This window comes from Thalassophryne amazonica, chromosome 7, assembly GCF_902500255.1.
Source record: "Thalassophryne amazonica chromosome 7, fThaAma1.1, whole genome shotgun sequence".
Lineage (NCBI taxonomy): Eukaryota > Metazoa > Chordata > Actinopteri > Batrachoidiformes > Batrachoididae > Thalassophryne > Thalassophryne amazonica.
In genome coordinates, this window is record NC_047109.1 from 33,556,913 (window position 1) to 34,107,799 (window position 550,887).

Sequence of the window (550,887 nt, forward strand, 5' to 3'; positions counted from 1 at the left end):
ATAAAAAGGACCGTTACTTTATGGACACACCATATATATATATATATATATACACGAGGTCTGTCAATAAAGTATAGGTCCTTTTTATGTTTTTCAAAAACTATATGGATTTCATTCATATGTTTTTACATCAGACATGCTTGAACCCTCGTGCGCATGCGTGAGTTTTTCCACGCCTGTCGGTGACGTCATTCGCCTGTGAGCACTCCTTGTGGGAGGAGTCGTCCAGCCCCTCGTCGGAATTCCTTTGTCTGAGAAGTTGCTGAGAGACTGGCGCTTTGTTTGATCAAAATTTTTTCTAAACCTGTGAGACACATCGAAGTGGACACGGTTTGAAAAATTAAGCTGGTTTTCAGTGAAAATTTTAACGGCTGATGAGAGATTTTGAGGTGATACTGTCGCTTTAAGGACTTCCCACGGTGCGAGACGTCGCGCAGCACTCTCAGGCGCCGTCGTCAGCCTGTTTCAAGCTGAAAACCTCCACATTTCAGGCTCTGTTGATCCAGGACGTCGTGAGAGAACAGAGAAGTTTCAGAAGAAGTCGGTTTCAGCATTTTATCCGGATATTCCACTGTTAATGTTGGGAAAGTGTAGTGACACGGACCCACAACAGGGGGCGTAAATGAACGGACAATGGAAGGAGTTAAATTAGAACACTTTACTGTTGTGAATGTCACAACCAAACACAGCAGATTACAGAATGTACACAAGTCAATTAATAAAGGTGTCGTGTGGGCACCCAGTAACAATTATGGTGGGAATTCCACCTCCACCTCTCACTCAATACGTGTTGCAGCGATCCCTCAGAGGAAAAGAGTGCCATCCTGCACAGTCTCCACAAACTAAGGACCGGTACTCCTGCAAACACTCACAATAGATAGATTTAGAAAATTACCACAAAGGCTGAGGATATTACCTCTTGATGAAGATGATATTTCGGCAATGTGGTGGAGGTGTCTTCCTGCTTTTATTCCAGATGTGGAGTAGATGATCAGTGACAGCTGTCATGGTTGATGGGTGACAGCTGTCACCATGGCTTGTTCCTGGAGGCGGCAGCGCCCTCTCGTGCCTGAAGCCCGCACTTCAGGCAGGGCGCCCTCTGGTGGTGGGCCAGCAGTACCTCCTCTTCTGGCGGCCCACACAACAGTTAAAGGAGATTTTTTTAATGAAAGACGTGCAGACGGAGTGCAGCGTCGGCTCGCAGCCGCCGCGATGCTCCGCCACAGGAAAAACACCTCCGTTGGAAGCCTTAAGGACAAGTTGGAACATGTCCAGCTGTTAAACAATTTCTCATATACTCACTCCACTGAAAGCCATCAAAAGCCGCCAGGATTTTACAAATGGTTATCAACACGGAGGTGTTTTTCCTGTGCCGCCGCACAGCGCCGGCTGCGTCCTGACGCGCGGACCCGTCCGCACGTCTTTCATTAAAAAAAAATCTCCTTTAACAGTGGAATATCCGGATAAAATGCTGAAACCGACTTCTTCTGAAACTTCTCTGTTCTCTCACGACGTCCTGGATCAATAGAGCCTGAAATGTGGAGGTTTTCAGCTTGAAACAGGCTGGCGGCGCCTGAGAGCGCTGCGCGACGTCTCGCACAGTATCACCTCAAAATCTCTCATCAGCCGTTAAAATTTTCACTGAAAACCAGCTTAATTTTTTGAACCGTGTCCACTTCAATGTGTCTCACAGGTTTAGAAAAAATTTTGATCAAACAACGCGCCAGTCTCTCAGCAACTTCTCAGACAAAGGAATTCCAACGACGGGCTGGACGACTCCTCCCACAAGGAGTGCTCACAGGCGGATGACGTCACCGACAGGTGTGGAAAAACTCACGCATGTGCACGAGGGTTCAAGCATGTCTGAAGTAAAAACATATGAATGAAATCCATATAGTTTTTGAAAAAAATTAAAAGGACCTATACTTTATTGACAGCCCTCGTATATATTTCATTTCAGACAACTTTATTGATCCCAAAAAGGGCAATTACATTTACACTCCAATTGCCTCAGACAAGATACAGCAATTAATCCACAATTATTACTTGTTTACCGTAATAATGGCGCACATCAAAATTAAAGACAACACATATACATTGTTGACATTGTTTATGTGCGTTAAACCTGAAGCAGTCCGTCATCCGAATTGAGGCAAAATAGGTGAAGGCCGCAGCAGGAGGGGCCCGCGCCACCCAGCTTGGGGGTTGAAAGCAGCAGCAGTAAAAACTGCACTGCCTTCGAGGTGGCAAGGAGGAAGCCAGGGTGAGGGGAGTGTAGAGATGGGGGGGGGGGGTGTAATAGGGATGGAGGGAGGGAGACATGCGTCGTGTGCAGATGAGTTAAATTTCTGTCAATTTCTGTCCGTGTGTGTATAAAGTCTGACAGTTTCTGTCCGTGTGTGTGTGTGTATAAAGTCTGATGTTGCTAGGCAACAGCAGGCTGGAGGGGGGATAGATGAGAAGGGGGAGCCGACTCCCCCTTCTCATCTATCTACACCAAGGCTGTAGATCCGTCTGGGGGAAGAACAGGGAATTTGGTCTTCAGGAGCCGATAAGGCTGCCATTTTTTTTTTTGCCTCCTTGCTCTCGGCCGAGACGGTCGCATTTTTCTCTTCTCCCTCCCTCCTTATCTTTCCTGCTTCTGTGGCGTGTTGTCTGTGAGTATGTCAGCTTTGCTCTTCTGGAAACAGTAAAAATGGATCTGTTAAAGTGGTCTCTGAACGCAATTGACACTATTTTTTCTAGAAGACATTCGGGAGCGGAGGACCCAACCTGTCCTGCCGGGACACATGTGATGGGTTACGTGATGGACATTTGGAGGAAATGGCAGGTCATGTGCCTTTACACGCTGTCTGTGGAGGACGTCGAAGATGTGTATATATTTGGCATGGTGGTGACCAGGTTCCTGCTGTGTGGAGCGGGCATAGCGCTTGTTTACCGGAAAATTAAGAAAGTGGAAGCGGCAATAATTGGCCCGTCCAGGCTGCCCCAAATGATTCATTCGATTGGAAGGGCAGTGTCAGCTCAGTCGGCGGGTGTTAACCGCGCATTAGAAACCATCTCTGTTAGGATCGCTGCACTGGAAAACCGCATTGATAGTCAGTAATGACCACATCTCCTCTCCTAATTCAGATGTATTGGAAGCCACTTGTCTCAGACTGTGGAATCTTTCAGGCGTCTACTAATCTGGATTTTCATTCGGCTTCCCAAAACACAGCTGCACTTCAAGGCCGCTGTGATAAAAACCTCCTGGAGAAGAACAGTGCTCATGCCTCACCCCCCCGGTCTTCCCCCGCCCTCAGCTTCTCCAGCTCTGACGTTGACTGTGGACAGTGGACTGTTCAGGGCTGGGCCCTTCCTCCCTCCAGAATGGACGAGCAAGGCCGTTGATGGCGCCTAAAGGCGGCCTCCAGGTCTTCTGTCTGATAACTGGACTCTTACAAATCTCGGTCGTCGTCTCTCGTCCTGTTGTTATGTGTGATCATTGTTCATTGTGCTGATAGGTTTTTTCCTGCATTGCTGCTGCATGATTCAATGCAGCAGCAATGAAGGTTTTTCTTTCCCAAGTCTTACCTTGTGTGTGCTTTTTATATGTGTTCATGTACCGGGCCGGCTTATGTGTGTTGATGTGTGTATCGTTTGTCGTCATGAGACCGGCCTTGGTTTGCTCAGCCCTGCTGTTGACCTAAGGCAGGACATACATCTGGAGCTGGTCCCCGGGCGCCTAAAGGTGACTTCTGCTCCTGACTGGCAATTAGGATGGGTTAAATGCAGTAATCACATTTCATTGTGGAGGGAACATGTTCCTTTGTGCATATGACAATAAAATTCTTTTGAATCCTTGAATCCTTTGAATCCTTGAATGTTCATGTTAGGTGGAGAGATACAGAATTCCATTTACTGCATCTCTGACCATCTAGAGTCCAAATTTATGAAGAATATTCTCTGGTCCTTAGCAACACATTCCTTTGCAAATGCAGCGATTTGCTCTGAGATTGTATCCATTTTGCGTTTGAGTTCAAGAGTTCACACAGTCTGAGATTACACAGCATTGCCCAACTCATTAATCATGACGGACAGATGAGGGGACGAAATTCTGGAAGCAGCAGTCTTGCTAATAATCCTGTGGGTCAGTGCAGCGCACAAACCAATCAGCACCAAACCTCCCACTATAAAAGTGAATAGGAATGAATCCTCAACGTTTTCCACAGAGAGTGGAGCCACATGTCACACTCCATTCTCTCAGGCGTCGAGAGCATAGCCCACTGGGTAGGTTCCATCAGGGCATGCAGGGTCCCCCAACCCTGATCTCCTTGTCGAAAAAAAAATGGTGTCTATATCTATATATATATATCTATATCTATATATATATATATATATATATATATCTATATCTATATATATATATCTATATCTATATATATATATATATATATATATATAAGGTTGGGTAGGATTACTTTGAAATGTAATCCAAAAGTAATCAGTTTACAAGTAATCCAAATGTATGTACATACATACATGTAATCCACATGTATTCTTATATATATATATATATATATATATATATATATATATATATATATATATATATATGTGTCTACCATGATCAGGAGCATTTTATATTGCCATGCTATATGTATTATGTAAGGCTGTTGTGGGTGATGCTTTTGAATGCATAATTTGCTTCTTATTTCTCTCAACAGTGGTCCTTCTATCAGTCATACTTATGAAAGCTTAAGTAAGTTTCTGACGAATTTCTTGATTTGACATTTTAAAAGCAAAGGAAAAATACACATACATTCATTTTTTGCATATTTGTGTAGAATATTGTTTCCTGAAATATTTTGTTGTGTTTTGCAGGACAGGATGGAATGGACAGCACAACCTATGAAACAATGTAATTTCTTTCTTCTTTTCCTCACTCACCATGTTCAGTTGTGTTCAAAACAATAGCCGTGTGTTTAAAAAAGTGAGTCAAGCTCAAAATCCTGATAGTAACTTTCATTTACATACACGCAAATGCATTGGGAACACTGTACTTTCTATTCCAAATTAAAACATGAAGAAAAATGTATTCATTTATGTATTTATTTATTTATTTAATGTATTTATTTATGATTACTTTACTTCATTACTTTTGGGTCACCTATTATTAATATTATTAATTTTAAGAAAATTTCCAAACAAATAACTATGAAGAAATCCACTTTGCATCCCCTTTGACATCAATGTCCTGATGAACCTTGGCGGGTGACTTAGCTGGTCCATTGAAGAGGTGGTTTTGATCACTGGTCCGGTCTGGTCATCTGGTTGGTGTGCCTTTGTGGCCTGAGGTTGCCTGTCAATGGGGTTAAACTGCTGGTTTTCCCCGGTGATGCCAGGCATTGTTTCGGTTTGGTTTTCTGGCAGGACAGGCCAATGGTTCTGTTGGTCTCTCAGTTCGTTTCAGTTAACCCACAGATAAAGGTTTTCAGTGTTTGTTCTCAAAAGATACTCTGGTGGCTTCCAAAAACTTGTGGAAGACCAAATCTAAGTCTTTGTAAAACTTAAAAAAGGTAAAGGCTTGATAGCGAACGTTGTAAAGTTACAGGGTACAAAAAGGAAAAATGCTTTTAGCAAATTCGCTCTTAACGGGGAAAAAACTCAGCGAGGAAGTTGTCTATAAAAGGCAGGAAACTTGACTTAAACCTTACAGGGTTTCAAAACTGATGCTTCAATGCCAAAAGTGATGAAATAATGAAACAAAAGAATGAACAAAGAGCCGCGTGGTAGCTTTTAGCTAAATTTAGGCTAGGCCAACTGGAGCCTGTTCAGCCATGAAGAAAAACAAAAGAAAAAAATGAGTAAAGTAAGAGCGTAAGAGAAAGAGGTAAGAGAGTGACTTTGTTCTTGGCCTTTTAAAGCGGACTCTACATCACTCACAGGGAAAATCAGAGAAACTTCACATTTGAAATACATTCTGTTCTTGGGCTCTTTTCTAACTGAATATGATTAGAGTTCGCTAAATACATCCAAAGAACAAGCAATTGATTACAGGAAAATATTTCACCATGAAAATTCATTAATAATTGAAGAAGTAACATTTGACATATGTCACAGTTAAAAGAAACTTTAGTGAAAGAAAAAGTTAAATTGGAATGTCCTTTGATGAATTAACTTTGCAACTTTTCTACTTGGATAAAATATGTTCTTTGCAATACAAAGTGGTTGTGTCCTTCCAGTTGGTGGCGCTGTGGTTCTCTCAAGGATGGTCACTTTTATGACCGTAACTAAGTTGGCTTTGCTAATGTTTGACCTGTGATGCTTTGAAGATCACTGTGAAGACCTGCAGGTGATACTGGTCCCAGGGTTGCAAACTTTGATCTTTTGCTGACCTGGGCCTGGTTTCATAAAGCAGTTGAATCTTATAGTCTACTAAACTTACTTAGTCAAGTAAGGTTAGTTGCCCAACATTATCTGTATAATCTCCATTTCACATCAGAGGCTAAACTTTTAAATTAGCCGTTTTACATTAGTTGACGATTTTCATGGTCATAGTGGCCTTGTGAGTGCTGTTACCAAGAAACGCCTCCAATGCGTGACAGTTTTGTTTACTTCCGGGTTGGTCCATCTGCTACAAACATGGCCAAGTTCACTGCAGCAGAGGAGAAGCACTCCCATCCTTTTTCCAATGGATTATTCTGGTCCCAGAGCACCCTCTCCCACCACAAGTCTCTCCTTCCTTCAGCCTTCATCGAGTGGTGGTGCATAACCACCTTTTTTGAGGTAAGATACTGAAGTTTTGTTGACTGTTGCAGGCTTAAAACTTTAGTTGGGTAACACGCAACTTTAGCCAGCTAAGCTCTTTGTGCGACGACTAACATTAAAAGATGAGTCAACTAAGTGAGTTTAGTCCACTAAAAACATTAGATGCTTTATTAAACCGAGCCCTGGAATATCTCTGGTTTTGGCGTGTTTATGTGAAGTGTTAAAATGTCCGATAACTTATGCTGACTAAAGTTTGACCCACTCTGGCTTTTACAAAAATTTTTGAGGGAATAAATTGTGACTCGTGATCACTCTGGTGAAACACTGAAGACTGGAAGAGAGATTCAAGACCTTTAACTGAAATTCCAGGACACCTCCCCATGAAGTTGTAAGATAAGATCAAACTCTGACAGAAAATGTTTAATCTGATACAAAATAATTATTTTATACACAGCGTCAAGCACACAAAGCGGGTGGGATTGTCACGGCGAAATGCGTGAGAGGGCGGAGCCAAAATAGTCTGTCCTATTCTCGTAGCCACCATGTACTCGGATAATGGGCTTTTAACAGCCTCGTCCTCACGACAAACGTACCTCTAAAATCCTCATTTGTACTTGTACCTCGTGCACAAACTGCCCCATGCTGCTGATCTTTAAATTAGCGCCACACTCAGGGATGAACTATTTTAGTCGAATATTCTGCCTCTAAGAGCCACTATTCTCCCACATTTGTTGAATAACTGGACTTGTAACAAAAACAACAACAAAAAAAGCTCTGTGACTCATTATACATTGTTCATTATTTGGTGGGACCAGGGCTTTACGATCTTTTTCATTCTGGTGATTCTTCAATCCATTTGAATGGGGGGTTTTCCATTTGCCTCCACATCTTTCTGTTTTTTTTTTTGTTTTTTTTTTTGTTTTTTTGCCATTTTAATGCATTTGAGATCATTTTAGCTGAGCAGCCTCTCATTTTCTGCACTTCTTCATGTTTCCCCCTCTCCAATCAATTTTTTAATCAAAGTATGCTGTTCTTCTGAACAATGTCTGGATCAGCTCATTTTACTCAGATTTTCACAGAGAAATGCACAACAACCAGCATGTAGAACATTTGCTGCCTTTGTCCTGAAATAAAGGCCACCTGTGAGGGTGCAATAAGGGTCACAGAATAAAAAAATATAGACTGTTATTTTTTGAACAACCTAATATTACTTTTTCTTCACTTTCTGTAAAGTAAGAACAAACTTGATCAATTTTCTTCATGTTTTGATTTGGAATTGAATGTACAGAGTTCACAATGTGTTTGTGTGTCTGGAAATAAAAGATTTCAGGATTTTGAGCTTTACTCACTTTTTAAAACATATTGCTGTTATTTTGAAGACAACTGTATGTCTCAGTTAATTGTTTCAACATATTATAGTATAGTTAGTAAACTTCAGCATATGTGCACTTTACTTTGTGTATGTGAGAACAAAGTAAACCATAAGTGCACTTTTTAATAATGCTGGTCTTATTAACAGATTGTGAGGAATCAGGATTGTGAATGTTAGATTATCTTGTGGCAATTTCTTTGAATGTAATTCTTTTTTTAGAAAACTTAAAGAAACACACATTACTCATCTTCAGATAAACAAAATAAGGCAACCGATATTTACAGTTGTCTGCACTTTAGTGATACAAAACATCTGAAGAAATATGACCACATATGTGCATTTTTCCCCTAATGTACCAGTTTATGTCAACCCTATTCAATTTTTTTTTTGTTCATGGCAGAGGTCTGTCAAGGAGTGTGCACCATCCCCATGTGTCACAGCCTCCACCACTCTATGAAAACACTCTGGGTCCTGGTTGGCAACCACCAAGGCAGACAAACAGGTGCGTCCCACCAAATGAAAGTTGTGGTACTGAGGTGAGATGTGTGTGTTCACTTGTCCTTTTTACTGGGGTCCTCAGCACTGAGACACCTGCACACTGAATCATGTCCAAAGAAATGTGTCACATGTCCTTAATGTTGGAGCTGATGTTCACTCACAATACAAGTTGTCCACCTCATCTGAGTCTCCCAACAACAACTAACAGAGTGTTAATACTGTACGATGCTGTTAGAATGTTCTGGCTTCTTCTGTGTTCAGTGTGTGCATGGACTTGCAGCTGAGTCAGTCATGATGTGATCTACTGCACAGGTGCCATGACAAAGCAGAAATTTTATGTTTTTCATGTTTTGTATTTGTTAATGTTCTGGAAGATAAAACTTCATTTGAAATAATGGTATTTGGTTAAGAACATTATTTTTTTAGTCTGAATTTTAAATATTTTCTGCTTGCAGTAAGTTGGTGCTGAGTTCCCTTGATGTGTTCCTCTGAAAAGTATGCACGTATTTGAATGGTGGAGTGAAACATACTCCTGGAAAGTGATTAAAATAAAATGTGGTTTGATGTTCCTGTTGCCAACCAGAGGTTGATAATACATCCAGAAAGTATTCACAGTGCTGTCATTTTTCCCCATAATTTTGTGTTACAGCCTTATTTCAAAATGGATTAATTTTTTTCCTCATTCTACACACAATACCCCACAATGACAATGTGAATTTTTTTAAAGATATTTGTAAATGTATTTTTTTGAAAAAATAAATTTGTAAATGTATTTTTTTGAAAAAAGAAATCACGTGTACTTAAGTATTCACAGCCTTTGCCATGAAGCTCAAAATTGAGCTCAGGTGCATCTTGTTTCCACTGATCATCCTTGAGATGTTTATACAGCTTAATTGGAGTCCACCTGAAGTAAATTCAATTGATGGGACATAATTTCACTGATTAATATCACTTTGAGCAGGTTAATCAGTGAAATCGGTTGCACAGAAAACCTCGACCCTCTCGGCCCTTTCTGGAATGGGTTTGAGACCTCTGTGATAAGGTAATGAGACGCATGTGTGGGAGAAGGATCTGGAAAGGGGGCATGGAAGACAGACAAGCATGAGAGCAGAGCACATTCAAGATTGTGAGGCAAGGAAACCACAACAGACAGAAACAGAATGAAGAGATGAGAAACACAAAGACACAGAGCAGGTGCAAGAGCATGACGTGACGAAACAACCAAAATGGAATGAGAACAAAGATAAATCAAAAAGCAAAGATGGAATAAAATACTAACATGAAAAGTGTGCCGTTTTGGTTATCATGGCTATGAACACCTTTCTCGGATCAATGGCTCTGCAGACGTGGATGTGTCTAAGCAGGTTTACTGACACTCAAAAGGGTGAAACTGAATAAAACAAACAAGCAATACAATTACAAAATGCATAAAAGACATAATGTGTACTGCACTGTCTCTATTAGAACTACATTAGCATATGCTAAAACAACGTGAAGTGCGTCCTAAACGCCATTTGATGACCGTCTGATTCGCGGCTAAATAACATATTACCACGTCATGTTTTATGGTCATTTTCCCTCATTATCGAAGAGTAATATATATATTAGAACCAAAAATTAACTTGTCAAACATGTGGGTGGATACATACCGGCGATGCAACCTTACATGAGGACATTGCGATCTCAAAGATGGCACAAACTGCGTGCTGCCATTGTCTTTTCCTCTACTGAACAATGTCACGTCCGTTCAATAAAGTTCTTTTCAAATTACAATGAACATTAGCTGTAATACCCTGAAGTGTCCGTTAGATGGCACTAAAACATATAATAATTAAATAAATGAAAGAGGAAATATTCAACACATTTAAAAACTTTAAACAACTTTTTGTAGAAGGCAGCACAAAAAGAAGTGCACTAATTAACAAATAAGAACTGAAAATGGATCACTGCTAAGAGCAAACAAGAACAGAACTCACAAGTGGCAAAGGTAGTGTAAACAGATAATTCAGTATATGAGTAAAAACAAACAAGCGATTCGACTAATGATTACACAATAAAAGCAAATACTGGTTGGGCAAAACTAGAACGGGACTGTCAATGGTTAAAGTATAAAAGGTAATAAAGGTAACGAAATGGCAAAACAAACTGAATTTGTACCGTCAGTTCGCTCATTCAAATCCTCTTCCATTAGCAAAACAAACTCCGCATTGTTTAGATAAACACCACCCCAAGTAGTGTGTGCACGTGTGGTGTGTGTACGTGCTGTGGTCACAGTGTGCAATGGTACAACATGGACAGGACCAAATTTACACGGTAAATGTAACACAGCACAAGTGGGGAAGAATAATCCATGTCACATGATAAGCAATGCACCGATCAAATGAGAAGGATCCACTCAGCGATTATATAAAACAAAATGTGGAAAAAGTGAAGTACTGTGAATATTGTCTGGATGCACTGTTTGCCCATGTGACATGATTTATAAAAGTCAAAACCACTGTATGTGTTGGGTACTTTGTAAATATCATCAGTGTATGATGGACATGGACAGAAATATGTTTTAAATCCATTCACTAACTCTGGTTTGGCTAAATTTTATATTATATATATAGGCTTGGGGAGTAACGGAATACATGTAACGGCGTTACGTAATTAGAATACAAAAAAAGGTAACTATTCCGCTACAGTTACAGAAAAAAAATGTATTCACATTACAGGTATATTTAGTAAAAATGGGGATTAGTTCGCAGGATTACAATTTTAATGCATTTTATGATATTATCTGTATATAATTTTTTTCTTTGAAACGAAAACGTCCCTTCATGGACAGCGACATGACATCTCCTAACCAGGCAAAATATTGATGACGTTCCTAGATGTTAATGCATTTTCAATGGAGATTCGCGACTGAACACACTCAGAAAAATGCTCGCAAAATACGTGTTAAAATGCCATTTTGGCCTGGATATCGAGCCAGTAAAATTAAATTACATTAAATTATGTCAGGAAAGTATAGAACTTTTTCTGACACTCACACATTCCCAAATATTAGTGTTGAAAGTTACACGGATCTGCGCTGTTAAGCTACGCTGCTAGGCTGAGCTGCTGCTGTGTTCAATGCAGCGCGGCTCCTAAAACCATTACAATACATATATATACGAGGGCTGTCAATAAAGTAACGGTCCTTTTTATTTTTTTCAAAAACTATATGGATTTCATTCATATGTTTTTATGTCAGACATGCTTGAACCCTCGTGCGCATGCGTGAGTTTTTCCACGCCTGTCGGTGACGTCATTCGCCTGTGAGCACTCCTTGTGGGAGGAGTCGTCCAGCCCCTCGTCGGAATTCCTTTGTCTGAGAAGTTGCTGAGAGACTGGCGCGTTGTTTGATCAAAATTTTTTCTAAACCTGTGAGACACATCGAAGTGGACACGGTTCGAAAAATTAAGCTGGTTTTCAGTGAAAATTTTAACGGCTGATGAGAGATTTTGAGGTGATTCTGTCGCTTTAAGGACTTTTCACGGTGCGAGACGTCGCGCAGCGCTCTCAGGCGGCGTCATCAGCCTGTTCAAGCTGAAAACCTCCACATTTCAGGCTCTATTGATCCAGGACGTCGTGAGAGAACAGAGAAGTTTCAGAAGAAGTCGGTTTCAGCATTTTATCCGGATATTCCACTGTTAAAGGAGATTTTTTTAATGAAAGACGTGCGGACGGGTCCGCGCGTCGGGACGCAGCCGCCGCGACGCTCCGCCACAGGAAAAACACCTCTGTTGAAAGCCTTAAGGACAAGTTGGAACATGTCCTGCCTGTTAAACAATTTCTCATATACTCACTCCACTGAAAGCCATCAAAAGCCGCCTGGATTTTACAAATGGTTATCAACACGGAGGTGTTTTTCCTGTGCCGCTGCACCGCACCTGCTGCGTCCCGACGCGCGGACCCGTCCGCACGTCTTTCATTAAAAAAATCTCCTTTAACAGTGGAATATCCTGATAAAATGCTGAAACCGACTTCTTCTGAAACTTCTCTGTTCTCTCACGACGTCCTGGATCAATAGAGCCTGAAATGTGGAGGTTTTCAGCTTGAACAGGCTCACGACGGCGGCTGAGAGCGCTGAGCGACGTCTCGCACTGTGAAAAGTCCTTAAAGTGACAGAATCACCTCAAAATCTCTCATCAGCCGTTAAAATTTTCACTGAAAACCAGCTTAATTTTTCGAACCGTGTCCACTTCGATGTGTCTCACAGGTTTAGAAAAATTTTTGATCAAACAACGCGCCAGTCTCTCATCAACTTCTCAGACAAAGGAATTCCGACGAGGGGCTGGACGACTCCTCCCACAAGGAGTGCTCACAGGCGAATGACGTCACCGACAGGTGTGGAAAAACTCACGCATGTGCACGAGGGTTCAAGCATGTCTGACGTAAAAACATATGAATGAAATCCATATAGTTTTTGAAAAAAATAAAAAGGACCGTTACTTTATTGACAGCCCTCGTATATATATATATAAGGTCTTTTAGAAAACTATCCGACCTTTTTATTTTTTGCAAAAACTGTATGGATTTGAATCATGTGCTCTTGCATCAGCCAAGCTTGAACCTTCGTGCGCATGCGTAAGTTTTTTCACGCCTGTTGGTTGCGTCATTCGCCTGTGAGCACGCTTTGAGTGAGCAGTGGTCCAGTGATCCCTCGTCGGATTTTTATTGAGGAAAATGTCTGAATGATTTGGAGCTTTGCTGCATCAAATTTTTCCAGAAACTGTGCCAGGTGGAAACCATTCGGAAGATTCAGACGGCTTTCAGGGACGATTCTATGGGGATCACACAGATTAAGGAGTGTTACAACCGGTTTAAAGATGGCGCACAATGGCGGAGGGCGCGCTGCACTCCGAGCGGAGATCGACAGGCTGAAATGACCAGATCATTTCCAAACTGAACGCTATGTTGATCCGGGACGTTGTCTGACTACTACAGAAATGGCAGAAGAGGTGGACATACCACTTTTTCGGCACATTCCACTGTTACAGGAGTTTTTGTCAAGGAAAGAAAAATGAAAAAAAACTCACGCATGCGCACGAAGGTTCAAGCTTGGCTGATGCAAGCGCACATGATTCAAATCCATATAGTTTTTGCAAAAAATAAAAAGGTCGGATAGTTTTCTAACAGACCTCGTGTGTATATATATATATATATATATAAAATATTTTTACACAGTTATCCTTTATTGACCGAGTTTCATTCGTGAAGTCAGTGGTGTGGGTACACGTCTCTATGTGTGGGTGTGATTGTGAGCGGCACAGCGCGGGTCATTATAATCTCATTATTTTAAGGTGCAAATTAAAAAAAAAAATCCCCAGTCTTGTCAAACAATTTTAATCACTAACAACAAGTATTTTAACTAGACATTGGTCTAGCAGTGGAAAATGTCAACTAGACATAAATGAAGAGTTAATGGTCTGTGTCATCGGGTGACACAGGTACGGCAGGAGACATACAGCTGTTTATAATCCAAATATCACGGACAAAGTGACAAGAATAACCAAAACCAATTACTTATGGAAGGAAATATTGTCTCCCTTGTTCCTCCGTTTGTGGCTTTGCCAGCATGCGCAGCTTTCTGGCATATTCCACCGGTTTCTTGAACTTCTATTCACGCAAATCACTAACTTGCCCGGAATTAAAATGGCGATCACGCCTCCTTACTGACAGTATTTATTAATGGTTTTCATTATGCTGTTGTTCTTATTTTGAAAGTTCAATAAGTGGACTGATATGTTAAACATGGTGTGAATGCTATGTGAAAGACTAAAGTAAGATAATTTTATGTTTACTGAACAAGTAGCAGAATTTTTTGTTTTGTATATTGTTCTGCAAGCCACTTTTAATTACAAATTCATCCGCACATCGCCTGAGTTTTATTATCCTTCATTTTTTGTTGAAAATTGAGCAGGTGAACACTGGGTGTGTTTAAAACAATATTGTGGGTGCTCTTAATTCATAATGTGAAGTAAAACAGAACATGCCGTGTAAAAGAAACAGTTTTATTTTTGCTTAATAAACTGTACTATGTGGTCAAGACTATTTATATTTAGTTTCTTTTGTCTGTATAAGCATATTTGATATTGGAGTAATCCAGAAGTAATTGAAAGTAATCAAATTACATTACTTTAATATTATGGTACTTGGATTATGTTACTGACTACATTTTTCAACAGGTAACTAGTAACTGTATCGGAATACATTTTTAAAGTAACCCTCCCAACCCTGTATACCATAAAGTGCTATGTCGGCCTGTCTGTCTGTCTGGGATAAACCCCCAAACTATAATATGTAGCCCTAAAACCTGTATATATTCTGAATCCAAATGACACAGGGAACAAACTGGTACCATTTTTTTTCAAAGTTGAACTGAAAATTACCCCCAAAATAGCCATTTATGTAAGACCATACAGTGTTGTACCATGTGCTTTTAATGCTGCCACTGCTGCTGAGCTGAGCCTAGCCCAAAACAGGTATAGGTATAAAGCTTTGCTTCTGGCCTGCTGACCAGCACAGCTAGGCCTCTGGTCCAGCGCACAGCACACTCAAACACAAACACACTCAGCAAAGCACAGCCACAGAACACTCAACAAAACAACAACATGCTGAGGCTGAGGGTATGACCAGGCAGATTCAAATTGCATAAATTTGGCCACCCTTGTCATTTTATGGATTTGAATACATTTAGCACAAATTATTGGAAAACAAAATTGGTTTGGTAAGCTCACTGACCCTTGACCTCCTTACACAGGTGAATCCAATCATGAGAAAGGGTATTTAAGGTGGCCACTTGCAAATGTTTGCCCTCTTTGCATATCTTCTAATGAGTGGCAACATGGGAACCATTAAAAAACTCTCAAATGACCTGAAAACAAGGACTGTTCAACATCATGGTTTAGGAGAAGGATACAAAAAGCTATCTCAGAAATTTCAACTGTCATTTTCCACTGTGAGGAACATAATGAGGAAATGGAAGACTGCAGGCACAGTACTAGTTAAGGCCTGAAGTGGCAGGCCAAGAAACATCTCAGATAAGCTGAAGCGAAGGATGGTGAGAACAGTCATAGTCAACCCACAGTCCTGCTCCAAAGACCTACAGCATGATCTTGCTGCAGATAGTTCTGTGCATCGTTCAACTATGCAGTGCACTTTGCACATGGAGATGCTATATGATGCTGTAATGCAGAGGAAGCCTTTTCTGCGTACATGCCACAAACACAGTCGCTTGAAGTATACTATAGCACATTTGGACAAGCCAGCTTCATTTTGGAATAAGGTGCTGTGGACTGATGAAACTAAAATTGAGTTATTTGGACATAACAAGGGGCGGTATGCATGGCTGAAAAAGAACACAGCATTCCAAGAAAAACCCTGCAACCCACAGTAAAATTTGGAGGTGGTTTCATGCTGTGGGGCTGTGTGGCCAGTGCAGTTACTGGGAATCTTGCTAAAGTTCAGGGTCACATGGATTCCAGTCAGTATCAGCAGATTCTTGAGAACAATGTTCATGAATCAGTGACAAAGTTGAAGTTGTGCCGGGGCTGGATGTTTCAACAAGACAAAGACCCCAAACACTGCCCAAAATCTACTAAGGCATTCATGTAGAGGAACAAGTACAATGTTCTAGAATGGCCATCTCAGTCCCCAGACCTGAATATTATTGAAAATTTGTGGTGTGATTTTAAGCGGGCTGTCCATGCTCCAAAACCAACAAACCTGAGATGTTTTGTAAAGAAGCATGGTCCAAAAGACCTTCAACCAGAATCCAGACTCTCATTGGAAGCTATAGGAAGTTTAGACATTTAGAGGCTGTTATTTCTGCAAAAGGAGGATCTACTAAATATTGCTATATTTTTTTCTGTTGGGGTGACCAAATGTATGCATCTGCCTAATTTTGTTTAAAAATTATTTCACACTTTCTGTAAATCCTATAAACTTAATTTCACTTCTCAAATATCACTGTGTTTGTCTGCTATATGATATATTTAACCGAAATTGCTGATCCAAGCAACCAGTGATTTCTAAAGGAAAATCATGGAAATCATCAGGAGTGCCCAAACTTTCACATACAACTGTATGGATTTATTAAAGATATTCATGAAAATATCACTGCAAAGTAGAATATCAAAAACAGAAACTTGTGTATTCTCAAGATTGATAGAGTTATTGAATGATCAGTGTAATTTACAACAGCAGTAAATAATATGTAACGGACATTGAGAGAAGTTCCTCACCATCTCACCATATTATTGAGGTCCTGCAACCTGGCCCTCTTGGCCCACCCCCGGCCTGACCCCCAGGCAGGGAGCCCACACCAAGCTGACCCTTGGAACACATCTCTCTGCATGTGGGAGAGGGGGGACGACGGGCACTGTGCAGACTCTGGCCCACCCCTCCTCTCCCCACACACCTCCAGGTACCCAACTCTCCTCCGCCGTGCACGCAGAGCTCCCCAGACTCCCCAACCATGGCCCTCTTGACCCCCTGCCATTTTTCTTTATTTGCCTCTCATGTGCCTGGAAGCTCCTCGCCATCTCAACATGTCATTTAGATCCTTCCGATGTTTTTCAGTAAAATGGTTCTGAGAAGTGGTTCAAACAGATGGCATGGCACATGTGACCATTCAAAATAGTGGCGCCCATGGGTTTCGAGGTCCTCATGGTGGATGACGCGGATGACCCAGTTGGATTTATTTATTTATTTATCTTCATCTCCTGAACATTGAATGAGGCTAAAACATGATGCTATATAACAAAGGAACACATATGCAACATTATTAACTGGTATTTCTTTAGTTTCTAACTGGTTCAAAAAGTATCATTTTAAGGTGGAATCCAAAACTGACAACTTTAAAATACAAATTCTGCTCAGAACAAATGAAAGAATATGCTGGTTTGAAGCGCTGCTCAGAATTTGATATTTTTCACCTGTAATCTCTGTTCTGTCTGTTGTAGTTAAGAACCAGTCCTCAGATGATGCTCAAAACCAGGTGAGCAGGACCCCAAACCAGCAACATCACCTCCAACTTAAAATGACCACATGCAGAGAATGAAGGTTCCAGCTCCACAGCCTCCTGCTGATGTCACACTGCTCTACAGTAAAGTCCACACACAAAGACCACAGTAAATATGATGGACCAGCTGCTCAGGTCAGACAGAGAAGCTGCACTTCCTGCTGTGAGTCCTCACAGAAGAAGGACAGAATGGACAAAGCACTTCTGTAGTGTCTAGTAATGACATTTTGATATAATGTATGATGTCATAGCTATGATCAGAGAACGCTTTTTAACAGGTGACACATTGACTGATCATGTTTGGAAAATTCCTCCAATAAATCTTGGAAAAAGAAAGCTGTCTCGCCACATGTTTTCTATGACAGTATACTTTGTCTGTAGGACTCTCAGTCAGTCTGCGCATCTGCCTGCCAAATCTCAGTAACTAAGCAGAGTGGGTCCTGATTAGTACTTGGATGGGAGACCTATTTGACTAAATCAAATTATAAGAAAACAAAAAGAAAACAATGTGATGCATTGGAAAAAAATGAACCAAAAACCAGAGTAAATTGGAATGCTGTTTGACCCTAAACAGACAGTACTCTGTGGCAGAATACCTGAGCACTGTGACCAACCCAAAGCTCAGGAACTGCTTGACCATGTACAGACTCAGTGAGCACAGCCTCACCGTGGAGAAAGACTGTCACAGACAGACCTGGCTCCCCAGAGCAGACAAACTGTACACCCACTGCTCACAACACTTTCTAACCACCTACCCTCTGGACCAAGACATCAGAGACACGTACTTCCCAAAGATCACAAACACCCAAAAAGACTTTTAGAGCATGACCAACATCGACAAACTTTCATATCTGTTGGGTGAAGTACAACAGCATATGAACACAGCAGCAAGGTTTGTGAGCTGCTGCAAGATGAAAAGAAAGAGCAAAGTACATAAACCACTGTAAACCCAAGATAGGAGATTAAACTATTGTGTCACTTTACACCAAAAGCACAATTTTTAATATGTATATGTCACAGACATGAACGAGCGAAGCTCTTCAGCATCTCACCATGTCATTTAGGTGTCATGTTTTGGGCCCCAGTCTGCCCCGGTCATGTTTTGTCCCCGATTATTTTTATCTGGTCATTTTGTTTTTAGTCATTTGTTGAGTTTCATCATTGTTTGGTTCTGGTTATTTCGCTCCTGTGTGTATTACTTTTGTCACTGGTTTTATTTTCTGTTTATCAGTTATTTCCTATTTATCTTACTTTAGTCATGTGTCTAGTTTCAGTCCTGCCATTGTATAATCATTAGTTTTATCTCCTGTTTGCTTTTCTTTTATCTTATGTTGAATTATCTGTTTATTATTACATGTGAGTTCTGTTCGAGTTTGTCTTAGTATTTCTTTTCTTGTTGACCCCCTTTTCAGTTCTTGCATTTGGTTCCTGATTTTACTCCTTGGTGTTAGGTCTTTATTTTATTTCTTATTTATTAGGTCTTGGGTTTTGTTCACCTTTGCCATGGGACGGTAACAGGATTTGATGTGCCTGACCATGTCTTTTGCTCTGTTTTGCTTTGCCGTGTTTGACCGTGTTTTGTTTTGACCTCACTCCTGGCTCAGCCCCTGTATTTGGCTTCTGGTGTTTTGGAACTGTGCTTGTTTTTTGACCATGCCTCTGCTTGACTCCTGCTTGTAACACTGCCTCACTGACAGCCTTCCTGTGTACCGCATCAGCGCCTGATTTTTTGAGATAAAGCCTTTTACTCCTACCTCTGAGTTTTGAGTCTGCATATGTGTTCATCCACCTTCTGTGCCATGGCACCTCACTTCATGTTAGGTCCTTCAGACTTTTTTTGAGCAAACGCTGCGTGGGAGCATTAGCACGGCTAAAACCTTTCGGTTTCTGGGGGGCACCATTCCCTCAGACCCCCTGCCTTTTTAAGCATTCTATTTTTTTTTTTTTTTTTTTGGAGACTGGCTGTTGCTTGCTGATGACGTCATCATTAAGTGCAAGACATGATTGGCCGGTCGATGCAGGGACCATTGTGGGTAGTGTAGTTCATGTTCACTTTGGACGTTACACTGTTACCGTCTGCTCGACACAAACAAAACGGACTAATTTTAACATTATTTTATTTCTTTGTGGCTGGCTGACTGGTTAATTTAATCGCCAAGACACGGTGGGAGAGAAGAGATCTCACGGCACCTCTGTGTTACAGAGGGACTTTTCTTCACCGTTTTAGACACCGTTTTGGATCATCAGGATGCTTTATGTGGATTATTTTCTTCATGACTCCCATTGAAACTAACAGGTAAGAATTTATATTTACTAAGTGTCTTTTACTCTGCCAGACAATGCATTAATGGACATATTTCAGTTGTTTAAACCGCAGGGTTCAAAGCGTGTGAAAAAAGCAGCAGCTTTTAGTTTGCAAATGGCAGTGTATATAATACAGAGATAAACTGTGACTTCTAATATTATGTTTTACTGCTTTTGAAAGATGATGACAGTGTTTGGGGTTTTATTTTTTTATTCATTCATTGTTCATGCGTTCTTTTTGTGTTTGTGATCCTTAAATTTACCCAGTAGCCCCTGTGGTTTATCAAAAGCCAACAGTGTAATCTGATGTGACTGCGTCCAAATCAATACTAAAAGCTATCGGTTATCTGTAATAAAGATAATTTTTTTTTAGCAGTTTGTCGGTTTAGCATCATAAAAGATAACTTTTCAGTTATTGGATTAATGGTTATTGAAGCTAACTTTTTGGTTAGCTGTGTCCACCACTACATACAGTATGACTATGATTTCACACAAAGTGCAGCAACAGTGAAAATTAAGCCTTCTTAAAACAGTATTAATACTATACTCATTTTGAACTCATAAGGTTAGGATACAGTGCCTACCAAAAGTATTGGAACACTTAGTATTTCACACATTTTGATTTGTTTATGCCATTTCTTATTCAGTGATGGGCACAGTTCTGATAATTCAATAACCGATAATTATTGAAGATAATGTTTTCATTATCAGATTATCTTTTCAGATAACTTTGAAAAACATTATTGGACTAATTATCTTCCAATAAATTTTTTGTTTGATTGCTTCGGGTGAAGAGACCCTGTCTCAGATGAGCTACTGTGGACCAAAATGACGCATGCGCAGTGGATGCATGACGGACCAGTTTTTAGGGACAGACTGTTTGGCCTGTTAGATAATATGTGTGCTAATTCTTTATTTTATGTTAGCTATCAAGTATTTGTCTGTGTTATTTCTTTGGAGATTCTGAGAAATATAAGTTGTTTCACTTCCATCATATGTCCAAGTTTCAGACACAGGAAGATCTCCCCCTGTTGGTGAGAGGCAGTAATGTTAGAAATGTGAGACTAAACCACACCCATAGTTAACACCCACATTGTATAAACGTGTTGCACAAGTTACTTCGTGGGCCGTCACAAGATGGACACTGTAACGGACACAGACCTGGTTTTTGTTGTGACATTTAATAAACTAAAAATGAGGAATACAGTGGTTTGGTTCTTGTTAAGGGGCAGTAAATTACATGAAAGAACCGGCTAGAAATAAAAGGTCTGTGACACCACCTTACTTTCATCTCTGCAAACAGGTATTGCGTAATCAAATTTTTTTCTCCTTTTTTATTGCAGTAATGAGTAACAAAGACGGTTAAGGGAAACGTATCGGAGTAAAAGTATACATGTGATGGCCCGGGGTAAAGTTAATTTCCATTAGATGTTTTATTATGCTTTATTTTTGTACTTCCGTTTAACCAGGAAGTGTATAGAAAAAGACAGTATCAGAAGGTAACTTGACACAAGGTAAAAAACGAAAAAGGCGAACAAACACAAGGAGAAACGTGATGGAGATTAAATGGGGAGAGAAAATTTAGCTTCAGTCAAAAGTGGCTACAAGGTACGGTAAATTCATGTCTGAGTATGTTGTAAATATATATGTTAACTTTTTAGTAAAGAATAGAATATTAAGTTCAAACCCCTGTAATCTGTGTTCTAATGTATTGTGTTTTTTTTTGGCTTTTTTTTTTTTTACATAGCTCTTACATTAGTTTGAGAACCGCAAAGAACTAATTAATAAAGTCCTTAAACCAATCAGTCCGGGCTAACTAATTTCGACTGGATGCTACATTCAGAGCTTGACCATCCACCGCCATGTTGCACAACGTGGTGTCACGGTTCAACTTGGTGTCCCCCCGACGGACTGCAGGTGGCAGCAGTTGGTCGGAAAATTGACAGGACAACGGAAATCTGAAACATGGAGAACTCAAAGACATTGTTTGTACATCCAGAGGACATCAATGAAAAGGCCACATGTCTACAAAAAGAAACTGAGGATTTTAAAGGTTCACTTCAAAATGAAAGTGAGAACACAATGGAAGACATACAGGCAACAATTAAATGGAAAGAAAATCTGTTGGCTCATTCAGAGTAAAGCCCAGGGCATGTCTAACGTGCCACGCTGCTCTGAAAGAATAAAAACACCAACTGAAAAGATGCTTCCTTATCAAAAAGAAGAATTAATTAAAAAAGAGAAAAGACTTGAGTTTATGTGAACAGTGGAAAATTGAAGCATGTGCAGCAAGGGAAAAATTAAAATCAGACATAATCTGTCATCACTTGCAGACATATTAGAAAAAGGGAAAGATAACATCATGAAACTACACTGAAATAAGCAGCCATGTGGTGCCACCAGCAGATTTAAGGAGAAAAATTGATGCTTGTGAAGCAGTAACTCATGACATTATGAAAATCATCTTCAAAAGATTATCTGGCATTGATGGGGATTTCAATGCAGAAAATGTAAGAAGTCACCACGTGAGCTTCTGGATCGTGACTATGCACTCTCCATATACGGTTCTACTGCTGCAAATTCAAATATCACCCACCATTCCTCATCTTCTTACCTTTGCATCAAAATGGGCTGATACAGCCGCAGAGCGAGCAGCAAAAGAAGCTAAATACAAGATTGTGCAAGAGGAAAGAAAGCAGAAGGAAAAGATTAAGGCTTCAGAGGAACAACACAAGAAAGAACTGGAAATTCAAAGCTCTGAGTTGGAGCGTCTGCAGGTTGAGAAGGACGTGGAAGCAGCCCGAGCCAGGTTTAACGCCTACAACAGAGAAATAACACAGGTGGGGGACATCCAGTCAGTCAGAAATGAACAAGTCATCCCAAATAGCCCATCTCAGCTGCCATCTAACACACCTATGTCATCAGTAACCTCTGTTGTCGCTCAGCTTGCAAGGGCAGTTCAAGATAGCATAATGATGATCAGACTTCCTACACCAGAGCTGTCGGTGTTCAATGGAGAGCCAATCCTCTTTACTGAATGGAAATCCTCCTCCATGTCACTGATTGATCAGAAGGGCATCTCCGCTGCAGACAAACTGTATTACCTTAAAAGAGAGGTCTCAAACCGGTTCCAGAAAGGGCCGAGAGGGTGCAGGCTTTCTGTGCAACCGCCCACTCCAGCAGGTGATTTCACTGATTAACATCACATTGAGCAGGTGGAATCAGTTAATCAGTGAAATCATCTGCTGGAGTGGGCGGTTGCACAGAAAGCCTGCACCCTCTCGGCCCTTTCTGGAACCGGTTTGAGACCTCTGCCTTAAAAGGTATGTGAGTGGTCCAGCTCATAAATGCCTTGAGGAACCTTCTTCAGAAATGATGACACTTAACAAGATGTCTTGGAAAAACGTAACCAGAGATACGGCCAGGCATTTGTTATTCAAAGGGCATTTAGAGAGAGGCTATCAGGTTGGCCAAAAATACAGTCTAAAGATGCTGAAAGGCTAAGATGCTTTTCAGATTTCACAAATGCATGCATGCTTGCTATGCCTCATATAAAAGGACTGGAAATATTAAATGACTGTGAAGAAAATCAAAGGTTCATACAGAAACTGCCAGACTGGTTAGCTGCCAGGTGGAATCACCATGTTACAAAGGCCCTGATGGAAGGTAAAGCATTTCCCTGTTTCAATGATTTTGCTGCATTTCTGAGGAAGCTGAAGTTGCCTGTAACCCAGTCACCTTCATTCATGCACTTTATTCTCTGGAGACAACAGGCTACAAAAGAAATCCAAAAGACAATAAAAGAAACAAGGCTAGTGTATTCAATACAAAAACAACTGTACGAAGAGACGAACAATTTACTCAGGGATCTTCATGCATGTTATGCCAAGACACACATCAGCTCCACAAGTGCCGAAACCTCATGAAAATGCCTCTGAAAGCTGGATCATTTGTCAAGGATAATAAATTGTGCTATGGCTGTTTGAAACCAGATCACAGTGTGAAGGACTGTAGATGCTGCCTAACTTGTGATATATGTACATAAAGCATCCAAGCTGCCTTCATAATGTAAATTACGGCAGTGATCTGAAAAGAGAAAGACGTGAATATTGAAAATACAGCACAAATTAACACATCAGAGACAACAACCGCCATGTCACTTAACATTTAGTCCATGAGCCAGTCATCAATTTTGACCTAATCGGTACCACTGAAGGTGACTAAACAACACTCAGAATCCAGTCTCAGTGTACCATGGCCTACACAAAAATGTATGATAGCCATCCCAGGGTGGTAGCTGTAGCCAGGTTGGGGTCAATGAAGAATTACACAGAGGTCAAAATTTTAAAATGCTCCAATCACATTGAAAACTATATCATATTATTTGTCTGATCAGAACAATTCCAAAAAAGTATAGTTTGTACTATCTATGATGGAATGTTCTGGGGTTATGGGGAAAAACAGCAAAAATGGTGGCAAAGGTCAATTTCAGTTTGTACAGGGGTCAAAAGTTAAAGTTGCTAAAATTCAGTAAAAAAGTGATGCAAATTATTGTTTGGGTTAATAGGGTTCTAATAAGGAATAGTTTGCACCATCTGTGATGCTTAGTTATCATGTTACAGGGTAATATATGTCACATGTCATAGAATCCAATAGATGTTGACCTTGTTTGACCTTTACCTTGGAGACCAAACATTCAACACAGTCAAAACTATTCCATTTATTAACCCTTTTATTTCAACCAATAATTTCATTCTGTACTGAAATTGGAGCAACTTTAACTTTTCACCCCTGTACAAAGTGAAACTGACCTTTGTCACAATTTTTGCTGGTTTTACCCCATAACTCCACAACATTCCATCACAGATAGTCCAAACTATACCTTTCTGGAATCGTTATGAACCAGACAAGTAATGTGATATAGTTTTCAACATGACTGAATCATTTTTAAAGATTGACCTCTGTGTAATTCTTTACTGACCCCTACCTGGCTACAGCTACCACCCTGAGACTGCTATCATACATTTTTGTGTAGGCCATGATACACTGTGGCTGGATTGTAAGTGTTGTTTAGTCACCTTAAGTGGTACCAAAAACCTGCTTGGCCCATGGACTAATTGCCAGAGAAGGACAATCTGTCAGCACCTCAATGATAGTTCCAGTGTGGGTGTCATCAGCTGCAAGTCATTAAGAAGGTGAAGTCATGAAGAAGACATACCTTACTGAATTTTCATGAACTGCAAGCCAGTTCTCGACCTAGCCTATAAATGTGCTAGGTCGAGACATTTTGTACAACCTCTGTTTTACAATTCCTGTTGGACGCAGGAATTGATACCCATCCAAAACTCTCCTGTTTTGACGCCAGCATTCCCAGTGAAAAAGGTTCGTCCTGCAGGACAACCTAATGAATGGCGTTTTGTTCAAGATTTGCAAGCAGTAAATGCTGCAATCATACGACCAGCTCCAGTGGTACCAAATCCCCACACAATTCTGTCTCAAGTCCCGGGTGATTCTCATTTCGTCTCCATGGTTGACATCTCTAATGCTTTCTTTTCTGTTCCTTTGCATCCAGATTCTCAATTCTGGTTCGCTTTTAGTTTCAAGGGTCAACAGTATACCTGTACCCGCCTACCCAAAGGGTTCACTAGCAGCCCTCACGTGTTCTGTCAGGCTTTGGCTGACAACTTGATCTCTTTGACCTTATCACAGGGAACCGCTCTCTTGCAGTATGTGGATGATTTGCTGATTGCGTCTCCTTCTAAGGAGCAGTGTCAGCATGACACTTTGTTGCTTCTTTCACATCTGGCAAAGGGGGGACATAAGGTGTCACTAAAAAAAATTGCAGATTGTAAAGCCCGAAGTTACTTTCATTGGCCAAAATGAGAAACAAGGAAACTTTGTGTCCAAAAGCTTTTTCAGACTGTGAGCAGAGAACTGTTCCTGAAGGTGTCAGGGGAGAAGCGTACACATGCACAAATGCTGAGGGAAGCTTCAAATTTTCACCCCCCTCCTCTTCCCGCCACCCCACACCCCAAAAACTGCTTGAGAAAAACTGCAGTGGAGTCTTATTGGTTTGTTTGGGAACAGAGTGTGATTAAAACACTCAAGCCAGAGAGAAGGGCAGAGAGCCGAGTGAAAAGTATAAGAATGTTTTTGGATCCTCAACTCTGAGGGGTTTCAGTTGTCAGAATGGAAATGCGACACTATGTGTGTTATTTTCCGTGCATGATATTTCAAGGATTCAAAAGGAGTTTATTGTCATATGCACATAGGAACATGTTCCCTGCACAATGAAATGTGTTTACTGCATTTTTACCCATCCTAATTGCCAGTTAGGAGCAGAGGTCGCCTTTTTTGGTGCCCGGGGACCAGCTCCAGATATATATCCCTGCCCTAGGTCACGAGCAGGGCTGAGCAAACCTTGACCGGCCTCATGACACACTTAACAAACAACAACACACATAAGCCGGTCCGGTACATGAACACATAAAAGCATACACAAGGAAAGAATTGGGAAAAGAAAAACCTCCATTGCTGCGGTGTTGAACTCACGCAGCAGCACTGGAAAGCCAAAAAAAAAAAAAACCCACAGCACAGAAAAACAGTCATAACTAAAAACAAATCACGACAGCCGAGACTTGGATGTGTCCAGTGTCCAGACAGACAGCCCGGAAGGCCGCTGTAGGCACCATCGACAGGCTTTATCTGTCCATCCTGGGGGGGGGGGGGATCCCAGTCCTGAATCAGTCCACCAGAGTCTCAAGGTCCCACAGTCAACATCTCAGGACTGGGAAGGGAGGGAGGGAGGGGGGGAGATCAAGAGGTGGGGGAGACGAGGGGCGAGGCTATCAGGAGTGTTCCTCGGGGGGAGCATTTTATCCCAGTGGCCTTGAAGGACAGCTGGTGTTTGGAAACCAAATAGATATCCAGATTAACAGACGCCTGGCAGATTCCACAGTCTGAAACTTCAGAGTGGCTCCCAAATACATCTGAATAGGGGAGATGTGGTCTTACTGACGATCAAAGCGGTTTTCCAGTGCAGCCATTCTCCCCGAGATGGATTCCAACATGCGGTTGACACCCGCCGACTGAGCTGACACTGCCCTTCCATTCGAATCAATCATGTGGGGCAGCCTGGACAGGCCAATTAATGCCACCTGTACCTTCTTAATTTTCCAGTAAACCAGTGCTATGACCGCCCCACACAGCAGAAACCCGGTCACCACAGCTCCAAATAAGTAAACATCTTCAACATCCTCCACAGACAACATGTACAGGTACATGACTTGCCACCTCCGCCAGCTGTCCATCACGTAACCCGCCACATGTGTCCCGGCAGGACAGGTCGGGTCCTCCACTCCCGAGTGTCTTGTGGAAAAAATAGTATCAATTGCGTTCAGAGACCACTTGATCTGATCCATTTTGCCGTTTTCCAGAGGAGCAGGGCTGGCAGCCTCACAGACAAAACACACTACAGTAGCAGGAGAGAAAAATGCGACCGTCCCGACCGAGAGCAAGGCAAAAAAAAAAAAAAAAAATTATATAAAAAATATTTGGAGAGAAGGTACGTGTAGGTGAAAGTTGGAGTAAGAATGTGTGGTTATATGAGGGTGTTTGTGCAGGTGGACGAAAGTAAAAAAGGGTTGACAATTATAACGTGTTCAAGCCATCATTAATGTGCCCCGCCCACAAACAAAAAACAAACGTTGTTCCACCTTGAACCCAGCAACCCCGCTGCCTCTACCTGAGGATGGTGAGCCTCACTCTTGTGAGGTGGCACTTAAGGAGGTTTTGACTCCCACACCTGATCTTTCTTCTGTCCCCATTTCAAACAGTGACATGATCCTGTATGTAGATGACTCTGCCTCTCGTGACTCTGCTTGTATTAATTGTGTGGGTTTTGCTGTTGTTTCGGATCATGAGGTTATGTCCATGTGTTCTCTTTCATCCAACCTTTCTGCCCAGGCAGCAGAATTGGTTGTCGACTGTAAGCTGCTCATGGAGTGTCAGAATGTGAACAGCCTTCTTCACACTTTCAACAGTCATTGTGAATCCATTTTGGATGAGGCTGCACCTTTTAAATCTAATTTGGTGACCAAGAAGACCATAGGTTCTTGGCTTAATGACTGTATCCGAGATTTGAAGCGACTATGTAGGAAAACGTAGTGTGTGTGGAAGTCTTGTAAACTTGAGGTCCATAGGACCATATCTCAGCTTTGATAACCAGGTTGAAGCCCTCTGTATGCCCCTTCTGATGTTCTAACATGTGGACTCCTTGTTAATGTGTTTGATGTCATTGGCCCCTGGGTTACCAAGTTGATAAATGTCTCTCTGTGTTCTGGTGTATTCCCCAGCTCTTTTAAACGTGGATTTGTGGAACCATTTCTCAAAAAGTCCAATCTGGACCCTTCTGATCTGAAAACCTTCCGACCTATCTCCAAACTTCCATTCCTGTTCAAAGTCTTAGAGAAGGTGGTTTATAATAAATTATCTTCCTTCTTAGAGACTTACAGCATGTTTGACACCTATCAGTCTGGTTTCCGCAGGCATCACTCTATGGAAACTGCCATACTCAAAGTGTCTAGTGATATTTTGATGTCTGCGGACTGTGGAAAATGCACTGTTCTTGTCCTATTAGATCTCTCCTCCGAATTTGACACTATCGATCATAAAATCCTACAAACAAGACTACGCAGTTCAGTTGATCTGTCAGGGACTGTTCTAGCGTGGTTCACCTTTTGTTTGTCAGGATGTAGTTTTAGTGTCATTGCAAATCAGATAATTTCTGACTCTGCCAGTCTGATGTGTGGTGTACCCCAGGGTTCCATTTTGGGCCCAATTTTGTTTTTGCTCTACATTTTCCCCTTGGGAAAGATTATCCAGGAGTTCGTTGATGTTTCTTATTTACTTGCTGTTGACATCCAAATTTACTGCTCATTTAAAGCTTCTGAGATCCAGAAACTGGAATCTCTACTGAACTGCCTTGAGAAAATAAAACAATGGTTTGGCGCAAATTCCCTGCAGTTAAATTCGGATAAAACCGAGGTGCTGGTGGTTGACCCCGATGATGTCATTCCGGGGATTAAACAGTATTTACGTCTTCTAAGCTCATCTGCAAAATCTAGCCTGAGAAATCTAGGTGTTATCTTCGATAATGAAATGTAATTTGAGCATCATTCCAAGCAGCTAACCAAAAACTGTTTCTACCAGTTGAGGAAGATTTCCAAACTCAGATCAGTTGTTTCAGAAGATGATCTTGAGTTGATTATTCATGTGTTTGTATCTTCTTATTTGGATGACTGGAACAGTTTGTTTTCCTGTCTAAACAAAAAGGTGCTGTCCCATCTGCAGCAGGTCCAAACTTCTGCAGCAAGGCTGCTGTCTCGCTGAAACAGAAGGACTCATATCTCTCCTATTTTAAAGTCCCTTCATTGGCTCCCAGTGTCGTTTTGTTTCCATTTTAAAATCCTGGTGTTGACTTTTAGAGCTTTGCATGGCCAGGCTCCCCCCTACATTAGAGACCTGTTATGTCCCTACGCTCCCTCTCGGAGCCTTAGGTCAGTGGATCAGAATCTTCTGAGGATCCCTCGTACCCGCTTTAAAACCTGAGGAGATTGCTCTTTCCAGGCCGTTGTGCCGACGCTCTGAAATGATCTCCCTTTGCCTCTTCGTTCACTGGACGCTGTTGATGTTTTTAAGAGCAAACTTAAAACCCATCTGTTTCTCCAGGCATTCAAACCATAGTAGTGAGAGGACTGTTTTATGACCACTGTGTGTGTCTTAGTGTTATTTTATTGTGATGTTAATTGTATTTTTCACAGAATTTTTATTTGTGTGTGCCTTTTGTGAAGCACTTTGTGACTTCCCTTGTCTGTGAAAGGTGCTATATAAATAATCATTACTTACTTACTTTAAAAGAAGTGTACAAATTGGCCACAGATCAGGCTGTTACTATTTACACAGACTCGGCATATGCTTTTGGTGTTGTGCATGATTCTGGCATCACTGAGGGTTTCTGAAGTCCGATGGCTCTTCCATCCTTCATGGACCCCTAGTTTCAGCTCTTTTGGAAGCCATTTTGCTACCTTCAATTCAATTCAATTTTTTTTTTATATAGCGCCAAATCACAACAAACAGTTGCCCCAAGGCGCTTTATATTGTAAGGCAAGGCCATACAATAATTATGTAAAACCCCAACAGTCAAAATGACCCCCTGTGAGCAAGCACTTGGCTACAGTGGGAATGAAAAACTCCCTTTTAACAGGAAGAAACCTCCAGCAGAACCAGGCTTAGGGAGGGGCAGTCTTCTGCTGGGACTGGTTGGGGCTGAGGGAGAGAACCAGGAAAAAGACATGCTGTGGAGGGGAGCAGAGATCGATCACTAATGATTAAATGCAGAGTGGTGCATACAGAGCAAAAAGAGAAAGAAACAGTGCATCATGGGAACCCCCCAGCAGTCTATGTCTATAGCAGCATAACTAAGGGATCTTTCAGGGTCACCTGATCCAGCCCTAACTATAAGCTTTAGCAAAAAGGAAAGTTTTAAGCCTAATCTTAAAAGTAGAGAGGGTGTCTGTCTCCCTGATCTGAATTGGGAGCTGGTTCCACAGGAGAGGAGCCTGAAAGCTGAAGGCTCTGCCTCCCATTCTACTCTTACAAACCCTAGGAACTACAAGTAAGCCTGCAGTCTGAGAGCGAAGCGCTCTATTGGGGTGATATGGTACTACGAGGTCCCTAAGATAAGATGGGACCTGATTATTCAAAACCTTATAAGTAAGAAGACGAATTTTAAATTCTATTCTAGAATTAATACCTTCCTCTATTGCTGTTTGCAAGTACTCAACCTATACTTCCCACACTGACCCAATTTCTTTAGGTAATAAATTTACTGATTATGCTGCTAAGAAGGCTGCCCTTCGGGCCCCTGCTCTTACCTTTGTGTCTGTTATCGCTCCACCCACTCCGGTGGCTGATCTTGCTTTGCTCGCATCCTTTGTGACTCCCGGTGATGTCTCTCTTTGGCGCAAAGCTGGTGCTTTGCGCTGCCCCCACACTCCTGATAGCCTCGCTCCTCGTCTCCCCCCGCCTCCTTGTCTTCCACTGCCTCCCTCCCTTCCCAGTCCTGAGATGTTGACTGTGGGACCTTGAGACTCTGGTGGACTGATTCAGGACTGGGATCCCCCCCCCCCAGGATGGACAGATAAGGCCTGATGGCGCCTCAAGGGCAGCCTTTCCAGGCTGTCTGTCTGGACACTGGACACATCCAAGTCTTAGCTGTTGTCTGTTGTCTATTGTGTTTTTTTTTTTGTTTTGTTATGACTGTTTTCTGTGCTATGGTTTTTTTTTTTTGTTTTTTTTTTGCTCTCCAGTGGTGCTGCGGGTTCAACGCAGCAGCAATGGAGGTTTTTCTTCCCAATTCTTTCCTTGTGTGTGCTTTTATATGTGTTCATGTACCGGACCGGCTTATGTGTGTTGTTGTTTGTTAAGTGTGTCATGAGGCCGGTCAAGGTTTGCTCAGCCCTGCTCATGACCTAGGGCAGGGATATACATCTGGAGCTGGTCCCCGGCTGCCAAAAAGGCAACCTCTGCTCCTAATTGGCAATTAGGATGGGTAAAATGCAGTAAACACATTTCATTGTGCAGGGAACATGTTCTTATGTGCATATGACAATAAACTTCTTTTGAATCCTTGAAAAACATTGATGGGATTTTGTATGGTCCACATCTCCCGTCTGAGCCCCCTAAACCCTGCATGCCTAGAGCCCTTTTCCGAATTTATGCTAATTTGTCACATGGTTGTGACCATGTGCCCAAAGGGGGAATGTGTGCTGACATTCACAAATTTTGGTTCACTAAAGGCTTTGTCGCCTATGCAGTTGACTTCTGTAAAAGATGTTTGATCTGTGCCCAAAACAGTTCAGGTAAAACTACTCCACTGACTTCTGTGGGTACACACCCTCCCCCTCAAGGTCCTTTTCAACACCTTATGATGGATTTCACTGAATTAACCCCAGCAGAGGGGAAGAAATACTGCCTTGTAATAGTGGACATGTTTTCCAAAAGGGTTGAGGCCTTTCCAACAAAACATGTGTCAGCAAAGGCAGTAACAAAAGCTTTAATGGCGGACATTTTTCCCTGCTGGGGAGTTCCAGAAAAAACGTTCTTAAGACATTGGTACATACTTTGTGAATGAAGAGCTGAGTGCTTTCTTAGACATTGAGCTTAAAAAATCACTGCAGCTATCATCCGCAATTGGAGGAGCTGTAGAGAGGGAGAATGGTACATTAAAAAACAAATTGGCAAAATGCACTACAGAAACAGGCCTAAATTGGAAAATGCTTACCATTGGCTCTGAGATTTCGCACACTACAGAGACTTAATCTGTCACCCTTTGAAATCCTGTTTGGAAGACCACCCCACACAGGACTCTGTCTCAAGGTGTTGACAGGGCAAGATGCAGTGTTTATTGATCACAATCTTGTGTCTTATTGCATGAAGCTTCCACAAGCTCTTTCTGTGTGCAGGTCTACAGTGAAGGCAGGCCTTCCGTTGTCAGCTGAACAATCACTCCATGATATCCATCCTGGAGACTTCATGATCGCAAAGAATCTGAGAAAGAAGCGCTGGAATGATCATCGCTGGATAGGCCTCTTCCAAGTGCAGTTGACGACGCATACTGCCACCAAGGTAGCAGAAAGATTAATGTGGATACGTGCAACTCGCTGCAAAAAAGTACTGAAAGAACTGGCCCTTGTCTTTGATCCCCGTCCCCCAACAACCTAAAGAGACTTCAACCATACCCACTCCATCCATCATGACTGACATTATTCTTTGGCCTAGGGAATGTCCATGATTGTGAAGAATGTAATCCCATGATGTGTTGTCTTAAACTTGCAAAGGTGTGACAATACAGATGCTCTGTTATGTTCTTATTGTTATTTTGCTATGAGTTGATTGATCATATATGATCAAAAGGGAGGAATTGTGAAAGCAAAATAATTGTCTTCATGTGACCCCATGTTTATTTGATATTGTGTTCATCATTATGGGAATACACTATGAAATGTCTTTGCTTAATCCAGAGACTGTTTATGCAGTTTGTGCAAAACAACTGATAGCCACATGTTTTTGTCTGAACCAGAGTGACACAAAGTCTGTTCTGATCGGCGCCTAACTGATTATTGGTGACTTCAACATTCATGTAAATAAGCCTTCTGATCCCATCTGGAAATCATTTATGGAAATTGTGGATGTATTAGGATTCCAGCAATGAATTCAGGATTTGATGCACATTCGGGGCAATACCCTGGATTTGGTCCTAGCATGTGGTATTGCTGTCACAAATATTGACATCATGCCTCTTGCAGCGGGCAGCACAGTGGCCTAGTGGTTAGCACTGTTGCCTCACAGCTAGAAGGTCATGGGTTCAATTCCTACCTGTGGCCTTTCTGTGTGGAGTTTGCATGTTCTCCCCGTGTTTGCGTGGGTTTCCTCCGGGTGCTCCGGTTTCCTCCCACATCCAAAGACATGCGGGTTAGGTGGATTGAAATCTTTAAATTGTCTGTAGGTGTGTCTATGGGTGTGTATGTGTTTTTTTGTCTGTTTGGGGCCCTGTGACAGACTGGCATCCTGTCCTGGGTGTACCCCGCCTCATGCTCTATGACTGCTGGGATAGGCTCCAGCCCCCAGCGACCTTTGATTGGACTAAGCGGTTGAAGATGACTGTGTGTTGTGTGCCTCTTGCAGCGCTGGTCTCTGATCACTCACGTATTTGGTTTATAGTTTCTCTGCCATGTTTAGTGGAACAGCAACCTTATTTATCAATGTGGCGATGCATCAACTTCTCAACTACGACTGAACTCAAAGCTAGACTGCCTGATATCTTAGCTTCACATTTGTTTTGTGGATAGTTTAAACTTTTCTCCCTTTATATAGCACCCCTTGGGCACATATTGTGGCGTTTTGGGATTACCTTTCATTGTTGTGCTGATGATACTCAGTTATACGTGTAGATAACTGCTGGTAATCTCATCCACATAAAATTCTTAGAGGATTGTCTTGCATCAGTGAAAAGCTGAATGTGTAGCAATTTCCACCTTTTTAAACTCTGACAAGACTGAAATGATGGTTATTGGTCCAGTGAGACATCGGCATCAATTTGACCAGCAAACGCTTAGCCTAGGCTCGTGTGTCATACATCACACTGACAAAGTGAGGAACCTCCTGTAATTTTTGATCCTACGTTGTCCTTTGACCTCCACATTAGAGATATTACAAGGACTGCTTTCTTCCACCTGTAAAATATAGCGAAGATTCGTCCCATCCTGATTATGGCTGATGCCAAGACCCTCATTCATGCATTTTTTCCTCTTCTAGACTGGACTACTCCAATGTTCTGTTTTCTGGTTTACCGCTGTCCAGCTTTAGGGGTCTCCAATTGGTTGAAAATGCTGCTGCCAGCCATTTGACAGGAAGTAGAAAGTTTGACTACATTACACCCATTTTGACATCTCTTCACTGGCTTCCAGTTGCTGTGAGATCAGATTTTAAGGTTCTGTTACTAACCTATGAACGTTTTCACAGACTGGCACCTCCGTACTGAGCTGACCTGTACTTAAACCCTACATACTGGCCCATCTCTGCGTTCTCAGGGTGCAGGACTACTTTGTGTCCCTAGGGTGAATAAAAAGTGTGGATCACAGAGCCTTCTCTTATCATGCCCCTGTTCTGTGGAATGATCTCCCTGCATCAATAAAACAGTCAGAGAGACTTTCAAGTCCAGACTTAAGATGCACTTATTTTCCCTTTTGTATGGCGAGTACAATGGCATTGTATGTTACTATGCTTTTTACCCTTTAAAATTTATTTTATTAGTAAACGGAGCGGGCTGCGGCCTTAACTTTATCTAAAGTCTGGGTTAGGGTTGAGCTGGATACTCGTTTGACATGAGTATCCAGTATGGATAAAGCATTTTTTGATCAGAACAAGCATGATACGAGTCAAACTCGTCAATATCTGTGCTCATGCTGAAGGAAAATCCTGAATGGCTAACTGTCTTCATGCTCTATGATTGGCCAGTCACTCACAGCGCCCGCCCCTCCCTACACAGACATGTCTCTGCACCCAGACCTCACTCTGGCACACACCCAGACAGGAAATGATCTCTCTCTCTCAGTGCTCCTTAGGGTTTCTTCAGTTTGCCTCTATTTTAGTTTGTATGATATTTAAAGTTACTTGGTGAACTTCTTTCATAACATAAGCGGTGCATTTGACAAGACAGAGCTGGAAATGGCTCATGTTGTGTTGGTCACTGCCTCCACTCTGCTTGGGTTTTTTTTTAACCATTTGTTTGCTCTTTGTTTGGCTGGTGATAGAAAGTCAGTTGGAAAACTTTGCTCGTACTGAACGCGGTGCTTTTGAGAAGAATACATTAATCACCATGTTCACACAGATCATTAAAAATAAACAGTCTTAGAACAACCTCTCTTCCTCTCACTCAGTCACACATGCACAGACACCTTAATCAACATTGTTTAACTTTGTGTGGAAAAAAATGCCAAGAACATCAGGTAGTAAAAATAAATAAATAAATAAAAAAAAAATCACAGTTTCATCATAAAAAATAAATAATAATAATAAAAAGTTGTGTTGAGTATGACAACTCTTGTTCATGCATACTTGGTTCATAATTTCCTACTACACTGAATGTCAATACTGTTCCGTTACTCATTCATACACTTAAGAATATTCATGTTCTGAGTTTAGAAAAAACTTGTTCTGTAAAATAGTTCCTTTACTATTGTGATCAAAAACATTGAATCTCAATTCTGAGGCTGTTCTGTAAATATTCATTCATACACTTAAGAATATTCATGTTCTGAGTTCATAAAAAACTTGTTCTGTAAATAGTTCTCTTACTTTTGTGATCAAAATCATTGATCTGAATCTCAGTTTTGAGGCTGATCTGTAAATAGTTTTCAAATAAACAATAAATATAGCAACTTCTGATCAATCCATATGAATTTCAGTGTTAAAATAATCTGATTTAAGCCCCACCCATTTCTGGTTAAACCACGCTCACTTCTGGTTGTGGCCCCACCCACTCCAAGTACAGATACAGATAATTTAGATGGTTGAACAGATACAGATAGTGGTGTATTTGCTTATCCCTAGTCTGGGTTTACTGTATTTGCTGTGCACAATTTCTCCAATCACAGCCACATAAGCCTATAACTTCTCCTGAGTTTTCTGGGTGCCTTGGTGGCTTTTCCTTGTAAAGCACTGCAGAGGTGTTATCAGGTTGTGAAAACAGTGTTTTCAGTTTTCAAAGTGTTTTTCATTAGCTTTAACATAATATATGATGGAAATGTTAGATTTACACAGAAATGAAGCTGTTTTGGAGCAGATTCTGCCATATTGGATTTGCAGCCAAAGAGAGACCAGACGTCACGGTGCCTCTGTACTGCGACTGGCTGTCACCCCCCCCCCCCCCCCCAAAAAAAAACAACTGATTTGCAAGATAGATAGATAGTTTTTCAAACCTGTAATCTGGGTACGGAAAAAGTTCAGGATGGTCCCATCTATAGTTCCTTGATTCTGCTTGGATAGGACATCTTCGGATTATAGCACAATTGTAGAAATGATGGTAGTTCTGTCCATTGATGTGATATTTATTGCAGCTGCCATGACAACTCTGTAAATTTGTGGCACGTCCCTGGCAAGGCTGCCTTTGACGATTCCTGACATGTCCTGACTGCCAAAGATAAACAGGAGACGTAGCGTTCAAGCAGCCCCTGACAGTGATTGTTACTGTATCCTTCCCTTGTTCCATTCCAGGGGTGTATGCAGTTAAGGTATTGATTAGGGCATTCCTCTGGTGCCTGGTTCCCTTGTCCTCACCATCAAGTCTGTCATTAGCACTCTTGAGCTGCAAGTTGAAAATTTCCTTTGTTAGTCACAAGCAATTACGAGGTCTGTGAGAAAAGTAACAGACCTTTTTATTTTTTTCAAAAACTATATGGATTTGATTCATATGTTTTTACGTCAGCCAAGCTTGAACCTTCGTGCGCATGCGTGAGTTTTTCCACGCCTGTCGGTTGCGTCATTCACCTGTGAGCACGCCTTGTGGGAGGAGTAGTCCAGCTCCCTCATCGGATTTTCATTGTCAGGAAATGGCAGAATGATTTGGGCTTTTTTTCCATCAGAATTTTTTCAGAAACTGTTAGAGACAAGCAGCTGGAAACCATTCGAAAATTTATCTGGCTTTCGGTGAAAAATTTACGGGCTTCACAGAGAATAAGGACTGTTACTACAGCTTTAAGGACACCCCACAATGGCGCACGGCGTGCCGCGCTCCGAGCCACCATCGAGAGGCAGAAAACACCACATCATTTCTTAACGGATGGCTGTGTGGAGCTGGGACCGTCGTGAGCAATTTCTCTGATTATCACAAGAGCTGGACATCAGCCATTTTCCGGCAGATTTCACTTTTAACAAGAGATTTTGTCAGCTCTCCACAATTTCTCTTATACTCACTGGGCTGGTAAGCATTGAAAGCTGAGATAGGCATGTCCCAACTTGTCCCCTGGCACTCCGAAACGGAGGTGTTCCTTTGTCTCGCTCGATCAGCGAATCGGTCCTGACGCGCGAAGCCTCCGCGCGGCTTTCCATGACACAATCTCTTGTTAAAAGTGAAATCTGCCGGAAAATGGCTGATGTCCAGCTCTTGTGATAACCAGAGAAATTGTTCACGACGGTCCCAGCTCCACACAGCCATCTGTTTAGAAATGATGTGGTGTTTTCTGCCTCTCGATGGCGGCTCGGAGCGCAGCGTGCCATGCACCATTGTGGGGCGTCCTTAAAGCTGTAGTAACAGTCCTTATGCTCTGTGAAGCCTGTAAAATTTTCACCGAAAGCCAGATAAATTTTTCGAATGGTTTCCAGCTGCTTGTCTCTAACAGTTTCTGAAAAAATTCTGATGGAAAAAAAGCCCAAATCATTCCTCGCAATGAAACAACGACAATTGTATTGATTATTCTGGCGATTAATCGAGTAATCGGATAAAAAGTACTTTTGCGTTTTAAACAACATCAATAATCCAGGGCTGTCCATAAGCAATGGCACAATGTCACTGCGCTAAAGTGTTGGCATTTTGCTGAAATGGCGATGGGATGAGGCCTTCTATTTTGTTTTCTCCAATTTGTAAAAATTAACCATTTTTAAGTTTTTTTTTAATAAAGGTTGATGGACTTGGTCCCTGCGTGATTTTTTTTTTATCCCTCTTTATCTTCAGCAGATGCATTTCAGCTGGAGGTTGAACATGCAAGCATCGCAGTCAGTTTTTTTAATTATTATTTTATTTAAATTACCGTGTTTGTGAAGTGTTGTGTGTTGCCCAAAAATGCAAAAATTAAAAAGTCAAACACTCAGTGTGAGTCTGAGGTAAACACAGAAGAAAGAGTGGACTTCTGCTGTTTGTCAATGTAGCCGGGGACAGAGCTGTGACTCGCCCGGTCTGAGAGCCCCTCACACTGGGCAGAGAAACAGCAGCTGGCCACTGGGTCAATAGCCCCTCCCCACGGAGAGCGGACCGTGTGTTTTTTAAAAATAGACAAACACACTGCTTCGCTTTAAATGCACAGTAAGTCTATTTCAGATGATCAGCGTGGACCATCTTTCTCTTAAAAGGCTTTATTTTACTCTATGTGTCACGTTGGAAAGCGGTAGCTATCGTTGCTAATTTGATTAGCTGTTATGCTCGCCTTTTTCTTTTTTTTCTGCGGACGTTGCAGCGCCACACACAGGCCTGGCATATGTACTACAACGTTAAATGAAGCTTCGAGGCACAGAATTTGCCTATAAATAATAAAAGGAATTCTGTAACTTTATATCAGCAATAAATAACATGTTAAAGTAGACCTGCATTGAAATAAATGTGGTCAGATCTCAGAAAGAAATAGCTGATATGTATTTATAAGACCCTTATGAATGCAGTAGAGTAAATCTGCAAGCCCAAATTTGTAATTCAGCGGAGAAATCTTAATTTAAAAATGACAAATTTGCAGCTAAAATTTGGCCCTCAGCGAAAACTGTTTGTACATCCGGGTCATTGCAGTGAGGTTCGGCAGAAGACGGAGCGCTCCCGCCTTCAATCCGATCCCGCATTGAAATAGATTTTATCTGTTAGTAATGTTACTGTTATACACATCCTGGTTTCAGCATCCAAAAGTAAGCTGAAATGAATGTGAGATACAGCTCTGCATGCTCAGATCAGCGGCGACATCGACAGCGGGCGATGTTCTTCCTCGACGCCTCGCTCTCTGCCTCCGCTGCGCTTACTGAGTCTGCGTGCTCGGTAAACGCTGAAGCGGGCCACTCACATCGCCCCCGTGTCTGCTGTGCAGCCGACACCACATCCCTGTCTACTGAATGGAGGTGCAGCCAACGTGGCAAAAGTCCAGAGACTACGCTCGCTTGAAAGACGTGCAGAGGAATTCACGCGTCGGGATGGAGCCGCAATGGCGCACAACAAAAAGCACGTCCATGTTGGAAGTCTCACAGGACAAGTTGTGACATGCCCAGCTGTTACACAATTTCTCGGATACTCACTCGACTGAAAAGCCACCGAAAGCCATCTGAATCTTCCAAATGGTTTCCCTGACAATGAAAATCCAACGAGGGGTGGACCAGTGCTCACTCAAAGCCTGCCCACAAGCGAATGACGCAACCGACAGGCGTGAAAAAACTCACGCATGCGCACGAAGGTTCAAGCTTGGCTGATGCAAGCGCACATGATTCAAATCCATATAGTTTTTTTTTTTTTTAAATAAAAAGGTCGGATAGTTTTCTAACAGACCTCGTTAAGTGAGACCTGGACAATTAGAAAGTTTCCAATTCACCCAACCTGCATGTTCTTGGAAGTGCGATGCCCACACACACTTTGACACCTTTAGGCTTCTGGCTTAATATCAGAATAAATTAAAACATGGACAAAATATGAATTAGGCCTGTGCCTCTCTGTGGCTAACTTTAGCTCCGTGCTAGTCAAAAATGTGTTGGTTTGGTTCCCATTAGTCCATGTCTGGCATAATCAAGCTTCAAGCAAGTTCTGTCTTTTCTGGCTAAAATGGGTTTGTGCTCACATCAGGTTCCGTTACCTTAAAGTGTCGTCGTGATGACTGTAGAAAGGCCTTGCCATTTGAGGCTAGTTGCTAACTCGTGGTAGCTTTGTGTTGGTTTTCTGTGATGAATCCCAGTAGAAGAGCCTCCAGCGTTAGTCTCCTCTTCTGCTCCCAGTGGTCTCTCAACTGTAGTATAGAGACTGAACAGGCAAATTAACGTCTTGAACATCAACTTTTATTTGCCAAAAGATAATGGAACGCATGCAGCCCTGGTAGTTAGCTAAGTCTTCTTCTTCTTCTTCTTTTCTCATGTTAAACAGTGGGTTTTAACCCAACTCGGTGCACTACTGCCATCAACTGTTTGGTGGAGAGCACTGCAAGCTTTTTTTTTTTTTTTTTTTTTTTTTTTACCAGAATGAGAATGTTGCATTTTACATACAGAAATGATTGTATACAGGTGTTACAAATATATTGTGTACAATGTACATGTTTTACCCTGGATAATTATAATATCATTCACTGCAAACATGAATTGAGCAGCTGAAATTAAAGGAATCAGAAAGCAAGAAATATGTAAGAGTTCTGACCAAACACTGTTCGACTGTGACATGAAGTCATCCTCAAATGAGGTCTGAGTCAGTAAACCCTGGACAAATGTTCATTCTGGAAATGTGAAATCGAGTTGATGTTGTACTGTAACGTGTGACTATTCATCTCATGTTCAGCATGTTTGTTTAAAAACATGTCTGATAATGTTTGAACTGCAAGTTGTGAAGTGACCAGTAAAAATATTATTTGTCTGTGAGCTGTTTTATTTAAATGTCAATGTTTCCTGCTCATGCATGTTGAAAACATTATTTTGTAAATCAGTTTTTAATACATTAATGTATAATAATGTATTTTTCCTTATTTCCAAAAATGCTAAAGATATTGTGCTTTTATAAAATTTGGCAAAATGTATGTAACTCAGGTCTGTGGGACTTCTGGATAATAAGCTGCCATTGCAATCTGTTTCGATAAAAAACATATTTTTGGTAGCTCTGTAGTGACTTAAATTATTTTGCAAAAATTAATATTCCAATTAACAGAGTGCATGTTTATGCAAGTTGCCCCAAGACATGTTTCTGAGTTAGCTCTGTCAGTTTATCACAGTAATTGAAATTATATATTCAGTAGGCCTGAATAAATCATAAATCAACAAATTATTGGTTACCATGGTAATCAGTGTTTAAATCATTTCCTATTTTTCATTCTACCTATGATTGCACACATAATTTAAATGGAGTCCAATGTTAACTTTCTGTAGGCAGTAAATGATATTTAATGTTTTCCTGTAATATGAAATTTTACAAAATTTTAGAATATATATAATTTTATTTAGAGGCAAGCTTTACACATACAACGTGAACATTATGTGAATGTTCACAAACACGCTGAACATTAAGCATACATTCTATAAACATTTGTTTGATTTTTGCAAATGTTTGCTTACGTTTGTCTGTTTGCTTCCATGCAAACATTAGACAAACATCACAAACATTATATGAACGTTTGCAAACTTGCTGAACAGTAAACAAACGTTCTATGAATGTTTGTTTGACGTTTGCAAATTTTCACTTCTATGCAAACATTAGACAAACATCACAAACATTACATGAACGTTCGCAAACTTGCTGAACAGTAAACAAACATTCTATGAACGTTTGTTTGACGTTTGCAAATGTTCGCTTCCGGGATGTGAATCTTGTGGTTGTTGAGGAGTACAAACAGAATTTTCTCATTGATGACTTTGAACAAAACAGGGTGAGGAGAGTCACACATTACATTTTTCTAAAATCTACATTTATCCATTTTGTGAATCCACTTTCTCCAGTTAAGGTTCATGTGGAGCTGGATGGGACCTGTGAGGTTGCAGAATTTTAACACAAGGCGGAACTCTACATTATACTATGTTTGTGATTGGTATCGCTCCCCCTTTCTGTTGGTCCGTGTAATTGTCCTTCCTCTTAAGAATTGTGGAATGTTGCAGACTGACAGCCTATATAAGGAGCAGGTGTGGTGATGAGTGGGGGTGGCAGTCTTCAGACAAGAGAGAGAATTCAATCTGCATCAACTATCTTCCACCACACCTGGGGAGTGCCATGTTGGACTGTCTTGGTGATCCATGAAAAGGTCTACTGTTACTGGACTTGGTGAGCATTTGAGATTTTGAATAAATGTGGCTTCTCTATCTTGGTCAGAGTTTGGCTTAGGCATTGTTAATATCCCCATCACACATACACCGATTGAGGCCGAATGGTGACAGAATGACACATCCAGCCACAATCAGGATGTATTGAGGTGCAGGAGCAGTCTTTGAGCAGTCTACATATTTGGTCCCATTCACTTGGCTGTCCGGAGTGTGTTGCACTTGTTCAAAACACTCTGGGCACCATCAAGATGGGACACACATCTGACGGCAGTCTATGTGCAGTTTTTGCATCACCAGATCGCAGTCTACATATTCTGAAGGCATCAATACAGAATCTGAAATGATCAGATTGTGGTTGATTGAGCTCTGAGATTTGTTTATTTGTTTATTTGGATCCCCATTAGCTACAGCTGAGCTGCAGCTATTCTTCCTGGGGTCCACACAAATCAACAAAGACAAAATACAGAAATCAAAAATGCATTCAAAAATATATAAAATGAGAAATAATAAAAAAAGGAGAAAAAAAATATAAAACCAATACAATCAAGTTCCAATTAAATTAATATTCATATCTCATCAAGTCACACGTACAAAAATACATCCCTAAATGATCAAAAATCAAGTAAGAGCCGATAGCTCAAAACCATAACCAGCAAGTTTTTGCAATAACAACTCGTGGTCAATGATATCAAAGGCAGCAGAGAAATCGAGAAACACAGTGCCGACTATATTCTTCTTATCAACCTCTCTGAGCCAATCATCAGACATCTGAGTCAACGCTGTGGCAGTGGAGTGACTCTTTCTATATGCATGCTGGAAGTCCGTGATTAAATTATTCAACAAAAATTTTTTTCCTAACACAGGTAGAATACTTATTGGTCGACTGTTTAAAGTCGAAATTGGAATTTTCTTGTTTTTCAATAGTGGAATAATTTTAGCCTGTTTCCACACATACGGACATGTATTATAAGCAAAGCAGAGGTTTATTATATGAGCAATAACAGGAGAGATCCAATCGACTGCTAGTCTGAGAAGCCTGCTGTCAAGACCGTCAACACCCGGGGGCTTGTCTTTACAGGATTTCAAATATTCCTTTACCTTATTTATACTTCTTCAAATTTAAACCTGATGTTTTTATTGTTCATAATTTTATTTCTTATCAATAAACAGGATTTAAAATTACTCAGATTAGGCATATTTTCTCTCAATTTATCTAGTTGGCTTATAAAGTAATCATTAATTTAATTAGCAATATCTCCTGGCTTTGTTATGAAGTTATTATTTACCTCAAGAAAAGATTACTTTAATTCTATTTTTCTTACCAGTCAATTGATTTAAAACATTCCATATCTTCTTGCTATCAGTTCCTGCTTTCAGAACTTGATCCTCGAAAAACATTTTCAAGCTCTTGCTTGCCTCTACTGGTGGTTGGCTCTCACTGCGGTATTGTATCACTTCCTGTTCCGGAGCACAGCGGTGTTTTTCTGTATCTGTTAGCTGTTTAATCTGCGCAGTTAGATTGATCTAGTTATCTAGATTACGATTTGTTTCACAGTGTAATCTTCACGTGCCTTAACTAAAGCACTCCTTCTGCTGAATCACCTCTAAATTATTTACACATTATTCACTTTGCGTGTTTTTAGGAATCCGCTACCTTAGCGCAGCTACTAGCTCTTAGCCGGTTTAGCATGGCGGCTTCTCCTGTCTCTCCCGCACTTTTCTGCTCTGGTTGTGAAATGTTTAGTTATTCCTCGGCCTCCTTTAGCAGTAATGGTACTTGTAATAAGTGTAGCTTATTCGTAGCTTTGGAGGCCAGGCTGGGCGAATTGGAGACTCGGCTCCGCACCGTGGAAAATTCTACAGCTAGCCAGGCCCCTGTAGTCGGTGCGGACCAAGGTAGCTTAGCCGCCGTTAGTTCCCCCCTGGCAGATCCCGAGCAGCCGGGAAAGCAGGCCGACTGGGTGACTGTGAGGAGGAAGCATAGTTCTAAACAGAAGCCCCGTGTACACCGCCAACCCATTCACATTTCTAACCGTTTTTCCCCACTCAACGACACACCCGCCGAGGATCAAACTCTGGTTATTGGCGACTCTGTTTTGAGAAATGTGAATTTAGCGACACCAGCAACCATAGTCAATTGTCTTCCGGGGGCCAGAGCAGGCGACACTGAAGGAAATTTGAAACTGCTGGCTAAGGCTAAGCGTAAATTTGGTAAGATTGTAATTCACGTCGGCAATAATGACACCCGGTTACGCCAATCGGAGGTCACTAAAATTAACATTGAATCGGTGTGTAACTTTGCAAAAACAATGTCGGACTCTGTAGTTTTCTCTGGGCCCCTCCCCAATCGGACCGGGAGTGACATGTTTAGCCGCATGTTCTCCTTGAATTGCTGGCTGTCTGAGTGGTGTCCAAAAAATGAGGTGGGCTTCATAGATAATTGGCAAAGCTTCTGGGGAAAACCTGGTCTTGTTAGGAGAGACGGCATCCATCCCACTTTGGATGGAGCAGCTCTCATTTCTAGAAATCTGGCCAATTTTGTTAAATCCTCCAAACCGTGACTATCCAGGGTTGGGACCAGGAAGCAGAGTTGTAGTCTTACACACCTCTCTGCAGCTTCTCTCCCCCTGCCATCCCCTCATTACCCCATCCCTGTAGAGATGGTGCCTGCTCCCAGACCACCAACAACCAGCAAAAATCTATTTAAGCATAAAAATTCAAAAAGAAAAAATAATATAGCACCTTCAACTGCACCACAGACTAAAACAGTTAAATGTGGTCTATTAAACATTAGGTCTCTCTCTTCTAAGTCCTTGTTGGTAAATGATATAATAATTGATCAACATATTGATTTATTCTGCCTTACAGAAACCTGGTTACAGCAGGATGAATATGTTAGTTTAAATGAGTCAACACCCCGAGTCACACTAACTGTCAGAATGCTCGTAGCACGGGCCGGGGCGGAGGATTAGCAGCAATCTTCCATTCCAGCTTATTAATTAATCAAAAACCCAGACAGAGCTTTAATTCATTTGAAAGCTTGACTCTTAGTCTTGTCCATCCAAATTGGAAGTCCCCAAAACCAGTTTTATTTGTTATTATCTATCGTCCACCTGGTCGTTACTGTGAGTTTCTCTGTGAATTTTCAGACCTTTTGTCTGACTTAGTGCTTAGCTCAGATAAGATAATTATAGTGGGCGATTTTAACATCCACACAGATGCTGAGAATGACAGCCTCAACACTGCATTCAATCTATTATTAGACTCAATTGGCTTTGCTCAAAATGTAAATGAGTCCACCCACCACTTTAATCATATCTTAGATCTTGTTCTGACTTATGGTATGGAAATAGAAGACTTAACAGTATTCCCTGAAAACTCCCTTCTGTCTGATCATTTCTTAATAACATTTACATTTACTCTGATGGACTACCCAGCAGTGGGGAATAAGTTTCATTACACTAGAAGTCTTTCAGAAAGCGCTGTAACTAGGTTTAAGGATATGATTCCTTCTTTATGTTCTCTAATGCCATATAACAACACAGTGCAGAGTAGCTACCTAAACTCTGTAAGTGAGATAGAGTATCTCATCAATAGTTTTACATCCTCATTGAAGACAACTTTGGATGCTGTAGCTCCTCTGAAAAAGAGAGCTTTAAATCAGAAGTGCCTGACTCCGTGGTATAACTCACAAACTCGTAGCTTAAAGCAGATAACCCGTAAGTTGGAGAGGAAATGGCGTCTCACTAATTTAGAAGATCTTCACTTAGCCTGGAAAAAGAGTCTGTTGCTCTATAAAAAAGCCCTCCGTAAAGCTAGGACATCTTTCTACTCATCACTAATTGAAGAAAATAAGAACAACCCCAGGTTTCTTTTCAGCACTGTAGCCAGGCTGACAGAGTCAGAGCAGCGCTAACGGTCTGGAGCCAGAAGCCGTTCGGACCCAAGGACCCCGCCGACACCCCCCAGGTGGCCGCAACAAACCGAGTCTGTGAAAGAAGGAACCATTATGTGAGTCCACACTCTACACACAGAGAGACCACTCAAAGGTGTACATAAACAGCAAACACTTCCTGGCTTAATTACTAATCAGCTCCCCAACCTGCAGGCATGGAACATCCAGTTCACAAAACTCCACTGCAGTGGAAGCCGATACATGACTAACGTACAGCTCAATATAATAAGGTGTGAGGGACACCACATTTACTGACTGTATAAACGTTAGTCACAAAATCTAACGTACCTCAGGAAGTGTGCTGACGAGCGTGAGACCTCACCCCCTCCTCTTTCACAGACCGTGCATCAAACCCTGGACGTTCTCTGCATCCACTGATGATGAGATGGCTCCCGAGACGACGATCTCACCCGTCTGGTCACAAGGTCGAGTCTCTGGCAAATACACACTGTATACTCCAGTCTTAAATGCCACCATGTTCCAATCCATATAGATGCACCACAGCTGTGAGTCCTGACGAGCCGCAGGTGATCAGGGTGAGGTCCTGATAACCTCAGCAACACAGCCACTCAGTCCCAAATGCAAGCCACCTGGAAGGAAAAACAAAAGACAGAAACAAAAAGGCAGCCAGGCCCCCCAGCCATACAACAGTATCGTTATCTTTGGCTGCTTTCAGTGATGCCGGTATTTGGTTAGACTCTTTCTCTCCGATTGTTCTGTCTGAGTTATTTTCATTAGTTACTTCATCCAAACCATCAACATGTTTATTAGACCCCATTCCTACCAGGCTGCTCAAGGAAGCCCTACCATTATTTAATGCTTTGATCTTAAATATGATCAATCTATCTTTGTTAGTTGGCTATGTACCACAGGCTTTTAAGCTGGCAGTAATTAAACCATTACTTAAAAAGCCATCACTTGACCCAGCTATCTTAGCTAATTATAGGCCAATCTCCAACCTTCCTTTTCTCTCAAAAATTCTTGAAAGGGTAGTTGTAAAACAGCTAACTGATCATCTGCAGAGGAATGGTCTATTTGAAGAGTTTCAGTCAGGTTTTAGAATTCATCATAGTACAGAAACAGCATTAGTGAAGGTTACAAATGATCTTCTTATGGCCTCAGACAGTGGACTCATCTCTGTGCTTGTTCTGTTAGACCTCAGTGCTGCTTTTGATACTGTTGACCATAAAATTTTATTACAGAGATTAGAACATGCCATAGGTATTAAAGGCACTACGCTGCGGTGGTTTGAATCATATTTGTCTAATAGATTACAATTTGTTCATGTAAATGGGGAATCTTCTTCACAGACTAAAGTTAATTATGGAGTTCCACAAGGTTCTGTGCTAGGACCAATTTTATTCACTTTATACATGCTTCCCTTAGGCAGTATTATTAGACGGTATTGTTTAAATTTTCATTGTTACGCAGATGATACCCAGCTTTATCTATCCATGAAGCCAGAGGACACACACCAATTAGCTAAACTGCAGGATTGTCTTACAGACATAAAGACATGGATGACCTCTAATTTCCTGCTTTTAAACTCAGATAAAACTGAAGTTATTGTACTTGGCCCCACAAATCTTAGAAACATGGTGTCTAATCAGATCCTTACTCTGGATGGCATTACCCTGACCTCTAGTAATACTGTGAGAAATCTTGGAGTCATTTTTGATCAGGATATGTCTTTCAAAGCGCATATTAATCAAATATGTAGGACTGCTTTTTTGCATTTACGCAATATCTCTAAAATTAGAAAGGTCTTGTCTCAGAGTGATGCTGAAAAACTAATTCATGCATTTATTTCCTCTAGGCTGGACTATTGTAATTCATTATTATCAGGTTGTCCTAAAAGTTCCCTAAAAAGCCTTCAGTTAATTCAAAATGCTGCAGCTAGAGTACTAACGGGGACTAGAAGGAGAGAGCATATCTCACCCATATTGGCCTCTCTTCATTGGCTTCCTGTTAACTCTAGAATAGAATTTAAAATTCTTCTTCTTACTTATAAGGTTTTGAATAATCAGGTCCCATCTTATCTTAGGGACCTCGTAGTACCATATCACCCCAATAGAGCACTTCGCTCTCAGACTGCAGGCTTACTTGTAGTTCCTAGGGTTTGTAAGAGTAGAATGGGAGGCAGAGCCTTCAGCTTTCAGGCTCCTCTCCTGTGGAACCAGCTCCCAATTCAGATCAGGGAGACAGACACCCTCTCTACTTTTAAGATTAGGCTTAAAACTTTCCTTTTTGCTAAAGCTTATAGTTAGGGCTGGATCAGGTGACCCTGAACCATCCCTTAGTTATGCTGCTATAGACGTAGACTGCTGGGGGGTTCCCACGATGCACTGTTTCTTTCTCTTTTGCTCTGTATGCACCACTCTGCATTTAATCATTAGTGATTGATCTCTGCTCCCCTCCACAGCATGTCTTTTTCCTGGTTCTCTCCCTCAGCCCCAACCAGTCCCAGCAGAAGACTGCCCCTCCCTGAGCCTGGTTCTGCTGGAGGTTTCTTCCTGTTAAAAGGGAGTTTTTCCTTCCCACTGTAGCCAAGTGCTTGCTCACAGGGGGTCGTTTTGACCGTTGGGGTTTTACATAATTATTGTATGGCCTTGCCTTACAATATAAGGCGCCTTGTGGCAACTGTTTGTTGTGATTTGGCGCTATATAAAAAAAAATTGATTGAATTGATTTTCTTTCTATTAGGTTTAGTGACAGAATCCCTCATTTTAAGATAAAGCTCCCAGTCAGATTTATTTCCTGTTATAATTGCCGTTTTTTTGCATCTGATCTCTCAATTTAATAGAATCTTTAATTTCATCATCCAACCAGGGTGTGACGATGTTCCTGACAGTAAACTTCCTCAAAGGAGCATGAGTTTCAACTAAAGGCATAAATAAATTATTAAGTCTTGCAAGTGCAATTTCAGGAGCATGAATAGATAACACCTCAGACCAACGGATAGCTTTCACTTCATCAACAAATTTTGCGTCATTAAACATTTTATATGACCTCTTGAATACGACTGTGGGTCCAAGTCCACCTACCATTGTGGCTAATACAATTATGATCAATACATATTGATACTCTGTTACCATCATTCTTAACATGTATTCTTGTGGTTTTATTAATGACCTGAATAAATCCACATGCAGCAGTAACGGTAAACAACTTACTTCTTAAGTGGCAATTTTTGCAAGCCTGTAAATCTTGAAATCACCCATAAAGTACATATCCGGACCCACAGCAGTATAGGTGTCCATCATTTCACAAATTGTATCTAAATATTCACAATTAGCATTTGGTGGTCGGTAACAACAACCCAGCAAAATCAGCTTATGGTAAGGTAAATAAACTTGCAGCCATAACACTTCAATATTAAATTTCATCATATAATTTCTGATTAGTGTTGGTAAATGATCTTGAATATAAAAAGCAACTCCTCCACCAAATCTATTTCTATCATTTCTGTAAATATTGTAGCCATCAATATACGAGGGCTGTCAATAAAGTAACGGTCCTTTTTATTTTTTTCAAAAACTATATGGATTTCATTCATATGTTTTTACGTCAGACATGCTTGAACCCTCGTGCGCATGCGTGAGTTTTTCCACGCCTGTCGGTGACGTCATTCGCCTGTGAGCACTCCTTGTGGGAGGAGTCGTCCAGCCCCTCGTCGAAATTCCTTTGTCTGAGAAGTTGCTGAGAGACTGGCGCTTTGTTTGATCAAAATTTTTTCTAAACCTGTGAGACACATCGAAGTGGACATGGTTCGAAAAATTAAGCTGGTTTTCAGTGAAAATTTTAACAGCTGATGAGAGATTTTGAGGTGATTCTGTCGCCTGTAAGGACTTTTCACGGTGCGAGACGTCGTGCAGCACTCTCAGGCGGCGTCATCAGCCTGTTTCAAGCTGAAAACCTCCACATTTCAGGCTCTATTGATCCAGGACGTCGTGAGAGAACAGAGAAGTTTCAGAAGAAGTCGGTTTCAGCATTTTATCCGGATATTCCACTGTTAAAGGAGATTTTTTTTAATGAAAGACGTGCGGACGGGTCCGCGCGTCGGGACGCAGCCGACGCGGTGCGGCGGCGCAGGAAAAACACCTCCGTGTTGATAACCATTTGTAAAATCCAGGTGGCTTTTGATGGCTTTCAGTGGAGTGAGTATATGAGAAATTGTTTAACAGCAGGACATGTTCCAACTTGTCCTTTAAGGCTTCCAACAGAGGTGTTTTTCCTGTGGCGGAGCGTCGCGGCGGCTGTGAGCGGACGCGCGGACCCGTCCGCACGTCTTTCATTAAAAAAATCTCCTTTAACAGTGGAATATCCGGATAAAATGCTGAAACCGACTTCTTCTGAAACTTCTCTGTTCTCTCATGACGTCCTGGATCAATAGAGCCTGAAATGTGGAGGTTTTCAGCTTGAACAGGCTGACGACGGCGGCTGAGAGCACTGAGCGACGTCTCGCACCGTGGGAAGTCCTTAAAGCGACAGAATCACCTCAAAATCTCTCATCAGCCGTTAAAATTTTCACTGAAAACCAGCTTAATTTTTCGAACCGTGTCCACTTCAATGTGTCTCACAGGTTTAGAAAAAATTTTGATCAAACAAAGCGCCAGTCTCTCAGCAACTTCTCAGACAAAGGAATTCCGACAAGGGGCTGGACGACTCCTCCCACAAGGAGTGCTCACAGGCGAATGATGTCACCGACAGGCGTGGAAAAACTCACGCATGCGCACGAGGGTTCAAGCATGTCTGACGTAAAAACATATGAATGAAATCCATAGTTTTTGAAAAAAATAAAAAAGACCGCTACTTTATTGACAGCCCTCGTATAACTCAGTGTCATCAAAAGAAGAATCCAGATGACTTTCTGAAACAGCAAGTATGTGTACTTTCTTTTTACGCAGCAAATTAGTTACCTCACCAATTTTATTCCTCAGACTATTAATATGCGCAATTCTAAACCCTTCTTCAGTTATCCATGTTGTGATGTGATTGTATCAGTCATATATAAATAACAAACGCCTTTTTATGACATCATAACCTTGAAGTTCCGAGATTACTTTGAAGTGCTGGAATGAGGATGGATGATAAGCTTATCATGTCTGAGATAAGCAGTATCACTTCTTTCATGTGCAGCTTTGAGTTTTGGCATTAATTCTTTTCAAGCGCACAGCATCTTTATTAATAAATATCTTTGTACCTTTGAGATTCTTTGCACTCTGTAAAACTGCAGCGTTGTCCTTGAAATTCAAGAATTTGACGACAATAGGTTGCGGCCTGTCTCCAGAGACTCCTTTTTTCACCTGTGCGATGTACACGCTCCACCTCCATCTCAATCGGTCACAGCAAAGCCTGTCGGCATGTTGTGCCACGTATGTCCATGTCCACTGGACCCCGGCCAGGGAGGGTGAAGGAAATGTTGACATGTAATAATATGTATGTGGCACATATTCACCATGTACAGTGAATGTGAACAGCGCACAATCAAACTGAAAGCACCATGTGCCGCTGTGCCTCTCCATGGTCTCATGCACAGTAATGCATCATCGCACACATCAGAGCTGAACACTTCTGTAATATACATATAACTACTTGATCACCATCTAAACTCTGCAGGAAGTGTGAGGTGGAACTGTATCACCAGGCCATGACAACATTATTAAACATGAAACTCACCTCCAGCATGGAACCAGGACGCTGCATAGTGCACAGGATCCAAAACACAGCTTGTAGTGAAAAGCGTCACCCAGCTGCTACATGCTGCAAATAACCACGGCAAAAATTAAAGCCCATGTAATAATCCAACTGACATCATGGTGTCCTGAGGTGAGCAAAAGGAAAAAAAAAAAGAAGAAGAAATTAAAGTTCACTGGAAAGGCTGCGTCTGATGCATGGTGTGAAAGCTTCGCCCACTGCCAGCACCTTTCAGCAAAGGTGTCCAGTGACATGCATGCACACTTGAGTGAGTGACCGCACCGATGATGGCTTTTGCATGTATGGCGTGAGTCCGGCTCATATGTTGGTTGTGCTTCAGTGTCCAGTACTGGCAGAGACAGTGCAAAGGGAGGACACAGTGCTCCCTCTCACTCTGGTCCTGTGTTTGCCATCCAGATGTTTGGACATCGGACAGTCTGCAGTGCCTTTTATGGCTGTCTGACAGCACTCTTTGTCACCTACCTGTTGTCTACATATGCTTTGGATGCCATTGTGCCAGTGTGGACAATGTACTCTGGCTGCATTCTGACACTGCTGACCATGCCTCTCTCCCTCCCGACTGCATCCAATTATGACAATATTTGCCCTTTCGGCCTGGTTCCTGCACATTCTTGCTATGCGTGATGGGGCCTTACGATTTGAAGCAGCTCACTTTAATTTTCTGTTTTATTACTTGTTGGTTTGTACAATTATGGTTTAATTAAATTACAACCCCAATTCCAGTAAACTTGGGACATTGTGTGAAATGTGAATAAAAACAGAATACAATGATTTGCAAATCCCCTTCAACCTATTTTCAATTGAATACACCACAAAGACAAGCTATTTAATGTTCAAACTGATAGACTTTTTCATTTTTGTGCAAATATTTGAAATTGATTTTGAAATGGATTTGATTTAACCTTTATTAGTGATTAGATTAGATTAGATAGAACATTGCTGATCCCTTGGGAAGACTCCCCCAGGGAAATTGAGGTTCCAGCAGCATTGTATACTGTAGCAGCACACAAGGTAAAGAAGCACACATTAAAAGTAAAAAAAAAAAAAAGTAAAACACTTTGCAAATATAAACAAATACAAATTATAAATACCAGACATAGTTGGGGGAGGTGACGGTCTAGTGGTTAATGTGTTGGGCTTGAGACCAGAGGATCCTCAGTGATTTTCCAGTCAGACTGTGATTTGAAATAAAGGCCCTTGGGTAAGGTCCTTAATTCCCTAGTTGCTCCTGGTGTGCAGTGAGTACCTTGTATGGCAGCACCCTGACATCGGGGTGAATGTAAGGCATTATTTGTATCGTGCTTTGAGCATCTGAGCAGATGGAAAAACACAATAGAAATGCAGTCCATTTACCATTTACTGATCAATACTGGTTTACTGGCTACTTCTGTTCTTCTCATTCTCCTTCCTGTCCTCTGTCTTCCTGTTACTCCTCCTCCCCCTGAGTGAGGGGTTGTGCAGTCTGATGGCCTGAGGGAGAAAGGAGTTTTTCAGGCTCTTGGTCCTGCACTTGGGATGGAGCAGTCTGCGGCTACAGAGGCTCTTCTGGTTGCTGAAGATGGTGTGCAGAGGGTGACTGGCATCGTTTATAATGTCCAGCAGTTTGTCCAGTGTTCTCTTCTCTGCCACCGTCACCAGAGAATCCAGCTTCATTCCAACCACAGAGACAGCCCGCCTGATCAATGTGTCCAGCCTGGATGTGTCCTTCTTGGATGTGCTGCACCCCCCCCTCCAGCACACCATGGTGTAAAAGGGGACACTGGCTACTAGGGACTAGTAGAACATCCGCAGGAGTTTCCTACAGATGTTAAATGACCACAACCTTCTCAGAAAGTACAGCCTGCTCTCTCCCTTCCTGCACAGGTGGTTGGTGTGGGTTGTCCAGTTTGCTGTCCAGCCACAGCCCGAGGTACTTCACAGCCTCCACCTCAGCTCTCTGGATCAGAACTGGTTGCTGACTTGGTCTGGACTTCACAAAGTCAATGAGCAGCTCCTTTTTCTTTGAGGTGTTGAGCTGTAGATGGTTTGTGTAGCACCAGGCAGCAAAATCCTTCACTTGGCTCCTGTACTCCTCCTCTCTGTTATCCTTGATGCATCCAACAATAGCTGTGTCATCTGTGAACTTCTGGATGTGACACAGCTCAGAATTGTAGCAGAAGTCACAGGTGTACAAAGTGAAGAGAAGAGGGGCCAGCACCCTGCCCTGGGGTGCTCTAGCGCTGCTGATCACAGTGTCAGACATGGTGCCCCTCAGCCTGACATTTGAGGCCTGTTGGTGAGGAAGCTGGAGATCCAAGTACGTAACCAGGCAGGGAGAAGGGCCTTAGTCAGGGAAGTTCCCAAGAACTCAATAGGTCACTCTGATGAGCTCCAGCACTCCTCGGTGGAGAGAGGAAAACCTTTCAGAAGGACAACCATCTCTCCAGCTATCCACCAATCAGGCCTGTATGATAGAGTGGCCAGATAGAAGTACGTCCTCACTAAAAGGCACATGGCAGCCTACCTAGTGTTTGCAAAAGGCACCAGAAGGACTTTCGGGCAATGAGAAACAAAATTCTCTGTTCTGAGGAGACAAAGATTGAACTCTTTGGTCTGAATGCCAGGTGTCATGTATGAAGGAAACCAGCACATCCCTACAGTGAAGCATGGTGGTGGGAGCAGGATGCTGTGGGGATGTTTTCCAGCAGCAGGAACTGGGAGACTAGTCAGGATTGAGGGAAAGATGAATGCAACAATGTACAGAAACATCCTGGTTGAAAACCTGCTCCAGAGCATTCTTGACCTCAAACGGAGGGCAATGGCAGGACAATAATCCACACACAGCCAAGATATCCAAGGACTGGCTTCAGGACAACTCTGTGAATGTTCTTGAGTGGCTCAGCCAGAGCCCAGACCTGAATCCAATTGAACATCTCTGGAGAGATCTGAAAATGACTGTGCATTGGAGCTTCCATTGGGGAGGTGATGGTCGAGTGGTTAAGCTGTTGGTCTTGAGACCAGAGGATCCTTAGTTCAAATCCCAACCTGACTAGAAAATCACTAAGGGCCCTTGGGCAAGGTCCTTAATCCCCTAGTTGCTCCCGGTGTGTAGTGAGTGCCTTGTGTGGCAGCATCTTCACATCGGGGTGAATGTGAGGCATTATTGTAAAGACCTTTGAGTGTCTGATGCAGATGGAAAAGCGTTATATAAAGGCAGTCCATTTACCATTTTCCATCCAATCTGGTGGAGCTTGAAAGGTGCTGCAAAGAGGAATAGGTAAAACCGCCCAATGATAGGTGCGCCAAGCTTGTGGCATCATATTGAAGAAGACCCGAGGCTGTAATTGCTGTCAAATGTGCAGCAACAATGTATTCAATTCAATTTCAATTCAATTTCAGTTTATTTCATTTGTATAGCACCAAATCACAACAAAGCTGCCTCAAGGCGCTTCATACAAGTAAGGTCTAATCTTACCAACCCCTAGAGCAAGCAGACAGGCAACAGTGGTAAGGAAAAACTCCCTCTGATGATTTGAGGAAGAAACCTCAAGCAGACCAGACTGAAAGGGGTGACTCTCTGCTTGAGCCATGCTACTGAAACATTTGACAATACAAACAGAGGGAATTTTAGGATTCCATGCTGGTGTCCAGGACGGGAGGCTTGCAGAAGAAAACACCCACTCCCAACTCTGGATGGAGCCACACCTCAAACACACAGAGAGAGAAAAACAGAATCAGGCAGCAGAAAGACTACAAATAAGGTATAACTTGTCAGCCTTAAGCAACAAGAAAAACAATGCAAAATTTAGGGTGCTAATGCCTTTGATCACTGGCATCCATAACACCATACTGAAAACATGATTTTTTTTTTTGCATATTTAAAATATTATTCATATTTGTTCTTCTTAACTACTTAACAGGCAGCAATGTTATGTTAATATACTTATTTACCATGACCAACCATCCCATAAATGGGTAAAGAGGTGGTACGTGGACAAGACCCATGTCCTTAACATGTCCCCATCTCACGCTCACAGTACTTACCCAACAAACAAAGCTAACAGGCTAACCTATTAGCCTATTAAAATAAAATAATGGAGTGAGAAATTTTAATTAAATTTTTCTATTGTAGTTTGTGAACAATCTACCTGAAAAAACGCATATGTTGTAATGCATTCTTGAGTGATCATTTTAAGTGATAATTTTACACACTTTGTTAATTATTTCTTAATTGTTAATTAAGAAAAATTCCAAACATGGGAGGTGATGGTCCAGTGGTTACGGTGTTGGGCTTGAATCCAGAAGATCATGGGTTCAAATCCCCACCTGACTGGAAAATCACTAAGGGCCCTTGGGCAAGGCCTTTAATCCTCTATTGCTCCTGGTGTGTAGTGGGCACCTTGTATGGCAGCACTCTGACATCGGGGTGAATGTGAGGCATAATTGTAAAGCGCTTTGAGCGTCTGATGCAGATGGAAAAGCGCTATATAAATGCAGTCTATTTACCATTTACCAAACATGCCAATGTATAGGGAAAATGGTTTGTTACTGTTCTATTGTTTCTGAGCACCAACTTTCATTATGATAATAAAGTATTTTAGATTTACCCATAAATTTTGCCCAAATTCTGTCCTGGTTTTTGTAGCTAATTACTAATCAAAGGGGGGGGGGGGGGGGGGGGATCACAAATAGACTTACAGGTCATGAACATTCATTCAGATTTAGCAACCTTAATTTTTAAAAAGGTTCAGTATTGGTATCTGCAATGCTGGCCATGTATTTACTTGGTATTGGATCGATGCAAAATGTTGCAGTATCACACACCACTAGGATCAGAAAGGACATCCAACAAACTTGTCCCAGTTCATGGCAAATTTGTGACAATTCACGGATACAGATCCGTGTTTGTTCCACTGGTGACCCAACGCAACAGAGAAGCCTAAAGAAATTACAAAAAGTGTTGTGTGAAGGAGAGATCATGTCACTTAAAGTGCCTATCACTCATAAATAAAAAAAAGGAACAGAAGGACAATGATTTTTATTGTCTGCTCTTTATAACAGGAATTAAATATTTTAACAGACAAAATGAAATCCATTTGTTTCCTCATTTCCAACACAGACCGTCAAGTTGTCAATTCATCAGACATCAATTACACATCATTACCAGGAAAATGATTAGCCTACATATATACAGTACAATCATTGTTCTTATAATGTTCTGTGCTCTCATTATTTTGTCCTGACATATTTAGTTGATTTAGGTACATTTGTCCAACATGTAATTGCTGCTGTGTGTGCGTGATGTGGTATCACACTTCTCAAGTGCTCGCACTGTGTTCCTTGTGCGTGCACACAAGTGTGCACAAAACTGTTGCCGCGGGATTGTTCACACCTGTCTGTGCCTCCTGACAGTGGCTGGAATTTTTAGCAGTTTGCCAGGTCGTTTTTTTTTTTTTTTCGCCCTTTTCCGGCTCGTTTCTACTTCTTTGCCCAACTTCGTGTTTTGTGTGAAGGGGCCATAAGCTTTGATAGTCCCTGACAGCCACTGTCTAATCCCGTACAAACAATTTAAAATCTCTAATTCACTGAACCAGCAAGTCTTTAGAAGTGCAAGGAATCCAAAGCACCTGGAGGTAACCCACGTGAACACTGAGAGAACAGACAAACTCAACACAGACAGGACAAGGCAGAAAGTGATCCCAGGACCTCCTTGGTATGTGGCAAACGTGTTAACCACACCATCCATCCATCCATTTTCTTTTCCTGCTTACTCAGATTAAGGGTCACAGGATGGCTGGAGCCTATCACAGCAGTCATAGGGCATGAGGCGCCCCTGGACAGGACGCCAGCCTGTTGCCGGGCTACATATCAACAAACAAACACATGCACACCCACATATACACCTATGGACGATTTAAAGTTTCCAATCCACCTAACCAGCATGCCTTTGGCTGTGGGAGGAAGCCAGTGCACCTGGAGGGAACCCAAACAAACATGGGGAGAAAAGCAAACTCCACACAGAAAGGCCACAAGTGGGAATCAACCCTGTGACCTTCTTGCTGTAAGACAACAGTGCTAACAACAAAACCACCATGCTGCTCCTTAAAACTTCAATGTAAGTAAAAATATAATTTCTTATTTGTGTTTGTTGATGGATCGTAAGCCAGCTTTAGAGGTGCATACCGCCACCTACTGTATGGGACTGTGTTGAATCATGACAGCTGTTATTTTAAGTCAATACAACACAGAATGTGAAAGGATTTGTGTCAAAATAAATGAACATTTTTAGGAAATTGTACAAGTTTCAGCAAAGTCGTACTGCAATTCCAAAAGATTCATGTTACACAAATGTTGACAAATGACTGAACCTTGGGCTCTGCTGTGACAAAACCTTTTTTTATTATTTAAATGACAGAATTGAGCAAATTTCAAATAACTTTACCGTCTACATTAAATGTGTACAAAAAAAAATCTTGTTTGGATAAATGATAAAAACAAATGTCAGTCGTGTCTTGTACATTTAAGAGAATATTTTTCATTCAACATTTTCATTTTTGAGAGTTGAAGTTTGGGGCTTAGTGTAGATCACAAACGTATATAATCTCACAACTGGACACTGAGACAGCTGTGCACACTGCTGGTACACAAATAGAAAGTCAATCTCATTCACACTATGATTCAATCAATTTAGGTTTACAAGTTCATTGAACCTTCACTGGAAGTTGGAGGAAGCCAGAGCATGAGGAGGGAATCTACACAAAGACAGGAGAACATGCAAACTCCAACCAATAAGCATCAAGTGGGAAGCAAACCTGAGACCTTCTCAGTAAGCCTGTTTCCACTGCAGAAACTTGCAGGCCATTTTCATGAGGCTGACACCTTTGAGTTTGTCTCCACTGCAGGAACCGCCCTAAAAAGTGAACTTATGGAAAGTTTATCCAGGGTAAGAAAAATCCCTTGTGCCGGTTGTACTTCTGACAGCCGAGTACACACCACCAAAAAGTGCATAGAGGAAAAGTTAAAGTCGGACTACAAGCTTCTGAGTGTCCACAAAAATAAAAGTTACTCACACTGCAACACCAACAGAATACTGCACCACAGGACTCAATGCAGGGACAAAAGAGTTGGGTTTTTGTTGTTGTTTTTAAATTTATGTATTTATTGGTTCTCTGATGGTCTAAAAATGATTTGGTGACAGAAGCCAAACTATCTTATTTTACAGATGGTGGAGAGGACTGCAATCAAGAAGCCAATGGGCATGCCTCAAGGTAACAGAGTTGCCTCAAGGCAACTCTGTCTGTTGTGATTTGGCGCTATATAAATGAAAATAAATTGAAAAATTGAAAAAAAAATTAAATTAAAATTGAAAGTAAAAAAAATACAACTGCTTTAAGAGTTTTCAAACATTTGTATGTTGCTTTGCTGATAACTTTAAGGTTAATGCTTATCATCTATCACTAGTTTTAAATGCTTGATGTCACTGGGAGCCCAGTGGTTCTTCACCACAGTGGAGACACACAGCAGCCAAGAAGACCACTTAAAGAGCCGTTCCTGTAACCATTCCTGAAATTTGGGGAGTAAGTGGAGTTCTTGCAGTGGAAACGGGCCTTAAGCCAACAACAAAAACACCACGTGAACTGTTAAAAAAATAAAATAAAATAAAGGAGAATTTCAACAAATTAAAGTTAATTAATGTTTTGTGTGAATATTTCACACTTATTTGCACACAAATAAACGGGGAGTTTGCATGTTCTCCTTGTGTTTGTGCGGGTTCCCTACGGGTGCTCCGACTTCCTCCCACATCCAAAGACATGCAGGTTAGATGAAGTGAAGGTCAGGTGGCGTGCTGCTGGTTTGTGATGCCCCTTTTGTGCCAACAGTAAAAGATGTTTATTGCTTCCATTTAATGATCATGGTGTATGTAGCTTCATCATGACTGATGGGTTTGCTGAGGGTGCAGGAATATTCTCCATTGTTGGTTTTCTGCAGAGTGTGAAAGTGTAACACTCTGTCCTCGTCATGAAGTGACATGTTTTTATCCAGGATCAGAGGTGAGCCGTCCTTCAGCCACGTTCTGCTAAAGATGGAGCCAAAACCCTCACAGCTCAGGTTGACCGACTTCCCCTCCAGCAGCAGGTTTTCTTACACTTTGATGGAAGCACCTGATATTTTCCCTGTTGGGTGAAATATAAATAAGTCTGTGAGAAAAGTGAAAACCGGAACAAGTGTAACCATGAACTGTGACAGGAAACTACCTAAATAAAGGAACTACAGACAGTTTGTTCTTCTAAATAAAGAAACATGTTGTAATCATATTGTTCCCTGTATCATGAGTGAAATGTGGCCATTGTGTTTCACTGTGTCACTGTTACAAAATGTTTGTTGGATGGACTGTGTCTGACAGAGATGGTCTGAATGTAAAGGATCATTATATAATTCTCAGCCCATTCCCATTTGTATTTCTCACTGGATGAACGACTTAAAGCATATTTGTAATTGTGTTGATGCTCTCCAGCTGCCATCAACACATATGGCCTGATTAATTAAAAATGTACACAAACACCACTCACAAATGCTTCTGCACGATGAGTGACTAAGTGCACAATGAGGATAGCATGTATCAAAAGTGTAAAATTGTGTGTATTGTCTATTTATTCCTTTGTGTGGCAGTGAAAGTCAAGGGCCTTGACAGACCAGACCCGGGCGGCAGGAGCTAGCGATGGGGGTGTGGAACATCACCTCGCTGTGGGGGAAGGAGCCGGAGATTGTGCGGGAGGTGGAGCCATACCAGTTAGATCTGGTGGGCCTCACCTCCATGCACAGCTTTGGCTCCGGAACCACTCTCCTTGATAGGGGTTTGGACCTTATTCTTCTCTGTAGTTGCCCAGGGGGTGAGGTGCTGGGTGGGTGTGGGAATAATCATGAGTTCCCGGCTGAGTGCCGCTACGTTGGAGTTTACTCCAGTAGACGAGAAGGTCGCCTCCCTGTGTCTTCGGGTGGCGGGGGGGGAAAACTCTGACTGTTGTTTATGCGTATGCACCAAACAACATTTTGGAGTATTCGGCCTTCTTGGAGTCCTTGAATGGAGTCCTGTATGAGGTTCTGGTGGGGGACTCCATTGTTCTGCTGGGGGACTTCAACGCACATGTGGGCAATGACAGAGACACCTGGAGAGATGTGATTGGGAGGAACGGCCTCCCTGATCTAAACCCGAATAGTCATTTGTTGTTGGACTTCTGTACTAGTCACAGACTGTCCATAATGAACACCATGTTCAAACATAAGGATGCTCATAAGTGTACATGGTACCAGAGCACCCTAGGCTGAAGATCGAGGATCGATTTTGTGATCATATCATCTGATTTGAGGGCGCATGTTCTGGATACTCGGGTGAAGAGAGGGGCAGACCTCAACTGATCACCATCTGGTGGTGAGTTGGATCAGAGGGTGGGGGAGGGCTTTGGACAGAACTGGTAAGCCCAAACGGATAGTGCGGGTGAACTGGGAACATCTGGAGGAGCCCACTGTCCGACAGATCTTCAACTCACACCTCCGGCAGAGCTTCTCGTGCATCCCTGTGGAGGTTGGGGACATTGAACCAGAATGGGCAATGGGCTGAAGCTGCAGCAGGGAACTGTGGCCTGAAGGTCTTTTGTGTCTCAAGGGGCAGCAACCCTGGAACACCATGGTCGACACCGGTGGTCAGGGAAGCCGTCCGACTGAAGAAGGAGTCCTTCTGGGCTATGTTATCTCGGAAGACTCCAGAGGCAATTGCAAGGTACCAACAGGCTCAAAAGACAGCAGCCTCTGGTGTGGGGAAGGCAAAGCGGCGGGTGTGGGAGGAGTTACGAACAACCATGGACAAGGACTTTTGGTCGGCACCAAAGTGCTTCTGGTGGACTGTGAGGCACCCTCCAAGCTGTTGACAATAAGAATGGGACTCTGTTGACCTCAACTGAGGATGTAATCTGGTGCGGGAAGGAACACTTTAACGAACTCCTGCATCAGACCAGAGCACCCTCTATAGTAGGGGCAGAGCTGGAAACTGATGGAGGATTTTCATCAATTTCCCTGGTGGAAGTCACTGAGGTAGTCAAACAACTCCACAGTGGCAAGGCCAAAAGGGTTGACGAGATTCATCCAGAAACGCTGAAAGCTCTGGGTGTGGAGGGATTGTCTTGGATGAGACATCTCTTTAGCATTGCGTTGAGGTCTGGGACAGTGCCTAAAGAGTGTCAAACTGGGGTGGAGGTCCCCATATTTAAAAAGGGGGACCAGAGAATGCGTGCCAGCTACAGGGGCATCACACTACTCAGCCTCCCAGGTAAAGTCTACTTCAGGGTGCTGGAAAGGAGGGTTGGGCCAATAGTCAAACCTCTGATTGAAGAGGAACAATGCGGGTTCTGTCCTGGTCGTGGAACAACCGACCAGCTCTTTACTCTCACAAGGATCCTGGAGGGTGACTGGGAGTACAGTGGGGCCAACAAGTATTTAGTCAATCCCTGATTGTGCAAGTTCTCCTTCTTAGAAAAATGAGAGAGGTCTGTAATTTTCATCATAGGTACACTTCCACTATGAGAGACAAAATGAGAAAAAAAAATCCAGGAAATCACATTGTAGGATTTTTAAAGAATTTATTTTTAAATTGTGGTGGAAAATAAGTATTTGGTCACCCACAAACAAGCAAGATTTCTGGCTCTCACAGACCTGTAACTACTTCTTTAAGAAGCTCTTCTGTCCTCCACCTGATACCTGTATTAATGGCATCTGTTAGAATTCGTTATCTGTACGAAAGACACCTATCCACAGCCACAAACATTCAGCCTCCAAACTCAACCATGGCCAAGACCAAAGAGCAAGAACATTGTAGACCTACACCAGGCTGGGAAGAGTGAATCTAAAATCGGCAAGCAGGTTGGTGTGAATAAATCAACTGTGGGAGCAATTGTAAGAAAATGGAAGACATAAACGACCATTGATAATCTCCCTCAATCTGGGGCTCCACAAAAGATGTCATCCTGTGGGGTCAAAATGATCATGAGAATGGTGAGCAAAAATCCCAAAACTACACAGAGGGACCTGATGAATGTCCTGCAGAGAGCTGGGACCAAAGTAACAAAGGCTACACACTATGCAGAGAGGGACTCAAATTCTGCAGTGCCAGGCGTGTCCCCCTGCCTAAGGCAGTACATGCCCAGGCCCGTCTGAAGTTTGCCAGAGAGCATATGGATGATCCAGAAGAGGACTGGGAGAATATCATGTGGTCAGATGAAACCAAAATAGAAGTTTTTAGTAAAAACTCAACTCGTCATGTTTGGAGAAAGAAGAATGCTGAGTTGCATCCGAAGAAGACCATATCTACTGTGAAGCATGGGGGTGGAAACATGCTTTGGGGCTGTTTTTCTGCAAAGGGGACAGGACGACTTATCTGTGTTAAGGGAAGAATGAACGTGGCCATGTATTACGAGATTTTAAGCCAAAACCTCCTTCCATCAGTGAGAGCATTGAAGATGCAACGTGGCTGGTTCTTCCAGCATGACAGTGATCCCAAACACACCGCTCGGGCAGCGAAGGAGTGGCTCTGTAAAAAGCATTTCAAGGTCCTGGAGTGGCACAGCCAGTCTCCAGACCTCAACCCTATCGAAAATTTGTTGAGGGAGTTGAAAGTCCGTGTTGCCCAGCGACAGCCCCAAAACGTCATTGCTCTAGAGGAGATCTGCATGGAGGAATGGGGCAAAATACCAGCTACAGTGTGTGCAAACTTGGTGAAGACTTTCAGGAAACGTTTGACCTCTGTCATTGCCAACAAAGATTATGTGACAAAGTATTGAGCTGAACTTTTGTTATTGACAGAATACTTGTTTTCCACCACAATTTACAAATGAATTGTTTAAAAATCCTACAATGTGATTTCTTGGATTTATTTTTTTCTCATCTTGTCTCTCATAGTTGAAGTGTACCTATGATGAAAATAACAGACTTCTATCATCTTTCTAAGTAGGAGAACTTACACAATCAGGGACTGACTAAATACTTGTTGGCTCCACTGTATGCCCAACCAGTCTACATGTGTTTTGTGGACTTGGAGAAGGTGTATGATCGGGTACCCCGGGAGATACTGTGGGAGGTGTTGCAGGAGTATGGAGTGAGGGGGTCCCTTTTCAGGGCCATCCAATCTCTGGACTTGCAATGTCAGAGCTGTGTTCGGGTGCTCGGCAGTAAGTTAGACTTGTTTCTGGTGGAGGTTGGCCTCCGCCAGGGCTGCGCCTTGTCACCAATCCTGTTTGTGATATTCATGGACAGGATATAGAGGCATTGTTGGGGGAAGGAGGGTTTACGGTTTGGTGGGCTCAGGGTCTTATCACTGCTTTTTGCAGATGATGTGGTCCTGTTGGCAGTGGTGGGTACAGTTCTAATAATCGCATAACCGATAATTATCGAAGATAAGGTTTTCATTATCGGATTATCTTATCAGATAACTTTGAAAACCATTATCGGACTAATTATTTTCCAATAAATTTTTGTCCGATAATTTTTAGACCGTTAATGTGGTAAACAAAGCTGAACAGCTACAAACACTTATAAAACTTAAAATTAGTTGAGCACCTACCTGTTAAATGTTTTGTAGTAGATGTGTAGTTATATCCTCTGCAAACAGACGAGAGCTGCTTCTAGAAGAAACAGCTCTATCCTCTACAGGCAAAGGAGAACTGGCCACAAAAAAACTCATTTCTTTTAACACCATACTAACGTGAGATGTTAAACGCAGCTCATTACTCCATGTATACTAAATGATGCAGGTTAACGATTAACCTGAGACTCGGTGCGATCCAAAAAATTCTTGCACGAATGAAAAATCAGCTGACAAAGGGCCAAAAATCACACTGGCAGCAGCAGATCATGGCGGTGTTCTATTTATTTTGACACCGGTTATATCAGAAGGTTATCTAATTACAACTTGGCTTTTTTTCCCCTTTTTTTGGAAAATGCCTTTTTTTTACAAATAAAAATGGCATATTTTACAAAAGCACATTTATCACCAACACACAACACACCTCACATTGACGTGTTGGTTTACATAGAATGAACCAATCAGTGTTAGCGGATGCACATTTTACCCAGAATGCCATCTGTCTGTGTTCATTACAAAACTTTAGAATTTGTGCATTATTCAACATTAAAAGATATATGTTATAGCTTAACTTTGCACAGTTGACAGAATTGACATTAATAGAGTTATTCTATCAGTCTTCTTTGTCGTTCGGCTGTTCCCGTTAGGGGTCGCCACAGCAGATCAATCGTTTCCATCTCACCCTGTCCTCTGTATCTTTCTCTGTCACACCAACCACCTGCATGTCCTCCTTCAACACATCCATAAACCTCCTCTTTGGCCTCCCTCTTCTCCTCCTGCCTAGTCCCTCTGATATGTTCATTCCTAATCTTGTCCATTCTTGTCACTCCCAAAGAGAATCTCAACATCTTCAGCTCTGCCTCCTGTCTTTTTGTTAGTGCCACTGTCTCTAAGCCGTACAACATAGCTGGTCTCACTACTGTCTTGTAAACATTCCGCTTCACTCTGCTGATATTCTTCAGTCACAAATCACTCCTGCCACCTTTCTCCACCCACTCCACCCTGCCTGCACTCTCTTCTTCACCTCTCGACCACACTCTCCATTACTTTGAACACTTGACCCCAAATATTTAAACTCATCTACTTTTGCCACTTCTACTCCTTGTAATTGGACACTGGGCTCCCTCCCATTCACACACATGTACTCAGTCTTGCTTCTACTGACTTTCATTCCCCTTCTCTCCAAAGCATATCTCCACCTCTCCAGACTAGACTCAACTTGCTCTCTACTCTCACTACAGATCACAATGTCATCTGCAAACATCATAGTCCATGGGGACTCCTGTCTGATCTCATCCGTCAACCTGTCCATCACCACTGCAAACAAGAATGGGCTCAGAGCTGATCCTTGGTGTAATCCCACCTTCATCTTAAAGGAGTCTGTCATTCCGACTGCGCATCTCACTGCTGTCACACTATTGTTGTACATGTCCTGCACTACCCTAACATACTTCTCTGCCACTCCAGACTTCCTCATACAATACCACAGCTCTTCTCTTGGCACCCTATCATAAGCTTTTTCTAAGTCCACAAACACACAATGTAACTCTTTCTGGCCTTCTCTGTACTTCTCCAACAGTATTCTCAGAGCAAACATTGCATCTGTAGTGCTCTTTCTCGGCATAAAACCATATTGCTGCTCACAGATCTTCACCTTTTTTCTAAGCCTAGCTTCTACTACTCTTTCCCATAACTTCATGCTGTGGCTGATCAACTTTATGCCTCTGTAGTTACTGCAGCTCTGCACATCACCCTTGTTCTTGAAAACAGGACATACTTCCTGATTTACTCTCACCACATCATCCAGCCTTTTCTCTCGCTCATTTCCTTTATTCATCAGCTCTTCAAAATATTCCCTCCACCTTCTCAGCACACACTCCTCACTTGTCAGCACATTACCATGTGCATCTTTTACCACTCTAACCTGCTGGACATCCTTTCCAGCTCTGTCCCTTTGTCTAGCCAATCGGTACAAGTCCTTTTCTCCTTCCTTACTATTCAACTTCTTGTACAGCTCGCAATATGCTTTTTCCTTTGCTTTTGCAACTTCTCTTTTCACCTTACGCTGCATCTCCTTGTACTCCTGTCTACTTTCTTCATTTCTCTGACTATCCCAAAACTTTTTCACCAACCTCTTTCTCCTTATGCTTTCCTGGACCTCTTCAGTCCACCACCAAGTCTCCTTGTCTTCCTTCCACTGTCCAGATGTCATACCCAGTACTGTCCTAGCTGTCTCGTTCACCACATCTGCAGTACTTTTACAGTTGTCCAAAATTGCTTCCCCTCCAACCAGTGCTTCTCTCACCTGCTTGCTAAATTTCACACAACAGTCTTCCTCCTTCTGCTTCCACCATCTGATCCTTTCTTGAGCTCTCACTGTCTTCTTCTTTACCTCTAAAGTCATCCTACAAACAACCATCCTATGCTGTCTAACGACACTCTCTCCTGCCACCACCTTACAGTCTCTGATTTCTTTTAGCTTGCATCTCCTATAAAGAATGTAGTCCACCTGTGTGCACCTTTCTCCACTCGTATATGTTACCCTGTTCTCCTCCCTTTTCTTAAAGTAGGTATTCACCACAGCCATTTCCATCCTTTTTGCAAAATCAACTATCATGTCACTACCTGTCCTTCCCGTTCACATCCTTGATACCATATCTACCCATTACTTCCTCATCACCTCTGTTTTTTCACCAACATGCCCGCTGAAGTTTGCTCCTATCACCACTCTTTCATGCTTGGGCACACTCTCCACCACCTCTGTCTAACACACTCTTGAAATCTTCTTTCTCCTTCTTCTCACAAACTACCCTTGGGGCATATGCACTGATGATATTCAGATGATATCTAGTTTTATTTGTTGTTATCTATGGTCCACCTGGTCAGTACTGTGAGTTTCTCTGTGAATTTTCAGACCTTTTGTCTGACTTAGTGCTTAGCTCAGATAAGATATTCATAGTGGACGATTTTAACATCCACATAGATGCTGAGAATGACAGCCTCAACACAGCATTTAATCTATTATTAGACTCAATTGGCTTCGCTCAAAATGTAAATGAGTCCACCCACCACTTTAACCATACTTTAGATCTTGTTCTGACTTATGGTATGGAAATTGAAGACTTAACAGTATTCCCTAAAAAACCCCTTCTGTCTGATCATTTCTTAATAACATTTACATTTACTTTAATGGACTACCCAGCAGTGGGGAATAAGTTTCATTACAGTAGAAGTCTTTCGGAAAGCGCTGTAACTAGGTTTAAGGATATGATTCCTTCTTTATGTTCTCCAATGCCATATACCAACACAGTGCAGAGTAGCTACCTAAACTCTGTAAGTGAGATAGATTATCTCGTCAATAGTTTTACATTGAGCACAACTTTGGATGCTGTAGCTCCTCTGAAAAAGAGAGCCTTAAATCAGAAGTGCCTGACTCCGTGGTATAACTCACAAACTCGCAACTTAAAGCAGATAATCCGTACGTTGGAGAGGAAATGGCGTCTCACTAATTTAGAAGATCTTCACTTAGCCTGGAAAAAGAGTCTGTTGCTCTATAAAAAAAAGCCCTCCTTCAAGCTAGGACATCTTACTACTCATCACTAATTGAAGAAAATAAGAACAACCCCAGGTTTCTTTTCAGCACTGTAGCCAGGCTGACAAAGAGTCAGAGCTCTACTGAGCCGAGTATTCCTTTAACTAGTAATGACTTCATGACTTTCTTTGCTAATAAAATTTTAACTATTAGAGAAAAAAAATAGTCATAACCATCCCAAAGACATATCATTATCTTTGGCTGCTTTCAGTAATGCTTGTATTTGGTTAGACTCTTTCTCTCAGATTGTTCTGTCTGAGTTATTTTCATTAGTTACTTCCTCCAAACCATCAACATGTCTATTAGACCCCATTCCTACCAGGCTGCTCAAGGAAGCCCTACCATTAATGAATGCTTCGATTTTAAATATGATCAATCTATCTTTATTAGTTGGCTATGTACCACAGGCTTTTAAGGTGGCAGTAATTAAACCATTACTTAAAAAGCCATCACTTGACCCAGCTATCTTAGCTAATTATAGGCCAATCTCCAACCTTCCTTTTCTCTCAAAAATTCTTGAAAAGGTAGTTGTAAAACAGCTAACTGATCATCTGCAGAGGAAAGGTCTATTTGAAGAGTTTCAGTCAGGTTTTAGAATTCATCATAGTACAGAAACAGCATTAGTGAAGGTTACAAACGATCTTATGGCCTCAGACAGTGGACTCATCTCTGTGCTTGTCCTGTTAGACCTCAGTGCTGCTTTTGATACTGTTGACCATAAAATTTTATTACAGAGATTAGAGCATGCCATAGGTATTAAAGGCACTGCGCTGTGGTGGTTTGAATCATATTTATCTAATAGATTACAATTTGTTCATGTAAATGGGGAGTCTTCTTCACAGACTAAGGTTAATTATGGAGTTCCACAAAGTTCTGTGCCAGAACCAATTTTATTCACTTTATACATGCTTCCCTTAGACAGTATTATTAGAAAACATTGCTTAAATTTTCATTGTTACGCAGATGATACCCATTTTTATCTATCCATGAAGCCAGAGGACACATACCAATTAGTTAAACTGCAGGAATGTCTTACAGACATAACGACATGGATGACCTCTAATTTCCTGCTTTTAAATTCAGATAAAACTGAAGTTATTGTACTTGGCCCCACAAATCTTAGAAACATGGTGTCTAACCAGATCCTTACTCTGGATGGCATTACCCTGACCTCTAGTAATACTGTGAGAAATCTTGGAGTCATTTTTGATCAGGATATGTCCTTCAATGTGCATATTAAGCAAATATGTAGGACTGCTTTTTTGCATTTGCGCATTATCTCTAAAATTAGAAAGGTCTTGTCTCAGAGTGATGCTGAAAAACTAATTCATGCATTTATTTCCTCTAGGCTGGACTATTGTAATTCATTATTATCAGGTTGTCCTAACAGTTCCCTGAAAAGCCTTCAGTTAATTCAAAATGCTGCAGCTAGAGTACTGACGGGGACTAGAAGGAGAGAGCATATTTCACCCATATTGGCCTCTCTTCATTGGCTTCCTGTTAATTCTAGAATAGAATTTAAAATTCTTCTTCTTACTTATAAGGTTTTGAATAATCAGGTCCCATCTTATCTTAGGGACCTCATAGTACCATATCACCCCAATAGAGCGCTTCGCTCTCAGACTGCAGGCTTAAGCCCCGTTTACACACAGACGGTAAGAGCTCCTGGAAGTGTGCCGGAAGAGTTTTTGGCCGTCTTAAGAATCACATGCCGTTGTTAACGCTGGCACTAGGGCGCGTGGTTTAGTTCCGGCTTTACCGGGAATCGCTCCCGGAATTATTCGACATGTTGAATAATTCCGGGAGCGCTCCTGGAGACCTCCCGTGATGACGAACAATGGCGTGTGATACTTTATAATCGCCGTTTCATCCTGCCGCTTCCTGTAGTGCCGCAGTTCTTGTCGCGCCGCGATGACCAATCAGGGACTGAATATGTAGTGACGTGGAGATGTCTGGAGTTTGAAGATGTGAACATGTCCTGTATCTGGTAGCAGCCTGTGAGCAGGACTTATGTCTCTTTTGTCCTTTATTTTATGATCATGACAGAGTTTTTGGAGCGAGCAGCAGCACCACAGCAGCATGGAGTGGATGTTCTTTTAAATTTTATTTTACATGCGTGCGCGCGCGAATCATCCTGGAGATTATTTTACTTATTAGCTACACAGCTGTATAATGAAGGAAATGGTGACTGGCTTCTAAACATAATTATGACAGAGTTTTTTGGGGGATAGAGCGAGCTGCAGACCTGCAACAAACAACAGCCGGGAGCGGACTTTCTTTTTTCTTTCTTTTTTTTTTTTACGTGCGCGCGAGTGAATCATCTGTAGAGAATATTTTATTAATTAACTACACAGATGTATAATAAAACAAATGTGACTGCCTTCTAAACACAATTATGACAGAGTTTTTTGGGGGAAAGAACGACCTGCAGCAAGCAACGGAGTTTATTTTTCATTTTTTTAATTGTTTACATGTTCGCGCGTGAATGGGACAGTTGATCCTCAAACTGGCTCATGCAGAGGCGGAAGGACGGCTGAAAGCAGCCAACATCCAGACAGCTCCTGGAGCAAATAATAATAATGATACTCTCTGTATTGGGAGCTTTCCACAGCAACTCGCTCCGTGTGATCAAAGTCCGTCATGTTAATTTTGACTGACAACCGGAGCCGGCAAGCTCCGCCTCTTTCCTCCGCGAAAACAGCCGGAACTACCGCGAACTTCGGTTTACGTACTACTCGCCGACAAAACCGTCTGTGTGTAAACCAGCCTTTACTTGTAGTTCCTAGGGTTTTTAAGAGTAGAATGGGAGGCAGAGCCTTCAGCTTTCAGGCTTCTCTCCTGTGGAACCAGCTCCCAATTCGGATCAGGGAGACAGACACCCTCTCTTTCCTTTTTGCTAAAGCTTATAGTTAGGGCTGGATCAGGTGACCCTGAACCATCCCTTAGTTATGCTGCTATAGACTTAGACTGCTGGGGGGTTCCCATGATGCACTGAGTGTTTCTTTCTCTTTTTGCTCTGTATGCACCACTCTGCATTTAATCATTAGTGATTGAGCTCTGCTCTCTTCCACAGCATGTCTTTTCCCTGATTCTCTCCCCTCAGCCCCAACCAGTCCCAGCAGAAGACTGCCCTCCCTGAGCCTGGTTCTGCTGGAGGTTTCTTCCTGTTAAAAGGGAGTTTTTCCTTCCCACTGTCGCCAAGTGCTTGCTCACAGGGGGTCGTTTTGACCCTTGGGGTTTTTCTGGAGTTGTTGTATGGCTTTTGCCTTACAATATAAAGCACCTTGGGGCAACTGTTTGTTGTGATTTGGCGCTATATAAATAAAATTGATTTGATTTGATGATATTCATCATCACCCCTTCAGTTTCCAACTTCACACACACCCTGTCAGACACTCGTTTAACCTCCAACACACTTTTAACATACTCTTCCTTTAAAAATGACCCCAACACCATTTCTCTTCCTGTCCTCACCATGGTACAACAACTTGTACCCACCGCCGATGCTCCTGCTTTTACTTCCCTTCCACTTGGTCTCTTGCACACACAATATGTCTACCTTTCTCCTCTTCATCATATCAGCCAGCTCTCTCTCCCTTTACCAGTCATACTACCAACATTCACAGTCCCCACTCTCATTTCCACCCTTCTAGTTTTCTTCTTCTCATGCTGTTTGTTTCTTTTCCAAGACCTCCACCTGACGGCAGCGTTGTGACTGAGTAAAAAGTTGAGCTTCGTGGCTCCTCTCAGCTGCGTTTGTGCTGGAAGCCTTGTAGTAAACTGGAGCGTCCAGCAGAGGCAGAATGCTCAAAGACAAAAGTGCTGATTCATTGTTTGGGTCTGTCATCACTTTTGATGCTTCCAGAAGCGATCATGGTGTTAAAACTCAAAATCAGCTTGTTAGTAGTTGCAAGAGTACCGGAGACAATACTGGAATTTTTTATTGGTTGTCTGTATCTTCCAATACATTTTTGGGTGGTTTATCATTTTATCTTTATCAAAGATAACTTTTCAGTTATTTATCTGTTATCAAAGTAAATTTTTTGGTTATCTGTGCCCACCACTGCCGGTTGGCTTCATCGGCCGGTGACCTCCAACACTCACTGGATCGGTTCGCAGCTGAGTGTGAAATGGCTGTGATGAGTTTGAGCACCTCTAAATCTGAGGCCATGGTTCTCAGCAGGAAACTGATGGATTGCCTACTACAGGTAGGGAATATGGCCTTGCCCCAAGTGAAGGAGTTCAAGTACTTCTGGGTTTTGTTCACGAGTGAGGGGACGATGGAGAGCTCCGGCGCAGCAGGGCTGATATTGCATTCGCTCTACCATACTGTTGTGACGAAAAGGGAGCTGACCCAAAAGGCGAAGCTCTCAATCTACTGGTCAATCTTCGTTCCTAGTCTCAAATATGGTCATGTCCGAAAGAACTAGATCGCGGGTACACGCGGCCGAAATGGGCTTCCTCAGGAGGGTGTCTCCCTTAGAGATAGGGTGAGAAGTTCGGTCATCCGTGGGGAGCTCAAAGTAGAGTCGCTGCTCCTTTGCATTGGAAGGAGACAGCTGAGGTGGTTCGGGTATCTGGTAAAGATGCCTCCTGGGGGCCGGGAGGTGTTCTAGGCATGTCCATCTGGGAGGAGACCCTGGGGAAGACCCAGGACTAGGTGGAGAAATTATATCCCCACACTGGTCTGGGTACCCCTCGGGATCCCCCAGTCAGAGGTGGTCAGTGTGGCACGGGAAAGGGAAGTCTGGGGTCCCCTGCTGGAGCTGTTGCCCCTGCTACCCGAACCTGGAAAAGCGGTTGAAGATGAATGAATGAATGAATGAATGTCTATTTAGTGCATTTGCCATTTTATGAATATGTGACTTGAGATTTGTCCAGCTGAGTGTACACAGTTGTGGGAGGGAACATGCAGATGCCTGTGCAAACCTCACCTTTTTATCAAGGTCAAAAGTCAATTTAGAGGGTACTGATAGTGTTTGTATTTTGCACCTTTGAGACCTTGGTGTAAACTTTTTGCACTTTGACAGACTGCTGTTACACAATATTGTTCCAGCACAGAGGCCGCAGAGAATAATAATTAACAAAAACATTTATTGTAAACACTGAGCATATTTAACTTTACTTTCTGAGTTTTTCTTTCAGAATAAATATCTCAATGTGTAACAGGTGGACCACACACAAACACACATATCAGAATCTGTGTGGAACATCGCAGCTGACACAAGATGGACACAAGAAGTTGAAGACACTCATGTGCTGCTATCACAACAAACAAACAATCTCCTATTTCAGACATTTAATTTCTGTACTATCTATGGTATCTTAGCTGACTGGTGCATAATTATGCGGTGGTCTGCAAACAGAAAGCACAGAGAACTGTGCGCACTTTTGTCTGTGTCCTTTCCACCTCTTTGGAACATCAGGGGCTGTGTGTTTTTCTCCGGGTAAAACTGAAGTTACATCAGTAAGAGTATCTGGCATATTTTTGTGCCATATATGCATGCAGCTGTATCTGCTGTGGTAATCCCGACCGAACAGGAGCAGCCGAAAGGGCAACACCAACAACTTTGTATTTAAGAGCCAATATGAAAAAAATAGTGCCTTCTTTCATTGAACAACAAGAGAAAATTGAAAGACAAAAGCTGAGGCTTCCTGAGAAAACCTGGTAGATCTCCACAACTCATGTTCTTCATTAGAAGCATCTCAAAAGTTCAAAGGTTTCATGAGCAACTTTACAATCGATTTTACAATATCTTGGCCTCATGTAGTTAGTTAGTGCTTTTATTTCAGACAAGTGCCAAGTGCAGGCCAGACAAAACTAACAGAAGTTGTTAAGTCCAAAGTTGACTTAAATTTGAACTTAAATCAGACAACACAACAATAGCAATGTTACATTGATGCTTGAAATACAGTGGGGAGAAGTAAAACTTACTGAACCCCACCCCAAGTTACAAAATAATACACTCACAAAAAACAAAAACAACAGTCACTTCCTTATTAAGTAATTTCATAAAACCTTATAAACAACCAGTCAGAATCCTAAGCACGTGCAAAATCACACATACATAATAACTTGTATCTTATATACAGACATTACCACAGGTAAAATGTTTTTTTGTTGTTGTTTGTTTTTTCAATACCAACAATAGTAATAGAAATACCACTTCGGTAAGTAATAGTTTTAATAGTAATGATCTGATACCAACAATGGCAACCAGAATACCAAAAGGGTAAGTAACATCTAATTTGACACAAACAACATAATACAGTCAGTCCTCACTATCTCTATATTGCGACCAGTTATTTTGTTTCTAAAGAAATTTAACCCGATAGATGCGCTGACATTGCTTTAGTTCAAGCCCCAGATTGTTCCACAACTTAACACCGCATACAGACATAGAAAACCTTACCCTGGTCGTTCTCATCTTTGGAACTATGAAGTTCCCAAATCCTCTTAAAATGTATGACTGATCTCTAAGAGAAAACATGTTTTGAATATTGATTGGTAATAAGTGATGAAATGCTTTGAACATGAATTGTACACTGTATAACTTTATAAGATCATGGAGATGTAATAGTTTGGATTTAAGAAAACGAGGATATGTATGTTCAAGCTACCCACCCTTGTGAATAGCTCGTATGGCCCTTTTTTTGTAGTAAGAATAATGATTGAATTTATTGTTTATAATTATTGCCCCATAATTCTACACAGTAGCTCAGGTATGGAAGAATGACAGAACAATACAAGATATGTAGTACATTGTGATGAAAAATATATTTAACTTTAATAATTATGGCAGCACTTTTGGAGACTTTGGTTGATATATGTCTGATGTGTGCTTTCCAACTTAACTTATGGTCTATTGTTAAGCCTAAAAATGTTATTTCTGAGACATTTTCAATTTGGACTCCATCTATCTCAACCATGATTTGTGGGTTTAATTTATAATGTCCAAACACCACTGCTTTCCTTTTATTTAAATTTAAAGACAATTTGTTACTTTCCATCCATCTTTTAAGTTTGCTTAGTTCATTGTTCACTGTATTTATGAGTAGTTCAAAACTGTCATTACTGGAGAATATGTTGATGTCATCTGCAAACAATATGCTTTTTTTTACTGGATTAGAAACATTAAAACATCATTAATATACAAATGAAATAATTTGGGGCCCAACACTGACCCCTGGGGGACATCACATGCAATGTCAAGACATCTAGAGGAAGACTCACCCATTTGAATCTATGAAAATTCCTGTGGCATATTTTTATTGTCCAATGCTTTTGATATTCCTTCTATAGCATCAATTATAGCCACTTAGTTCTAAAACCATATTGACTTTTGTTAACTATATTGTGCTTTTTAATGATTTTTTCTAAACATCTATGAAACACTTTTTCCAGGATTTTTGCAAATTGGGGTAAAAGTGAAATGGGTCTGGAATTTGTGAAATTATGCTTATTTCCATTTTCGAACAATGGTATGACCTTAGCAGTTTTCATTTTCCTTGGGACATCATCATTCTGAAGCCACAGATTACAAATATGTGTGAGAAGTGTTTTGATATCATCAAAAACCTTTTTTACAAGTGCCATATTAATAGAACTGCAGTCAATGGAAATTTTTTTTTAAACTATATTAACTATTTCACGCTCACTAACAATATGGAGAAACATAGTATGAATATTTTTGTAATAACTTTTCTTCCAATTCTTGGTTTGGTATTTTTGCTGTCAGTTCAGAGCCAACATTTACAAAAACATTTTTTAAGTTATTTACTTTAATATTCATGTCATTGTACTCACCATTAGAGTTTACAAAATGATCTGGGTAAACATTTTTTTTAATCCTTGCTTGATTATACTGTACACTTCCCATGTTCTGTTTTTATTGCATTTATTCTCAAAGAGAATTTTTCTATAATATCATGTCTTTGCTGTTAGCGATGCTGATCCGGTGGTTTGTGGCTCTTGATGCCGGCACGGAGCGTGGCGCGCTGAGTGTCCTTAAAGCCGTCCTTAAAGCTGTAGTAACAGACCTTATTCTCTGTGAAGCCCGTAAAATTTTCACCGAAAGCCAGATACATTTTTCGAATGGTTTTCAGGTGCCAGTCTCTAACAGTTTCTGAAAAAATTCTGATGGAAAAAAAGCCCAAATCATTCCGCCATTTCCTGACAATGAAAATCCGCTGAGGGGGTGGACCACTCCTCACTCAAAGCCTGCTCACAGGCAAATGACGCAACTGACAGGCGTGGAAAAACTCACGCATGCGCACGAGGGTTCAAGCTTGTCTGACGCAATCACACGTGATTCAAATCCATATGGTTTTTGAAAAAAATAATAAGGTCGGATACTTTTCTAATAGACCTCGTAAATGCAGTCCATTTACTCTCAATCTTTCGTTTTAGACTTCAGGAATAATTTATAAGGAACATTTTTTTCTTACATGCATTTTGTAAGCCTTTGGTCATCCAAGGACAGTTTAAGTATTTTTTTTTTTTTGATATTTCAATATCCATGGGACAATGCTTATTATACAGAGAAGTAAATATTTCTATGAAATGATTGTAAGCCTTATCTGTCTCCCTCTCTCCACAAATAGTGTTCCAGTCCTGCAATCCCAAATCTTCATTAAATGGATTAATTGCTTCTTCGGTTTGTAACTGATGTTACAGGTTACTGTTCGTTTACAAACATTACAGTCATATATTATAAAAACTGGTAGGTGATCAGTTATGTCACATATAAGCAGCCCATTGACTATACTGTTTGACAAGTTATTAGTGAAAATATTATCGATTAAGGTTGCGCTGTGCGAAGTGATCTTACTGGGCTTTGTGATTGCTGGAAATAAGGACAAACTATACATCCTATCAATAAATTCACTGGTCTATGAATATCTATGTTGAAATCTCCACATATAAATATGGGTTTATCATCAAATTACTCATAACCATCCCAAAGACGTATCGTTATCTTTGGCTGCTTTCAGTGATGCCGGTATTTGGTTAGACTCTTTCTCTCCGATTGTTCTGTCTGAGTTATTTCATTAGTTACTTCATCCAAACCATCAACATGTCTATTAGACCCCATTCCTACCAGGCTGCTCAAGGAAGCCCTACCATTATTTAATGCTTCGATCTTAAATATGATCAATCTATCTATGTTAGTTGGCTATGTACCACAGGCTTTTAAGGTGGCAGTAATTAAACCATTACTTAAAAAGCCATCACTTGACCCAGCTATCTTAGCTAATTATAGGCCAATCTCCAACCTTCCTTTTCTCTCAAAAATTCTTGAAAGGGTAGTTGTAAAACAGCTAACTGATCATCTGCAGAGGAATGGTCTATTTGAAGAGTTTCAGTCAGGTTTTAGAATTCAGCATAGTACAGAAACAGCATTAGTGAAGGTTACAAATGATCTTCTTATGGCCTCGGACAGTGGACTCATCTCTGTGCTTGTTCTGTTAGACCTCAGTGCTGCTTTTGATACTGTTGACCATAAAATTTTATTACAGAGATTAGAGCATGCCATAGGTATTAAAGGCACTGCGCTGCGGTGGTTTGAATCATATTTGTCTAATAGATTACAATTTGTTCATGTAAATGGGAAATCTTCTTCACAGACTAAAGTTAATTATGGAGTTCCACAAGGTTCTGTGCTAGGACCAATTTTATTCACTTTATACATGCTTCCCTTAGGCAGTATTATTAGACGGTATTGCTTAAATTTTCATTGTTACGCAGATGATACTCAGCTTTATCTATCCATGAAGCCAGAGGACACACACCAATTAGCTAAACTGCAGGATTGTCTTACAGACATAAAGACATGGATGACCTCTAATTTCCTGCTTTTAAACTCAGATAAAACTGAAGTTATTGTACTTGGCCCCACAAATCTTAGAAACATGGTGTCTAACCAGATCCTTACTCTGGATGGCATTACCCTGACCTCTAGTAATACTGTGAGAAATCTTGGAGTCATTTTTGATCAGGATATGTCATTCAAAGCGCATATTAAATAAATATGTAGGACTGCTTTTTTGCATTTACGCAATATCTCTAAAATTAGAAAGGTCTTGTCTCAGAGTGATGCTGAAAAACTAATTCATGCATTTATTTCCTCTAGGCTGGACTATTGTAATTCATTATTATCAGGTTGTCCTAAAAGTTCCCTAAAAAGCCTTCAGTTAATTCAAAATGCTGCAGCTATAGTACTAACGGGGACTAGAAGGAGAGAGCATATCTCACCCATATTGGCCTCTCTTCATTGGCTTCCTGTTAATTCTAGAATAGAATTTAAAATTCTTCTTCTTACTTATAAGGTTTTGAATAATCAGGTCCCATCTTACCTTAGGGACCTCGTACAACTAGAGTCTATAATGGTGGCTGCCCTGCTCCATGCCTGGTTGATGTACACACAGACCCCACTCCCATGCCTCTTCTGGCTGCATGCAGTATCCCTATCCAAGCACACGGGAACGCCAAAGCCGTCAATGGAAAGCTGAGAGTCCGAGATGGTGCTGTCGAGCCAGGTTTCCGTAAGGCAGATAAGGCCAGCTTCCTTATATGCCCACTGGCACGAGATGTTAATGCGTAACTCATCCAGTTTATTACGCAATGAGCGGACATTAGCGAGCAGAATAGAGGGGAGCGGTGGACAACTGGGGATGTACCAGAGGGTCTCTTCAGCCTCTGCCTCACTCCTCCTCTCCGCCCCCACTTCCTCCGCAGTCTGTAGGCCGACCCGCTCGTGCGGTGGTGTCCAGCTGAGATGACCTCAGGGAAAGTCTGTAAATCCACTGGTGCAGGATAGTCCACGTCCCGAAAGACAAGTAAATCCTCCCGGCTGTAGCGCAGCATAGTCCCCTCCAGCACGGGCAGGAATCCGGTTAGCCACAGTAGCACAAGCAGCCAGTACTCCCACTTCCTCATAGTCACAGGTAAGTTTGCAAGGCGAATTAAGTGCTTAGATTTAGACTTAAGTTGCACAAATCACTATGAACAGTGCACTTAGACAATACATGCCACGCTCAAACACACAATCAGATGGCAGAATTAATATTAAAAAAACAACAAACATTCGACTGCTCAAGACTCTCCTCCGCCTGTCGCCACCTACAGCGCCATACAACAATGAAGTGCTTCAAGAGACTAGTTCTCCAGCACATCAAGGTCTATCTTCCTCCAGACTTTGACCCTCACCAGTTTGCACACCGTGTGAACAGATCCATGAAGGATGCCATTGCCATAGCTCTCCACTCTGCGCTGAGCCACCTGTGGCAGCAGCAGAGCTACGTTCAGATGCTCTTTGTGGATTACAGTTCAGCCTTCAATACAATAATCCCGGACATTCGCACTACAAAACTGGTGATTGTCGGCCTCGCCCCTCTCACATGTGCCTGGATCAAGGACTTTTTGACCAACCGGCCCCAGACTGTGAGACTTGGCCCCCACCTCTCCTCCACCTGCACGCTGAGCATCAGCTCCCCTCAGGGCTGTTTGCTGAGCCCCCTCCCATACTGCCTCTACACCTACAACTGCAGTTCGGCCAAGTTTGCTGATGACACCACTGTGGTTGGACTCATTTCTAAGGGTGATGAGACAGATAATAGAGAGGAGGTCCTGAAGCTAGCAGCCTGCTGTTCAGAGAATAACCTCACACTGAACACCAAGAAAACCAAGGAAATCATCATTGACTACAGGAAGCACAGCACCGACCCAGCCCCCCTTTTCATCAATGGCGAGCGTGTGGAGAGGGTTCACACCTTCATGTTTCTCTGTGTCCTCATCTCCGATGATATCTCCTGGTCTGTGAACATCACAGCAGTCACCAAGAAGGCTCAGCAGCGGCTCCACTTCCTGAGAGTCCTGAGGAAGCACAAATTAGTCTCCAACCTGCTGCTGACCTTCTATCGAGCATCCGTTCAGAGTCTGCTGACATACTGCATCACAGTATGGTACGGCAGCTGTACTGCTGCAGACAGGGAGAGGCTCCAGAGAGTCATAAAGACAGGCCAAAAGATCATTGGCTGCCCTCCCCCCTCCCTGATGGACATTTACAGCTCCCGCTGCCTTAGCAGAGCCCTAAACATCACTAAAGACAGCTCCCACCCTGGCTTTGAACTGTTTGACCTGATGCCCTCAGGGAGGCACTACAGGTGTATTAAGACCAGAACAAACAGACTCAAAAACAGTTTCTTTCCCAAAGCGGTAACCATCCTGAATTCCCGCATGCACTGACGATAATGTGCAACATTCCATCCCATAATGTGCAATATTTATAATTTTTAACAATGTATCAAATCAAATCAAATCAATTTTATTTATATAGTGCCAAATCACACCAAACAGTTGCCCCAAGGTGCTTTATATTGTAAGGCAAAAGCCATACAATAATTACAGAAAAACCCCAACGGTCAAAACGACCCCTGTGAGAAAGCACTTGGCGACAGTGGGAAGGAAAAACTCCCTTTTAACAGGAAGAAACCTCCAGCAGAACCAGGCTCAGGGAGGGGCAGTCTTCTGCTGGGACTGGTTGGGGCTGAGGGGAGAGAATCAGGAAAAAGACATGCTGTGGAAGAGAGCAGAGATCAATCACTAATGATTAATGCAGAGTGGTGCATAGAGAGCAAAAACAGAAAGAAACACTCAGTGCAACATGGGAACCCCCCAGCAGTCTAAGTCTATAGCAGCATACTGTGATGAACTATCAAGTGTCCTCTGGTTGAACTAGCAGGTGTTCAACCCAAAAAAAGGGCTCTATTAGTCATTCAGTCTGTCAGGGGCTTTCCAAGGCCTCTTAGGTGCTTTCCCGCAGGCCACGTGCAGGGGCCTCAGGCCAGCTGCACGTGTGACTGAGGCCACGTGCGGGGGGGGCCTCAGGCCAGCTGCACCTGTGGCTGAAGGTCTTTTAAAAAAATCAGTTGTAAATCCTTCATGTTTTAATGGGAGCATTTGTCACATTGAAATAATGGCCTAACACCTGCTTAGGGTTCACTAGGGGACGCATCCAATAGAAAACCATGTCTTAGGAATGAAATAAATAAAAAAGTTGAAGGAGGAGCGATGCCCGCGGGTCTCCAATAAATAGACGAGCGCGGTTGTCATATTCAGTCTCTCTAGAGGACTCAGTTTGTCTAAGCTCTGTGTCGAAGGCTTAAATAAACTTAAAAACTCTGTGCATTTTATCTTGCTTAAGGCTGAATTATTCTAAAGTGTTGTGTCCTTTTTCTAGCATATCACTTGCAATTAGTTTGTGTTATCTAAAAGAAGACATCCCGAGAAGACTAAAGACGAGCCGCGACAGAACTTGGCGAGCCAGCTTCAGGAGGGTCCAGGGGCATTCCGGCAGCCTGGGGCAGTCCAGCTCATCCCTCCAGACCGTAAATAACAGTGATCACGACTAAAAGGTAAGCATAAACCTTTTATAACTTCTGCACGATCTGGAGGAGTGAGTCGGGATTTCCGCCCAAGTTGACAGGTGATATTTTTAATTGCCTCTTACCCAAAAGAACCTGGACTAAGAAAATTGATAAGAGACTAAAAAAAGATAAGATTGAAAATTATCAGGCCTTGTAGATAAAATGCTCAGAAGGTGTGTGTGTTCCCGGGAAAAAGAATGTCTGTGTGAGTGAAAGGTCAGGAATGTTCATGAACTCTGGTGCGGAAAAGAGTGCGTGAAGAACTAACCTGGATGCTTGGGGAATAATTGGTGTTGAAATTCGTTACTAACGTGCCGGCTGATAGCATGCGCTGTAGGGGTTAATTTAGGGGAGTATACTGACAAATAGATACAAGGTAATACAAGGTTATTTAAAGAGTTTAACAGAGACTGAAGTGAAATAAGTGAGAAAAAGAGTTTAACAGAGAATACGTGCAGAGGAAGCACAAGATAAGCGCCTGAGGGGGCGCAGTAGAAATACCGTACGTGATAAAGAGATTTAAAGAGAAAGTGCAAAGTAGCACAGCTGACAGTAAGTAAAAGAGCTCAATAAAGGACGTCATTTTTTAAGAAAAGAGAAAAACTATAAAAAAAAATAATAAAATGAATGAAGAGTTAGTGCAGAATACATGAGAATTAATGAAGCAGAAAATAGTGCAGTAAGGCACCAGATACACGCTTGTGGGGCGTGGGAGAAGAATAAGTAATTAAGTACACAGTAATATGAGTTTTTTATAAGAAAAGAAAAAGAGAGTATTTTCAGTGCAAAGGCACATTAAGCTCACGAGGAGCTCAGTAAGTGAAAAAAAAAAAGGTAGAAGAAAGTGCAGAAAGGCACAGGATACGCACGCGAGGCGCGGTAAGGCGTAGAAATAAATGAAATATTGTATGCTCAGAAAGGAGCTGGTGAAAAATAATATATTAAGCACAGGATACGCACGCGAGGCGCGGTAAGGCGTAGAAGTAAATGAAATATTGTACGCTCAAAGAGGGCTTGTAAAAAAAGTAATATATGAAGTTGCTTACAGCGCCGGAGAAGCTGTCTAACGTGAAGAAGAGATACATGCTTAAACAGAACACATTGGTGTTAAGTGAATAAAAAGGTTGTTTAAAGCCGCGGAGTGAAAAGTGGCAGAGGTCTAGATAGAGATATATAGAAAGTTGTTTTTAATAATTTTTGTGTATAAAGCTTTTGAAAATTGTGTGTGGGAGAGTGGAGAGTAAGCGGGGAGGTGCAAGCAAAGCTGTGAGGGCTTGCAAGCTGGCTGACATACAAGATTAATGTGAAAGAGTACGAGGGGGAGGTATTTAGACCCAACAGGAGGACTTGGGAGGTGCATGACAGGCAGAGAGGAAAGTGTGAAACAGAGACAGTGAAGAAAGACAGGAGAAGAGTGCTATGTAAATACAGAAAAGGTAGATATTATTTCAATGAGAGAAAACTAATAAACAAACATAGCAGAAAAAGACGAGAAGCAGAAAGTTAAAAAATTAGAAGGAAAATAGAAAGTCGGGAGCAAAGACATTAGGAAGTGTTAGGGTTGTAAGAGGATTAAATAAATAAAGTTGGTTATAAATCAAAAGAGTTAAAGATTAGATTATAGTGAAAAAGCTGACAGACTGATCAATGCTTGGGACAGTCTTTGATGGGAGACTTAAGTGATGATGAAATAAAACTCCCAGAACATTACTTGACTGACGGAGACATCGAAACCCAGGGAATCAGGACACATTTTTGGCTGGAAAGGACCTATTTTGACAGGGTAGGAGCAGAACATTGGCAGGACGAACAAGAGATCAATCAGAAATTATGGCAGATTACTAAGGTAATCAATCTGAAGCAAAAGAAAGAACAATTCCCTCTAATTAATTGGGAGCTGCTGATAAGACGTCTGTGGCATCAGGGTTTAACCCCGTGGTTGGAGCTGCTTTGTGCTGATCCTAATAAAGAAATTAGCATACCATTAAATCATTTAATAACACTGCCAACCGATCCAGGTGAAGAACTGTTTCCTAGGTTGACTTTGACTGTGGTCCCAAGGAAGGTTCGGTGGGAAACAGGTAAATTTTCGTATTTAGTTAAAGAAAAAGAAGACGGGCATAACAGTTGGAAATTTAATCCTTTTAAGGGTTTAAAATACAAAACAGGTGTTACAGCCAGCAAGTTATTGGTCTGGATCAGGACAGCCCCTGAGGGACTACCAGAACACCATAGAAACACCTCACATAGCGTTTGTCAGGGTTACATGGGTAACTCTCAAGGTCAAGGTCGGGAAAGTACCCCGCTAGACTTAGTACTAAGAAAATATCCAGGAAAACGCATTAAGGCCAACCAATGTATGAAAAAGTGGCACAAAAGGTCACATGGGGGCAGGCAATGGCCTTTGGAGGGATCATTTGATCCGGTGATGTGTGAAGCAGTTGCGGTAGAAATACAGAAAAAAGAAATTAAAGATCAGCAGAAGAACATAAATAACAACAAAAAACGCACTGAAGAAAAAGAAGTTTTGGCCTTGTTCAAGCAGGAAGCACAGAGGCTACAGCAGAAAAGAGAAAAAATGACGGAGGAAAGATCCAAAGAGACTAAAGCCAGTGCACCGAGCTGGGAAGCAGAGCCACCCCCATATAAACGTCATGATATGGGAAAGACAGCTGGACAATTTGTATTAGGAACTCGTGAAGAGGACCAAGGCATGGATGTGGAGGGCAAATTCACACTGACACTAAAAGCTCGAGAGCCACAAGGAGACAGGTCCTCAGTCTGTCAAATGGATCATACAAGGTCTCCAAGTCCGAAAGTAAGTGGTCGCTCACCACGACCAGCAGGGGGGGCCACAAATAACAGTGACACGGAGGCAGACGAGGATAAAGAGAGAGACCTGAAGGCTCCGCCTGCACATCGAGGTCCACTGAAAACCGTCCCCTCCCACCATAAGTCAGCCGACTGGACCTTCACAGGCTATAGAGGCTCCGAAGAGTGGCACAAGAGCTTCTGTGACACACTGGATCTGGCCAGAAGAGATAATGAAGAACTAGCTGAGCAACTTCGGCTAGCGAAGGAAAGAATACAAAGACATAGGGACGCCGAGGAAAGAAGAATATTACAACAATCGACGCCCAATCAAGGGAATCACATTATAGAGCCACCCACCCGAAAAATTTCTGGTGAGATCATCATTGAGAGTGCAAAAGAGGCCCGACTCAGGCAAAGACAACAATGTGTAGCCAAAGACATAGCGGCTTTAGAACAGAATATAACCGACTGGATGGACTGCCTGGAACCAGTCAGTCGCACTCGATCTGGAAGACAGTATGGAGCCCGCACAGAAGAAGAGGAGGACGAAGACCTCATATGCCCATTGGTGGTTAGAAATGGTCATCATGTGTATACCCCATGGAGCTGGACAGACATGGTGGGGCTGGCCAACAGACTGCCAGACATCACCCAAGGAGCTGGGAGATGGATAACTGCCTTAGAAGAAGGCACTGCAGGGGTAACCTTGTCTTTAGGTGACATAAAAGCCTTGCTAATGCATGTCATGGGAAAACATGACACTGAAGAATTAGCAGGAAAGGTTGGACTAACACAAATGATGGGCACTAATCAACATGATGAAGTCCCCTTTAATCGCTATAGAAACTCCATGTGGGAAGGACTGAGAAGAAAGTACCCTGAGGTCTTGGATCCCTCTAAATTGGATGATGAGGAGTGGACACCTGAAGAGTGCCCAAAGAAGTTCCTGCACCGATTCCAGAAGAGATGGGCGGAGGAAACAGGAAATGCATGGAACCATTCTCCAGCAACTGAAATCCTGTTTAAAATAACTGTAAAAAAGGCTCTACCAGATGAGGTTCAGAAAGCCCTAGATGGAGTCGTGGGACTATCAAAAATGAATTGGGCTTTATACTCTGAGCATATTTGTCACCATCTTGAAATCTACAAGAAAGAAAAACAAAAAGAAGAAGATGCAGCAAAATCCCTGACGAAAAAATTGGTGCAGATGCAGTTGGGAGAGCTAACCAAAGTCAAGAAAGAAAAAACAAAGACCCAGGCACCAATGATGACCCCTGTTCCTTCTGAGTCGGCAAGCACAGGCCCTACGGCAAACACTGCTGCCACCATACAGGCACCTGTGGTAACAGCCACACAGAGCCCCCAGGGAGCAGCAGGGAGCACTGCTGCAGGAGAAGTCTCAGCACCAGTGGAGCATCACTATCACTACCATAGCACTGGCACACCCGGAAATGGACCCACCTACAGTCATGGGTGGAGAGGAGAGTCACGGAACTTTCAAGGTCAAAGAGGAGGGTGGCGAAGAGGATCGCGCCAACCTTCATTTGGAAACAGATTCCAAAACTCAGCTCCCAGGAACAGTCAAGCGGGACCGCCTATGGGAGCAACACCCCCAATAGGGGATCAACCCTCTAATGAGTGTTGGAGCTGTGGACAACCTGGACATCGAATGAGAAATTGTCCGGCCCGACCTTGGGTTGGACCCTCTGCCTATTGGCAATAGGGAGGCCTAGAGAAGACAGAGGGGGAAACGGTGGCATTGGCTATTTCGATGATACCTAAGGAAGAGCCAACCGTCACTGTTAATATACAAAACAGAGATTTCCCGTTCATGGTGGATACAGGGGCAACATACTCTTGCATAGGGAAAATGGGCGCTCATCTCCCCCTCTCTGGGTCTGTAATTAAGACCATCGGCTTCTCTGGGAAAACTCAAATAATACCTTTTACACGCCCACTTCCTGTAACGATTGCAGGAAAAACAATTGAAGCACCCCTGTTATACTCACAAAATACACCTGTGAATTTGCTGGGAAGAGACATTTTATGTAAGCTACAAACCCAGATAGTGTGTACCCATCAAGGACTGCAAATACACTTTCCTGACGAAGCACTCGCCAACATTATGGTGCTTATGGACATGGAAAATAAGGTCCGACCTGTGCAACCCATGGTATACTGGCTGAAGTTACAACCAGAAAATTCAAATCTTCAACTGGAATGGGAAAAATGGAAGCCCTGGGCAGAACAACACTATGAAGCAGTATGTACACCTAGTTTACCTTTACATGTCACCCTGATGTTCGATGCCAAACAAGAACAAACTGACTATGCATGCTGCTGGGATGCATTGATGAATCAACGGCTGTTTCACATAACCACCACAGAAATTTATTTAGGCCCCCAAGGGGCCGCAGCTTCTGTCAAGCTAACTTCAGCTGAACAACAATGGTATCAAGTGCCGAATGCCATGCCTCATGTGACCCTTTTAGTCTCAGAAAAGTATGAATCCCATGACCTAGGTCCAATGGTAAAGACAGCCTCAGAAGTTGAAGAATGGCAAAACATGGAAAGTCCACAAGTACATCTGTCAAAAGACCAGCAGTTTATACAAATTAATTTAAAAGTAAATGATGAGGCTATAGCTCAAAAAGTGGAGCTCAATCCTAGACCAGAGGGACAGATGGTGTTATCGGCCCAACAAGAGAAATTGTTAGAGCAAATACCACCAGTGGTGTGGTCCAAAAGCAAAACGGATGTAGGACTAGTAAAAACAGCCTTACCAGTAAAAATAAAAGTAAAACCGGGAGCAAAACTGCCTCATCAAAGGCAGTATCCATTAAAACCTCAGGCTATTGAAGGCATAAAACCAGTAATTAAGGGACTAATGGCAGCTGGAGTTTTAATAAAAACTGCAAGCCCATGCAATACTCCTATCTATCCTATCCCTAAAAACAATACCAAAGAGTATCGGCTGGTACATGATCTGCGTCCTATCAATGCAATAATAGAAATGGATGCACCTATAGTACCTGATCCGCATACTATACTATCAAGCATCCCTGCTGGAGCAAAATGGTACACAGTAATCGATCTGTGTTCAGCCTATTTCAGTGTGCCTGTGCACCCAGACTCACAACATTTGTTTGCATTCACATTTCTGGGACAACAGCTAACGTATACACGGCTACCTCAGGGACTGAACCTGTCCCCAGCCATCTTTAACAAAGTCCTGGCTGAAGATTTACAACACCTTGATATACCCAGTACATTGGTGCAATATATGGATGATCTCCTTATTGCATCAGAGACTCAAGAACAGTGTGAAAAAGATTCATTAATTGTATTGCATGCATTGGCAGATGGAGGTCATAAAGTAAGTAAGGACAAATTGCAGTTCTGCAAACAACAAGTAGAATACTTGGGAAGACAGTTGTGTGGGACCACGCGATGTATAGCCCCAAGCCAAGTGGAGGCTATAATCAAGGCTCCCAAACCCCAAACAGTGGGACAGATGCTTTCATTCCTTGGGATGGCAGGGTACAGTCGGCCGTGGATTTGTGATTATGCTATAAAAACTGCACCTTTGCGTGCCATGATTAGAGCAGTGGGGCAAACAAGCAATGCAGCTCTCCTCGTCTGGACAGATGAGGCAACGGGAGCTTTTGAGGCCCTAAAAACAGACATGCAATCTGCTCCCGCGTTAGGTAACCCAGATTATGGGAAACCTTTCCATTTGTATGTTACTGAAAAAGCTGGTTATGCTTGTGCTGTACTAATGCAGGAAACAAATGAAGGAAAACAACCATTGGCCTATTATAGTACAAAGCTTGACAACATTGAAACAGGATTGCCACCATGCTATCAGGGTCTAGCAGCAGCTGCCTTTGCATTTCAAAAAGCATCATCCATAATCATGGGACATGCAGTAACGTTGTACACGTCGCATCAGTTACATGCCCTGCTAACCAGTCAACGTTTTGTCTTAACACAAGCTAGATGCACTGGATACGAAGTTGTGTTGTCCGCTCCAGAAATAACAATACAACGTTGTCACACGGTGAATCCCGCCACCAAATTGACCACACCGTTAGATGGTACTCCACATAACTGTGTGGCAGAGACAGAGAAATTTTTGAGAGCCAGAGAACATTTGTATAATCACGCCATAGATGCAGATCTAACCCTGTTCGTGGATGGCTCATGCTTTCGGGATGCCGCTGGATTGCATGCGGGTATGGGGATTGTTAAACTAAACACGGATGGCGAAACCTTTGAATTACTGGAGTCCCAAGGAATTGATCAGCCTTGTTCAGCCCAACTGGCAGAAATCAAAGCCTTAACTATGGCTTGCCAGATAGCTAAAGATCAACGTGTTAATATCTACACAGACTCAGCCTACGCTTATGGCGTATGTCATGTACATGCCAACATTTGGAAACAAAGGGGATTCCTGAGAGCAGATGGCACCCCTGTCACTCATGGAGAAGCGATTTCCCAACTGTTACAAGCTCTCCAATTACCGTCTGAGGTAGCCATCATTAAATGTGCAGGTCATCAAAAGAATAATAACATCATAGCTCAAGGTAACAATCTAGCAGATGACGCAACTCGCAAAGGAGCACAAGGAGAAAATATGTTTCCCCTGCTAACCATCCAAGATTGTGCCCCACTGGTTTCACTTGACGCACTGATAGTGGCTCAAAGTAGGGCCAGTGGAGAAGAAAAACGAATGTGGGTTAAACGAGGCGCTATTGAGACACGCAGTCAGGGGCCAGCGGACAAGCTGTGGCGCAGTAGTCATGGACATTTTGTGTTACCCACCAATTTATTACGACATGCAATCATTTGGGCCCACGGACCCGATCATTGTTCGCGAGTCCAAATTATGAACAAACTAAAAGCTGTCTGGTGGTCACCATATATGGCAGCAACAGTGGACCGTTTGTTGAATGAGTGTGAGGTATGTGCACAGTACAATGTCCGGAAATCATTCACAGCCCCTTTAGCCCACATTCCGGTCCCTGATGGGCCATTCAGACATCTTATGATGGATTTCATAGACATGGGAGCTGAAAACCGAGTTAAACGAATGAGATATGTTTTGGTAGTGATATGCAGATTCAGCCGATGGATTGAGGCAGTAGCCTCTGCAAATCAAGACCATAAAACGGTAGCCAAATTCTTGTGCCGAGACGTCTTTCCAAGATTTGGCATTCCAGATACTATCTCATCTGACAACGGTAGGGCTTTTGTAGCCAAGGTTACACAAGAAACATTCAAACAATTGGGTATCAAACAGAAGTTTGGGTGTGTTTATCACCCCCAATCAAATGGGGCGGTGGAACGGGCTAATGGCATTTTAAAGAACAAACTAGCAAAAATCATAGCAGACAGCAATGGCAAACTAACCTGGCTGGATGCGTTGCCGCTTGCTTTATTGTCAATGCGCTCACAAACCAACCGACTAACCCATTTGACACCATTTGAAGCTCTTACAGGTCGGCCGATGCCTATTCCATACCTGAGAGGACCCTACGAAGGACCATCGTTGGAGCAGCTACAAGACGAATGGCATAATTATCTGAGACAGTTAACCCAAATACACAAAACTATCTTTTTGCAGGTCAAAGGTGCCACAGAAGACAGAGAAGCAGAGATTCCACTTGAAAATCAGAGCATCCAGCCTGGTGATCTGGTTTACGTCAAGGTGTTCAAAAAGAAGTGGGACAGGCCCCGCCGAGAAGGTCCTTTTAAAGTTATTCTTGCCTCACGTACAGCAGTCAAAGTAGACGGTAAGGACACTTGGTTTCATTTAAACCACTGCTGTAGGGTTGGTGGCCCAGCGCCCCTGCGGCCTCGGCAAGCTCGTCTTGGCAGAGCCGCCGGGCCAAGGGGGGAAGCAGGAGAAGCCAGAGACCCTACAGCAGCACCGAGGGACGGCCACGCCTCCCTGCAGCCAGAAGAAGAACCGAGGGAAGGCCACGCCTCCATGCAGCCAGGCAAACACTGGCCAAGGCGCTCACAGAGACTGATTGAACATAGACGACGCACAGCTTCAGAGAGTAGTGGATCCCTGCCAGATAGAGCAGCGACAGACTCAGATGCAGACTCAGAAACAACTGGAGACGCAGGCCAACAGACAAACAGAAATACAGACCGACAGATAGACAGGCCACAGGAGACATCAGACTCGGACAGCAACTCAGTAGATTTACCGACAGAAGAACCGCAGGAAGTACAACCCAGACAATGCACAGATACACCACACATCCCTAGTGACAGCTCATCTAGTGACGGCTCACTTAGTAGCACATCTAGTAGCACATCTCAACAGTCATCAGAGCAATGATTAAGGAATTATTCAAGGGATTGACAATACTACTGGTGGTCAGTATGGGAGAAAATAGACATCCAAAACATACAACGGACTGTGCCGTGGCCATGGCCGCAATAGCAGTTAAACAAGGCATTCTAAACACAGGAAAAACATATAATTTGGTATACATTAAATCAAAAGTCTACAAGAACATAGGAATACAGGGAAAGCTGGGGGATTACATATTAGGCGAAGCCATTAGCATCAAATGTGAAGAGGAGGGAACACTCAACATAGAGGTAATTTGTGATAAAAGAGGATGCAGGGAAACCAAGCAAGACGTAACTGTTACAGTACATGAAGCCACAAAATGGGTAAAAATCAAACCAAGGAAAAAGAGGACAATTAGAAGCCTAGAAACAAGCAGTCACTTAGGGAGATGGGATCCCAGTACAGACCTAGCCCGCACACAAGGGTTGAAGACCAATTTATTTTACCAATGGTTGAAATTTTCGGCTAGGCAGATCAGTGAAAAGCCTTGCATAGCCTGTCACCGGAAAGGTGTGATACCTCAGGCTAAACCCCTACCTGATATCAACAACTGTTATAGGAGTCCCCAACATAACTCAGACCAAGCAGAATGCTATACACAATGTGTTATGAAAATGGCAGTAGGTGATGAAAAATATGCTGCTGTAATAATGAACGTATATGTATATTACTAGGACACAGGAGTATGGCTGAGAGACCAGACTCCCCTGATCAGGGACCTATGCCTGATCTGCCTCTATCAAGTCTGATTGGACTCTCAGAACTGTTTGGAGAAGAGGATATACAGGAGGGATGGTCGAGACATGATTGGTCGCCACAGCCGCCTTCCATCCAGCAGCTAAACCAGTTGGCAACAGAAGGATCTTCATCGTTCCAGCACCTGGCGATGACGGCTTCACAGAATCTGCCTGCAGCAAGAGTCAGCCCGAGGACTCCACCATCACCTGAAGGACCCTTTGGACTCAGGAACACACCCCTTCCGCAGATGCCATGGAGACAGTCACATGTGCCAGTGGCAACGATACCCTCCAGGGGAGGCAGCCAAGGTCGGCCATATGCAGCAACTGCCCGAGTGCATCCTAGACCCAATTCACTGCTAGGACCTGTCCCCAGCTTTCCACCCCCAAGGCAGGAGAGATATTCTGATCAGCCCAGTACCTCTGGAGGAGGATCAGCAGGGGTGGACCTTAGTCGAACTCACCCACCAGGACAGAGGGGAGCTTTGTACAGGCTACTAAATGCCCAGAGTGTCCCAACCACTTGCCTGTGCGACATCAACAATACTCCCCCCACACACGAAATGCCTTCCCCCTTGTACTTCCTGTCCCCTGGACTGCACAACCTTAATCTGGTCATGGTCACCCCACTGGACATGGCAATCTTGGTTCGAGAGCTTTGTCTTCCACAAGAGTCTGTTCCAAAAACCTTGGAGCAGCTCCTGCCCCTCACAAATCACATTCCCCATGAGCTATTTGAGGAAATCATGCCACAACTAAGTCAGACAGCTGCATACCTGTTCAGGATACACCGTGACAATGCCAACATCTCTTGTGCTCAGGAGGGCCTCCATACTCAACTGTGTGGTCTTCAGTCTAGTATGGACATGCTAGCCAGCATGATGGAGCATATGGAAAGGGAGCAGCTAGGACTGGCCACCACCACCCTGAATGTGGGCAAGAATTCTCTGGGGGCCCTGTACAACCTGGCCAAGCAGCACAAGGAGCTGGAAAGATCCATCAGAGAACTGCACGACTGTCTGAAAGCCAGAATTCCTGATCCTTCCCCCACTACCCCTGAAAGGCCAACCTCCCCATGTTCCCCAACTTCTCCCAAAACTTCAGATGCTGAGTAAATGCTGAGGAGCGCGGACTGACGTAATGGCACTGAACACGGACTATGATCTTGGTTCTTGAGTTTGAATTGCGGACTGGTTTCAGAAATCTGAGTGTAAATAAAAACAAAGAAGGATATATGTTAGTAACGAAGGTTGGGTAAATGTCTGTCCTTACCATCATCTGCGTAACACAGATAAAGCTAAATGCATACACATAGATATCACATTGCAAAGTTATAAAAAGGGGACCCTTACACGGCGTGTTTGTAGATTTAGTAGTAAAGATGCACCATAGGGACCCCTTTTTTTCTTAAATTATAGCATGCCTCAAGAGACATGCATCGCCTAAATTTGGCGTCTGGCCAAAAAGGGCATTAGAAAACAAGCTGAAAAAGAAGAAAAACAAAGTGGAGAATGTTGAGAAATGGCCTATAATGAAAACCATTATATGATTGACTAAGGCAAATGACTTAAGGACGGACATGAAGGGAAACCATTTATTGTGTTTATCATTTAACTAGACATAGCTGCGCTAACCTTAGAATAGTTTCTTGATTGGTTGACTAAATAGTGGTAACGTAGGGGTTATTTGATGCATTTAAATAATAAATGTGTGACGCTTTAACAAAATAATATGTAGAACCAAGTATAATGGGTTGGAGCCTCTGGTTGAGTGAGTCAATAGATGCCAGAAGATGATTGGTTACACTGATGTCAATGTGAAGCCTTTACTTTGCCATGATTAAGAGGTTGATGTAACTTGTTTTATGTGGCCATTTTAAGTGCCTTGAATTACACCAAAACTCAATGTTTGAATGTCACCTTGCGTTGATATAATCCGGCTAATTGCTCACCTTGTGCCTTAGTATGTAGGTTCACCTGCACTTCAATATATTTACCGTGTGAAGTATCACTGATATTCATATCCGCACCAGAGTTATCAGTAAGTCGAGTGATGTGTTTTTCTTTTTTATTATTGCAATGCACAAATGAAGATGTCTTGTCAGTAAACAACCCAAGAGTATAGTTGAAGTAATGGGACTCTTTCGAGTCCCAGAGGAGGGACTGTAGAAGAATTTTTAGGTCCATATTTGAACTGTGATGAACTATCAAGTGTCCTGATCCGAACTGTATGTCCTCTGGTTGAACTAGCAGGTGTTCAACCCAAAAAAAGGGCTCTATTAGTCATTCAGTCTGTCAGGGGCTTTCCAAGGCCTCTTAGGTGCTTTCCCGCAGGCCACGTGCAGGGGCCTCAGGCCAGCTGCACGTGTGACTGAGGCCACGTGCGGGGGGGGCCTCAGGCCAGCTGCACCTGTGGCTGAAGGTCTTTTAAAAAAATCAGTTGTAAATCCTTCATGTTTTAATGGGAGCATTTGTCACATTGAAATAATGGCCTAACACCTGCTTAGGGTTCACTAGGGGACGCTTCCAATAGAAAACCATGTCTTAGGAATGAAATAAATAAAAAAGTTGAAGGAGGAGCGATGCCCGTGGGTCTCCAATAAATAGACGAGCGCGGTTGTCATATTCAGTCTCTCTAGAGGACTCAGTTTGTCTAAGCTCTGTGTCGAAGGCTTAAATAAACTTAAAAACTCTGTGCATTTTATCTTGCTTAAGGCTGAATTATTCTAAAGTGTTGTGTCCTTTTTCTAGCATATCACTTGCAATTAGTTTGTGTTATCTAAAAGAAGACATCCCGAGAAGACTAAAGACGAGCCGCGACAGTCACCTGATCCAGCCCTAACTATAAGCTTTAGCAAAAAGGAAAGTTTTAAGCCTAATCTTAAAAGTAGAGAGGGTGTCTGTCTCCCTGATCCAAATTGGGAGCTGGTTCCACAGGAGAGGAGCCTGAAAGCTGAAGGCTCTGCCTCCCATTGTACTCTTAAAAACCCTAGGAACTACAAGTAAGCCTGCAGTCTGAGAGCGAAACGCTCTATTGGGGTGATATGGTACTATGAGGTCCCTAAGATAAGATGGGACCTGATTATTCAAAACCTTATAAGCAGTGGTGGGCACAGATAACCAAAAAATTAACTTCCGATAACAGATAATAAGATAACTGAAAAGTTAGCTTTGATAAAGATAAACCACCCAAAAATGTATCGGAAGTTACAGATAATTGATAACCGATAAATTCCGGTGTTGTCTATAAGACATTTGCAGTTACTAAAGAGCTAAAACTGATTTTTAGTAAAAGACCTAAAGAATAAGAAAGAATATTTGACCATGCTGCCCCCTGCAAGAAGCAGCACAGATAAATCCTGAGAGCTCCCACGAAATCAACTCTTTATTAATCATAATCATTTTTCTTTCAACATCCTGCCCCTGCTGGAAGCTCTTGTTTACAACCACAGAGACCCACCACAGAGCAGCCATAAGGCCAGCTTCCTATCAATTTCAACACTCCGGTCAGGTGGAGGTCTTGAAAAATAAAGTCATACTAACTTATGGTTTTTTGAAAATACTGATAGAATAACTCCATTAATGTCAATTCTGTCATTTGTACAAAGTTAAAATATAACATATATCTTTTAATGTTGAATAAGGCACTAATTCTGAGGTTTTGTAACAAACACAGACCGCAAAGCATTCTGGGTAAAAGTGCTAAACAGTGATTGGTTCAGTAATCCATTATGTAAACCAACACGTTAATGTGACGCTTGTCATGTGTTGGTTTAAAGATAAATGTGCTTTTGTAAAATATTCCATTTTTATTTGTAAAAACAGGCATTTTTACGGAGCCCTGGAAGTGTCATCGCAATTGCATGTTTTAAAACTTTTATGATGTTGTAAAACGTGCACTCAATATTAGTAAGTAAGTAAGTAAATTTATTTATATAATGCCTTTCACAGACATAAGGCCATGTACACACGTTGTCGGGTATTTGTAAAACCGAATATCTTACCCTTTCAGTTTGGGGAAAAAACTTCATCCACACTACGTCGTTTAAAAAAAAATCCATCCACATCGACCGTATAAATGTGTTGTAATTAGTCTGCCAAACCTTTGGGTGGCGGTACTGATTAAAATTCTATCCAATCAGGAGCCTTATTCTCTTGTCATCACTTCCACAAAAACTAAAAACATGGCGCCAACCTCGTTCATGTGGACCAATAAGGAGTCAGAATTACTTCTAACCGTAGTTTTAGAATACAAAGTTAACAAATATATGCACACAAAAAGCGCCTGGACAATGGACAATACCAACACTTTGAGAGTAGCCATGTACCCAGATGTTTAATACTGCCATGAACACTCCTGGCCAGTAGATGGCAGTAGCGGCCTTGAAAAAATGTCGAACAAAATTCCAGATAATCCGTGTCTGCTACATTTAAGATGCGTGGAATTTAACAAACGCAAATACACTAACGTCTATAAACCCAGAGAATATATTCACGAGAGTTTTAGGCACTAGAGTTTAATGCTGTTATCTGTGGACCCTGAACAGAGTGTCTCAAATGCATTTGTCCTGTCGTGAACGTCTGAGATTACCTTATGCTACCCATAATGCATTGCTGCCTGGCACAAAACCTTAAAAATTAGCACATTACTTTAAAATGAAAACATATATCTGATATTTTCACTTTATAAACTTCAGACATGACAATAATTTTAAATAACTTGTCTAAAATGAGTGGTTAAAATTTGAACCATAAGTTAAACATGTATGCCTCTGGATGACTTGGTGACATTGCGATTATATTAATATGGTGTTAAAGAAAATTACTTTTTTTTTTGGTCACCAGTTCTCCTTTCCTTTGATGATAGAGTGGTTTCTGTTTGTAGAGGGTAGAACAACATGCCTATTAACAAACTTTTAACAGGTAGGTTTTAACAGTTTTAAAAATGTTTTTTACTGTTCATCTTAGTTTAGTACGTTATCGGTCTAAAAGTTATCGGACGGTAATTCAACGGAAGATAATTAGTCCGATGATAGTTTTTAAATTTATCTAAAAAGATAATCCGATAATGAAAACATTATCTTCGATAATTATCTGTTATCGGATTATCGGAAGTGTGCCCACCACTGCTTATAAGTAAGAAGAAGAATTTTAAATTCTATTCTAGAATTAACAGGAAGCCAATGAAGAGAGGCCAATATGGGTGAAATATGCTCTCTCCTTCTAGTCCCCGTCAGTACTCTAGCTGCAGCATTTTGAATTAAATGAAGGCTTTTCAGGGAACTTTTAGGACAACCTGATAATAATAAATTACTATAGCCCAGCCTAGAGGAAATAAATGCATGAATTAGTTTTTCAGTATCACTCTGAGACAAGACCTTTCTAATTTTAGAGATATTGCGCAAATGCAAAAAAAGCAGTCCTACATATTTGCTTAATATGCGCATTGAAGGACATATCCTGATCAAAAATGACTCCAAGATTTCTCACAGTATTAAAAGAGGTCAGGGTAATGCCCTCCAGAGTAAGGATCTGGCTAGACACCATGTTTCTAAGATTTGTGGGGCCAAGTACAATAACTTCAGTTTTATCTGAATTTAAAAGCAGGAAATTAGAGGTCATCCATGTCTTTATGTCTGTAAGACATTCCTGCAGTTTAACTAATTGGTGTGTGTCCTCTGGCTTCATGGATAGATAAAGCTGGGTATCATCTGCGTAACAATGAGAATTTAAGCAATGCTTTCTAATAATACTGTCTAAGGGAAGCATGTAAAAAGTGAATAAAATTGGTCCTAGCACAGAACCTTGTGGAACTCCATAATTAACCTTAGTCTGTGAAGAAGACTCCCCATTTACATGAACAAACTGTAATCTATTAGATAAATATGATTCAAACCACTGCAGAGCAGTGCCTTTAATACCTATGGCATGCTCTAATCTCTGTAATAAAATTTTATGGTCAACAGTATCAAAAGCAGCACTGAGGTCTAACAGGACAAGCACAGAGATGAGTCCACTGTCTGAGGCCATAAGAAGATCATTTGTAACCTTCACTAATGCTGTTTCTGTACTATGATGAATTCTAAAACCTGACTGAAACTCTTCAAATAGACCATTCCTCTGCAGATGATCAGTTACTGCCACCTTAAAAGCCTGTGGTACATAGCCAACTAATAAAGATAGATTGATCATATTTAAAATCGAAGCATTAATTAATGGTAGGGCTTCCTTGAGCAGCCTGGTAGGAATGGGGTCTAATAGACATGTTGATGGTTTGGAGGAAGTAACTAATGAAAATAACTCAGACAGAACAATCGGAGAGAAAGAGTCTAACCAAATACAAGCATTACTGAAAGCAGCCAAAGATAACGATGTGTCTTTGGGATGGTTATGAGTAATTTTTTCTCTAATAGTTAAAATTTTATTAGCAAAGAAAGTCATGAAGTCATTACTAGTTAAAGTTAAAGGAATACTCGGCTCAATAGAGCTCTGACTCTTTGTCAGCCTGGCTAGAGTGCTGAAAAGAAACCTGGGGTTGTTCTTATTTTCTTTAATTAGTAATGAGGGAAGATGTCCTAGCTTTATGGAGGGCTTTTTTTATAGAGCAACAGACTCTTTTTCCAGGCTAAGTGAAGATCTTCTAAATTAGTGAGACGCAATTTCCTCTCCAACGTACGGGTTATATGCTTTAAGCTGCGAGTTTGTGAGTTATACCACGGAGTCAGGTACTTCTGATTTAAGGCTCTCTTTTGCAGAGGAGCTACAGCTTCCAAAGTTGTGCTCAATGAGGATGTAAAACTATTGACGAGATAATCTATCTCACTCACAGAGTTTAGGTAGCTACTCTGCACTGTGTTGGTATATGGCATTGGAGAACATAACAAAGAAGGAATCATATCCTTAAACCTAGTTACAGCGCTTTCCGAAAGACTTCTACTGTAATGAAACGTATTCCCCACTGCTGTGTAGTCCATTAAAGTAAATGTAAATGTTATTAAGAAATGATCAGACAGAAGGGGGTTTTCAGGGAATACTGTTAAGTCTTCAATTTCCATACCATAAGTCAGAACAAGATCTAAAGTATGGTTAAAATGGTGGGTGGACTCATTTACATTTTGAGCAAAGCCAATTGAGTATAATAATATATTAAATGCAGTGTTGAGGCTGTCATTCTCAGCATCTATGTGGATGTTGAAATCGCCCACTATAATTATCTTATTTGAGCTAAGCACTAAGTCAGACAAAAGGTCTGAAAATTCACAGAGAAACTCACAGTAACGACCAGGTGGACGATAGATAACAACAAATAAAACTGGATATCATCTGAATATCATCAGTGCATATGCCCCAAGGGTAGGTTGTGAGAAGAAGGAGAAAGAAGATTTCTAGAGTGTGTTAGACAGAGGTGGTGGAGAGTGTGCCCAAGCATGAAAGAGTGGTGAGTGATTGTTATGTCTATAATAACATACTTATTCTGCAATGTACATACCATCCAGGACTGTGCACTTTACCTTCTAATGTTTACATCGTATATGTTTACATCATATATATATATTTTTTGATACTTATTATTTGATATTGCTGCTTTTTTCTTGCCTGCACTGATTTTGGAGTTGGCTCTTAATCTCGTTGTACATCGTATTATGACAATAAAAGGCATTCTTCTTCTTCTTGACAACAGAAAATGTGTCAACACTTGACCCAGGTGATCAATAAACACAGTTTATAACATTCTTTCTCTTTTTTTGCAATTGTTACACATTCCATTGGATGGATGGATGGATGGATGGATGCATGGATGGATGGATGGATGGATGGATGGATGGATGAGATTTATTGTCATTGTCATTACAGGTGCAACAACGAGATTACATCCACACTCACATTTCCACAGGCTGATAAACCTGCTGTGTTTGTGGTTGAGCAGTGAAAAACACTTTTCCAGCTTCACATGAACAAACCAGATCCCAATTATGAAAATTTCCCCGGTCTCTGAAATGATGATGATGAAAACTTTTTTTATTTGAAGCATTCAACCCCCCAAATGAAATACAATTACATATATACATACGAGGTCTCTTAGATAATAAACAGACCCTTTTTTTTTTTTTTAACTATATGGATTTGAATGACATGCGATTACACCAATCATGCTTGAACCCTCGTGCGCATGCGTGAGTTTTTTCACGCGTGTCGGTGACGTCATTTCCCTGTGGGCAGGCCTTGAGTGAGATGTGGTCCCGCCCTCTCAGCTGAATTCCTTTGTTTCACACGCTGCTCGAGATGGCGCACGTTGCTTTATCAAAATTTTTTCTGGACCTGTGAGGAATATCCGAGTGGACACTATTCAAGAAATTAAGCTGGTTTTCTGTGAAAAGTTTAACGGCTGATGAGAGATTATGGGGTGTTTCTGTCGGTGTAAGGACTTCCCACGGAGCGGGATGTCCTGCAGCGCTTCCAGGCGCCGTCGTCGGCCTGTTTCGAGCTGAAAACATCCTAATTTAAGGCTTAATTCACCCAGGACATCGTGAGAGAACAGAGAAGATTCAGAAGAGGCCGGCATGAGGAATTTATGCGGACATTCCACTGTTTAAGGACATTTTTTTAATGAAAGACGTACGCGCAAATTCGTCGAGTCGTTTCCGTGACGACTCGGCAAATCTGTGTGCGCCGCGACAGGAAAAACACCTCCGTGTTGAAAACCATTTGTAGAATTCAGGCGGCTTTTAATGGCTTTCAACAAGTGAGTAACTGAGAAATTGTTTAACAGCTTGGGCATGTTCCAACTTGCCCGTTAAGATTTCCAACGGAGGTGTTTTTCCTGCCATGACCCCCCGCGGTCAGGTCCAGCCCGACATGCGACTCTGCCCGCACATTCTTTCATTCCAAAATGACCGTTAACAATGGAATGTCCGAATAAACTCCTCATGCCGACTTCTTCTGAAAGTTCTCTGTTCTCTGACGACTTACTGCGTCAACAGAGCCTGAAATGTGGAAGTTTTCAACTTGAAACGGCGAGACGCTGCCGCCTCGAAGCGCAGATCGCCGTCAGGCGCCATGGACCGTCCTTAAAGCGACACTACCAGACCAAAATCTCTCATCAGCCGTTAAAATTTTTACCGAAAACCAGCTGAATTTATTGAATGGTGTCCACTCAGTTGTGCCTTACAGTTTTGAAAAAAATTTTATCAAACAAAGCAGCAGTCTCTGAGCCATTCCTAAACAATGAAAAAAATCGACGAGCGGGTGGACGACTCCTCACTCAAAGACTGCCCACAGGCGAATGACGTAACCGACAGGCGTGAAAAAACTCTCGCATGCCCACGAGGGTTCAAGCATGTCTGATGTAATCACACGTGATTCAAATCCATATGGTTTTTGAAAAAAATAATAAGGTCGGATACTTTTCTAATAGACCTCGTACATGCACATATTCAACAAAAAACATTTCAACAAGGGATGACACTAATCAAAAAGGTACAGGCTGAAGCTCAAGCTTATTATGCCTAACCTTTTTACAAAAACAAATTCAACAAGGTAATATGAAATATAAGAGCAAAAAAGAAAAAAACCCTGAAGCACTTCAGAAAAAAATAATATATAAATAAATACAATTTCATATTAACAATACAACCAAAAGTTACATTAATTACATTATCATTCGTCATACTTGATTTATATAGTTCTGTAATATTTTAGTTTTAAACATGTTTTTAAATAATGAAAATGAAGTACACCTTTTTAATTCATTGTCACAGCTATTCCATAAATTAACACCTCTTACAGAAACACATCTTTGTTTTATATTTGTTCGTATCTTAGATTTTTTGTAAATACTTGTTCCCTTCAAATCATATTGACTCTCTGATTTCAAACAGCTTTTGAATATTGCGGCAAAATAAATTATTGTGTACTTTATACATTATCTGTGCCATTTTAAATTCCATTAAATCATCAAATTTGAGGGCATTACTGTCAATAAACAAAGCGTTAGTTGATTCCCTATAATTTGATCCATTAATAATTCTTATAGCTTTTTTTTTGCATCCTAAAAATAGGAAGAGTGTTAGTTTTATATGTATTACCCCATATCTCTAGACAATAAGTAATATATGGAAGTAGTAATGAACAATAAAGTATGTATAGTGACTTTTTGTTAAGGACATCCTTTACTTTATAAAGTATAGCAATAGTTTTTGACATTTTAGATTTTACATTGTTTATATGAGGTTTCCAACAAATTCAAATTCCAACACCTTCTCCTGCAAGGCGCACATTTGCTGCGAGATGTTATCCAATTTGCATCTGAGTTCAAGGGTTAACGCAGTCTGAGAATGCATGGCCTTGCCCAACTCATTAATCATGACGGACAAGCGAGAGGTCGTGGTTTTGGCGGCAGCCGTCTTACCAATCTTCCGGTAGGTCAGGGCAGCACGTAAGCCAATAAATACCAGCCCTCCTACTATGAAACCAAATATGAATAACTCCTCCACATCCTCCACAGAGAAAGGCGAAAAGCATGTGACCCGCCTCGTCTCCCAGGCATCGAGAACATAGCCTGCAAGGTAAGTTCCATCTGGGCACGCAGGGTCCCCCGGCCCTGATCTTCTTGTAGAAAAAACAGTGTCAATAGCATTCAGAGACCAGCTGATCAATTCCATGATTAATCCAATATAGCTTGAAGAATTCACAGCCTGGTGAGGTAGGGACTTTGAAGGTTGGAGCAGAGATAGAGGAGTGAGGAGGAAATGCGACCGCCCTTGCCAGAGTCCCAAGCTGAATTTTCATTCTCAACTAATAATGATATGTCATTTAAAATTGAATATTTGATTGTTTTATGCACATACAGTCCTACACCACCACCTGTTTTATTCTGTCTATTAATATAGTTTAAGTTGTAATCATCTAATTCAAAATTGATTCATCTTCATTAAACCAGGTTTCAGATATAGCTATGACACTAAAAGGCTGAGTAAATGGTTGTAAATAGTTGCATATTTCATTGTAATTAGTGTACATACTTCTACTGTTAAAATGGACAATAGACAGTTTACTTTTCAAAATAAGATTAGTGTTGCACTGTTGTTTGGTGTAGTACTTACAACTTATGTTAACAGATGACAAAGTTATTGTCTGGATCAATATCTGTCTCTTTGTTGTGACAACTGTAGTCAGTGTATTCACATACAATCAGGTACAGTAGTTGGAGCTGTTGGATTGTATTATTGTTCTTTTGTTTAAACATATTCAGGTCAACTGTCAGAATGGTAAAATTGTAGGTCAGATGCTACCTTCATGGGTTCCCAAGGCAGGTACATGCGTTGTGTCATTGAGTTCACTGATACTTAACAATCTTGGCTTCCTCTGGTGATCCATTTAGTTTGATAAAAATTTTACAGTTTGCTACCCATGTTTGTTGAATTTGTTGTTGTTTCTTGAGAGGTCTTGCATTCTTGGCAATTTTGGCATTCTTCTTTGTCAAGTGTTCAAGTATACACCTCCGTTCCTTTAAGCTTGTGTCTTTGTTTTAACAATGCCGTTTTATTCTTTCTGTTGACAAAATGAAGAATGATGATAGGCTTGAAGTTTCACTTCCTGTGTCGAGGGTGGCATGCTTCAATATGATCCAGGTTCAGCTCAATTCCTTTGTTCCAGAGTAAACTTCCACCTGTTGCTCCACGGAGCACGTTTCCTGCACGTCTGGCACATCCACACTGTCCCCGACGACCACACATGCATACGAGCGTGGTTTGATTGGCAGAACGGTGATAACAAGGTCGTTCATCCGGGAGTATTGTTCAAGCTCATCAACCCTCCTCTCCAAATCCTCAATCAGTTTGTCCTTGCGTTAAATTAGAATGTGGAGCTGCTTGACCTCGTTCACTAGAGCCAAGAGCTTTTCCTGCTCTGTCCTGACAACAGTAACTTCATCAGTCAAAAAATTGAGAGACTTTTTGATATCATCACTCTCCTCTGATGGGTGTCTCTTTGGACAGCCCATTTTAAAAATAAGATCAGTTGTTTGAGCGTGGCCCGCTGTTAGATGCACTAAGTTAGCTCCCTTTCCTCGTAGTGTGCTGCCGTTAAACAAGCTACAATATAAATAAATAGGGCATAACGGTTCATAACATTGGTCTTGCAATGCGGCGTTAGTATCAGAGTCCGTACTTCTCCAGAAACAGTCCAAATTCATTTTAAAGAACCAAACTTGCCACACAGTTCTGAACGGACAGCATGACAGGAAACAGGAAGTGGTGGTGATTTTCACATCATCCAAGAAGGAGGACCAAATTAACAGAACATCAGGACCACAACTCAGGAAATGATAATGGAGTTGGAGGCATCAGACAGAACTGTGTCATCAAGATTAAGAGAGCACTCCATCACACACCGAAAAATGCTGGCAACCAAGGAGGAAACCATGACTCCAAAACTTAGACACAAGACCTCATGAATTGTCTTGCTGAGCTGGACACCATAAGTGTGTCCTGCAACATCAATACTGATTGTAGGTATTATTATCAAAATAAAAACTAGGCATTCATATTCTGTCAGTGAGTACTTTTTGTTCCCTATTTAACCTGTCTCAGAACACAAGACTGAAAATCTTTGATGATTCACAACCTCTCAGTGGACAAAGAAGTGTCCAAAGTGTAGAACTCTAACATAATGAATTACATTAGAGTTATGTGCTGTTGTACAGTGATTAAATGTGCTGTTTTCCCCATATCACTGAAAAGAAAAACATTTTTAAGATTTACCTAAGACATGGATGGCTGAATCTGGAGATGTTTGATATCTCTGAGTTTGTTCATTGAAGACCCGACAGCTGTAGTTTCCACTCTGATGCAGATGGATGTTGTTCAGTCTGAGTTCTGGTCCAGAATGAGACAGTTTCTCTCCATTCAGATTCCAGTCAAACCGGGCAGCTGGTCTGGAATCAGCCGCACAGGACAAGGTGACATCTGATCCTTCCATGTGGTACAGCTTGGATGGAAAAACTGTCAATTTAATATTTTCTGGGCCAACTGAATGTGACAAGCAAACACAAAAAGAATGCAATAGATTACCACAGTATTATTAGAAGGGTTGTTTTTACAAATTAACAATAACACAACAATATGCAGAGACTGCACAAAAATTAAGTTGTGCAGTTGTGCGGAGTTCCACAGGGTACAGTGACCATACCAAACTTTGGTATTCTACATATTAATAGGCAAATGGCTTCTGTGTGTGTGTGTGTGTGTGTGTGTGTGTGTGTGTGTGCGTGCGCGTGCGCACATGCACGCACGTCTTTATGGCTTCAATCACAGAGAAACTGGGGAGTGCTGAATTTGTCGTTTGGTATGCTTATGTATTTTGGGTCAAGGATAAACGCTGCAAAAATGTAAAGTTGATAGGACTAATAATTTATAAACATTAGGAATATTATCAAACAACAGTGAACAATGGATGTTGTGTTGCAGTGTACCATGGGAGTTTGGGTTTTTGGGTTTTAAGGGCCCTGGTATGCATGTGTGGGTGGTTTTACTTTGTAAGTTCAAGGTAAGTACGAGGTCTATTAGAAAAGTATCCGACCTTATTATTTTTTTCAAAAATCATATGGATTTGAATCACGTGTGATTACATCAGACATGCTTGAACCCTCGTGGGCATGCAAGAGTTTTTTCACGCCTGTCGGTTACGTCATTCGCCTGTGGGCAGTCTTTGAGTGAGGAGTCGTCCACCCGCTCGTCGATTTTTTTCATTGTTTAGGAATGGCTCAGAGACTGTTGCTTTGTTTGATAAAATTTTTTTCAAAACTGTAAGGCACAACTGAGTGGACACCATTCAATAAATTCAGCTGGTTTTCGGTAAAAATTTTAACGGCTGATGAGAGATTTTGGTCTGGTAGTGTCGCTTTAAGGACGGTCCACGGCGCCTGACGGCGATCTGCGCTTCGAGGCGGCAGCGTCTCGCCGTTTCAAGTTGAAAACTTCCACATTTCAGGCTCTGTTGACGCAGTAAGTCGTCAGAGAACAGAGAACTTTCAGAAGAAGTCGGCATGAGGAGTTTATTCGGACATTCCATTGTTAACGGTCATTTTGTAATGAAAGAACGTGCGGGCAGAGTCGCATGTCGGGCTGGACCCGACCGCGGGGGGTCGCGGCAGGAAAAACACCTCCGTTGGAAATCTTAACGGGCAAGTTGGAACATGCCCAAGCTGTTAAACAGTTTCTCAGTTACTCACTTGTTGAAAGCCATTAAAAGCCGCCTGAATTCTACAAATGGTTTTCAACACGGAGGTGTTTTTCCTGTCGCGGCGCACACAGATTTGCCGAGTCGTCACGGAAACGACTCGGCGAATTTGCGCGTACGTCTTTCATTAAAAAAATGTCCTTAAACAGTGGAATGTCCGCATAAATTCCTCATGCCGGCCTCTTCTGAATCTTCTCTGTTCTCTCACGATGTCCTGGGTGAATTAAGCCTTAAATTAGGATGTTTTCAGCTCGAAACAGGCCGACGACAGCGCCTGGAAGCGCTGCAGGACGTCCCGCTCCGTGGGAAGTCCTTACACCGACAGAAACACCCCATAATCTCTCATCAGCCGTTAAACTTTTCACAGAAAACCAGCTTAATTTCTCGAATAGTGTCCACTCGGATATTCCTCACAGGTCCAGAAAAAATTTTGATAAAGCAACGTGCGCCGTCTCGAGCAGCGTGTGAAACAAAGGAATTCAGCCGAGAGGGCGGGACCACATCTCACTCAAGGCCTGCCGACAGGGAAATGACGTCACCGACACGCGTGAAAAAACTCACGCATGTGCACGAGGGTTCAAGCATGATTGGTGTAATCGCATGTCATTCAAATCCATATAGTTAAAAAAAATAAATAAAAGGGTCGGTTTATTATCTAAGAGACCTCGTACATAATATAATTGTAAGTATGTTAAAAATACATGGATGACACAAGAAAGTAAAAACACATTTCCAATGTGGTCCATTTACAAAAAAAATGACAAAATAGAAGTAATAATAAAATAAAATAAATAATAAAATAACACTGATAATAAGAATAACTAGATCATTGCACTGATAGAGTGCAAACCTATGCCAACACTAGTTTCCAAATCCACAAATTTTTGCCTTGGAAAAATTTTCAAGGTCAGTGTCTTGTTAGAAGTGGCTTTTCATCAGCTAAAATATAATGTAAAAAATAGTTCAAAATAGTGGAGTAGATAACTGTAAGGGCCCCTTCACACATAACATGACTGAGGCAGAATGGCACGCGAAGGAGTTGTCAAATGGCACTTGTGGGAAATTGGAGCAGGACTCGAGCACCTCATACAGCAGTCACCACATTCATTCGGGCACAGCACATGCGCTCTGTTCAATTTAATATTTTATATAATGCCAAATCACAACAAAGTTGTCTCAAGGCGCTTGACACAAGTAAGGTCTAACCCTACCAACCCCTAGAGCAAGCACACAGTTGACAGTGGTAAGGAAAAACTCCCTCTGATGATACGAGGAAGAAACGTCAAGCAGACCAGACTCAAAGAGGTGACCCTCTGCTTTGGCCATGCTACCAGCACAATTGACAAATAAAATGTCCAGGAAATTTTGTGAGTCCATGCCGCTGCACAGGACTAGAGGCTTGCAGAAGAAGACACCACTAAGTAGGATTGAAAATTATCCCAAGGTTACTCACTTTGTCAGTGTGATGTATGACACACAAGCCTAGGCTAAGCATTAGCTGGTCAAATTGACGCCAATGTCTCACTGGACCAAGAACCATCATTTCAGTCTTATCAGAGTTTAAAAGTAGGAAATTGCTAGACATCCAGCTTTTCTATCTTACATCTGAATATAAGTGATGGAATTTTTCAATATGTTATCAATCATTAATGTCTTTACTTTGATTTGCTGTCTTGATTTCATCGTTGATCTTATTATATACACGTGTTTCAATGTGTTTCATTAATATTACTCTCTTTGTTAATCACTGAATTGCTAAAGTAGTTATATTCACTACATTGATTGATTGATACATATCTATTCACTATATTCACTGAACTGTTTAAGTAATCATTAAACTGCTCACACGGGAAGATGAACTTTGGCTCAGTGAGAGGGCAGACTGTTTTGCTGAGATCATGTTTTTGCTGAGCACAGATGTACGTTTTAATTAACGTTCCAGCCTTGAGCAGGGAGCGGTGTGACCTGCGTATTAGTTCAGGGTTACGCTGTTTACTTTGTGAGACTGGAGGTTTTAAAGCCATAACAATTTCATATCGACGTGAAACCAGACTTTGTGTTGCTTATGTGTTTGTATTTTGTTGTTCCTATAAGCTTGTATGTAACTTTAATTTAATAAATATGGGAGGCAGATGGGCGGGGCCTTTCAGAGCTGATGGGACGGTCAGTGACGAGGGTGAAGCTCATTCTGCTCTCTCCTGATCAGGAAAAGAAATTCAGTGTCTCCTGCGTGATTATTTTCTGTGTTAACTGAGTTGTTCTTTTCAGGTCCAACTCTGAACAACTCTGACAATAAGAAGCCTGCTTTCTAAGATTGATGAGGTACGAGCTATTTCACGAAAATCGAAGGCTGGTGTCTTGTGCTTTTCTGAGACATGGCTTGATGAATCTATGCTTGATGCAGAAATAGAGATAACTAGAAGCACTCGGAGAGCACAAACCTCCGCCAAGGCCATAGGGTCACTGACGTCACATGGAATATGCTTTGGCAAAGAAACTTATTCCACGTTATTTCACGCATCTACCGTCATGTTTCATATTCAGTGGTTAACCCTCTGGGGTCCGAGGACATTTTTTGGACAGTTCACTTGCCTGGCATAAATGTTTTATTATTGTTGTTAACAGCTCTCTCTGCATAGCACAATCAAGTTTTATGTCTTTTTTTCAGGACAACCTGTACTTTCAAAATATATATGTAATAGTTGTGTTTTATAAGTGTAATAAAGGAAATAAGAAAGGAAAAAGTAGAGCGGAAAATAATTTTCCACACACATTTATTTAAAACACACAGCAAACTATAATAAACAACTGTTTTGACACTTTATAAAGGTAATTTGGGCTCTTGTGTGAAAGACTGTACAACAAAAAAGTTCAAACAATAAACACAAATGCACATTTTGAACAATATATACAAAATGGTGTATGCGTTTTGTTTGTCTTCATCTCAAAGCAATTTCTGTCTGCTATTACACAAAGGTCACATCACAAACTTCTACTATGAAGTTGACTGTGTGTTTTTTCTCTCCTGCTCTGAAAGCAACATTCACACTTCAAGGCTCATTCAGTTTGAGGAGCGGCCCTTCCCCCATCGCTCCATTGATATGGTAAACAGTGCTTTACGCCGAAGCGAGAGAGCTTGCCTGTTGTGTGGGCCGCTGAAGAGGAGGTACTGCTGGCCCACCACCACCAGAGGGCGCCCTGCCTGGAGTGCGGGCTCCAGGCACCAGAGGGCGCTGTCGCATCATGGGAGTAGTCTGTGTGACAGCTGTCACCCATCACCAGACACAGCTGTTCTACTCAGCACCGAGGTATATCAGGAGGACGGCGTCTCCACCTCAGTGCCGAGATATCGCCTAAGACCAAGGTAGTATTCTCTGCAGTTATACATTGCATCATCAGCTAAGACTGTTAAAACCTTTTTCAGGACTGGTGACTACTGAAAACCTCATTCTTTGGATAAGTACTCACCTTCCTGCTATACTTTGCCAAGAGGTGGAGGCGGCTTCTCCCCTCTCTGTTACTGGGTGCGTTCATCCACTCCTGTGTGTTGTTGCTCTCTCCTGCCAGCAGTACCGGATCCGACGAGCGGAGGCAGTGGCCACCTGGGAATTCGGGACTTGGCGGTTCCAGTATTTCCAGGGTTCGGTGGCAGAGGAGATCTGGGTGGTTCCGGTTCGACTGAGACAGACGTCTCCTACCTTCGAGCCTGCCCACACGACACCAGCGGATTCGACCCCAAATTGTGTTTGTTGTATTACTCGTGCTTGTTTCAGTAGTAAATCTTGTTATTTACTCTCTCCATTGTCCGTTCATTGCGCCCCCTGTTGTGGGTCCGTGTTCCTACACTTTCACAACATTGCCACAGGCTTATTCAGTAACATTCACAGAAAAACTAGTCGAGCAATCCTGATACACACTGTTTGAGCACGTGAGATTGTATGAGAGGCTCTCCGTCTGCTCACTTTCACTTTCGCTGTGCGTAATGGCGCAGGGCGCATTGGAGCAGCCAGGGGGCTATTCAAACAGGTCAGCTAGTAACACATTAATCCTAAAAATGATGTATCACATGAGGTGAATCTGCCCTACGATTGGATTTTGGAAAACCATGTGATGGTGAATCTATTCCGATTGGCCACTAACATTGCTCACGTCATCACACAGCTTCTATGAGAAGTACAAAGGTGGTGGACGGTGGCTCGAAAGTCCACAGAATTAACTTTTCAGAAACAAGTAAGTTTCTATCTCATATCATTAAAAAGATATTTATAATTTATGTACTGTTATAACTACGTGTTAGATACACCATGTATGTTAACGCAGATCAACAGCAAGCCAAACTCATATTTCATGAGCCAGGAAGCTGAGCATCTACCTCCTTTATTACGGTTCTCTACACAGCTTACAATTTTCAGAATTGTCTTGAGAAGCTCAATGAAAAGCCCGAGTGAAAAGCTGTTGCTTTCGAAGGTGTATTTAACATTTAGTACGCAGGAGGTAATGTTTGAGCATGGACAGGCAGGCTTTCTGTGACTTTTTTCTTTTGACTCGCTGCTGCACCTGCTACCCATAATGCATTGCGACTACTGACTACACCTTTAAAATAAAATAGAGGTAAACCAATGCTGACTGAATGTAATTTTTTTTCTGTTTTTAACAAATTACCTTTTTAACATGAATTATGACAAATTTATCATACATGGCAGGAACAAACAATAGACTTAATAATGACAGAAATCATTGGTGTTTTAGTGAAAACAACCCTATTTTGGCGGCCATCAAACGTCCCCTGTGATAGACTGGTGTCCTGTCCACGGTGTACTCTGCTTTACACACTGTGACTGCTCGGATAGGCCCCAGCCCCTCAGGTGGCCCTTAATTGGAGTAAGCAGGTATAGAGGATGGATGGTGTAGAATAGTATTGATCAACTTTAACACTTAAAGAGTTAACACTACAATAGTGTTAATTGAACATGATTTTAATGGACCATATGCACTTGTTCCAGTGTTAATTTAACTCTCTAACCCATCTTACAAAAAATCTGATCCAGATGACTTCAGCTGATAATGTGAACACAGAACGTTATTTAGAAATGTCTTGAGGAAAAGAACTCTCCTTATGAAACTTTGAGAAGAGCTTCAGTTGTAAATATAAAGATCTTTGTCACATGTGGAGTGTGAGCGTGCACGTTAGTAACTCACAGCTGATGGACAACTTTAGTTGATTGCTGGAGCCGTTACTGACGGGATTGGACACGTGACACGTGAACGGTCTGTGGTCGTAGCGGGTCACAGTGGTGATGATGAGAGTGGACCCTCCATCAGTGATCTGAACTCTGTCACTGTCTGTGACCTCTGAGGTGACGTTCAGCCAGAGGAAAGAGAGGGCGGAGCCAGAGGAGGTGCAGGTCAGACTGACGGAGCTGCTGAACTCCACCAGCTGTGTGGCGTTTGAAACAGCCACGACATCAGACACTCTGACTGCAGATAAATGAACAGAAAGGTTTGATGTTTGTGTTCAGACAAAAGTGGAACAGACAGAAACAGGAAACTGAAAATGATGAAACAGCATTTAAACATCAGCTCACCGTAAACATCCAATGTTCTACTGTCTACATGCCGTGTTCCATTGTTATCTATGTCAATATAATAAACCCCACTGTCCTTCAAAGTCACACTCCTGAGCTCCAGAGCTGCACTGTTTGGAAAGAGGGTGATTCTGCCTTCATAACCTGGACCTGGAATGGTTCCTCCACCACCATATATTACTACAAAATCAGAATCCTTGATCCAGTTGATGTATGTAATCTGTGTCTGTGATGGATTCAGTGTTGTGCTGAATGTCACTGTGTCTCCCACAGTTGCAGTCAGAGGATCATCTGGCAGTATTCCGACTGCTTTGGTCAAACCTGGAGGAGAAAGAAAAGCTCTGAGTGGAAGAACGACAACAAAATGGAACATTGGAAGAAAACTTCAGTCACAATGAGAAGATGTTCCTCTAAATCTAAAATAACCAGGAGTTATAGTTACAAGTTACTTCTCCCAAAAAGTAACTCAGTTAGTAACTCAGTTACCAGAGTATAAAAGTAACTAGTTACCTGACAAAGTAAGTATAACATTAAATTGTTGTTCTGGAACGAAAACAATAAGAGATTTTCTGCCATTATTACATGTAAATAATGGAGTACATTCATTAATATGAAGAGAGAGACAAATAATATATGTAATGTAAACTTTATTTATCAGAATTATTACTACACTGCAACCACAAAAATAATCAAGAATACAAAATGAACTTTCTCGAAAAATAAAGGCATATGTCTCACAGACTCAAAAATCACCTCAATTGAAGTAAAACATATAAAAGATTGTATTCAGTGCAAAACAGTAAAACAAAATCTCAAAAGTATCAACAGTATTCATATTCATAAATTAACAAAATGTGCTTCAGCTACAATAATGAAATGGTAGCTCTCAGTGCAAAACTAAGCATATGATAAAAACAAGAACTAATAAATATTAGTGTTGCCAACTGTCTGACAGAAGGCTATTTTAAGTATTTTCAAAGTAACTAATTACAAAAAAATGTGCTTCAGAGAGCTTATAAGTATCATCCAGTGCAAAACATGGTACAACATGGTATTTCCTTATTGCACAACATAAAGGCACACAGTTTACAACACACTAACCCTTGAACCACTGATTGTACCTCAAGAGGAGCAGCTTTTCAAATCTTTGGTCAGAGAGCCTGTTCCTCTTGGGTGAAAATACAATCTTTCCAAGACTAAACAGTCTCTCTACAGGTGCACTTGAAGGAGTGGCTGCATTATATCTTATGGAAATTCTCTTGACAAGAGAAAATCCTTGCAAAGTCTCCATTCCTTGTAATGATGACCTGAAATAGTCAACAACTTGATTTTCAGCAGCTGCTGAAGTGTCTTCTTCAAAGGAGAAGAAAGCAACAGCTTTAGCTACAGCTGATCTGTCCATCAACTGTGACTCACTGCTGGTTCCTGGTTTGCCTTCCTCCAGAACTATTTTTCTACACTCCTCTAACAGTAGTGCCTTGGCCTCATCTTTCTTTTGTTGTGACCGCAGCCAACGCAGTTTAAATCGTGGAAGAGTTATAGCAGCTATGATTGCCTGTTTACTCCCCAACACCTCCAAAAATCTTGTTCTGATTGCCTGTAATTGTAAATGAGAATTACAGAATTAATATATACCTTTATTATGTATCTATAAGAACACAATAAGTATATTTTTGTAATTGCCAGTATTCTTACCATGATTATGGCACCAGGGAGGTGTCTCAGCAATTGGAGTCCAGATTCAAGGCCTTCAGTTTTCATAATTAAGCTTTCCAATGTGGGTAGGAGCATCCCAAAGTAACAGTTGTCCTCTCCTTGAAGAATGTCAAGTGCTACTGTCAGAGGCTTCAGCACTGTGCAGTACTCCTTTATAAATAAATGCTCTCTTTCTGTGATGGCCGACAGGGAAAACTTTGAAGAAATGGCATTCAACTCCTTAATGGGGATTTCACTTATCCGTGCCAGAGCATCGTGAAATGAATTCCACCTTGTGGAGCAGGGGACAAGGAGCTTTTTGGATATAATTTCGTCCACGGTTTCTGCTGCTACTGTAGAACGGCTTGCTTTGTTCCACAGTGCTGTGCATTTGGCGATCACACTTCTATAGACTCCCTTTGTTTCAGGCTTTGAAAGTAGCCACTTTTCAATATCTGTGCAAGAAACTGAATTAAGAGTATGGACTGCACACCTCTGATGAGGAGGCAAAGATAAAACTAAATCTTCCTCATCTTCAGCAGGTTCTTGTAAAATTTCATTTAAGTTGGCAAAAGTGGTCTCCTCCTCCTCCTCTTCATCCCCAGAAGAATCACTTTCTTCCACGGGTTTATATATTTTAAATGCTTTGACAAAATTTGAGCCATTGTCTGTAACAGTCGCGGTTATTTTGTGTAAAATACCATAGGAAGAGTGAATATTGTCTAGTTCTATTGCAATGGTGTATTAAGTGTGACGTCCTTTAAAACGTCTGCATGCCAGGGCAGCTTTTCTCCTCTCCATGTTAGTCGGGCTTATCCAATGGGCCGTCACACCGAGATAGCTTTTATTGTGTGCGGTCCAGATGTCTGCTGTTGATGAGAGGTAATCCAATTGTTCAAACGTGGTTTTAAGTTCAGCATTCATTTTCGTGTATTCTTGGTCAATAAACTTGGAAAAAGTTTTACGACACAGGGGCACACTCCTGCTCTTGCTGGGATCTTGGACACGAGGGCTTTAAATGATGCGGACTCCACAGTTGATAAGGAGAGCATGTTTTCAACCACATACCGCGCAACTAGAGTATTCAGCTCAGGATGTGAGACGTTTTGCTTCCCTGTAAAATCAGGTTTGGTTTGTTTCGACGGCGTCACATCCTCATCCCCGTCACCGGAGCTCACGTTGACTGCAGGGCTAACATTAGCAATCAATGTTGTTGTTGCGTGACTCGAAGAAAGATGCTTCATGAGATTAGAATTACTAGACACACTTGTGGACAGTGTCTTTGTTCCGGGACACAGGGTGCATCTAACATGGACATTTTTCCCTTTTATTTTAATGAGTGAAAAGTAGCAGGGGTGGTGGCCAAGTGGTTAATGCGCTTGGTTTCAGTTCGGAAGGTTCTGGGTTCAAATCCCACCCCTGCCACATTTCTCCATGTAATGTGGAGTTGCGTCAGGAAGGGCATCCGGCGTAAAACCTGTGCCAAATCAACATGCAGATCCACCTTGGATTTGCTGTGGCAACCCCGAGTGCAAACAAGGGAGCAGCCGAAGGGACTTACTATTTTAATGAGTGAAAAGTAATGTCGGTACTTCCAACCTGAAAAAGCAACTTTACACTTCGGCTGGTTCGACGCCATCATCGCTCTTTGTTTTGCTGCACAGCTGTGTACAGCGTGGCTTTAGCGTGAGCAGAGTGCCCGCCCACTTGCCTCCTTTAGCCAATCATCATCACGTATCGCCACCACCACTGCTCCACAGCAGCAGCTGAGAGAAAGACGCTGCTGCTCCTTAACTCATTGAGTACCAGCCATTTTCAAAGTTCAGAACATCCCAGTGCCAGGATTTTTCAGCATTTGAGTATTTTTTCAAGACCCATAGAAAATTGAGTTCTATGTCCATGTCAACAACAAACATACCAAAAGAAACTTCAGACTTTCCTTTATCAGAAAAAAAAAAACGTTTGTTTGTACCTCTTTCCATTCTTTAGTAACTGTCTGCAGAACATGGCTGGGTATCACTAAAAATGCTGATTTCTGACAAAAACCTGAGAAAATTGGCTTTTTGTGACAAGCAACATTTCAAGCAGAAAATGTCTTTGATTATAATTGTTTTTGCTTCAGTGACATCTCAAACATTATGAAAAGTGATCCTATTGTATAATGCACAAAAAACAAAAAAAACCCGTCAGGGGAGGGACTCCGTCTGTCTCTTCTCTCGGCGGCGTGTCTTTTCCTCTGGCTCGCGCGTATCCGACCTTTTTATTTTTTCAAAAACCTGATGGATTTGAATCACGTGCTTGCAAGAGCCAACCTTGAACCTTCGTGCACATGCGTGAATTTTTTCACGCCTGTCAATTGCATCATTTGCTTGTAAGCAGCCTTTGTGTGTGAGGTGTGTGTCGTGACTCGTGTGCTCGGCATTTCTCCATTCCAAGGAAAAAGACAGAACGACTGGAGTAGCGCGACTGCACCAAATCCTGCCAGAAACTGGGCAACAGCCAGGTGGAAACCACTCGGACTTGGAGCGGTACAACCAGTTTGAAGACGTGCTCACAACGGTGGAGAGCGCGCCGCAGCCGCCTCCGGAGCAGAAGCGCCTTTGTGTTGAAGCCTTACAGGACATGTTCTGACATGCCTAGCTCTTCCACAATTTCTCGGATAGTCACGACTGAAAAGCCACCGAAAGCCGTCTGAATAATCCGAATGGTTTCCACCCGGCTGCCGCCCAGTCCCCGGCACAACTCGATGCAGTCGCGCCACTCCAGTCACTCCACCACCCTCCCTGGAATGAAAAAATGGCGCGTGTGCGACACACACACACGCACAGAATGCGTTCCCTTGTGATTACAACTCTATTTTTTTTACACAAGCTAGATCAGCTGATTACCCTGTCCCCCCATAAAAAAACGTAATTGACTCAACGCATCTTTGGCGCTGAGCGTTACTATCGGAAAAGACGTGTTTAAGCGTCAGTGGCACTGAGTTAATGCAGATGAAAGCTTCAAACTAACACTCCACGTTACATTCTAAGTAACTATAACAGTGTTGTGAACACGACCTAAGTAATTAGTTAGATTACTCCATTACTGATAAAGTAACGGCGTTATATTTTAACACTGTTAGTCCCAACACTGGTCAGGACAGAATCACTGTTTGGATGATAAAACAAACAAACAAAAAAGATCTATGTGTTTCAGTGTGTTTCATGTGTTTATTAGCACAGACTGTATATGTTCTGGACAAACCCTCTGTAACACCACCTACAGGATTTCTGAAGAGCTGGTTTGAAATTCAGATTGTTCCAAATGTCACCATCTTGCTGATTGACGCCACTTAACTATCGTCCAGCCCATAGATGGTTAAAGAGGTGGAGCATGAGCAAGACCAGCCTGAAGTGGGTGGAGCAAATAAAGCCTGAACACACCCCCCATCTGGCAGTCATCAAATAAGCTAAAGCTAACAGCTACAGAGACCAAAACAGTTGTTTTCTAACAGGCTGTAAACATATTTACTTCTGCTGTAAGGTTAGAGATATTAACATGGAGGTCTGTGGGGATTAACTCACTATTTGAGCCAGCCTCAAGTGGCCATTCAACAAACTGCCGGATGTGGCACTTCTGCATTGGCCTCATATCAATCAATCAATCAATTTTATTTATATAGCGCCAAATCACAACAAACAGTTGCCCCAAGGCGCTTTATATTGTAAGGCAAGGCCATACAATAATTATGTAAAACCCCAACGGTCAAAACGACCCCCTGTGAGCAAGCACTTGGCTACAGTGGGAAGGAAAAACTCCCTTTTAACAGGAAGAAACCTCCAGCAGAACCAGGCTCAGGGAGGGGCAGTCTTCTGCTGGGACTGGTTGGGGCTGAGGGAGAGAACGAGGAAAAAGACATGCTGTGGAGGGGAGCAGAGATCGATCACTAATGATTAAATGCAGAGTGGTGCATACAGAGCAAAAAGAGAAAGAAACAGTGCATCATGGGAACCCCCCAGCAGTCTACGTCTATAGCAGCATAACTGAGGGATGGTTCAGGGTCACCTGATCCAGCCCTAACTATAAGCTTTAGCTATATTTAGCTTTATAGCTTTATAGCTTTAGCTATATTTAAACACCAGGGGTTGGGGCAGTTTATTTCCTCCTCCACTGAGTTTATGTGATCACTACTGTTTATTTGTTTGCTGATTTGTTTATTTATTTGTTGATTTTTTTTTTCTTTGTCAACAGGATATCTTATAAAAGACATAAGGGGCTCTGGGATGGGGCTCACTGAGGTGGTCCAGCACATCGTTTGCTGCTTCAAACTGACATTTAAAATTCAAAATCCTGCTTCATGTTTTCAGCCTCAGTTCCTCACATTTTCTGACTGATCCTGTCCTTTAGAGAACCAGGTTTCCACATCGCGTCTGAGATCTTTGGAATCAGCTAAGTTCACTCCCCTCACATTCAGCCTTGTTGTGACTTTCAAGACTTATAGACTTGCAGTCTATAAACAACAAACTGCTGTGTGAAGATCACAGTTGAACATTATTGTCACCTCACATGCACTTTGATGACATAATGTGCTGTTATAGTGCTCAATGTATAGCAGACATTTAGCACAAATGTGCACTTCAGGAGACCTGGGCTCAGCTGCTGTCACTCAAAGGTCCCCAGTTTTACTTCATTTTTGGCCTAACTTCTGACAGTGAGAAGTTAGAAAGAAAGTCAAGGAAGAAACTATCTATAGATTCTAAAAGTGCTTTTGTACCAGGCTAGTGGCCAGTAAAGGAACTGCATTTCTGTTTTATATATATATATATATATATATATATATATATATATATATATATATATATATATATATATATACCTCTAATTGTGGAAGAGGTGGGCATGTCACAGCATGTCCTGTGAGACTTCAACACGGAGGCGCTTTTGCTGCACCGTCAGCAGCAGCATGAATTTCACAGCCACTGTGGAATGTACCGAAAAAGTGCTGATGTCCACCTCTTCCGCAATTTCTCGGATAGTCACACGACTGAAAAGTCACCGAAAGCCGTCTGAATCATTCGAATGGTTTCCACCTGGCTGTCGCTCAGTTTCTGGCAAAATGTGATGCGGCGCTGCTCCAGTCGTTCCATCTTTTTCCTTGAAATGAAAATCCACCGAGCGCACAGCACATGTCCCACACAAAGGCTGCTTACCAGGAAATGAGGCAATCGACAGGCGTGAAAAAGTTCACGAATGCGCACGAAGGTTCAAGGTTGGCTCATGCAAGCACACGTGATTCAAATCCATCAGGTTTTTGCAAAAAATGAAAAGGTCCGATCATTTTTTAACAGACCTCGTGTGTGTGTGTGTGTATATATATATGTATATATATATATATATATATATATTCAATGGGGTGCAGTCGTCCTGTCCCCTTTGCAGAAGAGCACCCCCTGAATATAATGTTTCCACCCCCATGCTGCACGGCTGGGGTGGTTTTCTTGGGGTTGTTCTCATCCTCTAAACATGGTAAGTGGAGTTGATTCCAAAAAGCTCTATTCTGGTCTCATCTGACCACATGACCTTCTCCCATGCCTCCTCTGTATCATCCAGATGGTCACTGGTGAACTTCAAACGGGCCTGGAGATGTGCTGGCTTGAGCAGGGGGACCTTGCTGCCCTCCTCACTGTATATTATATATATATATATATATATATATATATATATATATATATATATATATATACACTCAACAAAAATATAAACGCAACACTTTTGGTTTTGCTCCCATTTTGTATGAGATGAACTCAAAGATCTAAAACTTTTTCCACATACACAATATCACCATTTCCCTCAAATATTGTTCACAAACCAGTCTAAATCTGTGATAGTGAGCACTTCTCCTTTGCTGAGATAATCCATCCCACCTCACAGGTGTGCCATACCAAGATGCTGATTAGACACCATGATTAGTGCACAGGTGTGCCTTAGACTGCCCACAATAAAAGGCCACTCTGAAAGGTGCAGTTTTATCACACAGCACAATGCCACAGATGTCGCAAGATTTGAGGGAGCGTGCAGTTGGCATACTGACAGCAGGAATGTCAACCAGAGCTGTTGCTCGTGTATTGAATGTTCATTTCTCTACCATAAGCCGTCTCCAAAGGCGTTTCAGAGAATTTGGCAGTACATCCAACCAGCCTCACAACCGCAGACCACGTGTAACCACACCAGCCCAGGACCTCCACATCCAGCATGTTCACCTCCAAGATCGTCTGAGACCAGCCACTAGGACAGCTGCTGAAACACTCGGTTTGCATAACCAAAGAATTTCTGCACAAACTGTCAGAAACCGTCTCAGGGAAGCTCATCTGCATGCTCGGCGTCCTCATCGGGGTCTCGACCTGACTCCAGTTCGTCGTCGTAACCGACTTGAGTGGGCAAATGCTCACATTCCCTGGTGTTTGGCACGCTGGAGAGGTGTTCTCTTCATGGATGATGCGAAGGAGATGTGTTGCACTGCATGAGGCAAATGGTGGTCACACCAGATACTGACTGGTATCCCCCCCCAATAAAACAAAACTGCACCTTTCAGAGTGGCCTTTTATTGTGGGCAGTCTAAGGCACACCTGTGCACTAATCATGGTGTCTAATCAGCATCTTGATATGGCACACCTGTGAGGTGGGATGGATTATCTCAGCAAAGGAGAAGTGCTCACTATCACAGATTTCGACTGGTTTGTGAAGAATATTTGAGGGAAATGGTGATATTGTGTATGTGGAAAAAGTTTTAGATCTTTGAGTTCATCTCATACAAAATGGGAGCAAAACCAAAAGGGTTGCGTTTATATTTTTGTTGAGTGTATATATATATATATATATATATATATATATATATATTCTTTTATATAGTCCAAACATTCTGGGAACCAAAAAGAAACTTTCCTTAAGCCACTTTCACACTGGGCCAACACTGAGTGGCGTAATGCGGCGTACCGACTATGCCGAGTTTATGCAGCTCTATGGGGCAATACACTGAAGGATGCAAAGGGGTCCAAGAAATGGATGCAAAAAATGTAAGATGTTTCATTTTTCTGTTTACTTTCGGTGTAGAGCACAGCAGTGCTCTGCGCAAGTCTGCACAACACTCCGCTACTGTATGTACTGTAAGTCTGTGCAGCACTGTGCTACTGTACACCAAGCCTCTGCAATTATATGCAACCCTACACCAATCCAGCAAAAAACCCTTTTAGGGTTTTTCTAAGTATTTACCTGCATTGCTAGATTTTATTCATCTTGCTGGACTCTGCTGAACTTTGCTGGCAGTGAAGCTCCAAAACAATGGAAGAAGAAGAGGCGGGCCAAGCTTCCCCCCCTGCGTGCAACTTACACAGCCATTCCTGCGTATTAGATACGCAGCACAATGTAACTCTACGCAGGCCCGGTGTGAAAGGGGCTTTACAAATGTTACCAGAATGTTTGACCTAATGTTCTCAAAATGTTTGTGTTAACGTTACTATCAAATGTTCTAGGAACCAAGAAGAAACTTTCCTTAAAAATGTTCCAAGAGCGTTACAGGTAATGTTCCCATAACATTTGACAAATATTTTAATAACGTTTTGGGAACTTTATTTTGCAAGCTGTCATGTATCCACTACTCAGGCACCTCTATGTGCCACTCTGTACCTCACATGTGCCAGATAACAGCCTCTAGTGAGCCATGGCCGACCTGTCATTTGAGCCCTGTCCAGCCTCAGATAGCTCGTGTCGCAGCATATGATCAACGTCAAGCCACATATGATGTATGTAGCACCATGTAATGCAGCATTGGTGCATTGGTGTTTAGGCATGGGATTGGTCCAAACCTGCAGCCCTCCCACACATGGTGCCTTTAAAATGTGGGTTTTTAATTCACAACATCTATTCAAGGTGTTGTCACATTTTTTAAATGCAGACTAAAAAAATGCTGCACTGAGTGAGTGCGTGCTCTTTTGCCAGGTGATACAAATTCTGACGAGGATAACTAACTGGCATAACACTGGCTGGTGTGCGCATCTGTGCTCCAGGCTGCTGTTCACCTGTGTTCCAGAGTCATTAAATGCACCAGTTGTGTGTTCTCTGTGACACCACAACGAGGTGGTCATTTAAATATATACACCCACAACTCTGTGGATTGATACCCCCCCCCCCCAAAAAAACATCCATAATCAGACCACCTAGAACTGAACTACGGGTTCCTGGACAGTAGCCTCAGCACTTCTTCTCGCTGGCTTTTCTTCCGCGGCTTATGGTCATTTTGACACTGTGATCCAACTTTTAACTTTGTTTGCATCCGTTAATTTCTGTAAAATCGCTTTTTTACAAGATCACCTTTTAGCCAAATAAAAGATAATAAAATTTAACGGTAAATTATTCAGAGTATATGTACAACTAATATAAACATAAGGTAAAATAAAATAAAATAAAATATGGACCAAATAAAATGTAAAATGAGAATGATATACAACTGTGGAATCATATTGCACGGGAAAATTGCACATGGTTTACAGATATTTCACAAGAAACTTGAAAGGTGCTGATTAGAGTGATTTGTTATTGTTCAGTGCAGTGACCGCTCTGGGGAGAAAGCTGTCCCTGAGTCTGTTTGTCCTAGTTTTGATTGACCTATACCGTTGGCCGGAGGGTAGCAGGTCAAACAGATGGTTGCTGGGGCGGGATGTGTCTTTACTGATGCTGGCAGCTCTGCTGAGGTAGCGAGAGCTGGCAATATCTTCCAGGCTGGGCAGAGAGCAGCCAGTGATCCCCTGGGCCATTTTGATCACCCTCTGCAGCGCTCTCCTGTCTGCTGCTGTGCACCCCCCATACCATACTGTGATGCAGTACGTCAGGATGCCCTCGATGGTGGCTCTGTAGAACAACACCAGCAGTTTCTTCCAGATTGTTTCTCCTGAGCACCCTCGGGAAGTAGAGTCGCTGCTGGGCTTTCTTCACCACCACTGTGGTGTTGGCAGTCCAGGAGAGGCTGTCAGAGAGCTGCACTCCCAGGAACCTGATGGAGCTGACCCTTTCCACACAGTCCCCTTGGATGTAGAGAGGGGCTGGGTCAGCCCTGCCCTGCCTGAAGTCCAGGATTATTTATTTTGTTTTTGTGGTGTTCAGCGGCAGGTTGTTAGCTGAACACCATGCTGTCAGTCGACTGACCTCGTCTCTGTAGTTGGTCTCTTCCCCCCCTGAGATGAGATGGGTCTGAGAGCAGTCGTGCGTGTAAAGGGTGAACAGGATTGGGCTCAGTACACAGCCTTGAGGGGAACCGGTGCTGAGTGTGATGGTGGAGGAAAGGTGGGGGCCAAGTTTCACAGACTGGGCAGTTTGTGAGGAAGTCCTTGATCCACTGGCAGATGGGGGTGGAGATGCCCAGATGTGTTAGTTTCTGGACCAGATATCCGGGATGATGTGGTTGAAGGCTGAGCTGAAGTCCAGGAAGAGCATCCTCACATAGCTCCCCTGGTGCTCCACGTGGCTCAGCGCGGTGTGGAGAGCTGTGGTGATAGCGTCCTCTGTGGAGCGGTTTGCCCTGTAGGCAAACTGGTGGGGGTTCAGAGTGGGAGGCAGACAGGCCCTGATGTGCTGAGAGAACAGTCTTTCAAAGCACTTCATGAACACAGGCGTAAGTGCAACAGGCCTGTAGTCATTTATGCTCTCCACTGCTGACTTCTTTGGGACTGGGATGATGGTAGAAGATTTGAGGCAGAGTGGAATGATGGCCTGCGACAGGAACAGGTTGAAGATGCAGGTGAAAACTCCAGCCAGTTGGTCAGGTACACCATCGGGGCTGGCCGCCTTCCTGGGGTTCACCGCCTTCAGCACACGTCTCACTTCGTGTTCCTGAAGTGTTAGCATGCTAGTGCTGGAGGGTGGTGGGTGTGGAGTTGCTGCTGGTCTGTCTGCTTCGAAGCGGGCAAAGAAGCGGATCAGGAAGCGAGCGGAGCTCACAGCAGTTCGAACTGAAAATAACGGAGAGACAGCCTGTGGTTCTCTCATGTTTACATAAAACAAACGCAATAACAACATCTATAAACCCAGAGAATATATTCACGAGAGTTTTAGGCACAATATAAAAATTGTTTTATGTTGTGATGTTAATGGTGTTGTCTGTGTGCAGCTGTTAAAGTGCTGCCGATCAGAGCGTCTCAGTGCAGTTCTCAATGTAACTGAGATCTTGCAGCCCGGCGACCTCTCCGAGGTTTTGCAGGATTTGAAACCTGAAAAGCCTCAATACATGCCTGGGAAAAAAAAAGAAAAAAAAATGTTTTATGTAAAGTGTGGAAATTTGGGGAAAAATATACCATTCTGTTCATTTACTGTGATTTTTTTTTCCTGTCATCATAATTCTTGATGGATTTTTATAAATGAGGCTTTGTAAGTTGTATTCATGCTGATTAAAAGCTCTAATGAACCCATACATGCCTGGATAAACAATCCTTATGTATTAAAATATAAATCTGAAGTATGCCTTGCCATTGTACTCATTTACCTTGCTGCTTTTTCCACTGTAATATTATCACTAGTCTTTTAATGACAACGACATATGATTTTTTTACTGACATTTTATTCCAAGTAGATATAAAGCCATTCAGAATTTATGACTTTTGACCCTCAGTCAGGGTAAAAAGTACCTCCTCCATCCCCTCCAACCACACAGTTAAAATTTAAATGCCACCTGTGACCACCATGTACATATCATATTAAACAACACTGCAAGTATATATATATATATATAGACATAAATATATTTAAACATTTTTGTTTCCGTATTTGTATGCATGTGAATGCAGCTTAATGAAACGAACTTTTACATAATTTTACATAATTACATTAAGGCTCTTGTACAGTTCATTTTAGTATTAGAGAACTGTTTTTCTAGTAGGTGCAGTTGATGGTGAAGCACTGGCTGCCTTTTTTTCCCTCATTTCGCTTCTGTTTAACAGGTGCCTTAACTGGCCCAAGGCGCTCTCTCTTCCCTTAGTAACGGCCGCCGTGCGGCACATCGCTAGTCACGTGACGTCCATTCCAGGTCTCTATTTCCATGGACAAACACTGGTCATGAGGTAAGTTCTGATATTTTTCATGTTTATTATATTTTGGTAGGACTTGCTTAGGAAAATATTGTTATTTTAGGATGATTTTATGTATTGTTATTTAAAAATAATGAATTGCATTTACACAGCTTTGATAATCAGGCATTGCATGTCTGTATCCTGGGGGATGCATTGTCCAGATAGGGGTATAAAAAAGGAACACTCACTCTCAGATATACTTGTGTTTTGAAGACTATACTCTACAGATAGTCAATCTGTCAATAATGCCTGGCTTCTCCACCGTCGTGATGCAGCCCCACTTGGTCAGAAACACCAGTGTCTGAAGGACTTAAGGTTGGATGCTGAAAAAGGACTCATCTACCCTGAATAGCAGAAAAGGGGACGTCCCTCTAAAAAAAAAAAAAAAAAAAAAAAAAAAAGAAAGAAAATACACCACCAAAAGTAACCAAACAGCCAAAAAGTCCCCAGGCCTGTGGATGATAGGAGATATGACAGGATTGACCACTTCCCTGTTATGTCAGTGAAAGGTTGATGTAGGATGTGCCAGGATGCACAGACCTCTGTCATGTGTCAGAAGTGCAATGTCTTTGCATTGTCACTGGTCAAAATGCTCGCAACTGTTTCCTCAGCTTCCACTGCCAATAGGATGTTAGTTTAAAAGCTCCAGAGGGAAGATGTTACAGTTAGAACAGGAGTAAGATCTTTTTTGTACATACATTAGTTTGTTTGTGTATACATGTTAGTTAGCTTGTTGTTTTTAGACTTGTTTCCAGTGCTCAATACATGTGAATGTGAATCATCATCAACTGTTAAAGATTTTCCAACATTTTTTTTTTTTAAAGTTGTGTGCAAGATTTGAAAGAGCGTAGCTAATTAATTGTCCGTAATATGTATTCAAAGTTAAAAATGAAATATTTTAAAAGCTGGAAAAATTTAAATTCATACCTTAAATGGACAATGTATCTCTGGGGATAAAGAGTGTAAAATTGAAAATAAAGATCATATTTTGATAAAAAATCATTGAAGTGTGTTATTATAGCCATTATACATTAGAAAATAGCAATTAATTAATTTTCAAAAAAATGGATATGTGCTTGACCATTTAAGGGTTAAAAAGGCGGGGGGTCTGGGGGGCGCAGCCCCCCCAGAAGCTGAAAGGTTTTTGCCATGCTAATGCTCCCCTGAAGCATTTATTCAAAATAAAATCTGAAGGACCTAAATGACATGGTAAGTTGCATGTCCGCAACATATGCATATTAATAATAACAATAATAACATTTAAAATGAGGCTTATCTTCATAATTAATTGGTTTATTTGAGGGAGAAAAATGATCACATTTGATTACATTGGCATGGGAATGCTAGTAAAATTTCAGTTTAGAATTTCTTTTGACCCACAGATGAAGAGCAAAAATTAGGGAGAACAAAAGGCAAATACTACATTATCAAATTTCTGTCAAACATAAAACTTTAGCAGATTGGATAATGCTAAGGATTTACACATTTAGCCTATTATTTACAAACATCAAGCTAAATGTTTAGCTATATGTTGAGACGAATATGCACCTTAATAAAAGAGCTAATTGTTCCTCCTTGAAAGACAGATTTAAACAAAGTGTCTAATGACAGACATATAACATGTAAGGGCATGTTTATTCACATATGCAACTCATAAATGTTTTGAGCTATTTTGTAGCCTGCAGTCTTTTGAGATCAATTTCAATTGAAGGGGCACTTTAAAATATTAATAATAAAGTAATAATAATAATAAAAAAAGTTTGTGGAAAATTTTGTGGCTGGGGGGGGTCGGGGGCTCGGAGGGGGTCTTGCCCAGGGAGAAATTCAGTGTAGAACTGCCACTGCCCTTGATTGGAGTAAGTGGGAATAAAACATGAATGAGTTCAATTGTATCACTTCCTGTTCCGGAGCACAGCGGTGTTTTTCTGTATCTGTTAGCTGTTTAATCTGCGCAGTTAGATTGATCTAGTTATCTAGATTACGATTTGTTTCCCAGTGTAATCTTTACGTGCCTTAACTAAAGCACTCCTTCTGCTGAATCACCTCTAAATTATTTACACATTATTCACTTTGCGTGTTTTTAGGAATCCGCTAGCTTAGCGTAGCTACTAGCTCTTAGCCGATTTAGCATGGCGGCTTCTCCTGTCTCTCCCGCACTTTTCTGCTCTGGGTGTGAAATGTTTAGTTATTCCTCGGCCTCCTTTAGCAGTAATGGTACTTGTAATAAGTGTAGCTTATTCGTAGCTTTGGAGGCCAGGCTGGGCGAATTGGAGACTCGGCTCCGCACCGTGGAAAATTCTACAGCTAGCCAGGCCCCTGTAGTCGGTGCGGACCAAGGTAGCTTAGCCGCCGTTAGTTCCCCCCTGGCAGATCCCGAGCAGCCGGGAAAGCAGGCCGACTGGGTGACTGTGAGGAGGAAGCGTAGCCCTAAACAGAAGCCCCGTGTACACCGCCAACCCGTTCACATCTCTAACCGTTTTTCCCCACTCGACGACACACCCGCCGAGGATCAAACTCTGGTTATTGGCGACTCTGTTTTGAGAAATGTGAAGTTAGCGACACCAGCAACCATAGTCAATTGTCTTCCGGGGGCCAGAGCAGGCGACATTGAAGGAAATTTGAAACTGCTGGTTAAGGCTAAGCGTAAATTTGGTAAGATTGTAATTCACGTCGGCAGTAATGACACCCGGTTACGCCAATCGGAGGTCACTAAAATTAACATTAAATCGGTGTGTAACTTTGCAAAAACAATGTCGGACTCTGTAGTTTTCTCTGGGCCCCTCCCCAATCAGACCGGGAGTGACATGTTTAGCCGCATGTTCTCCTTGAATTGCTGGCTGTCTGAGTGGTGTCCAAAAAATGAGGTGGGCTTCATAGATAATTGGCAAAGCTTCTGGGGAAAACCTGGTCTTGTTAGGAGAGACGGCATCCATCCCACTTTGGATGGAGCAGCTCTCATTTCTAGAAATCTGGCTAATTTTCTTAAATCCTCCAAACCGTGACTATCCAGGGTTGGGACCAGGAAGCAGAGTTGTAGTCTTACACACCTCTCTGCAGCTTCTCTCCCCCTGCCATCCCCTCATTACCCCATCCCCGTAGAGACGGTGCCTGCTCCCAGACTACCAATAACCAGCAAAAATCTATTTAAGCATAAAAATTCAAAAAGAAAAAATAATATAGCACCTTCAACTGCACCACAGACTAAAACAGTTAAATGTGGTCTATTAAACATTAGGTCTCTCTCTTCTAAGTCCCTGTTGGTAAATGATATAATAATTGATCAACATATTGATTTATTCTGCCTAACAGAAACCTGGTTACAGCAGGATGAATATGTTAGTTTAAATGAGTCAACACCCCCGAGTCACACTAACTGTCAGAATGCTCGTAGCACGGGCCGGGGCGGTGGATTAGCAGCAATCTTCCATTCCAGCTTATTAATTAATCAAAAACCCAGACAGAGCTTTAATTCATTTGAAAGCTTGTCTCTTAGTCTTGTCCATCCAAATTGGAAGTCCCAAAAAACCAGTTTTATTTGTTATTATCTATCGTCCACCTGGTCGTTACTGTGAGTTTCTCTGTGAATTTTCAGACCTTTTGTCTGACTTAGTGCTTAGCTCAGATAAGATAATTATAGTGGGCGATTTTAACATCCACACAGATGCTGAGAATGACAGCCTCAACACTGCATTTAATCTATTATTAGACTCTATTGGCTTTGCTCAAAAAGTAAATGAGTCCACCCACCACTTTAATCATATCTTAGATCTTGTTCTGACTTATGGTATGGAAATAGAAGACTTAACAGTATTCCCTGAAAACTCCCTTCTGTCTGATCATTTTTTAATAACATTTACATTTACTCTGATGGACTACCCAGCAGTAGGGAATAAGTTTCATTACACTAGAAGTCTTTCAGAAAGCGCTGTAACTAGGTTTAAGGATATGATTCCTTCTTTATGTTCTCTAATGCCATATAACAACACAGTGCAGAGTAGCTACCTAAACTCTGTAAGGGAGATAGAGTATCTCGTCAATAGTTTTACATCCTCATTGAAGACAGCTTTGGATGCTGTAGCTCCTCTGAAAAAGAGAGCTTTAAATCAGAAGTGTCTGACTCCATGGTATAACTCTCAAACTCGTAGCTTAAAGCAGATAACCCGTAAGTTGGAGAGGAAATGGCGTCTCACTAATTTAGAAGATCTTCACTTAGCCTGGAAAAAGAGTCTGTTGCTCTATAAAAAAGCCCTCCGTAAAGCTAGGACATCTTTCTACTCATCACTAATTGAAGAAAATAAGAACAACCCCAGGTTTCTTTTCAGCACTGTAGCCAGGCTGACAAAGAGTCAGAGCTCTATTGAGCTGAGTATTCCATTAACTTTAACTAGTAATGAGTTCATGACTTTCTTTGCTAACAAAATTTTAACTATTAGAGAAAAAATTACTCATAACCATCCCAAAGACGTATCGTTATCTTTGGCTGCTTTCAGTGATGCCGGTATTTGGTTAGACTCTTTCTCTCCGATTGTTCTGTCTGAGTTATTTTCATTAGTTACTTCATCCAAACCATCAACATGTTTATTAGACCCCATTCCTACCAGGCTGCTCAAGGAAGCCCTACCATTATTTAATGCTTCGATCTTAAATATGATCAATCTATCTTTGTTAGTTGGCTATGTACCACAGGCTTTTAAGGTGGCAGTAATTAAACCATTACTTAAAAAGCCATCACTTGACCCAGTTATCTTAGCTAATTATAGGCCAATCTCCAACCTTCCTTTTCTCTCAAAAATTCTTGAAAGGGTAGTTGTAAAACAGCTAACTGATCATCTGCAGAGGAATGGTCTATTTGAAGAGTTTCAGTCAGGTTTTAGAATTCATCATAGTACAGAAACAGCATTAGTGAAGGTTACAAATGATCTTCTTATGGCCTCGGACAGTGGACTCATCTCTGTGCTTGTTCTGTTAGACCTCAGTGCTGCTTTTGATACTGTTGACCATAAAATTTTATTACAGAGATTAGAGCATGCCATAGGTATTAAAGGCACTGCGCTGCGGTGGTTTGAATCATATTTGTCTAATAGATTACAATTTGTTCATGTAAATGGGGAATCTTCTTCACAGACTAAAGTTAATTATGGAGTTCCACAAGGTTCTGTGCTAGGACCAATTTTATTCACTTTATATATGCTTCCCTTAGGCAGTATTATTAGACGGTATTGCTTAAATTTTCATTGTTACGCAGATGATACCCAGCTTTATCTATCCATGAAGCCAGACAACACACACCAATTAGCTAAACTGCAGGATTGTCTTACAGACATAAAGACATGGATGACCTCTAATTTCCTGCTTTTAAACTCAGATAAAACTGAAGTTATTGTACTTGGCCCCACAAATCTTAGAAACATGGTGTCTAACCAGATCCTTACTGTGGATGGCATTACCCTGACCTCTAGTAATACTGTGAGAAATCTTGGAGTCATTTTTGATCAGGATATGTCATTCAAAGCGCATATTAAACAAATATGTAGGACTGCTTTTTTGCATTTACGCAATATCTCTAAAATCAGAAAGGTCTTGTCTCAGAGTGATGCTGAAAAACTAATTCATGCATTTATTTCCTCTAGGCTGGACTATTGTAATTCATTATTATCAGGTTGTCCTAAAAGTTCCCTAAAAAGCCTTCAGTTAATTCAAAATGCTGCAGCTAGAGTACTGACGGGGACTAGAAGGAGAGAGCATATCTCACCCATATTGGCCTCTCTTCATTGGCTTCCTGTTAATTCTAGAATAGAATTTAAAATTCTTCTTCTTACTTATAAGGTTTTGAATAATCAGGTCCCATCTTATCTTAGGGACCTCGTAGTACCATATCACCCCAATAGAGCGCTTCGCTCTCAGACTGCAGGCTTACTTGTAGTTCCTAGGGTTTGTAAGAGTAGAATGGGAGGCAGAGCCTTCAGCTTTCAGGCTCCTCTCCTGTGGAACCAGCTCCCAATTCAGATCAGGGAGACAGACACCCTCTCTACTTTTAAGATTAGGCTTAAAACTTTCCTTTTTGCTAAAGCTTATAGTTAGGGCTGGATCAGGTGACCCTGAACCATCCCTTAGTTATGCTGCTATAGACGTAGACTGCTGGGGGGTTCCCATGATGCACTGTTTCTTTCTCTTTTTGCTCTGTATGCACCACTCTGCATTTAATCATTAGTGATCGATCTCTGCTCCCCTCCACAGCATGTCTTTTTCCTGGTTCTCTCCCTCAGCCCCAACCAGTCCCAGCAGAAGACTGCCCCTCCCTGAGCCTGGTTCTGCTGGAGGTTTCTTCCTGTTAAAAGGGAGTTTTTCCTTCCCACTGTAGCCAAGTGCTTGCTCACAGGGGGTCGTTTTGACCGTTGGGGTTTTACATAATTATTGTATGGCCTTGCCTTACAATATAAAGCGCCTTGGGGCAACTGTTTGTTGTGATTTGGCGCTATATAAAAAAAATTGATTGATTGATTTTCCCTACATACCTGACACCTTGACATGTGGGTGTGGCATCTCTGCTTTGCGACCACTTTGGATCAAACATTTAAATATAATTTTCTGAAATCAAAATCTCCAAAGTTAAAGTCATCATCTCCAAATCATGAAATAAATGTGGACACACTGAATGTACAAAGCTCAAAAGACAAGTGTTCCACCACCACCAACAACAACAACAACAATAACAGTGTGTGTGTGTGTGTGTGTGTGTGTGTAAGGTCATTTGTTTTATTATTTTGTTAAATAATTAAACCCAACTGATTTCAGTTTGTTGGTTTATGACCAGAGATCAAGTTCCTGTGTTTGTAATTTTGACTCTGGCAAGAACAAGACAAACAGTGAAACATGTTAAGTTAGAAAAAAACATGCTGTAGTTGATATCAAGATAATTTTAACATCATATTTTTAACATATTAACATAATATTATGAAGCTACTTTTATATTTAAATATTTACAACAAAGCAGAGACTGTACTTTCATGTGTTTCTTTAACTAACAGATTTTCTCTGAATTATATGTCATCAATTTAATTACACACATTCTATAAGTCAGCAGGAAAATACAGAATCAATAACCAATTAAAAGTTAACAGTTTTAAGTCAAACAACAAAATGTAGTTACACCAGTTACTGTCAGTGAACTTCATATTGGTTAGTTGAAAGTTCTTACCAGTAAAAGCCACAGAAAAAATACAAAGTAAAAGTAAAGTATCCATCCGTTAAAGTTCTGTGTTCAAACAGAGAGCTTTAAATAAATGTCATCATCTGCCGGCTGTAATTATGTGACTCACATCAACGGAAATGTGCAAAGAGAAAAATACAGACCTGAAGATAACATAGTGATTAGATCCAGCTTTAAAGTGAAGAAAAAAAGCTGTTACAGCGCCACCCAGTGGCATAAAGTCCACATTTAAAGTCAAATCTATTCAGTTCAATTCAGTTCAATGTATTTATATAGAACTACATCACAGCAGACATGGTCACAAAGCTGTTAATCCCCAAAACGTGAATCAGCTGCAAATCGTGAATTGCAAAACATGAATACTGAAAAAATATCTCACGAACCGTGAACGCAGGTCTCACAAATCGTAAGTCGCAATACATGAATATTATTCAGATTTAGACAACTTTAATGATCCCTTCAAGGGCAATTAAACTTCATACCCAGTCGTGGGCACAGCTAACCAAAACGTTAGCTTCGATAACCATTATTCAAAAAACTGAAAAGTTATCTTTTATGATGCTACACTGATAAACTGCTAAAAAAAAATTATCTTTATTACAGATTAACCAATAATTTGTATTTATTCGGACGCGGCCACATCAGATTACACTGTCGGCTTCTGATAAACCATTTTCACTTTCACTTTTTGCTGCTGGGTAAATTCAAGGATCAAAAACACTTAAGAATGCATGGAAAATGAATGAATAAAAAAATAATGCTCCACAATGCTCCGTGTGTCGAGTGGTCAATCATGTTTTGTACTTAATGATGACATCATCAGCAGTCTGCAGCAGTCTGCTACAAACAGACAACAGAGAGACTAAAATGTTTGATTTTACAGTTTACAAACATTTTGACCGTTAAACTTTGCTCACTTTACCAGCAAAAAAAAAAAAAAAAGTTATCAGACTGAAAGTTATCGGAACTAAATTCATTGGAAGATAATTGGTCTGATGATGGTTTTAAAACTTCTGAAAAGCTAATCATTAGCTTTGATAATTATCTGTTATCTGATTAGCTGAACTGTGCCCACCGCTGTTCACTCCCAATTACCTCAGACAAAATACAGCAATTAATCCACAATTATTACTAGTTGAATGTAATAATGGCACACATCAGAATTAAGACAACCACACATATACATTTGATTGTTTATATGTGCTAAAGTTTGAAATCCCACCAAAGTGAGTGTAGGCCGCAGCAGAAATAGCGCACAGCTGAGCTTGAGGAGGGAGTGTGGGCTGCTGCAGCCATGCCGCGTGGCCTCCCGGAGGGGAAAGGAGGACTGGCAAGTGTGGAGGCCAGAGTGCGGTGGTGGGACAGAAACACAAGTGGGGGGGGGGGGACGTGTGTCCATGTGTGCAGGTAGTTCATATCAGATCTCTGTCCATGTATGTGTAGAGTCTGAAGTGACCTTGTCGACAATTGCAGACGGTGGGGGAGGGCAGATGAAAAGGGAACCATATGCGTCATCAGGGGCGTTGAAATCTTTCTGGAGGAAAAAAACAAGTGGGACATTTTGACCTTAGGTTGCTGATAAGGCTGTCGTCTTTGGGTTAGGCAGAGAAACACAGAACTCCAATACGGCTTCTCTTAACTGTTCAGATCCAATTGCGTGAATATTCACTGGTCTTAACGTCAATTCCTTTCCAGGGCAGACAACTGCTCTGAGATGAATTCCATCTTGCGTTTAAGTTCAAGAGTTAACGCAGTCTGAGATTGTACAGCCTTGCCAACATCGATAATCAAGATGGACAGATATGGGGCTGTGGTTTTGGTGGCAGCAGTCTTGCCATTTTTTCTGGTAGATCAGGGCAGTGCCTAATCCTGGTAGCAGAAGCCCTCCAACCACCAAGGCAAATAAGAATAAATCCTCGACATCTTCCATGGAGAGTGGCGCCAAGCACGCCATGTGCCAATTCATCCAGGCGTCGAGAACATAACATAACATAGATAGGTTCCTTCTGGGCACTCAGGGTCCCCCAACCGTGATTTCCTTGTTGAAGAGATCGTCTCAATAGCATTGAGAGACCAGCTGATCAATTCCATGGATATTCCAAATGCACTTCAAAGAATTCACAGACTGGTGAAGGAGGGACTTTGAAGATTGAGGCAGAACTACAGAAAAACAAGAGAGAAGAGAAGAGGAGATGCGACCACCCTCGCCGGAGTCCAAATCTGCAAATGTTTGGGCACCCCTGATACAACATGATTTTTCTTTATAAATCTTTGGTTATCAAATGTGTATATATATATATATATATATATATATATATATATATATATATATCAGTCACAGTCAGTCAGAGCTGCGTGTCGTCAGAGCGAGCTGCAAAAAGTTTGTACCTGAGTTTTCAGAGGTGGTGTTTGTAGTTGCCATCTGCCACGCCGGTGTTTGCCAACCCGGACAGTGGGAATACCACCTCAACCGGCAACTTAGCCCCGCGACTGGACAGCAACAACGTCCGAGGCCCGCCCAACGTGGTGAATTCACTGAGGCCGCGCACTGCGTCATTAAAGCCGCGCGTCACGAGTGTCGCTTCCCTGAGGCCTCGTGCAGCCACCGCGGATCCATCAGCACGGAAACACCGAGGCTCGCGGCACCAGCGCAGTGCAGATCCATCCCGGTGACAAACAACGCAGGCTGTTAACATCGGCGATCGACAAGCTGCTCATAAGCCGACCATGGGGCCTAAGAAGGTTCTGACAGCGGAGGAAGGTGACGATATTAAAAAATCTCTGGACTTTCTATCAGAGGAGATTTCTGTTGTGAAGCAGCAACAGAAATCAATCATGGATCTGGTGGAGGAGGTGAAGGCATTACGGCTCCAGAACGCCGAGAAAGACCGGCATCTGGTGCAGCTGGAAAATAGAGTGGCTGAACTGGAGCAGTACACCAGAATTAACAACGTCATCATCACAGGTCTTCACATCAAACCACGGTCCTACGCACGGGCGGTAACAGATGAGAGCGGAGGGGAGCCCAGTGAACAGGAGGTCAGCTCTGTGGAAAAACAGGTTGCTGATTTCCTCCTATCTAAAGGTATAGAAATGGATTTAAATAACATTGAAGCGTGCCACCCTCTGCCCCGGAGAAAAGACGGTGATAAACGAACCGTCATCATGAGATTCATCAACAGAAAACACAAAACAGCACTGTTAAAACAAGGAAGAAAACTGAAAGGGACAAACGTATTCATCAATGAACATCTCACCAAACGGAATGCCGACATCGCCAGGAAAGCACGCTTCTTAAAGAAACAGGGAAAAATCCAGCACACATGGACTTCAAACTGTAAAATATTCATCAAACTGAACGGATCACCAGAACAAGCAAAAGTCATGGCAATAAGGAACATCGAGGAGCTGGACAAATATGAACAATAGGTATGAGGACTCAAACACATCACAGCACCATGATGCAGACTGGAGCAACCCACTCATCCACATCATCTACACCCGGAGACAAGAGAGACATAATGACTAAGGATAATGATCCGTTTATTTCTGCCCAGGAGCTCTGTCTAGATACATTTAATTATAATAACTCTGCTAACCACCCCTTCGAATCTGAAAATGATCCTGATACCTTTTTCAGTGAGAATATTGTGAGACAGTGCAAATATTTTACAGAACAATTCAAAAATTATAAAATCAATGATGAAAATTTTTCAATTATACATTTCAACAGCAGAAGTCTTTCTCGTAATCTGTCCACTATTAATGATTGTTTGAAAACATCCAAAAAACGTTTTTCAGTTATTGCAATTTCAGAAACATGGTTAAATGAGGATAATAAAGATCTGGTATATCTTGATGTTTATGAATTGTTCCTGGTTAATAGGCAGACGAGAAGGGGCGGAGGCGTTGCATTGTTTGCAAGGTCAGATTATAACTGTAAACTCATTAACAACAGCGGACAACATCATGGAATGTGTTACCATAGAAATTACATCTATAAACTCCAAAAACATAGTTGTTAGTTGCATTTACAGAGCTCCTGGGACAAATATTGACACCTTTGAAGACATTATCTTAGGAATGTACAACAAAATCAACAGAAATAAGCATTTATTTGTCTGTGGAGATTTCAATATAGATTTTTTAAACCCTCACAATCATCCACAAATTACCTCATTTATAAACACCTTGTACTGTTTAGGACTGTTTCCAACCATCATTCATCCTGGCAGAATAACTATGGATACAACAACTCTCATAGACAATATTTTAACTAACGTTATATCCGGTAATCTTAGTGGGGGACTACTGGTCAGTGATATCAGTGATCACTTGCCAGTTTTCTCAGTCTTTGCATTGGAGGGTTGTTGTAAGTATCGAAGCAATATCAAATTCATGAGTAGAAAAGTAACACCTGAAACAATTGATAATTTAAGGGAGGATTTATCAAGTCAGAATTGGTCAGATGTTTTTGTTGATGATGTTGACAGGTCATATGATGCTTTCATTTCCATTTTTCCAGTTTGTATAATAAACACTGTCCATTTGTTGACAAAATATATAGAAATCAATATAGCAACAAACCATGGATAACTAAGGGACTTCAGAGGGCATGTAAAAAGAAAAACGTACTATATAAACAATTCATAAAACTACGAACTAAGGAAGCTGAAAGTAAGTATAAAACATATAAGAATAAGTTAATCAATATCATGAGACTCAGTAAAAAAACATATTATAATGAGTTACTTGTCAAAAATAGAAATAACATCAAAAACACATGGAACATATTAAATGAAATAGTAAAAAAGAATAGAGTAACTAGAGATTATCCTTCATTTTTTCAGAGTAACAACTACATCACGATTGATAACGACGAGTCTATTGCTGAACACTTTAATGAATACTTCGTTAATGTGGGTAAAAATCTTGCCAGTAAGATTGACTCATCAACTAATAACCTCTGGGTAAATAATTCAACGTTTAACAAATCTGTTTCAATGTTCATTGGTGGTACTCATGAAAGGGAAATACTTGATCTGGTTCATGGTTCAAAAAGTAAGAAATCGACTGATTTTAATAATTTGGATATGGCTTTATTAAAAAAGTTATTGATTGTAAAGTAAAACCGTTCAATTATATTTGCAATATGTCACTAAGTACTGGTAAATTTCCTTCTCAAATGAAAATAGCCAAAGTAATTCCTCTGTTTAAAACTGGTGACAAACACACATTTTCTAATTATAGACCTATATCACTCCTGCCACAATTTTCCAAAATTTTGGAAAAAATATTTGCTAAAAGATTAAATGATTATTTACTGAAGCATAACATCATTTGTGAAGAACAATATGGATTCAGAAGGTCTCGAACTACATCACATGCTTTGATGGACTTTGTGGAAAGTATAGCAACTGCAATTGAAAATAAACAATACACAATAGGTGTTTTTTTTTATTTACAGAAAGCGTTTGACACAATTAACCATGGAATACTATTAAGTAAACTGCAGAAATATGGAATCAGAGGTCTGGAATATGAATGGATAGCTAGTTATTTACAAGGCAGATTTCAGTATGTTCAATTCAATAATACAAATTCTGAACTCAGGGATGTCACATGTGGGGTGCCGCAGGGCTCAGTGCTGGGTCCTTTGTTGTTTATAATCTATATAAATGATATAAGTTGGGTGTCGAGTTCACTGAGATGTGTCCTTTTTGCGGATGATACAACTGTGTTCTGTAGCGGTAAAAATCTTGAACAGCTTCTGGACATAGTGGAGAAAGAACTGGAAAAATTTAAGGTTTGGTTTGACGCTAATAAGTTGTCACTCAACCTTGGGAAAACTAAATGTATTATATTTGGAAATAAACAGGCACCCAAATGTAAAAATTTAACTATAAACAATAAGGAAATTGAGTTAGTAACAGAGAATAAATTTTTAGGTGTTATAATTGATAATAAACTTAGCTGGAAACCACATATAAATTATGTGAAATCAAAATTGTCAAAAACTATAGCCATTTTGTATAAAGCCAAAGACCTACTGCCGCAAGAAGTGTTACTTACTTTATATCATTCTCTGATGGTACCATATATGACATATTGTGTTGAGTCATGGGGAAACACTTACAAATCAAATACCAATCCAATATTCCTTTTGCAAAAACGAGCCATACGAATCATCTGCAATAAACAATATCGTGAACCAACTCATTCTCTATTTGTGTCTTTAAATTTATTAAAATTCATTGATTTGGTCGATTACATTACAATTCAAACTTTATTTTGAGCGAAAAACCAAGCCTTACCGAGACATGTCCAGAGTCTGTTCCGATTGAGGGAATCCAGATATAGTTTAAGAGGTTGTGCAATTTTTATGAAACCACCAGTAAGAACAAATGTAAAGGGTTTTTGTGTGTCTGTGGTTGGGGTGAGGAAATGGAACAATGTTCAACAGAGGTTAGAATGAGTAGTACCTTAGTGAGATTTAAGAAACTACTCAAAAAGAACATTATGTCTAAGTATCATAAAGAAGCAAATATAATTTGATTTATATGGAATGTTCAATTTATAAGTGGGACTTATTGTATATTTGAATGTGTGGGTATGTATATGCGTATGTAGATATATAGATATGGGTAGGTGTATATGTATATGTATATAAGTGACTGTGTATATGTATGTATATATTTATGTTTGTAAAGTATATACGTATGTATATAGGTATATGTGGCACAGCCCAAGCAGAGGGTCACCCCCAAGAGCCTGGTCTGCTTGAGGTTTCTTCCTTATAGGGAGTTTTTCCTCACCACAGTTGCCTAGTGCTTGCTCTGGGGGTTGGTAAGGTTAGTCTTTACTGGCGTAAAGTGCCTTGATTCAACTTTCTTTTGATCTGGTACTATATAAATATAATTATAAGTGAATAGTATATTGATGTGTATGTCTGTGTGTCGACATGTAGTAGTGAATTTATATTTATGTAAATATGACTGATTAGAATTGTTGGACTTGTACTAGCAGGGGTGGGCGCTAATAAGCTTTGCTTCAGCCCACACCCTTTCGGACTCACTAGTTTTGTCTGTGTTTGTTTGTGGAATTGTTCATTTTTTTCTATTTGAATATTTTGTGTGCCGAATTAAAAAACTTTGTCACTTTGTCAAACTTTGTCATATATATATATATATATATATATATATATATATATATATATATATATATATATATATATATATATATATATATATATATATATATATATATATAGAGGGGTCTGAAATTTTCATCTTAGGTGCATGTCCACTCCAGGACATGTACCTAACAACTGTTATGATTATTTATTAGAAAGTGGAAGAAACACAAGATGACTGTCAATCTCCCTCTGTCTGGGATTCCATGCAAGATCTCACTTTATGGGGTAAGGATGATTCTGAGAAAGCTCAGAACTACACAGGAGGACCTGGTCAATGACCCGAAGAGAGCTGGGACCACAGTCACAAAGATTACATTATTAATACATGATGCTGTCATTTTTTAAAATCCTGTAGGGCAGCAAGGTCCCGTGCTCAAGCCAGCACATGTCCAGGCCCATTTGAAGTTCAGTGACCATCTAGATGATCCAGAGGAGGCATGGCAGAAGGTCATGTGGTCAGATGAGACCAGAATAGAGCTTTTTGTAAGTAACTCCACTTACCATGTTTAGAGGGTGAGAACAACCCCAAGAAAATCATCCCAACCGTGAAGGATGGGGGTGGAAACATCATACTCTGGGGGTGCTCTTCTGCAAAAGGGACAGGACGACTACGGTATTGAAAGGAGGATGGATGGGGTCATGTATTGCGAGATTTTGGCAAACAACCTCCTTCCCTCAGTAAGAGCATTGAAGATGGGTCATGGCTGGGTCTTCAAGCATGACAATGACCCCAAACACACAGCCAGGGCAACTGAGGAGGGGCTCCATAAGAAGCATTTCAAGGTCGTGGAGTGGCCTGGCCAGTCTCCAGACCTGAATTCAATAGAAAGTCTTTGGAGGGAGCTGAAACTCCAATCCTGAAAGATCTAGAGAAGATCTGTATGGAGGAGTGGACCAAAATCCCTGCTGCAGTGTGTACAAACCTGGTGAAAAACTACAGGAAACGTTTGACGTCTGTATCTGTGTAGGCTCTCAGTTGTCCAGGTGGTTTCCATAGTATTTATATAATATATATATATTTATATAAAAAATTCAGTTTTTAACAAACTGTATCTCCATGACCTTTTGTGGGAAAACGAAATGGAGCTGGTCCAGATTCGGGACCAACATCTGTCCAAGGTCCTGGAGGTCCAAAGGTTCCAGTTTGACCTCAAAAAAAAGGAGCAGCAGCTGACTGACCTGATGGAGAAAAATGAGCACCTGGAGGAGGAACTGGAGGACCTTCAACAGCAGAGAAGGAAAGACTGTGAAGCTCTAATGGTAAGAGTCACTATAACACAAAATGCCCCTTCCTCCCCCGTGTCAACCCCAGTTTTCTGATACCATCATGACATTTTTTTTCTGATCCCATCATGAACATCTATGATATTTCGTGACGGTGTCACAAACTAATCAATTAAATCCCTTTTTGTGATGCTGTCATGGACTTGGCATGAGATCTTGTTGCCTTTTTCTCAGTAAAAGTCTCCTTGTTTCAATGATTGATGTAAATGAACTCCAAGACATATTCAGTGATGTGGAAATGTTTTTGTTTCCAAATATGTTTGATTCAAGCTTTTTCATGTTGCTGTACTGAACCATTTGTGAAAGATAATTTTTGACTTTTCCTCCTCCAGGAGTTCACAGTTCAAATGAGGACGCTGCAGGACAAGACAAAGGATGTGGAGGTAAACTGACATCGAGCATCACATTCACACAGCTTCTGCTCTGATTATGGCCCCTTCACACATAGTGCGAAGTGTGGACAACGTGTGGATGAAAACGGCAAGTGTGAAACAGTTTGAAATTAGCACAACACGAAACATCGCACCGATGAGCTGGCGTGCATGACACCAGCGCAACGGTTTGTGGACGCAAAAGCGTCTGTCGAGCAGGAACAGGAGCTCACTCTGTTGCAGCTGCTCACATTGTGTTCTATGGAACGTGCTGCACCACATCGTGTTGCTGATTTGGAGGAAAATGAAATAAAAACCAGTTGTATAATTAGTGAATATCACTGGGTTGGTATAAATAATACATAAAGGGAGACACAATACAGAACTCCATGGTTAAACAACCCTGGTTAAGAAACAAAAAAAAAAAAACACATTTACAGGATGTGAACACACACCTCCTGATTATCAGACAGCAACTCTACCACTGCACCACAATCACTGTCTTGTAAACAGAGCATGAAATGGCTAAAATCAACAAGCAGACAAACATACTTTCTAAAAAAAAAGAAAAAGAGCTCTGTGATAACTGACCAAACAGTGCTTGCTACGGTGTATTTCTGCTGACATGTGACTGAATGTGGTGGATTTGTCGTACTCTTGGCCTGTCATATGGTCCTGCAGCGTGCAACTCACTGTCCTGTCAGACAGACGTGACGTTCAGATCGTCTGCTGCATGTCCACATTAACTGATGCTCCAGTCCAGCTGGACCTGTCAGTGTGCGCGCTCTCCAGTCCATCGCAAGCGATATATGTTTTTATGTTTTCAATGTGAGTACAGAAGGCTTGCACACACACGCATGTCCGTCAACACACGGTGCATGTTCTGCAGCTCTGATGTCAAGATCCAGAGATGTGAACAACTGCCATGCCCTTGTCCACTCAGACCACAGACCAAAGTGTCCCTCTGATCAGATGAGATGTGCCTCACCTGTGTGTGTGTGTGGGGGGGGAGCACACGCATGCATTTGTTGGTGGGAAAAGTGGGGGAGCACGCGACACACACACACACACATGGGAGTCGACGGCACACCACATCTTGGCAAGTCCACAGTTGTGTGGAACTTAGATAACTTTCACTCCCAGTATGACAGTGGTCGTCTGCAGACTGCTGTCGTACCTAAAGTGCGACTGGCCACACATTTTCTCAGTGCCATGTGAGCAGTGTTAAGCGTTTGTGCATCACCTGGAATTTGGCTGACACCAGCTGCGAGAGGGTGCGATGTATTCACACAGCGCACACTCTGTCTTTTAGGTGCTTGTGTGCACAAATAGTTGTAGCAACAGGTGTGCGAGGCTAGAGGCAGGGACAAAAGTACACGGTGTGCACACGATTCCTGCGTCATGTGCACTAAGTGTCCAAACTTTGCACTATGTGTGAAGGGGCCCTTCGTGTTGTATGTTGTGTTTTTTGACATTCTGGCACATTATCAACATGCACACGTACAAATACTTTATCCTTAGATTTTACTTTGTCAATGACGTTTGTCTTCTGTTGTCCTCTCTGTCTGTAGAAGATGACTGCAGTTCTGCTGAGACAGCTGCAGACAAGTTGATATTTTTGACACGAACATGGACCAGAAGCAAAAAGACACGGAGGAACAACTCATCACGGTAACAGCATTTGTGTTTGTTTGGAAGTTTTTTGTTTGTTTTTTACATTAATACATGTTCTCTTTTTTGTTTTGTTTTTCTGTTGATCTACTTAAAAACAGATTGAGGTTCATGAGTCCGAAGCTCAGAATGAACAGCTGTTTGAAGAACTGTTCTTGATCAAAAACATAACTGAGAACCTGATCAAAGCTCTGGAGGACACACAGAATCAGAACAAGGTACATGGACACACCAATTTGTTCTTTCACACTAACTCAAAGGTGTAAATCCTGTACTATTTACAGATGCTCTGACAGCCATCAGAGCAATAGACAATGCCTGAATCCAATTTAATTTGGAGTCTGCACAAATCTTTGCCACTTTTTCTTTCAATGTCCTGTTTGTTTTTCAACCAAACCTTGAGACTGAGGATAACAGACAGAGCCAAAACAATACTTTACTCCTAAAGCTTGTTCTACCATTTGTAGATCAGTATTTTTGAAATGTGTTCCATTATCTGATCTGATTCTTTAAGAAAATCCATCTCTTGGGATGTGTTGATTTATTAAGAACTAGCTGGGGCACTGCCCAGGTTAACCTGTTTTCGACATGAGCCAAATGCCAATCATTTTAATCAAAACAATTGCCCAACATTTGTTTTTGTAATGCTGATGTCTTATAAATATAATAGTTAATGGGCTTTACTTTAGTTGACTTTAGTTTGGAGTGTACTCCTTTATGGCTCAGAAACCTGGACAATGAAGAAAGACGACTTGAAGAGATTCGAGAGCTGCGAGATGTGGTTTTGGAGGAGGATGGAAAAGATCAGCTGGAGAGAGCACCTGAGAAATGAAGAAGTACTGAGGAGAGTTGGAGAAAAGAGAAGCCTAAAAGTTACAGTCTGGAAGAGGAAAGCGCGATGGATTGGTCACATCATGAGATCAGAAGGAATGTTAAGAACAGTGCTGGAGGGGAGAGCAGATGGAAAGAGAGGGAGAGGAAGGAAGAGGTTGGCAATGCTGGACAACATACAAGAAGGGCGTGGCTATCACATCATAAAGGAGATGGCGATGGATCGAGAGAGATGTCGTGCGGTTGTGCATGCTAGACCTGCCCAAGAGCAGACCACCTCAGAGAGAGAGTTAATGGGCTAAAGTTTGTTCAGCATAACTATAAGAGGTGGACTCCCCAAACTAAGTGGAAATACTTGGTTAAAAGACAAACACATTTGAAGTCCTTCATGCAGAATTTGTTTTGCAATCAAATTTATAACAAAATTACACACAAAAGGTAGGTAACAGTAAATGTAATTATCAATTAATCAACTGATGTAGTGGTGTCACACTGTTTTTACACTGCAATTTTACAAACGTAAAATTAATGCATTCTGACAGGAAGGCAAACTGGGTTGTACAGGACAGTCAGGTGCTTAACAGTTGAGAACATAAAGTAGCTGAAGAAAGGGATTAAATAAACAGAGATGGCCAACACATATACAGGGCTGGAAATTTGAATCTGCCTGGTCATACTCACAGCCTCAGCCTAAGCATGTTGTTTTGTTGAGTGTGCTGTGGCTGTGCTGTGCTGTGTGCCTGACCAGAGACCTAGCTGTGCTGGTCAGCAGGCCAGCAGCAAAGCTTTATACCTATACCTGTGTGGGCTAGGCTCAGCTCAAAGCTATATAGCTGTGGGTGCTAGGGTCAGCTCAGCAGCAGTGGCAGCATGAAAAGCACATGGTACAACACTGTATGGTCTTACATACAGTAGTGTTCAGAATAATAGTAGTGCTATGTGACTAAAAAGATTAATCCAGGTTTTGAGTATATTTCTTATTGTTCCATGGGAAACAAGGTACCAGTAGATTCAGTAGATTCTCACAAATCCAACAAGACCAAGTGATATGCACACTCTTAAGGCTATGAAATTGGGCTATTAGTAAAAAAGTAGAAAAGGGGGTGTTCACAATAATAGTAGCATCTGCTGTTGACGCTACAAACTCAAAACTATTATGTTCAAACAGCTGTTTCAGCAATCCTGTGAATCACTAAACTAGTATTTAGTTGTATAACCACAGTTTTTCATGATTTCTTCACATCTGCGAGCTATTAATTTTTGTTGGTTTGGAACCAAGATTTTGCTTGTTTAATAATGTGCTTGGGGTCATTGTCTTGTTGAAACACCCATTTCAAGGGCATGTCCTCTTCAGCATAAGGCAACATGACCTCTGCAAGTATTTTGACATATCCAAACTGATCCATGATACCTGGTATGCGATATATAGGCCCAACACCATAGTAGGAGAAACATGCCCATATCATGATGCTTGCACCACCATGCTTCACTGTCTTCACTGTGAACTGTGGCTTGAATTCAGAGTTTGGGGGTCGTCTCACAAACTGTCTGTGGCCCTTGGACCAAAAGAACAATTTTACTCTCATCAGTCCACAAAATATTCTTCCATTTCTCTTTAGGCCAGTTGATGTGTTCTTTGGCAAATTGTAACCTCTTCTGCTCATGTCTTTTATTTAACAGAGAGACTTGGTGGGGGATTCTTGCAAATAAATTAGCTTCACACAGGCGTCTTCTAACTGTCACAACACTCACAGGTAACTCCAGACTGTCTTTGATCATTCATGAGCTGATCAATGGGTGAGCCTTTGCCATTCTGGTTATTCTTCTCTATTTGTTTTGTCCATTTTAAAGCATTGGAGATCATTTTAGATGAACAGCCTAGAATCTTTTGCACCTGCGTATATGTTTTCCCCTCTCCAATCAACTTTTTAATCAAACTACGCTGTTCTTCTGAACAATGTCTTGAACGTCCCATTTTCCTCAGGCTTTCTAAGAGAAAAGCATGTTCAACAGGTGCTGGCTTCATCCTAAAATAGGGGACACCTGATTCACACCTGTTTGTTCCACAAAATTGACGAACTCACTGACTGAATGCCCCACGACTATTATTGTGAACACCCCCTTTTCTACTTTTTTTTTTACTAATAGCCCAATTTCATAGCCTTAAGAGTGTGCATATCATGAATGCTTGGTCTTGTTGGATTTGTGAGTATCTACTGAATCTACTGGTACCTTGTTTCCCATGTAACAATAAGAAATATACTCAAAACCTGGACTAAAGTCACACAGCAGTACTATTATTCTGAACACTACTGTAAATGGCTATTTTGGGGGTAATTTTCAGTTCAACTTTTAAAAAAAATGGTACCAGTTTGTTCCCCATGTCACAAGGATTCAGAATATACAAGTATATAGTTTTTAGGGCTACATATTATAGTTTGGGAGTTTATCCCGGACAGACAGACAGATGTAGCCCTTTATGTATATAGATTTACACACACTGGCAGCATCCCCTTTTTAGTTTGGATAGCTTCCACCCATTTGGTGAATGCATCTACTATTACCAGCAGGTGAAGATATCCAGTCTTGGGATATTTCAGGGGTCTCCAGTGACCTCGCCTCCCCCTGCCTCTCTTATCCCGCGTGTCCGTTGATTTGAAAGAAGGTATTAACCAGTTATTTAAATTTGAACACAATTTACTCTGAGGGCTAGTCCACCACACAGAGATTTATTGAACAGGATTTAAATGTCACAAATTTTGACAGAATTTAAGTTTTACAGAATGAGTAAGATAAACAAAAACATACCCAGAAGTTCTGAGGGTCCCAGGAGCTGCAAGCTTACAACCAGCAATCTGGTGTCCTAGCAAGCTGACAGCAAGGAGGAACCCCGAACAGTGGGCTGGCTTTGTATTTATACCCTTATGTTACTACAATGTTTTTCTGCTAATCTTGGGCATTGTCCTTCATCTGGGTAGTCTTGATCCCTCCATTTTGTGGCATGGTCCTGTCCACACGGGCTGTGAGTCTTCTGTTCTTGACTGATAAGAAATTTTGGGCAACAACTGCTAACTGAAAAACTGTCAGCATATCTTCAGGGCCTCACTGAAACAGGGACACATCACATTTACAAGACTTTTGAAAATGATTATATAAGTAACATATCTTCATGACAGCTTGCTAAGAAGCTAAACTAATATTTAAGCAAAAGCAAATCTTAGAACAAAAGCAAATGTAATCATAAACATAACACGCCTTTAATTTGGTAGACACAATACACAAATCAACAGCATTCGAACATATAACCCAAGAGTATTTGAATATATAGATATCATGTAATTAACCGACTTCTGGTTTCTGGACAGACGGAATGGCTGCTTAGTTTTTGAGCTCTTCAACAGTGTTACATGCTTTTTATTTATACTTTATTCATTACATGCCAAACAAACCTAACTAATACATGATGTCAAAAGCTAAAGGACCAAAGTCCTCTAGGACCCTGAAAAATGAAGATATCCAGGCAATTGCTGATGCGGTGAGAGGTTTGCTGCACAAGGAGATAGATGTTAGTTTGCAACAGCTAACTAGCAGGCTCGAAACAATACAATCAGAGCTAGCATCCGTCAGCACCAGAGTCACAACAATGGAGGAAGAGATTGCTAGCCTGAAAAGCAGCACGGAGATTTGCCTCGTGGTCGAGGGAAATCTGGCATTGCGGTGTGATTAAGTACCTGCATAAGAAGGGGTTAAAGCCCAAGGACATTCATGCGGATATGGTTGCTACATTAGGGGATGAAGCTCCCTCCATATCTACAGTGCAGAAGTGGGCAGCTGAATTTAAGAGGGGCAGAAAGAGCCTTGAAGACGACCCAAGGTCTGGGCGGCCTGCAACAGCCACAACCCAGAAAAACATTGACGTTGTTCATGAAATGGTGATGGACGACAGACGATCGACGATTAATCAGCTAGCAAATGCTGTGGGAATATCCCGTGAGAGAATTGAACACATTCTGCATGAAGAACTTGGAATGTCAAAGGTGTCAGCTCGGTGGATGCCACATCTTCTGACGCCTGATCAGAAACGCACCAGGCTAGTCATGTTGAAGGCAAACCTGGCACAATTTGAAGAGGATCCAGCCAATTACATGGAATGTTTTCTTACCCTTCTTAGGAGCTCGGTCACTTGGGAGGAGCTTGGAGTCGAGCCGCTGCTCCTCCACGTCGAAAGGAGTCCGTTGAGGTGGCTTGGGCATCTTTTCCGGATGCCCCCTGGACGCCTCGCTGGAGAGGTGTTCCGGGCACGTCCCATTGGGAGGAGGCCCCGGGGAAGACCCAGGACATGCTGGAAGGATTACATCTCTCGGCTGGCTTGGGAATGCCTTGGGGTTCCCCCGGAGGAGCTGGGGGAGGTGTGTGTGGATCGGGAGGTCTGGGCGGCTTTGCTTGAGCTGCTGCCCCCGCGACCCGACTCCGGATAAAGCAGAAGAAAATGGATGGATGGATGGGTTTTCTTACCCAGGATGAGTGTTGGGTTCACCACTTTGAACCAGAGACAAAAAAACAATCATTGCAGTGGAAACACCCAAGGTCACTACCTCCAAAGAAGGCCAAGGTCGTTTCGTCTGCGGGGGTGGTCATGGTTTCAGGTTTCTGGGATGCCAAGGGCATTGTGTTCGTGGACTGTCTTGAAAAGGGACAAACCATAAATGGACAGTACTATTCCAACCTACTGAGACAGTTACGCGAGGCTATCAAAAAGAAGTGACCAGGAAAGCTGATGAAAGGGGTGCTGTTCCATCAAGACAATGCCCCAGCTCACAAGTCAACAGTGGCCATGGCCACTATCCACGAGTGTGGATTCGAACTGGTAGATCACCCACCATACTCCCCTGACTTGGCACCTTCGGACTTTCATCTGTTCCCAAACCTGAAAAAAACTTGGCTGGGAAGCACTATCGGAGCAATGATGAGGTGATGGCTGCCGTTGAGGACTATTTTGACTCTCAAGATGAAAGCTTCTATGCCAAGGGAATCGAAGCACTCAAGCACCGCTGGAAGAAGTGTGTGGAGTTACAGGGAGACTATGTAGAAAAATAACCCTGAATTTGTTCAATTCGACAACTGCATCATAGTCAGCCTCGTATTGATGCGTGCAAAGATAGTGGGACTCCCACAGCTATCTTATCTTTGGACACCATGAAAGCATTTGACAGGTTAGAATGGGCATATTTATGGTCAGTTCTTGGAAGGATGGGTCTGGGAGAGAGGTTTATTCATATGATCAAAGTCCTTTATACAGCCCCTTCAGCCATGGTTCTTACCGGTAAGCTCTGCTCTTCACTTTTTCCTGTTTCAAGGACATCTAGACAGGGCTGTCCCTTAAGTCTGGGCCTTTTTGCCCTATCCATGGAACCATTAGCGCAATTTATTAGACAATCTCAAAATATTTCCCCTATTTTTATTAGTAGTACAGCTCACCACTTGAATTTATATGCAGATGATGTGCTCCTTTTTCTGCAAAATCCTTCTGTTTCAGTCCCGCACCTTTTAAGTGCTGTAGAGGACTTTGGGAATCTTTCCGGCTTCAGAGTCAACTGGTTGAAATCTGCCTATCTGCCTCTTAATGATGTTGCTAGAGCAGCTACCCTCCCTGCTAACATCCCATGACTGAGCATTTCAAATATCTTGGCGTTGAAATATTTCCCACTATTTACTAGATTATAAAGTATAATTACTCTAAATTGTATGAAAGTGTTCTTCGGGACCTCAACAGATGGTCTGGTTTACCTAACTCACTACAGGCTGGTCTTCAATCATTAAAATGAATATATTACCAAGGGTTAATTTTATCAGTTCAATGCTCCCTGTGTCTCCCCCTGTTGGTTACTGGCAGAAACTTCAATCACCAACATACAGATTTATCTGGAACAATAAGCGGTCAAGGTTAAAGATGTCCACTGCTCAGAGGATGAAAAAGGCTGGGTTTGGCGTTTCCAAATTTTAAATTATATTTTTATGCATTTTCACTACAACCTCTAATCACTTGGTTTGACCCAAAGGTGAAGGTTTCTTGGCGGTCTTTGGAGGAGGCACTCATGTCTCCCAATAGGCTCCAAGATATTGTCTATGCTAACATTTCTATTAAGCAATGCAAGTTGCGGTTTGGCCACCTGATCACGCATGTTATTCAGGTATGGCGTGACATTCAGAAATCTTGTGCTGTGAGATGCGAGTGGCACTGTAACACCCCGCTGTTTAAAAATAATAAACTGCTGATAGGACATCGGCCTATATTTTTTCCTCAGTGGGAAAAGAGAGGCATTCATACCTTAGGTGATATTTTTAACACTACTGGTCTGCAGTGTTTTCAGGATCTTTCAAGCTGGTATGAGCTCCCTGGTACCTCTTTCTTCTTTTATCTTCAACTCTGGACAGCATTGAAAGCTTAAGGGGTACCTTGGGATAGACCGTTACAGCGACACCCATTTCATAATTATTTTTTTCTGATCAGGATACGTCAAGGGTTTTGCCACTCAGTTCTGTCGTCAGTTACTTGAGTCCTCTTATACCAATCTTCCACTGGACTCTGTTTGGAGAAGGGATATCCCAGAACGTCACCCTTAGTTTGACTGGGATTTGGTTTGGTATTATATACATCTCTCCTCACATAATCCAGATCACCAACAAATTCATTTCAATTTTGCTCATAGAACTTATCTGACTCCCAGAAGGTTGCACATGATGGGTCTTTTACCATATTCTTGCTGTATCTTATGTTCACTTGGTGTGCCTGGTACATTTATTCATATGTTCTGGGGGTGTCTGCCTGTAGCATCTTTCTGGAAGAAGGTCTCCCGCCAGTTATCTGATATATTCGGTTTGAATGTTCCTCTAGCTTCTATACCTCTGCATAAAAAGAAACTTATTCTGGATGGGCTTACAGTGGCGAAAAAACTGGTTGCCTCAAGATGGAAATGCCCAGATAAACTGTCGCTGACCAATTGGTTTCTCACATTCCTTGACGTCATCTACCTAGAGGTGTCCACTGCCCGTGTGATTGCTGTGATGGAGTCTAAGATTGCTTTATGGTTTTTAGCAATTGAGCAATTGAAAGAGCGAGATCCTGACTTCAGGATCTATCTGAGGTTCTCTTTCAAATCTTTTCTCAATTTTACATCCACCTCAACTTGTTCTTCACACTTGTGAGCTGGAAAGAATCCATTGAATCAGCCATGTTTATTCCCTCTGCAGTGTAAGTTATGTGGGGCTGCAGAAGAATATTTTCCAATCGAGACTGCCGCACATTTGTCATGGTGAATGCTTTCAACGACACATAGGAAGCCACTGTGTGTGATGTTAACACAGTCAGTGAATGTAACACCACTATGTGAGCAGTTTTTGTTATGGCTTTTGCCACTGCCACTACTTGGTGTGTGCATGGCGGTTGACCTTTTTTGATTGTGTCAAGTTTTGAACTGTAGTACATGAGTACTTGCCTTACACCTCCCTTTTTTCTGAAAAAGGGCAGCATTAACCACACACACACACACACACACACACACACACACACACACACACACACACACACACACACACACACACACACACACACACACACACACACACACACACACACACTCATCTTTTACCGCTTAGTCCAATCAAGGGTCACGGGGAGCTGGAGCCTATCCCAGGAATGTTGTAGTCAGGAACAGCAAATAAAGTAATTTGTGTCGACATTTGATTGAAAGCAATAAATTGATTTTCTGCTTCAGGTGTCCACATGAGTTTTGTAGCGCATGGCCTTGATTTGCCCTAATTAAATAAATACATTGATGCTTTCTCAACAAAAACCTGAGTTTTCAACTAGGGACAGAGACTGGTGTTTTCACTCTCAATTGAGAAATTCCTAAGTCCCTCTGGAAATCTGGAGATAAGCTCTTGGAGACACCCCCCCCCCCCCCCGGGGTCTCCACACTGTGGCCCAGATCAAAACAGAACTGTATCTCAGAGTTCTTCAAAAGGAGCCCTTGCTGGTTTATCAGTTAAATTTCAGTCACTATGAATTACATAGCATTATAATGGCTTCATGTCAGAATCTGAAATTTCCCAGGCCCGAAGAACCCACCTTTATGGCCTCACGCCAAAGCCAGAACCTCTCAAGACTGCAAGATGATCTCCCCGCATGATAAGACACGGCCATAAAACTTTGAGTCTTGACAACCACCTATTATCTTTAGGTCTAAGTGAAAGAAAGACCTTTGCTTAAATAAAAAAAATGCATCAGTATTCTTTTATTCATATATAAAAACTAATGTTGTTTGTATTGATTATTCAAGCAAATGCTTTGCATGTATTCCATTTAATTTACATGTGTTCATTGTAACTGATGTGTGTTAAATGTGATGTTTCTGATTTATCCATGTTTTTATAACTGTGGAATATTCTGTTAACCAAGTGGTATGTGTAGGATGTGTTTAAGCCTTTAATAATGTTATATTCATCCCCAAAATGTCTTAGAACAAATAGTATGCCAAAATAGTTAATGTGTTTAAATAATTTATTTCTTTGTCTGCCTTTGAGCACATGAAGTTTTCTGTGAAGTTACACACCCTAAATTGGCTGTAAGTCCCCTTTAAAAAGTTATAACAGAGTTTCTGCCCGCTCTCTTCAACCTCTCTTGCAATGCTTCTGCCTCTTTTTCTCTTCTCTCCTTTCTTAAACACTTAATTATTTTGGGTCAACAAGGCCTCATGATAAGCTAAGCTAAGGTACACTATCACGTTTCATCCATTCATTGTTTCATTCATTCGTCATTATTCTTTGATAACGTTTTAAGGTTTGTCAAGTCTTTTGAAGTTTTAAGAGAACTTCCGATCTGAACTTTTCAAAATAATAGCGAATTGACAGAAAAGTGACTTTCCTTTTTTGTGATTTCCAACGTTTTTAAAGTTTTTACCTTTTTTCTAAATTCACAAAGACTTTTAATCTGGCTCCAACAAACTTTTTAAAAGCTACCACAACCCATTTTCAACAAACGCTTTCCACCTCTGGGGTCCAGCAAGCTGACGAACTGATTGCAAGCAGCCATCCTGTCGGCAAAGCCAGCCGACACAAGCCTTTGAGATCACCCGGGGAGACCACTGATTTAAGCCCCGACCCAAGTGAGCTCACGCTACAAAGAGCATCAACACAGTGAAGGACAGAGAACCATCTCTTCAACGGATCAGCTAAGTGACCCAGTTCAAGGTTACAGAAGAAGGGTTTTGTTGTCAATGGATGCAAAGTGGCTTCTTTTTAAACATATTCATATATTTGTTTAATAATTTTCTTAATAATAATTGGCTAAAAATTTCACCACTAAATACTAATCAGATTTATTAAAGTCTTTAAACTTTTTCTTTCTACTTTCTTTCAACATCTCATGAGTAAGCAAATTTCATCCATAATTTAATTTATTTAATCACTACCCACTCAGAATGTCAATAAACTGTTCATTCCTTGTTTATTTGTAAATAAAACATAAATATTTCTGCTGTGGTTCATTTTGTGTTGAGAAGGAAACCCTTGGTCAATTGTATTGTAGAATTCAGACTTTCAGACCAGAGACTGATTAATTAAATTGAGACTGATAAATTAATGAATGTTTAAATTAAAGTACCTATGATTTAAACAGGCGTTGCCCCGAGGAATAAAAATTAAATAATAATTATTAAAGCCTAAAAGTGTTAATTATTTTGGTGACCCATTAAATGAGGTCTAGGCCAATCTAATTCAATTTGGGAGCTTAACAATGCTTTCACTGCACTAAATTGGTGCCTTGGTGTGAGGTGTCATTCATTCCAAATAATTAAATTAATTTAATTTTGTTATAGTTAGTTTGGTGCCCCGTTGCGAGGCATATAATTTCGCTACATATATATTTATGGTGCTATCAGGTTTGGTTGACAGGATAGGCAGGACGCAAATGCAGGACGCAGGAACACAGCTTTGTGGCGTAAAATCATTCACTTGATTTTCAGGCTGAGGTCGGTACATGGAAAAGCATTCCACACAGAGCAACAGGATCAAGAGCATCAGGCTAAAGGCGTGGTCGAAGCACAGAAGCAGGTAGTCAAAAAACACGAACAGGCAATGAGAGCAAGGCAAAAATATATGAACAAGGCTGGAAAGAGGCACTAGGCACATCAATCTGGCGAAGGACAAAGGCAAACTGTGAGACTTATAAAGCACCCAGGTGATTAACTGCAAATCAAGAACAGGTGTGTGGAGAAGCTCCCAGAACTGGGGTGTGGCCAGACTGAGAGAAACACCCACCACCAAGAGCCCAGAGAGGAAGACAAGAAGAGAGCAGGACAGAGAACAACCAACAAAATAGACAGAGCAAGAGACAGACAGAACCCAAAAGCAACCCAAAAGACCAAAAACCTGACAGGTGCCCCTGGTGTGAGGTGATTAAGAATTTCCCTATATATAATGGTGCCCGCGTGTGAGGCTTTAGCAAATTCGTTACAGTTTGGTAGTGAGATTTCTATGTCCCTGGGTTTTTACCAAGTCCCTCAAAAGACATGTATTGTCCACATAGGATGGAATGTAATTTCTGCTGTAACCGGTCAGTCCCAAAAAGGACAGCATGTCTTTAACCGTTTCTGTTTTTTGTGATGCAGAATAGAAGTTAGCTGAGAAGAGGAGACAGCTGAGGCATTCTGGGAAATAACTCTACCCAAGAATGTGACTTGTGGTCTACAGATGTGGAGTTTTTCTTTGATGACTTTAAAGCCACATTGATGTAATTTCAAGAAAAGAGTTTCTGTTACCTTTAGGCAAGACTTGTCATCAGGCGCAGCCAGCAAGAGATCATCCACATATTGTCCACATATTGAATCAACAAAGTGTCCTTTGGTAACTCAGTGTCTTTGAGGAGTTGTTTCAAAGCATGAATGAACAGACCAGGGGAAAGAACAAAGCTTGAGGCATGGACATGTACCGGTATTGTTGTCCATCAAATGTGAAAGCAAAGATATCTCTCAAATGTTCTGCTAATGGAATGCAGAAAATGCATTTGCCAGATCCGCAACTGTAAAAAAAAACAAAAAACTTGTGTTTTGGAGTCACCAAGCTCAATGCCATGTATGGAAATGAGACAGACAAACAAGTGGTAGCCACCACCTCACTGATTTGCCGTAAGTCATGTACCATATGATACTTATCAGAATTGGGCTTGGGGACAGGCAAATAGGTGTGTTCCAGCAGGAGGAACATGGTTCCAAAACACCTGAATACCTGAACCAGGAACACCTGTCCCTGTATTGTTCCAGAGATTCCATGACGGCCCGGACATAGGATACTTAACACGCCAAATTGGTAAAGTAGGGGCTAATTCAAAAGTAATAGGTGATATTGGACACTGTCCCACGTCTTTTGAGCCCCCGGACCACAGACTCTGTAGTAAGGAGGCCAACAAAATGGGAGTGTTCATGCTCAGTCTGTTCTGCACCATGATGTCTTTCCAAAAACTGTTTTTCCAAGGTCACCACATCATGAGTGTAACTCAGCCACATGGGGTGTGCAGCCAGTACATTCTGAGTGCCAGTCCCAAGCCCGGATAAATGAGGAGGGTTGCATCAGGAAGGGCATCTGGCATAAAACAAGCCAACCCAGCTATGCAGACTAAGAATCTAATTTCCTTACCGGGTCAGTTACAGCCAGGGTTAACAATGTCCGCCACCGGTGCTGTTGCTCAACAGGGTGCCGGTGTAAATTGAGCTACTGCTGGGCGAAGACAACGAAGAAGAGGAGAACGTTTCCACAAACAGCGGGAGAAGAAGAAAACTAGAAGGGTGGAAATGAGAGTGGGGACTTTGAATGTTGGTAGTATGACTGGTAAAGGGAGAGAGCTGGCTGATAAGATGGAGAGGAGAAAGGTAGACATATTGTGTGTGCAAGAGACCCAGTGGAAGGGAAGTAAGAGCAGGAGCATCTGCGGTGGGTACAAATTGTTGTACCATGGTGAGGACAGGAAGAGAAATGGTGTTGGGGTCATTTTAAAGGAAGAGTATGTTAAAAGTGTGTTGGAGGTTAAGCGAGTGTCTGACAGGGTGATGAGTATGAAGTTGGAAATTGAAGGGGTGACGATGAATATCATCAGTGCATATGCCCCACAGGTAGGTTGTGAGATGAAGGAGAAAGAAGATTTCTGGAGTGTGTTAGATGAGGTGGTGGAGAGTGTGCCCAAGCATGAAAGAGTGGTGATAGGAGTGGACTTCAATGGGCATGTTGGTGAAGGGAACAGTGGTGATAAGGAAGTAATGGGTAGATATGGTATCAAGGATAGGAATGGGGAAGGACAGATGGTAGTTGATTTTGCAAAAAGGATGGAAATGGCTTTGGTGAATACCTACATAAGAAAAGGGAGGAGCACAGGGTGACATATAAGAGTGGAGGAAGGTGCACACAGGTCGACTACATTCTTTACAGGAGATGCAAGCTAAAAGAAATCAGAGACTGTAAAGTGGTGGCAGGAGAGAGTGTCGTTAGACAGCATAGGATGGTTGTTTGTAGGATGACTTTAGAGGTAAAGAAGAAGAAGAGCGTGAGAGCTCAACAAAGGATCAGATGGTGGAAGCTGAAGGAGGAAGACTGTTGTGTGAAATTTAGCGAGAAGGTGAGAGAAGCACTGGTTGGAGGGAAAGCAATTTTGGACAACTGGAAAAGTACTGCAGATGTGGTGAGGGAGACAGCTAGGACAGACTGGGTATGACATCTGGACAGTGGAAGGAAGACAAGGAGACTTGGTGGTGGACTGAAGAGGTCCAGGAAAGCATAAGGAGAAAGAGGTTGGTGAAAAAGTTTTGGGATAGTCAGAGAAATGAAGAAAGTAGACAGGAGTACAAGGAGATGTGGCATAAGGTGAAAAGAGAAGTGGCAAAAGTGAAGGAAAAGGCATAGTGCGAGCTGTACAAGAACTTGAATAGTAAGGAAGGAGAAAATGACTTTTATCGATTAGCCAGACAAAGGGACAGAGCTGGAAAGGATGTGCAGCAGGTTAGGGTGGTAAAAGATGCACATGGTAATGTGATGACAAGTGAGGAGTGTGTGCTGAGAAGGTGGAGGGAATATTTTGAAGAGCCGATGAATAAATAAAATGAGCGAGAGAAAAGGCTGGATGATGTGGTGAGAGTAAATCAGGAAGTACAAGAGATTAGTAAGGAAGAAGTGAGGGCTGCTATGAAGAGGATGAAGAGTGGAAAGGCAGTTGGTCCCAATGACATCCCAGTGGAGGCATGGAAATGTCTAGGAGAGATGGTGGTAGAGTTTCTAACCAGATTGTTTAATAAAATCTTGCAAAGTGAGAGGATGCCTGAGTGGATATGAAGTGTCCTGGTTCCTATTTTCAAGAACAAGGGTGATGTGCAGAGCTGCAGTAACTACAGAAGTATAAAGTTGATCAGCCACAGCATGAAGTTATGGGAAAGAGTAGTAGAAGCTAGGCTTAGAAAACAGGTGAAGATCTGTGAGCAGCAATATGGTTTCATGCCAAGAAAGAGCACTACAGATGCAATGTTTGCTCTGAGAATACTGTTGGAGAAGTACAGAGAAGACCAGAAAGAGCTACATTGTGTGTTTGTGGACTTAGAAAAAGCTTATGACAGGGTGCCAAGAGAAGAGCTGTGGTATTGTATGAGGAAGTCTGGAGTGGCAGAGAAGTATGTTAGGGTAGTGCAGGACATGTACAAGAATAGTGTGACAGCGGTGAGATGCGCAGTTGGAATGACAGACTCATTCAAGGTGGAGGTGGGATTACACCAAGGATCAGCTCTGAGTCCTTTCTTATTTGCAGTGGTGATGGACAGGTTGACAGATGAGATCAGACAGGAGTCCCTATGGACTATGATGTTTGCAGATGACATTGTGATCTGTAGTGAGAGCAGAGAGCAAGTTGAGTCTAGTCTGGAGAGGTGGACATATGCTTTGGAGAGGAGGGGAATGAAAGTCAGTAGAAGCAAGACTGAGTACATATGTGTGAATGGGAGGGAACCCAGTGGAATAGTGCAGTTACAAGGAGTAGAAGTGGTGAAAGTAGATGAGTTTAAATATTTGGGGTCAACTGTTCAAGGTAATGGAGAGTGTGGTCGAGAGGTGAAGAAGAGAGTGCAGGCAGGGTGGAGTGGGTGACGAAAGGGGGCAGGAGTGATTTGTGACCAAAGAATATCAGCAAGAGTGAAGGAGAACGTTTACAAGACAGTAGTGAGACCAGCTATGTTGTACGGCTTAGAGAAGGTGGCACTAACAAAAAGACAGGAGGCAGAGCTGAAGATGTTGAGATTCTCTTTGGGAGTGACAAGAATGGACAAGATTAGGAATGAACATATCAGAGGGACAGCTCAGGTGGGACAGTTTGGAGACAAAGTCAGAGAGGCGAGATTGAGATGGTTTGGACATGTGCAGAGGTATATCAGGAGAAGGATGCTGAGGATGGAGCCACCAGGCAGAAGGAGAAGAGGGAGGCCAAAGAGGAGGTTTATGGATGTGCTGAGGGAGGACATGCAGGTGGTTGGTGTGACAGAGGAAGATACAGAGGACAGGGTGAGATGGAAATGACTGATCTGCTGTGGCAACCCCTAACGGGAATAGCCGAAAGACAAAGAAGACCACATCACAAGTGTGATGGTGGCTTTTGTAAGCTTTCTGAGATGGAGAGTACATCACTTGAGGCCATTCTGTAGCAGGGGTGGTGGCCAAGTGGTTAAAGCGCTTGGTTTCAGTGCAGAAGGTTCTGGGTTCAAATCCCACCCCTGCCACATTTCTCCATGTAATGTGGAGTTGCATCAGGAAGGGCATCCGGCATATAAAACCTGTGCCAATTCAACATGCAGATCCACCTTGGATTTGCTGTGGCGACCCCGAGTGCAAACAAGGGAGCAGCCGAAGGGACTTACTTTTTTGTTAAAAGAAGACGTTTAGTCATAGGGCCTAATTCTTTTGCCTGATGGCCAGGATGTGAAACCAGGGAGACATGGGGGATGAGATGTCTTGCAGTGCAAACGACTGCATCTGATCCTCAGTAAAATCCACTGCTGATACCACTCCCTCAGAACCAGTAAGGAAACCTTGGGAAGTGATGTTCCAATGCACTCCCTCAAACTGCTCAACAAAAGCATCATCATACAGAAAATCAGGTTGTCGTGTATAATTTAGTGTGACAAGAAAAGGGTCAGGAGGAAGGCCATACGGTTGAAGGGTATTGATCCAAGGTTTTCATCCCAAGAACAAAGAAAAAAATCCTTCTTTTTGCTGTGTCTCAGGTTCCAGCTAACCCCAATAGATCTCAGTATGTTCAGATGGGGCTGAAAGTGTCACGTCAGGAAGCAGCAGCATCTGGTGACTTAATGCAGCTGCTTGAGGCTGGCAAACCATTATTTGACCCGAAGGAAACCGGACCTTGGTCCCTTCGGGAAAACAGCTAACTTCTACACCACATTTGGACAAAATGTCTCTGCCAAGTCGGTTCCCTGAACAATTTGATGAAACCAGGAACTAATGATGAAACCTTTACGGTCCCAACGTAGTGGATAAGGGGGCCGTGAGTGGCAGGGCTTCTTTTTTCCCAGAAAATCCCATCACGGATACTCTCTTCAGACAGTGGAAAAACTGGTGTCCATTTATTCACAGTTGAAAAGGCAGCTCCAGTATCTACCATAAACGCTAATGCAACAGTGTCCACAGTCATTGACAGCAAGGGAGTGGTTGTTACGGTAGTTCTTAAGTTTGCCCCTTTTGTTTTTAACATTCATTTTTGAACATGTCATGTTTCTCAGTTAGTTTTTCTGTCACTCACTTCTCTTGTTTTGCACCGCTTTGTTTTGCCCTCTCGCACACTCTTGCCTTTCTTCTCCCCTCTTTGTTCACTAAACCACACCTCTTTCCAGAACCTTCCACACACCTGCTTCACATCAACCTGATTAGATTGCTCCTTATTAAAACCCTCACAGTTCCACAGTTCACTGCCCGATTGTTGACTTTGTTCACTGTCTCGCCTTCAGTTCATATCCTGTTTGATTCTCAGTGTTTTGACCTTGCTTGTTTGCTCCGACCTCTGCTTTGCCTTAATCCTGAACTCAGCTTGCATTTTGACTCTGCCTTTGTTTTTTCCTGTGATACTCCTCGACGCCGTTGGTATGACCTCAGCTCGTATTTTTGACCACGTCCCAGCCTGTACCCTCTCTGATACCTCTGCCTCATTATCTGATTACCCGTGTAACGAATCTACTGCCTGGTTCCAAGATAAAGCTTTTTATTCATCACAACCAGCCATGTCTGAGAGTCTGCATTTGTCTCCACCTGTTTCCTGTGTCAATCCATCATGAGCCCTGACAGCATCAGCTTCTTCTCCTGGTTTTGGAGTATAGCTCGTGTATCAACCTTCAGGAACTTTCATTGGAAAATGTCCACGCAAAGCCTTATTAAAATCCCTTTGTACTTGATCAAATGGCATTTCCTGCAGCCCAGTTGTTCTCTCAGCTGCCACCAGGGCCCGTATGTCTCCCAGAGCCAAATTCATATATTGTGTCATGTTTTTCACTGTTCTAATCCAGGGGCCTGTTCCATCCCACAAAGGTGGGAAGTGCTCCTGGATAAGCAGAATATTCCTTGTCTTCCATGGCTCATATTGGGGTCCCTGATAAGGATGCTGTGGTACCAGCAGAAGTTGTGTACCAGTTTTACCTTTTTGCTTTCTCCTTTTTGTTTTTTCCTCTCGTGGTTACACCAGGGGAGCTCACATTGGTGTCACTTAGCTGATCATATTGTGTTCCCTTTTCTTCTAATCTCACTTCTGCTTCTGTATCCTGAACATCATCTCCTGACTCTTCTGAGTCATATTGATCTGACCTGTGTTCATTACTCTCAAAATATTCCTCGCCCTGTGTATATGTTTGTCAAGGTCTATATTTTTGGTCTCCTTCCTCTCGCCATCTCCTCTATTTTGCTCCTCCTCTTCACGCTGCACAGGTCTTTCCCAGCCACAAGAGGGTCTATCATCCCTTCTTCTTGTTAAAATCTCTGTCCGTAGGTCAACTCCACACTTCCTTAACCACTTCTCTTTCTGCTTCTCTTGTTTCTTCTGTTCTCCCTTCTTTTGGCCCACACCTTCATTAAGGTATCCGGGTCAAAAGGACCATGATCTTCATACTTTCCAAAGTCCCACTCATCATCATTTGAATCACATTTATCATTTTTGTCTTTATTCTTACTCTTATGTTTTGATTGTTGATCCCCCTCAGTTTGTCTATCAGGTGTGTCTGCTGGAGACTGACTCCTTTCATCATGTAATTCTGCCTTCAATTGGTGCATCGTTTGAGTTCCTGAAACACCTTCAGTGTTATCATCAACACATCTCTTCCCCAAATCCAAGACTCCTGTTTTTAATACCACTAATGGCGCCTGGAAGACCTGCTGTGGTGCCTGTATTGGATCAGGTTTTTGTGGTACCGGCACTGGAGGCATGGGGAGAGTGCATGGGGGTGACGGTCCCATACTGTCCCCATGTCCTGCAACGACGGTTATAATCCTACAGGAGGATTTTGTGGAGGTTTAAAATCTGATTTTTCTTATTTTATCTCTGAACTGTCCTTTTTTATTCTCTTTATTTTCTATCTCAGCTTCCTCTAATTCATTTCTTGATTTTCTTTTAACCAAATTCTTATTTTGTTCATGTACTTTTCTTTTGGCTCTCTCATCATCCAAAACCTCGTATATTTTTCATACAGATTTTGAACAAATTCATGTCTGATAGTTGCAGCTCCATCTTGTAGCCACTTCCCATTGTTGTGCATTTCCTTTTTGAGGTCATTCAACTTATTTTGTTCTTTTCTGATCTCTTTGTACTCCCATCAAATAAAATGAAGTAAATGAGCCACAAATCAATAAACGATCTTGGATCAGACATTGTCTCAACACAAAATATAATAATACACGTGAATGAGGAGTCTATTGGTCACAATGACCTGATAACAGACCTTACCAGTAACTTGATTAAATAAACTGCTGCGCCAACAGATTTCATTTAGGCCTTTTATCTCTTAAATCTTTATGTGGTGGGTCAGTTTTACTTTTCCTTGTCCCATGGAGGTCCCAGACCTCAGGAGCCCCTGACTCCTTTTTACAAAAACAAACAAACAAACAAACAAAAAAAAACAATTTGACTCAGGCTGTTTCTGCAACACCTGCCTCTCTTCCAGACATCAGACTTTAGTCGTGTCATGTGCTTATCTTTTTCTGCAGGCCCACTAATGTCTGAGAGGATTAGGGTGTTTTCTTTGTCTGATGAATTGATCCTCCTCGAATCTCGGTCTTGGAGAGAAAAGAAGAAAAAAACAAAACAAAAACATTAGGATCTGAATCAACCAGTCTCTTTATACCCTCTTCTCATCACATCAGGGTCACCAAGTTTTATTGGAGCGGACCTTTTTTACCACAGTATCACATAACTGTGAACCCGAAACATCAACATGTAAATATCAAACAATTTACCTCGGCCGTCCCTGCACGTTCATTTAACAAGTAATGCCCCTTTTTTCTCTTCTTTATTGCATTTTTCATACTTCCAGACTTTTTTCTGATTTGTTGCTCTTAACGATCATGAAGAATCACTTTAAAGAAAACTATGATCTCATATTTCTCCTGTGTTTTGTAGATGATCCATTAAACGTCACATCAATGGACTTGACTTTGTGATTCCAGGAAGACTGAGGAGATTCAGCTGTTTCACCAGCTGGATATTACATGTGGACTTTATACCACTTGGTGGCCCTGGAACAGAGGTTTTGTCATTCGACTCGAGCTGTATCAATGTAACTGAGGCCAGCAGGTGTCGCTGTGCAGATGTAGTTAGTAAACCTCACTCCCAACAGCTCAAAAGGATTCTCTGGTCACAAGGCCAGAGCCCTGGGTTTTAGCCTTCTGGTTAGAGATTCTGACTCCCATGCCGGAGCTCGTGACTTCGCGTCCCGAGGGGAGCGAATGGGCGGAGTCATAACAACATAACGCAGAGTGCAGCCGCTACATCAAGCCACTGACTTAGATTCATGTTTTTTTGTTTTTGTCTTTGCACATTTCCTTTGACGTGAGCAGTGTTGTAATGTAACGAAGGACAAATACTTTGTTACTGTACTCAAGTAGAATTTTGACGTTTTATATTTTGATGTACATTTCTGGTGACTTTCACTTTTACTCCACTACATTTCCTCAATAAAATGTATATTTTTACTCTGATACATTTCCCTTAACCATATATATTACTGCAATAAAAAAGGAGAAAAAATTGATTGGGCAATACCTATTTGCAGAGGTGAAAGTCAGGCCAAACGGTCCGCCCCTAAAACTGGTCCGCCCTGCCTCCACTGTGCATGCATCATTTCGGGCCACAGCAACTCGTCTGAGACAGAGTCTCTTCACCCAAAGCGATCAAATGGATTCATAGAAGGAATCACAATGACGTCACATGTCGGGCAGGGCCACACCGGTAGGCAGAAAACCACTGACTGTGTGCACTCTGTGATCCATCACACGCTGACAGATCAGCGCCGCGCATTAAAAAAATAAAACAAAATAACATCCAGATGGATGACAATCCGTTTCAAAAGTTTTCACTTTGCAAGCATTTAGTCTCAAGTTTCAGATGTGGTTTGGCTCAGAACTGTGTCCAGTACAGGTGGAAGATGGGATGATCACATGAGCTCACCCTGTGTTCCAACACATCACATTAAGGACAAACCTCCCGTCTGTACTTTTTTCTTTTTTCCTTTGGTTTTCCCTGTGCAGCTCCACATTTAGGCGATAAGCTGTGACTTAAGTTATTATGAAGGCTGCAAACTATCAATCTGATTTTCGGTTCATTTTGAAGTCAAACACAGTTTAACACGCACAAAAGAGCGATTTTGCAGACAATCGGATGAACACAAAGTGTAAAGTTGGACTCACCGGCGTCAAAATGACTGTAAGCTATGGAAGAAATAAAAACAGCGAGAAGAAACACAGAGGCGACTGTCCAGGAACCCAGGATTCAGTTCTAGCTGGTCTGGTGGCTTTCAGGTTGTAAAAATGTATGAATACATACGTTACACACACTTATATGCTCTCAAATTGTTGAATCTGCACCCCCGCTGAGGGAGAGGAAGACTGTGGAGTGTGAAAAGGGGGCCATCTGTGCACACATTGATGCACACACACATACACGGCATACATGGCCAGCTCGATGGCTTATTATTTAGCACTGTTGCCTCACAGCAACAAGGTCATGAGTTTCATTCCCGCCTGTGGCTTTTCTGTGTGGAGTTTACATGTTTGTGGGTTTCCTCTGGGTGTTCTGGTTTGCTCCCACATTTAAAGACATGCAGGTTAAGTGAATTGGAAACTTTATAATTGTCCAGGTCTCCCTTGCAACAGAGGTCTTGATCTCAATGGGAGTAACATGATTAAATAAAAGGTTAAATAAATAAATACACACGCTGGAGTCCAGCACATGATTGGAATTAACACACTTAAGAGGAAAACTTCAGTTTCGACAAAATTGGCTGGTTTGGTTGCTTTGCAGTGGTTGGTGGTGGTGATGCTTGCAAAGTTGTTTTTTTTATTATTATTTTTCTTAAATTTGGACAACTGTGTAGCTATAAATGACTGTTCTGTTCACAAGAGCCTGGCTTTCTTTTCGTGTCGCCGTTTCACTCTCCACTTGTTTTGGATTTTTCCTGACAGCAGAGACAGATCACAGGGCGCCAGACAAATACTTGGCCTTGGTCTGCCTGGCTCGTGATTTGCAGCTCAGCTGGAAGGTGTTGAACAAAAGAATTCTGCCTGCGCCCTAAAGCTGATAATAATTGTCTTCCCCTATTGAGCATCTCTGCTCAATGCCACAGATGATGAGGATGAGGAATGGACTCCTACTGCAAGGATTGGTGAAAACCCAGAAAGCAATGATGATGAGGAAGAGGAAAACCCAGATAATAGTGATGATGAAGAGGAAAAGCCAGATAATAGTAATGATGATGAAGGCTCAGAAGAGGACACAACACCAAAGCAGTCTGCAAGGGACAAAGTGAAAAGGAAGGAGTATCTGTGGAAAAGAAAACAGTTTGAACCTCCCCATCTGTTGAGTTTGTGGAATATGTTGAGGAAGACTCTGAAGAGAGGCTTGACTGGACACCATATAAGTATTTCAAAGACTTTGTGACTGAGGAAATGCTACAGGAAATTGCAGAAGAAACAAACTTGTACGGCGTACAGAAAAATGGAAAATCTGTGAACACAAATGCCCAAGAAATTGAGCAAATTCTGGGAATGTACATGCACATGGGGTTAGTGCAGATGTCCAATGTACGAGCTTACTGGGAAATGGAGACAAGGTACCCCCCACTTTGTGATGTGATGTCACGGGGTTGATTCCTGAATTTGCTGACGCTGATTCACTTTCAGGACCAGGGGTGGACAGTAACAAAGTACATTTACTTGAGTACTGTACTTAAGTACAATTCTGGTGCATTTGTACTTCACTTGAGTTGATTTTTTAAAGGATACTTATGACTTTCACTTCACTACATCTGAATGGAAAATATCATACTTTTCACTTCACTACATTTCTGTTAAGGCGCTCGTTACTCGTTACTTTTAATATCCAAATATTGAAAGTCTGTCCCCTCTCCCCTCCCCTCCCTGTGATGTTTTGCAGGTGCAGCTTTAATGAGATTCAGGGTGTGTCACATTTGTGCGCTGGAGGCTGAAAACCAAGTGAACTACATAATTTGTTCTTTTTTTAAATCAACAGCAAAGATGGACGAAGACAGAGAGGAAGGAGAAACGTCAGGAGGATCCTACGTCGAGCACTCGTCGCACCCATGGCCATACCTCGAACAAATGTTTCAGTTTTCCCAATGTGTTAATGATTCATTCCGTTTTAAATGCGTACTTTGTCTACCTAAAGAAAATTTCATAACTGCGTACAAAAATTCGCCGTCCAATCTGCGGAAGCATATTCAGGTATGTAACACATCATACTCGTTTTGGTTAATATAAGTGAAAGTTTGCAATGTAGGCTGGTGGTCAAGAGATTAGCATATGGCTAGTGAAATTAGCTACTTGTTACACCTGGACTCTACACTAAACGGTTATGCCAGCAGACAAACCTAAAATTTTAGCGACATGAATAGGGTAACTGAAGTATTTCTATTTCAACATGTCTTAATCAAAACATGCCAAATGTTGCCATTCCAACGTAACATCATTGTGTGTGTTAAGATTTTGCTAGCATGTTGGGTGTTGCTGCGGTGTAGGCTAGGTCCTATTTGGCAGGTGGTCATTACGCCAGTCCTTTAGGTTCGACTACCAAGATGACTGGGCTTACTGCAGAGTTAATGAATTCATATGTGTTTGCTAAATGTAGTAATTTAGTGTGCTATTGCATGAGTCAGGCGTAAGTATGGGCATCGAGAACCGGTTCCTTTCGGGTATCGTTAAGAAATGGTTCAATCCACCGACATCAATAATCTTTTTGCTTAACGATTCCCGTATCCGTCCTTCAGAGTTGCCGTTGTTTTTGGGGGCGTTTGTCAGGAAAATGATCATTTCTCTACATTGATTACAGACCCTGCAGCGGGTCTGTAATCAACTTTTCTGCAGCGCGGCTTTACTTTGAAACTTGAACCAATCGAAGCAGTGATTTGCAGATCGAAGCAGTGATTCGATTTGGTGCTTTGTTGGTTCACTGTTATCTTAATTTTCCCCGCTAAAATCCTAAAGAGCATATGTCTGTGAGTGATATTTACCTTTTTTGTGTTAAACCGACCTGTTATGGTCTTCTGAAACTGATAGATGTATTTTATAACTTAAAAACGGGACAGACGCTAACGCGTTAGCATGTCTATGGCATTTTCAATGATAAAGTTAGCATTAAGCTGTTCACATCTCGGCATGTTTGTGTGCAAGTTTTCTGTATAATAATTAATGGCTCAGTGTTCATTGTCAAATTGTATTTTTTTATTTTATTCATATATTAATAATAATAGCAACAATAATAGTAATAATAACTCATAATAACTAATGCTACAATACAATTTTAGAGAAAGAGACAAAGAACCTGATGAAACAAAACACAACAGAAAAGATAAAACCAACTAACAATGAATATAAATAAATAAATATAGAAATAAATGTTTCCTGTGAACACCTAGTGACTCTTACACCTCCACTTTATCCCTTTTTTATTTAAGTTTAATGACAATTTGTTTCGGTCAAACCATATTTTCAATGTGTTAATTTCTTCAGTGATTTCCTCCAGAACTATCTACCAAGCTAAAAAACTGCTGCATCCTGAGCAGAATACTACTGGAGTGAATTTGAATAAGGAAAGTTTTGTTTGTTTGTTTTTTTCTCACCAAATGGATGCTGCACTCACTGCAGTTTATTGTCTGGAATAGTCCCAGATTGCATTTCAGAGCTTCTAGAATTCAAACATTTTTGTGTGGGTGGTGTTGGGGGTAATTTTGGGTTACAGGTTTTTTTGTTTTTCACCACTTTCATCCATGAATATGTCATTCGTGAGTCACTTTTGTGCGGATTAAAGTCACTAAGTGGGACTCCTGTCTTGTTGCGAGAAAGAAATGAGAATCGTCCTCCGTTCTGTTCACACAGCTCCAAACGCTGCGCGGCTCTCTGCCAAGTCAATTTAGAACTATAGAGTCCAGTCGGAATTAATAACTTCAAAGCAAAACACAATTTAAATCAATTGACACCTCTTTCCAAATGTGGGAATACAAACAAACTGCAATCGATCAAAATGTTTTTTCCTCCCAAATTGGGACGTCCTGCGCTGACGTGCAGCAGCCAGCTGAGCTCAGCTCAGAGGTACGGAGAAACATTCATGCCAAAATGTCTGAAAGGAAATGCTTTTGACAAACTACAGATTTTATTTATGTCCAGAGATCAAGGATCTAGTGATCAATTGAAAATGTTGTTGACATAGAAAACCTGTAAAGCCTACTTTTAGTACACAGAAAATTCACAAGCGGTATCGATAAGGAATTGAATCGATAAGCATAATCAATAATGGCATCTATCGATAAAATACCCATCCCTAGGTGTTTGAAGAGCTCTTTTCCAAACTGTGATAAATTTCTTGCAAACTCTGTATTCTGTCCACTAGTATGGTGCATGTCGCCTGTGTAGTAGTTGCCTAGTGGGCAAGTGACATTAAGACAAGACCAGTCAAACCTAATTAATATTCAGTTCAGTTACATTAATGTTTCCATGATAATAATAATAATAAATCATTTTTTTTTCCCTTCATAATGATTTAAGTAAATGAAGCTTCAGACACAATACAATAGCTTGTAGAATTGAATATAGGCGTTTATTCAACTAGAGTTGATGGGATGTGTTTTTTTGTTGTTTTTTTTTTCAAATGAGACTACCTAACTGAAATTCTACACTGTCTTTTACAGAGGAGACATAATTGTCAGCTGCCAAAGTATTGTGAGCTAACTTCAGCTGCCTCCAAGCAAAAGACTGAGTCTGGGATGACATCAAATGTCAAACAACTAAAACTAGAGGAAACGAAGCAAATGTCTCAGAAAAAGGTGGATAGCTCTATCCTCCGCTTCATTGTTCAAGGTCTTCAACCGTTCTCACTTGTAGAACAGCCATCATTCCAGACCCTCATCCTGGACTTGCAGTCCAATGCTGCTCTGATGTCTCAAACCACAGTCCGACGCAGAATGGAGACCGCCATGATGACCATGAAGGCAAGAGTCAAGGAGGCAATGGGCAAGACTGCCTACATTGCCACAACAACAGATTGTTGGACTGTAAGGAGGAGGAGCTTTCTTGGCGTGACTGCACATTGGCTGGATTCAGGCACTTTTCAAAGGCATTCTGTTGCCCTCGCATGTCGGCAGATAAAGGGTCCCCACACATTTGATGTCTTGGCGAGCACATTGAACGACATACACAGTGAGTATGACATCCGCCAGAAAGTAGTGAGAACCACTACTGACAATGGGTCAAACTTTCTTAAAGCATTTCATGAATTTGGTCAAGATGAGAACCACAATGACATTTCTGAGGAGGAGACTGAAGAAGGAGCTGATGATGATGGCTCGGATGAAGAGACTGAGGTGGAATTTATAAATGTTGACGCCATTATGGCTGAGGATGATGGCCTCCAGTACCAGCTGCCAAAGCACCACTGCTGTGCGTGTCACTTGCTGAACCTGGTCTCGACCATGGATATTGAGAGTGCGAATAGTTCAGAGGCCTATAAGAAGCTTTCAAGGTCAGCCTTCTCTAAGTCACAGACTCTCTGGAACAAAACGTCAAGGTCAACTCCTGCTGCAGAGGCAGTTGAAAAACACTGCAAGCTACAACTTGTGCAGCCAAACAAAACTAGATGGAATTCGTTGCACTTGGCTGTGGAGCGCATTGTGCGAATTCTCAAAGACCAAGGAGAGGGACCTATGAGAGAAGTCTGTGTTGAACTCAAAGTTCCTATGTAAGTAACAAATGTTTTGTCTTCTAAACAGTGTGTCATTGGTCAACATTATGTGAGCAGAAATAATATAAAAAGAATGTGGTTGGATTACTGTAACTATAACAGACCCTCTTCATTTTTGTTTTGTGATGGTAACAAACTTTTTCACGGACCCCCAGGACCCCATTTTGAGAACCACTGGTCTAAGGGATAATTGCCTATAGAAATGCTTGCCACATTACCTGCTGCAGTGTTTGTAAATGAGTAACAGAAATGGGAATGTTCTAATTTGTGTAATATGAGAGTAAATTATTATTTTTTAATATATATATATATATATATATATATATTTTTTTTATGTTAGGTACAGTCCTGCTGATATGGCCTTCTTGAGCGAGTACACCACCACCATGAGCCCAGTTGCAATAGGCAATAAACATATTGCAAGGAGAATCAGACGTGCAGATGGGATGGCTGTTCCCCACAATCTCAACCCTCACCACCAAGCTTGAGAAAATGAGACCAGCTCTGAGATTCTGCAAGCCACTTGTGGATGCCCTCCTGGGTGGTTTGAGGAAACGTTTTGGCAGCATGATTTCTGATCCTGAGCTCATTGCGGCAGCCATTCTCAACCCGAAGTTTAAGACGTCCAGGACTGCTGATGAGGATGTCCTCAAGCTTGGTTAGAGATGTTCTAAACCTAATTTTGTGGTATAACTCACAAACTCGCAGCTTAAAGCAGATAACCTGTACGTTGGAGAGGAAATGGCGTCTCACTAATTTAGAAGATCTTCACTTAGCCTGGAAAAAGAGTCTGTTGCTCTATAAAAAAGCCCTCCGTAAAGCTAGGACATCTTACTACTCATCACTAATTGAAGAAAATAAGAACAACCCCAGGTTTCTTTTCAGCACTGTAGCCAGGCTGACAAAGAGTCAGAGCTCTATTGAGCCAAGTATTCCTTTAACTTTAACTAGTAATGACTTCATGACTTTCTTTGCTAATAAAATTTTAACTATTAGAGAAAAAATGACTCATAACCATCCCAAAGACGTATCGTTATCTTTGGCTGCTTTCAGTGATGCCGGTATTTGGTTAGACTCTTTCTCTCAGATTGTTCTGTCTGAGTTATTTTCATTAGTTACTTCATCCAAACCATCAACATGTCTATTAGACCCCATTCCTACCAGGCTGCTCAAGGAAGCCCTACCATTATTTAATGCTTCGATCTTAAATATGATCAATCTATCTTTATTAGTTGGCTATGTATCACAGGCTTTTAAGGTGGCAGTAATTAAACCATTACTTAAAAAGCCATCACTTGACCCAGCTATCTTAGCTAATTATAGGCCAATCTCCAACCTTCCTTTTCTCTCAAAAATTCTTGAAAGGGTAGTTGTAAAACAGCTAACTGATCATCTGCAGAGGAATGGTCTATTTGAAGAGTTTCAGTCAGATTTTAGAATTCATCATAGTACAGAAACAGCATTAGTGAAGGTTACAAATGATCTTCTTATGGCCTCAGACAGTGGACTCATCTCTGTGCTTGTTCTGTTAGACCTCAGTGCTGCTTTTGATACTGTTGACCATAAAATTTTATTACAGAGATTAGATCATGCCATAGGTATTAAAGGCACTGCGCTGCGGTGGTTTGAATCATATTTATCTAATAGATTACAATTTGTTCATGTAAATGGGCAATCTTCTTCACAGACTAAGGTTAATTATGGAGTTCCACAAGGTTCTGTGCTAGGACCAATTTTATTCACTTTATACATGCTTCCCTTAGGCAGTATTATTAGACGGCATTGCTTAAATTTTCATTGTTACGCAGATGATACCCAGCTTTATCTATCCATGAAGCCAGAGGACACACACCAATTAGCTAAACTGCAGGATTGTCTTACAGACATAAAGACATGGATGACCTCTAATTTCCTGCTTTTAAACTCAGATAAAACTGAAGTTATTGTACTTGGCCCCACAAATCTTAGAAACATGGTGTCTAACCAGATCCTTACTCTGGATGGCATTACCCTGACCTCTAGTAATACTGTGAGAAATCTTGGAGTCATTTTTGATCAGGATATGTCATTCAAAGTGCATATTAAACAAATATGTAGGACTGCTTTTTTGCATTTACGCAATATCTCTAAAATTAGAAAGGTCTTGTCTCAGAGTGATGCTGAAAAACTAATTCATGCATTTATTTCCACTAGGCTGGACTATTGTAATTCATTATTATCAGGTTGTCCTAAATGTTCCCTGAAAACCCTTCAGTTAATTCAAAATGCTGCAGCTAGAGTACTAACGGGGACTAGAAGGAGAGAGCATATCTCACCCATATTGGCCTCTCTTCATTGGCTTCCTGTTAATTCTAGAATAGAATTTAAAATTCTTCTGCCCCTCCCTGAGCCTGGTTCTGCTGGAGGTTTCTTCCTGTTAAAATGGAGTTTTTCCTTCCCACTGTAGCCAAGTGCTTGCTCACAGGGGGTCGTTTTGACCGTTGGGGTTTTACATAATTATTGTATGGCCTTGCCTTACAATATAAAGCGCCTTGGGGCAACTGTTTGTTGTGATTTGGCGCTATATAAATAAAATTGATTGATTAATTTTGCCTACTCTTGAATATTGAAACTGTACTGCAGCTTGCATAGGTTAGTTCCTTAATGATGTAACGATGAAATGTATGGTAAATCTAGATTTTTTTTAATGTTTTTTATTTAGGCCTTGGTTACATCAAGGAGCACCTTCCCGACCATGATGAGGGGCATCCTACAGACTCTAGCACTTCTGATGAGGAGGACGTCTTCTCAAATATCAGGCACACACAGACACACAAGAGACAGTCAAACAGTTGGATGCTTACTTAACATGTGCAACAGAAAGTGTGACCATGTTAATGGCCTATTCTGCTGTATGTAGCCTCTCTCTTAAGTTGAACACAGCCTTGCCTGCCTCTGCAGCATGCGAGAGGCTGTTCAGTGCTGCTGGATTAATATTCAGGCCAAATTGGGCAGCTATCAGCTCCCACAACTTTGAGAACCAGCTACTGCTGAAGTTGAATAAGGACTTTTACAACTTTGACCATTGACATTTGCGAACTGTTGACACTAAGGCGGGGGTGCAAGTTGGGCTCTTTTTCACCCATTATGTACAGTAGTGTTCAGAATAATAGTAGTGCTGTGTGACGAAAAGGATTAATCCAGGTTTTGAGTATATTTCTTATTGTTACATGGGAAACAAGGTACCAGTAGATTCAGTAGATTCTCACAAATCCAATAAGACCAAGCATTCATGATATGCACACTCTTACGACTATGAAATTGGGCTATTACTAAAAAAAAAACAAGTAGAAAAGGGGGTGTTCACAATAATAGTTGCATCTGCTGTTGACGCTACAAACTCAAAACTATAATGTTCAAACTGCTTTTTTAGCAATCCTGTGAATCACTAAACTAGTATTTAGTTGTATAACCACAGTTTTTCATGATTTCTTCACATCTGTGATGCATTAATTTTGTTGGTTTGGAACCAAGATTTTGCTCGTTTACTAGTGTGCTTGGGGTCATTGTCTTGTTGAAACACCCATTTCTAGGGCATGACCTCTTCAGCATAAGGCAACATGACCTCTTCAAGTATTTTGACATATCCAAACTGATCCATGATACCTGGTATGCGATATATAGGCCCAACACCATAGTAGGAGAAACATGCCCATATCATGATGCTTGCACCACCATGCTTCACTGTCTTCACTGTGAACTGTGGCTTGAATTCAGAGTTTGGGGGTCGTCTCACAAACTGTCTGCGGCCCTTGGACCCAAAAAGAACAATTTTACTCTCATCAGTCCACAAAATATTCCTCCGTTTCTCTTTAGGCCAGTTGATGTGTTCTTTGGCAAATTGTAACCTCTTCTGCACATGTCTTTTATTTAACAGAGGGACTTTGCGGGGGATTCTTGCAAATAAATTAGCTTCACACAGGCGTCTTCTAACTGTCACAGCACTTACAGGTAACTCCAGACTGTCTTTGATCATCCTGGAGCTGATCAATGGGTGAGCCTTTGCCATTCTGGTTATTCTTCTATCCATTTTGATGGTTTTCTGTTTTCTTCCACGCGTCTGTTTTTTTTTTTTTTTGTCCATTTTAAAGCATTGGAGATCATTGTAGAAGAACAGCCTATAATTTTTTGCACCTGCGTATACGTTTTCCCCTCTCCAATCAACTTTTTAATCAAACTACGCTGTTCATCTGAACAATGTTTTGAACGTCCCATTTTCCTCAGGCTTTCAAAAAGAAAAGCATGTTCAACAGGTGCTGGCTTCATCCTTAAATAGGGAACATCTGATTCACACCTGTTTGTTTCACAAAATTGATGAACTCACTGACTGAATGCCACACTGCTATTATTGTGAACACCCCCTTTTCTACTTTTTTTACTAATAGCCCAGTTTCATAGCCTTAAGAGTGTGCATATCATGAATGCTTGCTCTTGTTGGATTTATGAGAATCTATTGAATCTACTGGTACCTTGTTTCCCATGTAACAATAAGAAATATACTCAAAACCTGGATCTTTTTAGTCACATAGCACTACTATTCTGAACACTACTGTAGATATTACAAGGTGAAGAGGTTTTTGTGTGTGTGTGTGTGTGTGTGTGTGTGTGTGTGTCTGTAGTATGTGCTCATGGTGAAGTTTACCTTTGGTAAACTTAAAAACAAAAAACACATGACACCATGCTTGTGTGACTATTTTTTGTTATACTTAAAAGATGCACTCTTGCTTTCTGGCATGTTTTGTTCTGTAACTGTTCTACAGCACCTACAATTACAACTTAACCACTGACATTTGACAACTTGGCTATTCTCCAGAGATAGACTCCATCTGGACCATTCAGTCCTGTTGCTGCATCCCCAGTGATATAATTTGCCAGTGTGGGGCTAATTGAGAACTATAGGTATCCTTGGTGATAAACATTGTTTTGCTGTGGTTGAGAGCCTCTCTTTCGATGCATATTGAAAGAGTTGTCTCTTTCTAGGCGTGGTGATTCACGTTAGAGAGCAGTTTATTTTTTATTTATTTTATTTTTTTTGTAGTATGTGTTCCATGGTGACGTTTACCTCTAGTAAACTTCAAAACAAAAAACACACCACCATGCTTGTGATTATTTTTTGTTATACTCAAAAAATGTACTCTTGCTTTCTGGCGTGTTCTGTTCTGTGACTGTTCTACAGCACCTTCAGTCTACAGTCAATTACAACTTAACCACTGACCTTTGACAACTTTTCACACTAAGGAGGAACAAGAGGAGCAAGAGTTTTTCTGTGTAATGATTTGATTTCAGTATTGATGGGGAAAATAAAAAACATTTTTCTTAAGTTGGGTTGCTTCTTTCTGTAACATTATGTCCTTATTCTGCAGCCTTTACAAGCCAGAGGTATTCGTGTTCTTAGAAATGGTATAAGAAATGCAAATTGAAATTGTACTTTCATACTTAAGTATTTTTGAAAGCAAGCGCTTCAATACTGTCACTCAAGTATAAATTTAAACATCCAACTTTCACTTGTATCGGAGTAACATTTGACCAGTAGTATCTGTACTTTCACTTAAGTACTGAAGTTGAGTACTTCGTCCACCCCTGTTCAGGACAACCTCAATGTGTCTGAGGATGCAAAAAAAGATAAATTGTGGAAAATCAGTTCATGGTTAGAGTACCTACATCAACGCTTTCTTTGCATACCTCCTGAAGAATGACACGCTGTTGACGAAATCATGGTGCCTTTCAAAGGAAAATCACATTTACGATGCTACATGCCAGGAAAACCTCACAAGTGGGGGTTCAAGATGTGGGGACGTGCCAGGCAAAGTGGCTATCTCTATGACTTTGACGTGTGTCAAGGGGGAGAAAATCATGACAAAAAGAAGTCTGATGTTGGTGCTACAGGAGATGTTGTCCTGAAAATGACCTCAACCCTTCCAGCAGGAAAAAATTACAGACAACTTCTTTACATCAGTTCCATTGGTAGAGCGCTTGAAACAAAGAGGAATCTACTACATAGGCACACTGTCCGAATGAACAGGGTGAAGAACTGCCACCTGATGGATGAGAAAGAACTGAAGACAAAGGGAAGAGGGTCTCTGGATTTCAGAGTAAACCAGGAAGACAACATAATTGTGAAATGGTATGACAACAAAGCTGTGAGCCTGCTCTCTTCTTTTGTTGGCATTGAACCACTGGGCAATGTGAAGCGTTGGGATCAGAAAACCAAAACCTACATAATGGTTCCCAGACCAGCCAGTGTTGACACATACAACAGGTTCATGGGAGGTGTTGACCTTCTTGATATGCTATCTGCACTGTACAAGTTTAACTTCAGATCCCGAAGATGGTACATCTACATTTGGTGGCACACCATTACAGTGGCAGTAATCAATGCATGGATCCGCTACAGAAGAGACCTGGAGAAACTGCAGCCCAGGCAGAAACCCATGCCCCTGCGAAGATTTCAGGCTTCTGTTGGCACTGCCCTCACAAGTGCAGGAAAGGTCAAAAAGTGTGGCAGATCACTGTCCACTCCAGAAAGAGTGCCAACCCCTCCCCGGAAGAGGAGAACAACTGAAGTGCCCCTGATGTAAGAAAGGATGGCCTTAATCATTTCCCAACATGGGAAAACCGACAGAGATGCAAGCACTGCGTAGGCCACTTTGCCCGTGTGTACTGTAAGAAATTTCAAGTGCATCTTTGTCTGAACAAGGACAGAAATTGTTTCCAATCCTACCACCATGCAAAATAAAACGATTGTGAACTGCAAAATGAGAAAAATAACTCAAATGTTATGCCTTCCAAACTTCCACCCTGCCTGTTCCATTGGTGGATTTCTCATTTCTTTGGAATTCCCAATTTGTTTGTGTTTTATTATTTTTTTGCTTGTTCGAGAAAAAAGAATCTTTGAGCATTGTGACCCCTTGTATCCAATATGATACAAATTGAAACTCATATATGGAAATTGATATTTGAATTTTTTGTTGTTGTTGTTGTTTGTTCAAAAGGGCCAATAAAGGCTCCAGTTTCAAAAGATTGTAATTTTCTGTCAGTTATTTAATGGTTTGGGCTTTACACGGTTAAGAGCAGACTTTAATATCTTTAACATGATGCAAGGGCGCAAAATTCTAACCACTCACTTTTACTCCATACTTTTACTTAAAGTACATTTTATATGAGAAATTCACTTTTGATACTTAAGTATAGTAAATGTCAGATACTTTAAGACTTTTACTGAAGTGATATTTTTAAAGAACACTTTAACTTTTACCAAAGTAATTTTACGGTAAGATACTTATTTCACTCAAGTATCATTTTGAGGTACTTTATACAAGACTGGACATGAGTCACATAAATACAGGAAATATATTATATTATAATATTTTGATGTAAAAGTAGCTCCAGATTATTGTTCAACACTCTGGGGTCTATGTGACGGAACACCACAGAGACTTTGTTCGACCAGTTGCTGAAATAATACAGTATCACTAGTTTCAACCCATGTTCTAGATGAACTTAGCCTCACAGCCAATCTGAGAGCCTGGAGAATGTCTCATCCCACCCCCTTACCCCCCCCCCCCCTCTCTCTCATTTTAGTGGAGCTTTATGGGGAGCATACCTTAACATTGTCAAAGCAGCTGTTACTTAAAGCAAAAAAAAAAAAAAGAAAAAAAAAGAAAAGAAAAGAAAATGTACATACAATTAACAATATTCTATAGTAAATAAATGCATGAACAGGAGATGTGGGATTGAAATAATAGTGTGAGTAAAGCGACGCGCAGCAGGCAAAGCTCGCTCATGATCCACTGAGTCCCAAACAGGAAGTGCCAAATTTTAAGTCAACAGTGAAACAGTAAATGTCTCATGTCAAACACTTCCTAGATCAACACTTCCTGGATTGACAGAGGAGATCTCGTGGGAACTCAGTGGCAAGTTCACACTGAAACAGGAAGTGCCAAATTTTGAGTCCACAGTGAAACAGGAAATGTCATATGTTGAACACTTCCTGGCATGGGTGGAGCTAGAGCGGAGGTCAGGGTTGCACTGGACTCCCCTGAAATCTGATTGGACACAGATGATTGACATGACACAGCACCATATGTCTGGTTAAAAAGAGCTGCATTTTGAAATCAGGGACACATATTGAATGCTAGGTTCCTCCTGTACAGTAGTTGGCGGTGTGTACCACAAAACATTCTAATCCACCTTAGTAGAAGAAGAAAAATGTTTGACTCAGATTTGAACTGAACACGTCATTTGGTATAGCTACAATTTGCCAGAAAGTACATCTGAGATGCAAGCCTCGATTTGATGTTTTGGTGAAAGAAACTTTTGTATTGCTTCATAATTGATGTAAATAAAGTTCAAGCCATATTCAGTGACTTGGAAATGTCCATGTTTCTCATGTTTCTCCTGACTTGTCTGAAGAAAACTGGCAATGAAACTGATTATTATTTACAGGTATTATTATTAGGTTTTTGAGATTTACTTTCAGTTTGAGGAAGATAATTTTAGATTTTTTTATTCTTTATATTTTTGTATTTCTTGGATATTAAATGGCATAAACAAATCAAATGTGTGAAATACCATGTGTTCCAATACTTTTGGTGGGCACAGTATCCTAACCTTATGATGAGTTCAAAATGAGTGTGGTATTATTCCTGTTTTGTTTAAAAATATTTAATTTTCAATGTTGCTGCACTTTGTGTGAAATCATAGTTATATTGTATGCAGCGGTGGGCACAGCTAACCAAAAAGTTAGCTTCGATAGACATTAATCCGATAACTGTAAAGTTATCTTTTATGACGCTAAACCAATAAAGTGCTAAAAAATAAAAAAATAAAAAATTATCTTTATTACAAATAACTGATAACTGTTAACTTTTAGTATTGATTCGGATGTGGCCACATCAGATTACATGTCATCTTCTGATAAACCAGTTTTACTTTAAGCACCGCAGGGGCTGCTGGGTAAATTCAACAATCACAAATGCTAAAAGAAAATGAATGAATAAAAAAAATAAAACCCCAAACACTGTCATCTTTCAAAAGCAGTAAAACACAGTATTAGAAGTTATATACACTGTTGTTTACGAACTAAAAGCTGCTGCTTTTTTCACAGGCTTTGAACCCTGCGGCTTAAACAACTGAAATACGTCCATTAATGCATTGATTGGCAGAGTAAAAGACTCGTAGTAAATATAAATTCTTACCTGTTAGTTTCAGTGGGATTCATGAAGAAATTAATCCACATAAAGCATCCTGATTATCCAAAATGGTGTCTAAAATGATGAAGAAAAGTCCCTCTGTACACACAGCTGCGCCGTGAGAGCTCCTCTCTTCCACCGAGTCTTGGCGATTAAATTATCCACTCAGCCACAAAGACATAAAATAAAATGATGTTAAAATTAGTCTGTGTTATTTGTGTTGAGCGGACGGTAACAGTGTAACGTCTAAAGTGAACCTGAACGACATTACCCACAATGCTCCCTGCGTCAACCGGCCAATCATGTCTTGCATTTAATGATGACATCATCAGCAACCGACAGCCAGTCTGCCACAAACCACTGATCTACACATGACAGGGACTAAAACGTTTGATTTTAGAGTTTACAAACGTTTTTGACCATTAAACTTTACTCATTTTACTAGCAAAATAAATGTTAGTGGACTGAAAATTATAGGAACTAAATTTATCGGAAGATAATTGGTCCACTGATGGTTTTTAAACTTATCTGAAAAGCTAATCCGCTAACAAAAACATGAGCGTCAATAATTATCGGTTATCGGATTAGCTGAACAGTGCCCACCACTGATTGTATGTCAGTGGTGTACAGTCTGTCTTCTCTGGGGAGCCAGGTCTGTCTGTGGCAGTCTTTCTCCACGGTGAGGCTGTGCTCACTGAGTCTGTACATGGTCAAGCAGTTCCTGAGCTTTGGGTTGGTCACAGTGCTCAGGTATTCTGTCATAGAGTACTGTCTGATTAGGGTCAGACAGCATTCCAATTTACTCTGGTTTTTGGATCATTTTTTTCCAATGCGTCACATTGTTTTCTTATAATTTAGTCTAATAGGTCTCCCATCCAAGTAATAATCAGGACCCTCTCTGCTTAGTTTCTGAGATCTGGCAGGCAGACGCAGCGCAGACTGTCTGAGCATCCTACAGACAAAGGATACTGTCATAGAAAACATGTGGCGAGACAGCTTTCTTTTTCCAAGATTTATTGGAGGAATTTTCCAAACATGATCAGTCAGTGTGTCAACTGCTGAAAAGCGTTCTCTGATCATAGCTATGACATCATACATTATATCAAAATGTCATTACTAGACACTACAGAAGTGCTTTGTCCATTTGGTCCTTCTTCTGTGAGGACTCACAGCAGGAAGTGCAGCTTCTCTGTCTGACCTGAGCAGCTGGTCCATCATATTTACTGTGGTCTTTGTGTGTGGACTTTACTCTGGAACAGTGTGACATCAGCAGGAGGCTGTGGAGCTGGAACCTTCATTCTCTGCATGTGGTCATTTTAAGTTGGAGGTGATGTTGCTGGTTTGGGGTCCTGCTCACCTGGTTTTGAGCATCATCTGAGGACTGGTTCTTAACTACAACAGACAGAACAGAGATTACAGGTGGAAAATATCAAATTCTGAGCAGGGCTTCAAACCAGCATATTCTTTCATTTGTTCTGAGCAGAATTTGTATTTTAAAGTTGTCAGTTTTGGATTCCACCTTAAAATGATACTTTTTGAACCAGTTAGAAACCAAAGAAATACCAATTAATAATGTTGCATATGTGTTCCTTTCTTATGTAGCGTCATGTTTCAGCCTCATTCAATGTTCAGGAGATGACAATAAAATAAATAAATCCAACTCGGCCATGAGGACCTCTACAACCATGGGTGCTGCTATTTTGAATGGTCACATGTGCCATGCCATCTGTTTCAACCGCTTCTCAGAACCATTTTACTGAAAAACATCTGAAGGATCAAAATGGCATGATGAGATGATGAGGAGCTTCCAGGCACATGAGAGGCAAATAAAGAAAAAATTGCAGGAGGTCAAGAGGGTCATGGTTGGAGGAGTCTGGGGGGCTCTGTGTGCGTGGCGGAGGAGAGTCGGGTACCTGGAGGTGTGTGGGGAGAGGAGGGGCGGGCCAGAGTCTGCACAGTGCCCGTGGTCCCCCCTCTCCCACATGCGGAGAGATGTGTTCCAAGGGTCACCTTGGGGTGTGCTCCCCCCCCTGGGGCTTGGACCAGGGGTGGGCACCATCCCTCAGCTCAGACTTGCTTGCTTGCAGCCACCTGCCAAAGACCGTTAGTGATCTTTCCACAGGTTCACCTATGGAAACCTTGTTACGACTTTTACTTCCCCTAAATAGTCAAGTTTGATCATCTTCTCTGCGCTTCGCCAGAGCCGTGTTCTGACCCCAGTGGGGGTGATCTGAGGACCTCACTAAACCATCCAGTCCGTAGAAACTGAAAGTTTTCAGCCATGTTAATGCTCCCCAGAACATTTTACTCAAAAAAAGTCTGAAAGAATTAAATGATACGGTGCGATGGCGAGGAGCTGTGAAGGAAAGAGAAATGTGAGAGACAAATAAAGAAAAATGCTTAAAATGACCGGGGGGAGGTGGGGGCAGGTTGAAGGACCTAAATGATATGGTGAGATGGTGAAGAGCTTCTCTCATTAACGTCTGCGACATATTACAACCCCAATTCCAATAAAGTTGGGACATTATGTAAAATTTAAATAAAAACAGAATACAATGATTTGAAAATCTTCTTCAACCTATATTCAATTGAATACACCACAAAGACAATATATTTAATGTTCAAACTGATAAACTTTATTGTTTTTATGCAAATATTTGAATATATGGATGCCTGCAACACGTTTCAAAAAAGCTGGGACAGTGGTATCTTTACCATTGTGTTACATCACCTTTCCTTCTAACAACACTCAATAAGCATTTGGGAACTGAGGACACTAATTGATGAAGCTTTGTAGGTGGAATTCTTTCTCATTCTTGCTTGATGTATGACTTCAGTTGTTCAACAGTCCGGGGTCTCCGTTGTCGTATTTTATGCTTCATATTGCGCCACACATTTTCAATGGGCGACAGGTCTGGACTGCAGGCAGGCCAGTCTAGTACCCGCACTTTCCTACGAAGGCGCGCTGTTGTAACACGTGCAGAATGTGGCTTGGCATTGACTTGCTGAAATAAGCAGGTACTTCCCTGAAAAAGACGTTGCTTGGATGGCAACATGTGTTGCTCCAAAACCTGGATGTACCTTTCAGCATTGATGGTGCCATCACAGATGAGTAAGTTGCCCATGCCATGGTCACTAACACACCCCATACCATCACAGATGCTGGCTTTTGAACTTTTGCGCTGGTAACAATCTGGATGGTCTTCTTCCTCTTTTGTCCGGAGGACACCATGTCCATTTCCAAAAACAATATGAAATGTAGACTCATCAGACCACAGCACACTTTTCCACTTTGTGTCTGTCCATTTCAAATGAGCTCAGGCCCAGAGAAGACAGCGGCATTTCTGGATGTTGTTGATGTATTGCTTTCGCTTTGCATGGTAGAGTTTTAACTTGCACTTGTAGATGTAGCAACAAACTGTGTTAATGGACAACGGTTTTCTGAAGTGTTCATGAGCCTACGCGGCAAGATCCTTGACACAATAATGTCCATTTTTAATGCAGTGCCACCTGAGGGATCGAAGGTTATGGGCATTCAATGTTGATTTTTGGCCTTGCCGCTTACATATTGAAAGTTCTCCAGATTCTCTGAATCTTCTGATTATATTATGGACTGTAGATGATGGAATCCCTAAATTCCTTGAAATTGAACAATGAGAAACATTGTCCTTAAACTGTTAGACTATTTATTCACGCAGTTGTTCACCAAGTGGTGGTCCTCACCCCATGTTTGCTTGTGAACGGCTGAGCTTTTTGGAGATGCTCCTTTTATACCCAATCATGACATTCACCTGTTTCCAATTAACCTGTTTGCCTGTGGAATGTTCCAAACAGGTGTTCTTTGAGTATTAGTCAACTTTCCCAATCTTCAGTTGCCCCATCCAAGCTTTTTTGAAATGTCTTACACGCATCCATTTCAAAATGAGCCAGTATTTGCACAAAAACAAAAAACTCCATCAGGTTGAACATTAAATATCTCATCTTTGTGGTTTATTCTATTGAATATACGTTGAAGAGGATTTGCAAATCATTGTATTCTGTTTTTATTTACATTTCACACAACATCCCAACTTCATTGGAATCGGGGTTGTATTTACTGTTGCAACTTACATTCATCATTCAATAAATCTGTTGATCTCGAGAAAACACAAGTTTCTGTTTTGATAGTTGGTGCGGACCAAGGTAGCTTAGCCGCCGTTAGTTCCCCTCTGGCAGATCCCGAGCAGCCGGGAAAGCAGGCCGACTGGGTGACTGTGAGGAGGAAGCGTAGTTCTAAACAGAAGCCCCGTGTACACCGCCAACCCGTTCACATTTCTAACCGTTTTTCCCCACTCGACGACACACCCGCTGAGGATCAAACTCTGGTTATTGGCGACTCTGTTTTGAGAAATGTGAAGTTAGCGACACCAGCAACCATAGTCAATTGTCTTCCGGGGGCCAGAGCAGGCGACATTGAAGGAAATTTGAAACTGCTGGCTAAGGCTAAGCGTAAATTTGGTAAGATTGTAATTCACGTCGGCAGTAATGACACCCGGTTACGCCAATCGGAGGTCACTAAAATTAACATTAAATCGGTGTGTAACTTTGCAAAAACAATGTCGGACTCTGTAGTTTTCTCTGGGCCCCTCCCCAATCGGACCGGGAGTGACATGTTTAGCCGCATGTTCTCCTTGAATTGCTGGCTGTCTGAGTGGTGTCCAAAAAATGAGGTGGGCTTCATAGATAATTGGCAAAGCTTCTGGGGAAAACCTGGTCTTGTTAGGAGAGACGGCATCCATCCCACTTTGGATGCAGCAGCTCTCATTTCTAGAAATCTGGCCAATTTTCTTAAATCCTCCAAACCGTGACTATCCAGGGTTGGGACCAGGAAGCAGAGTTGTAGTCTTACACACCTCTCTGCAGCTTCTCTCCCCCTGCCATCCCCTCATTACCCCATCCCCGTAGAGACGGTGTCTGCTCCCAGACCACCAATAACCAGCAAAAATCTATTTAAGCATAAAAATTCAAAAAGAAAAAATAATATAGCACCTTCAACTGCACCACAGACTAAAACAGTTAAATGTGGTCTATTAAACATTAGGTCTATCTCTTCTAAGTCCCTGTTAGTAAATGATATAATAATTGATCAACATATTGATTTATTCTGCCTTACAGAAACCTGATTACAGCAGGATGAATATGTTAGTTTAAATGAGTCAACACCCCCGAGTCACACTAACTGTCAGAATGCTCGTAGCACGGGCCGGGGCGGAGGATTAGCAGCAATCTTCCATTCCAGCTTATTAATTAATCAAAAACCCAGACAGAGCTTTAATTCATTTGAAAGCTTGACTCTTAGTCTTGTCCATCCAAATTGGAAGTCCCAAAAACCAGTTTTATTTGTTATTATCTATCGTCCACCTGGTCGTTACTGTGAGTTTCTCTGTGAATTTTCAGACCTTTTGTCTGACTTAGTGCTTAGCTCAGATAAGATAATTATAGTGGGCGATTTTAACATCCACACAGATGCTGAGAATGACAGCCTCAACACTGCATTTAATCTATTATTAGACTCTATTGGCTTTGCTCAAAATGTAAATGAGTCCACAAACCACTTTAATCATATCTTAGATCTTGTTCTGACTTATGGTATGGAAATAGAAGACTTAACAGTATTCCCTGAAAACTCCCTTCTGTCTGATCATTTCTTAATAACATTTACATTTACTCTGATGGACTACCCAGCAGTGGGGAATAAGTTTCATTACACTAGAAGTCTTTCAGAAAGCACTGTAACTAGGTTTAAGGATATGATTCCTTCTTTATGTTCTCTAATGCCATATAACAACACAGTGCACAGTAGCTACCTAAACTCTGTAAGTGAGATAGAGTATCTCGTCAATAGTTTTACAACCTCATTTAAGACAACTTTGGATGCTGTAGCTCCTCTGAAAAAGAGAGCTTTAAATCAGAAGTGCCTGACTCCGTGGTATAACTCACAAACTCGTAGCTTAAAGCAGATAACCCGTAAGTTGGAGAGGAAATGGCGTCTCACTAATTTAGAAGATCTTCACTTAGCCTGGAAAAAGAGTCTGTTGCTCTATAAAAAAGCCCTCCGTAAAGCTAGGACATCTTTCTACTCATCACTAATTGAAGAAAATAAGAACAACCCCAGGTTTCTTTTCAGCACTGTAGCCAGGCTGACAAAGAGTCAGAGCTCTATTGAGCTGAGTATTCCATTAACTTTAACTAGTAATGACTTCATGACTTTATTTGCTAACAAAATTTTAACTATTAGAGAAAAAATTACTCATAACCATCCCAAAGACGTATCGTTATCTTTGGCTGCTTTCAGTGATGCCGGTATTTGGTTAGACTCTTTCTCTCCGATTGTTCTGTCTGAGTTATTTTCATTAGTTACTTCATCCAAACCATCAACATGTTTATTAGACCCCATTCCTACCAGGCTGCTCAAGGAAGCCCTACCATTATTTAATGCTTCAATCTTAAATATGATCAATCTATCTTTGTTAGTTGGCTATGTACCACAGGCTTTTAAGGTGGCAGTAATTAAACCATTACTTAAAAAGCCATCACTTGACCCAGCTATCTTAGCTAATTATAGGCCAATCTCCAACCTTCCTTTTCTCTCAAAAATTCTTGAAAGGGTAGTTGTAAAACAGCTAACTGATCATCTGCAGAGGAATGGTCTATTTGAAGAGTTTCAGTCATGTTTTAGAATTCATCATAGTACAGAAACAGCATTAGTGAAGGTTACAAATGATCTTCTTATGGCCTCGGACAGTGGACTCATCTCTGTGCTTGTTCTGTTAGACCTCAGTGCTGCTTTTGATACTGTTGACCATAAAATTTTATTACAGAGATTAGAGCATGCCGTAGGTATTAAAGGCACTGCGCTGCGGTGGTTTGAATCATATTTGTCTAATAGATTACAATTTGTTCATGTAAATGGGGAATCTTCTTCACAGACTAAAGTTAATTATGGAGTTCCACAAGGTTCTGTGCTAGGACCAGTTTTATTCACTTTATACATGCTTCCCTTAGGCAGTATTATTAGACGGTATTGCTTAAATTTTCATTGTTATGCAGATGATACCCAGCTTTATCTATCCATGAAGCCAGAGGACACACACCAATTAGCTAAACTGCAGGATTGTCTTACAGACATAAAGACATGGATGACCTCTAATTTCCTGCTTTTAAACTCAGATAAAACTGAAGTTATTGTACTTGGCCCCACAAATCTTAGAAACATGGTGTCTAACCAGATCCTTACTCTGGATGGCATTACCCTGACCTCTAGTAATACTGTGAGAAATCTTGGAGTCATTTTTGATCAGGATATGTCATTCAAAGCGCATATTAAACAAATATGTAGGACTGCTTTTTTGCATTTACGCAATATCTCTAAAATTAGAAAGGTCTTGTCTCAGAGTGATGCTGAAAAACTAATTCATGCATTTATTTCCTCTAGGCTGGACTATTGTAATTCATTATTATCAGGTTGTCCTAAAAGTTCCCTAAAAAGCCTTCAGTTAATTCAAAATGCTGCAGCTAGAGTACTAACGGGGACTAGAAGGAGAGAGCATATCTCACCCATATTGGCCTCTCTTCATTGGCTTCCTGTTAATTCTAGAATAGAATTTAAAATTCTTCTTCTTACTTATAAGGTTTTGAATAATCAGGTCCCATCTTATCTTAGGGACCTCGTAGTACCATATCACCCCAATAGAGTGCTTCGCTCTCAGACTGCAGGCTTACTTGTAGTTCCTAGGGTTTGTAAGAGTAGAATGGGAGGCAGAGCCTTCAGCTTTCAGGCTCCTCTCCTGTGGAACCAGCTCCAAATTCAGATCAGGGAGACAGACACCCTCTCTACTTTTAAGATTAGGCTTAAAACTTTCCTTGTTGCTAAAGCTTATAGTTAGGGCTGGATCAGGTGACCCTGAACCATCCCTTAGTTATGCTGCTATAGACGTAGACTGCTGGGGGGTTCCCATGATGCACTGTTTCTTTCTCTTTTTGCTCTGTATGCACCACTCTGCATTTAATCATTAGTGATCGATCTCTGCTCCCCTCCACAGCATGTCTTTTTCCTGGTTCTCTCCCTCAGCCCCAACCAGTCCCAGCAGAAGACTGCCCCTCCCTGAGCCTGGTTCTGCTGGAGGTTTCTTCCTGTTAAAAGGGAGTTTTTCCTTCCCACTGTAGCCAAGTGCTTGCTCACAGGGGGTCGTTTTGACCGTTGGGGTTTTACATAATTATTGTATGGCCTTGCCTTACAATATAAGGCGCCTTGGGGCAACTGTTTGTTGTGATTTGGCGCTATATAAAAAAAAAATTGATTGATTGATTGATATCTACTTAGCAGTGATATTTTCAAACCCATGCAGTTGTATGTAAAAGTAGTCACCCCTGGGATTTCCATGATTTTATAAAGCACTGGTTGCTTGGATCAGCAATTTCTGTTAAATATATCATATAGCAGACAAACCCAGTGATATTTGAAAAGCGAAATGAAGTTTATAGGATTTACAGAAAGTGTGCAATAATTCTTTAAACAAAATAAGGCAGGTGCATAAATTTGGGCACCACAACAACAACAAAAGTACATCAGTATTTAGTGGATCCTTCATTTGCGGAAATAACAGCCTCTAAATGCTTCCTATAGCTTCCAGTGAGAGTCTGGATTCTGGTTGAAGGTATTTTGGACCATTTTTCTTTACAAAACATCTCCAGTTCAGTCAGGTTTGTTGGTATCTGAGCATGCAGCACGCTTAAAATCACACCACAGATTTTCAATAATATTCAGGTCTGGGGACTGAGATGGCCATTCCAGAATGTTGTATTTCCGCTGCATGAATTGAGCAGTGTTTAGGGCCGTTGTCTTGTTGAAAGATCCAGCCCCGATGCAACTTCAACTTTGTCACTGATTCATTAACATTGTTCTCAAGAATCTGCTGATATTGTTTGGAATCCATGTTACCCTCAAATTTAACAAGATTCCCAGTACCTCCAGTGGCCACACAGCCACACAGCATGATGGAACTACCTCCAAATTTTACTGTTGGTAGCAAGTGTTTTTGTTGGAATGCTGTGTTCTTTTTCAGCCATGCATACCGCCCCTTGTTATGTCCAATAACTCCATTTTAGTTTTATCAGTCCACAGCATCTTATTCCAAGATGAAGCTAGCTTGTCCAAATGTGCTTTAGCATACCTCAAGTGACTCTGTTTTTGGCGTGTATGCAGGAAAGGCTTCCTCTGCTTTACAACATCTCTTTGTGCAATGTGCGCTGTATAGTTGAACGATGCAGAAAGAAAGTATCTGCAGCAAGATTATGTTCTAGGCCTTTGTAGCAGGTCTGTCTGTTGACTATGACTGTTCTCACCATCCTTCGCTTCAGCTTATCTGAGATTTTTCTTGGCCTGCCACATTGGGCCTTAACTAGTACTGTGCCTGCAGTCTTCCATTTCCTCACTATGTTCCTCAAGGTGGAAACTGACAGCTGAAATCTCTGAGATAGCTTTTGTATCCTTCCCCTAAACCATGATGTTGAACAATATTTGTTTTCAGGTCATTTGAGAGTTGTTTAGAGGCTCACATGTTGCCACTCATTCGAAGAGATCCAAAGAGGGGAAACATTTGCAAATGGCCACCTTAAATACCCTTTCCCATGACTGGATTCACCTGTGTAAGGAGGTCAAGGGTCAATGAGCTTACCAAACCAATTTTGTGTTCCAATAATTCGTGCTAAATGTATTCATATCAGTAAAATGACAAGGGTGCCCAAATTTATGCACCTCCCCAATTTTGTTTAAATAATTATTGCACTTCTTGTTGTTCATTTGGCTGCTCCCGGTTTCATTCGGGATCCAGCTTGGCAATTGGCACAAGTTTTACACCAGATGCCCTTCCTGGCACAACTCCAGTTTTACCCGGAGAAACACATACAGCTGCTGGTCTTCCAAAGAGGTCTCCCATCCATGTACTAACCAGATCCTACTCTGCTTAGCTTCCAAGATCTGATGGGATCAGGCTTACACAGAGCAGAACGGCTGGGCTTAAATAATTATTGCAGACTTACTATAAATACTAGAAACTTCACTTCTCAAATACCAGTGTGTTCGTCTGCTATATGATATAAATGATTTATCAAGGAAAATCATGAAAACCTTTGCATACAACTGTGTGTGTGTATATATATATATATATGTGTGTGTGTGTGTGTTATTTAGGCAAACCAGAGTTAGTAAATGATTTAAAACATATTTCATTGATGATATTTACAAAGTACCCAGCACATACAGTGGTTTTGACTTTGATCAGTCATGTTGCATGGGCAAACATCACCTCCAGTGCATCCAGACAGTATTCACAGTACTTCACTTTTTCCACATTTTGTTTTATATAATCGCTGAGTGAATCCTTGTCATTTGATCAGTGCATTGCATGTCATGTGACATGGATTATTCTTCCCATTTGTGTTGTGTTTCATTTACTGTGCAAATTCGGTCCTATCCATTTTGTACCATTGCACACTGCAACCACAACATGCACACACAACACCGTCTCGTCAATGCAAGTGGCTCACCATTGAAACTCTGTAGGAGGTGTGACGTGGAACTGTATCCCAGGTCGTGACAATGTTATTGAACATGAAACTCACCTCCAGCATGAAACCACAATCACTTCACAGCGCAGAGCGCACAGGAGCCAAACCACAGCCTGTGGTGAAAAGCCTCACCCGGCTACTGTGTGCTGAAATAACCATGAAAAAATTCAATCCCATGTGATAATTCAACCGACATCACGGTGTACAGAGTTGTGTTGTGCTCCTAAAGTGAACAAAAAAGAAAAAAATTAAAGTTCACTGGAAAGGCTCCGTCTGATGCATGGTGTGACTGCTTGGCCCACTGCCAGCAAACTTTCAGCAAAGGTGTCCAGTGGCATGCGCACACTTTGGATCATGCAGCAGTTATGAACACACACACACACACACACACACACACACACACACACACACACACACACACACACACACACACACACACACACACACACACACACACACACACACAGCTGAGTGATAAATGGACTGCATTTATATAGCGCTTTTCCATCTGCATCAGACACTCAAAGCACTTTACAAATAATGCCTCACATTCACCCCGATGTGAGGGTTCTGCCATACAAGGTGCTCACTACACACTGGGAGCAATGGGGGATTAAAGACCTTGCCCAAGGGCCCATAGTGATTTTCCAGTCAGGCTGGGATTTGAACTGAGGATCTTCTACTCTCAAGCCCATGGTCTAGTGGTTGGTTGAGTGATGGTGGTAATTTGGGTGGTTTTCTGTGCAGCCACCCACTCCAGCAGGTGATTTCACTGATTAACTGATTCCACCTGCTCAAAGTGATGTTCATCAGTGAAATCACCTGTTGGAGTGGGTGGCTGCACAGAAAACCTGCACTCTCACGGCCCTTTCTTGAACTGGTTTGAGACCTCTGCCTTATCACCACCTTCCCTATTTCAACTGTTTCTGTTCACCACGTCTTTTCTCGTTTCAGTTTCAATTTATTATTATTAATTTATATCGAGGTAACTCACAACAAAGTCGCCCCAAGACGCTTCACACAAATCATAACAACACAAAGTAATTTAAAAAGAAAAGCACAATAAAAAGATAAAACACAGTAGATTAAAATGAAATTACAAAGCAAACGTAAAAAAACAAATTAGATTAATGATAAGACAGTCTAAAAAAGTGAGTCTTCAGTCTTGATTTAAAAGTCTCCACCATGTCAGACTGCCTAATAACTGCAAGTAGATCGTTCCAAAGAGTCGGACCACGGTAGGAGAAGGCTCTATACCCCACAGACTTCTTGTTCACCCTCAGAACACACAGAAGCCCTGCGCCCTGCAAACGCAAGGGCCGCGCAGGTACGTAGGGCTTAACCAAGTCCACCAGGTAGGAAGGTGCCAGTCCGTGAACAATTCTATAAACCAACAATAAGACTTTAAAATCCGATGTGGCAGAAACTGGTAGCCAATGAAGGGATGCCACAATGGGTGTAATGTGGTCAAACCTTCTACTTTGTGTCAAAAGTCTGGCAGCAGCATTGTGTACCAATTGAAGTCCCCGAATGCTAGACTGCAGCAGGCCAGAAAATAAAACATTACAATAATCCAGTCTGGAATAAATAAATGCATGTATCAAAGTCTCAGCATCAGCCATAGACAGGATGGGACAAATCCTTGCCACGTTTCGCACATGGAAGAAGGCAGTCCTCATAATGTCTCTAATGTAGGGGCCAAAAGACAACATAGGACCTAAAAGTGCTCCAAGATTCCTCACTTTGTCCATATGATGCACAACACATGAACCCAAATTAAGCGCCAGCTGGTCAAATTCATGCCGATGTCTGGCTTGACCAAGAACCATCGTTTGTTGAACCCGTTTTACTTTGTTCACCAGAACTTTGTTACAGTCCTGTTTCACAAAGCCATGTTTTGACCCTGCTCTGTTTTTTGAAACTCATCTATTGCCTCAGCCCTGGTACTCTGTCTGCATGTATTACCGAACCCCGCTTGTTTTTGAACCATGTCTTTGCTTTGCACCTGCCTGTTACCTTTGCCACTCGGACTGCTTACCAGTGTACCGAATCCCAGCACGTAATAAAGATTCAGTCCTTTTTTACTCCTACGTCTTGCTTGAGAGTCTGCATATTGTGTCCAACCTCTGTCTGTGCCACGCATCCTCGAAGCCTGACACACATGAAATATTTGTACAACCGAACTCCCAAACATTCATTGTTTGCATGTTCCAACTTTATTCTAAAATGGAGTAAAATCATTTTTTCCACAAAAATTCTACTCACAACACTCCATAATGATAACATGGATTTTTTTTCAAATGTATTAAAAACAAACAATAATAAATCACATGCACATAAGTATTCACCCCCTTTTCTCAATACTTTGTTGATGCAACTTTGACAGCAATTACAGCCTCAATTCTTCAAGAAGAATGATGGCACAAGCTTGGTGCACCTGTCTTTGGCAAGTTTGGCACATACCTCTTGGCAGCACATTTCAAAGTCCATCAGGTTGGATGGGGAGCTTGGATGGGGAGCATCAGTGCACAGTCATTTTCAGATCTCTCCAGAGATGTTCAGTTGGATTCAGGTCTGGGCTCTTCACAGAGTTGTCTTTGAATCCACTTCTTTGATATCTTGGCTGCATGCTTTGGGTCACTGTCCTGCAGAAAGATGAACCATTGCCCCAGTCACAGGTCAAGAGCACTCTGGAGCAGGTTTGAAGCACTCTGGACACCTGGCGTTTACGCCAAAGAGTTCAATCTTTGTCTCATCAGACCACAGAATTTGGTTTCTCATGGTATGAGAGTCCTTCAGGTGCCCTTTGGCAAACTTCAGGTGGAGTGCCATGTCCCATTTACTAAGGAGTGGCTTCCATCTGGCCATTCTATCATACAGGCCTGATTGGTGGATTGCTGTAGAGACGGAAGGTTCTCCTCTCTCCACAGAGGAATACTGCAGCTCTGACAGAGTGACCATTGGGTTCTTGGTCACCTCCCTGACTAAGATCCTTCTCCCCTGATTGCACAGTTTAGATGGGGTGTCAGCTCTAGGAAGAGTCCTGGTGGATCCAAACATCTTCCATCGGATGATGGAAGCCACTGTGTTCATTGGGACCTTTAAAGAAGTGGAAATGTTTCTGTACCCTTCATCAGATTAGTGCCTCGAGACATTCCTGTCTCAGAGGTTTACAGACAATTCCTTAGACTTCATGTTGGTTTGTACTCTGACATGCACCATCACCTGTGGGACCTTATCTGTAGACAAGTGCCTTTCCAAATTATGTCCAATCAATTGAATATACTCCAGGTGGACTCCAATTAAGCTGTCAAAACAACTCAAGGATGATCAGTAGAAACAGGATGCACCTGAGCTCAATTTTGAGCTTCATGGCAAAAGCTGTGAATACTTATGTACTCATGATGACATGTTTGTTTTTAAAAAAAAAATAAATTTACAAAAATCTTGACCTCTGGTTGGCAACAGGAACATCAAACCACATTTTAATTTAATCACTTTCCAGGAGTAAGTTTCACTCCACCATTCAAATATGTGCATAATTTTCAGAAGAATACATCAAGGGAAGTCAGCACCAACTTACTGCAAGCAGTTGAATCTTCGACTGGACTGGGTTGCTTGACACGAGGACATTTCGCTTCAAATCGCAGAACCTTCCTCAGCTAAAATTCTTGCTCTGGTAGTCTGACTTCTGTCTTGACTCTTGTAGAGAAGAATAACAGAAGCCACAAAAGCTGGAGTTTTAAACCTAACCAGAGCCCTCCTACCGAGAGACAGACTGCTATAGGCTAGTGACTAAACAATAGCTTTAATTAGCACCTATTGTGCTCTAGTAGCACCCTCCTAATGACAGGGCTGCTGTCCCTCCTAATGATGGGACGGACACCTCTCCTGACGGCTCCCCTGACGACTCTCCTGATGACGTTAATGACTCATTACCATGAACAAATGACTGAAACTGCTTTGACCTGAGTACCCCATAGTAAACAGGGGACAAAGCATGTCTCAGTCCACCTCTCCGGTTAAGGCTGGGTTTCAACTGTTTCACAGAAAATGCCTCATTCACTCCTCTCTCAAACCATTTCCTTTCTCTGGCTAACTTCCTTGACCTCAAACATGTGGTTAGTGTCTTTAAGGTGGAGATGATCTGCAGACTGTGGTCCACCGGTGCCCTCTCTGCGGTGCTGGTATAACCTTTTGTGTAACGGCTGCTTCGTCTCACCTATGTAGTGTTCATTACAGTTTTCCTGACATCTGATAGAATACACTACATTGCTCTGTTTGTAACTAGGGATCCTGTCCTTATGGTGAACAAATTTCTGTCTCAAGGTGTTAACAGGTTTAAAGTAAACTGGGATTTTGTACTGTCTGAAGATCCTTTGTAGTTTTCCCCCTTTTTACTCCTGCTAAATAAGGGAGAGACACTCCTCTTCTTCTTGGCTCTGTCTCCTGTCTGTCTGGTCTCTTTGTTCTTTGAGACTTTTGCACTTTATCCATGGACCATCATGGAGAAACCTGGAGAAAGAGGGACTCATCGACAGGCAGGCATACTACAGACTGTACCCTGGGGACGCCACTCCATGCATCTATGGACTGCCCAAAATCCACAAACAGGACATGCCACTCAGGCCTATTGTATGTAGCACTGATTCCATCACTTAAAATTTGGCCAAGCACCTCAAGTGGATTTTGTCGGTAACTCAGACCACCATGTGGAGAACACACAAGATTTTGTGAACAAGTTCAAGGACCTTCAGTTGAAGGCAGATGAAACTATGGTGTCATTTGATGTGACATCGTTGTTCACCTGCATCCTCACTGCAGAGGCCGTCACAGCTGTGAGGCAGAGGCTGCTGGAGGATGCAACTCTACTTGAAAGGCCCAAACTTACACCAAACCACATCTGCCAACTCTTGGAGATCTGTCTCAACACCACGTATTTCCTGTTTAGGGGGAATTACTACAGGCAGATCCATGGTTGTGTGATGGGGTCTCTGGTATCCCCCATTGTGGCCAATCTGTACATGGAGCGAGTGGAGAAATGAGCCTTGGAGTCGTTCACGGGCATCGCTCCCAGTCACTGGTTCAGATATGTCGATGTCACATGGGTTACAATCAAGCAACAGGAAGTGGAGGCCTTTACAGAGCACATCAACTCGGTGGACTCCAATATCAAGTTCACACGTGAGGATGCCAGAAACAACCATTTAGTTTACAGAAAACACACTCACACTGACCAATATCTGCTCTTTGGCTCAAACCACCCCCTTGAACACAAGCTCGGGGTGATCAGAACTCTTCAACACAGAGTCCTACAGGTGCCCACAACTACAGAGGGAAGGGCTAAAGAACAACAACATGTCCGGAAAGCCCTCACAGTATGTGGTTACCCATGATGGTCCATGGATAAAGTGCAAAAGTCTCAAAGAGCAAAGAGACCAGACAGACAGGAGACGGAGCCAAGAAAAAGAGGAGTGTCTCTCCCTTATTTAACAGGAGTAGGGGAAAACTACAAAGGATCTTCAGACAGTCCAAAATCCCAGTTTACTTTAAACCTGTTAACACCTTGAGACAGAAATGAGTTCACCCTAAGGACAGGATCCCTAGTTACAAACAGAGCAATGTAGTGTATTCTATCAGATGTCAGGAAAACTGTAACGAACACTACATAGGTGAGACGAAGCAGCCGTTACACAAAAGGCTATACCAGCACCGCAGAGTGGGCGCCGGTGGACCTCAGTCTGCAGTTCATCTCCACCTTAAAGACACTAACTGTTGGGAAAGTGTAGGAACACGGACCCACAACAGGGGGCGCAAATGAACGGACAATGGAGTAAGTCAAAATAACAAGCTTTACTGTTGTGAATGTGCACAACGAATACAACCAAATCACAGCAATGGACAACAGTCAATTCACAAAAGTGTCGTGTGGGCAGGCTCGAAGATAGGAGACGCCTCTCCAAGGTAAGACCGGAACCACACGGCTTCCTCCGCCACAGGACCCCGGGAATACTGGAGCCGCCAAGTCCCGAACTCCCAGGTGGCCACTGCCTCCGCGTGTCGGACCTGGTACTGCTGGCGAGGAACAAAGGACAGTTAGATGGGGGCGCGTTTGCACCCAGGACTCTGAACAGCAGGGAAGTTACCTCCACCTCTCGTTGGAACAGTAATCCACAAACTAAGCACAAATCCAAAAAGATACACTCCGTAGCTTCGATACGTTACCTCTCTGGTAGAAACGATATCTCGGCAATGAGGTGGAGGTGCCGTCCTGCTGATATACCCCACAGATGATTGCCGTCAGCTGTCTCAGGTGATGGGTGACAGCTGTCACCGTAGCTGCTCACGTGAGGCGGCGGCGCCCTCTGGTGCCTGGAGCCCGCACTCCAGGCAGGGCGCCCTCTGGTGGTGGTGGGCCAGCAGTACCTCCTCTTCAGTGGCCCACACAACACTAACCACACGTTTGAGGACAAGGAAGTTAGCCAGAGAAAGAAATGGTTTGAGAGAGGAGTGAAGGAGGCATTTTATGTGAAACAGTTGAAACCGAGCCTAAACTGGGGAGGTGGACTGAGACATGCTTTGTCCCCTGTTTACTATGGGGTACTCAGGTCAAAGCAGTTTCAGTCTTTTGTTCATGGTAATGAGTCATTCACGTCATCAGGCGAGTCGTCAGGGGAGCCGTCAGGAGAGGCGTCCGTCCCATCATTAGGAGGGACAGCAGCCCTGTCATTAGGATGGTGCTAACTAGAGCACAATAGGTGCTAATTAAAGCTATTGTTTAGTCACTAGCCTATAGCAGTCTGCCTCTCTGTAGGAGGGCTCTGGTTAGGTTTAAAACTCCAGCTTTTGTGGCTTCTGTTATTCTTCTCTACAAGAGTCAAGACAGAAGTCAGACTACCAGAGCAAGAATTTTAGCTGAGGAAGCTTCTGCGATTTGAAGCGAAACGTTCTTGCGACAAGCAACCCAGTCCAGTCGAAGATTCAAGCTTCTTTACTATGGAAAACACCCGGACAACTGAGAGCCTTCACAGAAACATTTTGCAAGCAGAAAATATTTAAAATTCAGACTAAAAAAATAATGTTCTTAACCAAATACCATTATTTCAAATGCAGTTTTATCTTCCAGAACTTTAGCAAATAGAAAACATGAAAAACATAAAATTTCTGCTTTGTCATGGCACCTGTGCAGTAGATCACACCATGACAACACAGAAGGAGCCAGAACATTCTCACAACACAGTACAGTATTGTTAACACTCTGTTAGTTGTTGTTGAGAGACTCAGATGAGATGGACAGCTTGTATTGTGAGTGAACATCAGCTCCAACATTAAGGACATGTGACACATTTCTCTGGACATGATTCAGTGTGCAGGTGTCTCAGTGCTGAGGACCCCAGTAAAAAGGACAAGTGAACACACACATCTCACCTCACTGCCACAACTTTCATTTGGTGGGACGCACCTGTTTGTCTGCCTTGGTGGTTGCCAACCAGGACCCAGAGTGTTTTCATAGAGTGGTGAAGGCTGTGACACATGGGGATGGTGCACACTCCTTGACAGACCTCTGCCATGAAGAAAAAAAAAAATTGAATAGGGTTGACATAAACTGGTACATTAGGGGAAAAATGCACATATGTGGTCATATTTCTTCAGATGTTTTGTATCACTAAAGTGCAGACAACTGTAAATATCGGTTGCCTTATTTTGTTTATCTGAAGATGAGTAATGTGTGTCTCTTTAAGTTTTCTAGAAAAAAAGAATTACATTCAAAGAAATTGCCAGAGGATAATATAACATTCACAATCCTGATTCCTCACAATCTGTTAATAAAACCAGCATTATTAAAAAGTGCACTTATGGTTTACTTTGTTCTCACATACACAAAGTAACGTGTACATATGCTGAACGGTGTTGTGTGAGCCGCCGAAGAGGAGGTACTGCAGGCCCACCACCAGATGGCACCCTGCCATGCTGGCACTTTTTGGCCCTTAGGGTGCATGGGCCTGTTGGCCTCCTTGGACACCACCAGGTGCGCTCTGCTGGCTGTCAGCTGTTTCTCATCCTCATTATCATCACTCCATAAAAGCCTGGGAAAGACACCAAAACTCTGCCGAGTTATCAGCTTACCACGCAGGTAAACCAACTCAGCCGTTTTGTGCCGTACGGACATTCATTGTTACTGAAGTCTTTGCAGTTGTGACTTATACTTGCAGCTTGTAGCCGAGTTTGTGGAAGTTGGAGGAGTTGGCGTCTCCACTCCTCACTTCTGACTTACTAAGTGTAACAACTGACACTGCACGTCCTCCAGTTTTTCCTCTGCACTCTGGGAGTATCTGGATTTATTCCTCCAAAAGGATTTCTGTGAGTTGCTGACTGTGTGCTGAGTGTTCACACACCCACCCTAACCTGTTTTAGCTCCTGCCAGCAGTACAGGGTCTGACAGCCACGAGCGGTGGCCACCTGGGGAAATCAGGACTTGGCGGCTCTGGTGTGTTGCAGGCCTCCGTTGGCGGTGGAACTTCGTGGGTCCTGGCTCTTCTCTGGATAGGCGTCTCCTACCCTCGGGCCTGCCCACGCGTCACCATTTTGGTTATTGATTGACTCAAGCATATTTGGTTGTGTTGCACATTTGCATAATAAATTGTCATTTATTTTGAATTCCTATTGACCGTTCATTTACGCCCCCTGGTGTGGGTCCGTACATTTCACTTTCCCAACAAACGGTTTACTGACTATACAATAGTTTGTTGAAACAATTAACTGAGACATACAGTGGTCTTCAAAATAACAGCAGTGTGTTATAAAAAGTGAGTAAAGCTCAAAATCCTGATAATATCTTTTATTTCCAGACACACAAACACATTGTGAACACTGTACATTCTATTCCAAATTAAAACATAAAGAAAATTGATCAAGTTTGTTATTACTTTACAGAAAGTGAAGAAAAAGTAATATTAGGTTGTTCAAAAAAATAAAAGTGTCTACATTTTTTATTCTGTGACCCTTATTACACCCTCACAGGTGGCTTTTATTTCAGGACGAAGGCAGCAAATGTTCTACATGCTGGTTGTTGTGCATTTCTCTGTGAAAATCTGAGTAAAATGGGTCGTTCCAGACATTGTTCAGAAGAACAGCATACTTTGATTAAAAAGTTGATTTGGAGGGGGACATATGAAGAAGTGCACAAAATGAGAGGCTGCTCAGCTAAAATGATCTCAAATGCATTACAATGGCAAGAAAACCAGAAAGATGTGGAGGAAAATGGAAAACTCCCCATTCAAATGTAACGAAGAATCGCCAGAATGAAAAAAATTGTAAAGACCTGGTCCCACCAAATAATGAACGATGGAGCATGTTTTTTTTGTGTTGGTTTTTTTTTTTTTTTGCAACACTGGGACCAGTATTACCTGCAGGTCTTCACAGTGATCTTCAATGCATCACAGGTAAAACCTTATCAGTAAAGCCAACTTAGTTACGGTCATAAAAGTGACCACCCTTGAGAGAACCACAGCACCACCAAGTGGAAGGACACAACCACTTTGTATTGCAAAGAAAATACTTTATCCAAGTTGAAAAGTTACAGTGTTTTTCTTGCGGGGGTAATTAATCAAAGGACATTCCAATTTAACTTTTTCTTTCAGCAAAAGTTTCTTTTAACTGTGACATATGTCAAATGTTACTTCTTCAATTATTAATGACTTTTCATGGTGAAATACACTCAACAAAAATATAAACGCAACACTTTTGGTTTTGCTCCCATTTTGTATGAGATGAACTCAAAGATCTAAATCTTTTTCCACATACACAATATCACCATTTCCCTCAAATATTGTTCACAAACCAGTCTAAATCTGTGATAGTGAGCACTTCTCCTTTGCTGAGATAATCCATCCCACCTCACAGGTGTGCCATATCAAGATGCTGATTAGACACCATGATTAGTGCACAGGTGTGCCTTAGACTGCCCACAATAAAAGGCCACTCTGAAAGGTGCAGTTTTGTTTTATTGGGAGGGATACCAGTCAGTATCTGGTGTGACCACCATTTGCCTCATGCAGTGCAACACATCTCCTTCGCATAGAGTTGATCAGGTTGTCAATTTTGGCCTGTGGAATGTTGGTCCACTCCTCTTCAATGGCTGTGCGAAGTTGCTGGATATTGGCAGGAACTGGTACACGCTGTCGTATACGCCGGTCCAGAGCATCCCAAACATGCTCAATGGGTGACATGTCCGGTGAGTATGCTGGCCATGCAAGAACTGGGACATTTTCAGCTTCCAAGAATTGTGTACAGATCCTTGCAACATGGGGCCGTGCATTATCCTGCTGCAACATGAGGTGATGTTCTTGGATGTATGGCACAACAATGGGCCTCAGGATCTCGTCACGGTATCTCTGTGCATTCAAAATGCCACCTGTGTTCTTCGTCCATAACAGACACCTGTCCATACCATAACCCCACCGCCACCATGGGCCACTCGATCCACAACACTGACATCAGAAAACCGCTCACCCACACGACGCCACACACGCTGTCTGCCATCTGCCCTGGACAGTGTGAACCAGGATTCATCCGTGAAGAGAACACCTCTCCAATGTGCCAAACGCCAGCGAATGTGAGCATTTGCCCACTCAACTCAAAGACGAACTGGAGTCAGTTCGAGACCCCGATGAGGATGACGAGCATGCAGATGAGCTTCCCTGAGACGGTTTCTGACAGTTTGTGCAGAAATTCTTTGGTTATGCAAACCGATTGTTTCAGCAGCTGTCTGAGTGGCTGGTCTCAGACGATCTTGGAGGTGAACATGCTGGATGTGGAGGTCCTGGGCTGGTGTGGTTACACGTGGTCTGCGGTTGTGAGGCTGGTTGGATGTACTGCCAAATTCTCTGAAACACCTTTGGAGACGGCTTATGGTAGAGAAATGAACATTCAATACACGAGCAACAGCTCTGGTTGACATTCCTGCTGTCAGCATGCCAATTGCATGCTCCCTCAAATCTTGCAACATCTGTGGCATTGTGCTGTGTGATAAAACTGCACCTTTCAGAGTGGCCTTTTATTGTGGACAGTCTAAGGCACACCTGTGCACTAATCATGGTGTCTAATCAGCATCTTGATATGGCACACCTGTGAGGTGGGATGGATTATCTCAGCAAAGGAGAAGTGCTCACTATCACAGATTTAGACTGGTTTGTGAACAATATTTGAGGGAAATGGTGATATTGTGTATGTGGAAAAAGTTTTAGATCTTTGAGTTCATCTCATACAAAATGGGAGCAAAACCAAAAGTGTTGCGTTTATATTTTTGTTGAGTGTATTTTCCTGTAATCAATTGCTTGTTCTTTGGATGTATTTAGGGAACTCTAATCATATTCACCTGGAAACGAGCCTAAGAACAGAATGTATTTCAAATGTGAAGTTTCTCTGATTTTCCCTGTGAGTGACGTAGAGTCCGCTTTAAAAGGTCAAGAACAAAGCCACTCTCTTACCTCTTTCTCTTACCCTCTTACTTTCTTTGTTTCTTGGTTTTTCTTCATGGCTGAACAGGCTCCAAGTGGCCTAGCCTAAATTTAGCTAAATGCTACCACGCAGCTCTTTGTTCATTCTTTTGTTTCATTATTTCATCACTTTTGGCATTGAGGCATCAGTTTTGAAACCCTGTAAGGTTTAAGTCAGGTTTCCTGCCTTTTATACGTAACTTCCTTGCCGAGTTTTTTCCCTTAACAGTGAATTTGCTAAAAGCATTTTTCCTTTTTGTTTCCTGTAACTTTACAATGTTGGCTATCAAACTTTACCTTTTTTAAGTTAAATGAAGACTTTGATTTGGTCTTTCACAAGTTTTTGGAAGCCACCAGAGTATCTTTTGAGAACAAACACTGAAAACCTTTATCTGTGGGTCAACTTAAACCAACTGACAGACCCACAGAACCATCAGCCTGTCCTGCCAGCAAACCAAGTCAAAACAATGCCTGGTATCACTGGGGAAAACCAGCGGTTCAACCCCATTGACAGGCAAGCTAAGGCCACAAAGATCCACCAACCAGATGACCGGACCAGTGATCAGAACCACCTCTTCAATGGACCACTTAAGTTTTGTCAAAAGGGATGCAAAGTGGATTTCTTCATAGTTAATTGTTTGAATGTAAGTAATGAAGTAAAGTATTAATAAATTGGATACATTTTTTTCATGTTTTAATTTGGAATAGAAAGTGCAGTGTTCCCAATGCATTTGCATGTATGTAAATGAAGGTTGTGATACGGATTTTGAGCTTGACTCACTTTTTAAACACACTGCTATTGTTTTGAACACAACTGTACATAGTGAGTGAGGAAAAGAAGATAGAATTTACATCTCTTCATAGGCTGTGTTGTCCATTCCATCATGTCCTGAAAAACACAACAAAATATTTCAGGAAACAATATTCTACACAAATATGCAACAAATGAAAGAATGTGTGTATGTACGAATGTATTTTTCTTTGCTTTTAAAATGTCAAATCAAGAAATTTGTCAGAAACTTACTTAAGCTTTCATAAGTATGACTGATAGAAGAACCACTGTTGAGAGAAGTAAGAAGCAAATTATGTATTCGAGTATCACCCACAACAGCCTAACATAATACAAATAGCATGTATGTATATATATATATATATATATATATATATATATATATATATATATATATAGGGGATTTGGTTAATTTAGGCCAAAATCTTCCCTGTACTGGTGACAGCATAGGGCTTGGACAACAAAAATGTAAATGAGTGGGTGGCTGTGTTACTGCATCCCAGTCACACTGTCTGGACAATAACTGTAAAACACAAAATGTTTTCATCTTGTAACTCACCAAATTAAACAAACATAAAATGGTTACAAACCTTATTGCATTGACAAACTTTGATTCAAGGCATACAGCAACTTTGTTTTGCCTGTGTATTTTATTATTCTAAATACAAGACTGCTTTTCTTGGAAATCCATTGGTCTTTTCACAGTAATTGATAATTATGTATCCTGTCTGATAAATCCTCAAAAGATATGCAATTGTTGTTTCAGGTCAGTAATCAGTGTAAACATGTTTTAGAATGGCATTCTGAAAAATTAAGCCAATAAAAAAAATCCCTGTTTATCAGTTTTAATATGATGAATTCAAATGAAAATTGAATGAAAAATGGTGGTGTCCTTTAGCCTTGGTTGAAAATTAAGTATATATATATATATATATATATATATATATATATATATATATATATATATATATATATATATATATATATATATATATATATATATATATATATATATTTAATAATGGAATTTTTAAAATTTGAATAATGATGCTAATTAACTCTCCACTATGTTAAAGTGTATCACGAGTAAATAAAATATCAAATGAGCTGACTCTTCTTTCCTCTACCTTTGGCTGCTGGCGTTAGGGGTCGTGACAGCAGATCAATCGTTTCCATCTCACCCTGTCCTCTGTCACACCAACCACCTGCACGTCCTCCCTCACCACATCCACAAGCCTCCTCTTTGGCCTCCCTCTTTTCCTCGTGGCCTCATCCTCAGCATCCTTCACCCTATATGACCTGTGTCTCTCCTCTGCACATGTCCAAACTACCTCAATCAAAAAATCCCTGAGCTGCCCATGTGATATGCTCCTTCCGAATCCTGTCCGTTCTCATCACTCCCAAAGACAATCACAACATTGTCAGCTCTGCCATCTGTCTTTTCATTCGTGCCACTGTCGCTAGTCTAAGCCATACAACATAGCTGTAAACTTTCCCCTTCACACTTGCAGATATTCTTCAGTCATAGAGCTCTCCTGCCACCTTTCTCCACCCACTCCACCCTGCCTGCAATCTCTTCTTCACCTCTTTACCACACTCTCCATTATTTTGGACAGTTGACCCCAAGTATTTAAACTCATCTACTTTCACCACCTTTACTCCTTGTAACCATACTATTCCACTGGGCTCCCTCTCATTCAAACACATGTACTCGGTCTTGCTCCTACTGATTTTCATTCCCTTACTCTCCAGAGCACATCTTTGTCTCTCTAGACTCACCCTGTTCTCTGCTCTCACTACAGATCATAATGTTGTGATCTCCATCATACTCCATCAAGAGTCTTGTCTGATGTAATCCGTCAACCTGTCCATCACTACAGCAAACAAGAAATGACTCAAAGCTGATCCCTGATGTAATGCCACCTCCACCTTGAATGAGTCTGTCATTCCTACTGTGCATCTCATGACTGTCTATCCTTGGACATGTCCTGCACTGCCCTGTAGTTACTGCAGCTCTGTACATAACCCTTTTTCTTAAAAAAGGAACCAGCACACTCCTCCACTCCTCAGGCATCCTCCCACTTTCCAAGACTTTATTAAACAATGTAGTTAGAAACTCCACTGCAATCTCTTTCCTGGAATGTTATCTGGACCAACTGCCTTTCCACTCTTCATCCTCTTCATAACTGCCATCACTTAATCCTTACCAGTCTCTTACACGTCCAGATTTACTCTCTCCACATCATCCAGCCTTTTCTCTCTCTCATTTCCTTCATTCATCAGATCTGCAGTACTTTTCTAGCTGTCCAGAATTGCTTCTCTGCCATCCAGTGCCTCTCTCACCTGTTCACTGAATTTCAAACAACAGTCTTCCTGCATCAGCTTCCACCATTTGATCCTTTGTTAAGCTCTCACTATCTTCTTCTTCACTTCTAAAGTCATCCAACAGACTACCATGTGCTGTCGAGCTACACTTTCTCCTGCCACCACCTTACAGTCTCCAATTTCTTTAAGCTTGGTTCTCCTCCAACCCCAATTCCAATAAATATGGGATGTTGTGTGAAATGTAAATAAAAACTGAATACAATGACTTGCAAATCCTCTTCAACCTATATTCAATGGAATACGCCAAAAAGACACAATATTTAATGTTCAAACTGATAAACGTTTTTGTTTTGTGCAAATATTTGCTTATTTTGAAATGGATGCCTGCAAAAAGCTGGGACAGGGGCAACAAAAAGACTGGGAAAGTTGATGAACACACAAAGAACACCTGTTTAGAACATTTCATAGGTGAACAGGTTAATTGGAAACAGGTTCATAAGGAAAGATGGGGCAAGAATCACCACTTTGTGAACAACTGTGTGAAAAAATAGTCCAACAGTTTAAGAACAATGTTTCTCAATGTTCAGTTGCAAGGAATTTAGGGATTCCATGATCTACAATCCATAATTTAATCAGAAGATTCAGAGAATCTGGAGAACTTTCTACATGTAACCGGCAAGGCAAAACCAACATTGAACGCCAATGACCTTCGATTCCTCAGGTGGCACTGCATTAAAAACCAACATCATTGTGTAAAGGATCTTACCACGTGGGCTCAGGAATACTTCAGAAAGCCATTGTCCGTTAAAACAGTTTGTCGCTACAAGTGCAAGTTAAAACTCTACCATGCAAAGTGAAAGCCATACATCAACAACATCCAGAAATGCCGCCGCATTCTCTGGGCCAAGCTCATTTGAAATGGTCCGACGCAAAGTGGAAAAGTGTGCTGTGGTATGATGAGTCCATGTTTCAAATTGTTTTTGGAAATCCTCAAAAGAGGAAAAGACCATCCAGATTGTTACCAGCGCAAAGTTCAAAAGCCAGCATCTGTGATGGTATGGGTGTGTGTTATGGCCCATGACATGGGTAACTTACACATCTGTGATGGCACCATCAATGCTGAAAGGTACATCCAGGTTTTGGAGCAACACATTTTGCCATCCAAACAGCGTCTTTTTCAGGGACGTCCCTGCTTATTTCAGCAAGACAGTGCCAAGCCACATTCTGCATGTGTGACAACAGCGTGGCTTTGTAGTAAAAAAGTGTGGGTGCTAGACTGGCCTGCCTGCAGTCCAGACCTGTCGCCCATTGTGTGACAATGTGTAGCGCATTATGAAGTGCAAAATACAACAATGGAAACCCCGGACTGTTTAGCATACCATTGTCCCAGCTTTTTTGAAATGTGTTGCAGGGATCCATTTCAAAATGAGCAAATATATGCACTAAAACAATAAAATTTATCAGTTTGAACATTAAATATTTTGTCTTTGTGGTGTATATGAATATAGGTTGAAGAGGATTTGCAAATCATTATATTCTGTTTTTATTTACATTTTACACAATGTCCCAACTTCATTGGAATTGGGGTTGTACAAAGAATGTAGTGCATCTTCCTCCACTCTTATACGAGTATGTCACCCTGTGCTCCTCCCTTTTCTTAAAGTACCACAACCATTTATGTCCTTGTTGCATAATCAATGACCATCTGCGCTAGCACATTCCTGTCCTTGATCCCATATTTACCCATTGTTTCCTCATCACTGCTGTTCCCTTTGCCAACATGCCCACTGAACTCTGCTCCTGTCACCACTCTATCATGCTTGGACACACTCTCCACCACCTCATCTAACTCACTCCATAAATCTTCTTTCTCCTTCATCTCACAACCTACCTGTGGGGCGTATGTACTGATGATATTCATCATCACCCCTGCAATTTCCAACTTCACATTCATTACCCTTTCAGACACTTGCTTAACCTCCAACACACTCTTAACATACGTTTCCTTTAAAACAAACCCAACACTATTTCTCTTCCTATCCTCACCATGATACAACAACTTGAACCCATCACTTATGCTTCTGCTCTTACTTCACTTCCTCTTGGTCTCTTGCACAAACAATATGTCTACCGTTCTCCTCTTCATCATATCAGCCAGCTCTCTCCCTATACCAGTCATACTGCCAACATTTAAAGTCCCGACTCTCACTTTCACCCTTCTAGCTTTCCTCCTCTTCTTCTTCTTCATTCAGCAGTAGCCCAATTTCCGTCAGCACCCTTTTGGTCAACAGCACCAGTGGTGGTCATTGTTAACCCAGGCCTCGGCCATCCAGAATGGAACTTCAATTTGTACTCTGCATCTTTAATTTTTTGGCACGTTATGCACCAGATACAAGCTTACTCATTTATCCAGGCTTGGGACTGGCACTCAGGATGTACTGGCTGCACACCGTATGTGCCCGAGTTGTCAAATGAGCTGAGTATTCTAAATAAATAAAGAATTATGAAACTATTGATGGACTGCATTTTATTTTTGGTGCAGTGTGCCCTGAGAATTGAAATCATAAACATGGGGAATTTAGCCTGATATCACTGTTTGCTGATTACGCTCAGAAACATGAAGCTGTGAGGAATGTAGACTTTGATGACATCATGTAGGCCAGGGTTATTCAACACATTCCAGAAAGGGCCAAGAGGGTGCAGGTTTTCTTTGCAACCACCAACTCCACCAGGTGATTTTACTTTTTAACTAATTCCATTTGCTCCATGTGATGTTAATCACTGAGATCACCTGGTGGAGTGGGTGGCTGCAAAGAAAACCTGCACCCTCTCAGCCCTTTCTGGAATCAGCTGAATACCCCTGATGTCGGGTAATGCCCCTTGAGGACCTCTGTTGAAATGAATGGGAAACAATGAATTTCCTACAGTGTTTTTTGTGGACTTTGACGGTGAATATGTCAAACTAGTTAAAATGTGTTTAGGAGGATGTAGTCGCATGACTCGTGATATTTATTGGGTCAACAGATTTTCCAAAGATAATATTTTGAAGAAGAAAGTGGGAGGTTTTTTATTTGTTTTTATTTACTTTTTGTGTTGCGTGCCTCTGGGACAGACTGCAGAAGTGAATCCCAACACAGCGTGAGAATGGTCTTCAAGACACGAATCTAACCATGGATTCTATTCTTTCCATTCGTGAACACAGGTGGAGTGACTTTCAGACCATATGCGTAGCCAAGGGTGGGCCTGGATGGGCCTGGGCCCGCCCACTTGTCAGCCAGGCTTGCCCCATCCAATGAGAATGCTGAGTCGACACTCGACAGTCACCTGTTGTTGCCTCATTGTATTTCTATGATATGGTATTGCATTAGCACTGAGCGACAATTAATAAATTTTGTCCAAAAAATCTGGTTCATCTTCTGTGATTTTTATTAATTCATTTTCAGAGTATCAATTTTGAGTGGCGTAATGCTTATGCTACATCTTGAAACGCCAATCAGATTGTAATTGCGTGACAATTCTTCAACATCTCTCAAAGCGTCGGACATTTGTGGTACACCATGTAGGCTCGTCGTGTTAGCAGAAAGTCAAGAAATGCCTAAGCAAACAAGTCTGTTGAATTTTGTTGTTCGTGGGCGTCAGCATGAATTGGAGAGCGACCCATCTTGTTCTTCTCAATCGGAGGTGGCAAACTGTGATACCGATGTTTCGGAATCGTCCTCACCCTCAGCAGCACTCCAGTCTACAGCAATAGCACCTTCTCTTCCATGCCAAGGTATGCCTATATGTTAAAAGCTAATGGGCCTTTCACACTGAATACGTCAGATGCGTCAAAAATTGGTCTAAAAAGCATTATTTTCAATGAGACGCGTTGCTTTTTAGATGCGTCAGAAGTGTCGCGTCAAAAGCCGACCTAAACCGACGCTTCTAACGGGAGCGCGCATTGCCGCTTGTCAGCAGGCTGACACAGTCAAAGTTCATTCCAATCCAACTTTCGACACTCTGAGCCGTGACGCAGTGGCAGAAACCACTGATCTATACAAAATGGATCGGTGTAGATTAGAAACCACTGATCTCTACAAAACATTAACGTGTGACAGGACTGCTCATTTATGGAGCAGTTTTCTGAAGAAAAATCCTTCTAAATGTTTTTTGTTGTTGTTTGTTACCTCAGAATTTCTGATTACTGTTAAAAAAAAGTTTAAAACACTTGTAATTAAAATAGCTAAATAAATCAACAAATGGTTCTTTAGAAACCTTTCATCTGCAAATTAAAACCACCTGTTATTTCAGATTAGATAATTTCTTGTTTAACATAAGGAACCTCTGACATTTATTTTTAGACAAAATAACATGTAAATTTGTACATTTTTTTTTAAGTCTGGTAGATTATTTATATCTCATTTCAACTAGAAAAACAGACACTGTAAATAAATACAAATGTTTATTATAAATGCAACAGGAAATAATTTAACAATGACTGCAGTGTGATTGTAAAGTAGGGTTTCTGTGACATAAACCTCATGATGATTTTTTTATATAGTCATTTCAACTTGTAATTTCGCCAAAATATGTAATTGCCTTTAATGTTGTTATCAGGACAGAATCATTTCTGAAATGTGAATTTGAGCACAATAAGTGTAGAGCTTCTACTTGTGCAAATGTCTTTTGACTTTGATTTCGTGGACATTTTTAATGATCCGTTCATTTATTGTTAAAATATAAAATGAAACAGTTGCTGTTGAAAGAGCCTTTTATTTAGAAGCAGGTGATGTTATGCTGGATTCTCGGGACCAGATGAAGGTCTCATCTGCAGCTTTGAACTCTGATGGGCATAATCGAATCGTTATTTATCATAGCCTTATTTTCGTTCATAATTTCAGAGTCGGCTGTGGCCAGGAGCAGCAGTGAGGCTATCGATGTCCCCTCAGACCTGTCTGGTATAAACGAGCCCGCCACTCGACCAAGACTCACTTCATTCACGGCCACCACCATAGCAGGCAAAGCAAGAAGCTTCGATGTTCTGTGGTATGAATAATTCCCGTGGCTAGAATACAGTATTTCGAGGGATGCTGTGTTCTGCAAACCATGTCGCCATTTCCCAGAGGCTGCCATCGAACACAGATTCAATAAAATTGGCTTTAAGGACTGGAAACACATTTCCCATTCATGCACCAAACATGAGGCTAGTAGGGCTCATGCTGCAGCGCTAGCTCGGGCTGAGGGCTACAAGCAAAGCCACCAAGGACTAGGAAACATCGTCAACCAGCTTAACCAGGATGCAGGGAACAGATCGATAGTGCAGAGGAGCATATGGACTCTGTAATCAGGCTTGTTTTATTTTGTGCAAAACAAGACATTCCCTTGCGTGGGCATCGTGAAAACAAAGAAGCTTTAAACAAGGGCAACTTTTTGGAATTGTTTCGACTAATTACGGAATTTCATCCAGATATGGCAAAATGTCTGGATGAATTGCCTGGGAATGCAACATCAATGAGCCCTGACATCCAGAATGAAATACTGGAAATTGCCACATCACTTGTTATCAGGAAAATAAAGGCAGAACTGCAAGAGGAGGCAGGCACATACTACACAATTTTGGCCAACGAATGTAAAGACTTGTCCAAAAGGGATCTTGTGGCAGTGTGCCTTAGATACCTTCACAAAGGCCAGCTAAAGGAAAGGGCCATGGGCTTTGTCGAGACTAGCGACATGAGCGCAAATGCCATATCAGCAAAGATTCTGGATGTTTTGGAGCCACTTCAGCTTGATCATGCACTGTGTGTTGGGTTTGGGTTTGACGGGGCATCAGTTATGTCAGGCCATAAAGGGGGGGTACAGGTGCTTCTGAAAAAACATTTTCCAAATGCAACATACGTGCACTGTGCTTCTCACCGTTTAAACATGGTGCTCTCCACAGTGTCACAGGTTTCCCCCGGTTTATCTACATTTTATGACGTGATTAATAATATACATTCGTTCATGACGGGGTCAAACAGGCATGCAAAATTCATGGAGGTGCAAAAACAACTCCGTCCGGGGAAACCAACTTTGGAACTCGTCAGAGCTTGTGCTGTTCGGTGGAGTTCTTGGTCAGGCGCAGTAACTAAAGTCCTGACACTTTTGGATTGCATTTTGGAGACGCTTGCCGAGTACTCGGAGTCCGGCTCCGGTAACACCAAAGTTGATACCGACTCATTACTGCAGCAGATGCAAACGAAGAAATTCGTCTTTCTGTTAGTCATGTTTAACCAGTTCTTTGACATGAGCGACTATGCCACTAAGGGCTTGCAGTCTTCCACAATATCAGTTACAGACTGCATTAATCTGCTCGAAGCCCTTAAGGAATCTTACACCCAATTCCGGAATGATGACAGTTGCTTTAACAAAGTAATGGACCTGACCGACACATCTGTAAGAAAAATGACATCGTCAGCTGGGATGTAAGAGGCACCAGAAAGCGAAAGTTACCAGCAAAGCTTGCTGATACGCAGGTCGAATGTAGCATGGGCAAAGCCGCACCTGTGAGGGACAAGGTAGACCTTAAGCGAATATGGATCTATGTACTGGATCGGCAGCTTATGGAACTGAACACCCGCTTCAAGGACGACACATACGGCTTTATGAAGGCAGTTGCTGCTTGCATACCACATTTGAGCACCTTTGGTGAAAAAACATCACTGCAACCTGTCACAGGACACTTAAAAATTGCAGTCGAAGGCCCTGAACATGCAGTGTTCGTTCAGCTTTTGAACAGGAAGCTGGCGCAGGGCAGCGTATTTCCATCACTTTTGGAAGTTCTTGATTCTTGCCCGAATGACATTTTTCCTCAAATAAATAGTCTTCTGCGGGCCCTTATCACAATCCCAATAACAACATGCACTGTTGAACAGCTGTTTTCTGTTGTTAATCAAATAAAAACATCCACCAGAACATCCATGTTGACTCACAGACTGAATGCACTCTCTGTGCTTTCCCTTGAAAGAGAACTGTCTGAATCGTTGGACTATGATGACGTGATAAGAGAGTTCAACAAAAAACCCCGTCGTCTCCTGCTGTGCATTAAAAGGATTCATCAAATGTAAGTGTGAGACCATTAATTACTTTTTCTTCTAAATAGGCCTAATTGTTAATATTATATTGCAACTGCCACAAATCATGTTGGTGTCCGTTCTGATGGTTTTTAATTTGGCCGCCGAGCCATGGTTTCCATTGTTTATCAATTTCATAATTTGGCCGCCGAGCCAACCTGTTTTCATGTTGTGGATATATTTTGATTTTTTATTTTAAAGGACTTTACATGACTAAGCATTGTTTTGATGCTTGCATTGTCCATGGGGTGCTTGTGTCTGACACTTTGCGTCTGTGTAACTGTGCACACAGCATCTGTGCAGTTGGCTGAGATGTGTTCATCATTAAACTTGGAATTCATTTTTGAAAAAATGTCTTATTTAAATATCTATTGACGTTTTGGGTTTAGGCCGAGCCAAGTAGACTACCAGACTTGCACTGAATGTGTGTGTGTGTGGGGGGGGGGGGGGGGGGGGCTGCACTGCAGCTTGCATTATCCATGAAGAGTACTTGTGTCTGCCGTGTCACGTCTGTGTGCTCATGATGTCCAAATGAGGCATACTTTTTCAAACGGTGTATTATAATACCTACACCTTACCTACAACCCCAAAGGTTGGGCCCGTCTGATTTTTCTGGGCCCACCCATTTTATGATTTCTGCCTACGCCCCTGTTTCAGACAGGTAATAGTCAGTGTCTGATGTTACATCTTGATTGTGGATCAATCCGCCAATCTTTTGTGCATTTTTCAGATGCACTCGTATTTTACGATGTATTTTTGTTTTATCAGCTTTATCAGGACTCACACAACTTAAAATGTTGGAAGTAATGATAAGCACGCTGTGCCCTCTATATATTATTTTTTCTATTGCTGCAAATGTGGCACAAAATATGATGTCAGTGGTATTACTTAACAATAGGTTTTCCATTGCTGAAAGACAAACACCCCCTCGGTTCGTCACTTGTCCAACAAGTGGCTCCCACTGTCTTTGGCCTTGGAGAGAAGTTCAAAATGGTAGCCAAGAGAGTCTGCTGTGTTGAATTTGGTATGTTTCTGAAGTATTTTGGCCAGTATGTTAAATGGACTGCATGTATATAGTGCTTTTCCATCTGCATCAGACACCCAAAGTGCTTTACAATTATGCCTCACATTCACCCGTACACACTCACACACCAGTGTCACGGTGGTGCCATGCAAGTTGCTCACTACACACCAGGAGTAACTTGGGGATTAAAGACCTTGTGCAAGGGCTCTTAGTGCTTTTCCCGTGATGCTGGGGTTTGAACTGAGGTTCCTGTGGTCTGAAGCCCAACACTGTACCACTATACCATCACTTCCCCAGTGTTCAATGTAAGTCAGTGACTATTAATTTTATTGACATAGATAATGAATAAAGTCCCTTATCAGTACACCAAGGCACAAATACTGTCCAGTTGTTAGCAAAAATATAGACACTAAAGCACATGACTTATGCATGGCAAGTGCAGCAGATAACTGAAACAATCCTTCAAATGGTGATGCTTCAACCAATATTTTGCATGACTTTCTACTTAAATTGAAGTAACTTTAACTTTTGACCCATCAACAACTGAAATTGACCATTGTCACCAGTCTTGCTGTTTTTACTCTATAACATTTAGCCATAGATAGTCCAAATCATACCTTTTGGACAATCTGTAAAGTTGTGATCCAAATTTAAGCTCAGTGTTTCATGAAGCAAAGTGCTCAAATGCCTCTCAAGCAGCCAAGAAATAAAGTGCAACATGTCAACAGATGGCAGAAGATGGCAGACTTCTTAAAATTTTTAGCAGTCTGAATAACTTGTGGTAGTCTTGTGTCAGTATATTATTGAAAAAAGAGGGGCTACACAAAAAACAATGTGCTTTGGTATATCTATCGATCCATCCATCCATCCTTTTTCTCGACCTGCTTACACCAATTAAGTGGCAGTGGGGTGGAGGGGAGCTGGAGCCAGTCACAGCAGACATAACGTGTGAGGCAGGGTACATCCTGGACAGGACTCTGTCCTAACACAGGGCCACATATAGACAGACAAACAAATTCACAGCAGCATGTACACCTACAGACAATTTTTAAATTTCCAATTCACTCGTGGTGCAGCTTAACTAAAAATTCCCTAACAATTGTTCATTTTGCCATAACAACACTAAATGTGGCACACATATTCTAAATTAACTATTGTTTATTTTCAGATGTCAATGCATTCTTGAGCTGCCCTCCAATGACCCACAGGGGTCAATGAACAATTTCACAGGGATTAAATTTTAAAATGTTCCAATCATATTGAAAGGTATAACATATATTTGTCTGATCATAAAGATTCCAAAAAGGTATAGTCTGGACTATCTGTGACTGAATGTTCTGGAGTTATGGGGTGAAAACAGCAAAAAGGATGATAAAGGGCAATTTAAGTTTATATGGCGGTCAAAAGTTGCTCAAATTTAGGTAAAAAGTGAGTACGTGTGCGTTTGTAGAAGGTAACAAACACAGGAACACATAACTGAGGTACAAAGAATGAGTGAGGAAAAGAAGAAAGAATTTACATCTCTTCATTGGGTCTGTTGTCCATCCCATCATGTCCTTTGAAACAAAACAAATAAAGTTTGATGAAAAAGATTTGAGCACATAATATATACACAAACATATGCAAAAAAGACCAAGCATTTATTTAATTTTCTTTGCTTTTAAATATCAGTTGAGAAATTATTCAGAAACTTACTTGTGTTTTCAGAAGTGCTTCCTTTAGAAGAATCACTGTTGAGACAAGTATGAAGTGAGTTACATGTGTAATGTTTCCCATCACAACAGCTTTACACTGAAATGTAAATTGCAATGGATCATGTTTAATAACTTTTACGTACTGTGATTTTGTTAATTTACTGCAAAATATTCCCTGCACTGCAAACCTGCAAACAGCACAGAGGTTGGGCAGCAAAAAGATATGAGTAGGTGAGCGAGTTCGTCCATCCCAACCACATTGTTCAGACAATAACTCCAAAATCAACAAATGCTATCATCTTGTTAACAGACCACATTAAAAGACCTGATAATGGAGACACGCCCGATTGAAGATCTGGGCCTGGTTTCATAAAGCAGTCTAATCTTGTTTAGTCAAATAAACTCAGTTAGTTGACCATGTTTTTTTGTTTTTTTTACGTTCGTCATTGTACAAAGCACTTTGTCAGCTAATGTTTTGCGTTACCTGACTGAAGTTTTTAGTTTGGAATGGTGGAGGCTAATCTTATTTTAATCAACAAAACTTCAGTTACCTCAAAAAATGGCAGCTATCAGGTACCAACAATTGATGGAACACTCACGAGCACCCCGACATCACTCGTATTCCTTCAAAAGGAGAGCTTCCTCTGCTTTTGGCCATGGTTGCAGAAGATGATGACTGTCAGGATGTATTTGTGATAGTTCTCATATTAGCATTACTGTTACACAGAGCAGTGCTGTGTGCACAAAAAGGCTTGACGGAAGTGTAAAAGAAGAAACTGAATTGTGAAACTACTAGGCTAAGGGCTAAGCAGTTTGTATGGGTCCAAAAATGTTCATAAAGCCAGTGAACAAAACAAAGGCTGAATAGTTGATGATGACAACAAACCCAGAAAAAAAAAAAAAAAAAACTGTTGCACATTGGATCCATCTCTAGGAAACAGCACACACGAGTGCGTTATACCTGTGAAAGCTGTTGACTCACATAAGATGGCCAAACTAAAATTTTAGCCATCGATGTGAAATGGTGATAAGACAAATAATAATAGAATAACACGCTTTTGGAGGGCGGTATGCATTTTCAGAGGTCTGACGTTCATGAACAGTCGCCAGCAATGACAGATATTCGCCCGAGTTAGACAAGGGCGAATATCTGTCATTGGGTGACTGTTCATGAATGGAGGGACTCAGAAAATGCATACCGCACGACAACAGCATGTTATTTCCATTATTATCGCTTTTTACTGAGATACATAAAAAGTTGGCTCACTTTAACTTTTGTCGTGTCGGCTGGCGCGCGCTACTCTCCAAATTTTGCCAGTGCGTCCTCATCAAGCTGGCTGCTCATGGCTGCTGTTGTCGTACTATCCATTTGAAAATCATCCGGAATATCCATATTGGGACCAACACACACTTCTCGCCTTTTTAGTTGTTTTTTTTTCCCCCTCTGCAGACAGTTCTCGGGCTGCGCACATTATGACGTCATTTGTTTACGCACAGCGGGCGGGTATAGCCAGATAGCGTCGACGTAAATCTACGATACCAGCCTAGCAACGCCTCGGTAAAGTGATAATAATGTTGGATAACCAATAGTACTTGACTAAGTAAGTTGAGTTGACTGAAAGATTAGATTGCTTTATGAAACATTGCAACATTGTTTTCCGGATGTACGATATTACACAGCCATGTACGATATTACACTCCTTGGGCCTGCTGAAGAGGTCTCCATCCAAGTACTAACCAGAACCCACTCTGCTTAGCTCCTGAGATCTAAAGGTTTCAGTGTTACACAGTGCAAACGAGCTGCAGTATGTGACACTCAGTGCCTGTGGAAATTACTGTAGCACTCCAGAGTGAAGCAACCTTCCCCTAACTAATGTATGGCGATGCAAAACGTGCACAAATTTATGATCTAAATGTTAAGGTCACAGTGTTTCATGCAGTACATCAAGCTTGCGCGGAGCTTGCGTGGGAGGTGGAGCGTTACCAGTTATATCTGGTGGGCCTCGCCGCACAGCCTTGGACCTGGAACCACTCTCCTTGATAGGCATTGGACCTTATTCTTCTCTGGAGTTGCCCAGGGTGTCAGGCACCGGGCAGGGGTGGGGATACTCACGACTCCCTGGGCAACCACTGCTACATTGGAGTTTTCTCCGGTAGATGAGAGGGTCGCCTCCATGTGCCTTTGGGTGGCAGGGGAAAATAAGAGAAGTGCACAACGCATCTGCGCATGCGTGGGTCAAACAGGGTCAAAAATTTCAGCTATCAAACACACACCGCTACCAATGAATTTCGTATACTGTAGCGTTAGCGGACTGTGAAAGTTAAGGCTTACAAGGATTGTTTCAAAGGCTTTAAGCCTTAAGCGACGCATACAATAATGACAGGTGCGCATTGTGCTGTTTTCAAATGCTTGAACGGAATTAATAGGCTTGAAAGGTGGCTGAAAACACACGATTGCAAGGCTCTGCCGAGTCCACCCAAAGACGGAAAGAAGAAGAAATGTGGTTGTAAACCTCCATTCATTCTACACAATTTCCCCACAGAAAAGAAAGATCCAGACGGACGTACAAGATGGACTAAAATTGTAACTTTCTTGCACACATTTATTTTGTCAATAGCCTGAAACTGTGCCAAATTATAATGCGGTTGATGGCGCCGTTTTTGTGCATCGGCTTATGACTTTAATGTCGCGCCATGAATGACGTGGTGCGTAATATTGTAATATTGACATGTTCTATAAACAAACTGCATGCATGCACATATCACTGTATGTCTGTCAACTTATCAAAACAAATGTGACACCAAAGAGGTTATATGTGAGACCCACCTTCCTTGTAGTCATTACAAAGCTGGTGGAGTAGTGATTTCTCATCCCTGCTTAGCAAATATTCCGCAATATCCACAGTTTCAGACCCTGGACTTTGTCTAACCATCCGTCAGTTGCTTTCAAGGGGTCAGAAATTTGTTTGTCTCCAACTATGAACAAGGACTGATAGTCATTTTCAGTAACAGCTCTCTCTTTCTCCTTTGTCAGCACCAACGGCAGTTTCTGTACCGATGCAGCATACGCAAGGGCAGCCAGCTCTTCCTTCCATTTCTGTCGCAGTCCTGTTGTAACAGGCGATCCGCGGAGCTTACAAAAACGCTTTAAATCGTCAACTATCCAGCGGTTGAAATGGTCCAAATCATAGCACTCCTTGCTGCTTTCCGCCATCTTTGAATGTGGATTGGTAGCTGAAAAAATTTAGCGTACCCATAATGCACCGCACAGCCCGAGATGTGCACTCTGCTTATTGTGACTGTTTGTGCGTATGCGTACCTTCTTGGAGTCCCTGAATAGAGTCGTGTATGGTGGGGAACTCCATTGTTCTGCTGGGGAGACATCAATGCACATGACAGGGACACCTGGAGAGGTGTGATTGGGAGGAACGGTCTTCCTGATCTAAACCCGAGTGGTCATTTGTTATTGGACTTCTGTGATAGTCATGGACTGTCCATCACAATCACCATGTTCAAACATAAGGATACTCATAAGTGTACATGGCACCAGAGCACAGTAGGCCAAAGGTCGATGATCAATTTTGTGATTGTATCAACTGATCTGACCTGTGCTCAAGTTGTTCCATCATGTTACTTGTAGCACATGAAAATCTGAAGGGTGCTCAGTACACGTGTTCACTCAAAGGCTGACTGTTATACCCCCATCCAACCTGGTCTCACAGCAAGTCATGAATCAGCAGCACGAAATATACATGAATCTATTGGTTCGTGATATTGTGACAAAAAGCGCCTCATTTTCACCACAGCACCACAAATTCATTCTAATTCATTCCGTGATGGCTGCACGAACTTAAAAGTGAAGCAGGGGGTCAGGGCTGGTTATGATTAGGGTTGGGGGAAGGAGTTGCATTAGGTTATGGTTAAGGTTAGGGTTGGGGGTAGGAGTAGGGTTAGTAATAGTGAGTTAAAAAAAACCCGTCACGAAAATTTGACTCATTTCGTGAGACTGGGCTGCCCCATCACACAAGAGGAAAAATAAACCCGAATGCTGTCCAAATGAAAATTTGACCTCCATTTGGTCAAAGTCAAGGCGCAGTTGAATCCTCCGATAGCATTCTGCATACACTCCAAAGAGTCAGGGAAATTCCTGTGGCCGGCCCAAATGTTTAGCACACGTTGAACTGCTGTCTGACTGCAGCCTGACTCCATTCTAAATATTCTCACGGCATCAAAACAGCATTCAGAACAGTCTGAACCTGCTCAAGAGACTTTCATCATGGTCAGGCACATCAAATCCTGCCAGCATGTTCAGATTGTGCCACGGATAAGCTGTATGTGCACCTCCATTGGATCCCATTCAGTGTGCGCAAAGGCAATATTGCTATGTGCAATGTCTGTGGCACGCATCCATCTTGTGACGTAGACATGAACACTGCGCAATCAAACCGAAAGCACCATGTGTCACAGTGAGTCAATGCATCTCAGAGCCACGGAGCAGCATGCACATCTGAAGGGGATGTCATATCCACAATAAACCTTATATTACACATACACTGTCATTCCCTCCCATGCATGGATTTGATAAAGTATGTGAAATATTGTGATCATCATAGTTAAGCTGCCCCACAGCGAATCAACACATTTCAGAGGCTCGGCGCGGCATGGCACAGTGCAGGTGAATGGCATGTCACAGCTGTAATACACATAATTATGACATGTACACCATAGAACTTTTAGGACGAATGATGTTCCAACTGTATTGCCAAGCCATTACTATACAAATAAAATAGAAAATCACCTTCGGAGTGGCTCCAGATGCATCTCACAGTGAAGGGCGAACAACAGCCAAGCAGCAGACTATGATAAAATCCCTGACATCCAAGAAGTGTCATGAGATGGTGACATCAGTCAAGTGCCAATGGCACATAGCCCGTCTACCACGAAATATACATCCCATATGATGCACCATCCAGCAGCGCAGCACGTGCCACACTGCAAGGCAGCAGGATGCACTGCTGCATGTCAGGGCATGCAACACGTGATCGCAAAGTCCAGGCAGTATGTCATGTGAAGCAATAACTGATTGGCAGGACACACGCGTGAACCTCAGTGAGGTCATCTCATGGATCTAATATGCTGGAGAGGGGAAAGCCATCTGGCTGTATCATCTGATGGCTCTGCAGCTCGTGCGTGAACTCATATCATGTGATCACATTGCTGCGCATGCCTGAGCTCATATCATTTGATGGGGCCGTAGCTCGTGCATGAGGTCATACCATATGATCGCCCCACTGGGCGTGTGTGAGCTCAAATCATCTGACGGATTCGCAGCTCCTGCGTGAACTTATTTCATGTGATCGCCCTATTGAATGTGTATGAGCTTGTATCACCTTATGGCTCCACAGCTCATGCTCATCATATCATGCGATCAACCTGTTGCTTGTGCATGACGCTGTATCATCTGATCACTGTACTGGTTGTGCATGATGCTGTATCATCTAATCGCTGCACTCTGCTGTTCAGTAAGAGAGAGAAGGAGAGAGCATGCAATGGGAGGGGGAGCGGGTGTGCTGCTGCTGTGTAATGCTTTTACACTTAGAACCTGCCTCACCTCCCCTCTGTCTTACTTATTTTATCCATTATTTGTTCTGATATATGTTGTCCAAGGGTCCCCTGATTATGGGTTTACTGAGATACATTATGGACTCATGGCTATTACCGGTGGCTGCAACAATAATAGTTGTGGGTGTGCACATCTGGGTCCTGATGGCCTTTGGATATGATTCGACATCCAGCAGAAAGACACAGCAGGCCTTCAAAGGATACCAGACCACAGTGCTTGTGCCCCTCCTCTTGCTTCCACCTAGACTTCAGGTGGCAATTGGACTGCACTTATATGGAATTTGAGTGCATTCTTGATATTCTTAATGCATTTTGACAGCATTCTGGGTATTCGTGCTGTGTTCCAACTATATTTGAACTGCATTCGTAAGACCCCTGTCACACATAGCAAGAATGTGTTGATATCAGGCAGAATCACTCAGAATGGAGAAAAAAAACAAAACCTTGAGGTACAGTCAGGAGGGAAAGACAGACAGCCGTGTAGGACCGGCAGACGACCACGTGGAATGTGGGCAGATCCAGTCCAGACTAAGTTGTGCTCACCCACATAACCATAATCCAAGTGTTGTCAGACAACAGTACAGAGACACAAACTGCTGTCAGACTGCACCAGAAACATAAACAGAGTGCCGAGACTGGCAGACGGATGCGCCAGAGTGCTCTCACTCACTCACTCACCCACTCATACACCAATTTACTCATCCTCTCGCACCCTCGCACTCACTGACCTAAGCAGAACATAGCAGCGGCAGGATGACACATGCGTCTTTGACATATGACGGACTGTGAGCACCGTGCCCATGGACACAGCATGGCAACGGTGATGTCATCAGCAAACAGAGGGCACAGGAGACCTGTGCTCCTCACTGAATGGTTGGATCACCAGCATGCAGCACAGGACAATGCCTGACATGGGATATTTTTATGCCATGATGGAAGGGGCATTTTTGAGCTGGTGTCATCAGCAAACAGAGTGCATGGGACAGCTGTGCTCCGCACTGATCGGTTGGATCACTAGTGCATGGCACGCCACAGCACAGCGCTTGACATGTCATATTTTTATGCTGTGATGGACGGGGTATTTTTGAGCTGGTGTAATCAGCACACGGCACAGGTGGGGTGAAAGGGGCTTTCCTGGCCATTGTCCGCCCTGCGCTGTGAAACACACCTGAGGCTGTACCCAGTGGTGGGCACTGTTCAGCTAATCCGATAACCAGTAATTAACAAAGCTAATGTTTTTGTTAGTGGATTAGCTTTTCAGATAAGTTTTAAAACCATCATCGGACCAATTATCTTCCGATAAATTTTGTTCCGATAACTTTCAGTTCGCGGACATTTTTTTTGCTGATAAAGTGAGGAAAGTTTAACAGCCAAAAACGTTTGTAAACCCTAAAATCAAACATTTTAGATGTAGATGTAGATGTAGATGACTGGTTTATGGCAGACTGGCTGTCACTTGTTGATCACATCATCATCATTAAGTGCAAGACGTGATTGGCCGGTCGACGCGATGAGCATTGTGGGTCGTGTGGTTCAAGTTCACTTTGGATATTACACTGTTACTGTTCACTCGACACAAACAAAATGGATTATTTTCAACATTATTTATTTTATTTCTTTGTGGCATGAGATAATTTAATCACCAAGACTCGGTGGAAGAGAGGAGATCTCAAGGTGCAGCTGCAGGGACTTTTCTTCACCAATTACAAATAAGGACGCTTTATGTAGAATATTTTCTTCAGAATTTAATGAATCCCACTGAAACTAACAGGTACAAATGTATATTTACTACGTGTCTTTTACTCTGCCAATCAATGCATTTCTGGACACGTCACTTGTTTAAGCCGCAGCATTCAAGGCATGAGAAAAACAGCATCTTTTAGTTCGTAAATGACGGTGTATATAATACCGAGATAAACTGTGACTTCTAATACTGTGTTTTACTGCTTTTGAAAGATGATGGCAGTATTTGGGGTTTTATTTTTTTATTCATTCATTTTTCATGTGTTCTTTTTGTGTTTGTGATCCTTGAATTTACCCAGCAGCACCTGAAGCACTTAAAGTGAAACTGGCTTAACAGAAGCCGACAGTGTAATCTGATGGAGCTGTGTTCGAATAAAAGTTATCGGTTATGTTATCTGTAATAAAGTTTTTTTGTTTGTTTGTTTTTTTTTAGCAATTTATCGGTTTAGCGTCAAAAAAGATCACTTTTCAGTTTTCACATTAATGGTTATCGAAGCTAAGATTTTGGTTAGTTGTGCCCACCACTGGCTGTACCGGATGTGAGTTCACATGTATATTCCAGCCCAGTCTCACTTTTTTTTTTTTTTTTTTTGGTGCCCCTGTGACGAAATTAGTCAAATTTTTGTGACTGAGCTTTTTTTTTAACTCCCTATTCCTCAACCTACTCCCACCCCACCCCTAACCTTAATCATAACCTAATGTTACTCGTTCCCCTCACCCTAACCATATTCACTGCAACCCCCTGCTTCACTTTTAATTTCGTCCCGCCATCACGGAATGAATGAAAATGAATTTGAGTTGCCATGACGAAAATGAGGCACTTTTCATCACAATATCACAAACCAATAGATTAATGTATATTTCATGCTGCTGAAGCACTACTTGCCGTGAGACCTGGTTGGCATATTCATGGTGTCATGGGCTGGCAAAACAGTTCCACTGTCATTCCTCTGACAGAGTTAGATGGTAAATATGTCATAATCTGTGTTTTGCAAGGGCGACATCCCATTCTGTTGTGTTGTGGTCGCTGTGCCGAGCCTCTGACGCGCACGACACATGAACTTGCAGTTACAGACGGTGCTTTCGATTTAATTGCACAATGTTCACGTCCACTGCACATGATGGATGCATGCCACATACAGTGAGGAAAATAAGTATTTCACCCCCTGTCAGTTTTGCAGGTTTTCCCACCTACAAAGAATGGAGAGGTCTGTAATTTTTTATCATAGGTACACTTCAACTGTGAGAGACAGAATCTAAAAAAAAAATCCAGAAAATCACACTGTATGATTTTTAAATAATTAATTTGCATTTTATTGCATAAAATAAGTATTTGACCCCCTACCAACCAGCAAGAATTCTGGCTCTCACAGACCTGTTAATTTTTATTTAAGAAGCCCTCTTATTCTGCACTCTTTACCTGTATTAATTGCACCTGTTTGAACTTGTTACCTGTATAAAAGACGCCTGTTCACACACTCAATCAATCACACTCCAACCTGTCCACGATAGCCAAGACCAAAGAGCTGTCTAAGGACACCAGGGACAAAACTGTAGACCTGCACAAGGCTGGGTTTGACTACAGGACATCAGGCAAGCAGCTTGGTAGAAGACAACAACTGTTATGATTATTTATTAGAAAGTGGAAGAAACACAAGATGACTGTCAGTCTCCCTCGGTCTGGGATTCCATGCAAGATCTCACTTTGTGGGGTAAGGATGATTCTGAGAAAGCTCAGAACTACACAGGAGGACCTGGTCAATGACCTGAAGAGAGCTGGGACCACAGTCACAAAGATTACATTAGTAACGCATGATGCTGTCATGGTTTAAAATCATGCAGGGCAGCAAGGTCCCCCTGCTCAAGCCAGCTCATGTCCAGGCCCGTTTGAAGTTCACCAGTGACCATCTGGATGATCCAGAGGAGGCATGGCAGAAGGTCATGTAGTCAGATGAGACCAAAATAGAGCTTTTTGGAATCAACTCCACTTACTATGTTTAGAGGATGAGAACAACCCCAAGAAAACCATCCTAACCGTGAAGCATGGGGGTGGAAACATCAACTTTGGGGGTGCTCTTCTGCAAAGGGGACAGGGCGACTGCACTGTATTGAAGGGAGGATGGATGGGGTCATGTACCTTGAGATTTTGACAAACAACCTCCTTCCCTCAGTAAGAGCATTGAAGATGGGTCATGGCTGGGTCTTCCAGCATGACAATGACCCCAAACACACAGCCAGGGCAACTAAGGAGGGGCTCCATAAGAATTTTAAGGTACTGGAGTGGCCTGGCCAGTCTCCAGACCTTCAATAGAAAATCTTTGGAGGGAGCTGAAACTCCAAACCTGAAAGATTTGGAGAAGATCTGTATGGAGGAGTGGACCAAAATCCCTGTTGCAGTGTGTGAAAACTTGGCCAAGAACTACAGGAAACGTCTGACCTCTGTAATGGCAGACAAATGTTTCTGTACCAATTGTTAAGCTCTGTTTTTATAGGGGGTAAAATACTTATTTTATGCAATAAAATGCAAATTAATTATTTAAAAATCATACAGTGTGATTTACTGGATTTTTTATTATTATTATTCTCTCTCACAGTTGAAATGTACCTATGATAAAAATTACAGACCTCTCCATTCTTTGTAGGTGGGAAAACCTGCAAAACTGACAGGGGGGCAAATACTTATTTTCCCTACTGTACATGTTGCATATCAACATATCCTTTGTGCTCCTTGAACAGGATTCAGTGGAGGTGCATGAACGTGGCACAAGTGGGAGATACTGGCAGGATCTGATGTGCCTGATCCATATAGCGGTTTCCTGACTACAATCATGTTCCGACTGCTGTAATGATGCCCTACAAATAAGTAGGTTGCATAGGCAGACGACATCCAAACGTCTTTTTTCCCTCTTCTAGGGGACCCGCAGTGTCGTAGACTTTTCTGTTGAATTCTGGGTTCTGGCAGTTGAAGCCAGCTGGAACACCGCAACACTGTGGAGCATTTATTAACTAATTAGCTTAGACACTGCACAGAACCCTCAAAATCCCAGGCCTGTGGTAGAGGACCCGAGATGCTTGAGGAACACACATGCTCTCCTCATTTTTTTGGTGGAGGGGGGCTGGGGTTTCGATAGATAGATAGATAGATAGATAGATAGATAGATAGATAGATAGATAGATAGATAGATAGATAGATAGATAGATAGATAGATAGATAGATAGATAGATAGATAGATAGATAGATAGATAGATAGATAGATAGATAGATAGATAGATAGATAGATAGATAGATAGATAGATAGATAGATAGATAGATAGATAGATAGATAGGACAACAACAGCTCTCTGTCTGATGTCTACTCAAAGTGCTGAGCATGCACAAAACTTTCTGATGAACTCAATGGATATCAGCTCACAAGGAACACACTGAAAAAATGAGAAAAGGATTTGTGCAGGACAGAAACTGACATCAACATTTCATATCCATTACTTAAAAGATTTCGCCCTCACAGTGAGACTCAGAATTAAAGTGGGAGCATTTTCAGGGTTCAGTGTCCCACCCATGTCATACATGAGCTCACCTATGTTCCACCTCTTTTACCATATATGGCCTGCTGACACACACACACACACACACACACACACACACACACACACACACACACACACACACACACACACACACACACACACACACACACACACACACACACACACACACACACACACAGCAAAGGACAGAGGCACACATGTACTTCACACAACATACTGGATGAAAAAAAAATTAACTTACCTTTTTTTAAAAATGTAGAACACTACACCAGCAGTGAGGCCAACAAGTAAACATGCAATTGTTGTTCCAACAATGGCACCAGGTGAAAGTGATGAAGATGGGCCTTCTGCCGAAACTGCAGTACAAAATTGTAAATAAATAATTAATTAAATAATAAATAATTTTATCATCATTATGTTAATAAAAATACAGTTTCAAACCCCACCCCTAAATCTTGTGTCAGTATAACATGCAAATGCACTCGGGGTAACTGTGGCAACCCCAAGTGCAAACACAGGAGCAGCCGAAAGTACTTACTTTACTATTAATTGCTCCGAGTATGTGTCTACATCATGCTTGAATGAAAAAATGACGCTGTGCCGAGCCTCTGACGCGCAAGTAATGAGCCAGCAGAGAACACAGCACAAACTAGTCAAAAGACATGTTGAAGAGATGAGCTTAGCTGAAAAATACACACAGCTGCAGCAAAACAGTCGAGCTCTGCAGGATGAAGTTAGGAGGCTGAGTAAAAAGAGTGAAGAGTACAGCTTTAAGTCAAACTTCAGCTCCTCAAAATGTGCTGCCTACAGCTGTGAACAGGCAACTCCTCACTCCTGCTCTTCTGCAAAGGGGACAGGACGACTGCACTGTATTGAAGGGAGGATGGATGGGGTCATGTATTGCAAGATTTTGGCAAACAATCTCCTTCCCTCAGTAAGAGCATTGAAGATGGGTCATGGCTGGGTCTTCCAGCATGACAATGACCCCAAACACACAGCCAGGGCAACTAAGGAGGGGCTCCATAAGAAGCATTTCAAGGTCCTGGAGTGGCCTGGCCAGTCTTCAGACCTGAACTGTTGTGTGGGCCGCCAGAAGAGGAGGTACTGCTGGCCCACCACCAGAGGGCGCTCTGCCTGAAGTGCGGGCTTCAGGCACGAGAGGGCGCTGCCACCTCCCAAGAGCGGCCGGGTTGACAGCTGTCCTTCTGGTTCGGTGGCGGAGGAAATCGTGTGGTTCCGGTTCTTCTCTAGACGGACGTCTCCTATCGTCGAGCCTGCCCACACGACACCTTTATCCATTGACTTTGTATTTATTCTATAATCTGCTGTGTGTGGTTGTGGCATTCACAACAGTAAAGTGTTCAAATTTAACTTCTTCTATTGTCCGTTCATTTGCGCCCCCTGTTGTGGGTCCGTGTCACTAAACTTTCACAACATGAACGCAATAGAAAATCTTTGGAGGGAGCTGAAACTCCAAACCTGAAAGATTTGGAGAAGATCTGTATAGAGGAGTGGACCAAAATCCCTGTTGCAGTGTGTGAAAACTTCGCCAAGAACTACAGGAAACGTCTGACCTCTGTAATGGCAAAACACATGTTTCTGTACCAATTGTTGAGCTCTGTTTTTCTATGGGGTCAAATACTTATTTTATGCAATAAAATGCAAATTAATTATTTAAAAATCATACAATGTGATTCACTGGATTGTTGTTTTTTTTTTTTTAGATTCTGTCTCTCATAGTTGAAGTGTACCTACAATAAAAATTACAGACCTTTCCATTCTTTGTAGGTGGGAAAACCTGCAAAACTGACACGGGGTCAAATACTTATTTTCCCCACTGTATATAGTTTTTTTCCATCTGCATGATGGCCTGCAAGTTCCTGCGGTGGAAACAGGCCTACTGAGAAGGTCTCACGTTTTCTTCCCACTTGACGCTTTCTGGTTGGAGTTTACATGTTCTCCTGTGTTTGTGTGGGTTCCCTCCGGGTGCTCCGGCTTCCTCCCACATCCAAAGACATGCAGGTTAAGTGAAGTGAAGGTCAGATGAAGTGCTGCTGGTTTGTGATGCTCTTTTTGTGTCAAAAGTAAAAGATGATGTTTATTGCTTCCAGTGAATGATCATGGTCTATGTAGCTTCATCATGGCTGATGGGGTTGCTGCAACCGTCTGTGTGTTTGTGCAGTCGGCTCGCTGCGAGGACGGAGAGGTGAGGGGGCGAAGGAGGGGTATGAGCTGCTTCAGTCAGTGCAGGTGAGAGGAAGCAACAAACAACTGTTGGTTCATCTTCTTCACACCGTGTGCACGTGTCGGTGACAGTCATACTGAAATTATGAGATGAAATAAATGGTCAAAATTCCTTAAAAATGAGAATATAGGAATGAACATTATAAAAATCACACACACGTGTGTTAAATAATAATAATAATAAAAAAAAACCTGATGTGGAGAAACTCTGCAGTGATGTTCAGAAGCAGAAATCACACAAAGCAGGTGAGAACTCTGAACTTTAACAGACTGTTATTTTTCAAAGATATTTATTTTAGATGACTCAATGTCATTTTATGTTCAAGCACAAAATGTGACTGAGGAGGAGGAAAAAGAAGAAATTAACTCTTGTCAGAATAAAACACAAGCTGCTAATTTTTGTTATCTTTCAAAGTAGTTCTGAGTTTCATTTATTTCAAAGTAAGTTACATCTTATTATTTTCAAAAATCATGAGAGTCATATCAGTCTGCATTGTTCAGTTTTTCCTGCATGTGTTTGTGTATTTTTTCCTTCTTTATAAGAGTTTGGTGCTTGTGTTTGTTCTACAAAGTTTTAAAAAACAATAAAATGTTAACACTTTTCTTTATAGCAGTTCTGTAATTTCAGATATGCAACAGAAACAGTCACAAATCAGAAAAAAAGTTGTGACTGCATGTAAAATGAAGATTAAAAATAAAAATGTTGCACTATTCCCAGTTTATCCACTCACACCCACTGAAGCCAAAAGTGTCTTGGTGGCTTCCCTCACTTTTCTTCCAGCATGGACATTTAGTTTTTGAGAACTGCCTCCCTGACACAGATTTACTATAAAGTACCACACTGTGTTCCTGAATGATCGATATAAATGAAGTCTAAGAAATGTTCAGTCACTTGGAAATGTTCATGTATTCAGCCTGACATTTCTCAAGAAAACTGGCTGTGAAAATGATTAATTAATTCTTACATTTAGAATAAACAGCCCTGTTCCAACCTTTTTTTTTTTTTTTTTTTTTTTTTTGGAAAATGCTGCAGGCCTTAAATGCAGGAATGGATATATATCAACAAAAATTAAATAAAAATAAAGCTGACCACACAAAACATGAAATATGTTGGTTTCATACAGTCAGCAGTTACAGAAAGAGAAGTCAAAGTAAATGTCAGGATCATTACGTGTCCACCACCACCACATTTTGAAAAACTATAAGACCACAGGCCATACATTATCTATGTTTTGTGTCTTTTAGTGAAGTTTTTTTTTGTTTTGTTTTTTAATTTGGAATGGGAAGAGCCAAAAGACGAAGAAGAAGGATTAAGGCAACCAGTGCCTTCCTGTATTACCACAGATGAACTCTTCCTGTTGCCACATCTTCTGAAATAAAACTGCAGAACACTAAAACCCAAAAACTAAAAGAAGGAAAAAATGGGAGTGGTACAGGAGCGGGAGTCATTTTTCCCGGAGTGGGACATGACAAGAATTTTTATTTTTTTACTCTGGCCTGGGATGGGATGGGACAGAAATTTTTCTGTGGGAGTGGGACGGGACAGGAGTGAAAATCTACTCCCATGTCACCCTCTGGTCTGATCCACACTGCTATGAAGGTGATGGGATGGTAGGAGTACCAGGGCCTGCAGTCTTTGTATGACCAGTCTGTTTTCAGGCACACTCAGAGGATATTGACTAACTCCTCACATATCCTCTATAAAGAATATGAACTCTTGCCTTCATGGAGGCGGTACAGAGGTCCGAAATTTAAGATGAACTGTTTAAAAAGTAATTTGTGCCGACATCTATCAGACTTCTGAATAAGATTGCGTATGGCGGCAGAACTGTGCGATGGCTCCATGGTATTTAAGGTCAGGGGAAGTGTGCAACATGGGTGGGGGGGGATTGTCTGTTATATTGTTGGTGGTTGTTTCTTATTCATATTCATATTTATGCGGGTGTTTATATTGGATGGGGTTTTTATTGTTTTTATGGATTTTATTGTGTTTTTTTCTGATAATTGTTTTTAACATGCATTGTATGCAGTATATGAGTCCAAGATGAATTTTCCTTTTGCGGATAATAAAGTATATTATATAACGGCTGAGTGGATTCTTGTCATTTGATTGGTGCTTTGTATGTCACATGACATTGAGTAATTCATCCCATTTGTGTTGTATTGCATTCAGAGTGTGGCTTGGTTCCATTTAGATTGCAAATTTGGTCCCATACATTTGGTACCATTGCACCAAACATATGGGACCAAATTTGCACTCTAAATGGAACCAATGGAAATAAATGGAACGTGATCACGTGCACACGCGCACATGTGATCACGCATACACACGTGCGCACGTCCTCGTGCATGCATACTCATGCATGCGCACACATGCTCGTGCAAGCACACACGTGCCCGTGCATGCACACTCCTGCGTGCACACGTCACAAACACACGTGCTCGCGCACGAGTACATGCGCGCCCACGCATGCTTGTGCACGCGCACCCACACGTGTGTGCACGTTGTTAGTAGGAAGAGAGAACAAAAGCTGGACTCATTTCTGATGTGATTTTTTTTTTTTTTTGCTGCACTGAGCATGTATACGAGGTCTGTTAAAAAAGAATCCGACTGTTGGGAAAGTGTCGTAGCACGGACCTACAATAGGGGGCGCAAATGAACGGACAATGAATAAACCAAAAGGTAACAATTTAATGTTGTGACACTACACAACGAAAAGATACAGAAAATATGCACAGTCAATTAGCACCAGGTGACGTGTGGCAGGCTCGAAGATAGGAGACCCCCCCGACGAGAGAGAAGCCGTACTCCACACGGCTTCCACCACCAACGGCCTGAAGAACACCGGAGCCGCCAAGTCCCGAATCCCCAGGTGGCCTCTGTCCCCGGCTGTCGACCCTGGTACTGCTGGCAGAGAGCAAAAAACAGGATGTGTGAGTGTGAGTCTGCACACTCAGTAATACACAGTCCAACACTGATGGGAGGGAGCACCTCCACCTCCAATCATACACTTAAGCAGCTCCTGTCAGTCACTTATCTGGAGGGAGTGGGAGGCGAAGACGTCGCGGTTCCCACAACACGCCGCTCCAACAAAACTGTCCCACAGGAATAAACGGCTGCAAACAGAGATCAAAACGTGGATTAATCCAAATACTGCAGAGAAGGATTACCTCAGGAATGGTAGTCGATTTCTCGGCGAGGAGGTGGAGTTGCAGTCCGGCTTTTATGGTGGTGATGATGATGAACGAGTGACAGCTGGTGCAGGGGATGAATGACAGCTGTCACTTCTTCTAGGTCTGGCGCCCTTTCGTGCTTGGAGCCCGCACTCCAAGCAGGGCGCCCTCTGGTGGTGGTGGGCCAGCAGTACCTCCTCTTCAGCGGCCCACACAACAGGACCCCCCCCCCCCCCCCTCAACGGGCGCCTCCTGGCGTCCGCCCAGGCTTGTCCGGATGCCGTGCGTAGAATTCGGCCAGGAGGGCCGGGTCCAGGATGAAGCTCCTCTTCACCCAGGAGCGTTCCTCAGGTCCATACCCCTCCCAGTCCACCAGATATTGGAAACCCCGGCCCTTACGACGGACGTCCAGAAGCCTGCGGACTGTCCAGGCAGGCTCCCCGTCGATGAGCCGGGCAGGAGGCGGCGTTGGTCCCGGAGTACAGAGGGGCGAGGTGTGGTGTGGCTTGAGACGGGAAACATGAAAGACGGGGTGAATCCGCAGTGAAGCCGGGAGTCGAAGCTTCACTGCGGCCGGGTTGATGATCTTGAGGATCTTAAATGGTCCGATGAATCTGTCTTTCAATTTAGGGGAGTCGACACACAGAGGGATGTCCTTGGTCAAAAGCCACACCTCCTGCCCAGGCTGGTATGTGGGGGCCGGGGAACACCGGCGGTCCGCATGGGCCTTAGCCCTCGTCCGGGCCTTTACCAATGCAGAGTGGGCGGCCCGCCACACCCGGCGGCACCTCCTGAGGTGGGCCTGGGCCGAGGGCACACCGACCTCTCCCTCCACCAACGGGAACAATGGGGGCTGGTACCCCAAACATGCCTCAAAAGGGGAGAGGCCGGTAGCAGACGAAACTTGGCTGTTGTGGGCATACTCGATCCAGGCCAGATGGTGACTCCAGGCCGCCGGATGCGCGGAGGTGACACATCGGAGGGCTTGCTCTAACTCCTGGTTAGCCCGCTCTACCTGGCCGTTGGTCTGGGGGTGGTACCCGGACGAGAGACTTACGGTGGCCCCCAGCTCCTTACAGAAACTCTTCCACACCTGTGAAGAGAACTGGGGGCCCCGATCCGAGACGACGTCCGACGGTATCCCATGCAGCTGCATGACGTGGTGGACCAGGAGGTCTGCCGTCTCCTGGGCCGTCGGGAGCTTCGGGAGGGCCACGAAGTGGGCCGCCTTGGAGAACCGGTCCACTATCGTGAGAATCACGGTGTTGCCCTGGGACGGCGGGAGGCCCGTGACGAAGTCCAGGCCGATGTGAGACCAGGGGCGATGAGGCACTGGCAGGGGATGGAGGAGTCCCGTCGTCCTCCGGTGGTCCGCCTTACCCCTGGCGCAGATGGTACAGGCCTGGACGTAGTCCCGGACGTCGGTTTCCAGGGACGCCCACCAGAAGCGCTGCTGGACTACTGCCACGGTCCTGCGCACTCCGGGATGACAGGACAGCTTGGACCCGTGACAGAAGTCCAAGACGGCAGCTCTTGCCTCTGGTGGGACGTATAGTCTGTTCTTGGGGCCAGTCCCCGGGTCCGGGCTTCTTGTCAGGGCCTCCCGGACGGTCTTCTCCACATCCCAGGTGAGGGTGGCCACGACAGTGGACTCGGGGATGATGGTCTCGGTGGGATTCGACAGCTCCGCTTTGGCTTCTTCTTCATGCACCCGGGACAATGCATCTGGTTTTTGGTTCTTGGTTCCGGGGCGGTACGTGATCTGGAAGTCAGAGCGCCTGAAGAACAGAGACCAGCGGGCTTGCCTGGGGTTCAGCCGCTTGGCGGTCCGGATGTACTCCAGGTTCCGATGGTCCGTGAAAACCGCGAAGGGCAACGACGCCCCCTCCAGCAGGTGTCTCCACTCTTCAAGAGTCTCCTTCACCGCGAGGAGTTCCCGATTGCCGACGTCATAGTTCCGTTCAGCTGGGGTCAACCTGCGGGAATAAAAGGCACAAGGATGGAGAACTTTATCAGCCTCCACGCTCTGGGACAGCACGGCTCCTATCCCTGAGTCAGAGGCGTCCACTTCAACTACGTACTGGCGATCAGCATCAGGCTGCACCAGAACTGGTGCAGTCGAGAACCGGCGTTTCAACTCCTGGAATGCGGCTTCGCACCGATCCGACCAGGTGAAGGGGACTTTGGTGGAGGTCAGGGCAGTCAGGGGGCTAACTACCTGACTGTAACCCTTGATGAACCTCGTATAGAAATTTGCAAAGCCGAGGAACTGCTGTAGTTTCCTGCGGCTTATCGGTTGGGGCCAATCTCTCACCGCCGCAACCTTGGCCGGATCAGGGGCGACGGAGTTGGAGGAGATTATGAACCCCAGGAAGGACAAAGAAGTGTGGTGGAACTCGCACTTCTCGCCCTTCACAAACAGCCGATTCTCCAACAACCGCTGCAGGACCTGACGTACATGCTGGACATGGGTCTCAGGGTCCGGGGAGAAGATGAGTATATCGTCCAGATATACGAAGACGAACCGATGCAGGAAGTCCCGCAAGACGTCGTTTACCAAAGCTTGGAACGTCGCGGGGGTGTTGGTGAGGCCGAACGGCATGACCAGGTACTCAAAGTGACCTAACGGGGTGTTAAATGCCGTCTTCCATTCGTCTCCCTCCCGGATCCGAACCAGGTGGTACACATTTCTAAGATCCAATTGAGTGAAAATTTGGGCTCCATGCAGGGGCGTAAACACAGAATCCAACAGGGGCAACGGGTATCGGTTGCGAACCGTGATCTCATTCAGCCCTCTGTAATCAATGCATGGACGGAGTCTGCCGTCTTTCTTGCCCACAAAAAAGAAACCAGCACCCATCGGGGAGGTGGAGTTTCGGATCAGCCCGGCAGCTAAGGAGTCCCGGATGTAGGTCTCCATTGATTCGCGTTCCGGACGTGAGAGGTTGTACAGTCTACTGGACGGGTACTCAGCGCCCGGGACCAAATCGATGGCACAATCATACGGTCGGTGCGGGGGAAGAGTGAGCGCCAGATCTTTGCTGAAAACGTCAGCAAGATCATGGTACTCCTTTGGCACCGCCGATAGATTGGGGGGGACTTTGACCTCCTCAGCCGTAGTGCCGGGAGGAACCGAGGATCCTAAGCACTCCCGGTGGCAGGTTTCGCTCCACTGCGTCACAACCCCAGACGGCCAATCAATCTGGGGATTGTGCTTCACCATCCATGGAAAGCCCAAAATCACTCGGGAGGTAGATGGTGTGACATGGAACACTATCTCCTCCCTGTGATTCCCAGACACAACCAAAGTCACTGGTTGTGTCTGATGTGTGATTAATGGAAGCAGGGTGCCATCTAGTGCTCGCACCTGCAATGGTGCCGGCGGAGCCACCAGAGGGAGCCCAACTTCCTTTACCCATCTGCTGTCCAGCAGATTCCCTTCAGACCCCGTGTCTACCAGTGCTGGGGCGTGAAGGGTTAAATCCCCACAAAGGATTGTTACTGGGATTCGTGCAGATTTGTGGGGTTTTCCCGCGTGCGTGTTATGGCCCACCCTTAGCCCAGTTTCTAAGGACGGGCGTTGTAGTTTGACCGTTTTTGGGCAGTCCTTCTGCATGTGCTCGCAAGAGCCGCAGACAAAACACTCCCCGCGGGCCAGCCTCCTTTGTCTGATATTTGATTTTAATTTGGCCCTGCTCGTGTCCATAGCCTCCTCAGCAGGGGGAGCTGTAGCCACACGGAGCTCTCTGGCAGTGAAGCGTGGGGACGACGTCACCTTGTCGGAACCGGAAGGGGGAGGGACGGCTCGTGCCCAGTCACGACCCCCGGCCTGCTCCCGACGATGCTCGTTTAAACGGTTGTCTAAGCGTATAACTAAATCGACAAGCCCGTCAAAATCCCGCGGTTCCTCCTTGGCCAGTAGGTGCTCCTTAAGGACCGGGGACAGTCCATTTACAAAGGCGGCGCGGAGCGCAACGTTATTCCAGCCGGACCTCGCTGCCGCGATGCGGAAGTCGACTGCATACTCAGCTGCGCTACGGCGCCCCTGTCTCATCGACAGCAGCACGTTCGAAGCGGTCTCGCCTCTGTTGGGATGATCAAACACTTGTTTGAACTCCCGTACAAACCCAGTATAAGACGTTAGGAGCCGTGAATTCTGCTCCCAAAGTGCCGTAGCCCATGCGCGTGCCTCTCCTCGAAGCAAATTAATAACATAAGCCACCCGGCTAGCGTCTGATGCGTACATGACAGGGCGCTGTGAAAAGACGAGCGAACACTGCATGAGGAAGTCCGCGCACGTCTCGACACAGCCCCCGTACGGTTCCGGAGGGCTTATGTATGCTTCAGGGGACGGTGGGGGAGTTCGTTGAACGACCAGTGGAACGTCTGATACAGGCCCAGGACCAGCCAGAGGAGTGGCTGCAGCAGCGCCCTGATCGCGCGCTTCCACCCTGGCGGTGAGAGCCTCCACCCTCCGATCAAGGAGGACACTCTGCTTGGTCACAGAATCTAACCGAGCCGTGAAGGCGGTTAAGATCTGCTGCAGCTCACTCAACACGCCTCCCGCTGACGCCTGCGCTCCTGGCTCTTCCATTGGCCGTTCAAACTCGGGTTGACGCCCCTCGGAATCCATGACGATGGCCGAGAAATCCTGTTGGGAAGGTGTCGTAGCACGGATCCACAACAGGGGGCGCAAATGAACGGACAATGAATAAACCAAAAGGTAACAATTTAATGTTGTGACACTACACAACGAAAAGATACAGAAAATATGCACAGTCAATTAGCACCAGGTGACGTGTGGCAGGCTCGAAGATAGGAGACCCCCCCGACGAGAGAGAAGCCGTACTCCACACGGCTTCCACCACCAACGGCCTGAAGAACACCGGAGCCGCCAAGTCCCGAATCCCCAGGTGGCCTCTGTCCCCAGCTGTCGACCCTGGTACTGCTGGCAGGTGGAGTTGCAGTCCGGCTTTTATGGTGGTGATGATGATGAACGAGTGACAGCTGGTGCAGGGGATGAATGACAGCTGTCACTTCTTCTAGGTCTGGCGCCCTTTCGTGCTTGGAGCCCGCACTCCAAGCAGGGCGCCCTCTGGTGGTGGTGGGCCAGCAGTACCTCCTCTTCAGCGGCCCACACAACACCGACCTTTTTATTTTTTGCAAAAACTATATGGATTTGAATCATGTGTGCTTTCATCAGCCAAGCTTGAACCTTCGTGCGCATGTGTGAGTTTTTTCATGCCTGTCGGTTGCATCATTCACCTGTGAGCACGCCTTGTGGGAGGAGTGGTCCAGCCTCCTCGGCGGATTTTCATTGTCAGGAAATTGGCTGAGAGACTGCCGCTTTACTGCATCAAAATATTTTCAGAAACTGTGAGAGACAGCCAGGTGGAAACCATTTGGAAAATTCAGATGGCTTTCGGTGAAGATCTTATGGGGATCACACAGATTAAGGAGCATTACAACCAGATTAAAGACGGCCCACAGCGGCTGAGGGCGCGCCGCACTTCGAGCGGCGATCGACAGGCTGAAACGAGCAGATCATTTCCAAACTGAATGCTGTGTTGATCCGGGACGTCTTCTGACTACTACAGAAATGGCAGAAGAGGTGGACATAGCACTTTTTCAGCACATTCCACTATTACAGGAGATTTTGTCATGGAAAGAGGAGCGGAGGAATTCGCCATGGAGCCGCTAATGGTGCGGGACAAAAGCACCTCTGTGTTGGTCTCACAGGACATACCCTGAAATGCCCAGCTCTTGCACCATTTGGAAGATTCAGACGGCTTTCGGTGGCTTTTCAGTCGTGTGACTATCCGAGAAATTGTGGACGAGCTGGACATGCCACATGTCCTGTGAGGCTTCATCACGGCGTTGGTTTTTGTTCTGTGCCATGCGGTTGCGTCCCGACGCAAGAAGTCCTCCGCACGTCTTTCCATGACAAAAACTCCTGTAACAGTGTGATGTGCCGAAAAAGTGGTATGTCCACCTCTTCTGCCATTTCTGTAGTAGTCAGACGTCGTCCCGGATCAACACAGCATTCAGTTTGGAAATGATCTGGTCATTTCAGCCTATCGATGGCCGCTCAGAGCGCAGCGCGCCCTCAGCCTTTAATCTGGTTGTAATGCTCCTTAATCTGTGTGATCCCCATAAGATCTTCACCGAAAGCCATCTGAATTTTCCAAATGGTTTCCACCAGGCTGTCTCTCACAGTTTCTGAAAAAATTTTGATGCAGTATAGCGGCAGTCGATCAGCCAATTTCCTGACAATGAAAATCCACCGAAGAGGCTGGACCACTCCTCCCACAAGGCGTGCTCACAGGCGAATGACGCAACTGACAGGTGTGAAAAAACTCACGTATGCGCACGAAGGTTCAAGCTTGGCTGATACAAGCGCACAATTCAAATCCATATAGTTTTTGCAAAAAATAAAAAGGTCGGATTCTTTTCTAACAGACCTCGTACAGTCTTATTTTTGTTGTTCACGCACGCACAAGCGCCGACCAGGTTGTGTGTGTGTGCACGCGCACACGGGGGACACGACTCTCCTGAGACATAATTTGAGCTAACTGACACTGCTAATTCTTGTAAGATATACACACACACACACACACACACACACACACACACACACACACACACACACACACACACACACACACACACACACACACACACACACACACAACAAATCCACTGTGCTGCCTGTTAGCAAGAAGAGAAAGAAAACCTGGACTCATTTCTGACGTGACTTTTTTTTTGCTGCACTGAAGAGGTACAGCTGGACCGAGCCGGTTACGTGGGCGCGCACGCACGGGACAACGACATGATGATTTGATTGAGTTAACTGACGCTGCTGCACATTCACACACAAAATCCACTCCCCTGTAAGCCATCTAGATGCATGAAGAGCTGCCCACATTAAACGCTGATGTGATTTTTGGCTGAACTGAGAAACTACACAAAGTGGGTTTTTTTGTTTGTTTGTTTGTTTGTTTGTTTTAATGGAAGTCCAAAGTCAGTGCACAGCATCACTGGACTACATGTCACAGTGGAACACCAAAATGTAAGTCCCTTTTCTGTTGTTTATAAATTAATAAAATATCAAATGACAGTGATCTATTTTAGCCATTATATAAAACAAATAATGAATGTTTTTACATTATTTCAATGGTACGAATATTTAATTCGGGGAACATACCATTCAACTAGGCTCGCCTCGTTGAATGGTATGTTCCAGCTTTCACCTCATGAAATATTCGTACCATTGAACTCATAAACATTCATTATCAACAACAAGAGAAAGTTTAAAGACAAAAGCTGAGGCTTCTGGGCAAAAATTTGTAGATCTCCACAACTCAGGTTCTTCCTTCTGGAGCATCTCAAAGTTCCAAGGTTTCATTATCTTGGATCTCATGTAGACTTCACATCATCCAGAAAGGAGGCCCAAATTAACAGAACATCAGGACCACAACTTAGGAACGATGGAGCTGGAGGCATCAGATAGAACTGTGTCATCAAGATTAGAGAGCACACCATCACACAACCTAAAATGCTGGCAACCATAAAAGAATCCATGACTCCAAAACTGACACGCAAATAGTCATTAATTGTCTTGGTGAAGAATGATAAATTTTTGTTGAGCTAGACACCAGAAGTGTGTCCTGCAGCCATTATTACTGACTGTAGGTTCTATTATGACAATGAAAACTAAGCATTCATAGTCTGTCAGAGTCCTTTTTTTTTTTCCCTATTTAACCCATCTCATAATGCCAGACTTAAAATCTGTGATGAGTCACAACCTCTCAGTTGACAAGCAAGTGTCCAAAGTGTACAACTCTGACATAATGAATATATTCACAGTTCTCCTGTTGTACAGTGATTAAATGTGCCCCCCCATATCACTGATCAAAAAAGATGTTTGATATCTCTGAGTTTGTTCATTGAAGGCCCGACAGCTGTAGTTTCCAGTCTGATTCTGCTGGATGTTGTTCAGTCTCAGTTCTGGTCCAGAATGAGACAGTGTCTCTCCATTCAGATACCAGTCAAACTGGGCAGCTGGTTTGGAATCAGCCACAAAGCACAAGGTGACATCTGATCATTTCCCATAGCATAGTTGTGATGGACAAAGCATCAGATTAACATTTTCTGGACCAAATGAATGTAACAAGCAAACACAAGATAAGAATATAACAGATTACCACAGTATTATTAGAAGGATTGTTTTAAAATTATTATTATTATTATTATTATTACAAATTTACAATAACAAACAACAATGCATACAAACTGCACACACACACACACACAAAAAAGAGTTGTGCAGTTATGCAGAGTTCCACAAGGTACAGTGACCAGACCAAACTTGATTTTGTATATTAATAGCCAAGTGACCTCTGTGTGCTTGTGTACCTCTTTATGGCTTCAATCACAAAGAAACTGGGCACCGCTGACATTTGCCATTTGGTATGCTTATGTATTTTGGGTCAAGGATGAACTCTGCAAAAATGTAAAGTTGATAGGAGTAACATTTTTTGAAAAATTAGGAATATTAGCTCATAACAGTGAGCAATGGATGTTGTGCTGCAGTGCACCACAGGAGTTTGGGTTTTGGGGTTAAGGGCCCTGTCACACATTGATGATTTAGCCAGCGTATGCCAACCATATTAAAAATGCTGGCATATGCTGGTGTACGTCTAATAAATTATACATCTGTCACACGTGGTTTGGGTCAGTACTGCAGGGTATGGTGCGGGTCAGAACGGCTAAGTCTAGCTTGGTTTGCATTTCTACCACCGGAAGAACCTTTTTATTTGGCAGGTGGAACACTTAAACATTGATGAGCATGTCATCCAGTGTGTGTCCACTGTCACATGGTGTCTCCACTCCACACGGACGCAAAACAGAATAATTTAAGATTTTTTTAAATTTTTTTATTTTATTTTTGTCTTGGTAGATCATGGGATTTATTTTCATCGCATGCAGAATGCTGACGAGTTGACTGATGGCGGTGGTAAATGTTGCTGTGACTGAACGAAGCGGTGTCACTCTTTCAACTTTTAAAGCGCCAGTCGACTGCAACATTGGCATCCTCAGGCTGAGAAATGCACCTGGAGCAGAGAAACCACAGAGGGACTTGATTTAAAACACTACTACACAACAAAGAATTAAAGTATTTTCAGACATCGATTTCCAAAATCAGGACACTTCATGTGGATAGGTTTTTTGTCAGACTGTGATGATAAATCCGAATGAATGAAACGAACAGGCAGCGTCGAAAATGGAAGGTTGATAAGACGAATATTTTTGAAGAAATTATGGATATTTGCTAACAAAAGTGGACAATGGATGTTAATAATTACATTCTGGACTCACCTATTATTATTATTATTGTCCCTGAAAACAAGATTCTTAAAATTAAGCAAGACCAGATTAAGACTTTATATTTACTCATTGTGAATGGTTTAAATATTTGAATCAGTTTGTTTCCATGAGGACTGCAGCTTTCAGCCAATCAGTGGACAGCATTAATGGACATATTTTGACTTATAAATAAATTACAAGAAATGCTGCAGGACCACAGCCCTGGCCATGGGCAGTGGTCAACTCCCTTCCTTCTCGATGTTGAATCTCATCCATCCTATGAGATCGCACACATCAGAGTTGAACGGATGTCACAGCTGAAATATACATACTATTATTACTTGATCACCATCTAAACTCTGTAGGAGGTGTGACGTGGAACTGTATCCCCAGGCCATGACAACATTATTAAACATGAAACTCACCTCCACCATGGAATCACGATTGTTTCACAACGCAGAGCACACAGGATCCAGAAACCACAGCGGGTGGTGAAAAGACTCACACGGCTGCTGTGTGCTGCAAATAACCATGGCAAAAATAAATCCCATGTGATCAACCAACTGACATCACAGTGTACAGAGTTGTGTTGTGCTGCTGAAATGCAGTTGGGCTGTTCCCAACTGTGGCAATCATATCAGGCATGTTGGACTTTCAGCTGCTTAAGTAATCTGTGCCCCAGTTACTGTTATGATGAATACGAGTGTTAAAGATTTTGTATATATGTTATCACTGTTAAACATTTGTACATTTGTCTTTTTTCTCATGAGAACGGTGTTGTGCTGTTTTGCACTTCACCCTGAGAATGTACGTGTTATTCAACCTTGTTTTAGCTTTGTCTTCTTTCTCATGAGAACGGTGTTGTGCTGTTTTGCACTTCACCCTGAGAATGTACGTGTTATTCAACCTTGTTTTAGCTTTGTCTTCTTTCTCATGAGAACGGTGTTGTGCTGTTTTGCACCTGTCTTAACCAAGCCTGAGAATTCAATTTTGTTTTAGCACTCTGGGGTCAATCTGAGCTGGGAATGAAGGGCTGGATGTACTTATTATAATATAACTTTGTTTTCGCAGCCTCTAACGACTGGGAGTAAGAGAACGTTTTGACTGTTGTGATGTGGTGCTTAGTGTGAAGGAGTGTGAAGGACAGGACACTTCAGGCAGATGCAGAACAGCAACTGCAACAGACGAACGAGATGTGCTGACCTGTGTAAAAGAAAGTGTTCTTCCTTACAGCTGCACTTATTGACGTATGCGTTTATGTTACGGGAAGAAACTTGTCTTGCGTCATCACCCCCACCCTTAGGACAAGTTTTTTTGTTTATGTGATGAGGGCGTCTCTTAATAAAAAGAGCGGAAAAGCAGGCCAGACTTTAGTGTAGCCTTGGTGTACAGCCTGACTGCACTCCGCGCGTAAAATTTGACTTTCTGTCTCACTGGTGTTTCTTGACTCTGTTTGTCTTGTTAAAGGTTTTAAAAATGTTTGGAGGAGAAAATACCCAACATTGACTGGGGGCTCGTCCGGGATCTCAACAACACCGGAGGTGTCCGGCGGAGGTCGTCAAGTCCAGACGTAAATCCTTGGCCAAGGTCCGATCGATCGATTGATCGTGTCTGCAATTGTCGACCACCGTTGGCATCGTCTGGTTGACGAGATTTTCCCGAAGAAGACAGACAGGAAGTCGAGTCAGTGAGTAAAATTTCTTTGTAAACAGTACTGAGTGAGTGGTGATCAGATCACATAAAACAGTTAAATTCCGCAAGCGATGATACAGAATCGTCTGTTAATGCAAAGCAGTTAAACTCTGTAAGGAGGGTGCGGACTCCTCTGTTTATATACGCGTACCGGTAGGGGATAAAAGTGATCACATAAAACAGTTAAACTCCGTAAGCGATGGCGTGGAATCGTCTGTTAATGCAAAGCAGTTAAAATCCGCGAGGAGGGCGGACTCCTCTACGGTTGCGAGGGACGCCCGTAGTTAAATTCCGGAAGGAGGATACGGACTCCTCTGTTTTAATACGTAAAGGAAATCCCGGGTAGAAATACGTGCACTGTAAAAAAGCAGTTAAATTTGGCAGGGACGGCGGAGTCCCCTAATGCAGGACATTAGTTAAATTTCACGGGAGGGCGAGCTCCCCTGGGCTAAGAATACGCGTACGATTATTAAAAGTGTTTCTATGTGTAAATAGTGTTTTGTGTAAGTGTAAATAACTGTGTGAAAGTGTAATACTTTGGACAACGTTAGTGACAACCGTGTGTGTGGAAGCAGAGGCAAGTGATTCCGCTTCCTACGGGGAGGTGAAAGGAATCAACCACACGACGGCAAATTAATTGTCACGTCCAAAGAAAGTGTGAAAACTTCAGATTTAGAACACCCTAGGTGTGCCCCCGTCTGAAGTCCAAATTATAACAAGGGATAATAAAAATGGGGGGTAAGACGTCTAAAAATAAGGAAAATTTATCAACTGACGACTGGAAATTTATGGAGGCAAAAAATCCAAAAGCAACAAAGAAATTGGAGACCTGGATAAATAAACATGACTTTGACGGACGACTGAACCTGATCAGCATACAAAAGCTGAAGAAGGAGTTAGAACGGGAACATAAAGGTGATGAGAAAAAGATGCAGAAAGTAGGGGCAGATTTAGTGGCATTTTGGGAGGAGGAAGCAGAGAACAGACAGAAGCGAGCAGAGAAGCGACGATTAGAGAAAGCAAGGAAAAAGAAAGCTGTAGGTAAGGCAGAAGAAGATGTGATAATTCAGCACAGAGAACCAGAACAGCCTCAACAACCACCGCCGGCTGGATCGTCGGTGACAACAACACCTTTATCTCCTCTACCAGAGGATGACGATGTACCGCCACCACAGTATGATTTGGCAGTAAAACCTAAGGTAAAAAGAGAAAAACCAGAAAAACCACAAACACGCAGTCAAGCGAAAGTGCCTACAGCCCCTCCCATGATGGAACATAGTGATCAGGGAGGTGCCTATCCTATGATAGAAGTACCAAATCCTCGTGCAGGAACAGCAGGACAGCTATCAACCATGCTCGTTTATCGGACATGGAATGCTGATGATATCAAAGCAGCAGTCGACATGATACCATCGCCACATGTCGACATTGAGGGATTTATGCAGGATATAGAAAACATTAGAACATCTTACCACCTTAATGGACCTGAAGTCCAACAGGTGTGGATGAAAGCATGTGGCCCTAAATGGAGTCAGGTACGTGGAGACTGGAATCCTGCAGACCAACAAGGCGTACCACTGACACATGATGATCTAGTCTTGAAAACAAGAGTGGAAGCTATGATTACACGTGCAAAAGGTGTGTTAGGACCAAAGATAAATTATACTGAAATTACCAGGACAACACAGAAAGAAGGAGAACCATGGACAGAGTTTAGATGCAGATTTGAGAGTGTATTTAGGGTCCATAGTGGCATATTGCCAGGAACACCAGTGTATGAAAACAAATTGAAAAATATTTCACCTGTGAAGCTGACAATGACCGATTGATTCATGATGGCAACTCAACAGCTGTCATAACAGTAACAGGTGCCACTGAAGATGTTTTAAAATTGAGATTCACAGGTATGCCATTACACATGTCACTTTGTAAGCCATATTTGACAGAATGGCAAGAATTGGGACTGACAGTCATAACAGCTTTGTCAGCCACTGATTGGAGCAGAGTTGGACCACGAACGGAGTTCAGTCCATCAACCAAGTTGTATAAAGTGCCAGTTAATGTCTCATTGGTGCTGACAGCTGGAACACACATTGATGTGTCCACTTCACAATCCTGAGTGTTTCAGTTGAGTCCTGAAGAAGATGCTCTTCTCTCTTCAGTACCGTCAGGATTGTGGACAACAGGTCCTTCAGACGTAGGACTGATTAAAAATGCACAACCTGTAGTTATAAGGCCAAAAACAGAATACAGACCATGTGTAAGACAGTATCCATTGAAACCTGATGCAATTGACGGAATCAGGCCAGTAATAGAGGATTTATTAACAGCAGGAGTAATAGTGCCATGTCCAGATTCACCATGTAACACACCCATATTTCCTGTAAAAAAGGCTCCGCCCTCAGTGGGGTGGAGAATGATTCAAGATCTGCAGGCAGTAAATGCTGCTGTGATTAAAAGAGCACCATGTGTCCCAGATCCACACACCTTGTTAAATTCGCTGAGACCAAATTCTAATAGTTTCTCAGTAATTGACATAAGTAATGCATTTTTCTCTGTGCCAGTACATCCAGATAGTCAATTCTGGTTTGCTTTTACCTTTAAAGGACAACGATATACATTCACCAGATTACCGCAGGGTTACGCAGAGAGTCCAACTATTTATTCTCAAGTCATGTCAGCATGTGTAGCCAATTTCGTTCCACCGGCAGATAGCCAACTATTAGTGTATGTTGATGACATTTTGATTGCCTCTGACACACGAGAAAACTGCATAACTGACACAGTAGCATTATTATGTTTCTTATTTGACAATGGCCACAGAGTGAGTAGAAACAAAGTTCAGTTGTGTAGGGATAAAGTAAAATATTTAGGACATGAGTTATCAGCCACAGGGCGCACGATCCTGTCTGACAGGAAGGAAGCAATTTTACACGCTCCAAAACCACAAACCAAAAAGCAGATGATGTCATTTCTTGGACTGACTAATTACTGCAGGGCATGGATTCCCTGTTATGCAGAATTGACTAGTCCACTTTCTGATTTGATGTACAAGGATGATATTTCAATGTCAACCGTGTTGGAATGGAACAAAGATGCTGAGGAAGCTTTTGTAAAAGTAAAACAAACAGTGTCATCCGCAGTTTTGGCACTACCAGATTATAGTAAACCATTCATTCAAACAGCTGATTGTAAGAATAAGTTCATGACTAGTGTTTTGGTTCAAGTGTATGGCTCAAAATTAAGGCCAGTTGCCCACTACTCATCTAAATTGGATGCAGTGGCAAGTGCTTTACCACCATGTGTACAGGCTGTTGTTGCGGCCTCTATGGCTGTTCAGTTGACACTGAAAGTTCCACATGCAGTTTCTGCACTTCTGTTGCAGACAAACATGAGCCTTTTGTCCCCAGCAAGACATCTTTCGTGTATGTCCTTGCTATTATCACAACCACACCTTACGATAGAGCGATGTACAACATTGAATCCCTCCACATTGATACCTTTACCTGAGGATGGTGAGCCGCACAATTGTCTTGATGTAGCAACAGTCTGTACGAAAGCACGCCCAGACCTCCGGGACACACCCATCCCAAACAGTACAATCGTGTATGTGGATGGTTCTTCCACTAAAAATGCTTATGGACAAACGCAATCTGGATATGCTGTCGTCACAAATTCAGAAGTATTAGATTCTGCTTCATTGCCATCGTCATTTTCAGCACAAGCAGCTGAATTAGTTGCTTTAACTGCAGCTTGCTATCTGTTTCAAGGTACGGCCGTATCAATTTATACAGACAGCCAGTACGCTTTCAGCACAGTGCATGTGTTTGCAAAACTGTGGGAGGAGCGTGAAATGGTGACATCATCTGGAAAGTCAGTGACTCATGCCACTCTCCTAACTGCCCTACTGCAAGCTGTGAAGTTGCCTCAACAAATTGCTATATGCAAATGTGCGGCTCACACCAATGGCTCTGACAGTGTTTCAAAAGGGGGTATGATATCGCAATTGCAATCTATTTTTTGTCTTTATGGGTTCGATGCATATGCAAAACAGCATTGTAGAGCATGCATGATATGTGCAAAACACAACTCACAAGGCAATTTGAGACCCCAAAGAGGTAAATTTCCAACACCACAATATCCCTTTCAAGTGATTCATATGGATTATATACAGCTGAGTAAACATGAAGGGAAGGAATTTTGTTTAGTCATAATTGATGCCTTCTCAAAATGGGTAGAATTGTTCCCTACAAAACATGCAGATTCACTTACAGTGGCTAAAGCATTATGCAAAGACATCATCCCACGATTTGGAATACCAGAAACAGTCTATTCAGATAATGGAGCGCATTTTGTTAATACAATAGTGCAATACGTAGGAGAAGCGCTACAGGTTAATCTCAAAAATCATTGTGCTTATCATCCACAAAGTGCCGGATTAGTGGAAAGGACAAAGGGCACAATAAAAATAAGATTAAGGAAATGTATAGAAGAGACAAAACAAACCTGGATTGAATGTTTGGACCTAGTAAAATTGTATATGAGAATAACACCAACACCATCAGGGTTAACACCATTTGAGATACTTTATGGACGACCATATCGTCTACCAATTTTGACATGGATACTAAAACAGCAGATGAGGAACAAACATTAGCAAATTTTATGAAAAAGACATTAACACAGAAAGAGATAACTTAAACACATTTACTGCCGAATAATTTTGATCTTCCACAGGACGGCCTTCCAGTAGTCTAGCCAGGAGACTGGGTGTTCATCAGAGTCCAGTCCTCGTTGGGAAGGTCTATACCAAGTGCTGTTAACAACACCAACTGCAGTAAAGATAGCGGAGAGATCAACGTGGATACATCACTGTAAGATACAGTGTGTGTTGGCGGCCTCCACAGTGTAAGGGGAAGTCTGGCTACAAAGGGAGTCTATTTAATTAGCAATAGATTGTCTCAATGCCAGTGAAGCAGGGAGATCCTTGCACTATTAGGTGAGGTGGCTAACAACACTGTATCCTAGCAATCATGACTGAACTACAGCAGACCCCGGAGCGGCGTGCTCAGCGCCGCCGCTGCCGGACTGTTGGTAGGGCAGCCGGTTGCGTTGTGATCTTAGTGTGTTTCGTGCTCCTCGGATTCCTGGCCTGGTGGTTGACCCAAGAATTGCAGCTCACTGTGGACCGAGCCAGAGAACAACGCAAGCAACGTCAGAAGAGGTTTATTCATAATGTGAACGAGACAGATGGACACCCTCATATATACCATACTAATATGTGGTACAGATATGTTCATTTATTGGCTATGGAATTACGTTACTAATTGTTATGTTTGTTCGCAAATACCTATATCCTCAACACACCCAGCTCTGACGGCTAAACCGTACCCTGCTAGGGTGACAGAATGTCTTATCATACGGATGCATAATCAAACTGTATTTCGGGGGCAGTTCTAACACCACTTGCCTCAGTGCAACCACTTATATATTAGGGATTTCAACAGAGGACGTACAAGCGTGCCCAAGTGCTGCTCCATTGACTAGACTGAAGGGAAACGCAAAAATATCATCACGTTAAATTGTCATCACAACGGCCATTCCCAAATTGCTTTTACGGGACAGGGAATAAAACTGTAGGTAAAATTAAGAAACGTCTGTGTACCCAAACGTATGTTTTATCAAATAATTTAAGCCTAACCAAAACATAATATGTGGATGGTACTTATCTTCATCACATTGGACGGGGATGTAATTATACAGGCTCCTGTCCATGGGGAACGGATGAATCATGTGCTTATGTTAGTAAGTTTTTGCTACCACCTGTAAATGGTACTCCGGTGTATGATGACATCTATTGGCTTTGTGGTTCCAGACTGTACATGAGTCTCCCACCAAATTGGGGTGGTGTGTGTGCACCTACCCAGGTGACTGACCATACATATGTGGTAGGACCTCCACAGAGAAGAATGGCAGCACCAGACGGAGGAGATTGATATACCCAGATGTGTTACCACATGATCACATGTGGGGCTCGGATGTACTAAAGGACCAAAAAATTGTGGTCTGTAGGAGATAAAATAGTACATTCATTGTTCCCCTGGATAGGAGTGGGAAAAAATTCATTAATGATTGAAACTCTGAATTATCGATTGGGTCTGTTCATGAATGTAACTAAAAAAATAGTAGCAGCTCAAAACACTGAAATAGATGCTTTACGTACCATGGTGATGCAAAATCGCATGGTTTTAGACTTGCTTACTGGTTCACAGGGAGGAGTTTGTGTTCTGCTGAACACAACATGCTGTACTTTCATCCCAGACTCCATTCATTCAGTGGATATGCAGGACGCATTGGAAGAGCTGAATAAACTTCGTGATGCAATGCATAAAGACACCCTAGCCGTGAACCGGTGGAATCCCTGGTCCTGGTTGACTTCAGGACCATGTTGGCCTAATTCTGATTGGACTTTGCATGTGTTGTGTGATCCCTTAACAATGGTTGGCAAAATGGTGTCAAATACATTTGTACAGTGTAATCTGGCCTTCCAACAAACTATGCCAAAATATCAAGCATTGAAACAGTCAGACCTTAGTGAAGAAAACTATAATGACTGTACTGAGAATTATGATGATATTGAAAAGCTCACAACTCCAGTTCAAGCTTGAACTGTTGACGTGATGAGTTAACACACTCTTAGCCTATGAAGCTTTAGCTGAAAAAGTAATAAGACAAGTGGTGTAGTCGAATAATACAGAAAAATGGTTCATTTATACCAGTCAGCCGAAGTGATGTATGGTGGTGGTGTGGTGATAACAGAATCTTTGACAGACTGCCACGAAATGTGTCAGGTTATTGTGCATTAATATCATTATTGTTACCCATGACCCCTGAAGACGTTACAACATATGCAGCCTCTCTTATTCCTGAGGATTGGCAGAAAGGCATAGCCAGACATAGAGTGAAAAGAGATTGGAAAGGAGTGGGAAATCCAACATATATTGACGCAATAGGAGTCCCCAGGGGAGTGCCTGACGAGTATAAACTGGTTGATCAAATAGCAGCTGGATTCGAATCTTCCATCTGTTGGTGGTGTTCAATTAATAAAAACGTGGACAGAATAAACTACATCCACTACAATGTACAGAAATTAGGAAATTGGACTGAGGAAGGATTTAAGGCTGTCCATTCACAGTTAGAAGCCACGTCCCTTATGGCCTTCCAGAATCGTATTGCTCTGGATATGTTGTTGGCAGAGAAAGGAGGTGTTTGTGCCATGTTCGGAGAACAATGCTGCACATTCATTCCCAACAACACGGCTGCAGACGGCAGTCTCACTCAAGCCATTGACGGGCTGAGGACGTTGAACAGGAAGATGAAAGAGCACAGTGGAGTAAACACCGAAGGCTGGGATTGGTGGCTGGAAGGGATGGGAAAATGGAGGTCTTTGATTTCTTCACTATTAGTGTCTATAGCAGTATTTGCTGCAATTCTAACATTGTGTGGATGTTGTTGTATTCCATGTCTCCGAGGCCTTGTAAATAGAATGATAACCACAGCAATAAGTCCAGGACCAGGAGGGGGTCCAGCATCATATCCACTTCTGGGGACAGATGACGACAAGGAGGACGATGGCTCTCCTGACCTGTACCCAGACCAATGGAAGTATGATGACCCAGACACCGATGATGGTGACAATGATGACATCACCTCTGGGGTGTAAGCCTATAGAGAAAACATACCATGATGGACCTCTTAGTGAAAATCTCAAAAAGAAGTGCTAAGCTGAGTGATGCCTACTGTATGTTTAACAGGCGATAAACAGGAGGGGAATGTTAAAGATTTTGTATATATGTTATCACTGTTAAACATTTGTACATTTGTCTTTTTTCTCATGAGAACGGTGTTGTGCTGTTTTGCACTTCACCCTGAGAATGTACGTGTTATTCAACCTTGTTTTAGCTTTGTCTTCTTTCTCATGAGAACGGTGTTGTGCTGTTTTGCACTTCACCCTGAGAATGTACGTGTTATTCAACCTTGTTTTAGCTTTGTCTTCTTTCTCATGAGAACGGTGTTGTGCTGTTTTGCACCTGTCTTAACCAAGCCTGAGAATTCAATTTTGTTTTAGCACTCTGGGGTCAATCTGAGCTGGGAATGAAGGGCTGGATGTACTTATTATAATATAACTTTGTTTTCGCAGCCTCTAACGACTGGGAGTAAGAGAACGTTTTGACTGTTGTGATGTGGTGCTTAGTGTGAAGGAGTGTGAAGGACAGGACACTTCAGGCAGATGCAGAACAGCAACTGCAACAGACGAACGAGATGTGCTGACCTGTGTAAAAGAAAGTGTTCTTCCTTACAGCTGCACTTATTGACGTATGCGTTTATGTTACGGGAAGAAACTTGTCTTGCGTCATCACCCCCACCCTTAGGACAAGTTTTTTTGTTTATGTGATGAGGGCGTCTCTTAATAAAAAGAGCGGAAAAGCAGGCCAGACTTTAGTGTAGCCTTGGTGTACAGCCTGACTGCACTCCGCGCGTAAAATTTGACTTTCTGTCTCACTGGTGTTTCTTGACTCTGTCTTGTTAAAGGTTTTAAAAATGTTTGGAGGAGAAAATACCCAACATTGACGTCTGTTAGAAAAGTATCGGACCTTTTTATTTTTTTTCAAAAACCTGATGGATTTGAATCACATGTGCTTGCATGAGCAAACCTTGAACCTTTGTGTGCATGCGTGAACTTTTTCACGCTGGTTGATTGCATCATTTTCTGGTAAGCAACCTTTGTGTGAGGTGTGTGTCGTGCGATCGGCGTTTTTTCATTCCAAGGAAAAAGACGGAACGACTGGAGCAGCGCCGCATCAAATTTTGCCAGAAATTGGGCGACAGCCAGGTGGAAACCATTCGGATGATTCAGATGGCTTTCGGTGACGATCCTCTGGGCATCACACAGATTAAGGAGCGGTACAACCAATTTAAAGATGTCCGCACAACGGTGGAGAACGAGCCACGCTCCGGTCGGCCATCAACATGCTGAAATGACCAGATCATTCCAAAGTGAACGCTGTGGTGATGCGGGACCGTCGTGTGACTATCCGAGAAAGAGGTGGACATCAGCACTTTTTCAGCACATTCCACTGTGACAGAAGATTTGGCCATGAAAAGAGTGGCGGTGAAATTCATGCTGCTGCTGATGGCGCAGCAAAAGTGCTTTCGTGTTGAAGTCTCACAGGACATGCTGTGACATGCCCACCTCTTCCACAATTTCTCAGATAGTCACACAAATGAAATGTCACCGAAAGCCGTCTGAATCATCCGAATGGTTTCCACCTGGCTGTAGCCCAGTTTCTGGCAAAATTTGATGCGATGCTGCTCCAGTCGTTCCGTCTTTTTCCTTGAAATGAAAATCCGCCGAGCGCGCTGCACATGTCCTACACAAAGGCTGCTTACCAGGAAATGACGCAATTGACAGGTGTGAAAAAGTTCACGCATGCGCGCGAAGGTTCAAGGTTTGCTCATGCAAGCACACGTGATTCAAATCCATCAGGTTTTTGAAAAAAATAAAAAGGTCCGATACTTTTCTAACAGACCTCGTAATTAAGTAATGAGCTGTCAACATGGCAGACAAAATGAGCTCAACATTAAATGGATCCTTTTTCCACATTTCTGTACTGAGTGCATTCAGTTTGAATTTATCTTGTGCGCATTTTTTGTTTTCTTTTGTTTTTACTATTTGACATCAGCTGAATGAAAAAAACACCTCACGTGGAATGTTTTAATATATAAGTAGGTACATTAAGTTCACCACTGCTTTGTCCTTATTTCTATAAATTGTATAATCCAGAGTTTGACTTACAGAACTCCATGAGGCGTTCCGATCAAAAGAGGACAAAGTGAGTTTTCTGAACTGGACAGCAGTCATGGGACTTCTTTCAGTCCCTGCAATGGTTTTAAAAAAATTATTTTCGATTTTTCATGGTTGTCAGTTGTTTCCCAGCGATTGACATTCCAGTGAAAGGTCCTAATTAGCCAATGTTGTCATTTTTTTGACGATTTAGCTGATGGCACCCACTTGAAAGAGGGACAAATGCATGGACACACTCATGCATATAATATAGATCCAAACCGGAGAGTGTGGAAAAATTATTTTGTAATATTTAGCTCATTTTGTACACCATCTCTCTCAATCTCTGTCTCTCTCACGTTCTCTATGAGTTGTTTGATATCATTGTGCACCAACTGTGAGGAAATTTGACATCATGCTTTTAGACCACGGCAAACTGCTCAAATCCAGCATATACATCTATAAAGTCGGAAAATCAGCGGAAATGTGATGTCATCTGTAGCGCACCAGCACTACCGGAGACAACAAGGACACATAAGGGACGCTGACACAGTTACATCAAAAGGTATTTTCTCATCACTTCTATGTCTCTTTTAGAGCACACTACGTACTCACAAATGACATCATCCTATGTAACGAGGCCACAAATGTGGCATAGGACATTTGTGAATGATACACACACCACTGATCGCAAAACAACGTGCAACAACAGCAATGCAGATGAACAGTAGAGCTACAAACAGACACATGAAGCAAACATCATGAGCAGAACCACAACACAGATTGCGAGACTTTTACAAATTAAATCAGTTTAAGTGCAAACTAGCAAACACATAGTTTTGCTGCATCACTTTTATTCAATTCATTCTACTCTGTTTTGTGTTTTCTTCCTGGTTTTTTTTTGTTTTTTTTTAGTTTTATTTGAGTTGATCTCATTTTATTTTCCTTAAAATTGTATCAGTTCATTTTAAAGTGGTATGTTTTGGTAATGATTGAATGTGGTTTTGCGTCAGGACCCCATTGGAAAGATAATCACAGTGATAATTTGTGATATTGTGTACTGTGCACATAATTGGGCAATCCTGAATAAATATATTCATTCTGAGTTACCACTGATTTTGTGTGCTTTTGAGATACAGACTTGGCATCTGTGCCCAGAGTCACAGCGCAGAGCATCAAGAGAGCGACATAACATTACCACTGGCAGACATCCATCTGCGGGCTGAAAGCAATTAAGCAGAGTGATGTCATCACCAGGACTGATATCAAACACAGGAGTCTGTGTATGGCACATGTATGTAGGTGTGTTGTAGGATTGTCCAACTGAGGTCTTATTTATTGATTTCTACCAAACGTGGTATATTAATGAAGGTTGGCCCCAAAATTTCTGTTTTTTTTTGGGGGGGGGGGGACTCATCAAGAAATTTGATTTTCAATCCAATTTTGAACAAATGCGGCACACACTTACATTCCAGAACTACCCAGGTCATTTGGGTCAAGGTCAAAGTCATGGAAGTCGACTGAAAAGTTACTTAAAAATACAGTAAAGAAGAACTCATTCAAAACCATGTTAAATTAACTCTATAATGTTGTAAAATAGGCAGCATGGTGGATAAGTAGTTTGCACTGTTGCCTCACAGAAAGAAGGTCAAGGGTTCAATTCCCACCTGTGGCCTTTCTGTGTGGTGTTTGCATGTTCTCTCTGTGTTTGTGTTGGTTCTCTCCGGGTGCACCGGCTTCCTCCCACATCCACAGACATGCAGGTTCGGTGAAGTGGAAACTTTAAATTGTCCGTAGGTGTGACTGTGTTTGTTTGTCTGTATGTGACCCTGTGACAGACTGGTGTCCTGTCCACAGTGTGCTCTGCCTCACACCATGTGACTGCTCAGATAGGCTCCAGCCCCCCGGGTGGCCCTTAATTGGAGTAAGCGGGTATAGAGGATGGATGGTGGAGAATAGTATTGATCAACTTTAACACTCAAAGAGTTGATTAACACTACAATAGTGTGAATTGAACATGATTTTAAGGGACCACATGCATTAGTTACAGTGTTAATTTAACTCTGTAACCCATCTTACAAAAAATCTGATCCAGATGACTTCAGCTGGTAATGTGAAGATCTTTGTCACATGTGGAGTGTGAGCGTGCACGTTAGTAACTCACAGCTGATGGACAACTTTAGTTGATTGCTGGAGCCGTTACTGACGGGATTGGACACGTGACACGTGAACGGTCCGTGGTCGTAGCGGGTCACAGTGGTGATGATGAGAGTGGACCCTCCATCAGTGATCTGAACTCTGTCACTGTCTGTGACCTCTGAGGTGACGTTCAGCCAGAGGAAAGAGAGGGCGGAGCCAGAGGAGGTGCAGGTCAGACTGACGGAGCTGCTGAACTCCACCAGCTGTGTGGCGTTTGAAACAGCCACGACATCAGACACTCTGACTGCAGATAAATGAACAGAAAGGTTTGATGTTTGTGTTCAGACAAAACAAGTGGAACAGACAGAAACAGGAAACTGAAAATGATGAAACAGCATTTAAACATCAGCTCACCGTAAACATCCAATGTTCTACTGTCCTCATGCCATGCTCCATTGTTATCTATGTCAATATAATAAACCCCACTGTCCTTCAAAGTCACACTCCTGAGCTCCAGAGCTGCACTGTTTGGAAAGAGGGTGATTCTGCCTCTATAATCTGGACGTGGAATGGTTACTCCCTTAAAGTATATTCCTATTGGTGTAGAATCCTTTATCCACTCGATGTATATAATCTGTGTCTGTGATGGATTCAGTGTTGTGTTGAACCTCACTGTGTCTCCCACAGCTGCAGTCAGAGGATCATCTGGCAGTATTCCGACTGCTTTGGTCAAACCTGGAGGAGAAAGAAAAGTTCTGAGTGGAAGAACGACAACAAAATGGAACATTGGAAGAAAACTTCAGTCACAATGAGAAGATGTTCCTCTAAATCTAAAATAACCAGGAGGCTGAAATCAGGACAGAATCAATGTTTGGATGAAAAAACAAAACAAATTTTTCATATGTTTCAATGTGTTTGAAATTCAAATTCAAATTGTTCCAAATGTCACCATCTTGCCGATTGCCGCCACTTGACTTGTGCTTGTTCTGTTAGACCTCAGTGCTGCTTTTGATTGTTCCAAATGTCACCATCTTGCCGATTGCCGCCACTTGACTTGTGCTTGTTCTGTTAGACCTCAGTGCTGCTTTTGATACTGTTGACCATAAAATTTTATTACAGAGATTAGAGCATGCCATAGGTATTAAAGGCACTGCGCTGCGGTGGTTTGAATCATATTTGTCTAATAGATTACAATTTGTTCATGTAAATGGGGAATCTTCTTCACAGACTAAAGTTAATTATGGAGTTCCACAAGGTTCTGTGCTAGGACCAATTTTATTCACTTTATACATGCTTCCCTTAGGCAGTATTATTAGACGGTATTGCTTAAATTTTCATTGTTATGCAGATGATACCCAGCTTTATCTATCCATGAAGCCAGAGGACACACACCAATTAGCTAAACTGCAGGATTGTCTTACAGACATAAAGACATGGATGACCTCTAATTTCCTGCTTTTAAACTCAGATAAAACTGAAGTTATTGTACTTGGCCCCACAAATCTTAGAAACATGGTGTCTAACCAGATCCTTACTCTGGATGGCATTACCCTGACCTCTAGTAATACTGTGAGAAATCTTGGAGTCATTTTTGATCAGGATATGTCATTCAAAGCGCATATTAAACAAATATGTAGGACTGCTTTTTTGCATTTACGCAATATCTCTAAAATTAGAAAGGTCTTGTCTCAGAGTGATGCTGAAAAACTAATTCATGCATTTATTTCCTCTAGGCTGGACTATTGTAATTCATTATTATCAGGTTGTCCTAAAAGTTCCCTAAAAAGCCTTCAGTTAATTCAAAATGCTGCAGCTAGAGTACTGATGGGGACTAGAAGGAGAGAGCATATCTCACCCATATTGGCCTCTCTTCATTGGCTTCCTGTTAATTCTAGAATAAAATTTAAAATTCTTCTTCTTACTTATAAGGTTTTGAATAATCAGGTCCCATCTTATCTTAGGGACCTCGTAGTACCATATCACCCCAATAGAGCGCTTTGCTCTCAGACTGCAGGCTTACTTGTAGTTCCTAGGGTTTGTAAGAGTAGAATGGGAGGCAGAGACTTCAGCTTTCAGGCTCCTCTCCTGTGGAACCAGCTCCCAATTCAGATCAGGGAGACAGACACCCTCTCTACTTTTAAGATTAGGCTTAAAACTTTCCTTTTTGCTAAAGCTTATAGTTAGGGCTGGATCAGGTGACCCTGAACCATCTGTTGTGTGGGCCGCTGAAGAGGAGGTACTGCTGGCCCACCACCACCAGAGGGCGCCCTGCCTGGAGTGCCGCCGCCTCACGGGAGCAGCTACGGTGACAGCTGTCACCCATCACCTGAGACAGCTGACGGCAATCATCAGTGGGGTATATCAGCAGGACGGCACCTCCACCTCATTGCCGAGATATCGTTTCTACCGGAGAGGTAACGTATCGAAGCTAACGGAGTGTATCTTTTTGGATTGTGCTAGTTTGTGGATTACTGTTCCAACGAGAGGTGGAGGTAACTTCCCTGCTGTTCGGAGTCCTGGGTGCAAACGCACCCCCATCTAACTGTCCTTTGTTCCTCGCCAGCAGTACCAGGTCCGACACGCGGAGGCAGTGGCCACCTGGGAGTTCGGGACTTGGCGGCTCCAGTATTCCCGGGGTCCTGTGGCGGAGGAAGCCGTGTGGTTCCGGTCTTACCTTGGAGAGGCGTCTCCTATCTTCGAGCCTGCCCACACGACACTTTTGTGAATTGACTGTTGTTCATTTCCGTGATTGGTTGTATTCGTTGTGCACATTCACAACAGTAAAGCGTTGTTATTTTGACTTACTCCATTGTCCGTTCATTTGCGCCCCCTGTTGTGGGTCCGTGTTCCTACACTTTCACAACAGGATATCTCGGCCAGCGTCATGGATCCCGAGGGGCGTCAACCGGCTGTTGAACGGCCAATGGAAGAACAAGGCGCACAGGCGTCCGCAGGAGGGGTAATTGGTGAGTTGCAGCGGATCCTCACCGCTTTCACGACTCGGTTGGATTTGATGACCGAGCAGAACGTCCTCCTGAACCGCAGGGTGGAGGCTCTCGCCGCGCAGGTGGAAGCGCGCCCTCTGGGCGCCGCTGCGGCTCTCCCTCCCGTAGAACCTGTGCGTAACAGCGACGTTCCACTGGTTGTCCAATGACCCCTCCCACCTTCCCCTGAAGCATACATAAGCCCCCCAGAGCCGTACGGAGGCTGTGTGGAGACGTGCGCGGATTTTCTTATGCAGTGTTCGCTCGTCTTCGCACAGCGTCCCGTCATGTACGCGACTGACGCTAGCAAAGTAGCTAATGTGATAAATCTGCTTCGTGTTGAGGCACGCGCTTGGGCTACAGCGCTCTGGGAGCAAAGTTCACGGCTCCTTCTGACATATGATGGGTTTGTGAGGGAGCTCAGAACGGTGTTCGATCACCCTAATAGAGGAGAGACCGCTTCAGCCGTGCTGCTGTCAATGAGACAGTGGTGCCGGAGCGCAGCTGCCTATGCAGTCGACTTCCGCATCGCGGCTGCGAGGTCCGGCTGGAATAGCGCTGCCCTCCGCGCCGCCTTCGTAAACGGACTGTCGTTGGTCCTCAAGGAGCACCTGGTGGCTAAGGACGAACCGCGGGATTTAGATGGGCTTATCGATCTTGTTATACGATTAGACAATCGGTTAAATGAGCGCCGTCGGGAACGAGACGAAGGGCGTGGCCAGGCACGCGTCGTCCCTCTCCCTTCCGGTTCCCGACTGCATTCCACCCTCCCCACGCTCCATGGCCCCTGCGCTCCGTGCGGTTACAGCCCCCCCTGCTGACGAAGCTATGGACACGAGTAGGGCAACATTTAGGGCACCGGTCACACAAAGGAGGCTGGCCCGCGGGGCGTGTTTTGTTTGTGGCTCGATTGAGCATCAAGTAAGGGACTGCCCTGAGCGGTTAAACACCAACGCCCGCCCCTAGAAACTGGGCTAGGGGTGGGCCGAGACGTTCACGTGGGACACACCCACATCGCCACACGACTCCCAGTTACAATCCTTTATGAGGATTTAACCCTGAAGGCCCCAGCACTGGTGGACACGGGCTCAGAAGGGAATTTGCTAGACAGCAAATGGGCCAGGGAGATAGGGTTCCCTCTGGTGGCACTTACCTCGCCTGTGCAGGTACGGGCGCTAGATGGCTCCCTACTCCCTCCAATCACTCACAAGACACCACCAGTAATTCTGGTGGTGTCGGGGAATCACCGGGAGGAAATCGAGTTTTTCGTGACTCCGGCCACCTCCCGTGTGATTTTAGGTTTTCCCTGGATGTTGAAACACAATCCCCGGATCGATTGGCCGTCCAGGGTAGTGGTTCAGTGGAGCGAGACCTGCCATCGGGTATGTTTAGGTTCCTCGGTTCCTCCCGGTTCCCAGGCCAGGGAGGAGGTCAGAGCCCCGCCCAATCTAGGGACGGTGCCGGTGCAGTACCATGACCTTGCGGAGGTGTTCAGCAAGGATCTGGCACTCACCCTTCCCCCGCACCGCCCGTATGATTGTGCCATTGATTTGGTTCCAGGCGTTGAGTTCCCGTCCAGTAGGCTGTACAACCTCTCACGACCTGAACGCGAATCAATGGAGACCTACATCCGGGACTCTTTGGCTGCCGGGTTGATCCGGAATTCCACCTCCCCGATGGGTGCGGGTTTCTTTTTTGTGGGGAAAAAGGATGGCGGATTACGTCCATGCATCGATTACAGGGGGCTGAACGAAATCACGGTTCGTAACCGATACCCCTTACCCTTGTTGGATTCGGTGTTCACGCCCCTGCATGGAGCCAAGATATTCACCAAGCTTGATCTTAGGAATGCGTATCACCTGGTTCGGATCCGGAAGGGAGACGAGTGGAAGACAGCATTTAACACCCCGTTAGGTCATTTTGAGTACCTGGTCATGCCGTTCGGTCTTACAAATGCTCCCGCGACGTTCCAAGCATTGGTTAATGATGTCTTGTGGGACTTCCTGCACCGATTCGTCTTCGTATATTTAGACGACATACTCATCTTTTCTCCGGATCCTGAGACCCATGTCCGACATGTACGTCAGGTCCTGCAGCGGTTATTGGAGAACCGGCTGTTTGTTAAGGGCGAGAAGTGTGAGTTTCACCGCACCTCTTTGTCCTCCCGCCGTCCCAGGGACACACCGTCATCCTCACGATAGTGGACCGATTCTCCAAGGCGGCCCACTTCGTGGCCCTCCCGAAGCTCCCAACGGCCCAGGAGACAGCGGACCTCCTGGTCCACCACGTCGTCCGCCTGCATGGGATACCATCAGACATCGTCTCCGATCGCGGTCCCCAGTTCTCCTTGCATGTCTGGAGGAGGTTTTGCCGGGAACTGAGGGCCACGGTCAGTCTCTCATCCGGGTATCACCCCCAGACCAACGGGCAAGCAGAGCGGGCCAATCAAGAAATGGAGCAAACACTGCGTTGTGTGACAGCCGCACACCCGGCGGCCTGGAGTACTCATCTGGCCTGGATCGAGTACGCCCACAACAGTCAAGTGTCATCAGCCACCGGCCTCTCCCCCTTTGAGGTGTGTTTGGGGTATCAGCCCCCATTGTTCCCGGTGGTTGAGGGAGAGGTTGGTGTGCCCTCGGTCCAGGCCCACCTGCGGAAGTGCCGTCGGGTGTGGCGTGCCGCCCGTTCTGCTTTGTTGAAGGCCCGGATGAGGGCGAATACCCATGCAGACCGGCGGCGGACCCCGGCCCCTACGTATCGCCCCGGGCAGAAAGTGTGGTTGTCCACCAAGGACATCCCACTACAAGTGGCCTCCCCAAAACTGCAGGACAGGTACATAGGACCGTTTAAAATTCTCAAGGTCATCAATCCCGCCGCAGTGAGGCTTCGGCTTCCAGCCTCACTGCGGATCCATCCAGTACTTCATGTGTCAAAGCTCAAGCCCCATCACACCTCACCCCTCTGTACACCCGGTCCGGCACCACCTCCTGCCCGGATCATCGATGGCGAGCCGGCTTGGACAGTGCGCCGGTTGTTGGACGTCCGACGGATGGGCCGGGGCTTTCAATATCTGGTGGACTGGGAGGGGTACGGTCCCGAAGAATGCTCCTGGGTGAAGAAGAGCTTCATCCTGGACCCGGCCCTCCTGGCCGACTTCTACCGTCGCCACCCGGACAAGCCCGGTCGGGCGCCAGGAGGCGCCCGTTGAGGGGGGGGGTCCTGTTGTGTGGGCTGCTGAAGAGGAGGTACTGCTGGCCCACCACCACCAGAGGGCGCCCTGCCTGGAGTGCGGGCTTCAGGCACCAGAGGGCGCCGCCGCCTCACGGGAGCAGCTACGGTGATAGCTGTCACCCATCACCTGAGACAGCTGACGGCAATCATCAGTGGGGTATATCAGCAGGACGGCACCTCCACCTCATTGCCGAGATATCGTTTCTACCGGAGAGGTAACGTATCGAAGCTAACGGAGTGTATCTTTTTGGATTGTGCTAGTTTGTGGATTACTGTTCCAACGAGAGGTGGAGGTAACTTCCCTGCTGTTCGGAGTCCTGGGTGCAAACGCGCCCCCATCTAACTGTCCTTTGTTCCTCGCCAGCAGTACCAGGTCCGACACGCGGGGGCAGTGGCCACCTGGGAGTTCGGGACTTGGCGGCTCCAGTATTCCCGGGGTCCTGTGGCGGAGGAAGCCGTGTGGTTCCGGTCTTACCTTGGAGAGGCGTCTCCTATCTTCGAGCCTGCCCACACGACACTTTTGTGAATTGACTGTTGTTCATTTCCGTGATTGGTTGTATTCGTTGTGCACATTCACAACAGTAAAGCGTTGTTATTTTGACTTACTCCATTGTCCGTTCATTTGCGCCCCCTGTTGTGGGTCCGTGTTCCTACACTTTCACAACACCATCCCTTAGTTATGCTGCTATAGACGTAGACTGCTGGGGGGTTCCCATGATGCACTGAGTGTTTCTTTCTCTTTTTGCTCTGTATGCACCACTCTGCATTTAATCATTAGTGATCGATCTCTGCTCCCCTCCACAGCATGTCTTTTTCCTGGTTCTCTCCCTTAGCCCCAACCAGTCCCAGCAGAAGACTGCCCCTCCCTGAACCTGGTTCTGCTGGAGGTTTCTTCCTGTTAAAAGGGAGTTTTTCCTTCCCACTGTAGCCAAGTGCTTGCTCACAGGGGGTCGTTTTGACCGTTGGGGTTTTACATAATTATTGTATGGCCTTGCCTTACAATATAAAGTGCCTTGGGGCAACTGTTTGTTGTGATTTGGCGCTATATAAAAAAAAATTGATTGATTGATTGATTGACTATCATCCAGCCCATAAATGGTTAAAGAGGCGGAGCATGAGCAAGACCAGCCTGAAGTGGGCGGGGCAAATAAAGCCTGAACACACCCCCATCTGACAGTCATCAAATAAGCTAAAGCTAACAGCTACAGAGACCAAAACAGTTGTTTTGTTCCAGGCTGTAAACATGTTTATTTCTGCTGTAAAGTTGGAGATTTTAACACAGACCGGCCTTCTGTCCAGGGTGGACTCTGACTCGCACCCTATGATGGCTGATTTGGCTCCAACCCCCCGCGGCCCTCGATTGGAGTCAGTGGGAATAGAACATGATTGAGTTCAGATATTTTATGGTTTATGAACTTGACTGTTTCAAGCCCATATAACATTTTCCCTTCATGTCTGACACCTTGACATGTGGGTGTGGCATCGCTGCTCTTTGAATCAAATATTTACAGATAATTTTCTGAAATCATCATCTCCAAATCATAAAATAAATGTGAACACACTGAATGTGCAAAGCTCAAAAAATAAGTGTTCTAGTCAGGTGTGTGTGTGTGCGTGTGTTATTGGTTTTTATTATTTTGTTCAATAATTAAACCGGACTGATTTCAGTTACTTTTAAAGACATATGATGAAGCTACTTTTATATCTAAATATTTACAACACAGAAACAGAACTTTAATGTGTTTATTTAACAGTAACAGATTTTCTCTGAATTATATGTCATGAATATAATTGCACACATTCTATAAGTCAGCAGGAAAATACAGAAATAACATGCGATTCTTCAAAATTACACAATAAAATTCACTTAAATGACATCTAAAGGCTCTAAAAGAACTTCCAGTGGAGAAAAAACTTTCATGAGCTCCTCTGTTACTCTAAACTACAACTAATAAAAAAGTTCTTACCAGTAAAAGCCACAGAAAAAATACAAAGAAGAAGTAAAGTATCCATCAGTTAAAGTTCTGTCATCATCTGCCGGCTGTAATTATGTGACTCACATCAACAGAAATGTGCAAAGAGAAAAATACAGACCTGAAGAAAACACAGCGATTAGATCCGGCTTTTAAGTGAAGAAAAAAAGCTGTTACAGCGCCACCCAGTGGCATAAAGTCCACGTTTAAAGTCAAATCAATTGAATTCAATACAATGTATTCATATAGAGTTACATCACAGCAAACATGTTCACAAAACTGTCAAGAGCGCAATTTAGAACTACAAATTGGTGGGGACAAAGTGTGAGGCCCGCAGGGCTGAAGCCCATAGGCCGGGGGTCTGGTGGCTGCTTTAGGCCCCCAGACCCTCGACTGAGATGAATAAATTATCTTAAAATGTCTTTATGGTGGCCAAACAGTGCCAAAGTATCCTCTGGTTACTGTTAGACATGTAAAGGTGATCATGTTCAGTGTGTTTTGTTTAGGAGTTTTTAAAATGTTTTCAACCAATCGACCTAAAACTCAAATCTTGGAAGATAAAATGAGTTTTTGTAAGTTTTTTATTTTTTTTTGGCATTTCATTCAGTTTGTCAATAACCAGGAACTGACCTTGAACCTGTCAGTCATCTGATTACAGACAAATTAAATTTCGCACAGATTCTGTTCCAGTGAAATCTACTCACAGTCAGTCATTAAGAACAAGAAATGTTGTTCTGACTGCAAAATTCAGACTTTATTCAAATTCAGTGGACTTGTGCATCTCTGACTTTTTACACGTTGTGAATGAAATAATAAAAACTATTTGATCTTTTTCTTTATTTTCTGCAGCTTCCTTCTTGGGTTCTGCTCCAGTTATGGAAAGGCTCAGCGTGAAGATGTATCAGAGTGTAAGTGATACTTTTTACTTTGGAATATTTCAGCAGCTTTGCTTCTTTTCATTTATTTGTACTTTAATGCTGTTAACTTTAGTTGATTAAATCTCTGACTTTGTCAACACAAGTTTATGCAGTTAAACTCCACTAGAATCAAACAGGTTTTGTGATTTTAAGGGGAGTCATGAGGATAAAATGTTGAACTGCTTTTATTCTTTGACCCAAATTATTGTTGTTACTGATTCAGATTTTGGCTCAAACTTTTCAACATTAATGTTGTTGGTTTTTGTGTGTTTGTGCTCATTAAAATGTTTCTGTTTTATCTGCAGGAACTCGCAGATCTGAAGAGGGAAAATTTCTCTCTCAAGCTCCAAATTCATGAGCTGGAGAAACACCGGCAGCAGACGTCTGCAGACTCCACTGAGGACGTTTTCCAAACGGGGGTGTGTGGACTTTAGAATGGAAAATGTTCAAGATCTAAAATCTCTGACTGATTATTCATTTGACACCTCTGTGATTTACTAGTTAACATCTCAGTTTCTGCCTGTCACTAGTTAACTAGTGAGACTTTGAGTGTTACTAGTTTGGCAACTGGTGCCTCAAAAACTAGTTGGTACTTTGGTTCTACGAGTGCAGCACCTGGTATCACTAGTAAGGATTCTGTTTAAACTCCTTTGATAAATGTGCTGCTAGTTACTGAAAAAGAGTGACGAGGAAGAACTGTTAGTTACCGAGTATACATACACACACATATATATATGTGTGTGTATGTATGTGTGTGCAAAATTCAGTTTTTAACAAACTGTATCTCTCTCAGGTTGATCAGGAGCTCCATACCCTTTTGTGGGAAAAGGAAATGGAGCTGGTCCAGATTCGGGACTAACATCTGTCCAAGGTCCTGGAGGTCCAAAGGCTCCAGCTTGACCTTAAAAAAAGGAGCAGCAGCTGACTGACCTGATGGAGAAAAATGAGCACCTGGAGAAGGAACTGAAGGACCTTCAACAGCAGAGAAGGAAAGACTGTGAAGCTGTAAAGGTAACGAGTCACCCATTAATTTTAACCTGAACTATAACACAAAATGCCCCTTCCTCCCCCATGTCAACCTCAGTTTTATGATACCATCATGACATTTTTTCTGATCCCATTGTGAACATCTATTATATTTCCTGACGGTGTCACAAACTAATTAATTAAATCACTTTTCGTGATGTCGTCATAGACTTGGCATGAGATCTTGTTGCCTTTTTCCCAGTAAAAGTCTCCTTGTTTGAATGATTGATGGAAATGAACTCCAAGACATATTCAGTGACGTGGAAATGTTTTTGTTTCCAAATATCTTTGATTCAAGCTTTTGCATGTTGCTGTATTGAATCATTTGTGAAAGTTAATTTTTGACTTTTCCTCCTCCAGGAGTTCACAGTTCAAATGAGGACGCTGCAGGACAGGACAAAGGATGTGGAGGTAAACTGACATCGAGCATCACATTCACACAGCTTCTGCTCTGATTCATGGTTTTTTTTTTTTGGACATTCTGACACATTATCAACACATTATCCTTAGATTTTACTTTGTCAGTGAAGTTTGTCTTCTTTTGTCCTCTCTGTTTGTAGAAGACAACTGCAGTTTTGCTGAGACAGCTGCAGACATGGACCAGAAGCAAAGGGACACGGAGGAACAACTCACCATGCTAACAACAGCTGTGACATTTGCATTTGTTTGTTTGTTTTTTTAATTTAATACAAACAGTAGATCGTTTTTTGTTGATCTACTGAAAAACATTGAGGTTCATGAGTCCAAAGCTCAGAATGAACAGCTGTTTGAAGAACTGTTCATGATCAAAAACTTAACTGAGAACCTGATCAAATCTCTGGAGGACACACAGAATCAGAACAAGGTACATGGACACACCAGTTTGTTCTTTCACACTAAATTCAGATGGAGAGTTTTCTCACAGTGACGTCACTGCTTCTTTATGTGCTCAGACTCTGTGTGGAAAGTTGGAGGAGATAAAAAATGAACTCAGCACTGAGAAGAAAAATGGGATCAAGTTCACAAAGACCATCCAGGGGCTGCTGCAGGTCATCAACAAAAAAGACAAAGAGGTATACCTTGAAAATATGTTTTTTTTAAACTATTAGATATTATTGTAAATGGTGTCAGCAGGCTGTGCTGAAATGTTTGTGTCAACAGTTTGTCTTTGTGTCTTGCAGATTGCAGAGCTGCATCGTGGGACAGAAAGCAGGGAGGCTGCTTTAGAAAAAGAAAGAGACAAGGCGCAGTTCACAGCCAGGATGTTGGCACAGCTGTTCACAGCAAATGAAGAGTTTCTTTTCGACAGTGAGAGCGCTTTCAAAGGCTGCTCTTAAGCATTAAATATGAATCATCACAATAAACTGAATTTAAATCATGGGCCTTTGTTTTCCTCCAAACTTAGACATTTTGCATCATCATAATATCATGTAAGTTATAATATAAAATAATATAATAACATTATAATATAAAATAAGTTATTTAAGATAAAATTTGGAACTCTAGGATATGAAATGTTCTAGCGGACCTTTTTACCACACTATTACACAACTGTGAACCCAAAACATCAACATGTAAATATCAAACAATTTACCTCAGTTGCCCCTGCACGTTCATTTAATGAGAAGAGAAGACGAGGACTCAGACCATTGCTCAGTTTGACCTCGTCACAGTTTTAATTAACATGCTGAGTCAAACTGCAATAACAAAAGTTCTGCTTGGTTCAATACAGGCCTGACAGAGTAAATCTATAAAAAATATATATAGTTCAGTAAACAACCTCGCTTTTCGCTTCTACCTTTCTTTCGTACAATTCTTGATCCCTCCCAAAACTGACATTGCGTCACTATCTTAGACATTGTCCTGTCGGATTGGTCTTCAGACCCGCCTTCTTGACAAGCGCCGTCTTCCACCTTTCTCCGGCATTAACTAAGAAAAAAGTTATGTGTGCACTCAAAAGATATTCACATGACTTGCGGTTTTATCTGACCTTGCAAACTCAAACCAACAATTCTCTAGTCTACTCTCCCGTGCCTGAGTTTCACATTCCTGTATCACAAACATATTTTTACACAATGAACTGTTCTTTCAGCATATCTACTTAACAATTGCTTGGAAACAGCAATAAAGGTCACATCAGGTCACAGCACTTCAACAATGGTCACATAGAAAAATGAGAAATAACAAAACTGTTGTGTGGGCCGCTGAAGAGGAGGTACTGCTGGCCCACCACCAGAGGGCGCCCTGCCTGAAGTGCGGGCTTCAGGCACAAGAGGGCGCCGAAGCAACCAGGAGTGACAGACGTCACTCATCAACAAGCACCAGCTGTCACTCATCATCATCAACCACATCTCCATAAAAGCCGGGCAGCATCTTCACCTCACTGCCGAGAAATCGTCTACCGATCAGGTAAACACTCAGCCGTGGTTTTGGTGTCATACAATTTTCTGAACATCTGCAGGCGTACCTGTTTGACTGGTCAGCAGCTGGAAGCTGGGAGGAGACGACGTCTTCGCTCCTCAGATAAGTAGTCCTTCAGGTGCTGCACGTTTTTGTTCCTGTGTGACTGTGATTGAGAGGTGGAGGTGTTTTCCACCCTTTCTGACTGTTTGCTGGGTGTTCACGCACCCACCATCACCTGTCTGTTCTTCCTGCCAGCAGTACCCGATCTGACAGCCGGAGGCAGTGGCCACCTGGGGACCCAGCGCTTGGTGGCTCCGGGGTGCTTCAGATCGGGTGGCAGTGGAAAGCGTCTGGGATCCGGCTCTTTTCTGGACGGGCGACTTCTATCCTCGAGCCTGCCCACACGTCACCGTGACTTATTGACTGTTGCTCTCAATTGTGTTGTCTGTTGCTCTGTTGTGCACATTCACAACATTAAATTGTTATATTTTGGCTTATTCCATTGTCCGTTCATTTGCGCCCCCTGTTGTGGGTCCGTGTCCCTACACTTTCACAACAAAAGCTAGTTCAAACATCATATCATGAAAATAAACCTGTAGCCTTTGCACGAGCAAGTATAATCATAACCATAATGTATCTTCAATTGCCATCACTGAGTCCATCCTCTCCTCCTCCATCACTGTCTGGTATGCTGCTGCCACAACTAAGAACAGAAGCAGACTGCAGCGTATCGTCCACGCAGCAGAGAAGGTGATTGACTGTAGTCAACTTTAAATACAATCTGCCACAAGCCAACAGCATTCAAAACAAATATGCAGCTCAATACTGTTACAAGTTATATTTCTGGATTATACATCCAGTTTAATCTAGTCTGATTTTGATTCAGATTCATTAAAGTTTGGAGGTGATGGTGGTGTGCAGGGTTTATTTTTCAGGTTAATTGCCTAACTGATACAGAGTAGTAAATATTTAAAGTTACATATGCAGAAGCACTGTTTTTTGTTTGTTTGTCTCCTTATGGCATTCCAGAATTGATTAAAGCAGATTCAAACTGGTATAATGTCCACAATAGGCCTTGAAACCTCTTGGTGTCAGTGCTTATTTCCACATTCTGTCACATCAAACAGATGTCAAGCAGAATCAATGACTCCACCTGGACGGGACGCCAGTCTCATGCAGGTTACTTATCCAGTCAAGAGCAGTTCCCATTTGCAGCTGTGTGGACTGAGACAGTGAAGATTAAGTTTCATGTCCAAGGACACAAATATGGAGAATGAGTGGGATTCAAACCCAGGTTTACATATTAACTGGCCAGCTCATTATCCAATCAGCTATTTGCAATGAACAGGATTAAATCATTAAATCGTGTGTTTTTAGCCTTGGAGCTCACAACATTCAATTCTTATATTTTATTTAATCACTTAGTTTAAAAATTTGTTTCCTGATGTTTGTTTGAAGAAATGTTAATTTTCTATTTGTTTTCTGACATATCCCCATCTACTTAAATGATGAAGAGGAAGTTTTTAAAAAAATAAATAAAATAAAATAAATAATTGACCAACCTTTCTTTTTTGTTGTTTTTGTTGTTTCTTTGTTTGAATTTTAAAATTATTTTATTTAGTCAGAAAGTTGGTGTAACAAGTAATGCCCCCTTTTTTCTTCTTTATTGAATTTTTCATGTTGCTCTTAACGATCGTGAAGAATTACTTTAAAGAAAACTATGATCTCATATTTCTCCTGTCTTTTGTAGATGATCCATTAAATGTCGCATCAGTGGACTTGAATTTGTGATTCCAGGAAGACTGAGTAGATTCAGCTGTTTCACCAGCTGGATATTACATGTTGACTTTATACCACTGGGTGGCGCTGGAACAGAGCTTTTGTCATTGGACTCAAGCTGTATCAAGCCACTGACTTATCTTCATGTATTTTTTGTTTTTGTCTTTGCACATTTCCTTTGACGTGAGCAGTGTTGTAATGTAACGAAGGCTTCGTTACTTGTTAATGCAATAAAAAAGGAGAAAAAAGTTTGATTGGTCAGTGCCTGTTTGCAGAGGTGATTGTAAGCCGGTGTCGCAGGCCGAACGGTCTGCCCCTAAAAACTGGTCCACCCTGCCTCCACTACGCATGCATCATTTTGGGCCACAGCAGCTCGTCTGAGACAGAGTCTCTTCACCCAAAGCGACCAAATAGATTAATGGGATTATTAACCATCAGATGACAAGTAAAACCAGTGTTGTATAGTAACGAAGTAAAAATACTTCACTGCTGTACTTAAGTACGTTTTGGGAGATTTTGTACTTTACTTGAGTTTTTTTTTAATTCAGCTTACTTTCACTTTTACTTCACTACATTTCCGACCTTAATTGCATACTTCTACTCCGATACATTTTCTATGCGCCATGTCGTTACTCGTTTCAAAAAAAAAAAAAAAACACACACACACACACACACATACACACACACACACACACACACACACACACACGAAAAAAGTCATGTTTTGACCCAGAGACACCACTGATTACTAGTGACTGCAACGAAGTCAGGCCGATTTGTCATGAGCCATGTCCGATAGACTTTTGTGCAGTTGCGCACTTGGGGGGTGTTTGTCAGGAAAATGATCATTTCTCTACATTGATTACAGACGTGCAGCGGGTCTGTAATCAACTATTCTGCGCGCGGCTTTGAACCTTGAACCAATCGAAGCAGTGATTTGCAAATCGAAGCAGTGCTTCAATCTACGGTTCATGGATTCATTGTTTTATTTTGCTTTATCCTATTTTTTCCTCGCTAAAACCCTGAAGAGCATATGTCTGTGAGTAATATTTTATATTTTTATGTTAAACCGACCTGTTATGGTCTTCTGAAACAGTTGATAGACGTATTTTATAACTTAAAAAAGGGACTGATGCTAACGTGTTAGCATGTCTATGGCATTTTCAGTGTTAAAGTTAGCATTAAGCTGTTCGCATCAGCACGTTTGTGTTGATTTGTTTTCTGTATAATTAATGGCTCAGCGTTCGTTGTCATAAAAGAGTCAAATTGTAAATTTTTAATTGTTTTATTCATATATTATAGCAACAACAATAATAGTCTACATAATAGACAATAATAGTCAGTAATAATAGACTAATAATGTTACAATACAATTTTAGAGAAAGAGACAAAAAGAACCTAATGAAACAAAACACAACAGAAAGATAAAACCATGCAACAATGAAAATAAATAAATACATATAGAAACAGGGGCGTAGCACCAAATTCCTGGCCCTAGGTACTAGGCATATTGAAGACCCCCCCCCCCCCCCCCCACTGTTATATTCTTTTTTATTAACACAAACACCAAATTTCTAATGCGTAGTCAAACTAGGTCTAAATCATGTATACCTTAGATCACACCTGGGAGTCAGAACCCTTTTTAAAGTTGTGAGCAATATTGAGTTGGGGGGTCTGGGGGACCACATTGCACCATTTTCTAGAAAAAGGGTGCAATTTGGTGCATTCCTGTGCATTTTAACAGACGGGAATGCACCAAATTGCACCCTTTTTCTAGAAAATGATGCAATTTGTTCCCCCAGAACCCCCAACTCAATATAGCTACCTTTCAAGCTCCCCTCTCTTTTCAAAGAATTTGTTTAGCAGCTGTTTTCCCTCATTTAGTTTTCTTTCCCTGTCCTTTTTTCTCTTCTTTTTTGAAATCCGGACTTTGATTTTTTAGGAAAGACATATTTTATTTCAGCCTAAACACTAGGGCTGCAACTAACGATTATTTTACTAATCAGTTCACCGGTCGATTATTTTTTTCGATTAATCATTTTGTTTTGTTTTTTACTTAGATGTGAGTTTTGCCATTATTTCTTTAAGTGAGTTATTATTAAAAGGCCTTTGTCACACATCGTTTGACCTTGAAACAAAGTTGTTATATTCTCGTCAAAAACATACCTGGAGTAGTGTTTTGTTTTATTTTGCACATACATACATCACCGAAACACCACAAAGAGATTTCCATCAGGTTTAGATGCCTACAGCAACTATATCAACCACTGACAACATAGGCCTGATGAAAGTGTAATATGTTATATTAAGATATTTTCATGAAAAAAGACACAAATGTGTTGTGTGGGCCGCCAGAAGAGGAGGTACTGCTGGCCCACCACCAGAGGGCGCCCTGCCTGAAGTGCGGGCTTCAGGCAGGAGAGGGCGCAGTCGCCTCACAGGAGCAGCCAGGGTGACAGCTGTCACGCATCACCTGCAACAGCTGTTACCCATCATCTGATCAGCAGGGGAATATCAGCAGGACGACGCCTCCACCTCTTTTCCGAGATATCGTTCTACCTGGAAGGTAACGTGCTCAGCTGACTGGTTAACAGTGATCTTTTGTGACTTTTGTGAGTTGTTTAGCTGACTCCTTTTCCAACGAGTGGTGGAGGTAGTTTTCCTACCGTACGGATTCCTGGGTGCAGACGCACCCACATTTAATTGTTCTTTTGTTCCTCGCCAGCAGTACCAGGTTCGACACGCGAAGGCAGTGGCCACCTGGGAGTTCGGGACTTGGCGGCTCCAGTATTCCCGGGGTCTGGTGGCGGAGGAAATCGTGTGGTTCCGGTTCTGCTTTGGACAGACGTCTCCTATCTTCGAGCCTGCCCACACGACACCTTTTGTGATTTGGCTTTTGTCTATTGTTGTAATCTGATTGTATTTGTTGTGCCCATTCACAACAGTAAAGTGTTATTTGACCTCATCCATTGTCCGTTCATTTGCGCCCCCTGTTGTGGGTCCGTGTACCTACACTTTCCCAACAGGATATCTCGGCCAACGTCATGGACCCCGAGGGGCGTCGACCGGCCGTTGAATGGCCAATGGAAGAGCAGGGCGCACAGGCGTCTGCAGGAGGAATGATCGGTGAGTTGCAGCGAATCCTCACCGCTTTTACGGCTCGGCTGGATCTGATGACCGAGCAGAACGTCCTCCTTAACCGCAGGGTGGAGGCTCTCGCCGCGCAGGTGGAAGCGCGCCCTCAGGGCGCTGCTGCGGCTCCCCCTCCTGTCAATCCTGTGCGCAATAGTGACGTTCCACAGGTCGTTCAACGACCCCTCCCACCTTCCCCTGAAGCATACATAAGCCCTCCAGAACCGTACGGGGGTTGTGTGGAGACATGCGTGGACTTTCTTATGCAGTGTTCGTTCGTCTTCGCACAACGTCCCGTCATGTACGCGACTGATGCTAGTAAGATAGCTTATGTGATTAATCTGCTTAGCGGCAAGGCACGCGCTTGGGCTACAGCGCTCTGGGAGCAAAATTCACGGCTCCTTCTGACATATGATGGGTTTGTGAGGGAGTTCAGAACAGTGTTCGATCACCCAAATAGAGGAGAGACCGCTTCAGCCGTGCTGCTGTCAATGAGACAGGGGCGCCGGAGCGCAGCTGCTTATGCAGTCGACTTCCGCATCGCGGCTGCAAGGTCCGGCTGGAATAGCACCGCCCTCCGCGCCGCCTTCGTAAACGGACTATCGTTGGTCCTGAAGGAGCACCTGGTGGCTAAGGACGAACCGCGGGATTTGGACGGGCTTATTGATCTCGTTATACGATTAGACAATCGGTTAGAGGAACGCCGTCGGGAGCGAGGCGAAGGACGTGACCGGATACGCGCCGCCCCTCTGACACAACCAGTAACTCTGGTGGTGTCTGGAAACCACCGGGAGGAGATTGAGTTTTTTGTAACTCCTTCTACCTCCCGCGTGATTTTGGGCATCCCATGGATGTTAAAGCACAATCCCCGGATCGATTGGCCGTCTGGGGTGGTGGTTCAGTGGAGCGAAACCTGCCATCGGGTGTGTTTAGGATCCTCGGTTCCTCCCGGTTCCCAGGCTAAGGAGGAGGTCAAAGTCCCTCCCAATCTGACGGCAGTGCCGGTTGAGTACCATGATCTTGCTGACGTCTTCAGCAAGGATCTGGCACTCACCCTTCCCCCGCACCGTCCGTACGATTGTGCCATTGATTTGGTTCCAGGCGCTGAGTTCCCGTCCAGCAGGCTGTACAACCTCTCACGACCTGAGCGCGAATCAATGGAGACCTACATCCGGGACTCAACTCCACCTCTCCGATGGGGGCAGGTTTCTTTTTTGTGGGCAAGAAAGATGGCGGACTTCGTCCATGTATTGATTACAGGGGGCTGAATGAGATTACGGTTCGCAACCGATACCCGTTGCCATTATTAGATTCCGTGTTCACCCCCCTGCATGGAGCCAAAATCTTTACTAAGCTGGATCTTAGAAATGCGTATCACCTGGTTCGGATCCGGAAGGGAGACGAATGGAAGACGGCATTCAACACCCCATTAGGTCACTTTGAGTACCTGGTCATGCCGTTCGGCCTCACAAACGCCCCCGCGACGTTCCAAGCATTAGTTAATGATGTCTTGCGGGATTTCCTGCACCGATTCGTCTTCGTATATCTAGACGATATACTCATCTTTTCTCCGGATCCTGAGACTCATGTCCGGCATGTACGTCAGGTCCTGCAGCGGTTGTTGGAGAACCGGCTGTTTGTGAAGGGCGAGAAGTGTGAGTTTCACCGCACATCTTTGTCCTTCCTGGGGTTTATCATCTCCCCCAACTCCGTCGCTCCTGATCCGGCCAAGGTTGCGGCGGTGAGAGACTGGCCCCAACCCACTAGCTGTAGGAAGCTGCAACAGTTCCTCGGCTTTGCAAATTTCTACAGGAGGTTCATTAAGGGCTACAGTCAGGTAGTTAGCCCCCTGACAGCCCTGACCTCACCAAAAGTCCCCTTCACCTGGTCGGATCGTTGCGATGCCGCGTTCAAGGAGTTGAAACGGCGCTTCTCGTCTGCACCCGTTCTGGTGCAGCCCGATCCTAGTCGCCAGTTAGTGGTTGAAGTGGACGCCTCGGACTCAGGGATAGGAGCTGTGCTTTCCCAGAGCGGGAAGACCGATAAGGTCCTTCACCCGTGTGCCTATTTTTCCCGCAGGTTGACCCCGGCCGAACGGAACTATGACGTCGGCAATCGAGAACTCCTTGCGGTGAAAGAGGCTTTTGAAGAGTGGAGACATCTGTTGGAGGGAACGTCCGTGCCATTCACGGTTTTCACTGACCACCGGAACCTGGAGTATATCAGGACCGCCAAGCGGCTGAATCCCAGGCAAGCCCGCTGGTCACTGTTCTTCAGGCCGTTTTGACTTCCGGATCACCTACCGTCCCGGGACCAAAAACCAGAGATCGGATGCCTTGTCCCGGGTACATGAAGATGAAGTCAAAGCGGAGTTGTCGGATCCACCGGAACCCATCATCCCGGAGTCCACTATCGTGGCCACCCTCACCTGGGACGTAGAGAGAACCGTCCGGGAGGCCCTGGCACGAAGCCCAGACCCCGGAACTGGGCCGAAGAACAAACTATACGTCCCACCAGAAGCTAGGGCTGCAGTCCTGGACTTCTGTCACGGCTCCAAGCTCTCCTGTCATCCAGGGGTGCGAAGAACCGTGGCAGTTGTCCGGCAGCGCTTCTGGTGGGCGTCCCTAGAGGCCGACGTCTGGGATTATATCCAGGCCTGCACCACCTGCGCCAGGGGCAAGGCTGACCATCGCAGGGCATCAGGACTACTCCAGCCGCTGCCTGTGCCTCATCGCCCCTGGTCCCACATCGGCCTGGATTTTGTCACGGGCCTCCCGCCGTCCCAGGGTAACACCACCATCCTCACGATAGTGGACCGATTCTCCAAGGCGGCCCACTTCGTGGCCCTCCCGAAGCTCCCAACAGCCCAGGAGACAGCGGACCTCCTGGTCCACCACGTCGTCCAGCTGCATGGGATTCCAACAGACATCGTCTCCGATCGCGGTCCCCAGTTCTCCTCGCAAGTCTGGAGGAGCTTCTGCCGGGAACTGGGGGCCACGGTGAGTCTCTCATCCGGGTACCACCCTCAGACCAACGGGCAAGCAGAACGGGTAAACCAGGAGGTGGAACAGGCTTTGCGCTGCGTGACTGCCGCGCACCCAGCGGCCTGGAGTACCCATTTGGCCTGGATCGAGTATGCTCATAACAGCCAGGTGTCTTCAGCCACCGGCCTCTCCCCTTTTGAGGTATGTCTGGGGTATCAGCCCCTGTTGTTTCCGGTGGTTGAGGGAGAGGTCGGTGTGCCCTCGGTCCAGGCCCACCTACGGAAGTGCCGTCGGGTGTGGCGTGCCGCCCGTTCTTCTTTGCTAAAGGCCCGGACGAGGGCAAAAGCCCATGCAGACCATCGGCGGGCCCCGGCCCCTGCGTATCGGCCAGGGCAGGAGGTGTTGTTATCCACAAAGGACATTCCCCTCAAGGTGGACTCCCCCAAGCTACAGGACCGTTACATCGGCCCATTTAAGATCCTTAAGGTCATCAGTCCAGCCGCGGTGAGGCTTCAGCTTCCGGCCTCACTGCGGATCCATCCTGTGTTTCATGTGTCCCGAATAAAACCACATCACACCTCACCCCTCTGTACTCCGGGTCCGGCACCGCCTCCTGCCCGGATCATGGATGGCGAGCCGGCTTGGACTGTACGCCGGCTTTTGGATGTCCGTAGGATGGGCCGGGGCTTCCAGTATTTGGTGGACTGGGAGGGGTACGGCCCCGAAGAACGCTCCTGGGTGAAGAGGAGCTTCATCCTGGACCCGGCCCTCCTAGCCGATTTCTACCGCCGCCACCCGGACAAGCCTGGTCGGGCGCCAGGAGGCGCCCGTTGAGGGGGGGGTCCTGTTGTGTGGGCCGCCAGAAGAGGAGGTACTGCTGGCCCACCACCAGAGGGCGCCCTGCCTGAAGTGCGGGCTTCAGGCACGAGAGGGCGCAGTCACCTCACAGGAGCAGCCAGGGTGACAGCTGTCACGCATCACCTGCAACAGCTGTTACCCATCATCTGATCAGCAGGGGAATATCAGCAGGACGACGCCTCCACCTCTTTGCCGAGATATCGTTCTACCTGGAAGGTAACGTGCTCAGCTGACTGGTTAACAGTGATCTTTTGTGACTTTTGTGAGTTGTTTAGCTGACTCCTTTTCCAACGAGTGGTGGAGGTAGTTTTCCTGCCGTACGGATTCCTGGGTGCAGACGCACCCACATTTAATTGTTCTTTTGTTCCTCGCCAGCAGTACCAGGTCCGACACGCGAAGGCAGTGGCCACCTGGGAGTTCGGGACTTGGCGGCTCCAGTATTCCCGGGGTCTGGTGGCGGAGGAAATCATGTGGTTCCGGTTCTGCTTTGGACAGACGTCTCCTATCTTCGAGCCTGCCCACACGACACCTTTTGTGATTTGGCTTTTGTCTATTGTTGTAATCTGATTGTATTTGTTGTGCCCATTCACAACAGTAAAGTGTTATTTGACCTCATCCATTGTCCGTTCATTTGCACCCCCTGTTGTGGGTCCGTGTACCTACACTTTCCCAACACAAATGTGCAGTTTACTGTATTTTATTTTTTTTTTCTTGTGTAAAAACACAGCTTAAATGTGGTTTGACCAAAACAAAGTGTCATTAAACTTAAATAAAACAGGGGTGAAGTGGAGGTTTAAGAGTCACTAGGTGTTCACAGCAAACTGTTATGTGTCGACGCGGGTTGAGGAGCGGACCTGCGTCAGACAGAACCCAGCGCTACAAATAACCAGAAAAGCGGTTCCAAAAACAATATATTTATTACACCCGCTGTGCATAAAAAGTGTAAAAACAAAAATAGCGTCCTTCTGGTGGAGTGACTGTTGGCACGCTCTCCAGCGCCCGCAAGGATCAAAGCCCGGCGCTCCTGGACCCACTACCACCGCCAAAGACCCCCCAGGTGGACACAACAAACTGACTCTCTGTGAAGCAAAGAAGAGGTGAGGTAAGTCAGCAGTTACAACAATATCTTTCAAAAGACACACGCTATCAGCAACACATTCAGGTCTGTATCTTTTTTAACTTTATGCAAATGAGCAGCTTCTCATAACAGGTGGAGGATCACTTATCCGCACGCCACAGCAGTGAGAAGCAAGCTGCACAATTCTCATCACAATTCAAGTATACTGTGTAACAAAACACCAAGTTACTATCAACAATTAGTCAAACACTTAATTACCTTTAATGTGTGCTGACAGCATGTGTCCTCACCCTTCCTTGCTTCATGGGCTTGATGTGTCAAACACAGGTGCAGTCCTCAGCGTCTCACAAACGAACATCACAAGGTCGAGTTCCCGGCAGTTCTGCTTGAATCACACATGACTTAAATGCAGAACGCCATCCAATTATCTGCTTCAGCTGAAAGTCTTTAACGTTGCATGTGAGCACCCGTCACAGGTGCTACACATGATGTTGATGAGGGTGAGGACTCTTCAGCCAGCACCTTCTCCACAGACAAATCAGTTTCCATGCCACCTGAAGAGCAAAGAAAAGAAAAGAACACCAAAATATCCAGCCACACCCCCCAACACACAACAGTACCCCCCCCCATCAACGGGAAGCCTCCCGGCGACCGAACAGACCAGGCCCGAGAACAGCACCTCCCTCCGGGGTCCACGTCAGGAAGCAGACAGCACCACAGACAGCAGGACAGGCACCGCAGCCGGAAGGCCGGCTGGCATCAACAAAAGCCCCAAAACATTCCCCAGTACAATTCAACACAGAAAAAAACATAAAACCCACCCAAAACCTACCCAGGGGACCGTCCCATCAAACCCCGGGAAGAAAAGAAAAACTCCCAAATGCAAAAACCCAACACAGCCCCACAAACACAATACAAACGTAAATGTATAAAAGAAAAATAACAAACAACCCCCCCAGAATGACCTGCAGAGCCAAACCCCCCCCCAGAAGGCCTTCATCGCCAGTTCCAGGAGGAACAGCCAGAACCATAATCCCACAAAGGTCCCCAGGTGTACATGGAGCAAACGGCGCCCCCCAGAGGACCGTACCATCAACCCCAGGAGGTACCCTCCCCACAACCCCGGAACCCCAGACCTGGTCACACTTGGCTAGTTGGCCCCAAGCCAATTCCCCCCCAGAGGACCGTCCCATCAACCCTGGAGGTGGAACCCGGAAGGAAACAGAACAAAATCAAAAATCAACCCCCGGAGGACTACCAAAAATAACCCCGGGGGGATATAAAACGACCGTAAACCCTGTTACCCTCCCCGGCACCCCGAAAGACCCCGGGTCCCACCCAGAGCCCCTCGGCGGCTCAACTTTGGCGAACGGCTCAAAACATTAAGCCGGAGAAGGGACCAGGAAAAAACTAACCCAGCTCCATCCCCAAGGCGCAGCGGAGAACCGGAAATACGTCCGGTGCCCCAACTCGACCATACCCCAGCCTCTTGGGAGGGGTGGAACTACCGAAATGGCGAACGGCAACAGATCGGCCCACCCCTCCGACTGAGGTAAGTCTCCGCTGCACCACACCCCAGCAACACCAATGACGAACGGTACAAAGGCTCACCGAGGCTGGAGTGGAACCGGGCCCTAACCAAACCAAGAAAAACGCCTCTAACACCCCCCCCAGGTGCAGAGGTCTTCTGAGAATACTCAGCGTGACCAACCTGCACCACCCCACAACCCACAAGACAAACAGTCTTGGGGCAAGTGAGGTTGGGGTTAGGGATGTAGAGAAATAAAACAACAAAATAAAACGACCCAACAACCCAAACAGAAAATACCTAAAAACACATAGAAATTAACAATGACGTGAGCCCAGGCGGACTTCTAACCGCCTAACAGTCACTCCACCAGACACACCTCTGACTCCCCAAACAAATTATAACCCCTATTTAAAGAAAACAAAACATTAACCCGTACTAGATTTTTTTTTTTTTAATGTGTTTTATATTGCCTGTCCCAGAACACCTGGAGATACGTCACCATTATTTTTCTTGACGTTTATATGTCGGGGCAATACAGTAATCTCTGCTCGTCCGATCTGCATGGGCTCGTCAACAGGAGGAGCCAGAGGTCCCGTCGGAGGAGCCTCAGTGGAGTGAAGAAGAGGCGGCCCAGATCTGTGTCGGGGAAAGCCCCGAGACGAAAAAACCCGCTCTGATGGGCGTCCTCTCTTGCGTCCACGCTCCTTCATCCGATCATCTAGACGAATCACCAATGATATTAGCTCATCTAAATCGTTTGGCCCGTCACGGACTGCCGGCTCGTCTTTTAATGACTCATTTAACCCATCTACAAACATTCCTCGTAAAGCTGCGGCGCTCCAACCTGACTGAGCAGAAACCAGAGAACATTGCATCACCACACAAGACTCTGGACGACAAACAATCGGTTCGGACGCCGAATCTCTGGGTGACGGAGTTATCTGCACTAGTATCGATGATGCCGCAGCTGGAGCAGCAGGAAGCGGAGCGGCTTGCGCTGCAAGCTCCGTAACACGGACGTCTGTTTGTTTAATTTGGTTTGCGAGATGCTGTAATTGCTCCCATATTTTCTCCAAGTGTTCTTGAACTTTTTCGGCAAAAGGAACCGCTTCTGCCGCTGGGTCCATTATGGAATGGCCGGGAACTACTGTTATGTGTCGAAGCGGGTTGAGGAGCGGACCTGCGTCAGACAGAACCCAGCGCTACAAATAACCAGAAAAGCGGTTCCAAAAACAATATATTTATTACACCCGCTGTGCATAAAAAGTGTAAAAACAAAAATAGCGTCCTTCTGGTGGAGTGACTGTTGGCACGCTCTCCAGCGCCCGCTAGGATCAAAGCCCAGCGCTCCTGGACCCACTACCACCGCCAAACACCCCCCAGGTGGACACAACAAACTGACTCTCTGTGAAGCAAAGAAGAGGTGAGGTAAGTCAGCAGTTACAACAATATCTTTCAAAAGACACACGCTATCAGCAACACATTCAGGTCTGTATCTTTTTTAACTTTATGCAAATGAGCAGCTTCTCATAACAGGTGGAGGATCACTTATCCGCACGCCACAGCAGTGAGAAGCAAACTGCACAATTCTCATCACAATTCAAGTATACTGTGTAACAAAACACCAAGTTACTGTCAACAATTAGTCAAACACTTAATTACCTTTGATGTGTGCTGACAGCATGTGTCCTCACCCTTCCTTGCTTCACGGGCTCGATGTGTCAAACACAGGCGCGGTCCTCAGCGTCTCACAAACAAACATCACAAGGTCGAGTTCCCGGCAGTTCTGCTTGAATCACACATGACTTAAATGCAGAACGCCATCCAATTATCTGCTTCAGCTGAAAGTCTTTAAGGTTGCATGTGAGCACCCGTCACAGGTGCTACACATGATGTTGATGAGGGTGAGGACTCTTCAGCCGGCACCTTCTCCACAGACAAATCAGTTTCCATGCCTCCTGAAGAGCAAAGAAAAGAAAAGAACACCAAAATATCCAGCCAAACCCCCCAACACACAACGCAAACAGTTATTTCTATATTTATTTATGTTCATTGTTAGTTGGTTTAATCTTTTCTGTTTTGTTTTGTCAGATTATTTTTGTCCGCTTCTCTAAAACTGTATTGTGGCATTATTAGTTCTTATTATTATTATTGTTGTTGTTTCTATTGTTATTATATTGATATATATAGCAACAGCTTAATGCTAACTTTAACATTGAAAACGCCATAGACATGCTAATGCGTTAGCATCGGTCCCATTTTTAAGTTATAAAATACATCCATCAACTGTTTCAGAAGACCATAACAGGTCAAATTAACATAAAAAGGTAAATGTTACTCACAGACATATGCTCTTTGGGGTTTTAGTGGGGAAAAAATTAAGATTAAGCGAAATAAAACACTGAATCAACAAAGCACCAGATCGAAGCACTGCTGAGATCTGCGAATCATTGCTTCGATTGGTTCAAGGTTCAAAGCAAAGTGGCGCTGCAGAAATGGTTGATTTATATGGAAGAAACGAAACATTTGCGGTAAAACAAAGTTATTTAACAACTAATTGATGACTAAATTAGTGGACAACTATTTTAATAATCGATTAAATCGATTAGTTGTTTCAGCGCTACTAAACACCTCCTTTTTCTGTCAGATCCTGTTTGGGATATGTGTGTATGTGTGTGTGTGTGTGTGTGGGGGGGGGGGGGGGGGTGCCGCCTGTGTGTCTGGACTAAACCATTGAACAACTGTGCAGGGGTGGGAAGGGCCTTCAGAGATCTTTCAGTATTATTGTTAGAGCAGAATTATGTTTTGCAACATTTATACATTCATTCTAATTATATCCTTTTACAACATGAATTGTATGGACATTAATAACATGCAACACAAAAATGTATTTAATGCCATTTTTTTGTGGGCCCCCCATGCTCTGGGCCCTGGGTACATAGTTCCCTTTACCCCCCAAGTCCGACGCCCCTGTATAGAAATAAATAAGTGTTTCCTGTGAACACCTAGTGAGTAGCCTACTCTCGTTTAGGTTTTGAAACCTTGTTTCTGAAGTGTTTTTGTGTGATGTGCACAATTTTCAGTATTTTGACTAATACTACCAGTCATTTACAAGCCGATATAAACTTTGTAATATAAAAAAAAAATCACTCCGTTTTTGATTATTAACATTTACTTGTACTTTTACTTTCAATACTTGAGTACATTTATTATTTGTCATACTTAAGTACAATAAATACTAGATACTTTAAGACTTTTACTTGAGTGGCATTTCAATAGGTGACTTGAACGTCTACCAAAGTGATTTTTTTAATGGGTATCTGTACTTTTACTTAAGTGTGATTTTCTGGTACACTGGATAAAACCTCTTAAATCATTCTAAAGTCAGTTTTAAGCAGAAACTCTGCCTTTTTAAGAAGAAATGAGGCGATACTCTGAGGATTAGCTGCGGTGCTCTGATCGCTTCCCCCTTCGTTTATGATGAAATAATGCTGAATTTATGTGGAAATGATTGTTGTACAAAAGCTTCAGATATCTGTCACTGTGATAGATGATGACTGGTTTTAAGCAGAAATGACGCAAAAATCCGTGAACTGCAGCTCATGACACATGCGCAGTGAAGGCAGGGTGGACTGATTTTTAGGGGGGGATCATTCAGTCGGCGACACAGGAACGCAGCAGTACACCGTACCAAGAAAAGATATACAGTCCTCTTCAGCCGGTATGCAGGGGGTACGCCTTGGAAGAGCAACTTTCACCCCTGCAGCATCAAGTGCCGTGTTTGACATAAAACAACTTTAAAAGACAAAAAATAAAAGATGACAGGTTGAATCTGGGCTCCCGTCGAGGGAGAGGAAGACTGTGGAGGGTAAAAAGGGGGTCATTTGCACACACGATGATGCACATACATACACGGCATACATGGGCAGCACAATAGCTTATTGTTTAGCACTGTTGCCTCACAGCAAGAAGGTCATGGGTTTGATTCCCACCTGTGGCTTTTCTGTGTGGAGTTTCCATGTTTGTGTGGGTTTCCACCGCGTGTTCCAGATTCCTCCCACATTTAAAGACATGCAGATTAGGTGAATTGGAATCTTTATAATTGTCCAGGTCTCCCTTGCAACAGAGGTCTCGATCTCAAAGGGACTAACCTGATTAAATAAATGTTAAATAAATGAATACACATGCTGGAGTCCAGTACAAGATTGGAGTTAACACACTTTAGGGGAAAACTTCAGTACAGACAAAACTGCCCTTTTTGGTTGCTTTGCAGTGGTTGGTGGTGGTGATGCTTGCAAAGTTTTTTTCATTTTTTCTTAAATTTGGACAAGTGTGTAGCTATAAATGACTGTTCTGTTCACAAGAGCCTGGCTTTCTTTTCGTGTCGCCGTTTCACTCTCCACTCATTTTGGATTTTACTTGACAGCAGAGACAGATCACAGGGTGCCAGACAAATACTTGGCCTTGGTCCACCTGGCTCATGATTGCAGCTCAACTGGAAGGCGCCCTAAAGCTGATAATAATTGTCTTCCCCTGTTGAGCATCTCTGCTCAATGCCACAGATGACTTAAGAGCAGACTTTAATATCTTTAACATGATGCAAGCGCGCAAAATTCTAACTGCTCACTTTTGCTCAATACTTTTACATAAAGTACATTTTATATGAGAAATTCACTTTTGATACTGAAGTATAGTAAATGTCTGATACTTTAAGACTTTTACTGAAGTGATATTTTTAAAGGAGACTTTAACTTTTACAAAAGTAATTTTACGGTAAGATACTTGTACTTTTACTCAAGTATCACTTTGAGGTACTTTATACAAGACTGGACGTGAGTCACATAAATACAGCTAGCAGATTCTAAAAATTTTATTTTGAAATGGTCCAAGTTTGAACACAGAATTTTAACCGGTGGTTACTTTACTCATTTTTCTTTCTGTGGCTTTTAGTGATAAAAAGTTTTGAATTTACCAGTATAAATTTCAGTAGATGGTGTAAAATATTTTGCACTTAGATTTTAAAAAGTTGACTTTGAGTTGTAGTTTAGAGTAAGAGTGACTACTTAAAGTTTTTTCGAAGTATTTCTGCTTCTTCCTGCCCCTTCTCAAACACACACACACACACACATATATATATATATATATATATATATATATATATATAGTGATCTAGACTATATAATGTACTTTGTGCTTTAGTTTCATATTCTCCAACACATTGTGTCTGTTGAGTATTTGAGACAAAAAAAAACTAAAAAACTAAAAAAAAAAAATAATAATCTCCACTGGAAGTTCTTTTATAGCCTTTAAAATGGTGTTTAAATGATTTTTATTGTATATTTTTTTAAGAATCACTTTGATTCCAGATTTTTGACGTGGCTCGTCTTTAGTCTTCTCGGGATGTCGTCTTTTAGATAACACAAACTAATTGCAAGTGATATGCTAGAAAAGGACACAACACTTTAGAATAACTCAGCCTTAAGCAAGATAAAATGCACAGAGTTTTTAAGTTTATTTAAGCCTTCGACACAGAGCTTAGACAAACTGAGTCCTCTAGAGAGACTGAATATGACAACCGCGCTCATCTATTTATTGGAGACCCGCGGGCATCGCTCCTCCTTCGACTTTTTTATTTATTTCATTCCCAAGACATGGTTTTCTATTGGAAGCGTCCTCTAGTGAACCCTAAGCAGGTGTTAGGCCATTATTTCAATGTGACAAACGCTCCCATTAAAACGTGAAGGATTATAACTGATTTTTTTAAAAGACCTTCAGCCACAGGTGCAGCTGGCCTGAGGCCCCCCGCACGTGGCCTCAGCCACAGGTGCAGCTGGCCCGAGGCCCCTCGCACGTGGCCTGCGGGAAAGCACCTAAAAGGCCTTGGAAAGCCCCTGACAGACTGAATGACTAATAGAGCCCTTTTTTTTGGGTTGAACACCTGCTAGTTCAGCCAGAGGACATACACTTCAGATCAGGACACTTGATAGTTCATCATAGTTCAAATATGGACGTAAAAATTCTTCTACAGTCCCTCCTCTGGGACTCGAAAGAGTCCCATTACATCAACTATACTCTTGGGTTGTTTACTGACAAGACATCTTCATTTGTGCATTGCAATAATAAAAAGGAAAAACACATCACTCGACTTACTGATAACTCTGGTGCGGATATGAATATCAGTGATACTTCACACGGTAAATATATTGAAGTGCAGGTGAACCTACATACTAAGGCACAAGGTGAGCAATTAGCTGGATTATATCAACGCAAGGTGACATTCAAACATTGAGTTTTGGTGTAATTCAAGACACTTAAAATGGCCACATAAAACAAGTTACAGCAACTTCTTAATCATGGCAAAGTAAAGGCTTTACATTGACATCAGTGCAGCCAATCATCTTCTGGCATCTATTGACTCACTCAACCAGAGGCTCCAACCCATTATACTTGGTTCTACATATTATTTTGTTAAAGCGTCACACATTTATTATTTAAATGCATCAAATAACCCCTACGTTACCACTATTTAGTCAACCAATCAAGAAACTATTCTAAGGTTAGCGCAGCTATGTCTAGTTAAATGATAAACACCATAAATGGTTTCCCTTCATGTCCGTCCTTAAGTCATTTGCCTTAGTCAATCATATAATGGTTTTCATTATAGGCCATTTCTCAACATTCTCCACTTTGTTTTTCTTCTTTTTCAGCTTGTTTTCTAATGCCCTTTTTGGCCAGACGCCAAATTTAGGCGATGCATGTCTCTTGAGGCATGCTATAATTTAAGAAAAAGGGGTCCCTATGGTGCATCTTTACTACTAAATCTCCAAACACGCCGTGTAAGGGTCCCCTTTTTATAACTTTGCAATGTGATATCTATGTGTACGCATTTAGCTTTATCTGTGTTACGCAGATGATGGTAAGGACAGACATTTACCCGACCTTCGTTACTAACATATATCCTTCTTTTTTCTTTTATCCTTCGTTTTTATTTACACTCAGATTTCTGAAACCAGTCCGCAATTCAAACTCAAGAACCAAGATCATCGTCCGTTTTCAGTGCCATTACGTCAGTCCGCGCTCCTCAGCATTTACTCAGCGTCTGAAGTTTTGGGAGAAGTTGGGGAATATGGGGAGGTTGGCCTTTCAGGGGTAGTGGGGGAAGGATCAGGAATTCTGGCTTTCAGACAGTCGTGCAGTTCTCTGATGGATCTTTCCAGCTCCTTGTGCTGCTTGGCCAGGTTGTACAGGGCCCCCAGAGAATTCTTGCCCACATTCAGGGTGGTGGTGGCCAGCCCTAGATGTTCCCTCTCCATATGCTCCATCATGCTGGCTAGCATGTCCATACTAGACTGAAGACCACACAGTTGAGTATGGAGGCCCTCCTGAGCACAAGAGATGTTGGCATTGTCACGGTGTATCCTTAACAGGTATGCAGCTGTCTGACTCAGTTGTGGCATGATTTCCTCAAATAGCTCATGGGGAATGTGATTTGTGAGGGGCGGGAGCTGCTCCAAGGTTTTTGGAACAGACTCTTGTGGAAGACAAAGCTCTTGAACCAAGATTGCCATGTCCAGTGGGGTGACCATGACCAGATTAAGGTTGTGCAGTCCAGGGGACAGGAAGTACAAGGGGGAAGGCATTTCTTGTGTGGGGGGAGTATTGTTGATGTCGCACAGGCAAGTGGTTGGGACACTCTGGGCATTTAGCAGCCTGTACAAAGCTCCCCTCTGTCCTGGTGGGTGAGTTCGACTAAGGTCCACCCCTGCTGATCCTCCTCCAGAGGTACTGGGCTGATCAGAATATCTCTCCTGCCTTGGGGGTGGAAAGCTGGGGACAGGTCCTAGCAGTGAATTGGGTCTAGGATGCACTCGGGCGGTTGCTGCATATGGCCGACCTTGGCTGCCTCCCCTGGAGGGCATCGTTGCCACTGGCACATGTGACTGTCTCCATGGCATCTGCGGAAGGGGTGTGTTCCTGAGTCCAAAGGGTCCTTCAGGTGATGGTGGAGTCCTTGGGCCGACTCTTGCTACAGGCAGATTCTGTGAAGCCGTCATCGCCAGGTGCTGGAACGATGAAGATCCTTCTGTTGCCAACTGGTTTAGCTGCTGGATGGATGGCGGCTGTGGCGACCAATCATGGCTCGACCATCCCTCCTGTATATCCTCTTCTCCAAACAGTTCTGAGAGTCCAATCAGACTTGATAGAGGCAGATCAGGCATAGGTCCCTGATCAGGGGAGTCTGGTCTCTCAGCCATACTCCTGTGTCCTAGTAATATACATATACGTTCATTATTACAGCTCCATGTCATTCTTTCAGATATTGTCTATCCTATCCCTCATTTTTGTGGGTGCATGTGTGTGAATGTAAATGTGCGTGCATGTCTTCTTCCTCGTCTACAATATCACCAAGCACGGTCCATCCCAGTCCTCCCTATCTGGGGTGTACGCCACAATATTAGGGAGCTGGGGGCTGTCGGGGAGGATAATTGGTATTTCATCCATTTCCATATATTCTGGTTCTCTGTCTGTTTCGTTTGTGCTTTCTTCTAGGGCTCGGATGGCTAACAGTGGGAGCTGTCCTACTGTGGATGAAAGCAATTTATTGACCAGAAATTTTATCAAGGGAATACCACAACATATTACCAGCAAGACCGCCACCCCTGTTAGTGCCAAGATTACACCTATCTGGTATAACCAGTCTTTCCATGATATCCACCCTCTCCTTAGAGTCCCAAACAGTGAAAACAGTGGGCCAATATTCATTCCATTCCCTACAATGTATCCAGAATCGTCAGTTTCATTTCTCCCTCCTATGGAGTTACTTAACAGTTCCTGTTGCATCTCTTCAAGTGTGATTAAGAGCTCTGTCAAATTTCCGTCTTCCCCTGTACGCATGGGAATAGCTGTGCAACATTCGGTGGCTTTGATCATAATACAAACTCCTTGTTCATCAGCCATCATCATCTCGATAGCTAATCTATTTTGCATTGTCATTAGCGAGGTGGCGTGCAGTTGTTCGGTTAAGGCTCCTACTGCTGCCAATGTCCAGTTCAGGTATCTTTGCTGATTATACCACAAGTAATTAATCCACTGCACCTCCTGGAACCTAGAACGGATTTTTGGAGTAACCCCGAACAGAGCCAATGCCCATCCCCATTTATCCGCGTCTTCATCTGCTTTAACTCTGCTACTGTCTATGGCTTCTAATTGTCGGGGTATCCCTTCTGGTATCCCGTTTCTTACTGTGATGTTGTAGTCTGTTTTAAACGTCATTATTCCTCTTTTCTTACGAAGTTTCTGTGACATGGGTTGTATTGGATTTGGCATTTCAATTACTGTTATAGCTCCTGTGAGCATCACAGGAGCACAAAGGCCTTTCCAATTAGGGGACAGCGATGACAGGAGTTTCCTTCTTTGTCCGCATATCCAAAAGATGTCAGCTAAGGGTACCGTTCCCTTAGCTAAATTTGGAGTAGATACCCATGAAGCATGGGTGAGATTCAGTCCAATTACAGACCCCCCTGTGGCCGGTACTATTTGTTCACACTGTATGCCTGCTGCTGGCAGGGTGTGACAGACGGTAATGTTCCATGCTGTTTTGGCCGGTTTGTATTCTTGCTGCTTTTGCATACACTGTATGTGGTGTTTTGGCTGGGTCGTCCCTACCTGCCAATCGCTTATGTATTGTGCTACTAAGCCTTTAGCTATACAGAATGGGTGTATCATCCCTTTCTCTATTTTAATCATAGGTGGAACGGTTCCTTCTGTACTTAGAGGCACTGGACAAAGTTTACTGTCGGCAGCATATTTTTCATCACCTACTGCCATTTTCATAACACATTGTGTATAGCATTCTGCTTGGTCTGAGTTATGTTGGGGGCTCCTATAACAGTTGTTGATATCAGGTAGGGGTTTAGCCTGAGGTATCACACCTTTCCGGTGACAGGCTATGCAAGGCTTTTCACTGATCTGCCTAGCCGAAAATTTCAACCATTGGTAAAATAAATTTGTCTTCAACCCTTGTGTACGGGCTAGGTCTGTACTGGGATCCCATCTCCCTAAGTGACTGCTTGTTTCTAGGCTTCTAATTGTCCTCTTTTTCCTTGGTTTGATTTTTACCCATTTTGTGGCTTCATGTACTGTAACAGCTACGTCTTGCTTGGTTTCCCTGCATCCTCTTTTATCACAAATTACCTCTATGTTGAGTATTCCCTCCTCTTCACATTTGATGCTAATGGCTTCGCCTAATATGTAATCCCCCAGCTTTCCCTGTATTCCTATGTTCTTGTAGGCTTTTAATTTAATGTATACCAAATTATATGTTTTTCCTGTGTTTAGAATGCCTTGTTTAGCTGCTATTGCGGCCATGGCCACGGCACAGTCCGTTGTATGTTTTGGATGTCTATTTTCTCCCATACTGACCACCAGTAGTATTGTCAATCCCTTGAATAATTCCTTAATCATTGCTCTGATGACTGTTGAGATGTGCTACTAGATGTGCTACTGAGTGAGCCGTCACTAGATGAGCTGTCACTAGGGATGTGTGGTGTATCTGTGCTTTGTCTGGGTTGTACTTCCTGTGGTTCTTCTGTCGGTAAATCTACTAAGTTGCTGTCCGAGTCTGATTTCTCCTGTGGCCTGTCTATCTGTCGGTCTGTATTTCTGTCTGTCTGTTGGCCTGCGTCTCCAGTTGTTTCTGAGTCTGCATCTGAGTCTGTCGCTGCTCTATCTGGCAGGGATCCACTACTCTCTGAAGCTGTGCGTCGTCTTTGTTCAATCAGTCTCTGTGAGCGCCTTGGCCGGTGTTCGCCTGGCTGCAGGGAGGCGTGGCCTTCCCTCGGTGCTTCTTCTGGCTGCAGGGAGGCGTGGCCGTCCCTCGGCGCTGCTGTAGGGTCTCTGGCTTCTCTTGCTTCCCCCCTTGGCCCGGCGGCTCTGCCAAGACGAGCTTGCCGAGGCCGCAGGGGCGCTGGGCCACTAACCCTACAGCAGTGGTTTAAATGAAACCAAGTGTTCTTACCGTCTACTTTGACTGCTGTACGTGAGGCAAGAATAACTTTAAAAGGACCTTCTCGGCGGGGCCTGTCCCACTTCTTTTTGAACACTTTGACGTAAACCAGATCACCAGGCTGGATGCTCTGATTTTCGAGTGGAATCTCTGCTTCTCTGTCTTCTGTAGCACCTTTGACCTGCAAAAAGATAGTTTTGTGTATTTGGGTTAACTGTCTCAGATAATTATGCCATTCGTCTTGTAGCTGCTCCAGCGATGGTCCTTCGTAGGGTCCTCTCAGGTATGGAATAGGCATCGGCCGACCTGTAAGAGCTTCAAATGGTGTCAAATGGGTTAGTCGGTTAGTTTGTGAGCGCATTGACAATAAAGCAAGCGGCAACGCATCCAGCCAGGTTAGTTTGCCATTGCTGTCTGCTATGATTTTTGCTAGTTTGTTCTTTAAAATGCCATTAGCCCGTTCCACCGCCCCATTTGATTGGGGGTGATAAACACACCCAAACTTCTGTTTGATACCCAATTGTTTGAATGTTTCTTGTGTAACCTTGGCTACAAAAGCCCTACCGTTGTCAGATGAGTTAGTATCTGGAATGCCAAATCTTGGAAAGACATCTCGGCACAGAAATTTGGCTACCGTTTTATGGTCTTGATTTGCAGAGGCTACTGCCTCAATCCATCGGCTGAATCTGCATATCACTACCAAAACATATCTCATTCGTTTAACTCGGTTTCAGCTCCCATGTCTATGAAATCCATCATAAGATGTCTGAATGGCCCATCAGGGACCGGAATGTGGGCTAAAGGGGCTGTGAATGATTTCCGGACATTGTACTGTGCACATACCTCACACTCATTCAACAAACGGTCCACTGTAGCTGCCATATATGGTGACCACCAGACAGCTTTTAGTTTGTTCATAATTTGGACTCGCGAACAATGATCGGGTCCGTGGGCCCCAATGATTGCATGTTGTAATAAATTGGTGGGTAACACAAAATGTCCATGACTACTGCGCCACAGCTTGTCCGCTGGCCCCTGACTGCGTGTCTCAATAGCGCCTCGTTTAACCCACATTCGTTTTTCTTCTCCACTGGCCCTACTTTGAGCCACTATCAGTGCGTCAAGTGAAACCAGTGGGGCACAATCTTGGATGGTTAGCAGGGGAAACATATTTTCTCCTTGTGCTCCTTTGCGAGCTGCGTCATCTGCTAGGTTGTTACCTTGAGCTATGATGTTATTATTCTTTTGATGACCTGCACATTTAATGATGGCTACCTCAGACGGTAATTGGAGAGCTTGTAACAGTTGGGAAATCGCTTCTCCATGAGTGACAGGGGTGCCATCTGCTCTCAGGAATCCCCTTTGTTTCCAAATGTTTGCATGTACATGACATACGCCATAAGCGTAGGCTGAGTCTGTGTAGATATTAACAAGTTGATCTTTAGCTATCTGGCAAGCCATAGTTAAGGCTTTGATTTCTGCCAGTTGGGCTGAACAAGGCTGATCAATTCCTTGGGACTCCAGTAATTCAAAGGTCTCGCCATCCGTGTTTAGTTTAACTATCCCCATACCCGCATGCAATCCCGCGGCATCCCGAAAGCATGAGCCATCCACGAACAGGGTTAGATCTGCATCTATGGCGTGATTATACAAATGTTCTCTGGCTCTCAAAAATTTCTCTGTCTCTGCCACACAGTTATGTGGAGTACCATCTAACGGTGTGGTCAATTTGGTGGCAGGATTCACCGTGTGACAACGTTGTATTGTTATTTCTGGGGCGGACAACACAACTTCATATCCAGTGCGTCTAGCTTGTGTTAAGACAAAACGTTGACTGGTTAGCAGGGCATGTAACTGATGCGACGTGTACAACGTTACTGCATGTCCCATGATTATGGATGATGCTTTTTGAAATGCAAAGGCAGCTGCTGCTAGACCCTGATAGCATGGTGGCAATCCTGTTTCAATGTTGTCAAGCTTTGTACTATAATAGGCCAATGGTTGTTTTCCTTCATTTGTTTCCTGCATTAGTACAGCACAAGCATATCCAGCTTTTTCAGTAACATACAAATGGAAAGGTTTCCCATAATCTGGGTTACCTAACGCGGGAGCAGATTGCATGTCTGTTTTTAGGGCCTCAAAAGCTCCCGTTGCCTCATCTGTCCAGACGAGGAGAGCTGCATTGCTTGTTTGCCCCACTGCTCTAATCATGGCACGCAAAGGTGCAGTTTTTATAGCATAATCACAAATCCACGGCCGACTGTACCCTGCCATCCCAAGGAATGAAAGCATCTGTCCCACTGTTTGGGGTTTGGGAGCCTTGATTATAGCCTCCACTTGGCTTGGGGCTATACATCGCGTGGTACCACACAACTGTCTTCCCAAGTATTCTACTTGTTGTTTGCAGAACTGCAATTTGTCCTTACTTACTTTATGACCTCCATCTGCCAATGCATGCAATACAATTAATGAATCTTTTTCACACTGTTCTTGAGTCTCTGATGCAATAAGGAGATCATCCATATATCGCACCAATGTACTGGGTATGTCAAGGTGTTGTAAATCTTCAGCCAGGACTTTGTTAAAGATGGCTGGGGACAGGTTCAGTCCCTGAGGTAGCCGTGTATACGTTAGCTGTTGTCCCAGAAATGTGAATGCAAACAAATGTTGTGAGTCTGGGTGCACAGGCACACTGAAATAGGCTGAACACAGATCTATTACTGTGTACCATTTTGCTCCAGCAGGGATGCTTGATAGTATAGTATGCGGATCAGGTACTATAGGTGCATCCATTTCTATTATTGCATTGATAGGACGCAGATCATGTACCAGCCTATACTCTTTGGTATTGTTTTTAGGGATAGGGTAGATAGGAGTATTGCATGGGCTTGCAGTTTTTATTAAAACTCCAGCTGCCATTAGTCCCTTAATTACTGGTTTTATGCCTTCAATAGCCTGAGGTTTTAATGGATACTGCCTTTGGTGAGGCAGTTTTGCTCCCGGTTTTACTTTTATTTTTACTGGTAAGGCTGTTTTTACTAGTCCTACATCTGTTTTGCTTTTGGACCACACCACTGGTGGTATTTGCTCTAACAATTTCTCTTGTTGGGCCGATAACACCATCTGTCCCTCTGATCTAGGATTGAGCTCCACTTTTTGAGCTATAGCCTCATCATTTACTTTTAAATTAATTCGTACAAACTGCTGGTCTTTTGACAGATGTACTTGTGGACTTTCCATGTTTTGCCATTCTTCAACTTCTGAGGCTGTCTTTACCATTGGACCTAGGTCATGGGATTCGTACTTTTCTGAGACTAAAAGGGTCACATGAGGCGTGGCGTTCGGCACTTGATACCATTGTTGTTCAGCTGAAGTTAGCTTGACAGAAGCTGCGGCCCCTTGGGGGCCTAAATAAATTTCTGTGGTGGTTATGTGAAACAGCCGTTGATTCATCAATGCATCCCAGCAGCATGCATAGTCAGCCTGTTCTTGTTTGGCATCGAACATCAGAGTGACATGTAAAGGTAAACTAGGTGTATATACTGCTGCATAGTGTTGTTCTGCCCAGGGCTTCCATTTTTCCCATTCCAGTTGGAGATTTGAATTTTCTGGTTGTAACTTCAGCCAGTATACCATGGGTTGCACAGGTCGGACCTTGTTTTCCATGTCCATAAGCACCATAATGTTGGCGAGTGCTTCGTCAGGAAAGTGTATTTGCAGTCCTTGATGGGTACACACTATCTGGGTTTGTAGCTTACATAAAATGTCTCTTCCCAGCAAATTCACAGGTGTATTTTGTGAGTATAACAGGGGTGCTTCAATTGTTTTTCCTGCAATCGTTACAGGAAGTGGGCGTGTAAAAGGTATTATTTGAGTTTTCCCAGAGAAGCCGATGGTCTTAATTACAGACCCAGAGAGGGGGAGATGAGCGCCCATTTTCCCTATGCAAGAGTATGTTGCCCCTGTATCCACCATGAAAGGGAAATCTCTGTTTTGTATATTAACGGTGACGGTTGGCTCTTCCTTAGGTATCATCGAAATAGCCAATGCCACCGTTTCCCCCTCTGTCTTCTCTAGGCCTCCCTATTGCCAATAGGCAGAGGTTCCAACCCAAGGTCGGGCCGGACAATTTCTCATTCGATGTCCAGGTTGTCCACAGCTCCAACACTCATTAGAGGGTTGATCCCCTATTGGGGGTGTTGATCCCATAGGCGGTCCCGCTTGACTGTTCCTGGGAGCTGAGTTTTGGAATCTGCTTCCAAATGAAGGTTGGCGAGATCCTCTTCGCCACCCTCCTCTTTGACCTTGAAAGTTCCGTGACTCTCCTCTCCACCCATGACTGTAGGTGGGTCCATTTCCGGGTGTGCCAGTGCTATGGTAGTGATAGTGATGCTCCACTGGTGCTGAGACTTCTCCTGTAGGAGTGCTTCCTGCTGCTCCTTGGGGGCTCTGTGTGGCTGTTACCACAGGTGCCTGTATGGTGGCAGCAGTGTTTGCCGTAAGGCCCGTGCTTGCCGGCTCAGAAGGAACAGGGGTCATCATTGGTGCCTGGGTCTTTGTTTTTTCTTTCTTGACTTTGGTTAGCTCTCCCAACTGCATCTGCACCAATTTTTTCGTCAGGGATTTTGCTGCATCTTCTTCTTTTTGTTTTTCTTTCTTGTAGATTTCAAGATGGTGACAAATATGCTCAGAGTATAAAGCCCAATTCATTTTTGATAGTCCCACGACTCCATCTAGGGCTTTCTGAACCTCATCTGGTAGAGCCTTTTTTTCAGTTATTTTAAACAGGATTTCAGTTGCTGGAGAGTGGTTCCATGCATTTCCTGTTTCCTCTGCCCATCTCTTCTGGAATCGGTGCAGGAACTTCTTTGGGCACTCTTCAGGTGTCCACTCCTCATCATCCAATTTAGAGGGATCCAAGACCTCAGGGTACTTTCTTCTCAGTCCTTCCCACATGGAGTTTCTATAGCGATTAAAGGGGACTTCATCATGTTGATTAGTGCCCATCATTTGTGTTAGTCCAACCTTTCCTGCTAATTCTTCAGTGTCATGTTTTCCCATGACATGCATTAGCAAGGCTTTTATGTCACCTAAAGACAAGGTTACCCCTGCAGTGCCTTCTTCTAAGGCAGTTATCCATCTCCCAGCTCCTTGGGTGATGTCTGGCAGCCTGTTGGCCAGCCCCACCATGTCTGTCCAGCTCCATGGGGTATACACATGATGACCATTTCTAACCACCAATGGGCATATGAGGTCTTCGTCCTCCTCTTCTTCTGTGGGGGCTCCATACTGTCTTCCAGATCGAGTGCGACTGACTGGTTCCAGGCAGTCTATCCAGTTGGTTATATCCTGTTCTAAAGCCGCTATGTCTTTGGCTACACATTGTTGTCTTTGCCTGAGTCGGGCCTCTTTTGCACTCTCAATGACGATCTCACCAGAAATTTTTCGGGTGGGTGGCTCTATAATGTGATTCCCTTGATTGGGCGTCGATTGTTGTAATATTCTTCTTTCCTCGGCGTCCCTATGTCTTTGTATTCTTTCCTTCGCTAGCCGAAGTTGCTCAGCTAGTTCTTCATTATCTCTTCTGGCCAGATCCAGTGTGTCACAGAAGCTCTTGTGCCACTCTTCGGAGCCTCTATAGCCTGTGAAGGTCCAGTCGGCTGACTTATGGTGGGAGGGGACGGTTTTCAGTGGACCTCGATGTACAGGCAGAGCCTTCAGGTCTCTCTCTTTATCCTCGTCTGCCTCCGTGTCACTGTTATTTGTGGCCCCCCTGCTGGTCGTGGTGAGCGACCACTTACTTTCGGACTTGGAGACCTTGTATGATCCATTTGACAGACTGAGGACCTGTCTCCTTGTGGCTCTCGAGCTTTTAGTGTCAGTGTGAATTTGCCCTCCACATCCATGCCTTGGTCCTCTTCACGAGTTCCTAATACAAATTGTCCAGCTGTCTTTCCCATATCATGAGGTTTATATGGGGGTGGCTCTGCTTCCCAGCTCGGTGCACTGGCTTTAGTGTCTTTGGATCTTTCCTCTGTCATTTTTTCTCTTTTCTGCTGTAGCCTCTGTGCTTCCTGCTTGAACAAGGCCAAAATTTCTTTTTCTTCAGTGCGTTTTTTGTTGTTATTTACGTTCTTCTGCTGATCTTTAATTTCTTTTTTCTGTATTTCTACTGCAACTGCTTCACACATCACCGGATCAAATGATCCCTCCAAAGGCCATTGCCTACCCCCATGTGACCTTTTGTGCCACTTTCTCATACATTGGTTGGCCTTAGTGCGTTTTCCTGGATATTTTCTTAGTACTAAGTCTAGCGGGGTACTTTCCCGACCTTGACCTTGAGAGTTACCCATGTAACCCTGACAAACGCTATGTGAGGTGTTTCTATGGTGTTCTGGTAGTCCCTCAGGGGCTGTCCTGATCCAGACCAATAACTTGCCGGCTGTAACACCTGTTTTGTATTTTAAACCCTTAAAAGGATTAAATTTCCAACTGTTTTGCCCGTCTTCTTTTTCTTTAACTAAATACGAAAATTTACCTGTTTCCCACCGAACCTTCCTTGGGACCACAGTCAGAGTCAACCTAGGAAACAGTTCTTCACCTGGATCGGTTGGCAGTGTTATTAAATGATTTAATGGTATGCTAATTTCTTTATTAGGATCAGCACAAAGCAGCTCCAGCCACGGAGTTAAACCCTGATGCCACAGACGTCTTATCAGCAGCTCCCAATTAATTAGAGGGAATTGTTCTTTCTTTTGCTTCAGATTGATTACCTTAGTAATCTGCCATAATTTTTGATTGATCTCTTGTTCGTCCTGCCAATGTTCTGCTCCTACACTGTCAAAATAGGTCCTTTCCAGCCAAAAATGTGTCCTGATTCCCTGAGTTTCGATGTCTCCGTCAGTCAAGTAATGTTCTGGGAGTATTGTTTCATCATCACTTAAGTCTCCCATCAAAGACTGTCCCAAGCACTGATCAGTCTGTCAGCTTTTTCACTATAATCTAAGCTTTAACTCTTTTGATTTATAACCAATTTTATTTCTTTACTCCTCTTACAACCCTAACACTTCCTAATGTCTTTGCTCCCGACTTTCTATTTTCCTTCTAATTTTTTACCTTTCTGCTTCTTGTCTTGTTCTGCTATGTTTGTTTATTAGTTTTCTTTCTTTGAAATAATATCTACCTTCTCTGTATTTACATAGCAGTCTCTTTTCCTGTCTTTTTCTTCACTGTCTTTGTTTCACACTTTCCTCTCTGCCTGTCATGCACCTCCCAAGTCCTTCTGTTGGGTCTAAACACCTCCTCCTCGTACCTACTCTTCACATTAATCTTGTATGTCAGCCAGCCTGCAAGCCCTCACAGCTTTGCCTGCAACTCCCCGATTACTCTCCGCTCTCCCACACCAATCTTCAAAAGCTTTATACACAAAAATTATTAAAAACAACTTTCTATATATCTCTATCTAGACTTCTGCCACTTTTCACTCCGCGGCTTTAAACAACCTTTTTAATCACTTAACACCAATGTGTTCTGTTTAAATATGTATCTCTTCTTCACGTTAGACAGCTTCTCCGGCGCTGCCAGCAACTTCATATATTATTTTTTTTACAAGCCCTCTTTGAGCGTACAATATTTCATTTACTTCTACGCCTTACCGCGCCTCACGTGCGTATCCTGTGCTTAATATATTATTTTTCACCAGCTCCTCTCTGAGCATACAATATTTCATTTACTTCTACGCCTTACCGCGCCTCGCGTGTGTATCCTGTGCCTTTCTGCACTTTCTTCTACTTTTTTCTTCACTTACTGAGCTCCTCGTGAGCTTAATGTGCCTTTGCACTGAAAATACTCTCTTTTTCTTTTCTTATAAAAAACTCATATTACTGTGTACTTAATTACTTATTCTTCTCCCACGCCCCACAAGCGTGTATTTGGTGCCTTACTGCACTATTTTCTGCTTCATTAATTCTCATGTATTCTGCACTAACTCTTCATTCATTTTTTTATTTTTTTTTTATAGTTTTTCTCTTTTCTTAAAAAATGACGTCCTTTATTGAGCTCTTTTACTTACTGTCAGCTGTGCTACTTTGCACTTTTCTCTTTAAATCTCTTTATCACGTACGGTATTTCTACTGCGCCCCCTCAGGCGCTTATCTTGTGCTTCCTCTGCACGTATTCTCTGTTAAACTCTTTTTCTCACTTATTTCACCTCAGTCTCTGTTAAACTCTTTAAATAACCTTGTATTACCTTGTATCTATTTGTCAGTATACTCCCCTAAATTAACCCCTACAGCGCATGCTATCAGTCGGCACGTTAGTAACGAATTTCAACACCAATTATTCCCAAGCATCCAGGTTAGTTCTCCACGCACTCTTTTCCGCACCAGAGTTCATGAACATTCCTGACCTTTCACTCACACAGACATTCTTTTTCCCGGGAACACACACACCTTCTGAGCATTTTATCTACAAGGCCTGATAATTTTCAATCTTATCTTTTTTTTGTCTTTTATCTATTTTCTTAGTCCAGGTTCTTTGGGTAAGAGGCAATTAAAAATATCACCTGTCAACTTGGGCGGAAATCCCGACTCACTCCTCCAGATCGTGCAGAAGTTATAAAAGGTTTCTGCTTACCTTTTAGTCGTGATCACTGTTATTTACGGTCTGGAGGGATGAGCTGGACTGCCCCAGGCTGCCGGAATGCCCCTGGACCCTCCTGAAGCTGGCTCGCCAAGTTCTGACGTGGCTCGTCTTTAGTCTTCTCGGGATGTCGTCTTTTAGATAACACAAACTAATTGCAAGTGATATGCTAGAAAAGGACACAACACTTTAGAATAACTCAGCCTTAAGCAAGATAAAATGCACAGAGTTTTTAAGTTTATTTAAGCCTTCGACACAGAGCTTAGACAAACTGAGTCCTCTAGAGAGACTGAATATGACAACCGCGCTCATCTATTTATTGGAGACCCGCGGGCATCGCTCCTCCTTCGACTTTTTTATTTATTTCATTCCTAAGACATGGTTTTCTATTGGAAGCGTCCTCTAGTGAACCCTAAGCAGGTGTTAGGGCCATTATTTCAATGTGACAAACGCTCCCATTAAAACGTGAAGGATTTACAACTGATTTTTTTAAAAGACCTTCAGCCACAGGTGCAGCTGGCCTGAGGCCCCCCGCACGTGGCCTCAGCCACAGGTGCAGCTGGCCCGAGGCCCCTCGCACGTGGCCTGCGGGAAAGCACCTAAAAGGCCTTGGAAAGCCCCTGACAGACTGAATGACTAATAGAGCCCTTTTTTTGGGTTGAACACCTGCTAGTTCAGCCAGAGGACATACAGTTCAGATCAGGACACTTGATAGTTCATCATAGTTCAAATAAGGACCTAAAAATTCTTCTACATTTTCTTCCACTGACTTATACAACACATGGAATTAAACAGACAACATCATCATCTTCAACCTGTCTCTGTGTTTTAGTAAATACTTTGATGTAAAATTATCTCCATACTATTGTTCAACACTCTGAGGTCTATGGATGTGACGGAACACCACAGAGACTTTGTTCGACCAGTTGCTGAAATTATACAGTATCACCGGTAGTTTCAATCCATGTTCTAGATGAACTTAGCCTCACAGCCAATCTGAGAGCCTGGAGAATGTCTCATTCCCCCTCCCCTCTCTCTCTCTCTTTCTCTCTCTCTCTTTCTCTCTGTCATTTCATTTTCGTGGACCTTTATGGGAAACATACCTTTACATTGTCAACGCAGGTCTTACATAGAGCAAAAAATAAATATTAAGACTATGTACATACAATTAACAATATTCTACAGGAAATAAATGTGTGAAGAGGAGATGTGGGATTGAAATAATAATACGAGCTAAGCGATACGCAGCAGCGTGAAGCTCGCTCATAGTACACTGAGTCCCAAACAGGAGGTGCCAAATTTTGAGTCCACAGTGAAACGGTAAATGTCTAATGTCAAACACTTCCTGGATCGATACTTCCTGGATTGACATGAGATCTCGTGGAATCTCACAGGAACTCTGTGGCAAGTTCACACTGAAACAGGAAGTGCCAAATTTTGAGTCCACAGTGAAACAGGAAATGTCATATGTTGAACACTTCCTGGCATGGTACAGCTTGAGCAGAGGTCAGGGTTGCACTAGACTCTGATTCTGGACTCTGGAATCTGATTGGACACAGATGATTGACATGTCACGGCACCACAGGTCTGGTTGAAAAGAGCTGCATTTTGAAATCAGGGTCACATATTGAATGCTAGCTTCCTCCTGTACAGTAGTTTGTGCTGTGTTCAACAAAAAGTTTGAATCTTAGTAGAAACAGTAGAAGAAGAAAAATGTTTGACTCAGATTTGAACCATGGATGGTATAGCTACAATTAGCCAGAAAGTACATTTGAGCAAGCCTAGATTTGATGTTTTGGTGAAAGAAAATTTCTTTTTCTTCATAATTAATGTAAATATAGTCCAAGACATATTCAGTGACTTGGAAATGCTCATGTTTCCATCCCCTTGTCTGAAGAAAACTGGCAATGAAACTGATTATTATTTACATGTAGAGCTTTTCTTTCAGTTTGAGGAATTTTAGAATTTTTTATTATTTATATTTTTGTATTTCTTGTATATTAAATGGCATAAATCAAAACGTGTGAAATACCAAGTGTTCCAATACTTTTGGTGGGCACTGTATCCTAAACGTATGATGAGTTCACAAATTATAGACCTGTTTCTTTGCTTCCACAATTTTCCAAATTATTAGAAAAGTTATTCAATAATAGATTAGACAAATTCATAAACAAACATAAATTACTTACTGATAGTCAATATGGATTCAGAGCACATAGTTCAACATCACTTGCATTAATAGAATCAGTTGAGGAGATTACAAAGGCCATAGACCACAAATTACATTCAGTTGGAATATTTATAGACCTTAAAAAGGCTTTTGATACAATCAATCATGACATATTAATCAATAAACTTGAACAGTATGGGATCAGGGGGTTGGTGTTGCACTGGGTGAGAAGCTACTTAAGTAACAGAAAACAGTTTGTGAAGTTGGGGGAATATACATCATCATGCTTGGACATTGCTTGTGGCGTCCCACAGGGGTCAGTATTGGTTCCAAAACTGTTTCTAATTTATATAAATGATATTGTCAATGTTTCCAAAATATTAAAATTAGTATTATTTGCAGATGACACAAGCATTTTTTGTTCAGGGGATGATTTGCAGGAGTTACTGAGGAGGATCCGTATAGAAATGGGAAAATTGAAAATATGGTTTGACAAACAAATTATCATTAAACTTAAGTAAAACAAAATACATGTTATTTGGCTATTTTAATACAGACATACAGGTTCAGTTACAAGTCGAGGGGGTAGATATTGAAAGGGTACATGAAAATAAGTTTCTGGGGGTGATAATAGATGATAAGATAAACTGGAAGACTCATATAAAACATATACAAAGTAAACTGTCAAGAAGCATTTCAGTTATAAACAAAGCGAAACATATTCTGGACCACAACTCACTCTGCATTCTTTACTGCTCACTGGTTTTACCATATTTACAGTACTGTGCAGAGGTATGGGGTAATACTTAGAAAGGTACAACACAATCACTATCAGTAATGCAGAAAAGAGCTATAAGAATCATTCATAATACTGGCTATAGAGATCATACAAATCCACTATTTTTACAATCCAAAATCTTAAAATTCACAGACTTGGTTCATTTTCAAACAATACAAATCATGTTTAAAGCAATAAACAATTTACGTCCAGCAAATATTAAAGATATGTTTTTTAACAGATCAGGGGATTGCAATCTGAGGGGGAAATTTAATTTAAAACATCAGTGGGCACGAACAACTTTAAATGGTTTGTGTATTTCTGTCTTTGGGGTGAGGATGTAGAACAGATTGGGAGTGGGGCTCAAGCAATGTCCAAGGATGAACCAGTTCAAACAGCGGTACAAGAATATATTTTTTTTTAGGTATAGGGAGGAGGAAGGGTAATGAGAGTTAGGGTGTGTTATGTGTCGACGCGGATTGAGGAGCGAACCTGCGTCAGACAGAACCCAGCGCTAAAAATAACCAGAAAGCGGTTCCAACAACAAAAACAATTTATTTTTCACCTGTGCCTAAATAAAATGTACAAAACCAAAACCAAGTCCTTCTGGAGGAGTGACTGCTGGCACGCTCTCCAGCGCCCGCAAGGAGAGAAGTCCGGCGCTCCTTGACCCACTACCACCAGACAAACACCCCGCAGGTGGACACGACAAACTGACTCTCTGGGAAGCAAAGAAGATGTGAGGTAAGTCAGCAGTTACAACAATATCTTTCAAAAGACACACGCTATCAGCAACACATTCAGGTCTGTACTTTTTATCTTTATGCAAATGAGCAGCTTCTCACAACAAGTGGAGGATCACTTATCCTGCACGCCACAGCAGTGAGAAGCAAGCTGCACAATTCTCATCACAATCCAAGTATACTATGTAACAAAACACCGAGTTACTATCAACAATTAGTCACATACTTAATTACCTTTAATGTGTGCTGACAGCATGTGTCCTCACCCTTCCTTGCTTCACGGGCTTGATGTGTCAAACCCAGGCGCGGTCCTCAGCGTCTCACAAACGAACATCACAAGGTCGAGTTCCCGGCAGTTCTGCTTGAATCACACATGCCTTAAAAGCAGAACGCCATCCAATTATCTGCTTCAGCTGAAAGTCTTTAAGGTTGCATGTGAGCACCAGTCACAGGTGCTTCACATGATGTTGATGAGGGTGAGGATTCTTCAGCCAGCACCTTCTCCACAGACAAATCAGTTTCCATGCCACCTGAGGAGCAAAGAAAAGAAAAGAACACCAAAACATCCAGCCATACCCCCCAACACACAACAGTACCCCCCCATCAACGGGAAGCCTCCCGGCGACCGAACAGACCAGACCCGAGAACAGCACCTCCCTCCAGGGTCCACGTCAGGAAGTAGACAGCACCACGCTCCCAAGGTCCACCACAGACAGCAGGACAGGCACCGCAGCTGGAAGGCCGGCTGGAATCAACAAAGCCCCAAAACATACCCCAATACACTCCAACACACAGAAAAAAAACATAAAACCCACCCAAAACCTCCCCAGGGGACCGTCCCATCAAACCCCGGGAAGAAAAGAAAAACTCCCAAACGCCAAAACCCAACACAGCCCCACAAACACAATACAAACAGGAATGCATAAAAGAAAAATAACAAACAACCCCCCCAGAATGACCTGCAGAGTCCAACCCCCCCCAGAAGGCCTTCATCGCCAGTTCCAGGAGGAACAGCCAGAACCATGATCCCACACAGGTCCCCAGGTATACATGGAGCAAAACGGCGCCCCCCAGGGAACCGTACCATCAACCCCAGGAGGTACCCTCCCCACAACCCCGGAACCCCAGACCCGGTCACACTTGGCCAGTTGGCCCCAAGCCAATTCCCCCCCAGAGGACCGTCCCATCAACCCTGGAGGTGGAACCCGGAAGGAAACAGAACAAAATCAAACATCAATCCCCGGAGGACTACCAAAAACAACCCCGGGGGGATATAAAACGACTGTAAACCCTGTTACCCTCCCCGGCACCTCGAAAGACCCCAGGTCCCTCCCAGAGCCTTCGGCGGCTCAATTTTGGCGAACGGCTCAAAATATCAAGCCGGAGAAGGGAACAGAAAAAAAAACTAACCCAGCTCCAACCCCAAGGTGCAGCAGAGAACCGGAAATACGTCCGGTGCCCCAACTCGACCATACCCCAGCCTCTCGGGAGGGGTGGAACTACCGAAATGGCGAACGGCAACAGATTGGCCCACCCCTCCGACTGAGGTAAGTCTCCGCTGCACCACACGCCAGCAACACCAATGACGAACGGTACAAAGGCTCACCGAGGCTGGAGTGGAACCGGGCCCTAACCAAACCAAAAAAAAACGCCTCTAACACCCCCCCCCTAGGTGCAGAGGTCTTCTGAGAATACTCAGCGTGACCAACCTGCACCACCCCACCACCCACAAGACAAACGGTCTTGGGGCAAGTGAGGTTGGAGTTAGGGATGTAGAGAAATAAAAAACAACAAAATAAAACGACCCAACAACCCAAACAAAAAATACCTAAAAACACATAAAAAATTAATAATAACGTGAGCTCAGGCGGACTTCCAACCGCCTAACAGTCACTCCACCAGATACGCCTCTGACTCCCCATACAATTATAAACCCTATTAAGGAAAAAAAACATTTACCCGTGCTAGATTTTTTTTAATTTTTTTTTTTTATGTGTGTTATGTTGCCTGTCCCGGAACACTTGGAGACACGTCACCATTATTTCTCTTGACGTTTACATGTCGGGGCAATACAGTAATCTCTGCTCGTCCGAGCTGCATGGGCTCGTCAACAGGAGGAGCCAGAGGTCCCGTCGGAGGAGCCTCAGTGGGGCAAAGAAGAGGCGGCCCAGATCTGTGTCGGGGAAAGCCCCGAAATGAAAAAACCCGCTCTGATGGGCGTCCTCTCTCGCGTCCACGCTCCTTCATCCGATCATCTAGACGAATCACCAACGATATTAGCTCAGCTAATTCGTTTGGCTCGTCACGGACTACCAGCTCGTCTTTCAATGACTCACCCAACCCATCTACAAATACGCCTCGTAAAACTGCGGCATTCCAACCTGTGGATGACGGAGTTATCGGCACCGGTATCGATAGTGCCGCAGCTGGAGCAGCAGGAAGCAGAACAGCTTGCGCTGCAAGCTCCGTAACACGGGCGTCTGTTTGTTTAATTTGGTTCGCGAGATGCTGTAATTGCTCCCGTATGTTCTCCAAGTCTTCTTGAACTTTTTCGACAAAAGGAACCGCTTCTGCCGCTGGGTCCATTATGGAATGGCTGGGAACTACTGTTATGTGTCGACGCGGATTGAGGAGCGAACCTGCGTCAGACAGAACCCAGCGCTAAAAATAACCAGAAAGCGGTTCCAACAACAAAAACAATTTATTTTTCACCTGTGCCTAAATAAAATGTACAAAACCAAAACCAAGTCCTTCTGGAGGAGTGACTGCTGGCACGCTCTCCAGCGCCCGCAAGGAGAGAAGTCCGGCGCTCCTTGACCCACTACCACCAGACAAACACCCCCCAGGTGGACACGACAAACTGACTCTCTGGGAAGCAAAGAAGATGTGAGGTAAGTCAGCAGTTACAACAATATCTTTCAAAAGACACACGCTATCAGCAACACATTCAGGTCTGTACTTTTTATCTTTATGCAAATGAGCAGCTTCTCACAACAAGTGGAGGATCACTTATCCTGCACGCCACAGCAGTGAGAAGCAAGCTGCACAATTCTCATCACAATTCAAGTATACTATGTAACAAAACACCGAGTTACTATCAACAATTAGTCACATACTTAATTACCTTTAATGTGTGCTGACAGCATGTGTCCTCACCCTTCCTTGCTTCACGGGCTCGATGTGTCAAACCCAGGCGCGGTCCTCAGCGTCTCACAAACGAACATCACAAGGTCGAGTTCCCGGCAGTTCTGCTTGAATCACACATGCCTTAAAAGCAGAACGCCATCCAATTATCTGCTTCAGCTGAAAGTCTTAAGGTTGCATGTGAGCACCAGTCACAGGTGCTTCACATGATGTTGATGAGGGTGAGGATTCTTCAGCCAGCACCTTCTCCACAGACAAATCAGTTTCCATGCCACCTGAGGAGCAAAGAAAAGAAAAGAACACCAAAACATCCAGCCACACCCCCCAACACACAACAGGGTGTTTTTGTTTTTTGCTTCAGCTTGTAAATAAGTAGGTATGTGTAGGTGTATATTTATGTTTGTATATATATATATATATATTGATATTGGTTTATGTGCGTAGGAATCTATGTGTATATGTGGCAAAGGGTATTATTGGTTGTGGGGAAGAAGGGGTAGGGATAAATAAGCTGATGCTTCACCCTACCCCTTTTCGGACATGTTGGGTACACATTTGGAACTTTTTTGTTGTTTTCACTGATCTATCTTGTATTTGTCATGGACTGGGATGTTTGGCTGGCTCTGGCTCTGTTTGTTTCTCTCACCAGGTGGCATGCGTTCAGGACTGAGTGGCTGATTAATCTGTGGCTGAGTTTGAGGACCTCACCCTCATCACCTGAAACCTGCATCACCTGAAGTTCATCACAGCCTGATCAGGAATCTCAGCTGTATCTCATCTTTCCTGATCAAGGGAGGCTGCATTTAAACAGTGCCTGATTGCCAGAGACTCGACCTTGTGAGATTGACTTTGTGCTGACTTGGTGATCAACCTTGTTACATCGGATGCTGAAGCCGCTCCAGGTTTGACGCCACGATTCTGGGGAGAGGATTGGTGAGGTCTAACGCCATTCAGCACACTTCCTGAGGTATTTTGGTTTCTGTGATTCTCAATTAAAGCCACTAAATGTGGCATTCCCTCGCGCCTCTCTGTGTTGAGCTGCTGTGCTAAATGCTAAATCATCTTCTAACCGCAGCTAATATTTGAACTTGGTTGTTCCACACCTGCGGGGAGAATGCTGATTCTAAATTAAGCCTGGAAGTGTTTGCTGACTGTGGGCACCTTTGAACTGTCTCTCTGTGTAAGAGAGTGTTGGACTCACCTCACCTTTCCTCCTTTCTCCAGACTCGGTTCTGTCGCGGCCACCTGGTGCCGGTCCGGTCCCTGGGTCCAGTTTTGCTGTGCTCCAGCCCCTTTGAACTGGCGGGAGCGGGCCGTGTCCTCCACTTCACCAGACCGCCGACATCCTTATTTATTTGTGTACCTTAATCTACTCTTTGTTTATTAAAATCTGTTTATATTCCAACCGTCCTCTGCTTCTGTCGCGCTGGATCCAGTCAAATGCTGGGTCGGTCTTCCACCCGCGTCCTATACATAACAGAAGTCTCTGGCCACCCAACATGGACTCAGCGGAGGCAGAGGCGGTTCAGTTCTGGGAAAAAACCCAGCGGTACTTGGAGACAATCTGGAAGCAATTACAGATACTTTCTGCTCAGATTAAACAAGCTGACGCTCGCATTACAGAGCTCGCAGCTCAAATTATTCCGCTTCCTGTCGCTCCAGCTGCAGCCCTGCCGGCTCCGGTGCAGGCAGCTCCGACTTCCAGGGATTCAGCTCCCGAACCTGTAATTTGTCACCCAGAGCCATATGCTGGAAACGTTGAAACCTGCGCTCCATTTCTGATGCAGTGTTCTTTGGTTTTGCTCACGACCATCTTCTTTCTCTACAGAAAGTAGTCTTGTACGTGATGAATCTGCTTCGGGGTGACGCTTTGGCTTGGGTCTCTGCTCTGTGGAGCAATGATTCACCTCTGCTTAAATCCTTCGCGGATTTTTCCCGTGAATTTCGACTGGTTTTTGACCACCCGTTAAAAACAAATACCATTACTCAGCGGTTGCTGAATCTTAAACAGGGGCGGCGGAGCGCGGCGGATTACTCCGTTGATTTCCGCATTTTTGCTGCACAGGCCGGTTGGAATACCGCAGCATTGCGAAGTGTTTTTGTCGAGGGCCTAAACAATTCCCTTAAGGATGAACTGACAGTCCGAGACGAATCAAAGGACTTAGATGAGTTGATTTCCCTGGTTATTCGTCTGGATGATCGGATGAAAGAGCGTGGGGGCGAGAGAGGCCCGACTTCTGACCGGGTTTTCCTGTCTCAGGGTTTTCCCCGACACAGATCAGGTCCGCCCCTTCTTCACTCCACCGAGATTCCTCCTTCCAGAACTCTGGATCCCCCAGCGGACGAGCCTATGCAGCTCGGTCGGGCCGAGGTATCCACATTACCCTGGTCAAACAGGTGTTGGAAACAATAGTGACGTCAGTCCAAGTACAAAAAAAAATAAAATCTATTTCCCGAACAGGATGATAAAGACCAATTGTTCCTTGATTTATCATTGGTCTGTTTTTTGTTTCCTTTTTAGTGTGGGGTGTTTTTGTAGTAGGGGTTAATTTGTTGTTTTTGGGTAAATTATAGTACTGTCAATGGTCTGTTGGAGTGGACACACAGGCTGGCTGGAGCACAGCTTTGGACTCAGGTAAATTTATGTTTATTTTCTGTTAGTTCTTTTTTTTTTCCTTTTTGGTCTCCCCCCCTAGGGTTTGATTGTAAATGTCCTCTGGGGGGTGATGGGGGGGGGTAATTGGGTCGTTTTTCTTTTATTTTACTGTGTTGTTCCCTGTCTTCTCCTCCAGCTCCAGCCATTCTGTGCTGTACGCCATTAGCGTTGCTGAGGTTGGTGCAGTTGGGATATGCTTGTAGTTGGTAGCTGGGTTTGAAAGTCAGAGGAGTGGCGCCGTTTTGTGCCATACGCCATTACCGCTGTTTCCACTCCTCCTGTTTGACTTTTGGGTGTAGTCATAGTTAATGACACTGGACGTACTTCCAGTTTCCTCTGCACCTGGGGGGGGGGGGGGGGGGGTTGTTTTTACCTGTTTTCTCCCCCAGATTCAACCGTTTTGTGCCGTACACCATTACCGTAGCTGACGATTGGCTCTGGAGGTTCTCCAGTTTCTCTCTGGGTGCTGGGGGGGGGGGGGGGGGACGGGACAACAGGTTCTCTTTTTTCCCCAGGGTTTGTTTGTGTATGTCCCCTGGGGGGCTTGGGGTTATTGTTTTGTTTATTTTTCTCCCAGTTTCCGCCCTCGGGGTCTGATTGCGATGTCCTCTGGGGGGGAAATGACTGTGGGTCCTTCTAGCTGTAAGAAGCCGGGGCTGGGTCTGTTTGGTCATGGGGGTGTCTCCTGGGGTTGATGGGATGGTCCTCTGGGAGGCGTTGAAGGCTCCCATAAATGACTTTGGATCTCAGAAGAACCTCAGCTGTAGTTATTACTCCTGGAGTTGGCGAAGATGTCCTCTGGGGGGTGTTGTCCTTACATGTCGTCCGGGGGGGGGGGGGGGGGGGGGGGTGTTAGGTTACTTTGTTGTATGATTATGTTTGGACTGTGCTTGTGGGACTCTGTTGGGTGTTTGGGCTGTGTTTTTTTTTTTTTCTCTCTTTTTCTCCCCAGGGTTTGATGGGACGGTCCTCTGGGGGGTTTTGGGGTGGTTGTATGTTTTTGTTTTATTTTTTCTCCCAGTTTACACCCCCAGAGTTTGATTGGGGGTCCTCTGGGGGGTTGTTGGGGTTCTTTTTTGTTTTATATCTGGGCTATGTTATGGGACTCTTTTGGGGGGTTTGGGCTGTTTTATTTTTCTTCCCAGCCAGCATTCCAGCCGTGTCTTGTTGTCTCCTTGACCTGTGTTTTCCACCGTGAACCTGGGAGGGTTGCGCCGCATGTTTTCCTGCTATGGACCATGGAGGGGGTTGCCGTTTCCTGTGCGGGTCCGTTTGGTCGCCGGGAGGCTTCCCGTGAGGGTGGGGTACTGTCATGGACTGGGATGTTTGGCTGGCTCTGGCTCTGTTTCTGTCTCTCTTCAGGTGGCATGCGTTCAAGACTGAGTGGCTGATTAATCTGTGGCTGAGTTTGAGGACCTCACCCTCATCACCTGAAGTTCATCACAGCCTGATCAAGAATCTCAGCTGTAGCTCATCTTTCCTGATCAAGGGAGGCTGCATTTAAACCCTGAATACACAGTGAATGATTGCCAGAGACTCAACCTTGTGAGATCAACTTTGTGCCGACTTGCTGATCAACCTTGTTACATCGGATGCTGAAGCCGCTCCAGGTTTGACGCCACGATTCTGGGGAGAGGATTGGTGAGGTCTAAAGCCATTGAGCGCACTTCCTGAGGTATTTTGGTTTCTGTGATTCTCATTAATTAAAGCCAGTAAATGTGGCGTTCCCTCGCGCCTCTCTGTGTTGAGCTGCTGTGCTAATTGCTCAATCAGCTTCTAACCGCAGCTAATATTTGAACTTGGTTGTTCCACACCTGCGGAGAGAATGTTGATTCTAAATTAAGCCTGGAAGTGTTTGCTGACTGTGGGCACCTTTGAACTGTCTCTCTGTGTAAGAGAGTGTTGGACTCACCTCACCTTTCCTCCTTTCTCCAGACTCGGTTCTGTCGTGGCCACCTGGTGCCGGTCCGGTCCCTGGGTCCAGTTTTGCTGTGCTCCAGCCCCTTTGAACTGCCGGGAGCGGGCCGTGTCCTCCACTTCACCAGACCGCCGACATCCTTATTTAGTTGTGTACCTTTATCTACTCTTTGTTTATTAAAATCTGTTTATATTCCAACTGTCCTCTGCTTCTGTTGCGCTGGGTCCAGTCAAATGCTGGGTCGGTCTTCCACCCGCGTCCTACACATAACAGTATTTGTTGTTGTATCAAATGTTCGGAATAAACAGTTTTCACTTCACTTCACTTCAATAAAGAAAAAAAAAGTTTCAAAATGAGTGTTTAAGAATGTTTAATTTTCACTGTTGCTGTATTTTGTATAAAATCATAGTCATTGTTGGGAAAGTGAATGCACGGACCCACGCTAGGGGGCGTAAATTAATGGTCAATAGGGTTACAAATAAATGACACTTTATTATGCAAAAGTGCAACACAAAACCAAATATGCTGAGTCCAATTAACAACAATATGGTGACGCGTGGGCAGGCCCGAGGGTAGGAGATGCCTATCCAGAGAAGAACCGGGACCCACGAAGTTCCACCGCCAACGGAGGCCTGCAATACACCACAGCCGCCAAGTCCTGATTCCCCAGGTGGCCACTGCTCAAGGCTGTCAGACCCGGTACTGCTGGCAGGAGCAAAAACAGCTTAAGGTGGGTGTGTGTACACCCAGCAAACAGTCAGCAACTCACAGAAATCCTCCTGAAGGAATAAATCCAGATACTCCCAGAGTGCAGAGGAAAACTGGAGAATGTGCAGTGTCAATGGTTATACTCAGTAAGTCAGAAGTGAGGAGTGGAGACGCCAACTCCTCCAACTTCCACAAACTCGGCTACAAGCTGCAAGTATAAGTCACAACTGCAAAGACGTCAGTAACAATGAATGTGCGCATGGCACAAAATGGCTGAGTTGGTTTACCTGTATGGTAAGCTGATAACTCTGCAGAGTTATGGTGTCTCTCCCAGGCTTTTATGGAAGGTGATGATGATGATGATAAACAGCTGAAACCCTAACGGTGCGAACCTGGAGACGTCAACCAGCCCGTGCGCTCTCTAAGGGCCAAGAAGTGCCAGTGTGGCAGGGCGCCATCTGGTGGTGGGCCAGCAGTACCTCCTCTTTGGACAGCCCACACAACGGGCGCCCACCCGGCTTGTCAGGGTTTCCCGGTAGAAATCCGCCAGGAGGGCGGGATCCAAAATGAAGCTCCTCTTCACCCAGGAGCATTCCTCCGGTCCATATCCCTCCCAGTCTACCAGATACTGGAAACCCCGACCCCTCCGTCAAACATCCAGGAGCTTCCTCACAGTCCAGGCTGGTTCTCCATCGACGATCCAGGCAGGAGGCAGCGCCGGTCTGGGGGTGCAGAGGTCTGAGGTGTGGTACGGCTTGATGCGGGAAATGTGGAACACTGGGTGAATCCGCAGTGAAGCAGGGAGCTTGAGCTTCACTGCGGCGGGGCTGATCACCTTGATGATCCTATATGGTCCAATGAAACAGTCAGTCAGTTTTGGGGAGTCTGTGTGTAGAGGAATGTTCTTGGTAGATAGCCAAACCTCCTGCCTTGTCTGGTAAGCAGGGGCCAGGGCTCGTCGGTGGTCCGCATGGTCCTTAGCCCGCGTCCGGGCTTTCAGGAGAGCAGTGCGGGCTTTCTTCCACACCCGACAGCATCTCCTGAGGTGGGCCTGGACCGAGTGCACCTCGACCTCTCCCTCAACAGCCAGAAACAATGGGAGCTGGTACAAAAAACAGACCTCGAACGGGGAGAGGCCAGTAGCAGATGAGACTTGGCTGTTATGTGCGTACTCGATCCAGGCGAGGTGGTGGCTCCAGGCCGTCGGGTGCGCAGATGTGACACATCGGAGGGCTTGTTCCAGATCTTGGTTAGCCCGCTCCGCTTGACCGTTAGTCTGAGGGTGGTACCCGGACGACAGGCTCACCATGGCCCCCAGCTCCTCGCACAAGCTCTTCCAGACCTGCGAGGAGAACTGAGGACCACGATCCGAGATGATGGCCGTGGGGATACCATGCAGACGCACGGCATGGTAGACCAGGAGGTCTGCAGTCTCCTGGGCAGTCGGGAGCTTCGGGAGGGCCACGAAGTGGGCCACCTTGGAGAACCGGTCCACTATCATCAGGATGACTGTCTTCCCCTGGGAGGCAGGGAGATTAGGTGATTTTGAAGTTGAAGCGACCGAAAACCAGTGACCATCAGGCTTGTCTGGGGTTCAGACGCTTCGCGGTCTGGAAGTATCCCAGGTTCTGATGGTCGGTGAGAACCACAAATGGGAACACAGCTCCCTCCAACAGATGTCTCCACTCCTCGAGGGCCTCTTTCACCGCCAGGAGTTCCCAATTGCCAATGTCATAGTTCCGTTCTGCGGGGGTTAACCTGCGGGAGAAGTAAGCACAGGGGTGGAGAACACTATCGGACTCCCTGCTCTGGGACAGCACGGCTCCTATCCCTGAGTCAGAGGCATCCACTTCAACAATAAACTGGTGGTTAGGATCGGGCTGCACCAGAACTGGCGCAGTCGAAAACCGGTGTTTCAACTCCCTAAACGCGGCTTCGCACCGATCCGACCAGGTGAAGGGGACTTTTGTGGAGGTCAGGGTTGTAAGGGGACCGACTACCTGACTATAGCCCTTGATGAACCTCCTGTAAAAATTGGCGAACCCTAGGAACTGTTGCAGCTTCCTACAATTTACCGTTTGGGGCCAATCTCTCACCGCAGCTACCTTAGCTGGATCGGGTGCAACGGAGTTGGAGGAGATGATAAACCCCAGGAAGGCTTTTACCTAGTTTTATGGTTCTATGTTTTTGCTGCTTTTAATTTCTTTGTTCTTATGTGAAGCACTTTGTGATTTCTATCTTGAAAGGTGCTATATAAATAAACCTTACTTACTTACTTACTAAGGACAAAGAAGTGCGGTGGAACTCACACTTCTCGGCCTTCACAAACAGCCAGTTCTCCAATAACCGCTGAAGGACCTGACGGACATGCTTAACATGAGTCTCAGAGTCTGTGGAGAAGATGACGATATCGTCTAGATATACGAAGACGAATTGGTGCAGGAAATCCAGCAGAACGTCGTTAACCAAAGCTTGGAACGTCACGGGGGCGTTGGTGAGGCCAAACGGCATGACCAGGTACTCAAAGTGACCTAAGGGGGTGTTAAATGCCGTCTTCCATTCGTCTCCCTCCCGCATCTGAACCAGATGGTAAGCATTCCTAAGATCCAGTTTTGTGAAAATTTTGGCTCCATGCAGGGGCGTGAACACTGAATCCAACAGAGGTAATGGGTATCGGTTGCGAACCGTGATCTCGTTCAGCCCTCTATAATCAATCTATAGAAGGAGTCTGCCGTCCTTCTTGCCTACAAAAAAGAAACCTGCACGGACAAAACGGACACGGACAGAATGGACAAAAAAATGAATGAATAAAAAAATAAAACCCTAAACACTGTCATCTTTCAAAAGCAGTAAAACACAGTTTTAGAAGTCACAGGTTATCTCGGTATTATATACACTGTTGTTTACAAACTAAATGCTGCTGCTTTTTTCACATGGTTTGAACCCTGCAGCTTAAACAACTGAAATACGTCCATTAATGCATTGATTGGCAGAGTAAAAGACTCGTAGTAAATATAAATTCTTACCTGTTCGTTTCAGTGGGCTTCATGAAGAAATTAATCCACATAAATCATCCTGATTATCCAAAATGGTGTCTAAAACGGTGAAGAAAAGTCCCTCTGTACACACAGCTGCACCGTGACAGCTCCTCTCTTCCACCGAGTCTTGGCGATTAAATTATCCAGTCAGCCACAAAGAAATAAAATAAACTAATTTTAAAATTTGTCCATTTTGTTTGTGTCGAGCGGATGGTAACAGTGTAACCTCAAAAGTGAACCTGAACGACACTACCCCCTGCGTCAACCAGCCAATCATGTCTTGCGCTTAATGATGACGTCATCAGCAATCTACAGCCAGTCTGCCACAAACCACTGATCAACACATGACAGGGACTAAAATGTTTGATTTTAGGGTTTACAAATTTTTTTGACTGTTAATCTTTACTCATTTTACCAGCAAAAATAAAATGTTAGCAGACTGAAAGTTATCTGAACAAAATTTATCGGAAGATAACTGGTCTGCTGATTTTTTTAAAACATATCTGAAAAGCTAAACTGCTAACAAAAACATTAGCGTCGATAATTATCGGTTATCGGATTAGCTGAACAGTGCCCACTGATTGTATGTCAGTGGTGTACAGTCTGTCTTCTCTGGGGAGCCAGGTCTGTTTGTGGCAGTCTTTCTCCAAGGTGAGGCTGTGCTCACTGAGTCTGTACATGGTCAAGCAGTTCCTGAGCTTTGGGTTGGTCACAGTGCTCAGGTATTCTGTCACAGAGTACTGTCTGTTTAGGGTCAAACAGCATTCCAATTTACTCTGGTTTTTGGTTCATTTTTTTCCAATGCATCACATTGTTTTTTTGTATTCTTATAATTTGGTTTAGTCTAATAGGTCTCCCATCCGAGTACTAATCAGGACCCAATCTGCTTAGTTTCTGAGATCTGGCAGGCAGACGCAGCGCAGACTGACTGAGTCCAACAGACAAAGTATACTGTCATAGAAAACATGTGGCGAGACAACTTTCTTTTTCCAAAATTTATTGGAGGAATTTTCCAAACATGATCAGTCAGTGTGTCAACTGCTGAAAAGCGTTCTCTGATCATAGCTATGACATCATACATTATATCAAAATGTCATTACTAGACACTACAGAAGTGCTTTGTCCATTTGGTCCTTCTTCTGTGAGGACTCACAGCAGGAAGTGCAGCTTCTCTGTCTGACCTGAGCAGCTGGTCCATCATATTTACTGTGGTCTTTGTGTGTGGACTTTACTGTAGAGCAGTATGACATCAGCAGGAGGCTGTGGAGCTGGAACCTTCATTCTCTGCATGTGGTCATTTTAAGTTGGAGGTGATGTTGCTGGTTTGGGATCCTGCTCACCTGATTTTGAGCATCATCTGAGGACTTGTTCTTTACTACAACAGACAGAACAGAGATTAGAGGTGAAAAATATCAAATTCTGAGCAGGGCTTCAAACCAGCATATTCTTTCATTTGTTCTGAGCAGAATTTGTATTTTAAAGTTGTCAGTTTTGGATTCCACCTCACAATTATACTTTTTGAACCAGTTAGAAACCAAAGAAATACCAGTTAATAATATTGCATATGCGTTCCTTTCTTATGTCGCATTATATTTTGGCCTCATTCAATGTTCAGGAGATGACAATATAATAAATAAATAAATGCAACTTGGCCATGAGGACCCCTAGAACCATGAGTGCCGCTGTGCCATGCCATGTGTTTCAATCGCTTCCTAGAACCATTTTACTGAAAAACATCTGGAGGATCAAATTACATGGTGAGATGGTGAGGAGCTTCCAGGCACATGAGAGGCAAATAAAGAAAAATGGCAAAGGGCCATGGTTGGGGGATTTGGGAGGATTCGCGTGCGTGGCGGAGGGGAGTTGGGTACCTGGGGGGTGGGTGGGGGCAGAGTCACCCCCATCGCCCCCCCTCTCCCACACACAAAGAGATGTGTTCCAAATGTCACCTTGGGGCAGGCTCCACGCATGGGGGCTGGGCACCGTCCCTCAGCTCGGATGGCAGGAGACTGCCTTGGGCTGGGCTGGCTGGCATGCCGTTCATGATCCTTCCACAGGTTCACCTATGAAAACCTTGTTACGACTTTTACTTCCTCTAAATAGTCAACTTTGATGGTATTCTCAGTGCTCCGCCAGGGCCGTGTTCTGACCCCAGTGGGGGTGATCTGAGGACATCACTAAACCATCCAATCGGTAGAAGTTGAAAGTTTTCAGCCTGGCCAATGCTCCCTAGAACCACTTTACTAAAAAAAAAAGTCTGAAGGAATTACCTGACACAGTGCGATGGTGAGGAGCTTCCAGGCATGTGAAAGAAAAATAAAGAAAAATGCTTAAAATGACATTGGGGGGGGGGGGGGGGGGGGGGGGCAGTTTGAAGGACCAAAATGATGTGGTGAGATGGTGAGGAGCTTCTCTCATTAATGTCTGTGACATATAACAATCCCAATTCCAATGAAGTTGGGACGTTGTGTAAAATGTAAATAAAACCAGAATACAATGATTTGCAAATCCTCTTCAACCTATAGTCATTTGAATCCACCACAAAGACAAGATATTTAATGTTCAAACTGATAAACGTTATTGTTTTTGTGCAAATATTTGCTCATTTTAAAATGGATGCCTGCAACACGTTTCAAGAAAGCTGGGACAGTGGTATGTTTACCATTGTGTTACATCACCTTTCCTTCTAACAACACTCAATAAGCATTTGGGAACTGAGGACACGAATTGTTGAAGCTTTGTAGGTGGAATTCTTTCCCATTCTTGCTTTATGTACGACTTCAGTTGTTCAACAGTCCAAGGTCTCCGTTGTTGTATGTTGCGCTTCATAATCCGCCACACATTTTCAATGGGCAACAGGTCTGGACTGCAGGCAGGCAAGTCTAGTACACGCACTCTTTTACTACGAAGCAACGCTGTTGTAACACGTGCAGAATGTGGCTTGGCATTGTCTTACTGAAATAAGCAGGGATGTCCCTGAAAAAGACGTTGCTTGGATGGCAGCATGTCTTGCTCCAAAACCTGGATGGACCTTTCAACATTGATGGTGCGATCACAGATGTGTAAGTTGCACTAACTCACCCCCATACCATCACAGATGCTGGCTTTTGAACTTTGCGCTGGTAACAGTCTGGATGGTCTTTTTCCTCTTTTGTCCAGAGGACACGACATCCATGATTTCCAAAAACAATTTGAAATGTGGACTCATCAGACCAAGCACACTTTTCCACTTTGCGTCTGTCCATTTTGAATGAGCTTGGGCCCAGAGAAGGCGGCGGCATTTCTGGATGTTGTTGATGTATGGCTTTTGCTTTGCATGGTAGAATTTTAACTTGCACTTGTTGATGTAGCGACGAACTGTGTTAACCGACAGTGGTTTTCTGAAGTGTTCCTGAGCCCTCGCGGTCAGATCCTTTACACAATGATGTCAGTTTTGAATGCAGTACCGCCTGAGGGATCGAAGGTCATGGGCATTCAATGTTGGTTTTTGGCCTTGTTGCTTACGTGTAGAAAGTTCTCTAGATTCTCTGAATCTTCTTATCATATTATGGACTGTAGATGATGGAATCCCTAAATTCCTTGCAATTGAACGTTGAGAAACATTGTTCTGAAACAGACTATATTTTCATGCAGTTGTTCACAAAGTGGTGATCCTCACCCCATCTTTTCTTGTGAACGGCTGAGCCTTTTGGGGATGCTCCTTTTATACCTTTTATGACACTCACCTGTTTCCAGTTAACCTGTTCACCTGTGGAATGTTCCAAACAGGTGTTCTTTGAGTATTAATCAACTTTCCCAGTTTTTAGTTGCCCTGTCCCAGTTTTTTTGAAATGTCTTGCAGGCATCCATTTCAAAATGAGCAAATATTTGCACAAAAACAAAAAAAGTCTATCAGTTTGAACATTAAATATCTTGTCTTTGTCTTTGTATTCTATTGAATATAGGTTGAAGAGGATTTGTAAATCATTCTGTTTTTATTTACATTTCACACAATGTCCCAACTTCATTGGAATTGGGGTTGTATTTACATCTCCAGTTTAGTCAGGTTTGTTGGCTTCTGAGCATGGACAGTCTGCTTAAAATCACACCACAGATTTAATAATAATATGCAATAATATTCAGGTCTGGGGACTGAGATGGCCATTTCAGAATGCTGTACTTGTTCCTATGCATGAACACCTTACTAGATTTTGAGCAGTGTTTCAGGTCGTTGTCTTGTTGATCCAGCCCTGGCGCAGCTTCAACTTTGTCACTGATTCATGAACATTGTTCTCAAGAATCTGCTGCTAGTGACTGGAATCCATGTGACCCTCAACTTTAACAAGATTCCCAGTACCTGCACTGGCCACACAGCCACACAGCATGATGGAACCACCTCCAAATTTTACTGTTGGTAGCAAGTGTTTTTGTTGGAATTCTGTGTTCTTTTTCAGCCATGCATACTGCCCCTTGTTATGTCCAAATAACTCAATTTTAGTTTCATCAGTCCACAGCACCTTATTCCAAAATGAAGCTGGCTTGTCCAGATGCGCTAGCATACCTCAAGCGACTCTGTTTGTGGTGTGTATGCAGAAAAGGCTTCCTCTGCATAACAGCATCATACAGCATCTCTTTGTGCAAAGTGTGCTGTATAGCTGAACGATGCAGAGAGAAACTATCTGCAGCAAGATCATGTTGTAGGTCTTTGGAGCAGGTCTGTGGGTTGACTATGACTGTTCTCACCATCCTTCGCTTCAGCTTATCTGAGCTATTTCTTGGCCTGCCACTTCGGGCCTTAATTAGTACTGTGCCTGTGGTCTTCCATTTCCTCACTATGTTCCTCACAGTTTTCAGGTCATTTGAGAACTGTTTCAAGGCTCCCATGTTGCCACTCATTAGAAGAGATGCAAAGAGGGGAAACATTTGCAAATGGCCACCTTAAATACCCTTTCTCATGACTGGATTCACCTGTGTAAGTAGGTCAAGGGTCAATGAGCTTAACAAACCAGTTTTGTGTTAACAATAATCAGTGCAAAATGTATTCAAATTAATAAAATGACAAGGGTGCCCAAATTAATGCACCTGCACAATTTTGTTGAAATGATTATTGCACACTTTCTGTAAATACTAGAAACTTCATTTCACTTCTCAAATATCAGTGTGTTCATCTGCAAAATGATATATTAAACTGAAATTTCTGACAGACAACCAATGATTTATAAAGGAAAATAATAAAAATTATCAGGGTTGCCCAAACTTTTGCATACAACTCTCTCTCTCTCTCTGTATATATATATATACAGTGATGCCGGTAACGCGTTACTCTAACCACTTTTTTTAGTAATGAGTAATCTAACGCGTTAATCTTTCCAAATCAGTAATCAGATTAAAGTTACTTCTCCAAGTCACTGTGCGTTACTATTATTTTTCATTGTGGGTCGATAGCAGCATTAAACTTGGTCCATGGACACTTTCAGTGAGCTGTGAGCTTTTCATCCGCTGTTTTTTGCAACTGCTCGACTCGTCATCACCTCTTAAAGCGCGGTGATCAGCACACCTGCACTGAGCTTTACAAAGACATTTTTATATTTTTTTTTTCCTCCTTTATTTAGAATTGTGAGCTGAGCCGCTCTGTATCTGGTCGTTAAAACAGCTGATCCTCCGCGACGCGTCAACAACTAACACTATTTTCTACTCAAATGCACCTAAACACTCTTTCTGATGACCACATGATGTGAAAACGCAATAAAACTTTCTTACCTGTAAATCTGGTCATGTTTTCTGCATAAATAAATGTTATCCATTCTTTGTGCTCAAACGCCAAAGCAGGGGCGAATCCAGTTGGAATGGGTGCGTGGGGCAAGGATGTGCCCCCCTCCCCCACAACACCCCTAGATTAAAGGTCCAGTTTTGAAGCCGTTTTTTACTACAACTACTAATATTGCTTAAAATAATAATAATTTCAACAAGTAAAATGTTTAGAGAGAATTTAAATGTTAGAAAAATGTTAGAATTTAATAGTTACATTTATAAACAATGTAGGTTTGAAATTGCAAGTTTTACTGTTACAGTGCTGTCAACAATTAAATATAAGGTCAAGAAAGAGGTCTTTATTTTACTTTTTATAAAACAAGTATTTATTTTCATTGAAGTCAAGAAAGGGTGACTATAAAGTGAGTTTTGGCAAAACAGATATCATTGTCATGTTGAGGTGGCAGAGGGTTGTTGTCGACAGCTGGGAAAAGTAACTAAAAAAATAACTAGTAATCTAACTTAGTTACTTTTACAATTGAGTAATTAGTAAAGTAACTAAGTTACTTTTTCAAGGAGTAATCAGTAATCAGTAATTGGATTACTTTTTCAAAGTAACTGTGGCAACACTGTATCTATATATATATATATATAGGTGATTCTTAGACTACGGACACTTATTATGTCCTTTGATCATATTGTATGAAAAACAGAAAAAAGGGGAAATTTCACACTTTTATACTTATCTTTACAATGAGAGTGTTTTAAGAAATTTGTTATAGTAGTCTATGATGACTTTTTCAACTTTTTTCAGCATCATTATATGCAAATATTGCCGTTTTGTGCTTGTCCCACACCCAGACTTTTGATGTTCAATGATAAAAATGAATGGTAAAAAAACGTTTTTTTCTAATGTTTTAAAATATCTCTGAATAAAATATCAGTAAAATAATCAAAACATAATTGGGGTATTCAATGTCATACAACTGTTGTGATTTTTTTAAACAAAATGTAGTTGTCCCACACTACTGCCGTAATTTCCACCACAACACTGTAATGTCCCTTTAAACAGTTTGTATGAAAGATTGTTTGGGTAGTTTCTATGGAGATAAACAGTGACATCAGAGCACATGTATATAGTGCCAAATCACAACAAACAGTTGCCCCAAGGCGCTTTATATTGTGAGGCAATGGTGTGGTGGAAATTACATTTACAAGGCCAATAGTGCCCATAGTTAAAGAATCACCCATATACATATTTTTCAGGTTTGGAGTTTCAGCTGCCTCCAAAGATTTTTTATTTAGTTCAGGTCTGGAGACTGGCCAGGCCACTCCAGGATCTTGAAATGTTTCTTACAGAGCCCCTCCTTAGTTGCCCTGGCTGTGTGTTTGGGGTCACTGTCATACTGGAAGACCCAGCCATGACCTGTCTTCAATGCTCTTCCTGAGGGAAGCAGGTTGTTTGCCAAAGTTTCGCAATACACGACCCCATCCGTCCTCCCTTCAATGGGGTGCAGTCGTCCTGTCCCCTTTGCAGAAGAGCACCCCCAGAATATGATGTTTCCACCCCCATGCTTCACGGCTGGGATGGTTTTCTTGGGGTTGTTCTCATCCTCTAAACATGGTAAGTGGAGTTGATTCCAAAAAGCTCTATTCTGGTCTCATCTGACCACATGACCTTCTCCCATGCCTCCTCTGTATCACCCAGATGGTCACTGATGAACTTCAAACGGGCCTGGACATGTGCTGGCTTGAGCAGGGGGACCTTGCTGCCTTCCTCACTGTATATTATATATATATATATATATATATATATATATATATATATATATATATATATATATATATATATATATATATATATATATATATATATATATATATATATATATAGTTCCTGGTCACCTCCCTGACTAAGATCCTTCTCCCCCGATCGCACAGTTTAGACAGGCTGTCAGCTCTCGGAAAAGTCCTGGTGGATCCAAACGTCTTCCATTGGATGATGGAAGCCACTGTGTTCATTGGGACCTTCAAAGCAGCAGAATGTTTCTGTACCCTTTGTCAGATTTGTGCCTTGAGACAATCCTGTCTCAGAGGTTTACAGACAATTCCTTTGACTTCATGATTGGTTCGTGCTCTGACATGCACCATCACCTGTGGGAACTTATCTGTAGACAAGTGTGTGCCTTTCCAAATTATGTCCAATCAATTGAATTTACTCCAGGTGGACTCCAGTTAAGCTGTAGAAACATCTCAAGAATGATCAGTAGAAACAGGATGCACCTGAGCTCAATTTTGGATTCATGGCAAAGGCCGTGAATACTTATGTACATCTGATTTCTTAGCTTATTTAAAAAATATATACGAGGTCTGTCAATAAAGTATAGGTCCTTTTTATTTTTTTCAAAAACTATATGGATTTCATTCATATGTTTTTACGTCAGACATGCTTGAACCTTCGTGCGCATGCGTGAGTTTTTCCACGCCTGTCGGTGACGTCATTCGCCTGTGAGCACTCCTTGTGTTGTCCAGCCCCTCGTCGGAATTCCTTTGTCTGAGAAGTTGCTGAGAGACTGGCGCTTTGTTTGATCAAAATCTTTTCTAAACCTGTGAGACACGTCGAAGTGGACACAGTTTGAAAAATTAAGCTGGTTTTCGGTGAAAATTTTAACGGCTGATGAGAGATTTTGAGGTGATACTGTCGCTTTAAGGACTTCCCACGGAGCGAGACGTCGTGCAGCACTCCCAGGCGCCGTCGTCAGCCTGTTTCAAGCTGAAAACCTCCACATTTCAGGCTCTATTGATCCAGGACGTCGTGAGAGAACAGAGAAGTTTCAGAAGAAGTCGGTTTCAGCGTTTTATCCAGATATTCCACTGTTAAAAGAGATTTTTTTTAATGAAAGACGTGCGGGCGGATTGCAGCGTCGGCTCGCAGCCGCCGCGACGCTCCGCCACAGGAAAAACACCTCCGTTGCAAGCCTTAAGGACAAGTTGGAACATGTCCAGCTGTTAAACAATTTCTCATATACTCACTCCACTGAAAGCCATCAAAAGCCGCCTGGATTTTACAAATGGTTATCAACACGGAGGTGTTTTTCCTGTGCCGCCGCACCGCGCTGGCTGCGTCCCGACGCGCGGACCCGTCCGCATGTCTTTCATTAAAAAAATCTCCTTTAACAGTGGAATATCCGGATAAAATGCTGAAACCGACTTCTTCTGAAACTTCTCTGTTCTCTCACGATGTCCTGGATCAATAGAGCCTGAAATGTGGAGGTTTTCAGCTTGAAACAGGCTAACGACGGCGCCTGGGACCGCTGCGCGAGGTCTCGCTCCGTGGGAAGTCCTTAAAGCGACAGTATCACCTCAAAATCTCTCATCAGCTGTTAAAATTTTCACCGAAAACCAGCTTAATTTTTTTAACCGTGTCCACTTCGATGTGTCTCACAGGTTTAGAAAAAATTTTGATCAAACAAAGCGCCAGTCTCTCAGCAACTTCTCAGACAAAGGAATTCCAACGAGGGGCTAGACGACTCCTCCCACAAGAAGTGCTCACAGGCGAATGACATCACCGACAGGCATGGAAAAACTCAGGCATGCGCACGAGGGTTCAAGCATGTCTGACGTAAAAACATATGAATGAAATCCATATAGTTTTTGAAAAAAATAAAAAGGACCTATACTTTATTGACAGCCCTCGTATATATACATTTACAAAAATCTTGAAAAAAAATTTACTTTGTCATTATGGGGACTGTATGTAGAATTTTTAGGAAAAAAAATTAATTTCATCTATTTTGGAATAAGGCTGTAACATAAAATTATGGGGAAAAACGACAGCACTGTGAATACTTTCTGGACGTATTGTCGACCTCTGGTTGGCAACAGGAACATCAAACCACATCTTTCCAGGAGTATGTTTCACTCCACCATTCAAATACGTGCATACTTTTCAGAGGAACACATCAAGGGAACTCAGCACCAACTTACTGCAAGCAGAAAATATTTAAAATTTAGACTGAAAAAATAATGTTCTTAACCAAATACCATTATTTCAGTTGAAGTTTTATCTTCCAGAACATTAACAAATACAAAACATGAAAAACATAACATTTCTGCTTTGTCATGGCACCTGTGCAGTAGATCACATCATGACTGACTCAGCTGCAAGTCCATGCACACACTGAACACAGAAGGAGCCAGAACATTCTAACAGCACCGTACAGTATTAACACTCTGTTAGTTGTTGTTGGGAGACTCAGATGAGGTGGACAACTTGTATTGTGAGTGAACATCAGCTCCAACATTAAGGACATGTGACACATTTCTCTGGACATGATTCAGTGTGCAGGTGTCTCAGTGCTGAGGACCCCAGTAAAAAGGACAAGTGAACACACACATCTCACCTCACTGCCACAGCTTTCATTTGGTGGGACGCACCTGTTTGTCTGCCTTGGTGGTTGCCAACCAGGACGCAGTGTGTTTTCATAGAGTGGTGGAGGCTGTGACACATGGGGATGGTGCACACTCCTTGACAGACCTCTGCCATTAAAAAAATATATATATATTGAACAGGGTTGACATAAACTGGTACATTAGGGGAAAAAATGCACATACGTGGTCATATTTCTTCAGATGTTTTGTATCACTAATGTGCAAACAACTGTAAATATCAGTTGCCTTATTTTGTTTATCTGTAGATGAGTAATGTGTGTCTCTTTAAGTTTTCTAAAAAAAAGAATTCCATTCATAGAAATTGCCACAAGATAATATAACATTCACAATCTTGATTCATCACAATCTGCAGCATTATTAAAAAGTGCACTTATCCTTTGGTTTGTTCTCACATACACAAAGTAAAGTGTACATATGCTGAAGTTTGCTGACTATACTATAATATGTTGAAACAATTAACTGAGACATACAGTTGTCTTCAAAATAACAGCAGTGTGTTTTAAAAAGTGAGTAAAGCTCAAAATCCTGATAATATCTTTTATTTCCAGACACACAAACACATTGTGAACTCTGCACATTCTATTCCAAATCAAAACATGAAGAAAATTGATCAAGTTTGTTCTTACTTTACAGAAAGTGAAGAAAAAGTAAGATTAGGTTGTTCAAAAAATAACAGTGTCTGCATTTTTTATTCTGTGACCCTTATTGCACCCTGACAGGTGGCCTTTATTTCAGGACGAAGGCAGCAAATGTTCTACATGCTGGTTGTTGTCCATTTCTCTGTGAAAATCTGAGAAAAATGGGTCGTTCCAGACATTGTTCAGAAGAACAGCATACTTTGATTAAAAAATTGATTGGAGAGGGGAAAACATACGACGAAGTGCAGAAAATGAGAGGCTGCTCAGCTAAAATGATCTCAAATGCATTAAAATGGCAAGAAAAAAAAAAACAAAAAGATGTGGAGGAAAATGGAAAACTCCTCATTCACACAAGAATAAAAGACCTTAATGTTTGCTTTTCTGAAGAACTTTCTTCTCAAACAAAGTAAAGGACTGTAGGTACAATGATCTTATTTTACAACTTCACTGGGAGGTGTTGTGGAACTTCGGTGGAAGGTCTGGAGTCTCTCTTCCAGTCCTCAGTGTTTCACCAGAGTGATCATGGGTCACGATTTATTCGTTCAAAGAGTTTTGTCAAAGCCAGAATGGGTCAAACTTTAGTAAGCATAAGTTATCGGACATTTTAACACTTCACATAAACACGCAAAAACCAGAGATATTCCAGAGCCTGGTTTAATAAAGCAGTCTAATGTTTTTTAGTGGGCGAAACTCACTTAGTCGACTCATATTTTGATGTTAGTCATTGCGCAAAGCGCTTAGTTGGCTAAATTTTTGTGTTACCCAAGTTTTAAGCCTGGAACAGTCAACAAAACGTCCGTGTCTTACCTCAAAATAGGTGGTTATGCACCACCACTCGATGAAGGAGGAAGGAAGGAGAGACTTGAGGCGGGAGCCAGAATAATCCATTGGAAATGCGGACGCCAAAGTCAGGGGCGCTTCTCCTCTGCTGCAGTGGACTCGGCCATGTTTGTAGCAGATGGACCAACCCGGAAGTAAACAAAACTGTCACGCATTGGAGACATTTCTTGGTAACGGCACTCAGGAGGCCACTTTGACCATGAAAATCATCAACTAACGTAAGACAGCTCATTTAAGTTTAGCCTTTGATGTGAAATAGAGTTTATACAGATAATGTTGGGCAACTAACCTTAGTCAACTAAGTAAGTTTAGTAGACTATAAGATTCGACTGCTTTATGAAACCAGGCCCAGGTCAGGAAAAGATCAAAGTTTGCAACCCTGGAACCAGTATCACCTACAGGTCTTCATAGTGATCAGCAAAGCCAACTTAGTTACAGTCATAAAAGTGACCATCCTTGAGAGAACCACAGCGCCACCAACTGGAAGGACACAACCACTTTATACTGCAAAGAACATATTTTATCCAAGTAGAAAAGTTAATGTTTTTCTTGCTGGTGTAATCAATCAAAGGACATTTGTGCATTCCAATTTAACCTTTTCTTTTAGCTAAAGTTTCTTTGAACTGTGATATATGTCAAATGTTACTACTTCAGTTATTAATGATTTTTCATGGTGAAATGTTTTCCTGTAATCAATTGCTTGTTCTTTGGATGTATTTAGGGAACTCTAATCATATTCAGTTCGAAAAGAGCCGAAGAATAGAATGTATTTCAAATGTGAAGTTTCTCTGATTTTCCCTGTGAGTGAAACCACACCCAAAGGGGTGGGGCTTAGTGACGTAGAGTCCACTTTAAAAGGCCAAGAACAAAGTCATTCTCTTACCTCTTTCTCTTACGCTCTTACTTTACTCTTTTTTTTCTTTGTTTTTCTTCATAGCTGAACAGGCTCCAGGTGGTCTCGACTAACTTTAGCTAAAAGCTACCACGTGGCTCTTTGTTCATTCTTTAGTTTCATTACTTCATCACTTTTGACATTAAAGCATCAGTTTTGAAAGCCTGTAAGGTTTAAGTCAAGTTTTCTGCCTTTTATAGGCAACTTCCTAGTGGAGTTTTTCCCATTAAGAGTGAATTTGCTAAATGTGTTTTTCCTTTTTGTTCCCTGTAACTTTAAAATGTTTGCTATCAAGGCTTTAACTTTTTTAAGTTTTACAAAGACTTTGATTCAGTCTTCCACAAGTTTTTTTTAAAAGCCGCTAGAGTATCTTTTGCGAACAAACACTTTAAACCTTTATCTGTGGGTCAACTGAAACCAAATGACAGACTCAGAGAACCATCGGCCTGTCCTGCCAGCAAACCAAGCCGAAACGATACCTGGGATCACCATGGAAAACCAGCAGTTTAACCCCATTGACAGGCAATTTCAGGTCACAAAGGCCCACCAACCAGATGACCGGACTGGACCAGTCATCAGAACCACCTCTTCAATGGACCAGCTAAGTGACCCGCCAAGGTTCATCAGGACATTGTCAAAAGGGATGCAAAGTGGATATCTTCATAATTATTTGTTTGGAAATTTTCTTAAAATTAATGAATAATTGGTGACCCTAAAGTAATGATGTAAAGTAATAACAAATTGGATAAATTTTTCTTCATGTTTTAATTTGGAATAGAAAGAGGTGTTCCCAATGCATTTGTGTGTATAGAAATGAAAGTTATTGGATTTGAGCTTGACTCACTTTTTTAAACACACTGCTATTGTTTTGAACACAACTGTACATAGTGAGTGAGGAAAAGAAGAAAGAATTTACATCTCTTCATAGGCTGTGCTGTCCATTCCATCATGTCCTGCAAGACACAACAAAATATTTCAGGATAATAATATTCTACACAAATATGCAACAAATGAATGAGTGTGTGTATTTTTTTTGCTTTTAAAATGTCAAATCAAGAAATTTATCAGAAACTTACTTAAGCTTTCATAAGTATGACTGATAGTAGAACCACTGTTGAGAGAATTAAGAAGCAAATTATGTATTCAAGAGCATCACCCACAACAGCTTTACATAATACAAATATATATATATATATATATATATATATATATATATATATATATGGCACACGGCGCGCCGCGCTCCGAACCGCCATCGAGAGGCAGAAACCACCACATCATTTCTAAACGGATTGCTATGTGGAGCCGGGACCATCGTGTGCAATTTCTCTGGTTATCACAAGAGCTGGACATCAGCCATTTTCCGGCAGATTTCACTTTTAACAAGAGATTTTGTCATGGAAAGCCACGCGGAGGCTTAGCGCGTCACGACCAATTCGCTGATGAAGCGAGACGAAGGAACACCTCCGTTTCGGAGTGTTAGAGGACAAGTTGGGACATGCCTATCTCGGCTTTCAGTGCTTACCAGTCGAGTGAGTATAAGAGAAATTGTGGAGAGCTGGACATGCTCGGAGCACGGCGCACCGTGCGCCATTGTGGGGCGTCCTTAAAGCTGTAGTAACACTCCTTATTCTCTGTGAAGCCCGTAAAATTTTCACAGAAAGCCAGATAAATTTTTCAAATGGTTTCCAGCTGCCTGTCTCTAACAGTTTCTGAAAAAATTCTGATGGAAAAAAAAGCCCAAATCATTCCGCCATTTCCTCGCAATGAAACAACGACGAGAGGGGTGGACCAGTGCTCACTCAAAGCCTGCCCACAGGCGAATGACGCAACCGACAGGCGTGGAAAAACTCACGCATGCTCAGGAAGGTTCAAGCTTGGCTGACGTAAAAACATATGAATCAAATCCATATATTTTTTGCATAAAATAAAAAGGTCGGATACTTTTCTCACAGACCTCGTATATATATATATATATATATATATATATATATATATATATATATATATATATATATATAAGATCTCCCTGCACTGGTGACAGCATAGGGCTTCGACAACAAAAGTGTAAATGAGTGGGTGGCTGTGTTAGTGCATCCCCATCACACTGTCTGGACAATAACTGTAAAACACAGTATGTTTTCATCTTGTAACTCACCAAATTAACATAAAATAAAATGGTTACAAACCTTACTGCATTGACAAACTTACAAACTGTGATTCAAGGCATTGATCATAAAGCAACTTTGTTTTGCCAGTGTATTTTATTCTTCTAAATATGACTGTTTTTCTTGGAAATCCATTGGTCTATTCACTGTTATTGATACTTATGTATCCTGTTTGATAAATGCTCAAAAGATAGCAATTGTTTTATCAGGTCATTAATCAGTGTAACCATGATTTAGAATGGCATTCTGAACAATTAAGCCAATAAAAATCCCTGTTTATCATTTTTAATATGATGAATTCAAATGAAAATTGAATGAAAAATGGTGGTGTCCTTCAGCCTTGGTTGAAAATTTCAGTTGTTTAATTTGTAAGAAATCATTTTTTTTTTTAATAATGCTATTTTTTTTTATTTAAATAATGATGCTAAATAACACCACTATCTTAAAGCATATCACGAGTAAATAAAATATCAAATGAGCTGACTCTTCTTTCCTCTTCTTTTGCCTGCTGGCGTTGCTACAGCAGATCAATCGTTTCCATCTCACCCTGTCCTCTGTGTCACACCAACCACCTGCATGTCCTCCCTCACCATATCCATAAGCCTCCTCTTTGGCTTCTCTCTTTTCGTCATGGCCTCATCCTCAGCATATTTCGCCCTATCTGACCTGGGTCTCTCCTCTGCACATGTCCAAACCATCTCAGTCACACCTTGATGACTTTGTCTCCAAACCATCCCACCTGAGCTGCCCATCTGATATGTTCCTTCTTAATCCTGTCTGTTCTCATCACTCCTAAAGACAATCGCATCATTGTCAGCTCTGCCACGTCTTTTTTTTAGTGCCACTGTCTCTAGTCTAAGTCTGAAAACATCATAGTCCATCAAGACTCTTGTCTGATCTCATCTGTCAACCTGTCCATCACCACTGCGAACAAGAATGGACTCACAGCTGATCTGTGGTGTAATCACACCTTCACCTTGAAAGAGTCTGTCATTCCGACTGCACATCTCGTGACTGTCAGACTATCTTTGTACATGTCCTGCACTACCCTCACATACTTCTCTGCCACTCCAGATGTCCTCATACAATACGACCACTCTTCTCTTGGCACCTTGCTTTAAGATTCCTCTAGATCCACAAACACAAGATAACTCCTTCTGACCCTCTCTATACTTCTCCATCAGTATTCTCAGGGAAAACATTGCATCTGTAGTACTCTTTCTTCGCATGAAACCATATTGCTGCTCAGAGATCTTCACCTGTTTTCTAAGCCTAGCTTCTACAACTCTTTTCCATAACTTCACGTTGTGGCTGATCAACTTTATGCCTCTGTAGTTACTGCAGTTCTGCACATCACCCTAGTTCTTAAAAATAGGAACAAGCACACTTCTCCACTCCTCAGGTTTCCTCTCATTTTCCAAGATTTGATGAAACAATCTGGTTAGAAACTCCACTGCCATCTCTTTCCCGGAATGTTATCTGGACCAACTGTTATATGTCGGACGCAGCTCGGAGAACCGACCAGCGTTTGAAGGACCCAGTATGAAATAAGCAGAGCACGGTACAAAGGATAACAGAATTTAATACATAACAGTGATACAAAAAATAACAAAAGAAAGTGCGGTCTGGCGTGGTGCGCTCCCAGCAGCGCTAACGGTCCGGAGCCAGAAGCTGTTCGGACCCAAGGACCCCGCCGACACCCCCCAGGTGGCCGCAACAAACCGAGTCTGTGAAAGAAGGAACCATTATGTGAGTCCACACTCTACACACAGAGAGAACACTTAAAGGTGTACAAACAGCAAACACTTCCTGGCTTGATTACTAATCAGCTTCCCAACCTGCAGGCATGGAACATCCAGTTCACAAAACTCTATTGCAGTGGAAGCCGATACATGACTAACATACAGCTCAATATAATAAGGTGTGAGGGACACCACATTTACTGACTGTATAAATGTTAGTCACAAAATCTAACGTACCTCAGGAAGTGTGCTGACGAGCGTGAGACCTCACCCCCTCCTCTTTCACAGACCGTGCATCAAACCCTGGACGTTCTCTGCATCCACTGATGATGAGATGGCTCCCGAGACGACGATCTCACCCGTCTGGTCACAAGGTCGAGTCTCTGGCAAATACACACTGTATACTCCAGTCTTAAATGCCACCATGTTCCAATCCATATAGATGCACCTCAGCTGTGAGTCCTGACGAGCCGCAGGTGATCAGGGTGAGGTCCTGATAACCTCAGCAACACAGCCACTCAGTCCCAAATGCAAGCCACCTGGAAGGAAAAACAAAAGACAGAAACAAAAAGGCAGCCAGGCCCCCCAGCCATACAACACCAACTGCATGTCCACTCTTCATCCTCTTCATAGCTGCCCTCACTTCCTCCTTACTAATCTCTTGCACTTCCAGATTTATTCTCTCCACATCATCCAGCCTTTTCTCTCTCTCATTTTCTTCATTCATCAGCTCCTCAAAATATTCCATCCAGCTACTCAACACACTCTCCCCGCTCATCAGCACATGACCATAGGCATATATTACCATGATAATCTGCTGAACATCCTTTCCAGCTCTGTGCCTTTGTCTGGCCAATCGGTACAACTCCTTTTCTCCTTCCTTACTATTCAACTTCTTGTACAGCTTACTAAATGCCTTTTCCTTAGCTTTTGCCACTTGTCTTTCTGCCTAACGCCACATCTCCGTGTACCCCTGTCTACTTTCTTCATCTCTCTGGCTATCCCAGTTCTTTTTTGCCAACCTCTTTCTCCTTATGCCTTCCTGGACATCTTAATTCCACCACCAACTCTCCTTGCCTTCCTTACACTATCCACATGTCACACCCAGTGCCTTCCTAGATGTCTCCCTCACCAGATCTGCAGTACTTTTCTAGCTACAGACCACCATCCTTTGCTGTCTCGCTACACTCTCTCCTGCCACCACCTTACAGTCTCCAATTTCTTTAAGCTTGGTTCTCCTACAAAGAATGTACTCCACCTGTGTGCACCTTCCTTCACTCTTATATGTCACCCTGTGCTCCTCCCTTTTCTTAAAGTATGTGTTTACCAGAACCATTTCCGTGCTTTTTGCAAAATCAATGACCATCTGACCTTGCACACTCCTGTCCTGGATTCCATATTTACCAATTGCTTCTTCATCACCACTGTTCCCTTCACCAACATGTCCACTGAACTCTCCTCCTATCACCACTCTTTCATGGATGAACACAATCTCCATCGCCTCATCTAACTCACTCGATAAATCTTCTTTCTCCTTCATCTCACAACCTACCTGTGGGGCATATGCACTGATGATATTCATCCTCACCCCTACAATTTCCAACTTCATATTCATTACCCTTTCAGAAACTTGCTTCACCTCCAACACACTTTTAACATACTCTTCCTTTAAAATGACCCCACCACTATTTTTCTTCATATACTCACCATGATACAACAACTTGAACCCATCACTTATGCTCCTGCTCTTACTTCACTTCCTCTTGGTCTCTTGCACACACAATATGTCTACCGTTCTCCTCTCCATCATATCAGCCAGCTCTCTCCCAAAACCAGTCATACTGCCGACATTCAAAGTCCCGACCCTCACTTTCACCCTTCCAGTTTTCCCCCTTTTCTTCTTCTTCACTCAGAAGTAGCCCAATTTCTGCCAGCACCCTGGTGGCCAACGGCACCAGTGGTGGTCATTGTTTACCCGGGCCTCGACCAGTCCAGTATGGAACTTTGATTTGTACTCTGCATCTGTAATTTTTTTGGCACGTTATGCATCAGATGCAACCCTACTCATTTATCCGGGCTTGGGACTGGCACTCAGAATGTACTGGCTGCACACTCTATGTGCCTGAGTTGTCAAATGAGCTGGGTATTCTAAATAAATAAAGAATTATGAAAATATTGTATTGCATTTTATTTTTGGTGCAGTGTGCCCTGAGAATTTAAATCATAAACATGGGGAATTTAGCCTGATATCACCTTTTGCTGATTACACTCAGAAACATGAAGCTGTGAGGAATGTAAACTTTGATGACATCATGTAGGCCAGGGTTATTCAACACATTCCAGAAAGGGCTGAGAGTGTGCAGGTTTTCTTTGCAACCACCCACTCCACCAGGTGATTTCACTGATTAACTAATTCCATCTGCTCCATGTGATGTTAATCACTGAAATCACCTGGTGGAGTGGGTGGTTGCAAAGAAAACCTGCACACTCTCAGCCCTTTCTGGAATCAGTTGAATACCCCTGATGTACGGTAACGCCCTTTAAGGAACTCTGTTGAAATGAATGGGAAAAACTGAATTTTCTAGTGTTTTTTGTGGACTTTGACGGTGAATATGTCAAATTGGTTAAAATGCGTTTAGGAGGATGTAGTCACATGACTCATAATATTTATTGGGTGGACAGATTTTCCAAAGATAACATTTTGAGGAAGAAAGCAGGAGGTTTTTTATTATTATTATTTTTATTTACGTTTTTGTGTTGAATGCCTCTGGGACAGACTGCAGAAGAGAATCCCAGCGGAGCGTGAGAATGATCTTCAAGACACAAATTTAACCATGGATTCTATTATTTCCATTCGTGGACACAGGTGGACTGACTTTCAGACAGGTAATAGTCGGTGTCTGATGTTGATTGTGGATCAAAGTGGCTGCCAGTCTGTTGTGCATTTGTCAGATGCACTCTGATGTATTTTAGTTTTATCAGTTTTATCGTAACTCACACAAGTTAAAATGTTGGAAGTAATGATTTATAATCTGGTGTATAATTTCGTAAAAGATAGTGTCGACTGGACTCATATGCCCTTTAAGCAGGCTGTTCCCTCTGTATATATTTTTTTCTATTGCTGCAAATGTGCCTCAAAATATTATGTCAGTGCTATTGCTTAACAATAGGTTTTTCATTGCTGAAAGACGAACACCCCCCTTGGTTCCTCACTTGGCCAATAAGTGGCTCCCACTGTCTTTGGCCTTGGAGAGAAGATCAAAATCGTAGCCAACAGAGTCTGATCTGTTGAATTTGGCAAGTTTCTGAAGTATTTTGGCCAGTATGTTAAATGGACTGCATGTCTATAGTGCTTTTCCATCTGCATCAGACACTTAAAGTGCTTTACAATTATGCCTCATATCCACCCATACACACTCACACACCAATGTCAGGGTGCTGCCATGCAAGGCACTCACTACACACCGGGACGTTATTAAGGATCTTGCCCAAGGGCTCTTCGTGATTTTACCGTGAGACTGGGGTTTGAACTGAGGTTCCTGTGGTCTGAAGCCCAACACTTTACCACGAGACCATCACTTCCCCAGTGTTCAATGTAAGTCAATGACTCTTAATTTTATTGATATAATGAAAAAAGTCCCTTATCAGTACACAGAGGCACAAATACTGTCCAGTTGTTTGCAAAAATATACAGTGAGGCAAATCAGTATTTGATCCACTGTCAATTTTGCAAGTTTTCCCACCTACAAAGAGTGGAGAGGAATGTAATTTGTATTGGAGGTACACTTCAACTGTTAGAGACAGAATCTGAAAAAAAAAAAAGCTCACACTGTATGATTTTTAATTAATTAATTTGCATTTTATTGCATGAAATAAATATTTGAGCCAATAGAAAAACAAATGTTAATATTTGGTACAGAAACCTTTGTTTGTAATTACAGAGGTAAGATGCTTCCTGTAGTTCTTGACCATGTTTGCACACTGCAGCTGGGACTTTGGCAGTCGAGATTGGCTCAGCTATTCGAGGACCATGAAATGCGTCTTATGGAGCCACTCCTTAGTTGCCCTGGCTGTGTGTTTTGGGTCATTATCATGCTGGAAGATCCAGTGACCCCATCCATCCTCTCTTCAATATGGTGCAGTCGTCCTGTCCCCTTTGCAGAAAAGCACCACCAAAAATTATGATTCCACCCCCATGCTTGATGGTTGGGACGGTGTGCTTGGGGTCGTTCTTATCCTCCTAACAGTGGAGTTGATAAAAGCTCTATTTTGGTCTCATCTGACCACAAGACCTTCTCCCATGCCTCCTTTGGATAATACAGATGGTCACTGGTGAACTTCAAACGGGCCTGGACATGTGCTGGCTTGAGCAGGGGGACCTTGCTGCCCTGCAGGATTTTAAACCATGACAGCGTTGTGTGTTTCTAATGTAATCTTTGTGACTATGGTCCTAGCTCTCTTCAAGTCTTTGACCAGGTCCTCCTATGTGTTCTGGGCTTTCTCAGAATCACCCTTAGCCCATGAAGTGAGATCTTGCATGGAATCCCAGACCAAGGGAGATTGACAGTCATCTTGTATTTCTTCCACTTTCTAATAAATAATCATTATTCCATTATTCCTTATTCCATGCAATAAAATACAAATAAATTATTTAAAAATCATACAAAGTGATTTTTCTGAATTTTAATTTTAGATTCTGTTTCTCACGGTTGAAGTGTACCTACGATAAAATTTCAGACCTCTCCATTCATTGTTGGTGGGAAAACTTGCAAAATCGATAGTGGATCAAATACTTATTTGCCTCACTGTAGACACTAAAGCACATGACTTTTGCATGGCAAGTGCAGAAGATAACTGAAAGAATCCTTCAAATGGTGAGGCTTCAACCAATATTTTGCACGACTTTCGACCAAAATTGAAGGAACTTTAACTTTTGACTCTTGTACGACTTTGTCAGCAGTCTTGCTGTTTTTACTCCATAACATTTAGCCATAGATAGTCCAAATCATACCTTTTGGACAATCTGTAAAGTTGTGATCCAGATTTAAGCTCAGTGTTTCATGAAGCAAAGTGCTCAAATGCCTCTCAAGCAGCCAAGAAATAAAGTGCAACATGTCAGCAGATGGCAGAAGATGGCATTCTTCTTAAAATTTTTAACATTCTGAATAACTTGTAGTGGTCTTGTGTCAGTATATTATTGAAAAAAGAGGGGCTACACAAAAAATGTGCTTTGGTATATCTATCCATCCATCCATCCCAGTGGTGGGCACAGTTCTGCTAATTATTGAAGATAATGTTTTCCTTATCGGATCAGCTTTTCAGATAACTTTGGAAACCATCATCGGACCAATTATCTTCTGATAAGTTTTGGTCTGATAATTTTTAGACAACTAAAAATTTTTTTTGTAGATGTAACTTTTTGTCGTAGCTGTGCAGTTCTATCCTCTACAAACAGAGAAGAGCTGGTTCCAGAAGAAACAGCTCTATCCTCTGCAGGCAAAGGAGAACTGATCATAAAAAAGGAAAAAAAAACTCATTTCTTTTGACCCATACTAATACGCTGGCAATAGCACCCAAGTCATCCAGGGGCATACAGTTTTAACTTTTGGTTAGAATTTCAACCAAACTAATTTCGGACAAGTTATTTAAATTAACGTCACATCTGAAGTTTTATAAGGTGAAAATATCATATGTTTTAATTTTAAAGCAATGCACTAATTTTCAAGGTTTTAGTGTGGACATGCAGTGCCCACCCAGTGCATTATGGGTATTCACGACAGAAGAAATGTGTTTGAGATGCTCTGATCAGGCTCCACACAGGCAACAGCATTAAACTCTTTCTAGATTGTGCCTAAAATGCTCGTGAATATATTCTCTGGCTTTATAGACGCTGTTATTGTGTTTGTTTTATGTAAAAATGCCAGAAGAAGCCCAGGTTGCTTCTCAAAGCCAAAAAGTCTGTTGTGATTAATGCCGTATGATAAAACCTTCATCAAAATGCATAGAACACGACCATCTACTGGTGACTGGTTATATCACGGTGTTGTTGACCACAGGAATTTAAAATTATCTGTAGGTTTCCAAAACCTGAGAGACCCCACACGTGAAGATTAAAAAAAAATCATAGATCTGACAGGTTTAGTTGTACAGTGTGTGGTGTCAGCCACACGGTAAAAATAACACACAAACAGATTTCACACATGACCATTCCCAGGTCTGACACCTCACTTTCGAATTGGCTGCATGTCACATTTAGCTCCTCACGTCCTTCTGAGCAGATCAGAGCACTCTTATAAACCACACACGGCAGGAATAATTGATAAGATTATATTTAGCGTTATCACGATTGTCGGGGCGTGCTTAAGATTGTCGGAAGGGGAAGATCGAGTCCGATATCGGCCTAATTACCTTCCCATGTGAACCAGGCTTGGTGTTATAAGGCCTCACGGAGCGACTGATTGATCTGTTATGACACCGCACCAAGCCGCTAACCGACTGAATGTTATGACGCATCACGGAACGACTAATTGATGCATTATGACACTGCACCAAACATGTTTTCACTATTATTTGATTTCTTTGTGCGACTGACATCGTTATTCAAGCATTCAAAAGGCAGTTCTTATCGCCACACAACTCCAACCACACACAAGAAAGTTTTTTGACAGTTCTTGTTATCAAAAGAAGCCTTGTCTCCCAAACCGGACAGAGTTGTGAAGTCATCACGCGTGCGCTTAGATGCTGTCTAGCGGGACCTTGAATATTTGTTTGTTTTTTTATACAAATGAAAAAATGACATTTTACAAAAGCACATTTATTTGTAAACACCAACATGTTACATTGATTCACTTGTGTTGGATTTTACATAGAATGAATGAATCAACCAATCAGTATAAGCGAAGGCTTCGTCACCCATAATCCCCTCTGGGCATCTGTGTGTTAATGTTCAAATTTTCAGAATTAGTGCATTATTTTAAAATTAACAGATGTTACATATTCTATCCAGAATAATTTTATTTTTTAAAGCAAAACCATAATTCAAACCTGCTGTCCATTTCAAGACCTCTGCCTCATCGCAGGACCGCTGTATCTTATCAGGGTAAATGACACTTCCCTACAGCACGGGGTAGAGCGCACAAAGAGAAGTGCTGGCTCATTGGTTGTTTGGGTTTGTGATCGCCATTGGTTCTATTAGAAGCTTTGGCATTGTTTAAACTCAAAATCAACTTCTTAGTAGCTGAGAGTGTATGGGAGGCAAAATTTAAAGTTATCGGTTATCTGTAGCTTCCGATAAGTTTTTAAGTTTATCAGTTTATGGGTTTTGCATTTAAAAAAGATAACTTTTCAGTTAGCTGATTACCAGTTATCAAAGCTAACTTTTTGATTAGCTGTGCCCCCACTGATCCATTCATCCTTTTTCTGTACCTGCTTACTCCAACTAAGTGTCAGGGGAGTGGGGAGAGCTGGAGCCAGTCCCGGCAGTCATAGCATGTGAGACAGGTTACACCCTGGACAGGACACTGTCCTATCACAGGGCCAGATATAGGCAGACAAAAAAAAAAAATTCACATGGTATGTTCCTCTCCAGACAACTTTAAAATTTCGAATTCAACTAATTGTGGTGCAGCTTAACTAAAATTTCCATAACAATTGTTCTTTTTGTCATAACAACACTAAATTTGGCACACATATTCTAAATTAACAAAAACAGCAAAAAGGATGTACGGCGGACAAAAGTTGCTCCAATTTTATTAAAAAGTGAACTTATTGGTTGAGTTAATGGGGTTGTAAAAAGGAATACTTTGCATTATTTGTCATGCTCAGTTATCATGTTATGGGGTAACATATTTCATAGAATCCAATGGACACTGACATACTTTGACCTTTACTTTGGAGACCAAGCAGTCAACAAAGTTAAGCAATTCCATTTATTAAGTACTATGTCCACACTCCCCCAAATTTCACTAAATTCTTGCAGGATTCTGCAAGCTATCATTCCCTGCAACATGTACGTGTCCACAACATGTATGGCGAGTTGCGAGTGAGGCCTGATATGCAGTGAGTACACGTGCATGTGTAGAAGGTAACAGACACAGTAACACGTAATTGAGATACAAAGGATGAGTGAGGAAAAGAAGAAAGAATTTACATCTCTTCATAGGGTCTGTTGTCCATCCCATCATGTCCTTTGAAACAGATCAAATAAACTTTGATGAAAAAAGATTTAAGCAAATAATATATACACAAAAATATGCAAAAAGACCAAGTATTTATTTAATTTTCTTTGCTTTTAAATATCAGTTGAGAAATTATTCAGAAACTTACTTGTGTTTTCAGAAGTGCTTCCTTTAGAAGAATCACTGTTGAGACAAGTATGAAGTGAGTTACATGTGTAATGTTTCCCATCACAACAGCTTTACACTGAAATGTAAATTGCAATGGATCATGTTTAATAAGTTTTACGTACTGTGATTTTGTTAATTTAATGCAAAATATTCCCTGCCCTGCTAACAACACAGAGGTTGGGCAGCAAAAAGATCTGAGTAGGTGAGCAAGTTTGTCCATCCCAACCACATTGTTCAGACAATAACTCCAAAAACACCAAATTCTATCATCTTGTAACGGACCAAATTACAGGACCTGATAATGGAGACATGCCTGATTGATGATCTGGGCCCAGTTTCATAAAGCAGTCTAATCTTGTTTAGTCAAATAAACTCAGTTAGTTGACTAATTTTTTTACATTCGTCATTGTACAAAGCACTTTGTCAGCTAATGTTTCGTGGTACCCGAATGAAGTTTTTAGTCTGGTACGGTGGAGGCTAATCTTATTTTAGTCCACAAAACTTCAGTGCCTTACCTCAAAAAATGGCAGCTATCAGGTACCAACAATTGATAGAACACTCAAGAGCACCCCTACATCACTTGTATTCCTTCAAAAGGAGAGCTTCTCCTGCTTTTGACCATTGTTGCAGCAGATGACGACTGTCATGATGTATTTGTGATAGTTCTCATATAAGCGTTGCTGTTACGCAGAGCAGCGTTGTGATACAAAAAGGCTTGATGGAAGTGTAGAAGAAACTAAATAGCGAAACTACTAGGCTAAGTGCAAAGCAGTTTGTATGGGTCCAAAAATGTTTATAAAACCACGCAACAGCACGCACGAGTCAGTTATACCTGTGAAAACCGTTGACTCACATAAGATGGCCAATTTGCCCTATCGATGTATCCCATAATCCTTTGAACGCCAGAGTCACTGCAGTCAAACAACATATAGAGAATCCACATGATGACAATTGTAAATGAATATTATACTACAAAAATGTATTTTTTTTATGCTTTTCATCATGTTAATAAGAGACTGCTGCATGATACCCTGAAAACTTGTGACTGTTGTTTGTGCGTGTGCACCAAACAGCAGATCAGAGTATTCTGCCTTCTTGGAATCCCTGAATGGAGTCCTGTGTGGGGCTCCGGTAGGGAATTCCATTGTTCTGCTGGGGGACATCAATGCACATGTGGGCAATGACAGAGACACCTGGAGCAACAAGGCCAAACAGTGTTGTAAAGAACAATAATCAAGACATTAAAGAGCAAATTTCACTTTCCTCCAGAACAACACGATCATGAAGCGAGCGTAGCTCACAGCAGCTCCCATTGAAAATAACTGAGACAGCCTGTGATTCCCGCATGTTTACATAAAATAAACACAATAACAATGTCTATAAACCCAGAGAATATATTCACAAGAGTTTTAGGGACAATATAAAAATAGTTTTATGTTGCTATGTTAATGGTGTTGTCTGTGTGCAGCGGTTAAAGTGCAGCGTGATCAGAGCGTCTCAGTGCAGTTTTCAATGTTACTGAGATCTCGCAGCACGGCGACCTCTCTGAGGTTTTGCGGGATTTGAAACGTCAATAGGGCGAATCTACAAGTTTAGCCATCAATGTGAAATGGTGATTAGACAAATTAAGTTCGATGACTAATCGTATTTGACCAAGTAAGTTACATTGACTGAAAGATTGATTGCTTTATGAAACATTGCAACACTGTTTTCCCAATGTACAAGATTATACAGCCAGTGGCCTTCTGAAGAGATCTCCCATCCAAGTACTAACCAGAACCAACTCTGATTAGCTTCGGAGATCTAATGGTCTCAGGGTTACACAGTGCAAACGAGCTGCAGTATGTGACACTCAGTGCCAGTGAAAATTACTGTAGCACTCCAGAGTGAAGCAACATTCCCCTAACTCATGTATGGTGATGCAAAACGTACATAAATTTATTAACCAAATGTTAAGGTCACAGTGTTTCATGCAGTACATCAAGCTTGCACAGAACTTAGGTGGGAGGTGGAGCATTACCAATCTAGTGAGTCTCGCCTCCATGCAGAGCCTTGACCTGGAACCACTCTCCAAGGGTTGGACCTTATTCTTCTCTGGAGTGGCCCAGGGTATCAGGCGCCGGGCGGGCGTGGGGATACTCACGACTCCTTGGGCAAGCACCGCTTGGAGTTTAATCCGGTAGATGAGAAGGTTTCCTCCCTGTGCTATTGGGGGGGGGGGTTGTGACTGTTGTTTGTGCGTGTGCACCAAACAGCAGATCAGAGTATTCTGCCTTCTTGGAATGCCTGAATGGAGTCCTGTGTGGGGCTCCAGTAGGGAATTCCATTGTTCTGCTGGGGGACATCAATGCACATGTGGGCAATGACAGAGACACCTGGAGAGGTGTGATTTGGAGGAACGGTCTCCCTGGTCTAAACCCGAGAGGTCATTTGTTGTTGGACATCTGTGATAGTCATGGACTGTCCATCAAGAACACCGTGTTCAAACATAAGGATGCTCATAAGTGTACATAGTACCAGAGCACACTAGGCCAAAGGTCGATGATCAATTTTGTGATCGTATCATCTGATCTGAGGCCACATGTTCTGGACACTCAAGTGAAGAGTTCTTGGATGGTGACATGACAGTCATTCATGACCAAAGTCAATATTAAGTAAATATACTTGCTCATTTCAGGTTGTGGAAGACCTACAGGAACATGATTGGCAAAATTTGATGCAATACTTGTGCTCAAGTTGTTCCATCATGTTACTTGTAGGCAGTGGTGGGCACAGCTCCGCTAATCCACTAACCGCTATTTATCGAGGATAATGTTTTCATTATTGGATTAGCTTTTCAGATAACTTTGAAAACCATCATCGGCTCTATTATCTTCCGATAAGTTATGGTCTATTAACCATCATTGGACCAATTATCTTCTGACAAGTTCTCATCCAATAATTTTTATACCGCTAACATTTTTGCACACATAGCTATTTGATAGTAGATGCGCAGTTCTATTCTCTACAAATGGAGAAGAGCTGATTCTAGAAGAAACCACTCTATCCTCTGCAGGCAAAGGAGAACTAGTCACAGAAAAGAAAAAAAAAACAATTTCTTTTGACCCCATACTAATATGCTGGCAATAGCACCCAAGTCATCCAGAGGCATACAGTTTTAACTTATGGTTAAAAAAAAACTAATTTCAGACAAGTTATTTAAAATAATGTCACGTCTGAAGTTTTATAAAGTGAAAATATCAGATATATGTTTTATTTTTAAACTAATGCACTAATTTTGAAGGTTTTAGTGTGAACATGCTTGTGCCTCATGCATTATGGGTATTTACAACATAAGAAATGCATTTGAGATGCTCTGATCAGGCTCCACATGGACAACAGTATTAAACTCTTTGTATATTGTGCCAAAAACTCTCATGAATATATTCTCTGGGTTTATAGATATTGTTATTGTGTTTGTTTTATGTAAAAATGCCAGAAGAAGCCCTGGTTGTTTCTCCAAAAGCCGAAAAGTCTGTTAAATTGCGATTAAGGCCATGTGATATAACCGGCGGCAAAATGCATAGAACACTGTCATCTACTGGCGACCAGTTATATCACAGTGTTGTTGACGGCAGGATTTTAAAATAGTCTGTAGATTTCCAAAACCTGAGACCACACATGTGGAGATAAAAAAAAAAAATCATACATCTGACAGGTTTAGTTGTACAGTGTGTGGTGTCAGCTACACTGTAAAAACAACACACACAAACAGATTTCACACACGTACATTCACAGGTCAATCACCTCACTTTATGATTGGCTGCATGTCACATTTAGCTCTTCAGGTCCTTAACACACCACATATGGCAGGAATATCTGATAAAATTATATTTAGCGTCATCACGATTGTTGGGGAGTCTTTAATATTGTTGGAAGGGGAAGATCGGGTCCGATATCGTCCTAATTATCTTGCCATGTGAACCAGGCTTGATGTTATGATGCCTCACAGAGCGGCTCATTGATCTGCTATAACATTGCACCGAGCAGCTAACCGATCAGATGTTATGACGCCTCACGGAGCGACTGATTGTTCTATTATAACACCGCACCGAGCCGCTAACAGATCGGATGTTATGACGCCTCACGGAGTGACTGATTGATGTGTTATGACACCGAACCGAACATGTTTTCACTATTATTTGATTTCTTTGTGCGACTGACATCGTTATTCAAGCATTCAAAAGGCGATTCCTATCGCCACACAACTCCAACCACACACAAGAAAGTTTTTTGACAGTTCTTGTTATTGAAAGAAGCCTTGTCTCCCTAACCGGGTAGAGTTGTGATGTCATCACACGTGCGCTTAGTTTAATTTCTTTCTTGATGATGTATTTTACAAAATCACATTTATTTGTAAACACCAACACGTGACATTGATTCACTTGTGTTGGTTTTTACATTGAATTAATGAATCAACTAATCAGTATGAGCGGAGGTTTCATCACCCATAATCCCCTCTAGGCATCTGTGTGTGGCTTAGTTTACCCAGAATCGTTTTGGGCATCTGTGGTAATGTTCAAATCTTCAGAATTAGTGCATTATTTTAAAATTAACAGATATGAGGTCTGTCCGAAAAGTAACGGACCTTTTTATTTTTTTCAAAAACTATATGGATTTGAATCACGTGTGATTGCATCAGCCAAGCTTGAACCTTCGTGCGCATGCGTGAGTTTTTTCACGCCTGTCGGTTGCGTCATTCGCCTGTGGGCAGACTTTGAGTGAGCACTGGTCCACCCCCCTCGTCGGGTTTTTATTGTCAGGGAAATGGCAGAGCGACTGCCGCTTTGCTCCATGAAATTTTTTTCAGAAACTGTTAGAGACAGCCAGTTGGAAACCATTCAAAAGATTCAGATGGCTTTCGGTGAAGATTCTGTCAGCGTCACACGGATTAAGGAGTGTTAAAACCTTTTTAAAGACAGCCCACAGTGGCGGAGGGCGCGCGGCGCACCGAGCGGCCGTCGACAGGCTGGAACGACCAGATCATTTCTAAACTGAATGCTGTGTTGTTCCGGGACATCGTGTGACTACCTCAGAAATGGCAAGAGAGCTGGACATAGCACTTTTGTGGCACATTCCACTGTTACAGGAGATTTTGTAATGAAAGACGTGCGGAGGAATTCACATGTCGGCACGGAGCCGCTCATGGCGTGCAACAAAAAAAAACACCTCTGTGTTGGAAACCATTCGGAAGATTCAGACGGCTTTTGATGGCTTTTCAGTCGAGTGAGTGTCCGAGAAATTGTGTGACAGCTGGACATGCCACAACATGTCCTGTGAGACTTCCAACACTGAGGTCTTTTTTTTTGTTGCACGCCATGAGCAGCTCCGTGCCGACGCGCGAATTCCTCTGCACATCTTTCATTACAAAATCTCCTGTAACAGTGGAATGTGCCACAAAAGTGCTATGTCCAGCTCTCTTGCCATTTCTGTGGTAGTCACACGATGTCCCGGATCAACATAGCATTCAGTTTGGAAATGATCTGGTCATTCCAGCCTGTCGATGGCCGCTTGGTGTGCCGCACGCCCTCCGCCGCTGTGGGTCTTCTTTAAAAAGGTTTTAACACTCCTTAATCCATGTGACGTCGACAGAATCTTAACCAAAAGCCATCTGAATCTTTCGAATGGTTTCCAACTGGCTGTCTCTAACAGTTTCTGAAAAAAATTTCATGGAGCAAAGCGGCAGTTGCTCTGCCATTTCCCTGACAATAAAAATCCGACGGGGGGGGGGCCAGTGCTCACTCAAAGCCTGCCCACAGGCGAATGACGCAACCGACAGGCGTGAAAAAACTCACGCATGCGCATAAAGGTTCAAGCTTGGCTGATGCAATCACACGTGATTCAAATCCATATATTTGTTGAAAAAAATTAAAAGGTTCGTTACTTTTCGGACAGACCTCGTATGTGTTATATATCACTTTGTACATTTTAAGAGTTTACATTAATGTAGTTATTCCATCTGGAATAATTTTATTTATAAAGCAAAACCATAATTCAAACCTGCTTTCCATTTCAAGACCTCTGCCTCATCGCTGGACCACTGTATCCTGTCAGGGTAAATGACGCCTTCAGAGACATCTCAGAGCCACGGAGCAGCATACACATCTGAGCGGGGTGTCATATCTATAATAAACCTTATATGACAGCTACATTGTCATTCCATCCCATGGGTTAGATAAAGTATGTGAAATATTATGATCATCATAGCTATGCTGCCTCATGGCAAGTCAATGCATTTCAGAGGCTCAGCACAGCATGGCACAGTGCAGGTGAATGGCATGTCACAGCTGTAATACACATATTATGAAATGTACACCATAGAACTCTTTAGGACGAATGATGTTCCAACTGTATTGCCAAGCCGTTGCATGCCCAGCTGCATGTCAGGGCCGGCAACATGTGATCGCAAAGTCCAGGCAGTATGTCATGTGAAGCATTAACTGCTTGGCATGACACACACAGGAACCACAGTGAGGTCATCTCATGGACCTAATATTCTGGAGAGAGGAAAGGTGTGGGGCTGTATCATCTGATGGTTCTGCAGCTTGTGTATGAGCTTATATCATGTGATCACCCAGTTGGGTGTACCTGAGCTCATATCATTTGATGGTTCTGCATCTCGTGCATGAGGTCATACCATATATTCACCCCACTGTGCGTGTGTGAGCTCATATCATTTCACGGTTTCGCAGCTCGTGTGTGAACTTATATCATGTGATCACCCCATTGCATATGAGCTCATATCATCTTACGGCTCCAAAGCCCGTGCATGAGCTCATATCATGTGATCACCCCGCTGGTCATGCATGATGCCGTATGGTGTGATCACTGTACTGCTTGTGTATTATGCTGTATCATCTGATCACTGCACTCTGCTGTTCAGACAGAGCTGATTTCCTGGAGAGTAAGAGAGAAAGAGCATGTAATGGGAGGGGGAGCTGGCATGCTGCTGCTGTGTAATGCTTTAGACTCAGGACCTGCCTCACCTCCCTTCTGGCTTACATATTTTATCCAATATCTGTACTGATATATGTTGCCCAGGATTCCTGATTATGGGTTTACTGAGATATACTATGAACTGATGGCCATTACCGGTTGCTGCAGCGATAATAACAGTTGTGGGTGTGCACATCAGGGTCCTGATGGCCATTCGACATCCAGCACAAAGAAACTGCAGGCCTTCAAAGGATATCAGACCACAGTGCTTGCTCTGCCACGCCCCTCCTCTTTCTTGCCTTCCACCTAGACTTCGGGTGGCAAATGCACCGCACTCGCACGGCATTGGAGTGCATTCTTGATATTCTTACTGCATTTTGACTGCAATCTGGGTATTCACTCTTTGTTCCAACTAGGGCTGTCCCGATCATGTTTTTCTGGCCTGATCCGATTCCGAGTCATCTGATTTTGAGTATCTGCCGATACCGAGTCCTGATCCGATACTTTAAAAAACTGAATGAACAATGAACAAATGCTAAATATATAATAATTTCATTTTAATCACCTTATTTTATTATTTATCACTTAAACAGTGCACTTCTCCTTGAGGTAGCTTGAACAATCAAGTAATAATCTACCAGACTTAAAAAATGTACAATTTTCCATGTTATTTTATTTGTCTAAAAATAAATGTCCAAGGTTCCGTATGTTAAACAAGAAATTATCTAATCTGAAATAACAGGTGGTTTGAATTTATAGATGAAAGGTTTCTAAAGAACCATTTATTGATTTAGCTATTTTAATTACAAGTGTTCTAAACTTTTTTAAACAGTAATCAGAAATTTTGAGGTAACAAACAACAACAAAAAACATTTACAAGGATTTTTCTTCAGACACGTGGTTTCTGCACTGATCTGTGGTTCAAATCCCCGCCTCACTGGAAAATCACTAAGGGCCCTTGGGCAAGGTCCTTAATCCCCTATTGCTCCCGGTGTGTAGTGGGCGCCTTGTATGGCAGCACCCTGACATCGGGGTGAATGTGTGGCATAATTGTTAAGCGCTTTGAGCATCTAATGCAGATGGAAAGCACTATATAAATGCAGTCCATTTACCATTTGTACAGATCAGTGGTTTCTGCCACTAGTCTTCCGTGTTTTGGCCCGATGCGTCGTTCCTATTGGACAGCGTGAAGCTACGTCACAGCTCAGAGCTTCGAAAGTTTAAAAGTCAACATGAAAAGTAAAAGGAAAAAAACAACTTACATTTGCGTCCTGACAGTCCTCAGTGTACCCCTCTGATGCTTTATCAGTGTTCAACAAGTTCAGAGCAGCGCAGTGAACGTGAATGAAGACGGAAGCTCTTTAAGACACGCTCCTAAATGTGATGAGTGCACACGTCGCTCGTGCGCACACCATCTCTCACTCCGTTTTGCAGACAAACGATCACAGGACAATTAGTTTTTTTCTTTTTCTTCATCAGATGACAGATCATCGTCCTGAGGACTTGGTCAGCACCGGGTCCTGCTGCGCACGGAAGGATGACTGAGCAAGAGTTTTGGTGGGAAAGTGTCCATCATCCTCTTGTCATTCCATCGAGGCATCAGGCTGAGTGTGTAAACACACCAACAGCAGTTCTGTGAAAAAAACTTTGCACGCGTAACTCCCCCCACCTCTGTCCAGGTTACAATTCCATCTCTTCTTCCCAAATTCACTGTGCAACTCTTGTTCCATTTTCTCCTCTGGAATCGGTTTCAGCCACACACGTGTGAGAATGTCCGGTTGAACTCATGTTTTTTCTTTTGTTCAATTAAGAAAAAAAAAGGATTGAGCTGAACTTTGACCGCGTCAGCCTGCCGACAAGCGGCAATGCGCACTCCCGTCAGAAGCGTCGCTTGTCGCCTCTAAAAAGCAACGCGTCTCACGCCTCTGACGCTTTCGACGTGTGAAAGGCCCATTAATCTGCAATAATGAGCATGAAATAGCGCTGATCAAAATAATGAGGATAAAATCTATATCGGATTCCTGATCGGGATGCAACGTCCGATTTCGATAAAGTCTGAAACCACGTGATTGGGCCCGATTTCCGATCACGTGATTGGATCGGGACATCCCTAGTTCCAACTATATTTGAACTGCATTCATAAGACCCCTGTCACACATAGCAAGAATGTGCAGGCATCAGGCAGAATCACCCAGAACGGGGAAAAAAAAAACAAAACCTGGAGGTGCAGTCAGGAGGGAAAGACAGACAGCTGTGTAGGACCGGCAGACGACCACATGGACTTTGGGCAGATCCAGTCCTGATTGAGTTGTGCTCACCCACATAACTGCAACCCAAACGTTGTCGGACAACAGTACAGAGACACAAACTGCACCAAAAACATAAATAAAGTGCCCAGACTGGTGGACGGATGCACCAGAGTGCTCATACACCAATTCGCTCATCCACTTGCACCCTCGCACACACTGACCTGAACAGGACATAGCGGTGGCAGGACGGACATGCGTCTTCGACACATGACGGACTGTCAGCACCATGCCCATGGAAACAGCATGGCAACGGTGATGTTGTCAGCAAACAGAGGGCACGTGAGAGCTGTATTCCATGCTGACTGGTTGGATCACCACCACACATCACAGGACAACACCTGACACAGGATATGTTTATGCCATGATGGAAGGGGCATTTTTGTGCTGGTGTCATCAGCAAATAGAGTGCATGGGACAGCTGTGCTCTGCGCTGATCAGTTGGATCACTAGCGCATGGCATGCCACAGGACAGCGCTTGACATGGGATATTTTTATGCTGTGATGGACGGGGCATTTTTGAGCCAGTGTGATCAGCATGCGCCACAAGCAGGATGTGAGGGGCTTTCCTGGCCACTGTCCGCCCTGCGCTGTGAAACATACCTGAGGCTTTACCCAGTGGCGGGCACTGTTCAGCTAATCCGATAACCGATAATTATCAAAGCCAATGTTTTTGTTAGTGGATTAGCTTTTCAGATAAGTTTTAAAACCATCATCGGATCAATTATCTTCCAATAAATTTAGTTTCAATAACTTTCAGTTCGCAAACATTTTTTTGCTGGTAAAGTGAGCAAAGTTTTACAGTCAAAAACGTGTGTAAACCCTAAAATCAAACATTTTAGTCTGTCTTGTGTCGATCAGTGGTTTGTGGCAGACTGGCTGTCGCTTGTTGATGACATCACCATTAATCTCAAGACATGATTGGCCGGTCGACGCAGTGAGCATTGTGGGTAGTGTAGTTCAGGTTCACTTTGGAAGTTACACTGTTACCGTCCGCTCAACAAACAAAAAAGACCAATTGGCACGGGATAATTTAATTGCCAAGACTCTTTTTTTTTGTTTTTTTTTACCCTTTTTTGATAATCAGGACGCTTTATGTGGAATATTTTCTTCAGAATTTAATGAATCCCACTGAAACTAACAGGTAAGAATTTATATTTACTTTGTGTCTTTTACTCTGCCAATCATATCATCTGCGTTCATGGACGTATTTCAGTTGTTTAAGCTGCAGTGTTCAAAGCATGTGAAAAAGCAACAGCTTTTAGTTCGTAAATGACGGTGTACATATAATACCGAGATAAACTGACCTCTAATACTGTGTTTTACTGCTTTTGAAAGATGATGACAGTGTTTGGATTTGTTTGATTTTTTGATTCATTCATTTTTCGTGTGTTCATTTTATGTTTGTGATCCTTGAATTTACCCAGCAGTGCCTGTGGCGCTTAAAGTGAACCTGGTTTGTCAGAAGCGACAGTGTAATCTTACGTGGCCATGTCCGAATAAAAGTTGTCGGACATCTGTAATAAAGATCTTTTTTTTTTTTGCAGTTTATCAGTTTAGCGTCATAAAAAAAACAAAAAAACTTTTCAGTTATCGGATTAATGGTTATCGAAGCGAACTTTTTGGTTATCTGTGCCCACCACTGGCTGTACCGGAGGTGAGTTCACATGCACAGTGGGGAAAATAAGTGTTTGACCCTCTGTCAGTTTTGCAGGTTTTTCCACCTACAAAGAATGGAGAGGTCAGTAATTTTTATCGTAGGTCCACTTCAACTGTGAGAGACAGAATCTAAAAAAAAAAAAAAAAAAAAATCCAGAAAGTCACATTGTATGATTTTTAAATAATTCATTTGCATTTTATTGCATGGAATAAGTATTTGAACACCTACCAACCAGCAAGAATTCTGTCTCTCACAGACCTGTTCATTTTTCTTTAAGAAGCCCTCTTATTCTTCACTCTTTACCTGTATTAATTGCACCTGTTTGAACTTGTTACCTGTATAAAAGACACCTGTTCACACACTCAATCAATCACACTCCAACCTGTCCACCATAGCCAAGACCAAAGAGCTGTCTAAGGACACCAGGGACAAAACTGTAGACTTGCACAAGGCTGGGATGGACTACAGGACAACAGGCAAGCAGCTTGGTAGAAGACAACAACTGTTATGATTATTTATTAGAAAGTGGAAGAAACACAAGATGACTGTCAATCTCCCTCGGTCTGGGATTCCATGCAAGATCTCACTTTGTGGGGTAAGGATGATTCTGAGAAAGCTCAGAACTACACAGGAGGACCTGGTCAATGACCTGAAGAGAGCTGGGACCACAGTCACAAAGATTACATTAGTAACACATGATGCTGTCATGGTTTAAAATCCTGCAGGGCAGCAAGGTCTCCCTGCTCAAACCAGCACATGTCCAGGCCCATTTGAAGTTCACCGGTAACCATCTGGATGATCTACAGGAGGCATGGGAGAAGGTCATGTGGTCAGATGAGACCAGAATAGAGCTTTTTGGAATCAACTCCACTTATCACCCCAAGAAAACCATCCTAACCGTGAAGCATGGGGGGTGGAAACATCATGCTCTGGGGGTGCTCTTCTGCAAAGGGGACAGGACGACTGCACCGTATTGAAGGGAGGATGGATGGGGTCATGTATTGCGAGATTTTGGCAAACAACCTCCTTCCCTCAGTAAGAGCAGTGAAGATGGGTCATGGCTGGGTCTTCCAGCATGACAATGACCCCAAACACACAGCCAGGGCAACTAAGGAGGGGCTCCATAAGAAGCATTTCAAGGTCCTGGAGTGCCCTGGCCAGTCTCCAGACCTGAACTCAATAGAAAATCTTTGGAGGGCGCTGAAACTCCAAACCTGAAAGATTTGGAGAAGATCTGTATGGAGGAGTGGACCAAAATCCCTGTTGCACTGTGTGAAAACTTGGTCAAGAACTACAGGAAACGTCTGACCTCTGTAATGGCAGACAAATATTTCTGTACCAGTTGTTAAGCTCTGTTTTTCTAGGGGATCAAATACTTTTTTCATGCAATATAATGCAAAATAATTATTTAAAAATCATACAATGTGATTTTCTGGATTTTTTTTTTTTTTTTTTTAGATTCTGTCTCTCACAGTTGAAGTGTACCTACGATAAAAATTACAGACCTCTCCATTCTTTGTAGGTGGGAAAACCTGCAAAACTGACAGGGGGTCAAATACTTATTTTCCCCACTGGATATTCATGGCATCATGGGCTGGCAAAACAGTTCCTCTGTCATTCCTGTAACAGACTAAGATGGTAAATATGTCATAATCTGTGTATTACAAGGATGATATCCCAATCATTTGTGTTGTGGGCACTGGGCCAAGCCTCTGATGTGCACAATGACACATGGACTTGCAGTTACAGACGGTGCTTTCGGTTTGTTTGCACAATGTCCACTGCACATGATGGATGCATGCCACATACATGTTGCATATCAACTTAACCTTTGTACTGCCTGAACAGGATTCAGTGGAGGTGCATGAATGTGGCATAAGTGGGAGATACCAGCAGGATCTCACATGCCCGATCCATTTGGCGTTTTTCCCGACCATGATCATGTTCTGACTGCTATTATGATGCCATGTGAATAGGTAGATTGCATGGGTAGACGACCTCCAAATGGCTTTTGTCTCTCTGCCAGGGGAACCGCAGTGTCGTAGACTTTTCTGATGAATTCTGGGTTCTGGCAGTGGAAGCCGGTTGGAACACCACGTCACTGTGGAGCGCATTTAGGAATTAATTAGCTAAGACACTGTGCCGAACCCTCAAAATCCCAGGCCTGTGGTAGAGGATGCAAGATGCTTGAGGAAGACACATGCTACCATCATTTGTTTTTTTGTTGTTGTTTTTTTGGTACAGGAGGGCTGGGGTTTAGGTAGGTAGGTAGGTAGGTAGGTAGGTAGGTAGGTAGGTAGGTAGGTAGGTAGGTAGGTAGGTAGGTAGGTAGATAGATAGATAGATAGATAGATAGATAGATAGATAGATAGATAGATAGATAGATAGATAGATAGATAGATAGATAGATAGATAGATAGATAGATAGATAGATAGATAGATAGATAGATAGATAGATAGATAGATAGGACAACAACAGCTCTCTGTCTGATGTCTACTCAAAGTGCTGAGCATGCACAAAACTTTCTGATGAACTCAATGGATATCAGCTGACAAGGAATGCAGTGAACAAATGACACACGGATTTGAGCAGGAAAAAAAATGGACAGAAACTGACATCAAAATTTCATATCCATGACTTAAATGATTTCTGCCTCACAGTGTGACGCAGAATTAAAGTGGGAGCATTTTCAGAGGTGTGTCCCACCCAGGTCATACATGAGCTCACCCATGCTCCACCTCTTTTACCATATATGGCCTGCTGACGCACACACACACACACACACACACACACACACACACACACACACACACACACACACACACACACACACACACACACACACACACACACACACACACACACACACATACACACACACACACAGCAAAGGACAGAGGCACACATGCAAGTCACACAACATGCTGGATGAAAAATTTTTCAAAAAAAAATAACTTACCTTTTTTTAAAAATGTAGAACACTACGCCAGCAATGAGACCAACAACAAGTAAACATGCAATTGTTATTCCAACAATGGCACCAGGTGAAAGTGATGGAGATGGGCCTTCTGCCGAAACTGCAGTACAAAATTGAAAATAAATAATTAATTAAATAATAAATTGATCATTTCAGCATTATTATGTTAATAACAATCCCATTTCAAACCTCACCCCTGCCACACAGTGTACAATGATTTCACATCTGTACAGAGTGCGGTTTATGAGATGCTGTCATTTGCACAAATATTAACAAACTTATAATCGCCAGAATATTGAATATGGATTGGCTCTACACTTTAATATAAAAACAAACAAAAACAAAACAATGTGCTGCACAGTACATTCATCCAAATGTGAATGACAAGAGATGTAATCCAATTAATAAACATTTTTAAAAAGTTTCCATTTACACTTTGTCTCACAGTGTGAAAGTGGCTGACAGCAGCTCTCTGCTGCTCACAGGTTAAATTAAAACTACTGTATAAAGATTTGACAAATTTTAGAATAGGAACTGGCAGACACTGTGATAAGGAATAACGTTTGTTTTAAACCCATGTACGCTTGAAAAGTCCCGTTTATTTTGTCCAAGTGTTCAACAAAACTGGAAGCACCGCTGGACTGATTAACGTCGGGCTCAGTGTGACTTCAACGGGGACAGGGACTGCTTTTGATTGACAGCGGGAGTTCGCTGTCTAAGGGTGCAGCTACATCACACACAATGGGTCTGGAGGAGTTGGCAGGAACTGTGTCTCAGAGACTTTGCCTTCTGCAACTGGCTCAACTGAAAGAGGTCTGTGTTGAAGTTGAGATCCCACCTGGAAATGTCACAAGACGAGCATTATTCAGTCTAATTACTGATTCTATGGACAGTGTGATCAGTGCACCCTGCTCAGCATGTCGCTCTCGTTGAAGCGTCACCTCTGCTATTTTGGCATTGTGGGATAGCTGGCCCACAGATTGAGCTCGCTGGACTACTTTCGCCTGACCCAGTTTCCAGTTGTTTGCAAAATGGTGTGGCATTTGTGCTGGAGACCCTCCTGTCCTGTGCACCAACAGCATTTCCTGTGTATTTGTTTTGTGTATTGTTCTGTAATTTATGTCTGTAGCATGGCCCAGGCAGGGGGTCACACCTTTGGGTCTGGTCTGCTTGAGGTTTCTTCCTCAGAGGGAGTTTTTCATTACCACTGCTGCTCTGGGGGTTAGTAAGGTTAGACCTTACTTGTGTGAAGCGCCTTGAGGTAATTCTGTTGTGATTTGGCGCTATATCAATGAAAATAAATTGAAATTGAAAATTGAAATTGCCGACATGAGAAGATCCTGCTGGATGAGTGTGAATATTGACTTATGATCATTTGGGTGTAAAAACACACAAGATACACAAGTTCTTGTGCCAACTATCACAATTATCTGGGAACTATGTTTTGCACAGGAATTCATCAAGCACATCGGCCCTGGGTACGTACTAACACAGAATACCCAGAAACTGGCTAGAAGTTCGGCCAAAACGAGAGCGTCCACTTTTAACTTGCCATAAGTTAAGCCAGTGGTGCTTGTGAGAGTGTGTGATCAGTGATGAAGAGGAGGACGTTGCATCACATTCAGGCCCGGCCCTGGGCACGGGCGAACCGGGTGGTCGCCCGGGGCGCCATCTAGTGGGCAGGGTGCCAAACTGCAACCCTTTCCCCCCCCAAAAAAATCATAATCATAAAATAAAGATTATATTGCGCCATGTTTTTATGTATAAAATACATTTAATGCGTTACATATAATAATATACAAATTATTTTGACTCCTCATCTGAATCTGTGAGGGCAAGAGCTCATGACCTGGCGCCCTGAACCTGACCTGCTGTTTACAGTGAAAGGTGGGGGGAGGGGGCAGCGCGCATCATCCTGATGTTAGCGCTATTGATAGATTGACGTCACGCACACAGGTGTTGTTGATTAAGACATAAAAAAACTAACAATGAAAAGGTCAAAGCCCTCAGGTGCTGCTCTAAGAAAGCGACGAAAGGAGGAGGAGGAAAAACAGGCCCAGGGTAGAGGTATGTCAGTTGTTTTACATCACAATTTAACATGAAAATAGTGTTAGCTTCATAGCTTGTTGACTCCCCATTATATCCATCAGTCCATGACGCTCCTACACAACAGCGGGCCAAGCTACAAACTAGGATTTTAAAGAAATACAGAATGTACCTGTAAATATATACACTCATCCTTAGTTTCACATAACCACATTAATTTATGCAAGATTAGAATTGCGGGCTAGTGTAAACTATAAAAATATATGTAAACCTACTTTTTTGTATAGATGCTCTGAGAAAGTATCTGCAGTCACAACAAGCACCTGTAGATGCTGCAGCAGAGAATCCCTTGGTGTCAACTTCACAAACTGAAGAATGTAAGTGCATGCATGATTTAATTATGAACAGCAGTTAGAATTTTTTTGTTTACTTTTTCCAAAAGCTAATTTTTTTTTTTTTTGTCATAATACTGTAAAAACACACACTCAAAGAATAATAGGTGGTTTGTGTTTTGTGCACAGCTGAATCAGCAGAAAGTCAAACTCCAACCATCAGTGCTATTAGTGAGACACAACTTGCCCTTCAAGATCCAGGTGAGTGTTTCATGCATTTGGTACAAACAGCAGCTCTTCATGTTTTATATCGGTCTATATATTGTCCACAGAAAAACTGTATGCACATCTCTCCACATGGATGCTCAGGCTACTATTTTTTAGAAATTAATTATTGCTGCAATGTGTATGTTTCTTTTTACAGAGGAAGGAGCCAGTACCAGTAGACTTAATATCCATCAGTCTGGAGAAACACCAGCCACTTTAGCAGTTGTTTGTGAGCCCATTGACCCAGCTGATTGGCCCAGCCTGACTGATGGTGTAAGGACCGAGCTAGTCACCCAAGGGCCTCCTGTTATCAATTCGGACTTCACATTTCCAAAAAATGAGGATGGGAGAAGTTTCCACCATCACTATTTCTTTAGGCACCTGATGAATGGGGAGAAGATGAAGAGAACATGGCTCATATACTCCACCAAAAATGACAGTTTATGCTGCTTTTGTTGCAAACTGTTCTCACAAAAAATATTCAAATTAGGCAGAGAAGGTTTCAATAACTGGAAGCACTGCTCAGATACACTTAAAATGCATGAGACCAGCCCTGAACACTGCAAAAACATGGCATCATGGAAAGAGTTAGAAAGCCGTATTAAGAGTGGCCAGACAATAGACAAGGCAGAAATGGCACTAATAAATGCAGAGAGGAAAAGGTGGCGAGAAGTTTTAACCAGGTTGGTGGCAATAATTCAATCATTGGCAGAACGAAATATTGCATTTCGGAGAAGCTCAGACAAACTGCATGATTTAAATAATGGAAATTTTCTGAAAGAAGTAGAACTCATGGCACTTTTTGACCCTGTACTCAAAGAGCATATTGAAAAGGTGGATAGAGGAGCAAACCACACAACATACCTCGGAAAAACTATTCAGAATGAACTAATAAATTGCATAGGTGAACAAATTTTGGACTCCATTGTGGCAGAAATTAAAGTAAGCAAATATTATTCCATTATTTTGGACTGTACTCCAGATTTAAGCCACATGGAGCAAATGTCAGTGATAATAAGAATAGTCAATCAATCAATCAATCAATTTTTTTTTTTTATATAGCGCCAAATCACAACAAACAGTTGCCCCAAGGCGCTTTATATTGTAAGGCAAGGCCATACAATAATTATGTAAAACCCCAACGGTCAAAACGACCCCCTGTGAGCAAGCACTTGGCTACAGTGGGAAGGAAAAACTCCCTTTTAACAGGAAGAAACCTCCAGCAGAACCAGGCTCAGGGAGGGGCAGTCTTCTGCTGGGACTGGTTGGGGCTGAGGGAGAGAACCAGGAAAAAGACATGCTGTGGAGGGGAGCAGAGATCGATCACTAATGATTAAATGCAGAGTGGTGCATACAGAGCAAAAAGAGAAAGAAACAGTGCATCATGGGAACCCCCCAGCAGTCTACGTCTATAGCAGCATAACTAAGGGATGGTTCAGGGTCACCTGATCCAGCCCTAACTATAAGCTTTAGCAAAAAGGAAAGTTTTAAGCCTAATCTTAAAAGTAGAGAGGGTGTCTGTCTCCCTGATCTGAATTGAGAGCTGATTCCACAGGAGAGGAGCCTGAAAGCTGAAGGCTCTGCCTCCCATTCTACTCTTACAAACCCTAGGAATTACAAGTAAGCCTGCAGTCTGAGAGCGAAGCGCTCTATTGGGGTGATATGGTACTACGAGGTCCCTAAGATAAGATGGGACCTGATTATTCAAAACCTTATAAGTAAGAAGAATAATTTTAAATTCTATTCTAGAATTAACAGGAAGCCAATGAAGAGAGGCCAATATGGGTGAGATATGCTCTCTCCTTCTAGTCCCCGTTAGTACTCTAGCTGCAGCATTTTGAATTAACTGAAGGCTTTTTAGGGAACTTTTAGGACAACCTGATAATAATGAATTACAATAGTCCAGCCTAGAGGAAATAAATGCATGAATTAGTTTTTCAGCATCACTCTGAGACAAGACCTTTCTGATTTTAGAGATATTGCGTAAATGCAAAAAAGCAGTCCTACATATTTGTTTAATATGCGCTTTGAATGACATATCCTGATCAAAAATGACTCCAAGATTTCTCACAGTATTACTAGAGGTCAGGGTAATGCCATCCAGAGTAAGGATCTGGTTAGACACCATGTTTCTAAGATTTGTGGGGCCAAGTACAATAACTTCAGATTTATCTGAGTTTAAAAGCAGGAAATTAGAGGTCATCCATGTCTTTATGTCTGTAAGACAATCCTGCAGTTTAGCTAATTGGTGTGTGTCCTCTGGCTTCATGGATAGATAAAGCTGGGTATCATCTGCGTAACAATGAAAATTTAAGCAATACCGTCTAATAATACTGCCTAAGGGAAGCATGTATAAAGTGAATAAAATTGGTCCTAGCACAGAACCTTGTGGAACTCCATAATTAACTTTAGTCTGTGAAGAAGATTCCCCATTTACATGAACAAATTGTAATCTATTAGACAAATATGATTCAAACCACCGCAGCGCAGTGCCTTTAATACCTATGGCATGCTCTAATCTCTGTAATAAAATTTTATGGTCAACAGTATCAAAAGCAGCACTGAGGTCTAACAGAACAAGCACAGAGATGAGTCCACTGTCCGAGGCCATAAGAAGATCATTTGTAACCTTCACTAATGCTGTTTCTGTACTATGATGAATTCTAAAACCTGACTGAAACTCTTCAAATAGACCATTCCTCTGCAGATGATCAGTTAGCTGTTTTACAACTACCCTTTCAAGAATTTTTGAGAGAAAAAGAAGGTTGGAGATTGGCCTATAATTAGCTAAGATAGCTGGGTCAAGTGATGGCTTTTTAAGTAATGGTTTAATTACTGCCACCTTAAAAGCCTGTGGTACATAGCCAACTAACAAAGATAGATTGTGATATGATCATATTTAAGATCGAAGCATTAAATAATGCTAGGGCTTCCTTGAGCAGCCTGGTAGGAATGGGGTCTAATAAACATGTTGATGGTTTGGATGAAGTAACTAATGAAAATAACTCAGACAGAACAATCGGAGAGAAAGAGTCTAACCAAATACCGGCATCACTGAAAGCAGCCAAAGATAACGATACGTCTTTGGGATGGTTATGAGTAATTTTTTCTCTAATAGTTAAAATTTTGTTAGCAAAGAAAGTCATGAAGTCATTACTAGTTAAAGTTAATGGAATACTCAGCTCAATAGAGCTCTGACTCTTTGTCAGCCTGGCTACAGTGCTGAAAAGAAACCTGGGGTTGTTCTTATTTTCTTCAATTAGTGATGAGTAGAAAGATGTCCTAGCTTTACGGAGGGCTTTTTTATAGAGCAACAGACTCTTTTTCCAGGCTAAGTGAAGATCTTCTAAATTAGTGAGACGCCATTTCCTCTCCAACTTACGGGTTATCTGCTTTAAGCTACGAGTTTGTGAGTTATACCACGGAGTCAGGCACTTCTGATTTAAAGCTCTCTTTTTCAGAGGAGCTACAGCATCCAAAGTTGTCTTCAATGAGGATGTAAAACTATTGACGAGATACTCTATCTCACTTACAGAGTTTAGGTAGCTACTCTGCACTGTGTTGGTATATGGCATTAGAGAACATAAAGAAGGAATCATATCCTTAAACCTAGTTACAGCGCTTTCTGAAAGACTTCTAGTGTAATGAAACTTATTCCCCACTGCTGGGTAGTCCATCAGAGTAAATGTAAATGTTATTAAGAAATGATCAGACAGAAGGGAGTTTTCAGGGAATACTGTTAAGTCTTCTATTTCCATACCATAAGTCAGAACAAGATCTAAGATATGATTAAAGTGGTGGGTGGACTCATTTACATTTTGAGCAAAGCCAATAGAGTCTAATAATAGATTAAATGCAGTGTTGAGGCTGTCATTCTCAGCATCTGTGTGGATGTTAAAATCGCCCACTATAATTATCTTATCTGAGCTAAGCACTAAGTCAGAGAAAAGGTCTGAAAATTCACAGAGAAACTCACAGTAACGACCAGGTGGACAATAGATAATAACAAATAAAACTGGTTTTTGGGACTTCCAATTTGGATGGACAAGACTAAGAGTCAAGCTTTCAAATGAATTAAAGCTCTGTCTGGGTTTTTGATTAATTAATAAGCTGGAATGGAAGATTGCTGCTAATCCTCCACCTCGGCCCGTGCTACGAGCATTCTGACAGTTAGTGTGACAATTCAAGCAATTCAAGGAGAACATGCGGCTAAACATGTCACTCCCGGTCCGATTGGGGAGGGGCCCAGAGAAAACTACAGAGTCCGACATTGTTTAGTTTAGTTTAGAGTCCGAATAGTAACAGTAGAAGGCACTCCTCAAATAAAGGAACATTTTTGGGGGTTTCTGGAGGCAGAAGAAACCACCGGAGAAAGCCTCTTAGCACTCATCCTCAACAGACTAAAAGAACTAAACATTCAATTTAAGGACTGTAGAGGACAGTCATATGACAATGGGGCAAACATGAAGGGAAAACAAAAGGGTGTTCAAGCTAGATTACGTGAGTTAAACTCAAGAGCTCCATTTGTTCCCTGTGGAGCACACACAGTTAATCTTGTTGTTTCAGATGCAGCAAAAAGCTCCACAGATGCTACAGGGTACTTTGGCTACCTGCAGTAGCTTTTTAATCTTTTTTCAGCATCTACACAAAGATGGACCATTTAAAAAAAAACATTTGGCCATATCTTTGAAATCCTGGGCTGACACTATGGGAGAGCAGGATAAACAGTGTAGTGCCTGTAAGGTTTCAGGCATCAGGCATTAGGGATGCTCTTTTAGAGGTAAGAGACTCTGCAAATGACCCTACAATAAAAATAGAGGCACAGACTTTAGCCGAAGAGATTGGTTCATACCGCTTTTCAATTTGCTCTGTTGTGTGGCATGACATTTTGTCAAAAATACAAGTAAACAAATTACTGCAGTCAGAATCAATGCACATGGATGTAGTTGACCTCTTAAGAAAAACTGAAGCATCTCTTTCAGAATACAGGAGTACAGGATTTGCTACTGCCCAAGCATGTGCCAGAGATTTGTGTGAGGAGATGAATGTTATTGCTGCATTGAAAGAAAAGAGACTGAGAGTTACCAAGAGGCAATTCTCTTACGAAGCTCCAGAAGTGACATTTTTCAATGCAGTTGTAGATATGACCATTGCATCACTGAAGGAGAGAACAGAGATGATAAGTGATGTTTCCAATATCTTTCATGTGCTCACCAACTTCCCCAATCTGCCTCCAGAAGAAGTAAAAAAGCAAACCAAAGAATTGTGCAATACATTGACCTGTGGAGACCAGACAGACATAGAGGAGCAACAACTGGTGATGGAGTTGCAGTCCTTTCCCACCTGGCCAAAACCCAAAATGACTGTCATGGAACTTTTAGTTTTCCTTGAGGAAAAACAACTCAAGGAGATCTATCCCAGCATCTGAGTAGCACTCAGAATAGGTGCAACCATTCTAGTCACTGTAGCATCAGCTGAGAGAAGCTTTTCTAAGCTTAAGCTTATAAAAAACTACTTAAGGTCCACAATGTCACAAGAGCGACTAAATGGACTTGCACTTATAAGTATTAATCAAGAAGTGTCCAGGCAGCTATCTTTTGATGCAACTATTGACGCCTTTGCAGCAAGGAAGTCCAGGCGTGTACACAGTGCTTAATTTGTAAAGTGGGAGGCAAAGGATGGGTGGCTCCGGTGCAGAAAAAAAAAAGAAGGGCGGGGGCCTTGTGAACAACGCTGTGCGCCACACCGAATATAAACTGGGCATGTATTGTAGGCCTAATAACACTAGTAGTCACACCAAATCCGGATAGAGTACAAATTCCTGTTTAATGATGTACAGTGGTCCCTCGTTTATCGCGGGAGTTACGTTCTCCGCTTTCACACCAGGCGCGACGCGAGCGACTGCAGCCACAGGTTGCCATGTATTCCCTATGTAAGGACGCGTTTTGGCGCCAAACCGTGCAGCGCGACACGATGGACACGAGTGAAGCGATTTTGCGCGTTTGTAGCGCGATATTGCGTTGCGTCACATCGTGTCGCCCTCCTCCCCAAGTTGAAAAATCTGAACTTTTTCATTTCTTCGCGCCGCGATGACCAATCAGGGACTGAATATATAGTGACGTGGAGATGTCTGGAGTTCACGCAGAACACAATGCGCGGCTCTCCCTTCACTCACTGTGTCCGGGGGTACGGATGCGGGACCCGCAAAGAATCCAAGTCCTCTCTCGTGGCCACGGAGCTCATCGGCTACGGTCAACATCCGGATCAAAACAGCGAGCGTAGCCTCTGGACCTGTTGCCAAATGTGGCGCAATTCCGCACAGCAGGTGGTGATTTTTTTTTTTTTTTTAGTCAAGAGAGGTGGCGGATCACGGATCCAGTATAAATAGCTGGCGGAGCCAACGTCAGAGGTTCCGGAGCACGCCTTCCGGCTTGCTCCCCCTCAAATTAAGCCCTGCGTGTACAGTTTTAAGTATTTGTTTACATTGTGTTGATAAGTTATTTTAAGAGGCTTTTTTTGCACACTGTTTGTGTTATGTCTGAATATTGTTACCAGAGTTTACGTCAAATCTAGAATATTTTGTTAAATTTTTAATATCTGTCATTCAAGTTTTTGTATTTTGTGTGACGTGCGGTTATTATCAATACAAAAGAAGGAAAAAAATATACATTTGTGGGTTTGTGTTTATGTGTTGAGGGGGGGGCATTCTACATTTTCGCCCGGGGCTCCAAATCACCCAGGGCCGGCCCTGATCACATTATCTGAGGACAATGTTGAAATTAGTTGAGCGAACCACACAAAAGACTGGAAACACAAGTAATGAGCCAGCAGAGAACACAGCACAAACTAGTCAAAACGCATGTTGAAGAGATGAGCTTAGCTGAAAAATACACACAACTGCAGCAAAACAGTCGAGCTCTGCAGGATGAAGTTAGGAGGCTGAGTAAAAGAGTGAAGAGTACAGCTTTAAGTCAAACTTCAGCTCCTCAAAATGTGCTGCCTACAGCCGTGAACAGGCTCCCAGAAGGGACAATAAGAAGATAATTGAAGATTTGTGGTCAGATTGGGGAAAGAGGGCAGAAGGACAAACTCTCATACAGTGATGCACCAGATTGACAGAGGTTTGAGCAGGAGACACAGTGAGGCTGAAATCATAGAAGCAGGGATGAAGTCGATTGGCCCAGGTTTGGGTATTCATGATATGCTTGAGATAAAAACGTGACCTTACGCTTTCCCAGCTGAAGACAATATTAAAGGGGCATTTCAAAGAGGACAGTTCTACTGAGCTGGACCACAGGCTTGTTCACATAACACAAGACAGTTGTGAGTCCCCTCAAAACTTTTTTTTTGGAGCAATTGTGTTAACACTCTGGGGTTCAAGGGCATTTTTTGGACAGTTCACTCGCCTGGCATAAATGTTTTATTATTGCTGTTAACAGCTCTCCCTGCATCCCACAATCAAGTTTTATGTCTCTTTTTTTCAGGACAACCCGTACTTTCAAAATATATATGCTATAGTTGTGTTTTATAAGTGTAATAATGGTTTACAATCAGAAATAAGAAAGGAAAAAGTAAAGCAGCAAATAATTTTCCACACACATTTATTCAAAACACAGCAAACTATAATAAACAACTACTTTTGCACTTGATAAAGGTAATTTGAGGTCTTGTGTGAAAGACTGTACAACAAAAAGCTTCAAACAATAAACACAAATGCACATTTTGACCAATATATACAAAATGGCCTATGTGTTTCTGTTTGTCTTCATCTCAAAGCAATTTCTGTCTGCTATTACACAAAGGTTACATCACAAACTTCTACTTCTCCTGTGTTTTGGGGTGTTCTGTGGTGCTCCTAAAGCAGCTTTCATTCACACTTTGGCCCACTTTGGCTCCTTACAGTCTGTGGAGCAGCCCTCCCCCTCGCTCCATTGATATGGTAAACAGTGCTTTACGCCAAGAAGGCAACAGAGTTATCCTGTAACATTCACATGCAAACTAGTGGAGCAATCCTGACAGTTACACACTCTTTGTTTGAGCATGTGAGATTGTCATCAGAGGCTCTCCGTCTGCTCCGTCTGCTTTCACTGGTTGCTGTGCATAATGGCGCAGGGCGCATGGAGCCCAATAGTATGTACTCATTGGATCACCCAGGGGCTATTCAAACAGGCCAACTAGTAACATATCACTCCTGAAAACGATCTTTGGCTTTTCACGTGAGGTAAATCTGCCCTATGATTGGATTTTGGAAAACCATGTGATGGTGAACCATTTCCGATTGGACACTCACATTGTGCACGTCATCACAAAGCTTCTATGAGGAGTACAAAGATGGCCGATGGCTGGCTCGAAAGTCTGGAGTTAACTTTTCAGCAAAAAAAAAGTAAGTTTCTATTTCATATCATTAAAAAGTTATTTATAATTTAGTAAAGCTTGGTCTTAGTCGTTGTATACGACGGCGTCGGCCCCAGAGGGTTAAAGGAAAGGCTTCTACTTGCTTCTAGAAGTAGGGAGACAGGAGACTCGGAGAGACAGTCCAAGCAAAGAAAGAACACAAGTAGTAAAGTCCCAAAAATGAATGAACTACAGACAGAAATGCAGATCAACCAGCAGGGTCAGTGGCCATCTGAAACCAGGGTGGGTGTTCAGGAGCAGTCAGCTGAAGTGGTCAAACCTAAAGGGTCTTTCACATTGCACGCTTTGGGCGCGGCAGAGATGTCGCAAATCGGTCTAAAAAGCATTATTTTCAATGAGACGTGTCACTTTTTACACACGTCAGAAGGGTCGAATCAAAAGCCGAGCTAAACTGACGCTTCTGCCAGGAGCGCGCATTGCCGCTTGTCGACAGGCTGCTGTGGGCAAAGTTCAACCCAATCCAACTTTTGCCGCTCTGAAATGTAAAGTAGCTTTGCGCTGTCCAATAGAAACGGGGCGTCAGGCCAAAACACAGAAGACTAGTGGCAGAAACCCAGCGGTGGGCACTGTTCAGTTCATCCGAAAACTGATAATTATCGAAGCTAATGTTTTTGTTAGCGGATTAGCTTTTCAGATAATTTTAAAAACCATCAGGGGGCCAATTATCTTCCGATAAACTGAGTTCCGATAATCAAAGTGTCAAAATATATTAACTTTGTTTTAGGAAATTGTATAAGTTTCAGTAAAATCATATTGCACTTCCAAAAGACTCATTTTATACAAATATTGACAAATGATTGAACCTTAGGCTCTGCTGTGGCTTTTTTTTAAATGATAGAATCTAGCAAATTTCAAATAATTTTACCTGCTGCATTAAAAGTGTAAAAAAATAATATTTTTCGGATAAATGATCAAAAAATCAGTCATGTGTCTTGTACATTTGAGAGAATATTCACATTTTCATTTTTGAGGGGTGGAGGTTGGGGCTTAGTGTAGATCACAAATATCTACAAAATCACACACCTGGACACTGACTCCCATGCACAGTGCTGATCCACAACAAGAAAGTCAATCTCATTCACACTGTCATTCAGTCAATTTACATTCACCAGTTCACTAAACCTTCATGTCTCTGGAAGTGGGAGGAAGCCAGAGCACCTATAAGGAATCCACACAAACACAGGAGAACATGCAAACTCCAACCAGAAAGCGTAAAGTGAGAAGAAAACATGAGACCTTCTCAGTAGGCCTGTTTCCACCGCAGGAACTTGCAGGCCATTTTCATGAGACTGACACCTTTGAGTTTGTCTCCACTGCAGGAACCACAGAGAAAAGTGAACTTATGGAAAGTTTATCCACGGCAAGAAAAATCCTACTGCCGGCTACATACTTATGACAGCCGAGCACACGCCACCGAAAAGTGCACAGAGGAAATGTTAAAAGACGACTACAAGCTTCTGAATGTACACAAAAATAAGAGTTGCTCACACTGCAAAACCAACAGAACACTGCACCACAGGACTCAATGTGGGGACAAAAGACGAGGTTTTTGTTGTTTGTTTGTTTTTTTTTTCTCTCTGATGGTGTAAAAAAAGATATGGAGAGAAAAGCCAAACTAACTTTCTTTACAGACAGTGGAGAGGACTGCAATCAAGAAGCCAACGGGCAAGTAAAAAAAATGAAATCCAGCTGCTTTAAGAGTTTGCAAACTTTTATGTTGCTTTGCTGATGACTTTAAGGTTAAAGTTTGCTTGATGTCACAGAGAGCCCAGTGGTTCTTCACCGCTGAAAGTGTAACACTCTGTCCTCTTCATGAAGTGACATGTTTTTATCCAGGATCAGAGGTGAGCCGTCCTTCAGCCACGTTCTGCTAAAGATGGAGCCAAAACCCTCACAGCTCAGGTTGACTGACTTCCCCTCCAGCAGCAGGTTTTTTGACGCTTTGATGGAAGCACCTGATATTTTCTTTGTTGGATGAAATATAAATAAGCCTGTAAAAAGAGTGAAAACTGGAACAAGTGTAACCATGAACTGTGACACAGCAAACCACCAAAATAAAGGAACTACAGTTTGTTCTCCTGAATAAAGGAACAAACATGTTGTAATCATATTGTTCCCTGTATCATGAGTGAAATGTGGCCGTTGTGCTTCACTGTGTCACTGGTACAAAATGTTTGTTGGATGGACTGTGTCTGACAGAGAGACAGTCTGAATATAAAGTATGATTTTTATTCTCAGCCAATTCACACTCGTATTTCTCCCTGGATGAATGAATTAAAGCAGATTTGTAATTGTGTTGTAATTCTGTAGCTGCCATCAACACATAGGGCCTGATTAATTAAAAATGTGTTGTGAAAGTGTCGTGACACGGACCCACAACAGGGGGCGTTAATGAACGGACAATGGATAAGCCAAAAGTAACAATTTAATGTTGTGATACGCACAACGACGTACAGACAATAACAATATGGTGGAATGTCAATTATACACCAGGTGACGTGTGGGCAGGCTTGACGATAGAAGACGCCTGGCGAGAGAAGAGCCGGATCCCACACAGCTTCCACCACCAACGGAGCTGAAGAACGCCGGAGCCGCCAAGCCCTGCGCCCCAGGTGGCCGCTGTCTTCAGCAGTCAGACCCGGTACTGCTGGCAGAAACAGAGACAGTCCTGATGAGTGTGAGTCCGCACACTCAGTAATCCCACAGTCTGTACACAGTTTGGAGGGAGAACCTCCACCTCCAGAAACAATATCACCCGTGCAGCTCCTGTCAGTCTCTTCCCTGGAAGGAGTGAGAGGCGAAAAACGTCGCACTCCCACTAGCCGCCAATCCAGCTTCAGACAGAGTCCACAGGAAAACGGCTGCACACCGAACAATGTTTAGATACAATAAATTACAGCAGAGAAGTTACCTGAAGGTAGCTGATTTCTCGGCGGGGAGGTGGAGTTGCAGTCCGGCCTTTATGGTGGTGGTGATGAGAAGTGGATGAGTGACAGCTGGTACGGATGATGAGTGACAGCTGTCACTCCCGGTCGCCCCGACGCCCTCTCGTGCTTGAAGCCCGCACTTCAAGCAGGGTGCCATCTTGTGGTGGTGGGCCAGCAGTACCTCCTCTTCAGCGGCCCACACAACAAAATGTGCACAAACACCATGCACAAATGCACCTGCACATTGAGTTACTAAGTGCAGAATGATGATAGCATGTACCAGAAGTGCAAAATTGTGTGTATTGTCTATTTAATGCATTTACCATTTTTTGATTTTGTGACTTGAGGTTTGTCCACCTGAGTGGGCAAAGTTGTGGGAGTTAACATGCAAATGCCTATGGAAACCTCACCTATTTATCAACGTCAAAAATCAGTTCAGAGAGTACTGATAGTGTTTGTATTTTGCACCTTTGAGACCTTGGTGTGAACTTTTTTCACTTTGACAGACTGCTGTTACACCTTCTTCAATTAAAAAATGAAGCAGAAACTTGAGAAACTGAAGCAGTTAAATGTGAATCCATTTTTTATCAAATGGTACGTTTCTTTTTTAACCAATCGTAGTCAGTGTGTAAGAGTTGACCCATTGCTTAATATGTATAATGACTCTTTTAAGAAAGGCCTGCTACCTAGCTCTTTAAGAGAGGCAAATATATCCCTTATACTGAAAAAGGGTAAAGCGCCTGAAGACTGCGCCTCTTATAGGCCAATTTCTTTGCTGAACGTAGATTTGAAACTCCTTTCCAAAATTCTTGCGAGGCGTCTTGAACATGTACTTCCCTCTCTAATTAATAAAGATCAAACAGGTTTCATTAAGGGTCGTAGTTCACATAATAATGTGCGCAGACTGTTGAATATAATTCAGTTTTTTAATCAAAAATCAGTGCCTGGCATAGTGGTCTCGCTCGATGCCGAAAAGGCATTCGACCGCGTTGAATGGTCCTATTTGTTTTTTACTTTGCGGCAATTTGGTTTAAGTGAAAATTTTATAAGTTGGATTAGGCTTCTGTATAGCAATCCCTGTTCAGCAGTTCTTACTAATGGGTTGCGGTCCCCAAATTTTTGTGTTTTGAGGGGGACTAGGCAGGGCTGCCCCCTCTCCCCCTTACTTTTTGCCCTGGCAGTAGAGCCGCTAGCGGAGGCGTTGAGAGCCCGGAAGGACATTTACGGCCTGAGTCTAGGACAAAGACAGCATAAAATCACTTTATATGCTGATGATGTTCTGGTTGTATTGACCCAACCTGAAATATCTGTGCCCTCACTCATCAAGACCATTAACAAATTCAGCGACATCTCAGGTTACAGAATTAATTTTAATAAATCAGAAGCGATGCCGCTGGGCACTTTAAAAGAAAAACCTCAGGTCCCTTCTTCATTTCCTTTTAATTGGTCTCCAGAGGGCTTTGTCTATTTAGGGATTAAGATTACACCTGCTTTTGATCAGATGTATAAATGTAATTTCACCTCTCTGTTTGAGTGCATTAAATTGGACTTGGAGAGGTGGAAGACTTTGCCTTTGTCCTGGCTCGGCCGAGTTGCTCTTCTTAAAATGAACATCTTACCCAGGCTATTATATCCGATTCGGATGGTCCCAGTTATTTTTTCACATAAGACTGTTAAGACTTTGAATGGCTGGTTTAGTGCGTTTATATGCGCAGGGAGACAGCCTCGCCTTAAAATATCTACGTTATGCCTCTCATCTTCAAAGGGGGGGCTTGATCTCGCAGACATAAGAAAGTATCAGCTCAGTGCCCATATGTGTGTAGCGGCGGACTGGGTGGAAGAACCTATTTCTCTCTGGCTTGATATAGAAAGTTCCATGTCCAACCTCCCTCTGAAAAATTTACTATTCCTGAAAAAAGGTAAACTTCTACAAATATTCTGTAGTAACCCTCTCACTTTATGTATTGGCAAATAATTCAAAAGATGGAGGGTAGGTCTCACTTAACATCTCTCTTCACTCCGTTATGTGGCAATCCCCTTTTCCGGCCTGGGACTTTGGACTCTGGTTTTTCTGTGTGGGCGGAAAAAGGTATCTCTACCCTTTCTGATTTGATGGACAGATGAAACCTAATGTCCTCCGATCAGTTAGTAAATAAATACGGAATTCACAGACGTGACTTTTTTCGGTACCTGCAAGTGAGAGATTATATCCTAAAGAACACAACTATACTTGCCAACCAAACTGTCACTGATTGTGAAAAACAACTATTTCAGCCTAAACTTAAATGCTCTGTTAAGATTTGCTATGGTGTATTGAGAGAATATGAAGGCTCAGATTTGGCTCATTTGAAGGGGACATGGGAGAGGGAGTTAGCTGTGGTGATCAGTGACGAGGCCTGGAATGAAACTAGGGAGAACGCAGGGTCTTTGAGTGTTTGTAATAGGGTAAAAGCAATGCAACTTAAGATTTTGCATCATGTTCATATATCTCCTTCTCAGCGTCACAGATTTAATTCAGACCTTTCTCCGCTCTGCCCTAAGTGTAAAACAGAGGTGGGTAACTTCACTCACTCTTTGGTCCTGTAGGAAAATACAACAATTTTGGTTTAGTATAAAAGGTGAATTGGACAAGATCCTTTCTATTATTACTGAATGTAACCCATTGTATATGTTGCTGGGAATGACAAATACAACATTAAGAAGAAATATGAAAGACAACTTTACATGATGCTTACTTTTTGTGCTAGGAAATGTGTCCTCTCGAACTGGATTATAGACAAAGCCCCATCAAGAACACAGTGGCAGCGGACTGTTCTTGAATACATTTCATTTGACTTCCTAACGAGTAAGCTACATAATAGGGAAGATGGGTTCTATAAAATATGGGACCCTTATTTGCGGTATGTTGGTCTGGATCTGGCAGCTATTTTTTCACGGGGCTTTCTGTGATGTACAAAGGTTATTTTACCAATAGTGGAATGCCCATGATTCTTTTTTAAACTGTATCTTTTTTTTTTTTTTTTTTATGAGTTTGTTTTTTTTTTGTTTTTTTGAGCTGGGGTGTTGTTGTTATATATTTGGTTCTGTTTTTGTTTTGTGTTTGTGTAAAAAGAAAATTAATAAACATATGTAAAAAAAAAAACAACACATGAACTGTGACACAGCAAACCACCAAAATAAAGGAACTACAGTTTGTTCTCCTGAATAAAGGAGCAAACATGTTGTAATCATATTGTTCCCTGTATCATGAGTGAAATGTGGCCGTTGTGCTTCACTGTGTCACTGGCAGTGTTGCCACAGTTACTTTGAAAAAGTAATCCAATTACTGATTACTGATTACTCCTTGAAAAAGTAACTTAGTTACTTTACTGATTACTCAATTGTAAAAGTAACTAAGTTAGATTACTAGTTACTTTTTTAGTTACTTTTCCCAGCTGCCGACAACAACCCTCTGCCACCTCAACATGACAATGATACCTGTTTTGCCAAAAGTTACTTTATAGTCACCCTTTCTTGACTTCAATGAAAACAAATACTTGTTTTATAAAAAGTAAAATAAAGACCTCTTTCTTGACCTCATATTTAACTGTTGACAGCACTGTAACAGTAAAACTTGCAATTTCGAACCTACATTGTTTCTAAATGTAACTATTAAATTCATTCTAGCATTTTTCTAACATTTAAATTCTCTCTAAATATTTTACTTGTCGAAATTAATATTATTTTAAGTAGTATTAGTAGTTGTAGTAAAAAACGGCTTCAAAACTGGACCTTTAATCTAGGGGTGTTGTGAGGGGGGCACATCCCTGCCCCACGCCCCCATTCCATCTGGATTCGCCCCTACTTTGGCGTTTGAGCACAAAGAATGGATAACATTTATTTATGCAGAAAACGTGACCAGATTTACAGGTAAGAAAGTTTTATTGTGTTTTCACATCATGTGGTCATCAGAAAGAGAGTTTAGGTGCATTTGAGTGGAAAATAGTGTTAGTTGTTGACGCGTCGCGGAGGATCAGCTGTTTTTAACGAGACGATACAGAGCGGCTCAGCTCAGAATTCTAAATAAAGGAGAAAAAAAAGTATAAAAATGTCTTTGTAAAGCTCAGTGCAGGTGTGCTGATCGCGCTTTAAGAGGTGACGACGAGTCGAGCAGCTGCAAAAAACAGCGGATGAAAAGCTCACAGCTCGCTGAAAGTGGTCAGTTCAGTCGAACCCCGACCTCCTGCCCACAGACCAAGTTTAATGCTGTTATCGACCCACAATGAAAAATAATAGTAACGCACAGTGACATGAAGAAGTAACTTTAATCTGATTACTGATTTGGAAAGATTAACGCGTTAGATTACTCGTTACTAAAAAAGTGGTCAGATTAGAGTAACGTGTTACTAAGTAACGCGTTACCGGCATCACTGGTCACTGGTACAAAATGTTTGTTGGATGGACTGTGTCTGACAGAGAGACAGTCTGAATATAAAGTATGATTTTTATTCTCAGCCAATTCACACTCGTATTTCTCCCTGGATGAATGAATTAAAGCAGATTTGTAATTGTGTTGTAATTCTGTAGCTGCCATCAACACATAGGGCCTGATTAATTAAAAATGTGCACAAACACCACGCACAAATGCACCTGCACGTTGAGTTACTAAGTGCAAAATGATGATAGCATGTACCAGAAGTGTAAAATTGTGTGTATTGTCTATTTAATGCATTTACCATTTTTTGATTTTGTGACTTGAGGTTTGTCCACCTGAGTGGGCAAAGTTGTGGGAGTTAACATGCAAATACCTATGGAAACCTCACCTATTTATCAACGTCAAAAATCAGTTCAGAGAGTACTGATAGTGTTTGTATTTTGCACCTTTGAGACCTTGGTGTGAACTTTTTGCACTTTGACAGACTGCTGTTACACCTTCTTCAATTAAAAAATGAAGCAGAAACTTGAGAAACTGAAGCAGTTAAATGTGAATCCATTTTTTATCAAATGGTACGTTTCTTTTTTAACCAATCGTAGTCAGTGTGTAAGAGTTAATAACTCTCTCTTGGAGGTGAGAACCATCAGCACGGGTGCTCCACAGGGCTGTGTGAGATCACCAGTTCTCTTCACACTGTACACAAATGAATGCTCACATATTCATCAAGGAAATTATGTTTTTAAATTTTCAGATGATACAGCCATCTTGAACCTATTGCACAAAGACACAGGTACACCAGCTTATCACTCAGAAATAGAGAATTTCCTTCAATGGTGTGACACCAACCATCTCATTTTAAATGTCCCAAAGACTAAGGAAATGGTCTTGGACCCTCGGTCTGTAGGGGACCACAGTCCAGTGGTCAAACACAACACATGTATAAGCAAGGTTTGCTCTTACAAGTACCGAGGAATTCATTTGGATAATACTTTTAGCTGGAAGGTCCATGTGGATTGTCTGTGTTCTCAAATCCAACAAAGACTAAACTTTTTACGCAGATTCAGAGTTTTTGGTGTGGATCAGAGAATTATGTTTATATTCTACCAAGCTGTCTTGGAGAGCTTGATAAGATTTGGTATATCAGTGTGGTTTGGTAACCTCACTGTGAAATTAAAAACCAAACTCAGTCGTCTGATCTACACTGCTATGAAGGTGATGGGACAAAGGAGTACCAGGACCTGCAGTCTTTGTATGACCAGTCTGTTTTCAGGCACGCTTAGAGGATATTGACTGACTCCTCACATATCCTCTATAAAGAATATGAACTCTTGCCTTCGGGTAGGTGGAACAAAGTTCAGAAATTTAAGATGAACCATTTTAAAAAGTCATTTGTGCCGACGTCTATCAGACTTCTGAATAAGATTGCGTAAGGCGGCAGAACTGTGTGATGGCTCCATGGCATTTATGGTGAGGGAAAGTGTGCAATATTGGTGGGGGGGGGTTGTCTATTATATTATCAGTTGTGGTGTCATATTTATATTCATATTTATGCGGAGTGTTTATATTGGATGGGGTTTTTATTGTTTTATGGATTTTATTGTGTTTACTGTGTTTTTTTCTTATAATTGTTTTTATCATGCATTGTATGCAGTATATGAGTCTAAGATGAATTTCCCTTTTGCGGATAATAAAGTATATCGTATCGTATCATTCCATCAACAAGAGAAAATTTAAAGACAAAACCTGAGGCTTCTGGACAGAAATATGCAGATCTCCACAACTCAGGTTCTTCCTTCGAGAGCAACTCAAAAGTTCCAAGGTTTCATGATCTTGGATCTCATGTAGACTTCACATCATCCAGAAAGGAGGCCCAAATTAACAGAACATCAGGACCGCAACTCAGGAATGATGGAGTTGGAGGCATCAGATAGAACTGTGTCATCAAGATTAGAGAGCACACCATCACACGACCTAAAATGCTGGCAACCATAGAAGAAACCAAGACTCCAAAACTGACACACAAAACCTCATGAATTGTCGTGGTGATGAATGATAAATTTTTGTTGAGCTGGACACCAGAAGTGTGTCCTGCAGCCATTATTACTGATTGTAGGTTCTATTATGACAATGAAAACTAAGCATTCATAGGGTGTCAGTGAGTCCTTTTTTCTTCCTGTTTAACCCATCTCATAATACCAGACTTAAAATCTTTGATGATTCACAACCTCTCAGTGGACAAACAAGTGTCCAAAGTGTAGAACTCTAACATAATGAATTATGTTAGAATTTTGTACTGTTCTACAGTGATTAAATGTGCTCCCCCCCCCCACCATATCACTTATTAGAAAAAAAAAAATCAAATTTACCTAAGACATGGATGGCTGAAGCTGGAGATGTTTGATATCTCAGAGTTTGTTCATTGAAGGCCCGACAGCTGTAGTTTCCACTCTGATGCAGCTGGATGTTGTTCAGTCTGAGTTCTGGACCAGAATGAGACAGTGTCTCTCCATTCAGATACCAGTAAAACTGGGCAGCTGGTCTGGAATCAGCCGCACAGGACAAGATGATGTTTGATCCTTCCATGTGGTACAGCTCGGATGGAAAAACTGTCAATTTAACATTTTCTGGGCCAACTGAATGCGACAAGCAAACACAAAAAGAATGTAATAGATTACCACAGTAAAATGTTTTGTTGTTGTTGTTTTTTTTTTTTTTTTTTTTTTTTTTTTTTTTACAAATTTACAATAACAGACAATGCATACAGACTGCACAAAAAATTAAGTTGTGCAGTTGTGTGGACTTCCACAAGGTAAAGTAACTTCCTTTATATGACTGGTTGTTTGGATCAGCAATTTCAGTTAAATATATCATATAGCAGACATCACAGTGATACTTGAGAAGTGAAATGAAGTTTATAGGATTTACAGAAAGTGTGCAATAATTATTTAAACAAAGTTAGGTGCATAAATTTGGGCACCCCAACAGAAAAAAAACACATCAATATATAGCAGATCCCCCTTTTGCAGAAATTCTAATATTTTTGGAAACATTAGGAATATTAGCTAACAACAGTGAACAATGGATGTTGTGCTGCAGTGCACCATGGGAGTTTGGGTTTTGGGGTTTTAAGGGCCCTGTCACACGTTGATGATTTCGCCAGCATGTGCCGACCATATTAAAAATGCTGGCATATGCTGGTGTACGTCTAATAAATTATGCAGCTGTCACACCTTGATGATTTCACTGTATGCTGACAGTCCCGTTTCCATCGAGTTGTTCGGGTCGGTGCTGCAGGGTATGGTGCAGGTCAGAACAGTTAAGTCTCGCTTGCTTTGCATTTGGACTGCTGGCAAACCCCTTTTATTTGGCAGGTGGAACACTTAAATATTGATGAGCATGTCATCCAGTGCGTGTACACTGTCACATGGTGTCTCCACTCCACACGGAGGCAAATCAGAGTAATTTAATTTTTTTTTTATTATTATTTTATTTTTGTCTTGTTGGATCACAGGATTTATTTTCATCGCATGCAGAATGCTGATGAGTCGACTGATGGCTGTGGTAAATGCTGTGAGAATGAATGAAGCGCTGTGACTCTTTCAACTTTTAAAACGCCAGGCGACCGTGAGACTGGCATCCTCAGGTTGAGAAATGCACCTGGAGCAGAGAAACTTGTTTTAAAACACTATGTTTCCACCCACGACAAGGAATTAAAGTATTTTCAGACATCGATTTCCAAAATCAGGACGCTTTATGTAGATAGGTTTTTGTCAGGCTGTGATGATGAATCGGACTGAAACGAACAGGCAGCACCAAAAATGGAAAGTTGACAAGACAAATTTTTTGGGGAGAAATTAGGGATATTAGCTAACAAAAGTGAACAATGGATGTTGATAATTACATTCTGGACTCACCTACCATTCCAGCAGTGGGTGGTAAATCATCTATATATTAAAAGTGAAGTGGGCTCTGTGTACATGTATGCATGTGTGCATGCGTGTGTGTACAGCTTTACTTTAAATCTCTCTGGGCATTTTGATGGCTGCTGACACTACGGAGTTCACAATTCTAGTCTTGCTGGACCTCACCTCTGCTTTTCATGCTGTTGATCACAACATCATAACAAACAGGCTAAAGTATCCATGTGAGATTACAGGTTGCATTTTAAAATCGTTCATATTGTGCCTTTCTGCAGCACTGGCCATGGGCTGTGGTCAGCTCCCCCACTTCTTCAAGTTAAATCTCATCCAACCTATGACATGATTACATGTCAACCACAGTCCCCTGACAAATGCATAACTGCAGTGTGTGTGTGCACGTATGACCATCAATCAATACATGATTGATGTTTGACACGCCTACCTTCCCATTGCAGCAACATGCTCACATAGATGGGGTCACACCTCCAGCCTGTGGGGCAATTGAGCTGGCCATGCTGATTTTTCTATGAGGCTGTCAGTCAGGCTTGGCATGATGGACGTACGTGTGGATGTTGTGATCGCGTGTCACGTGTCATGCCTGTCCGGTCAGCGACGGGCTGACATGCAGGCGGGCTGGGTTCTTATTTGCATCTCTGTTGTGATGCTGTGGGTTTGCAATATGCCATGGTGTTCCACAGCTGTTAGCTGTGCCATTGTGGACATGGCAGCCATCCAGCTGTGCGTGCTTTGCTGACAGCGATCACACTGCACTAGAGCCACCATGCACAACCTCATTTTGAACCGCACCTCAATAGGCTTGTGGTGTGGGGGGAGATGACACACTCACACGCCATCTGCACACTTGCATGCCATTTGTGGTTGTGGGGCGGCACACTCACACACCATTTGTGTTGCTCGGTATCAAGCTCGTGGGGCACTTAGAAAATGTGGGGCTTCGCACAGCTAGCACGAAAATGGTGGCCTGCTCTCTATTTTGGGAAATTTTGATTTGTACAAGAAAAACAGAAGAAATACTAAGGTTGGTGATCACCTTAGTATTTCTTCTGCCACTCGCCCAAAGCATCACTAAAAGGCCCAGACTTTAGATAAAGTTGAGGCAGCAGCCCACTGTGTTTCCTAATAAAATTATTTATTTATTTATTTTTTTCCCCCTGTCTGCATATATAGTAATGGTAAATGCCACACTGGCAGAACCATTTATGAACATTAATACTCATATATGCGATTTATTCTTGCAAGACAGAAGGTATGCAGTGCATGAGTGAATGTGGTGTGTGTGTGACCCCCATCCGCCCTTCCCGATCAGCCTACAACATCCTACTCAAAGCCAACCAACACCTTCTATCAGTGTGTCGTCCTGGTATTTGGTCCTCTGCTCTCTCTCTCTCTCTCTCTCTCTCTCTGTCTCTCTCTCTCTCTCTTCCAGGTGGCATTCCTTGTGGCGCTGATGAGCACACCTGTCTATAATCAACCTGCCTCCATAAAAACCCTGGTTCAACAGCTCATCGGCGCCAGAAACTCAATATTCATGACCTGGTACCTGGCCTCTCTATTTCTGGATAGAACCTTTTGTCTGTGTTCCGTCGCACTGATATCTGGACTCTCTGTTTGTCAGTCTGCGTGTTTCCTGACACCTGTGCAATTTGGGTTTGAGCACCAGTGAGCAGTCACCCTCATACTGTTTCTCCTCCTCTGCAGTGACACCGCTCTCCGTCAACTCCACAGGGGGCCACCTGGACCAGTAAGTGAGCCAGTAAGTGAGCCAGTAAGTGAGCGCATGTGTGTGCGGGACGCACGTGCACACACTTACCGGCTCATTCAGCCTTCATGAACACACACACAGCTGAGTGATGTGTGTGTGTGTGTGTGTGTGTGTGTGTGTGTGTGTGTGTGTGTGTGTGTGTGTGTGTGTGTGTGTGTGTGTGTGTGTGTGTGTGTGAGTGAGTGATGTGTCACTCACTTTGCACTGACCTCATGTGCAGAGTGAGTGACCTCATTTCTGCACGAGGTCAGTCGTGCTAGGAAGGAGAGGATGAGCTCAGATGTGATTGCATGAGTGAGTGAGTGACCGCACCGATGCCAGCTTGGACACATATGGTGTGAGTACGGTCCATGTGTTGGTTGTACTTCGGTGTCCAGTACCGGCAGGTCCTGTGCAAAGGGAGGAACACAGCGCTGCCTCCTACTCCGGTCCCATGTTTGCCATCCAGATGTTTGGACATCAGCAGTCTTCAGTACCTTTTATGGCTGTCTGACGGCAGTCTGTGTCATCTACCTGTTGTCTACCTACACTGACACTGCTGACCTTGCCTCTTTCCCTCCCGACTGCATCCGATTATGGCAATATTTGCTGTTTCGGCCTCTTTCCTGCATATTCTTGTTATGTGTGACGGGGGATTTATGAATAAAGTTCATTTTTATAAATGAGTTCCTTGTCAGCTGATGTCCACCAGATTCGACAAAAAGGTTTGTGCATGGTCAAAACTTTGAGAGGAGACCAGGCGTAAAGATTTGCCTTATACTTTTGGGATATGCAGTTGGGCTGTCACCAACTGTGACCATCACATCAGACACATTGGACTTGCAGCTGCTTAAGTAATCTGTGCCCCTGTTATGATGACTAACTAACTAACAAGCTGTCACCATGGCAGACAAAACGAGCTAAACATTAAATTGATCTTTTTTCTACATTTCTGTACCGAGTGCATTCAGTTTGAATTTATCTTGTGTGCATGAAGATTTTTGGTTTGTTTTGTTTTTACTGTCTGACAGCATGGAGCCATTATTGTAGCAGAGTAGTATTTGCAAATGCGTATTTTGATCTGTGTGTGTAAAAACATCCACAAATGCGTTTAACAATCTGTGTGTGTATTTTGATCTGTGTGTGTGTAAATACGTCCACAAATGTGTAAAAAAATTTGTGTGTCTGTGAAAATCGGGCCACTCCACTGGATGTGTTCTTATACGTAACCTTTGCTCCAGTTCTGCTGCGTTAGATCTGTAAATGCGTGCTGCGATTTGTGTGTGTGTGTGGAGACTTTTCTGTGTGCCTCCACCGGGGGGGCAAGCACCAATGACAATCACTCATCGCTGTCGTTTTAAGCCTGGCTGGTCCCTCGAAGAGATCAAAATACACATTTGCACCTGCTTTTCCTACAATAATGGCCCCATAAATGTCCAAAAGACAAATGTTGGGCTGGAAAAGATGAGACAATTTTCCAATCAACGATGCAATAGTGTGTCGTTTATGATGGACACACAGCATTAAAACACACTGCTTTGTTTCCGCATTGAGACCATCCACCAATCACATTGTCCAAGCACACAGACAGGTAGGTGCAACCCAGGACCCCTTCACAGGAAGTGACTCAGGTAGGTGGTTTAATTGAGGTTTAATGCAGTGATTTTTACCAGTGACAGTGATTACAGGTTGAGCAGTCGTATGCAACCAGTTCAGTCAGGGCACTGGCAGGTACTCGAGTCCATAAAACAGGCAATGGGTCGGAACCAGGGGCACAGTCAGCGCAGGCACCAGTGTCCAAGGGGGCAGGAAAAAACTCAGAACCAGTAACATAAAGCAAGGGTTAAACACCAGGAAATCAAACACAAAGGATGTGGGAGAGCTCAGCATTATGAAAAAGACAATCTAGTGGGGAGTGCAAGAGGAGAGATAGGTTAACCTGACCAAGACATAATTAGACTGATGGGAAACACCAGGAAAGGCACGACCAGGAGGTCCAAAACAACAAGCAGGATACAACTGAAGGACCTTCTCCAAAAAAAAACACATACTCTCTCCATATCAATCCGGTTTCAGGAAGCAACACAGTACCATCACAGCCTCCCTAAAAGTCACAAATGACGTAATAGAATCACTGGACAAGAAACAATTTTTTACAGCCCTCTTTGTTGACCTCTCTAAGGCCTTTGGCACTGGGGATCATTCCATCTTGAAACAATGATTGTTGAATATTCGTCTGTCGAAGCAAGCAGTGGATTGGTTTGCGAACTTCCTGTCAGACAGAATGCAATGTACATACTTCAGTGGTAGTTTCTCCATAATATTAAAAGTCTCCTCTGGCGTGCCCCAGGGCTCCGTTTTAGGTCAAATTTTGTTTAGCATTTTTGTGGATGTACTTAGTAGAAATGTCCCTGATGCTAAATTCCATTTTTATGCTGACGATACTGTTATTTATTGTTGTGGCTCAATCCTTGCTGAGGCCATTGGCTATTTACAGACCAACTTTAACCTTGTGGAACATCAGCTTGTAAATCTGAAACTTGTTCTTAACACTTCTAAAACCAAATTTATGATTTTTTCAAATGGCAGGAAGACACCTGAGTTCCCTCCCAATGTGCTCTCCCTGCAAGGAAACATGATTGAGCTCGTGCCTTGCTACAAGTATCTGGGTGGTCTGATTAAGGACAGGCTTTCTTTTAAGTCTTATATAGAGAATCAGATAAAAAAACTAAAGCTAAAACTGGGGTTCTTTTATCCTAACAGGACATGTTTTACCTTTACTGCTAGGAAGAATTTAGTAACTGCCACCTTTCTTCCCTTATTGGATTACGGTGACATTCTTTATATGCATGCCCCTGCTTGTCTCCAATTGTCTCCTATCTCTGGACTCCATGTATCATGGTGCCCTGATGTTTGTTACATGTTGCAAAACCCTCACTCAAAATTGCTCCTTATATAGCAGAGTTGAGTGGCCCTCGCTGGCTGCACCTCGGCTCTCACACTGGCACATTTTTATTTACAAAGCGATCTTAGGTCTGTCTACTCCCTCAGTATCTATGTGGCTACATTTTGAGAACCCAGAGCACTTACTCCTTGCGTTCCAATGATTGCTATTTGCTCAGTGTCCCCAGAATTCGCACTGAGTTGGGTAAGCAATCCTTCATGTACTTCACACCTGCCGTCTGGAACTCACTACAGAGAACTTTGAACTTGAGGGAACTAACTTCTCTTGAAACGTTTAAAAACATTATGAGGGACTTAGTATCTGCCTCATATTGTTCTTGTTCCTGCTTATGAAAGCCCCATATTAACTCTATGATGTGACCAGATTGTATTGGTCTGTTTTATTGGTGTCTGATTCTGTGTTCTTCTCCTGAAACTTAATGTTTTTAAGCTTCGTTCTTGACCAGGTTTCTCTTGGAAAAGAGATCTTTGTGTCTCAATGGGATTGACCTGGTTAAATAAAGTTTTAATAAATAATAATTTTTAAAAAAGCAAAAGCAGGGGGTGCAGTAGACGAGACAGACGGGTGACACTTGGATCAAGTGATCCAACCTGGAACTGAACCCCGTTTATACATCAGCAGATCAAAACCTTTCTCTCTGAGCCAACACCTCTGCACCTGTAAATGTCGAGTTTCCAACTAAGCCAACAAAATGACATTAGAAATTAGAAATGATGTGTCATGTGTCATGTTCATTCACCCACTTTGAAAGCATGTGAGGTTCTGAGACTGATGAGGTGTTAAAGTATCGTTACAACTGATATGCAGAAACAAAAAGCTGAGCACATACTCCTCCACCTGTCCTGAACTGATATCATACAGTGCCTGAAGCACAGCGACCTTTCCTACACACACACACACACACACACACACACACACACACACACACACACACACACACACACACACACACACACACACACACACACACACACACACACACACACACACACACACACTTAATCTGCACTTTGCTCCAGTTTTATTACCACCTGTTAAACTCCATTGTCGTGTTATCAGACCTGTCACCAAACTGAAGTGGCGTGGTGCTCCTCTGACTTCAACTTCTGGCTATCAGGGGACCTAGGAAGGAGCCCCTACCAGGGGACCCTAGGAAGAAAGGGGACGTACTTTCAGAGGACCCTTTGATTACAAGGGCCCCTACTATGGGGTCCTAGGGAGGAGGGGGGCATTGTTTTAGAAGGCCCTCTGATTATGAGGGCCCCTACCAATGGCCTCTGACTTACCAAGGGCCCTGGGCTGGGTGGGGGTGCTTTCAGTGGGCCCCATGGCTGACAAGTAGGGCCAGCTGTGGGGCCCACTGAAAGCACCCCCACCCTGGGAACTTGGTAAGAGTGGGTGTGGTTGTGGGAGAGCCTCATAGAGTATGAGTGGCCCCCAGTCCTTTGACTACAAGGGCTGCTGACCTTGCTAAGGGCCTACTCTCACAAGGCAATCCATACTGGACCCAAGTGCACTTGATTTCCAAAGTCCGGTTCATTTGATAGTTGTTTAGTATCGTGTTATGGTACACTAGTATGCTTAAAAGAGGTGGACTGTAGCTCGATACACATGTTGTGTCATCACTAACTGCAACAGCGGGGATCTCAGCATGGATCTCAAACATGACTCCAATGACAAGACTCCAAATAACAAATATGTAAATTCATTTCAGAAAGTTGTTAATAACTGGTGTTTTTTTAACACATTGGAGTGCGTGCAATGTGTTAATCGTAGAATGAGACCTGTGTTTTCCCATAGTAACAACCGGGGCTAAAAAAAAATGGGAGAGCAAAAGTGCTTTACCAAGAATGAGTACACCCAAAAAGGCATAACACAAGCTCTGTGTTCTCTCGTGAAACCCTCTCATTACCAGAGTCTTGGTTTCTTCGTTTACCATGGCTCCTTGAATTTCTCGGGACCTAGAAATTGCCAGGTGAGCTACTATATTTCATAACAGATGTTTTGTTGCAAATATGCAATTCATGCCCTTACTTAATGTTTCTGAATTTGTATTGTTTCGAAATTATTATATTCAATTTCTCTTAAGCAAAGAGACACAAATTAATTTAGCAATTTTGCAATTATTTCAATTTAAAACAAGCAATTTGTCTGATGGCTACTATCTTAGACATTGATTAAACTGAGAGAATTTGGACAAGGATGTGATTTCACTTATGTGAAAACAACAAGCCATTTGACTAGTTTCATGTTTCCCCTTTAATAAACCGTAGTAAAGAGACCAGTGGTCACTTCAGCTCTGGCATGAATGCAAAAGTGCTTTTTCATACAACAGAACTGCAAGCAAATTTTACCCAATAGCACAATTTTGGTTTGGTGACAGATGATGAAACAGCAAGTGGTTTTGTTGTAGTAGTTGTGGCTGCGTGTGTGTGTGTGTGTGTGTGTGTGTGTGTAACCCTGATATTTTTTTTGAGGATTATTTATTGTAAGAAAAAATTTATTCAGCTCGTTATTCAGTGTCTATTCAATGACAGTTTAGACTTGACATGTTTCTGCTGTAAAGGAAGTGTAAATGGGGTCTCGACAACAGTAAAACTTGATTTAATACTATCATTAACACAGCATTTTTAATACCCAAAACCTTCCCCCATTTCTGTCTCCCTCTCCGTGCCTCTCTCTCTTGCACACACACAAAAAAACAGCATGCATTTTTTGTAGTAGATGGTGGCTGCCCCTTTCCCACTCTCTTACTCAGTGTTGAAAAATTGTTACATTGTCCTAAATTCCCACGGGGGGCTGGACATGAATGAGCCAATCAGGTGTTGCAAGAACTTTTGAAAAGCCAAGTGAAAATGCAATATTGATATAAAACCCCCTGCAAGTATCAAAACTCCTCACATTCAGACAGTTCAGCTTGAGAACTTGCTCTGTGCTTTTACTACAACCTTTACTTTGCTATTACCAGATCAGCAACCAACAGCCTTTTTAAAGGCTCATTGCCCTTTATATTGCATTGTATTATTTTATAATATATTCTTTTTTGATATTATATCATACAATACTATATTGCATATATTCTGTTATATTCTTTTCAGTCTTTTCATAGTTCTTTTTTATAGTCCTTTCAAAGGCTTATTATATTATTATATTATATTACATTATATATTATAGTTAAACTTTGAAAGGTTCACAGCCTTTTTAAAGGCTAGTGTAAAGCTGCTAACTAGCAACTCACAGCCTTTTTAAAAGCTTATTGTTCTTTGCATATTACATTATATTATTATATATAATTCATTGATAATAGTAGAAGTGTAAGCTTTATAATATTAGTACATACATACATTTGCAAAAACAACAATTTAGCTTAGAGCTAATAGTTATAGGTCAGCTTATTTTAATACATATTGTGTCTGGTTCTACACTTTCAAGGTTGTATTTTTTTTCCTGAACATACAACATAGGAAGTATTGGATAGGAAAAGGAATTTGCAAGACAAGCACCTATATTAGCATCTTAACACTTTCCATTAATAACATGGATCCACAACAAAAAAGTGATGCCTCAAAAAGAAAAGCAAAAAAGATTAAGGAAGCGAAGCAGGCAGTTTTCCTGAAACGCGTTCCTTTGATCTTAAACTTCTTTGATAAACTGCTGGATATGAGTGAGACAAGTACTGCTAATGTTAGCAGTGACCAGAGTTCTAGCGATGAAGATGTGATCACCACTAGCTTAGTGTCACCTGTCAGTGACTATGTACCTTTGCAGACCCAGTCAGGTGCAGAGCAGGAATGCCAGCCATGCCAGGCTACCACAGACCACCAGAAGCAGAAAGACCATGAAAGTTGCAGGTGTGTCAGACCCACAATCAGACCAGTCAGCTGCATCGTGTGAGTGTCTTTTTTAAAATGAGGAGGGCAAGGATCCCAACTCCTGGTATGAAACCGTCAGCGACTCTGCTTTATGGCCCAGTACCCTTACCGACCAAGCCAAGTCGATTCTTGTTAGTAGAGGAGTAGCTGTATTTCAAAACAGAAGTGCTAAGTACCCAGCCTCAGTCAGGGACAGAGGCATTGGGGGTACCAGTAGGAGCTTTACAAATGGTTTACTCAGTTGCTCTCCACCCAATGGGCAAACTGTAACTAGGCAGTGGCTACTTTACTCTCCTTCAACTGGCTGTGTGTATTGTTTTGCTTGCAAACTGTTTTCCAGTAAGCACAATACTTTTGTTCATGGATTTTCTGACTGGAAACATTCAGAGCGGATTGGCGAGTGTGAGAGGAGTGTGGAGCATAGGGCTTGCATGGCAGCATTACATAATCACTCCAGAGGCACAGCAACAATTGAGTCTGATACTGTCAAACAAATTGATGCAGAGAGACAATACTGGCGGGACATTTTGAAAAGAGTTGTTGCAGTCATCCAGTTTTTGGGGGAGAGGGGACATGCTTTCAGGGGAGATGATGAGCTACTAGGATCAGACCCATTCCTAGCTGAGCACCTCCAAAGGTTTGGAGGCAAAGGAAAAGGCTCTGTGTCCTACTTATCATCAACAGTCTGTGAAGAATTTATCCATTTGATGGGAGAAAGAACAAAGCAGGCAATTGTTAATGAGATCAAATAATCAAAATACTTCTCTGTTATAGTTGACTCCAATCCAGACCTTGCTCATGTGGATCAACTCACTTTTATTTTCAGGTTTGTTAATAATGACAGACATGTAGTTGAGCGTTTTCTGACTTTTGAGCCTATTGAAAACCATAGTGGGGACAGTTTGGCTGAGTGTGCCGTTGCTATGGTGGAGAATCTGGGCCTAGACTTATCTAACTCTAGGGGCCAGTCATATGATAATGCAAGTAACATGTCGGGAAAGTACAATGGAGTCCAAGCTCATCTCAAATGAAGAAACCCTTTGATTTGTTATGTCCCCTGTGCAGCACATTCATTGAATTTAGTTGGTGTCAATGCTGTTGACAGTAGCCCAGAAGCTGGACGTTTTTTTGACTTTGTACAGGCAATGTATTTTGTGCATCATCTACACACAGGTGGGGAAAGGTTTTCCTTGAGACTGATGTCAAACTCACACTGAAATCACTGTCAGGTACTTGGTGGAGCGCACGGGCTGAGTCAACTAAGGCTCTTTGGAAATATTATGCACAACTGAGAGAGGCATTGAATGATATGTCTAAAGATATGGAGGAGAAATGTGAAACTGGAAGTGAAGCCTCTGCACTCTGTGACAAATTGGACACACTGTAGATGGGCTTCATGGCACACCTCTGGGACACAATACTACAGAGGTTCCAAGCCACAAGCCTGCAGTTGCAGAAGCATGATATTGACATATGTACAGCTACACAACTTCTCTTTTCTTTATGAGACTTTGTGGCAGCACAGAGAGATAACTTTGAGGTGTTTGAAGGGGCAGCTTTAAATGTCACCACTGTTGTCTCCCAAGAGTACAGGCATGACCTCCAGCGCACAAAGAAGCGCAAAATTATGTCTGATGATAGTGCAGAGCCAGGTGTAGCATTTAACGGAAAGGACAAGTTTCGGATCGAAACTTTCAAACTTATGTCCTGTCTCAACCACCGTTTGAATGCATACACACACTTAACCGAGCTATTTGATGTTCTTTTCATGCCCGACAATATGTCCAACAGTGAGCGCACTTTAAAGGCAAACTCACTCGCTGCAGCATATCCTTCAGATTTGAACATGAGCCTGGCAGATGAACTGATACGACACAAATCATTCATAACAGAAAAAGAAAAATCTCTAAGTAAAATGCTCAAAACCATGATAGATTTGGATTTACAGTAAACCTTTTCAAATGTCTACATACGAGCACGTAGACTTTTTTTGATTGTCACAAATTGTGAAGGGGAGCGTTCATTCTCCAAACTGACTCGTATTAAGAATGAACTCAGGATTAGGATGTGCCAAAACCGCCTGAACTCACTGTCACTTCAGGGCCGTTGAATCAGATCTGGTCAGACAGCTTAATTTTGATTAATTAGTGGATGAATTTGCAAGAAAGAAGAGTAGAAAGAAACATATAAAATACATTCTTGTGTTAGGGTTAGTTATTGACAGGTTGTTTATCATTTTCCGTTTTAAACGTCATGACAAAATATCTGTAATTAGACCTACATTTACATTTATGCTTAAATGTTATACATATTATTATACACAATAATGCATTTGATTTGGAGTGGAAACCAGAAAATTAAACTGTATTTCTCCCTCTAACCGGAGCTCCATTCATAGGTTCATGGCAAATTATAATTTCCCAAATGTATCAAAAACTCTCCCCTCCTTTCAAATGTGACATGCAGGCTGCCAGTGTAAAAGGTTTTTTGTTTTAGTCTGTTATAACATGTTTTCTTGCTTTGATAAGTTTAGATGGCAGAAAATAAAAGAACGGAAGTTAATGTAATGAAAGTACCATTACAATCGCAGATTTAAAGAAAGTAATTAGTAGTTTGCGCGGCAAGAAGACAAATGGATCATACAGCTAATAAGATTTAATGCAGCCACAAGGATTTAAGGGAGGGCAATAGGGTTTCCTTTATCATATGCCTGCCGTGGCACAAGTTACCAAGATAGTCACAAGAAATGTTATTTTGACTGCGTCTTATTTCACGTAGGATGTGTTGTGTGTATGTTGTTGTATCTTAAACTAACGTTAGATTGATAGCATCACTTATCTCGGACAATCTAATGCAGTCCCACCTGTCAACTAGCAGCCGACACGACACAGTGCACTTCTCCTGACAACCCACGTGTAAACCTGCTGTTTCTTTTTATTGAACAGGGGTTAGTCTTTCTGATTGCACTTACTTTACAATTTCTGTATGCAGCTTTGAATTTACTTTGTTTTTGGTCGTGTGCATATAGCTGCACTGTTAAAAGTATTTCTGCTGGGTTCCATTTAACTCTGGCTGCTCCATTGAGACGTTATGGCTTTATGTGCCACTGTCAGGCAGGATTTGTCTTTTGGAAAGACGTAAAGCAACATACAGCTTCAATTTCTTCACGTTCAAATAAGCACACATGGTTTGTTTTCATGTATATGGTATGCAGTGTTGCTAACTGGTCTGGGAATGATTTAGAACTGCGACAATAGCATTTAGGTGTTTTTGACGGGCCCAGACTACCCTTAATCCGTCCCTGTCTGTAGGTGTGACTGTGTTTGTTTGTCTGTATGTGACCCTGTGACAGACTGGTGTCCTGTCCACAGTGTGCTCTGCCTCACACCCTGTGACTGCTCAGATAGGCTCCAGCCCCCCGGGTGGCCCTTAATTGGAGTAAGTGGGTATAGAGGATGGATGGTGTAAAATAGTACTGATCAACTTTAACACTTAAAGAGTTGATTAACACTACAATAGTGTTAATTGAACATGATTTTAATGGACCACATGCACTTGTTGCAGTGTTAATTTAACTCTGTAACCCATCTTACAAAAAAATCTGATCCAGATGACTTCAGCTGGTAATATGAAGATCTTTGTCACATGTGGAGTGTGAGCGTGCACGTTAGTAACTCACAGCTGATGGACAACTTTAGTTGATTGCTGGAGCCGTTACTGACGGGATTGGACACGTGACACGTGAACGGTCCGTGGTCGTAGCGGGTCACATTGGTGATGATGAGAGTGGACCCTCCATCAGTGATCTGAACTCTGTCACTGTCTGTGACCTCTGAGGTGACGTTCAGCCAGAGGAAAGAGAGGGCGGAGCCAGAGGAGGTGCAGGTCAGACTGACGGAGCTGCTGAACTCCACCAGCTGTGTGGCGTTTGAAACAGCCACGACATCAGACACTCTGACTGCAGATAAATGAACAGAAAGGTTTGATGTTGGTGTTCAGACAAAAGTGGAACAGACAGAAACAGGAAACTGAAAATGATGAAACAGCATTTAAACATCAGCTCACCGTAAACATCCAATGTTCTACTGTCTACATGCCGTGTTCCATTGTTATCTATGTCAATATAATAAACCCCACTGTCCTTCAAAGTCACACTCCTGAGCTCTAGAGCTCCACTGTTTGCAAAGAGGGTGATTCTGTCTCTATAATCTGGACCTGGAATGGTTCCTCCCTCACTGTATGTTACTATTGGTGTAGAATCCTTTATCCAGTCGATGTATATAATATTTGTCTGTGATGGATTCAGTGTTGTGCTGAACGTCACTGTGTCTCCCACAGTTGCAGTCAGAGGATCATCTGGCAGTATTCCGACTGCTTTGGTCAAACCTGGAGGAGAAAGAAAAGCTCTGAGTGGAAGAACGACAACAAAATGGAACATTGGAAGAAAACTTCAGTCACAATGAGAAGATGTTCCTCTAAATCTAAAATAACCAGGAGGCTGAAATCAGGACAGAATCCATGTTTGGATGAAAAACAAACAAATTATTGATATGTTTCAGTGTGTTTCATGTGTTTATTAGCACAGACTGTATATGTGCTGGACAAACCCTCTGTAACGCCACCTACAGGATTTCTGAGGAACTCGTTTGAAATTCAAATTGTTCCAAATGTCACCATCTTGCCGACTGACGCCACTTAACTATCGTCCAGCCCATAAATGGTTAAAGAGGTGGAGCATGAGCAAGACCAGCCTGAAGTGGGCGGGGCAAATAAAGCCTGAACACACCCCCATCTGACAGTCATCAAATAAGCTAAAGCTAACAGCTACAGAGACCAAAACAGTTGTTTTGTTCCAGGCTGTAAACATGTTTATTTCTGCTGTAAAGTTGGAGATTTTAACACAGACCGGCCTTCTGTCCAGGGTGGACTCTGACTCGCACCCTATGATGGCTGATTTGGCTCCAACCCCCCGCGGCCCTCGATTGGAGTCAGTGGGAATAGAACATGAATGAGTTCAGATATTTTATGGTTTATGAACTTGACTGTTTCAAGCCCATATAACATTTTCCCTTCATGTCTGACACCTTGACATGTGGGTGTGGCATCGCTGCTCTTTGAATCAAATATTTACAGATAATTTTCTGAAATCATCATCTCCAAATCATAAAATAAATGTGAACACACTGAATGTGCAAAGCTCAAAAGATAAGTGTTCCAGTCAGGTGAAACACACACACACACACACACACACACACACACACACACACACACACACACACACACACACACACACAGACACACAAAAAACAACAAAGACCGAGTCTGTGTGTGTGTGTGTGTTCTTGTTTTTTATTATTTTGTTCAATAATTAAACCAGACTGATTTCAGTCACTTTTAAAGACATATGATGAAGCTACTTTTATATCTAAACATTTACAACACAGAAACAGAACTTTAATGTGTTTATTTAACAGTAACAGATTTTCTCTGAATTATGTGTCATCAATTTAATTGCACACATTCTATAATTCAGCAGGAAAATACAAAATCAACATGTGATTCTTCAAAATTCCACAATAAAATTCACTTAAATGACATCTAAAGGCTCTAAAAGAACTTCCAGTGGAGAAAAAACTTTCATGAGCTCCTCTGTAACTCTGAGCTACAACTAAAGGTCAACTACTGTCAATGAACTTTATATTGGTTAATAAAAAAAAAGTTCTTACCAGTAAAAGCCACAGAAAATATACAAAAAAGAAGTAAAGTATCCATTAGTTAAATTTCTGTGTTCAATCTGAGAGAGCTTCAAATAAATGTCATCATCTGCCAGCTGTAATGTGCAAAGAGGAAAAAAAAAAATACAGACTTGAAGATAACACAGAGATTAGATCCAGCTTTAAAGTGAAGAAAAAAAAGCTGTTACAGCGCCACCCAGTGGCATAAAGTGCACATTTAAAGTCAAATCAATTGAATTCAATACAATGTATTTATATAGAACCACATCACAGCCAACATGGTCACAAAACTGTTAACCCCAAAATGTGAATCAGCTGCAAAACATGAATACTGAAAGAATATTTCCCGAAATATATATATATATATATATATATATATATATATATATATATATATATATATATATATATATATATATATATATATATATATATATATATACGAGGTCTGTCCATAAAGTATAGGTCCTTTTTATTTTTTTCAAAAACTATGTGGATTTCATTCATATGTTTTTACGTCAGACATGCTTGAACCCTCGTGCGCATGCGTGAGTTTTTCCACGCCTGTCAGTGACGTCATTCGCCTGTGAGCACTCCTTGTGGGAGGAGTCAGTCCAGCCCCTCGTCGGAATTCCTTTGTCTGAGAAGTTGCTGAGAGACTGGCGCTTTGTTTGATCAAAATTTTTTCTAAACCTGTGAGACACATCGAAGTGGACACGGTTTGAAAAATTAAGCTGGTTTTCGGTAAAAATTTTAACAGCTGATGAGAGATTTTGAGGTGATTCTGTCGCTTTAAGGACTTCGCACAGTGCGAGACATCGCGCAGCGCTCTCAGGCGCCGTCGTCAGCCTGTTTCAAGCTGAAAACCTCCACATTTCAGGCTCTATTGATCCAGGACGTCGTGAGAGAACAGAGAAGTTTCAGAAGAAGTCGGTTTCAGCATTTTATCCGGATATTCCACTGTTAAAGGAGATTTTTTTAATGAAAGACGTGCGGACGGATTGCAGCGTCGGCTCGCAGCCGCCGCGACGCTCCGCCACAGGAAAAACACCTCTGTTGGAAGCCTTAAGGACAAGTTGGAACATGTCCAGCTGTTAAATTTCTCATATACTCACTCCACTGAAAGCCATCAAAAGCCGCCTGGATTTTACAAATGGTTATCAACACGGAGGTGTTTTTCCGCACGTCTTTCATTAAAAAAATCTCCTTTAACAGTGGAATATCCGGATAAAATGCTGAAACCGACTTCTTCTGAAACTTCTCTGTTCTCTCACGACGTCCTGGATCAATAGAGCCTGAAATGTGGAGGTTTTCAGCTTGAAACAGGCTGATGACGCCGCCTGAGAGCGCTGCGCGACGTCTCGCACCGTGGGAAGTCCTTAAAGCGACAGTATCACCTCAAAATCTCTCATCAGCCGTTAAAATTTTCACTGAAAACCAGCTTAATTTTTCGAACTGTGTCCACTTCGATGTGTCTCACAGGTTTAGAAAAAATTTTGATCAAACAAAGCGCCAGTCTCTCAGCAACTTTTCAGACAAAGGAATTCCGACGAGGGGCTGGACGACTCCTCCCACAAGGAGTGCTCACAGGCGAATGACGTCACCGACAGGCGTGGAAAAACTCACGCATGCGCACGAGGGTTCAAGCATGTCTGACGTAAAAACATATGAATGAAATCCATATAGTTTTTGAAAAAAATAAAAAGGACCTATACTTTATTGACAGCCCTCGTATTCACACCCTTTGCTCAATACTTTGTTGATGCAATTATAGCCTCAATTCTTCTTGAGCTTGGTGCACCTATCTTTGTCAAGTTTTGCACTTTCCTGTTTGCAGCACATCTCAAGGTTCATCAGGTTGGATGGGGAGCATCAGTGCACAGCCATTTTCAGATCTCTCCAGAGCTATTCAATTGGATTCAGGTCTGGGCTCTTCACAGAGTTGTCCTTGAATCCACTTCTTTGATATCTTGGCTGCATGCTTTGGGTCACTCTCCTGCAGAAAGATGAACTACTGCCCCAGTCACAGGTCAAGAGCACTCTGGAGCAGGTTTGGAGCACTCTGGACACCTGGCATTTATGCCAAAGAGTTCAATCTTTGTCTCATCAGACCAGAGAAATTGGTTTCTCATGGTCTGAGAGTCCTTCAGGTGCCCTTTGACAAACTTCAGGTGGGCTGCCATGTCCCTTTTACTAAGGAGTGGCTTCCATCTGGCCATTCTACCATACAGGCCTGATTGGTGGATTGCTGTAGAGATGGAAGGTTTTCCTCTCTCCACAGAGGAATACTGCAGCTCTCACAGAGTGACCATTGGGTTCTTGGTCACCTCCCTGACTAAGATCCTTCTCCCCCAGTCGCACAGTTTAGACGGGCTGTCAGCTCTCGGAAGAGTCCTGGTGGATCCAAACGTCTTCCATTGGATGATGGAAGCCACTATGTTCACTGGGACCTTCAAAGCAGCAGAATGTTTCTGTACCCTTCGTCAGATTTGTGCCTCGAGACATTCTTGTCTCAGAGGTTTACAGATAATTCCTTTGACTTCATGCTTGGTTCGTGCTCTGACATGCACCATCACCTGTGGGACCTTATCTGTAGACAAGTGTGGGCCTTTACAAATTATGTCCAATCAATTGAATTTACTCCAGGTGGACTCCAGTTAAGCTGTAGAAACATCTCAAGGATGATCAGTAGAAACAGGATGCACCTGAGCTCAATTTTGGGCTTCATGGCAAAGGCTGTGAATACTTATGTACAACTGATTTCTTAGCTTTTTTTTTTTTTTTTTTTTTAATAAATTTACAAAAATCTTTAAAAAAAATTAACTTTGTCATTGTGGAGATTGTGTTTAGAATTTTTAGGAAAAAATTAATTTCATCCATTTTCAAAATTATGGGGAAAAACAACAGCACTGTGAATACTTTCTGGATGTATTGTCGACCTCTGGTTGGCAACAGGAACATCAAACCACATTTTACTTTAATCACTTTCCAGGAGTATGTTTCACTCCACCATTCAAATACGTGCATACTTTTCAGAGGAACACATCAAGGGAACTCAGCACCAACTTACTGCAAGCAGAAAATATTTAAAATGTAGACAGAAAAAATAATGTTCTTGACCAAATACCATTATTTCAGTTGAAGTTTTATCTTCCAGAACATTAACAAATACAAAACATGAAAAACATAAAATTTCTGCTTTGTCATGGCACCTGTGCAGTAGATCACATCATGACTGACTCAGCTGCAAGTCCATGCACACACTGAACACAGAAGGAGCCAGAACATTCTAACAGCACCGTACAGTATTAACACTCTGTTAGTTGTTGTTGGGAGACTCAGATGAGGTGGACAACTTGTATTGTGAGTGAACATCAGCTCCAACATTAAGGACATGTGACACATTTCTCTGGACATGATTCAGTGTGCAGGTGTCTCAGTGCTGAGGACCCCAGTAAAAAGGACAAGTGAACACACACATCTCACCTCACTGCCACAGCTTTCATTTGGTGGGACGCACCTGTTTGTCTGCCTTGGTGGTTGCCAACCAGGACGCAGAGTGTTTTCATAGTGTGATGGAGGCTGTGACACATGGGGATGGTGCACACTCCTTGACAGACCTCTGCCATTAAAAAAAATATTGATTAGGGTTGACATCAACTGGTACATTATGGGAAAAAATGCACATACGTGGTCATATTTCTTCAGATGTTTTGTATCACTAATGTGCAAACAACTGTAAATATCAGTTGCCTTATTTTGTTTATCTGTAGATGAGTAATGTGTGTCTCTAAGTTTTCTAAAAAAAGAATTCCATTCATAGAAATTTCCACAAGATAATATAACATTCACAATCTTGATTCATCACAATCTGCAGCATTATTAAAAAGTGCACTTATCCTTTGGTTTGTTCTCACATACACAAAGTAAAGTGTACATATGCTGAAGTTTGCTGACTATACTATAATATGTTGAAACAATTAACTGAGACATACAGTTGTCTTCAAAATAACAGCAGTGTGTTTTAAAAAGTGAGTAAAGCTCAAAATCCTGATAATATCTTTTATTTCCAGACACACAAACACATTGTGAACTCTGCACATTCTATTTCAAATCAAAACATGAAGAAAATTGATCAAGTTTGTTTTTACTTTACAGAAAGTGAAGAAAAAGCAATGTTTGGCTGTTCAAAACATTTTTTTATTCTGTGACCCTTATTGCACCCTCACAGGTGGCCTTTATTTCAGGACGAAGGTAGCAAATGTTCTACATGCTGGTTGTTGTCCATTTCTCTGTGAAAATCTGAGTAAAATGGGTCGTTCCAGACATTGTTCAGAAGAACAGCATACTTTGATTAAAAAGTTGATTGGAGAGGGGAAAACATACGACGAAGTGCAGAAAATGAGAGGCTGCTCAGCTAAAATGATTTCAAATGCATTAAAATGGCAACAAAATCAGAAAGATGTGGAGGAAAATGGAAAACCCCTCATTCAAATGGATCGAAGAATCACCAGAATGAAAAAGATTGTAAAGCCCTGGTCCCACCGAATAATGAACGATGTATAATGAGCCGATGTATAATTTTGTTGTTTTTTTTGGTTCGAGTCCAGTTATTCAACAAACGTGGGAGAATAGTGGCTCTTAGAGGCAGAATATTCGGATAAAATAGCTCATCTCTGAGCATGGCCCTAATTTCAAGTTCAAAATTTATCAAAAAGAGTGTGGGGAAGTTTGTGCACAAGGTACTATGAGGACAAACGAGGATTTTAGAAGCATGTTTGTCATGAGGACGAGGCTGTTAAAAGCCCATTATCCGAGTACCTGGTGGCTACGAGAACAGGACAGGCTATTATGGCTCTGCCCTCTCGTGCACTTCTTTGTGACAATCCCTCCCTCTTTGTGCGCTGGACGCTGTCAGAGTTTGGCTGTTGAAAACACCTCAAATCGCTTCTGGAATCACAGAGGACTGTTTCATCTGGAGCTTTTTTCCTCTCTCTCGTGCGCTGCATGAGGTGGAGAACGCATTTGGAACTCTCGAAAAGAATCATTTGTAATGTTTATATTGCAGTGGCTTGGTAAATTTAACATCTTGTTATTACCAATCAGATGAGCTTTGCTGTGTGCGCTGTGTGCGCTGATGCCATCATTCGCACTTACTTGAAGTGTTTTTTGAATTGTTTGCACAATGTTCATATACGAGACTCATGATTCGAATAATCACTGAAATTTCTGACAAATCCATGTGTGGCTCATTATTCATGGCTTTATTATTCGGCGGGACCAAAGCTTAACAGATATGGTTTCAAAGTTCATTCACACAAGAATAAAATACCTTAATGTTTGCGTTTGTGAAGAATTTTCTTCTCAAACAAACTAAAGGACTGTTGGTACAATGATCTTATCTTACAACTTCACTGGGAGGTGTCATGTCAGTTATCAGACATTTTAACACTTCACATAAACACGCTAAAACCAGAGATATTCCAGAGCCTGGTTTCATAAAGCAGTCTGTTTTTTAGTGGGCGAAACTCACTTAGTCGACTCATATTTTGATGTTAGTCATTGCGCAAAGCGCTTAGTTGGCTAAATTTTTGTGTTACCTAACTAAAGTTTTAAGCCTGGAACAGTCAACTAAACATCAGTGTCTAACCTCAAAAAAGGTGGCTATGCACCACCACTCGATGAAGGAGGAAGGAAGGAGAGACTTGTGGCGGGAGCGGGTGTTCTGGGACCCGGAATAATCCATTGGAAATGCGGACACCAAAGTCAGGGGCGCTTCTCCTCTGCTGCGGTGGACTCAGCCATGTTTGTAACAGATGGACCAACCCGGAAATAAACAAAACTGTCACGCATTGGAGACATTTCTTGGTAACGGCACTCGGGAGGCCACTTTGACCATGAAAATCGTCAAATTATTATAATCGTCAAATTATATATATAACGTAAGATGGTTAATTTAAGTTTAGCCTTTGATGTGAAGTAGAGGTTATACAGATAATGTTGGGCAACTAACCTTAGTCGACTAAGTAAGTTTATTAGACTATAAGATTCGACTGCTTTATGAAACGAGGCCCAGGTCAGGAAAAGATCAAAGTTTGCAACCCTGGAACCAGTATCACCTACAGGTCTTCACAGTGATCTTCAAAGTACCACAAATGTTAAGTTTCTCTGATTTTCCCTGTGAGTGAAACCACACACCAAAGGGGTGGGGCTTAGTGAGTAGATTCCACTTTAAAAGGCCAAGAACAAATTCACTCTCTTACCTCTTTCTCTTACGCTCTTACTTTACTATTTTTTTTCTTTGTTTTTCTTCATGGCTGAACAGGTTCCAGGTGGTCTAGACTAAATTTAGCTAAACGCTACCACGTGGCTCTTTGTTCATTCTTTTGTTTCATTACTTCATCACTTTTGACATTAAATCATTCATTTTGAAAACCTGTAAGTGTTAAGTCAACTTTCCTGCCTTTTATAGGCAACTTCCTAGTGGAGTTTTTCCCATCAAGAGTGAATTTGCTAAATGCGTTTTTCCTTTTTGTTCCCTGTAACTTTAAAATGTTCGCTATCAAGTCTTTAACTTTTTTTTTTTTTTTTTTACAAAGACTTTGATTCAGTCTTCCACAAGATTTTGGAAGCCACCAGAGTATCTTTTGAGAACATACACTGAAAAACTTTGTCCATGGGTCAACTGAAACCAAATGACAGACCCACCAAACCATCGGCCTGTCCTGCCAGCAAACCAAGCCAAAACGATGCCTGGGATCACCAGGGAAAACCAGCGGTTCAACCCCATTAACAGGCAACCTCAGGCCACAAAGGCCCACCAACCAGATGACCGGACTGGACCAGTCATCAGAACCACCTCTTCAATGGACCACCTAAGTGACCTGCCAAGGTTCATCAGGACATTGTTGTCAAAAGAGATGCAAAGTGGATTTCTTCAGAGTTATTTGTTTGGTAATTTTCTTAAAATTGATAATAATAATTGGTGACCTTAAAGTAATGAAGTAAAGTAATAACAAACTGGATAAATTTTTCTTCATGTTTTAATTTGTAATAGAAAGTGCAGTGTTCCCAATGCATTTGCATGTATGGAAATGAAAGTTATACGGATTTGAGCTTGACTCACTTTTTTTTAACACACTGCTATTATTTTGAACACAACTGTACATGGTGAGTGAGGAAAAGAAGAAAGAATTTACATCTCTTCATAGGCTGTGTCGTCCATTCCATCATGTCCTGCAAAACATAACAAAATATTTCAGGATAATAATATTCTGCACAAATATGCAACAAATGAATGTGTGTGTGTATTTTTCTTTGCTTTTAAATGTCAAATCAAGACATTTGTCAGAAACTTACTTAAGCTTTCATAAGTATGACTGATAGTCGAACCACTGTTGAGAGACGTAAGAAGCAAATTCAAGAGCATCACCCACAACAACCTTACATAATACAAACAGCATGGCAACATAAAATGCTCCTGATCATATATATATATATATATATATATATATATATATATATATATATATATATATATATAGGTGACAGCATAGGGCTTCGACAACAAAAGTGTAAATGAGTGGGTGGCTGTGTTAGTGCATCCCCATCACACTATCTGGACAATAACTGTAAAACACAATATGTTTTCATCTTGTAACTCACCAAATTAAAAGAAAATAAGATGGTTGCAAACCTTACTGCTTTGACGAACTTACAAACTTTGATTCAAGGCATTGATCATAAAGCAACTTTGTTTTGCCCGTGTATTTTATTCTTCTAAATATGACTGTTTTTCTTGGAAATCCATTGGTCTTTTCACAGTTATTGATAATTATGTATCCTGTCTGATAAATCCTCAGGTCATTAATCAGTGTAACCATGATTTAGAATGGCATTCTGAACAATTAACCCAATAAAAATCCCTGTTTATCAGTTTTAATATGATGAATTCAAATGAAAATTGAATGAAAAATGGTGGTGTCCTTCAGCCTTGGTTGAAAATTAAGTTGAGTTTAATTTGTAAGAAATTATATATTTTTTTTAATAATGCTATTTGTTAAATTTGAATAATGATGCCAAATAACACCACTATCTTAAAGCATATCACGAGTAAATAAAATATCAAATGAGCTGACTCTTCTTTCCTCTTCTTTTGCCTGCTGGCGTTGCTACAGCAGATCAATCGTTTCCATCTCACCCTGTCCTCTGTGTCACACCAACCACCTGCATGTCCTCCCTCACCATATCCATAAGCCTCCTCTTTGGCCTCCCTCGTGGCCTCATCCTGAGCATCCTTCGCCCTATATGACCTGGGTCTCTCCTCTGCACATGTCCAAACCATCTCAGTCACACCTCGATGACTTTGTCTCCAAACCATTCCACCTGAGCTGCCCATCTGATATGTTCTTAATCCTGTCTGTTCTCATCACTCCTAAAGACAATCGCATCATTGTCAGCTCTGCCACGTCTTTTTTTTAGTGCCACTGTCTCTAGTCTAAGTCTAAAAACATCATAGTCCATCAAGACTCATGTCTGATCTCATCTGTCAACCTGTCCATCACCACTGCGAACAAGAATGGACTCACAGCTGATCTGTGGTGTAATCACACCTTCACCTTGAAAGAGTCTGTCATTCCGACTGCACATCTCATGACTGCCAGACTATCTTTGTAGATGTCCTGCACTACCCTCACATACTTCTCTGCCACTCCAGATGTCCTCATACAATACGACCACTCTTCTCTTGGCACCTTGCCATAAGCTCAAGATCCACAAACACAAGATAACTCCTTCTGACCCTCTCTATACTTCTCCATCAGTATTCTCAGGGAAAACATTGCATCTGTAGTCCTCTTTCTTCGCATGAAACCATGTTGCTGCTCAGAGATCTTCACCTGTTTTCTAAGCCTAGCTTCTACAACTCTTTTCCATAACTTCACATTGTGGCTGATCAACTTTATGCCTCTGCAGTTCTGCACATCACCCGAGTTCTTAAAAATAGGAACAAGCACACTTCTCCACTCCTCAGGTTTACTCTCATTTTCCAAGATTTGATGAAACAATCTGGTTAGAAACTCCACTGCCATCTCTTTCCCGGAATGTTATCTGGACCAACTGCATGTCCACTCTTCATCCTCTTCATAGCTGCCCTCACTTCCTCCTTATGAATCTCTTGTACTTCCAGATTTATTCTCTCCACATCATCCAGCCTTTTCTCTCTCATTTTCTTCATTCATCAGCTCCTCAAAACATTCCATCCACCTACTCAACACACTCTCCCCACTCATCAGCACATTACCATAAGCATATTTTACCATGCCAACCTGCTGCACATCCTTTCCAGCTCTGTCCCTTTGTCTGGCCAATCGGTACAAGTCCTTTTTTCCTTCCTTACTATTCAACTTCTTGTACAGCTTGCTAAATGCCTTGTCCTTAGCTTTTGCCACCTGTCTTTCTGCCTAACGCCACATCTCCGTGTACCCCTGTCTACTTTCTTCATCTCTCTGGCTATCCCAGTTCTTTTTTGCCAACCTCTTTTTCCTTATGCCTTCCTGGACATCTTAATTCCACCACAAACTCTCCTTGCCTTCCTTTCACTTCCACTATCCACATGTCACACCCAGTGCCTTCCTAGATGTCTCCCTCACCACATCTGCAGTACTTTTCTAGCTACAGACCACCATCCTTTGCTGTCTCGCTACACTCTCTTCTGCCACCACCTTACAGTCTCCAATTTCTTTAAGCTTGGTTCTCCTACAAAGAATGTACTTCACCAGTGTGCATCTTCCTTCACTCTTATATGTCACCCTGTGCTCCTCCCCTTTCTTAAAGTATGTGTTTACCAGAACCATTTCTGTCCTGTTTGCAAAATCAATGACCATCTGACCTTGCACACTCCTGTCCTTGATTCCATATTTACCAATTGCTTCTCCATCACCACTGTTCCCTTCACCAACATGCCCATTGAACTCTTCTCCTATCACCACTCTTTCATGGATGAACACACTCTCCACCACCTCATCTAACTCACTCAATAAATCTTCTTTCTCCTTCATCTCGCAACCTACCTGTGGGGCATATGCACTGATGATATTCATCATCACCCCTACAATTTCCAACTTCACATTCATTACCCTTTCAGAAACTTGCTTAACCTCCAACACAGTCTTAACATACTCTTCCTTTAAAATGAACCCAAACACTATTTCTCTTCCTATCCTCACCATGATACAACAACTGGAACCCATCACTTATCTCCTGCTCTTACTTCACTTCCTCTTGGTCTCTTGCACACACAATATGTCTACCATTCTCCTCTCCATCATATCAGCCAGCTCTCTCCCAAAACCAGTCATACTGACGACATTCAAAGTAGCCCAGTTTCCACCAGCACCCTGGTGGTCAACGGCACCAGTGGTGGTCATTGTTAACCCGGGCCTCGACCAATCCAGTATGGAACTTCGATTTGTACTCTGCATCTGTAATTTTTTTGGCACGTTATGCACCAGATGCAACCCTACTCATTTATCCGGGCTTGGGACTGGCACTCAGAATGTATTAGCTCCACACTCTATGTTCCTGAGTTGTCAAATGAGCTGTGTATTCTAAATAAATAAAAAATTATGAAAATATAGATGTATTGCATTTTATTTTTGGTGCAATGTGCCCTGAGAATTTAAATCATAAACATGGGGAATTTAGCCTGATATCACAGTTTGCTGATTATGCTCAGAAACATGAATCTGTGAGGAATGTAGACTTTGATGACATCATGTAGGCCAGGGTTATTCAACATATTCCAGAAAGGGCCGAGAGTGTGCAGGTTTTCTTTGCAACCAGAAAGCGGGAGGTTTTTTATTATTATTATTATTATTTTTATTTCCGTTTGTTGTGTTGAGTGCCTCTGGGACAGACTGCAGAAGTGAATCTCAGCACAGCGTGAGAATGGTCTTCAAGACACAAATCTAACGATGGATTCTATATGTTATGTGTCGGACGCAGCTCGGAGAACCGACCAGCGTTTGAAGGACCCAGTATGAAATAAGCAGAGCACGGTTCAAAGGCTAACTGAATTTAATACATAACAGTGATAATAACAAAAAGGTGCGGCCTGGCGTGGTGCGCTCCCAGCAGCGCTAACGGTCCGGAGCCAGAAGCTGTTTCGGACCCAAGGACCCCGCCGACACCCCCCAGGTGGCCGCAACAACCGAGTCTGTGAAAGAAGGAACCATTATGTGAGTCCACACTCTACACACAGAACACTTAAAGGTGTACAAACAGCAAACACTTCCTGGCTTGATTACTGATCAGCTTCCCAACCTGCAGGCATGGAACATCCAGTTCACAAAACTCCACCGCAGTGGAAGCTGATACATGACTAACAAACAGCTCAATACAATAAGGTGTGAGGGACACCACATTTACTGACTGTATAACTGTTAGTCACAAAATCTAACGTACCTCAGGAAGTGTGCTGACGAGCGTGAGACCTCACCCCCTCCTCTTTCACAGACTGTGCATCAAACCTGGACGTTCTCAGCATCCGCTGTTGATGAGATGGCTCCCAAGACGACGATCTCACCCGTCTGGTCACAAGGTCGAGTCTCTGGCAAATACACACTGTGCACTCCAGTCTTAAATGCCAACATGTTCCAATCCATCCAGATGCACCACAGCTGTGAGTCCTGACGAGTCGCAGGTGATCAGGGTGAGGTCCTGACAGCCTCAGCAACACAGCCACTCAGTCCCAAATGCACGCCACCTGGGAGGAAAACCAAAAGACAGAAACAAACCGGCAGCCAGGCCCCCCCAGCCATATAACACTATAATTTCCATTCGTGGACACAGGTGGAGTGACTTTGTGGATCAAAGTGGCTGCCAATCTGTTATGCATTTTTCAGATGCACTCTGATGTATTTTAGTTTTATCAGCTTTATCGTAAATCACACAAGTTAAAATGTTGGAAGTAATGATTTATAATCTGGTATATAATTTCTTAAAAGATAGTGTCGACTGGACTAATATGTCCTTTAAGCACGCTGTTCCCTCTCTATACATTTTTTTTCTATTGCTGCAAATGTGGCTCAAAATATGTCAGTGCTATTAATAATAGGTTGTCATGGTTTTGGCCCGATCAGGGTGTTGAGGCCACCTTTTCTCTCTTTTTTTTTCCTTCTGCTCCAGTTTTGCATTATTAGTTGTTTGTTTTTATCCTGGTTTATTCTGTTGTCACTTTTCTCTGTTACTTTTTACTTTGGATCAGTTGTCATATTCTTCAGTCTGTTGTGTATTCATTTATTGTTCATTAATTTATCACTTGGTTATTTAGTTTCTCTCTATTGTAAATTTGCTGTGCTTAACATCAGGTTTTGTTTTCTGTTTAGTTTTAGTATCTCTAATTATGCTTATTTAGTTTTATTAGGTTATCACTTGTTTATTTTGTTATCATCAGTCATGCTTACTTTTCCAGTTTTGCATTCTAAGTAGTCTTATTTGTTGCCGTCATCTGGTTCTGCCTCAGTTCATAGTTCCTTGTAGTCCATCACATCATTGCACCTGCCCCATGTCTATCACCTTGTTTCTGTGTCGTTTCTCTCACTTTGATTGTTTGCTTTGTGTTTCCATTTCACTCTTGCTCTCACACCTGCTCACGTGTCTTTCTGTTTCATCATTCCACTTTGCTCACTCCCTTCCTCACGCTCTTGCCCCTGTCATACTCTTGAGCCAGAAGCCACACCCCCTTCTAGATTGTTCCTCACATGCACCTCATTAACACTACCTGTTCCTCATCTCACATACGAATTAGTCCACATGTATTTAAATCCCACAGTCCTTTACTTCCCCGCCAGATTGTTGTCTTCGTACACTTTCCAGCGCCCACTCACAGTTCTGTTCTTCATCTTGCTGTATTCTGAACCTTGCTCTGTTTCCCCCGACCATGCCTTTTGCTTCTTCTCGGATGTCTGAGTTTGCTCGTGCCTCTGAATCCTGCTCACTTGTGACTGCGTCTCAGACTGATCCTGTTTGTACCTCTGCCTCTCTGAGTGATTACATGTGTATCGAAACCAAGTCTGGAATAAAGACCATGATTTCTCCAACACCAAAGCCTTGTCTAGGAGTTTGCATTGCGGGTCCAGCCGCTCCTGGTGACGGGCTCCCGTCCGCCCTGACACTCACACACCAATGTCAGGGTGCTGCCATGCAAGGTGCTCACTACACACCGGGACCTTATTAAGGACCTTGCCCAAGGGCTCTTCGTGATTTTCCCATGAGGCTGGGGTTTGAACCGAGGTTCCTGTGGTCTGAAGCCCAATGCTTTACTACTAGATCATCACTTCCCGAGTGTTCAATATAAGTCAGTGACTCTTAATTTTATTGATATAATGAAAAAAGTCCCTTATCAGTACACAGAGGACCAAATACTGTCCAGTTGTTCATAAAAATATACAGTGAGGCAAATCAGTATTTGATCCACTGTCAATTTTGCAAGTTTTCCCACCAACAAAGAGTGGAGAGGTATGTAATTTTTATTGTAGGTACACTTTAACTGTTAGCGACAGAATCTGAAAAACTATTGGTTGAGTTAATGGGGTTGTAAAAAGGAATACTTTGCATCATTTGTCATGCTCAGTTATCATGTTATAGCGTAACATATTTCATAGAATCCGATGGACATTGACCTTCTTTGACCTTTACTTTGGAGACCAAGCATTCAACAAAGTTAAACTATTCCATTTATTAAGTACTATGTCCACACTCTTTCCCCCAAATTTCACCAAATTCCTGCAGGAATTCTGCAAGCTACCATTCCCAGCAACATGTACGTGTCCACAACATGTATGGCGAGTTGTGAGTGAGGCCTGATATGCAGTGAGTACACGTGTGTTTGTAGAAGGTAACAGACACAGGAACACGTAATTGAGATAAGGATGAGTGAGGAAAAGAAGAAAGAATTTACATCTCTTCATAGGGTCTGTTGTCCATCCCATCATGTCCTTTGAAACAGATCAAATAAACTTTGATGAAAAAAGATTTAAGCAAATAATATATACACAAAAATATGCAGAAAAGACCAAGTATTTATTTAATTTTCTTTGCTTTTAAATATCCGTTGAGAAATTATTCAGAAACTTACTTGTATTTTCAGAAGTGCTTCCTTTAGAAGAATCACTGTTGAGACAAGTATGAAGTGAGTTACATGTGTAATGTTTCCCATCACAACAGCTTTACACTGAAATGTAAATTGCAATGGATCATGTTTAATAACTTTTACGTACTGTGATTTTGTTAATTTAATGCAAAATATTCCCTGCCCTGCTAACAGCACAGAGGTTGGGCAGCAAAAAGATCTGAGAAGGTGAGCGAGTTTGTCCATCCCAACCACATTGTTCAGACAATAACTCCAAAAACACCAAATGCTATCATCTTGTAACGGACCAAATTAAAAGACCTGATAATGGAGACACGCCTGATTGACGATCTGGACCAGGTTTCATAAAGCAGTCTAATCTTGTTTAGTCAGATAAAATCGGTTAGTTGACTACTTTTTTTTTTACGTTCGTCATTGTACAAAGCACTTTGTCAGCTAATGTTTCACGTTACCTGACTGAAGTTTTTAGTCTGGTACGGTGGAGGCTAATGTTATTTTAGTCAACAAAACTTCAGTGCCTTACCTCAAAAAATGGCAGCTATCAGGTACCAACAATTGATAGAACACTCAAGAGCACCCCTACATCACTCGTATTCCTTCAAAAGGAGAGCTTCTCCTGCTTTTGACCATGGTTGCAGCGGATGACGACTGTCATGATGTATTTATGATAGTTCTCATATGAGCATTGCTGTTACGCAGAGCAGCGTTGTGTGCACATAAAGGCTTGACGGAAGTGTAGAAGAAGAAACTGAATAGTGAAACTACTAGGCTAAGTGCAAAGCAGTTTGTATGGGTCCGAAAATGTTTATAAAACCAGTTAACAAAACAAAGGCTGGATAGTTGATGATGACAACCAACCCAGAACAAACATAAACAAAACTGTTGCACATTGGAGCCATCTCTTGGTAACAGCACGCACGAGTCAGTTATACCTGTGAAAACCGTAGACTCACATAAGATGGCCAAACTACAAGTTCCTTATATTTCACGTCAATGTGAAATGGTGATTAGACGAATTAAGTTGGATGACTAATCGTACTCGACTAAGTAAGTTTAGTAGACTGAATGAATGAATGAATGGATTTATTCAGCACACACACAAATCCGAAAGAACAGAAACATACAAATAACATGAATGTTATATAAACAAAGCCTGTGAGTCCGAAAGGGTGTGGGCAGAAGCAAAGATGATCAACGCCCACCCCTGCTAGTACAAGTCCAACAATTATAACAGTCATAATAACATAAACACAAATTCACAACACATTACATATCAACACACAGACATACACTTCAATATTCAATTACACTTCAATTCATATATATTATGTATATATATAAAGCGCCAAATCACAACAAACTTGGCGCAAGTCACTCCACACAAATAAGGACCAACCTTGCCGACCCCCAGAGCAAGCACTAGGCAACTGTGGTGAGGAAAAACTCCCTCTTAGGAAGAAATCTCAAGCAGACCAGGCTCTAGGGGGGTGACCCTCTGCTTGGGCCGTACCATATATACCTATATACATGCATATATACATTAACTTCTTCTTTGTCTTTCGGCTGTTCCCGTTAGGGGTCGCCACAGCAGATCAATCGTTTCCATCTCACCCTGTCCTCTGTATCTTCCTCTGTCACACCAACCACCTGCATGTCCTCTCTCAGCACATCCATGAACCTCCTCTTTGGTCTCCCTCTTCTCCTCCTGCCTGGTGGCTCCATCCTCAGCATCCTTCTCCCTATATACCCTGGGTCCCTCCTCTGCACATGTCCAAACCATCTCAATCTCACCTCTCTGACTTTGTCTCCAAATCGTCCCACCTGAGCTGTCCCTCTGATATGTTCATTCCTAATCTTGTCCATTCTTGTCACTCCCAAAGAGAATCTCAACATCTTCAGCTCTGCCACCTCCAGCTCTGCCACCTCCAGCTCTGCCTCCTGTCTTTTTGTTAGTGCCACTGTCTCTAAACCATACAACATAGCTGGTCTCACTACTGTTTTGTAAACCTTCCCCTTCACTCTTGCTGATAATCTTCGGTCACAAATCACTCCTGCCACCTTTCTCCACCCACTCCACCCTGTCTGCACTCTCTTCTTCACCTCTCTACCACACTCTCCATTACTTTGAACAATTGACCCCAAATATTTAAACTCATCTACTTTCACCACTTCTACTCCTTGTAACTGCACTATTCCACTGGGCTCCCTCTCATTCACACAAATGTACTCAGTCTTGCTTCTACTGACTTTCATTCCCCTTCTCTCCAAAGCATATCTCCACTTCTCCAGACTAGACTCAACTTGCTCTCTACTCTCACTACAGATCACAATGTCATCTGCAAACATCATAGTCCATGGGGACTCCTGTCTGATCTCATCTGTCAACCTGTCCATCACCACTGCAAACAAGAAAGGACTCAGAGCTGATCCTTGGTGTAATCCCACCTCCACGTTGAATGAGTCTGTCATTCCGACTGCGCATTTCACCGCTGTCACACTATTCTTGTACATGTCCTGCACTACCCTAACATACTTCTCTGCCACTCCAGACTTCCTCATACAATGCCACAACTCTTCTCTTGGCACCCTATCATAAGCTTTTTCTAAGTCCACAAACACACAATGTAACTCTTTCTGTCCTTCTCTGTACTTTTCCAACAGTATTCTCAGAGCAAACATTGCATCTGTAGTGCTCTTTCTCGGCATGAAACCATATTGCTGCTCACAGATCTTCACCTGTTTTCTAAGCCTAGCTTCTACTACTCTTTCCCATAACTTCATGCTGTGGCTGATCAGCTTTATGCCTCTGTAGTTACTGCAGCTCTGCACATCACACTTGTTCTTGAAAATAGGAACCAGCACACTTCGCCTCCACTCCTCAGGCATCCTCTCACTTTCCAAGATTTTATTAAATAATCTGGTTAGAAACTCTACTGCCATCTCTCCTAGACATTTCCATGCCTCCATTGGAATGTCATCTGGACCAACTGCCTTTCCACTCTTCATCCTCTTCATAGCAGCCCTCACTTCTTCCTTGCTAATCTCTTTTACTTTCTGATTTACTCTCACCACATCATCCAGCCTTTTCTCTCGCTCATTTTCTTTATTCATCAACTCTTCAAAATATTCCCTCCACCTTCTCAGCACACACTCCTCACTTGTCAGCACATTACCATGTGCATCTTTTACCACCCTAACCTGCTGCACATCCTTTCCAGCTCTGTCCCTTTGTCTGGCTAATCGGTACAAGTCCTTTTCTCCTTCCTTACTATTCAACTTCTTGTACAGCTCGCAATATGCCTTTTCCTTTGCTTTTGCCACTTCTCTTCTCGCCTTACGCCGCATCTCCTTGTACTCCTGTCTACTTTCTTCATCTCTCTGACTATCCCAAAACGTTTTCGCCAACCTCTTTCTCCTTATGCTTTCCTGGACCTCTTCATTCCACCACCAAGTCTCCTTGTCTTCCTTCCACTGTCCAGATGTCATACCCAGTACTGCCCTAGCTGTCTCCCTCACCACATCTGCAGTACGTTTCCAGTTGTCCAAAATTGTTTCCCCTCCAACTAGTGCTTCTCTCACCTGCTTGCTAAATTTCACACAACAGTCTTCCTCCTTCAGCTTCCACCATCTGATCCTTTGTTGAACTCTCACTCTCTTCTTCTTCTTTACCTCTAAAGTAATCCTACAAACAACCATCCTATGCTGTCTAGTGACACTCTCTCCTGCTACCACCTTACAGTCTGTGATTTCTTTTAGCTTGCATCTCCTATAAAGAATGTAGTCTACCTGTGTGCACCTTCCTCCACTCTTATATGTTACCCTGTGCTCCTCCCTTTTCTTAAAGTAGGTATTCACCACAGCCATTTCCATCCTTTTTGCAAAATCAACAACAATCTGTCCTTCCCCATTCCTATCCTTGATACCATATCTACCCATTACTTCCTCATCACCTCTGTTCACTTCACCAACATGCCCATTGAAGTCTGCTCCTATCACCACTCTTTCATGCTTGGGCACACTCTCCACCACCTCATCTAACACACTCCAGAAATCTTCTTTCTCCTTCATCTCACATCCTACCTGTGGGGCATATGCACTGATGATATTCATCATCACCCCTTCAATTTCCAACTTCACACTCATCACCCTGTCAGACACTCGCTTAACCTCCAACACACTTTTAACATACTCTTCCTTTAAAATGACCCCAACACCATTTCTCTTCCTGTCCTCACCATGGTACAACAACTTGTACCCACCGCCGATGCTCCCGCTCTTACTTCCCTTCCACTTGGTCTCTTGCACATGCAATATGTCTACCTTTCTCCTCTCCATCATATCAGCCAGCTCTCTCCCTTTACCAGTCATACTACCAACATTCAAAGTCCCCACTCTCATTTCCACCCTTCTAGTTTTCTTCTTCTCCCGCTGTTCGAGGCAACGTTTTCCTCCTCTTCTTCGTCGTCTTCCCCCAGCAGTAGCCCAATTTCCACCGGCACCCTGTTGGGCAATAGCACCGGTGGCGGACGTTGTTAACCCGGGCCGCGACCGATCCGGTATGGGAATTCGATTCTGAGTCTGCATAGTTGGGTTGGCTTGTTTTACGCCGGATGCCCTTCCTGACGCAACCCTCCTCATTTTTCCGGGCTTGGGACCGGCACTCAGAATGTACTGGCTGCACACCCCATGTGGCTGAGTTACATATATACATACATACATACATACATACATACATATATACATTAACATACACATATATTGTGTGTGTATATATATATATATATATATATATATATATATATATATATATATATATATATACACAAGGTCTGTTAGAAAAGTATTCAACCTTTTTATTTTTTTCAAAAACCATATGGATTTGAATCACGTGTGATTGCATCAGACAAGCTTGAACCTTCGTGCGCATGCGTGAGTTTTTTCACGCCTGTCGGTTGCGTTATTCACCTGTGAGCAGGCTTTGTGTGAGCACTGGTCCACCCCTCTCGTCGTTTTTTTATTGCGAATAAATGTCTGAACAATTTGGAGCTTTGCTGCATCAATTTTTTTCCAGAAACTGTGAGAGACCTCCAGGTGGACACCGTTCTGAAAATTAATATGGCTTTCAGGGATGATTTTATGGGGATTAAACAGATTAAGGAGTGTTACTGCTGCTTTAAGGACGGCCCACAACTGCTGAGAGCGCGGCGCGCTCCCAGCGCCGATCGACATGCTCAGACCCTGTTGAAACAACCAGATCATTTCCAACGTGAAGGCTTTGTTGATCGGGGACCTCGTCTGACTTTCACAAAAAGGCAGAAGTCGTGGACATCAGCACTTTTTCGGCACATTCCACTGTTACAGGAGTTTTTTTCATGGAAAGAAAACCGGAGAGACGCGCCACGGAGCCGTTCATTACGCCGCACAAAACCACCTCCGTGTTGGTCTCACAGGATGGCTTTCAGGTGGATTTCAGATGGATTCTGGTTGTTTTTCAGTCATGTGATTATCTGATTGTGATTGTGCATGAGCTAGACATGCCCCAACATGTCCCAGAAGGCTTCATCACGGCGTTGCTTTGCGCCATGCGGCTCCACCGCGACGCGCGGAACTCCTCCGCACGTCTGTCTTAATGTGCTGAAAAAGTGCTGATGTCCACGTCTTTTCACAATTTCTTTGCTAGTCAGACGACATACCGGAACAAGACAGCGTCCTGTTTAGAAATGAACGTCACATTCCACTGTTACAGGAGTTTTTGTTATGGAAAGAGGAGCGGAATTCCGTGCGTCGCGGTGGAGCCGCATGGTGCAAAGCATGGGACATGTTGGGGCATGTCCAGCTCATGCACAATCACAATCGGATAATCACACGACTGAAAAGCAACCGGAATCCGTCTGCAATCCACCTGAAAGCCGTCCTGTGAGACCAACACGGAGGCGGTTTTGTGCCGCGTAATGAATGGCTCCGTGGCGCATCCCTCCGCTTTTCTTTCCATGAAAAAAACTCCTGTAACAGTGGAATGTGCCGAAAAAGTGCTGATGTCCACGACTTCTGCCTTTTTGTGAAAGTCAGACGAGGTCCCGGATCAACAAAGCCTTCACGTTGGAAATGATCTGGTTGTTTCAGCGGGGTCTGAGCATGTCGATCGGCGCTGGGAGCGTGCCACCCTCTCAGCAGTTGTGGGCCATCCTTAAAGCGGCAGTAACACTCCTTAATCTGTATAATACCCATAAAATTGTCCCTGAAAGCCATATTAATTTTCTGAACGGTGTCCACCTGGAGGTCTCTCACAGTTTCTGGAAAAAAATTGATGCAGCAAAGCTCCAAATCATTCAGACATTTATTCGCAATAAAAAAAATGACGACAGGGGTGGACCAGTGCTCACACAAAGCCTGCTCACAGGCGAATGACGCAACTGACAGGCGTGAAAAAACTCACGCATGCGCACGAAGGTTCAAGCTTGTCTGATGCAATCACACGTGATTCAAATCCATATGGCTTTTGAAAAAAATTAAAAGGTTGGATACTTTTCTAACAGACCTTGTACATATTGATTGATTGATTATTTATTTCGAGCTTTACAAAATAAGCATTTCCTTCACATTTACATTTACCCACATTGGGTTGAAAAGAACAGGAAATACATACGTACAAACATACATACATACACGCGCATTTAGCCCGAAAACGGGTGGGAAGAAGACAATCTTATTTAATCCCACCCCCAAACACCCATATGTTATTACCACTACCGAGTGTGACCAATATTCCTTCTTTATTATTATGTAAATGATGTCATATATTAGTGATAAATATCTATAATTAATAATAATAATAATAATAATAATAATAATAATAATAATTCCCACCATAATAGTTAGTAATAATGACAATAATAATATTATTATTATTGTCAATCAGTTTTTTTTTTATTGATATTGCTGGTGTCATTCCTTGAGTCATTTTCATATGTCAATAAGTTCCCCGCATTTATTCAGAGAATGACTATTTAGAAGAATTATTGTTGTATGCATCGATGGTAGTTCTCTCTCTCTCTCTCTCTCTCTCTCTCTCTCTCTCTCTCTCTCTCTCTCTCTCTCTATATATATATATATATATATATATATGCAGATATATATATATATATATATATATATATATATATATATATATATATATATGCAGATATATATATATATATATATATATATATATATATGCAGATATACATATACAAAATACACACATGTATACACATACACACATATATATATATACAAATATGTTTCATATATTTTATTATTTTATTAATTTTATTACCTTAATTTTTTTATTAATTTATTTATTTTTAATTTTTTTTTCCCTTCCCCTCCTTCCCCATTCGTCTTGTGTGTGGTGCATTAAACGATGCAAAGTATTTTGTAAACCTGCTGCCAGAGAGGGGTCACCCCCTGACACAGGTCCACCCTTTGCTGAATGTCCTAGGCTCTGCATTAAAAGACAAGGTTTTGGAGTCTGGTGGCAAAAGGGGGAGACCTTCGAGTGGTGGAAGAAGGGGGAGACCTTCGAGCAACAGACCACCACTTGCCGGCCCTGATCTGGTAATAGTGATGTAAGTGATGTACGTATATGTATATGTGTGTGTATATGTGGGTGTATGTATGTATATGTATATATGTATGTGTGTGTGTATATACAGTGTGTTTATATTTTTGTTGAGTGTAAGTGCGGGAAACAAGGAGGAAAGAAAAAGTATTTTTATGTATCAATAAATGTATATATATATATATATATATATATATATATATATATATATATATATATATATCTATACACACACATACATACACACATATACACACACGTATACATACACATACGAGGTCTGTGAGAAAAGTATCCGACCTTATTATTTTTTTAAATAACCATATGGATTTGAATCACGTGTGATTACATCAGCCAAGCTTGAACCCTCGTGCGCATGCATGAGTTTTTTCACGCCTGTCGGTGACATCATTCGCCTGTGAGCACACCTTGTGGAAGGAGTGGTCCAGCCCCCTCATCGGATTTTTATTGTCTGAGAAGTTGCTGAGAGACTGGCGCTGTGCTTGATCAAAATTTTTTCAAAAACTGTGAGGCACATCCGAGTGGACACCATTCGAGAAATTCAGCTGGTTTTCGGTGAAAATTTTAATGGCTGATGAGAGATTTTGGATTGTTTCTATCGCTGTAAGGACTTCCCACGGAGCGGGACGTCGCGCAGCGCTCCGAGGCGACGTCGTCATCCTGTTTCAAGCTGAAAACCTCCAAATTTAAGCCTCTGTTGACCCAGGACGTCGTGAGAGAACAGAGAACTTTCAGAAGAGGTCGGAATCAGCAGTTTATCCAGACATTCCACTGTTAAAGGAGATTTTTTTAATGAAAGACGTGTGGACGGATTGGCGCATCGGCTTGCAGCCGGCGCGGCGCACCCACCACAGGAAAAACACCTCCATGTTGATAACCATTTGTAAAATCCAGGCGGCTTTTGGTGGCTTTCAGTTGAGTGAGTATCTGAGAAATTGTTTAACAGCAGGGCATGTTCCAACTTGTCCTTAAGGCTTCCAATGGAGGTGTTGGAAGCCTTGGAAACCAGGTTTTCAGCTTAATTAATTCACTATTTACCACATTAATAAATTTGCTATAATTATCACAGGAATAGAATATATTGGTGTCATCTGCAAATAATAATAATTTTAATAATTGTGACACATTAAAAATGTCATTTATATAAAGATGAAAAAAATGTGGACCCAGTATGAATCTCTGTGGGACCCCACAAGCGATGCCCAAACATCCAGATTTAAATGCATCCATCTGCATAAACTGTTGTCTCTCTGTTAAATAGCTTTGAATCCAGTTCCAAGCCACTCCCCTGATACCATATCTTTCCAGTTTATTGAGTAGAATTGAGTGATTGTGTCAAATGCTTTCTTTAAATCAATGAATATTCCAACTGTATAGTTTTTACTATCTAAAGTGTTTGTGATCTCTTCTATTGCTTCAATTATTGCAAGTGAAGTTGACCTTCCAGACCTGAGTTTCGTTGACTTTCGTTAATTATGTTATATTTTTCTATAAAGGATTCTAACCTGTTGTTAAAAAGCTTTTCGAAAATTTTGGAAAATTGTGGGAGTAGAGAGACCGGTCTGTAGATTGTGAAGATGTGTTTATTTCCATTTTTGTATAGTGGAATAACTTTTGCCATCTTCATTTTGTTCGGGAATGTCCCAGTTTGAAATGACAAGTTACATATATGAGTCAGGGGTTTTGATATGCTTTTAATTATTGTTTTTACTAGCTTCATATCTATGTCATAACAGTCAGTTGATTTTTTATTTTTACATTTATTAGCAATATCTATTATTTCGGCTTCACTAACACTGGAGAGAAACATTGTGTTTGGATTGATTTTTATGAGTGATTCCTGCTCCTTGTTACAACCTTCGGGAATTTTTGCTGCCAAGTCGGGTCCAATATTAACAAAGAAGTTATTAAAACCATTAACTATGTTATTCATATTATAGATGTCCCTGTTCTTATCACTAAAATAATTTGGATATGAATTACCTCTTACCTTAATTTTGATTATAGTGTTAAGAATTTCCCAGATTCTCTTGGTGTCATTTTTATTATTATTTAATAGATTGGTATAATATATTTTCTTGCTGGCTCTAATTATATTAGTTAGTTTGTTTTTATATAATTTAGATCTATGTTCAGATTCTTTTGTCCTTAGTCTAACAAATTGTCTGTATAATGTATTCTTCTTTTTGCAAGCATTTTGTAGACCTTTTGTTAACCATGGACTTTTGGCGACAGTACTGTTTTTGTTGACTTGGCATTTTGGACAGTTTATCTCATATAATGAGCTGAAAATGTCTAGAAATTTATTGAAGGCACAATCCACATCATTCTCCCTGTACACAGTGTGCCAATCCTGTTTTGTTAAGTTATTATTATGTTGATCTATTGCTTTTTGGGTTCTTTTGGGTTTAAATGCAGAGTATTGGGGTTTTACTTGAAAATTACAATTGGAGTCATACACAGTGAACACAGGAAGATGGTCAGTTATGTCACATATCAATAAACCATATATTTTTAGTTTCTATATTGTTTGTGAAGATGTTATCTATTAGAGTTGCACTATTCAATGTAATTCTGCTTGGCCTGGTGATAACTGGGTATAAGCTCATGCTGTACATTGTGTTTATAAATTTGTCAGTTGATGTGTGCCTATTGGGGTTTATTTAATCAATGTTAAATTTAATCTCCACATATAAATATTTTTTTGTTATTTATTGATGAAAACATTTTGTCCACCCAGTTTGTAAATATAGCCATATTTGAGCCTGGCGCCCTATATAAATAACTTATAATAATGTTTTTATAGTTTCCATTATAAACTTCTATTGAAATACATTCTAACACATCTTTTATTGTTAATGTCATACTTTCTATTACCTTAAAAGTAATATTTTTATGCACATATATAGCAACACCTCCACCTCCTTTATTCACTCTGTTGATGTAGTTTAGATTATAACCATCCAACTCAAATTGTATTCCTTTTTGCGCATTGAACCATGTTTCTGAAATTGTTATTATACTAAAGGGTTTGTAAACTGCTGAAGATATTCTTTGATACTGTTAAAGTTTGTGTACATACTTCTGCTGTTAAAGTGGATGATTGATAATTTACCTTCTGTTTTAACTGTATTATTGTAATCCTCTTCCGTATAGTAGTTGCAATGAACGGTATCAGTCAAAAAAAACATATTATCAGGATCTATTTCGTTCTCCAAATCCATTCTTATGTTCAGTATACTCAGTTGCTTTTAATTCCAATAATTCCTGGTTTATTATCCTCTGTTGTATTATTTCATCTCCTGAAGTACAGATTATGGGTTTTGATTCAATGGTTTGTGAAGTAGAACTAGTTTTTTTATTTTTTTTTTTTACTTTTTTATTTCTCCATACATTATTGACTCATATTTCATATTTTTCCAGCTCTTTTATGTCCTTAATAACCAGCACCTTAGCTACTTCAGGAGACCCATTCAGTTTAATGAAGATTTTACAATTCCTGACCCATGTATTCTGAATTTTGTTTGTTTTTCTTAAGTATCTGGCTTTTTAGCAATGTCTGCATTTGTTTTTGTAAAGTGACCATTCAAGTAAACATTCGTACCTTTCAGTTTTCTTCCTTGCCTCAACAATGTAAACTTATCTTTCTGTTGAAAAACCTCATGATAAGCACAGGAGGAGCGCCTTTCTTCATAGGGAGAGGGTGACAAGCTTCAAGACAGTTTATGTCCAAATCAATGTCCCTGGACGCCAGGAACGCGGCGACCTGTTGTTCCACAGAGCTCTCCTCCATCTCGCCAGGTCCGAGATCACTGCCCACGGTCAATGCGTGGGCATATGAGCGGGGTTTAATCTTTGAACCAGTCACAACCACATCGTTAATCCTTGAATACTGCTCCAAGTCCTCAACTCTCTTCTCAAGAGCCTTGATCTTCTTGTCCTTATCCTCTAATAACGCTCGTAGTCACGCGACTTCCTCCACTAGCTTGAGTATCTTGTCCTGCTTGTCCTTTATGTCATCTACGTCCAGTGACACTGTCTCAAGCGCCTTTTTAACCTCCTCCGACTCCTCAACCACCGAGCTTTTCTTTGGTGCCATTTGTAGTGTTTTTGACTCCGGTTGTTTACACTGCTCGGTACCTCACCTGGAAGCAGCATGGCTAACCGCTAGTCCCGGTCCCAAACTGCGCTGAAAGTTATTGTTTTACATAAATCCAAGGTCCAATAACCTTTTTTTTACGTTGTATTTTAATCCATAGCCATTGTCCATTTGGTCTGATTCCGAAGAAAAAAAATTATATAAATAAGTTTTCAAAGTTTCTTTTGCCTCTTCACACTCAGATAACCCAGAAGTGAATGTTGGAGTAAGCAGGAGTCTTCCACAACCACAAAACACGTACGTCATAGAGTATGTCATAGACTGAAAGATTGATTGCTTTATGAAGCATTGCAACACTGTTTTCCCAGTGTACGAGATTACACAGCCAGTGGCCTTCTGAAGAGGTCTCCCATCCAAGTACTAACCAGAACCAACTCTGATAAATTTTGTGATTGTATCATCTGATCTGAGGCCACATGTTCTTGACACTCAAGTGAAGAGTTCTTGGATGGTGACATGACAGTCATTCATGACCAAAGTCAATATTAAGTCAATATACTTGCTCATTTCAGCTTGTGGAAGACCTACAGGAACATGATTGGCAAAATTTGATGCAAATACCTGTGCTCAAGTTGTTCCATCATGTTACTTGTAGGCAGTGGTGGGCACAGCTCCGCTAATCCGCTAACCGCTAATTATAGAGGATAATGTTTTCATTATCGGATTAGCTTTTCAAATAACTTTGAAAACCATCATTGGATCTATTATCTTACACTAAGTTATGGTCTGATAACCATCATCGGACCAATTATCTTCTGATAAGTTTTGGTCCGATAATTTTTAGACCGCTAACATTTTTGCAGACATAGCTATTTCACGACAGAAGAAATGCATTTGAGATGCTCTGATCAGGCTCCACATGGACAACAGCATTAAACTCTTTGTATATTGTGCCTAAAACTCTTGTGAATATATTCTCTGGGTTTATATATGTTGTTATTGTGTTTGTTTTATGTAAAAATGCCAGAAGAAGCCCAGGTTGCTTTTCCAAAAGCCGAAAAGTCTGTTAAATTGTGAGTCTGGCCATGTGATATAACCAGCATCAAAATGCATAGAACACTGCCATCTATTGGCGAGCGGTTATATCACAGTGTTGTCGACGGCAGGATTTTAAAATTATCTGTAGGTTTCCAAAACCTGAGACCACAACATGTGGAGATAAAAAAAAAAAAAAAATCATCATACATCTGACAGGTTTAGTTGTACAGTGTGTGGTGTCAGCCACACTGTAAAAACAACACACACAAACAGATTTCACATATGAACATTCACAAGTCAAACACCTCACTTTCTGATTGGCTGCATGTCACATTTAGCTCCTCATGTCCTTCTTAACACACCACACATGGCAGGAATATCTGATAAGATTATATTTAGCATCATCACGATTGTCGGGGAGTCCTTAAGATTGTTGGAAGGGGAAGATCGGGTCCGATATCGGCCTAATTATCTTGCCATGTGAACCAGGCTTGATGTTATGATGCCTCACAGAGCGACTGATTGATCTGCTATAACATTGCACCGAGCCGCTAACAGATCGGATGTTATGACGCCTCACGGAGCGACTGATTGATGTGTTATGACACCACACCGAACATGTTTTCACTATTATTTGATTTCTTTGTGCGACTGACATCATTATTCAAGCATTCAAAGGGCGATTCCTATCGCCACACAACTCCAACCACACACAAGAAAGTTTTTTGACAGTTCTTTTTATTGAATGAAGCCTTGTCTCCCTCACCGGATAGAGTTGTGATGTCATCACACGTGCGATTAGGTGCTGTCTAGTGGGATCTTGAAAATTTCTTTCTTTTTTTATACAAATGAAAAAAATGACATTTTACAAAAGCACATTTATTTGTAAACACCAACATGTTACATTGATTCACTTGTGTTGTTTTTTACATAGAATGAATGAATCAACCAATCAGTATGAGCACAGGTTTAGTCACCCATAATCCCGTCTGGGCATCTGTGTGTTAATGTTCAAATCTTCAGAATTCATGCATTATTTTAAAATTAACAGATGTTATATATTCTATGTGGAATAATTTTATTTTTAAAGCAAAACCATAATTCAAACCTGCTTTCCATTTCAAGACCTCTGCCTCATCGCTGGACCACTGTATCCTGTCAGGTTAAATTACGCTTACCTAAAGCAGGGGGCACAGCTCACAGAGATAGAAGCGCTGGCTCATTGGCTGTTTGGGTTTGTGATCGCCTTTTATTCTATTAGAAGCTTTGGCGGTGTTGCTGTACGATTGAAAGTTCAACCTCCATTCGGTCAAAATCAAGATGCAGTTGAATCCTCCGAGAGCATTCTGCATGCACTTCAAAGAGTCAGGCAAATTCCTGTGGCCGGCCCGAATATTTAGCACATGTTGAACTGCTGTCTGACCGCAGCCTGACTGCGTTCTAAATATTCGCAGAGCATCAAAACAGCATTCAGAACAGTCTGATCCTGCCTGAGAGACTTTCACCATGGTCAGGCACATCAAATCTTGCCAGTATGTCCTGATTGTGCTACGGATGAGCTGTACGTGCACCTCCATTGCATCCCATTCAGTGTGCACAAAGGCAATATTATGTGCAATGTCTGTGGCACGCATTAATCTTGTGAATGACACATGAACATTGCACAATCAAACCGAAAGCACCATGTGTCACTGTGAGTCAATGCGTCTCTGAGCCATGGAGCAGCATACACATCTGAATGGGGTGTCATATCTATAATAAACCTTATATGACAGATACATGGTCAGATACGTGGTCCCATGGATTAGATAAAGTATATGAAATATTATGATCATCATAGCTATGCTGCCTCACGGCGAGTCATTGCATTTCAGAGGCTCGGCGCAGCATGGCACAGTGCAGGTGAATGGCATGTCACAGCTGTAATACACATATTATGAAATGTACACCATACAACTCTCTAGGACGAATGATGTTCCAACTGTATTGCCAAGCCGTTGCATGCCCATCTGCATGTCAGGGCATGCAACATATGATCCCAAAGTCCAGGCAGTATGTCATGTGAAGCATTAACTGATTGGCAGGACACACACAGGAACCACAGTGAGGTCATCTCATGGACCTAATATCCTGGAGAGGGGAAAGGCGTGGGGCTGTATCATCTGATGGCTCTGCAGATGGTGCATGAGCTCATATCATGTGATCACCCTGCTGGGTGTACCTAAGCTCATATCATTTGATGTCTCTGCAGCTTGTGCATGAGGTCATACCATATATTCACCCCACTGTGCGTGTATGAGCTCATATCATCTGATGGTTTTGCAGCTCATGCGTGAACTTATATCATGTGATCGCCCCATTGCAGATGAGCTCATATCATCTTACGGCTCCGAAGCTCGTGCATGAGCTCATATCATCTGACAGCTCTGTAGCTCGTGCGTGAGCTCATATCATGTGATCACTCCACTGCTCGTGCATGATGTCGTATCATGTGATCAATGTACTGCTTGTGTATTATGCTGTATCATCTGATCACTGCACTCTGCTGTTCACACAGAGCTGATTTCCTGGAGAGTAAGAGAGAGAGAGCATGCAATGGGAGGGGGAGCTGGCATGCTGCTGCTGTGTAATGCTTTACACTCAGGACCTGCCTCACCTCCCTTCTGGCTTACATATTTTATCCAATATTTGTACTGATATATGTTGTCCAGGGTTCCTGATTATGGTATTACTGAGATACACTACGAACTGCAACCGTTGAACAGCAACCGGTAATGGCCATCAGGCCATTACCGGTTGCTGCAGCGATAATAACAGTTGTGGGTGTGCACATCGGGGTCCTGATGGCCATTCGACATCCAGCATAAAGAAACTGCGGGCCTTCAAAGGATATCAGACCACAATGCTTGCTCTGCCACGCCCCTCCTCTTACATGCCTTCCACCTAGTCTTCGGGTGGAGATTGGACTGTACTCGCACGGCATTGGAGTGCTTTCTTGATATTCTTACTGCATTTTGACTGCGATGTGGATATTCGCTCTGTGTTCCAACTATATTTGAACTGCATTCATAAGACCCCCGTCACACATAGCAAGAATGTGCAGATATCAGGCAGAATCACCCAGAACAGGAAAAAAAAAAACAAAACCTGGAGGTGCAGTCTTTAGGGAAAGACAGACAGCCGTGTAGGACCGAGAGATGACCACATGGAATTTGGGCAGAGTTGTGCTTACCCCCATAACCGCAACCCAAACGTTGTCGGACAACAGTACAGAGACACAAACTGCACCAAAAATATAAAGTGCCCAGACTGGTGGACGGATGCACCCAAGTGCTGTCACTCACTCACTCATACACTAATTCGCTCAAAACTCGCACCCTCGCACACACATGCGTCTTCGACACATGACGGACTGTCAGCATCATGCCCATGGACATAGCATGGCAACGGTGATGTTGTCAGCAAACAGAGGGCACGGGAGAGCTGTATTCCGTGCTGACTGGTTGGATCACCACTGCACATCATAGGACAATGCCTGACATAGGATATGTTTATGCCATGATGGAAGGGGAATTTTTGTGCTGGTGTCATCAGCAAACAGAATGCATGGGACAGCTGTGCTCTGCGCTGATCAGTTGGATCACTAGCGCATGGCATGCCACAGGACAGCACTTGACATGGGATTTTTTTATGCTGTGATGGACGGGGCATTTTTGAGCCGGTGTGATCAGCACATGCCACAAGCGGGATGTGAGGGGCTTTCCTGGCCACTGTCCGCCCTGCGCTGTGAAACACACCTGAGGCTGTACCCAGTGGTGGGCACTGTTCAGCTAATCCGATAACCAATAATTATCAAAGCTAATGTTTTTGTTAGTGGATTAGATTTTCAGATAAGTTGTAAAACCATCATCGAACGAAATATTTTCCAATAAATTTAGTTTCAATAACTTTCAGTTGGTGAACATTTTTTTTTTTTTTTTTGCTGGTAAAGTGAGCAAAGTTTTAATCAATCAATCAATCAATTTTTTTTATATAGCGCCAAATCACAACAAACAGTTGCCCCAAGGCGCTTTATATTGTAAGGCAAGGCCATACAATAATTATGTAAAACCCCAACGGTCAAAACGACCCCCTGTGAGCAAGCACTTGGCTACAGTGGGAAGGAAAAACTCCCTTTTAACAGGAAGAAACCTCCAGCAGAACCAGGCTCAGGGAGGGGCAGTCTTCTGCTGGGACTGGTTGGGGCTGAGGGAGAGAACCAGGAAAAAGACATGCTGTGGAGGGGAGCAGAGATCGATCACTAATGATTAAATGCAGAGTGGTGCATACAGAGCAAAAAGAAAAAGAAACAGTGCATCATGGGAACCCCCCAGCAGTCTACGTCTATAGCAGCATAACTAAGGGATGGTTCAGGGTCACCTGATCCAGCCCTAACTATAAGCTTTAGCAAAAAGGAAAGTTTAAGCCTAATCTTAAAAGTAGAGAGGGTGTCTGTCTCCCTGATCTGAATTGGGAGCTGGTTCCACAGGAGAGGAGCCTGAAAGCTGAAGGCTCTGCCTCCCATTCTACTCTTACAAACCCTAGGAACTACAAGTAAGCCTGCAGTCTGAGAGCGAAGCGCTCTATTGGGGTAATATGGTACTACGAGGTCCCTAAGATAAGATGGGACCTGATTATTCAAAACCTTATAAGTAAGAAGAAGAATTTTAAATTCTATTCTAGAATTAACAGGAAGCCAATGAAGAGAGGCCAATATGGGTGAGATATGCTCTCTCCTTCTAGTCCCCGTCAGTACTCTAGCTGCAGCATTTTGAATTAACTGAAGGCTTTTAGGGAACTTTTAGGACAACCTGATAATAATGAATTACAATAGTCCAGCCTAGAGGAAATAAATGCATGAATTAGTTTTTCAGCATCACTCTGAGACAAGACCTTTCTGATTTTAGAGATATTGCGTAAATGCAAAAAAGCAGTCCTACATATTTGTTTAATATGCACTTTGAATGACATATCCTGATCAAAAATGACTCCAAGATTTCTCACAGTATTACTAGAGGTCAGGGTAATGCCATCCAGAGTAAGGATCTGGTTAGACACCATGTTTCTAAGATTTGTGGGGCCAAGTACAATAACTTCAGTTTTATCTGAGTTTAAAAGCAGGAAATTAGAGGTCATCCATGTCTTTATGTCTGTAAGACAATCCTGCAGTTTAGCTAATTGGTGTGTGTCCTCTGGCTTCATGGATAGATAAAGCTGGGTATCATCTGCGTAACAATGAAAATTTAAGCAATACCGTCTAATAATACTGCCTAAGGGAAGCATGTATAAAGTGAATAAAATTGGTCCTAGCACAGAACCTTGTGGAACTCCATAATTAACTTTAGTCTGTGAAGAAGATTCCCCATTTACATGAACAAATTGTAATCTATTAGACAAATATGATTCAAACCACCGCAGCGCAGTGCCTTTAATACCTATGGCATGCTCTAATCTCTGTAATAAAATTTTATGGTCAACAGTATCAAAAGCAGCACTGAGATCTAACAGAACAAGCACAGAGATGAGTCCACTGTCCGAGGCCATAAGAAGATCATTTGTAACCTTCACTAATGCTGTTTCTGTACTATGATGAATTCTAAAACCTGACTGAAACTCTTCAAATAGACCATTCCTCTGCAGATGATCAGTTAGCTGTTTTACAACTACCCTTTCAAGAATTTTTGAGAGAAAAGGAAGGTTGGAGATTGGCCTATAATTAGCTAAGATAGCTGGGTCAAGTGATGGCTTTTTAAGTAATGGTTTAATTACTGCCACCTTAAAAGCCTGTGGTACATAGCCAACTAACAAAGATAGATTGATCATATTTAAGATCGAAGCATTAAATAATGGTAGGGCTTCCTTGAGCAGCCTGGTAGGAATGGGGTCTAATAAACATGTTGATGGTTTGGATGAAGTAACTAATGAGAATAACTCAGACAGAACAATCGGAGAGAAAGAGTCTAACCAAATACCGGCATCACTGAAAGCAGCCAAAGATAACGATACGTCTTTGGGATGGTTATGAGTAATTTTTTCTCTAATAGTTAAAATTTTGTTAGCAAAGAAAGTCATGAAGTCATTACTAGTTAAAGTTAATGGAATACTCAGCTCAATAGAGCTCTGACTCTTTGTCAGCCTGGCTACAGTGCTGAAAAGAAACCTGGGGTTGTTCTTATTTTCTTCAATTAGTGATGAGTAGAAAGATGTCCTAGCTTTACGAAGGGCTTTTTTATAGAGCAACAGACTCTTTTTCCAGGCTAAGTGAAGATCTTCTAAATTAGTGAGACGCCATTTCCTCTCCAACTTACGGGTTATCTGCTTTAAGCTACGAGTTTGTGAGTTATACCACGGAGTCAGACACTTCTGATTTAAAGCTCTCTTTTTCAGAGGAGCTACAGCATCCAAAGTTGTCTTCAATGAGGATGTAAAACTATTGACGAGATACTCTATCTCCCTTACAGAGTTTAGGTAGCTACTCTGCACTGTGTTGGTATATGGCATTAGAGAACATAAAGAAGGAATCATATCCTTAAACCTAGTTACAGCGCTTTCTGAAAGACTTCTAGTGTAATGAAACTTATTCCCCACTGCTGGGTAGTCCATCAGAGTAAATGTAAATGTTATTAAGAAATGATCAGACAGAAGGGAGTTATCAGGGAATACTGTTAAGTCTTCTATTTCCATACCATAAGTCAGAACAAGATCTAAGATATGATTAAAGTGGTGGGTGGACTCATTTACTTTTTGAGCAAAGCCAATAGAGTCTAATAATAGATTAAATGCAGTGTTGAGGCTGTCATTCTCAGCATCTGTGTGGATGTTAAAATCGCCCACTATAATTATCTTATCTGAGCTAAGCACTAAGTCAGACAAAAGGTCTGAAAATTCACAGAGAAACTCACAGTAACGACCAGGTGGACGATAGATAATTTTACTGTCCAAAATGTGTGTAAACCCTAAAATCAAACATTTTAGTCCATCATGGACTGTTGGGGTTTTTACGTAATTATTGTATGGCCTTGCCTTACAATATAAAGCGCCTTGGGGCAACTGTTTGTTGTGATTTGGCGCTATATAAATAAAATTGATTGATTGATTGATCATGTGTAGATCAGTGGTTTGTGGCAGACTGGCTGTCGCTTGATGATGACATCATCATTAAGCGCAAGACGTGATTGGCCGGTCGATGTAGTGAGCATTGTGGGTAGTGTAGTTCAGGTTCACTTTGGACCTTACACTGTTACCGTCCGCTCAACAAACAAAAAAGACCAATTGGCACGGGATAATTTAATTGCCAAGACTCTTTTTTTTTCTTTTTTATCCTTTTTGGATAATCAGGAAGTTTTATGTGGAATATTTTCTTCAGAATTTAATGAATCCCACAGAAACTAACAGGTAAGAATTTATATTTACGTTGTGTCTTTTACTCTGCCAATCAATGGACGTATTTCAGTTGTTTAAGCTGCAGGGTTCAAAGCGTGTGAAAAAGCAGCAGCTTTTAGTTCGTAAATGACGGTGTACATAATACCGACATAAACTGACTTCTAATACTGTGTTTTACTGCTTTTGAAAGATGATTACAGTGTTTGGATTTGTGTGATTTTTTTTTTTTTATTCATTCATTTTTCGTGTGTTCTTTTTATGTTTGTGATCCTTGAACTTACCCAGCAGTGCCTGCGGCGCTTAAAGTGAAACTGATTTATCAGAAGCCGACAGTGTAATCTTACGTGGTCATGTCTGAATAAATGTTGTCGGCTATCTGTAATAAAGATTTTTTTTTTTTATAATTTTTTTGCAGTTTATCAGTTTAGCATCATAAAAAAACACTTTTCAGTTATAGGATTAATGGTTATCGAAGCTAACTTTTTGGTTATCTGTGCCCACCACTGGCTGTACCGGAGGTGAGTTCACATGTATATTCATGGCGTCATGGGCTGGCAAAACAGTTCCACCGTCAATCCTGTAACAGAGTAAGATGGTAAATATGTCATAATCTGTGTATTACAAGGATGACATCCCGTTCAGTTGTGTTGTGGGCACTGCGCCGAGCTTCTGATGCGCACAATGACACATGGACTTGCAGTTACAGACGGTGCTTTCTGTTTGATTGCACAATATTCACGTCCACTGCACATGATGGATGCATGCCACATACATGTTGCATATCAACATATCCTTTGCACTGCCTGAACAGGATTCAGTGGAGGTGGATCTCACATGCCTGATCCATGTGGCGGTTTCCTGACCACAATCATGTTCTGACTGCTATTATGATGCCATGTGAATAGGTAGATTGCATGGGTAGACGACATCCAAACGGCTTTTGTCTCTGCCAGAGGAACCACAGTGTTGTAGACTTTTCTGATGAATTCTGGGTTCTGGCAGTGGAAGCCGGCTGGAACACCACGTCACTGTGGAGCGCATTTATGAATTAATTAGCCAAGACACTGCGCAGAACCCTCAAAATCACAGGCCTGTGGTAGAGGACCCGAGATGCTTGAGGAACACACATGCTACCCTCATATTTTTTTTTTCTTTGGTACAGGAGGGCTGGGGTTTAGTAGTGCAGCAGAAAATGGAATATTTACAGAGGAATCCTTCAAATCTGGAAAGAAGCACCAAAGTTGGCACAGATATTCCTTAGACATTACTCTTTTGTGAATTTTCAATCGGTGTTCAGGTAGGGGTCAATTGAAGAATTACACAGGGGTCAAAATTTAAAAATGTTTCAATCATATTGAAAGCTATACCACATTATTTGTCTGATCACAACAATACCAAAAAGGTATAGTTTGGACTATCTATGACTGAATGTTATGGAGTTATGGGGTAAAAACAGCAAGAATGGTAACAAAGGTCAGCATTAATTTGTACAGTGGTCAGACATTAAAGTTGCTCTAAATACTGTAAAATGTGATGCAAATTATTGGTTGAGTTAATAGGGTTTTAAAAAGGAATAGTTTGCGCTATGTGTCATACTTAGTTATCATGTTACAGGGCAACATATGTCACATGTCACAGAATCCAATGGACGTCGACATTGCTCTACCTTTACCTTGCAGACCAAGCATTCAACACAGTCAAAACTATATCATTTATTAATCCTATTAGTTCAACCAATAATTTGCACCACTTTTTACCAAAATTGGAGCAACTTTAACGTCTGACCCCTGTACAAACTAATGCTGACCTTTGTTGCCATTCTTGCTGTTTTTACCCCATAACTCCATAACATTCAGTCATAGATAGTCCAAACTATACCTTTTTGGTATCGTTGTGATCAGACAAATAATGTGGTATAGCTTTCAATATGATTGGAGCATTTTTAAATTTTGACCCCTGTGTAATTCTTCAATTGACCCCTACCTGAACTCCGATTGAAAATTCAGGTGGCTACTCAGTTTTTTCAAGAGTAATGTCTAAGGAGTATTTGTGCCAACTTTGGTGCTTCTTTCCAGAAATGAACAATTGTTACAGTTATCTGCTCCACTATAGATAGATAGATAGATAGATAGATAGATAGATAGATAGATAGATAGATAGATAGATAGATAGATAGATAGATAGATAGATAGATAGATAGATAGATAGATAGATAGATAGATAGATAGATAGATAGATAGATAGATAGATAGATAGATAGATAGATAGATAGATAGATAGATAGATAGATAGATAGATAGATAGATAGGACAACAACAGCTCTCTGTCTAATGTCTACTCAAAGTGTTGAGCATGCACAAAACTTTCAGATGAACTCACTGGATATCAGCTGACAAGGAACGTAGTGAACACATGACAAAAGGATTTGTGCAGGGAAAAAAAATGGACAGAAACTGACATCAAAATTTCATATCCATTACTTAAATGATTTCTCCCTCACAGTGTGACTCAGAATTAAAGTGAGAGCATTTTCAAAGCTGTGTCCCACCCAGGTCATACATGAGCTCACCCGTGCTCCACCTCCTTTACCATATATGGCCTACTGACATGCACACACACACACACACACACACACACACACACAGAGCAAAGGACAGAGGCACACATGCAATTCACACAACATACTGGATGAAAATTTTTTCAAAAAAATTAACTTACCTTTTTTTAAAAATGTAGAACACTACGCCAGCAATGAGACCAACAACAAGTAAACATGCAATTGTTATTCCAACAATGGCACCAGGTGAAAGTGATGGCGATGGGCCTTCTGCCGAAACTGCAGTACAAAATTGAAAATAAATAATTAATTAAATAATAAATTGATCATTTCAGCATTATTATGTTTATAACAATCCCATTTTCAAACCTCACCCTTTCACATCTGTACAGAGTGCGGTTTATGAGATGCTGTCATTTGCACAAATATTAACAAACTTATAATCGCCAAAATATTGAATATGGATTGGCTCTACATTTTGATATAAAAACAAACCAAAACAAAACAATGTGCTGCACAGTACATTCATCCAAATGTGAATGACAAGAGATGTAATCCAATAAATAGACATTTTAAAAAAGTTTCCATTTACACTTTGTCTCACAGTGTGAAAGTGGCTGACAGCAGCTCTCTGCTGCTCACAGGTTAAATTAAAACTACTGTATAAAGATTTGACAAATTTTAGAATAGGAACCGGCAGACAGTGTGATAAGGAATAAAGTTTGTTTTAAACCCATGTACGCTTGAAAAGTCCCGTTTATTTTGTCCAAGTGTTCAACAAAATTGGAATGATTGCAGATTCAAAAAAAATGAGAGAAAGGGACTGCTTTTGATTGACAGCGGGAGTGTGCCGTCTAAGGGTGCAGCTACATCACACACAATGGGTCTGGAGGAGTTGGCAGGAACTGTGTCTCAGAGACTTTGCCTTCTGCAACTGGCTCAACTGAAAGAGGTCTGTACTGAAGTTGAGATCCCACCTGGAAATGTCACAAGACGAGCGTTATTCAGTCTAATTACTGATTCTATGGACAGTGTGATCAGTGCACCCTGCTCAGCATGTCGCTCTCGTTGAAGCGTCACCTCTGCTATTTTGGCATTGTGGGATAGCTGGCGCACAGATTGAGCTCGCTGGACTACTTTCGCCTGACCCAGTTTCCAGTTGTTTGCAAAATGGTGTGGCATTTGTGCTGGAGACCCTCCTGTCCTGTGCACCAACAGCATTTCCTGTATATTTGTTTTGTGTATTGTTCTGTAATTTATGTCTGTAGCATGGCCCAGGCAGGGGGTCACACCTTTGGGTCTGGTCTGCTTGAGGTTTCTTCCTCAGAGGGAGTTTTTCATTACCACTGCTGCTCTGGGGGTCAGTAAGGTTAGACCTTACTTGTGTGAAGCGCCTTGAGGTAATTCTGTTGTGATTTGGCACTATATAAATGAAAATAAATTGAAATTGAAATCGAAAATTGAAATTGTCGACATGAGAAGATCCTGCTGGATGAGTGTGAATATTGACTTACGATCATTTTGGCGTAAAACCACACGAGATACACAAGTTCTTGTGCCAAATAGCACAATTATCTGGGAACTATGTTTTGCACAGGAATTCATCAAGCACATCGGCCACGGGTGCGTACTAACACAGAATACCCAGAAACTGACTAGAAGTTCGGCCAAAACGAGAGCGTCCACTTTTAACTTGCCATAAGTTAAGCCAGTGGTGCTTGTGAGAGTGTGTGATCAGTGATGAAGAGGAGGACGTTGCATCACATTATCTGAGAACAATGTTGAAATTAGTTGAGCGAACCACACAAAAGACTGGAAACACAAGTAATGAGCCAGCAGAGAACACAGCACAAACTAGTCAAAACACATGTTGAAGAGATGAGCTTAGCTGAAAAATACACACAACTGCAGCAAAACAGTCGAGCTCTGCAGGATGAAGTTAGGAGGCTGAGTAAAAGAGTGAACAGTACAGCTTTAAGTCAAACTTCAGCTCCTCAAAATGTGCTGCCTACAGCCGTGAACAGGCTCCCAGAAGGGACAATAAGAAGAGAAATGAAGATTTGTAGTCAGATTGGGGAAAGAGGGCAGAAGGACAAACTCTCATACACAAACGTGATGCACCAGATTGACAGAGGTTTGAGCAGGAGACAGTGAGGCTGAAATCATAGAAGCAGGGATGAAGTCGATTGGTCCAGGTTTGGGTATTCATGATATGCTTGAGATAAAACTTGACCTTACGCTTTCCCAGCTGAAGACAAGATTAAAGGGGCATTTCAAAGAGGACAGTTCTACTGAGCTGGACCACAGGCTTGTTCACATAACACAAGACAGTTGTGAGTCTCCTCAAAACTTTCTCTTTGGAGCAGTTGTGTTTAAGGAAAGGCTTTTACTTGCTTCTAGAAGTAGGGTCAGATGAGCAGTACAGTCCTGAGCTCATTCAGAACAAATTCTTGAGGTCAGTTAGTATTGGACTGTTAAGTGACCATGTCAAGTTCCAGCTTAAGCCTTATCTCGATGATCAGAGACTGACACATGAAGTACTCATTGACAGGATGAATGAAGCAGGTAGTGCTGAGTCGGAGAGACAGTCCAAGCAAAGAAAGAACACAAGTAGTAAAGTCCCAAAAGTGAATGAACTACAGACAGAAATGCCAGGAGCGCGCATTGCCACTTGTCGACAGGCTGCCGTGGTCAAAGTTCAACCCAATCCAACTGTCGCCACTCTGAACTGTGACGTAGCTTTGTGCTGTCAAATAGAAACGGGGCATCAGGCCAAAACTAGTGGCCAAGACTAGTGGCAGAAACCCAGCGGTGGGCACTGTTCAGTTCATCCGAAAACCGATAATTGTCGAAGCTAATGCTTTTGTTAGCGGATTAGCTTTTCAGATAAGTTTAAAAACCATCAGGGGACCAATTATCTTCCGTTAAATTGAGTTCTGATAATCAAAGTGTCAAAATATATTAACTTTTATTAGGAAATTGTACAAGTTTCAGTAAAATCATATTGCACTTCCAAAAGACTCATTTTATACAAATATTGACAAATGATTGAACCTTAGGCTCTGCTGTGGCTATTTTTATTATTACTATTATTATTTAAATGACAGAATCTAGCAAATTTCAAATAATTTTACTTTCTGCATTAAATGTGTGAAAAAACATTCTTATTCAGATAAATGATTAAAAAAATCATCAGTCACATAAATGGACTGCATTTACAGTGGGGAAAATAAGTATTTGACCCCCTGTCAGTTTTGCAGGTTTTCCCACCTACAAAGAATGGAGAGGTCTGTAATTTTTATTGTCGATACGCTAGGTGAGAGACAGAATCTAAAAAAAAAAAAAAAAAAAAAAAAATCCAGAAAATCACTTTGTATGATTTTTAAATAATTAACTTGCATTTTATTGCAGAAAATAAGTATTTGACCCCCTACCAACCAGCAATAATTCTGGCTCACACAGACCTGTTAATTTTTCTTTAAAGGGGATAGAGAATCAAAATCATCTTTTTCATGTTTTTGGTGTTAGTTCAGAGTCTCCCCGCTGTGGGGAAAACAGACGAAGTGCCAGCAAATTCTCTGATATGATGCAGGTGTTAGTTTTGGGGATGAAAATTTACAGGGTGATTCCATAATTTTTTCCTCAGAATTGAGTGATTCCATATTTTTTTCCTCTGCGTGGTCTAAAAATGTAACCGTTACTGACTGCCACAATCTTTTTTTCTTGATTTCTTAAAGCCAGAAAGTTGCCATTTGAAATGACTTTAGTTTTGTGTCATGTCTGTGATCTGCTTTTTTTCTACAAAATTAAACAACTGAATGAACATCCTCTGAGGCCGGTGATTCCATAATTTTTTGCCAGGGGTTGTACAAGCAAAGCTTGATCTCGTGACCTAAGAGAACGTGATGAGGAATAAGACACGAGCAGGTCAGACAGATACCGTGGAGCAAGATCATTAAGACATTTAAAAACAAACAATAAAATTTTAAAATCAATACGATAGCGAACAGGCAGCCAGTGAAGGAAAAAAAAAAGGGAGAAACATGGTCATACCTCCGGGATCCAGTCAAAAGACGGGCTGCAGCATTCTGGACCAGCTGCAGCCGTGCAAGTGAGGCCTGGCTAATACCAGTGTACAGTGCATTACAATAATCCAGCCGAGTCATAAGAAAAGCATGGATTAAAATCTCCAAGTGATGCCTTGAAAGTAAGGACTTAATCTTAGCTAGCTGCCTCAGATGAAAGAAACTTGCCTTCACAACAGCACTGATTTGTTTATCAAGCTTAAAATCTTTATCCATTCTCACACCAAGGTTGCAAACCATACATTTAATACATTGTGTCAATGGTCCAAGGTTTATTGAACCACAACTACCTGATTTACTTGGCCCGACCAGAAGAACTTCAGTTTTCTTTTCATTAAAGAGAAGGAAGTTTGCAGACATCCAGTCTTTAATGTTCTCAATGCACTCCAGAAGATGATTGGCACCAAAAGCATTCTCACGCTTTAGGGGCACATAGATTTGACTGTCATCAGCATAAAGGTGAAATGACACCCCAAATCTATGAAAAACTGATCCCAGCAGAAGCAAATACAATGAAAAAAGAAGTGGCCCAAGAATGGACCCTTGTGGTACACCACATGACAGAGGAGCTGTGGAGGAAACAAAATCTCCAAGTTTTACACAAAAACTCCTATCCGTTAAGTAGGATCTGAACCATTCTAGAGCATAGCCCTGAATGCCGACCACATTCTTAAGGCGATCCAGGAGGATCTCATGATCCACTTTGTCGAACGCAGCGATCAGATCCAACAACACCAAAACAACAGTGTGACCAGAATCAGTGGACACCAACATGTCATTAAAACTCTCATCAAAGCTAACTCAGTACTATGAAAATTCTTAAAACCAGATTGAAAGACCTCAGGGATCTCATGCTCATCTAAAAAAGCTTTCAACTGATTAAAAACAATTTTCTCCAACAACTTTGACAAAAATGGTAATTTAGAAATAGGGCGAAAGTTGGATAGATCACTAGGATCAAGACCAGACTTCTTTATCAATGGTTGAACAACCGCATGCTTCAGGCAAGCAGGCACTACCCCATTTATCAACAGTTCCATTGCCGCAGTGTAGGACAGAGGAAGCCATTGTGGGAAACACTTCTTTAAACAGACGTGGAGGAACATGATCACTGGGTGAGCCAGCAGGCTTCATCTGACGCAATACTTTTTCTGAACAGGAGAGTGTCACAGGCTCAAACTGATACAACACGGCTTTACAAGTGACAGAATCAAACACATCAACAGATGGAGGGCTAATAAGGGCCCTAGTTGACACAACCTTGTTGATGAAAAAATTTAAAAAGTTTTCACACACCACAGGTGAGGCTTCAATGCTCTCAGGCTGGGGAACATTAAGAGCCATATTCACCATGTTAAAAAGAACATGAGGGTTGTGTCTATTAGCTGTAACCATAGCAAAATAAAGAGCCTTAGCAGATTTTACACATTTTTGATAGCTGGACTAACAGTCCTTTAACATTTTAAAGGAACTTTGCAGCTTATCCTTTTTCCATTTTCGCTCAGCTCTCCTGCACTCGCGTCTTGCAGCATGAGTAGATTCATTTAGCCAAGGCTCAGATCTGGGTCTGGGGCATCTCATTTTAAATGGAGCCACACGATCAAGAATAGACTCACAGGTAGAGTCAAAGCATAAGGAAAACCGCATGGCGCAAAGCAACGCTGTGATGAAGCCTCACAGGACATGTTGGGGCATGTCCAGCTCATGCTCAATTTCTCGGATAGTCACACGACTGAAAAGCAACCGACAGCCGTCTGAAATCCACCTGAAAGCCGTCCTGTGAGGCCAACACGGAGGTGGTTTTGTGCCGCGTAATGAACGGCTCCGTGGAGCATCCCTCCGCTTTTCTTTCCATGAAAAAAACTCCTGTAACAGTGGAATGTGCCGAAAAAGTGCTGATGTCCACGCCTTCTGCCTTTTTGTGAAAGTCAGACGACGTCCCGGATCAACAAAGCCTTCACGTTGGAAATGATCTGGTTGTTTCAGCGGGGTGTGAGCCTGTCGATCGGCGCAGTTGTGGGCCATCCTTAAAGCGGCAGTAACACTCCTTAATCTGTGTAATCCCCACAAAATCGTCCCTGAAAGCCATATTAATTTTCCAAACGGTGTCCACCTGGAGGTCTCTCACAGTTTCTGGAAGAAAATTGATGCAGCAAAGCTCCAAATCGTTCAGACATTTATTCGCAATAAAAATCTGACGAGAGGGGTGGACCACTGCTCACACAAAGCCTGCTCACAGGCAAATGACGCAACCGACAGGCGTGAAAAAACTCACGCATGCGCACGAAGGTTCAAGCTTGGCTGATGCAATCACACGTGATTCAAATCCATATGGTTTTTGCAAAAAATAAAAAGGTCCGATACTTTTTGGACAGACCTCGTAGACCAGTAAAGAGCTGACTTTCACTGTAAAAACTGATATAATTGCCAAAAACAAAATTTGCACAGACAGAGGGGTCATGGCTGGGTCTTCCAGCATGACAGTGACCCCAAACACACAGCCAGGGCAACTAAGGAGGGGCTCCGTAAGAATCATTTCAAAGTCCTGGAGTGGCCTGGCCAGTCTCCCTGAACACAATAGAAAATCTTTGGAGGGAGCTGAAACTCCAAACCTGAAAGATTTGGAGAAGATCTGTATGGAGGAGTGGACCAAAATCCTTGCTGCAGTGTGTGAAAACTTGGTCAAGAACTACAGGAAATGTCTGACCTCTGTAATGGCAGACAAATGTTTCTGTACCAGTTGTTGAGCTCTGTTTTTCTAGGGGGTCAAGTACTTATTTTATGCAATAAAATGCAAATGATATTATATTATTATATTTAAAAATCATACAATGTGATTCACTGGATTTTTTTTAGATTCTGTCTCTCACAGTTGAAGTGTACCTACAATAAAAATTACAGACCTTTCCATTCTTTGTAGGTGAGAAAACCTGCAAAACTGACAGGGGGTCAAATACTTATTTTCCCCACTGTATATAGTTTTTTTCCATCTGCATGATGGCCTGCAAGTTCCTGCGGTGGAAACAGGCCTACTGAGAAGGTCTCACGTTTTCTTCCCACTTGACGCTTTCTGGTTGGAGTTTACATGTTCTCCTGTGTTTGTGTGGGTTCCCTCCGGGTGCTCCGGCTTCCTCCCACATCCAAAGACATGCAGGTTAAGTGAAGTGAAGGTCAGATGAAGTGCTGCTGGTTTGTGATGCTCTTTTTGTGTCAACAGTAAAAGATGATGTTTATTGCTTCCAGTGAATGATCATGGTCTATGTAGCTTCATCATGGCTGATGGGGTTGCTGCAACCGTCTGTGTGCTTGTGCAGTCGGCTCGCTGCGAGGACGGAGAGGTGAGGGGGCGAAGGAGGGGTATGAGCTGCTTCAGTCAGTGCAGAGAAAACTGTTGGTTCATCTTGTTCACACCGTGTGCACGTGTCGGTGACAGTCATACTGAAATTATGAGATGAAATAAATGGTCAAAATTCCTTAAAAAATGAGAATATAGGAATGAACATTATAAAAATCACACACACGTGTGTTAAATAATAATAATAATAAAAACCTGATGTGGAGAAACTGCAGTGATGTTCAGAAGCAGAAATTACACAAAGCAGCTGAGAACTCTGAACTTTAACAGACTGTTATTTTCCAAAGATGTTTATTTTAGATGACTCAATGTCATTTTATGTTCAAGCACAAAATGTGACTGAGGAGGAGGAAAAAGAAGAAATTAACTCTTGTCAGAATAAAAACCCCACCTGCTGATTTTTGATGTTTTTCAATGTTATTAGGCTGCAGCTCTGCATTTCATTTATTTCAAAGTAAGTTATGTCTTATTATTTTCAAAAATCATGAGAGTCATATCAGTCTGCATTGTTCAGTTTTTCCTGCATGTGTTTGTGTATTTTTTCCTTCTTTATAAGAGTTTGGTGCTTGTGTTTGTTATACAAAGTTTTAATAAAACAATAAAATGTTAACACTTTTCTTTATAGCAGTTCTGTAATTTCTGAAATGCAACAGAAACAGTCACAAATCAGAAAAAAAGTTGTGACTGTATGTAAAATGAAGATTAAAAATAAAAATGTTGCACTATTCCCAGTTTTTCCACTCACACCCACTGAAACCAAAAGTGTCTAGGTGGCTTCCCTCACTTGTCTTCCAACTTGGACATTTAGTTTTTGAGAACTGCCTACCTGACACAGATTTACTATAAAGTACCACACTGTGTTCCTGAATGATCGATATAAATGAAGTCTAAGAAATGTTCAGTCACTTGGAAATGTTCATGTATTCAGCCTGACATTTCTCAAGAAAACTGGCTGTGAAAATGATTAATTAATTCTTACATTTAGAATAAACAGCCCTGTTCCAACCTTTTTTTTTTTTTTTTTTTTTTTTTTTGGAAAATGCTGCAGGCCTTAAATGCAGGAATGGATATATATCAACAAAAATTAAATAAAAATAAAGCTGACCACACAAAACATGAAATATGTTGGTTTCATACAGTCAGCAGTTACAGAAATAGAAGTCAAAGTAAATGTCAGGATCATTACGTGTCCACCACCACCACATTTTGAAAAACTATAAGACCACAGGCCATACATTATCTATGTTTTGTGTCTTTTAGTGAAGTTTTTTTTGTTTTGTTTTGTTTTGGTTTTTTATTTGGAATGGGAAGAGCTGAAAGACAAAGACGAAGAAGAAGAAGAATTAAGGCAACCAGTGCCTTCCTGTATTACCACAGATGAACTCTTCCTGTTGCCACATCTTCTGAAATAAAACTGCAGAACACTAAAACCCAAAAACTAAAAGAAGGAAAAAATGGGAGTGGTACAGGAGCGGGAGTCATTTTTCCCGGAGTGGGACGCGACAAGAATTTTTATTTTTTTACTCTGGCCAGGGATTGGGATGGGACAGAAATTTTTCTGTGGCAGTGGGACGGGACAGGAGTGAAAATCTACTCCCATGTCACCCTCTGGTCTGATCCACACTGCTGTGAAGGTGATGGGATGGTAGGAGTACCAGGGCCTGCAGTCTTGGTATGACCAGTCTGTTTTCAGGCACACTCAGAGGATATTGACTAACTCCTCACATATCCTCTATAAAGAATATGAACTCTTGCCTTCATGGAGGCGGTACAGAGGTCCGAAATTTAAGATGAACTGTTTAAAAAGTAATTTGTGCCGACGTCTATCAGACTTCTGAATAAGATTGCGTAAGGCGGCAGAACTGTGCGATGGCTCCATGGTATTTAAGGTCAGGGGAAGTGTGCAATATGGGGGGGTGGGGATTGTCTGTTATATTGTTGGTGGTTGTTTCTTATTCATATTCATATTTATGCGGGGTGTTTATATTGGATGGGGTTTTTATTGTTTTTATGGATTTTATTGTTTTTATTGTGTTTTTTTCTTATAATTGTTTTTATCTTGCATTGTATGCAGTATATGAGTCCAAGATGAATTTTCCTTTTTGGGATAATAAAGTCTATCATATCATATCATATCCACAACAAGAGAAAATTTAAAGACAAAAGCTGAGGCTTCTGGACAAAAATATGCAGATCTCCACAACTCAGGTTCTTCCTTAGGGAGCAACTCAAAAGTTCCAAGGTTTCATGATCTTGGATCTCATGTAGACTTCATATCATCCAGAAAGGAGGCCCAAATTAAAAGAACATCAGGACCACAACTCAGGAACGATGGAGTTGGAGGCATCAGATAGAACTGTGTCATCAAGATTAGAGAGCACACCATCACACAACCTAAAATGCTGGCAACCATAGAAGAATCCATGACTCCAAAACTGACACACAAAACTTCATTAATTGTCGTGGTGATGAATGATAATGTTCTGCAGCCATTGGCATTCATAGTCTGTCAGTGAGTCCTTTTTTTTTTTTCCTATTTAACCCATCTCATAATATCAGACTTAACATCTTTGATGACTCATAACCGCTCAGTGGACAAGCAAGTGTCCAAAGTGTACAACTCTGACATAATGAATATATTCACAGTTCTGCTGTTGTACAGTGATTAAATGTGCCCCCCCATATCACTGGTTAAAAAAGGAACATTTTTCAGATTTATCTAAGACATGGATGGATGAATCTGGAGAATTTGATATCTCAGAATTTGTTCATTGAAGACCCGACAGTTGTAGTTTCCAGTCTGATTCTGCTGGATGTTGTTCAGTCTGAGTTCTGGTCCAGAATGAGACAGTGTCTCTCCATTCAGATACCAGTCAAACTGGGCAGCTGGTTTGGAATCAGCCACAAAGCACAAGGTGACATCTGATCCTTTCCCATACCATAGTTGTGATGGAGAAAGCCTCAGATTAATATTTTCTGGACCAACTGAATGTAACAAGGAAACACAAGATAAGAATATAACAGATTACCACAGTATTATTAGAAGATTTGTTTTAAAATTATTATTATTATTTATTTTTTTTTACAAATTTACAATAACAGACAACAATGCATACAGACTGCACACACAAAAAAAGAGTTGTGCAGTTATGCAGAGTTCCACAAGGTACAGTGACCAGACCAAACTTGATTTTGTATATTAATAGCCAAGTGACCTCTGTGTGCTTGTGTACCTCTTTATGGCTTCAATCACGAAGAAACTGGGGACCGCTGACATTTGCCATTTGGTATGCTTATGTATTTTGGGTCAAGGATGAACTCTGCAAGAATGTAAAGTTGATAGGAGTAACATTTTTGGAAAAATTAGGAATATTAGCTCATAACAGTGAACAATGGATGTTGTGCTGCAGTGCACCACAGGAGTTTGGGTTTTGGGGTTAAGGGCCCTGTCACACATTAATGTTTTAGCCAGCGTATGCCAACCATATTAAAAATGCTGGCATATGCTGGTGTACGTCTAATAAATTATACATCTGTCACACGTGGTTTGGGTCAGTACTGCAGGATATGGTGCGGGTCAGAACGGCTAAGTCTAGCTTGGTTTGCATTTCTACCACCGGAAGAACCCTTTAATTTGGCAGGTGGAACACTTAAACATTGATGATCATGTCATCCAGTGTGTGTCCACTGTCACATGATATCTCCACTCCACATGGAGGCAAAACAGAGTAATTTAAGATTTTTTTAAATTTTATTTTATTTTATTTTTGTCTTGGTGGATCATGGGATTTATTTTCATCACATGCGGAATGCTGGCGAGTTGACTGATGGCGGTTTTAAATGTTGCTGTGACTGAACGAAGCGCTGTCACTCTTTCAACTTTTAAAGTGCCAGTCGACTGCAATATTGGCATCCTCCGGCTGAGAAATGCACCTGGAGCAGAGAAACCACAGAGGGACTTGATTTAAAACACTACGTTTCCACCCACGACAAGGAATTAAACTATTTTCAGACATCGATTTCCAAAATCAGAACACTTCATGTGGATAGGTTTTTGTCAGACTGTGATGATAAATCCGAATGAATGAAACGAACAGGCAGCTTCGAAAATTGAAGGTTGATAAGATGAATATTTTTGGAGAAATTATGGATATTTGCTAACAAAAGTGGAGAATGGATGTTGATAATTACATTCTGGACTCACCTATTATTATTATTATTGTCCCTGAAAACAAGATTCTTAAAATTAAGCAAGACCAGATTAAGACTTTATATTTACTCATTGTGAATGGTTTAAATATTTGAATCAGTTTGTTTCCATGAGGACTGCAGCTTTCAGCCAATCAGTGGACAGCATTAATGGATGTTTTTCGACTTATAAATAAATTACAAGAAATGCTGCAGGACCGCAGCCCTGACCATGGGCAGTGGTCACCTCCCTTCCTTCTTGATGTTGAATCTCATCCAACCTATGACATGATTACAAGTCAACCAAGGTCCCCTGACAAATGCATAACTGTAGTGCGCGTGTGCGCGCATGTCTATCAATACATGATCAATGTGTGACATGGCCACTTTCCCATTGCAGCAACACGCTCACATAGATGGACTCACGCCTCTGGCCTGTGGGGCAATTGAGCTGGCCATGCTGATTTTTCTGTGAGGCTGTCAGTCAGGCTGTGACATGACGTACATGTGGATGTTGTGATCGTGTGTCACATGACATGCCTGTCTGGTCGGATGGGGCTGTGACACGCAAGCGGGCTGAAATATGCCATGGTGTTCCACAGCTGTCAGCTGTGCCATTGTGGACATGACAGCCATCCAGCTGTGTGCGCTTTGCTGACTGCGATCACACTGCTCTGGAGTCACCACCCACAACCTCAGCCACACTGCAGTTGGCTGCAGTATGGGGTGGGTGAAACATTCACACCTCATCTGTGTTGTGGGGGGGACCACACACTCGCATGCCATTTGTGGTGGTGGGGTACACATACACTCACATACCATTTGTGTTGTTGGGGGGGGCGCACTCACACACTATTTGTGTTGCTCAGGGGGCACTTACAAAATGTGGGGCACTGCAGAACAGAACAAAATAGAAGAAATACTAAGGTTGGCGATCACCTTAGTGTTTCTTCTGCCACTTGCCCTAAGCACCACTAAAAGGCCAAGACTTTAGATAAAGTTGAGGCCACGGCCCATTCTGTTTCATAATAAAATTAATTTTAAATGGTAGGAAGTATAATGCCATACTGTGCCAGTATGCAAGCCATACAAAAGGGAAAATAAATGTGTCTTAAGTCTGGACTTGAAAGTCTCTACAGAGTCTGACTCTTTTATTGACGCAGGGATTTTATTCCACAAATAGGTGCACAATAGGAGAAAGCTCTGTGACCCGTAGACGTTTTATTCACCCTATGGATACAAAGTAGCTCTGCACCCTGAGAACACAGAGCCTGGGCTGGCACATAGGGTTTAATTCAGTCACCTCAGTAGGAAGGTGCTAGTCTGTGAATAATTTCATAGGTTAATAGCAGAACCTTAAAATCTGGTCTTACAGGGACAGGAAGCCAGTGAAGAGACACCAAAATGGGTGTAATGTGGTCAAACTTTCTGCTTCCTGTCAAAAGTCTGGCAGCAGCATTTTGAACCAATTGGAGAGCCCTAATATTGGACTGCAGTAAGCCAGAAAATCGAACTTTGCAGTAGTCCAATCGAGAAGAGACAAATGCATGAATCAGGGACTCAGCATCAGCCATAGACAGGATGGGACAAATCTTTGCTATATTCCACAGGTGGAAGAAATCAGTCCTCATAATATCTCTAATGTGGAGGTCAAAGGACAAAGTAGGATCAAAAATTGCCCCAAGGTTCCTCACTTTGTCAGTGTGCTGAATGACACATGAGCCTAGGCTAAGCGTTTGCTGGTCAAATTGAAGTCGATATCTCAGAACCATGAACCATCATTTGAGTCTCGTCAGTCTTGTGAGTTGAAATTGCTGGACATCCAGGTTTTCACTGATGCAAGGCAATCCTTTTAGGTTTTTATGTGAATGAGATTACCAGCAGTTATCGACAGGTTTAAGTGCGTATCATCAGCATAGCAATGAAAGGTATTCCCACAATGCCGCAAAAAGTACCCAAGGGGTGCTACATAAAGGGAGAAAAGCAGGGGGCCTAAGACAGACCCCTGTGGATCCCCAAATTTCATGTCACTAAGGCTAAAGGTAGTGTTGTTGTACAAAACACAATAATAATAAATACAATAACAAGTGAATTACTAACGTAAATGTGTGTGTTTGTCTATATGTGGCCCTGCAACAGACTGGTGTCCTGTCCAGGGTGTTCCCGCCTCATGCCCTGTGACTGCTCCAGCCCCCGCGAACTTGTATTGAACTAACGGGTTAAAGATGAGTGAGGGAATAATAATAAAAGCCAAGGGTGGACATGAAGGTGGACATGCTCTGAGATCCATGCACAGTGCTTGTCCAGTTGCTGAATCACTCTCTTCTCTGTGACATGGTGATGTCAAGCAGCACTTCTGGGGTGTGTGTAGTTTGATTTGATTTATTTGGCAATAACATAGTAAGTCTTTTCGGCTGTTCCCTTTTTTTTTTTTTAATTTGGGTTTTCTTCCACTCTGGGTCACTACAGCAGATCCGATGAGGGATCTGCATGTAGATTTGTTACACATCATGTATGACACCCTCCTCCTCTGTCCTCCTGCAATTTGGCTCTGATTGACAGATGAAGTCATGTTTACATGGCAGCACAGAGAGCTGCATTTAGCAGAAGGATTTTCATAGTTTAAAGACACATATGCACTGGGGGAAGGCGGATTTGAATGGAGTTTGCTGTGGTCCGAAAGCATGACGTCATTTCCTCACTGTATGTGTGCTGTTCTCAAGGCGGGGACATCACACAACTCTGCTGCACATCCTTGCTGAGTCAGTGAATGAGAAAGACAGAATGCTCCAGATAAAAAAAAATGATTCAAACCAAACCACTGTCTGACCTGGAATAGGTGTTCTGTGCTCGTGCAGAATAAAGACCAAAGGATGGCAGTGTCAAAGCAGTCTTCATATTTGGTCCCATTTGCTCAGCTGTCCCGAGTGAGTTGCACATGTTCAAAACACTCTTGGCACCATTGAGCTGGGACGCGCATCTGACAGTGGTCGATGTTCAGTTTTTGCATCATCTGATTGCAGTCTACATATTCTGACAGCATCATAACAGCATCTGAAACAATCTGATCACAGCTGATTGTGCTCTGAGATGGATCGGTCACAGCAAAGCCTGCCGGCATGTTGTGCCAGTTACGTCCACCTCCACTGGACCCCGGCCAGGGAAGGCGAAGGAAATGTTGAGATGGAATTGCATGTATGTGGCACATGTTCATCATGTACAGTGAATGTAAACAATCAAACTGAAAGTACTGTGTGCCACCACGCCTCTCCGTGGTCTCATGCGCAGTAATGTGTCATCGCACACATCAGAGCTGAACGGATGTCACAGCTGAAATATACATATTATTACTTGATCACCATCTAAACTCTGAAGGAGGTGTGACATGGAACTGTATCCCCAGGCCATGACAACATTATTAAACATGAAACTCACCTCCACCACGGAATCACGATCGTTTCACAATGCAGAGCACACAGGATCCAGAAACCACAGCCGGTGGTGAAAAGACTCTCACACGGCTGCTGTGTGCTGCAAATAACCATGGCAAAAATAAATCCCATGTGATCAACCAACCGACATCACAGTGTACAGAGTTGTGTTGTGCTGCTGACATACAGCTGGGCTGTCCCCAACTGTGACCATCACATTAGGCACGTTGGACTTTCAGCTGCTTAAGTAATCTGTGCCCCAGTTACTGTTATGATGACTAATTAAGTAACAAGCTGTCAACATGGCAGACAAAACAACCTCAACATTAAATGGATCCTTTTTCCACATTTCTGTACTGAGTGCATTCAGTTTGAATTTATCTTGCGTGCATTTTTTTCTTTTGTTTTGTTTTTACTATTTGACATCAGCTGAATGAAAAAACACCTCACGTGGAATGTTTTAATATATAAGTAGGTAGATTAAGTTCACCACTGCTTTGTCCTTATTTCTATAAATTGTATAATCCAGAGTTTGACTCACAGAACTCCATGAGGCGTTCTGATCAAAATAGGACAAAGTGAGTTTTCTGAACTGGACAGCAGTCATGGGATTTTTTTTCAGTACCTGCAACGGTTTTAAAAAAATTATTTTTGATTTTTCATGGTTGTCAGTTGTTTCCCAGCCATTGACACGTCAGTGATAGGTCCTAATTAGCCAATGTTGTCATTTTTTTGACGATTTAGCTGATGGCACCCACTTGAAAGAGGGACAAATGCATGGACACACTCATGCATACGAGTATAATACAGATCCAAACTGGAGAGTGTGGAAAAATTATTTTGTAATATTTAGCTCATTTTGTACACCATCGCTCTCAATCTCTCTCTCTCATGTTCTCTATGAGTTGTTTGATATCAATGCGCACCAACTGTGAGGAAATTTGACATCATGCTTTTAGACCACGGCAAACTGCTCAAATCCAGCATATACGTCTATAAAGTCGGAAAATCAGCGGAAATGTGATGTCATCTGTAGCGCACCAGCACTACCGGAGACAACAAGGACACATAAGGGACGCTGACACAGTTACATCGAAAGGTATTTTCTCATCACTTCTGTGTCCCTTTTAGAACACACTACGTACTCACAAATGACATCATCCTATGTAACGAGGCCATAAAGGATGTGAAACAGTGACAACACAGAATGAAAGTAGACAATGTTGGTGTAGGACATTTGTGAATGATACACACCACTGATCGCAAAACAACGTGCAACAACAGCAATGCAGATGAACAGTAGAGCTACAAACAGACACATGAAGCAAACATCATGAGCAGAACCACAACACAGATTGTGAGATTTTTACTGATTAAATCAGTTTAAGTGCAAACTACCATACAAGTAGATTTGCTTGCATCGCTTTTATTCAATTCATTCTACACTATTTTGTGTATTTTTCTTGTTTTTTTGTTTGTTTGTTTGTTTTGTTTTATTTGAGTTGATCTTATTTTATTTTCCTTAAAATTGTATCAGTTCATTTTAAAGTGGTATGTTTTGGTAATGATTGAATGTGGTTTTGCGTCAGGACCCCATTGGAAAGATAATCACAGTGATAATTTGTGATATTGTGTACTGTGCACATAATTGGGCAATCCTGAATAAATATATTCATTCTGAGTTACCACTGATTTTGTGTGCTTTTGAGATACAGACTTGGCATCTGTGCCCAGAGTCACAGCGCAGAGCATCAAGAGAGCGACATAACATTACCACTGGCAGACATCCATCGGCGGGCTGAAAGCAATTAAGCAGAGTGATGTCATCACCAGGACTGATATCAAACACAGGAGTCTGTGTATGGCACATGTATGTAGATGTGTTGTAGGATTGTCCAACTGAGGTCTTATTTACTGATTTCTACCAAACTTGGTATATTAATGAAGGTTGGCCCCAAAATTGCTGTAATTTTTTTTTTTGGGGGGGGGGAGCACTCGTCAAGAAATTTGATTTTCAATCCAATTTTGAACAAATGCGGCACACACTTACATTCCAGAACTACCCAGGTCATTTGGGTCAAGGTCCAAGTCATTGAAGTCGATTGAAAAGTTACTTAAAATACAGTAAAGAAGAACTCATTCAAAACCATGTTAAATTAACTCTATAATGTTGTAAAATAGGCAGCATGGTGGATAAGTAGTTTGCACTGTTGCCTCACAGCAAGAAGGTCAAGGGTTCGATTCCCACCTGTGGCCTTTCTGTGTGGTGTTTGCATGTTCTCTCTGTGTTTGTGTTGGTTCTCTCCGGGTGCACCGGCTTCCTCCCACATCCACAGACATGCAGGTTCGGTGAAGTGGAAACTTTAAATTGTCCGTAGGTGTGACTGTGTTTGTTTGTCTGTATGTGACCCTGTGACAGACTGGTGTCCTGTCCACAGTGTGCTCTGCCTCACACCATGTGACTGCTCAGATAGGCTCCAGCCCCCCGGGTGGCCCTTAATTGGAGTAAGCGGGTATAGAGGATGGATGGTGTAGAATAGTATTGATCAACTTTAACACTCGAGTTGATTAACACAACAATAGTGTGAATTGAACATGATTTTAATGGACCACATGCATTAGTTACAGTGTTAATTTAACTCTGTAACCCATCTTACAAAAAATCTGATCCAGATGACCTCAGCTGGTAATGTGAAGATCTTTGTCACATGTGGAGTGTGAGCGTGCACGTTAGTAACTCACAGCTGATGGACAACTTTAGTTGATTGCTGGAGCCGTTACTGACGGGATTGGACACGTGACACGTGAACGGTCCGTGGTCGTAGCGGGTCACATTGGTGATGATGAGAGTGGACCCTCCATCAGTGATCTGAACTCTGTCACTGTCTGTGACCTCTGAGGTGACGTTCAGCCAGAGGAAAGAGAGGGCGGAGCCAGAGGAGGTGCAGGTCAGACTGACAGAGCTGCTGAACTCCACCAGCTGTGTGGCGTTTGAAACAGCCACGACATCAGACACTCTGACTGCAGATAAATGAACAGAAAGGTTTGATGTTTGTGTTCAGACAAAACAAGTGGAACAGACAGAAACAGGAAACTGAAAATGATGAAACAGCATTTAAACATCAGCTCATCGTAAACATGCAATGTTCTACTGTCTACATGCCAGTGCTCCATTGTTTAATATGCCCAAAAAATAAACTCCACTGTCCTTCAAAGTCACATTCCTGAGCTCCAGAGCTGCACTGTTTGCAAAGAGGGTGATTCTGCCTCTATAATCTGGACCTGGAATGGTTCCTCCCTCACTGTATGTTACTATTGGTGTAGAATCCTTTATCCAGTCGATGTATATAATATTTGTCTGTGATGGATTCAGTGTTGTGCTGAACGTCACTGTGTCTCCCACAGTTGCAGTCAGAGGATCATCTGGCAGTATTCCGACTGCTTTGGTCAAACCTGGAGGAGAAAGAAAAGCTCTGAGTGGAAGAACGACAACAAAATGGAACATTGGAAGAAAACTTCAGTCACAATGAGAAGATGTTCCTCTAAATCTAAAATAACCAGGAGGCTGAAGTCAGGACAGAATCAATGTTTGGATGAAAAACAAAACAAATTATTGATATGTTTCAGTGTGTTTCATGTGTTTATTACCACAGACTGTATATGTGCTGGACAAACCCTCTGTAACGCCACCTACAGGATTTCTGAGGAACTCGTTTGAAATTCAAATTGTTCCAAATGTCACCATCTTGCCGACTGACGCCACTTAACTATCGTCCAGCCCATAAATGGTTAAAGAGGTGGAGCATGAGCAAGACCAGCCTGAAGTGGGCGGGGCAAATAAAGCCTGAACACACCCCCATCTGACAGTCATCAAATAAGCTAAAGCTAACAGCTACAGAGACCAAAACAGTTGTTTTGTTCCAGGCTGTAAACATGTTTATTTCTGCTGTAAAGTTGGAGATTTTAACACAGACCGGCCTTCTGTCCAGGGTGGACTCTGACTCGCACCCTATGATGGCTGATTTGGCTCCAACCCCCCGCGGCCCTCGATTGGAGTCAGTGGGAATAGAACATGAATGAGTTCAGATATTTTATGGTTTATGAACTTGACTGTTTCTAGTCCATATAACATTTTCCCGTCATGTCTGACACCTTGACATGTGGGTGTGGCATCGCTGCTCTTTGAATCAAATATTTACAGATAATTTTCTGAAATCATCATCTCCAAATCATAAAATAAATGTGAACACACTGAATGTGGAAAGCTCAAAAGATAAGTGTTCCAGTCACGTGAAACACACACACACACACACACACACACACACACACACACACACACACACACACACACACACACACACACACACACACACACACACACACGAAAAACAACAAAGACCGAGTCTGTGTGTGTGTGTGTGTGTGTTCTTGTTTTTTATTATTTTGTTCAACAATTAAACCTGACTGATTTCAGTCACTTTTAAAGACATATGATGAAGCTACTTTTATATCTAAACATTTTCAACACAGAAACAGAACTTTAATGTGTTTATTTAACAGAAACAGATTTTCTCTGAATTACGAGGGCTGTCAATAAAGTATAGGTCCTTTTTATTTTTTTCAAAAACTATATGGATTTCATTCATATGTTTTTACGTCAGACATGCTTGAACCCTTGTGCGCATGCGTGAGTTTTTCAACGCCTGTCAGTGACGTCATTCGCCTGTGAGCACTCCTTGTGGGAGGAGTCGTCCAGCCCCTCGTCGGAATTCCTTTGTCTGAGAAGTTGCTGAGAGACTGGTGCTTTGTTTGATCAAAATTTTTTCTAAACCTGTGAGACACATCGAAGTGGACACGGTTCGAAAAATTAAGCTGGTTTTCAGTGAAAATTTTAACGGCTGATGAGAGATTTTGAGGTGACACTGTCGCTTTAAGGACTTTTCACGGTGCGAGACGTCGCGCTGCGCTCTCAGGTGGCGTCGTCAGCCTGTTTCAAGCTGAAAACCTCCACATTTCAGGCTCTATTGATCCAGGACGTCGTGAGAGAACAGAGAAGTTTCAGAAGAAGTCGGTTTCAGCATTTTATCCGGATATTCCACTGTTAAAGGAGATTTTTTTAATGAAAGACGTGCGGACGGGTCCGCGCGTCGGGACGCAGCCGGCGCGGAGCGGCGGCACAGGAAAAACACCTCCGTGTTGATAACCATTTGTAAAATCCAGGCGGCTTTTGATGGCTTTCAGTGGAGTGAGTATATGAGAAATTGTTTAACAGCTGGACATGTTCCAACTTGTCCTTAAGGCTTCCAACGGAGGTGTTTTTCCTGTGGCAGAGCGTCGCGGCGGCTGCGTCCCGACGCACGGACCCGTCCGCACGTCTTTCATTAAAAAAATCTCCTTTAACAGTGGAATATCCGGATAAAATGCTGAAACCGGCTTCTTCTGAAACTTCTCTGTTCCCTCACGACGTCCTGGATCAATAGAGCCTGAAATGTGGAGGTTTTCAGCTTGAAACAGGCTGACGACGGCGCCTGAGAGCGCTGCGCGACATCTCGCACTGTGGGAAGTCCTTAAAGCGACAGTGTCACCTCAAAATCTCTCATCAGCCGTTAAAATTTTCACTGAAAACCAGCTTAATTTTTCGAACCGTGTCCACTTCGATGTGTCTCACAGGTTTAGAAAAAATTTTGATCAAACAAAGCGCCAGTCTCTCAGCAACTTCTCAGACAAAGGAATTCCGACGAGGGGCTGGACGACTCCTCCCACAAGGTGTGCTCACAGGCGAATGACGTCACCGACAGGCGTGGAAAAACTCACGCATGCGCAAGAGGGTTCAAGCATGTCTGACGTAAAAACATATGAATGAAATCCATATAGTTTTTGAAAAAATAAAAAGGACCTATACTTTATGGACAGACCTCGTATATGTCATCAATTTAATTACACACATTCTATAATTCAGCAGGAAAATACAGAATCAACATGTGATTCTTCAAAATGACACAATAAAATTCACATGACATCTAAAGGCTCTAAAAGAACTTCCAGTGGAGGAAAACTTTCATGAGCTCCTCTGTTACTCTAAACTACAACTAAAAGTCAACTACTGTCAATGAACATTGTACTGGTTCATAAAAAAGTTCTTACCAGTAAAAGCCACAGAAAAAATACAAAGAAAAGGTAAAGTATCCATCAGTTAAAGTTCTGTGTTCAAACTCTGAGAGAGCTTTAACCAAATGTCATCATCTGCCGGGTGTAATTATGTGACTCACATCAACGGAAATGAAAAAAAAAATACAGACCTGAAGATAACACAGAGATTAGATCCGGCTTTAAAGTGAAGAAAAATGCTGTTACAGCGCCACCCAGTGGCATAAAGTGTACATTTAAAGTCAAATCAATTGAATTCAAAACAATGTATGTATTTATATAGAACCACATCACATCAAACATGGTCACGGAACTGTTAAACCCCAAAATGTGAATCAGCTGCAAATCGTGAATTGCAAAATTTGAAAAAATTGCAAAATTTGAAAAAATATCTCCCGAACCGTGAATCATGATCATAGAGTTACATACACACACACACACACACACACACACACACACATATATATATATATATATATATATATATATATATATATAGTGTTGCCACAGTTACTTTGAAAAAGTAATCCAATTACTGATTACTGATTACTCCTTGAAAAAGTAACTTAGTTACTTTACTGATTACTCAATTGTAAAAGTAACTAAGTTAGATTACTAGTTACTTTTTTAGTTACTTTCCCCAGCTGCCGACAACAACCCACGTCAACATGACAATGATACCTGTTTTGCCAAAACTCACTTTATAGTCACCCTTTCTTGACTTCAATGAAAATAAATACTTGTTCTATAAAAAGTAAAATAAAGACCTCTTTCTTGACCTCATATTTAACTCTTGACAGCACTGTAACAGTAAAACTTGCAATTTCAAACCTACATTGTTTATAAATGTAACTATTAAATTCTAACATTTTTCTAACATTTAAATTCTCTCTAAACATTTTACTTGTCAAAATTATTATTATTTTAAGCAATATTAGTAGTTGTAGTAAAAAAACGGCTTCAAAACTGGACCTTTAATCTAGGGGTGTTGTGGGGGAGGGGGGCACATCCCTGCCCCACGCCCCCATTCCATCTGGATTCGCCCCTGCTTTGGCGTTTGAGCACAAAGAATGGATAACATTTATTTATGCAGAAAACATGACCAGATTTACAGGTAAGAAAGTTTTATTGCGTTTTCACATCATGTGGTCCTCAGAAAGACAGTTTAGGTGCATTAACACTTTTAATAGTGTTAGTTGTTGACGCGTCGCGGAGGATCAGCTGTTTTTAACGACCAGATACAGAGCGGCTCAGCTCAGAATTCTAAATAAAGGAGGGAAAAAAGTATAAAAATGTCTTTGTAAAGCTCAGTGCAGGTGTGCTGATCACCGCGCTTTAAGAGGTGAGGACGAGTCGAGCAGCTGCAAAAAAAAAAAACGCGGATGAAAAGCTCACAGCTCGCTTAAAGTGGGCAGTTCAGTCGAACCCCGACCTCCTGCCCACAGACCAAGTTTAATGCTTCTATCGACCCACAATGAAAAATAATAGTAACGCACAGTGACATGGAGAAGTAACTTTAATCTGATTACTGATTTGGAAAGATTAACGCGTTAGATTACTCGTTACTAAAAAAAGTGGTCAGTTACCGGCATCACTGTATATATATATATATATATATATATATATATATATACACACACACACACTGACTCATCTTCAACTGCTTTGTCCATTTAACAGCTGTGGGGGCACAGAGCGTGAGGTGGGGTTCACCCTGGACAGGACGCTAGTCTGTCACAGGGTCACATACAGACAAACAAACACGGGGAGAACACGCAAACTCCACACTGAAAGACCACAGGTGGGAATCAAACCCACGACCTTCTTGCTGAGTTACCTGTTCTACGCACAGGTAATAGAGATGAATTTTAGCCATGTCATTGTATATTTCATGTCACTTTAGTTAAGCTGTAGTAAGTTGCATTGTGTGTTTGTTGTCATCATTAATTTTCATGAGACAAGTGAATGATGATTAAAAAGGTGACATCATGTCATATCACTGCAATACTCTGACAGTCGCACACAGCAGGTACATTTTAATTGAAAAAACACACACCTTAACTCACACGCAGCACGCACTGGCCCGTCTGGATTGCAGTTACCGCGCACTCTAGCAAGCCGCTACTACGTAGTAAGTAAAGTGTGATACTTGTTACCTAACCTGAGTACCATGTGAACTACAAAAACAAGTGCTCCAGTAAGCGGGTCGTGATCTAATATATAAGCTTATTATTGTTAGTATTATTTATTAGAATTATTTATTAAAACTTGTAAATGTAACTCCTCCTTCTCAGTCTGCTTCATTAAAGAGTGTTTGAATACAGAATATTTTCAAGTATAAATGTTTGCAGCTGTGTTCAAATGTGAACAAACACCAGGTCTGGGAGCATGCACTGGTGTCACCACACTACAGGACCTCCTTGGGATCTGGATGGTAACCATACAGGCAGATGAGCGGTCCATCCCCACCTCCCAAAAGTGTCCTTCTTTCTGTTCCAGCCAAGTGATACATGGTCCCCCCTTAACGTTTCCAGTTACTGGGTGTTGACCCCAGTGGCTGGAGAACGCCAAGGAGACGCCCACGTTCCACCTGGCTGCAGCAGATGATCATTATGGTCTGTAGTGTGGTGGATTTGGTAACATGCAGCATGAGCTCATGCTCCCTGCCCTGACCTGACCTCTGAGGTTCATATTTAAGGTGGAAAACTATGAAATCCAAAGTAAGCAATGGACTGGACACTGAATTTGTACAAGGACAAAAACAACAGGTTTTACCATAAAGTGTCCTTCAGAACTGTCAGAGGATTTTAGTGACATCTTGAAGGAAATGTCTTGAGCCCAGTCTTTCATTATTTTTGGTCACAAAATGCTGGGGTTCGTCCACTGACAGATTTTGATCTTTGCAGATGACACCAAGATTTCACTGAGTAAACTAAGTAAACTAAATTAGTTGGTTTTTGCTGTTCACACTCTGTTGAGTTGTGAATTCCAAGGTTCCATCTTCTGACCTCCACACTTCTGACCTTCCTACTCTGCTGCCTATTCTGATTCCATTATTCACCAAAAAGTAACAGGGTTTGCACCAACACCCTGCTGATCAGTTCTGGTGGTGGTTGTTGTTCATTTGGATCTCAACTGATCCAGGATGGAAACTATTTTTTATCTGGATGCTCTGTTTGACAAACATGCAGAATAATCTTCCTCATTCAAACCTTCTCATGTGGGTTTGTGACTGACATTCAGAAATGAACTGGTTTGCGCCCCCTGGTGGACGAATCAAATACAGTCCAAGTCACTGAATATGTGTTGGACTTCATTTACATCAATCATGAAGAAACACAAACAACACGGTACAGTGTGATAAATCTGTCTGGAGAACTGCACATGAATTTAATAATATAACTGCTGGAATTATGCAACAATGACCTCGACATCAAAAAATTAAAAAGTAATCAAAATAAAGTTCTTGGGGAGAACTTTATCAGATTTGCATTGCTGAGTACGACAAGAGCATTTGGACAAACAACTTTAGAAGTCAGTTTGTCACCAATAGATTTACGCTCCTCTCACAATAATCTGGAATAATCCTTTTAATTCAAAGAGACTTTATTGACATATGAAATGTGTTTACATTGTCAAAGCAACTAAGAAAGAATACGTAAAACAGTGAGAAAAAACTTTGAGCTTTAGAAAGTGTATTTTATTCATTTTCCACATCATTTATTAAACCTTAATTTTTCAAATGCTCCTTTATATTTGAATTAATTGATCACTAAGATAGCTGATGATCATTTTTATTGCTAATTGATTATTTAAAGACTGGTGGAAAACATATGAAGTAGCTTGTGTTGTTTTTCAACTCTAGTAACATTGACTTGATTTGCAGTGAACCTTAATTCTCTCAAGTGATAAAAACATGAAACACAGCAAAATAAATTTAGTTCCAGTTTTCATGTAGTTTTTAAATATCTTTTATTAAAATGGTTTTGCTTGTTTTAACTGAATAAATTCTCATTAAAATGACTGGATGTTGTGGCATATGAGGTATTTTGCAGTAAAATGAGAGTTTTTTATTTTCCACATCATTTATTAAACCTTAATTTTTAAAATATGAGGGCTAGGAGACATTGAACTGTTTCATCTCTTTATGATGCTGTATGACGTCATTCAATATTCAAAAGCTTTGTTGTCTTTGCTGCCACCACTTTGTGTAAGTGGTCACTTTGTGGTTGTTGGCTGATCAGAGACACAGTTGTTTGGTTGTAAACACCAACAGTGTTAATTTCTTCATCGCTGCATCAACAACAAAATCAGTTTGTGTCCAGTTTCAGATTCAACAAACATCATAACAGGTACAGTCAGATTTAAACCTTTGGTTCTGTCTCACTGTGTGTTTTATTAGTTGTTGCTGCTGACGAGAATCTGAATTTATTTTTATAATTAATCGTTTAATGTATGAGAGATGAATAAACGGCCTTAAAATGTCTTTGTGTCCTGAAGCTAAATGAAGAATCTTCACATTTTAGCTAACAGGTTAAAATCAAAAAAATTTGCAAAGTTCAGAACGTGGAAACACTCAAATTCTACTTTAAAATAAATTCAGATATCTGATGATTTTTCTTGCTGATTGACTGTTTAAACACTTGTGGAAACCATTTTTATAAAACATGTTGATTTTCAGTGAACATTAATTCTCTCAGGTGATAAAAACACAAAACTCAATGACACAAATTCAGCTGCAGTTTTTGTGTCGTTTATAATTTTCAGTATTTAAAATCTTGTGACATTTTAAGTAGTTTTACAGTACATAATTCCTAAGTCTCATAAAATTAGACTGTAGATAGAAATTACCTAAAAAAAAAAAATAAAAAATAATAATAATAATAAAACAATCGAGTGATGTAACATGAGTTTTTTAACAACAGTTTTTGTTAAGGGTTTCACGTTGAGCTGAATTTGTTCAATGTTTAAAAGTTACCTGTGCCAAAAGGAAACAATAATAATTAATAATAATAATAATAATTTTAATAATGTAAGTACGCAAAAAAGATGTCTATGTGTGTGTGTGTGTGTGGGGGGGGGGGGGGTGTTGCTAGGATACACTGTGTGACGCTGCACTGCTCAAAAGCTTTGTCGTCTTTATGACACTTGTGCTCCTGTTCCACCACTTTATGATGAGTCGTCACTTTGTGATTCTTTGGTGATCAGCTGTTTGTAAACAGAAACAGTCTTAATTTCTACATCAGCTGCATTGACAATTAAATATGTTCTTGCCACTTGTAGATTCAACAAACAGTGCAACAGGTACAGTTATTTTTAAAGAAATTTTTGTTTTGAAATCAGTCAAATGCTCCATTATATTTGAATTTATTGATCACTAAGATAGCTAGTGATCATTTTTATTGCTAATTGATTATTTAAAGACTGTTTGGTCAAGCTGGAGGTCTGGGCGGCTTTGCTTGAGCTGCTGCCCCCGCGACCCGACTCCGGATAAAGCAGAAGAAAATGGATGGATGGATGTTTGTTTATTTATTATTTGTTTGTTTGTTATTTATTATTTAAATACTGTTGTGGCATATCAGGTATTTTGCAGTAAAATTAGAGTTTTTGTTCAGGGCTTCATGTTGGGCTGATCTTAGTGACCTTGAATGTGACCTTCAAGCTCAGTAAGATTTGATCCTTTATGGTGGCCAAACAGTGCCAAAGTATCCTGTGGTTACTGTTAGACATGTGCTGATGCCGTCTGATTAGTTTACCGCGTATCTGCGGCTTGTAGGGCTGAGGGCTGAGCAGTACAGCCAAATAATAATAATAACATATTATACAAATAATGAATGTTTATGAGTTCAATGGTACAAATAATTCATAATTCAGGTTCTCAAGACCAGGCACCTAAGTGGCTCTACGCTACTCTTTTCTATTCTCCTATTTTACTCTTCCTTTTTAGATATACCTTTGTATACTGGCATAGTTCCACCTTAGAATTGGAATATAATATATAAGATATACCTTACTGAATTTTCATGTAAAGGTGATCATGTTCAGTGTGTCTGTTTAGTTTTTAAAATGTTTTCAACCAATCGACCTAAAACTTAAATCATGGAAGATAAAATGACTTTCTTTAAGTTTTTTTTCTTGGCATTTCATTCAGTTTGTCAATAACCAGGAACTGACCTTGAACCTGTCAGTCATCTGATCACAGACAAATTAAATTTCGCACAGATTCTGTTCCAGTGAAATCTACTTACAGTCAGTCATTAAAACAAGAAATGTTGTTCTGACTGCAAAATTCAGACATTATTCAAATTCAGTGGACTTGTGCATCTCTGACTTTTTACACGTTGTGAATGAAATAATAAAAACTATTTGATCTTTTTCTTTATTTTCTGCAGCTTCCTTCTTGGGTTCTGCTCCAGTTATGGAAAGGCTCAGCGTGAAGATGTATCAGAGTGTAAGTGATACTTTTTATTTTGGAATATTTCAGCAGCTTTGCTTCTTTTCATTTATTTGTACTTTAATGCTGTTAACTTTAGTTGATTAAATCTCTGACTTTGTCAACACAAGTTTATGCAGTTAAACTCCACTAGAATCAAACAGGTTTTGTGATTTTAAGGGGAATCATGAGGATAAAATGTTGAACTGCTTTTATTCTTTGACCCAAATTATTGTTGTTACTGATTCAGATTTTGGCTCAAACTTTTCAACATTAATGTTGTTGGTTTTTGTGTGTTTGTGCTCATTAAAATGTTTCTGTTTTATCTGCAGGAACTCGCAGATCTGAAGAGGGAAAATTTCTCTCTCAAGCTCCGAATTCATGAGCTGGAGAAACACCGGCAGCAGACGTCTGCAGACTCCACTGAGGACGTTTTCCAAACGGGGGTGTGTGGACTTTAGAATGGAAAATGTTCAAGATCTAAAATCTCTGACTGATTATTCATTTGACACCTCTGTGATTTACTAGTTAACATCTCACAGTTTCTGCCTGTCACTAGTTAACTAGTGAGACTTTGAGTGTTACTAGTTTGGCAACTTGTGCCTCAAAAACTACTTGGTACTTTGGTGCTACGAGTTCAGCACCTGGTATCACTAGTAAGGATTCTGCTTAAACTAGTTTAAGTTATATATACAGTAGTTTTATATATATATATATATGTGTGTGTGTGTGTGTGTGTGTGTGTGTGTGTGTGTGTGTGTGTGTGTGTGTGTGTGTGTGTGTGTGTGTGTGTGTGTGTGTGTATAATTCAGTTTTTAACAAACTGTATCTCTGTCAGGTTGATCAGGAGCTCCATAATCTTTTGCGGGAAAAGGAAATGGTCCAGATTCAGGACCAACATCTGTCCAAGGTCCTGGAGGTCCAAAGGCTCCAGCTTGACCTTAAAAAAAAGGAGCAGCAACTGACTGACCTGATGGAGAAAAATGAGCAGCTGGAGAAGGAACTGAAGGACCTTCAACAGCAGAGAAGGAAAGACTGTGAAGCTGTAAAGGTAATGAGTCACCCATGAATTTTAACCTTAACTATAACACAAAATGCCCCTTCCTCCCCCATGTCAAACTCAGTTTTCTGATCCCATAATGAACATCTATTATATTTTGTGACGGTGTCACAAACTAATCAATTAAATTACTTTTCGTGATGCCGTCATAGACTTGGCATGAGATCTTGTTGCCTTTTTCCCAGTAAAAGTCTCCTTGTTTGAATGATTGATGGAAATGAACTCCAAGACATATTCAGTGACATGGAAATGTTTTTGTTTCCAAATATCTTTGATTCAAGCTTTTGCATGTTGCTGTATTGAATCATTTGTGAAAGTTAATTTTTATTTTTCCTCCTCCAGGAGTTCACAGTTCAAATGAGGACGCTGCAGGACAAGACAAAGGATATGGAGGTAAACTGACATCGATCATCACATTCACACAGCTTCTGCTCTGATTCGTGTTGTATGTTGTGTTTTTTGACATTCTGACATATTATCAACATGCACACGTGCAAATACTTTATCCTTAGATTTTACTTTGTCAATGAAGTTTGTCTTCTGTTGTCCTCTCTCTCTGTAGAAGACAACTGCAGTTCTACTCAGACAGCTGCAGACAAGTCAACGTGGTGACACGAACATGGACCAGAAGCAAAGGGACACGGAGGAACAACTCACCACGGTAACAACAGCTGTGACATTTGTGTTTGGAAGTTTGGAAGTTTTTTGTTTGTTTGTTTGTTTGTTTTACTTTAATACGTGTTCTCATTTTTGTTTTTTTCTATAAAAACAGACTGAGGTTCATGAGTCCGAAGCTCAGAATGAACAGCTGTTTGAACAACTGTTCATGATCAGAAACGTAACTGAGAACCTGATCAAATCTCTGGAGGACACACAGAATCAGAACAAGGTACATGGACACACCAGTTTGTTCTTTCACACTAAATTCAGATGGAGAGTTTTCTCACAGTGACGTCACTGCTTCATTATGTGCTCAGACTCTGTGTGGAAAGTTGGAGGAGATAAAAAATGAACTCATTACTGAGAAGAAAAATGGGATCAAGTTCGCAAAGACCATCCAGGGGCTGCTGCAGGTCATCAACAAAAAAGACAAAGAGGTAAACCTTGAAGATATGTAGTTTTTTTTTTTACTATTAGATATTATTGTAAATGATGTCAGCAGACTGTTTGTGTCAACAGTTTGTCTTTGTGTCTTGCAGATTGCAGAGCTGCATCGTGGGATTGAAGGCAGGGAGGCTGCTTTAGAAAAAGAAAGAGACAAGGCCCAGTTCACAGCCAGGATGTTGGCACAGCTGTTCATAGCAAATCAAGAGTTTCTTGCAGACAGTGAGAGCACTTTCCAAGTGACCCAGGCTGCTCTTAAGCAATAAATATCAATCATCACAATAAACTGAATTTAAATCATGGACCTTTGTTTTCCTCCAAACTTAGACACTTTGCATCATGTTGTCTGCACAGTTAATGTTTCTTGTATGTGCACGTGATTAACATCATGTAGGAAATGCTGCAGCAGAATGGACAAATACTCAGAATCCAGAGGATGCTGAATACAAGGTCTGTTAGAAATGTATCGGACCTTTTTATTTTTTCAAAAACCTGATGGATTTGAATCACATGTGCTTGCATGAGCCAACCTTGAACCTTCGTGCGCATGCATGAATTTTTTCACACCTGTCGGTTGCGTCATTTGCTTGTAAGCAGCCTTTGTGTGAGGGTGGATGGAGTCTCTCGTCATTTTTTCTTTGCAAGGAAATGACGGAACAACTGGAGCAGCGCGACTGCATCAAATTTTGCAAGAAACTGGGCGACAGCCAGGTGGAAACCATTCGGATTATTCAGACGGCTTTCGTGACAATCCTCTGGGCATCACACAGATTAAGGAGCGGTACAACCAGTTTAAAGTCGTCCGCACAACGGTGGAGAGCGAGCCGCACTCCGGGCGGCCATCAACACGCTGAAATGACCAGATCATTCCAAAGTGAACGCTGTGGTGATGTGGGACCATCGTGTGATTATCCGAGAAATTGCGTAAGAGGTGGACATCAGCACTTTTTCTGCATATTCCATTGTGACAGAAGATTTGGCCATGAAAAGAGTTGCAGCGAAATTCATCGGCACAAAGCTGATGGCGCAGCAACAGCACCTCCGTGATGAAGTCTCACAGGACATGCCCTGACATGCCCAGCTCGTTAACCATTCGCAAGATTCAGATGGCTTTCGGTGGCTTTTCAGTCGTGTGACTATCCTAGAAATTGTGGACGAGGTGAGCATGCCACAACATGTCCTGTGAGGCTTCATCACGGAGGTGCTGTTGCTGCGCCATCAGCTTCATGCAGGTGAATTTCGCTGCAACTCTTTTCATGGCCAAATCTTCTGTCACAATGGAATGTGCCGAAAAAGTGCTGATGTCCACCTCTTCCGCAATTTCTCGGATAATCATACGACGGTCACACATCACCACAGCATTCACTTTGGAAATGATCTGGTCATTTCAGCATGTTGATGTCCGCCCGGAGTGCGGCGCGCTCTCCACCGTTGTGCGGATGTCTTTAAACCGGTTGTACCGCTCCTTAATCTGTGTGATGCCCAGAGGATCGTCACCGAAAGCTGTCTGAGTAATCCAAATGGTTTCCACCTGGCTGTCGCCCAGTTTCTTGCAAAATCTAATGCAGTCGCACTGCTCCCGTCGTTCCACCATTTCCTTGCAAAGAAAAAACGACAAGAGACTACACCCACCATCACACAAAGGCTGCTTACAAGCAAATGACGCAACCGACAGGCATGAAAAAACTCACGCATGCACACGAAGGTTTATGGTTGGCTCATGCAAGCACACGTGATTCAAATCCATCAGGTTTTTGAAAAAAAAAATAAAAAGGTCCGATACTTTTCTAACAGACCTCGTACATTTTGTAAAGGCTTCAGCTCCACCAATTGTTGAATGAAGAGAATCGACAGCTTTAAAGTCGACATCAGTCTGTCAATGGATTTTTACAAACACAGGTGAAGCCAGACAGAATTCAGAGCTCCACCTCTTCAGTCAAAGCAGATGTATTCTTACTAAATTAAGACTCCAACCACAATCTAAGAAAATTTAAGTTATTTAAGTTCAAATTTGTAACTCAGTGGGACAGGAAAGGAAGTTACAAGAAAAACTAAAAGTACTTAAATGGTTCGTCTAAGATCCAGATTTTAATCCCAACTAAATGGATGGTCAATTTATGACCTGGATTGCTAAACATATTACAACATTCAACACTATAACAGAAAAAGGGAAACTGAAAGATTTCCAAACACTCCAGGAAACTCATAGCTTAGAAAAACAAGACACAGATATTTGCAGGCACGCCATGACTTCAACCAAGCTGTCAAAAATCTATATAGACAAAGATGACCCAGTGATTAAAGAGGTCTTATGAGGAATACACTCCTGATCGCCCGACAACCGGCCTTGAATTGGGCCAGATACTGGCCTCTCTCTCCTATCCTGTGATTGGTTGGTGGCTGAGACGCTGACGTCAACGCATGCGTCAGCCTCAAGTTGATGTGGCGTGAGCACTGCTCTCCCATTGGTCATTTAGGAGTGGGAAATCCCACAATATCAGGTTACAAAATGGCCACCGAATGCAGGCGTAATGTGCATTGCCTACACCGGAAGCAGGCTATACTCCTGATTGAACAGGGGCTCTATATCTAGACTATGTAATGGTTTTATGAATAAAAAAAAAACCTCACTCCACAGATTATGTGAATAATAAATGGGAGAATGAAGGTAACCTCATGTCAAATGAAGGGTCTAGTTGCTGTGAATTTCAATGGAAATATACATGGAGAGAGTTTGGATACAAATGCCGAATTTGATGTTTTTATCACTTCACAGCAGAAAGTACATATCTCAGAAGGGAATTTTAAATTTTGGAGACTCTGTGGGAACTAAGAAGCCAATCACTGGCATATATTCTGACGATGTCCAGCAATTGTACAATTCTGGTCTAAGACACACAGAATAATGGAAAACATTGAAAATTACTATACTCTTTCAGTGTAGTATTAGGAAATGCTGATTTTAATTTAAATATGAATGTATACTTCAGTAAGTATGTGTTTTGTATTCTGATATCAGAATACAAAACACCAGCCTGACTGGAAAATCACTAAGGGCCCTTGGGCAAGGTCCTTAATCCTCAAGTTCCTCCCGGTGTGTAGTGAGTGCGTTGTGTGGTAGCACCCTGACATTGGGGTGAATGTGAGTTATTATTGTAAAGCGCTTTGAGCATCTGATGCAGATGGAAAAGCGCTATCCATTTATTTATTTTATAGTAGGAAACTCTTACCAGACACTGGTTATATCCTGACCTTCCCACAACAGAGGAATGGACAGAGATAATCAATAACATATATTTGATGGAAAAAAAAATATATTTTCTGACATCAGCTACAAATCGACAAGGTTTGTCAAACTGTGGACTGGGTGGTCCTCACCTATAACAGACACAAACACTGGGAGGATTATCACACTAATTCACTTTTATAACTCACAGGTGTGTTTAACTGGTCCATGTATATCCTTATCTTGTCTATTTTATCTCATTGAAGAAAAACTGCCTGGTTAGAAATATGTTTTGTTTCAAAAATTGCATTTTTTTTTTCTCCACTATATGTATATACAGTGCTCTCCAAATGTATTGGAACACTTGGTATTTTGCTCATTTTAATTTGTTTATGCCATTTCAAATACAAAAAATAAAAAACACAAAAAATAAATTTCTAAAATTATCTTCCTTAAATTCAAACTGAAAGCAAATCTCTACAACATGATATAAATTAATTAAAAATATAAAAGCCAAGATGATGAGCTTCATAAGCAATGGAATCCTTTGATATCCATCCATCCATCCATTTTCTACCACTTTATCCGGAGTCGGGTCGCGGGGGCAGCAGCTCAAGCAAAACCGCCCAGACCTCCCGATCCACACACACCTACCCCAGCTCCTCTGGGGGAACCCCAAGGCGTTCCCAAGCCAGCTGAGAGACGTAGTCCCTCCAGCGTGTCCTGGGTCTTCCCCGGGGCCTCCTCCCGATGGGACGTGCCCGGAACACCTCTCCAGTGAGGCGTCCAGGGGGCATCCGGAAAAGATGCCCGAGCAACCTCAACTGGCTCCTTTCCACGTGGAGGAGCAGCGGCTCGACTCCGAGCTCCTCACTGTCAGGTTTAGAATACTGTACCTTTGATAAGAGGAAGAGACAACCAGGCAATAAAACAAGTGAGAGATAGAATTCAATTTAAGCTCGCGAGGAGTGCAGTCAGGCTGTACACCAAAGCTACACTAAAGTCTGGTTATATATTGGTTTGTTTTTTACCGCAGCCGCAACGGGGTAAATGTGGTCCCATACTGAACAATTGTGGTTTCGGTGTATTGTTGTATTTTTCATTACCACCAATAGGCAGTCGTCCGATATCGCTGCTGGAATCACCTGTAAAATTGGTCGGGGCCCATACATACTACGCAATCCTGTTTTGTGGATTTACTGCTTGCTCCGCCATCAGGAGCCAATTGTTATTTTGTCCGCTAATTCCCGTAGTTACCAAAAACCAATCATCTGCTGACAGAGGCCCTTTATGCAAGCGGGCCTGCTTGGCTCTTACAGACCCCGGTCCGGGGAGAAGGTCACCCAGTATTGTTTGATTCGTGGTGTCTCTTGAGGCATTTGTATTTGGTGTCTTTGGGCATAGCACAATCTTCCAGCAAGGATCATACCCCGCTTTGTATGCACACAGTGCAAACGTGTGACATATCCGTTCGATTGGTCTGCTTATCGGGAATTTTAACGAGTTTATTGTGAATGTCACTGTTTTGGTTCGGCCGCTGACTGTTAGGTTTGATATGATATTTTTCCAACTATACGCTTCGTCTGTCCACCCATAGGAATTTTGTGGCCAGGCGGACGGGTAGCCATTCGTCAGAAAGGTATTTCCCCACCAATGACTGGCACGGGGAAAACCCGTAGTCATGTAGAAATCATAAGCCAGCCATTGTCCAGGATCACCAATCCAGCTATCTTGTCTGAGGGCCAAAAAGGGTATCTGTACAACATAATAGATCCTGGGCGTGGTGTAACAGGCATAAAACCATTGGTAGGATGTTTCCTGGTCTTCACAAGGATTTAGTCCGCATAGTATCTGCCTTCCATGATTGTAGCAGGTTACTCCCTTTGAGGTAACCACATATCGTTTAACGCGGCGGATTGAATTTCCACTTGTAGTTTCGTCTGTTCTGGTTGTGATGTTCTCTACTTCCCCAAAGTCAATTCCCTTTTTCATTAATGGTGTCCACACGTGCATTCCCCATATAGTGACTGTTATGGCTCCTAACACTAATGCCCAGCAGCACAATGCTGTTTTCATCCATAATGGTGTATGGCGCGACATAGTCAGGATCTCCCTAAAGTCAGTGTCCTAAGTTTCTGGTCAGTGGCTTGTAATTTCTTCTGCTGATTTTCATGTCTGCCCTAGATCTTAACACCAGAGCCACACACTATTATCAGACTTGCTCACTTTCCGTACTTACACTGGGTTTACAGAGATCACTTTCTTACAATGTGTTAAATGTATCCACGTTTGTCTTTCTCCTATTTTTAAGGCTGTGGGTGTAGTGAGCAGTACTTGGAATGGACCTTCCCACTTAGGTGAGTGCCAGTGTTTCCTCTTGATGCTTCTTATCAGTACCCAGTCTCCAGGTACCACTTTAGGGTCGTCCTGTGGAGAGATGGGATCATCAATGTTTGAGGTCCTGTCCTTTTGCTTTTCCAGCATCTTTCTCATATAATCAGCTAGGTTTGCTTCTTTGGTATTTCCCATGGATTTCTGAACTGAGGTAATCTGTACGTCGGCCAAAAGGGTCTCATATGGTGTTAATCCTGCTGTACTTGTGATGTTTATATACATTTTTACTAAGTCCACGCACTGTGTCCATGGTCTGTTTGTTTCTTCCATCGCCGCCTTTAGCCTATTTTTAATTGTCCCATTCATTCTTTCCACTAGTCCTGCGCTTTGCGGGTGATATGCACAGTGGTTTTTTTAGGTTATGCAAACAGGTGTCCAATGTTTCTCACAACTTGGTTTACAAAATGCGGTCCATTGTCACTATATATTTTTTCTGGTATACCATACCTAGGTACTATGTCTTTGCACAGTGCTTTTGTCACTGTTAATGCATCTGCATGTTTTGTGGGGAAGATCTCGACCCATTTTGAAAATGCATCAATAATGACCAAACAAAGTCTTTTCCCTTCACTTTTGTTCAATTGAATATAATCCATGTGTATGGTCTGAAATGGATATTGTGGTTCAGGGAACTTTCCTCATAGAGGTCTCAAATTCCCTTGCACGTTGTGTTTTGCACATATCATGCATGCTTTACAAAATTGTTTTGAAAAATTATTAAATCCAATGTTGTATACACTGTTTCGATTGTTTAATCATCCCCCCTGTCGAGACATGGGAAACACCATGGCTTGAAATAGCTGCCCATTTATACAAATTTTTGGGCAACACAGGTTTGTTAAGGGGTCACATGTAGAGACCGTCCTTGTTTTTGACGGCTCCATGTTTTTCCCATAATTTCCTCTCACTGTCCGGGCTTTGATTTTGCATTTCTACCAAGAGATCAGGTGTTACTTCAGTTGCTTTATCAATTGTAAGTGTGTTAGGATCAGCAACCACATGAAGATGGCCTTCAGCAGCAGCTTTTGCAGATTCATCAGCGAACGCATTACCTTGGGAAATAAGATCAATCCCTTTTGTATGCGCTGCACATTTACAAATAGCCAATTGACTGGGTAGCTGGACTGCTTCTAATAATTTGGTGAGCAGAGTGGCATGTGTGACAGGCTTCCCTGTTGAAGTGACCATTCCACGATTTTTCCACTGTTGAGCGAACACATGCACCGTGGAAAATGCGTATTGGCTATCAGTATAGATTGTGACAGATTGATCTCTGAAAATTTGGCAGGCTACGGTGAGAGCTACCAGTTCGGCCGCTTGTGCCGACCATGTTAGCAGGTAGCTTGACAGCTTGTAGGACACTATCATGTGTCACTACCGCGTACCCAGTCATCGTTTCTCCTAGATGATTTTTCTTTGAGGAGCCGTCCACAAATACCACTGTGCCCTCTGAAAGAGATGTATCTTTTAAATCGGGTCTACATTTAGATACTCGTTGGGCTTCCTCCACACAGTCATGTGGTTCTCCATCCACTGGGATGGGCAAGAGTGTGGCAGGATTTAATGTTGTGCAGCGTTCAATAGTCAAATGGGGTTGAGATAAGAGCGTAGCCATACAAGAAAGATGACGTGCTGGAGACAGAAATGTCATATTTGTTTGTAGCAGCAATGCTGACACTGCATGGGGTACTTTTACTATTAATGAATGGAAAAGCACAACTCCGGCAGAACTCTCTATAGCCATAGAGGCTGCTATTACTGCACGTACGCATGGAGGAAGTGCACAAGCAACACTGTCTAATTTGGAAGAATAGTAGGCAACCGGGCGAAGCCTTTCTCCATATTGCTGCGTCAATACAGAAGTCATAAAATGACCTTTGCAATCGACAGTTTGAACAAATGGTTTGTCATAATTTGGTAGGGCTAGAGCCGAGCTAGACACCAGACTTTGTTTGATTTGCACAAATGCCGCTTCTGCCTCTGGGGTCCACTTCAATGCTGTTGACATGGATATACTTTCGTCATACATTAATTTCAAGAGAGGAGACGTAATTTGCGCATAATCTGGAATCCAGCTACGGCAGTAGCCAGTGATGCCTAAAAAGGACATCATCTGCTTTTTTGTCAATGGCTTGGGTGCCTGGAGAATAGCCGTCTTCCTGTCTTGAACAATAGTGCGTCCTTGTGCACTGAATTCATGTCCCAAATACTTTACTGTCGGGGACCACAACTGTAATTTGTTCTTGCTGACCTTATGTCCTTCCCTGGCTAGGTGATGTAAGGTGGCCAAAGTGTCTGTGATGCAGGTATCTTTGTCATGAGAGGCTATCAGAATGTCGTCTACGTACAAGAAAATCTGGCTACCACCTGGTGGTACAAATTTGGCCATACTAGCTGACATTACTTGCGAATAAATGGTTGGGCTTTCAGCATATCCTTGTGGCAATCGTGTGTATGTATACCTTTGTCCTGCGTATGTGAAAGCGAACCAGAACTGGCTGTCTGGATCAACCGGGACAGAAAAGAAAGCATTACTAATATCAATGACAGTAAATACTTTAGCATCTGGTCGCAACGAATTTAACAACGTGTACGGATCCAGGACACAAGGAGCTCTTTGAACAACAGCATTGTTGACAGCTTGTAGGTCTTGCACCATTCTCCAACCTACGGAGGGAGGAGCCTTTTTTACCGGAAAGATAGGTGTGTTACATGGTGAATCGGGGCAGGGGATCAAGACTCCTGCCTTCAATAGATCTTGTATTACCGGTCGGATCCCTTCCGTCGCATCGGGTCTCAAGGGGTACTGCCGGACACATGGGCGATATTCCGTTTTTGGTCTAATTGCACTGGTAGGGCCTCCTTTTACTAGCCCTACATCAGAGGGTCCTTGGGACCAGAGGGTAGGTGGAACTTCCACCAACCTCTGCTCATCCTCTGGATTCAATAAATATGATCATGCTGTCTGTTGAGGATTATCGCAATGGTCAACACTACTCCCTGCTTCCAAATCCGTTCTATGGAGAAGGAGTACACGGAATAGACCGGTGGAAGGACTGAAAAATTCTCCACTCCCTGGATGGGATTCAACCCAATCGGTTGCATTTATGCTCTCTTTGACCATAAACCCTAGGCTTTGCCAAGTCACAAGATATGGTTTGAAGAGGGACACATGGAAGGGAGTCCCAGTCCTATGTAATCTCTGAATTTCTGGAGGAACATGAGAGACCCACAATTGCAGCTCTATTTTTCCCATCATGGTAAATACAGTCTGCTACTGCAGATGTTGGGGTTACTTCCTCCAAGAGGCTCTCATAGTTACCGTCCGGTCCTGGAGTACCCTTGAACCACAATGTGACATGGAGATCTTCCGGTTCATGTGTTTGTTCAGGATGAGACAACAATGTTTTAGCAAACGACAGAACAGATGCCCCAAAAGAGGTGGGGCTAGCATCTCGTAGTTTCAGAAAATAATAATAGTAGCAGTTTAGGGCGTAATTTGAGCCTAAGTAAAGACCTGCAGCTGATGTTGTCGTTTTACTCGCAACAGTCCATTGTCCGACACTAGAGACAGTCCCAATGCAGTTAGACCATCTCGTCCGAGAAGATTAACCGGACATTGGGGCATCATCAATACAGAGATGCAACATGACTTCCCTTCTGGGTCCCGAATCCACACGGGTTGGGACACAGGGACAGCACGTCTTCCCATTGGCTGCTCTTACCCAAATGTTTCATCACTGGGCTGTAACCCTACCGGCCATGAGCAACATGTTGTTTTACATGCGCCCGAATCGCATAGGAAAACAACATGCTTCCCATTCATCATTAAAGTCACTTCCGGTTTAGGTACATCACTCATCAGCAGATCTTGAAGGTTTAGATCTGCCTCAGGGACTAAAGGTCCCGTTGATGTTGCTTGTCGGGCGGTTAGTCATTGCGGATTCTGTGTTCTTTGTGGGCAGTCCTTGGCGAAAATGTCCTAATTTGCCGCAAACCCAACACTCATTTGACCTTCCAGCCCAGGGCTTTGGGGGAGCTGACTGGCCTTGGCCCTGCCAATTTCCTTGCCTGTCCTGCTTCCATTGCCTCTGTGGGTTTGATTGAAAACGTCCTCGGGGTGGGCCTCTAAACGGCACCCGCCCACGAGGTGGTCCGAATTTTCTGCCTTGAAAAAGACTTGGCCTTCCTGCCATTCAGAATCATCAGAATAGAAGGTAGTCACCTGTTTCCTTTTTGGGGCTGCCTTTTTTGTTTTCAGATTTCTTTCTGCATGTATGGCGTGGTCTACATACTCTTGTAACCCAGCTGTTGGAGCGTTATCATGTGTTTTGTCTACCATGCTCGGATATCTGATCTGGAGTTGGCATGGAGTGCATTTTTCAATTGTTGTTCATACACGCTATCATTTTCAGTGGTAGAAGACCACTGTGCACTTTAAAACCTTTTCCATTCGATGTCGATAGTCCTTTGAATGGTTCATCATCTTTCTGTTTTTGTGCGGTTTATTCTGTGTAATTTGACTTCTGCTGGTATTTCTGCTTAATTCTCAGCAGTAGTGCGGCCAATCGATCTCACCAATTCCTGACTATCATGGGCTAATGGAGTGTGGTCTGCCTCTGCAGGATCCCAATCTCCTTTTACATCAGCCCAATCCTTTGTCACAGTTGCCATTATGACTTGTTGAACTTCATCCCCTCTAAGATTGTAGGATTTAACCAAAGCGGTTATGTCAATAATGTACTGGGCTACATCTTCTCGTGGGGGAGTTACACCTTCCACAGCTGCCTTAACGTCTGCTTGTGTCTAGGTTCGGTACACAAGAATAGTTCTTGGTCCTGACGTATGTGGATTTGCCACATGAATCATTGGATAGACTCCTGATCCACCTGGTTCCTGATCAGCCGGTGGGGTTGATTGTCCAGGTTGATTTTCTTCATCTTTTAGTGTTTTGGATCGTGTTCTCATGACGTGTTGTGTAGGGTCTACATATGATGGGGGTTGTCCCTGGGGTAAATCTGGATAGAGTTTATTCTCCTTTATTTCAGCTTCTGGCTGACTGTGTTTTGTAGTATCCAATTTTACTACCATTTCTACTTTTGGAGCCGCAGGCCCTGTCTCATTATCTTCTTGTCTGTGAAACATCACGTTCCCCTGCTCCTTCTTATCATTTACTGTTTCTTTCTGTCTTTCCTTTGCTTCTCTAAGGCCCTTCATTTGTTTCTCAACTTCTCTTTCCCATGCTACAATTTCACCTTGACCTTCTTTTTCTCACTTGTTCCACACTTTTTCTCAATACTGTTCTTTAGTTTAGTTAATGACTCTTTCTGTAGGCGTCCATCAAATCCATGATCTTTTATCCACTTATCTAAGTGTTTTGTTGAATTTGGATCAATTTTATTCATGTATATCCAATCTTTTGTTTTTAGATCGTCCCGGGACTTAGGTCTGTCATTTTTACTGTTAGATTTTCCCATTTTGTGTTTTCAGTACGTTTTAGACCAGTGATGGTTTTGCCCCTACAGGGTCCTAATCCACTGGTGTTGTTATAATCACAGGGTAGTAATCAACTATTCTGAGAAGTGCGTTCCCTTTCGCCACCCCGGAGGGCACGGGAAGGCCTTGCCTTTGCTTCTTCTCAAAACTTACTACTTACTTTCCTGTGAGATTTTCATAGAGGGGAGTCGAAGTGACTCCACACTCTCACTCAGTCACTTTTATTACACTCACACACAGTTATTTTATTTACACAAATACATAGAAACACTTTTAATAACCGTACGCATATTCTTAGGTCAGGGGAGCTCGCCCTCCCGTGGAATTTAACTAATGTCCTGCATTAGGGGACTCCACCATCCCTGCGAGGTTTAACTGCCTTTTCACTGTGCACTTATTTCCCTGTTTAACCGTGACTTTCTGTCACTATTTCACTATTTCAACATTTCTATTTTACGCAGCCTACTGCCACCATTCACAACAACAATTTTATCAGAATCAAATTCTATACTCACACTCCGTCGGTCTCTTTCCCTCTCGGTGATCCCGTCAACCTTTCAGATCCCAGCCAACGGATTGAGCCAGTCCCGTCAAAGGGTCTGAGTTACCTTGGCCAAGGATTTCTCTGGTGTCGATCACGCTCGCTGGATCCGTCAGGCCTGTTGGGATCCCGGACGAGCCCCCAGTCTTTGTCGGGTTTAGAATACTGTACCTTTGATAAGAGGAAGAGACAACCAGGCAATAAACAAGTGAGAGATAGAATTCAATTTAAGCTCGCGAGGAGTGCAGTCAGGCTGTACACCAAAGCTACACTAAAGTCTGGCCTGCGCTCCCGCTCTTTTTATTTAGGACTTCCCTACATACATGGGCGGTACAGCTCCTGAGGGGAAGAGTGATAGCGCGTGAGCTGTTGCAGCAGAACTGCTGATTGCACAATACATTCAGGATGTTCAGAACCTTTTTAATCTTGGGCTCGGTTAAGATGTGTTTAAGACATCTAACGATTAATCACACTTCTTCTGACAAAAGGACTGATGTATCACAATCACACTGTGGTTGGAACATTCAATTCTCTATTCTTTATCTTACTGCTCAGCTTCGGCTGCGTCCTGCATGAGTCATCTTCACATGTCCTAAAAAGAGCTTAGCGTGCACACAGAGATACCACAACTTGCAGAAACACGTCATGTCACATATCTTAAGTAACCTTCACCCATCACATCAGTACAATACACTTTATCAGAGCAGAGAGAACTACATTCTACCAGAGCAGAGAACACAAAACATGCATGATAAAATAAAACAGTGTATCTACAGAATAACTCCAACACTCACCCTATCTCTAAGGGAGCTCCCAGCCACCCTGCGGAGGAAACTCATCTCGGCCGCTTGTACTCGTGATCTCATTCTTTCGGTCACGAGCCAAATCTCATGACCATAGGTGAGGATCGGAACGTAGATCGATCGGTAAATCGAGAGCTTTGCCCCCCTACTCAGCTCTCTCTTCACCACGATGGTCCTACAGCAACCGCATCACTGCAGATGCTGCACCGATCCATCTATCGATCTCACGCTCCATAACTCCCTCACTCCCCCTCTAGTTGCCACCTTATCGTGGTGGGGGAGTTTGCGTACCCGGATGATCCTAGGAGCTATGTTGCCGGGGCTTTGTGCCCCTTGTAGGGTCTCCCAAGGCAAACAGGTCCTAGGTGACGGGTCAGACTAAGGGCAGTTCAGAAGCTCCCATGACCAGTAAAAAATCAAGGACCGAGATGTCGCCTGGTATGGCGGAGCCGGGGCCCCACCCTGGAGCCAGGCCTGGGGTTGGGGCTCGCGCGCAAGCGCCTGGTGGTCGGGCCTTAGCCCATGGGGCCCGGCCGGCTCAGCCCGAAAGAGCGACGTGGGCCCGCCCTCCTGTGGGTTCACCACCTGCAGAGGAGGTCATGGGGGTCGGGTGCAGAGAGGATCCATTGATATAATACCTGTAAATTGCCAGTTTTCATCAGACAAATCAAGGGATGGATACATGAACATTTTTAAGTCACTGAATATATCTTGGACTTGTGTGGCACTATATGGTAAATCAGTATGGAGTAGACAGTTCTCAAAAACTGAGTGACTGTGCAGGAAGAAGAGTGAGGAAAGCCACCAAGATACCCAGAAGAAGTTATAGGCTTCTCTGGCTGTGAATGGAGAAACTGTGCATCTATCATTCTATCTATCTATCTATCAAGGTCGTGGGATCGCTTCCCGCCCTTTGATGATGGCTAAGATTGCTAAGATGGCGCCTGTGTATGGCCACGCCGCTGCTCATCTGCTTTTTTGCCGATTTCTTGTGTTAATCTTGACACTGTATGCCATTCTGCTCGCCCTCGTTCCCTGTGATTGTGCCTATGCGATCCGGGCTTATGATCGAAATGCTCTTTTTAACATCAAAGAGTCAATGGAGCGCCGATACAACACCTGGGAAAGCTACAAACAAACTTTCCCCCTCCATTCGGGTGCTGGCTTACTTCCTCAGAATACCTGTTTCTGTTGAGGTCTCCAGGTGGTCCTGGGAAGAGGGCCAAGAGACGAGGCTACAGGGCTGGGGTCCAGGATAAGCTCAGGAGTGGTGTGCGTTTGGCCGGCTTCTCTCGCTTTCATCGAGGCCACAGGTGACTGCGGATTGTTCCTCTCCGGGGGTGCGCAGATAATGTCGCGACTCCACCGCTGCCGCTCCCCAGGGCCAATAACATAGCCCTGCAACAGCGCCGGAGGGAAAGGCTGGATTTTATGTTCCTTACAGAGACTTGGCAGAAAGATGGAGAAGTCTTTCACCTGAATGAACTGCGCCCTGTGGGCTGCAGTGCTCTTGGGAAGCCCCGCCCCGGTCGAAGAGGCGGAGGTCTACCTGTTGTGTTTCAGGACAGATACACATGCAGAATGATTGACTGTGAACAATTCCCCTCGTTTGAATCACAAATGATTAAGGTCGGTTCCTCAAACAGTTTTTATGTAATTTTAATTTATCGTCCTACTAGTTTTGCAGGCACTTTTATTACATAGTTTAACAGCTTTTTATCATCTCTTATTAAACTTGAGAGACTTTTAGTTCTTGGTGATTTCAACCTGCACTTTGAAGACACTTCGTCTTCATCCTATGTAACGAGGCCATAAAGGATGTGAAACAGTGACAACACAGAATGAAAGTAGACAATGTTGGTGTAGGACATTTGTGAATGATACACACCACTGATCGCAAAACAACGTGCAACAACAGCAATGCAGATGAACAGTAGAGCTACAAACAGACACATGAAGCAAACATCATGAGCAGAACCACAACACAGATTGTGAGATTTTTACTGATTAAATCAGTTTAAGTGCAAACTACCATACAAGTAGATTTGCTTGCATCGCTTTTATTCAATTCATTCTACACTATTTTGTGTATTTTTCTTGTTTTTTTGTTTGTTTGTTTGTTTTGTTTTATTTGAGTTGATCTTATTTTATTTTCCTTAAAATTGTATCAGTTCATTTTAAAGTGGTATGTTTTGGTAATGATTGAATGTGGTTTTGCGTCAGGACCCCATTGGAAAGATAATCACAGTGATAATTTGTGATATTGTGTACTGTGCACATAATTGGGCAATCCTGAATAAATATATTCATTCTGAGTTACCACTGATTTTGTGTGCTTTTGAGATACAGACTTGGCATCTGTGCCCAGAGTCACAGCGCAGAGCATCAAGAGAGCGACATAACATTACCACTGGCAGACATCCATCGGCGGGCTGAAAGCAATTAAGCAGAGTGATGTCATCACCAGGACTGATATCAAACACAGGAGTCTGTGTATGGCACATGTATGTAGATGTGTTGTAGGATTGTCCAACTGAGGTCTTATTTACTGATTTCTACCAAACTTGGTATATTAATGAAGGTTGGCCCCAAAATTGCTGTAATTTTTTTTTTTGGGGGGGGGGAGCACTCGTCAAGAAATTTGATTTTCAATCCAATTTTGAACAAATGCGGCACACACTTACATTCCAGAACTACCCAGGTCATTTGGGTCAAGGTCCAAGTCATTGAAGTCGATTGAAAAGTTACTTAAAATACAGTAAAGAAGAACTCATTCAAAACCATGTTAAATTAACTCTATAATGTTGTAAAATAGGCAGCATGGTGGATAAGTAGTTTGCACTGTTGCCTCACAGCAAGAAGGTCAAGGGTTCGATTCCCACCTGTGGCCTTTCTGTGTGGTGTTTGCATGTTCTCTCTGTGTTTGTGTTGGTTCTCTCCGGGTGCACCGGCTTCCTCCCACATCCACAGACATGCAGGTTCGGTGAAGTGGAAACTTTAAATTGTCCGTAGGTGTGACTGTGTTTGTTTGTCTGTATGTGACCCTGTGACAGACTGGTGTCCTGTCCACAGTGTGCTCTGCCTCACACCATGTGACTGCTCAGATAGGCTCCAGCCCCCCGGGTGGCCCTTAATTGGAGTAAGCGGGTATAGAGGATGGATGGTGTAGAATAGTATTGATCAACTTTAACACTCGAGTTGATTAACACAACAATAGTGTGAATTGAACATGATTTTAATGGACCACATGCATTAGTTACAGTGTTAATTTAACTCTGTAACCCATCTTACAAAAAATCTGATCCAGATGACCTCAGCTGGTAATGTGAAGATCTTTGTCACATGTGGAGTGTGAGCGTGCACGTTAGTAACTCACAGCTGATGGACAACTTTAGTTGATTGCTGGAGCCGTTACTGACGGGATTGGACACGTGACACGTGAACGGTCCGTGGTCGTAGCGGGTCACATTGGTGATGATGAGAGTGGACCCTCCATCAGTGATCTGAACTCTGTCACTGTCTGTGACCTCTGAGGTGACGTTCAGCCAGAGGAAAGAGAGGGCGGAGCCAGAGGAGGTGCAGGTCAGACTGACAGAGCTGCTGAACTCCACCAGCTGTGTGGCGTTTGAAACAGCCACGACATCAGACACTCTGACTGCAGATAAATGAACAGAAAGGTTTGATGTTTGTGTTCAGACAAAACAAGTGGAACAGACAGAAACAGGAAACTGAAAATGATGAAACAGCATTTAAACATCAGCTCATCGTAAACATGCAATGTTCTACTGTCTACATGCCATGCTCCATTGTTTAATATGCCCAAAAAATAAACTCCACTGTCCTTCAAAGTCACATTCCTGAGCTCCAGAGCTGCACTGTTTGCAAAGAGGGTGATTCTGCCTCTATAATCTGGACCTGGAATGGTTCCTCCCTCACTGTATGTTACTATTGGTGTAGAATCCTTTATCCAGTCGATGTATATAATATTTGTCTGTGATGGATTCAGTGTTGTGCTGAACGTCACTGTGTCTCCCACAGTTGCAGTCAGAGGATCATCTGGCAGTATTCCGACTGCTTTGGTCAAACCTGGAGGAGAAAGAAAAGCTCTGAGTGGAAGAACGACAACAAAATGGAACATTGGAAGAAAACTTCAGTCACAATGAGAAGATGTTCCTCTAAATCTAAAATAACCAGGAGGCTGAAGTCAGGACAGAATCAATGTTTGGATGAAAAACAAAACAAATTATTGATATGTTTCAGTGTGTTTCATGTGTTTATTACCACAGACTGTATATGTGCTGGACAAACCCTCTGTAACGCCACCTACAGGATTTCTGAGGAACTCGTTTGAAATTCAAATTGTTCCAAATGTCACCATCTTGCCGACTGACGCCACTTAACTATCGTCCAGCCCATAAATGGTTAAAGAGGTGGAGCATGAGCAAGACCAGCCTGAAGTGGGCGGGGCAAATAAAGCCTGAACACACCCCCATCTGACAGTCATCAAATAAGCTAAAGCTAACAGCTACAGAGACCAAAACAGTTGTTTTGTTCCAGGCTGTAAACATGTTTATTTCTGCTGTAAAGTTGGAGATTTTAACACAGACCGGCCTTCTGTCCAGGGTGGACTCTGACTCGCACCCTATGATGGCTGATTTGGCTCCAACCCCCCGCGGCCCTCGATTGGAGTCAGTGGGAATAGAACATGAATGAGTTCAGATATTTTATGGTTTATGAACTTGACTGTTTCTAGTCCATATAACATTTTCCCGTCATGTCTGACACCTTGACATGTGGGTGTGGCATCGCTGCTCTTTGAATCAAATATTTACAGATAATTTTCTGAAATCATCATCTCCAAATCATAAAATAAATGTGAACACACTGAATGTGGAAAGCTCAAAAGATAAGTGTTCCAGTCACGTGAAACACACACACACACACACACACACACACACACACACACACACACACACACACACACACACACACACACACACACACACACACACACACGAAAAACAACAAAGACCGAGTCGTGTGTGGTTGTGTGTGTGTTCTTGTTTTTTATTATTTGTTCAACAATTAAACCTGACTGATTTCAGTCACTTTTAAAGACATATGATGAAGCTACTTTTATATCTAAACATTTTCAACACAGAAACAGAACTTTAATGTGTTTATTTAACAGAAACAGATTTTCTCTGAATTACGAGGGCTGTCAATAAAGTATAGGTCCTTTTTATTTTTTCAAAAACTATATGGATTTCATTCATATGTTTTTACGTCAGACATGCTTGAACCCTTGTGCGCATGCGTGAGTTTTTCAACGCCTGTCAGTGACGTCATTCGCCTGTGAGCACTCCTTGTGGGAGGAGTCGTCCAGCCCCTCGTCGGAATTCCTTTGTCTGAGAAGTTGCTGAGAGACTGGTGCTTTGTTTGATCAAAATTTTTTCTAAACCTGTGAGACACATCGAAGTGGACACGGTTCGAAAAATTAAGCTGGTTTTCAGTGAAAATTTTAACGGCTGATGAGAGATTTTGAGGTGACACTGTCGCTTTAAGGACTTTTCACGGTGCGAGACGTCGCGCTGCGCTCTCAGGTGGCGTCGTCAGCCTGTTCAAGCTGAAAACCTCCACATTTCAGGCTCTATTGATCCAGGACGTCGTGAGAGAACAGAGAAGTTTCAGAAGAGTCGGTTTCAGCATTTTATCCGGATATTCCACTGTTAAAGGAGATTTTTTTAATGAAAGACGTGCGGACGGCGGTCCGCGCGTCGGGACGCAGCCGGCGCGGAGCGGCGGCACAGGAAAAACACCTCCGTGTTGATAACCATTTGTAAAATCCAGGCGGCTTTTGATGGCTTTCAGTGGAGTGAGTATATGAGAAATTGTTTAACAGCTGGACATGTTCTCAACTTGTCCTTAAGGCTTCCAACGGAGGTGTTTTTCCTGTGGCAGAGCGTCGCGGCGGCTGCGTCCCGACGCACGGACCCGTCCGCACGTCTTCATTAAAAAAATCTCCTTTAACAGTGGAATATCCGGATAAAATGCTGAGAACCGGCTTCTTCTGAAACTTCTCTGTTCCCTCACGACGTCCTGGATCAATGGAGCCTGAAATGTGGAGGTTTTCAGCTTGAAACAGGCTGACGACGGCGCCTGAGAGCGCTGCGCGACATCTCGCACTGTGGGAAGTCCTTAAAGCGACAGTGTCACCTCAAAATCTCTCATCAGCCGTTAAAATTTTCACTGAAAACCAGCTTAATTTTTCGAACCGTGTCCACTTCGATGTGTCCACAGGTTTAGAAAAAATTTTGATCAAACAAAGCGCCAGTCTCTCAGCAACTTCTCAGACAAAGGAATTCCGACGAGGGGCTGGACGACTCCTCCCACAAGGTGTGCTCACAGGCGAATGACGTCACCGACAGGCGTGGAAAAACTCACGCATGCGCAAGAGGGTTCAAGCATGTCTGACGTAAAAACATATGAATGAAATCCATATAGTTTTTGAAAAAATAAAAAGGACCTATACTTTATGGACAGACCTCGTATATGTCATCAATTTAATTACACACATTCTATAATTCAGCAGGAAAATACAGAATCAACATGTGATTCTTCAAAATGACACAATAAAATTCACATGACATCTAAAGGCTCTAAAGAACTTCCAGTGGAGGAAAACTTTCATGAGCTCCTCTGTTACTCTAAACTACAACTAAAAGTCAACTACTGTCAATGAACATTGTACTGGTTCATAAAAAAGTTCTTACCAGTAAAAGCCACAGAAAAAATACAAAGAAAAGGTAAAGTATCCATCAGTTAAAGTTCTGTGTTCAAACTCTGAGAGAGCTTTAACCAATGTCATCATCTGCCGGGTGTAATATGTGACTCACATCAACGGAATGAAAAAAAAAATACAGACCTGAAGATAACACAGAGATTAGATCCGGCTTTAAAGTGAAGAAAAATGCTGTTACAGCGCCACCCAGTGGCATAAAGTGTACATTTAAAGTCAAATCAATTGAATTCAAAACAATGTATGTATTATATAGAACCACAATCACATCAAACATGGTCACGGAACTGTTAAACCCCAAAATGTGAATCAGCTGCAAATCGTGAATTGCAAATTTGAAAAAATTGCAAAATTTGAAAAAATATCTCCCGACCGTGAATCATGATCATAGAGTTACATACACACACACACACACACACACACACACACACACATATATATATATATATATATATATATATATATATATAATATAGTGTTGCCACAGTTACTTTGAAAAGTAATCCAATTACTGATTACTGATTACTCCTTGAAAAAGTAACTTAGTTACTTACTGATTACTCAATTGTAAAAGTAACTAAGTTAGATTACTAGTTACTTTTTTAGTTACTTTCCCCAGCTGCCGACAACAACCCACGTCAACATGACAATGATACCTGTTTTGCCAAAACTCACTTTATAGTCACCCTTTCTTGACTTCAATGAAAATAAATACTTGTTCTATAAAAAGTAAAATAAAGACCTCTTTCTTGACCTCATATTAACTCTTGACAGCACTGTAACAGTAAACTTGCAATTTCAAACCTACATTGTTTATAATGTAACTAATTAAATTCTAACATTTTTCTAACATTTAAATTCTCTCTAAACATTTTACTTGTCAAAATTATTATTATTTTAAGCAATATTAGTAGTTGTAGTAAAAAAACGGCTTCAAAACTGGACCTTTAATCTAGGGGTGTTGTGGGGGAGGGGGGGCACATCCCTGCCCCACGCCCCCATTCCATCTGGATTCGCCCCTGCTTTGGCGTTTGAGCACAAGAATGGATAACATTTATTTATGCAGAAAACATGACCAGATTTACAGGTAAGAAAGTTTTATTGCGTTTTCACATCATGTGGTCCTCAGAAAGACAGTTTAGGTGCATTAACACTTTTAATAGTGTTAGTGTTGACGCGTCGCGGAGGATCAGCTGTTTTTAACGACCAGATACAGAGCGGCTCAGCTCAGAATTCTAAATAAAGGAGGGAAAAAAAGTATAAAAATGTCTTTGTAAAGCTCAGGCAGGTGTGCTGATCACCGCGCTTTAAGAGGTGAGGACGAGTCAGAGCAGCTGCAAAAAAAAAAAACGCGGATGAAAAGCTCACAGCTCGCTTAAAGTGGGCAGTTCAGTCGAACCCCGACCTCCTGCCCACAGACCAAGTTTAATGCTTCTATCGACCCACAATGAAAATAATAGTAACGCACAGTGACATGGAGAAGTAACTTTAATCTGATTACTGATTTGGAAAGATTAACGCGTTAGATTACTCGTTACTAAAAAAAGTGGTCAGTTACCGGCATCACTGTATATATATATATATATATATATATATATATATATATATATATATACACACACACACACTGACTCATCTTCAACTGCTTTGTCCATTTAACAGCTGTGGGGGCACAGAGCGTGAGGTGGGGTTCACCCTGGACAGGACGCTAGTCTGTCACAGGGTCACATACAGACAAACAAACACGGGGAGAACACGCAAACTCCACACTGAAAGACCACAGGTGGGAATCAAACCCACGACCTTCTTGCTGAGTTACCTGTTCTACGCACAGGTAATAGAGATGAATTTTAGCCATGTCATTGTATATTTCATGTCACTTTAGTTAAGCTGTAGTAAGTTGCATTGTGTGTTTGTTGTCATCATTAATTTTCATGAGACAAGTGAATGATGATTAAAAAGGTGACATCATGTCATATCACTGCAATACTCTGACAGTCGCAACAGCAGGTACATTTTAATTGAAAAAAACACACACCTTAACTCACACGCAGCACGCACTGGCCCGTCTGGATTGCAGTTACCGCGCACTCTAGCAAGCCGCTACTACGTAGTAAGTAAAGTGTGATACTTGTTACCTAACCTGAGTACCATGTGAACTACAAAAACAAGTGCTCCAGTAAGCGGGTCGTGATCTAATATATAAGCTTATTATTGTTAGTATTATTTATTAGAATTATTTATTAAACTTGTAAATGTAACTCCTCCTTCTCAGTCTGCTTCATTAAAGAGTGTTTGAATACAGAATATTTTCAAGTATAAATGTTTGCAGCTGTGTTCAAATGTGAACAAACACCAGGTCTGGGAGCATGCACTGGTGTCACCACACTACAGGACCTCCTTGGGATCTGGATGGTAACCATACAGGCAGATGAGCGGGTCCATCCCCACCTCCCAAAAGTGTCCTTCTTTCTGTTCCAGCCAGTGATACATGGTCCCCCCTTAACGTTTCCAGTTACTGGGTGTTGACCCCAGTGGCTGGAGAACGCCAAGGAGACGCCCACGTTCCACCTGGCTGCAGCAGATGATCATTATGGTCTGTAGTGTGGGGATTTGGTAACATGCAGCATGAGCTCATGCTCCCTGCCCTGACCTGACCTCTGAGGTTCATATTTAAGGTGGAAAACTATGAAATCCAAAGTAAGCAATGGACTGGACACTGAATTTGTACAAGGACAAAAACAACAGGTTTTACCATAAAGTGTCCTTCAGAACTGTCAGAGGATTTTAGTGACATCTTGAAGGAAATGTCTTGAGCCAGTCTTTCATTATTTTTGGTCACAAAATGCTGGGGTTCGTCCACTGACAGATTTTGATCTTTGCAGATGACACCAAGATTTCACTGAGTAAACTAAGTAAACTAAATTAGTTGGTTTTTTGCTGTTCACACTCTGTTGAGTTGTGAATTCCAAGGTTCCATCTTCTGACCTCCACACTTCTGACCTTCCTACTCTGCTGCCTATTCTGATTCCATTATTCACCAAAAAGTAACAGGGTTTGCACCAACACCCTGCTGATCAGTTCTGGTGGTGGTTGTTGTTCATTTGGATCTCAACTGATCCAGGATGGAAACTATTTTTTATCTGGATGCTCTGTTTGACAAACATGCAGAATAATCTTCCTCATTCAAACCTTCTCATGTGGGTTTGTGACTGACATTCAGAAATGAACTGGTTTGCGCCCCCTGGTGGACGAATCAAATACAGTCCAAGTCACTGAATATGTGTTGGACTTCATTTACATCAATCATGAAGAAACACAAACAACACGGTACAGTGTGATAAATCTGTCTGGAGAACTGCACATGAGTTTAATAATATAACTGCTGGAATTATGCAACAATGACCTCGACATCAAAAAATTAAAAGTAATCAAAATAAAGTTCTTGGGGAGAACTTTATCAGATTTGCATTGCTGAGTACGACAAGAGCATTTGGACAAACAACTTTAGAAGTCAGTTTGTCACCAATAGATTTACGCTCCTCTCACAATAATCTGGAATAATCCTTTTAATTCAAAGAGACTTTATTGACATATGAAATGTGTTTACATTGTCAAAGCAACTAAGAAAGAATACGTAAAACAGTGAGAAAAAACTTTGAGCTTTAGAAAGTGTATTTTATTCATTTTCCACATCATTTATTAACCTTAATTTTTCAAATGCTCCTTTATATTTGAATTAATTGATCACTAAGATAGCTGATGATCATTTTATTGCTAATTGATTATTTAAAGACTGGTGGAAAACATATGAAGTAGCTTGTGTTGTTTTTTCAACTCTAGTAACATTGACTTGATTTGCAGTGAACCTTAATTCTCTCAAGTGATAAAAACATGAAACACAGCAAAATAAATTAGTTCCAGTTTCATGTTGTTTTTAAATATCTTTTATTAAAATGGTTTTGCTTGTTTTAACTGAATAAATTCTCATTAAAATGACTGGATGTTGTGGCATATGAGGTATTTTGCAGTAAAATGAGAGTTTTTTTATTTTCCACATCATTATTAAACCTTAATTTTTAAAATATGAGGGCTAGGAGACATTGAACTGTTCATCTCTTTATGATGCTGTATGACGTCATTCAATATTCAAAAGCTTTGTTGTCTTTGCTGCCACCACTTTGTGTAAGTGGTCACTTTGTGGTGTTGGCTGATCAGAGACACAGTTGTTTGGTTGTAAACACCAACAGTGTTAATTTCTTCATCGCTGCATCAACAACAAAATCAGTTTGTGTCCAGTTTCAGATTCAACAAACATCATAACAGGTACAGTCAGATTTAAACCTTTGGTTCTGTCTCACTGTGTGTTTTATTAGTTGTTGCTGCTGACGAGAATCTGAATTTATTTTATAATAATCGTTTAATGTATGAGAGATGAATAAACGGCCTTTAAAATGTCTTTGGTCCTGAAGCTAAATGAAGAATCTTCACATTTTAGCTAACAGGTTAAATCAAAAAAATTTGCAAAGTTCAGAACGTGGAAACACTCAAATTCTACTTTAAAATAAATTCAGATATCTGATGATTTTTCTTGCTGATTGACTGTTTAAACACTTGTGGAAACCATTTTTATAAAACATGTTGATTTTCAGTGAACATTAATTCTCTCAGGTGATAAAAACACAAAACTCAATGACACAAATTCAGCTGCAGTTTTTGTGTCGTTTATAATTTTCAGTATTTAAAATCTTGTGACATTTTAAGTAGTTTTACAGTACATAATTCCTAAGTCTCATAAAATTAGACTGTAGATAGAAATTACCTAAAAAAAAAAATAAAAATAATAATAATAATAAAACAATCGAGTGATGTAACATGAGTTTTTTAACAACAGTTTTTGTTAAGGGTTTCACGTTGAGCTGAATTTGTTCAATGTTTAAAAGTTACCTGTGCCAAAAGGAAACAATAATAATTAATAATAATAATAATAATTTTAATAATGTAAGTACGCAAAAAAGATGTCTATGTGTGTGTGTGTGTGTGTGGGGGGGGGGGGGGGTGTTGCTAGGATACACTGTGTGACGCTGCACTGCTCAAAAGCTTTGTCGTCTTTATGACACTTGTGCTCCTGTTCCACCACTTTATGATGAGTCGTCACTTTGTGATTCTTTGGTGATCAGCTGTTTGTAAACAGAAACAGTCTTAATTTCTACATCAGCTGCATTGACAATTAAATATGTTCTTGCCACTTGTAGATTCAACAAACAGTGCAACAGGTACAGTTATTTTTAAAGAAATTTTTGTTTTGAAATCAGTCAAATGCTCCATTATATTTGAATTTATTGATCACTAAGATAGCTAGTGATCATTTTTATTGCTAATTGATTATTTAAAGACTGTTTGGTCAAGCTGGAGGTCTGGGCGGCTTTGCTTGAGCTGCTGCCCCCGCGACCCGACTCCGGATAAAGCAGAAGAAAATGGATGGATGGATGTTTGTTTATTTATTATTTGTTTGTTTGTTATTTATTATTTAAATACTGTTGTGGCATATCAGGTATTTTGCAGTAAAATTAGAGTTTTTGTTCAGGGCTTCATGTTGGGCTGATCTTAGTGACCTTGAATGTGACCTTCAAGCTCAGTAAGATTTGATCCTTTATGGTGGCCAAACAGTGCCAAAGTATCCTGTGGTTACTGTTAGACATGTGCTGATGCCGTCTGATTAGTTTACCGCGTATCTGCGGCTTGTAGGGCTGAGGGCTGAGCAGTACAGCCAAATAATAATAATAACATATTATACAAATAATGAATGTTTATGAGTTCAATGGTACAAATAATTCATAATTCAGGTTCTCAAGACCAGGCACCTAAGTGGCTCTACGCTACTCTTTTCTATTCTCCTATTTTACTCTTCCTTTTTAGATATACCTTTGTATACTGGCATAGTTCCACCTTAGAATTGGAATATAATATATAAGATATACCTTACTGAATTTTCATGTAAAGGTGATCATGTTCAGTGTGTCTGTTTAGTTTTTAAAATGTTTTCAACCAATCGACCTAAAACTTAAATCATGGAAGATAAAATGACTTTCTTTAAGTTTTTTTTCTTGGCATTTCATTCAGTTTGTCAATAACCAGGAACTGACCTTGAACCTGTCAGTCATCTGATCACAGACAAATTAAATTTCGCACAGATTCTGTTCCAGTGAAATCTACTTACAGTCAGTCATTAAAACAAGAAATGTTGTTCTGACTGCAAAATTCAGACATTATTCAAATTCAGTGGACTTGTGCATCTCTGACTTTTTACACGTTGTGAATGAAATAATAAAACTATTTGATCTTTTTCTTTATTTTCTGCAGCTTCCTTCTTGGGTTCTGCTCCAGTTATGGAAAGGCTCAGCGTGAAGATGTATCAGAATGTAAGTGATACTTTTTATTTTGGAATATTTCAGCAGCTTTGCTTCTTTTCATTTATTTGTACTTTAATGCTGTTAACTTTAGTTGATTAAATCTCTGACTTTGTCAACACAAGTTTATGCAGTTAAACTCCACTAGAATCAAACAGGTTTTGTGATTTTAAGGGGAATCATGAGGATAAAATGTTGAACTGCTTTTATTCTTTGACCCAAATTATTGTTGTTACTGATTCAGATTTTGGCTCAAACTTTTCAACATTAATGTTGTTGGTTTTTGTGTGTTTGTGCTCATTAAAATGTTTCTGTTTTATCTGCAGGAACTCGCAGATCTGAAGAGGGAAAATTTCTCTCTCAAGCTCCGAATTCATGAGCTGGAGAAACACCGGCAGCAGACGTCTGCAGACTCCACTGAGGACGTTTTCCAAACGGGGGTGTGTGGACTTTAGAATGGAAAATGTTCAAGATCTAAAATCTCTGACTGATTATTCATTTGACACCTCTGTGATTTACTAGTTAACATCTCAGTTTCTGCCTGTCACTAGTTAACTAGTGAGACTTTGAGTGTTACTAGTTTGGCAACTTGTGCCTCAAAAACTAGTTGGTATCACTAGTAAGGATTCTGCTTAAACTAGTTTAAGTTATATATACAGTAGTTTTATATATATATATGTGTGTGTGTGTGTGTGTGTGTGTGTGTGTGTGTGTGTGTGTGTGTGTGTGTGTGTGTGTGTGTGTGGTGTGTGTGTGTGTGTGTGTGTGTGTGTGTGTGTGTGTATAATTCAGTTTTTAACAAACTGTATCTCTGTCAGGTTGATCAGGAGCTCCATAATCTTTTGCGGGAAAAGGAAATGGTCCAGATTCAGGACCAACATCTGTCCAAGGTCCTGGAGGTCCAAAGGCTCCAGCTTGACCTTAAAAAAAAGGAGCAGCAACTGACTGACCTGATGGAGAAAAATGAGCAGCTGGAGAAGGAACTGAAGGACCTTCAACAGCAGAGAAGGAAAGACTGTGAAGCTGTAAAGGTAATGAGTCACCCATGAATTTTAACCTGAACTATAACACAAAATGCCCCTTCCTCCCCCATGTCAAACTCAGTTTTCTGATCCCATAATGAACATCTATTATATTTTGTGACGGTGTCACAAACTAATCAATTAAATTACTTTTCGTGATGCCGTCATAGACTTGGCATGAGATCTTGTTGCCTTTTTCCCAGTAAAAGTCTCCTTGTTTGAATGATTGATGGAAATGAACTCCAAGACATATTCAGTGACATGGAAATGTTTTTGTTTCCAAATATCTTTGATTCAAGCTTTTGCATGTTGCTGTATTGAATCATTTGTGAAAGTTAATTTTTATTTTTCCTCCTCCAGGAGTTCACAGTTCAAATGAGGACGCTGCAGGACAAGACAAAGGATATGGAGGTAAACTGACATTGATCATCACATTCACACAGCTTCTGCTCTGATTCATGTTGTATGTTGTGTTTTTTGACATTCTGACATATTATCAACATGCACACGTGCAAATACTTTATCCTTAGATTTTACTTTGTCAATGAAGTTTGTCTTCTGTTGTCCTCTCTCTCTGTAGAAGACAACTGCAGTTCTACTCAGACAGCTGCAGACAAGTCAACGTGGTGACACGAACATGGACCAGAAGCAAAGGGACACGGAGGAACAACTCACCACGGTAACAACAGCTGTGACATTTGTGTTTGGAAGTTTGGAAGTTTTTTGTTTGTTTGTTTGTTTGTTTTACTTTAATACGTGTTCTCATTTTTGTTTTTTTCTATAAAAACAGACTGAGGTTCATGAGTCCGAAGCTCAGAATGAACAGCTGTTTGAACAACTGTTCATGATCAGAAACGTAACTGAGAACCTGATCAAATCTCTGGAGGACACACAGAATCAGAACAAAGTACATGGACACACCAGTTTGTTCTTTCACACTAAATTCAGATGGAGAGTTTTCTCACAGTGACGTCACTGCTTCTTTATGTGCTCAGACTCTGTGTGGAAAGTTGGAGGAGATAAAAAAATGAACTCATTACTGAGAAGAAAAATGGGATCAAGTTCGCAAAGACCATCCAGGGGCTGCTGCAGGTCATCAACAAAAAAGACAAAGAGGTAAACCTTGAAGATATGTAGTTTTTTTTTTTACTATTAGATATTATTGTAAATGATGTCAGCAGACTGTTTGTGTCAACAGTTTGTCTTTGTGTCTTGCAGATTGCAGAGCTGCATCGTGGGATTGAAGGCAGGGAGGCTGCTTTAGAAAAAGAAAGAGACAAGGCCCAGTTCACAGCCAGGATGTTGGCACAGCTGTTCATAGCAAATCAAGAGTTTCTTGCAGACAGTGAGAGCACTTTCCAAGTGACCCAGGCTGCTCTTAAGCAATAAATATCAATCATCACAATAAACTGAATTTAAATCATGGACCTTTGTTTTCCTCCAAACTTAGACACTTTGCATCATGTTGTCTGCACAGTTAATGTTTCTTGTATGTGCACGTGATTAACATCATGTAGGAAATGCTGCAGCAGAATGGACAAATACTCAGAATCCAGAGGATGCTGAATACAAGGTCTGTTAGAAATGTATCGGACCTTTTTATTTTTTCAAAAACCTGATGGATTTGAATCACATGTGCTTGCATGAGCCAACCTTGAACCTTCGTGCGCATGCATGAATTTTTTCACACCTGTCGGTTGCGTCATTTGCTTGTAAGCAGCCTTTGTGTGAGGGTGGATGGAGTCTCTCGTCATTTTTTCTTTGCAAGGAAATGACGGAACAACTGGAGCAGCGCGACTGCATCAAATTTTGCAAGAAACTGGGCGACAGCCAGGTGGAAACCATTCGGATTATTCAGACGGCTTTCGTGACGATCCTCTGGGCATCACACAGATTAAGGAGCGGTACAACCAGTTTAAAGTCGTCCGCACAACGGTGGAGAGCGAGCCGCACTCCGGGCGGCCATCAACACGCTGAAATGACCAGATCATTCCAAAGTGAACGCTGTGGTGATGTGGGACCATCGTGTGATTATCCGAGAAATTGCGTAAGAGGTGGACATCAGCACTTTTTCTGCATATTCCATTGTGACAGAAGATTTGGCCATGAAAAGAGTTGCAGCGAAATTCATCGGCACAAAGCTGATGGCGCAGCAACAGCACCTCCGTGATGAAGTCTCACAGGACATGCCCTGACATGCCCAGCTCGTTAACCATTCGCAAGATTCAGATGGCTTTGGTGGCTTTTTCAGTCGTGTGACTATCCTAAAATTGTGGACGAGGTGAGCATGCCACAACATGATCCTGTTGAGGCTTCAATCACGGAGGTCTGTGGCTGCGCCATCAGCTCATGCAGGTGAATTTCGCTGCAACTCTTTTCATGGCCAAATCTTCTGTCACAATGGAATGTGCCGAAAAAGTGCTGATGTCCCCTCTTCCGCAATTTCTCGGATAATCATACGACGGTCACACCTCACCACAGCATTCACTTTGGAAATGGATCTGGTCATTTCAGCATGTTGATGTCCGCCGGAGTGCCGGCGCGCTCTCCACCGTTGTGCGGATGTCTTTAAACCGGTTGTACCGCTCCTTAATCTGTGTGATGCCCAGAGGATCGTCACCGAAAGCTGTCTGAGTAATCCAAATGGTTTCCACCTGGCTGTCGCCCAGTTTCTTGCAAAATCTAATGCAGTCGCACTGCTCCCGTCGTTCCAACCATTTCCTTGCAAAGAAAAAACGACAAGAGACTACACCCACCATCACACAAAGGCTGCTTACAAGCAAAATGACGCAACAGACAGGCATGAAAAAACTCACGCATGCACACGAAGGTTTATGGTTGGCTCATGCAAGCACACGTGATTCAAATCCATCAGGTTTTTGAAAAAAAAAAATTAACGGTCCGATACTTTTCTAACAGACCTCGTACATTTTGTAAAGGCTTCAGCTCCACCATTGTTGAATGAAGAGAATCGACAGCTTTAAAGTCGACATCAGTCTGTCAATGGATTTTTACAAACACAGGTGAAGCCAGACAGAATTCAGAGCTCCACCTCTTCAGTCAAAGCAGATGTATTCTTACTAAATTAAGACTCCAACCACAATCTAAGAAAATTTAAGTTATTTAGTTCAAATTTGTAACTCAGTGGACAGGAAAGGAAGTTACAAGAAAAACTAAAAGTACTTAAATGGTCGTCTAAGATCCAGATTTTAATCCCAACTAAATGGATGGTCAATTTATGACCTGGATTGCTAAACATATTACAACATTCAACACTATAACAGAAAAAGGGAAACTGAAAGATTTCCAAAACACTCCAGGAAACTCATAGCTTAGAAAAACAAGACACAGATATTTGCAGGCACGCCATGACTTCAACCAAGCTGTCAAAAATCTATATAGACAAAGATGACCCAGTGATTAAAGAGGTCTTATGAGGAATACACTCCTGATCGCCCGACAAACCGGCCTTGAATTGGGCCAGATACTGGCCCTCTCTCTCCTATCCTGTGATTGGTTGGTGGCTGAGACGCTGACGTCAACGCATGCGTCAGCCTCAAGTTGATGTGGCGTGAGCCTGCTCTCCCATTGGTCATTTAGGAGTGGGAAAATCCCACAATATCAGGTTACAAAATGGCCACCGAATGCAGGCGTAATGTGCATTGCCTACACACGGAAGCAGGCTATACTCCTGATTGAACAGGGGCTCTATATCTAGACTATGTAATGGTTTTATGAATAAAAAAAAACCTCACTCCACAGATTATGTGAATAATAAATGGGAGAATGAAGGTAACCTCATGTCAAATGAAGGGTCTAGTTGCTGTGAATTTCAATGGAAATATACATGGAGAGAGTTTGGATACAAATGCCGAATTTGATGTTTTTATCACTTCACAGCAGAAAGTACATACTCAGAAGGGAATTTTAAATTTTGGAGACTCTGTGGGAACTAAGAAGCCAATCACTGCATATATTCTGACGATGTCCAGCAATTGTACAATTCTGGTCTAAGACACACAGAATAATGGAAAACATTGAAAATTACTATACTCTTTCGTGTAGTATTAGGAATGCTGATTTTAATTTAAATATGAATGTATACTTCAGTAAGTATGTGTTTTGTATTCTGATATCAGAATACAAAACACCAGCCTGACTGGAAAATCACTAAGGGCCCTTGGGCAAGGTCCTTAATCCTCAAGTTCCTCCCGGTGTGTAGTGAGTGCGTTGTGTGGTAGCACCCTGACATTGGGGTGAATGTGAGTTATTATTGTAAAGCGCTTTGAGCATCTGATGCAGATGGAAAAGCGCTATCCATTATTTATTTATAGTAGGAAACTCTTACCAGACACTGGTTATATCCTGACCTTCCCACAACAGAGGAATGGACAGAGATAATCACTACATATATTTGATGGAAAAAAAAATATATTTTCTGACATCAGCTACAAATCGACAAGGTTTGTCAAACTGTGGACTGGGTGGTCCTCACCTATAACAGACACAAACACTGGGAGGATTATCACACTAATTCACTTTTATAACTCACAGGTGTGTTTAACTGGTCCATGTATATCCTTATCTTGTCTATTTTATCTCATTGAAGAAAAACTGCCTGGTTAGAAATATGTTTTGTTTCAAAAATTGCATTTTTTTTTTCTCCACTATATGTATATACAGTGCTCTCCAAAATGTATTGGAACACTTGGTATTTTGCTCATTTTAATTTGTTTAGTGCCATTTCAAATACAAAAATAAAAAACACAAAAATAAATTTCTAAAATTATCTTCCTTAAATTCAAACTGAAAGCAAATCTCTACAACATGTATAAATTAATTAAAAATAAAAGCCAAGATGATGAGCTTCATAAGCAATGGAATCCTTTGATATCCATCCATCCATCCATTTTCTACCACTTTATCCGGAGTCGGGTCGCGGGGGCAGCAGCTCAAGCAAAACCGCCCAGACCTCCCGATCCACACACACCTACCCCAGCTCCTCTGGGGGAACCCCAAGGCGTTCCCAAGCCAGCTGAGAGACGTAGTCCCTCCAGCGTGTCCTGGGTCTTCCCCGGGGCCTCCTCCCGATGGGACGTGCCCGGAACACCTCCAGTGAGGCGTCCAGGGGGCATCCGGAAAAGATGCCCGAGCAACCTCAACTGGCTCCTTTCCACGTGGAGGAGCAGCGGCTCGACTCCGAGCTCCTCACTGTCAGGTTTAGAATACTGTACCTTTGATAAGAGGAAGAGACAACCAGGCAATAAAACAAGTGAGAGATAGAATTCAATTTAAGCTCGCGAGGAGTGCAGTCAGGCTGTACACCAAAGCTACACTAAAGTCTGGTTATATATTGGTTTGTTTTTTACCGCAGCCGCAACGGGGTAAATGTGGTCCCATACTGAACAATTGTGGTTTCGGTGTATTGTTGTATTTTTCATTACCACCAATAGGCAGTCGTCCGATATCGCTGCTGGAATCACCTGTAAAATTGGTCGGGGCCCCATACATACTACGCAATCCTGTTTTGTGGATTTTACTGCTTGCTCCGCCATCAGGAGCCAATTGTTATTTTGTCCGCTAATTCCCGTAGTTACCAAAAACCAATCATCTGCTGACAGAGGCCCTTTATGCAAGCGGGCCTGCTTGGCTCTTACAGACCCCGGTCCGGGAGAAGGTCACCCAGTATTGTTTGATTCGTGGTGTCTCTTGAGGCATTTGTATTTGGTGTCTTTGGGCATAGCACAATCTCCAGCAAGGATCATACCCCGCTTTGTATGCACACAGTGCAAACGTGTGACATATCCGTTCGATTGGTCTGCTTATCGGGAATTTTAACGAGTTTATTGTGAATGTCACTGTTTTGGTTCGGCCGCTGACTGTTAGGTTTGATATGATATTTTTCCAACTATACGCTTCGTCTGTCCACCCATAGAATTTTGTGGCCAGGCGGACGGGTAGCCATTCGTCAGAAAGGTATTTCCCCACCAATGACTGGCACGGGGAAAACCCGTAGTCATGTAGAAATCATAAGCCAGCCATTGTCCAGGATCACCAATCCAGCTATCTTGTCTGAGGGCCAAAAAGGGTATCTGTACAACATAATAGATCCTGGGCGTGGTGTAACAGGCATAAAACCATTGGTAGGATGTTTCCTGGTCTTCACAAGGATTTAGTCCGCATAGTATCTGCCTTCCATGATTGTAGCAGGTTACTCCCTTTGAGGTAACCACATATCGTTTAACCGCGGCGGATTGAATTTCCACTTGTAGTTTCGTCTGTTCTGGTTGTGATGTTCTCTACTTCCCCAAAGTCAATTCCCTTTTTCATTAATGGTGTCCACACGTGCATTCCCCATATAGTGACTGTTATGGCTCCTAACACTAATGCCCAGCAGCACAATGCTGTTTTCATCCATAATGGTGTATGGCGCGACATAGTCAGGATCTCCCTAAAGTCAGTGTCCTAAGTTTCTGGTCAGTGGCTTGTAATTTCTTCTGCTGATTTTCATGTCTGCCCTAGATCTTAACACCAGAGCCACACACTATTATCAGACTTGCTCACTTTCCGTACTTACACTGGGTTTACAGAGATCACTTTCTTACAATGTGTTAAATGTATCCACGTTTGTCTTTCTCCTATTTTTAAGGCTGTGGGTGTAGTGAGCAGTACTTGGAATGGACCTTCCCACTTAGGTGAGTGCCAGTGTTTCCTCTTGATGCTTCTTATCAGTACCCAGTCTCCAGGTACCACTTTAGGGTCGTCCTGTGGAGAGATGGGATCATCAATGTTTGAGGTCCTGTCCTTTTGCTTTTCCAGCATCTTTCTCATATAATCAGCTAGGTTTGCTTCTTTTGGTATTTCCCATGGATTTCTGAACTGAGGTAATCTGTACGGTCGGCCAAAAAGGGTCTCATATGGTGTTAATCCTGCTGTACTTGTGATGTTTATATACATTTTTACTAAGTCCACGCACTGTGTCCATGGTCTGTTTGTTTCTTCCATCGCCGCCTTTAGCCTATTTTTAATTGTCCCATTCATTCTTTCCACTAGTCCTGCGCTTTGCGGGTGATATGCACAGTGGTTTTTTAGGTTTATGCAAAACAGTTGTCCAATGTTTCTCACAACTTGGTTTACAAAATGCGGTCCATTGTCACTATATATTTTTTCTGGTATACCATACCTAGGTACTATGTCTTTGCACAGTGCTTTTGTCACTGTTAATGCATCTGCATGTTTTGTGGGGAAGATCTCGACCCATTTTGAAAATGCATCAATAATGACCAAACAAAATTCTTTCCCTTCACTTTTGTTCAATTGAATATAATCCATGTGTATGGTCTGAAATGGATATTGTGGTTCAGGGAACTTTCCTCATAGAGGTCTCAAATTCCCTTGCACGTTGTGTTTTGCACATATCATGCATGCTTTACAAAATTGTTTTGAAAAATTATTAAATCCAAATGTTGTATACACTGTTTCGATTTGTTTAATCATCCCCCCTGTCGAGACATGGGAAACACCATGGCTTGAAATAGCTGCCCATTTATACAAATTTTTGGGCAACACAGGTTTGTTAAGGGGTCACATGTAGAGACCGTCCTTGTTTTTGACGGCTCCATGTTTTTCCCATAATTTCCTCTCACTGTCCGGGCTTTGATTTTGCATTTCTACCAAGAGATCAGGTGTTACTTCAGTTGCTTTATCAATTGTAAGTGTGTTAGGATCAGCAACCACATGAAGATGGCCTTCAGCAGCAGCTTTTGCAGATTCATCAGCGAACGCATTACCTTGGGAAATAAGATCAATCCCTTTTGTATGCGCTGCACATTTACAAATAGCCAATTGACTGGGTAGCTGGACTGCTTCTAATAATTTGGTGAGCAGAGTGGCATGTGTGACAGGCTTCCCTGTTGAAGTGACCATTCCACGATTTTTCCACTGTTGAGCGAACACATGCACCGTGGAAAATGCGTATTGGCTATCAGTATAGATTGTGACAGATTGATCTCTGAAAATTTGGCAGGCTACGGTGAGAGCTACCAGTTCGGCCGCTTGTGCCGACATGTTAGCAGGTAGCTTGACAGCTTGTAGGACACTATCATGTGTCACTACCGCGTACCCAGTCATCGTTTCTCCTAGATGATTTTTTCTTTGAGGAGCCGTCCACAAATACCACTGTGCCCTCTGAAAGAGATGTATCTTTTAAATCGGGTCTACATTTAGATACTCGTTGGGCTTCCTCCACACAGTCATGTGGTTCTCCATCCACTGGGATGGGCAAGAGTGTGGCAGGATTTAATGTTGTGCAGCGTTCAATAGTCAAATGGGGTTGAGATAAGAGCGTAGCCATACAAGAAAGATGACGTGCTGGAGACAGAAATGTCATATTTGTTTGTAGCAGCAATGCTGACACTGCATGGGGTACTTTTACTATTAATGAATGGAAAAGCACAACTCCGGCAGAACTCTCTATAGCCATAGAGGCTGCTATTACTGCACGTACGCACGGAGGAAGTGCACAAGCAACACTGTCTAATTTGGAAGAATAGTAGGCAACCGGGCGAAGCCTTTCTCCATATTGCTGCGTCAATACAGAAGTCATAAAATGACCTTTGCAATCGACAGTTTGAACAAATGGTTTGTCATAATTTGGTAGGGCTAGAGCCGAGCTAGACACCAGACTTTGTTTGATTTGCACAAATGCCGCTTCTGCCTCTGGGGTCCACTTCAATGCTGTTGACATGGATATACTTTCGTCATACATTAATTTCAAGAGAGGAGACGTAATTTGCGCATAATCTGGAATCCAGCTACGGCAGTAGCCAGTGATGCCTAAAAAGGACATCATCTGCTTTTTTGTCAATGGCTTGGGTGCCTGGAGAATAGCCGTCTTCCTGTCTTGAACAATAGTGCGTCCTTGTGCACTGAATTCATGTCCCAAATACTTTACTGTCGGGGACCACAACTGTAATTTGTTCTTGCTGACCTTATGTCCTTCCCTGGCTAGGTGATGTAAGGTGGCCAAAGTGTCTGTGATGCAGGTATCTTTGTCATGAGAGGCTATCAGAATGTCGTCTACGTACAAGAAATCTGGCTACCACCTGGTGGTACAAATTTGGCCATACTAGCTGACATTACTTGCGAATAAATGGTTGGGCTTTCAGCATATCCTTGTGGCAATCGTGTGTATGTATACCTTTGTCCTGCGTATGTGAAAGCGAACCAGAACTGGCTGTCTGGATCAACCGGGACAGAAAAGAAAGCATTACTAATATCAATGACAGTAAATACTTTAGCATCTGGTCGCAACGAATTTAACAACGTGTACGGATCCAGGACACAAGGAGCTCTTTGAACAACAGCATTGTTGACAGCTTGTAGGTCTTGCACCATTCTCCAACCTACGGAGGGAGGAGCCTTTTTTACCGGAAAGATAGGTGTGTTACATGGTGAATCGGGGCAGGGGATCAAGACTCCTGCCTTCAATAGATCTTGTATTACCGGTCGGATCCCTTCCGTCGCATCGGGTCTCAAGGGGTACTGCCGGACACATGGGCGATATTCCGTTTTTGGTCTAATTTGCACTGGTAGGGCTCCTTTTACTAGCCCTACATCAGAGGGTCCTTGGGACCAGAGGGTAGGTGGAACTTCCACCAACCTCTGCTCATCCTCTGGATTCAATAAATATGATCATGCTGTCTGTTGAGGATTATCGCAATGGTCAACACTACTCCCTGCTTCCAAATCCGTTCTATGGAGAAGGAGTACACGGAATAGACCGGTGGAAGGACTGAAAAATTCTCCACTCCCTGGATGGGATTCAACCCAATCGGTTGCATTTATGCTCTCTTTGACCATAAACCCTAGGCTTTGCCAAGTCACAAGATATGGTTTGAAGAGGGACACATGGAAGGGAGTCCCAGTCCTATGTAATCTCTGAATTTCTGGAGGAACATGAGAGACCACAATTGCAGCTCTATTTTTCCCATCATGGTAAATACAGTCTGCTACTGCAGATGTTGGGGTTACTTCCTCCAAGAGGCTCTCATAGTTACCGTCCGGTCCTGGAGTACCCTTGAACCACAATGTGACATGGAGATCTTCCGGTTCATGTGTTTGTTCAGGATGAGACAACAATGTTTTAGCAAACGACAGAACAGATGCACCAAAAGAGGTGGGGCTAGCATCTCGTAGTTTCAGAAAATAATAATAGTAGCAGTTTAGGGCGTAATTTGAGCCTAAAGTAAAGACCTGCAGCTGATGTTGTCGTTTTACTCGCAACAGTCCATTGTCCGACACTAGAGACAGTCCCAATGCAGTTAGACCATCTCGTCCGAGAAGATTAACCGGACATTGGGGCATCATCAATACAGAGATGCAACATGACTTCCCTTCTGGGTCCCGAATCCACACGGGTTGGGACACAGGGACAGCACGTCTTCCCATTGGCTGCTCTTACCCAAAATGTTTCATCACTGGGCTGTAACCCTACCGGCCATGAGCAACATGTTGTTTTACATGCGCCCGAATCGCATAGGAAAACAACATGCTTCCCATTCATCATTAAAGTCACTTCCGGTTTAGGTACATCACTCATCAGCAGATCTTGAAGGTTTAGATCTGCCTCAGGGACTAAAGGTCCCGTTGATGTTGCTTGTCGGGCGGTTAGTCATTGCGGATTCTGTGTTCTTTGTGGGCAGTCCTTGGCGAAATGTCCTAATTTGCCGCAAACCCAACACTCATTTGACCTTCCAGCCCAGGGCTTTGGGGGAGCTGACTGGCCTTGGCCCTGCCAATTTCCTTGCCTGTCCTGCTTCCATTGCCTCTGTGGGTTTGATTGAAAACGTCCTCGGGGTGGGCCTCTAAAACGGCCCCGCCCACGAGGTGGTCCGAATTTTCTGCCTTGAAAAAAGACTTGGCCTTCCTGCCATTCAGACTCATCAGAATAGAAGGTAGTCACCTGTTTCCTTTTTGGGGCTGCCTTTTTTGTTTTCAGATTTCTTTCTGCATGTATGGCGTGGTCTACATACTCTTGTAACCCAGCTGTTGGGAGCGTTATCATGTGTTTGTCTACCCATGCTCGGATATCTGATCTGGAGTTGGCATGGAGTGCATTTTTCAATTGTTGTTCATACACGCTATCATTTTTCAGTGGTAGAAGACCACTGTGCACTTTAAAACCTTTTTCCATTCGATGTCGATAGTCTTTGAATGGTTCATCATCTTTCTGTTTTGTGCGGTTTATTTCTGTGTAATTTGACTTCTGCTGGTATTTCTGCTTAATTCTCAGCAGTAGTGCGGCCAATCGATCTCCCAATTCCTGACTATCATGGGCTAATGGAGTGTGGTCTGCCTCTGCAGGATCCCAATCTCCTTTTACATCAGCCCAATCCTTTGTCACAGTTGCCATTATGACTTGTTGAACTTCATCCCCTCTAAGATTGTAGGATTTAACCAAAGCGGTTATGTCAATAATGTACTGGGCTACATCTTCTCGTGGGGGAGTTACACCTTCCACAGCTGCCTTAACGTCTGCTTGTGTCTAGGTTCGGTACACAAGAATAGTTCTTGGTCCTGACGTATGTGGATTTGCCACATGAATCATTGGATAGACTCCTGATCCACCTGGTTCCTGATCAGCCGGTGGGGTTGATTGTCCAGGTTGATTTTCTTCATCTTTTAGTGTTTTGGATCGTGTTCTCATGACGTGTTGTGTAGGGTCTACATATGATGGGGGTTGTCCCTGCGGTAAATCTGGATAGAGTTTATTCTCCTTATTTCAGCTTCTGGCTGACTGTGTTTTGTAGTATCCAATTTTACTACCATTTCTACTTTTGGAGCCGCAGGCCCTGTCTCATTATCTTCTTGTCTGTGAAACATCACGTTCCCCTGCTCCTTCTTATCATTTACTGTTTCTTTCTGTCTTTCCTTTGCTTCTCTAAGGCCCTTCATTTGTTTCTCAACTTCTCTTTCCCATGCTACAATTTCACCTTGACCTTCTTTTTCTCACTTGTTCCACACTTTTTCTCAATACTGTTCTTTAGTTTAGTTAATGACTCTTTCTGTAGGCGTCCATCAAATCCATGATCTTTTATCCACTTATCTAAGTGTTTTGTTGAATTTGGATCAATTTTATTCATGTATATCCAATCTTTTGTTTTTAGATCGTCCCGGGACTTAGGTCTGTCATTTTTACTGTTAGATTTTCCCATTTTGTGTTTTCAGTACGTTTTAGACCAGTGATGGTTTTGCCCCTACAGGGTCCTAATCCACTGGTGTTGTTATAATCACAGGGTAGTAATCAACTATTCTGAGAAGTGCGTTCCCTTTCGCCACCCCGGAGGGCACGGGAAGGCCTTGCCTTTGCTTCTTCTCAAAACTTACTACTTACTTTCCTGTGAGATTTTCATAGAGGGGAGTCGAAGTGACTCCACACTCTCACTCAGTCACTTTTATTACACTCACACACAGTTATTTTATTTACACAAATACATAGAAACACTTTTAATAACCGTACGCATATTCTTAGGTCAGGGGAGCTCGCCCTCCCGTGGAATTTAACTAATGTCCTGCATTAGGGGACTCCACCATCCCTGCGAGGTTTAACTGCCTTTTCACTGTGCACTTATTTCCCTGTTTAACCGTGACTTTCTGTCACTATTTCACTATTTCAACATTTCTATTTTACGCAGCCTACTGCCACCATTCACAACAACAATTTATCAGAATCAAATTCTATACTCACACTCCGTCGGTCTCTTTCCCTCTCGGTGATCCCGTCAACCTTTCAGATCCCAGCCAACGGATTGAGCCAGTCCCGTCAAAGGGTCTGAGTTACCTTGGCCAAGGATTTCTCTGGTGTCGATCACGCTCGCTGGATCCGTCAGGCCTGTTGGGATCCCGGACGAGCCCCCAGTCTTTGTCGGGTTTAGAATACTGTACCTTTGATAAGAGGAAGAGACAACCAGGCAATAAAACAAGTGAGAGATAGAATTCAATTTAAGCTCGCGAGGAGTGCAGTCAGGCTGTACACCAAAGCTACACTAAAGTCTGGCCTGCGCTCCCGCTCTTTTTATTTAGGACTTCCCTACATACATGGGCGGTACAGCTCCTGAGGGGAAGAGTGATAGCGCGTGAGCTGTTGCAGCAGAACTGCTGATTGCACAATACATTCAGGATGTTCAGAACCTTTTTAATCTTGGGCTCGGTTAAGATGTGTTTAAGACATCTGACGATTAATCACACTTCTTCTGACAAAAGGACTGATGTATCACAATCACACTGTGGTTGGAACATTCAATTCTCTATTCTTTATCTTACTGCTCAGCTTCGGCTGCGTCCTGCATGAGTCATCTTCACATGTCCTAAAAAGAGCTTAGCGTGCACACAGAGATACCACAACTTGCAGAAACACGTCATGTCACATATCTTAAGTAACCTTCACCCATCACATCAGTACAATACACTTTATCAGAGCAGAGAGAACTACATTCTACCAGAGCAGAGAACACAAAACATGCATGATAAAATAAAACAGTGTATCTACAGAATAACTCCAACACTCACCCTATCTCTAAGGGAGCTCCCAGCCACCCTGCGGAGGAAACTCATCTCGGCCGCTTGTACTCGTGATCTCATTCTTTCGGTCACGAGCCAAATCTCATGACCATAGGTGAGGATCGGAACGTAGATCGATCGGTAAATCGAGAGCTTTGCCCCCCTACTCAGCTCTCTCTTCACCACGATGGTCCGATACAGCAACCGCATCACTGCAGATGCTGCACCGATCCATCTATCGATCTCACGCTCCATAACTCCCTCACTCCCCCTCTAGTTGCCACCTTATCGTGGTGGGGGAGTTTGCGTACCCGGATGATCCTAGGAGCTATGTTGCCGGGGCTTTGTGCCCTTGTAGGGTCTCCCAAGGCAAACAGGTCCTAGGTGACGGGTCAGACTAAGGGCAGTTCAGAAGCTCCCATGACCAGTAAAAAATCAAGGACCGAGATGTCGCCTGGTATGGCGGAGCCGGGGCCCCACCCTGGAGCCAGGCCTGGGGTTGGGGCTCGCGCGCAAGCGCCTGGTGGTCGGGCCTTAGCCCATGGGGCCCGGCCGGCTCAGCCCGAAAGAGCGACGTGGGCCCGCCCTCCTGTGGGTTCACCACCTGCAGAGGAGGTCATGGGGGTCGGGTGCAGAGAGGATCCATTGATATAATACCTGTAAATTGCCAGTTTTCATCAGACAAATCAAGGGATGGATACATGAACATTTTTAAGTCACTGAATATATCTTGGACTTGTGTGGCACTATATGGTAAATCAGTATGGAGTAGACAGTTCTCAAAAACTGAGTGACTGTGCAGGAAGAAGAGTGAGGAAAGCCACCAAGATACCCAGAAGAAGTTATAGGCTTCTCTGGCTGTGAATGGAGAAACTGTGCATCTATCATTCTATCTATCTATCTATCAAGGTCGTGGGATCGCTTCCCGCCCTTTGATGATGGCTAAGATTGCTAAGATGGCGCCTGTGTATGGCCACGCCGCTGCTCATCTGCTTTTTGCCGATTTCTTGTGTTAATCTTGACACTGTATGCCATTCTGCTCGCCCTCGTTCCCTGTGATTGTGCCTATGCGATCCGGGCTTATGATCGAAATGCTCTTTTTAACATCAAAGAGTCAATGGAGCGCCGATACAACACCTGGGAAAGCTACAAACAAACTTTCCCCCCTCCATTCGGGTGCTGGCTTACTTCCTCAGAATACCTGTTTCTGTTGAGGTCTCCAGGTGGTCCTGGGAAGAGGGCCAAGAGACGAGGCTACAGGGCTGGGGTCCAGGATAAGCTCAGGAGTGGTGTGCGTTTGGCCGGCTTCTCTCGCTTTCATCGAGGCCACAGGTGACTGCGGATTGTTCCTCTCCGGGGGTGCGCAGATAATGTCGCGACTCCACCGCTGCCGCTCCCCAGGGCCAATAACATAGCCCTGCAACAGCGCCGGAGGGAAAGGCTGGATTTTATGTTCCTTACAGAGACTTGGCAGAAAGATGGAGAAGTCTTTCACCTGAATGAACTGCGCCCTGTGGGCTGCAGTGCTCTTGGGAAGCCCCGCCCCGGTCGAAGAGGCGGAGGTCTACCTGTTGTGTTTCAGGACAGATACACATGCAGAATGATTGACTGTGAACAATTCCCCTCGTTTGAATCACAAATGATTAAGGTCGGTTCCTCAAACAGTTTTTATGTAATTTTAATTTATCGTCCTACTAGTTTTGCAGGCACTTTTATTACATAGTTTAACAGCTTTTTATCATCTCTTATTAAACTTGAGAGACTTTTAGTTCTTGGTGATTTCAACCTGCACTTTGAAGACACTTCGTCTACCCCAGCAGTGGAATTTTTAAAGACTATGGAAATCCATGATTTTAGACATGTATTAGGCCCCACCCACTTAAAGGGACATACACTTGATCAAGTGTACTCACTAGGCCTACACGTCACAAATGTATGTGTTGAGGATGTCCACATGAGTGATCATAGTGGCATTTTCTTTGATCTTTCTGTTCTTTCTGAGCCTCGACCTGTCCGTAAACAGGCTGAACGAAGGATCATCACAGAGACAACAGCAGGCAGATTCTGTGCCTTGTTCGATTCTTACATTTTTGAACACTCCACAGATGTGGACAGCTTCTTGAACTGTTTTAATTGTCATTGTGCTACAGTCTTGGACAAAGTTACTCCTCTTAAGACAATCTGTGCTACCCATGACCACACCTGCCCTTGGATAAATGACAGCATCCGGAGTTTAAGAAGGACGTGCCGTAAAATTGAACGGCTGTGGAAATCCACTCAGCTCCAGGTCCATAGGTTGTCTCTTAAAGACCTTATGTTGTCTTTAAATGAGTCTATAAAAGAGGCCAGATTTAAACACTTTCAATAATTAATAACAACAAATAAGGGAAACCCGATAATGTTATTTGATACTATAAATTCTTTAGTGTCTAACACTGCTCCTGCTACCCCTGTGCTCTCTGAAGCTGACAGCAATGACTTTTTAACTTTCTTTATTGTGAAAGTGCAGGAAATAAAAGACCAAATAAACTGGCCTTCATATTCTGGCCCTATTCAGAATGAGCCACCTGCACAGATGTGGTCAACCTTTGACCCTGTGCATCTGGAAGACATTGTGGCATTGTCATCCAAAATGAGGCTGACCTCTAGCTTGGTTGATATTATCCCCTCTAAACTTCTCCTTAATATTCTTGATTATATCGGCCCATGGGTCACTGAATTGTTCAATTTTTCCCTTTCATCTGGTGTATTTCCCACCTACTTCAAACATGCGGTGATCGAACCAAGACTCAAAAAGCCTAACATGGACCAAGCAGAGTATAAAAACTACCACCCAATATCTAAGCTTCCCTTTCTATCTAAATTACTGGAAAAACTGGTAGCCAAACAACTGACATCCTTCCTTGAGACATATAACATCTATGACAAATTCCAGTCAGGTTTTCGGAAACACCACTCTACTGAGACTGCACTGTTAAGAGTGTCCAGTGACATCATGATGTCTGCTGACGCTGGGAGGTGTACTGTGATGGTCCTCTTAGACCTGTCCTCTGCCTTTGACACGGTCGACCATACCATCATGGTCAATAGGCTACGAGATCTGGTGGGGATGTCGGGCTTTGTGCTGAAATGGTTTACCTCCTACTTGACAAACAGGAGTTTTAGCGTTTCAGTAAACCATGTTAGGTCTGAGTCAGCTTATTTGCAGTGTGGCATACCACAAGGCTCGGTGCTGGGGCCACTCGTTTCTTTCATATATTCTTCCCCTTGGGCAGATAATTCAGTGTTTCAGTGATGTGTCCTATCATTTGTATGCTGATGACATACAACTATACTGCTCTTTTAAAACTACAGAACTTGGGAAAATGAACTCTTTAATGAACTGTATGTCACAGGTGAAGCAGTGGCTGAGTGGAAATAGCCTTCAATTGAACTCTGAGAAAACTGAGACACTTTGTTGTGTGTGGGCCGCCAGAAGAGGAGGTACTGCTGGCCCACCACCAGTGGGCGCCCTGCCTGAAGTGCGGGCTTCAGGCACGAGAGGACGCTGCCGCCATGGACACAGCCGGGGGTGACAGCTGTCACTCATTACCTCTTGACAGCTGTCACCCATCTACTCAACGTCCTCTCACTCCATAAAGACCAGACGTCATCTCCACCTCGTTGCCGAGATATCATACTTCATTGGAGGTAATATCCTCAGCCGTTTTTGTGATTGCAATATTTGTATATTGTGAGTGTTTGCAGGAGTACCAGTACCTCCGTCGGTGAAAGCTGTGAGAGCGCTGAAGGCACTCTTTTCCCCTGAGGAATCTACAGTACTCTGCAATTTTTGAGTGAGAGGTGGAGGTGGCATTCCCACCGCTGTTGTTACTGGGTGTACACACACCCACATTTGACTGTCTTTGTTCTCGCCAGCAGTACCAGATCCGACAGTCGGGGACGGTGATCACCTGGGAATTCGGGACTTGGCGGCTCCAGTATTCACCAGGTTCTGTGGCGGTGGAAATCGTGTGGTTCCGGCTCTTCTCAGGACAGACGTCTTCTATCCTCGAGCCTGCCCACACGTCACCTTTGTGGATTGACTGTAATTATATTCTGAGATTGTCTGTATGTTCGTTGTGCACATTTCACAACATTAAATTGTTACCTTTTGGCTCATCTATTGGCCGTTCATTTGCGCCCCCTGTTGTGGGTCCGTGTCACTACACTTTCACAACACACTTCTTGTTGCCCCTGATGATGCCATTCCTGGCATCAAGCAGCAGTTGGGTGACTTGGGACAAGTCTGCGGAATCTCTGAGTTATCTTTGATGAAGTAATGTATCTTTCTGAGCACTGTAATAAATTAATCAAAAATTGTTTTTTCACTTGCGGAATATCGCCAAGCTGCGACAGGTGGTATCTTGCCATGAGATGGAGACAATTATCCACGCCTTTATCTCCTCACAATTGGACTACTGTAACAGCCTGTTTACCTGCCTTAGTAGAAAAGATCTTAACCGGCTACAGTACGTCCAAAACTCTGCTGCGAGGCTGTTGACTCGTACAAACAGGAGAGCTCATATTACCCCTGTCCTAAAGTCTCTCCATTGGCTCCCAGATGAGTCTAGACTCACTTTCAAAATCTTGGTCCTGACATTTCCGCCACAGGAAAAACACCTCCGTTGGAACATGCCCTGCTGTTAAACAATTTCTCAGATACTCACTCAACTGAAAGACACCAAAAGCCGCCTGGATTTTAAAAATTTTAAAAATGGTTATCAACACGGAGGTGTTTTTCCTGTGGCAGCGCACCGCGCCGGCTGCGAGCTGACGCGCCAATCCGCCCGCACGTCTTTCATTAAAAAAAATCTCCTTTAACAGTGGAATGTCCGGATAAACTGCTGATTCCGACCTCTTCTGAAAGTTGTCTGTTCTCTCATGACGTCCTGGGTCAACAGAGGCTTAAATTTGGAGGTTTTCAGCTTGAAACAGGATGAGGACGTCGCCTCAGAGTGCTGCGCGATGTCCCGCTCCATGGGAAGTCCTTACAGCGATAGAAACAATCCAAAATCTCTCATCAGCCATTAAAATTTACACCAAAAACCAGCTGAATTTCTCGAATGGTGTCCACTCGGATGTGCTTCACAGTTTTTGAAAAAATTTTGATCAAGCACAGCGCCAGTCTCTCAGCAACTTCTCAGACAATGAAAATCCGATGAGGGGGCTGGACCACTCCTTCCACAAGGCGTGCTCACAGGCGAATGACGTCACCGACAAGCGTGAAAAAACTCACGCATGCGCACGAGGGTTCAAGCATGTCTGATGTAATCACACGTGATTCGAATCCATATAGTTTTTTAAAAAAAAATAAAACTGTCGGTTTCATTTCTAATAGACCTCGTATTAATGATTAGGAAGTATCTGAGTAAATTATTTACTAATTGTGCGATGCATGAATAATTCACGCAGCTGCTCATAGCTAGTTAAGTCTTTTGTGAAAATTTCTAAAGTGAAGACTGTTTATGCTGTATTGCATATTTGTTAATGTACTTGTATGTATGCTTCCTATGGGCTTGGTGCCCTGTGTCCTTAATAAAGTCTTGAATGAATAAATGAATTAATACATTTTCTCTTCAGAAACCTCTTCTTCTGGAGCCATTTGTTGAGTTTTAAAAATGTTCTTTTTGATATTATATTAATATGGAGCTCCGGAAGTGTCATCACAAAATGTTTTTACAGTTCTTAAGTTCTTACAGGACACCTGCTAGATAAAGAATTCCGGAGATGCAATAAGTCTTTCCTCCGACACAGCATTAGAATGTTCGTCTGAGTCATCTAACTATTACTCATCCCCACTGTCATCAGATGATGACAAGAAGAAGAGGAAGACCAAAAGATTCTGCCTTTGAAGATAAAGTCATGATGGATTATATTTGTTGACTGTTCATTGGTTTCAGAAAGTCTTTCAGAGTTGTATTTATGATAGAAAAATTTGCACTAATAAAATATTGTTGCCTTTGAAAAATATTTCAGAGTTATGTTTATAACAAGTATTTGCACTGATAAAATATTTTTGTTTCTTAATATTTTGTGTTTTTAAGTAGCCTACACAAGTTTTGCAACTGTGCAGCTAAGTTCTAATGGCACATTTTAGGGACTTTATTGTTTGATAACATATGTAAGTGTGCACATATGTGCACTGATTTTATTTCTGTACAGTTTTGCAAATACTTTACTTCTGTATCGATGTCTTGTGGCTTTATTATACTGATTTTGGTCTGAAAAGGCATTTGTGGCATTTTAGGGTTTAGTCTACTTTAACAAATACATTATAAAGCATAATTTGTCTTCACTTTATTAGTGTTCACTAGTGTTCATTGATATGTAAACATATCATGAAGTATAAACTGTCTGTCATGACACAATTATGACTGTCATGACACAATTATGACAATGTAATGAAGATATTTGAAATGATCTGTAACCTTGCACATTTTTGCCTTTTGGCAAACTCCAGGCAGGCTGTCATGTGCTTTTTACAAAGGAGTGGCTTCTGTCTGGCTACTCTACCATCCAGGCCTGATTGGTGGATTGCTGCAGAGATGGTTGTCCTTCTGGAACATTCTCCTCTCTCCACAGAGGAATGCTGGAGCTCTGACAAAGTGGCCATTGGGTTCTTGGTCACCTCCCTGAATCAGGCCCTTTGCCCCCAGTAACTGAATTTTTCCAGGCAGCCTGCTCTAAGAAGAGTCCTGGTGGATCTGAACTTCTTCTATTTATGGATGATGGAAGCCACTGTGCTCATTGGGACCTTCAAAGCAGCAGAAATGTTTCTGTACCCTTCCTCAGATTTGTGCCTCGAGACAGTCCTAACTCAGATGTTGTGGGCTGCCTTGGTTCCTGCTTGGTCCTGCCTTCTCCCTCTCTCCGTTTCCAGGTGGTGTGCCACAGAGCTGATCTCCTCGCCTGTGGCTCATCAGCACAGCTGGATTTAAACTACGGTTCAACACTTCCATCTTCGCCAGAAACTCAGTTTTCACTCCACAGTATCTGGCTTCTCTATTCTCCTCTATAGAGTTTTTGTTCCTTCCTATGCAGCCCTTTTTTGAGCAATTTGCTTTTGTACACTCCAACACCAGCCTTTTGTGCTCAGTGTTTAGCACGTTCCTACACAGCTTTATTGGTAGGTTTGTGCTTGAGCGTTTCCATGCCAATACTCACCTGTGCCATCTGTGCCTCTACAGTGATCCTGCATTCCATCAGCTCTGTGGACGGACAACTGGCTCTGGACTCCATCATCATATCATCCTCATGCCCTGGTTCAGGTTACTAATGCCTACCGCCTTCTTGGTCTTCTCCTCTGTCACCTTCTCTGGTTCTGGTTCTCTGGGTCTCCATGCTCCAGGTCTCCTTTCACATTTCCAAATTGCTTTGTACCTCAGTTAATCCAATATCAACCAATAAACCTCGTTGTTGTTTGCCACTCAGTTTCCCACTTTCAGGTACTTTGGGTTCAGCCGTAACAGCAGAGGTCTACAGACAATTCCTTGGATTTCATGCTTTATTTGTGCTCTGACATGCACTGTCAACTATGGGACCTTATATGTAGACAGGTATGTAGACTGTTTTGATAGGAAGGGGCAGAGGTGGGATGAAGTCACTTTCAAGTTATGAATCAGACTTGACTTGGGACTTGCTGATTCGTGACTTGAAAGTGACTTGATGGTGACTTCGTCCCACCTCTGGGAAGGGGTAGTGGCCAAGTAGCTCACTGTACTTATTTTCAGTGCATGAAGTTCCTGTTCCAAAGCCACTTTGGCCCATTGTCCATATAATGTGGGGTTTGTCAGGAAGGGCATCTACCATAAAATTTGTGCCAAATCAACATGCAGAGCCACCTCAGATCTGCTGTTGTGAAAGAAGGGAGAACCCAATGGGACTTAATTACTGTTGTGATTGTTTTTATGCCCAAAAATGTCTCCATGGGTAAAAGCTGGGCCATAGTTCTGTGTTTTTCTGTGCTGTGTGACTCTTGATCATTATTGTCATTGATATTTTAAAGTCACATTCGCTTGAAGGCTGCAATAAATTTCATGAAGACTGAAATAAAAATGTTTATCTAATGTGAACCTTCATAATTTTCTGTTGGAAGGACAAGAAGGAACCCACAATCAAATTCCAGTTAGTTAATTTTGTTCTCACCCTGTGTCACTGTTTGTCCACAACACAAACAGATGACTACATCTTCACAACTGGCCGACTGTGGTGTACAGAGGCTAAATTACAAAAATGGCACAGTCTAAATACTTGTGGTCCTGAATGTACTTGTGCATTCCACAGCACCCTAACTGGGATAGTTTTAATTTATATCACACTGTAGAGATTTGTTCTCACTGTGAGTTTAAAGGGCATAATTTTAGAATGTTAAGATAATGAGGCCTTTAATTTTTTAAAATGTGTAAAAGCTCAAGACATCTAAAACCTTTTCACATCATTGTACTGCAAATAAAGTATGACAACAGAAAAACAGTGTCTGATAAGTTTTGACAAATCATGTGAAAAAGAAATGAATCATCAGGAGTCACACAGCCAAAATGTTTCTGTGTCCAAGAAATGTCATTATGGAAATGTAACTGACTGAAATATCAGTGAATCAAAGGACACAAAAAAATAGTACCGTAAGTTCTTGTGTTCTTTAAAGTATTACTGAGAGTCTACAAAGTGTTACTTCTACAACAGCTTGAATCCCTCAGATGTCAGACTTTACTGATAATTTGTTAGCCTTCACCAGGAAAGCCACGCCTCTTTAGACACACGTTTACTCATGAAGTCACAGTGACTGAGATCTCCATGGAGCTTCATCATCAGCGGATACAAGGCGACAGCGCCACCTAGAGTCTGGTGTGTTCTACAGCTTTTTTTTGTTTGTTTGTTTTTGCTTTGTTTTTGTTTTTTTCAAAATAGTATTTCTAATTCCTTTCAGTCATTTTTCTATACCCGCTCACTCCAGTAAAGGTTCACAGGGGTGCTGAATTCTATCCCAGCGGTCATAGGATGTGAGGCAATTTAAAGTTTCCATTTGTTCTTAACATGCATGTTTTTGGAAGTGGGAGGAGGCTGGAGCACCAAAAGAGAACCCACACGTTACTTGCAGACAAACATACAAACTCTACAGAGGAAGGAGCAGGTGGGAAGCGATCCCAGGACCTTCTGTCAGGTTTCAGCCCGGATCTGGGGTTTTGATCCCATTTTTGCCTCCTTTCTTTTCTCATTATCTGCTCCAGCTTAGTTGTTTTTGATCACTTGTTTATTTTCTGTGCTGTTTAGCTTTGTCACTTTGTTTCTTTGTTAGTTTTAATTCTCTTGCCATAGTTTAGTTCCATTCTAGTTTGTTCTGCCAGGTTATGTTTTCATTGTTTATCGTCATTTGATCACTGGTTTATTTTGTTCATCTCATTTCTGATCAGTTATGCTGTAGTATCCGGTTTTGTTTTCTGTTTACGATTTTGTCTTTATTTGTTTGTTTTGCCATCTGGTTATCTTTACTTAAATCATAAGCCAGTTCCAGTCTAGTTTTGTCTTAGTATTTATTTTCTTGTTATTGTCTGATCAGTTCCCATGTAGCTTTTCTTCTTTACTTATTATCTGATGGTTTGCTTTTTAGTTCTCATGTTCATGCTCTGATCTGGTTCTGTTCATAGTCCTCGGTTTCTGTTTGACCTTTGTTCTCTGTTTTCCCTCACTTCCATTTGTTTGTGTTCTCACTCCACATCACTGGACCTGCCTCGTGTCTTTGTCTCTCACTCTCATTCTGTCTGTTTAGTGTATTCATCCACTCACGCTCTTTAGTCTGGCTTACGTGTCTTTGCTTCTTATATCACTCCACTTTGTGTTGTCTCCACTGCACTATCTTGCGCTTGCTTCCCTCATCTTTGTTTCATCCAGCCACACCTCCTTCCAGAATGTTCCCCACACCTGTGTTTAGTTCCTCTAATCACTTCCACCCTTATTTAAGCAGCTTCAGTTCACCACTTCCCTGCCAGTTTATAGCACTTTTTGTCATCGTTCCAGCCCTTCTCACAGCCTTGTTTTGACCAGGTTTGATTGCCTGCCTGTATTTTGACTTTGCTCATTTTTGACCTTGCCTCTGTCTTGCCTTTGAACTCCTCCATGCCGTGTACCTCAAACCTGCTTGTTTTGTTGGACCACACCTTAGCACTACATCTGTCTGTACCTCCGCCTCGCTCACTGTGTACCAGATCCTTGATAGTATTTTTGATAAAGCCTTTCCTACTAACTCAACGTTCTGTCTGTGAGTCAGCATTTGTGTCCTACCATCGTCTGTGCCATGCCAACTCGCATCATCACACCTTCTTGCTGTAAGCCAGGAGCCACTTTGTGAGCTTAAGTCCTGATTTTCACCATAGATAGTCAGAAAAAGAAAGATAGAGAGATACACAACCCCAAGCTTTTGTGTATCTCTGGACACGATGGAGAGGGAATTACAGAGGTTTAAGGAATGGTTTGATTCTAACAAACTGTCGCTTCACTTTGGTAAAACAAAGTGTATCATATTTGGTAATAAGCCCAGGAACTCATTTACGAGTATGCAATGTTGAAATCGAACTCGTTAATGAAACTAAATTTCTTGGGGTCTTTAGTGGCGATAATCTATGTTGGAAAACACATAAATGATGTTGAATCTAAAATGTCAAAGATTATTGTCATTTTTTATAAAGCACAAGACTTCCTCCCCCAACACTCAGTTACTTTATATCATTCATTACTTGTTCCTTACATGACCTACTGTATTGAAGTTTGGGGAACCACCTACAAAACTAATACAAATCCTATATTTTTACTTCAAAAGAAAGCTATGAGAACTATTAGTAAGAAACAGTGGTGGGCACAGCTAACCAAAAAGTTAGCTTTGATAACTGGTAATCAGATAACTGAAAAGTTCTCTTTTTTAACGCTAAACCGATAAACTGTCTAAAAACCTATCGGAAGCTACAGGTAACCGATAACTTTCAATTTTGCCTCCCATACACTCTCAGCTACTAAGAAGCTGATTTTGAGTTTAAACACCACCAAAGCTTCTAATATAACCAAAGGCGATCACAAACCCAAACGAGCCAGCGCTTCTGTCTTTGTGCACTCTGCCTCCTGCTGTAGGAAAGTGTCATTTACAGTAGTGTTCAGAATAATAGTAGTGTTATGTGACTAAAAAGATTAATCTAGGTTTTGAGTATATTTCTTATTGTTACATGGGAAACAAGGTACCAGTAGATTCAGTAGATTCTCACAAATCCAACAAGACCAAGCATTCATGATATGCACACTCTTAAGGCTATGAAATTGGGCTATTAGTAAAAAACAGTAGAAAAGGGGGTGTTCACAATAATAGTAGCATCTGCTGTTGACACTACAAACTCAAAACTATTATGTTCAAACTGCTTTTTTAGCAATCCTGTGAATCACTAAACTAGTATTTAGTTGTATAACCACGGTTTTTCATGATTTCATCACATCTGCGAGGCATTAATTTTGTTTCTCGTTTACTAGTGTGCTTGGGGTCATTGTCTTGTTGAAACACCCATTTCAAGGGCATGTCCTCTTCAGCATAAGGCAACATGACCTCTTCAAGTATTTTGACATATCCAAACTGATCCATGATACCTGGTATGCGATATATAGGCCCAACACCATAGTAGGAGAAACATGACCATATCATGATGCTTGCATCACCATGCTTCACTGTCTTCACTGTGAACTGTGGCTTGAATTCAGAGTTTTGGGGTCGTCTCACAAACTGTCTGCGGCCCTTGGACCCAAAAAGAACATTTTTGCTGTCTTCAGTCCACAAAATATTCCTCCATTTCTCTTTAGGCCAGTTGATGTGTTCTTTGGCAAATTGTAACCTCTTCTGCACATCTTTTATTTAACAGAGGAACTTTGCGGGGGATTCTTGCAAATAAATTAGCTTCACACAGGCGTCTTCTAACTGTAACAGCACTTACAGATAACTCCAGACTGTCTTTGATCATCCTGGAGCTGATCAGTGGTTGAGCCTTTGCCATTCTGGTTATTTTTCTGTCCATTTTGATGGTTGTTTTCCGTTTTCTTCCACGCGTCTCTTTTTTTTTTTTTGTCCATTTTAAATCATTGGAGATCATTGTAGATGAACAGCCTATAATTTTTTTGCACCTGCGTATAAGTTTCCCCCTCTCCAATCAACTTTTTAATCAAACTATGCTGTTCTTCTGAACAATGTCTTGAACGTCCCATTTTCCTCAGGCTTTCAAAGAGAAAAGCATGTTCAACAGGTGCTGGCTTCATCCTTAAATAGGGGACACCTGATTCACACCTGATTGTTCCACAAAACTGATGAACTCACTGACTGAATGCCACACTACTATTACTGTGAACACCCCCATTTCTACTTTTTTTTACTAATAGCCCAATTTCATAGCCTTAACAGTGTGCATATCATGAATGCTTGGTCTTGTTGGATTTGTGAGAATCTACTGAATCTACTGGTACTTTGTTTCCCATGTAACAATAAGAAATATACCAAAACCTGAATTAATCTTTTTAGTCACATAGCGCTACTATTATTCTGAACACTACTGTACCTTGACAGGATACAGTGGTCCAGTGATGAGGCAGAGGTCTTGAAATGGAAAGCAGATTTGAATTATGGTTTTGCTTTATAAATAAAATTATTCCGGATAGAATAACTACATTAATGTAAACTCTTAAGTGATATATAACACATATATATAACACATATCTGTTCATTTTAAAATAATGCACTAATTCTGAAGATTTGAACATTAACACACCAAAGGGATTATGGGTAAACTAAGCCTCCGCTCATACTGATTGGTTGATTCATTCATTCTATGTAAAAACCAACACAAGTGAATCAATGTAAATGTGCTTTTGTAAAATTTGTCAATCAAAAAACGTTCTCGTGTGTGGTTGGAGTTGTGTGGCGATAGGAATCGCCATTTGAATGCTTGAATAATGATGTCAGTCGCACAAGACATCAAATAATAGTGAAAACATGCTTAGTGCAGTGTCATAATACATCAATCAGTCGCTTTGTGAGGCGTCATAACATCCGATGGGTTAGTGGCTCGGTGCGGTGTTATAACAGATCAATCAGTCACTCTGTGAGGCATCATAACATCCGATGGGTTAGCGGCTCGGTACGGTGTTATAACAGATCAATCAGTCGCTCTGTGAGGCGTCATAACATCAAGCCTGGCTCACATGGTAAGATAATTAGGCCGATATCAGACCGAGCTTCCCCTTCCGACAATCTTAAGGATGCCCCGACAATCGTGATGACACTAAATATAATCTTATCAGATATTCCTGCCTTGTGTGGTGTGTTAAGAAGGACATGAGGAGCTAAATGTGACATGCAGCCAGTCAGAAAGCGAGGTGTTTGACCTGGAAATGTTCGTGTGTGAAATCTGTGTGTGTTGTTTTTACTGTGTGGCTGACACCACACACTGTACAACTAAACCTGTCAGATCAATGATTTTTTTATCTCCACGTACAGTATGTGGTCTCTCAGGTACAGAGACCTGGAAGTGTCATTGCAAAATGTTTTGCATGTGGAGAGAATGTGCACACGTTTTATTATATTGTGCGCACGTTTTAAGCATCGTTTGAGTGCACACGTGCGCACTCAAAGGCAAGACACGATCTACTTAAACGTGGCCACAATTTGTAAAACGTGCATTCAGTATTGTCGTGACACATAAATGTTGGCTATTAGTCAACAAACCAGGCGACAGTGTGATACATTTCCCCATTAGAAATGGATCTGGTTAGGGTACATCATGGTTTGGGCGCACAGGACATATAGAGAACTCCAGCTGCCCAGCATGGCATCATCTGGAGTTTAAGCACATTAAAAAGGATGCTGAGGGCGAATTCATCTCCCCGTCGTGAGGATGACATTTTAGGTCATATTATGGAGTTCTTTTTGAACAAAAGGAAAACGTGTGCACGTTTTATTAATTTGAGAGCTTGATTAAAGGAAAACGTGTGCACGTTTTATTTATTCGAGGGCTCAATTAAAGGAAAACGTGCACGTTTTATTTATTCAAGGGCTCAATTAAAGGAAAACGTGCACACGAACCATCACGGCCATTAAAACGTGCGCACGAATTATCACGGCCAGGAAAACGTGCGCACGTTTTGTTAATTTGAGAGCACGTTTTATTCATTTGTGGGCTCAATTAAATTATCATGGCCAGAAAAAAAAAATCACTCAAAGTGACCTCTCCAACTAATCTTTGATTGATTACATCATAACACAAATTATGTTCAAAGTGAAAAATAGACTTCTGCCACAATGTGTCCAGGACCTGTTTAGAACAAGGGACTCCAGTTATAGTATACGAGGAACATTATTATTTCAGAAGTCAAAGATTCGAACTATTGTAAAAAGTCCTTGTAGCGTATTTCTATTAAAGGTGTAAATATCTAGAATAACTGCCTGGATAACATAAAATCACTCTGTGGTTTGGTTGGTTTTAAAAGGCTCTATAAAAATTATTTGATTATTTGCTATAGCATGTTAAATTAGGTTTATTGAATATGTTTGTTTTGTTTTTTTGGTGCACTGCTGCTTGCAAGTTGTGTGTTTGTTTTTTTGTTTGTTTGTTTTTTGAAATTCTAATTCATGGATCAATGTATACTTTGTACTAGTTATGATGGATATATGTATACTTTTATATACATATGTATAATTTTTATTTTTTTGTTAAAGGGGTAGGCGGTTACAAGCTTTTGCTTCTGCCTACATCCTTTTGGGTGCATGTTTTTTGTTGTTGTTGTTGTTCTGGACCTGTGTGTGCCAGACAAATTCATTCATTCATGTGACAAGCTCACACACCAAAGACAAACTTCAGCTTTTCAATTAAAAAAAGGCTTCCTTTCAAGTTTGTGGGAAATTTCCATTGCTGCAGGTTGCACTGATTGCGTAATCAAGTAAATTCCCATGTTAAACAAGAAGTCGTTTTGAAATCTTGCACTGAGTGACTCAGTCAGAGCTTTTGTAAACACCAGGAATTCAAACAGCTTATTGGCTGTGAGAATAGAACTTATAAATCTGGTGCAGTAAACATGAGCAACATCACCATCATGTGTGACTGGAAGAAGCTTCTCTCTGTTTGTCTGCTGGCACTGATCGGTAAGAATGCTGACTCTTACATCAACTGTTTATCTTCTATTTACCAGAAAACTTCATCTGTTATAAGTATGTTATAAACTAATACAATAGCTGATGAAGGGTTAAGAGGCTAAAATGACAAAACATTATTCTACTTTTAAATTTTTTGACACTATTGTTAAGATCTGTCATTGTATTGATTCACCAAACACGCACTCTGTGCAGACAGTAAAGTATTTATGGATGGACAGAGTCTGAACAAATAATACCTTTAGTTGTGGGAGGTATCAACAACTTGACAGCTACATGTTCTTTCCTGCAGTGGGACTTGAATGTTCATTTTTATAATTTTCAAGCAGGAGGACATGTCAGTAATAATTATTAACTAATTAATATTTGATTAAGCATCAACACTCAGAACTGATTGATGTTACAGTTTCTTTTTCTCAGAAAAAGAAACTGTAACATCCATAAGGGCCCTCTACACATAGTAAGAATAAATACAAATCAGGGTGAATCACGGCGGAACAGCTTGTATGACTGAACCACGAAAACGCTGAGCCGACGGGCAGGTGTGAACGAACCCACTGCGACGGTTTCGTGCAAGCGATGTTGCAGTGGCCAGTGCGAGCAGCTGGAGCATGTGTAACCACACTGCGCAGCTGCGGTGAAAATACATGCCACCCACTGGATTTGAACCTGCAATGTACAAAAGCTCTGTTTGCCAGCCAGAAACTTTATCACTGCGCTACCATCGCTGTCCTATAAAACCTGTGGAAAATTGCCTGAAATCAACAAGGACATAAGTGTATTTAACAAAAAAAAGAAAAAAGCAGCATGATAACTGACCAAACGGCATTTGTTACGGCGTATTTCTGCTGATACGTGACTGAAAGTGGCATATTTGTCACACTGTTAGCTTGCCATATAGTCCTGCAGCGCGCTGGTCACAGGACATGCGTGTCCTGTCAGACAGACGTGACATTCAGATCGCCTGCTGTGTGTCCACATGAACTGATGGTCCGTTTCAGCTGGGGCAGCATGCCAATGTGTGCGCTGTCCAGCCCATCACAAAAGCGAAATGTTTTTATGTATTTTCACGTGAGGACGGCAAGCGCACAGACGCACGTGTCTGTCAAAACAGTATGTATTCTGCTGCTCTCTTCAGCTGTGACGTCCAGGACCAGAGACAGATCAGATGAGAGGCGCCTCGCCGGGGGGGTGCGTCTATTAAGGCATAGATATTTGGGCATGGAAGACTCCACTGAATTTTGGAGGTGATCCAAATCTGGACTGGAGGATGTCATAAATCTCTTATTGCTCTTTTTTATTTTCAATTTCTTCACAGCTCTGATGGAGTGCCATAAGCCTACAACCCCTGGCAAAAATTATGGAATCACCGGCCTCGGAGGATGTTCATTCAGTTGTTTAATTTTGTAGAAAAAAAGCAGATCACAGAAATGACACAAAACTAAAGTCATTTCAAATGGCAACTTTCTGGCTTTAAGAAACACTATAAGAAATCAGGAAAAAAAATTGTGGCAGTCAGTTACTTTTTTAGGAAAAAATTATGGAATCATGAAAAACAAAAGAACGCTCCAACACATCACTAGTATTTTGTTGCACCACCTCTGGCTTTTATAACAGCTTGCAGTCTCTGAGGCATGGACTTAATGAGGGACAAACAGTACTCTTCATCAATCTGGCTCCAACTTTCTGTGATTGCTGTTGCCAGATCAACTTTGCAGGTTGGAGCCTTGTCATGGACCATTTTCTTCAACTTCCACCAAAGATTTTCAATTGGATTAAGATCCGGACTATTTGCAGGCCATGACATTGACCCTATGTGTCTTTTTGCAAGGAATGTTTTCACAGTTTTTGCTCTATGGCAAGATGCATTATCATCTTGAAAAATGATTTCATCATCCCCAAACATCCTTTCAATTGATGGGATAAGAAAAGTGTCCAAAATATCAACGTAGACTTGTGCATTTATTGATGATGTAATGACAGCCATCTCCCCAGTGCCTTTACCTGACATGCAGCCCCATATCATCAATGACTGTGGAAATTTACATGTTCTCTTCAGGCAGTCATCATTATAAATCTCATTGGAACGGCACCAAACAAATGTTCCAGCATCATCACCTTGCCCAATGCAGATTCGAGATTCATCACTGAATATGACTTTCAACCAGTCATCCACAGTCCACGACTGCTTTTCTTTAGCCCATTGTAACCTTGTTTTTTTCTGTTTAGGTGTTAATGATGGCTTTTGTTTACCTTTTCTGTATGTAAATCCCATTTCCTTTAGGCGGTTTCTTACAGTTCGGTCACAGACATTGACTCCAGTTTCCTCCCATTCGTTCCTCATTTGTTTTGTTGAGCATTTTCGATTTTTGAGACATATTGCTTTAGGTTTTCTGTCTTGATGCTTTGATGTCTTCCTTGGCCTACCAGTATGTTTGCCTTTTAACAACCTTCCCATGTTATTTGTATTTGGTCCAGAGTTTAGACACAGATGACTGTGAACAACCAACATCTTTTGCAACATTGCGTGATGATTTACCCTCTTTTAAGAGTTTGATAATCCTCTCCTTTGTTTCAATTGACATCTCTCGTGTTGGAGCCATGATTCATGTCAGTCCACTTGGTGCAACAGCTCTCCAAGGTGTGTTCACTCCTTTTTAGATGCAGACTAACGAGCAGATCTGATTTGATGCAGGTGTTAGTTTTGGGGATGAAAATTTACAGGGTGATTCCATAATTTATTCCTCAGAATTGAGTGATTCCATATTTTTTTCCCTCTGCTTGGTCTAAAAAAGTAACCGTTACTGACTGCCGCAATTATTTTTCCTGATTTCTTATAGTGTTTCTTAAAGCCAGAAAGTTGCCATTTGAAATGACTTTAGTTTTGTGTCATGTCTGTGATCTGCTTTTTTTCTACAAAATTAAACAACTGAATGAACATCCTCCGAGGCAGGTGATTCCATAATTATTGCCAGGGGTTGTAGGTTTGGGAACCAATGCACTGTCAGAAAAGTCTGGAAAAATAACATCTGTGAATTAATTTATAGTGTTTTACCTTTAGTCTAGATTACATCTTGCACAACTGTACCATGTACAGCAACAATAAAAGTTTTATAAAATCATTCCTGTTATACTCACACATGATTAATCCATGGTATTGTGGTGAGTAACATATATTACACAAAAAAAGTGCTCCACAGCACCAGAAAGTCAATAAATTCAATGTGATTCCATAAAAAATACCACCTGGACAGCTTTGAGTGAGGGGCATTCTTGCTGTCAGGACAGTGTGCTTTAGCAGGAGCAAATTTTATAAAACTGTTTTATGTGAAAGTTAACTAACCATCATTTTGAAGGGTTTTTACTTCCATCAATGCAAAGTCAACTGTGTGTCAAAGCCCAAAACAGCTGGACTCAACACCAATCAGCAAATCTTTTTCTTTCTGGGGGGAGTCAGGACTAGGCTGAGTAGAATCCCAATATGCAGGTTAGTCAAACACAGGGGTGAATTCCAAAAAAGACAAGATTTAGTTAACACAGAGTGTCAAAATCACAAAAACAAGTGTAGGGAAGGATATAACAAAAATACAGTCTTATCCCCACAAGGGGAGATGAATTCAAAAACACAACAGAAGTGAAGAAGGTTTCAACCAAAACCAATTCAACCCTGAGTCCAGGGTGAGGGGAAAAACCAGGGACGTCAGGAGTGCAAACAAAAAAAAACTGAAATACTTAAAGACCAAAGGAATAAATTGAACATAAAAGCTGACAAGAAAATGCTAGAAAACACAACAACAAAAAACCTGTGTTATACATATCACCTCACACGAAAAAAAAAAAAAAAAAAGAACAGTAGACCCTAAGGAAGAACAAACTGAGTAGGTTTAAATAAACTGACTAATGAGCAACATCTGGGATAGAGCAGCAGCTGGAATAATCAGAGAATACATGTAATTAATTAAACTAAACAGAAGGGGTCAATAACTAATCAGACATACACAGCAAATTGAAAATCAAGAATAATAACTAGGACAACAAACCTGAGATGAAACGCATAAAGAAATAAGAGAACAGAACGGACATCTCGAGGGGAATCTCAAAACAACCTAACAGACTGAAACAAAACCCACGTGAAAATAAGAAACGTCAAAGATGACAAATATGTGACTATTCTCGAGGTTGGCACTACTTCAATTTGGTGAAGTGGCCAATCCAAAGGCGAGAATTTGTGCTTCCGTGACTGGCCGCTCGGTGAAAACACGCTCAGGCTGTATACTGTTCTATTAAAATCAGACGGTTCTTTGTCTCTAACTTGCTTCTATCAGCCAGTTCATAGCTATCGTTGCCTGGAATGATGAGATTTATACACCAAGCTGACCTGAAATGAACCATTGTACAATAAATTGACTTTATTGATAAGTCTGACCCATTTGAAAAGTGACCAAATTACATGCATTTGTATTGAGTTTGGCTGATGTTTTCAACGAGAAACCCCACCCCTCAAAGGTTAAATGCCTGGATGACCGACCTTGAGACTTAGCCCATGCCCCCACATTCAAACACACAAACCACAGATGCACATGAGAGCAGGATGCTGGCGCAACACGCCCATCCCAGACACATGTGAGGGATGAGCACAGACACCCACAAGACAGACAAACATGGGACTCCAGACCGAAGCACACATGAAGGCAAACATACAATCGCACATACGCACCCACACGACTACCACAGACATAGACAAGACCGCTGACACCGACACGGCCATGACAGCAGACAAAGTCAACAGATGAGGAGGACGAGCATGCCACACCCCCACTCAGCAGAGAGGAAAAGTGGTGCCCACACACACATGTGGAGACACATGACAACCAACGCAGACAGACATGCAGACAAAGACACGCTGGGAGAGGAAACATATCAGCCATAAACAACATGCAACAGGAAAAGAAACTCTCAGAGGACAGACACAACACAAAAACTAATAAAACCCCATAAACAGATGGCAACACAACAGAAAACACGGAAAATAAATTGCGAAAAAGTCTAGCGCTGACATAAAGCAGGAAGCGGGACTGCAGCATTTGCAAAGAGTCAACACCACATCCTGCATAGTTTGTTGCCATCTCATACCGATTCCTTTTCTGTCCCAGGCACACCAGCTTTGGGGGATAAAGTTCAGATTTCCTGGGTTGGAGCAGTGATTGCGGGTTTCAAGACCACTTTTACCTGTTCCTCTTCTTGCTTTACAAAATGCATCTACACATGGTCCCTTAATGGCCGCAAGGTCAACGGGAGCACATTAACATGGACACCAGATGGATTGGACAGTACAGTGGACCTGCAGTGTACTGTCTTCAATCCAAAAACTGGGACCTCCAGCAGCCTAACCAGCATTGTAGAAATTAAAAGTGAGTACTGCCAAGAGACATTTGCTGATTTTAACTCCTACCAGCATGTAGTTAACATATTACAACATGTGTGTTGTTCCATTGTGTTGCAGATCGAGTGTCTGTTCAAATTAGTCCACCAAACACTGTTCCAGCTCTCAATCACTCTCTGAACTTAGTCTGCCATGGAGCTGGACCAAGTGATCTTCCAAGCCCGTCACACCTGGTGGACCACGTGGACTGGTACAAAGATGGACAAAAACTGACCAGGCATGGAAACACCAGACTGCTAAATGACAATTTTACACTTCATTTTGACTCACTGCTGCCCTCTGATGCTGGTTTCTACTACTGTGAAGTTACTATACTTGGAGGCCAACAGAGAGTATTCAGCCTGGGCTATCTACTCAGCTGTAAGTGTTGATGTCGAGATGAGTAGGACAATAGCTTCACTGATGTTTTTTTTTTTTTTTTCAGATTTGTCTCTCAGATTTCTCAGATTTTTTTTTTTTAGTCAATTTTGGCCACCAATAAACTGAACCTTGTAGAGGCTCTACAAAAAGAAAAGAAAGCAAAAAAATAAATAAAAATCTGGTTTGGAGACCTAGAATTTTAAGTCATTTCAAATTTCAAATCTGATGATCACGTATCTTCCACCGCCTGAATCTATAAAACATTGGCTCTTAATGATAGATCTCATATTTGTGCCATCTTTTGTAGATGATCTGTGGAACGTCAGCATCAGTGGACCTGACGTTGTGTTTCCAGGAAGACTGAGTAAATTCACATGCTTGACCAGCTGTACTTTAAATGTGGAGTGTACTGTGAAATGGCAGTTCAGAGGAGGCTTCCCTATTGGAAGCTACCTTTCAATCCATCAAAATCAGATTGCATGGACTCCATCCATCCCTGGAACTGTGCAAAACTTCACATGTGTTGCAGAAAATCGTGCTGCTGGACGTTCTGCTGAGGCCACAAAGATGGTTGAAGTCAAAGGTACACGAGTGTTGCAGCATGTGACTCTTTAGTTTGTCATGAAACTGCATCAACAATATATTCTGATTACTTTGTCCTTTTAAATCCTGACCCCTGACTTATGTGGTTGTTTTCTACTCTACTGCAGGAACTTTATCTTCTGGATCAGCAGTGCTTCAGCTCAGTAGACTTTTCGTTCTCAATCTGGGACTGTGTTTACTTTTAAATTCATAGTGATGCTTTTGTTTTTAATCTCCATCATCATTACCTCCAACAGAGGAAAGCGATGATTTATTTTCATCTCATCTTCAGCTGAGTTGATTTACAGCAAACACAGTCATAATGAAGTTGAAATCACGAGAGAGCAATCAGTATCACCAAATATGAAACGACAGCTCTCTATAAACCTTTCATCTTGACCTGGACAGTCAGAGTCCATTTGGCTTTTAATGTACAAATAATGATCAGATATACTTCACGTCACCAGGTATTAAATATATGCAAAGATGCCTACTGTTAAATCTCAATGACTTGCCCTATATGAAGTTGTTATGCAGTTGCTTGTTTTATGTAATCACATATGTATATTTATTTTATAGCAACTATAGCTTTTAAAGTGGAATTTTAATGTGGTTGCAATGATGTGTGAAATTTCTGAGAATTGGTGTATTGTAATTTGAATTTTGTGATGTAAAAATACTTCATGAGCAATGTAGACCTGATCATAAAAGAAACATGGACTTGTTAGTTCAAGCAACCCCTAGGGACTGCTCTTGAGAGTTGTTGATGGTCATGGCAAATGACATCCTCACTGGAAACCAAAGACACTCGCACTGAAATGGCACATCTGTTGGGATAATGGGAATAAAAACGTCCTTTCCCTTGGCACAACCAGTTATTGTGGTGGCTTCCATCACGTGCACTGTAAATTGTGATTTTGTCTGTTTGTTATCTTAACATATTATTCTATGTCATTAAGACACATGATTACTGAGGTTGTTATAATAACATGAAATTATTAGTTAAAAATGTCTCAACTACAAAATAAATGCTAATTTGAAAATCCAGGCCCAACTGAATTAGAAATGTAAGTCAACTTGACTTTGGGGATAAAAACGCCTGCGTCATCATGCTTTTCTTGAAATGCATTGTGGGAATGCAGCTGCGGGCGGGTGAACATGTGTTCCTTTCCTCCCTTCCTCCATTTTGGACGCAAGTTGGAGGACATCGTTGACCGCATGTTTCTTCGGAGGTAAAACTTTCACTCGGTGAAATGAATCGATTTCATTTAAGTGTGTGTGTGTGTGTGTGTGTGTGTGTGTGTGTGTGTGTGTGTGTGTGTGTGTGTGTGTGTGTGTGTGTGTGTGTGTGTGTGTGTGTGTGTGTGTGCAAATTCAAATCACAACCAAGCAGGTCAATCAATTAATAAATCCAAGTCAAGTTAACTGACACAAAAGGTTTACACAACTTACAGTTTTAATTAAAACGAAACAGATTTGCTAGTTCAGACAACTACCCTAAATAGTTAAATCAACTGACAAATCCAAGTCAACTTAACTGAAACAAAAGGTTAATAAAACTGACCATTTCAGATTCAAACAACTACCTGAATGAGTTAAATCAATTATGAAAAATAAATCAACCCAAATTAACACACGTGTTTACCCAACAAGGAATATCTAACCTAGATAACTTATTTTCTTTCACTTAACTTGAAATGTTAAGGCAGCCCTTTCACTCATATTTTTAAGTTGAAATGACACGTTAGAGTTTACAGTGTGGGGCATCAGTGTTTTTGCAGGCAGTCTTGGACCACTACAGAGTTTTAATGTATCCAGATTTCTTACCCAGCATTACAGGTGCTCCCACTTTCAGTCGTAGATTGTGAGGTGGAACACCAGTGGGTTTAAGAGTGTTGACAAACTGTGTTGGATAGTTGATATCATCATCATTAAGGTCAACTATCAACTGACTTGTACCATGTAGATTGGGGAGGTAGATACTGAAAGACGGTGCCACTGAAACTGTACATCATTTTTGGGAGCCCAGCTGGTACACTGACAAAACTATACATGGTTTCTATAATTCTGTGAAAGATGAGTTTAAACCTTTAATAATATTTGTTGAAATATGTTGATGATTGTGCCAGATTTATGGTACTGTGACATCTCCACTCTCAGGGTCTACGGGCAGCTGACCATTGTCCAGTTGAAACAAGACCTTAACAAACTGGTCTGCTGAGACATCTTTACTAATGTTAACTCTGATGTTGGTAGAGTTGTTTAACCTCTCCAAATATAGTATTCTTTAAGACATGCTGTTTTAACTCATCAGTTGGTGCACCCTTTGAAATGACTGGCAGAGTTTACATGAAATCACCAGAGAGGGTAAGAGTGTTACTCCAACCATGATTTTAGTGTTATCTCTGAAATCCTGTAAAATGTGATCAAGAGCTGAAAATGCAAGTCTGTGAGACATCGTATACTCATCTCATAAGATCACCTTGGCCTGCTTCAGAACCTCTGCTTGAGCAGATCCTGTACCAATATCCCATTGCATGTTATGCAATGAAAAAGAATTGAATATAAAGATATATTTAACTTGTGTCAAATAAAGACATATTTAAAGGCTACAGACTGCTTATGTTATTATGTCTGCCAAGGACATAATAAAATCATCTGTGTTTATTTATTTATTTGTCTGTCTGTCAGAAGAATTATATCAAAACCACTTCATGGATTTTGACGAACGTTTCACCACAGATAGATATTGGACCATGGAAGACTACAGTACATTAAATTTTGGAGGTGATCTGGATCCAAATTCTGCATCAACATATTACTTTATATAAGCTGTTAAGGATACGTCAAAACTATCAGAACCCAGATTCTGAATAAGGTTTTCAATATGTATGCGTCAGTTTGTCAGATTTTGAGGCTGACAAAACGGATTTTCACCAAATTTTCACCACACATTGGTCTCAGAAGACTTGGTTTATTCTCGTAATATTACAAATTTTTCCCCTCATAAAATTACTTCTTTATCCTTGTAATATGATTTAATTCTCAAAGTCTAAAAAAAAAAATCAAAAAAAATCAATGTGACCCTAAAATGCCGTTGTAAGAAATGTACTGGATGCCTCATATGCATTTACATATCTGTCATGAGTAGAGCAACTAAGGAGCCACTCCTTCTAACGTTTAGTTGCCCTGGCTGTGTGTTTTGGGTCATTGCCATGCTGGAAGACTGAGCTACAACCCATCTTCAATGCTCTTACTGAAGGAAGGAGGTTGTTTGCCAAAATCCTGCAATTCATGACTCCATTCATCCTCTGTTAAATACGGTGCAGTTGTCCTGTCCACCTCCATGCTTCACGGTTGGGATGGTTTTCTTGGGGTCATTCTCATACACGGCAAGTGGAGTTGATACCAAAAAGCTCTATTTTGGTCTCATCTCACCACATGACCTTCTCCCATGCCTCCTCTGGATCATCCAGATGGTCACTGGTGAACTTCAAATGGGCCTGGACATGTGCTGGCTTGAGCAGGGGACCTTGCTGCACTGCAGGATTTTAAACCATGATGTAATCTTTGTGACTGTGGTCCCAGCTCTCTTCAGGTCATTGACCAGGTCCTCCTGTGTAGTTCTGGGCTTTCTCAGAATCATCCTTACCCCACAAGGTGAGATCTTGCAGGGAGCTTCAGACTGAAGAAGATTGACACTAATTACACCAGCAGCTTTTGCCTTCTCACCAAGCTGTTTGCGTGTTGTCCTGTAGCCCATCCCGGCCTTGAGCAGGTCTACAGTTTTGTCCCTCGTGTCCTTATACAGCTCTTTGGTCTTGGCTATGGTGGACAGGTTGGAGTGTGATTGATTGACTGTGTGAACTGATGTCTTTTATACAGGTAACAAGTTCAAACAGGTGCAATTAATACAAGTAAAGAGTGCAGAATAAGAGGGCTTCTTAAAAAAGAACTAACAGGTTTGTGTAGCCAGAATTCGTGCTGGTTAGTAGGGGATCAAATACTTATTTCATGCAATAAAATGCAAATGATTTAAAAAAAAAATCATACACTGTGATTTTCCGATTTATTTGTTTAGATTCTGTCTCTCGCAGTTGAAGTGTACCTACGATAAAAATTACAGACCTCTCCGTTCTTTGTAGGTGGGAAAACTTGCAAAATCGACAGTGGATCAAATACTTATTTGTCTCAATGTATATGTCTGGATACACAGGAATTCTGACAACATATGCATGCTTTGGAAAACCCCACAACATACTAGCTCAAATGCTTGATTCTGGGAAGCATGCAAACCTCCATGCCACATTCAGTAAAGATTGCATTTCAAGACAAAGAGACAGAAAAACACAAACTTATAATAGATGCAAGTTGTTGCAGTTTGCATTTCAAACAGTTAAGATAGGGCCCAGGTGCAAGACATCCAAGACACAAAGGCTTGAGTTCACAAAAAAAAAAAAAGACTGCTTTACTGCTCCAAGGTGACAGTGTGAATACAACTGTGACCAAACAATCCAAAGTGACAAGACTCCAAAATAATGCAAATAGACTGGGTGAAGAAAGCGAACAAGGTGGAAATAAGACACCTACAACATACCAGGCACCAGACAGGAACAAAGAAGTGAGTGTAATTGACCAAACAGTGAGGAGGGCGCGGCTTAAATAACTGATACAGGCGTTATGATGTCAGATCAGAACATGTGCTAACACAAAAGGAACACAAGAGGGCAGCAAGTACCAGGACCTACACAGGACACATGCCCACAGACAGACACATAAAAGAAATAAGCAGCCAAAACCCCACAAAGATAAAAGAATGCCATGATCGCAAAAATACAACAGAAGTAGTAACAGGACAAAACACAATTCACAAATATTAAATACAAACAACCAAAGTGGACTTCAAAAGTGTAAAAATGCAACAGTGGCAAGACTGACTTGAACAATGAATGATATGACATGCATAATAATAACACAAGGGGAACTGGACAATCACTAAACACTGAGCCAAGAGGGACCCAGGACTGGGAAACACAAGACAGGGGACAAGGACAGGACAAAGAGACAGCCCTGAATGGACAGACTGCATGAGCTCTCTGGCTGCCAGAGACAGAACACAGAGGGTAGACAGACTGTAGGGAGAAAGACATCCTCTGTGGACACCAGGAGACAGAAAACAGTGTGTGAACAGACTGCAGGATGACTCATATGCAGGATCAACCACACACACACACACACACACATGCATACCCTAGGAGACAGGACAGGGCAGGAGCACACTGAAGACACATACACACCAAACTCACACACCCACATCCACACACATACTCTCTCACCCACAGACTCTGAGAGGCAGACACTCACATACACATGGAACACGCACAGCTGGATAGCTGTCATGTCCGTAATGGCACAGCTAACAGCTGTGAAATACCATGGCATATCACAAACACACACCACCACAACAAAGATGCAAATAATAACCCAGCCCCCTTGCGTTTTACAGCGCAAGCTGACCGAAGAGGCACGTCACGTGACACGCGATCGCAATGTGCACGGTCCGTCTGTCATGACCCAGCCTGACTGACAGCCTCACAGAAAAATCAGCATGGCCAGCTCAACTGCCCAACAACCTGGAGCCGTGAGCCCATCTATGTGAGTGCAATGCTGCAATGGGAAGTAGGTTGTGCTGCATGTCGATCATGTATTGATTGACAACCACGTCTCAGCGTGCACGGTGATGAGCTGCAGTCAAAGCTGTCCCTGACTGTCATGTTGTCGCTATGCACAGCTGGGAAACGTATATCGTGCCATGCAGAATATCACATAATGAGATGCCACCGTGAGGTGCGTGTATCGGCAGGCTCTCCTTATATTGTAATAATTAAAAACACATATTGCCTTTCCAACACAGTCACCAGCACTTCAGTGCATGCAGGACAGAGGGACACATGCAGCTGGCTCATGTGATCATGATATGAGCACATCATGTCATTCATGTAAAGAATAAAAGGAAGAAAAAGTCATCCATGTCAGTTCAGTACTTCCATATTTATGTCCAAGAAGAGGATAATTCTTATTGTCCACTCTTTATAACAGGAATTAAATACTAAAAAATGTGGTTGTGTTTTTGTGTGTGTGTGTGTGTGTGTGTTTTATTTACAGTGAGAACAAAATCATGGCAATCAAGTTCTGTGCACTCACATTATTTTGTGCTGTCACATTTCTGTTGATTTATGCACAGCATAAATAATATGTCTAGCATGTACTCGCTGATGCTGCTGCTGTCTGATCACAATGTACGTCCTCGCACTGTTCGTGCACACGCATGCGAGCATGCATGAAACCATCGCTCTGGGATCGTTCACACCTGTCCGACTGCATATCATTCCCGACAGCAGGTGGAATTTTTTGACATTCGCCAAAATATCTTTTTTTTTCTCGTCATTTTTTCAGCCGGTTCCGCTTCTTTCGCCCAACTTTGTGTTATGTGTGAAGGGGCCATAAAATAAGTATCCATGGCAGGCATTTCCATCCTTTTTGCAAACTCTACTATTATCTGTCCTTCCACATTCCTCTCCTTTATACCATATCTACCCATTACTTCCTCATGATCTCTACTCCCTTCACCAACAAGCCTACTGAACACTGAAAAAAATGCTACTTTGGATCAAATTAAAAAAATTTATGTAATTTGTTACAGCTAATTTTTTTAGTTTCTCACAATGTATATTTATGTTTTTGTAAAGTGATTCCAGCAGATTTAAACTGGAAACCACAATTTTCCATTAGACTAATGTAAATAAGTACTTTGAATGAAGTGCACTGTGTTTCACTTTTTTCATTGAAGACCGCTTCAATCACCACTCTTTCGATTTATTTCAATTCAATTTTACTTATATAGTGCTAAATCAAAACACAAATCACAAATCAAAAGCAAGGTACTGCATCAGAGGGCCAGGCAATGGAAATGCAAACATTGCACTTTGCAGAATTTCACCAATCACAGTCACAAAAGAGTATAAATTCTTTGGGGCTGACAGGCATTCTTGGTGGCTTATATCATTAGTCTCTTTGCAAAATTCACTGTGCTTTTGAGAACTAAATCCTCCAGACAGATTTACCATGCTGTACCACAGTGTTTGCATTTCTAAATGATTTTTGTAAACGAAGTCCAAGACATATTCAGTGACTTGGAAAATTCATGTATTCATCCTCTGTCTTGTCTTGTCTCAAGAAAACTGGCTGTAAAAGTGATTGTTCAGTCCTTACATTAAGTGATCATTTTATTTGTGTTACCAAAAGGGTGCAAATGGTTATGCAACCTATATATATATATATATATATATATATATATATATATATATATATATATATATATATATATATATATACACTCAGCAAAAATATAAACGCAACACTTTTGGTTTTGCTCCCATTTTGTATGAGATGAACTCAAAGATCTAAAACTTTTTTCACATACACAATATCACCATTTCCCTCAAATATTGTTCACAAACCAGTCTAAATCTGTGATAGTGAGCACTTCTCCTTTGCTGAGATAATCCATCCCACCTCACAGGTGTGCCATATCAAGATGCTGATTAGACACCATGATTAGTGCACAGGTGTGCCTTAGACTGCCCACAATAAAAGGCCACTCTGAAAGGTGCAGTTTTGTTTTATTGGGGGGGGGATACCAGTCAGTATCTGGTGTGACCACCATTTGCCTCATGCAGTGCAACACATCTCCTTCGCATAGAGTTGATCAGGTTGTCAATTGTGGCCTGTGGAATGTTGGTCCACTCCTCTTCAATGGCTGTGCAAAGTTGCTGGATATTGGCAGGAACACGCTGTCGTATACGCCGGTCCAGAGCATCCCAAACATGCTCAGTGGGTGACATGTCCGGTGAGTATGCCGGTCATGCAAGAACTGGGACATTTTCAGCTTCCAAGAATTGTGTACAGATCCTTGCAACATGGGGCCGTGCATTATCCTGCTGCAACATGAGGTGATGTTCTTGGATGTATGGCACAACAATGGGCCTCAGGATCTCGTCACGGTATCTCTGTGCATTCAAAATGCCATCAATAAAATGCACCTGTGTTCTTCATCCATAACAGACGCCTGCCCATACCATAACCACACCGCCACTATGGGCCACTCGATCCACAACATTGACATCAGAAAACCGCTCACCCACACGATGCCACACACGCTGTCTGCCATCTGCCCTGGACAGTGTGAACCGGGATTCATCCGTGAAGAGAACACCTCTCCAACGTGCCAAACGCCAGAGAATGTGAGCATTTGCCCACTCAAGTCAGTTACGACAACACGTGGTCTGCGGTTGTGAGGCTGGTTGGATGTACTGCCAAATTCTCTGAAACGACTTTGGAGACGGCTTATGGTAGAGAAATGAACATTCAATACACGAGCAACAGCTCTGGTTGACATTCCTGCTGTCAGCATGCCAATTGCACGCTCCCTCAAATCTTGTGACATCTGTGGCATTGTGCTGTGTGATAAAACTGCACCTTTCAGAGTGGCCTTTTATTGTGGGCAGTCTAAGGCACACCTGTGCACTAATCATGGTGTCTAATCAGCATCTTGATATGGCACACCTGTGAGGTGGGATGGATTATCTCAGCAAAAGAGAAGTGCTCACTATCACAGATTTAGACTGGTTTGTGAACAATATTTGAGGGGAATGGTGATATTGTGTATGTGGAAAAAGTTTTAGATCTTTGAGTTCATCTCATACAAAATGGGAGCAAAACCAAAAGTGTTGCGTTTATATTTTTGTTGAGTGTATAGGTCCTTTTTATTTTTTTCAAAAACTATATGGATTTCATTCATATGTTTTTACATCAGACATGCTTGAACCCTCGTGCGCATGCGTGAGTTTTTCCACGCCTGTAGGTGACGTCATTCGCCTGTGAGCACTCCTTGTGGGAGGAGTCGTCCAGCCCCTCGTTGGAATTCCTTTGTCTGACAAGTTACTGAGAGACTGGCGCTTTGTTTGATCAAAATTTTTTCTAACCCTGTGAGGCACATCGAAGTGGACACGGTTCAAAAAATTAAGCTGGTTTTCGGTGAAAAATTTAAAGGCTGATGAGAGATTTTGAGGTGATACTGTCGCTTTAAGGACTTCCCACGGAGCGAGACGTCGCGCAGCAGTCCCAGGCGCCGTCGTCAGCCTGTTTCAAGCTGAAAACCTCCACATTTCAGGCTCTATTGATCCAGGACGTCGTGAGAGAACAGAGAAGTTTCAGAAGAAGTCGGTGTCAGCATTTTATCCGGATATTCCACTGTTAAAGGAGATTTTTTTAATGAAAGACGTGCGGACGGGTCCGCGCGTCGGGACGCAGCTGGCGCAGTGCGGCGGCACAGGAAAAACACCTCCGTGTTGATAACCATTTGTAAAATCCAGGCGGCTTTTGATGGCTTTCAGTGGAGTGAATATATGAGAAATTGTTTAACAGCTGGACATGTTCCAACTTGTCCTTAAGGCTTCCAACGGAGGTGTTTTTCTGTGGCGGAGCATCGTGGCGGCTGCGAGCCGACGCTGCAATCCGCCTGCACGTCTTTCATTAAAAAAATCTCCTTTAACGGTGGAATATCCGGATAAAACGCTGAAACCGACTTCTTCTGAAACTTCTCTGTTCTCTCACGACGTCCTGGATCAATAGAGCCTGAAATGTGGAGGTTTTCAGCTTGAAACAGGCTGACGACGGCGCCTGGGAGCGCTGCACGATGTCTCGCTCCGTGGGAAGTCCTTAAAGCGACAGTATCACCTCAAAATCTCTCATCAGCTGTTAAAATTTTCACCGAAAACCAGCTTAATTTTTCAAACCGTGTCCACTTCGATGTGTCTCACAGAGTTAGAAAAAATTTTGATCAAACAAAGCGCCAGTCTCTCAGCAACTTCTCAGACAAAATAAATACTTGTTTTATAAAAAGTAAAATAAAGACCTCTTTCTTGACCTTATATTTAACTGTTGACAGCACTGTAACAGTAAAACTTGCAATTTCAAACCTCTCTGCATCGTTCAGCTATACAGCACACTTTGCACAAAGAGATGCTGTATGATGCTGTTATGCAGAGGAAGCCTTTTCTGTATACACACCACAAACAGAGTCGCTTGAGGTATGCTAGCGCATCTGGACAAGCCAGCTTCATTTTGGAATAAGGTGCTGTGGACTGATGAAACTAAAATTGAGTTATTTGGACATAACGAGGGGCAGTATGCATGGCTGAAAAAGAACACAGAATTCCAACAAAAACACTTGCTACCAACAGTAAAATTTGGAGGTGGTTCCATCATGCTGTGTGGCTGTGTGGCCAGTGCAGGTACTGGGAATCTTGTTAAAGTTGAGGGTCACATTGATTCCAGTCACTAGCAGCAGATTCTTGAGAACAATGTTCATGAATCAGTGACAAAGTTGAAGCTGCGCCAGGGCTGGATCTTTCAACAAGACAACGGCCCAAAACACTGCTCAAAATCTACTAAGGCGTTCATGCATAGGAACAAGTACAACATTCTGAAATGGCCATCTCAGTCCACAGACCTGAATATTATTGAAAATCTGTGGTGTGATTTTAAGCAGACTGTCCATGCTCAGAAGCCAACAAACCTGACTAAACTGGAGATGTAAATACAACCCCAATTCCAATGAAGTTGGGACATTGTGTGAAATGTAAATAAAAACAGAATGATTTACAAATCCTCTTCAACCTATATTCAATAGAATACAAAGACAAAGACAAGATATTTAATGTTCAAACTGATAGACCTTTTTGTTTTTGTGCAAATATTTGCTCATTTTGAAATGGATGCCTGCAAGACATTTCAAAAAAGCTGGGACAGGGCAACTAAAGACTGGGAAAGTTGATTAATACTCATAGAACACCTGTTTGGAACATTCCACAGGTGAACAGGTTAACTGGAAACAGGTGAGTGTCATAAAAGGTATAAAAGGAGCATCCCCAAAAGGCTCAGCCGTTCACAAGCAAAGATGGGGTGAGGATCACCACTTTGTGAACAACTGCATGAAAAAATAGTCTGTTTCAGAACAATGTTTCTCAATGTTCAATTGCAAGGAATTTAGGGATTCCATCATCTACAGTCCATAATATAATAAGAAGATTCAGAGAATCTGGAGAACTTTCTACATGTAAGCAGCAAGGCCAAAAACCAACATTGAATGCCCATGACCTTCGATCCCTCAGGCGGTACTGCATTCAAAACTGACATCATTGTGTAAAGGATCTGACCGCAAGGGCTCAGGAACACTTCAGAAAACCATTGTCGGTTAACACAGTTCCTCGCTACATCAACAAGTGCAAGTTAAAATTCTACCATGCAAAGCAAAAGCCATACATCAACAACATCCAGAAATGCCGCCGCCTTCTCTGGGCCCAAGCTCATTCAAAATGGACAGACGCAAAGTGGAAAAGTGTGCTTGGTCTGATGAGTCCACATTTCAAATTGTTTTTGGAAATCATGGATGTTGTGTCCTCTGGACAAAAGAGGAAAAAGACCATCCAGACTGTTACCAGCGCAAAGTTCAAAAGCCAGCATCTGTGATGGCATGGGGGTGAGTTAGTGCAACTTACACATCTGTGATCACACCATCAATGTTGAAAGGTCCATCCAGGTTTTGGAGCAAGACATGCTGCCATCCAAGCAACGCCTTTTTCAGGGACATCCCTGCTTATTTCAGTAAGACAATGCCAAGCCACATTCTGCACGTGTTACAACAGCGTGGCTTCGTAGTAAAAGAGTGCGTGTACTAGACTTGCCTGCCTGCAGTCCAGACCTGTTGCCCATTGAAAATGTGTGGCGGATTATGAAGCGCAACATACAACAACGGAGACCTTGGACTGTTGAACAACTGAAGTCGTACATAAAGCAAGAATGGGAAAGAATTCCACCTACAAAGCTTCAACAATTCATGTCCTCAGTTCCCAAATGCTTATTGAGTGTTGTTAGAAGGAAAGGTGATGTAACACAATGGTAAACATACCACTGTCCCAGCTTTCTTGAAACGTGTTGCAGGCATCCATTTTAAAATGAGCAAATATTTGCACAAAAACAATAACGTTTATCAGTTTGAACATTAAATATTTTGTCTTTGTGGTGGATTCAAATGAATATAGGTTGAAGAGGATTTGCAAATCATTGTATTCTGGTTTTATTTACATTTTACACAACGTCCCAACTTCATTGGAATTGGGATTGTTATATGTCGCAGACATTAATGAGAGAAGCTCCTCACCATCTCACCACATCATTTTGGTCCTTCAAACTGCCCCCCCAATGTCATTTTAAGCATTTTTCTTTATTTTTCTCTCACATGCCTGGAAGCTCCTCACCATCGCACTGTGTCAGGTAATTCCTTCAGACTTTTTTTTTAGTAAAGTGGTTCTAGGGAGCATTGGCCTGGCTGAAAACTTTCAGCCAGGCCAAACTTTCCAAACCAGCAACATCAACTCCAACTTAAAATGACCACATGCAGAGAATGAAGGTTCCAGCTCCACAGCCTCCTGCTGATGTCACACTGTTCTACAGTAAAGTCCACACACAAAGACCACAGTAAATATGATGGACCAGCTGCTCAGGTCAGACAGAGAAGCTGCACTTCCTGCTGTGAGTCCTCACAGAAGAAGGACCGAATGGACAAAGCACTTCTGTAGTGTCTAGTAATGACATTTTGATATAATGTATGATGTCATAGCTATGATCAGAGAACGCTTTTCAGCAGTTGACACACTGACTGATCATGTTTGGAAAATTCCTTCAATAAATTTTGGAAAAAGAAAGTTGTCTCACCACATGTTTTCTATGACAGTATACTTTGTCTGTTGGACTCAGTCAGTCTGCGCTGCGTCTGCATGCCAGATCTCAGAAACTAAGCAGAGTGGGTCCTGATTAGTACTCGGATGGGAGACCTATTAGACTAAACTAAATTATAAGAATACAAAAAAACCAATGTGATGCATTGGAAAAAAATGAACCAAAAACCAGAGTAAATTGGAATGCTGTTTGACCCTAAACAGACAGTACTCTGTGACAGAATACCTGAGCACTGTGACCAACCCAAAGCTCAGGAACTGCTTGACCATGTACAGACTCAGTGAGCACAGCCTCACCGTGGAGAAAGACTGCCACAAACAGACCTGGCTCCCCAGAGAAGACAGACTGTACACCCACTGACATACGAGGTCTCTTAGATAATAAACCGACCCTTTTATTTTTTTTTTAACTATATGGATTTGATTGACATGCGATTACACCAATCATGCTTGAACCCTCGTGCGCATGCGTGAGTTTTTTCACGCGTGTCGGTGACGTCATTTCCCTGTGGGCAGGCCTTGAGTGAGATGTGGTCCCGCCCTCTCGGCTGAATTCCTTTGTTTCACACGCTGCTCGAGACGGCGCGCGTTGCTTTATCAAAATTTTTTCTGGACCTGTGAGGAATATCCGAGTGGACACTATTCGAGAAATTAAGCTGGTTTTCTGTGAAAAGTTTAACGGCTGATGAGAGATTATGGGGTGTTTCTGTCGGTGTAAGGACTTCCCACGGAGCGGGACGTCCTGCAGCGCTTCCAGGCGCTGTCGTCGGCCTGTTTAGAGCTGAAAACATCCTAATTTAAGGCTTAATTCACCCAGGACATCGTGAGAGAACAGAGAAGATTCAGAAGAGGCCGGCATGAGGAATTTATGCGGACATTCCACTGTTTAAGGACATTTTTTTAATGAAAGACGTACGCGCAAATTCGCCGAGTTGTTTCCGTGACAACTCGGCAAATCTGTGTGCGCCGCGACAGGAAAAACACCTCCGTGTTGAAAACCATTTGTAGAATTCAGGCGGCTTTTAATAGCTTTCAACAAGTGAGTAACTGAGAAATTGTTTAACAGCTTGGGCATGTTCCAACTTGCCCGTTAAGATTTCCAACGGAGGTGTTTTTCCTGCCGCGACCCCCCGCGGTCAGGTCCAGCCCGACATGCGACTCTGCCCGCACGTTCTTTCATTACAAAATGACCGTTAACAATGGAATGTCCGAATAAACTCCTCATGCCGACTTCTTCTGAAAGTTCTCTGTTCTCTGACGACTTACTGCGTCAACAGAGCCTGAAATGTGGAAGTTTTCAACTTGAAACGGCGAGACGCTGCCGCCTCGAAGCGCAGATCGCCGTCAGGCGCCGTGGACCGTCCTTAAAGCGACACTACCAGACCAAAATCTCTCATCAGCCGTTAAAATTTTTACCGAAAACCAGCTGAATTTATTGAATGGTGTCCACTCAGTTGTGCCTTACAGTATTGAAAAAATTTTTATCAAACAAAGCAACAGTCTCTGAGCCATTCCTACACAATGAAAAAAATCGACGAGCGGGTGGACGACTCCTCACTCAAACACTGCCCACAGGCGAATGACGTAACCGACAGGCGTGAAAAAACTCTTGCATGCCCACGAGGGTTCAAGCATGTCTGATGTAATCACACGTGATTCAAATCCATATGGTTTTTGAAAAAATAATAAGGTCGGATACTTTTCTAATAGACCTCGTACAATCAGTGGGCACTGTTCAGCTAATCCGATAACTGATAATTATCGACGCTAATGTTTTTGTTAGCAGTTTAGCTTTTCAGATACGTTTTAAAAAAATCAGCAGACCAGTTATCTTCCGATAAATTTTGTTCAGATAACTTTCAGTCCGCTAACATTTTTTTTTTTTACTGGTAAAATGAGTAAAGATTAACAGTCAAAAAAATTTGTAAACCCTAAAATCAAACATTTTAGTCCCTGTCATGTGTTGATCAGTGGTTTGTGGCAGACTGGCTGTAGATTGCTGATGACGTCATCATTAAGCGCAAGACATGATTGGCTGGTTGACGCAGGGGGTAGTGTCGTTCAGGTTCACTTTTGAGGTTACACTGTTACCATCCGCTCGACACAAACAAAACGGACAAATTTTAAAATTATTTTATTTTATTTCTTTGTGGCTGACTGGATAATTTAATCGCCAAGACTCGGTGGAAGAGAGGAGCTGTCACGGTGCAGCTGTGTGTACAGAGGGACTTTTCTTCACTGTTTTAGACACCATTTTGGATAATCAGGATGATTTATGTGGATTAATTTCTTCATGAATCCCACTGAAACGAACAGGTAAGAATTTATATTTACTACGAGTCTTTTACTCTGCCAATCAATGCATTAATGGACGTATTTCAGTTGTTTAAGCTGCAGGGTTCAAACCATGTGAAAAAAGCAGCAGCTTTTAGTTTGTAAACGACAGTGTATATAATACCAAGATAACCTGTAACTTCTAAAACTGTGTTTTACTGCTTTTGAAAGATGACAGTGTTTAGGGTTTTATTTTTTTATTCATTCATTTTTTTGTCCATTCTGTCCGTGTCCGTTTTGTCCGTGCAGGTTTCTTTTTTGTAGGCAAGAAGGACGGCAGACTCCTTCTATAGATTGATTATAGAGGGCTGAACGAGATCACGGTTCGCAACCGATACCCATTACCTCTGTTGGATTCAGTGTTCACGCCCCTGCATGGAGCCAAAATTTTCACAAAACTGGATCTTAGGAATGCTTACCATCTGGTTCAGATGCGGGAGGGAGACGAATGGAAGACGGCATTTAACACCCCCTTAGGTCACTTTGAGTACCTGGTCATGCCGTTTGGCCTCACCAACGCCCCCGTGACGTTCCAAGCTTTGGTTAACGACGTTCTGCTGGATTTCCTGCACCAATTCGTCTTCGTATATCTAGACGATATCGTCATCTTCTCCACAGACTCTGAGACTCATGTTAAGCATGTCCGTCAGGTCCTTCAGCGGTTATTGGAGAACTGGCTGTTTGTGAAGGCCGAGAAGTGTGAGTTCCACCGCACTTCTTTGTCCTTAGTAAGTAAGTAAGGTTTATTTATATAGCACCTTTCAAGATAGAAATCACAAAGTGCTTCACATAAGAACAAAGAAATTAAAAGCAGCAAAAACATAGAACCATAAAACTAGGTAAAAGCCTTCCTGGGGTTTATCATCTCCTCCAACTCCGTTGCACCCGATCCAGCTAAGGTAGCTACGGTGAGAGATTGGCCCCAAACGGTAAATCGTAGGAAGCTGCAACAGTTCCTAGGGTTCGCCAATTTTTACAGGAGGTTCATCAAGGGCTATAGTCAGGTAGTCGGTCCCCTTACAACCCTGACCTCCACAAAAGTCCCCTTCACCTGATCGGATCGGTGCGAAGCCACGTTTAGGGAGTTGAAACACCGGTTTTCGACTGCACCAGTTCTGGTGCAGCCCGATCCTAACCACCAGTTTATTGTTGAAGTGGATGCCTCTGACTCAGGGATAGGAGCTGTGCTGTCCCAGAGCAGGGAGTCCGATAGTGTTCTCCACCCCTGTGCTTACTTCTCCCACAGGTTGACCCCTGCAGAACGGAACTATGACATTGGCAATCAGGAACTCCTGGCGGTGAAGAGGCCCTCGAGGAGTGGAGACATCTGTTGGAGGGAGCTGTGGTCCCATTTGTGGTTCTCACCGACCATTGGAACCTGGGATACTTCCAGACCGCTAAGCGTCTGAACCCCAGACAAGCCCGATGGTCACTGGTTTTCGGTTGCTTCAACTTCAAAATCATCTATCCCACCGGGACCAAGAACACCCAGTCTGATGCACTGTCCCGGGTGCACGAAGAGGAAGTTGGAGCAAGGCTGTTGGACCCACCAGACACCATCAAACTGGAATCCACTATCGTCGCAGCCCTCACGTAGGACATGGAGGAAGTGGTCAGGGAGGCCCTGACGCGACATCCGGATCCCGGAGGTGGTCCTCCCAACATGCTGTACGTCCCACCAGACACTCGGACTGCCGTATTGGACTTCTGCCATGGTTCCAAGCTCTCCTGCCATGCGGGGGTGTGAAGAACCGTGGCAGTGGTCCGGCAGCGGTTCTGGTGGGCGTCAGTCGAAGCCGACACCAGGGACGACATCCGGGCCTGCACCAACTGCACCAGGGGCAAGGCAACACACCAACCGGAGAAGGGGCTTCTCCAGCCATTGCCTGTGCCTCATCGCCCCTGGTCCCACATCGGACTGGACTTCGTCACGGGTCTCCCTGCCTCCCAGGGGAAGACAGTCATCCTGACGATAGTGGACCGGTTCTCCAAGGTGGCCCACTTTGTGGCCCTCCCGAAGCTCCCGACTGCCCAGGAGACTGCAGACCTCATGGTCTACCATGCTGTGCGTCTGCATGGTATTCCCACGGACATCGTCTCAGATCGTGGTCCTCAGTTCTCCTTGCAGGTCTGGAAGAGCTTTTGCGAGGAGCTGGGGGCCATGGTGAGCCTATCGTCCGGGTACCACCCTCAGACTAACAGTCAAGCGGAGCGGGCTAACCAAGATGTGGAACAAGCCCTCCGATGTGTCACATCTGCGCACCCGACGGCCTGGAGCCACCACCTGGCCTGGATCGAGTACGCACATAACAGCCAAGTCTCATCTGCTACTGGCCTCTCCCCGTTCGAGGTCTGTTTGGGGTACCAGCCCCCATTGTTTCCGGCTGTTGAGGGAGAGGTCGAGTTGCACTCAGTCCAGGCCCACCTCAGGAGATGCTGTCGGGTGTGGAAGAAAGCCCGCTCTGCTCTCCTGAAAGCCCGGACGCGGGCTAAGGACCATGCAGACCGCCGACGAGCCCTGGCCCCTGCTTACCAGACAATTCAGGAGGTTTGGCTATCTACCAAGAACATTCCTCTACACATTGACTCCCCAAAACTGACTGACTGTTTCATTGGACCATATAGGATCATCAAGGTGATCAGCCCCGCCGCAGTGAAGCTCAAGCTCCCTGCTTCACTGCGGATTCACCCAGTGTTCCACGTTTCCCGCATCAAGCCGTACCACACCTCAGACCTCTGCACCCCCGGACCGGCGCCGCCTCCTGCCCGGATCGTCGATGGAGAACCAGCCTGGACTGTGAGGAAGCTCCTGGATGTTTGACAGAGGGGTCGGGGTTTCCAGTATCTGGTAGACTGGGAGGGATATGGACCGGAGGAACGCTCCTGGGTGAAGAGGAGCGTCATTTTGGATCCCGCCCTCCTGGCGGATTTCTACCGGGAAACCCTGACAAGCCGGGTCAGGCGCCAGGAGGCGCCCGTTGGGGGGCGGGGGGGGTCCTGTGGTGTGGGCCGCCCGAAGAGGAGGTACTGCTGGCCCACCACCAGATGGCGCCCTGACACACTGGCACTTCTTGGCCCTTAGAGGGCGCACGGGCTGGTTGAAGTCTCCAGGTTCGCACCGTTAGGGTTTCAGCTGTTTATCATCATCATCATCACCTTCCATAAAAGCCTGGGAGAGACACCATAACTCTGCAGAGTTATCAGCTTACCATACAGGTAAACCAACTCAGCCGTTTTGTGCCGTGCGCACATTCATTGTTACTGACGTCTTTGCAGTTGTGACTTATAATTGCAGCTTGTAGCCGAGTTTGTGGAAGTTGGAGGAGTTGGCGTCTCCACTCCTCACTTCTGACTTACTGAGTATAACCATTGACACTGCACGTTCTCCAGTTTTCCTCTGCACTCTGGGAGTATCTGGATTTATTCCTTCAGGAGGATTTCTGTGAGTTTGTGCTGACTGTTTGCTGGGTGTACACACACCCACCTTAAGCTGTTTTTGCTCCTGCCAGCAGTACCGGGTCTGACAGCCTCGAGCAGTGGCCACCTGGGGAATCAGGACTTGGCGGCTGTGGTGTATTGCAGGCCTCCGTTGGCGGTGGAACTTCATGGGTCCCGGTTCTTCTCTGGATAAGCATCTCCTACCCTCGGAGCCCATGCGTCACCATATTGTTGTTAATTGGACTCAGCATATTTGGTTTTGTGTTGCACTTTTGCGTAATAAATTGTCATTTATTTGTAACCCTATTGACCGTACATTTACGCCCCCTAGCGTGGGTCTGTGCATTCAGTTTCCCAACAATGACTATGATTTCATACAAAATACAGCAACAGTGAAAATTAAACATTCTTAAACAATAATAATAATACCACACTCATTTTGAACTTTTTTTTTCTTTATTGAAGTGAAGTGAAAACTGTTTATTCCGAACATTTGATACAACAACAAATACTGTTATGTGTAGGACGCGGGTGGAAGACCGACCCAGCGTTTGTCTGGACCCAGCGCGACAGAAGCAGAGGACGGTTGGAATATAAACAGATTTTAATAAACAAAGAGTAGATAAAGGTACACAAATAAATAAGGATGTCGGCGGTCTGGTGAAGTGGAGGACACGGCCTGCTCCCGGCAGTTCAAAGGGGCTGGAGCACAGCAAAACTGGACCCAGGGACCGGACCGGCACCAGGTGGCCGTGACAGAACCGAGTCTGGAGAAAGGAGGAAAGGTGAGGTGAGTCCAACACTCTCTTACACAGAGAGACAGTTCAAAGGTGCCCACAGTCAGCAAACACTTCCAGGCCTAATTTAGAATCAGCATTCTCCCTGCAGGTGTGGAACAACCAAGTTCAAATATTAGCTGCGGTTAGAAGCTGATTGAGCAATTAGCACAGCAGCTCAACACAGAGAGGCGCGAGGGAACGCCACATTTACTGGCTTTAATTAATGAGAATCACAGAAACCAAAATACCTCAGGAAGTGCGCTCAATGGCTTTAGACCTCACCAATCCTCTCCCCAGAATCTTGGCGTCAAACCTGGAGCGGCTTCAGCATCTGATGTAACAAGGTTGATCACCAAGTCGGCACAAAGTCGATCTCACAAGGTTGAGTCTCTGGCAATCATGCACTGTGTATTCAGGGTTTAAATGCAGCCACCCTTGATCAGGAAAGATGAGCTACAGCTGAGATTCCTGATCAGGCTGTGATGAACTTCAGGTGATGAGGGTGAGGTCCTCAAACTCAGCCACAGATTAATCAGCCACTCAGTCCTGAACGCATGCCACCTGGTGAGAGACAGAAACAGAGCCAGAGCCAGCCAAACATCCCAGTCCATGACAGTACCCCACCCTCACGGGAAGCCTCCCGGCGACCAAACGGACCCGCACAGGAAATGGCACCCCCCTCCATGGTCCATAGCAGGAAAACATGTGGCGCGACCCTCCCGGGTTCACGGCGGAAAACACAGGTCAAGGAGACAACAAGACACGACTGGAATGCTGGCTGGGAGGAAAAATAAAACAGCCCAAACCCCCCAAAAGAGTCCCATAACATAGCCCAGATATAAAACAAAAAAGAACCCCAACAACCCCCCAGAGGACCCCCAATCAAACCCTGGGGGTGTAAACTGGGAGAAAAATAAAACAAAAACAGACAACCACCCCAAAACCCCCCAGAGGACCATCCCATCAAACCCTGGGGAGAAAAAGAGAAAAAAAAAAAAAAACACAGCCCAAACACCCAACAGAGTCCCACAAACACAGTCCAAACATAATCATACAACAAAGTAACCTAACACCCCCCCGGATGACATGTAAGGACCAACACCCCCCAGAGGACATCTTCGCCAACTCCAGGAGTAATAACCACAGCCAAGGTTCTTCTGAGATCCAAAGTCATTTATGGGAGCCTTCAACGCCTCCCAGAGGACCGTCCCATCAACCCCAGGAGACACCCCCATGACCAAACAGACCCAGCCCCGGCTTCTTACAGCTAGAAGGACCCACAGTCATTTCCCCCCCAGAGGACATCGCAATCATACCCCGAGGGCGGAAACTGGGAGAAAAATAAACAAAACAATAACCCCAAGCCCCCCAGGGGACATACACAAACAAACCCTGGGGGAAAAAAAACAGAACCTGTTGCCCCCCCCCAGAACCCAGAGAGAAACTGGAGAACCTCCAGAGCCAATCGTCAGCTACGGTAATGGTGTACGGCACAAAACGGCTGAATCTGGGGGAGAAAACAGGTAAAAACAACCCCAACCCCCCCAGGTGCAGAGGAAACTGGAAGTACGTCCAGTGTCATTAACTATGACTACACCCAAAAGTCAAACGGGAGGAGTGGAAACAGCAGTAATGGCGTATGGCACAAAACGGCGCCACTCCTCCGACTTTCAAACCCAGCTACCAACTACAAGCATATCCCAACTGCACCAACCTCAGCAACGCTAATGGCGTACGGCACAGAAGCGGCTGAGGCTGTAGGCACAACAGGGAATCAACAAAAGATAAACAACAACCCCTAACCCCCCCCCCCCCCCCCCCCCCAGGTGCAGAGGTTTACCTGGAAATGCCCAGTGTAACCAAACTGCACCACCCCGGGAACAATAATGGCGTACAGCAGTTAATGGTGGGTGTGTGAATACACACCCAGCAATCGTGTACAGTTTGATTCCTCCGGGAGGGAGAACCTCCACCTCCAGATACAATATCACCCGTGCAGCTCCTGTTGGTCTCCTTCCTGGATGGAGTGAGAGACGAAGACCGTCGTCCTCTCACTGTCCGCCAATCCAGCCTTTAATAGACCTCGCAGGAACACGGCTGCACACAGACCACTGTTAAGTTACAATAATAATCACCGCAGAGAAGGTTACCTGGAACGGTAGCTGATTTCTCGGCGAGGAGGTGGAGTTGCAGTCCGGCTTATATGGTGATGAGTTGGACGAGTGACAGCTGGTGCTGATAAGCGACAGCTGTCACTCCCAGCAGCTCCAATGCCCTCTCATACTTGAAGCCTGCACTCCAAGCAGGGCGCCATCTGGTGGTAGTGGGCCAGCAGTACCTCCTCTTCAGCGGCCCACACAACAAAGAGTAGATAAAGGTACACAAATAAATAAGGATGTCGGCGGTCTGGTGAAGTGGAGGACACGGCCCGCTCCCGGCAGTTCAAAGGGGCTGGAGCACAGCAAAACTGGACCCAGGGACCGGACCGGCACCAGGTGGCCGCGACAGAAACGAGTCTGGAGAAAGGAGGAAAGGTGAGGTGATTCCAACACTCTCTTACACAGAGAGACAGTTCAAAGGTGCCCACAGTCAGCAAACACTTCCAGGCTTAATTTAGAATCAGCATTCTCCCTGCAGGTGTGGAACAACCAAGTTCAAATATTAGCTGCGGTTAGAAGCTGATTTAGCAATTAGCACAGCAGCTCAACAGAGAGAGGCGCGAGGGAATGCCACATTTACTGGCTTTAATTAATGAGAATCACAGAAACCAAAATACCTCAGGAAGTGTGCTGAATGGCGTTAGACCTCACCAATCCTCTCCCCAGAATCGTGGCGTCAAACCTGGAGCGGCTTCAGCATCCGATGTAACAAGGTTGATCACCAAATCGGCAGAAAGTCAATCTCACAAGGTCGAGTCTCTGGCAATCATGCACTGTGTATTCAGGGTTTAAATGCAGCCTCCCTTGATCAGGAAAGATGAGCTACAGCTGAGATTCCTGATCAGGCTGTGATGAAATTCAGGTGATGCAGGTTTCAGGTGATGAGGGTGAGGTCCTCAAACTGAGCCACAGATTAATCAGCCACTCAGTCCTGAACGCATGCCACCTGGTGAGAGAAACAGAAACAGAGCCAGAGCCAGCCAAACATCCCAGTCCATGACAAATACAAGATAGATCAGTGAAAACAACAACAAAAAAGTTACTAATGTGTACCCAACATGTCCGAAAAGGGGTAGGGTGAAGCATCAGCTTATTTATCCCTACCCCTTCTTCCCCACAACCAATAATACCCTTTGCCACATATACACATAGATTCCTACGCACATAAACCGATATATATACAAACATAAATATACACCTACACATACCTACTTATATACAAAATATTATATATTTACAAGCCGAAGCAAAAAACAAAAACACCCTAACTCTCATTACCCTTCCTCCTCCCTATACCTAAAAAAAAAAAACATATTCTTGTACCACTGTTTGAACTGGTTCATCCTTAGACATTGCTTGAGCCCCACTCCCAATCTTTTCCACATCCTCACCCCACAGACAGAAATACAGAAACCTTTTAAAGTTGTTCGTGCCCACTGATGCTTTAAATTAAATTTCCCCCTCAGATTGCAATCCCCTGATCTGTTAAAAAACATATTTTTAATATTTGCTGGACGTAAATTGTTTATTGCTTTATACACGATTTGTATTGTTTGAAAATGAACCAAGTCTGTGAATTTTAAGATTTTGGATTGTAAAAATAGTGGATTTGTATGATCTCTATAGCCAGTATTATGAATGATTCTTATAGCTCTTTTCTGCATTACTGATAGTGATTGTGTTGTACCTTTGTAAGTATTACCCCATACCTCTGCACAGTATTGTAAATATGGTAAAACCAGTGAGCAGTAAAGAATGCAGAGTGAGTTGTGGTCCAGAATATGTTTCGCTTTGTTTAGAACTGAAATGCTTCTTGACAGTTTACTTTGTATATGTTTTATATGAGTCTTCCAGTTTATCTTATCATCTATTATCACCCCCAGAAACTTATTTTCATGTACCCTTTCAATATCTACCCCCTCGACTTGTAACTGAACCTGTATGTCTGTATTACAATAGCCAAATAACATGTATTTTGTTTTACTTAAGTTTAATGATAATTTGTTTCTGTCAAACCATATTTTCAATTTTCCCATTTCTATACTGATCCTCCTCAGTAACTCCTGCAAATCCCCCCCTGAACAAAAAATACTTGTGTCATCTGCAAATAATACTAATTTTAATATTTTGGAAACATTAACAATATCATTTTTATAAATTAGAAACCGTTTTGGACCCAATACTGACCCCTGTGGGACGCCACAAGCAATGTCCAAGCATGATGATGTATATTCCCCCAACTTCACAAACTGTTTTCTGTTACTTAAGTAGCTTCTCACCCAGTGCAACACCAACCCCCTGATCCCATACTGTTCAAGTTTATTGATTAATATGTCATGATTGATTGTATCAAAAGCCTTTTTAAGGTCTATAAATATTCCAACTGAATGTAATTTGTGGTCTATGGTGTTTGTAATCTCCTCAACTGATTCTATTAATGCAAGTGATGTTGAACTATGTGCTCTGAATCCATATTGACTATCAGTAAGTAATTTATGTTTGTTTATGAATTTGTCTAATCTATTATTGAATAACTTTTCTAATAATTTGGAAAATTGTGGAAGCAAAGAAACAGGTCTATAATTTGTGAACTCATCATAAGTTTCGGATACAGTGCCCACCAAAAGTATTGGAACACTTGGTATTTCACACGTTTTGATTTATGCCATTTAATATACAAGAAATACAAAAATATAAATAATAAAAAATTCTAAAATTCCTCAAACTGAAAGCAAAGCTCTACATGTAAATAATAATCAGTTTTATTGCCAGTTTTCTTCAGACAAGTCAGGGGATGGAAACATGAGCATTTCCAAGTCACTGAATATGTCTTGGACTTTATTTACATCAATTATGAAGAAATAGAAATTTTCTTTCACCAAAACATCAAATCTAGGCTTGCTCAAATGTACTTTCTGGCTAATTGTAGCTATACCATCCATGGTTCAAACAGCGTGCTCAGTTCAAATCTGAGTCAAACATTTTTCTTCTTCTACTGTTTCTACTAAGATTCAAACTTTTTGTTGAACACAGCACAAACTACTGTACAGGAGGAAGCTAGCATTCAATATGTGACCCTGATTTCAAAATGCAGCTCTTTTCAACCAGACCTGTGGTGCCGTGACATGTCAATCATCTGTGTCCAATCAGATTCCAGAGTCCAGAATCAGAGTCTAGTGCAACCCTGACCTCTGCTCAAGCTCCACCCATGCCAGGAAGTGTTCAACATATGACATTTCCTGTTTCACTGTGGACTCAAAATTTGGCACTTCCTGTTTCAGTGTGAACTTGCCACAGAGTTCCTGTGAGATTCCACGAGATCTCATGTCAATCTAGGAAGCATCGATCCAGGAAGTGTTTGACATTAGACATTTACTGTTTCACTGTGGACTCAAAATTTGGCACCTCCTGTTTGGGACTCAGTGTGCTATGAGCGAGCTTCGCGCTGCTGCGTATCGCTTAGCTCGTATTATTATTTCAATCCCACATCTCCTCTTCACACATTTATTTCCTGTAGAATATTGTTAATTGTATGTACATAGTCTTAATTTTTATTTTTTGCTCTATGTAAGACCTGCTTTGACAATGTAAAGGTATGTTTCCCATAAAGGTCCACGAAAATGAAATGACAGAGAGAAAGAGAGAGAAAGAAAGAGAGAGAGAGAGGGGAGGCTCTCAGATTGGCTGTGAGGCTAAGTTCATCTAGAACATGGATTGAAACTACCGGTGATACTGTATAATTTCAGCAACTGGTCAAACAAAGTCTCTGTGGTGTTCCGTCACATCCATAGACCTCAGAGTGTCGAACAATATTATGGAGATAATTTTACATCAAAGTATTTACTAAAACACAGAGACAGGTTGAAGATGATGATGATGTTGTCTGTTTAATTCCATGTGTTGTATAAGTCAGTGGAAGAAAATCTGGAATCAAAGTGATTCTTAAAAAAATACACAATAAAAATAATTTAAACACCATTTTAAAGGCTATAAAAGAACTTCCAGTGGAGATTTTTTTTTTTTTTTTTTTTTTTTTTTTTTTTTTTAGTTTATTTGTCTCAAATACTCAACAGACACAATGTGTTGGAGAATATGAAACTAAAGCACAAAGTACATTATATAGTCTAGATCACTATATATATGTATGTTTGAGAAGGGGCAGGAAGAAGCAGAAATACTTCGAAAAAACTTTAAGTAGTCACTACTACAACTACAACTACAACTCAAAGTCAACTTTTTAAAATCTAACTGCAAAATATTTTACACCATCTACTGAAATTTATACTGGTAAATTCAAAACTTTTTATCACTAAAAGCCACAGAAAGAAAAAAAGAGTAAAGTAACCACCGGTTAAAATTCTGTGTTCAAACTTGGACCATTTCAAAATAAAATTTTTGGAATCTGCTAGCTGTATTTATGTGACTCACGTCCAGTCTTGTATAAAGTACCTCAAAGTGATACTTGAGTGAAAGTACAAGTATCTTACCGTAAAATTACTTTTGTAAAAGTTAAAGTCTCCTTTAAAAATATCACTTGAGTAAAAGTCTTAAAGTATCAGACATTTACTATACTTCAGTATCAAAAGTGAATTTCTCATATAAAATGTACTTTATGTAAAAGTATTGAGAAAAAGTGAGCAGTTAGAATTTTGCGCGCTTGCATCATGTAGCTGCACACTTGTCCAAATTTAAGAAAAAATGAAAAAAACTTTGCAAGCATCACCACCACCAACCACTGCAAAGCAACCAAAAAGGGCAGTTTTGTCTGTACTGACGTTTTCCCCTAAAGTGTGTTAACTCCAATCTTGTGCTGGACTCCAGCATGTGTATTCATTTATTTAACATTTATTTAATCAGGTTAGTCCCTTTGAGATCGAGACCTCTGTTGCAAGGGAGACCTGGACAATTATAAAGATTCCAATTCACCTAATCTGCATGTCTTTAAATGTGGGAGGAATCTGGAACACGCGGTGGAAACCCACACAAACATGGAAACTCCACACAGAAAAGCCACAGGTGGGAATCAAACCCATGACCTTCTTGCTGTGAGGCAACAGTGCTAAACAATAAGCTATTGTGCTGCCCATGTACGCCGTGTATGTATGTGCATCATCGTGTGTGCAAATGACCCCCTTTTTACCCTCCACAGTCTTCCTCTCCCTCGGCGGGAGTCCAGATTCAACCTGTCATCTTTTATTTTTTGTCTTTTAAAGTTGTTTTATGTCAAACACGGCACTTGATGCTGCAGGGGTGAAAGTTGCTCTTCCAAGGCGTACCCCCTGCATACCGGCTGAAGAGGACTGTATATCTTTTCTTGGTACGGTGTACTGCTGCGTTCCTGTGTCGCCGACTGAATGATCCCCCGCTAAAAATCAGTCCACCCTGCCTTCACTGCGCATGTGTCATGAGCTGCAGTTCACGGATTTTTGCGTCATTTCTGCTTAAAACCAGTCATCATCTATCACAGTGACAGATATCTGAAGCTTTTGTACAACAATCATTTCCACATAAATTCAGCATTATTTCATCATAAACGAAGGGGGAAGCGATCAGAGCACCGCAGCTACACAAGCTGCTAGCTGATGTGTTCACTGCGCATCAGTCATTTCAAATCCTCAGAGTATCGCCTCATTTCTTCTTAAAAAGGCAGAGTTTCTGCTTAAAACTGACTTTAGAATGATTTAAGAGGTTTTACCCAGTGTACCAGAAAATCACACTCAAGCAAAAGTACAGATACCCATTAAAAAAATCACTTTGGTAGACGTTCAAGTCACCTATTGAAATGGCACTCAAGTAAAAGTCTTAAAGTATCTAGTATTTATTGTACTTAAGTATGACAAATAATAAATGTACTCAAGTATTGAAAGTAAAAGTACAAGTAAATGTTAATAATCAAAAACGGAGTGATTTTTTTTTTTATATTACAAAGTTTATCTCGGCTTGTAAATGACTGGTAGTATTAGTCAAAATACTGAAAATTGTGCACATCACACAAAAACACTTCAGAAACAAGGTTTCAAAACCTAAACGAGAGTAGGCTACTCACTAGGTGTTCACAGGAAACACTTATTTATTTCTATACAGGGGCGTCGGACTTGGGGGGTAAAGGGTACTATGTACCCAGGGCCCAGAGCATGGGGGGCCCACAAAAAAATGGCATTAAATACATTTTTGTGTTGCATGTTATTAATGTCCATACAATTCATGTTGTAAAAGGATATAATTAGAATGAATGTATAAATGTTGCAAAACATAATTCTGCTCTAACAATAATACTGAAAGATCTCTGAAGGCCCTTCCCACCCCTGCACAGTTGTTCAATGGTTTAGTCCAGACACACAGGCGGCACCCCCCCCCCTCCACACACACACACACACACACACACACACACACACACACACACACACACACACACACACACACACACACACACATATCCCAAACAGGATCTGACAGAAAAAGGAGGTGTTTAGTAGCGCTGAAACAACTAATCGGATTAATCGATTATTAAAATAGTTGTCAACTAATTTAGTCATCAATTAGTTGTTAAATAACTTTGTTTTACCGCAAATGTTTCGTTTCTTCCATATAAATCAACCATTTCTGCAGCGCCACTTTGCTTTGAACCTTGAACCAATTGAAGCAATGATTCGCAGATCTCAGCAGTGCTTCGATCTGGTGCTTTGTTGATTCAGTGTTTTATTTCGCTTAATCTTAATTTTTTCCCCACTAAAACCCCAAAGAGCATATGTCTGTGAGTAACATTTACCTTTTTATGTTAATTTGACCTGTTATGGTCTTCTGAAACAGTTGATAGATGTATTTTATAACTTAAAAACGGGACCGATGCTAACGCATTAGCATGTCTATGGCGTTTTCAATGTTAAAGTTAGCATTAAGCTGTTGCAGATGTCAGCACATTTGTTTTCTGTATAATAATTCATGGCTCAGCGTTTGTTGTAAAAGAGTCAAATGTACTACAAATTGTAATATTTTATTCATTTATTTTTATTTATATATATCAATATAATAACAATAGAAACAACAACAATAATATACTCAACAAAAATATAAACGCAACACTTTTGGTTTTGCTCCCATTTTGTATGAGATTAACTCAACGATCTAAAACTTTTTCCACATACACAATATCACCATTTCCCTCAAATACTGTGCACAAACCAGTCTAAATCTGTGATAGTGAGCACTTCTCCTTTGCTGAGATAATCCATCCCACCTCACAGGTGTGCCATACCAAGATGCTGATTAGACACCATGATTAGTGCACAGGTGTGCCTTAGACTGCCCACAATAAAAGGCCACTCTGAAAGGTGCAGTTTTGTTTTATTGGGGGGGGGGGGGGGGGATACCAGTCAGTATCTGGTGTGACCACCATTTGCCTCATGCAGTGCAACACATCTCCTTCGCATCATCCGTGAAGAGAACACCTCTCCAACGTGCCAAACGGCAGCGAATGTGAGCATTTGCCCACTCAAATCGGTTACGACGACCAACTGGAGTCAGGTTGAGACCCCGATGAGGACGATGAGCATGCAGATGAGCTTCCCTGAGACAGTTTCTGACAGTTTGTGCAGAAATTCTTTGGTTATGCAAACCGATTGTTCCAGCAGCTGTCCGAGCGGCTGGTCTCAGACGATCTTGGAGGTGAACATGCTGGATGTGGAGGTCCTGGGCTGGTGTGGTTACACGTGGTCTGCGGTTGTGAGGCTGGTTGGGTGTACTGCCAAATTCTCTGAAACGCCTTTGGAGACGGCTTATGGTAGAGAAATGAACATTCAATACACGAGCAACAGCTCTGGTTGACATTCCTGCTGTCAGCATGCCAATTGCACGCTCCCTCAAATCTTGCGACATCTGTGACATTGTGCTGTGTGATAAAACTGCACCTTTCAGAGTGGCCTTTTATTGTGGGCAGTCTAAGGCACACCTGTGCACTAATCATGGTGTCTAATCAGCATCTTGATATGGCACACCTGTGAGGTGGGATGGATTATCTCAGCAAAGGAGAAGTGCTCACTATCAGAGATTTAGACTGGTTTGTGAACAATATTTGAGAGAAATGGTGATATTGTATATGTGGAAAAAGTTTTAGATCTTTGAGTTCATCTCATACAAAATGGGAGCAAAACCAAAAGTGTTGCGTTTATATTTTTGTTGAGTAATGCCACAATACAGTTTTAGAGAAGCGGACAAAAAGAATCTGACAAAACAAAACAGAAAAGATTAAACCAACTAACAATGAACATAAATAAATATAGAAATAACTGTTTGCTGTGAACACCTAGTGACTCTTAAACCTCCACTTCACCCCTGTTTTATTTAAGTTTAATGACACTTTGTTTTGGTCAAACCACATTTAAGCTGTGTTTTTACACAAGAAAAAATAAATAAAATGCAGTAAACTGCACATTTGTGTCTTTTTTCATGAAAATATCTTAATATAACATATTACACTTTCATCAGGCCTTTAAAATACTTTTGTGGACTCTTGCTGTAATATGTTGTCAGTGGTTGATATAGTTGCTGTAGGCATCTAAACCTGATGGAAATCTCTTTGTGGTGTGTCGGTGATGTATGTATGTGCAAAATAAAACAAAACACTACTCCAGGTATGTTTTTGACGAGAATATAACAACTTTGTTTCAAGGTCAAACGATGTGTGACAAAGGCCTTTTAATAATAACTCACTTAAAGAAATAATGGCAAAACTCACATCTAAGTAAAAAACAAAACAAAATGATTAATCAAAAAAAATAATCGACCGGTGAACTGATTAGTAAAATAATCGTTAGTTGCAGCCCTAGTGTTTAGGCTGAAATAAAATATGTCTTTCCTAAAAAATCAAAGTCCGGATTTCAAAAAAGAAGAGAAAAAAGGACAGGGAAAGAAAACTAAATGAGGGAAAGCAGCTGCTAAACAAATTCTTTGAAAAGAGAGGGGAGCTTGAAAGGTAGCTATATTGAGTTGGGGGTTCTGCGGGAACAAATTGCATCATTTTCTAGAAAAAGGGTGCAATTTGGTGCATTCCCGTCTGTTAAAATGCACAGGAATGCACCAAATTGCACCCTTTTTCTAGAAAATGGTGCAATTTGGTCCCCCAGACCCCCCAACTCAATATTGCTCACAACTTTAAAAAGGGTTCTGACTCCCAGGTGTGATCTAAGGTATACATGATTTAGACCTAGTTTGACTACGCATTAGAAATTTGGTGTTTGTGTTAATAAAAAAGAATATAACAGTGGGGGGGGGGGTCTTCAATATGCCTAGTACCTAGGGCCAGGAATTTGGTGCTACGCCCCTGTTTCTATATGTATTTATTTATTTTCATTGTTGCATGGTTTTATCTTTCTGTTGTGTTTTGTTTCATTAGGTTCTTTTTGTCTCTTTCTCTAAAATTGTATTGTAACATTATTAGTCTATTATTACTGACTATTATTGTCTATTATGTAGACTATTATTGTTGTTGCTATAATATATGAATAAAACAATTCAAAATTTACAATTTGACTCTTTTATGACAACGAAAGCTGAGCCATTAATTATACAGAAAACAAATCAACACAAACGTGCTGATGCGAACAGCTTAATGCTAACTTTAACACTAGGGTTGCCAGCCGTCCCTTGAAAAACGGAATCCTCCCTTATTTGGAAATAAAAGTGTGCGTTCCGTATTGACCTGAAACGGGACGCAGTTTGTCCCGTATTTCTGTGAGAATCAAAAAGTCTGTAAAATGTCAATGGAATTGACTGGCGCTTTATATGGAAACTTACGGTAAATTTGATCCCAGCCTCTCTCCTGCTTTTCACCAATGAGCTGACAGACACGAGTTGACAATACAGAATCACTCTTATCTCATTGGTCGAGGGACATCTGCTCGCAAGAAGATACCGACGTCATGAGCCGACGACGGTCGCTGGACGACAATAACAAAACAGCATGGCTGATATCGATACAGACACCGACACTGGCACTGCAGATATGTCTACGGACAGCAATGTCTGTAACGTCGTTACTACTCCTCCTAAAAAAACAAAAAAGAATGCAAAAATACAGGGGAGAATGAGAAAAGGAAAATGGCTGGGTGGAAAAGGTGCGCGACAACAGTATTGTTTACTTTTCAGACTTTATTTTTTGCACTTTTTATTACACTAAATGTGTAAATGTGCACTGTTACATTCTTTTGCACTGTTACATTGTTTTGGATGATGCAAATTTTCTATTGTTTTTTTGTTGTTAATTTATACAATTTTAAGTTAAGCAATAGCACTACAGAGATTTATTTTTAAAGAAGACAGAATGCTCATATTTAAATTGTGAGTGAAAATTTATTTTGCACTAAAAATAAATTGCTAAATAATAATTTGTTTTCCACGTGTTCAGATCAGAACAAATGCATGTATGCATCTACCTAAATTCAGGGTCAGTCAAATGGTTAAAAATCGTTTCACACAGACGCTGGGAAGGGTGAAGGCAATGGTCAGTCGGCCGGTCGGCCCTGGCGGTGAGGTGTCCCTTATTTATTTTTCAGAGAGTTGGCAACCCTATTTAACACTGAAAACGCCATAGACATGCTAACACGTTAGCATCAGTCCCTTTTTTAAGTTATAAAATACGTCTATCAACTGTTTCAGAAGACCATAACAGGTCGGTTTAATATAAAAATATAAAATATTACTCACAGACATATGCTCTTCAGGGTTTTAGCGGGGAAAAAATAGGATAACGCGAAATAAAACAATGAATCCATGAACCGTAGATCGAAGCACTGCTTCGATTTGCGAATCACTGCTTCGATTGGTTCAAGGTTCAAAGCCGCGCGGCAGAAAAGTTGATTACAGACCCGCTGCAGGTCTGTAATCAATGTAGAGAAATGATCATTTTCCTGACAAACACCCCCCAAGTGCGCAACTGCAAAAAAGCTTACCGGACATGCCTCATGACAAATCGGCCTGACTTCGTTGCAGTCACTAGTAATCAGTGGTGTCTCTGGGTGAAAACATGACTTTTTTCGTGTGTGTGTGTGTGTGTGTGTGTGTGTGTGTGTGTGTGTGTGTGTGTGTGTTTTTAAATGAGTAACGACGGCGCATAGAAAATGTATCGGAGTAGAAGTATGCAATTAAGGTCGGAAATGTAGTGAAGTAAAAGTGAAAGTAAGCTGAATTAAAAAAAAACTCAAGTAAAGTACAAAGTCTCCCAAAACGTACTTAAGTACAGCAGTGAAGTATTTTTACTTTGTTACTATACAACACTGGTTTTACCTTGTCATCTGATGGTTAATAATCCCATTAATCTATTTGGTCACTTTGGGTGAAGAGACTCTGTCTCAGACGAGCTGCTGTGGCCCAAAATGATGCATGCGTAGTGGAGGCAGGGTGGACCAGTTTTTAGGGGCAGACCGTTCGGCCTGCGACACCGGCTTACAATCACCTCTGCAAACAGGCACTGACCAATCAAATTTTTTTCTCCTTTTTTATTGCATTAACAAGTAACGAAGATAGTTAAGGGCAAAAAGTATACATTTTATTGAGGAAATGTAGTGGAGTAAAAGTGAAAGTTGCCAGAAATGTACATCAAAATATGATACGTCAAAATTCTACTTGAGTACAGTAACAAAGTATTTGTCCTTCGTTACATTACAACACTGCTCACGTCAAAGGAAATGTGCAAAGACAAAAACAAAAAATACATGAAGATAAGTCAGTGGCTTGATACAGCTTGAGTCCAATGACAAAAGCTCTGTTCCAGCGCCACCCAGTGGTATAAAGTCAACATGTAATATCCAGCTGGTGAAACAGCTGAATCTACTCAGTCTTCCTGGAATCACAAATTCAAGTCCACTGATGCGACATTTAATGGATCATCTACAAAAGACAGGAGAAATATGAGATCATAGTTTTCTTTAAAGTAATTCTTCACGATCGTTAAGAGCAACATGAAAAATTCAATAAAGAAGAAAAAAGGGGGCATTACTTGTTACACCAACTTTCTGACTAAATAAAATAAAATTATTTTAAAATTCAAACAAAGAAACAACAACAACAACAAAAGAAAGGTTGGTCAATTATTTATTTTATTTTATTTATTTTTTTAAAAACTTCCTCTTCATCATTTAAGTAGATGGGGATATGTCAGAAAACAAATAGAAAATTAACATTTCTTCAAACAAACATCAGGAAACAAATTTTTAAACTAAGTGATTAAATAAAATATAAGAATTGAATGTTGTGAGCTCCAAGGCTAAAAACACACGATTTAATGATTTAATCCTGTTCATTGCAAATAGCTGATTGGATAATGAGCTGGCCAGTTAATATGTAAACCTGGGTTTGAATCCCACTCATTCTCCATATTTGTGTCCTTGGACATGAAACTTAATCTTCACTGTCTCAGTCCACACAGCTGCAAATGGGAACTGCTCTTGACTGGATAAGTAACCTGCATGAGACTGGCGTCCCGTCCAGGTGGAGTCATTGATTCTGCTTGACATCTGTTTGATGTGACAGAATGTGGAAATAAGCACTGACACCAAGAGGTTTCAAGGCCTATTGTGGACATTATACCAGTTTGAATCTGCTTTAATCAATTCTGGAATGCCATAAGGAGACAAACAAACAAAAAACAGTGCTTCTGCATATGTAACTTTAAATATTTACTACTCTGTATCAGTTAGGCAATTAACCTGAAAAATAAACCCTGCACACCACCATCACCTCCAAACTTTAATGAATCTGAATCAAAATCAGACTAGATTAAACTGGATGTATAATCCAGAAATATAACTTGTAACAGTATTGAGCTGCATATTTGTTTTGAATGCTGTTGGCTTGTGGCAGATTGTATTTAAAGTTGACTACAGTCAATCACCTTCTCTGCTGCGTGGACGATACGCTGCAGTCTGCTTCTGTTCTTAGTTGTGGCAGCAGCATACCAGACAGTGATGGAGGAGGAGAGGATGGACTCAGTGATGGCAATTGAAGATACATTATGGTTATGATTATACTTGCTTGTGCAAAGGCTACAGGTTTATTTTCATGATATGATGTTTGAACTAGCTTTTGTTGTGAAAGTGTAGGGACACGGACCCACAACAGGGGGCGCAAATGAACGGACAATGGAATAAGCCAAAATATAACAATTTAATGTTGTGAATGTGCACAACAGAGCAACAGACAACACAATTGAGAGCAACAGTCAATAAGTCACGGTGACGTGTGGGCAGGCTCGAGGATAGAAGACGCGCGTCCAGAAAAGAGCCGGATCCCACACGCCACCCGATCTGAAGCACCCCGGAGCCACCAAGCGCTGGGTCCCCAGGTGGCCACTGCCTCCGGCTGTCAGATCGGGTACTGCTGGCAGGAAGAACAGACAGGTGATGGTGGGTGCGTGAACACCCAGCAAACAGTCAGAAAGGGTGGAAAACACCTCCACCTCTCAATCACAGTCACACAGGAACAAAAACGTGCAGCACCTGAAGGACTGCTTATCTGAGGAGCGAAGACGTCGTCTCCTCCCAGTTTCCAGCTGCTGACCAGTCAAACAGGTACGCCTGCAGATGTTCAGAAAATTGTATGACACCAAAACCACGGCTGAGTGTTTACCTGATCGGTAGACGATTTCTCGGCAGTGAGGTGAAGATGCTGCCCGGCTTTTATGGAGATGTGGTTGATGATGATGAGTGACAGCTGGTGCTTGTTGATGAGTGACGGCTGTCACTCCTGGTTGCTTCGGCGCCCTCTTGTGCCTGAAGCCCGCACTTCAGGCAGGGCGCCCTCTGGTGGTGGGCCAGCAGTACCTCCTCTTCAGCGGCCCACACAACAGTTTTGTTATTTCTCATTTTTCTATGTGACCATTGTTGAAGTGCTGTGACCTGATGTGACCTTTATTGCTGTTTCCAAGCAATTGTTAAGTAGATATGCTGAAAGAACAGTTCATTGTGTAAAAATATGTTTGTGATACAGGAATGTGAAACTCAGGCACGGGAGAGTAGACTAGAGAATTGTTGGTTTGAGTTTGCAAGGTCAGATAAAACCGCAAGTCATGTGAATATCTTTTGAGTGCACACATAACTTTTTTCTTAGTTAATGCCGGAGAAAGGTGGAAGACGGCGCTTGTCAAGAAGGCGGGTCTGAAGACCAATCCGACAGGACAATGTCTAAGATAGTGACGCAATGTCAGTTTTGGGAGGGATCAAGAATTGTACGAAAGAAAGGTAGAAGCGAAAAGCGAGGTTGTTTACTGAACTATATATATTTTTTATAGATTTACTCTGTCAGGCCTGTATTGAACCAAGCAGAACTTTTGTTATTGCAGTTTGACTCAGCATGTTAATTAAAACTGTGACGAGGTCAAACTGAGCAATGGTCTGAGTCCTCGTCTTCTCTTCTCATTAAATGAACGTGCAGGGGCAACTGAGGTAAATTGTTTGATATTTACATGTTGATGTTTTGGGTTCACAGTTGTGTAATAGTGTGGTAAAAAGGTCCGCTAGAACATTTCATATCCTAGAGTTCCAAATTTTATCTTAAATAACTTATTTTATATTATAATGTTATTATATTATTTTATATTATAACTTACATGTACATATTATAACTTTTCTTATATTGTGGTTTGAGTCTTAATTTAATAAGAATAAATCTGCTTTGACTGAAGAGATGGAGCTCTGAATTCTGTCTGGCTTCACCTGTGTTTGTAAAGATCCAGTGACAGGCTGATGTCGACTTTAAAGCTGTCGACTCTCTTCATTCAACAGTTGGTGGAGCTGAAGCCTTCACAAAATGTATTCAGCGTCCTCTGGATTCTGAGCATTTGACCATTCTGCTCCATTTCCTACATGATGTTAAT

General features: G+C 42.2%; 3 protein-coding genes and 1 long non-coding RNA gene across 4 annotated transcripts; 2 read left to right on the forward strand and 2 right to left on the reverse strand.

Moving 5' to 3' along the window:
• Positions 1-110,909: 110,909 nt before the first annotated feature.
• On the reverse strand, positions 110,910-111,755 carry LOC117513413 (carcinoembryonic antigen-related cell adhesion molecule 6-like). Its single transcript, XM_034173598.1, has 2 exons — positions 111,334-111,755; positions 110,910-111,226 (listed from the first exon to the last, which is right to left on the reverse strand). Exons 1-2 carry the CDS (start codon positions 111,704-111,706, stop codon positions 110,910-110,912), a joined length of 690 nt encoding a protein of 229 aa, XP_034029489.1. The 5' UTR covers positions 111,707-111,755.
• A 66,724-nt stretch (positions 111,756-178,479) lies between these two features.
• Positions 178,480-468,824, reverse strand: LOC117513414 (carcinoembryonic antigen-related cell adhesion molecule 2-like). The gene is made up of 16 exons (XM_034173599.1): positions 468,812-468,824; positions 468,444-468,722; positions 440,606-440,884; positions 432,971-433,229; positions 384,243-384,583; positions 383,857-384,135; positions 252,271-252,579; positions 251,882-252,160; positions 223,639-223,753; positions 212,627-212,671; positions 212,485-212,519; positions 212,309-212,345; positions 200,587-200,621; positions 200,415-200,451; positions 195,527-195,628; positions 178,480-178,848 (listed from the first exon to the last, which is right to left on the reverse strand). The coding sequence occupies exons 1-16, from the start codon at positions 468,822-468,824 to the stop codon at positions 178,845-178,847; spliced, it is 2,448 nt and encodes an 815-aa protein (XP_034029490.1). The 3' UTR covers positions 178,480-178,844.
• Positions 468,825-480,322: 11,498 nt separating this feature from the next.
• Positions 480,323-480,643, forward strand: LOC117513760. Its single transcript, XR_004561705.1, has 2 exons — positions 480,323-480,414; positions 480,517-480,643. It is a non-coding gene; the product is annotated as an uncharacterized LOC117513760 (long non-coding RNA).
• Positions 480,644-501,292: 20,649 nt separating this feature from the next.
• Positions 501,293-515,092, forward strand: LOC117513753 (carcinoembryonic antigen-related cell adhesion molecule 20-like). Its single transcript, XM_034173988.1, has 6 exons — positions 501,293-501,299; positions 507,966-508,057; positions 513,220-513,477; positions 513,570-513,869; positions 514,177-514,452; positions 514,580-515,092. The coding sequence occupies exons 2-6, from the start codon at positions 507,991-507,993 to the stop codon at positions 514,663-514,665; spliced, it is 987 nt and encodes a 328-aa protein (XP_034029879.1). The 5' UTR covers positions 501,293-501,299; positions 507,966-507,990; the 3' UTR covers positions 514,666-515,092.
• The last annotated feature ends 35,795 nt before the right edge of the window (positions 515,093-550,887 follow it).

Excerpts from the sequence above, each read along its gene's own strand:
- LOC117513414 (XM_034173599.1), bottom strand. Across the intron at positions 223,754-251,881 it reads ACTAAAGTTGTCCATCAGCT|TTTCGGCAGAAGGCCCATCT; the intron begins GTGAGTTACTAA and ends TTTGTACTGCAG. Across the intron at positions 200,622-212,308 it reads AACAGACCCAATGAAGAGAT|TGGTTCTTCTATCAGTCATA; the intron begins GTAAATTCTTTC and ends TTCTCTCAACAG.
- LOC117513413 (XM_034173598.1), bottom strand. The coding sequence starts at position 111,706 with ATGTTCCATTTTGTTGTCGTTCTTCCACTCAGAGCTTTTCTTTCTCCT. Across the intron at positions 111,227-111,333 it reads TAGAACATTGGATGTTTACG|TCAGAGTGTCTGATGTCGTG; the intron begins GTGAGCTGATGT and ends ATTTATCTGCAG.
- LOC117513753 (XM_034173988.1), top strand. The coding sequence starts at position 507,991 with ATGAGCAACATCACCATCATGTGTGACTGGAAGAAGCTTCTCTCTGTT. Across the intron at positions 508,058-513,219 it reads TTGTCTGCTGGCACTGATCG|GCACACCAGCTTTGGGGGAT; the intron begins GTAAGAATGCTG and ends TTTCTGTCCCAG. Across the intron at positions 514,453-514,579 it reads AAAGATGGTTGAAGTCAAAG|GAACTTTATCTTCTGGATCA; the intron begins GTACACGAGTGT and ends ACTCTACTGCAG.